Below are 576,716 nucleotides of genomic sequence, written 5' to 3' on the forward strand. Positions count from 1 at the left end.
ATGGAGGTCTAGGGACTGAAAGGATCTCTTGTGGCAAAGGGGAAGAAGACAAAAATACATCACCCAAGATGCGGTAAAGGGGACCAAGAACCACTGAAAAAGTAGTGCAATATGTCTAGGAATAGAAGAAACAGACTGTGTATATATATATATTTGTATTGTCAATAACATGCATCATTCAAACAATCTCTAATAAAATCTTAGTGAATTAATCTAATGAAAATATTCACACAGTATTATGTAGGCAAATATGTTTAAAAAAATATTTTAATAAGCATATTCAGAATGGCAGACAAGGAATGGGAGAAGGGAATTATTTTACAGTGCAAAATTACTATGCATAAATTTAACATCTAATTTGAAATTTTAAATGCCTATTTAAATATTACTTCAAATACATTTTAAAGCTCAACAAACTTGTGTTGAACTGAATTGCAGATCCTGAACTCTATTTGAAAATACATCATGAAACAGAAAATACCCATTCCAAATGAAAATGATAGTGCTTTGTTGGGGGTGGGAATGAGGCGGGGAGACTAAATCACTATTAACAGACTTCTTTTCCCAATGCAATTTGTCAAAAGTTCAAAAGTTCTGAAATGTACTAAATCTTAAGCAAATTAAATTCATGATATTACTAAAACTTTTTAAATAGTGCAATGACTTATCAAGTTATAGTGGCTGCATTAAGAACAAATTATTGTGTGAAATACCTGTATAAACACAAAATACAATTAAATATTTCTTTACAAAAAGCTGAGCATTATGCATAATAGTGGAATGTCTTTCATTAGGTGTATTTTTTAAAGATTAACAAAAGTAACATTTCCTAAAATGTATACATGTGCCATATTTTTGCAAACATGCCTGAGAATTTATTTAAAACACTTCTGTAGTAAGAGTTTGCAAGAACTTCACAAACCTGCAAATAAAATGCATCTTTTTAAAAAGGTGAAAATGGCATCTCCAACACTGCAACAATTCAAAAAGTACAGCATCCCTAATCTTTAAAAACATTTCTACAGATCATCTTTGACAAAGAGCTAGGATACTTTGGATTCATTTAATAAAAAATGATTTAGAAAACAGATTGTGACCATCTGCTTGCTAAAGCTACTGCCATTCTGGATAAATTAAAAGTTTTAAGTAAAACAAAAACAACAAAAAACTCATACTTCTCAACACTTCCACCCAAAACTTTGATTTACTTAGATATGTATGTAACAACAGTGAATGTACATTAAGATGAAGTCAAGTGTTGCAAAGTGGCTTTTAACACTGTTTGGGAAAATAAGTTGTTCACATTGGTGAAGGGAAGCAGTCTGAACATATGTTAACAGTAATACTTCATGGGGGTAAGGCCTGAATGCTAATTTCTCAGTGCAAACCTTCACTCAATTACATCAGACAGTTGAGCCATTAAAAACAAGACCACAGAAGCTTTATTTTAAAAAGGCATTGGCTCTTGAACTGATGGCTGAAAAATGAACTGGAAGAAGCATTTGGAGTATGCCTGTGTGAGAAAAACAAGAATAATTAATATTTTATAGAAGTTTGGATATAGGTTGGTCTATCAGCTATATAAAACTACATTATTTAACAAGAATTTAGCACTAAAAATAAAATGGCACTTTTACAAGGCTATGCAGATGGATAATCCTATCTGTAATCACACAGAGCAATGATTATTGTGTATCTTATTTTCACTTTGGAAAAGCATTATCAAATCTGAAAAATTGGATTGTAACTAGAAAAGTTTGAAAAGTTTTCAAACTTCACTTTCTCTTCATAAAATCGATACTGCCTGCCAACAGTTGTTCCTTGTGTGTGCCAATATCTAAGTATCACTTGACCCCCCTCCTCTGTTTATTTAATGCAGAAATGGGAAATTTTATGATGCATATAAAAATAACAGGATTCTGGTCAGCATGATATATTTAAGCACTTAAGCTGACATTAAACTTTTGTCTTGCTTCAAAAATAATTTTGAAAATTATAGCAAATGCAAAACAAACTGCAATCTAAGCATCATGCTTAATTTCAGAATTCTCAAATTACTTGCCCTTAAGTAGAAATCTGAAAAAAAAAAAAAAAAAAAAAAAAAAAGTTTATAATCCTTTATGAATGCTTTAACCACCTGGATAAGAAATATGACTTAATTACTACACAAACACTTAAAAATTCATTAGAAAAACCTTAGCAAAATAAAATGAAAGCTGACAGACTCAGAATAACAATTCCTCTCATAAAAGTTTACCAACTGTACAAGTTAAGAAAATTATACAAGCTTTTGTATTAAGAAAGGACAGCTCAGTCAAGACATATGTACTGTAAAAATCTTTCAAAGGCTACAAAGAATCTGGAAAAATACAGAATGTATTTCTTAAGCCCAGATAAGAATATGGAAAGACATCATTGATGTCAACAATTTTACATATACAAACCTGACCTGGTTTATTTTTAAACTTCTATATATAAAAAAATCATGCTAGCATAATTTTCAGGATTCGTAAGGGTTTCCTTAATAAAGATACTCAAACTGTTTGGTGAGAAAAATGTCTGTTTTAAAGACATTTCAAGAAACTCAGAGAAATTGGTATTAAGCAGAAATGTGGACTTGAGTTTCCCATTCATCCATCAAACTAAGCAAAAATTACCTTGTAGTGAAATTTTATGATTAATACATCAAATGAGAAGGTACAGATATATCTTTAGTTCATTCAAATTTACCAAAATTAGTAAATTTGAATGAACTAAAGATATTCAAATGAGAAGGTAGAGATATATCTTTAGTTCATTCAAATTTACTAATTTTTAAAATACCCTTAAAAGAGTCTGACAGCTTTAAAGTAAAAAAATCTGCAAAAGGCAGAATTATGAAACCTCATTTCCTAAAGTTAAGACTCAATTCAAATTTTCAAACTGCTTCAAGGAAATCAACTTTTTAAGGTAACCCATCAACCCTGAAAATTTTAGTCACACCAGAATTTACTCCAAAGAAAGTAAAATAGGTCTAAAATTTAGTCATCTGTGTTTTCAAGTTCTTCAAATTTCCCATGTGAGACTGCTTCTTGGAAAAATTCAGAAGAACCTGGACTTTCTTTTCCATTGCTGTTTACCCTTCGCCTTTTGGCAGGTCTCTCACTTTTTTCATCAAAATCATTTTCATTTCTTGCAGTCATATGGGCAAGTTTTGGGTCAGTGGTAAGGTTATCTGTTTCATAACCATTAGTATCCATATCTGCATGAAGTGGTTTCTTATTTCCACCTGTTGGTCCATTAATGTGTAACCCTTCAACTTTTACTTCCTCTTTGTTTAATATTTCACCTGGTCCATTAGATGACACTCCTAAGTTGAAAGAAATATAAATGAAACCACAATTAGAAAAAAGTTAAATTTGCAAACTATTATAAAACAGCTTGTAGTTATTGTTATCAAGGAAGCAAGGTATCAAATACATAGTCTAAATTCTTGCTCTATTACTTATAAGCTATGTCGCCTTAGGCAAATTATTTACTCTTTCTGTATCTCCATTTCATTACATATATACAATGAAGATCATAATAGATATTCCTCACAGGGTTGTTGTGAAAATTAAATAAGTTAATAAATGTAAAGAAATAAGAACAGAATTTGGCATATGTTAAAAGCATATTAGGTATATGTGACAGCAAATAAGCACTGGATCCAGCAGTCTAACTAAGCTGAATTAATGGAAAATGCAGTAAATTACTCAGATTTAACAAAAGGTTTTCAACATTCTAAAACCACGTAAAAGCAAGATGAATGCTCTTTCTTTAAAAAGCTTGAGTAAACTGCCATATAAAAGCAAGATGTCATGACTTTTTTATTCTTAATGTAAATCTATGGGAACTGTACTTTAAAAGATCACACAAGGCTGGGTGCAGTGGCTCACGCCTGTATTCCCAGCACTTTGGGAGGCCAAGGCGGGTGTATCATGAGGTCAGGAGTTCAAGACCAGCCTGGCCAATAGGGTGAAAACTTGTCTCTACTAAAAATACAAAAATTAGCCAGGAGTGGTGGCGTGCACCATCTCCCAGCTACTCGGAAGGCTGAGGCAGCAGAATCACTTGAACCCAGGAGGCGGAGGTTGCAGTGAGCCGAGATTGTGCCACTGCATTCCAGCCTGGGCGACAAAGCAAGACTCTGTCTCAAAAAGAAAAAAAAGATGATCACACACTATTTACCTAAGTAGTCTTAAATAATCTGTCATAACGTTAAAAAACTAATGCCGCACTATCCAAGCATATACTTGAAAGTGCTAAATTATTTACTTAAGTAAATACAAATTACTTAAAAAGTAAATACAAATTCTATAGTAGGTGAGAAAAGTAAAAGCAAAATTATTCTAATAAAAGAAAACAAAAGTTCATTTTAGAGTTGACTGTAAAATGGAATGCAAATTTTGGTGATAGAAAGTAAAATATAGGATGCATCACTGAATAATTACAATTTAATTGCTTGAAAAATATTCGGCATAAAGGATGAGCCTCAAATACTGTATTCTGATCAAAGAAAATATTCTATTTTGACCAACTCAATGCACTCAAATCATGAATGCACATGGGGATTATGCATCATAATATATTGAAGAGAACAATTCTGCAGGAACAAGTCCAAAAAGCTAGCTGACGACTGTGATTAGGTCAAAAATAACTGTAAGATTTCAAAGTACTAATTAAAGCCCCATATAAAAAAGTAATGTAACATTGGGATGAAAAGTTCCTTCCTTCCTTTGAAAAAGCTGGCAGTTTTGACTGTACGTAATGTTGAGTGGCTTTTGAGCTACAAGTAATTTATAAGTAACTTATGAACACTTTCCTAGCCTAACAGCATGTTCTCATCAAATAGTTTTTTAAAAAGGAAAAGAAAATGATTTGGTGTTACTATGTTAAGAACAAACAGGGAAAACAGTAGTAGTACCAACTGTCTGCCTCCCTTGAGCCTATACGGTTAGTCCCAAGGTCAGAGTCTCAGCATCTTATTCTACTTCAGAATGGACGTGACAAACATTAGACATCAAGTCAATAAACCTTCTTGGACCAGGACATAGTTACTGGGCCCTAAGTTTTGTTTGTTTGGTTTATTCCTAGAAGTAGTGAGGGAACAGAGAGGGGTCATGAAATGAACTAAGCATATACACTCCAGCAGGACCAATGTTGAGACCAAAGGTCAGAAGAGGATCAAGGCTTTCACAGTGTTTCTCTTCCAGTTTCTGTCAGGAAGAAGTCAGCTCTTCACTGGTACTCTCCTATCACCAGTTTCCTCAGAGGAGCTGGGGGTGGCGCTTATTACTTTCTTCTTGGAACTCTTTCACTTAAAAAGACCATTTAATCAAAGAAGAAATCAAAATAATTCTCTGGCTCTTACTACTGATCAGCACAGTGATCTCTGGTCCACTATATATTTTAAACGGAAACACTATCTGAACCTCAAACAATTGGTATGCCTTTTTCTTCTCTTTTTCTTGGAGAGAAAAACAAATATTTCTGTAGAATATTAATATACAGGTTGATACCGGCTTTATCTTTTCTCATTATTCAAGGTTATTATGCTATCAAAGAGAACTTAAATATTCAAAACAGTGCACTTGTTACCTTACATCAAGGTATTTTGCAATGATCTGTATATCTCATGTGAAACTGCAGGGTTTTGACCTAAGAGTTAACATAAATACTTCTATCTAGGCATCAACCCAACTAGACAGACAGGAAAAGAGATGCTACTGAAAAAGAACAAATTTCTTACAAGAAATAGTCACTGTTGACAGTAGGCTTTATTAAAATTACTTTTTAGTGATGTCCAATCACTTTGTATTCTGTTAGTATATATGTATGCTGATGTTATGTTTGTCTCATGTGTTATCATTTTTTACTTTCTGCTCTGGAAGTTTAATAGAAACCCAAACTGAATTTCCCAAGTCACTGAAAGAAAGTGTCCCTTACTATGAAGAAAGAGAAATGTTTCTCTGGTTGCTTACCATTTTGATTAGCAGTGCTTACAGTGCCATCTTCTTTCTCAGACTGGCTGTTACTACTATTTGATGCAGTTGGGGGAGGGGATGGTGCTCGACTAGATGCAGCACTTTCACTTTCGTCTAGAAGACGATCCATGTAATCCCTTAAAATTAATAAAACAATTTTTATATTAAAAAGAGCTGAAAATTAAAAATTAGTTGAGGTTAAATTTAGAAGGCTTTCTTAACAAATATATCCTAATGTTCACTTAACATTCATTCCAGTGCTTCATCTATCATACCAGGATCTGAATATTTAAATGAAAAGCTCCTTTTGGTTACATGTTTATAGGAAAAATGCATAAAGGCTTTAAAGTAACAAATTTTAGAGACCCATAGGAAATTTTAAAGCTTGTAAAGTTGTAGGCAGGTGCTCAGAGTGGCCCAACTAGAACTGGAAGATCTCTTAACTGAAGTGATAGGGGTGATGTCTAGTAAAAGTACAAAAGAATTTCTGTACAAACATAGATTGAATTTTAAAGCTCCTAAAGGCGATACCTAAAAGACAAATTTGAGCCTAACAAAAAGGACTGATTACCTCCTAAAACCTTCCTGGATATTTTTGGTATTATATTTCTGCCAGATCTGAGCTATAAGATGCTAACTAAATTCCTGGGATTATCTGCTGGTTTTATCCTGTCACTTTCTCACTGTATGTGAGCTCATTTCTTCTCTAAATCATTCCTGAACTACATAACTGTGGTTAAGTGACATTGGTGAGCAGATCTGGGATAGAGATTTGTCTCTCTCAGGTTTAGTGTATCACCTACAAAATGTAGATAAATCATATGTCTCCTATCTAACACACATGGTTATTGTATTATATATGTACATAAAAATGTTTCATAATCCAAAAAGTGCTACTAAACCACTAGAATAAAAGTCAGCCAACTATAGCCTGTGGGCTGGCCATCTGTTTTTTGTAAATAAAGTATTATTGGAACCCAGCCACACACATTTGTTTACATAGTGTCTATGACTGCTTTCCTGCAACAACTGCAGAACTGAGTAGTGTGATTAAGTCCTTTCTTACTACAGAGCATAAAATATTTATTCTCTACCTGTTACAGAAAAAGTTTGCTGATACTAGATACTGCACTAGAATTCCCCAAGGTCAGGAATTTTTAGTCTACTTTGTTTATACCTGCACCACTGGTACCTAAGTTGTGCAAGGCACAGAACAGAAAGAAACTCAATAAAATTCTAATTGTGTTATTTATCTTAAAATTCCTTCAGTATAAGTATGATAGAAATATTAAGACAAATCTCTTAGAATTTTGTGAGCAGGGTAAATAAGAAGGAAACAGTGGAAGCTCTGAGGAATTTTCTGAAAGTCTGTGTTAATAGTCTATAATATGCTATTAATTGTAGTTATCTCAACCTATATGGTCATCACTGTCTCCTAGGTTATAGGGATTTAACAAATATAGGGATGTGATACCTGACTTCAAGAAACTTCTAATAGTCTGAGGTATAAAACTAATACATGTCTCAGAAATGTATATGACCATGACCTACGCAATTTACATTCTATGCCTTATTTTCCTCATCTATAAATGAAGGGAATTCAATTAGATGGTCTTGAATACCTATAAATCTATATAGAATTAAATTAGATGGTCTTGAAGACTTCTTCAGCTTTATGCTACTCATCATAATTATAGAAAAATTACATAACAAATTTGAAGCACACAGAAATAAGTGTGGTGAGTCCCAAAGGGACTTCAGGTGCTAAGGCTAACAGAAGACACATGATGAGGAATTGTTGGAAATAAATATGTTATAGTGGGAATGGATAATATGAAGGAAGTTAAAAGCCAAAGCAAGGCCGGGTGTGGTGGCTCACGCCTGTCATCCCAGCACTTTGGGAGGCCGAGGCAGGTGGATCACCTGAGGTTGGGAGTTTGAGACCAGCCTGACCAACATGGAGAAACCCTGTCTCTACTAAAAATACAAAATTAGCCGGGTGTGGTGGCGCATGCCTGTAATCCCAGCTACTTGGGAGGCGGCGGCAGTAGAATCACTTCAACCCGGGAGGTGGAGGTTGCAGTGAGCCGAGATTGCGCCACTGTACTCCAGCAGCCTGGGCAACAGGTTGAGACTCCGTCTTAAAAAAAAAAAAAAAGCCAAGGCAAAGGAAACAAGAGTTGATATCAAAATTATTTTTAATTTCTGGATATAGTCATAATTCTGTGAAAGGATAGTAATTATTATTATCATTGTTTCCTAAAGATTAATAGCATCCAGAATGTTCAGGAAAGGGCAGAATCAGACAAACCATCCAGAAAGTTGGAGCAGCATTCAGGTAATCAAAGTTATGCTGAGTTAATGTTTAGTTTTTGGAAAAATTACTTGGAAAGCTGAGTATTCTACAATGAAATCTCCAATAAGGTTCCCAATTCTTCCAGGTAGTAAATAGGGACAATGTGTAGCAGAATCTTTCAAAGGCTGTTTGTAGGCAGAAAAGGGGAAAATGTGTTTCATCCTGGTGAACAAATGACTTTCAGGATAATGTGCTCTGAATTATGGATTTTGACCTAAAAAGAAGGATGAGAAAATTCACTCAAATTTCTCTCTAAACACATTAGCTTAATGTTTTATGAAGTCACTTAAAGTGCAGCTATTAACAGAAAGAGATGGTAACGGAAGCAAACCAGAAAAATTTATCCCCATCTGGAAAGAAATGTAGTTTGGTCACTGCTTCTTACAGAAGACATAACACAGCTAAAAGGGAAGCGTCTCAGTAAAAAAGTATGATTCTTTCAGTTAAATAAACTTTATTAAAAAAAACAACCCAGTGGGGCTACAACTGAAGCCTACAAAACCATGGTATTCCTGCCTAAGGGAAAAAACACATTAGTTCACGTCATACCATTATACCAGGTGACCACTATTAAGATATTGTTTATTTTTAACTGTGACCACTCTACCTAAAGAATATTTAACCTTAAGAGTCATTAAAGTTACAGATAAAAGTATCTTCAAAAAGTTTTCAGAAGCTATGGGGAGATCAATAGAGAAATTAGAACATTTGGTGGCACATCCCTACCTAACCTGTTGAGCTTGACATCACAGAGGACCAACTAAGCCAGCCCACACTTTGGTGATGCTTTCTGAAAGAGAAAACTGGATGAACCATGGGTCTGACCCAGCATGGCCATTCTTATGTTGTTACTGCTGATGATTACAGACTGAATGTAGCTCACGTGTGAACATTATTTCTGAAATGGTTGAAAAAAATAAAAGATGTTACTATTGCTTTTCCCTATATAATACCTTGAAAATCATGACTATTTTAAGATATATCTGCAGACTAGATGCTATATCTAATTCTATATTATTATGCTTGAATACTACCAATGGAAAAAAAATTAACTATAAATTTAACATTAAGCAATTAGATAAAATTTGCAATACTGCTATTTATGAAATTCCACTTTAGCAATCACCAGCTTTGAATAATGGGGGATGATGTACACACTCCATTGTCCCATGATTTCCAAGGGTGAATCATACCCATTTATTCTCTTTCGGATTGTTTTACTGTGGGCTTTAGAGCATTTGACCTTCTAAGGAAGTGACCAGCAGAGATACCTATAAATGAACTTGATCAAGAAACAGTGCAGTTTAGGAGTCTGAAGAGCAAGATCAAATAAACATACAAGCACATCTTTCTTTTTTTTTTTTTTTGGAGATGGAGTTTCGTTCTGTTGCCCAGGCTGGAGTACAGTGGTTTGATCTCGGCTCACTGCAACCTCCGCCTCCTGGGTTCAAGCAATTCTTCTGCCTCAGTCTCCCGAGTAGCTGAGACTATAGGCGTGCACCACCACATCGGCTAATTTTTGTATTTTTAGTAGATATGGGGTTTCACCATGTTTGTCAGGCTGGTCTCAAACTCCTGACCTTGTGATCCACCCGCCTCAGCCTCCCAAAGTGCTGGGATTACAGGAGTGAGCCACCGCACCTGGCCCAAGCACATCTTTCGAAGGTAATTATTTGGTCAGCTTTAAGAACATCTTTACTGGAGTACACTGACAAAGTCAATTATTTTTTTATTTTATTTTTTTATTTTGCATTTTTTTTTATTCTGTAAACATTAGGGAATAATTAAGGATAGCACTGTAAAGTTAATTCCACCATAACAATTAATCACCATTTTAAAGCAATTCATGAAAGACAAGGGGTTCAATACTCTTTTCTATTTAAGTAACAAATTGCCAGTGGTAGTGGAATGTTTCACTCCAAAGCTAGACTGAATGAGGTGAAGACAATAAATTCTCTTAACATGGGAATAAATTAGGCATATCAGACATTTTACATAAAGAATGGATACAACAACCCATATCTGTGTCACTGGGACTACGCTAGAGTTACATTACTAATTCTTAAATATTACTTGTTAGAGGAAAGATTCAGGAAAGCTAGGAAAAGGAAAGTCACCATATACATGTTTTTTTTCGTCTATAAAAAAACTGTATGCTGGGTACAGTGGCTCACTCCTGTAATCCCAGCACTTTAGGAGGCTGAGGCAGGTGGATCATTTGAGGTCAGGAGTTCAAGACCAGCCTGGTCAACACAGTGAAACCCCGTCTCTAATAAAAATTCAAAAATTAGCCAGGCGTCATGGCAGGCACCTGTAATCCCAGCTACTCGGGAGGCTGAGGCAGGAGAATCGCTTGAAGCCGGGAGACGGAGGCTGCAGGGAGCTGAGATTGCACCACTGCATTCCAGCCTGGGCAACAGATTTGAGACTACATCTCAAAAAAAAAAAAAAAGATTAAAACTGTATGTGCTTATACTGAATGGAACTGAATTTAAGAAAAACATGCTTTCACAGCTGTTCTGATCCATTTCTTCTCAACAGTGTATTAAAAATATACATTCTAAATCTTGCTTTAATGATATGCTTGTCTCATAATATGAACTGTAGTTTACAATATTTCATAAGACACTGAAAAGTCTAAATGCCTTATTTATGAAGATATAATAGATGGTAAAGTTTAATGTGTATTATAAAAGCAAGATTTTATCACTCTCAGCCTTCTGGTTAAGATCAAGTATATAAAAGCAAGATTATCAAAATAATAATTAACTCAAGAAAAATCTAGAAAAGCTTAGCAAAAATGTATATATAGCTCTTAAGGAAAAAATTAACTCACGTTACACCAGGATGAAGATTATATTTCTTCTTTCCAAATCGTGTTTGCTGAGCAAAGAAATCATAACGTTCAGATTTTTTCCACATGTAATAGAATGCTACACATTCACCAACTGACCTTGTTCGGACCTATAAGAAACAAATGCTTGCTTTTAAGAATCTCCTTTTTAACAAAGTTACTTCATGATAAACATCTGAAGTTTGAAAATAAATTTGGCTAGTCCTTAACTGAAATATAATCCTATATATAACATACAACAGTGTAGCAGCTATGTTGAAAGCTATTCTTTCTAAACGTCTATTAAGAGAAATAATATATTGGCAACAGGTCTTCAGATATACAGCACTGTGCTTTTTAAAATGCAACCATCATCCTAATTTACTAGAAAAATATATTCCTGTATTAAAAATGCTTGGAAGTTGGCCGGGCACGGTGGCTCACGCCTGCAATCCCAGCACTTTGGGAGGCCGAGGGGGTTGGATCACAAGGTCAGGAGTTCAAGACCAGCCTGGCCAAGATGGTGAAACCCCATCTCTACTAAAAATACAAAAATTAGCCGGGCATGGTGGCAGGCGCCTGTAATCTCAGCTACTCGGGAGGCTGAGGCAGGAGAATCACTTGAACCCCAGCAGGGGGGTGGGGGTGGGGGCAGAGGCTGCATTAAGCTGAGATCACACCACTGCACTCCCGCCTGGGTGACAGAATGAGACTCAGTCTCACACACACACACACACAAAAAGGCCTGGAAGTGGCATTCATGTTAAAATAAATGTTATAAACAGTTTGCTAATACTTTTACTCACAGAGTACGGGTACCTAGGGAGCGTATCTTTAAATTCCCTTTTGAAAGATTCTCTTACTAGTCCCAACAGCAACCCAGACTCAGTTAATTTACTCTCTAGAAAGTCTGGGAAGATGCCACAGTGAGTTAAAAGTATCATAATAATGCTAATGCTTTGTTTACTAAGTTACTCTTGTGGCTTACTGTGCTGTACCTATTTGTGCAACTGAATGGCTCCCCTCACATAATGTTAAATGCCTACGGAATTAAATGATGCTGACAGAATTCCTTTTTGTTACTTAGCCGGGAGAACTGGTGGTAGGGTTGATGTATATACATAAAATACTGAGGATTTAGGGCTGATGTATATAAATAAAATACTGATAACTTTTTTCCTTTCTTTTTTTTTCTTTTGAGATAGAGTCATGCTCTGTTGCCCAGGCTGGAGTACAGTGGCACCAAACTGCTAACTGCAGCCTTGCCCTCCCAGGCTCAAGCAATCCTCCTGCCTCAGCACCCTCAATAACTGGGACCACAATTGCATGCCACCAAACTTAGGTAATTTTTCTATTTTTTGTAGAGATGGGGTTTTGCCATGTTGCCTAGGCTGTTCTTGAACTCCCAGGCTCAAGCAATCTGCATGCCTCAACCTCCCAAAGTACTGAGATAACAGGCATGAGCCACTGCACTGGCAATACTGACCATTTAAAAGGAAATCCAGTGTCTGTATGTGTTCTGGATGCAATATACTTCTTTATCCCATACATTTCTGCTCTTGAAGTAAATATTCTGTAGCACTGATTGCACCTAAAGGACAAATGTTGATGATACCCTCCCTTACCCAACATATATTTTGCTTTCTTCCCGTTTGCACTTTACAGCTCTGATCCATATTGCTCTGAGACTGACAGCAATCAGGACTTTAAAAAAATCATCCTCTCAAGCTGTTGTCTCCTCTAGGATCTTATTTCTAGATAGATTCGAACTAAGTCAACTGTACTTTACTGAAAGCAAAAAGATAAAGTCATTTTGGGGCATGCAAAGTTAAGATTATGAAAAATCTTCAACAAAAGCCCTCAAAATAGAACTTATGATTAAATCTGAACTTTAATTCCAGATATAAAAACAAACTCAATATTCTCACTAGAGTACTCTTCTCCCTTTTAAAGAATTACTGTCCTCTTTTTGTGCACTAGAGTAATTTAGTGTATTATGTAGAGGTCAGCTGACTTCTACCTTGTAACATTTAAATGCCACTGTCCCAAATATTTATGAGAAATCAAGGTTATACTTTTAATACTTATGTTACTTGGCTCCAAGTTTCAAGTCACCTGTAATTTCTTAACTCCTTTAAAAAAATCATATTGGTCAGGGTTGTTGCTGCTGCTTGTTACATCAGCTATCATTATTCCAGGGGTCCCTTCCTTAGGTAATTCAGCATGGTTTGGTTAAGAGTGTTTTAATTCAAGCAGAAGTGTTAAAAAACAACAACAACAAAAACCTTATCCAAAAATGTTGTCCCTTTCAACCATGAAACAACGAACTTTTTTCTTTTTTAATCAAAAACATACACGGCCAGTCACATAATGCACTCCTTTTCTTGAATGTTAACTATATTTGAGGTTATCAGATGATATGAACACAACATTAGGGGTATACATTTTTGAAACTAATTACATTGTCTTCTAAGTTATCCTAAATGCTAAAACTAAACATTTCTCTATTAGTGTTATCTGCGGTAAACTGCCAACATTCAACAAAACAATTAAGAATGAACTAATTGGGAGTGGGGCTCTTCACTGCCCAGTTCCCACTTAAAAAAATAATAATAAAAATAAGAATAAACTAGTTCATGCATGACAAAATTTAAGAAATGAACCCACAGGATTTGTAAATATTTTATTAATAACAAAAAATATCAAATATGTGTCAAAAAAATCCAATCACATCCAAATGTATAAAAAGAGAGCTGTGGCAGAAGACTGTTCAGAGCCTCAGACATAAGCCCAGGTACTTTCAACAAGGTCCTGGACAAGCTACAACACAAAACTTAGAAGCTATCTTTAAGGAATTACATAAACCAATACCCTTGTCATTTCTACTAACTAAAAATAATGTGATAATCATAAGCCTAGGAATTAATTTCCTACATTTAATCTCCAAGACTTTAATTCTGCCTGTCCTAATCTGTTGTCCTAATGTGTTGCTCATGGAAACAACACATTTTTCTATTCTATATAATTATATGGTTACTATTAAAAATCATACCTAATTTCAGTTATAAGAATTAAGCCCCAAAACAAATCTGTAAGTAATTATAAAGCTATTTGGAGTATAAATTACATGACTGATATTATCAACATGAAATGATAAATGATTATGTTAAATAAAATCCTCAAATTATAACTATAAGAATATAAAGCTGATTTATCGACACAGAAGCTCCTAGAGAATTAAATGTTGACTAAAACTAAGTTAAATATTAAGTATTTGATTTTAGACCACTCAGGACTTAAGCAAATGTAATAAATATTTTAACTGCAAATAATGTCATATTGAAAGTGCTTTAAAGTTTCCAAATCATTTCAAAGGCCCTCCATAAAACAGTCACAGACTGTGGAAAACAGCTATAAAGAATTGCATTGCACATACACACCCCAACTAGAAGTTGATTAACATGCTTGTAAATGAGTACAATTCTTAAACACCTGCAATATGATGCACTGAAAACAGTCACCAACAGGTAATTATAGGTTAAGAAGTATAGGCAGCCTTACTATAATTACTCACTAAATACCAAAATATTGTCATTATTAATTATGAAACCTTTAACACTAGACAATATAACAAATTACGATACATGACCATTTGAGTTGTTCAACTAAATTTCTTTTTGCAAAAAAGAGATTATCATTACTTACTTTATTAGCCTGAATCAAATGAAAATCCTTTCCATAGGCCTTCAGCCCTTGTTCAAAATTTCTACACTCTTCCTCTGTCCAAACAGATAATTCCTCTGACAAGATGGGAGGAACAAACTGTTAAGCAATATTCCCCCAAATATTGCATATAACAAAATTACAAACGAAAACTTAACCTTCTTGTAAAAATGAGGGAAGCATTTTACTCCTGAGCTCTATTACTAATTGTTGCAAAAGATAAAGTGACAACAATTCCTTATTTAATAAGATTTTGAATGATTTGGTCCCTACCTCTCCAGCTTCAACTTGTGCCACTTTCTTCTTAATTCTTACTGATCAAACTATCTCAGCCACCTTTCAATTCCTTAAATTTGCCATGTTCTTTCTTACTTCAGACTTTGTGCATGGTGTCTCTTCTTTGCTTAGAATTATTTCCTGCCTCATCCCCTTTCACTGAGATAATTCTTTTGCATCCCAACAAAAATATTACTTCATTCTGAATGCTTTCCCTAAAAGCACTACCCTCTCCGCAAATAGGTTAAGTCCCATTACTACAGGTCTCAATAGCACCCTCTAATTTTCCTTGAAGAATTCATCAGCTATTTTCCAGTTTCCCTACCTAAGCTCTAAGCACCACGAGGGGAAGGGACTTTGTTTACATCCCCAGAATTCAGAAGGCACTCAAATTTTTGTTAAATAAGTATCTCTCATTTGTTACATATATATATATATATATATGTAGTACTCTTAGTGAAGGGGGGTAGGAGCCAGATATAGTATAAAAAAGAAAAATCCAAATTTTAGTCATGGCTTCATTACTGATGAATTATGTTTGCTTTCGCCAAGTTACTTTAGTTCAGAGATCTCAGGCTCATCAATTTTTACCTTTAAGTAAAGGTATTATCTGTCATACTACCTAGTTCATAGGGCAATTATCAAGATCAAATAAGAAAATATTTATAAATATGCCTTGAATGCATAAGGCAGTATAAATTTTTACATTTTTACTTACATGACTGTTATTTTCCCACAAAGGAGGAAGGGACAATCTTAATCCCACTCCCCGTAACGACTTGTTTAGTAATACTTGGTATTTTGTAAATATTTATCAAACTCAGAAAAATCAGTATTATTAAGTCTAGGCTATACCTAGGTAAACTGAAAAGCTTAATTTTAAAATTTCTGCCAAATCATGAAAATGAATAAAAACTATACTTACCTCTAGCTGCTTTTACATTAAATCTTAATCTTCTCAATGCTTCTTCTGTATCAAAATTGCATTTAACCAATTCATATAAAGCCTAGAAAAATAAAAGGCTTGAATATGTGACAAGGACTATAAACAGTTCAATGCTACAATTCTTAAAAGTTTTTCAAACATCCAGTGTTTTCATCCTTTTTGAGGGCAAATAACTTTAGTGAATGTTATATATAGAGAACTCCAAAGAAAAACAAATATGAATTCGATCCTGATAAATCAACTACCTTTAAATATGTACAAAGTAGGATATGTAAAAACTTGGTGGCCATAGTATCCTAGGAACTAAAAAGAATTCATTTTATATCAATGAAAACCCCTTCTTTGTGGCTTCTTGAGATTCCTATAATTTTAAACAAATCAGAAAAAAACAATGATTAAAAAGGTAAAAAAGATAGGTTCATGGTAGGCACTGGTCTTACCATGTACATAAGATAATCCGAGGTGAGAATTCCAACTTGATATACACAGATTCTTAGGGATAGCCAAAGGAATTTTAAAAAGCCTAATGAAAAGTATATACAGGCAAAATAAAACATCAGGTTTTTGTTTCGTTTTTGAGCTTCACACCAATGAAGTCACTGTGGTAACAACGGATATCTTACAGGGATTATAACCTCAGATTCCCTGTCAATAATGTTATAAAAAGTTTGGTGGACAGAATAACAACAATGCAAGTGACAGCATTTACATGTATAAATGTGTATGGCAAAGTTCTAACAGTTGTTTCTTTCACAGACCTGTTCATTGTCTTTTATGTGAGATCCTTCAGGAATTGCTTCTACACCCTTCTCATCACCTGTTCTTCTAGACGCATCTTTAAGAAATATAATCACTTTATCTTCTGGTAAGTACTCAGGATCCCACAGGAGCTGATCATCATTTTCATATACTAAATTAGTAAAAGACAATGTTAAACAAATTTCTAAAAACTGATAGAGTTTGTGTTAAAACATATTACTAAATAAACAACTCAGAGCCAAATGTTGAGAACTGAGGTACAGTGTGTGGTTCTACTACTTGCCTGACTTCGTTCTTGGGCAAAAACTATAGTTTAAGTAAATTAAACAATTTAAACACAGAGGAGGTACCACTTTATGCCCCCTGCAGACCCAGTCTGACTTTATCTTGAGTTTACCAAATTCCAAGCTCTCCTGGTTTGAATACCACCTCTACCACTTATTGCATGTATGATGACCTTGGGCAAATTATTTCCCTTCTGTCTCATCTGTGAAAGGAGGTAACAATAACTCTACCACATAGTTTTAAGGATTTAAAGCACTTTACAATCATTCTGGCACATATTAAAATCCTGTAATTGTAACTGTAACTATTATTTTTGAAAATATGTCTAGAAGAATGTTCACCAAATGTTAACACTGCTTAATTCCTGGTGGTGGGATTTGAAGTAAATTTTACTTTCTTTATGTTTTCTGTGATGCTTGAGTTGTATAATGTATATAAATCACTTTCACAAAAACAAGTCATTACTTTTTTAAAGGTATTTAAGTTTCATCATAATTTCCATTATAAGAAGATGAAAGCCTAAATCTAATTAAAACTCAAAAAGTAATGAAAGGAGGATGACCTAAGACAAAGCCTGTGGAATTCCAAATGATAAGAAGAAAACATGGATAAAATTCAAAAGTCACAAACAGAAGAAATACCAAGAATGTAACATCACAGATGCTAAGGGAAGAGAGTGTTTCAAAGAATAGCTTCAAAGACTGGTTAAATTCTGTTGAGTGATGAGGATGAAAATTGAAAAAGGTTATGCCAGCTTTACTAACGAGGAGGTGAATGTTGAGAACTTTCTGTAGAGAGATGGAAGCAGAAGCCACATTGGATAAGATTGAAGAATAAATGGAAAGCGAAGAAATAAGACTCTTGAAAAGTTTAGTTATGATGGTGGAGATAGGGGAGTAGCTAGAGAGTAGAGTTGAAGAAAGTTTTTATGTTGTTTTGGTTTGTTTGTTTTCAAAGATGAGGCAAATATGTAAATGACAACAGGAAGGAGCCAGCCTGAGAAAGATTTTAAGAGACAAAGAATAACTAACAGCGTCAAAGTTTCTTTTATTATGAAAAGAAATTAACAGCTAATTAAGCATATCCTATGTACCAGGCAATGAATTTTTTTTTTGGAGACGAAGTCTTGCTCTGTTGCCCAGGCTGGAGTGCAGTGGCGCGATCTTGGCTCACTGCAACCTCCGCCTCCCAGGTTCAAGCAATTCTCCTGCCTCAGCCTCCAGAGTAGCTGGGACTACAGGCATGTGCCACCATACCTGGCTAGGTTTTTGTACTTTTTAGTAGACAGAGTTTCACCGTGTTAGCCAGGATGGTTCTCGATCTCCTGACCTCATGATCCACCCGCCTCGGCCTCCCAAAGTGCTGGGATTACAGGTGTGAGCCACCGCGCCCGGCCGTATTATTTTCACACGAATTATCTTGTCCCCTCACCCACACACACTTCAAAACCTTCTTCTATCTTCCCTTGTTTCCCAAAATAGATACTTTTGTTTAAAGTACAGCCCAAAGGAAAATATTTAGAAAATCTTCCTTAATAAACATCATTCCTTTTCTAATCTGCTGGTACAATCCTAGTTATATCCTAAATTATAAATACAATAAAACTACCATGATAAAATGAATCTGGATATACTGCTATTGATTTCTATTCTCTGCTCAGCCTCTGTTCTCTGCAGACGAAAGTTCTTATATTTTTGGGATCTTTGGGGTAGACAAGGCCATACAAGGAAACCCTAATTCGGAAATAATTCACCCACCTATTCACTTAGGCACCAAATGTTTACTAAGTGCCTATGGGGCAAGGATCGACCTACTTACCAGTAATGCTACAAAGATGAGTAAACAAAAGGTTAAAATACACTGTGGTTAGTATAAATGATAACTTACATGAATTTAGGAAAAAGTTAAGGGTAGCTCAGGAGATTTTGTAACCAAAACAGATACAAGTCCAAAGGAGCATGCCTGGAATGTTATTATAACTAACAAATCATGTTTATTTAACTGTTTGAATTAGGAGTGCTAACCAATGAAGAATATATAATCTGCATGGTGCCTAATAAAAAAAGTCGGATGGCAGAGAGAAAAAATTTGTCAATGTCTCTCCAAGATACTAGGTAAGGAGGTTTCCATGTATCAATGAAAAGGAGAATTCTGATCCATCCATTAAGTAATCCCTACAATAAAGATATCAGGATATCTTAGTTTTGTGGTACTTAAAAAAAAAAAAGTCTGTGTTCACAAAACTGATGAAAAATATCCTGTGAAATGTTTTCCATAAGAATGCACTAATCAGCACTGTCCCTTTGACAAGTTTTATTTCTAACAGCATAGTTTACCTAATAGTTTCAAGAATTTGGTTTATGGTATAGGGTATCTTAAGAGGAGACAAATTCTGGGTATCCTGACAAAAGTCTGAATTTCTAGAACTACAAAGCTGAGGAATGCCCCTTTACCACAGCGATCCCTCCAAAGCAATCTCATTCTGCTTAGTCTGATCCTCCTTACACAAACTAATATACTTAAATTCTCAAAATGAGAAAGCTTCATAAATCACTCGTCCCTGAAAAAAATTACACATGCATAATTACTTTCTAAAATCATGTTAAAATGGAAAATATTAAGTTAGAATTTAAACCATGAAAAAATCAGAACAATTAGACAAGAGAAAGATATAAAGGCAATCCAAATTAGAAAGGAAGAAGTCAAATTATCCCTGTTTACTGATGATATGATCTTGTATTTGGAAAAACCTAAAGACGCCACAAAAAACTATTAGAACTGACAAATTCAGTAAAGTTGCAGGATACAAAATCAACATACAAAAATCAGTAGCATTTCTATATGCCACCAAGTCAACATCCTGAAAAGGAAATCAAAAGACTAATCCCATTTAAGATAGCCACAAATAAAATCAAATACCTAGAAATTAACCGAAGAAGTGAAAGATCTCCATAATGACAACTATAAAATATTGACAAAAGAAATTAAAGAGGACACCAAAAAAAAAAAAAAAATGGAATGATATTCCACATTCATGGATTCAAAGAATCAGTGTTGTTAATGTCCATGCTACCAAAAGCAATCTACAGATTCAATGAAATCCTTATCAAATTACCAATGACATTCTTCACAGAAATAGAAAAAAAGTTCCTAAAATTTATATGGAACCACAAAAGACTCAGAATAGCCAAAGCTATCCTAAGCAGAAAGAACAAAACTGGAGGAATCACATTACCTAACTTCAAATTATACTACAGAGCGACAGTAACTAAAACAGCATGTACTGGCATAAAAATAAGACATACAGAACAGAACACAGGACCCAGAAACAAGTCACATACCTACAGTGAACTCATTTTTGACAAAGATGCCAAGAATGTACACTGGGAAAAGATAGTCTCTTCAGTAAATGGTGCTGGGAAACTGGATATCCATATGCAGAAGAATGGAACTAGACCCCTATATCTTGTCACATACAAAAACCAAAATAGATTAAAGACTTACATCTAAGACCTCCAACTATGAAACTACTACAATAAAATATTGGGGGAATTCTGCAGGACACTGGACTGAGGGCAAAGACTTCCTGAATAATACCCCACAAGCACAGGCAACCAAAGCAAAAACAGATAAATAGGATCATACTAAGTTAACAAGCTTTTGCACAGCAAAGGAAACAATCAACAAAGAGACAACCTACAGAATGGGAGAAAATATTTGCAAACTACCCATCTTAGAAGGCACTAATAACTAGAATATATAAGGAGCTCAAACAACTCTATTGAAAAAAGTCTAATAATCTGATTTTAAAATGGGCAAAAGATCTGAAGAGACATTTCTCAAAAGAATACATACAGATGGCAAAAAAAGTGTCCATCAACAGATGAATGCATCAAAACCACAATGAGATACCATCTCACAACAGTTAGAATGGCAATCATTAAAAAGTCAGGAAACAACAGGTGCTGGAGAGGATGTGGAGAAATAGGAACACTTTTACACTGTTGGTGGGACTGTGAACTAGTTCAACCATTGTGGAAGACAGTGTGGCGATTCCTCAAGGACCTAGAACTAGAAATACCATTTGACCCAGCCATCCCATTATTGGGCAAATACCCAAAGGATTATAAATCACGCTGCTATAAAGACACATGCACATGTATGTTTATTGTGGCACTATTCACAATAGCAAAGACTTGGAACCAACCCAAATGTCCATCAGTGATAGACTGGATTAAGAAAATGTGGCACATATACACCATGGAATACTATGCAGCCATAAAAAAGGATGAGTTCATGTCCTTTGTGGGGACATGGATGAAGCTGGAAACCATCATTCTCAGCAAACTATAGCAAGGACAAAAAACCAAACACTGCATGTTCTCACTCATAGGTGGGAACTGAACAATGAGAACACTTGGACACAGGAAAGGGAACATCACACACCGGGGCCTGTTGTGGGGTGGGGAGAAGGGCAAGGGATAGGATTAGGAGATATACCTAATGTACATGACAAGTTAATGGGTGCAGCACACCAACATGGCACATGTACACATATGTAACAAACCTGCATGTTGTGCACATGTACCCTAGAACTTAAAGTATAAAAAAAAAATGTGGTACTTAATAGAGTGCTATTCAGCCATAAAAAAAGAATGAGATCCAGTCATTTGCAATAACATGGATGGAACTGAAGGTCATTATGTTAAGCAAAAAGTCAGGCACGGAAAAGACAAATATCCCATGTTCTCAATTATGTGTGGGATCTAAAATCAAAACAATTGAACCCATGGAGATACAGCAGAAGGATGGCTACTAGAGGCTGGGAAGGTCGGTCCGGGAAAGGAGTAAGAGAGAGGTAGGGATGGCTAATGGGTACAAAAAAATAGAATGAGTAACCCCTAATAGTTGACAGCACAACAGGGTGACCATAATCAATAACTTAATTGTACATTTTTAAAGAACTAAAAGAGTATAAATGGATTGTTTGTAACACAAAAGATAATATGCTTGAGAGGATGCATACACCATTTGCCATGATGTGGTTGTTACACACTGCATGCCTGTATCAAGACATCTCATGTACCCCGGAACTATATACACCTACTATGTACCCACAAAAATTAAAAATTAAAACTAAGCATAAATAAGAGAATGTGATCATTATTCACTGTTGATATATAATACAAACATATTAAAATAAAAAACAAAGTATACTGCAATAAAACTATTTTCAACTATAATATAAATTTATAATATAAATACTAAAATATAAATATAAAATAGGCTCTATTATCTTTCATTGTCAAAATTTAAAAGAAATTTAATAAAAACAAATGTCTTTCAGTTCATTTATTTGCAGAAAGAAAAACCTCAATGGTGAACATTGCTAACCACTATATGAGTAAAGCACAAAACTGACATTTCAATTACAAAAATAAATACAAAAGCCAACAGATCATTTATTTTGGCACACAATTATACGTTCACAGAACATACCATATGTACAGAATTTCTATATGTAATAAAGTCACTCCATACTGCTAGCTTCAATGTTCCTATATTTTGCAGGAATTACCTTGAGAAATAAGTGGTAGCTATTAAACATTTAAATGATGTATTAAAACATATTGCTATCACAAAAACCGTACTGGCCTGTGATGTTCCCTTGACTGCCTCTGACCTGCTGCTTGCCCTGAGAGTAGGTGCATACTTAGAATATAAAGTAAGTTTTTGGAGAGAATGCTAAAAAGAAATAAACAACAAAAAACTTCTATTAATACAACTCCAAAGGCCTTTGTGTATATTAAGTTGAAATGTGAAGAAAACTGAAATAAAAGAAATAAAGATTTCTAGTCCTGAGTGATGTCACACTGCACATGAACTCATTAAAAGCACACATACGGCCAGGCGCAGTGGCTCATGCCTATAATCCCAGCACTTTAGGAGGCCGAGGCAGGCGAATCACCTGAGGTCAGGAGTTCAAGACCAGCCTGACCAACATGGAGAAACCTCATCTCTACTAAAAATACAAAATTAGCTGGGCGTGGTGGCGCATGCCTGTAATCCTAGCTACTTGGGAGGCTGAGGCAGGAGAACTGCTTGAACCTGAGAGGCGAAAGTTGCAGTGAGCCGAGATTGAGCCATTGCACTCCAGCCTGGGCAACAAGAGCAAAACTCTGTCTCAAAAAAAAAAAAAAAAAAAAAAAAAGGAAACATACACAGCATTTTTTCTGGAACTCAAATGAGGTGAATAATCTGAAACAGACTCTTTGAAAAAAATCTTCAGCCAGGCATGGTGGCTCACACCTGTAATCCCAGCACTATGGGCGGCCGAGGCAGGCGGATCACGAGGTGAGGAGTTTAAGACCAGCCTGGCCAACATGGCGAAACCTCATCTCTACTAAAAAACACAAAAAAATTAGCTGGGCGTGGTGGTGGGCACCTGTAATCCCAGCTACTCAGGAGGCTGAGGCAGGAGAATCACTTGAACTCAGGAGGTGGAGGTTGCAGTGAGCCGAGATCATGCCATTGCACTCCAGTCTGGGCAACAAGAGCAAGACTCTGTCTCAAAAAAAAAAAAAAATCTTCAAGTATTGTATGCTATTGGAAGTATGACTTACTTCAGGACTTTCAAATGAAATGAAATGGAAAAAAAAAACATGTAAAATTTAAGTATACAACTTGTTTTCCCAAATTATTTTTAAAACACAAGCATCAAAGTAATCCATTTTCTTTTTTTTTTTTCCTCAGACGGAGTCTTGCTCTGTCACCCAGGCTGGAGTGCAGTGGTGCGATACTGGCTCACTGCAACCTCTGCCTCCTGGGTTCAAGTGATTCTCCTGCCTCAGCCTCCTGAGTAGCTGAGATTACAGGTGCGCGCCACGACGCCAGGCTAATTTTTGTATTTTTAGTAGAGACGGGGTTTCACCACGTTGGTCAGGCTGGTCTCGAACTCCTGACCTCATGATCTGCCTGCCTCAGCCTCCCAAAGTGCTGGGATTACAGGCGTGAGCCACGGCACCTGGTCCAAAGTACTCCATTTTAATAAGCCTTCCATTTTGCTTAGTGAAAGTTTCAGGAGCAAATAAGCTGTTTATATCAGTTATTTACTCTCGTTTGTTTTTATGCCTTTCATTGATATAAAATGGACTTCTAAAAACTAAATTATAAAGATTAGAGAAGGGTTAAAGTTTAGAGCACTGAAAATACGGGGAAAAAAGTAAAAAAAAAACTGTTGAGACATTGTAAGTCACTTTAAAATGAAAAAAAGCACTCACTTTTTCCTTTTTTGGCTAGGCTTCTATAGACCAAACTGAAAACATTGAGTACATACATTCTTCTCACAGAAATAATGAAGGGTCCTCTTTCACAAACCAATGGGGTTACAATGGGGTTACTTAGTAGGCTGTCATGTTCTTACCACATTTTACATATAAAGTAACAGTTCATTACACTGAAAGCATAAATTCAGCTACGTAACTTTACTAATAACCCACCTTTTTCATTTTCTTTGTATCTACAAATGCCAACTGGAATTTCTGCTTGAAACATGGAGCCCACCATAATCTCCTATTTTAAAAATAACATAAAACATTAGTAAGATCTAGTAACAGATTTTATATCCATTTTCTAGCCTTACCATCTTAGTAAACTGTTCCTGGTTTCTCTGTCATAAAATACAAAAACAACCAATTAACTACCTCAGAGGTACCTTTGTGAAGATGAATGACAAATAATGACTGGATGAAAATATTAGTAATAATATTGAGGTGAAATGCAACGTAAACAATAAATACAAACTTCATTTCAAAATACAGAGACAAAGAAGTGAATTCTGATAATTCCATTAGTAAGACAACTGCAAAACATGTAAAACACAAAGTCAAATTCAGATATTTTCAGAGTATCTACACTTAAGACAGTGGTCTTAAATATGATCCCTGTATGAGCAGCATCAGTGTCATCTATGAAATTTTTGTTTTTTTGAGACAGGGTCTTGCTCTGTCACCTAGGCTGGAGTGATCATGGCTCACTGCAGCCTCGACCTCCCAGGCTCAAGCAATTCTCTCACCTCAGTCTCTGAGTAGCTGGGACTACAGGCACATGCCACCACACACAGCTAATGGGAAACTGTTAGAAATGCAAATGCTCAGGTCCCACCCCAAACCTACTGAAACTCTGGGGACAGGACTCAGTCATTGGTATTTTAACAAGCTCTCTAGGTGATTCTGACATAGACTGAAGTCTGAAAAACAGAGCTTCAAAGTAGGAAAAATAACAAAAAGGGTTTGTATAAAGCTCAGTAGGGGCCAAATGAAAGAAACTCTAAACGAAATAGATAAGCAGGTTATGGCTTGACTTTCATTAAAACAATACAAAATGAAAAAGTAACCTCCTCCTACAAATATAATTAAATAGGAAATCCAGTAATCATATCTATATAGTCAAATCACAGATTAGGTGAAACTGGATGTTCTCAAAAGCAACTGGAAACTACCACTGGTGAAATTTCACAATGCAAGGAGACCAAGATTACATGAACCCTCTTTTGTGTGATGGCTAAATGTTAAGAACACATTTACTGACATTTTCAAAATTGGGCATGAAAGGTACAAAATCATGGTCTAGAAGTTTTGGTAACTCTTAGTATTTGGAAAGTCTCTCTCCTGCTATTGTTACCTCACTGATGTGAGGAGCTCATTTTATCCAGTACAACTTCAAAGACGTGCTTTATGTAATAAAGTTATTTCTATACCCATAAGAAAAACCAATCTTTCTCATGATCAGTTTTCTAAAAAGAATCAAACTTACAACAAATTTTCTCTACTCTTACAATGGAATTCTCTTTATGTCTTCTACTATAAAAAGAGTCCTTTATTGTCACATCTTGTGCCTCTTTTAACTTAACTCACCTAGGCCTACCAAAGAACATTGTCAAGTTACTAACCCTGGCTGGGGTGCTTCTAAACCATCAATGCCTGGATCCACTGCAGGACAATTAAATTAGAATCTATGAATGAAGGCCCTGGTAGTCAGTACGTCTAAGTTATCCAAATGATTCTAACATAAAAACAGGGTTGAGAACATCTGGATTAGTTTAAAGACAGGTACTTCCTTTTTCCTGTTCAGTTCTGAACATTTCTTTTCATCTGTTAATTTGTTCTGTAGTACAGGGAAGGGAAGGGAAATAGCTTTGAAGATCATTATGTGTTAACATATCATATATGCAATTTTCCTTTAATCTTTCAGCAAGCCCCATAAGGCTGACATTGTTATTCCCATACTATATGTAAGAAGATGAAGCTCAAAAATTTGATTTTCTCAGGAGCACACAATTACTAAGTTCTAGAGCTACAACTAAAATTCAGGTTTGACTTCAAAACTGTTTCCCCTACCTTAAGTTTCTATAAAAATTCAATTTCATCTTATAAGTCTTAAAAAAAAATGAATCTCTGAACCTTGACAATTATTTAAAACAACAAAATCATACTGAAAGAAAACAATCTGCATTTACTCTGGCCTGCTTTATTACATAATTTTTTTCTGAGAAAGGTGTGGTTAATTAATACCCTTTCTGAGTAAGGTGTGGGTAATTAATACCCTCCAGCAATGAAAGGTGTTCTACCTCAGAGCTTTTGTTCTTTCATTTAAAAAAAAAAACACTGAATGCTTAATCAAATACTCTACTGAACACTCCAGATTAAAAAACAACACATGTTGAAGATACATAAACTTGAATATGAAGTGGGACAGCAATTTATAAGGACTCCCAAGGTTTCTAGCTTTTTTCATCTTAATTTCTGCACACTGTAGGAATCAGATTAAAAACAGGATGAAAGAACCCTTGCCCAAATAGGCCACACAAATTAACTTTTGTGATTCTTGTTTTCTGTCGAGTCCCATCATTTGCTCAAATGAACACATACCGTACACACTGGGCTAACCTTGTCTCTCAACAAAAATAACATTATTTCTTTGTTTTAACCAGTTCTACATAAAAAATTTTTTTGAAGACATGGGGTCTCACTATGTTGCCCAGCCTGGTCTCAAACTCCTGGGCTGAAGTGATTCTCCCTACCTCAGCCTCCCAAGTAGCTGGGACAACAGGGGAAACATCACTGCAACCAGCTAATTCTACATAACGTTTTGATAGATTTTCCTAAGAGCTCAGTTCTGTTACAATAACTTACTGTATGATTAATTATATGCTATATAATTTTATAATTAAAAACTAATCTCAATATATTATCTTTAGATTCATTTCAGAAATTAATTGTATATAGTTACGAAGAAGCCAAATCTGTTTCTTCATATAATAAGCTTATCAGTTGTAAATGTCAACATTAAATTCAATCATTTGGAGAGTTTTTCTTTTATAAAGTAATACAGAATGAAAAACTTGCAATATGAACTACTAAACAAAATTTACTTAACAAATATCAAAGCCTCCACAAATGCTTTCCATAATATTGAAAAACATATACGTGATATTTTTTACAGGGCAACAAATGCCTAATTTGGCACTAGTTCAGGACTAAATCAGAAATGTGGATTTTTGTTTTATTTATTTTTTGTTTTGTTTTATAAAATGAGACAGGGTCCCGCAACGCTGCCCAGGCTGGTCTCGAACTCCTGGGCTCAAGCGATCCGCCTGCCTCAGCCTCCCAAGTGCTGGGATAACAGGTGTGAGCCACCACACCCCGCCAGAAATGTAGATTTCTAATCTAACCTAGATGTGTTAAGAAGGAATCTGAACATTTACCAAACATTTAAATGTCATAAAAGGGCTTACATCGATTTTATCAATATACATAGTTAGTAAAAAAAAAAAAAATTACACGAGGCTTTTTAAAAAAATATTAATTTATCTAAATTTTGGAAAAATATTGTTCTAACTACCTTTTTCCAGTCTTCTGATGGAATATAATCTTCATCTTCTTCAGATTCTTCTTCTACTTCACTATCTAGAATAAATAAGACACCAATACTATAAAATGACTGCTTATCCTGTCTACATCTACATATTATTTTTACATCTACCATCAAATATTTGGATATGCTCAAAGATATCTAATGAATTAAGCCAAGATATTTCTAACCAAATAATTAACACCCTATCACTTAAAAAAAAAAAACAAAAAAACCATAAACTTTCTACATAATTGTATTCTCATGAAATGATTTCCTATAAAAACTTAGGGGAAAAAACTGATTTAGAATAAAGATAATATTACCTTACTACATATTTCATGACAGTTTATTTTTCTTCAAGTGTTTTTCTTCCTTTTAAAGTAGAGAAATTTAGGTGTATTTATGAATATACCTAAAAAAGGCTAAGAGGCAAAGAAAGTAAAAAATGGAAACTAAGGGAAAGACTATGAGAAACAAAAAGATGACCATGAAACAAACATTTAAAAACAGGGCAAAGAAAAAACAAATACACCCAAAGTCAAGTAGTACATGACACAATTACCATAGTATATTCACTAACAACAGGGACCCTGCATTGCTAAACTAATAACTTACAACAAAATCCATTTACTGTTGAAAAGAATTTCAGACTAAATGAATTCAAAGACCAGTTTAAAAAAGAGGATTTTAGGTAATACCTAAAATAGTAAAAATTATATTCAAATATTATCAACCAGTAACACTTACTTGTATCAAAATATTTACATCGACGTGGGCGGATTATTTCCTGGGCATCTTGAGAAGCAACAGATTGTGATGGATCATCATTGGAAGACTGAGTTTCATCCTCCTGACCTGATGAATCCTTTATATTCTCCTCCTGTGGAATAATAAATTAAATTTCTCTAAGATGTAAGGAAAACAGCTGCAGATGAAAGACCACAGCATATAAATTTTGTTCTAATATATGCAGAAGACTAAAATGAATATACTAGATGTAATATCATCCTCTGGGTTGGTTCCTACAACAGGAAAAAGTACATTAGCAGAAAAACTGGTATCATTCAATCTGCAGTTTAGTTAATAGCACTGTACCAAGATGTTAACCTTAGCAGAAGCTGAGGTAAGAGTATACAGGAACGTTCTATACTAACTTTAAACCTTTTATAAATCTAAAATTATTTCAAAATAAAGTAAGAAAAATAAACACAAACTGCCAATTAGCCTTTATTATTTAAAAGCAATAGCATTTTTTAGAAAGTTGGTATAAATTAATTAGAATAAGCACTGGAAAAAAAGAAACCTGAAATGACAAGACCAAACTGTTACCTCAGGAGTAAATTACAGGGGATTTCCAATTTTTATATTATGTATTTCTGTAATATCTTAATTTTTAACACTTTTAAAATCAGGAAGAGAAAAGATTATAAAGACAAGTAATCAAAATATATTAAGCAATTTTAACTTCAATAAAGACTACAATCTTAAATATATGTATACAGACTTACTTTATTTTCCCCACTACAGCCACTGTTGTCATCATTATCAGCATCTTCATCATCTTCACCTTCTTCTTCCTCTTCTTCCTCTTCCTCATCTTCTTCAGGTAGTCGAACAGTACTACCATAACCATAAAGGCTGAGAAGTTCATGAATTGGCATGTCACCTTCCTAAATAAATCAAAATAAAAGTTAATCTCTGAATCAGTGATATTTCTGATTCCCAGGCTATAATCCACAAATCTGTGGAGTATTCATTCTATACTGAAGAATAAAAGCTGTATTACAAATTCTCGGATCATAAAAAGTAAAACTGAAAATATTTCTGAAACCCAGGAATATCCCAATCTTCTAAGTATTTCTATAAAATGAACCAATTATAATTGCTGACAACAAGATCTTTAAGTATAATTAAAAAGTGGCCTTGGTCTAACATGGACTATTCTTTTTGCAATCAATTCAGTATATGCACAATGACAGTTAACGCTATGCATGGATGCCCACTCTTAATAAGAGTACCATACTTAACTTGAGGGTGGAGAAATAGAACAATGAGAAATAGACTATAAGTTAACAAACCCAGAAAGGCAGATGAAATTCAGAGCTCAGCCCGAACACACGAAAAAAAAAAAAAAAAACACACAAACAAACCAGTAGTAATATACAGAAACGATAATGGACTACATTAACCATATATTCTTCTCTATGGTTATCTCCATTTACATATAAAATCATCTCATGAAATCCTTACCATCTATCATACAGACTTGTTATATTATTTCCATTTCATAGATGCGAAAACAGAAGCTGACAGGTTAAGCATTTTTTCACAAATCACACAAGTTACAAGTAGTAGAGCCAGATTTAAACAGTCTAACTCCAAAAGCCCATATTCATATCAATACACCATGGTGCCTTGGCCAGGGACTTCCCTCAATCCCCACAAAAATCAGACCCTCCGTGGATGAAAAAGAAATGTCCATACACAATGAAATGAAATCAGCTTTCTATACAAACTACTCACTCTAACCAGTAAACAAGAAATGCACAGCATCAGGGAAACATAACAGAATTCTGATTATAAAAAGAAAATTTAATCCAAATCATGTGAACATATTATACACTCATGCACACCCACATACAATGCACATGGTCTGAAGCAAAACAGTCAGAAAACAATCAGTTTAGAAGCTAGAAAAAAAGGGTAATCATGAAATAAGACATGGTTTATGTTTCTCCAGCAGTCATGGAAAGAAGTAAGTCTAGCTCGTGTGTTAAACACATTGCTACAATGGATATGGGTAAATCAGACTGGATTAGATGATACAATTAACCTGCATCACTCAAAATCCATGTGTGAGAAGAAATTAATGATTATCATTTGAAAAGATTTTCTTTTGAAGAACTAGGAAGAAACTGTCATCCAAAACTTCTATTTCCCATTACAAATGGATATTCTGGTTATGAATGAGTTTGTGAATCTATTTCTGAAAGATAAATCAATTCCAAGACCCCTAATGATTTGCAGAAGCTACAACCTGAAAACCGGTAACTTTATCAAGGCAAGGTATTGCCACTCTAGCTAAATAACCAGCTGGCAAACAAATGACAGCTCTTACACTGTGTTTCTCAAAGTACAACACCAACAGTGCTTTAAGTGTTCAAGTATCTGGTCCATGTACCAAGAATCTGGTACAGGACATTGGTATTTGGGAATCTGGGGAGTCAATACTCAGGAACTAAAACAAAACTTCAAAATAAGAGATAGAAGTGTAGTAAGAGAAATATAATGAAAAGGCTAGATTTATTTTTTGAGACAGGATCTTGCTCTGTCACCCAGGCTGGAGTGCAGTGGCATGATCACGGCTCACTGCAGCCTCAACCTTCAAATGATCCTCCCACCTCAGCCTCCCAAGTATCTGGGACTATACATGTGCACCACCATGCCTGGCTAATTTTTGTATTTTTCATAGAGAAGGGTTTCACCATGTTGCCCAGGCTGGTCTCAAACACCTGGATGCAAGCGATCTGCCCACCTTGGCTTCCCAAAATGTAGGACTGGAAACATGAGCCACCGTGCCCAGCCTAAAGCTAGTTTTATATACAAGAATAACAAATAGCTGTCATAAAGTATCTTCTATGTGTCAGGCATTTATGATAGATGTTTTGATTTCACTGTCTTTTTCTCTTGCAACAATGAAAGCAGTGTCAACACACACAATTTCATTAGATCTTTAGAAGTACCAAATGGAGTGCTTGCTACCTTTATTTGCAAATAAGGAAACCAGGCAGAGAAACGTCAGGCACTGATACTTTATTATAATACCCACACCTCCTAATCTCAGGTCATGTAACATTTCTTAAGCTCATATCCTGCACCCCAAAATCAGAAGCAAGTTTAGCAACTGATCACTATTGTGAATAAAAGCCACTGAAGTCACTAGTATGAATAAGGACCCCAAAAGGAAAAAAACATAAGCGTAACAGTTTGCAACTGAAATTTACATAGGCCTTAAGAGTTCATGAAAAGCTTGTTTCATTATTTATTTGATCCTCAAAACTATCCTGTTAACCACTACCTTTAATTTTTATAACTGTGTTATAACTAATCCTTTGAAACCACACAGCTAATTACACAGCCATGCTCTATTTTGAACTCATCTTCTGACAAGATCATGGTACTTCGTTCACTCCAAAAAAAGAGGTGTATTATCAACCAAATAAATGCCCTCAGGCTCTCTACCATTGGTCTGTCTTATTAAGGGTATCAGAATTACCTTGAGGGCTTACTAAAACGGGCTGCTGAGACTCACCCAAGTTTCTGACCTAGTAAGTCTCCAGTGAGGCCCGAGTACCTGCAATTAAAAAAAAAAAACAACAAAAAACTCAGGTGATGCTAATGCTGCTGGTATGAGACTACCTTGAAAACCACTGATCTCACAGGTCTGGGATAAGATACCTGCAAATCACCCTTTCCAATGGGAGGTAATAAAGCTTGAACATTAACTTTAATAAAGCTTATCGTATGACATATGATATCCAGCTCAAATATTTGTCAAAAGGATAGGTGACATACTAACTACATGGAAAAAGAATTTTTCTTTTTTAACCATTATCAAGAATGTAGAATGTCTGACAATCATAGATTAAGGTTTTTCCCTCCTGGATATACAGATGAGAAGTGTGACTCACTTTGTAAAAATTCATTTCTCAGGCCAAGCGCAGTGGCTCACGCCTGTAATCCCAGCACTTTGGGAGGCTGAGGCTGGCAGAACACTTGAGGTCAGGAGTTCGAGACCAGCCTGGCCAACAAGGCAAAACCCCATCTCCACTAAAATTACAAAACAATTAGCCAGGCATGGTGGTGCACACCTGTAGTCCCAGCTACTCAGGAGGCTGAGGCAGGAGAATTGCTTGAACGCAGGAAGCAGAGGTTGCAGTGAGCTGAGATCATGCCACTGCACTCCAGCCTGGGTGACAGAGTTGAGACTCTGTCTCAAGAAAAAAAAAAAAAAAGGAAAAAGAAAAAAATTCATTTCTCAAAGAAAAATTCTCCAACACCTCCAATATTGACTAAGCAGAGAACAGAGAGAGTCAAAAGTAGCCTGATCACACTGCATTTGGAGGGGAAATGCTTGAATTACAATTGTAATAGAACTGGCACAGATGGAGGAAAGTCATTCAAGTCAGAGCAAATGACAAATGTACGGTACAGAAACAAAAATGAATAAGCCAGTCACCCTGATTAGAGCAGACATACCATTTACAGTAACTAAAAAAAAAGTATCATTTCAGAAGGCCATATATTACTGAAAGATCAGTTATAGATTAATGAAAGTCAGGATTACTATTTTTACCTACTTTCTCTAGTTTTACGTAATTTTTAAAGGCTTCTGTTATACTCCTGACTCAATTTGAGCGTATTGAATAGTTACTGACACTCTGGAAGTATTTAGGGGAAATTACACACACAACAAAACACTCAACGTGAACTTAGGCAGGGGAAGATTTAGTTTGCTTGCCAAGTGGGAATCCACTGCTATCATTCACTACACATTCACCTGTATTATGATCAGAACCTAAATTAAATTAGTGGTTGTGGAAAAGAAAAAATTGAAGAGATGCAACAGGATTCAACCAGGGATTAGGAGAGATGGAGGTCCTGGTGATGCTGAATCCCTGGTTCCATATATTCCTTGTACCCAACTACACTTTCATATACCTTCTAATAGTTTATTTTTACACGTTATTTTTAGATGGGCTTTATCACATGGAAAAAAAATACCCTTACTTATTCAATCAAGAAAATGCTTACTTATGCTGGGTGCAGTGGCTCACACCTGTAATCCCAGTACTTTGGGAGACTGAGGGGGACAGATCACTTGAGGTCAGGAGTTCAAGACCGGCCTGGCCAACATGGTGGAACCCCAACTCTACTAAAAATACAAAAGTTAGCCAGGCATGGTGGTGCGGGCATGTAATCCCAGCTACTCAGGAGGCTGAGGCAGGAGAACTGCTTGAACCCAGGGGGCAGAGGCTGCAGTGAGCTGAGATTGTGTCACTGCACTCCAGCCTGGGCAACAGAGTGAGACCCTGTCTCAAGAATATTTAAAAAAAAAAAAAAAAGGAAAAGAAAATGCTTACTTACTAGTATTAAACTTGTAACTCAAGCTGTCACCCAATATCAAGTGAGTAATATCAGCTTAGTAAGCAACAAAGAAAAAATCACCACCACCAAAAATACAAGTTGAAGCACGACGGTATAAAAAGTCTCTTATTTAATCTAAGGTAAAAGTGAAAATCTTGCAGCAAACTCTGGGCTACAACTATAACAAAAATCAGAATCAATTTTGCTGAGGAATCCTGTTTCAAATTGCAATAGCATGTATTTGTGTTCCTGCTTTGTGCTAACTGAAGATTTAGCAAGCATAAACAAGCATCATGTAAGGATTATTTATTATTTCCCCTCCAAGCCTCTCCTACTCTCTACTTCTGTACTTGTCTTCTCACATGAAATGTTCTTTCTTCCATTCCAAGCACTTATTTTTCTTGAAAGTTCACCTCCTTGACCATAGTAGCTGACATAATTGGAATAACTGTATTCCCTGGCCGTAGATTTGGAGTGGACACATGACCCAAGCTTGTCCATACTTTGTTTCTGGAGTTTTATCAACAGCAACTTAAGAAGGAAGCATAGACTATCTCAAGTAGTAAATGTGGGAGACCTACAAACTGACAGCATCATATGAAGAAAGTTGGTCTGAAAAGACAAGTCAGGTGGGACACGGCTCACGCCTGTAATCTTAGCACTTTGGGAGGCCAAGGTAGGCAGATCACTTGAGCTCAGGAGTTCGAGACCAGCCTGGGCAACATGGCGAAACACCGTCCGTGTAAAAAATACAAAAAGAATTAGCTGGGTGTGGCAGCGCATGCCCGTAGTCCCAGCTACTAGGGGGGCTGAGGCAGAAGGATGGCTTCATCCAGGGAGGCTGAGGCTGCAGTGAGCCAAGATCGCACTGCTGCACTCCAGCCTGAGTGACAAAGTGAGACCCTGTCTCAAAAACAAAAAGAGGTAAACCATGTAGAAAAGCAGAAATAGAGAAAATAAATTCTGGTGGCACTTGAGTCCCTGGGAGCAGATATATCCCTTCTTTAATGAAATTCCATGAGACTTACATGAAATTCTTCATTTTGTCTAACCTAGTTTGAGGTTAGACTGTCTGTAATCTAGTTACAGACAGATTTCTGTCTCTGCACTCCCAAATTCTGATGTTATAAACAGTAATGATACCGTGTAACGCAAATATTCCGTTATTTCCCTCTGAAAAAAGATTTAAGGATGAATAAAACTTGGCCAAAAGTAGTATACTATTATACCAGGGCCTGTCAGTCACCTGTTCCAGAGAATTTCTAATTAGTTTATATTACCAAAGTCTGCATTCTACCAGTTACTCAAGGGCTTACTTCAACTTAAATTGAAACATCACAATAAAGTGGCACAGTGTCTTATTCCCATTCACGTAAGTGTTAAGAGTATAAAAAGGCGAGAACAGAGTGAAAGAAAAAATTATGTGGCAAGTTGTACATTTTCAGTTATAGGTCAGAGACTTTTTTGAGAATCTTATGAATGACATTAACTACTAAGATTTATTTTGTGTTTATTATGTGCCAAATATTATGTTAAGCGCTTTAGATATATTATTCTTGTAATAACATCTGAAGTTTAACAATGTTAAGTAACCTATCCTAAGTCCCACACTGAAATAAGTAGTAGAGCTGGATTACGAACCCAGGCAGTCTAACTCACTGCTTTACACTGCCCTTCTGTACATATGCATATATACTGCCTTCTTCAAAATCTAACGTCAGGTTAAGTATACAGCATCCTGTTACAATGTGAAATAAGAGGGCTGATAAACTGTGAGAAATAAGGAAAGTGGGCATAGTACATGAGGAATAAAAATACAGGAATGTAGCCAGGCACGGTGGCATGCACTTGCAGTCCTAGCTACTCAAGAGGCTGAGGCGAGAGAAAGGCATGAACGCAGGAAGTTAAGGATGCTTGAGCTATGACTGCACCACTGCACTCCAGCCAGAGTGACAGAACGAGACCTTGTCTCTAAAAAATTAACTTAAAAAAAAAAACAGGAATACACACTATATTTGCAGACTGTATTTTAAGAAATGAGTTGTCTTACACTGTAACAAAAGGAAGGGCAATCATGTCTGCATAAGCTAAAGGCAGGCTGGCTGAAGGTGGGAGAAATGGACTTTTTAAAAACATAAACCGACCAGACTCGGTGGCTCACGCCTATCATCCCAGCACTTTGGGAGGCCGAAGTGGGAGGATTGCTTGCACACAGGAGTTCAAGACCAGCCTGGGCAACAGAGCAAGACCCCATCTCTACAAAAAATAAAAAATTAGCCGGGCATAGTGGTGCACGCCTACAGTCCCAGCTACGTGGGAGGTGAGGCAGGTGGATCACATGAGCCTGGGAAGGTGACAGAGTAAGACCCTGTATCAAAAAGGATAAACACTATATACTATATCTCAAGTTAAGTCTGCCCTAATTTCAAGACAATAGGGTAAAGTTATCAAACACTAACATATTATAGGTTGGAGTGGCATTCAACTCCTAGCTGCAGAAGAGGTGCTAGTTCCTAGCTCCTTCTCCCTCACATCAGGAGGTTAGTCATTAAGAAATGGCAGATGCTGACCTTCAAGTCAGGGCCATTTGGTGGATGTAGATAGTACTCTTACACCTGTTGTACCAAAACTGACTTACCAATAAAATGCTAATGAAGATAGGAAGAAGGAAAGAGGCAGATTTCCGGCCAGAAAGGCCTAAGGGACCACATCCAGACTGAACTAGAGAGATGGTTCCTAAGGTAACCAATCTCTTGGGGCTGGGGCTTGACTAGAAGATAAAACTATATAGGAATGAAGGCACTGAACTCTTCTTTATAATCCTCACACTGAGATTTCTTTTCTGTCTATATAATTAATGTTGTGTGTATACGTCAAAATACTGCAATCTCTCACATTTTAATCACACATTTTAATTATTCTCTAGCTCTGGATGGAACACATCTAGCACTTTAAAAGTATGTATCAAATACTGATACTGTTATAGTGTGATTTTTATAAAATATATCTGAATACATAAATATATTGCAATCTTGATCTTTCTTTTCCCAAATGGACTGCCACAATTGTGCCCATTTAGAGTCTCTGAGTTTAAAGAGTTCATTTGGAAAACAGAGTTAAACTCGAGTGTTTCTATTTGTAGCAAACAAAAGTGTATCTATGGCCAGGTGCAATAGCTCACGCCTGTAACCCCAGCACTTTGGGAGGCTGAGATGGGCAGATCACTTGAGGCCAGGAGTTCGAGACCAGCCTGGGCAACATGGTGAAACCTCATCTCTATTAAAAATACAAAAATTAGCTGGGCTTGGTGGCACATGCCTATAATCCTAGCTACTCAAGAGGCTGAGGCAGGCGAATTGCTTGAACCCAGGAGGTGGAGGTTGCAGTGGGCCGAGATCGTGCCACTGCACTCCAGCCTGGGCAACAGAGTGAGACTCTGTCTCAAAAAAACAAAACAAAAGTCTATTTATTTACTATGAGAATGATTCTGACATTCCCTCTAAGATCACTAATCACTACAATAAATAACCTATACACCCAATTTTATTAAAACACTTATCTTTTATATTGTCATAATCCATGCATACAAATGTAACAATACACATCAAAACTTCTTTCGAGTTAGTTTTCACTGAAAAATTCTAGAATTCAAATTGAATGAACTTAAAACCACATGCTATACAGTTATTGATATTTCCTGAATGAATGTCAGAGTTCTGCCACAATACATCAAAAATTCATTTCATGCAACCAAGGTGTAAGGTGAAAAACACTTTATCAATCCCTGACATAACTAATGTTTTGCTTCTATAAAAGCAAATCAATAATCAACACAACAAAATCTTATTCACTTTTTCAATAAACACAACAAGGATTTTGTTTGGTTCAAACCTAAAGAGTTAATAACTCTAGGAAATCCAACAAATTGGCCCCGAAATATTGCTTAGCTTCAGGTTACAGATGAAAAGCATTCTATGCTACTTAAAGCTTTAATTGTTTCTGGGAGAAGTCAGAGAAGAATCTGAGAAGGTATAAGGCTGTCTAGTTGAAAGGATGATAAAGGATTGGTTCAACTGTCTTTTTTTTCCCTATCTCTATAAATAATTCTATTTTAACTTCTATTTCCTAAGGCAGGGTCACTTGAAAGCAAGTTTTAAGGCACTATATGGGGCTGGGGAAAGGAATAGGAGAGAAAAACAGGAAAAGGCAATGATATAACCAAAATTTTAGCACAGCCCATTAGTAATTTTCTACTAATTAAATGTAATAAATATCTCATTTTCTGAAATAGAAAAAAAATCACTCTAACTCATAACCCATTATGAAAACTGTACTTATTTCCTCTTGCTAATTAGTATTTTAGCTAATATAGAATATAAGACAGAAAATACAAGATTTTATTACTGTACCTTTTATCCCACAGATGGCTATTCAGAAGCAAAAAATATAAAGTGATAGATCTTCTCTGAATATAGGCAAACTGAAAATAATTGTCTTCTCACTTCACAAATACATGAAGTGACTATGATTGTTAAATCAACTGTTTCCCTTATAACTGTTTTTGAATCGCTTCCCAGCCTCCTACTTTTAAACAATAGTTCTGACTTCAAGTTCTTCAAGTGCCCTGTTTTCAGACACACAGTCTCTGAAAAATAAAACAGGGTAAATAGTAGTAACATTTTTATTCTGTCACCCAGGCTGGAGAGCAGCAGTGCTATCATAGCTCACTGCAGCCTCGGATTCCTGGGCCCCAGAAATCCTCCCACCTGAGCCTCATGAAGTGTTGGGCCTACAGGTGCATGCCACCATGCCTAATTAACCTTTTTTAAAATTTTTTTGCAGAGATGGGGGTCTCACTATGTTGCCCAGGCTGGTCTTGACCTCCAGGCCTCAAGTAATCCTCCTGCCTTGGCCTTCTGAAGTACTGAGATTACAGGTATAAACCACTATGCCCAGCCCTTCATATGCTTTTTAACCCATTCTTGAAAGACTTTTGTGACAGCCAATATACACCTTTGACACATTAAATTATTCAGACATTGTGGATTAAGTCAGCTGTAATCACTAAATGATCTAATCCCAAAGCCAGCTCTAATCCCACAATGGGAACACCTGACAAGATTTCAATAAACAGTAATAGAACTCCTTTTTGAGCTCTTTAAATGTATACTTTAAAAAGTTACAAACTAAAATTATGAGACATAGGTCTTTATTACCATAAAAGTATAAGCATTCATTTTTCATGACATTATGTATTCCAAATCCTTAAAGACTGGCACTATGTCTTATTTCTTATGTTCTTTTTATCATGGAGTACAGGAAATCATATGCATGATAAATTTTATTAGAACATACCAGACTGATATATCCATTCATTCATACAATACTTTTGAGTGAGCACTCTTGCAAGGTACCATGAAATACACTGGTGAATAACAGTCATTTTATTTCATCTTCTCAAAACCAGTGGAGGTACAGACAATAAATTAAACAAACAATTACAAATTGTGTCCTAACACTAAAGAAAGCATTGAATAGGGGACAGTGGTTAAAAAATAAATAAAAATAAAACAAAAAACTAATTAAAACCTAATTAGGGGACAGGAAAGGCTACTATTCTGAGGAGGCAACACCGAACCCAGAGGATAAGGAGCCGGCCTTGGGATGCATATACCAGAGAGTGAGAATGAGCTGAAAACCCTTGAAGCAGAAGAAACTAGCCTATTTAACAACAAAAGCAGCTAGCGTGGCTATAACAGAGGTAGTGTGATACACGGGTAAGAGGCCATTATCATGCAGGTGGCCTTGCTGGCCTGGTTGAGGAGTTTGGGTTTTCTTTGGATATAACAGGAAGCTGGGAGGTTGATATTAATTGATTTACATTTTGAAAAGAAGATCACAGCTGCTGGCTGGAAATGTATCAGGAGAAAGATGGTAAAAGAGGAAATGGGGAAACCAGTCAAGAAGCTACTGCAATAGCCTAGGCTAGAAAGAATGGTAATCTAGGCAGCAATGGATCAAGAGTCGGCTAAGGGATATTCTTGTGGATACAAATGATAGGTTTATTTAGAAATAAGATATTGAAAGAGAAGGAAAATGACTCACTGGTTTCTGACTTAGGCAACAGGGTAAATAGTAGTACCACTTTTTACTGATAGGACAGGGAAAGAACAAGCAGAGAAAAAAACAACAGTCAATAGTTCTGTTTTGGACATTTATAATTTGGAGATGTCCATTTAGTTAAGCAAGCAGAAATGTCAAGGTGGACAAACAAAACTGGAGACAGGAAATAGGTTAATGCTAGAAATATAAACTAAAGAATACTAAGGATATAGACACCAAGGGAATAAATTAAATCACACAGCTTAGTGATTTTCAAATTTGGTGTACATATAATGCCAACTTACTTAATGAAGATGTGGATCTGAACCCCACCTCCAGAGATTCTGATTCAGTGTGCCGGGGGAGAGGTCCAAAAATCTGCTTTTTAAAATAAGTACATGGTTGATTCTGATGCAACTGACCCTCATACTACATTTTGAGGAGCACTGATCCAGACAGAGACAGGAGAGAAAAAAAGAAGGTCCAAACTGAGAATTACAAACTGCCAACATGTAAACCTTGAGTAAGGGAAGAAGAGTCTGCAAAAGATACTGAATAGAAACAAAAAGATAAAGAAAACCAGACAGTGGTGTACTCCAGAATTCAAGTAAAAGAAGGGAGTGTTAAACTATATTGAATACTGCTGAGAAAAAGTAAGGTAGTGAGAGAAAAGTGAATATAACAATGGATGTAACAAGGAAAGTTCACTGGTCACCTTGATAGGAAGAGGTGGAGATAATCTAGAGCACTTTATGTAGTGAATGGAAAATGATACTTCAAGAATTTTTGGCTCTGAAGGAGAATAAGTAAAAGATATGGTAACTGGGGAAGGACAAAGGATATATAAGAGGCCGTGTAGAATCCTTTTATAGTCCATTTTTGACCAGACCTTTTATAGCAGAATCATTTAACAGTCTATGTTTTACCAAAGTAACTACGTGAATTCTGTTATTTCACATAATAAAGTTATTGTTTTTAAAAGCCTTTCATTTCAAACTTTAAATATCCCACCTATGATCACACAAAATTTTTCAGTCATTAATATATAACACAATTTCTCTCCTAATCAGAGAATCAAAATTTCAGATCTTCCCTTTCCACAAAAAAGTCATAACCAATTCATACCCTAGCTCTACATGTTATTTACCCTTGCAAGATCTTCTATTTCAGAGCTGAAGTTTGTTTCTCCTTCCATCATTTCTTCCTCTTCTAATGTTCGTTCATCATCAAAATCATGAACCAGCATGTCAGCTGATGGATCAAATTCATGGTCATCTGATGTTGCTGAACCTCCTGGTAAGGAATATTTCAAAAAGTTTGGTAAACCAAATTAAGTGGATCTTATTAATATTAATGTATATATTTTTATTTGATGCTGGATGTAAGTCAAAAGTACCAAGAAAAAGCTACGCACAGCAACTATTATGTATTGCTTTTTAATAGTTACAACAGCAAAATGGGAGGAAAATGTTTATAGCTTTAAAAGTGTTTATAATGTTATAAATATGAAAAAATTGTAAATAATAAATGGTCATATCAAATAAGAACAGGCTTTTCGTGTGGAAAAAAGTCTCAATTCTTTTTTTTCTTCTTCTTCTTTGAGACAGGGTCTCGCTCCGTCCCAGGCTGGGGTGCAGCTCACTGCAGCCTCGACCTCCTAGGGTCAAGCGATCCTTCTACCTCAGCCTCCAAAGTAGCTGGGACTATGACCACAACACACAGCTAATTTTTAAATATTTTTTTGGTAAAGGCAGGGTCTTGCTATGTTGCCCTGGCTGGTCTTGAACTCCCAGGCTCAAGCAATCATCCTGCCTTGGCGTCCCAAAGTCCTGGGATTACAGGTGTACCTGGCCCTAAAAATCACAATTCTTAACCATTTGATTAATGTTTGATAGAACCAATGAGTATGAACTCCTCTGGCCCATGAGGAGACTGTGAGTCAGCCCTCCATGTCCATGGCTTCTGTGTCTGTGGATTCAACCAACAGCAGATTGAAAACATTCAGAGAAAAAACAAAAACAAAAAAACCTCTGTCTTCAACACGTACAGGCGTTTTTCCTTGTCATTATTCCCCAAACAACACAGTATAACTATTTACATAGCATTTACCTATATTAGGTATTATATATATATATATATATATATATATATATATACACACACCAGATTATTTAAAGCATATAAGAGAAATGTGCATAGGTTACACGCAAATACTATGCCATTTTGTGTCAGGGATTTGAGCATCCACAATTTTGGTATCCGAGGGAGGTTTACAGATATCGAAGGATGACTGTATAGTCATGTGAAATATACAGTCATCTGAATACACAGTCTAGTGAAGACACAGCTGCACTCAAATATTATTATTCTATAAGTACTTCCTTGAAAATACATTCTAGTGGCTGGATGTAGTTGCTCATGCTTTAATACCAGCACTTCACGAGGCCAAGAAGGGAGGATCACCTGAGCCTAGGAGTTTGAGACCAGCCTGGGCAACATAATGAGACCCCGTCTCTAACAAAAAATTTAAAAATTAGCTGGGTGTGGTGCTGTGTGCCTGTCATCCCAGCTACTCAGGAGGCTAAGGCAGGAGAAGTGCCTGAGCCAGGGAGGTCAAGGCCACAGTGAGTCATGATCACACTACTGCATTCCAGCCTGGGAGACAGAGCGAGGCCCTGACTTTAAAAAATTAAAAAAAAAATTTAAAAAAAATCTAATATTTGAGTAGCTGTCCTTAACTTAGTGGATTTTGATCAGAAATAACGCAAAAGACCTGAGTAGAAGAGCAAAATTTATTAAAACTGCATAAAGAACTCCTATCAAAGGCATTAAAAATAATCTAGTCTAATAAACATGTCTAACTGACATGTGGTTGGGGAATATTGCTGGACCCTATAGGGTCAAGCTTTGTAATAGTAGAATGCAAAGGCTGGGCATACATAGTCTGTAAAATATTGTCTGTAAAATATTGTACTACATTGGCAGTAGTAAAACTTGGGGATATTTTACAGACTATGTAAAATATCCCCAAGTTTTACTACTGCCAATGTGGACCTAGATTTGCAAAAGCATTGTTTACTAATAAACAAATGAGTTACTGAACATTGAAAAAATTAACAATTTTTAAAGTTTTAACTGTTGATGGTTAGACATTAATAGATGTACCTATTCTTTCATTTCACTCCAGAAAGATAAACAGTAAGTAAAGCAAAGAGATAGAGCTGACTTCTTGAAAATCCGACTATTATGAATAAGGGAATGCCCAAAGCTTAGGGTTCTTCAGTTACTCACAATAATTTTCAAAAGAATCATTTTTTTGAGTGCTTACCATATGCCAGATACTATGTTCAAGCATGTCATATACATTATCTCAATTAATCTTCAAATAATCCTACGAAGTAGGTATTATCATCCCATTTAAAGAGGAAAAAAAAAAAAAAACTCAAGGCTTAGAGATTTTAAGTAGCAAGTCTAAACTTACAAAGCCAGTAGATGGCAAAGACGGAATTTGAATCCTGGGTATACTAATCCTAACACCTATGCTTTTATTGGACTCCAAGCCTCCTGTAAATTATTTTAGTATACTGCCTCAAAGAATACTTAAGGAGAGTCTATGTACTAAGACGAGTGAATGCAAGCCAGGTCACATGGCAAAGCACTTAACATCATTGTGCCCTTTCAGAAGCACCAGAAAATATTGGTATTAGGCCAGGCGCAGTGGCTCATGTCTGTAATCCCAGCACTTTAGGAGGCCAAGGCAGGAGAACTGCTTGAGCTCAGGGGTTCAAGACAAGCCTGGGCAACATAGTGAGACCTCATCTCAAAAAAGAAAGGAAGAAACAAGGAAAGGAGGAAAGGAAACGAAAGGAAACGAAACTAAACGAAAGGAAAGGAAAGGATAGTAAGGAAAGGAAAGGAACTGATATTAAATAGAAAATAACTAAAAACATAATTATATGCCAAATCAGATACCTTATACCAGATTATAGTAAAAATGAGTTATTAACACTTATCAAAGTTTTAGAATAATTTAAATAAAAACATTTAGAAAAGCATATTATCTTAATTTTCTTCCAGAAATTAAGAAAAGCTTAGTACAATTTTAGCAGTGCATCTTAGTACTGCTTGAGGCAATGGACACAAGGGTTCCATAGGAGCACAATTTGAGAAACATTAATATAGGTGTAGTTTTCTGTCCCAATCCTTTTCTCTTCTGAGTTTTCAAGAGAAAACTCTCCTCAAACTTTTTAGTTCACCCAGGAATCTTCTGGGATACTGAGTAGTCAGTCAGTAATCATGTATCCCTACAAATAATGCTATACTTTTCTCCCTTGTAGGCAGAAAGACCCTAAAAAATCCCCACACCATCCCTTTGTATACTATTATCCAATCAGAATATAATTGTAATTAGACACAGGTATTATCAAAAATAATTATGCTTAATTCTTTGTTATACTTGTTATACTCTATTGACTTTTAAAAAAATTCAAGTTCATAGGTATATAGCATCAAAGCATGTGTTATAACTCACCTTAAGTCCATTTTTTGTTATTATTTGCAAAGCCAATTATATATGAAGACTTGCCATTTCACTCCCTTATTACATCAAACAACAAAGTGTAGGTGAACTACTTCCTGTCTCACTCCAATTTCTTTCCCTACATGCACACTACGCTTTTTTCTATAAACTTTCAATTTTCAGTTTTTCTCTTTCCTTAATCTGACCTGTTCTATCTGGCTTCTTTTTGCCTTGTTCCTTAGAACAAACTAACCATCTTATTCTTGTCAATAGCTAGACTCACCATTAGGCTGTCTCCTAGGAAAAAAAAAAATCCCAATAATAAATCATTAGAGGTAATGGCTCTGGTGCTTTGTATAAATTAAGTATTTTGCATCAGAGTTAGGCAAATGTGACTGCTTTGTCATGAAATCCTATCCTACTGCAGAAAAGGTACCTTACATCTTTTCAAAGGTAAATTCAGTTTGTATCATGTCTACTCATTTAATCACTTTTTAAATTATCTTCACCTCCATTAATTCCCACCTCTAATGGCTACTAGTCTTACAGGTAAAAAGCCTTACATTGTGCCTCTACTTTGTCTTACACTGGTGGAGACTACAGACAAAGCAATTAATGTGGTCATGTGACTATTATTACTAGCATTGATTGCAAAGTACAGATGCTACAAAGGATATAGCCTTTTCATCAGGGGACTGAAAAATTTTTTACATGAGTATTTCTAATTTTCTTTACCAACTTTTATAACTGGCTGTCATTAACATTATTTATAAGAACAATAAACACTGCCCTGGGCAGAAGCCTCAAATGACAAATACTGTCTAACTCAAAACATCTATTTCAGTCTGAAAACAAGCTGAAGAAATATAAACATTCAATCTGTTAAGTATTCAACAAGTAGCAAAGCTATCAAAGACTGTTTTTTTTTTTTTTTTTTTTTTGAGAGAAGGAGTCTCGCTCTATAGCTCAGGCTGGAGTGCAGTGGCATGATCTCAGCTCACTGCAACCTTCACCTCCCAGGTTAAAGGATTCTCCCACCTCAGCCTTCCGAGTAGCTGGGATTACAAGCATGTGCCACCATCCTGGCTAATTTTCGTATTTTTAGAAGAGACGAGATTTCACCATGTTGGCCAGGCTAGTCTCAAACTCCTGACCTCAAGTGATCCATCCGTCTTGGCCTCCCAAAGTGTTGGGATTACAGGCATGAGCCACTGCACCTGGCCAACATTTGTATTCTTCAAACTCCATTATTCTTCCAGTTCAGCCTAGGCTGATTCAAATGTAATGGAAACTGAGAAAGCCACTTACTAATATCGCTTTCTGAGTAATTATTTTATGTATCTTTGTACTATCGGATGAATGCCTCAAAAATTCATCAGAAATATCTAAATCTCCTCAGTTTTATTTGCAATATCACAATACTATAAGAAACAAGTAGGATCTATTTTTTCTATGAAAACAATTTCTGCATTTGAAAAAAAAAATCGGAAATAATTCCATGTCCTAAAAATGAATATGGTGATCTAACACTTATCTAAGACCAGATTACTCCCAATCTTAACCATCCAGGATATACTTATAAAACAAAGTTCAAAAAAAAATGAGTTTCAGAAATGCACAAAGCCTAATGTACTTTACTCTCAAGCATATTAAAAAGAGTAAGATGCTTTCAGCTGAAATCAAAAGGACAAAATCAACGTCAGCTGAGCACACTAGTCATTTAAAAAGGATGTAGATGTGATCTAGTCCAACCCTCAGAGTCCAGTGATTCATGTTCATAGAAAGGACCTTGCACCATGAAAACAGGCTTATCTTATGTTAAGCATTTTTAAAAGCTTTCTTCCTAAAACTTTAAACACAGAAAGGTGATTGCTTCAATAATCTGGAAAATTCAGTAATACAGAATACAGCCTATCTAAGTATTCAATACATGTGGGATGTTTTCAAATAAAACATTACTATGCCTCAGAGGGTTCACTTTCTCACTCTTCTATATTGGACTACTCTTTAACCCACATATCCCATGCAGAAGGCAGTCCCATTTCTCTTGACAGTCACTGGACACTGAGGATAAAAGACTAGTACTTGACTCTTTCCTCACTGCTTCAACTCCAATGAATTACTGCCATGTAGAACTACTGTACCCAGTGGTGCCAGACCATGGGAACCCTAAATCCAGATTTCATATATAAAATATTCTTAAAGATCACTACAGTGGCCAAACAAAAATTTGTGGCACAGATCTGATTCAAAGATCACAGGTTTGCAATCTCTAAGTTAGGAAAAAATGAATATGTACTGTATTTGAGAAAGAATACAAAAATCCTAGATGTGTGGTCAGAACCTAAAACTTGATCCTATTCAAATCTAAGAATGATTTCCTTATTTAGAATATTCCTTATTTACATTAAATATTCACTTGTTGAATCGTTTGCTTACTTTATTTTTCCCCTCTCTGTAATGCACTAACAATTTTTTCTCAAATAAAAATACTTTGAAATCCCTACACAAGCAAATATTTCTAAGCTAATGATTCCTTTTTAAAAAGCACAATTTATATATATACTACAAGTCAAACAATAATACAAAACTGTGAGAAATACATATGGCAACTCACCAAAAAAAAAAAAAAAAGAAGAAAACCCAAAAATAGTCATTTTTAGGATGAAATCACAGTAGCCTCACCTGTACTTTCATGGGCAGTCAAACCTTTCATCCATTTCTTTTTCCCCAGAGAAAAGAAGCATTCAGAAGAAAAGCAAGTCAGATAATAGTCTAACTCCTCTAGTCTTTATGCAACTAGTAGGACAAATGTTACTCAAATCGAGATTATAAAAAATATGGAAAATACTTACCTGGACTTGAAGATTCAACAGATGGCTGAGAAGGGGAGAAAAGAGGAAAAATTAGTATTTCTGTATAATGTATCTTCACAAACATTACCGAAATTATTCAATGACTACTATGATGCCAAAAACTACAGTAAGTTTTAATGTCTGCATTTTAGTTTTAATGTCTGCATTTTCCAAGACAAACTAAAACTTCCCATATAATCCCTTCCCTTTCATTATATTTAAGCATAAAGAAAAATTCCAAACACTCCTGAATCCAGAAATAAAGACAATAGTATAGAATTGAGATTTTAAAGGTACATGTGGGCTTCATAACATATGTGGTTTAAGTAGTATGATTTTAGATCTTGGAATTTTCTGAAATAGATTTTCTCCTATCAACACAGAACTATGAACAAAGTTTGCTATCAAGCTGGTCTCCGACTTAAAAAAAGTGAGTGTAAGATGGGAGACAGAAACAATTTAGGACACTATCTCAAATAAAAATTAAGTTGTAACAAAGCAAAAGGAAAAATTAAAATTCTGTTTAAGCACCAAATACTATATTAGGTTAACTTTACAGATAAACAATATATTTTTAAGTTATAACAGAATTAGCAAGCATTCAAGCTAATGCCTAGAAAGTTTAGGTTATCTGATGCAAGACTGCACAGATTTCCAATTATAATGCTCCTTCCACTCTACCATTCTACCTGTCATAAATTTAACCACAAACAACTTGAAAATTTAAAGATAAAATTGGTAGCAATTTATTTTAGTAATGTTACTGCTTGACAATGCGCAGTTGTGTTTTATCTTAGTTCAGTTAATTCACAATTATAAACAACTCATCTACAAACATAAGACTCCCACAAAACAAATATTAAAAACTCAAAAGATGCTTCAAATAACATGAACTAAAACTTCACCAATTCATTCAGAAGTATCTATTTCATGCCCATTAGAAAATACAGATGGTGGGAGGCCAAAAGCACTAGCAAAGGAAAGATAGGGATCTTGCAGTATTTTCTTTCTGCTAAGTAATGGGGAAGAGAGGCAAGAAGAAAACAGAAAAGAGGGAAATTCTCTATTTTTCAAAAACAATGTGTCTAAGACAAATTCCTATAAAGTATTAAAATTTCTGTTTTTAAAACTGTACATATTATGTAATTGTAGTAAGTATGGGATTCTAGATTCCATATGGTGACTCATTCTTTTGTGGCACACTTTTTCAAAGGTCCTACTTTTTCTGTTAAATTCTTAGAATAATTCCTTCCTATAGCATCGTCTAGCAAAAATCTGACAATAACCAGTATTGCATATTTCCAATGGTACACCACTATCATTATTTTAAAGTTACTCTGCCAGAACACAGTCAATACAGTGCTACTTTTAAATCTCATTCCTCTAATGGGAAGCTTGGAGAGTAGGGTGACATGACAAGAGTAATGCAACCACAAAAAGGGTTTCTAGCTTGCTTAACATCTTTTGGGCAGAGCTACACATTTCTGGTTCAAAATGGAGTTAACCACCACACAAATTATTACATAGTAAATCAATATTTTAAAATATTAATCCACTTGTGTTTCACGCAGTTATACTTCCCAACTGTAGGCACAACCTTCTCTGTAAGGCTACAAGCAATGTTAATGATCATCTTCATCTAATCCTAGGCTCACTATCCACACAAAATAAGACTTATGAACACTGGAATAATTATTCCATTTAACAGTTCTCTGATTTAAAAAAAGGCTTTCTAATTACAAGTTACTTTACTGAAGAATAAAAGTTACATTTTTATTGATGTTAGATATTAACAATAGAGATTTTGAATTGTAAATGGTGTCCATATATTTCAGTTTGTAAAAGGCCTCAGGAGCACTGAATGCCAATAAATATCTTACTGATTGTTGCTTCACTGGTAAATAAAGTTCTGAAAAAGGCTGCAAACACTTCCCAATGATTAAGATACCAAATGCTTGAGGACTAGTAGCATTTGTAAGCATAGCTGATACAGAGTAGAACACCCAGTGTTCAAAGGTAACATTAGTGATTATGTCAGACATACTAGAATGTTTCAATGACTGATTTAAAGGCACATCTAGATTAGCACAAGTGGAGAACTAGGAGTGGTCTGCCTACAGATACATTTAGTATCCATACATATTTTAGTATTTTACTTCCAAAATAAAATTCTGTTCTATATGTTTGGGGGTAGGATTGAGATTAGATTCTTTAAAGTTAAATACATCCCATTAAATCAAAGATGAGTTTCTAAAAAATTGGTATTTGAAAACATTTCATACTGTAAAACATTACTTTGTATAGCTAATTATCAAAAATGATGCCCTTTCAAAATAACAAGTGAGTTTAGCATCTTAATATAGGAAGTTTGGGTGTGGAATAAGGGTAATTTTTATTTACATATGAAATAAAATAGTACATCCAGCTTACATTCATATAGTGCTACACATTTTCTTTTCTTTTCTTTTTTTTGAGATGGAGTCTTGCTGTGTCACCCAGGCAGAAGTGCAGTGGCATGATCTTGGCTCACTGCAGCCTCCATCTCTCAGATTCAATCGATTCTCTTGCCTCAGCCTACCAAGTAGCTGGGATTACAAGCGTGCGCCACCATGGCTCGCTAACTTTTGTATTTTTAATAGAGACAGGGTTTCACCATGCTGGCCAGGCTGGTCTCGAACTCCTGACCTCAAGTGATCTCCCTGCTTTGGCCTCCCAAAAGTGCCAGGATTACAGGCATGAGCCACCATGCCCAACCCAGTGCTACACATTTTCAAAAGCATCTAGTTAGCTGATCATAATCATAAATATAGGAATAATACCTGCCCTGCCCACCTCTTTTATAAATTAGTAAACCCAAGGAGACACACTGACTAGATCAAGGTTCCATGGTAGGTGGTGAAGGCGGGCCTGAAGTCTAGACCCTGACTCTTCCTTCTATACCTTCTATAGTGTCCTTTTGTACCTTCTAGAGAAATAACTGCTAAAATTTTCCACTCTTCACTTCTCTCGTCCTTCACCCTCACTTTTTTCTTTTTCTCTTTTTTTTTTTTTTTTTTTTTTTGAGATGGAGTCTCGCTCTGTCACCCAGGCTGGAGTGTAGTGGCACAATCTCAGCTCACTGCAATCTCGGCCTTCTGGGTTCAAGCGATTCCCCTGCCTCAGCCTCCCGAGTAGCTGGGACTACAGGTGCACACCACCACGTCTGGCTAATTTTTTGTATTTTAGTAGAGATGGGTTTCACACATGTTGGCCAGGATGGTCTCGATCTCCTGACCTCGTGATCCGTCCGCCTCAGCCTCCTAAAGTGCTGGGATTACAGATGTGAGCCACTGCGCCCGGCCTCTCTTTTTTGAAATGATTTTCATCAGTTCAAAGTATGTTTAAAATGTGACTGCAAGTAGTCATCTGTCATGTCAGGCTTATCAGTCTTCAGAAACTGTTATCTTAACAATACCTTCCTGGAGAACCCACAACATCTACCATTAATTACTACCATAAACTAGAAAGGAGAGAGAAAAACAAAACTAAGGGTGGGCACGGTGGCTCACGCCTGTAATCCTAGCACTTTGGGAGGCCGAGGCAGGCAGATCACCCTAGGTCAGGGGTTCGAGACCAGCCTGGCCAACATGGCAAAACGCTGTCTCTACTAAAATACAAAAACTTTTTTTTTTTTTAATAAAAAATTTGGTGGCGGGCGCCTGTAATCCCAGCTACTTGGGAGGCTGAAGCAGAAATGCTTGAACCCAGGAGGCGGAGGTTGCAGTGAGCCCAGAAAGCGCCACCGCACTCCAGCCTGGGCAACAGAGACTCCGTCTCAAAAAAACAAAAACAAAACTAAACTAAACTAAAGCTAAGTAAGTGCTTATTTATAACAATACCTATTTTTAGAAAAAATACCTTTTTTAGGAAAGATGATTTAAAATTGGGCATTAAAATATATTTAACATGTACTCATAACCTTATCAGTAGAAAAAAGTTATGTCAACCACACTGGAGATCATTTTGCTAACCTGAACTTATCCTACTGATATATTTTAAAAAAGACACCAAGACATATATATATATATAAAACATTCACTACCACAAAGTTGTTCATAACAAAAAGGTAGAAAAACATTTAAAGTCCATGCATTAGCTGATTAGAAATGATACATAGTTCTTCCATACATAGTTCTTCCAAACAATAGAACACTATGACTCCATTAAAAATAGAGATATCTGTTTGTGTTGATAGAGAAATAAATGCCAAAAAAAATTAGGAGTATAAAGAAAACTGTAGAACAGGGCGTAAACTGGGCTGGAATATGAAATAATATGGAATAAATTTTTTTTCCTCAAAAGGACATACAAGAACCTGTTAACAATAGTTACCTCTAGGGAATGGGGTCAGGGAGAAGAGGCTTTTTTCATTTAATACCTTTCTGTACTGTTGAAATTTTCTAACCACTTTCATGTACTATGCATTCTTTCTTAAAATGAAAGTCACTGGGAACTGATTATCTTGTGGAATTATGAGACATTTTCATTTTCTTCCTCTAAATTTTGATTTTTAAGAAAACCTAGTACTTGTTACTATTTTTTAAGCTGTAATTTTGAAAAATTCAGTGTTTTAGGGGGTACATATTTATCTTATCTGAGATGGAAAACAACACTAGAGAGACAGAAAGACTGTACACAGAGTATGAATGGGCTAAAACAAATTAAAAACAAACTCTAGCAACTTTTATAGCAAGTTGACCCTCACCCACATATTTGTATGATTCAGTTGATAAAATTGCTAATAGTTGTAACGAATATTCAATGCCTCAGATTTGCTGAAATAATTCTTTTATATTTTTCTAGAACATGGTGGGAAATGTCCCATACAACAGAAAACTATAATTTGAGAGAGTAAAGAAATAACTAACTACAACATTACCATTATTTTCACCAAAAAAACCCTAACAACAACATAGTAAAAACATGAAGTAATTACTAGATTTTTTTATTCCAGGCAATCAAAAGCTTATTTTCAATGAGTATTACTGTCTGAACAAATTTTTCCCCTCAAAACAATTCTACCACCATTTCTTTTAAGTATTGCCGTCATCTACTTAGTTATGTAGACTCTAAGTCAGAGATTCTCACAGCAATGGAGATGGGGATAGAAGCCTGGAAAGAGGGGTCCTACTTTAGGGTCAAAGATGGTTACCGTGCCAAGGGCTCACCATCCCTCTCCTCCAATAAAATTAAGTTACTTAACTTTGTTGTTACTCTCAGGAATTCTGGGGTATAAAAAGGTTAAGAATGTACTGAAATTAAAATTAGCAATTTACTACAGTAGTAATAATTCAGAAGTAAAATGATATCATAGAAAATAAGGACCGGGAACAGTGGCACACGCCTATAATCCCAGCACAAGACAGGAGGATCACTTAAGGCCAGAAGTTCGAGACCAGTCTGATCAACATATCGAGACCCCGTCTCCACCAAAAAAAAAAAAAAAAAAAAGCCGGGCATGATGGCACATGCCTATAGTCCCAGCTACTTGAGAGTCTCTGAGGAAAGGATTGATCACCTGAGCCCAGGAGTTTGAGGTTGTAGTGAGCTATGATTTGAGCCACTGCACTCCAGCCTGGGCAACAGAGAGAGACCCTGTCTCAAAAAAAAAAAAAAAAAAAGAAAGAAAGAAAGAAAAAGAAAATAAGCACTAGGAATCTAGGAATACAGAAGGCTGGGTTCCAGTCTAAACTGTGCCATAGATGAATTGCACGACCTAGGACAAACTACGTAAACTCTCTGCTCACTTTCATTTTCTCTATGATCAAAAGATTTAGATTTCTTCAAGACCTAACTTTACTTTTATTATAAATTGCTCTAGAAACCTAACACTACTAAGGAGTATGCAGCTAAATGCATGGAATATGTTTAAATTTATTTTTTTAAATCTAGGACTGTTAAAAAAATCTCAATTTGCAAAAACAATTTTTTGGGGTGCTACTTCATGAATTTCATACCTACATAATAAGTTATTGTTCTAAGCCACAGAATAAGACAAACAGAACAAGCCCCAAGCAATGACTGGTACTTGAACAATTTAATCACTGCAATGAATTTTGAATGAACATCAAGCCAGGCAGGCATTTCTAGATAGCTGATTACTTTTCATAAAGACATGCTTAAGCTTCAATGGCAGTGTTTTATTTCTGAATTACTTAGAAAACTGGTTAGTCTCACTTACCAGAATTATCTTAAAGTAATTCACTTATTTGTTTCTCCCACCAAACCTTTCCCACCTATTCAAGTACCCTGACTCTTAACTGCCAATGAATTAAGATTTTTAGGACTCTCACGCACTGGTGATCTTGACTACTTTTAAAATCTTAATAGCTCCGAAGTATAAACATGAAAAAAAATTCATTATTAGTGTCAAGAATTATTTGAAGCTTAAATTCACTGCAGTGAAACACATTTTGCTTAGAGTAGAAATTAACGTTTTCATGAGTAACATTTAACATAATCCTTCCTTAAAAAACAAAATCCAAATACACTCAAAAAATACTAAGCAAGGAGTCCATTTTAAAGAGAAATGGATAGGTGTGAAAGTGAATAAACAGATTATATACCCTCTGAAAGTACTAAAATACTTAAATAGAAAGAAGCAAATCCATTAATTTTCTCTTTATATCACAGAAATGTGGCCTAGGTGAAAAGACAGGTCTTGAATTGTGCCATGGATTTTTTTCCTTGAGAAGAAAGTCCCTTACGTGTTTACAAACGCTAAAATACAAGACAAATTGTTCGTTCCCAAAGGTCCCTAGTACATTCCTTATAAAACCCAAAGGATTAACTATTTCTTCCTCTTATTTTTTCTCTCATTTTCCTCTTATTTTTGCAGTTAGTAAAACTGCAACTATCCTGTAATTTCCTTCAAGTGTGACTAGGAGAGCGTCCTTTTAGAAGGTTGGTAAATAATTTTAAGGGATAATAAGCAATGAGAAATATTGCCAAAAAGTATTAAGCAAGGGAGCATATGCTATTTATTCTAAGTACATTAAATACGGCTTTAATGTTATCACAACTGAAGAACCAATATATACTTCCTATTATGGACTAAGATAATCAGATCAAATATAAAAAATTAGTATATCCTATTCTCATCTAAAGCACTTTGTATTCAAGAATTAAATATTTTTCTGGAAAAACATGGTCAGGGTCATGCTCTTGTAGGAAGCATCAATTTTTTTTTTTTTTTAAGCCCAGAAGCATAATACCTACATTTTTCTCTGGAGACATACTTCTTCAATAACCTGTTTTCCCCCTCAGATTTAACAAATAGATATATACTGTTGCTTTGCACTTACAGTTACTTCACAAGCTATCCTTAAATCCTCAGATTTATTTGATCAAAAGCACAATAATTCAGCATCTGGATTATTTCATCACATGCTTTTATATTGGCTTCATAAAGAATGAATCTACTGAGAGCTCAAAGTAAAAGCCAACCAAGCATTTCTCCTTTGTCTAATTGTTTAAAACCACTGGTCTCAAAAATCGTCATAATTATTCAAGTATTGAGGCCAGGAAAACTATAAATCAATTGTACTTTTCACTTCTCCACCTGTCTTAGATTTTTTTGTAGGACACAGATCACGAAAGTTCCTCTAACTCTTCCCCAATTCACTATACATGAAACTATCTACAAGTAACTGAAGAATATAGAAGATAAATTGTTTAAAGATAACAGGTCATTAAATAAACACTAAAAACAAAATAAAAACAAAATTCCGTTCTTTCCTTCTTGAAGTTGAACAATCCATGCGTTCCCACAAAACATTCCATTCTCCAACTGATAAAATATTTAAGAAAACTAAAACATACATTAGAAAATATTAGGAAATGACTAGTGAATCAAAATATTTTTTTCCTTTATCTTACAATAATGCAACCATCTTTAATTTTTAAAACAAAAAAGTTAACATAATTTCTTTTACATATTAGATTTTTTAGTTCCCTCGGCAATAAAATTTATTTTTTAAAAACACAGAAATTTTAAATTTAAGTTTTTTTAACTTAAATTTCTCTGTATAAGCTATTTTCCTTCAGTAATATCTTGCCTTAGTATATGACTACACACCTCAAAGCTCAAACCATCCTGAGCAACACCATGAGAGAAGAAACCACATTACCTATGTAGCACATTGCTGCTTACCCGATATTCACTGAGAGGGGTCCACTGAAGACACTAACTGACAAAATGTATACATCCAGCTACACACAACTCCTTAAACATGAAGGAAACAAACACTTAAGAATAAGAACCTCACCAGGACTAAAATCCAGGTACCGATTCTCAGTCTACTGGAACAAACGCAGTCACATTTTGGGGAAACAAAGTACTACGTTCTCCAATTCATGTGCCTGGAAATACAATTCTTTAACCACCAAGAGCAAAAGAAATGAAAATAAATCTAAGATCTAAATTTAGTTGTAAATTAGAGATATTGAATGTTTTAAAAAGAATACTGGCAGCAAACAGTCCTGTCTGCTACAGCAAAATCTCACCCTCCTTCCTAAATCTGTTTTGGGGTGCCTGTGAAACCATGAAAATGGCAATTCAAACAAGAGAAATGCCTTATCAATCAAAATTTACAGTGGCTTATTTCAAAGGAGTCATAAAAAAAAATCCAAATACATCATCTCGAACTCTCAGGAATAAAGAATACTGAAATTCTTCCACGGGTAAGGAAAAACGGAAACAAAACAAATCCCACAAAACTTCAGATATTTTAAACATTTTTTAAACTTCCAGTTATTTAAAGTTCCAGTAGCGTATACTTAGTTCCGATTAATAAATCAACGGCAGTTGTATGCCCGCCAACTGCGGCCCAAATATGTAAAATCAAAAAAAGGGGCTTTAGGAACTTGTTTACTATAAAACGAGCAAAAAGAAACAAGAAAAAGCTTCTCCAATGAAAGAAAAATTAGAAGAGAAAGAAGACAAGAATAGGCAGCCTTGATTTGGAAAGGGGGTGGGGGGAAGCCTGGAAAGTGAAGGTGGTGGGGGAGGTGGAAAAGCAGCTCAGAGGTTGTACCTTGGGGAGCGGGAGATGGAACTGTCTGGATAAATGGGCAGACTCCCCCCAACCTGGCGGGCTGGATTGCGGCTGGCCAGGTTAATTTATCCACTCTCATTTTACCACGATCATGAAAATTACAGAGTTAATCAAAGGCCGTCAGCCTTACGTTTTCCCCACTAACACAGACTGGATGTCAGTCGCAAATGGATGGGGGTGACGCGGAAGGGCGCAACAGCATCTCGGTCAGGAAGGGAAAAAACTTCGCAAGAGGAAGCAGCAGCTTCTCTCCTGGCCCCTAGCACCGGCCGGCGAAGTTGCGCCACAGGCACCCCTTCCCCGGCGGGCGCCCCCTCCCCCTCGCACCGCACTACTACGCTGCACTACCCTTCAAACTGCCCCCGAAGTCCAAGTACGCCTCCGCTTCCTCCTACCCCCGGACCCATCCCAACTAAGTTCCAGGCGAAGCTCCCGCCCAGAGCATGGCCTGTTCCGGACAACAGGTGGGCAGCGGCGCCAGCAGGGCCGGGCCTCTCCTGGCCAGGCCCACTCCACTCCTCCCCGGCCCAGGGCCGGGGGCGCCCGGCTCCGGGACAGGGAGGGGGAGCTCGCTCCCTTACCTCCGCCATATTTGCCGTACTGCCGGGTCACATCTCCGCGGCGGCCGCAGCTGGGTCACGGCCAGAACCCGGATGTGAGACTCAGCAACGGGACTCCGGCCGCTGCCGTCTCTGCCGCTCCCGCCGCCACTGCCTCGGCGGGAACGCGCAGGAGCCGCCCGAGCGCGCCCACCACACCCCACTCCGCCCCCTCGCGGCGCCCCGGCTGGGCTGGACTGGAGGGAAAAGGCCAGCGAGCACGCGCCGGAGCAGGGGCGCGCGCGCGGCCCCGCGGCCAGCCCTCCCCGGGAAGAGCGGAGGGGGCGGAGTCAAGGTGGGTGTGGGAGGAGGTGGGCAACCGCGCGGGGCGCTTCGCTGGCTCCAGCTGATCCGCCACTCCAGGCGGAGGGGGTTGTCTACAGATCAGAGAGGTCAAGGAACAGTGCCAAAGGAGCCACATCCAGCATTGACACAGCAGAGGAAAAATACGTAATATTTTACATGTAGGTCGTTTTTGAAATGCATTTGCTGAAAAACGGATGTTGCTGTGATGCAACGGCGGCAAGAACTGTGCTTTGAAAGCGGTTATGCCTTGACAAATATTTCTCCATCAGTAGCTTCCCGACAGGAAATGTAAAATTCTATATCCCCAAATCTCTAGAGAGGTCAGAGCAAAAATTAATGGAAGAGGTTATGATAGGCAGTCCGCCATCCTCATGTCATTTGCGTTTTCTCACACACTTCTGTCATGCCAGTAGCAACACAGTTATGTACTGAATTTTGCACAACTAGACAAAATTTAAAATACTGAAAATTGACTGTTTTATGGATATCATCTATTTAGTAGCATGGAGGGAGAACCTACTTATTTGCAATGCCTGAAATGCCTGTAACTTGAAAGTTTATTTTAATGTATTGGCCTACAGCTGCCAATTGGCCATGATGCCAATGCTGATGATGGCCAGAACCAATGATTTCAAAGTAACTAACATGTTTCACTTCCATTATACTAAGGCACATACTGAATAACACAAAGGTGACATTAAAACAGTCACTAACATATTTTACTAAACCAGTTTGAAAGTCTTTATTTCAAAAGACTGGGATTTTTTCCCTAATCTTCAAGGGTTCCTCTTAATGCCGTTTCAAAAGTGGCTACCAAAATCAACCATTTAAATACGAGAATTATTCATTCCTTCCAAATAATGTGAACCAATGCTACAATACATTGCATAAATGTGTACATATACAATTTTTCTTAAAGTTTATACTTAACTTATAATGCAATATAGGGGAGGCTATTAAATTATTTATATTCCCTTAAAATTCTAGACTCTATCAAGCATTTTCCTATTTCCAAAGATTCAATGTTAATTTGAAACTGTTACGTCCAATAATAATCTGTGCATGAATAAACTGCATTTACAGATATATGAAGTAGCTGCTAAGTGAAAGGACATTACCTGGTAATTTGACAGGAAAAGAGTCCACAGACAGTCTGTAAACCAATTAAACATAAACATCTGATGCACATTTTCTACTGAAAGAAAAGCAAGGGAAAGAAGAGAAAGGAAAACTTTAAGGTTCCCAAATCTACAAACAATTTTTACCATTAACTGTACTGTACAGTATTTTCATTTTATTTTTTAGAAAACTTATATAAAAGTGTTTTTCAGGATTCCTTGGGGGAATAAATATTTTAGCAGAGGTATATAGTTTCTAAGAGTTACCCTGTTGAATTATGTCAATCCTCTGGACTTGAAATAAAAATGACTTTTTAAAAGTGTCAGTTCATATCCAAATAGTTTTCAATCAATACACTTAATGAAAAGAGCTGAAGGCAAAGAACAATGGATATACATGGACCTGAGGTGGGTACAGACACAATTAGGGGCCTAGAGGTACAAACTCAGGCTTTATACCATGGAGATGAAGGAGGGTTTTCCATTAACATATGAAAGCTAATTTATGAAATTTGGCTACCAAAGGAAAATTAAAAGTGTTACAATACAAGGTACAGAAATAACTTGCTTAAGTACACTGAATCTTTGATTCTTCAGTTAAACTACCAACAGAAATCCCAACTGTGATAAAGAGCAGGGGATCATAGTCTATTAACCTACTGAATGAATCCTAAACTTGTCAGGAAAATGGAAGTCTGAAACATTTCTGAATGGGTATCTATCTTACTGTTAAATAACTCTTTAAGTTTATTAATATTGTGTATCAATATTACTAGTTTTAAATGGTATTATTATTATTGAGGGAAAAAAACTCTCTACATTTTTCCCCTTCCCCTTTTTATAAATGTGGATTCAGTGGGTTTTTTAGGTTCAGATATTATAAAAAAGAAACAGCTCTAATACTGCAATTCATAGGTAACACATTACCACTGAATTCAGTATCCTTCCACTATTATTTTATTTTAGTGATACACCTAACTGTAAAATTTTCAGGAGCCACCTTACGGAATGAAAAGTCTTTCTCAAAACGCTTACTTACCCTCTTCAGTATTAAATATATAAAAATTAACTATTCACTAGTTATAGAATTTTAGTGTTGGATGGGACCTTAGAGATCTTTTAGTCAATTCTCTACCCTGTCAAGATAGTAATCTCTCATCATGCTTCTACTACCAGGCTTTCTGCCTATGTTTAAACACCTCCAGTGACTCACTATATCTCATAAAAAGGCTGCTCTTTTCAAAAAAAGTTCAAATGTTTAAAACATTCTTTCTTTTATTATGCCAGAATCTACCTCCTTGTTGTTTCCATCCATTACCCTTAGTTCTTCAGCACTTTGGATTAATTCAACAGATATCTTCTTTGTATCCAAATGCAAACAGTTAATATTTATACTTGGGTTAACAAAAAAAAATTATTTTTCAAGGCTATTCATACTAGAAGAGTTGAAAATAGGACATGAGAGAGCTAAAGGCATGAGAAAATGCACCATTAATTGTGTCTGCTTAAAATTATTACACTTTGTTATTTATTAATGTGATATCCAAAACAGTAGTTCTGTTGGAATTGTGTATAAAATTTTTAAACTAAAAAAGTGTGCTGAATTCCAATTTTATGTGAGGTTTGTGATTAATGTCCCAAAACAAAAAACCACTATACAAAGCCTGAATAAATGCCTCTTCAGCTCCTATTCCCCACCTAAAAGCCTCCTTATTTTCAGGCAAAGTAACATTAATTTTTATGACATTAAGCTACTCAAAACTGCTATTATATTGATAAATCATTTGTAAGCAACTTACTGAATCTTCCATTCAAAAGTTATTGAACAATTCTATAGAGGCTGTAAGGCGCACGCACACACAAACCCCTCAGTTATTATTATGCTTTTAACAAAAGCATTTAGGAGCACAATCTTACTTCAACCAGTACCTTAAACGAACCAATGAACAAACTTCTTTGGCAATTTACATATACCTAAGAAATATAACCTTTTATTCAGTACCAACACCTGATTCAAATACAAGTAACATATATATATATATACTATATAAACCTATCTGTTATGCAATCCAAAAAGGTACCTCTCAAAATGCACCAAGAAAATACTGTACTTATAACAATTTAGACTCTGGGGTTAGCTGACTGAATAGATTAATACAACACATCCAAAACTAAAAAATTCTATATCTAACAATTTTCAGCGTCCATGAGTCTCTTTTGAGATTAGTTTATAAACTATTTCCTGAAATTTTTATTTAAAAGCAACAGCCTACACCATGTCTTTATGATGTGGTGGTAAAATTTTATGGATAATTACTAATTTGGTTGAAAATATCTACATCTAAAAAACTTAGCCTATTACATTTGGAAGCCCCACATCTATAGTGACAATCAGCATCATCTTTTGTTAGTTTCATTTTTTGTTATTAATGCCACTCTAAAACACTTATATAGGCTTTTGGTTCTTCAAATAACAGTTTTGGATTTTCTTTTCATAATTTTTACAGTTTTATCCAGTGGCCCCCTTTTATCAGAATATTACAAACTATGATTATGGTTTTTACATTGATGACATGTTATTTTTATCTCATCCAAATTCTGGAAATTTTTGGCCCATCAGTTCTCAAACACTGGAACATATAAGAAGAGTAATATAATCTTATATTACTTGAGGGAGTTTGGATTTTCCCTCCCTTAATCTCCAAGTGTACCCCTGCCTACCAGCATCACATCCGTCTTGTCTGCATTGAACCTCAACCAGTTGGTTCTTAACCACGTCCGAAACTCAGCCAGGCACTGGGAGAATCGAGCGACCACACCATCTGGATCAAAGGAAAGAGAGCCTCAGTAGCAAGGAGACAGAAACGATGATACAAGCTCACCATCCACCCTGTTTCGCATTTTTAAAAAGATGGTCGGGAATCAGGACAAGGATCCCATGACAATTTTAGAAAAACATTTAATGAGCCTTAAGTCATGCAATTTGTAACTAATGATAAAGGAATAAAAGCGACCCAATAAATAGGTCGCCTCATTCCACCCATAAGTGAAGAAGGTTCAGTCAACTCCGGGTCATCTTGGTGAAGCGGCCTCAATAGCCAAGTCAATCTTGTAATTACATAAGTTCTTCTGCAGAAATGCAGAATTCTAGCGTTGGAGGAAGCTTTAAATAGGGAAAACTGAAGCCCAGAGAGGGATAGTGACTCGCTCAAGGTTACACAGCATGCAGGGACCACAGATAGGCTCCAGGCCAGGGACCTAGCCACTACAAGCTGAAAGAACAAGAGTAAAGAGCGGCGGGCATCTGTCCCAAGGGATCCTCCCACGCGCTAGGAGGACCTCGTTTCCTTACAGTAATACCCTATTCGAGTCTCTCCTCCCTCCCTGACTCCATCCGAAAAGGGCAAGTTGGCCCAGGGCGCTGCTCACCATAAAGGCTGCAGTGCAAGCAAGAGCCTCCCGGGGATGGGACACAAGTGAGGGAAATACAGGAGAAAGAGGCGGAGCCACAGCAGGGTGGTCAGCTTAGCCCCACCCCGACTGGGATCAGGGACCGAAGCGAACGGGGCGAGGCGAACTCACTCCGCAGCGGATTCCCAGCGCGGCGCCGCCACCGCGAAGGCAAAAAGGCGGCGCTGGGAGGCAGTCGATGGCCAGGGGGAGGGAGCTGCGCATGCGCCTTTGGCAGCCGGCGGCGAGCAAGCCAGGCGCGTTCTGCGGCAGCCCCTCCCCGGAAGTTAAGGGTCTTCCGGGCGGTACACTGCCGTGGGGGAGGGGAAGGAGAGAAAGGGGACTGAGGACACCTCAGGAGCCCCTCATCCCAAACTGGAATAGAAGGGGAGAGATGGCTTGTGGAGGCTGCACTTACAGCCGCTGCCGCTGCTGCCGCCGCCACCTTCGCTGCTGCCGCCACCGCCTGAAGAAGCCCCATCCATCCGCCTGCAGCCGGGAGACTCAGAGCCTGGGAGGGGCCTGAGGCCCGGGCCGCCCGCCTCCTTCTTCCAGTCGTCGTCCGGAGCTTCCTCCAGCTCCACCAACCCTCTGCCCTCCCCTCCGCCTCCGCCCTCCTCCTCGGCCTCGTGCCGCCAGCCAACCGCGCGGCCGCTTGTTGAGCCAGGGCTCCACCGTCGCCATGACGCCCGGCAAACATTCCGGAGCCTCGGCCCGAGCCGCTAACGCAGGAGCTTGGGGGTACAGGGTCTTCAGAGGCGGCCAAAAAAGGGGTGGTGGACCACTCCCCAGCTGGTCGCCACCATGCCAGTCTCTCCGGCAGGCAGTCACAAGCAGCAGAACTTCGGGTTGTAAGTTCCGGCGCTAAAACCGTAGTCCATCCCCCTGGGACCCGGAGGGAGCCCTGCTATTAATAGATACTATTTCTGGATTTGGAAAGGGGCCCTACCCTAACTGGGTTCAGTCTGTAGACCTTGAAGCTCCTAGGCCACAATGTCTCCTTTATCGACCTACCGCAGTCTTTAAAAGAATCTACTGGACTGGGCGCGGTGGCTCACACCTGTAATCCCAGCACTTTGGGAGGCCGAGTGGGGTGGATCACCTGAGGTCAGAAGTTAGCGTCCAGGCTGGCCAACATGGTGAAACCCCGTCTGTACTAAAAATACAAAAAGTTAGCCGGACGTGGTGGCTCATGCCTGTAATCCCAGCTACTTGGGAGGCTGAGGCAGGAGAATCGCTTGAACCCGGAAGGCGGAGGTTGCAGTGAGCCGAGATCGTGCCGTTGCACTCCAGCCTGAGCAACAGAGCGAGACTGTCTAAAAAATAAGATAAAATAAATATCTATTGCTGTGCTTGCTCTGTGAGAAAAGACCTGGTTTAGAACCATCCTTCTAGCACTTCTAGTTTGTTAAGGCCTGCAATCTCTCAACCTTGATGCTTTCATGCTGTGCCCAGACGTTCAAGAGCCTCAGCTTCTGTGAGCCACCAGGCCGAACATTGCTGTGCTCTGTAGTAGAGGTATTTTATTGTCGTTTCGTCAATACCATCTTACCTTAAAACTAATTCCTGCTTCCAACATTCTATTGTTATGCAGCAGTTGAACAAGACTGTAGAAAAGCACACAGCTGTGTGGACTTGTCTTACTTTAAATGGTTCCTTAGCGCTACCCGTAATGCTGCCCACTAAGTTCCCCCAAAATTCCCTAATTAATTAGTTTTCTCTTCCCCTCTCCAATCTCCTCCACCTCAGCTAATCTTTCTTCAGCGGAACTTGTTGAGAGTTCTTGGGAGAGAACCTTGCATTCTCTCTTGAATATGGTACTCACGCTTTTGTCCATCCTACCGCTCCACCAAAACAGCTTCTATGAAAGCCAGCAATAGCCATGCAACCAAATACAATGGCTGATCCACAGTTTCATTCTTTTTGAATGAAGCAGTGTTGGTCGGGTTTATCGCTTCTCGATCTTTGAAAAGCTTTATTTGGGTTCTGAGAAACCACTCTTCCTAGTTCTTGTCTTGGTTCATGGTTTCACCTTTCCCAGATCCTTTGGTATCTGTTCCTCACTACCATAACTAAATACAGTCATGCATCGATGGTGATACCTTCTGAGAAATACCTTGTTAGGCAATTTCAGCATTTTGCAAATATCTTCTAGTGTACTTACACAAACGTAGTTGTATGGGCTACTATACACCTAGGCTACAATTGTATAGTAGACTGTACACCTAAGCTATAGTAGGCTATACATCTAGGTTTGTGTAAGTACACTAAATGGTGTTTGCATAATGATGAAAATGCATTTGTTGCTTCTAGGCTACCAACCTGCATAGCATGTTACTGTACTGAATACTGTAGGCAATTGTAACACAATGCTAAGTATTTGTGTATGTAAACATAGAAAAGGTAATGTCTTGTGCTTGAATGTTGTGACAGCTACAACGTTGTTAGACAATAGGAATTTTTCAGCTCTGCTACCAGATCACCATTGTATATGTGATTCATTGTTGATGATCCAGGACTGTATTGGTATTGCTGGGTCAGTCCATAAACCTCTTCATTCTGATGTCTTTAATATCACCTATAATGATGATTCACAAATGTTAATCTCTGGCTAAGACCTCTCCCAAGAAAACAGACTTTAAGAAAAAACACCTGCACTTATAAGTTAATAAACATCTCAAACCAAATATATAATATTTTCTGTCTTTCCTAATTAACTGCAATCTTTCTCATTTTAGTAAATGGCAAATTCCACTCTTTCACTTACTCAGGGGAAAAACCTTGGGATTACCCTTGACTTCTATCTTATACCTCACTCCATAAGCAAATTTTACCATTTCTACCTGCCAAATAAATCCAGACTACCACTCCCATGTAAATCACTGTGTTACATTGTGATACCCACCTCCAGGTGTTGGTATCAAACCAACACCCTCCAGGTAGTAATCAATGTGGTTCTGCTCAAAACATTTCTCAAGTTTTTTCCATTTCACTCAGTAAAACTCTTTACAGGGCCCCACAGGATCTCACTATGGACTCTTCCCCTTGCCTGATTACATCCCACGTTGTCCCACAACACATCAGGCACACTATATTCCCTCTTTGGAGCCTGTGCATATGCAGTTTTTTGGAATATTGTGCCCCCAGATAACCTCATGACTCACCTCCTTTAGGTGTCACTGTGTCAAAGAGTCCTTTAACCACCCCATATAAAGTAATAATACTTCACCTTTGGAGCTCTTCAGTCCCTCACCTTTGCTTGAATTTTTCCGTAAAATTTATTCCTGCCAGGCGCAGTGGCTCATGCCTGTAATTCCACCACTTTATGAGGCTGAAGTGGGCAAATTGCTTGAGCTTGGGAGTTCACAACCAGTGGGCAAATTGCTTGAGCTTGGGAGTCCACAACCAGCCTGGGCAACGTGGCAAACCCCCATTTCTACAAAAAATTGAGCCAGGCGTGGTGGCATGTGCCTGTAGTCCTAGCTACTTGGGAGACTGAGGTGGGAAGATTACCTGAGACCGGGAAGGTGATGTTGTAGTGATCCGTGATCACTGCCATTGTACTCCAGCCTGGTCGACAGAGTGAGATTCCACCTCAAAAAAAAAAAAAAAAATTTCTACAAGTTTATTGTGTACCTGCTTATTCATCCATCTTCACCTAAGGATAGTACTCCAAAAAGGCAGAGATTTTTGTTTTGTTCACTACTGTATCCATTGCCTAGAATGAAGAAGGTGCTGAATAAATATTTGCTGAATGAATGAGTGTTTACTTCAGTAACATTTGTTACTGCTTATCTTGTATGGTTTTTGTTTTCACCTTAAGGTATGGAAATTTTAATGTAAAATTAAATTGACTTTATTAAATTGAAAAATACAAAAACTGTCCAACTCTCATAGTATGATGTCTAAGAAAAATTCCTTTGGGAGTTTCTTAAATGTTGACAATTTCATAACATCTATTAAGGAAAGAATGGGGTGGGAGACGGGAAGTAGTATAACCTTCACTTTTTGCAGTAGCCATGTTACCTAATTAAAACGAAGTTTCACAGACAAGTTTACAACCTTTTGGTTTGGCCTAATTTGTTATTTCTCATCTTCCTTCTTTTAGGGCTTAATCCTGACCTTGGAAAGGATCTCATGAAGCAAATATGTGTCAGTTTTCCACTTTGTCTTTTCCTGTGTTAGATTCTTGCCTTTAGCTTTACAATACTGGACGAGTCTCCCATTGCAATAAAAATAACTGCTGATTGTTCACCTCTTCATCCTATTTCTCTGTCCAGTGCCTTTATATTCCTTACATGTTCTTGTTTCCTTTTGATTCTTATTTAATGTTTTTATCTCTGCTTACATTACTCACCTGTTCTTGAATGTTATCCATTTTTTCCATTAGAACCCTTAGCATATTAATCACAATTATTTTAAATTCATAGTCTTACAGTTATAAAATATCTGTCATATCCAAGTGTGGTTCTGATACTTGCTTTGTCTCTTCACACTGTTTTTGTACGTTTTGATATGCCTTACAATTTTTTGTTGAAAGCTGAACATATTGTATAGATAATATGAACTGAGATTAAATAGGCTGATAGTGTGTTTTATGTTTGTGTGGCTAGGAATCAGGCTATGTTTACTGTTTAGTTGTAAATGTGTAAGGCATCAGTTTCCTCTACTGTCCTTGTTTCTGTCTTTTACAATTTCCCTAGGGACTCCTTAAATAGATTCAGCCTTGCAGTTCTTTCCATTGTAATCTAATTATTATACAGGAGCCCTGTAGATATGGTGGTGAAGCAGGATAGTGACTCCTTCACAGGTGGGAACTGGAGTGCACAGGCGCTGGCAGGAGTGAACTCCACTCACTCGCTGTTCCACCCCTTGAGGGAGGTAGAGCACAGGTGAGTGGGTGCAGGAGCCAGGGTGAGTGCTTTTGGGCACCTTCAAGAGCGAACTGCATACTCACTCCCCAACAGTATCTAGGGGAGGGTACCCACGATGCCCAAAACCCCAGAGGAGGTGTTATAGTGCCCTTTTAGCTTTGCCATCTACAGACAGCGTAAGTGTTAACAGCTCAGTGGAGGGTCAGCATGACAGCCTTTTGCACCCACACTCATGGCACCTGAGTTCTTGTCCAGTGTCCAGGAGGAATGAGGTCGCATGAGAGTTGAAGCTGGTAAATGCAGGGTATTTTATTGCGTGAAAGTGCTTCTCAGTGGGAAGAGGAGCTGAAAAGGGGACGGAACGGGAAGGTAATCTTCCCCTGAAGTTCAGCCGTCCCCAGCCAGATTCCTCTTCAGAGCTACACCATCAAGCTGTCCCTCTGAAGTCAAGCCACTTCTCTCTGACTTCCAACGTCCAGCTGCTTCTCTTTCTGCTGGCTGAGGCTGGGGTTTTTATGCGTGCAGGATAGTGGGACAGGGCGGGCCATGGGTGGTTTTGAAAAGGCAGCATTCAAGCAGGAAAACACAGATGTATGTTCTCACTTTGGGCCATGATTCCAGGCTTGAGGGTGGGGCCCTCGCCAGGGACCTGCCTTCTTCTGCCCAGAATTTCCCTGCTTCCTATTCCTATCAGTGGGAAGATGTAGTGGGAGGGGAAGGGTTGGACAATCCTATGATTAGCTCTTAGTGTTTTCATGGGCCCTTGTTCCTGGGATGAGACTTGACAAGTGCTTTTCAGTACATTTTTTCTTTGGGGCGAAAAGATGGCTATTGGGGGCCAGAGTTGGGTATTTCTGTTCCCCCATGTCAGTTAGGCCCTGATAAAACTCTAGTTAGGCTCTGGTAAAGTAGTTGTCCTTGAGGGCAGGTGTTTGTTAAGGAGAACATAACATTCTAGGTGTATTTCAGAAAGATTACTTCCTATCCACCTGCTAGAACCATGAGGAAGTTTTTCTTTAATCTTTATCCTGAGAACTTTGTGGGCACATGGAGGTAAAGCTCATGAAAGTGTAGGGGCCCCCCATGGGATCCCCAGAATATTTTCTCTCTCAAGCTAGTCTACACTCAACTCTTCAGTAGTTAGCTAGTTGTCTTTTAAGTTGCTGGCTTCAGTGGCATTTTCTGCTCCCAGTAGGTTGCGATTCTCTGTTTTCAACTTGTCTCCAATTTCCAAGGTAGTTGTTTGTTCTCCTTAAATAGAGGAAGAACTGTTTTATGAGTTAATGTGAGATTATTTTATTGTCCATATATTCACTTTGAGATGGCTGTTAGACTAGAGCTATCTAGTAGTCAATTATTCACATGAGTATGTGAACCTGAGAATTTGAGACAGGTCTCAGTTAATTTAGAAAGTTTATTGTGCCAAGGTTCAGGATGTGTACCCATGATACAGCCCCAGGAAGTACTGGCAACATGTGCCTAAGGTGGTCAGGGCATGTCTTGGTTTTATACATTTTAGGGAGGCATGAGACATCAATCAATATATGTAAGAAGTACATTGGTTCCATCCAGAAAGGCAGGGACAACTTGAAGCAGGGAGGGGGCATCCAGGTCACAGGTAGGTGAGAGACAAATGGTTGCATTCTTTTGAGTTTCTGATAAGCCTTTCCAAAGGAAGCAATCAGAATATGCATCAGTGAGCAGAGGGATGACATTGAATAGAATGGGAGGCAGGTTTGTCTTGAGCAGTTCCCAGCTTGAATTCTCCCTTAGCTTAGTAATTTTGGGGCCCAAAATATTTTCCTTTTACATTTCCCCCATTTCTTTTTAAAAAAATCTTTTGGAGAAAACATTTTAGAAGAAAATGAGTCTCTGGTCTCAGGTTTTATCTGATCTCTCATGGCTAGGACAGTTTGTTCCTAGATGGGTTAGGTCCCAAAGCTCATTTTTAGCAGATTGTGAAGTCTCATGTCCTATGAAGAGGAAACAGGGGAGGAAGGGAGAAAAACAACAACAAAAGAACAATCCTGGAAAAATTGATATAGGCTATATTACTCTGAAGTCCATACATCAGTAAGTAGGTATGAAAGTGGCTTATGTATGTAAATAGGTTGCTGTTTATTTTCTTCTGAAGTTTAAGTTGTCTGGCTTCAGTTCACAGGGCTTTAAGAAAGCACAGCATAGTTTTCAGTGACTCCAACTTAGGAAAAATGGGGCAAAAAAGAAGGAAGAAAATTGATAACATTATTTTGAAGACTTGTGGCCAAGAAAAATTAGAATTTGGTCCAAACTGTAGAAAATAATAAACATTGAGAAAGCATTAGGAAAGACTAGAATCTAACAACAGGTCTACTATAGTTTTGAAACATAATTTTTCTCTCCAGTTTCCCATTTTTACTAAAGACAAATCATGGTACAACTGGTTTGCTTTATTATACTTGGCCTAATTATTTCTATACAGTGCAACAAGAAAATTTTTACATAGGCTTTTAAACTGGCTTTTTTGGACTTTCATAGGAGAAATCTCAGATAAGACTCTTTTAAAGCCAAGCCCAGCCATGGATTTATGCAATCAAATACCTATGAGTTGGGTGAATTTCCTCTCCTCTTGAGGTTCCAAGATAAACCTGAGGCTTCTGGGCCTGTCAGAAAGTGACATTCTTCACTTAACACAGGTCAGAAACCCTGTACAGGGACTATGTACACAAAATATGAGGCCAGTTTTTCCAAGGGCTTTATTGGTTCCATAAGTCACGCTTGATTCCTTAAAAGAAAGCACACCATTTCAGTCAAAGCCTTGGTAAAATAACCAATTTCTCCAATTGTGTCCTGTTACAAATTAAAACAGATTCTTATTGCACTTGTGCAGATGACTGTATTACCATAAGTTAAGAATACTCACAAATATTTCCAAATTCTGGAGAAATCAGGTAGTGAAAAATATGCTCAAAATTTTGTTCATAGGAGTATACTAAACTCTTAAAAGCTGTCAATAGCTCAAAAGAAAAGTTTGAAGACTAAAAAACAAAGGATAAGCAACATTTAAAGCAAGAGTTGAAAAGATTGCTTTAGTCTCCTGTCAGTTCAGTTTATGGAGTTAACTCCTGTTCTGCTTGATAGTCATGAACACTTCAGCTCTCCATGAGAATCCTGCAAGTTTTTTTCCCCCTCTATTCTAATGTCACAATCTGCAAAGTTATCAGAAACTTGCATTTAAGAACACCTGCTAGAGTTCCATAGTTGATTATAGAACCACCTAAAAAGGACCAAAACAAGACAACAATTGTCCATGGATGACAAAAATTTTAGGGCAGCCATAATCAAAGACACAATTGACAAATGTGTTACCTCTGTGGCACACAATAATTTAACAACAATTACAATTACTGATAATGTACACTAAGTTAAATCAGAATTATAGGAGTTTCCCATCATTTTGGAACACATGCCAATAACATTTATACAAATATAGCCCAAAGAAAACCAAACATCATTTCATATTTGACAATGCTTCCTGTCTAATTTTTATACCAAATAAGCCAAATTATGTCATTTTTGGACTTTAGGGGACCTAATATCTTAAAGGATTAATTAGGTCAGGAAAAGACAATTTATAAATTGATTTTGGAAAGTTTGTAAAATATCAAAGGTTTAAAAGACTTGATACCATGAAATAGGATCATAGGTCATTGTAAAATAAGTCATTCATTTAACGAAAGTGATAAAGAATTCAAAAAAAAAAAGGCAAAAATCTTCATTCTTTGAGAAAGGAGACATAATTTTCCGAACAAGCCCTAATTAAAACAGCATGAAGCCAATTAAATTTATTTTTCAAAATTTTATAAACTATAAAATTTTAATTTTGACCATAACATAAAGCAATACAGCTTCCAAATGCCTTTTATAACCTTTATTAAGGAGTTGGTTAATGCTTCAAGAAAACCCTGTTAATCTGACACAGGGGCCCATATACTGGTCTTGCATCACTGTGCCTTTGACAGTAATGATTATAGAGAAACTGAACTTATTTTATCTCTTAAAATCAGCCCTTAAAATCCCACATTCCAACCTCTTTCACAACAGTCACGGGACCTTGAAGAGTTGAATGGCTTTAATTATTGGCCGTGTGTCTCAGGGATGCCATTTATTTTGATTAGCATCTTCTATGGGGCCTGGAGATAAGGCTTTAATTGCTGTCAGTGTTAAGATTTAGCAGGACTTGTCCTTTTAGACCCAGGAGTCAAAACCCTGTAACTTAATGTCACAAGTACTTTAGGAGTACATACAGAAAGATACATGGATGTAATAACCTTAATTTAAAAAAAATTTAATCTCAATTTTTTTATTCGTAAGCAAACCAAAACAATATGACAACTTGACCATATAAAAGTTTTTTTTTTAAATAAATCCTCTTATTGTGATTTACACCGATTATTCATGATATGCTTGAACTCTCTGGTTTGTGCTGAACATCCCTCCTTCTTAAACAACCAGTCATTTTATTTTAGGACTAAATTTACCATATGGGATTCTTTTTTTTTTTTTTTTTTTTTTTTTAGACAGAGTCTTGCTCTGTTGCCCAGGCTCCACCTCCTGGGGTTTAAGCAATTCTCCTTCCTCAGTCTCCCAGGTAGATGGATTACAGGTGCACACCACCACACCTAGCTAATTTTTGTATTTTTAGTAGAGATGGGGCTTTGCCGTGTTGGCCAGACTGGTCTCAAACTCCTGGCCTCAGGTGACCCGCCCACCTCAGCCTCCCAAAGTGTTGGATTACAGACGTGAGCCACTGTGCTTGACCAAAGATTTTTTTTCTCATGTAAAATTATTCTCTTTAAGCTTTCTTACCACACAAAAACCTCTTTATTTTTATAACTTTCTTTACATTTCTGTTATTTCCTGTTTCCTTTTACCTTGTTTTATATATAACCTTTAAATAAACTTTGAATTAGACAAAACTTGTTCACCGTTTTTTTAAAATGATACACTCTTTTTTATTTTTACCAAGAATGTTTTTCTACAATATAAACTTTTTGGAAAGTAAATAATGAAATATCAATTATTGAATTTAATATAACCTTAGATTCTAAATTATAAGTTTGTCTACAAGTATTTATTCCATTACATTTACCTAATTATTTTAATTGTTTACCTATATGACCTATGAAAACTGCAATAGTCATGATTTAAAGTTATGAAACCGCCATTGCAAAATTATAACTGAGACAGTGAAAAATATATGACCTAACTGACTCCATCTTGCTTCTAACCTCCAAGCTGTCCTTGTTCATTCCTGGGCACAGGCGAAAGTAACTTTGGGAGGTACTTAGTTTATAGTTTAGCTTTGAAACAAAGATGTTAACAGTTCTTTCCCAAAACAAACCTCCTTATTGCCTGTGGACTAGAATGCCTAAAGCCACAGGTTTAGAAGTTATGGTAATCTTACTAAATAATTCAAGATGAGCTATTTTCATTAAGCCAATATTAATGTCTTATTTATTAAAGATTACAGAGCAAAGGTCATTCTGTCTTGGGCTGGGTTTATGGTTTTATAAACCCTTTGCCAAATTTTGACACCATATAGTATTTGTCAGGGATAAGTATGAAATTGCTTGATTAATAAATGCAAACAAAATGTATGCTGGCAATTCTTAGGACATTTCTAATGTTACTTTACCAGTAATTTTAAAGCTAGCTTATTTATTAAAGATTTTACTTAAGTTACATAAACTCGAAAAAGCATTTGACTAGTCTTTTCCTTTTTAGTACCTGATTTAAGTGCTTTTATTTTTAAGCCAATTAATTAGAGCTCTTTTATATATTTTTAGTAATGAAACATTGTGTACACAACACATAAATACATAGACATATTAGGCATGCAAATAGAAGTACATTTTATAGATTCATGAAAACCTTTTTTTTTTTTTTCGTTTTTTCCTATCTTAGATTTTCTGATTCTTGATAACCTGTTTCACAACCCTGGGCAGTTGTCAGCTAAATAGCCTTAAATGTGCATGTTAAAGGAAACAACTCAGGTGAAAGTCAGATGGCAAAATTTACATTAGAAGATGCGGAGAGAAAAAGTTTTATGTGCTAGAAGGAAATGAAAACGGATTTAATTGACATTAAACATAAAATTGTAGAAATTATAAAAGTCTTTTTAATGCACATACACACAGATTCTATAGCTTTTACTTCAGAACTTTTAGCCACGAGATAAATACAAATTCACTGGCTTGCTAAAAGAACTTGTTGGATCAAAACTGGTTTTTATCTTAACAGAAAAGTAACAGCAGATTTAGAGCAGGCAGAAAAGGAAAAAAAATAGAGAAAAAGAGGACTTAGGAACTCTATAGTTTGCAGGTTGACCTTGTAAATGTGCACAAAGACCATATTATTTCCATTTTACGTAAACTTTGGCAAGTAGAGGTGCCGTGAAACCTATGGAGTGCTAGGAAGATGCATTCTGCTTGTTTTCACCTCACTCTTAGATTATTTATTTCCCACTTTTTATTTTTTTATTTTTTTATTGTTTTTTTTTTTTTTCTAAAGGAGGAACAGAGCTGTGGCCTGGGGTTTTTGTGTGGTGGATTGATATGTGCTGTTTGTGGACAGGACTCCACTGTGTGTCACCACTGAGTCGTTTCCACCTTTTTTTTTTGTTTGTTTTTTTGAGACGGAGTTTTGCTCTGTTGCCCAGGCTGGAGTGCAGTGGCGCGAGCTCGGCTCACTGCAACCTCCGCGCCCCCCCCCCCCCCCCCCCGGGTTCACACCGTTCTCCTGCCTCAGCCTCCCGAGTAGCTGGGACTACAGGTGCCCGCCACCACGCCTGCCTAATTTTTTGTATTTTTAGTAGAGATGGGGTTTCACTATGTTAGCCAGGATGGTCTCGATCTCCTGACCTCGTGATTCGCCGGCCTCGGCCTCCCAAAGTGCTGGAATTACAGGCGTGAGCCACCGCGCCCGGCCTCCACCTTCTTACTGTGTCTCAGTTTCTCTCTCCAGAGGTCTGTGACCTCAGAGAGGGCTCAAAATGCTGGGTCATCAGCCCTTATATATATTTCCTGGACAAGCCATTTTTAAAATTAATTTTTGTTGGGGATTTCCCTGCAGGGCCACAATTGCCCAGATACTCCCACGAGGCCCCAGGGTACCCAGGGGCACCTTTCAGTTTGGAGGAGCAAATGCCCTTTTCCTTTGGAGCTGAGAAAACTCAGTCTCTCATTAACATATGAAAACAACAGTTCAGTTCCTCATCCAAATGCACACAGACAAACCGAATTAAGATTAAATTTGGGAGAAAAAGCAATGAAGACTTTGTAGAATGCATCTTTGAACTAGAATTAGGATCCTTAAACAACAACTTCAAACCAGAACAAACAACAACAAAAATCCCCAACAATATCATCACTGAGCGCTCTAATTGTGAGGAGAAATTAAGACCAGCTGGTTGTTAATCTTAACTTGAGCCAAGGAAAACCCCAAGTCAGTTACTTACCTAGGGATGGGTCTCAGGCTGAAGACTGCTTTCTACCATCTTAGAAGCAGGAAAGAAAAAACAAACAAACAAACAAACCCTCATTTTCCCTGTTGGAAGCAAGCTCAAACTCCATAAAGGAGTTACCTGCCTTCCATCGTCACGGAAGCAGGAAAAACTTGCCATTCTTGTGTTGGAAGGAAGTAAAACTCCAAAAAAAAGGGAGTTGTACAGCAAAATAAACTTTAGATCTCTAGCAAATTTTGGGAGATCAGGGATTCTCTGAAGGGGGTGCTCTCAGACCTCAGCAAATGGCCCTATTGGTTTGAGCCATAAAGTTAGCTCATGCTGTTAACAAGCACTGATAGGAAATTTGTCAAAGGTCAGGGGCATCCACGCTCAGAATCCCTTTGTGGTTACCAAAATGTGAACCCCAAAAATTTGAGACAGGTCTCAGTTAATTTAGAAAGTTTATCTGGCCAAGGTTGAGCATGCGCGCCCGTGACTCAGCCTCAGGAAGTCCTGGAAACATGTGCCGAAGATGGTTGGAGCACAGCTTGGTTTTATACATTTTCCGGAGGCATGAGACATCATTCAGTATATGTAAGAAGTACATTGGTTCCATCCAGAAAGGTGGAACAACTCGAAGCAGAGAGAAGGCTTCCAGGTCACAGGTAGGTGAGAGACAAATGGCTGCAGTCTTTTGAGTTTCTTTTTTTTTTTGAGACACAGTCGCACTCTGTCGCCCCAAGCTGGAGTGCAGTGGTGTGATCTTGGCTCACTATAGCCACTACCTCCCAGATTCAAGCGATTCTCCTGCCTCAGCCTCCCAAGTAGCTGGGATTACAGGTGTGTGCCACCACACTCAGCTAATTTTTTTTTTTTTGTAGACATGAGGTTTCCACATGTTGGCCACGCTGGTCTGAAACTCCTGACGTCAAGTAATCTGTTCCCAAAGTGCTGGGTTTACATGTGTGAGCCACCGTGCCCGGCTTCATTCTTTTGAGTTTCTGATAAGCCTTTCCAAAGGAGGCAATCAGAAAATGCATCTATCAGCTGGGCACGGTGGCTTATGCCTGTAATCCCAGCACTTTGGGAGACCAAGGCGGGCAGATCCTGAGGTCAGGAGTTTGAGACCAGCCTGACCAATGTGGCAAAAACCTGTCTCCACTGAAAATACAAAAATTAGCCAGGTGTGGTGATACACGCCTATAATCCCAGCTACTTGGGAGACTGAGGCAGGAGAATCACTTGAACCTTGGAGGCAGAGGTTGCAGTGAGCCAAGATTGAGCCACTGCACTCCAGCCTGGGCAACAGAGTGAGACTCTGTCTCAAAGAAAAGAAAAAAATATGCATCTATCTCAGTGAGCAGAGGGATGACTTTGAATAGAATGGAAGGCAGGTTTATCCTGAGCATTTCTCAGCTTGACTCCTTCCTTAGCTTAGTAATTTTGGAGGCCAAGATACTTCCCTTTCACAAGTATGAAGAGTAAGGCAATATTTTGAGTTGGATATAATGATTTGGAGATTATTCATTGTTTCAATAAATGTATTAAACAGCCACTGTATTATGTACTGTGATATTGTAAAACAAATATTTATTTGGTCTTTGATCAAATGGTCCTTAGAATCTCCAGAGTGTTGTCTTTTTGTATGCTAATGAGTTGACCATGGCTAGTACCTTCTAGGTAGCTTCAGGATGGGGGTTAGTCATCTGGAAGACAAAAGCATGATTATAGGGTTGGGACCTTCAGCCCCACCAACCAAACCTTCAGGGAGGGGAGAGAGGCTGAATGTTAAGTTGATCACCAATAGCCAACAGTTTCATCAATCATGCCTACTTAATAAAACCTCCATAAAAACCAAAAGGACTGGGTTCAGAGAGCTTCTGGATAGCTGGGCACATGGAGGTTTCTGAAAGGTGGTGTGCCCAGAGAGAGCATGTAAGCTACTGGCTCTTCCCTTGCCGTATGCATCTTTTAATCTGTATCCATTGTAATATACTTTATAATAAACCAGTAAAAGTAAGTGTTTCTCTGAGTTCTGTGATCCACTCTAGCAAATCAACTGAACCCAGGGAGAGGGTTGTGGGAACCCTGATTTTATAGCAGGTCATTCAGAAACAGGCCACAACCTATTTTTTCAACTGCCATTCGAAGTCAGAGGTAGTCTTATGGGACTGAGCTCTCTGCCTGTAGGATCTGAGACTATCTTCAGGTAGATAGTGCTGGAATTGAATTGGAGGACACCCAGATGGTATCCACTGCGGAACTGATTGTTTAGTTGGTGTGTGGGGAGAAACCCTACGCATTTGGCCACAGAAATCTGTATTGATTGTTGTGGTGTGAGAGCAGAGCAAAAACAGTTTATGTTTTTTCCACACTTGGGTACTGTTGTAAGCATTAGGGATACAACAGGGAATGAAAGAGCCTAAAGTTCCTACCCTCATGGAACTTAGATTCCAAGGGGAAGCAATAACTGATTCACAAGATAAATAAGTTAAAGATATACTATGTTAGATAGTAAAAAGTTCTAAGGAGAAAAATAAGGCAAGAAGATGTGAAGTACTTGAGAGAGAATTTTGACATTTTAGAAAGGGAAGCCACGGAAGGCCTGAGGCACAGGGGCTGCCCCTGTTGTTCTGGCATTTGGCCATGGAGTGATTAGGGCAGGTGGGGAGAGGGTAGTTTTTCATTAAAGACCTAAAGAAAGTGAGGATGCTAAGTATGTACCTGTATGAGAAAGAGCATTTCAGGCAAAGGAAACATAAATTCAAGTCTTTGATATGAAAATGTTCCCAGCATGAATATAAAGGATGCCACTATGGCTGAAGCAGAGTAAACAAGGAAGAGATCACGAAAGATGAAATCAGAGGCCTAGCTGTATGCATGTAAGACTTTTTAAGTCATAGTAAGGACTTAGGCTTTTATTCTGAATGGGATGGTAAATGAAGGATTTCGAGTAGTCATATTTTATTTTATTTATTTTTATTTTATTTTATCTTATTGTTCTATATTTGTTTGAGACAGGGTCTCGCTCTGTTGCCCAGGCTGGAGTACAGTGGCATAATCATAGCTCACTGTAACCTTGAACTCCAGACCTCAAGCAATCCTCCTGCCTCAATCTTCCAAAGTACTGGGATTACAGGCATAAGTCACTGTGCCCAACCCTTACATGTGTTTTAAAGAGGTCATTGTGGTTGTTATGTGGAGGATAAACTTCAGGGGATCAAGGTTAAGTAGGAAGATGAAGCGAAAGGCTATTGCAATAATCCAAGAGAGATAGGATAGTGTTTGGACCAGGATGGTAGCAACAAGAGTGGTGACAAATGAATGGATTCCAGATGTATTTTGAAAATTTTTTTTCACCCAAGCAACTGGAAGAGTAAAGTTGCCCTTAACAAAAATAGGGAAGAGTGCAAGAGGAGTGGATTTGCTGGATGGGGTGAGGGTGATGTGGCGGTGGTGGTGGTAGTGGTGGTGGTAGAGGTTAATGTCAGGAACTTAGTTTTGGACATGCTAAGTTTCAGTTAGTGATGTCAAGTAGGCAAGCAGATATACAGAGGAGAGGTCTAGTTAGAGATATACATATATTTGGGAATAATTTTCACATAGATTACTTTTAAGTCATGGCATTAGATGAGTTAACCAGACTGTGAATGTAAATAGAAAAGAGAAGTGCAAGGATGATTGCCACAGAAAAGGGAAGAGGAAAACCAAGCAAAGAGAGTGTCCTACGATCCAAGTTAAAAAAAAAAAAAGAGAGAAAAGAATAAACAGCTGGGTCGAATGCTGCAGATAGGAAAGATGAAAACATTGAAATGACCATTATTAGAGTTAGTATTGTGGAGGTGATTGGACCTTGGTAATAATCCTTTTGATGGAATGATAAGGGCAAAAACCTGATCAGACTCTATTCAAGAGAGACTCTGTGTGTGTGTGTGTGTGTGTGTGTGTGTGTGTGTGTGTGTGTGTGTAGAGAGAGGTGGAAACAATAAATAGGAGATTTTTCCCAAGGGTTTGCTATAATTAAAGGAAACATGAATGACTGATAGCTGGAAAGACAGGTGAAGTAAAGAGAAGTTTCTTATTTGTTTAAGATGGGAGAAATAACAGCTTGTTTACATGCTGAAGGTAATAATCCAATAGAGAGAGAAAAACTTAATGATGCAGAGAGAGAACTGCTAGGGCAATGTCCGTGAATAGGCAGAAAAGAAATGGAATCTGGTATGCATGTAGAGGGAGTGACCTAAACTGCAATAATAGAGAATTCATTCAGAGTAACAAGAAAAAAATAGAGAATATAGGCACAGATATAGGCAAGTGCATAGATGTGACAGTGGGAGTATGAAGAAGTTACCAGATTGCTTCAGTTTTCTCATTCAGATGGCTGAGAGTGAAAATGTGAGAGGAGGTTTTCATATTTGAAGAAAGAGAAGGTATAAGATAGCCTTAAAGAGTGTAGTAAAAAATGGACCAAGAAAATACAGATTGCTGGCACATTAAGGACCTTGATTAAGTTAATGACCCATAATTTAAAGTGAGACCTGTCATCATAGTTGGGTATTTTTCTTCCAGTTTCATTTAGCTGCACAGGTTGAGTTAAAATATAGTGTATTATTACAAAATTTAGGGTATAGTTAGTCTAATAGATAGGAAGTCATTGCCATTGTAAAAATAGTTTATTATTCACAGTTCCAAGGAAGAGGGGGCCCACCACACCACAGGGGACTACCCAGAAGTAATGAATGAAGCAGCATAGACAACTTTAAGATTAGCTACTTTGAATAATCTCAGTAGGTTCTGGGGCACAGGAGCTGCCCCTCTTGGTCTGAGATTTGGCCATGGGGTGATTAGGACAGGTATAGTGGCACAGAGTGTAAAAACCCCATAATGGTGTGGATTCTGGATTGCTTAGTTTGCATGCCTGGGAGGAGGACTCCTCTTAGTAAAGAGGATGGGAGGCAAGAAGAGAGGCCAGAGGCCAAGACAAGGTAACTTAGGCATAGCATCACGTTGTCCAGAATAGGGCATGTGTTTGACCCATGCATGTAGGTCAGATGTTACAGTATCAAATTTACAGACACTATAAACATGGTTAATATACAGGTATAGGCTCAAAGTAAGAGGATAATTGGAAATAACCATGATTTTGGTTTTGCCAGCAAGTATGCTGAAATGAAGGGAAAGGTATGGTAAGAATGTAAGTAAAGAATGATTATAATAATTCACTATCAATTAAAGTAACTAACCATAACCTCAAGAGGGAAGAGATGGCATGAGAAAGATGGTAGAGGAATAAAGCATGGTAGAATCAAGGGCCTGAAGGTCATAATAGGGTTGAAGGATTGTTGAAGGATTGGAGTTTGAGAGGGTATATAAGCTAGAAAAATAGGAAATGCTGATTGACCTTCTAAAAACAAAAGCCACATGTATGACCATGGGAGTAAGTGTCTGAAGTAGCAAGGCAGGTAAAATCATTTATGTGAGAAGATTTCAAGGAGCTAAGAGGTCAGGGTATTTGAAGGATTACCTTCATGGATATTGAAATGCTCAAGAATTATGCCAGAAGTAGCTATTAGAGATAGAGCCAGTGACTTAGGATATGAAATCTTCAGAGGATGGTAGAAGAGAAAGGTAAATGCCATAAGAAAGTAGAGTACTTGTGGTCATTGAAACCATGGAATTTACTCAGGGATAGTGTATATAGTGAGAAATCAGGTAACTAAGATTTGAGCCTAAATGTAATCTGTAAAAGGGGAGCTCAAAGGAAAAGGGAATGGGAGGACTGGATTTTGTAAGGATAGTAAGGCAAAATGTTAAGGAGGAAGAGAATGAGAGAGTTGAAGGTAATGGCAAAAGAGTGACTCAATTGATAAATTGTGGATTCAAGATTAATAGAGAAAAGAGAAATCTAAAATGTTCTGATTATTTGGTAGAAATGGAAAGGTCAGGTGATTAGAGGTCTCAAGGAGGTTGAAGAATAGTCTGTGGTATGAGAGAAACTAATCTGAGAAGTCAATTTTAAGAAGGAATGGTCAGCTGAAGAAGAAAGAGTAAAGCTAGATTGTAGTTACAGAGCAAAAAGAGAAGTCATGTAGTAGGCAGTATTACTGACTAACATTTTAAGAAGTTGGACTGAAAGGAAGGAGAGATATAGTAATAGGTAGAGGAAGACATAGTTAAAGGAAGGATTTTCAAGTTGAGGAGATGATTGGGGCATAATTTTGTGCTCACAGGGAAAAGAGAAAAAAATAAGGTAGGAGACCTGGAATTATGGATGAAGAAGAGTCCCTGAGGCACCAGTGACAGGTTTCAGAGTTCACATAAAAGGTTAGTCTTAGATAAGAATGGCAACTCTTTTACTGAGAAAGGAAAAAAGAGATAAGTGAGTTTGTAGGAGGTGGGAGAAGAATTTAAAGGAGGTAGTGAAATAATTTGAAGGAATTTTTACATGAATGATAGTTTATTATTTTTTTTAGAGATGTTGGGGGTTAAGTCCTTAGAGATAGAAGGAGAATAGGGTAGGATACTTAAATGTAAGTTTGAAATAGTGCACAAATGGAATTCATTTACTCATATATTTTAAAAATATTTATTAAGTGTCCATGGTATACTAGGCACTGTGCTGGGTGCTAGGGATACAGCAGTGAACAAGACAAAGTTCCTGCCCTAAACATGCTTACATTCTGTAGAGGGGTGGACAACAAAAAATGTCAAGTAACGATAAATGCTATGAAGAAAAATAAAATATGAAAACTGGATTGATCGTTATTTAAAAATATTTTATTCTTGTCAGATTTTTTATGATTTAAAAAATAAATGTATTATTCAAAATGTTTTCTTTGGAAGCATATTTTTATAATCTCAGGGAGGATCATACCCATTTTATAGAAATCCATATTACAGAGTACTAGAAGGAATAAAATGATAAGGTAAGTCCTTGTCTTAAGGAATTTACAGGGTAAATCCAAAAGTGAAAAAATATTTTTTCATGGATATAAATATTTTGATTGTAACTTCTCTTCTTATTAAAAAGGGCACGGTGGCTCATGCCTGTAATCCTAGCACTTTGGGAGGCTGAGGTGAGACGATCACGAGGCCAGGAGTTTGAGACCAGCCTGGCCAACATGGTGAAACCCCTCTCTACTAAAAATGCAAAAATTAGCCAGGCATGGTGGTGCACACCTGTAGTCCCAGCTACTTGGGAGGCTGAGGCAGAAGAATCGCTGTGGGGAAAAGCAAGAGAGATCAGATTGTTACTGTGTCTGTGTAGGAAGAAGTAGACATAGGAGACTCCATTTTGTTATGTACTAAGAAAAATTCTTCTGCCTTGAGATTCTGTTAATCTATAACCTTACCCCCAACCCCGTGCTCTCTGAAACATGTGCTGTGTCAACTCAGAGTTAAATGGATTAAGGGTGGTGCAAGATGTGCTTTGTTAAACAGATGCTTGAAGGCAGCATGCTCCTTAAGAGTCATCACCACTCCCTAATCTCAAGTACCCAGGGACACAAAAACTGCGGAAGGCCGCAGGGACCTCTGCCTAGGAAAGCCAGGTATTGTCCAAGGTTTCTCCCCATGTGATAGTCTGAAATATGGCCTCGTGGGAAGGGAAAGACCTGACCGTCCCCCAGCCCGACACCCGTAAAGGGTCTGTGCTGAGGAGGATTAGTAAAAGAGGAAGGAATGCCTCTTGCAGTTGAGACAAGAGGAAGGCATCTGTCTCCTGCCTGTCCCTGGGCAATGGAATGTCTCGGTATAAAACCCGATTGTATGCTCCATCTACTGAGATAGGGAAAAACCGCCTTAGGGCTGGAGGTGGGACCTGCGGGCAGCAATACTGCTATGTAAAGCATTGAGATGTTTATGTGTATGCATATCTAAAAGCACAGCACTTAATCCTTTACATTGTCTATGATGCAAAGACCTTTGTTCACGTGTTTGTCTGCTGACCCTCTCCCCACAATTGTCTTGTGACCCTGACACATCCCCCTCTTCGAGAAACACCCACGAATGATCAATAAATACTAAGGGAACTCAGAGGCTGGCGGGATCCTCCATATGGGATCCTCCATATGCTGAACGCTGGTTCCCTGGGTCCCCTTATTTCTTTCTCTATACTTTGTCTCTGTGTCTTTTTCTTTCCCAAGTCTCTCGTTCCACCTTACGAGAAACACCCACAGGTGTGTAGGGGCAACCCACCCCTACAAATCGCTTGAACCCAGGAGGCGGAGGTTGCGGTGAGCCGAGATCACGCCACTGCACTCCAGCCAGGGTGACAGAGTGAGACTCCGTCTCAAAAAAAAAAAAAAGTAGTATATAATTTAGGAAGGAACACGCTATTCTTTCTCAGCCTTTATTAATCATGTTTAAATCTGCCTATGTAACTGCACTACACACTCATGTGTGCTTACTATGTGCCAGGGACTTACTAACCATAATTCAAAAATTAATTGATTTAATCCTCATAATAACCTATGAGTTAAGTACTATTATTATCCTCATTTTGCAGACAAAGAAACTAAGACCCAGAGAAGTCAGCATGGACTTAGGATCTGACTGCCTGGGTTCAAATCTCAACCATTGTAGGAATGTTTCCCCTTAAAGCCTCGGTGGCTTTATATAAAATAATATTAATAGCAACCTCTTGGAATTATGAGGAGAAAGTGATGTAATATATGCCAACTCTTTAGAACTATGTTTATACATAATAAAATTTCAAATAGTTATCATTATTTTTTGTTATATGTTTAGATTGTTCACATGTTTTTACAGGAAATCTACTTTTTTATTGTTGGTTGATTTTTCTTTTCAATCTTGAATCCTTTGCATTATATTTTATTTTTCTTATATAGGAACAATGCCACACAACCAAAGAAGTCTATTAGCTTTTTTGCTACAATGAAAGCAACTTCAGTGAAAGGATATACTGGTGCAAATCAAAGCAGAATGGCTGTGTCCAAAACCGTGCTTATTCCACCTGAACTGAAAACTGTAGAAAAAACAAATCCCAGTATAAAGACAACACAGGTAATATTCTTAGAATTCTGAGTTTATTTGAAAATGGCACTATGAAAAACTCAATTGAAATGTTAAAGATAGAAAATATGCTGCTTTCAGATAATCACTCGTAATTTTGAAATACTGATTTTGTTAATTTTTACCACATATTATTCCATACAACATAATACTGACACTTGGCTCCTATAACTAGTTATTGATAAGAAGAATATTTGAGTGGAATGAGAAAAGTCTATTCATGACCTTAAGAACTATTTGCTTATGGTATTAATTATATACATTACAACTATATTTCACTGTTGTCAGCAATATAGTCTTGAAAATACAACAAAATTATTTGTCATAAAGTCAGTTATTTTGCCTTACTAGAAGATTCATAATTAAGAATTGACTCTTTTAAACTTTTAATCAAATGATTATATATATACAGAAAAGCATATAATATATAATTTTGAATGGGTTCAGCATTTGTTTAGATGGGACATTAAAAGCAGAGTCCATAAAAGATAAAATTCATAAATTGGACTTCATCAAAATTAAAACTTTTTCTCTTTGAAAGACATTGATAACAGAATGCAAAGAAATGTGACACAATGGGGAAAATTATTTACAAAGCATATTTTGATAAAATACTTATAACTAAAATGTATAAACAACCTTCAAAGCAATATTAAGACAACCCAATTTTTAAAAATTAGCAAAATACTTGAGCTAACACTTCACCAGAGTAGATAAACAGATAGCATGGGAGCACATGAAAAGATGATCAGTATTAATTAAAAACCATACAATACTGCTAAGTACCTATTAGAATGGCTAAAATTAAAAGACTGATCATATCAAGTATTGACAAGTATGTGGAGGAACTAAAACTCTCACATGGCTGGTAGACATGGAAAATAGAAAACAATTATTTGTCAACTTATTAAATGTTAACATATACCTACTATATCATCCAGCTATTCCATGTCTAGGTATTTACCAAGAGAAAAGAAAGTATAAGTTTATATAAACACTACTACATGAATGTTCATAGCACCTTTATATATAATGGCAGAAAACGAAAACAACTCTCATTTTATTAAACAACTACTATATATTTGCACATATGTATTTCACTTATTTATGTGTATATATACACATACACATATATATGAATACATGCATTTAAATATATATGCATATGTATATATACACACACAAAGTATGTTTCATTTATTTATATATATATAAAATTATTTTCTCCAATGGTGAAAATATTTATTATATATGTATATTTTCTCCAATGGTGAAAGACTGAAAGCATCTCTCCTAAGGTCCAAGAACAAAAGGAGGATGCCTGCTTTTACCACTTCTCTTCAACATAGTAGTGGCAGTCCTAGCCAGGGCAATTGAGCAAGGAAAAGAAATAAAAGGCATCCAGCTGGGCATGGTGGCTTATGCCTTTAATCCCAGCTCTTTGGGAGGCCAAGGCAGGCGGATCACTTGAGGTCAGGAGTTCAAGACCAGCCTGGCCAAATGGCGAAACCCCGTCTCTACTAAAAATACAAAAAAACTAGCCAGCCGTCGTGGCAGGTGCCTGTAATCCCAGCTACTTGGGAGTCTGAGGCAGGAGAATCACTTGAACCTGGCAGGCAGAGGGTTGCAGTGAGCAGAGAGAGCGCCATTGTACTCCAGCTTGAGGAACAGACTGAGACTCTGTCTCAAAATAAATAAAAGGCACCCAGATCGGAAAGGAAGAAGTAAAGTTCTCTCTGATGTGATCTATATGCAGGAAACTAAAAATTACACATACACACACACATAACTAAAAAATTCTGCAAAGTTGCAGGATAGAAAATCAACAACACAAATTAGTTGCATTTCTAACAATGAATTTCCAAAAAGGAAATTAAGAAAAAGATTGCATTTACAATAGCATCAAAAATAATAAAATACTTAGGGATAAACATAACAAAGGAGGCCAAAGATTTGTATGCTGAAAACTACAAAACACAAAAGAAAGGAAAGAATACACCAGTAAACAGAAAGACATTTCTTGTTCATAGATTGGAAGGCGTAATAGTGTTAGGATGTCAATACTACCTAAAGTGACTTACAGATTCAATACATTCCCTCCAAAATCCCAGTGATATTTTTTCAGAAGTAGAAAAACCTATCCTAAAATGTATATGAAATATCAAGAGATGCAAATAGCCCAAACAATCTTGAATAAGAACAAAGTTGGAAGTCTCATACTTCCTGATTTTAAAATTTATTACACATCTATAGTAATCCAAACAGGGTGGTAGTGGAATAAAGACAAACATACAGTATAGACCAATGGAATGGAATGGCCCAGAAATAAAATTTCACATATATGGTCAAATGGTTTTGACAAAGAAGCCAAGATTACGCAATGGAGAAAAGACAGTTTTGTCAACAAATCTTGTTGGGACAACTGGATATCCACATGGAAAAGAATGAAGTTGGATCCTTACCTTATACCATCTGCAAAAATAAATTCAGAATGGATCAAAGACCCCAAATAAGAGCTAACTCTGTAAAATTCCTAGAGGAAAATAGGGAAAAGAAATTATTTGCCAACAATTTCTTGCATATGACAACAAAAGCATATGCAGCTAAAGAAAAAAATATATATATTGGACTACATTAAAATTAGAAATTTCTGTCTATCAAAAGACATTAACAGAGTGAAAAAACAACCCACAGGATGGTACAAAATATTTGCAAATTATATATTTGATGAGATGCTAATAACCAGAATATATAAATAACTACAAATTAACAACAAAGAAACAGCCCAATTAAAAGAATGGGCAAATAACTTGATTAGATATTTTTACAAAGAAGATGTACAAATAACCAACAAACACAGAAAAAGATACTCAACATCACTAAACATTAGGGAAATGCAAATCAAAATCACAGTAAGACACCACTTCATACCCATTATGACAGCTACTATTAAAAAAAACAAAACAAAATAAGTGTTGTTGGTAAGACATGGAGGAATTGAAACCCTTGCATACTGTTAGTGGATTGTGAAATGGTGTGGCCACTATGAAAAATGGTATTGTAGGGCCAGGCATGGTGGCTCACACCTGTAATCTCAGCACTTTGAGAAGCTGAGGCAGGAAGATTGCTTGATGCCAGGCTCAGCACTTTGGGAGGCTGAGGCAGGAGGATTGCTTGAGGTCAGGAGTTTGAGACCAGCCTGAACAACATAGCAAGACCCCATCTCTATAAGAAAATGAAAAAATAAATTAGCCAGGTGTGGTGGCAAAAGCCTGTAGTCCTAGATGCCTAGATGCTCAGGAGAATCACTTGAGCCCAGAATTTCAAGGCTACAGTGAGCTATGATCGTGCCACTGCACTCTAGCCTAAATGACAGAGCTATATCCTTTCTCAAAAGAAAAAAGGAAAGAAAAACAGTATCGTGGTTCCTCCAAACCTTGAAAGTAGAATTACTGTATGATTCAGGAAGGAGTATATATCAAAAGACTTAAAAGCAGAGTTTCAAACAGATATTTGTACAACCATCTTCATATCAGCATTATGCACAATAGCTAAAAGGTGAAAGCAACTAAAGTCCTCATCCACAAATGACTGGATACACAAAAAGTGGTATATATACACAATGAAATATTCAACCTTAAAATATAATGAAAAATCATTGATGAAATTAAAATCTACATTAGAAAAATATTCACTAATAGAAATAATATACTATTGTGATGGTGACAGGTAAATAATCAGTAAGTTAAAGAAGAAATTAAAAGGAAAATCAGAAAATATTCTGAGATGATAGATAATCAAGACACAACATACCAAAGCTTATGGGATACAGCTAAAGCACTGCTTAGAGGGAAATTTGTAGATATACATTTGTATTAGAAAGAAGAAAGATCTCAAATAACTTACCCTTCCAACTGAAGAAACTGAAAAAAAAGAGTGAATAACACAAAATAACATGAAATAAGCAGAAGGAAGGAAATAAAAAGTATTTGGGTGGAAATTAATGAAATATTGAATAGAAAAACAATAGAGAAAATCAATGAAAACAAAAGCTGATTCTTTAAAAAGATCAACAAAATTGAAGGGAAAAGCATCTTAAAAAATCCAGCATCTTTTCATGATATAAACATGCAACAAACTAGGAATAGAAGGGAATTTCCTCAACTTGACAAAGGATTTACAAAAACCCCACAGCTAACATTATACTTAATCGCACTTAATCTCCTTATGATCAGGAACAAGACAAGTCCTTGCATTGCTATTCAACATTATCATGGAGGTTCTAGGCGTGTAAATTAGACAAGAAAAAGAAATAAAAGGCATCCAGGTTGGAAAGTAAGAGGTAAAAACATCTTTATTTGCAGATGACATGATGTTATATATACAGACTCCTAAGGAATTCACTAAAAAACTATTAGGACTTGCAAATGAGTTTTGTAAGGTTGCCGGATACATGATCAATATGCAAATGAATTGTATTTCTAGACACATGCATAGAACCATTTGAAAATTAAGAATGATTTATTTCACAATAGCATCAAAAACAGTAAAATACTTAGGAATAAATGTAATAAAAGAAGTGCAAAATGTATGCTCTGAAAACTATAAAACGTTATTGAAAGAAATTAAATAAGATCTAATTCAATGGGAAAGTATCCCATGGTCATGATCAAAAGACCTCCTATTGTTAAGATCGTTATACTCCCCAAACTGATCTGTAAACTTAACACAATTGTTATCAGAATTCCAGCTGACTTCTTTCTACAAACTGACAACTGATTCTAAAATTCATATGGGGCCCGGCACAGTGGCTCACACCTGTAATCCCAGCACTTTGGGAGGCCAAGGCAGGTGGATCACCTGAGACCAGGAGTTCGAGACCACCCTGAACAACATGGTAAAACCCCATCTCTACTAAAAATACAAAGTTAGCTGGGTGTGGTGGTGTATGCCTGTAATCCCAGCTACTCGGGAGGCAGAGGCAGAAGAATTGCTTGAACTTGGGAGGCAGAGGCAGTAGAATCGCTTAAACTTGGGAGGCAGAAGTTGCCGTAAGCCAAGATCGCACCATTGCACTCCAGCCTGGGCAACAAGAGCAAAACTCTGTCTCAAAAAAATAAAAAAATAATAAAATAAAATTCATATGGAATCACAGGGGACCCAGAAGAGCCAAAATCATCCTGAAAAAGAGCAAAGTAGGACGATTCACACTTCACTGTTTCAAAAGTTACAAAGCAATAGTAATCAAAATCATGTGTTATTGGCACAAAGATAGACATGTAGATCAATGGGATACAATTGAGAGTTCAGAAATAAACCCATTTACCTAAAGTCAACTGATTTTTTATGAGTGCCGAGATCACTCAATGGGGAAAGGATATTCTGTTGAACAAATTGTGCCAGGATAACTGGATTACCACCTGGAAAAGAATGAACTTAGACCCTTACCTCATATTTTCAAACTAATTCAAAATTTATTAAAGACAGATTTAAGAGCTAAAACTGTAACACTCTTAGAAGAAAACATAGGGGTAAGACCTTGGATTTGGCATAGGATTCTTATATGTGACACTAAAAGCATACGTAACAAAAGAAAAAGTAGCCAAATTTGACCTTATGAAAATTTTTAAATGTTTGCATCAGAAGCATATACAGAGTGAAAAGATAACCCACAGAAATAGAAAATATTTGTGAAACATATATCTGATAAGAGCTTGGATCATATATAAAGAACTCTTACAATTAATTAATAAAGACAAATAATTATTCATCATACAATCTGAATGCTCATTTCTCAAGAAAATATATACAAATGATCAAAAAGCATATGAAAATATGGTGGGCATTGTTAGTCATCAGAGAAATTGAAATCAAGCCCACAATGAAATATTCACTTTATACCCACTAAGATGGCTAGAATCAAAGAGTCACATAACAAGTGTTAGAAGTAAAGAAAGCAGAACCCTCATACACTGCTTGTGGAAATATAAATTAGCCACTTTGTAAAATAGTTTGGAAGTGCCTCAAGAGGTTAAGCAGTGTTACCATATGAACCAGCAATCCTACTCCTAGGTGTATATACCCAAGAGAAATAAAATATATTTCCACACACAAGGGTATACACAAATGTTTCTAGTAGCATTATTCATAATAGACAAAAGGTGGAAACAACTCAAATGTCCATCAATGGAAAAGTGGGTAAAGAAAATGTTGTATAGCCATACAATAGAATATTATTCAACCATAAAAAGGAATGAAGCACTGATGCATGAATCTTGAAAATATGCTAAGTGAGACAAGCCAGTCACAAAATACTGCACAGTATATGATTCCATTCACTATCAAACTCCTGAATAGGGAAGTCTATAGAGACATGAAGATACTAGTGGTGGCCTAGGGCTGGGAGCGGAGATGTTAGGGGACTATCTTAATATGTTTTCTGTTGTTATGCTCAAGACTGGGTAATTTATGAAGCAGTGTATTTCTGACATTTCTCGAGGCTGAGAAGTCCAGGGTCAAGTGGGCACATCTGGTGAGGATCTCCTCGCTAATGGGGGACTCTCTGCAGGGTCCTGGAGTAGAGCAGGTTATTACATGGTGAAGAGTGCTCACAAGAGATGGAGAAACTGATTTTATAACAGACCCCTCTCATGATAACTAATCCACTCCCTTGATAACCTACTTTTATTTATGAGGGCAGAGCCCTCTTGACCCAGTCACCTCCCAAAAGTCCCACCTCTCAACACTATTGCATTAGGGACCAAGTTTCTAACATAACTTTTAGAGACACATTTAAACTATAACTTTCTGCCCTTGGCCCCCAAATTCACATCCTTTTCACATGTAAAAGACATTAATTCCATCCCAGTAGCCCCAACGCCTTAACTCATTCCAACATCAACTCAAAAGCCCAGAGTCTTACCTGTGAGCCTGTGAAATCAAAACAAACTATTTACTTCCAAGATACAATGGTTGGACAGACATGGGATATACATTCGCATTCTAAAAGGGAGAATAGGCCAGAAATAATAGGTCTCAAAACAGTCTGAACTCAGCAGAGCAAACATTAAACCTTAAAGCTGGAGAATAATATCTTTTGACTCCATGTACTGCCTTCTGGACACACTGGTGTAGGGATTGGGTCCCCAAGGCCTTGGGCATCCCTGACCCTGTGACTTTGCTGGGGTCAGTCTACAGTATAGCTCTCCCAGGCTGGCTTTGCAAGCTGATAGCTCTGTAGTTCTGGGGTCCTGTGGCAATCCTGCTCACATGTCTCCACTAGGCATTACCCTTTAGGGGCCTTCTGCAGTGTTTTTGCCCCTGTGATAAATCTCTGCATAGACTCCCAGGCCATCTGATACATCCATTGGAATTAAGATGGATCTTAATTCCTCCACAGCTTTTGCTTTTTGTAAGCCTGCAGAATTAATGCCATGTGGATGCTGCCAAGGCTTATGACTCACGTCTTCTGGAGTAGTGGGTACAGCCCCAATGAGGGTCACTTGTGCCACAGCTGGGGTGGCTGACTCCTTGCCAAAATTTGGGGACCCAAGGTAGTTCTGGGTAGTGAGCTCTTGAAGGGCACCCAGGGCCTGTCCCCTGAAACCATTCTGCCCTCCTAGATCTCTGGGCCTGTGTTGGGATGAGCCACCTAGAAGATCTCTGAAATGCCTTTGGAGTCTTCTTCCACTGTCTTTATGATCCCTTCTATCTGTACTAAACTCCTTAGCAAATGGTTTCTGGGCCACACCCTTGGTTCATTCTTTACATGGCCAGGCTGAGACTTTTCCAAATCTTTCTGCTTTGCTTCCCTTTTGATTATAAATTGTTTTTTGTAAATCTCATCCCTTTGTTCTCAAATCTCACTGTAAGCAAGCAAAAGCAACCATGCAGCATCTTGAACACTTTGCTTAGATATTAATATTTATTTTGCCAGGTATCCTAGTTTGTCACTCTTAAATTTTGCCTTCCATAAATTCTGCCAAGTTGTTTACTACTTTATAACAAAGACAGCCTTTATTCCGGTTTCTAATAAGAATTTCTCATTTCTGTCTGAGACCTCATCAGAAGTCTTTACTATTCCAAATTCTACCAGTATTCTGTTCACAACCACTTAAGCAATTAAAAAGAATCAGACTTTCTCTAGTCTGCTCTTCTGAGCCCTCACCAGAATCACCCTTAGTGCTGTTTATGGCAATGCAGCCTTTTTCTAGACTGCTTCTCCAAGTTCTTCCAGCCTCTATCCACTACTCAGTTCCAAAGCCACTTCTACATTTTCAGGTGTTTGTTATTAGTCCCACTTCTTGGTATTAATTTTTTTAGTGTGTTTTCTGTTTCTGTAAATGAATACCTGATACTGGGTAATTTATAAACATAAGAATATTATTATAGTTCTGGAGGCTAGGATGTCCAGGGTCAAGGAACCACATCTGGTTAGGGCCTTGTTGCTAGTGGGGACTCTGCAGAGAGCTGAGGTGGTGCAGGGTGTCGCATGGTGAGGGAAGTTTATGAGAGGGAAACTGGCTTTTATAACAGACTTCTCTTGTGATAACTAAACCACTCCCTTGATAACCCATTTATCCATTAATTCATGAATGGATTAATCCATTTGTGAGGACAAGCTTTCATTACACAGTCACCTTCCAAAGTCAAAGCTTTCAACACTGCTGCACTGGGACCACATTTCCAACACATGAACTTTTGGTGCACACACTTAAACCATAGCAGGGATCATAATGGATACAGAGTCTCTTCTTGAAGTGTAAAAAGATTCCAAAATTAATTTTGGTGCACATATATGTGAACATATTAAAAGCTATTGAATTGTACATGTTAAAAGCAATTTAGAAAGCAAATTAATGCATATTATGTTATTGTATTTCAATTTTGAATTTTGAAAATTTAGGTAAAATGTAAAAAAGCTTTTAAAAAATTACACTTTACCAAAGCAGACAAACAAAAATTGAAAACTGGAAGCTATTAAAGAATTTTATATGAGTGATTTAAAAACCTTCCTTCAAAGATAATTCCAGATTCAGATGACTTCAATTGTGGTATGTGTCAAACATACATAGATGAAAACAGAACACTATAAGTGGGTATACTCCAAAACTCATTTTATGAGGCTAGCATTACCTTGATATTAAAACCTGAATACAGTATGAGAAACGAATATTATATGCCAATTTCACTTGCAAACATAGAGAAATCCTCAATAAAGTATTATCCAATAAAGTTCAGTAACAACAACAACAACAACAACAAATGCCTAATACATCATAAGGAAGCTTGGTCTGTGCCAAGATATCAAGATTGGTTTAACATTTAAAAACCCTTAGTGTAATTTACCACATTAACAGCTTAATGTGGTAAAAAAGCATATGATCATTTCAATATACACAGAAAGTATCTGATAACATTTAATATTCATGATTTTAAAAATTCTTATGAAACTGAGAATCACAAGGAACTTTAAACATCTTATTTAGGCCATCTATAAAATCCTACAGTAGTGATCATGTCAAATGGTGAAGCATTTCAAAAAAGAGCCCCCTTTTATTCAACATAAATCAGTTCAAATTGGTAAGAAAAAGAAATGGAATGTATAAGAATTGGAAAGGAAGAAAGAAAATGTTGAATATTTGTGGGTTGAATATTTGTTAGCAACAAATAGTTCAAAAATTAGATTTTTTTTATTTGAAAAAAAATTTTTTTAGAGATGAGTCTTGCTCTGATCATGCAGACTGAAAGTGCAGTGGCACAATCATAGCTCACTATATCCTCAAACTCCTGGGCTTAAGCAGTCCTCTTGCCTTAGCCTCCCATGTGGCGTGGGCTACAGGTGTGTGCTAATTTTCTCAAATTTTTGGTAAAGACAAGATTCTGCTGTGTTGTTCAGGCTGGTCTCAAACCCCTTGCCTCAAGCAGTCCTTCTGCCTTGACCTCCCAGAGCACTGGGATTACAGGCATTGAGCCACTGTGCCCATCCAAAAATTAGACATTTTAAAATGATACAATTTATAATAGCACTAACATTTATCAAGCACTTGTGGAAAAATATAACAAAAGATGCATATACCAATATTTTTAAAACTATAAAAGTTTATTGGAAGACATTAAAGAGGACCAAAACAAAAGGAGATATAGACATATTTGTGCAGAGAAAAAGTCAGTATTTTAAGATTATCCTAAATTTTGATTTATAGATTCTTTGCAATTTTAATCAAAATCTCAAGTTTTAAAGTTATTTTTTCCAGAAACTTTTCAAGATAATTCTAAAATTTATATGTAAATGCTAAAGGCTAAAAATAGCCAAGACACTTGCATAAAAACTCAGTGGAAGCACTTGCTTTCCTAGATACCAGGCTTAATAAAACATATAATATTAGCAAATTAGAGAGTCTTCAAATGACCTGAGCACATATAAACACTTATTTTATAATAAATGTGAACTGCAGAGTAATGGGGAAAGGACAGGATTTTCAAAAACTCTTGTTGAGACAATTGGATGTTCTTATAAAACAAAAATATATTGGCTTTCTTATCCTATATATAAAATTAATTCTGGGTATATTATAGACTTAAATATGAAAAGCAACATATAGGACTTCAGGGCTGGGAATGTTTTTTTTAAGGAGATGTCTAAAGCACAATCCATAATGGAAAACATGATTCAATTGACTACGTTAAAAATAACTCATATTCATCAAATATACCATAAAGAAAATAAAGCCACAGAGTGAAAGAAGACATTTGCAGCTCATACAACTGAAAGGACTCATACATTACCAATAATAAAAAAGTCTCAATAAAAATTGTGCAAAGGACTTGAATAGGAAATTCTCCCCCTCCAAACGGAAATCAAAATAGGAATAAATATATAAAAAGAGTTCAACTGTATCAATATCTCTGTTTTCTGCCTCCACATTTTGTCCCACTGGAAGGTTTTTTGGGGGCAGTAATATGCATGGAGCTATCATCTCTTATAACAATATCATCTTCTAGAGTACCCACTAAAGGACCTGCCCGAGGCTGTTTTACAGTTAACTATTTTTTTAAGAAATAAAAGGAGTACACTCTAAAATATTAAAAAGTGTAGTTTCGTAAGCACATAAACCAGAAGCATAATTTATTATTATTATCAAATATTATGTACTGTGCATAATAGTATTGCTATACTTTTATATGACTGGCAGTGCAGTAGGTTTGTTTATACGAGCATCACCACAAATTCATGAGTAATGTGTTGTGCTATGACATTATGATGACTGTGATGTCACTAGGTGATAGGAACTTTTCAGTTCTGTTATAATGTTATGGTACCACTGTCATATATGTGGTCCATTGTTGACTGAATCATTTTGTGGTGCAGAACTGTAAACCAAAAGCACATAATAACTTGGGAAATGCCTATTAATGAAATGTTAAGTGAAAAATAGTGAGTTTTCTTTAAAACGTGTACATACAATTTACATGCACCAAAATACTAACAATCTGGATGAATTATCTTTCCACTGTTCTGATTTTCCTAAAGTTAATATATATTAATTACATATAGATAAAGCAAAAATAATATTTTAAGAAAGTTTTTGCATAATTAAGAAACTTTCTAAGCATGACATTTTAAAGCATCCAATTTTTCATGTTTATCCTATTATAGGAGCATTATACTTATCTTTTTTCTACCATATTTGTTTCTATTTTCTAGCAGCCGTTATTTAGAAGCCCTGTCTTTTTTAGTTATTTCATTTTAAATAACCATTTTTAACAGGTATTTGACATAAATGGAACTGATGTTACTCCCCGACCTCTTTACCATCCAGATCCACTTACTGGTACAGCAAAACCAAGTAAACTCTTGACATCACAAGAAGGATCACTTGGATCAGAATTTATATCTTCCTATAGCCTTTATCAGAATACAATAAATCCTAGTACGTTAGGGCAGTTTACAAGGTAGAGTATACTATTATATAGTTCCTTTTTCTATCATATATATTGCCTTTCCATTTAAATTGCAAATGTGAATCTTAGATATCAGTTGTCTCCAGTCTCCCAGTTTCTTTCTTTCTTTCTTTCTTTTTTGAGACAAGTTTCACTCCTGTTGCCCAGGCTGGAGTGCAGTGGTGCCATCTTGGCTCACTGCAACCTCCACCTCCCAGGTTCAAGCAATTCTCCTGCCTCAGCCTCCCGAGTAGCTGGGATTACAGGCGCCCCCCCCACTACACCTGGCTAATTTTTTGTATTTTTAATAGAGACGGGGTGTCACCATGTTAGCCAGACTGATCTCGAACTCCTGACCTCAGGTGATCCACCTGCCTAGGCCTCCCAACATGCTGGGATTACAGGCATGAGCCACCCAGTTTTGATTATCATCCTAGTGTTCCATCTCTATGTTCCTCTCATGTTTTAAATTAAATGCAGAGCTCTTAATGTCTTCAGAGTTTCCATACACTCACAACAAAACATTTGTGAAAAATATATATATTTCACTCAAGACTTCCTGAGCAACCAAAAGATGGGACTAAAATCACATACAATTAATTTCAAATTCTCATTAGACATTTTTCTTCAGGTTTCTTCAGCTTCTTTTGAGCTGCATTTTACAGGAAGAGGTGGCTTTCCTTTTTTCCCCTCCTCTCCCATGCAAATCTCTGTTCTCCTAGAGTTTGATTTCTCTCTTATTTTATAACACACAGCAATTATGCTTCTCTGGAGCTTGCCTCTGAATTTGCCTGCAAAAATATAGGAGTACCTGGTAAAGGAAGATATTCCAATAAACTTTACATCCTCTTTTGATGGGCAGTTGAGACTATAAATAGGAACAAAAAAGATAGTATGTAATACCACGGAGTACTGCTAAGTTCATATGTTTAAGGAAATTATTTTTGGATTCTTCCATTGATTTCTGAGTATGTATATTTTAGTTAAAACTTGAGAAGGCCTTTATAAAATGAAATAAATCACATTTTTAAGATGACATTTGAACAGTGAACAGAAACCAAGTGAAAAACAAAAGGAAGAGTATTCCAGGCTGAGGCTCTGAAGTTAGAGAGCTCTGTAAGATTGAGGAACTAATAAAAGAAAAAAAGTAAAGGAAGACTAATAATGAAGATGAATATGCTGGGTAGGTTGACTGTATTTTGGATTTTTGTACTAAATGTATTGGTAATTCACCGAAGGACTTTAAGCATGTTTAACATGTCTTTCTTCTAAAATATATTTTGGCTGGGTGCGGTGGTTCACGCCTGTAATCACAGCACTTTGGGAGGCCGAGGTGGGCAGATCACCTGAGGTCAGGAGTTCAAGACCAGCCTGGCCAACATGGTGAAACCATGTCTCTACTAAAAATACAAAAAAATTAGCTGGACATGGTGGCGCAAGCCTGTAATCCCAGCCACTCAGGAGGCTGAGGCAGGAGAATCACTTGAACCTGGGAGGCAGAGGTTGCAGTGAGCAGAGATCATGCCACTGCACTACAGCCTGGGTGACAGAGCGAGACTCCATTTCAAAAAATAAATAAAGATACTAATAAATTTTAAGTAACTTTTTAAGAAATATTAAAAACCAACTCATTATTTAAAAATTAATGTATCTATTTTGCTTATATGATCATAGTATATTTGATTTCTCCATCTGATAATATGTTCTAATTTGTATATGTAGTTTCCTATAAGGACATCTAAATAAATGAGTAATTTTGTTATTCATTATTAAAGGTCAGTTTTAGGAAGCAGTACAGTTTCTAAGTCAAGTGTATCAGCAAGTGAATCAATAGCAGAAGACCTGGAAGAACCATCCTATAAACGGGAAAGATTGACTAGTTTCACAGGTAATGAAAATATACTTGTTTATTTCAGTAACAGTCTGTTATTTAGTCAATATGCTTATTATTGGTTGGATACTTGAGATAAAAGAAATATGGTAATGATTTCCAAATGCTGGCTTGTGAAGTCGCTTCAAGAGAATTACCAGGGGAATATCTATTTTTTTAAGTTCCCTGGGTGACTGTTTTGAATCATCAGCCTGAGGAACCAATGGCGCTTTGTGTTAGAGCTCAGCTGCTGCTGCTGCTGCTGCTGCTGCTGCTGCTGCTTCCTCTTCCTCTTCTTCTTCCTCTTCCTTTTCTTCCTCTTCCTCTTTTCCTCTTCTTCTTTCCTCTTCTTCCTCACTTCTTCTTCCTCTTCCTCTTCCTCCTCCTCCTCTTCCTCCTCCTCCTCTTCCTTCTCCCCCTCTTCCTCTCCCTCCTCCTCCTCCCCCTGCTCTTCTTCTTCTTCCTCTTCCTCCTCTGCTTCCTTCTCCTCTTCCTCTTCTTCTTTCTTCTTTCCTCTTTTTTTTTTTTTGAGACAGAGTCTTGCTCTGTCACACAGGCTGGCGTGCAGTGGCACAATCTCAGCTCACTGCAACCTCCGCCTCCTGGGTTCAAGCAATTCTCCTGTCTCAGCCTCCCAAGTAGCTGGGATTGCAGGTGTCCGCCACCATGCCTGGCTAATTTTTTTGTATTTTTAATAGAGACGAGGTTTCATCATGTTGGCCAGGCTGGTTTCAAACTTCTGACCTCAAATGATTTGCCCGCCTCAGCCTCCCAAAGTGCTGGGATTACAGGCCTGAGCCAGTGTGCCTGGCCTCTTCTTTCTTCTTCTTCTTCTCAGGGTCTCACTCTGTCACCCCGACTGGAGTGCAATCTTGGCTCACTGCAACCTCTGCTTCCTGGGCTCCAGCGATCCTCCCACCTCAGCCTCCGAAGTACCTGGGAATACAGGCATGTACCACCGTGCCTGGCTAATTTTTTGTAATTATTGTAGATACAGGTTTTCACTATGTTGACCAGGCTGGTCTCGAACTCCTGGGCTCAAGTGATCTGTGTGCCTCGGCCTCCCAAAGTACTGGGATTATCAGTGTGAGCCACCAAATTCAACTTCTAATTGGAGACAAATAATTCTGATACATTTGTGATCAGTTCCATAATAACATGTGGAACGTCATGGGAACACTTAGAAAGGAGTGATTAAATCCTTTGAGGTAAAATAAAAAAGGTTTCACAGAGAACATTATTGACTTTTGAATTAGGTTTTTAAAGATGATTAGTTACTTGTTTGGAGAAGAAGTAGGGGAAGCCCAATCCAGGCAGAGGGTAAAACATGAGGTAATAGAAGGGATTATGAAAATGAAGATACAAGAATGAGGAAATAATAATGGATGATCAGAAGTGCTGGGAGAAATGGTTACATACTTGAGGGGTACTTGATTTGGAGTGCAATAAGGATTTTTTTCCTTTAAAATGATAATGAGGGACTGGTGAAGATATAAGGTTGGAAAAATGGTGCTTTATGGACTTTTCTTTCTGATGTTGGGGGATGTAACAGGAATGACTCTGACAGCAAGTAACAGAATACCCAACTAACAAGAATTGAACAAATATTTACTTTTCTCACATTAAAAGAAGAGATAGCTTTTGGCTTTGATTTTTTTTTTGGCTTAATTTTGTCAGAATTTGGATTGGCCGTTCTGCTATTCTCTTTCCTAAAGCCTTTCTTCTTTTCTTATGGTCTCAAAATATCTTCTCCAGCTCACTCTGGGCATTTTATCCACATTAAAGACAGAAAGGAGAAGGGCAATAGCACCATCCTATCTCTCTCATTTTTCAGGAAGGTAAAAAATTTCCCAGAAGCCATTCCGCTTCCTTTATATTTCTGCTTTCATCTCATTGGCCAGAACTGTCACATGACCACCCTTAGCTTTAAAAGAGCCTGGAAAATCAAGTATTTAGCTTTCTATTAATTATATTATTTCTATTAAAAGAAAGAGGCAAGGAGAGAGAGAAAGGGTTTGGAATAAAAACCTAACCAATCAGCAATGTCTGCTGCAGGAGAGACCCTCATTCTCTCAGGTGGAGGCAGGGAAAACTGGATTATTGTCATTACCTCCCCCAGCTTTCTCTGTAGATATTCTTGCCACCTTCCAATCTATTTTTCCAAACTATATTCAGAATGATTTTTTTAGAAACACAACTAATTGCATCCTCTTTTGCTTAGAAACTAACTCTTCAAAGGATTTGCATTACTCTTAGCATAAAGACTAAATCTTTATGTAACAATTTGCCTTGAAGCCTTTCTTTGCTTATCTACATCAAAAACAAACAAAAACAAGTAGCACAAATTTACCTCCAGAAGACTTGAAAAACAATATAGATATTTATATCACCTTGGCCAGTTGCTGGTGAATTTTTTTGTTTTGTTTTGTTTCGTTTTTTAGACGGAGTCTTGCTCTGTCACCCAGGCTAGAGTTCAGTGGCGTGATCTCAGCTTACTGCAACCTCCGCCTCCCGGGTTCAAGTGACTCTTCTGCCTCAGCCTCCCGAATAGCTGGGAATACAGGCGCTTGCCACCATGCCTGGCTAATTTTTGTGTTTTTAGTAGAGATGGGGTTTCACCATGTTGCACAGGCTGGTCTTGAACTGCTGACCTCGTGATCTGCCTGCCTCGGCTTCCCAAAGTGCTGGGATTACAGGCGTGAGCCACCACGCCCAGCCGTTGCTGGTGAATTCCAACTACAAAGTCAGCCTCTAAAATGAATGACACCTAAACAATTCTACTTCTACCCACTGGCTTCTTTTTTAGACCAGAGCAGTGCTTCCTCACTCTAGAATGCATATTAAAGTCATCTGGTATGCCTTTTAAAAATTCCCATAGTTGTGTCTCAATTCAGGTCAATTGAATTGCAATATCTGGGACTAGGGTTTAGGCCTAAGCAGTAAGTATGCTGATAAATATTTTGCTACCTACACAGGTGGCAAGGAAACATTTATTTGCAGCATTTGCCAATTTCCATGTTATAAATCCTCTCATCACAGCAGATTTCAAGCTCCCAACATAAATTTTCTGAATGGGAAGTTACAAATAGATACTTAGTAGCACACCACCATACAGATACAATAGATATTTTAAATAACTGCAAGAATTAGGTAGTAGTAGATTTTTTTTTTTTTTGAGACAAAGTCTCGCTCTGTCACCCAGGCTGGAGTGCAGTGGTGCAATCTCGGCTCACTACAACCTCTGCTTCCTGGGTTCAGGCCATTCTCCTGCCTCATACTCCCAAGTAGCTGGGATTACAGGTGCCTGCCACCACACTCAGCTAATTTTTGTATTTTTAGAAGAGACAGGGTTTCACCTTTTTTGCCAGGCTGGTCTCGAGTGATCCGCCGCCTTGGCCTCCCAAAATGCTGGGATTGCAGGTGTGAGCCACCACTTCTGGACGGTAGTAGTAAAATTTAATAGCATAACTAGGAAGTGATGATCCTTGAGTAATTATTATCTTTGTTTTTAATATGATTTATTTAATAATAAGTTTATATAATTTAATTTTGAGTAATGTCTACGTTTAACAACTGACTCACAAAATTCCTGAAATTAGCCTGTTCTAATATACTTCTAGATAAAAATATATTTAAAATATGTTTGTAACTTCCCCCCTCCCAGACCTACTGAATAAAAAATTCTGGGGTGGACTTCCAGTTTCTGTTCTTATATGTAGAGAGTTTAAAAGTCATTACTCCTGTCTTATAACAAGAAAAAGTTGGACAAATGGAAAATTAACAACTTTTCTTGGGCTCATCAGAGAACTGTGGTGACAAGGGCAAACTGCCACCTTAAGATCTAGAGAGACAGACAATCCAGAGAAATACAGTTCCCAAGAGTTACTTACCATAAACTGGAGGAACACATGAATGATTATTTTCATGAATTGCTGGAGGCTGAGTATTTTACTAGTATAAGAGTAAAAAATTAATGGGGGAGCACAATCATGGGAAAGAGAGGGCCCACACTTACATGGGCTTCATTCTAGGAATCCAGTGGATTCTTTCAGTGAGGATCTGAGCTGAGGATCTGAGCTAAAGATCTGAGCTGAGGATAAGCTAGTGGCCTTGGTAGGGGAGGCAAAGAATATCCACCTTAAAACACTCCTTCCTCTTTTTTTCTAACAAAGACTTAGTCTGGGGATGGGGGGTGGGGGAAATTTGCCAGAGGGTAATTTTGAAACTATAGCCCCAATAGGGTAAGGGAATTCTACTCTAGCACCAGCCTTTATTTCTTAACTAAGGAGGAAAGATAACAGCGTTTAAGGAATTCCATTGGAAATGTTGCAGCCAGGGAAGGGAGTAGGGGCAGGGATAAGACAACTATGCCCTTGAAGTAGGAATAGATATACTTGTGAACACCATGTCTCCAAGACACAGGTTAACTAAAAGTCTGAGACTCAATCAGATTGTAGACTACTTCCCTTCTCCACACTTACTACCAGTGAACCTCCAGAGTAACAATACTGGATTGCAGATGAAAGAATTGCAAGACATAGGCTTTCTCTAAAGCAATACAAAGAGAAGCCTGAAAGCCAGGAAGGGAAACAAAAACAAGAAAGGTCTTGGTATCTGTAGCTAAAACAACATTAAACACAACCAAACTGCTACCCTGAGTGCTATCAATTCTTCTGCTGAAGGCCTTATTACCTCAGCACCTGTTACAGGATACAACAGGTCTGGCTTTTAACAAAAAGTCATTAGGAGTGCTAAAGGGCAAGAAAAAAATATTTTCAAGATATCAAGCAAGCATCAAACCCAGACTGTTATGATACAAATTTAAAAACTATTGGACAGGGCATTTTAAATAATTATGATTAATATGTTAAGAGATCTAATGGAAAAAGTATACAATGTGCAAGCTGTGTAATGTCAGCAGAGAGATGAAAATTATATGAAAGACTCAAAATGACATGCTAGATATCAAAAACACAGCAACATGAATGAAGAATATCTTTGATAGCCCCATTGACTTCACAGGGTTAAGGAAAGTATCAGTTAATTTGAAGGTCAATAAAAAATTCCCAAACTAAAATGCAAAGAGAAAAAATAATGAAAATAGAACAGCCATCCAAGAACTGTGGGATAATATCAAAAGGCGTAACATATGCACAATTGGAATACCAGAAGAGAGAATGGGATAGAAGAAATGCTTGTAGTAATACTTGTTGAGAACATTCCAAAATTGTCAGACACTAAACAACAGATACAAAAAGAATACCAAGCAAGATAAATATCAAAGCAAAACAAAAACACAAAACCTAGGAATATTATATTCAAATTACAGACAACAAAAGACAAAGAGAACATCTTGAAGGAAGCCAGAAGGAAAAAAAATCTTACCTATAGGAGAATAAGGATATATTTTTTATTGTTTTCTTTTTTTCTCTTTTATTTTTGTACAGACAGGTTTTTGCCATGTGCCCAGGCTGGTCTTGAACTCCTGGGTTCAAGCGATTCTCCTGCCTCAAGCCTCCCTAAGTGCTGGGATTATTATAGGCATGAGTCATCACACCTGGCTAGAAGAACAAGGATATAAATTACATTTGACTTCTCATCACAAACCAAATAAACAAGAAAAGAGTGAAACAAAAATCTTTAAAGTGTTGAAATTAAAAACTGGCATTCTATAATTCTATATCCAGAAAAATTATCCTTCAACAGTGAAGGAGAAATGAAGATTTTCCCAGATAAAGAAAATTCTGAGGTAATTTATTGCCAGCAGACCAGCTCTGAAAGAAATGTGGAAAGAACTTCATCAGGCAAAAGAAAAATGACATGGGTCAGAAACTTGCATCTACATAAAGAAAGGCTAGATGGCATTCTGTAGACCACATTCTGGGCCATAAAACATACTTCAACAAATCCAAAAAATAGAAATTATACAAAGTATGTGCTCAGATGACAATAGCAATAAGCTAGAAATCATAACAGAAAGATAGCTGGAAATGTTCCAAACATTTGCAAATTAAACCACAAAATTCTAAATAACCCATGGGCCAAAGAAGTCTCGAGAGAAATTTAAAAACAAATAATTTGAACTCAATGAAAATGAAAATACAACTTATCACAATTTGGGGATGAAGAAAAAGCAATTTTTAGAGGGAAATTTATAACGCCAAATGCATATGTTAGAAAAGAAGAGAGATATACAATTAATAACTTAGGTTTCCACTGTCCTTTGAGACAACTGGCTGTTCTCTGCTATCAGGCAGAGCTGCTGACAGGGTACTTTGATGGCTTCTGGTTAATTTGGCCACAGGATGTATTCCTTGGCTAAGCAATTACGCTATTTGGTATCTGCAGTTGGGCAGGGCTGCGGTTGGGGTCTGAAGGGGGAGCATTTCCAAACTAATTTTACAAGGCCAGCATCACCCTGATGCCAAAGCTAGACTAAGATATTACAAGAAAAAATCATGGGCCAATATCCTTGATGAACATGGATGCAAAAATCCTCAACAGAATATTAGCAAACTGAATTCCACAACACATTGAAAAAACTCATCCACCATGATCAAGTGGGATTTGTCCCTGAGATGCAAGCATGGTTCAACATATGCAAATTAATAAATATGATACATCACAATAGAATGAAGGACAAAAACTGTATGATCATTTCATCAGACGCAGAAAAAGAAGGGAACTCTTATACACTGTTGATGGGAATATAAATTAGTATAGCCATTATGGAAAACTGTAGGTAGGTTCCTCAAACTAAAAATAGAATTACCATAAGATCCAGCAATCCTACTTCTGGGTATTTACCCAAAAGATTTGAAATCAATTTCTCTGACTGCATCCCATGTTCATTGCAGCACTATTCACAGTAGCCAAGTTATGGAATCAACTTATGTTCATCAACAGATGAATGGATAAAGAAAATGTGGTATATACACACAGTGGAATACTATTCAGCCTTAAAAAGAAGGAAATTCTGTCATTTGTGACAACATGGATGTAATGAATTAGAGAACATTATGCTAAGTGAAATAAACCAGACACAGAAAGACAAATACTACATGTTCTCAGTTATATGTGGAATCTAAGACAATTGATCTCATAGAGGTGGAATGTAGAATGGTAGTTAACAAAGGCTAGGGATTTGGGAGATTGGGGAGAAGATGATCAAAGGGTGAAAAATCTTAGGAGAAGTATGTTTTTTAAAAAAGTCTATTGCATAATGTGGTAAATATAGTTAATAGAATATTCTATATTACAAAATTGCAAAGAGAAATTTCAAATATTTTCACTACAAAAATGTTGAGTATTTGAGGTGATGGATATGTTAACTAGCTTGATTTAATTATTCTACATTGTATTCATAAACCATCACTTTGTACCCCATAAATGTACACAATTATAAGTTGTCACTTTACAATTTAAAAATTGTATATTCCTATAAAATACAACATATTTAAAAGTATCTTCCTAAAAAAGATATTTTAAAAATTATGTCACAGGCAAAATGAAACTAGGCTTACTTTTTTAAAAAGGAATAAAGTTGATGCAGATTGGGCCAAGCGTGGTGGCTCACACCTGTAATCCCAGCACTTTGGGAGGCCGAGATGGGCAGATCACCTGAAGTCAGGAGTTCAAGACCAGCCTGGCCAACATGGCAAAACCCCGTATATACTAAAAAACCAAAAATTAGCTGGGTGTGGTGGTGCACACCTGTAATCCCAGCTACTCGGGAAGCTGAAGCAGGAGAGTCACTTGAACCCAGGAGGTGGAGGTTTCAGTGAGCCCAGATTGCACCATTGCACTCCAGTCTGCTGACAAGAGTGAAACTCCGTCTCAAAAAAAGTTTATACAGATTGGAAGGCAAGAAATAAAACTGTCTATACTTACAGATGACATCATTGTCTATACAGAAAATTCCTAAGAATCTACAAAAAAAAAAAAAAGAAAAGAAAAGAAAACTTCCTGGCACCAATAGGCATGTATCCTGCAACACTGCAGGATACAAGGTCAATATATAAAAGCAAACTGCCTTTCTGTTTGCCATCAACGAACTACTAGACTTTGAAATTAAACTACAACAACAAAAAACATTTACAGTAGCATCAGAAAAGTATAAATCTAACAAAATATTTACAGAATCTATACACAGAAAGCCTCAAAACAGGGAAGAAAGAAGTAAAAAAAATAAATAAATGAATTTCATATGCAGGCATTGGAACATTCAGTATTGTAAAGATATCAGTTATTTGTAATTCGATGTATAGATTCAATCCAATCTTAATCAAAATCCCAGCAATCTTTTCTGTAGATATCAGCTAATTTATTCTATAATTTATATTGAAGAACAGAGGATTTAAAACAGCCAGCCCAACTCTGGAAAAAAAAAAAACTGAAGGACTCACATTACCTGATTTCAAGCATAAGTATAGAGCTATCATAATCAAGTACACTGATAGATAAAATGGAATACAGAGCTCAGAAATAGACCCACACTAACATAATCAACTGATTTTTTACAAAAATACAAAGGCAATTCAATGAAGAAAGAATTCTCTTTTCAATAAATGTTGATGGAAAAATTGAACATCTGTATGCAAAAAAAAGAGAGAGAGAGAGCATAGACACAGACCTTACATCTTACTCAAAAATTAACTCAAAATGGATCATGGGCCTACAGTTAAAATGCAAAAGTAAGAAACTTTTTGAAAAACATCAGGAAAAAATCTGTGTGATCTTGGCTTTGGTAATGGAATTTTAGATACACCAAAAGCACAATCCATAAAAGTAGAAATTGGTAGAATTGGACTTTTTAAAAATTTTTGCTTTGTGAAAGAAAATGTTAAGTGAATGATAGGACAAACCACAGGCTGGGAGAAAATTGTTTGCAAATCAAATAGATCATAAAGGACTTTTATCCAAAGTACATAAACAATTCATAAATTTCACAGTAAAAAAAAACCCAACTGTATTGCTCTGTTTTCACCCTGCTGATAAAGACATACCCAAGACTGGGAAGAAAAAGAGGTTTAATGGATTTACATTTCACATGGCTGGGGAGGCCTCACAATCATGGTGGAAGGCAAGGATGAGCAAGTCATATCTCACATGGATGGCAGCACACAAACGAGAGAGGTTGTGCAGGGAAACTCCCATTTTTAGAACCATCAGATCTCTTGAGACTCATTCACTATTACAAGAACAGCACAGGAAAGAACTGCTCCCATAAGTCAATCACCTCCCACTGGGTTCCTCTCATGACATGGAATTGTGGGAGTTACAATTCAAGATGAGATTTGGGTGGAGACACAGCCAAACTATATCATTCCACCCCTGGTCTCTTCTAAATCTCATGTCCTCACATTTCAAAACCAATCATGCCTTCCCAACAATCCCCGCAAGTCTTAAGTCATTTCAGCATTAACTCAAAAGTCCACAGTCCAATGTCTCATCTGAGACAAGGCAAGTCCCTTCTGCCTATGAGCCTGTAAAATCAAAAGCAAGTTAGTTACTTCCTAGATACAATGGGGGTACAGGCATTGGGTAAATACAGCTGTTCCAAATGGGAGAAACTGGCCAAAACAAAGGGGCTACAGGCCCCATGCAAGTCCAAAATCCAGCAGGGCAGTCAAATTTTAAAACTCAAAAATGATCTCTTTTCACTCCATATCTTGCATCCAGGTCACACTGATGCAAGAGGTGGGTTCCCATGGTCTTGGACAGCTCCACCCCTGTGGCTTTTCAGGGTATAGCCTCCCTCCTGGCTGCTTTCATGGGTTGGCATTGAGTGTCTATGGCTTTTCCTGGCACATGGTGCAAGCTGTCAGTGGATCTACCATTCTGGGGTCTGGAGGATGGTGGTCCTCTTCTCAAGGCTCCACTAGGCAGTGCCCCAGTAGGGACTCTGTGTGGGGCTCCCACCTCACATTTCCCTTCTGCATTGCCCTAGCAGAGCTTCTCCATGATGGCCCTGCCCCTGCAGCAAACTTCTGACTGGGCATCCAGGCGTTACCATACATCCTCTAAAATCTAGGGGGAGGTTCTCATACCTCAATTCTTGACATCTGTGCACTCACAGGCTCAATACCACATGGAAGCTGCCAAGGCTTGGGGCTTCCACCCTCTGAAGCCATAGCTTGAGCTGTACCTTCATCCCTTTTAGTCACGGCTGGAGTGGCTGGGATGCAGGGCACAAAATACCTAGACTGCACACAACACCGGGACCCTGGGCCCAGCCCACGAAACCACATTCACCTCCTAGGCCTCCAGGCTTGTGATGCGAGGGGCTGCCATGAAGACCTCTGACATGCTCTGTAGACATTTTCCCCATCATCTTGGTGATTAATATTTGGCTCCTCATTACTTATGCACATTTCTGCAGCCAGCTTGAATTTCATTTCAGAAAATGGGATTTTCTTTTCTATTGCATTGTCAGGTGGTAAATTTTCCAATCTTTTATGCTCTGCTTCCCTTATAAAACTGAATGCCTTTAACAGCACCCAAGTCACCTCTTGAATGCTTTGTTGCTTAGAAATTTCTTCTGCCAGATACCCTAAATCTCTCTCAAGTTCAAGTTCCACGAATCTCTAAGGCAGAGGCAAAATGTCACCACTCTTTTTGCTAAAACAAGAGTCACCTTTGCTCCAGTTCCCAACGAGCCCTCCATTTCCATCTGAGACTACCTCAGCCTAGACTCTATTGTCCGTATCGCTCTCAGCATTTTGGTCAAAGCCATGCAAAAAGTCTCTAGGGAGTTCCAAACTTTCCCACATTTTCCTGTCTTCTTCTGAGCCCTCCAAACTCTTCCAACCTCTGTCTGTTATCCAGTTCCAAAGTTGCTTCCACATTTTTGGGTGTCTACAGCAGCACCCCATTCTACTGGTACCAATTTACTGTATTAGTCCATTTTCATGCTGCTGATAAAGACATACCTGAGACTGGGAAGAAAAAGAGGTTTAATGGACTTACAGTTCCACATGGCTGCGGAGGCCTCACCATCATGCCAGAAGGCAAGGATGAGCAAGTCATATCTCATGTGGATGGTGGCATGCAAAATAGAGAGCTTGTGCAGGGAAACTCCCGCTTTTAAAACCATCAGATCTTGTGAGACTCATTCACTATCAAGAAAACAGTGCAGGAAAGACTCACCCCTTTAATTCAATCACCTCCCATTGGGTTCCTCCCATGACACGTGGGAACTGTGGGAGTTACAATTCAAGATGAGATTTGGGTGGGGACACAGCCAAACCATATCACCAACCCAATGAAAAATGAACAAACCGTAGGAACAAACACTTCATCAAAAAAGATATACAGATGGCATATAATAAGCATATGAAATGATGCTCAGTTTCATATGTCATTAGGAAAATACAAATTAAAAATGAGATAGTACTACATATGCATTTAAATGGCTAAAAAAAACCTGATAATACCAATTGCTGGCAAAGATGTGGAGAAATAGGAACTCTCATTCCTTGCTGGTGGGGATGCACAATGGTACATCCAGTTTGGAATATAGTTTGGCAATTTCACATAAAACTAAACATACTCTTACCATATCATCAAGCAGTTGTGTTCCTTGGTATTTACCCAAATGAACTGAAAATTTATCTTCACACAAAAATCTGCACTCAAAAGTTTCTAGCAGCTGAATCATCAATGCAGAAGACTAGAAGCAACCAAGATGTCTTTTAAGTGGTGAATAGATAAACAAACAATAGTATGTCCATATAATGGAATATTATTCAGCAATAAAAAAGTGAGCTATGAATCCATGCAACAAGATTGATGAATCTTAAATACTTATTGCTAAGTCAAATAAACCAGTCTGAAAAGACTATATCCTGTCTGATTCTACTTATATGACAGTCTAGAGAAAGGCAAAACTATAGAAACAGAAAACAAATCAATGGTTGGCAGCAGGGCCTTGAAGAGAAGGGAGAGTTGAATAGGTGAAGCATAATGAATATTTTTAGGATGGTAAAACTATTCTGTATAGATACTGTAATGGTGGATACATAGCACCATGCCTTTACTAAAACCCAAAGAATATTACGACACAAAAAGTGAGACTTAAAATGTGGGAAGTTTTTTTTAAATCACAATTAAGAAATACGAGGATCCTACAATGGAATACAGACTGTAACAAAAGAATCAAACTGCCTTACAAATGTATAATATAACCCTCAGAAGGAGTGGGAGGAAAGGGTATATACCTAAATAATATTGAAAATGAGTAGAGGCTATAAGATTAAAGACAAAAGGAACTGCAAATAAACACTCTAGTTTATAGTCACTTCCCATGGGGGTATTGGTTAATAATTCTGAATCATTGTACATGCATACTGGGATTGAACATGTAAGTAATTGGAGGGCAGATGGTAGGAACTCACCATTGTTGGAGTGGGAGATTACAGAAAGCAAGAAGGGAAGCTAGAATTATTCATGTGGTATTGAACAAGTGTCAAAAACATTAATGTAAACTCATGTTTAGCTTAATAGAGACATAGATGAACATAGATGTATAGATATGTTTGTATATACAAGTTAGTATACATACAAATATTTCTTAGCTCTGTCCACTAAGAAAGCCTAGAAGCAATGACACCCCAGAAGCAGCAAGCACTCTCAGTGCTCAGACTTTGGTTTCTAATTCCATTCTCTAATAAAAGTAACTAGGGCTCTTTGAAGAAATGCCTGATTCTAGAGTTGGTGCATGGATACAAGATGAGCCAGAAAGTAAAGAAGTGCTCAAACAAAACAAAATAGAACAAAACTCTACAATAAACAAACAACAAAAAGGGGTATTTGAGAGGAACCTAGCAGCCAACAGAAAGAGCTCACAATGGCAAAAGGTAGAACAATTTCAACAACAAAATAAATATGGTAGAATTGGATTATAACCCAAATTATAAAATAAATACGCATGAGTTCATAGTAACACAAACTAATATTGAATAAATGAAGAGGAGAGAATAGAAAAATCTTTTTACACGAGAATTCCAAATAATTATATAGATATTCTTCCCTCAAGAAGGTGGATCTTAACTTCCCATTCTACAAGTATGGGCTTTGCATGTTGACTTTCTTCTAAACAGTACAATATGTAAAAGAGAGAGGGGGGAAAATAACTTTAAAGCAGAGGATATTGACAGGTGGTCAAGATTAACACCATCAATGATAAGTTATGATGTTAGCATGTATCTTTGATATGATATGATGAGAATGACACTTTACCTCTGTAATCTTCCTCCCAGAAACCCATAACACTTGTTTAACATCAGAAAATCACAAATTGAAGGACATTCTACAAAATACATGACTGCTACTTTTCAAAACTCTCAAAGTCATCAAAAACAAGGAAATTCTGAGAAACTGTCACAGTGTAGAGAGCCCTAAGGAGACATGATGTCTAAATGTAATGTGGTGTCTTGGATGAGATCCTGGAAGAGAAAAATGACATTAGTTAAATTTAAGGAAATTAGAATAAAATATGGACTTTATATGATAATAAAATAGCAATATTGTAGTTGTACTAAATGTACCAGAGTAATATTAACAATAGGGAAAACTGGATATAGGGTATACAGAAACTCTAATTATTCTTACAACTCTTCTGTATAGCTAAAACTATTCTAAAATACAAAGTTTACCAAATGTTGAAAAAAGTCTAGAGGTAAGTCCAAGCAATTATTGCTAAGCCCTTGGGTGATTCTGTTGCAGGGTAAAGTTTGAGAACCATTGCTTTACCATATAACCAGAAGGAGTTTTGTGCTTAGAAAAGTTTGTGGTTTTAATTGCAAGGTAGGGGCCAAACAGCATCTCATGCACAGGTTGTCTCTGGATGCTCTCAGTTAATAAATAAGTCACTAATAGATACCTTTGACAAGTGAGGAGAAGGTAGGAAGAATAAACTGCTTTTGTGACTCAATTATGCTGTAATTGTATTGGGCCCATTGAAGCTAAAGTAGAGGCCAAGGAAGGCTTCATAGGTTGTTCTCTACTGGGGTCTCTGAGAATAGCCAAACAATTGCATCCCTTTTCCTCACCCTGTTCTGAATTAATTGAAAAATATGATAAGGGTAAATATGATGAATTGGAGCCAAAATATCACATTATGGATAAAAGTCCCCTGTTAAACCCTCAAATTTGACAGACTTACCCACCCATTCACAAAAGGTTCTGGACCACTTCAGGACTCTCCTAACCCTCTCAAGGGGATTCATGAGTAAAGGTGTGGAGAGGAGCCATGATTGTCACACTAGGCTAGAGCTCCCTCCTCTGGGAAGAACCTTCAGGAGTGTAGATGCTCCCTCCATCATTGGCAGTCAAGAGGAGCAGGCAAAACAGACTGATAGAATTGTGATGCTTTTCTAGGTGGAGAGAGAGGTGTACTCAAAATCTGTGGTACAGCCAGTCTAAAGTTAGGGGATCTGACCCATGAAATAGGCAGATTCTATAGGTAAAGAGTGTGGTTTGGGGGTAGTTTCTGAACATATAGTAAATTCAAGCAACATTTAGGAAATGGGTGATACAGAACTCCAGGCAAAAATCCTATTTGCCATCCTAGGGCTTTGTCTATGAATGGTAGTTCCCCTGCCATCAAGAAGGTTGACTAGAGTATTACTTTTCCCAACCGTAATAACTGAGATGTTACCATATTAGGTTCTATATATGTAATTTATCTAATATAAGATCATTTATTTTTATAATTAGCATGTCTGTGCCACAATGTTACTTTGAAGTTTATATAACTAAATTGCAAAGGAAGATCTGGTGGTCTAACAGTAAGAAACCTCAGAGAATCAAGAGCCTAAATTGCTAGTCTTAAAATTGTTAGTATTCCTGTGTGGACTTTTCACTTAACCTCTGTTTTTTATTTTCTTCATTGACAAAAAGTTTGGACTACATATACCTCAAATTTTGTTCTTGTGGATAACTCATTTACTTCTTTACTCATTTTGTCTGTCTTAGTCAAATTTACTTATATAAATAAAATCTTTTACTTATTTTTAAAATTTATTACACAAATAGAAAAAAATTAAAGAATATTTTTAAAAAAGAAGAATCACCCAAAACTAAAGAAGATTTGCAACTTAAAATTTTCTGTTTCCTGACCTTGTTTATCTGCATAATATTTTACATTCTTATTACCATAGTGCAGATCATGTTCTGGGCTGCTCTGTCATTTAACATTTTAGAACATATTTTCAAAAATTTTTATTATTACATTACTTACTATTTAATAGTCATAGATGGTATATCATAATTTATTTAGCCATTAAAAATGTTGATGATTGGTTTTTGGAATTAATAACTTGTATATTTTTTAGATTATAAGGAAGGTGTTTTTCTCAGCTCTGAACCTTTTTAAGAGGAGACTGAGACGTTTTTAAGTTTTCCTAAAGCTGTCCAAGCTTTACCTATCCCAAAGGCTCATGAATGTCTGCTGTATACCCTGTTGTTGATAGAAAACATTGAACTCTCACTTATATACTTTCTCATGGCTGTTACCCACATAACCAATTCCAAACTCTCCCAGCTGTGAAACTCAATTCTCAGTGGAATTTTCCAAGGACCTTGGATCAAGTTCTGACTGTCCTAAAGGTTTATGGCCAATTATTTTCACTCTATTATTTGCATAGACATTGGTTCCAATTTTATTTCTATAGTCAACCAGGACTAATATAGTAGAGTCTTTACCCCTGGTGAAGATGATTAGAGGTGGAATGACATCTAAATTAAAAGACAGCTAATAAGGAGGGCAAATGAAGGATAAAAGTTTGCTAAAGCAACGAATTAGAAGTTAACTTCACGGCTCAAAGAAGTGTTGCTTATTATGCCCCCTAAATATACTTGCCTCCATATTCTTGAGTAGTACCAACAGTTGCTAACCCCAGTTCCCAATTAATATTGTGGGATAGTTATAATGGAATACCCTTAGAGTTATGACTATAGGTATTAGACTGGGGTAGGCTTGTTATGTCAGCAAGAAGGCTGTTTATGGCCTACAAGATCCAATTTGGCTTCAGAAAGGTTGACTATACTACATCTCACAACCTGGCCTGTTCCTTGACTATATAAACCACCTGCAATATATTACCCATTATGGTATTTTGGTGACTAGAAGGAAAAATACAAATTAAAAATAGCAATTAGTAAATGATTTTAATTAAGTCATGTATTTTAGATTTGCAAGTTATAAGGGCAGCACCTGAAAAAATTGTAACAAAAGAAGACCTGGAGAAGAATATAGAGATAATACTCACAGAGACAGAAACACTGAGATTTTTTGACTTGCCCACAGTCATGGTCTCTGTAGAATCTGAAGAAGCTGAGAAAGTAACGTATGTATGGTTCAGTTGTCTACATTGTTTCTGTAATTCAAATGCTAAGCCAAGGGTTCTTATCCTTGTTTCTGTGAAGGGTCCTTGGGGATTCTGGGGTATACACTATGGGGTGTATACCCCAGAATAGGGGGAGACTGTATATTCCCTACAAAATTATATACAAAGTTATATAAGTGCCATGTGAACTTTTATGTTCATGTTTATGTTGTGTGTAAATTTTTCTAGAGGAAGAGCCCATAGCTTTACCATATTTTTAAATAATTAGGCGAACTTCTAAGCCAAATAACAAAATAAGCTTCCAAGTCTCTATATAGGTTTTAATTATTTTTACTTTTATACATACATAAATCATTTTCAATTTAAAAAGAAAGAACTGACATTTTTATAGTAATAGCCAAACCGCAATTACTTTTGCACCAACCTAATATTTAAAACTTAGGAAGGCAAAATATGGGTAAATAAATGAATTTACTATATTAGAGAAGTTTTCCATTTCTCTTTATTAATGAATATAAATAGAGTTAGTTTTGGTCTCAAGTATTTTGACAGTCTGTTGTTAGGCAGATACACATTTAAGGATTGTTATGTTTTCATGAAGAATTGACCCCTTTATCATTTTGTACTATCCCTCTTTATCCCTAATAATTTTTCTTGTTCCGCTCTCCTCCATCTAAAATTAATATAGCTACTATAAGTAGATTATTAATAGTTATTCTGATTATTTTACCTAAAGTATTATTTGAATAGGATTTATAGTACTAAAAACTCCATCACTAAAATAATTTTAGGGTATTATTCCTTCTCAAAATATAAAATATTATAATATGGTTTGGACTATAAAACATAGTACATATTAGATCATGAATAGCGTACCTTTAAAAGCTCATAAGAAGGAAGGTAAAGTTCCTAGGACCAAAAAAAAAAAAAAAAAAGGGAAAGAGGGAAAAAAGAAAGGGACAGATAATTGCTTTGAAATCAGAAAGGGAGAAATGCTGGGAAGAAATGTTAATATTAACATATGGATCTGGAGACCAGTGATGAGTCTTGGGTTCTCCCAACCCTTACACTGAAAGACCTGAAAGAGAGATTCTTGTGTTAAGCCAAGACTCTCAAAAGGAGCTCAATTATCTCAACTGATCCTAGGCCAGTAGAGTCAACTCCCTACTGTCAGAAGCAAACACAAATCTCTGGAGCAAAGCATACCACCATTTTGGCTGTTAAGATTTCTTCAGATCAGCTGGGTGTGGTGGCTCATGCCTACAATCCCAGCACTCTGGGAGGCCAAGGCAGGAGGATGGCTTGAGCCCAGGAGTTTGAGACCAGCCTGCAACATGGCGAGAGCCCTATCTCCACAATTTTTTTTTCTTTTTTGATTAGCCGGGCATGGTGGTACATACCTGTAGTCCCAGCTACTCGGGAGGCTGAGGTAGGAGAATCACTTGATTGATCACGGGAAGTTGTGGCTGCAGTGAGCTGTGTTCATGCCATTGCATTCCAGCCTGGTCAACCGAGAGAGACCACGTGACCATGTCTAAAAAAAAAAGGCAAGAAGAAGAAGAGGAGGGAGAGGAGGGAGAAGGAGAGGGAGAAGGAGAAGGAGAGGGAGAAGGAGAGGGAGAAGGAGAAGGAGAAGAATTCCCTCAGGTTGAATTTGGTACAGATCCTGAAGACTATAGATAATTATATTATCAGATATAGAATATAAAATATGTGTGAAATGTTTAAACAAATAAGAGACAGAGTTGAAACATGATTAACATTAAGAAACTGTCAGGCCGGGTGCGGTAGCTCAAGCCTTTAATCCCAGCACTTTGGGAGGCTGAGGTGGGCGGATCACTTGAGGTCAGGAGTTTGAGACCAGCCTGGCCAACATGATGAAACCTTGTCTTTATTAAAAATACAAAAATTATCTGGGCATGGTGGTGGGCACCTGTAATCCCAGCTACTCAGGAGGCTGAGGCACGAGAATTGCTTCTCCAGGAGGGGAAGGTTGCAGTGAGTGGAGATCACCCTGGACAACACAGTGAGACCACATCTCTTATTATTATTATGTATAAATAAATAAATAGATAAATAAGAGCATTGGAATATAAAAGTAATTTCATTAAAAAATAAAAATAGAAAAAATATTTTTTAAAAACACGTCACCTACAGAGGAACAATTAAACTGACAGCATTATTAGGGATAAAGTGTACTTCATAATGATAGGAAGGTATAGTAATCCTGAACTTGAATATTCCTAATAAAATAACATGGGCCAGGCACGGTGGCTCACACCTGTAATCCCAGCACTTTGGGAGGATGAGGTGGGTGGATCACCTGAGGTCAGGAGTTCATGAGCAGCCTGGTCAACATGGTAAAACCTCGTGTCTACTAAAAATACAAAAATTAGCTGGGCGTGGTGGCTTATGCCAGTAGTACCAGCTTCTCGGGAGGCCGAGGCAGGAGAATCACTTGAACCTGAGAGGCGGAGGTTGCAGTGAGCTGAGGTCGCGCCAATGCACTCCAGCCTGGGTGACAGAGCAAGACTCCGTCTCAATAAATAAATAAATAAATAGATAGATAAAATAACCTGAAAATATGTGAAGCAAAAATTGGAAACTTGATACATATCCTGTTAAAGTAGGAGATTTAAACACACCTCTCTTAATTATTGGTAGGTCCACCAGAGAACACATTAGTATGGATATAGAAAATTTGAATAAAAACTTAATGGTCAGATACAGACTTCTGCACTCAACAATTAGAGAACACATTCTCTTTCAGCACACATGCAGCATTTATAAAAAATTATTCATAAGGCTATGAAGCAAGGTCTCAAAAATTTCAGAATAGAATTATACAAATGAAAATTTCTGGCCACAGTGCAATAAAGTTAAAAATTAATAACATAAATCTCAACTAAAACAGACACATTTACATACACATTTGGAAGTTCAAAAACACATTTCTAAATTCCTCATGGGTCATCAAAGAAGTAATGGAAAATTTAAAAATATTCAGAACTAAAACCTACATGGAGTTAGTACTAGCATGTTATTGATAAGGTACCGAAAGTAGTAGGGATGTTGGGAAATAGACACAGTATAAAAGAGTCCTCTGGAGGTCATTTAGTGCAGTCTTTTCCTAAGGCTTTTTTTGAAGTCTCACTTCACTTTTTGGTGCAAGCCACATTAATGAAAGTAATTTTAAGGAAAAGAATAATATAAAGAGATAATATGTGTGGTGATGATTCTTATTAATGAGTTGGATACACTTTATTTTTTACAGTCAGAGAAACAAGAATTATGAAGTCCTTTGTAGAAACAGATTAGGCAACGACCTATATGTTGAAAGGATGATGCAGACTTTCAATGGAGCACCAAAGAATAAAGATGTTCAATGTGATAAAATCATAATGGAAGATAAAGGTAATTTCTTTCATTCTGCTTGATAAACTATAATGTTCTAATATACATTTTTTGAGTCTGTCAATCGACAAGTGAATATTGAAATATATAAAGCAAAAATAAAAATAATTTGGCCAAACCACAACAGTAGTTGGACACTGTGTTCTATAGCTTTCAGAATTTGACATGTTAAGTAATAAATATATAGATTTGAATAACATAATTATTCATCTTGATTTTTATGCATACTATATCATAGAACTTTATACTCTTTAAACATTTATATAAACTGATTATTTACTATGTCACAAAGAATATCAGCCATAACTATTAACATTTTAAATGTGTCAGACACTATATCCTTCACATGTATTAACTGGTTTAATTTTTACAGCAACCCTATGAGGTAGATACTATTATGCTTCCCCATTTTATAGATGAGGAAACAGGCAAAGAGAAGTTTGCTAACTGTTCTGGTTCTAGAGCTTGTGCACTTAACTACTATACTTACCACCTCTCACTGTGTACAAATTAACAACCCTGAGCACATTGCATAGCCAAAATCTGTAGGGTGTAGCCAAAGAAGTAATTACAAGCAAAGTTATATTTTTCCTTTTTTTTTTGCGTCAGAGTCTCACCTTGTCACCCAGGCTGGAATGCAATAGCACAATCTTGGCTCACTGCAACCTCTGCCTCCTGGGTTCAAGCAATTCTCCCCCTCAGCCTCCCAAGCAGCTGGGATTACAGGCACCTGCCATCATGCCCAGCGAATTTTTGTATTTTTATAGAGATGGGTTTTCACCATGTTGGCCAGGATGGTCTTGAACTCCTGAACTCAGGCGATCCGCCCACCTCAGCCTCCCAAAGTGCTGGGATTACAGGCATGAGCCACTGTGCCCAGCCGGTTATATTCTTTTTTTTTTTTTTTTTTGAGACACAGTTTCGCTCTTGTCACCCAGGCTGGAGTGCAATGGCGCAATCTTGGCTCACTGCAACCTCCGCCTCCCGGGTTCAAGCAATTCTCCTGCCTCAGCCTCCCGAGTAGCTGGGATTACAGGTGCCCGCCACCATGGCCAGCTAATTTTTGTATTTTTAGTAGAGATGGGGTTTCACCATATTGAAGGCTGGTCTCAAACTCCTGACCTCAGGTGATCCTCCCATCTCGACCTCCCAGAGTGCTGGGATTCCAGGCATGAGCCACCGTGCCTGGCCATGGCCGGTTTTATTCTTAATTGCCTTTATTATGCAGCAAAACTATAAGCTAGTTTTTACAAAAGATTAACAGAACAAACCCCTAGCAAAAAAATTAACCATTGCTTTTAATCAAAGAGCATACATACATCTTATTGGTGAGAGCATTTATTCCTTACTCCTAATGTTTTCTTTTATGTGGAAGAACATGAGTGGATATCTTTATCTCCATCTCTTTCTATTCTCTCACTCATTCCTACTTAGGAGTGGAGGTATGACTTACTTGATTGGTAAATAACCATACATGGGGATGTACGGTTATTCCCCTGCTTTCCCTCTTCTAGTAGCCTGCTGGCAGAAAGGAATACAAATTCTGATTGGTTTCTCCATGCTATAAATTTTATAGGGGGAGGACTCAACATTGTTAGGCCTGTGGTTATCAAGCTCATTGTTGCTGCACATCTAAACTGTATCAGCCAATCTAAACATTATCAGTAATAAAGGTAATTTTGATCTCTGTTTTATTCCTTGTCAGTTTCTTAATTGGTGCAAACTTGGATGGACCCAGAAAAGTGAATTCCTAGATGATATTTAGTAACTTTTTCAAGTCCTTAACCTATTCATATTTTTTCCAAATATTAATATGTAGTAAAGGGTTTAAATATTTTTAAATGGATTACTGTATGTAACTTTAGGTTTCCAATTCATATTAGGAAACCTATTCATATTTTTTTCCAAAAGTAAAGGGTTTAAATATTTTAAATGGATTACTGTATGTAACTTTATGCTAAAATATTTGAAAATAAAAAAAGAATGATTCTTTATGGAACTCAAAATTATCAACACTTCCCAAGAAGTAATAGAATTATACATTAACTCGAAGAAATGGGAAAATTTTACCAAAAATACCACTTTAAAATGGCCTAGATCAAGGTCAAATTACTTTAGAGGTTTATTCTGTAAATGTGAGAATACTTTATAATATTCATGTGTATTAGGATTCTTCAGAAAAACAGAACCAATAGAATATGTATATATATATATATTCATATCTAGGATTTATTTATTTATTTATTTATTTTGAGACAGAGTCTCACTCTGTTGCCAGGCTGGAGTGCAGTGGTACAATCTCGGCTCACTGCAACCTCCGCCTCCTTGGTTCAAGTGATTTTCCTGCCTCAGCCTCCCAAGTATCTGGGACTACAGGCGCACCACCACACCCAGCTAATTTTTGTATTTTTAGTAGAGACGGGATTTCACTGTGTTGGCCAGGATGGTCTCGATCTCCTGACCTCATGATCTGCCCACCTCGGCCTCCCAAAGTGCTGGGATTACAGGCATGAGCCACTGTACCTGGCCGATTTATAGTTTATATCTAGTATTTATTTATAAAGCGATTTATTACAGGGCATTGGCTTATGTAATTATGGAGGCTGAGAAGTACCATAATCTGCCATGTGCAAACTGGGGACACAGGAAAGCTAATGTGGTAGTTTGAAGCCCTGAGAGTTGAAGAGCCAACAGTATCGATTCCAGTCTACCTCTGAACACCTGAGAACCAGGAGCACTGAGGGCAGGGGATTGATGCCCCTACTGAAGTAATCAGGCAGAGAGTGAATTCAACCTTCCTCCACCTTCTAATTCTATTCAGCCCTCAGTGTATTGGATGATGCCCACCACATTGGAGAGAGCCATCTGCTTTACTCAGTCCACCAATTCAAATGTTAATCTCTTGTGAATACACCCTCACAGATACACCCAGATACAACGTTTAACCAGCTAGCTAGGCATCCTGTGCCCAGTCAGGTTGACATATAAAGTTAACCATCACACCATGTTATTTAAATTGCTCCAAGTTATATAAAATATGAGGATATTTTCTAGTTTTTAAAACAAGGTTAACAAAACATTACAAAGAAAATATAGACTAATCTCATAGATATGTGGAAAAATTAAAAATATAGTAGTATAAAGTTGAACCCTCAAGGCATTAGGAATCCCTATAGCAACAATTTATTCTAGGAGTATAAAGATTATTAAATATCGGGAAAACTATGATTCATCATTACAAAATCATATTTATAGGTTTAATGTAAAACAAGAACGGTAAATGCCAAAAAGAGCAGTTGATGCAATTCAGACTTCATTCCTGATGAAATTATCTGTACAGGAATGGTATGGATCTTCTTGATAAAATATTTAAAATAAAAAGCAAAATTTTTGCTTGCAGGTGAACCACTAGAGATAATAATTGCTGTGATCCATTAAATATAAGAACCAGAACATAGTGTCACTTATCACAGTAACTCTTCAAGTTTGTTTTGGCAGTTCCAACTATTGCAGTAAGACAGCAACAGATATAAGATACTAATATTTATAAGGATTCAAAAACAAATAGTCATTATTTGTAGGTGACATTAGTGTCTACTTAGCTACCTCAGGAACATCAACTAAAAAAAATAGTTCCAGGATGATGCAACAAAAATGGCAGAGTAGGTAGTTCTGACAACGTGTCCCTCCACAGAAATGCTCCTAAAATTGAGCAAACGCTGTCAGAATCTGTTGCATTCATGGAACAAGAACAGAATGTTCTTTAAAAAAAAATCCAAAGAATAAGAAGATCTTGATAGCTTAATAGAATGTTTGGAAGATAACAAAAAAAAATTCCAAGAAGTAGAGAAGAAAAACAAAGAGATGGAAAATCTAAGAGAAACAATAAAATTAGAGGACCAATCCAGAAAGTTCAATAGTCAATAATGGTTCCTAAAATAGAAAATGGAGGGGAGGAGATAATTCAGTAAAACCTCTCAGACTTGAAAGTCAAAAGTTGGAAGATTGAAGGGGAACAACAAGTGCCAGCATATTACCAATAAATGAAATTTTAAAATGTGGGGGACAGAAAATGTCCACAAACTACCAGAGAGAAAAATAAATAGGTCAGTGTAGAGAACAAGACATCAGACTGGTTGGAAACAAGAATGTAATGGAACACTGCTGATATGCTTGGCGGTGTTCCCACCCAAATCTCATCTTGAATTTTAATCCCCATAATTCCTACATGTTGTGAGAGGGAAGAGGTGGAGATAATTGAATCACGGGGGTGGTTACCTTCATGTTGTTCTTGATAGTGAGTGAGTTCTCATGAGATCTGATGGTTTTATAAGGGGCTTCCCCCTTCGCTCGTCACTCGCTTTTCTCACCTGCTGCCATGCAAGACATACCTTCCACCATGACTGTGAAGCCTCCCTTGCCATGTGGAACTGTGAGTCAATTAAAATTCTTTATAAATTACCCTTGGTAATTTTTAATTTTAATTTATAATTACCCTTGGTTATGTCTTCATAGCTGCATGAAAATGGACTAATACAACTGCCTTCAAAATTTAGAAGGTAAATAATTTCCAGTCTAGATACTACATCCAACCAAATGTCAAGTATGATGGTAGAATAAACACATTTTCATATATGCAAAGTATCAAAATAATTTACCCCTCCTGTATATTTTTTCAAGAAGTCGAGGATGTGCTCAACCAAAACCAACTGTGAAACAAAAAAAGAAGAAGACAATAAAATACATTGAACAGGAGAACTGACATAGGAGTGAGGTGATAGTAGTTCCCAGAAGGATAATGACTAGATAGCCTAGGATTTCAGGGATTTCAGCTGTTCACCAAACATAGAAGGCAACCTATTTACATTAAAACTTGAGATTGACATATTGATCACTACCATAACCTAGATGCTTGCTAACATTATACAATCTCTTTAACCTGAGGACAGAATACTTAGGTACATTATCGGTCTGAATTCTTTTCTGCATCTAGCTTGCATTTACTATTCTTTTTTTTTCTTTTTTTTTTGAGACAGAGTCTCATTCTGTCGCCCAGGCTGGAGTGCCATGGTGCAATCTCAGCTCACTGCGACCATCGCCTCCTGGATTCGAGTGATTCTCCTGCCTCACCCTCCCAAGTAGCTGGGATTACAAGTGCCTGCCGTCACACCCGGCTTATTTTTGTATTTTTACTAGAGATGGGATTTCACCATTTTGGCCAGGCTGATCTCAAACTCCTGACCTCAAGTGATCCACTGTCCTCAGCCTCCCAAAGTGCTGGGATGAGGCATGAGCCACCACACCGCCTTTACCATTCTTAATCCAGTTCCTGCTTTCCTTTTCAATAGGCCTCCATAGTTAAGCTGAAGCTCAATTATTTGAAATGCCACCTTTCCATAAGTGACTATATGTATACTGTCAGGGAAAACTTACTCCTCCCTTTTTGTGAACCTTTACAGAAATAACTTCTGCTAAATTAACACTTTTGGCCTCTCTCTATACATTATTTACTCATTCTCAGGAAAAGAGAAGTGACTAATTCCATAAGAGAATTTAGGAGAGGGAATGAAGCTCGGTCATTTCTGGCTGAGGCACTTTTTGTTAAGTCTGTTCACTTGCAGAAAACATGCAATCTGGGTTGTTCTTACCCCTGTGGAGGAAGTCTGTGCTTGTCTAGCTGTGACAGTTACCGGTTAGTAATTCTTCCCTATATTCTGGAAGGAAGAATTAGCAAGTCCATTTAGTTGCAGATTTAAGGCTACATTTTTCAATTAGACTTATCAGTAATAAAGGTAATATTTTGACCTCCATTTCTCTGATTCTTGTATCTCTTCCAGTTTCATCCAAAATCAGGCAGGGAAAAGGTACACTTTTATTGATCCATAAAATCTTTTTGTTGTTGTTGTTTTGAGATGGAGTCTTGCTCTGACACCCAGGTTGAAGGGCAATGGCGCAATCTTGGCTCACTGCAACCTCTGCCTCCCAGGTTCAAGTGATTCTCGTGCCTCAGCCTCCCAAGTAGCTGCGATTACAGGCACATGCCACCACACTGGGCTAATTTTTGCATTTTTAGTAGAGATGGGGTTTTACCATGTTGGCCAGGCTGGTCTCAAACTCCTGACCTCAAGTGATCTGCCTGCCTCATCCTCCCAAAGTGCTGGGATTACAGGCGTGAGCCATCACGGCTGGCATCCATAAAATCTTAATATTTACTTAATTTGCATCTAAATTCTTTAGTGTAAACTGTCTTTCATTATTTAAAAACTTTATTATGAAATATATACTGCAAACAGAAGAGCATACAACACATACATGTGTAGTGTAAAGAAAAAATCAATACCATGTACTCACCAGCCAGGATAAGAAATAGAACATCTCCAGTTGATTAGAAGCCCCCTGTACACTGTCCTATCACAACCCTCTTTCTTCTAGCCACCTCTAACAGAAGTATCCTCTCTCCTAACTTTTGGGTTGATCATTACCTTGCTCTTTTTTGAGACAGAGTCTCGCTTTGTTGCCCAGGCTGGAGTGCAGCGGCACGATCTCGGCTCACTGCAACTGTCTCCTGCTGGGTTCAAGCGATTCTCCTGCCTCAGCCTCCGGAGTAGCTGGGTCTATAGGTGTCCGCCACCATGCACAGCTATTTTTAGTAGAGACAGGGTTTCACCATGTTGGCCAGGATGGTCTCGATCTCTTGACCTCGTGATCTGCCCGCCTCAGCCTCCCAAAGTGCTGGGATTACAGGCGTGAGCCACCGCGCCTGGCCTACCTTGCTCTTTTAAATGTTTTTTCTTTTATAGCAGATGCTGTAACTGAACTGCCCATATCACCTCTGCATTACCTCTTGCTAGCCAATCTCCATCTGTTGACACCTGCGTTTCTTTGCCTTTTAGCAACTATTTAAACATGTATTACACTGAGAAATGCTTAAAAAAAAAGGCATAGTTTGGAATGCTTCTTTTCTGATACCAGTTAAAATAAGCTTTCTTTAATAGCATATAATTATAAAATTGGGAAGTCACAATTATTCATTATTACCCATCTTTTACATAACATTAGGGCATGAATTTTGAGACTTTATTTTTTAACAGCTTTATTGAGTTAGAATTATATACAAAACTGCACTTATTAATGTATACAATTTAACAGGTTTGAAAGTTTGTTTCTTAGGTTAATTAAACTTGTTCAAATGAACAAATGTAACTATAGTACCCAAACTAAAATGAGCAGTGATTTGTTATCTACAAATAAGAGTCAACTTTTAATTATCCAAACATATTGTATTGCTTATTTATAATAGGCATATTTATTTATGTAACAATTATTAATGACCATGTAACAGTATGTTCCTACATGCTAAACTTACTAAACTTTCAGTTAAACGAAAGAAAAAGAAAGTTGAGTAATTCAGTGTTCAAAGATGTAATTTCTAAGTTCTCTTCATGAACATGGAAAATGTACTTTTTTCAACTGAGCAAAATATACTAGGTATTCTGTGCATGACTTTGTTAGATGGCCTTATGATAAGTTCATTAAGATATAAATATCATTAAGAAATTTGAGTTAACATTCTTACCCATTGAGGCCAGGCATGGTGGCTCACACCTGTAATCCCAGCACTTTGGGAGGCTAAGGCAGGTGGATCACTTAAGGTCAGGAGATCAAGACCAGCCTGGCCAACATGGTGAACCCCATCTCTACTAAAAATACAAAAATTAGCCAGGCGTGGTGTGGGTGCCTGTAATCCCAGCTACTTGGGGAGGCTGAGGCAAGAGAATCACTTGAACCCGGGACACATAGGTTGCAGTGAGCTGAGATTGCACCACTGCACTCCAGCCTGGGCAACAGAGCAAAACTCTTAAAAAAATGAAACCAAACAAACAAACAAACAAACAAACAAAAAACCCGATTATTACCAATTGAAAACATTGCTTTACTAGAGCTCCTCCATTTTGTATTAGGAAAATAATAGTTGTAGCAATTAAGAGTCTGCATTTATTAGATCCACATTCTGTTTTGATTTTTAAGGAAAAAACTTATTTATTAAATCACCATCCTTTAACTGAAAAATTGGTAAATTTAGCATGTACAAATATATTGTTACATGATCGCTGATAAAATAATTGCTGCATAAACATAAATCAGCAGTGAAAGAGACTTGGAGTTTTTAAGTTATTATTTAAAGATAAATAACATTGCCAATATTTGTTTGCAAACCATTGTTATATTTTTGATGATTTGAATAAATTTAACCTAAACTATAATTTTAAAAGAGACGATAATAACCATACTACTATACAAGCTTCTTGAGATCAGAGTCTATCAATTTTCCCAGCAGGGGCAATCTTTTCACATAATAAGTGTATAGGAAATTTTACTTGATAAAAATGGAATCAGATGCTTGCAAATACCTGTTGACAATATATTATATATTAATCATAAGTAAAGGAACATAAAAGTCTTTTTATAACATATTTGTCCAGATGCATATCACCAAGGCAGCCCTACAATGACAGACCAATGAGATTATGCTGTAGAGGTGTGGGGTAGCGGGAAGGGAGGTGTGATGGTCAGAAAATATTGTGAAGATAATTTGGAGTTATCCTTAAAGCATTAAAGTGTTTGTAGATACTAATAGTGTGATGACTAAGGATCTCTTGAGGTATCCTCATGATGTATTTCTTTGTCATTTCTATCCACTTCCAGTTATATTGTAAAACAATAGTGTTTTTAAAAATAAACAGTAGATTCTTTTTTAATTTTTAATTTCTTTAAAGAGAGGGTCTTACCATGTTGTCTAGGCTAGAGTGCAGTGGCTATTCTCAGGTGTCATCATAGCACACTACTGCCTCTAACTCCTGGCCTCAAGTGATCCTCCTGCCTCAGGTGGACCAAGTAGCTGGCACGGGCAACTGCATCAGGCAACAGTAGATATTCTTATCTTAGCTTTTTCTGTGACTAGTTATGTATAAAGCTAAAATGTTGGAATTTGGTTTAAAACAATTTTTACCTTTCTGTGTCTTTATCTAGGCATAATGTCCACTGCCTGGGATTTGTATGATTCTTACAATGCTATGGAACTTGTATCTTTATCAGTAAAACAATCTGTGGTTGAGTCAAGTAGTAAAGCAAATGTACTTCCTAAAGATCAGGACCAAAGATTGCCAGGGAGCACTACAGAAAAAAGTAAGATTTCATTTATTTTAGTTTTTTTGAATGACTTTAACATGGCATTTTTAATAAATTCTTTTTTGGCGGTTAACAATGTTTTCTTTCTAATGGACCATGAAAAGTACAACTTTTACTCAGAAATAGCACTATTACTCTATCACAGTAGAGTAACTGTGACTTAACTGAAAAATTTACATTTTTCTCGGATATCTGTCAAGAATTTTCAGTTTGTCTCTTTCTCTAGTGCACCTTTACTTGCTCTTAAGCTCTCTTTCCTACATGTGAGTTCCATTATTTTCTATCTCCCTTTCTTTCAATTAGATTACTTATGAGAAAAAGGGTGTATACTAGCTCTATGACAACTTAAAATGGATTTATACATTAACAACAGTGGCTCTTAATTTGGGGCTATTTTACTTCCCCTGGGGACATTTGGATGTCTGGAGACAGTCTTGTTTTTCATGACTATGAGGGCATCTACTGGGGATACTGCAAAAAATCTTTCAGTACACAGGACAGTCCCTGCAACAAAGAATTTTCAACCCAAAATGTCAGTACGTGTACTGCCATGGTTGAGAAACCCTACATTACAACTTTAGCTTCTAGTATTTTAATTTTTAAGATGAAATGTTATAATTAAAATCAATACAAAGTTGTAGCTTTCCAAATAAACTTTGCAATGTGGAAGAACCTTTACTAAGTCTAGTTATGAGAAGTTTGTTCAGTTCCACTTCTGAATAGTTTATGGTTATCCACTTTTACTTTTCCTATTCTGAAATGTTGTATCTTTTTCTTACAAAATTATATTACTGCATTTAGGTGATGGTCCTCATTTTAGAATAACTAAAACCTGATACATTTTTTTAAGTTTTGGCAAATTTTTAAAATTAAATGGAAATGTTCCTACTTTCACTAATTTTGACCCAAAGACAAATGGAATATTTTCAAGTTCAGTAAATCAGTAAGTATAAGTATTTCAAAATAACAAGTTTAAAGAGAATAATTTCCAGAAAACAATTCCCTTATTTATAATTGACTACATTTCCTTAGGAGACTATAGATCCCGAAGACCTTTCGACTTGTTCCTTTTTTAAAATCTCATTTTCTAGTCTCTTTGAATCTTAACTTTCAATAAGTGGCCTATATTCCATAGTTCTTTAGCTATGTTTATGGTCATGTAAACTAGAGCTATGTTTTACTGAAGGTTGTTTATAATGAGGAATAGTTAATTTTCTAAGAGAACAATGAAGGGGAAGAATAAATTATTTAATATTCGTTATCACTAAAGAAACTTTTTTTTGTTACGCATGAATGTCTATACAATAGGTTTGCTTGTAGAAGCTATCAAAAACTGCTCAGAAAAATCCAATCTTAGACTGGAAATTACACTGGGACTTTATATTAGATCGATCTCTTCCACACCATTAAGGCCATTGACCTACAAAAATGTGCGAGTGCAAAGTCCCCCACAAAAAATAAATCTCAATTTGTGAATCTTTCAGAGTATTTCATGTGTGTATGGGTGTGCTTTTAAAAACCAAAAGGGATAATAAAACCATATTCAATAACTACAATAGAAAATAAAGATATACTTTATTTTACTATTATAGCCAGTCAAGGGAGTAGGGGAAACTAGAACTAGGAAAAGAAAGTTAAAAAATAGAAAAAAATAGGTAACAAAGCTGAATAATCAGATTTATTGAAAATATAAAGGAAATTCAGATCAAAACTAGGACTAGTTACCTCTAAGGTCCTTTTGACTCTGAGGTTTTTATAGTAGAAACAGAAAGGAAAAAAAAGTTAAATATGGTCCATATTTGATTTAAGAAATATTTTTATTCCATTTAAACTTTGAATGTATTACACAAGTTGCATTTAACCTTCTATTTATCATACTCAAGGGGGGAAAACGTCCAATAATATTTGCCTTTGAATGAAGACCATATCTCAGTTGATAGAGAAAAATTATTTTTTCTTCTGAAATAGTGCTGTAGGTTTAGAAAATTGATTAATAGAATTTTCTAGTACAGTTTTAGATTTACAGAAAAATTGAGCATATAGTACCCAGAGATCCATAAAATCCCTTCATGTCTCTACTTTCTGGGCACAGTGGCCCCTATTATTAATATTCTGCATTAATGTGGTATATTTGTTACAATTGGTGAACCAATGTTGATACATTATTATTAATTAAAATCCATAGCTTACATTAAGTTCCATTCTTTGTGTTATATAGTTCTTTGTATTTTAACAAATGCATAACGGCATGTTTCTACCATTACAGTTTTATACAGCAAAAATTTAATAGTTTCACTGTCCTAAATATCCCCTGTGGACCACCTGTTCATCATTTCTCCTTTCTCTTGTACCCTTGATAGTCACTGATATTTTTATTTTTATTGTCTTTATAGTTTCGTCTTTTCCACATTGTCATATAGTTGGAGTCATATACAATATGTGTAGCCTTCTGAGACTGGCTCCTTTTACTAAACGATATGCACTTAAGCCTCCTCTATGTTTTTTCATGGCTTAACAGCTCATTTATTTTTGTCACTGAATAATATTCCATTAGATGAGTGTACCACAGTTTGCTTATATATTCACTTATTGAAGGACATCTTGGCTGCTTCAAATTTTTTGTAATTTCGAATAAAACGGTTATAAACATTCATGTGCAGGTTTTTGTGTGGACATAAGTTTTCAACTCATTTGAGTCAATATCTAGGAGCCCGATTTTTGGATCATACAGTAAGAGTATCCCTAACCTTTTACGAAACTACCAACTGTCTTCCAAAGTGGTTGTACTATTTTGCATTCCATTAGCAATGAGTGAGCATTCCTGTTTCTCATTCTTGCCAGCATTTGGTATTGTTAGTTTTTTTGGATTGTAGCCACTCAAATATGTATGTAGTGGTAGCTCATTACTATTTTAATTTACAACCCCCTAATGTGATATTGAGCATCTTTATATCTTTTTTGGTGAGATATCTATGTGGATGTTTTGCCCTTTTAAAAATTTGGCTGTTTGTTTTCTTATTGAGTTTTAAGGGTCCTATGTACAATTTAGTTCTTTATCAGATATATGTATGTACTTTCTCCTAGTCTATGGCTTGTCTCTTCATTTTTATTAGCAGGGTTTTTCATAGATGATAAATTTTTAACTTAAATAAAGTCTAATTTATCAATTTTTTTCTTTTTTACATTGCGTTTTTGATGCTATGTCTAAAAACTTATCACCATTTTCTCCTGTGTGAGAAGGGATATCCTAACCTTATTACTGATCTTAGGGGAAAGTTTTCAGTTTCTCACCATTATGTATGATGTTAATTGTAGGTTTTATATAGCTGTTCCTTATCAAGTTCAGGAAGTTCCCCTTCTCTTCCTAATTTGCTGGGAGTTTTTATCATGAATGTGCAATGAATTTCGTCAAGTACTTTTTCTGTGTCTATTGATGTATTTTTCTTTTTTAGCTTGTTGATGTGATGGATTACATTAATTGGATCCTGAATGTTGAACCAGCTTTGCATACCTTGAAAAACCGCCATTTGATTATGTTGTATAATTCTTTTTATACATTGGTGGATTCTATTTGCTAATATTTTGTTGAGGATTTTTTCTTTTTTTTTCTTTTCTTTTTTTTTTTTTTGAGACGGAGTCTCGCTCTGTTGCCCAGGCTGGAATGCTGTGGCCTGATCTCGGCTCACTGCAAGCCCGGCCTCCCGGGTTCACGCCATTCTCCTGCCTCAGCGTCCCGAGTAGCTGGGACTACAGGTGCCCGCCACCACGCCCGGCTAATTTTTTTTGTATTTTTTTTAGTAGAGACGGGGTTTCACTATGTTAGCTGGGACGGTCTCGGTCTCCTGACTTCAAGATCTGCCCGCCTCGGCCTCCCAAAGTGCTGGGATTACAGGCGTGAGCCACCGCGCCCGGCCAATTTTTGCATTACTTTCATGTGAGATATTGTTCTGTAATTTTCCTTTCTTACAATGTCTTCATCTGGTTTTGGAGTTAGGGTAATGCTAGCCTAATAAAATGAGTTGGAAAGTATTTTCTCTTCACCTATTTTCTGAAATAGATTGTATAAAAATGATATTTTTACCTTTAGTATTTGGTAGAATTCACCAGTGAAAGCGTGATGCTTTCTATTTTGGAAGGTTATTAATTATTGACTCAGCTTCTTTAATAGATATAGGCCAATTCAGATTATCCATTTTTCCTTGAGTGAGTTTTGGTAGTTTGTGCCTTTTAAGGAATTGTTCCATTTCAATCTAAGTTATACATTTTGTGGGCAGAAGGCCGGGTCCTGTGGCTCACGCCTGTAATCCCAGCACTTTGGGAAGCTGAGGTGGGCGGATCACCTGAGGTCGGGAGTTCAAGACCAGCCTGACCAACATGATCAAGACCAACATGACCAACATGAGTTCAAGACCAGCCTGACCAACAGACGGAGAAACTCCGTCTGTACTAAAAATTCAAAATCAGCCGGGCGTTGTGGTTCATGCCTGTAATCCCAGCTATTCGGGAGGCTGAGGCAGGAGAATCGCTTGAACCTGGGAGGCAGAGGTTATGGGGAGCCAAGATCATGCCATTGTACTCCAGCCTGGGCAACAAGAGTGAAACTCTATCTCAAAAAAAAAAAATTTGTGGGCAGAGTCTTTAACATTATTTCTTTTCTTTTTTTTTTTTTATTATACTTTAAGTTCTAGGGTACATGTGCACAACGTGCAGCTTTGTTACATATGTATACATGTGCCAAGTTTGTGTGCTGCACCCATTAACTCATCATTTACATTAGGTATATCTCCTAATACTATCCCTTCCCCCTCCCCCCACCCCACAACAGGCCCCAGTGTATGATGTTCCCCTTCCTGTGTCCAAGTGTTCTCATTGTTCAGTTCCCACCTATGAGTGAGAACATGTGGTGTTTGGTTTTTTTCTCCTTGCGATAGTTTGCTGAGAATGATGGTTTCCAGCTTCATCCATGTCCCTACAAAGGACGTGAATTCTCTTAGGTCCATGGAATCAGTAGTGATGACACTTCTTCCATTTCTCATACTGGCAATTTTAAATATTCTTTCTTTTTTTCTTGGGTAGCCTGGCTAAAAATTATGAATTTTATTGGTATTTTCAAAGAACTAACTTTTGATTTTATTAATTTTCTCTAATGATGTTTTGTTTTTGATGTCATTGATTTTGAACTTTTCTTTCTTTTCTGCTTGCTTTAGGTTTATGTTTATTTTCTTTCTCTAGTGTCCTAAGGTGGAAGCTTATATTACTGATTTTAGATCTTTCTTCTTTTCCAATATATGTATTCAATGTTAAAATTTTTCTCTAAGAACTGTTTTTGCTGTGCCACACAAATTTTGATAAGTTGTATTTTCCTTTTCATTTAGTTCAAAATATTTTAAAATTTCATTTGAGACTTCTTCTTTGACCTATTTATTATTTATAAATGTTTTGTTTAATCTCCAAATATTTGGGGATTGTCCAACTATCTTTCTTTTATTTAATTCTAATTTAATTCCTTTGTGTTCTGAGACTGTATGTGATTTCTATTCTTTTAAATTTTTCAAATGTGTTTTATGACCCAGAATGTAGTCTATCTTGGTGAATGTGCCATGTGAGCTTGAGAAAAATGTTTATTTGTTGATAATTGATTAACTATTTTATAAGAATTTATTTTTTATTTTTTATTTTATTTTTTTGAGACGAAGTCTCGCTCTGTCGCCCAGGCTGGAGTGCAGTGGCACGATCTCGGCTCACTACAAGCTCTGCCTCCTGGGTTCACGCCTTTCTCCTGCCTCAGCCTCCCGAGTAGCTGGGACTACAGGCGTCCGCCACCATGCCCGGCTATTTTTTTGTGTGTATTTTTAGTAGAGACGGGGTTTCACCATATTAGCCAGGATGGTTTGGATCTCCTGACCTCGTGATCTGCCCACCTCGGCCTCCCAAAGTGCTGGGATTACAGGCTTGAGCCACCGCACCCCACCTGTAAGTGTTATTTAGATTCAGTTGATTGCTGGTGATATTCAAGTGTATCTTTTGCCAGGTGTGGTGGTTTACCCTGTAATCCCAGCACTCTGGGAGGCCGAGACAGGCAATCACCTGAGGTCAGGAGTTCAAGACCAGTCTGGTCAACATAGCAAAACCCCATCTCTACTAAAAAATACAAAAATTAGCTGGGTGTGGTGGTGGGTGCCCTTAGTCCCAGCTACTTGGGAGGCTGAGGCAAGAGAATCGCTTGAACCTGGAAGGTGGAGACAGCAGTGAGCCCAGATTGCGCCATCGCACTCCAGCCTGGGCAACCAAGAGTGAAACTCTGTCTCAGAACAACAACAACAACTACAACAAACCTATATCTTTACTGATTTTCTGTCTGTTGATCTGTTAATTACTGATATAGAGGAGTGTTAAGTCTCCAACTGTAATAATGGACTTGTGCTTTCAACTCTATCAGTGGGCTTTACATATTTTGTAGTCTTGTTTTTTGCACCATAAGCATTTAAGATAATTATGTCTTCTTGGAGAATTGACCCATTTTTCATATGTAATGCCCCTCTTTATCTCGGATAATTTTCTTTGGTCTGAAGCCTGCTTCATCTATAATTAAATATAGCTACTCCAGCTTCTTTGATTAGTGTGTAGATAGTATATCTTTCTCCATTTCTTTAATTTTATTGTATTTGTATCTTTATATTGAAAGCAGACAACATTGTTTTAAAATGTAGGTTTTGTTCTTATTGAGGTATGGCAAAACCAACAGATCAGGAGATGATTGCCATTGCAAAGATAGCTTATTATTATACTCACAGATCTCAGAAGGAGGCATTTCATGCCATGAACTACATATATAAGTATCAGAGTTGGTCAGAAGGCAGAGAGAGTGATGGGGAAAACATGGGCAAGAGCCTTTATTGTGGTTACCAGGGAAAGGGATGGTGAGGCAAGGTAGGCAAGTTTAGGATTGGCTAGTCTGAGTAATTTCAGTGGGCTCTGGGGTTTAGCAGATATTCCTACTTGTCTGGTAGCTGGCCCTGGGTAACTAGGGCAAGGGAAACTAGTGACTGAGTGGGAAAGCTTTGTTAAGGAGGCAGTTGGGTTATGGTCTCTGGTTGATTGGTTTGCATATGGAAGGTATGCTATCAGGTGAATCCTTTACTATCTTTAGGAATTGGCTAATGCTAGTGGGGGCAGTTCCTCCAGGGTTAGCAAGGCCCCAGGATATCAAAGCATTAAGTACAAAAAGAATTGATATCGTTACTGTGTTAAGTCTTTCAATCTGTGAACATGGAATGTCTCTCCATTTATTTAGATCTCATTTATTTAGATCTTTGAACCTTTTTAATTTTTATTTTTATTTACATATTTATTTTGAGACAGAGTCTTGCTCTGCCACCCAGGCTGGAGTACAGTGGCATGATCTTGGCTCAATGCAATCTCTGCCTCCTCCCGGGTTCAAGCCATTCTCCTGCCTCAGCTCCCGAATAGCTGGGATTACAGGTGCACACCACCAAGCCTGGCTAATTTTTGTATTCTTAATAGTGATGGGATTTCACCGCGCTGGCCAGGCTGGTCTTGAACTCCTGATCTCAGGTGATCTGCCTGCCTCTGCCTCCCAGTGCTGGGGTTACAGGTGTGAGCCACTGCACCCGGCCAAGATCTTCTTCAACCTTTTAAAATCAGCATTTTGTAGTTTTCAGCATTCAAGCCCTGTACATGTTTTGATAGATTTACGCCTAAGTTTTTTTTTAAGCAATTGTATATAGTATTTTGTTTGTTTTGTGTGAGATAGGGTCTTGGTGTGTCACTCAGGCTGGAATGCAGCAGCACAATCATGGCTCACTGCAGCCTCAACCTCCCAGGCTCAAGCAATTCTCCCACCTCAGCCTCCCAAGTAGCTGGGACTACAGGTGTTTACCACCAGACTCAGCTAATTTAAAAATTTTTGTAGACATGAGGTCTCACTATGTTGCCCAGACTGTTCTTAAACTCCTGAGGTCAACTAATCCTCCTGCCTTGGCCTTACAAAGTGCTGGGGTTACAGGCATGAGCAACTGCACCCAGACAGTATTGTGTTTTTAATTTGGTGTCCACCTGTTTATTGGTAGTATTTAGAAATACAGTAGATTCTTCTATGTTTTTCTTGTATGTGGTGACCTTGCTGAATACACACATCAGTTCTAGGAGTATTTTTGTGTTCCTTGGGATTTTCAACATACACAATCATGTCAACTGCATTTAGGGATGGTATCATTTTTTTTCTATCTGATCTACATGCCTTTTATTTCCTTTTTTTGTCTTTATTGCTCTGCTAGAACTTCTATCACTATATTGAGTAAGAGTGGTGACAGAAGACATTCTTGCCTTTGTTCTTGATTGTAAGAAACAATTCAGTCTTTCGCCATGAAGTATAATGTTACCAGTAGTTTTTTTGTAGATGATTTTTATCAAGTTGAGGGACATCCTTTTCTTAGTCAGTTTGGGCTGCTGCAACAAAGTACCCTAGGCTTGGGGGTTTATAAATAACAGAAATTTATTTTTCATGGTTTAGAGGCTAGAAGTTCGAGATCAGAGTGCCAGAATGGTTGGGTTCTGGTGTGGGACACTTGTTGGAAATTTGTTTAACATAGTTGCTGCCTTGGCATTCACTGTTAGGTCTGACATAAGTTGTTTGAAACTGTGTTGTACCCCCATCACCTTTAGCCTAGTTAAAACTTCCCTTTGCTATGTGGTTGTGTGCCATAGAGCCCACTTGTTCCTCATCTCACAGGCCTAAAACTCAATATACCCTACAGCTGCTGACCATGATAAAACCTAATGGTCAACACTAGAATCATGTAAGTTCCCTGACTCAGGCATGTTTTCTTTAAGCTCGTCAATCCATAAACTTGTGGGAAAGCCCAAGGGGTAATGCCCATGAGGCATAGTTCTGCATGTCTTCTCTCTTTCTCACTCCCTTCCTGGTGATTGAATTCTTTGCCTCCTCTGTGCTTCTCATCAGCTTCTTGTTAGGAGAATAATAACCAATAATTTCTCTGAGACCTGTGAGTAATACATTTTTGCTGTTTTGTGCATTTTGGTTTCACTTCCTCATGGTGTCTCACCTAACCAACACACCTGAATTTACCATTCCTCCTGGTCAGGGCCCTTCTAGAGAGTAGCTATCTTGGCTTTAGCTACTTAACTGAGAGAGCTCAAGACCAAATTAGAAAGAAGTTATAACAATAAAAATCATAACAGCCCTCTTCCATGTTGCAGATTGCTAACTTCTTGTATCCTTACATGGCAGACACAGAGCAAAAGAGCTCTCTGGGGATATCTTTTTCAGGACACTAATCTCATTCATGAGGGCTCCACTCTCATGAGTTAATTATCTGCCAAAGGTCCTACCTCCTAATCACCATTACATTGGGGGTTAGAATTTCAACACATGAGTTTATAGGGACACAATCATTCTGTCCGTAACACCCTGCTTGTTTCTATTTTTCTGAGAGATTTTTTTTTTAATAAATGGTTGATTTTTCAAGTGATTTTTCTGCATTGATTGATATGATCATGTGATTTTTTTTCATTGGCCTAAACGTATGGATTACTTTGATTGATTTTTTAATATTGAAGAACTCTTTTATCCTAGAATAAACTTCAATTGGTCATTGTGTATAATAATTCTTTTTATATATTGCTGAATTCTGTGTTGTAATATTTTGCTAAGGATTTTTATGTTGATGTTGATGAGAGATATTGATTTGTAGTTTTCTTTTTTGTGCTTTGTTTCACTTTATTATAATAGTTTCATAAAATGAATGAGCAAGTATTCTTTCCTTTTCTATTTTTGGAAAAGGTTATGTAGAATTAGTGACAATTCTTCTTTAAGTTTCTGGTTGAATTCTTTAGTGAAACCATCCATGCTTGGTGATTTTTTGTGGGTGAGTTTTTTAAATTACACATTTAATTTTCTTAATATTCAAATTATATTATTAATAGCATAATATAATTTGTAATAGTTGTTTTTAAGTAATTGGTTTATTTTATCTAAGTTGTGAGATTTATGTTATGTAGAGTTGTTTGTTATTATCACTTTGACGTCTGTAGGATCTGTAGTAACTACTATTTTACTCCTGATTTTGGTAATTTATTTTTTCTCTCTTTTTGTCTTTGTCAGTCTGCTGGAAGATTGTCAATTTTGTTAATCTTGTCAAGGAAGAAATTCTTTATATCACTGACTTGTTTCTAATTTCATTTACTTCTCTTCTATTTTCTTCCTTCTCATTGCTTTAAGTTTATTTTCCTCTTTTTTCTCTTCTTTATTCTCAAATTGGGAACTTAGATTATTGACTTGACTTTCCTTCTTTTCTAATGTATACATTTAATGCTGTAAATTTTCCTCTCATTGCTGCTTTATGTGTATCCCACAAATTTTGATATGTTGTGTTTTATTTTCATTATTAAATACATTTTTTATTTCCCTTGAGACTTCCTCTTTGACACAGATTATTTACAGCATTTTGTTTTTTTAAGATTCTAAGTGTTTGGAGATCTTCCTGTTGTCTTTCCATTATTGATTTCTAGCTTGATTCCACTGTAATTGGAGAAGACACTATGATTTCTCTTCTTTTAACACACTATGATTTCTCTCCTTTTAAATTTGTCAAGGTTTGTTGTATGGCCTGGGATGTGTATTCTGCTGTTATTAGGTGGAATATTATATAAATATTAGTTACATCTTTTTAGTTGATGATGTTGTTGAGTTCATATATACCCTTGCTGATTTTCTATCTCTTTATTCCATCAAAATTTTATGTAACCATTGTATTTCTCTTTTCAGTTCTAATAATTTTTACTTTACATATTTTATAGCCTTGTTTTTTTGCATAAACATTAATTATTGCTATGTCTTCTTGGTACAATCATGACATAATGTTGCTATATATCCCTGGTAATTTTCTTTGTTCTGAAGTCAACTTTATATGATATTGATATAGCCCCTCCTGCTTTCTTTTGGTTAATGTTTGCCTGCTATATCTTTTTTTATTTGTTTACTTGCAACCTATCTACATTGTATATTTGAAATAAATTTATTGTAGACATCATATGTTTGAGTCATGTTTTTTAATCCAATTTTTTTGTCAGTCTTTATCTCTAAATTGGTATATGTAGACCATTTGTATTTAATTTTTTATTTGCATGTTAGCCCTTAAGTCTGCTGTTCTTTTCTGCTTATTCTATCTTATCTATCTTATATTTCACTCTTATCTTCTTCCTGCTTTCTTACTGCTTTTCCAAACATTTTTTTACCATTCTGCTTTAATTTACCTGTAGTGTTTTGAGTTTATTTATGTGCAGCTTTTTTATTATTTAATTTACATATTCCATTATGCATACACAATAGTCCATAGATGTTGACATTTTACCAGTTCAAGTAAAGCGTAGAAACCTTACCTCCCTTTAGATTCCACCCCCATTTATATTTGCCTTAAATATTTCTTCTAAGTATTTAGAAAGATATTTAGATATATAAACATTTAATATTTAGACATTTAAAACTATATCAGACAATGTAATAATTTTTGCTTCAACTGTCAATCGTAATTAAGAAAACTCAAAAGAATAAGAAGTATATTCTATTTATCTTTATTTTCTCTCTTCCCATTGTTCTTTTTTCCTTCAGATGTTCTAAAATTCCTTTCTCATTTTCTTCCTGTTTAGAGAACTGCCTTTAGCTATTCTTTAGGGAAGACTTTTTTTTTTTGAGACAAATTCTTAGTATTCCTTCATCTGACAATACTATATCTTAATTTCCTCTTTATTCCTATAGGATAATTCACTGGGTATAGAATTATTCCCATAGGAAAATTCACTGGGTATAGAATTCTGCATTGACCATTCTTTCCACTCAGAACCCAGAGAATGTGTGCCACTTTTTTCTGGCCTCTAGGGTTTCTAATGAAAAATCTGCTGCTATTCAAAGTATTTTCCCCCTAAAGATAAGGTGTCATTTCTCTCTTGCTGCTTTCTAGATTTTTTTTTTTTTTTTTGGTCTTCTGTTTTTAGAAATTTTAGTATGGTGTGTCTTGGTGTGCATTTCTTTGAGTTTATCATCATTGTGATTTATTCATTTCTTGAATATGTTTGCTATTGTCCTTTGCCAAATTTTGGAAGTTTTCAGCTATTATTTCTTTAAGTACTTTTTCAGGCTCACCCCGTTCCTCCAATCCTTGGATGATAATGATATGAATGGTACATATGTTGTTATGGTTGCAGAGGTTCTTGAGACTCTTCATTTTTTTCAGACTTTTCTGTCTGTTTTAAAGATTGGGTTATTTCCATTGTTCTCTCTTCCAGTTTACTGATTTATTTTTCTTCCATTCTGCTGTTGAGCCCATCCATTGAGTTTTAAATTTTAGTTACGTTTTTCACTCCTAAAATTTCCATTTGGTTTTTCTTTTCATTTGCTAAGACTTTCTATTCATTAACTAAGACTTTCTATTCCTTTGATGATACTTTCTATTTTTTCATTTGTTTCAAGTGTGTTCATAAATACTTGTTGAAGGATTTTTATGATGTTTGCTTTAAACTCTTTGTCAGATAATTCTAACATTGATGTTGGTGTATAGGGGCTTTTTTCCATTCAAGTTAACATTTTCGTGGTTCTTGGTATTATGAGTGACTTTCAATTGAAACCTGGACATTTGGGGTATTGTAAGAGTCTGTATCTTTTCTAAACTTCCATTTTAGCAGGCTTTGTTTGACACTGTTCTGGCAGGGGAAAGTGGGAGTCACTGCCTGATTATTTCCAGGTGGGAGTAGAAGTCTATATTTGCCACTTGACCTCCAATGACATCAGGGGAAGTTGTGTCTTCATTACCATGGGGCAGTGATAGGAGCTCCAGTTTCCATTGACAACACCATGGCTAGGAGGTATAAGAATGCTTCATTAGTGCTACACATGTGGCCTACACTGACACAACAGAGTGGAGGTTGTTCTCATTACTGCTGGGGAGTGATAAAAGTTTTGACTCTTCACCAGTCCAACTCTGACTACTCCAGTGGGAAGAGGGAGGTATACTTTGTTACTACTGGATAGGTTGGAATTCCGGGATCCCCAGCTGGTCTCCACTGACACTGTAGGAAGGGGACCACTATCATTATGTTTGGTAGGGATGAAAGTCCTGCCTGCCTGCTGGGGCTTCTCTGACACCATACACAGTGAAAGGTCAGGGATTTGGGATACCTTGTTACAGCCTAGTGAGGGTGGAAGACTAGGCTCCCTCTTGGCCTTTGTCACATGGGTGGGGCTACAATTTTTTCTGTGCTTGGCTGGAGTAGAATGGCTGCCATCTAAAAGCTTTCTTTCTTTCAAGGCTACGCTTTTCCTAGTCGTTTGGCTAAAGAGAGGAGGCTTCTTTTGGGGATTTTTTTCTTGCCTGTGCCCATCAGTGTTCCCAGGTTGCTGACTTCTTCAGCTCCATATCTGGAATATATATATACCCATTCCTTCTCTTCACCTTTCAAAGACTGCTTATGTTTGTTGTTTTCTAAAATTTCCAGTGTTTTTAGTTGAATTTAGCAGGAAGAATAGGGAAAAGTGTGCTCCCTCTATCTATAAAGATAAAGAAGCAAGAGTTTCCTTCATTCTGTTTTTAAAATAAGAGTTTACTAAGTAGTGCGGTAGGCAGAACAATAGTCCCAGAAATTTGTGCACACCCCAATCCCTGGAACCTGTGAATGTGTTACCTAACATGGCAAAAGAGATTTTCCAGATGTGATTACAATGGGGATTTTCAGATGGAGAGATTATCCTGGATAATCTTATTGGGCCCAGTCTAATCACATGGGGTACTAAAAAGTAAAAGATCTTTTCCAGCTGTGGTCTGGGAGAGAGATGTGATGACAGAAGAAGGTCAGCGGGAATGCAATCAATGTTGCTGTCTTTGAAGATGAAGGAAAGGTTGTGGTGGCCCCCAGAAACTGAAAAAATCAAGGAAACAAATTCTCCTTTAGAACCTTCAGAAAGGAACAAAGCCCTATCAACTTCTTGGTTTTAGCTCAGTGACATCTGTTAGGCCTCTAATCTACTGAACTGTAAGATAAATTTGCATTGTTTTAAGCTACTGTGATTTGTTACAGCAGCAAGAGAAAACTTAATACACTAGTATAGTATTTCTGTATAGCAATAATCAAATCAGACCTTTTTCTGAAGGCTGATCATCTTATTTCAACTTGAATTTTAAAAGAATAAAGACAAAAATTACCTCTGGAGGTTATCATTGCCTATCTTCTGAAAAATAGTACAGTTTTTGATGGTTAAGAATTCCAAAATGAGATATGTGCATCTTTCATGTGCTTGGTACATAAGATATTCAATAAATGTCTATTAAAGTTGTTGGAAACTGGAGGAAAATAAATACAAATGATGAAATGTCATTTTAAAAATCTTTAGAATGTATGAACCATCCATTTGAATATTTTATCATTGTATCATGTTTGTATTTTGTAGATAGTGAAACTAGTTCTCTAATGGACATAGAAAATGTAATTCTGGCAAAAATCCATGAAGATGAGGAAGACCACTCAGATGCAATATTAAAATCTGACAAATTTCATCAGGACTTATTTTTTATGGAACGAGTTCTAATGGAAAATATATTTCAGCCCAAACTTGCAGCTTATCGTCAGCTTCCTGTTTTAAAAGGTATTTAAAAAAAAAAACATGTTTAGGCTGGGTGCAGTTGCTTATGCTTATAATCCCAGTACTTTGGGAGGCTGAGGAAGAGGATTGCTTGGGCCCAGGAGTTCAAGGTTGTAGCAAGCTATGATCATGCCACTGCACTCCAGCCTGGGTGACAGAGCAAGACCTTGTCTCTTAAAAAAAGAAAAAGAAGATATCATGTTTAGACAAACTCAAATAATTTTTAAAATGTAAGGGTTTTAGTATATATTTCTAAATGTAATCTCCAGATTGAGTTATCATTATCAGAGGACATGTTTCTAAAGCTTTCAGCACTAAATGCGTGAGTAGCACTAGAGTCCAGACTAGGATGCCCACAGAAGCAGATTGTCTCAGATTCAAAACTTCCTAAGCATTTATAGCTCTTTCTTCTCCCTTATTCCTGCATTCAATTACTTAGTCATTTTTACAGTATCTCTCATATTCAACCTCTTCTTTTCCATTGTCATTGTTACTTTCTAAGTTCTTACTTTTATTACTACTCCCAAATCTATTGCAGAAGCATTCTTCCTGTTCTCATTGCTACAAATCGCATCTCATATGATCACAGAATATTTTAAAGGATTTTAGAGATTATCTTAATCAACCTTTAATCATGTATTAAAAAATACATGAATGAAGAAACTGAAGGCTATAGAAACTTTGTGAGGTTAATAGTAAGTGGAAAAGCTAGGCATTCAACCAAGGTCTTTTGATCTCAAGTTCCAGTACTCTTTCTACTTTATCAGCCCACTTTGCTGATGTATCCTAAATCACTCAAAAAACCTTCAATGCCTTCCCATTGCCTAGAATAAATTACAAAGCTCAAAGTGTATCATTCAAAAGATATCTGCAATATGGCCACAGATTACTTTGTATTATCATATTGCTTTGGAGACTCTAAAAGTTAGCTATATTTAGACTTATCTGGTAATCCTCAGATAGAACCTACATTTTCCTGCCTTAGTACTTTTAGTTGGAATTTGCTTGACAGTCTACCCTTATCCCCACCCCATGTTTGCCTATTGTATTTCCAGCTTTTAAAGATGGATTAAGGAAACTTCCTTTATGAAATTTATCTTGATTCTTCAAGTCAAAATTAATCTATATGGTTACATTTAAAAAGAAAAAGGTTACAGAATAGTATGTGTGACAAATGGTTGTAAATCTTTTTGCCTGCATGCATCTAGAAGAATATTGAAAAACTGTGTTCCTTCTCTCATATTAGGTTGATATTTAAAGATTTTTATCACTTATATATATAGATTTTTCATCCTATATTTAAAGAGTTGTAAGGTTGCAATTCACATAGTACTGTATATATTGACATTTACAAAACAAAATGTAAATGTAACAATGTAAATGTTACTGTTGGCACATCACTTCTTTCAACACATCTAAGAAATAAAAATACCATAGCAAATGTTTTATTGAGGTAAGATTTATATACGATGAAATATATATATTTTAAATTGTATATAAAAATACATTTTGAAAATGTATAAACCAGAGTTACCAATACCCTAATCAAGACAGAGGACATATCTATTAACCCTAAGAGTTACCTTGTGCTGTTTTCCAAGTAAACCTTAACCCCACCCCCCAACCCCCACCACACACACACACACACGCATTGCTCTGATTTCTGTCAATATAGATTAACTTTCCCTATTCTGGTATGTCATATAAGTGGGTTCATAAAGTAAGTATTCTTTTGAGTCTGGCTTCTTGCATTCAATATTAATGTTTTTGAGATTTCCTAGGTTGATTCATGTATAAGTAGTTCATTTTTTTCCTAGTAATGCTCTAGTAGATGAATATACCATAATGATTTGTTTATCCATTCACACACTGAGGGACACTTGCATATTTTCAGTCTGGGGATATTTAGAGTAAAGCTGGTACAAACATTTTTGTGTGAGCCTTTTGGTAAATGGATGTTTTAATTTTTCTTGTGAAAATACCTACAAATGGGATTATTGGATTATTGGGAATATGTTTAACTTTTTAAGAAACAGTGAAATACTTTTCCAAAGTGGTTATACCATCTTATACTGCCACAACAATGTATAAGAGTCTCAGTTGCTCCACATTCTTTATAACACCTGATGTTGGCAATCCTTTTAGTGTTGTTCTAAAAACTGAGTTCTTGTTTATGTGGTTTATTTTGGTCACTTGAATATCTTCTGTTTACTGTTTGGTCAAGTCTCTTACCAATTTTAAAATTGAGTTGCCTTTTTATTTTTTTATTTTTTTAATTTTTCTTTTTTTTTTTTTTTTTGAGATGGAGTTTCGCTCTGTCACCCAGGCTGGAGTGCAAAGGCACGATCTTGGCTCACTGCAACCTCCACCTCCTGGGTTCCAGTGATTCCTGCCTCAGCCTCCCAAGTAGCTGGGATTACAGGCACCCACCACCACACCTGGCTAATTTTTGTAGTTTAGTAGAGACCGGGTTTCACCGTGTTGGTCAGGCTGGTCTCGAACTCTTGACCTCAGGTGATCCGCCCTCCTCAGCCTCCCAGAGTGCTGGGATTACAGGGCATGAGCCACTGTGCCCAGCCTGAATTGTCTTTTAAAAAATCAAGTTGTAAGAGCTTATTTTTATATATTCTGGATACAAACCCTTTGTCAGTTACATATTTTGCAAATATTTAAATCTATGGCTTGCCAATTTATTTTCTTAAAATTTTTTTGATGAACAGAAGTTTTTTATTTTTGCGAAATCTAATCTGCCAATTTTTTTCTTTTGTAATTAATTCTTTCCATGAGCTCTCTAACAAATCTTTGCCTGCCCCAAGTTTGCAAATTTGTACTTCTCAGTTTTCTTATAGAAGCTGTATAGTTTTAGCTTTTATGTTTAGGTCTACTATCTATATTGGATTATTTATTTATTTATTTATTCATTTTTTGAGACAGAGTCTTACTCTCTGGCCCAGACTGGAGTGCAATGGCTCTATCTCAGCTCACCGCAACCTCCGCCTCCCGGGCTCAAGGGATTCTCCCACCTCAGCCTCCCTAGTAGCTGGGATTATAGGTGCACGCCACTACCACCTGGCTAATTTTTGTATTGTTAGTAGAGACGGGGTTTCACCATTGTTGGCCAGGCTAGTCTTGAACTCCTGACCTCAAATGATCCACCCGCCTCAGCCTCCCAAAGTGCTGGGAGTACAGGTGTGAGCCACTGCGCCCAGGCCTATTTTTATTTTTAATAAATTTATTGTGTATATTTAAGGTATACAACATGATGTTTTAAGATAAATATATATAGTAAAAAGATCATTATAGTGAAGCACGTTAACATATCTTTCATGTTATCTATTTTGAATTAATTTTTTTTATGAATGGACTAAGGTAAGGTTTAAAGTTTTTTTTTTTTTTTTTTTTGAATCTCCAGTTGTTTCAGCACCATTTTAAATAAGAGTTGTTCCCACTCTGGGATTATAAACATGAGCCACTGTTCCTGGCTCCTTTTCTAGTTTGTTAAAATGGAAAATTGGATCATTGATTTCACATTTTTTTCTTGTCTAATATAGGTATTTAATATTTCAAGACTTAGTATAAAGCTATCGTGGTCAAGACAGCATGCTATTGGCAAGAGAATAAACAAAAATATAGAATAGAACAGAATAGAGAGCCTAGTAATAGATCTGCCAAAATATAGTCAGCTGATCTTTGACAAAAGATGAAAGGCAATACAATAGAAAAAAGATAGTCTTTCAACGAATGGTACTAAATACGAACCTAGACATAGACTTCACACCTGTCACAAAAATTAACTCAAATGGATCATAGACCTGAATGTAAAATGCAAAACTATAAAACTCCTAGAAGATAACATAGGAGAAACACTAGATGACCTTGGGTCTTACAATGACTTTTAAAATACAACACCAAATGCATGATCCATTGAGAGACATAATTGATAAGCTGGGCCTCATTAAGATTAAAAACTTCTGCTCTGCAAAAGACACTGTCAAGAGAATAAGAAGACAAGTCACATACTGAAGATAATATTTTCAAAAGACATTTCTGATACATTACTATTATCCAAAATATACAAAGAGCTCTTAAAACCCAACAATAAGAAAATAAACAACATGATTAAAAATGGGCAAAAGACCTGAAGAAATACCTCACTGAAGAAAATATACACATGCCAAAGTAGCATACAAAAAGATACTCAACATCATATTATTATATTCTCTTCTTCTTGTTCTTCTTCATCCTCCTCTTCCTCCTCCTCCCCCCCACCCCCCCGCCTTTTTTTTTTTTTTTTTTGAGACAGAGTCTTGCTTTGTCACCCAGGCTGGAGTACAGTGGCACAATCACGGCTCATTGTAGCCTCAGCTTCCCTGGCTCAAGCGATCCTCCTGCCTCGGCCTCCCGGGTAGCTAAGACCACAGGCGTGCACCACCACACCCAGCTAATTTTTTTAAATGTTCTGTAGAGATGAGGTCTCGCTTCGTTGCCCAGGCTGGTCTTAAACTCCTGAACTCAAGCTACCCTCCCACCTTGGCCTCCCAAAGTGCTGGGATTACAGGTGTGAGCCACTACACCTGACCTTTCAATATCAGATTTCATTAGGGAATTGCAAATTAAAACAACAATGAGGTATCACTACACACTTAATTAGAATGGGCAAATCCAAAACACTGACAGCACTCAAAGCTGGTGGAGATGTGGAGCAACAAGAAGTCTTATTCATGCTGATGGGAATGCACAATGGTATATCCACTTTGGAAGATTGTTTGGCAGTTTCTTATAAAGCTAAACATACTCTTGTCTGGGTGTGGTAGCTCACACCTGTAATCCCAGCACTTTGGGAGGCTGAGGTGGGCAGGCCACTTGAGGAAAGGAGTTCAAGACAAGCCTGGCCAACATAGTGAAACCCTGGCTCTACTTACTAAAAATACAAAAAAATTAGCCGAGTATGGTGGCAGGCACCTGTAATCCCAGCTACTTATTAGGCTGAAGCATGAGAATTGCTTGAACCCAGGAGGTAGAGGTTGCAGTGAGTCGAGATGGTGCCGCTGCACTCCAACCAGGACAACAGAGTGAGACTCTGTCTTCAGAAACAAAACAAAACAAACAAACAAAAAAACCCAAACATACTCTTACCGTATGATTTAGTAATCACTCCTGTTGATTAACTAAATGAGCTGAAAACTGTGTCCACACCAAACCTGCACATGGGTATTTATAGCAGTTTTACTCATAATTGCCCCAACTTGGAAGCAACCAAGATGCCCTTCAGTAGGTGAATGGATAAATGAACTATGATACATCCAGACAATGGAATATTATTCATCACTAAGTTATCAAGCCAGAAGCAGACCTGGAGGAAATTTGAATGCATATTACTCTGCAAATGAAGCCAATTTGAAAGGCCACATACTGTGTGACTCCAACTATATAACGTTTTGGGAAAAGGCAAAATATGGAGACAGTAAAATGATCAGTAGTTTCCAGGGACGAGGGACCAGAGAGGGATGAACAGGAAGAACACAGAAGATTTTTAGGTCAGTGAAACTATTCCATATGGTACTACAATGGCAGATACGTGTCATTATACATGTTTGTCAAAGCTTATAGAATATACAATACTGTGAGTGAACCCTAAAATTTAAAATGTAAAACTATGGACTTTGAATGATAATGATAGTAAACCAGAAGCCGTAGCACATTCTTGGAGGGACTTCAGAGATTACTGCCACTGTCAAGGACTTGAAATATGCAGGGATGTTGATACCCACCACATTTCTCATTCAACTCACATATGTGGCATATGTAGAAAAGAGATGGATCTTGGCCAAGTGCAGTGGCTCATGTCTGTAATCACAGCACTTTGGGAGGCTGAGACATGAGGATTGCTTAGGCCAGGAGTTCAAGACCAGCCTGGGAAATATAGTAAGGCCCCCGCCCCCATCTCTAAAAAATAAAAATAAATAAATTTAAAAACAGATGGATCTTGGAGAATGACAGTGGATTATTATTATAAACTTAACCAGGTGGTGACTCCAATTGCAACTGTTGTTCCGTAAGACATTCATTAAGGAAATTAAGACATCTCCCTTGTACCTGGTGCATAGCTATTGACAAGGCAAATGCTTTTTTTTCCAGCAATGTCTATTGGTAAAAAACAACCAGAAGCCATTTGCTTTTGGCTGGTCAGGCCAGCAATATACCTTCACTGTCCTACTTCAGGGGTATATCAATTCTTTAGCCCTGTATCGTAATTTAGTCTGCAGAGCTCTTTCCCTTCAACAAGATAACACACTAGCACATTAAATGGATGATATGCTGGTTGAACTTAGTAAACAGGAAGTAGGCTTCAGTAAGACATTTTCCTGTCAGAGTGTAGGAAGTAAATCTGACAAAATTTCAGGGGACTTCTACCTCAGTGAAGTTTGTGGGTGTCCTGTGTGTGTGGTGTGGGATATGTTGAACTCTATCTTCTAAGGTGAAGGATAAGTTGTTGTACCTGGCACCTTTTACAACTGAAAAGAAGCACAATGCCTAGTGAGTCTCTTTACATTTTAGAGACAACATATTTGTCATTTGGATGTGCTACACTGGCCCATTTACTGAGTAAACAGAAAAGCTGCTGGCTTTGAGTTGGAACCCAGAACAGCAGAAGACTCTGCCACAGGTCCAGGCTGCCCTTCATGGTGCCCTGCCACTTGCACCATATGATCCAGCAGATCTGATGGTGCTTGAAGTGTCAGTGGTGGGTAGATATGCTGTTTGGAGCCTTTGGCAGGTCCCTATAGATGTAGAGGACAATGATCTTTTTATTTGATTAAACTTTAGAACCTGAACCTGAAGAGCCTGAAGATGTTTTAGAAAGTGCAAAACACGAAGAGGTAGAGGAAGAATCTAAGAAGGAGGAGGAAGAAGAAATACATGCAGAAGAATCAACAATACCCGCCAACTTGGAACGACTTTGGTCTTTTTCCTGTGACTTAACCAAAGGCCTCAATGTGAGCAGCCTTGCCTGGAATAAAACAAATCCAGTAAGTTATCAAACATTTGAACAATTCTGTTTCTAGCATTGAAGGGAAATTATCAAGTTCGAATAATGAAGAATTGTTTTCCTTAGATATGGCACAAGGGATTTAAATTGACCATAATTTTGAGTTTTAGAATGCCCCTAAAACAAGTTCCAGTTTAAAAAGGGGGAAATGCAAATAGTTACAAAATAATGTTTTTCTCCTTTAATATAGTAAACATTTAATATGTAAAACATTACCATTTTTATTTTAGGGGATATACTTGGGACATGACATTCTCTGAATTCATATTAGATATGAATAAGTAAACTATACGATTAGTATATTTATTCAATGTATACCAAAACTCATGTGCCCAAATTTATATTAGCCTCAAAGTAGTCATATTTGGAAGTGTATACTTAATCTAGTGACCCTGCAAGTGTGCAAAATAATTTTGAGATTCTTTAAAATACTGTTACCACCGATATTAGCAAGAGCTTAAACAGCACTTAGTATGTAGCAGGCACTATTGTGTTTTAACTGTACTAACACAACAACCCTATGAATTAGATACTATTATTTTTCTCATTATGTTGAAAGGAAACTGAAGCACAAAAAGCATAAATAATTTGCCCGAAGTCACGCAACTAGTAGGTGAAACAGCCAGAATTCAAATGCAAACATCTGGCTCCATAGTTCTTGCTCTTAACTACTGCACTGACAAAAGTCATCTTGAGGCAAATAAGATGAATTGTCAAGTTGGAGAATTATATGTTCGGTTGTAAAAAAGAGATAATTATAGAGTAATTAGACTAATTTTCTTCTGGGGTTTATAAACTGGTTCTGAAGATATTTCCCAGTTAACAATTCCAACAATTTTTCAGGTAATGGCAGTATCTTTGATATAAATATTTATATTGTTGAAGCAGTCAAAACCAATTTATTTAAATTATATTATATTTTGTATGTTTAAGAATTAGCCTTATTATTTTATTGCCACACCTTATCAGGTGCTATGTGCAAACAAGACAGTTGTCATAGTTATTAAAAAACAGAAAGTCTATAATCATTTCCATTGAAACCTAAATAACACATTATTTTAATTATGTGTATTATTTTGTAACAAAGTAAAGTACTTTTATTATGAATTTATCTTTATAAAACTATATTTGGGACTGTCTTGTGGATTAGTGGAATTAATTTTAATTAATTAATTTTTTGGAGATGGGGGTCTTGTTTTGTTGCCAAGGCTGGTCTTGGACTCCTGGTTTCTAGTGATCCTCCCGCCTTGGCCTCCCAAATTGCTGGGATTACAGGTGTGAGCTACCATTCCTGTCCTGTAAATAGGATTTAATAGATCTGTAATAAAGATATATGAAACATTTTTAGAAACTGAATATACTAGCATTTTAAAAATTAATGCATTGCTGTGGAGATTAAATTAAATAATTTTGAATGAGCCTAAATACAAACATATTACAGATGGAGTCTATGTTTATTAATTCATTGTATAAATATTTGTTGAACATTAACTCTGTGCCTGGCACACTGTTAAGGTGCTAGAGATACAGTAATAATGAAGTTATACATAGACCCTGCCTATATAATAATTTCGAATGTGCTATGATGAGGAAAATAAACAGTGCTGTGGGGACACATACAAGAAGCTCTTGAATGTTTCTTAGAGAAAGTAATGCCTCTGCAGAGTCTAGAAGAGATAAATAGGGATTTGTCAATGTCAGGGTGAAAGGGTATAGTAGTGAAGACTGTTTTAAAGACAGAGGGAATTATGGACAGATTACGTTGGCCTGAAAGTAAGGTGGTGATAAGAAAATATAATATTCTAAAATTAAAGGTATTCTGGTTACACAGCAGAGGCTGGATTTGTTCAGTTATTAAGCTTTTGCCTATTTGTATTTACATATGCATTTCTTGAAATGACCTCCTGTATTAGGTAGCTCATGCTGCTGTAACAAAATATTATAGACTGGGTGTCTTAAAGAACAGCAATTTATTTTCTCATAAATCTGGAGGCTGGAAAGTCTGAGATCCAAGGGCTGCTGATTCAGTTTCGGTGAGAGCTCTCTTCCTGGTTTGCAGTGGCTGCCTTTTCACTGTGTCCTCACATGGCAGAGAGAGACCTCTGGTGTGTTTTTCTCTTTTTATAAAGTCACCAGTCCTGTCACATTAGGACCCCATCCTTATAATCTTATTTAACCTGCGATTCCTTCTAAAACCCCTGTCTCCACATACAATCATATTGGAGGTTAGGCCTTCAACATATAAATTTTAAGGGGACACAATTCAGTCTATGGCAGCTACCTTTAACTTAAGTGTCCTTTATTTTACATTTGAAATAATTAAGTCATCCTCAAAAACTCAGAATATATTATAACCTATTAATACAATCTCAGAAGACTACCTCAATATGTAAAAGAACTTGTTAGCAATTGGTTATTTTTAGGTGCTTATCTTTCAGTCTGCAAATGAGAAGCATTATACTCATTAATTTTTTTGCTTAGGAATATGGAGGTATAGAGTAAAAACAGATGGTGTACTGGCATTTTTTCCTCTCAGTTGAAATGTCTTACTACTATTTTTAACACAGCTCATTAATATATATCTTTATACATTTACCAATATTTTAATGCTATCTTCTCTTATTTTTAAATGTATTTTTCTGGTTTTCAGGATCTTTTGGCTGTTGGCTATGGGCACTTTGGATTTAAAGAGCAAAAAAGAGGATTGGCTTGCTGCTGGTCAATAAAGAATCCCATGGTAACCCAAACAAGAATAAGAAGCATTTTTATCTGGCTGTTGACAAAATTCTCATAAAATATATAATTACATGTAATAATTAAATAAAGTCTAGAAAATTTGATCAATCAAGACTATTTTCTTTGGTTTAACTTCATAGCAATTAAAATTTGTTCTTGTTGACACAGGGTAAAGATAATTCATTTATTAATTCATTCAGTAAATATTTATTGAATGTGTACTATATGCTGTTATATATGATGATGAAGAGTTGAACCATTATTGATTTTCACAGCTAATTATAAAGAAAAAATGAATCTTAAATGAAAATCCTTTGAAAATTATGGTTTTTTTTTTTTTTTTTTGAGACAGAGTCTTACATTGTCGCCCAGGCTGGAATGCAGTGGCGCAATCTCGACTCACTGCAAACTCTGCCTCCCGGGTTTAAGCGATTCTCCTGCCTCAGCCTCCCGAGTAGCTGGGACTACAGGTGCACACCACCATACCCAGCTAATTTTTGTATTTTTAATAGAGACGGGGTTTCACAATGTTGGCCAGGATGGTCTCGATCTCTTGACCTCGTGATCCACCCGCCTCGGCCTCCCAAAGTGCTGGGATTACAGGCGTGAGCCACCGGCACCCAGCTGAAAATTATGTTTTTTAAATACCTGGTTGTTTCTTAATATATGAATACCTCCTTATCACCTGACTGTTATTCTTAACAGATATAAAATAGATTTATATGACCTTCTTACTGTCATACATTTTTCAAAGAGAATGAATATAAAGAATCATAGTAGTAATTTTGCTAAAGAGCCCTAGTCAATCTGTTACTTTAAAGTTTTACATTTAGTTTAAATTCACAACTGAAATGCAAAGTGGAAAACTTAAGAGAAGGGTCAGAAGAGCATATAAAAATGACTAAAATTTTTATAAATAGCTCTAGTCTGTAATATCTGTAACAGTGTTTGAATAAACTTAGCGATATGTCATATAGATCTGGGTTTATATAGCATAAAAGAAAAGAAGAAGCAATTTTAAATGTGGAGGGATTGACATTGGATTCATCATCAGTAGTCTGTCTTCTTTTTTATGTAGGTGGTTAAAAGCAGGAAAGGATTTAAATTAGACATTCAAACAAAACAAACTCTTCATGGGGTTGTAGAACACAGTAACTTGGGGAGTTTTGGAACTTTTTCTGTTCATTCTTTAGATAATCCAAGCATCTGAAACAAATACTAGAAGACAGGAATTATATGCTAGATGATTAGTTTTTTGTTCCCATAAGAAGGTAGACAGGTGATGGTAATACTAATCCTGCTGAAAGATTACCAAAATATAATTATTGTAGAAGGCTGTGCTGTACTTCCCTTCCTACTTTCCTCCCTTCCTTCCTTCCTTCCTTCTTTCTTTCTTTCCTTTCTTTCTTTCTTTCTTTTCTTTCTTTCTTTCTTTCTTTCTTTCTTTCTTTCTTTCTTTCTTTCTCTCTTTCTTTCTCTCTCTCTCTCTCTCTTTTCCTTCCTTTCTTTCTTTCTTTCTTTCTTTCTTTCTTTCTTTTTTTCTTTCTGAGACGAGGGTCTTGTTATGTTGCCCAGGCTGGTCCCAAACTGCTGGTCTCAAGGGATCCTCCCACCTCAGCCTCCCTAGTAGCTAGGATTCCAGGAGTGAGCCCCCATGCCCAACACTCTATTTCTTAAAGCCGTTGAGTGCTGAGGATTCATACTTGTATCAAAGGAAATGACCAAGTGAGGTTTTATTATTTTCTATACTGGAAATTAGGAAGACAGAAGTAACTGAATGTGGGCTAACTCTGCTCACATACCCACTGCCACCAAACTAAATCTCAGCCACCATTATATTCTGCCTTACTGTGATCTACAAAAACAAATTGAAAATGTAATTTTTTAAAATTTAGTGGCCAGAACGTATTTATCAGAGTCCATATGGAGTTACTGCTGTGGATTTTTCAATTGGAGCACCTAACCTTTTAGCCGTTGGCTACCACAATGGCACAATTGCAATTTACAATGTACGGAGCAACAGTAATGTTCCAGTTCTGGATAGTAGGTAAGAATCCGAGAATTAGATAAATGTATAATACATGCTTTTTCAGGAGGATTTACTCTAATGTTATTTAGTTTTGAGTAAATATTTTTGTTGTTACTGAGAGTGATACCATTATTTTTGAAACATTTTCATAATCCCTCATATTGTCTCTCCAGCTGGAATGGTCTGTCCTAATAGATCCTTCAACTTCTTCTCTGCCCGTCTCACTAACGAACTTCCTCTGGCTTGACAGTTTATGCTTATTCTTAAACTATTGCTTTGGTTTCACTTCTTCCAGGAAATGTTCCCATTCCTTTCTTTTGTGCAACCTATACATACCTTTATCATAGTGCTTATCACATTATATATAAAAATTATTTATGTGTATATATGTAAATCTATCTTATCTATCTATCTATCTATCTATCTATCTATCTATCTATCTAAGGAGGGTATAAGTTCCTTGAGAGCAAGGATTGAATCTTACATACCTTTCTGTCATCAGCATGTCATATAATATTGGACATGTAACAGGAGTCCAGTAAGTGTTTGATGAGTAATTGATGAATAAATGAGTTATTTGAGGAAAGCCAAAAAGTTAGAGGTGAAAGATATTAAAAAGGCTAGGTTTTTGTAATAGACAAGATACCAATGGGGCATGTTTGTAAAAGTGTTTGAATAAACTTAGCTAGAACTAGAAATAACCATTAAAGCAGAGGTTCCTAAACTTAACTTTCAAATTATTTGCAGTTTTGTAAGCATAGGCCTTTGTGCTTGTTTCTGGGAAGAGGGTCCATAATTTTCACCAAAAAATCAAAGATATGTATGATTTTAAAAATGTTCAGAATTGATTTCATTGGAGGGTTTGTATTAAAAATCAAGGTAGTCAGTACCACGAAAAGAACATCACATTAATCTGATAGGAAAAGAGTCAGTAATCTGAGAAGTGAGTTTAATTTTTCAGAAAAATTTTAACTCTAATCCATAGAGAGAGTCAAACCAATGGGCAATCTTGAAGCATAGGAGGAAGAGTGAAATATAGAAAGAAGAATTGTTTACCTGGATAAGATTTAAATGATTAACAACTTAATTCATAGAAACATTATAAAGATGAAAATACTTATATTCCATGTGTCTAAAATAAAGTAAAAGTCAGAAAGAATTAATGAATAGAGTAAGAAAAGTAGATTCTGAAAAGAAAGAACATTTTTGCTTTTGTATTCCTGTTACGATAGCTAATATAGTTAAAGACCAGTACAATTTTTCTTTTCTAAGAAGTAGAAAAAATAACAGTGACTATTAAGTAGAAAAGTGGTTGTCTTTTCTATTTTTAAAAATATTTAAAATAAAAGTCTATTTTTGAACAATAAAAGGATTATATAAATAGGTCATGATCTTCTAGAAAGCTGACCTTATCACTTATACTCCAAGGCCTTTAAGAAATTATTATAATGATTATATGTTTAGTATTTTTTTTTTACTGTTTTAGTGAATCACCTCAAAAACATTTGGGACCTGTATGGCAACTACAGTGGATAGAACAAGATCGAGGAACAACAGGAGATGACAAAAGAGAAATATTAGTTTCTATATCAGCAGATGGAAGAATCTCCAAATGGGTTATACGAAAAGGACTAGACTGTTATGGTAAAAGAAAAATCAAGTTATCTTTTTCTTGTTACATACTGAATTAAAATTTTCTAGTTAACCATGTGTGAAAGATGACAAATTTTGGTTTGGCCAATAAGAAAAAAATTGGGTTGGCCATGGTTTTTCTAAGCAGCTAGTTCTGGTGGGTGCTAATTTTAGCCTAATTACATGCAAAAGTTGGCAGAACTAATATTATTATTTGCAGGAGAAACACGCATGATATTTGCGGTACTCTTTCATGTGGTAAATAACAAGTTATATATGTTTTTCTTTAAATACAGATTTGATGCGATTAAAGAGAACTACAGCTGCCAGTAACAAAAAACGAGGGGAAAAGGAAAAGAAAGATGAAGCTTTGATATCTCGACAGGCTCCTGGAATGTGTTTTGCTTTTCATCCCAAGGTAAATTATTTCACTCTTATTTACCACTGGACATAACAATTTCCAAAAATTGAAGTGTATTAAGTCATAAAACAAGACCAAATATTAGCCTGTTAATGAATATTGTGCCTAATATATTAGAGACAGAAAGTAGATAAATGATTGCCTGGGCTAGGGGATGCAGGTGGAAGAATAGGTGAGGAGGGAGGGAAAAATAGGGAATGACTTACTAATGAAATAGAGTTTTTTGGGGGATGATGAAACTGTTCTAAAATTGATTGTGGTGATGATGACACAACTCTATGAACAAACTAGAAACTATTGGATTATATACTTGACATGTATGAATTATATGATATGTGAATTATATTCCAATAAAGCTTTTTTTAAAAACTGTGCTTTGTAAGTGAAAAAATAAGGACAGATTTAGCTGCTAACCTAAGGTGGAATGGTACATTCCAGTTGGCTATACTATGATCTTTATCTGCTTTTGCAGATAGATAGATGAGAGGTATACATTTCTGAGGAACTATGGAAAAATTCTCTTTACAACTTTGTGCTTAACTCAAGTGCCTCTCCCTGCCCCCCTTGGCCACTCTGCTGCTCTATCATACTTACAGAAACCTAATCCACTTGTATATAGTCTTCTACATTTCAATTCGCATGGTGACTCTCAGGATTTGGGGATTAGAAAGACTACTTAATTTCATGTTTACCAAGCATCAAATCAGAGCACAGTTAATGAAGTCCTCCTTTTTCTTTTATCTGGAGATACTTTGTTTTTTATTTTTAATTTTTATGAGTACATAGAAGGTATATATATTTATGGGGTACATGTGATGTTTTGATACAGGCGTGCAATGAGTAATAATCACATCATAGAATACGGGGTATCCATCCCTTCAAGCATTTATCCTTTGTGTTACAAACAATCCAATTATACTCTTTTAGTTCTTTTAAAGTGTACAATTAAATTATTATTGACTATAGTCACTCTGTTGTGCTATAAAATACTACATATTATTCATTCATTCTATTTCTTTGTACCCATTAACCATCCCCACCACCCCTCTACCCCCAACTACCTTTCCCAGCCTCTGGTAACCATCTTTGTACCCTCTATCAGTCTGGAGATACTTTGGAGTCAGAATATTCAGCCACTATGATAGGCTTTTTCAGAACATGTATTCCATGTTTTCTGTTACATGTAATATGATCATCTCTTTGGTGACACCATCATCTACCTCATTATGCAAACCAAAACTTGAGCTCCTCTATTCTACCCTATCATCCAAATGATACTTAAAATTTGATTGTCCCATCCCTTCTAGCCCAAGCCTGCTATTGCTAATGTAGTTCAGATCTTTCTTATTTTTTACTTTTACTACTACAGCCATCTTCTAACTTCCTTCATTCTCAAATTCCTTTAATTCACCTTAACTTTGACTCTAGTTCTCAATGTGGGCAGGGAGGGGAGAATTTTCCCTTTAGGGAACATTTGGCAATGATTGGAGATATTTGTGGCTGTTGGAGCTGTCAGGAATTGAGGTGAGAGTGGGGAAGTGCTACCAGTATCTCTGGGAAGATGCCAGAGATGTTGCTAAATATCCTTCAGTGTACAGGCAGCCACCACCCTCCCAGTGCACATCAGTCCCCAACAGAGAATTATCTGGCCCAAAATGTCAATAATGCTTGGTTGAGACAACCTAGTCTAGTGTCCTGAGGTGTCCTTGGCATAAGGAATTCAAGATGATCATATGGTCTGTAAATAAAAACAGTTTTACTTCTTTCTTTCTAACCTGGTTGCCTTTATTTCTCTTTCTTGTATGATCGCACTGGTTACAACCTCCAGTACAGTGATGAGTAAAGATGATGAAAGCATGCATTCCTGTATTGTTCCTGATCTTAGAGGAAAAGCATTTAGTCTTTTACTATTAGGTATGGTGTCAGATGAAGGCTTTTTGTAGACAGAATTAATCAGATTGAGGAAGTTCCATTACATTCCTAGTTTGTTGGATGGTTCTTATTCGGAATGGATGTTGGATTTTGTTAAACACTTTTCTGTATGTATAAAGATGATCACATAGTTTTTCTTTTCAAGTTTGTTAATCTGGTGAAGCAGATTGATTTTTTGAATGTTTATCCCTGGAATAAACTTTATTTGATTGTTGTTTACTACCCTTTTAATATACAAATACATTTGATATACTGAAATTTTGTTTAGAATTTTTGAATCTTTGGTTAGAAGAGAGATTGATCTATAGTTTTCTTGTGACATCTTTGACTTTGCTATCAGGGTAATCATGTCTGCGTAGAATTCCTTTTAGAAAGAATTTTCATAAAATCAGTATGATTTCTTCATTATATACTTAATAGAATTAGCCATCTGGGCCTGGAGTTTTCTTTGTGGGGAGATTTTTAATTTTTAGCTACAAAATCAAATTTTAATATATGTAGGGTTATTATGGTTATCTATTGCTTCTTGAGTGAGCTTTGGTAATTTCTTTCTTTTAAGGAATTTGTCTATTTTATTGAAGTTGTGGAATCTATTGACATAATACTCCCTTAGCATCCTTTAACAGCTGTGGAATATGTAGTAATCTCACCTCTAATTTTTTTTTTTTTTTTTTTTGTGACAGAGTCTTACTCTGTCATCTAGGCTGGAGTGCAGTGGTATGATTATAGCTCACTGTAACTCTGAACTCCTGGGCTCAAGCTATCCTCCCACATCAGCCTCCTAAACAACTGGGATTACAACCACACACCACCATGCCTAGCTAATTTATTATTTTATTTATTTTATTTTATTTATTTTTTTTTTTTTTGAGACAGGGTCTCACCCTATAGTCCAGGTTGGAGTGCAGTGGAGTGATCTTGGCTCACTGCAACCTCCGCCTTCTGGGTTCAAGCGATTCTCCCACCTCAGTCTCCTGAGTAGTTGGGATTACGGGTGTGCACCACCACACCCAGCTAATTTTTTGTATTTTTTTTAGTAGGGACAGGGTTTCACCATATTGGCCAGGCTGGTCTCAAACTCCTGACCTCAAGTGATCCTTCTGCCTTGGCCTCCCAAAATGCTGGGATTACAGGCTTCAGCCACCGTGCCTGACCTAATTTATTTTTATTTTTATTTTTATTTTTGTAGTGATGTAGTCTTGCTATGGTGTCCAGGCTGGTGTCAAACTCCTGGGCTCAAGTGATCCTCCTGCCCTGGCCTCCCAAAGTGCTGGGGTTATAGGCATAAACCATGACACCGCCCTGTGATTCCTAATATTAGTAATTTGTGTCTTCTCTCTTTTCCTGATTAGTCTGACTTATGTTTATCAATTCTATTGAACTCAAAGAAATGGCTTTTGACTTAATTGGTTTTCACTATTTTTTTTTGTTTTCTTTATCATCAATTTCCACTTTGATCCTTATTATTTCTTTTCTTTACTTTGGTTTTAATTTGTTCTTGTTTTTCTAATTTTTTAGAATGAAAGTGGGGGTCATTGATTTATGACTTTTTTCTTTTCTAATGTAGTTATTTGTGCTGTAATTTTTCCCTAAGTACTCCTTTAGCAGCATCCCAAAAATTCTGATGTTACATTTTCATTTTCGTTCTGTTCAAATTACCAATTTCACCCTTGATTTCTTCTTTGATGGGTGGGTTATTTAGAAGCATGTTATTTGGTTTCCAGATATTTGGGGATTTTCCAAAGGTCTTTCTGTTACCAATTTCTAATTCAATCCCACCATAATTAGAGAAAATACTTTTTATAAACTGAACTCTGTGAATTTATTAAGATTTGTTATAAAGCCCAGTATGTGGTCTATATTGGTAAATATTCCCTGTATACTTGAGAAAAATATGTATTATGCTTTGCTTGGTTAGAATATTCTATAAATGTCATTCAGGTTAAATTGGCTGATAATGTTGTTCAAGATTACTTCTCTTTGCTGATTTTCTTCCTACTTCTTTCAATTATTGAGAAAGAGGTATTAAAGTCTCCAACCATAACTGTAGATTTGTCTATTATTCCTTGTAATTCTATCAGTTTTGCTTTGTGTATCTTGATGCTTTCTTATTAGGTACATACATATATTTAGCATTATTATGTCCTATTGATCAATTAACTCCTTTATCACTATGAAATGGCCCTATTTATAACTTGTGATTTTTTTTACTCTGAAATCTACTTAGCATGATATTAGTATAGCCACTTCAGCTTACTTTTAACTGGTGTTAGCCTGGTTTGTCATTTTTTATGCTTTTTCTTTTAACCTATTTGTCTCTTTATACTTAAATTTTTTTGTAGGTAGCATATAATTGGGTCTCACCTTTTTATACAATCTTAAAATCACTGCCTTTTAATTACACTGCTAAGATCATTTACATTTAGTTTGATTATTAATATGGTTAGGTTTGAGTCTAACATCTTGCTTGACGGGGGCATATATAAAATATCTGGCTTCCTTATCTTGAGACAGGACTCTGAAGGGCCATCTTCTCTCCAGAGCTTCTTATACTTTGGACTAAGCCCTTGATTGCAACTGCGTCACGGCTCAACTGAAATATCTGCCCATTCCTGTTTCCCACGTAGAGGTTGTTCCTGAGAGCACTCCCTAACACTCTGGCATGAAATCTCAGAGTTTATTTGCTGGGAAACCCAACTTTCAACAGTGACCTTGAAGATCGCTAGCGAAAAATGACCACTTATAAATGGTGTTAGAATAATAAGTATCCATATTAAAAAAGGAATTAGATTTCTATCCTATCATACACAAAAAACTTTCAGAAGAAAATGTAGGAAAATATCTCTAGGACCTTAAGGTAGGGAAAGATTTCTTAAAGCACAAACAATGCTGAATATAACAGAAAATGAAAACTTATGTTCATCAAAGACAGTAAAAAGAAAATAAAAAGGTAAATCATACACTGAGAGAAGATATTTATAACATGTTATAGACAAAGCAATAGATTCTAGAATATATAAAGAACTTATACAAATGAAAAATAACAAGACGTATTATTACTAAAATTATCGGGACACAAAATAAGAGGAAACACAAGTGGCCAATGAACGTAAAGTGCTCAACCTTATTGATATTCACATAATTAGGAATTAAAAACAGGTGATATAATTTTACATCTAATAGAATGGCAACATTTAAGATTTCTGATGTAACCAACTGTTGAAGAGAATGTGAGTCAGATAACTTTTATATACGACTGTCTGGGAATATGTATTGGTAATACCAATTTGGGAGAAATTATACTTTATCATATAATTTATTTTTTTCTTTTTTCAATATCATGTAGTTTGAAAGTGTATATCTGTCTTTTCTTGGAATAGTTGTAATGAAAGAGCACTTACTATTTCCCTGGACTGCTAGTTCCATTGTCAGGTAGCTCTAAATGTTAGAAAGTTTCTTATTTATTTTAAGCCAGTGTTTTTCTATGTAATTTCCATACAGGATATTAAATGCTACCCCGATTCCAGCAAAGGACCAATTTATATTTTCTTTTGCACAGTAGTCTCTCAGGTAGTTTGATTATTACAAAACCATGACAAAAGAAAAAGACAAGATTGGTATATTCAAGATAGTGTTTTTATTTTGAGTTCTTGAATTGATTTTAATAGATCCAGAAATATCTAATCTTCTATTTATCACGCTTACTAATGTATCACAAGCCAATGCATTTCGATGTTTTGTGTTGTAGGACACAAATATCTATTTGGCTGGCACTGAAGAAGGTCATATTCACAAATGTTCTTGTTCATATAATGAACAATACCTAGATACCTACAGAGGACATAAGGTTAGTTTAATTATAGTAGGTTGGAACATTTATTTTGTATTTCTGAAAAAACAGTACCATTATATACAGAATATGTAATATGCAATAAATTTACAACTTCAGAGTTAAAAATACCATCTTGAATTAAGTGTTTTCTTCTATGGAAACCACCAATAATGTACAGGGCATTTTATGTGACTTCTAGATATCCTTGATTTCTTCTTGAAAGTTTGGAAGTTTTGTTTCTAAAAGACTTTGCTTATGATAACATGCTGATCCTAAAGTAAAATTGTCTTTCACCCATACCTAGTCTCTATAGCTTATTTTTTTTAAATTTTTTTTTTTAAGAGATGGGTCTCACTGTTACCCAGGCTGACCTTGAACTTCCACTTTATCTTCCACTTGATCTTCCCACTTTAGCCTCTAAAGCAGCTGGGACTACAGGCAAACACCACTGCACCTGGCTATATATCTTGTCATGATTGTTTCAGCCACATTTTCTTCATTTTCTCCCTCATTTCTTTTTTTTCTTAATACTCTTTATTTTTTCAAAGTATGCATAATATGTGTTAAATTTAGTGAATATTGTAGCAACTATATTTTTATGTCTCTAAATGTAATAATTTAGGGAAGATTCAAACTGTGATCTTATTCTCAACTAAAATAATGCCCACACGATAATGGATAGTGTGAAAATCTAGAAATCTTAGCATTTTTAATTTGCTGGTCAAGTTTAAAATAAAAGATGTTAAATATTATTTACCTATGTATTTTTTTTTTATTTCTAGGGTCCAGTGTATAAAGTGACATGGAATCCATTTTGTCATGATGTATTTTTAAGCTGTTCTGCAGATTGGGGTGTTATTATATGGCAACAGGAGAATGTCAAGCCATCTCTGAGTTTTTATCCAACTACTTCTGTTGTTTACGATGTTGCCTGGTCTCCAAAATCATCCTATATATTTGCAGCTGCAAATGAGAACAGGGTGGAGATTTGGGACCTTCATATCAGCACGTAAGTTACTATTTTTCTTGCATATATTTATAGTAGAAGCAGTTCAAAGTAAGTGATACCTGATAGTTTTGACACCAGTTAGAGGGTACTGTAGTTACTTTAAAAGAAGTAATAGTTTATGAGAGTCCTTTATGAATAAAGATAATGCCAGGATGCTATATTAATGTCAATTATTTATACCGTATGTGGTTTTAAAAGTATTTGAATGAAAGTAGTTTACCTTGGCTGGGCGCAGTGGCTCACACCTGTAATCCTAGTACTTTGGGAGGCTGAGGCGGGAGGATCACTTGAGGTCAAGAGTTCAAGACCAGCCTGGCCAACATGGTGAAACCCCATCTCTACCAAAATACAAAAACTAGCCAGGTGTGGTGGCATGCACCTGTAGTTCCAGCTACTCGGAAGCCTGAAACAGGAGAATCATTTGAACCCAAGAGGCAGAGGTTGCAGTGAGCCAAGATTGCGCCAGTGTACTCCAACCTGGGCAACACAGTGAGACTCTGTCTCAAAAAAAAAGACTAAAGAAAGTGGTTTACCTTACTCATCTCCTCAAACTTTTATAGGACGATTTAGGATATAATAGCTATCTTGAGTTCTTATTCATTGCCTGGTTTAGAGAAACATACACAGGCATTTTTACATTTTTAACTAAAAATTTTCTACAATAGAAAAAAGGGACAAAGTAATTATTTTTGCAACATTTACTTATGCTCTTACCTTGTTTCAAAAATATTCAGAGGGGTATGAACTTAATTAAAATTTTTGATTTAAGATATTACACCAAAGTTATTAGAGGATTGTCTAAATTAATTTATTCTTCCTAATATGAAAACTTAATACAATGTTGAAATAAAAACATTAATGGTTCTGCTTTTTCAGTTGGAAATCATAATATATCTTAATGCTAGTTTTTAGCAAAAGCAAGAAAATAAATTCTTGTTTGAAAGACATGATGTCAAATTCAATGGATTTATTCTTCATGAGAAAATTTTTTGCTAGGAATTGATAATTCAGTAACTTTAAAATTTTGTCCTGGTTTGTTTTATAAAACAGTATGAACCAAAAATCAAGGATTACAAGTATGAGGTGACTAACGTATAAAGTGGCTTCTTAAATAATCCCACCTCTGATTGTAATTTTTCTGGAAAAACTGTAATTCCCAGGACAACACATTTTTAAAAGAAGTATGCAAACTTGCTACTTGTCTTCTTTTGAGGACACTAGGTAGATTGCTTTAGATGACGAAGACTAGGAAAACTTCTTGTTCAAAATGTACTTGTACGTTCCAGAGGTTCATTTGGATAAAAACATTATTCTGTTAAAAGACAGTTATTATTTAAGAAGTTGTGTTAGGGGTCTCCAGAGAAACAGAACCAATAAGATGTATGTATCTACTTAGATCTATTGTTGTCTCTGTCTCTATATATTTCTATCTTTATATCTATCTCTTGAGAGAGAGAGACATTTATTTTAAGGAGTGGGTCCTATCAAGTATGAAATCTGCAGTGCAGGCTGGCGGGCTGGAATTTCCAGCAGGAGTCATGTTGCAATCTTGAGTAGAAAGGCATTCTGCAGGTAGAATTTTATTCCACTTTGGTGGATATCATTCTTTTCTTTTAAGGCCTTCAACTAATTGGATGAAGCCTACCCACATTATGGAGGGTAATCAGCTTTATTCAAATTCTAGTGAATTATCCTTAAGCTGATAAGCAACTTCAGCAAACTCTCAGGATACAAAATCAATGTACAAAAATCACAAGCATTCTTATACACCAACAACAGACAAACAGAGAGCCAAATCATGAGTGAACTCCCATTCACAATTGCTTCAAAGAGAATAAAATACCTAGGAATCCAACTTACAAGGGATGTGAAGGACCTCTTCAAGGAGAACTACAAACCACTGCTCAAGGAAATAAAAGAGGATACAAACAAATGGAAGAACATTCCATGCTCATGGGTAGGAAGAATCAATATCGAGAAAATGGCCATACTGCCCAAGGTAATTTACAGATTCAATGCCATCCCCATCAAGCTACCAATGACTTTCTTCACAGAATTGGAAAAAACTACTTTAAAGTTCATATGGAACCAAAAAAGAGCCCACATCGCCAAGTCAATCCTAAGCCAAAAGAACAAAGCTGGAGGCATCACACTACTTGACTTCAAACTATAGTACAAGCCTACAGTAACCAAAACAGCATGGTACTGCTACCAAAACAGAGATATAGATCAATGGAACAGAACAGAGCCCTCAGAAATAACGCCGCATATCTACAACTATCTGATCTTTGACAAACCTGAGAAAAACAAGCAATGGGGAAAGGATTCCCTATTTAATAAATGGTGCTGGGAAAACTGGCTAGCCATATGTAGAAAGCTGAAACTGGATCCCTTCCTTACACCTTATACAAAAATCAATTCAAGATGGATTAAAGACTTAAACGTTAGACCTAAAACCATAAAAACCCTAGAAGAAAACCTAGGCATTACCATTCAGGACATAGGCATGGGCAAGGACTTCATGTCTAAAACACCAAAAGCAATGGCAACCAAAGCCAAAATTGACAAATGGGATCTAATTAAACTAAAGAGCTTCTGCACAGCAAAAGAAACTACCATCAGAGTGAACAGGCAACCTACAAAATGGGAGAAAATTTTCGCAACCTACTCATCTAACAAAGGGCTAATATCCAGAATCTACAAAGAACTCAAACAAATTTACAAGAAAAAAACAAACAACCCCATCAAAAAGTGGGCGAAGGACATGAACAGACACTTCTCAAAAGAAGACATTTATGCAGCCAAAAGACACATGAAAAAATGCTCATCATCACTGGCCATCAGAGAAATGCAAATCAAAACCACAATGAGATACCATCTCACACCAGTTAGAATGGCAATCATTAAAAAGTCAGGAAACAACAGGTGCTGGAGAGGATGTGGAGAAATAGGAACACTTTTACACTGTTGGTGGGACGGTAAACTAGTTCAACCATTGTGGAAGTCAGTGTGGTGACTCCTCAGGGATCTAGAACTAGAAATACCATTTGACCCAGCCATCCCATTACTGGGTATATACCTAAAGGACTATAAATCATGCTGCTATAAAGACACATGCACACGCATGTTTATTGTGGCATTATTCACAATAGCAAAGACTTGGAACAAACCCAAATGTCCAACAACTATAGACTGGATTAAGAAAATGTGGCACATATACACCATGGAATACTATGCAGCCATAAAAAATGATGAGTTCATGTCCTTTGTAGGGACATGGATGAAATTGGAAATCATTCTCAGTAAACTATCGCAAGAACAAAAAACCAAACACCACATATTCTCACTCATAGGTGGGAATTGAACAATGAGAACACATGGACACAGGAAGGGGAACATCACACTCTGGGGACTGTTGTGGGGTGGGGGGAGGGGGGAGGGATAGCATTGGGAGATATACTTAATGCTAGATGATGAGTTAGTGGGTGCAGCGCACCAGCATGGCACAGGTATGCATATGGAACTAACCTGCACATTGTGCACATGTACCCTAAAACTTAAAGTATAATAATAATAAATAAATAAATAACAAAAAAACAAATTCTAGTGAATTAAATGTCATTGTATTTGAAAAAAATACCTTTACAATAGACTGATGTTTGACCAAACCGCTGGGTACCATAGCCTAGCTAAGTGGACACACAAAATTAACCATCACAGAAGTTTAAATTTATGAGTTCACATCTTAATTGTGAAGTACTTTAATTTACCTGGTTGAAATTAGTTCATTGAAGAAATGAAGGTTTTGATTGAGTAAGGAGTGAGGAGCAGTTATTTTGAGTTTGGAAACACTTAAATAGGCTTATGGTTTTTGTTACATTTAATTTAAAAAATGTCAAAATTTTCTTTGTCTATTTAAAAGACCATATTAATATAACAATTGAATTTACAAATAAAATATTTCATTACAGTTTGGACCCTCTGATTGTGAATACTGCTAACCCTGGAATCAAGTTCACAACCATTCTCTTTGCCAAACAAACAGATTGCCTTCTGGTAGGAGACAGTGATGGACAGGTTTCTGTGTATGAACTGAGAAATATGCCTACTGTTTTGGAAACTGGCCAGGTAAGACTCAAGAGTAAAAAAATTTGTGTCATTTTATTAGTCTATTCAGTTATACTTTTGTAGCATGCAAAGGATTTACATTTCTCAATATCTTAAGTGTAATATAATAAAAAACCATAAATTCCAAGAGGTGCTACTTCTATACATGGTACCTACTAGGGTTTTTTTTTTTTTTTCGGCCTCGTCTTATTTATCTGTAAAAGATAATGAGAATAATAATGTTGGTGAGCAAAATAATTGTAAATATTATATGGGAGAACCTAAAATTGTGCCTAGTATGTAATTGGGACTTAATAATTCTTAAAGATATTCAAAGAAGTTTACGTCATGTATTAAAAGAGTGTTACATAAAATAATTGTATTTTTAGATATTTTCCAATGTTCCTGAAATGGGCATTTATTTCTGTTGGTTTAGCATTATCATATTCTCTTATTCCACGTTCTTCAAATACCCAAGTTTTGTGTCGAACTTTGACAGACAACTCAGTGTCAATAGATGCCTATTATTTATAAAAAGTTTTCAATTTAAAATTTTCATTTTTTCTCTATTTCTTATGTTTAAATTGTTATTATAAACAATAATCTGGTAAATATTAGCACAAATATGATAAATATGTTAAAATATTAAAAATATGCACAAATCAATATGAAAAAACACCAAGACTTCAATTAAAAAATGGGCAATGGTCAGGAACAGGTCATTCACAAAAAATGACTAGTAAATATGTTTTAAAATCCAACCTCACTAATAATTTAAAAGATAAAATACTATTAAATTCTAATAGCATTCTCACATATCAGATTTACAAGGTTTATTTAAAAATAATTTTTTAATAAGACTACTCTGTACTGGCAAACATTTGATGAGTCCTCTCATACTGGTGGTTGGAATAGAAATCGGTATAACTTTTTGGAAGCAATTTGACAATCTGAATCAAGACTGTTAGAAATGTTTAGAGAAGGCTGGGCACGGTGGCTTCTGCCTGTAATCCCAGCACTTTTGGAGACCGAGGCAGGTGCATCACTTGAGGTCAGGAGTTCAAGACCAGCCTGGCCAATATGGTGAAACTCTGTCTCTACTAATAATACAAAAATTAGCTGGGTGTAGTGGCGGGTGCCTGTAGTCCCAGGTACTCAGGAGGCTGAGGCACGAGAATCGTTTGAACCTGGGAGAGGGAGGTTGCAGTGAGCTGAGATGGCGCCACTGCACTCCAGCCTGGGCAACAGAGCAAACTTCTGACTCAAAAAAAAAAAAGAAAAGAAAAAAAAGAAAGAAATGTTTAGAGAATATTGATTCCTTTTAACTAGTAATTCCACTTCTGAGACTAGCCTGTAGAAATGTTTATAAATGTAATAAAATAAATTAACTATAGCATTACTCATGAGATGATAAGAAAAGAAAAGGAAAAGGAAAACAGAACAACATAAATACCCAACAAGAAGGAAATGTGGCCAGGGAAATCAGATGATTGATTAGATCTGGGTCACATGTAGGAGGTAGAGTTCTGTCCCAACCATACAGACTACAAATGTTACATAAGTAAATAAATAAAATAAATAAAATGCTTGTCATTTCCCCAGCCTAAAATTCACAGGGCTTATTTCTTTACTTACTTCAAATCTTTGCTCAAGTGTCACTTTCTCAGTGAAGTCTTTCCTGATCACCTTATTTAAAATTGCAACCTCTACTATCTTTCACATTCCCTATTCAATACTCTTTCATGACTTATTTTTTAAATAACATTTACCACCTTTGAATATACATAAACTTACTTATGCATTTTATATTTATTTATATATAAATTTATGTATGTATTATAACATAATTTATTTATATATTTTGTTAATTGCCTGTGTCCCACACCTAGAATGTTAACTCTATGAAAACAGTGTTTTTTGTCTCTTTTTTCTGGGTTGTATTGCCATGGGCTAGTATAGTGTCTGGCTTATAGTAGTTATTCAATAAATGCTTGTTGAATAAATATGCATTGAAAAACTAGAGAAAAAATTAACATGCTTTGTATTACAACTATTAGTTATTAGTAGTGGAGTCATGGATAAATTGTAGTTTTTCTTTTACTTACCTGTTTTCCATATCATCTGTATTTTTTTTGCAAAATGCATTGGTTTTCTTACATAGTAATTTTAGTCTACTCTGAGGAATGTAATCCTAATGGCTTTTTCATGATATTAAACATGTTTTCATTTCTCACACATTTATTGAGTATCAGATATTTTAACAGGTACTGGGATATTTATCTCCACGTTGAAACTTGCCTAAGATACACAACTCAATGACCAAAAGAAATTAAAAGAAAATTCCATTCTTATTCAAATGTCTTAAAATGTTTAAGTGAATCCAAATACATAGTTTATAGTAATCTTTTTTTCTTCTTTTGTCCATAAGCCTCCAATTCTAAATGTAGCCTCAAAGCCTAAATTCATCTTTTTTTAAAAAAAAAAAAAGTCTCTATGATTATCTTAGTCCATCTCACATGAGCTCTAAGAACTTGCCCGCAAACTGAATTTGCGGTGGTTGGGAGTGGGAATTGAGTTGTTTGAGTTGTTTGAAAATTTTTGTTATTGTGTGTTGGAGATAGTGGTGGAAGAGAAATCTGTGAGTATTGACATGTTGATTCTTTTCTTTTCATCGAATGTATATACGTATTTGTGTGTGTATATTATATATATATAAAACCTGTCAAGTGTGACAATAATCTATCAATATAAGTTGCAGTATTTTGTATACTTATTTTTCTTACTAGTTTGAGCCCCTTGGAAACATATATGTAAGTGTCTAGCGCAGTACTAGCACATAATGGGCATTCAGTGAATACTGAATGACTATCTGAATGAACAAACACACAAGCAAAAGACATGGTTTCTGAGAAAGGGGCAATAGATATTCAAGAAACTATAATCAAGTCATAAATAACAGAAATAATGAACTACTATAGAATCACAGAGCAGGAGAATAATTGACTTTTGGAAGGTGAATGGGAAGAGGAAAAGGAAAATAAGAGAATGCTTTTGGGAAGGTTTTCACAAAGGAGATTAAATTTCAGCTATGCTTGGAGGTTTAGGATTTTTCCTTGCAGATAAGGAAAAATTGGAATTGTTATTCCTGACTGAGGGAAAAGCTCGAGCAAAAAGATAAGGAATTGGAAAGGCTCATGTCATCTTAAGGAACTGGTAAGTTGACTTTTTTGACTGGTAAGGAAGTTGCTTGAGAGAAAAGTGGCAAAGGGGCCAGTATAAGAGTAATTTAATAATTTATATACTGGTAATAGAAATTAAAATAGCCTCTTCAGAAAGCAATGAAATAAAATGGAAAATTCAAATATCATGCAAGCCATAGAGAATCACATCTTACACATGTACAATAGGAGACATGTGTAAGGAAGTATCAATGTGAGGTGTTTTTAACAATTTATTTCTTATTTCTTTTTTGGAGATGGAGTCTCACTCTTGTCGCCCAGGCTGGAATGCAGTGGCACGATCTTGGCTCACTGCAACCTCTGCCTCCCAGGTTCAAGCAATTCTACTGCCTCAGCCTCCTCAGTAGCTGTGATTACAGGCGCCCACCACCACACCTGGCTAGTTTTTGTACTTTTTTAGTAGAGACAGGGTTTCGCCATGGCTGGTCTCGAACTCCTGACCTCAGGTGATCCGCCCACCTCGGCCTCCCAAAGTGCTGGGATTACAGGTGTGAGCCACCACACCTGGCCAATTTATTTCTTATTTCTAATGTTCCCTACGGTAGCCTTTATATGTACAAAAGATTACTCAGTCTACTTTCATTTTAAAAATTCATATTCGAATGATATAAGATTTACAAAAAATGAACAGTTCATCTTAAGTTCTTACATTTAGATTATATATTTTGTTATTCTCTTTTTAAGTCTAGCAGATTTTAATACATGCTAAGTGAGTTTTTGCAATTTAATTAAATTTTCTTAAATATTTTAAATCTCATTTATAAATTTAATATATTGGACTTTTAAGTACTTCAATTTGCTTATGGACAAACAAGTCTCAGATACTTAAGGAATTCTTATTAATTTCATAAATTAAAAATTTTAAATGTGATGAATACTATATTTTCTTAAATATTCCAATGCTGTTTACAAATTAGTAAGATTTCAATCCATGATTGTAAGTCTAAATCAGTTACCAAAATTACACATTTATATAAGAAGCAAATGTTTCTGTTAGACATTCCAATATGGCAACTTCTCATATACATAATGAATATTTAAAATATTAAAAATATATACATTCCTTAATGCCGAAAATACTAAAGTTATCTGTTTGATTTGCTGCATCATTTTTGTACACAGTGTTTATTCTTCTCAGGGTAAAAAAGATTAACATTATAAGTAGTTTTGAAGATTATTTTCACAACTAGCCAAGATGCATCTTGACTTAAGATTTTAGCCAGGGAATGAGGCCTGACATTGTGAACATTTAAGGGGATTTACCTAATTACCTTAGCTGCCAGCCTGAGCCCTGTTTTACTGTTGATTTGTCAATGCTCCAATGCATTTGTCTCCCAGTCCATGTCTCCTAAATTCTAGTTACACATTACCTAAGTCCTCCATCATCTCACGGAAGTCTGCAACTCTGCCCATGTTGCTGGATCACTTGATTGACTTCAATTCATTGATTTACTGTGTCATTAAATTCTAAATTATTACAGTTTTCCTATGCGGTAGGATTACAACTTTTGTAGATGTTTAAATGTCATCTGATTAGATTAGATTCTATCCGGTTTTTTTTTCTTTTTTTTTTTAGAAAAGGTCTCACTCTTTTGCCTAGGCTGGAGTATAGTGGCCTGATCTTGGCTCACTGCAGCCTCAAACTCTTGGGATCAAGCAATTGTCCCACCTCAGCCTCCCAAGTAGCTGGGACTACAGGTGCATACCATAATGCCCAACTAATTTTTGTATATTTTGTAGAGATGGGGTTTTGCCGTGTTATCCAGACTCATCTCGAACTCCTGGACTCAAGTGATTTGCCCGCCTAAGCCTCCTCAAGTGCTGGGATTACAGGCATGAGCTACCAGGCCTAGCCCAGATTCTGTACATCTTTAGGGCTTTGTTCAACTCATGGGTAATGGTGTGAAAAACATGCTAATGAGAAAACAATGTTTATAGTAGCCTTGTTTGTATACTGACAAATTGAATACAACCCAAATGATGATCAGTGGAAGACTGGATAGATAAAATATGACATTTTCACATGTGTAATTACAGTACAGAGATTTAAATGACCTATATCTTAATGTGTTAATATGACAAATTTTGAATACATTTAAAAAACAGTGTTGAGTGATAAAAGCAAATTTCCACAAGGTAAGTACAATATGTTATAATATATGTAAGTATTATTTAAACACAAAAATAAAAACATATTTTTAGTAGACACATTTATAGTTGGTAAAAGTATAAAATATAGACTGGAATATAGAAGAAAAATACTGAATTTTTGTGTTTGGATTTGAATTGGTTACGCAATCTTTTAATTTGAACAGTATGCTCTACAAGGAGAAAGCTAAGCTTAGAGAATCTGAACATTTTTGGCAAACCTCTGTGTGTGTGTGTGTGTGTGTGTGTGTGTGTGTGTGTGTGTGTGTGATTTCAAGGCTGGTAAGAATAATTTTCTTAACAAATCAATTTCATATTGTTAGTAAATAAATATAATTTTTGGATACAAATATGTTTTTCATGTTTTTGGTCACTATATTTGAAAGGCTTAGGGTTATATTTTTTGGGAGATTAAACAACAACAAAAAACCATTAATTAGTTTTTTTGTTACTTACAGCCAAATGTTAATGATATACCTTTTCTTTCTTCGCTTATGGAGAATTATAGTCATAATAATAATTTGAAGTTCCAAAGTAATGTCAAAAACATTATTTCCTACCAAGATATCTTGTAAAGTAACATTATGACCTATAATTTTTTCATTAATTTTAACCAAGAGTGAATCAAAGTTTTGGAAGCCTTATGATTTCATTCTATATGAAAGATGTGCACCAAATTTATGATAAAGGCTGACCCTGGGACGTGAGGGAAAGGGAAGAACAGTATTAGGAGGTATACAAAGGAAACTATCTTTCATCAGTGCTTTTCAGGACTCTGGTTAGTATCACTTTTTCTAACTGCTACTTTTAATTTTTTTAACTTTTAATCTTTAAAATTTATTTTAATTTTTTGTACAGACAGGGACTTGTTAATGTTGCCCAGGCTGGTCATAAACCCCTGGCCTCAAGTAATCTTCATATCTTGGCCTTCCAAAGCACTGGTGTTACAGGTGTGAGCCACCATGCCTGGCCCTCTGGAGGTATTAAGTGACATGATTTCTGAAACTCTGGCCCCTTCCTGATGACAGCAAGGACCAGAATACTTTCGTGGTAGGATATGGCCAAAGGTTGGCTCCAGCCCTGTCCTACCAGCTTAGGGTTCCTGCTTAGGGGTAACACCAGCCTAACGTCTGGCATGAACAGGAGACTGGGATCCAAGGCTTCCAATTGTAACTTTATAATGTAGCTAACTGTTGGCAGGAGTTACCACTGCATTAACATTCATGACTGGGGAGGCACCAGCTCTTCTACTGGCATGATGAGGATTGCTGGTGGTCTATGTCTTGAGCTGTAGAGAATTATGGTTTAAGCCCTTGGGAGAAGTCAGTTTCAATGGAGAGTTACAGAAGCAACTCCTTTTCTGCAGGCAGCCTGTAGAGAATCACTCCTGGATACTATTTTTACTATTATGGTTCATTATACAAATGTTTACCATGTTTTTCTCTGTGTTCTTGCTGTTTACATTTTTCCAAATTGAAGGAAAAATAAAAAGATAACTGAAATATTCAAAAAAGAGTTTTAGAAACACGAATCTGTAGTATATGTAAGAAATTAATGCTGATAGACACTGAAGGCAGAAAAATAAACCATTGATTTATTATTCAACAAGTATTAATATTTACTGAGTATTTACTATGTGACAGGGTTTCAGGATACAACATTGAACAAATTTCAACAAGTATTAGTATTTACTGAATATTTACTATGTGACATGGTCTAAGGATACAACATTGAACAAATTTTTATAGTGACCTCTTACATTTGCCCAAGTGAGAAACTGAAGTAGAAAGGGATGAGTTTGAGAAACATATTAAGGTTAGAATTGATGGACCTGGCAACTGATTTGGTGTGCATGGCTTGAATGATGGGGAAGTGCCAAAGATAGCATAGTACAGGTAAAAAATAGGAACTGACTTATGTCACATTATCTAAAGATTTCAATGATTTTCTCAAGATTACATTTACTATGTGATAGAGAAACTCTTCTGCTTCCAGCTCCTATCTTTTCACTATACTGTCTTGCTTAAAAACTCACCTCCCATCTTTGATTTTCATCCTCTTATATATGATCATTTTACCCATTTTAGTGCAAATATCAGTACCACTAAATGAAAAATAACAAAACCCACATGGAAATTGAGAAGTTCTACTCTCTAAGTCAAACATTAATAGATCAGGAAAGAATTTAAGATATCAGTAAGTTTAACAGGTATTTTATAAATAAGAAAGTTTAGGCTTAAGCATTAAGGTTAAATAGGAGCTGCCAAAATTTTCTTCTTACTGAATCTTTATAAAATCATTTATCGGAATTCATTAAAAGAGTCTTTCGGCCAGGCACGGTGGCTCACGCATGTAATCCCAGCACTTTGGGAGGCCAAGGTGGGCGAATCATGAGGTCAGAAGATCGAGACCATCCTGGCTAACACGGTGAAACCCTATCTCTACTAAAAATACAAAAAATTAGCTGGACGTGGTGGCACGTGCCTGTAGTCCCAGCCACTCAGGAGGGTGAGGCAGGAGAATTGCTTGAACCCAGGAGGCGGAGGTTACAGTGAGCCGAGATTGCGCCACTGCACTCCAGCCTGGCGACAGAGCAAGACTCTGTCTCAAAAAAAAAAGAGCCTTTCATGGAAACAGTAGGTTTATACTAGGAAATAACCATTACTGTTTAAACTTACCTTTGCTTGTTTCCCTTTTACAATCTTATTGGATATGTGTATCACTAACTTATAAATTTTAAATGGCATTTTAAAGACTACTTTATCTTTTAATTTGCATTTTATTGCATTGTAATTGTGTGACTTTTTTTTTTTCAGGGAGATATAATGGATACTTTGCTTGGATCCAAGTCAAACCAATCAGCATAATTCATCATTCCTAATATTTTTCTTGTAGTTGTTTTAAAAAAGGAATTAACATCCAATATTCTGTATTATATACTGTACACCAGATTTTGATTTCAGAAAACAATATTTGATGTATAACTTCCACTTAATTTAAATTTAATAAACTTTTATTTCAGAGATATTTGATTAGTTTACAATCTAAGAGTTATTCTTAAGAGTTTCAGTGGAATTTTCTTAATTTTTCTAAAGATATTCCTACTCTCTTGATCATATTCTAAGTACATATGAGTACATGTACATTCTTATACAATGTCTAAATGGGTTAGAAAATTATTATACCTATAGAAGCGAAACTTGGAAATTATTAGAATCACTTAAACCAAAATCTTTATAAGACACAATTCTATTGATTTTAAAGCTTCTGCTTTCCAGGCTCTGTTTTCCAGAGTTTATAATTACGTAGTTTTTAGTAGATGAAAATAATGGATTCTTGTACCTAACATTTTATCCTCTTAGATCTAAGAGCCGAAGCTATAGAACTTTGTTAGACTATTTGGCAAGCAAAATATATGACAGTAAATATCAGAATTTTATGGTTTGACCAGCGCTTATCACATTCCCAATTCAGTGAGAAAAATTAATCTGGGACACAACAGGATACTCTTCTCTGTTTGCCCAGAATCAGCTCTGGATTTTAAGCCCAGACTTCAGTGGACCCAGATAGAAAATATAAAGTCTCTGATCTATAGGCCACATCAGGATGTTATTTTATGAAGAGTTCTAGAGCAAGGTTGCGGAAATCGGGGTGGAGATGGGGAGCAGTGACTCCTCCAAATATTCATTGCTAACAGGCCATTCTATGCAGTTTGTTTTAACAAATCCTGGGTTAAACTGAGGCCACAGGACATTATGGGCTGTTCTATAAAGCATTCTAAGTGGAGAGGAGACGATAGGGCATATGAAATTCACTAAACTCTCTGGAAAAAAATATGTATATATTAAAAACCAAGACTGGAATCAGTGCAACAGTGGGAACTACCTTTTACAAGTATCCATTGCTTCATAATCTCCATTTGTTTGGAGCCATCCCTTAAACAAAAGCAAGGCAAATTTTACATGGATTTAGAGCCTAGGTCAGGTTATAAGGATTATAAATTTTCCACTGGTATGTCATTGTGATTATCTTTGTTTTTGTCTTTCTGAAAGATTGGACTTTCTATAACACCTTGTGTAAGAAAATTAAAAACTTGATCTAACTGAAAAAATGTGTTCCTTTTTATTATGTACTTTTGATCTTTACAAATTATTCACATATTTTCCCCATTGTTCTTCAAGCCTGCGTATAAAATAAAGCTATTTTTTTTAGATCCTGGGAAACTGATCCTAAAGCACTGAACCTATTTTATTCTACCCTTCTCATCCCTGCTTCTGCAGCCTTAAGTGATTTTCCCATACTTAATAGGTTAGCATGAAATTTTTAGTCTAAGATCTTTCCTCCTGGGGACTTCAGAAGGAATTATTTTGCTTGCTTTATAGACTGGCTTTGAATCTTTACTAGTAAACTCTGTTTACCACACATTTTTAAGAATTGGGTAAGAATTCTGTCTTGCCATTAGCCATCTTATGTTATCCTTAAACACACACACACACACACAGACACACAGACACACGCACACCCTAGTGTGCTGGTTAGGGATCTAAGGAGAGAGTGGTGACTGTGCTAACTTTAGGCTAGGTATTCATTACTTCATTTGGTCATTTTCTACCAGGCGTCTTTCATACAGAACTTACATTATTGTTGTCTGATAGTAAATTGTTAGCTGCTCTTCCAGTTGAGGCAGAAAAGGAAGATTGTATTCACTACTATATAATTGTATATCATATTTAGTGTGTTCACTTGGTTCACCTCTATGTAGTTACATATAATTATAAGTGAGAAAATGGAACACTTAGTATTTGCCATTTTATCTCAGGAGGAGTCTCTTTAAAAGAAAATATTGAATTTTACTGTGAATAGATTTAGTTATTAACATACTAATTATGCACATGAAAGTTCTTTACCATTTGCCAAACACTTTCACATCCATTTTCCCAATATATCATCACAGCAATCCTATGAGACTAATGGGGCATGTAGTTGTAATATTATCATAATCTCTATTTTCCAGATGATATAATTAAGCCTTGAAGAGGTGATACAATATGCCATAGGCCATACAACTTATAACTGGTCAGGCTTGAACTCAAGTCCAAAGCTCTGACCAGTTCTTATACACTTTCCATTTTGGCATAATAAATAGTTGATGCCTTATATAGTTTGCTGAGGCCTCATACACCAAAATGCAAGTGTGTATAATCTATAATTAAGATTTTATCCATAAATGATAATGCTTGTAGATTTTTTTTCCATGTTCTCCTGCTGAGAGGCCTTGCCACGTGTATCCTTTCTGTTGAGAACACCCTCCTCCCCACTCCTCACTCTCCTTCAAAACATTAACTCTTTACATGGCTTTCAGATCCCAGTTCCTATCTCATCTCCTCAGAAGAACCCTCTCTAAGCTCCCTCTCATAGGACCTACCACCCAATCAAATTAAATTTGGTTCCTTTGTTAACTGTTCCCAAGTCACCATGGATTTCCCTTATAGCATTATTTCAGAAATTATTGAGGGATAATATTAAGAGATATATTTTTAATCCTTATTTTTCTTCATTACCTTTCCCTTCTCAAGTTAGTAGCTCTATGTTTATAAGTTGAAGGAGACATATAAAACGACAGTAAATCAAATACATCCATTTTTTTTTCTATAAAAGCATAGGACTTAGAAACGGTATTTGAGACATAGACCAAGTATTTTAAACATAAAGAGAAATGTGAAGTTTCCTCAGGGATGTAAAGGGTAGGGGGATGAGAAAAAGAGAGAGGCCTGTGGATCCTTAGAGCAGAGAAGATCCATGCCCTACTTCTAAAAACCATTGTCCAGGAAGTAGTAAGACCTGTGAGGGACCACAGGAACTCTGAAAGCTATTCCTTATGCCATGAGTGATGTGCAACAGCAGCAGCAAAGAACCACTAGAACCGAAGAAGCCAGACAACTGAGGAGGCACCAACTCTTTGATGACAGAAGGGCCTTGGCACACCAGAGTAAGATGCTCTAGTTATGTCCAGGGAAGAGGAAGGAAACCAAGCCCAAGTTGGACTGACATTAACTTGTTTGGATGTTGTTTATTTCTGCCAGCTGAGTGGTATGGAAACTTGGAGTCAAAAATTGAACAGAATTCTAGCAAATATATTTCTTGGATAACTGAGTTTCTAAATGAAGATTCGTACCAGCTGTGCTAAATGTTTATTTGTATAATAATTTGCTTAGTGCCTGTCTCTCTCCTAGACTGTAAGTTCCTTGAGGGTAGGAACTATGTGTTTCACTCACTGCACTATATTTACAACACCTAGAGCAGTGGTTCACAGAGTAGTAATGCAACAAGTATTTATTGAATAAATGAATTATCAAATTAATGGGGAAATGATAGGTTCATGCTTGCCCTTTATCACAAGATGGCATAATATTTTTAATTAAATTTTCTAAAAATCCTAACAAAATATCTTGACCATCACAGAAGGAAAAGAAAACATTTTAACTGTGGAAAACATACAAAACATAAAATCAGCCTGGAAAGTTGGTTAACACAGTCGTAGTTGTCTTTGGTTCTACAACAATATAAAATCAGTTTTTCCCTTCAAGACAAAAACTAACCTATGATCCCTTTCTTTTAAAGAGTGAGTATTGCTGCTACTTTGTAAGGCTGTGTTCCTGCCAGCCATTTGGGGAACAATTTATCTCTGATGTAAAAGCACTAGCAAAATGCCTGGTACATGGTAGGCACTCAAAAATGGCAGCTCTCATTCTGATTATTCCAGAACCACATCCCCATGTCCTGGTCTGAGAACCTCTTTGCCCTTTGTGGTTGACTGGGTCTTTGCCAAGGCTCCACTCCTCCTGCAGACTATGTTGATGACCTCATTTGTTCCTTCACACAATATTTAGGCTTTTTTTTCTTGTTTGTTTAGGATTTTGTACAATGTCAAATCCACCCTCAAATCCATAGAACATTTACTAGGCTATTAGTCTTCATTTCTTTAGGTTGACATATCCATTTAGTGATAAAACTAAAAGGCTGACAGTTTACATTAAACGAATTCCTGGGTTAAATAGAAAGCATAATGTATCCCTTAACTTGGAACATATAAAACATTGTTATGAATCTTACAAAAAAGGAACACTGCATTTTCTAAATGGGTGAGACATTTATGCAACATCCAGAACAACTAATGAAAAATGTACTTTCACCATGTCTGTATTTTCCTCAAATAAGTCAACTATTAAAAGACATGGTGCCATTATACTAGGAGAACAGAGGATTCCAGGATGTTCTGGCGGTTTTAAATCAGAACTCACTGATAATAATTTTATTGAATTTTCCAATTATTTATTGAGTCTTTATTTCTAAAAGCCTAAAATGACAACAAAAACGTAAGAAAGCTGCTGCTCTGTTCATACAAAATAAAGCTTTAAATATAAATTATTGTTTTTAAGATACATTTTTAAAAAACATTTTTAGTTGCTCATTTTATTTTATTTTAGGTGTATTTGTTTTGGATTTTCTCCCAGCTTTATTTAAAGTATAATTAATTTACAAATAAAAATTGTATATATTCCAATTGTACATTGTGAAATGATTACCACAATTAGATTAACATCCATCATCACACTTAGTTACCTTTTTGTGCATGTGTGTGTGTATGTGTGTGTGTGTGTGTGTGTGTGTGGTGAGAACACTTAAAATCTGATCTCTTTGTAAATTTCAAGTAAACAATACAGTATTAACTATAGTCATCATACTACATATTAGATCCCTAGAACCTATTCATCTCATAAGTGAAAGTTTTCACCCTTTGACCATCTCCCCATTTCCACCATCTTCCAGCCCCTTGCAACCACTGTTCTACCCTACACTTTTATAAATTTGACTTTTTAGAAAAGATTCCACATATGTGAGATCATACAGTATTTGTCTCTCTGTGTCTGACTTCTTTAACTTGGCACAATGTCCTCCAGATTTATCCATGCTGTCAGAAGTGGCAGAATATCCTCCTTTTCTTATGACTGAATAATATTTATCTGTGTCTGTGTGTATCACATTTTCTTTATCCATTCATCCACCAGTGGACATTTAGGTTGATTCCATATCTTGGCTATTGTGAATAATGTGTTAATGAACATGGGAGTGCAGATATCTCTTTGACATACTGATTTTATTTCTTTTGGGTATATACCCATAAGTAGAATTGCTGGGTTGCATAGTAGTTCTGTTTTTAAATTTTTGAGGACTCTCTATACTATTTTCCATATTAGCTGTACCAGTTTACATTTCTATCAACTGTGTGCAAGGGTTCCCTTTTATCTACATCCTTACCAACATTAGTCTCTTCTCTTTTTGATAATAGCCATCCTAATAAGTGTGAGGTAATATTTTGGTATTGATTTGCATTTTCCTGATGATTAGTGATGTTCAACATTTCATATACCTGTTGGCTATTTTATGCTTTCTTTGAAAAAAATGTCTATTCATGTCCTTTGCCTATTTTTTATTCAGGTTATTATTATTATTGCTATTAAGTTGTATGTCAGCTGGTCATTTTAATCCTTACTGATAGGGCATTAAAAAATCACTGTAATGAGTGGTAAAAAAGTTTAATCTATAAAATCATGCAAAAACTTTTCTAGATAATGTTATTTCAATATCCCTTCCACACATATTCTTCATAAGTTAACCAGATTTAAAAAGTCAAGGGAAAGGAGTTTCAGATGGGGAAAAAGAGAATATGGAACTTCAATATCTGTAAGGCATTTGATATAACTGGACCATTTAGAGTTCGAGGATATCTAAAACCTGAACAAGTAGAGAGAGGCCAAATCATGAAATGTCTTGCAGGCCATATTAGAGAAATTTGGAAATTTTCTTCAGGGAAACTGTTGGGGGGTTTTAGATGGATGATAATCATGAGTTTCAGAAAGATCATTCTAGCAGCAGTATGGAAAATGGATTGATGACAGGGCCAACTGAGAGGCCATTGCAGCAATGCCGATGAAACCTGAGGTCATGGTAGAGGGGATAGTGAGCAGTGGGTGGATCATAGAGAAATTTAGGAGGTAGAACCAAAGAGACTTGGTGATTTAGTGGATGTTTGTGTATGGAAAAGGTATAGTCAATGGAGTGTGAGAGAAAATGAGGAGTTGTGAATGACTTCCAGGAAAATCTGGACGAATCGTCGCATCTTAATGAAAACTCTGTCTAGAAGCATTAAAAATAAGTATTAGCCAACGATGAGCAGCTACTGTGTCAGAAAATAACACAAATAAATTAGTATTTGCTAATGAATTTATATATAGTGATATAATCATAATTATCATCAAATAATTATATGTGATATGCTTTATAATTTATCAGAGCTATAATTAACATTACTGCAATTGATCCTGTGATACTTTTCAATGTAACAAATCAGAAAACCAAATTACAGGTTAGATACATCCTCAAGGTCTCTTAGCTGGGAACTAGAGTAGCAATCATAAAAGTTTAACATTCTAATACCAAGGTTCTATTTGGTGGCATTCCCACCATTATAATTACCATCAGTGATCAGTCTATTGAAAGTTTCCTTGTGCTAGAGACTCTGATCAGCACTCTTTGCATCATTTAATCCTTACAATTAGCCTAATAAAGTTTGTATTATTATATCTATTTTACAAATGAAGAAACTGAGATTCAGAGATTTTAAGTATGTCTTAAAATCTAAAGTATTAAGGTCACATAGATATTAGATGGAAGAACTGATATCTGATTTCCAAAATCCAATGCCACAAACAGTATATACAACTCATGCCAACCTACTCCAAACACCATCTGTTAAGTATACTGTCGTCATAGTTCCTTTATAAATGGTATATAAGTGAGTGATATATTTACTGAATTCATTGTTTGGTTGTTAATTTGGGTTTTGGTACACATTAACGGTAGGCCTTCATATAATCAATCATATTGAAAATGTGGTAATTAATTCCAGTTGTTAAGGCCAAATAACTTATTTTGCTTTGATCTAGAAACTTGAATCATTATAAACGTTCTCTCCATCTGTAACATGTAAATAACTGTAAGATAATTATAATAGTCAGGATAAGCCAGGTTATGTTGTTATAGCGAGCAATCTCCAAATCTCAGTGACTTCAAATGATAAAGGTTTCTTTTTTTTTAATTATTATTATACTTTAAGTTTTAGAGTACATGTGCACATTGTGCAGGTTAGTTACATATGTATACATGTGCTATGCTGGTGCGCTGCACCCACCAACTCGTCATCTAGCATTAGTTATATCTCCCAATGCTATCCCTCCCCCCTCCCCCCACCCCACAACAGTCCCCAGAGTGTGAAGTTCCCCTTCCTGTGTCCATGTGTTCTCATTGTTCAATTCCCACCTACGAGTGACAATATGCGGTGTTTGGTTTTTTGTTCTTGCGATAGTTTACTGAGAATGATGATTTCCAATTTCATCCATGTCCCTAAAAAGGACATGAACTCATCATTTTTTATGGCTGCATAGTATTTCATGGTGTATATGTGCCACATTTTCTTAATCCAGTCTATCATTGTTGGACATTTCGGTTGGTTCCAAGTCTTTGCTATTGTGAATAATGCCACAATAAACATGCGTGTGCATGTGTCTTTATAGCAGCATGATTTATAGTCCTTTAGGTATATACCTAGTAATGGGATGGCTGGGTCAAATGGTATTTCCAGTTCTAGATCCCTGAGGAATCGCCACACTGACTTCCACAATGGTTGAACTAGTTTACAGTCCCACCAACAGTGTAAAAGTGTTCCTATTTCTCCACATCCTCTCCAGCACCTGTTGTTTCCTGACTTTTTAATGATTGCCATTCTAACTGGTATGAGATGGTATCTCATTGTGGTTTTGATTTGCATTTCTCTGATGGCCAGTGATGATGAGCATTTTTTCATGTGTCTTTTGGCTGCATAAATATCTTCTTTTGAGAAGTGTCTGTTCAAGTCCTTCACCCACTTTTGATGGGGTTGTTTGTTTTTTTTCTTGTAAATTTGTTTGAGTTCTTTGTAGATTCTGGATATTAGCCCTGTGTCAGATGAGTAGGTTGCGAAAAATTTCTCCAATTTTGTAGGTTTCCTGTTCACTCTGATGGTAGTTTCTTTTGCTGTGCAGAAGCTCTTTAGTTTAATTAGATCCCATTTGTCAATTTTGGCTTTGGTTGCCATTGCTTTTGGTGTTTTAGACATGAAGTCCTTGCCCATGCCTATGTCCTGAATGGTAATGCCTAGGTTTTCTTCTAGGGTTTTTATGGTTTTAGGTCTAACGTTTAAGTCTTTAATCCATCTTGAATTGATTTTTGTATAAGGTGTAAGGAAGGGATCCAGTTTCAGCTTTCTACATATGGCTAGCCAGTTTTCCCAGCACCATTTATTAAATAGGGAATCCTTTCCCCATTGCTTGTTTTTCTCAGGTTTGTCAAAGATGAGATAGTTGTAGATATGCGGCATTATTTCTGAGGGCTGGTTTCTTTTCCATTCATATTACATATTCATTACAGATCAGTGGGCAGTTATGCTCCATATTGTTCTGACTCAGTGATTAGGTTCCCACATCAGGAATGTTGTTGGTAACCACAGCCAGGGAGAGGGAGAACTGGAGGATCATGCACCAATCCTTAAATTTCAGGCAGAAGTGACATATGTCACATCCACTCACATTTTATTTGCCAAAATATGCCACATGGTCTTGCCCAATTTTAAAGAGCAGAGAAATACAACCCTACCATGTGTCAGGACAGAGGAGAACTAGAGATACGTCTACTCTAGAAATTCACAGCAATCCCAGATGTTAATCAATTTCACAATGGAGTTATTTCCAACATCAAATAAGTTGTGAAAACATTGAATTAAACAAAGTTAAAGAAATTTCATAACTATAAGTCTTCTCTGGGCTCTACTATATTAGTAGGCATTATTAATCTCAAAGAAAGAGACTACTATCATGGAATCCTTTTTAAAAAATATTCAAAGACCATCTGCAAAGACTCATGTTCTGAAGAAAACACTTCAAGAAACAGTACCATAAGACCTTTCTTTATTAGAACTTGTTTGTGGAAGGATGAAAGGAAAGAAGAAGGCAAGGAAAGGATGAAGGAAGGGAGGAAAGAAAAAGACGATAGCAGTGCAAATTTATGGATGGTTTTGAGATTAAGAGTTATACAGAAAAGTCATCCATAGTAGCTAGTCCCAACCAAAAATAATATTTTCTAATCCCTTGTTTATGACATTGTTAATTTATTATTTATTGAATTATATATTATGCTAGGTGCTGTACTTGTGTTAACTCATTCTGCTTCACAATAACATTATAAAACACAGATTATTATCTCCTCATAAATGGAGAAATTAAAACTCAGAGCGGAAAATTACATATTGTGTCTCCTATGTTGAAATCCTAACCCCCAAGGTGATGAAATTAGGAGATGGGGTCTTTGGGAGGTGAATAGGTCATGAAGGCAGGACCCTCATGAATGGGATTGATGACCTTAGAGACCCCAGAGAGCCAGCTTGCCCCATCTTCTGTGAAAAGACACAGAGAGAAGTCCTAGAATCCGGACCATGCTGTCACCTTCATCTTGGACTTCCCAGGCTCCAGAACCGTGAGAAATAAATTTCTGTTGTTATAAGCTACCCAGTCTCTGGTATTTTGTTAGAGCTACCTGAAGGAAACCTGAAATAAGACACATAATAATTGCCACATAGATAGTAAACTGAGTTACAGACCAGAATGAGGAAGAAAAATCACGTCCATCTCCAAATGAAAGGGATTAAGTGCTCCTGTGAGAGGTGCAAAAAAGAAACTGTGTTTGCTCAAAAGATGGAAAGATTCCTTTTCAGTTGGTTAGCCTTTCATGGACCTTGAGGTATGTGAAAAGAGTGATGTTTGGGTACCTGAGTGGAAAGCATTAAATGTGATATTGTTTGGATTGTCTTCTGGAGGTAATGGTGAGCCACTGAAGGTTTGTGAGGTGGGAGTAACCTAATCAGACAATTATAGCAAGACTGATAATTTCAAGTGCAGAGAAGACTTTTAACAATTAAATCCAACCCTCTCAATATACAAATGGGGAAAATAAGCCCCAAAATTTCAGGCTTCACATCTAGGGCTTTTATTATTGTCATGAGCTTTTTCATCTGGGTAGCAACTTGGCTGTCTAACTTGCCTCCATTAGGTCACAGAATGAGCTCAAGTATTGCCAGCCTTCCATCCCAAACTAAATGAGCCCTAATGAGGTACTAAGAGCTGGTAGAAGAGGGGACTACTTTGCACCTAGGGGCATCAAGTGTTGTGATAGCAGGATCATGCCAGAGTCCATCTGACATCCAAGGTAGGGATCGTCCCTTGGCTGAATATCCCTGGGGTTGTGCAGAAGCCCAATCCATAGCCACTGATGATAGATCTACTGCAGTGCTATGTTAAAACTGGCATTGTCAAGATACGCAGTATAAATCTCCAAAGAAGGGAAGAAGTTTGGTAATACATGGCTCAATAGCTGTTATGTTGTGGGTGTGCTAAGCGTGGTAATACAGACGTCCCTCTGGAGTTGATGAAAGATGCTGATTTTGACCCATCCAAAGATGGAGTAGCTTTGTCTGATGACAGAACCATTTCTGCTTCTTTGGTCCCTTTCTTAGCAAATGACTGCCCTACCTCCCAGTTGAACAAGCCAGAAATCGAGGTATCATATTTGACATCTTTCTCTCCATTGCCCCTGATACCCAGTCAGTACCAAGCCCTTCTATATTTTGAATACACATGTGTCCTATCTCTCTGCCATGGCCTTAGTTTAGGCCACCATCATATCTAAATTATTGAAACAGCCTTTTTCTGTTTTTCCTTTCTCAAGTCTTGCCTTTCTTAATCCATTCTTCACACTACAGCCAAAGAAATGGAGAAAGCAAGACTCTTGGAAATAATTTTTATTTTTTACAGCAAAGAATGCTTTCAATTAGAGAACAGATTATTTTGTTTTATTTTCCAGCTTCCCTACAGAAGAACAGTGATTTCACAAGAAGTACAAATGATATGATCATGGCCACAGACTTAGCAATTTTTTTCCAACCAGGAATCACAGACAAGGATTTCACAGAATCAACTGAACCATTATTTGTTCAACTTGCTAAAACCTGAGTCAACAGTTCTTTAAGATCTCAAACTCTGGGATTCTCAGTTTAGGTAAGACCTTTGCAAGAGCTAGTGCTTTCAGAGGTTTTAACAAAAGAGAAATTTCATTATTTAGCTATTTGGGATATGGACTCAGCTTTCTATTATCATAAATATGTGTGTTGAGAAAAGTGTACCTAGGTCATAGGTGAAGGATAACAAGATCCTAGTCAGATAAAATCTTCTGAATTCTGAAGTTATCTTTTCTAGTCTTCTATTCTGATGGTGAGAGGAGAAGCAGCTAATAATTAGTAGCTGTTTTTTTGTTTTTGTTTGTTTGTTTGTTTTTGTTTTGAGACGGAGTCTCGCTCTGTCGCCCAGGTTGGAGTGCAGTGGCGTGATCTCAGCTCACTGCAAGCTCCACCTCCCGGGTTCATGCCATTCTCCTGCCTCAGCCTCCTGAGTGTCTGGGACTACGGGTGCCCACCACCACGCCTGGCTAATGTTTTGTATTTTTAGTAGAGACAGGGTTTCACCGTGTTAGCCAGGATGGTCTCGATCTCCTGACCTCGTGATCCACCTGCCTCGGCCTCCCAAAGTGCTGGGATTACAGGCGTGAGCCACTGCGCTTTGCCTATTAGCTGTTTATTGTACCAAGTGGGACACATGTTATCACATTAGATCTATGAGGTGGTTACAATCATCAACACTATTTTACAAAGAAGGATGCCTTAAAAACTTGCTTAAGAGTCTAGATCAGGTAAGTAAGAGCCAGGCAACAGCAACAGCCAGGATTCAAACTCAGGACATAAGAAATTGCCTACTTAAGTGTGATATCCCATTGTTCTGACATTCATGTTGCTTTCAATATTCAAAAAAACCCCTGTGAGATGGGTCTTCCCATTCTAGAGATATGGTTATTGAGGTTCAAAAAGTTTTTTTGTTTATTTGTTTGTTTTTTAGAGACAGGGTTTCACTGTCACCCAGGCTGGAGTACAGTGGCACTGTCATGGCTCATTGTAACCTTGAACTCCTGGGCTCAAGTATGCCATTGTGCCTGAGTAATTTTTAAATTTTTTGTAGAGATGGAGGTCTCACTATGTTGCCCAGGCTGCTCTTGAACTCCTTGCCTCAAGTGATCCACCTGTGTTGGCCTCCCAAAGTGCTGGGGTTACAGGTGTTAGCCACCAGGCTTTGCCTCAACTCAAAAAGTTTAAAACTTGCCTTGTGTCACTCAGTAAGTAGCAAGGCTGAGATTGAAACTCATTCTTGGCAACTTTCAAAGTCCATGAGTTTTCCATAATGCCTTCCAAGAGGGCATCTGTTTTTATCATCTCACAGATGCGTTGATGGTATTAAGGAGAGACTGAATAGCTGGCAATACTCATAAAACCACATTTTCAAAACTTTACTGTGTAACCCTATGTGCTTAGCAAATATTGTAAAAATGAGGTTCTGACCAATGAAATGTCAGGAAAGTTAGTATAAATTGGTCAAGAGAGTGACAGTCACTCCAGAATTTGATTTGACCATATTTACCATATCAGATTCTCATTCAGTCCTCAGCAAAATGAAGGGCTCCATTTTCACTCTGTTTTTATTCTCTGTCCTATTGGCCATCTCAGAAGTGCGGAGCAAGGAGTCTGTGAGACTCTGTGGGCTAGAATACATACGGACAGTCATCTACATCTGTGCTAGCTCCAGGTGGAGAAGGCATCTGGAGGGGATCCCTCAAGCTCAGCAAGGTAACAGTAACTCATGTGTCTCCTCTATTTTCCTTTCACATGTCTCTTTTATTTTTTCAAGCTGTGTTTTAAACCATTATTTTATTAAGTGTTTCTCTAAGTACTGTTGAGGCATTTTTTATGTCAATTTAAGGGATTAATTATCAAAATATACTCAACTTGGCTTGGGAAAGTGATGAGCATGCTACCTTTCAAAAAATAACTACCTCATTTTTTAGTCCCCTGCTTGAAATCATTTAATTGCATGACTACTTCAGTGGGCTCAGCATCTGTGGAAGGTACTTTGGAGGCTACGGCGAAGCATGCGATTTCAAGGAGCATGTTGAAGTAGCAAGACTTTCACTCATGAATAGTTGTACAATATAATAAGTTAGAATTCAGGCAGTTGTTAAATATGGATGCAAGGAAAGAAGCTGACCTTAATTGAGCACTTTTAAGTGCTGGGAAGTTACATGTGCAACATTTCATTCAGCTTTCTGATAAGGATCCTGGGAAGCAAGCAAAATTACCACCATTTATCATTTTACCAAGAAGAAAATTCTTCTCCCAGCTGGTGAAAATGTGGTTAGGTAGCAAACTGGGTCTATCTGGCTTCAAGAGCCAAGGTCTTTACTAATTCCATACTGAGTCTCAGGTGGGAAAGGGAAGGTGGTGGACTTTTGTAATAGGTGACAGCATCATGGAGGTGGTGGTTACTGACAGAGGCCCTGAAGGATTTGGGGATTATGAAAGGTAGTGGGGAAGCAGGGTGGGAATTCTAGTAGTAGGAATTGTCTGATCAGGATTTTGAAGGAAGAAATGAACCAAATGTCTTTCAGAAACGGTGAAGCGACTGGCTTCACTATATTTATTTATTATTCAATTCAACTAACTTAAAAATTTGACTGAAATTCTTTCTGTTAATTCCATATTAAAGTATGAGGCAGAATTTATTTAAAATCCTATTTTTAGATTATTTATTTATTTATTTATTTATTTGATTAGAGACAGGGTCTTGCTCTCTCACCCAGGCTGGCACAATCATAGCTCACTGAAGCCTCAAACCCCTGCACTCAAGTGATCCTCCCACCTCAGCCTCCTGAGTAGGTAGGACTACAGGTGTGTGCCACCACATCTGGCTAATTTTTAAATATTTTGTAGAGGTGGGGTCTTGCAATGTTGCCCAGGCTGGTCTCAAACTCCTGGCTTCAAGCAATCTTCTGTCTTGGCCTCCCAAAGCACTGGGATTCCAGGCATAAGCCACTGGGCATGGCTGAAAATCCTATTTTAAAAATTATTTTTTTAATTGGTAAAAATTATATACATTTATTGTGTACAACATATTGTTTTGAAATAGGTATACATACAATATACATGTGGAATAGCTAAATCAAGCTAATTAACATATGCATTACCTCACATACTTATGTTTTTGTGATGAGGACACTTGAAATCTACTCTTAGCAATTTCAGGAATACAATGCATTTTTATTAACTATAGTCACCATGTTGTACAATAGACTTCTTGAAATTATTCCTTCTAATGGAAATTCTGTACTCTTGACCATCTCTTCCCCAACCATCCCCCTCACCCTCACCCTCTGATAACCATCGCTCTCTGCTATACATTTTTGAGTTTGACGTTTTTAGATTCCACATATAAGTGAGACCATGTGGTGTTTGTCTTTCTGTGCCTTGCTTAAGAGTGTATTTTAATAATTGGTTGTATTTGCTATGTTTTATACTAAAAAGTTAAAAAGGAAAAATGTGATTACATAATAAATGTTGCGACCATATGTATGATTGTTAAGGTTTCAATTTAATTTAAAATGATGTTGGTAATAAAAACCTTTTAGAAAATGACCTAAACTGTTCATCTTTGGGTGGGCTAATGTGTTGAAAAAGCATGTATTTTCCATTTTCAGTACCACTTTAATATTGAAGTTCATATGACTAGATGCTAACAAAAATTATACGGGTTTTTAATCTTAAGAGAGTAAGCGTAATTTACCAGGATTTACAACAATCTCTGTAATAGCAAACCAAAATGCACTATAAAAGTACATTTGGAATAACTCTGAAACACATAGAGGAGTGGAATGGATATCTATAAGGCTAGCTCTGTTGGACATCACTGAAATCATACTACTTATTATTCAATCTTTCTCAGATTTTCAGTGTTTTCCCACACATTATTTATCTGATCAATTACTGGTTTACCAACCAGCATCTGTTCGCCTAATTTTTCATGGTGCCTGCTAGTGTGCTAAGGCATTGGTAAGTCAATTTGAACTAAATTAAAGTGAGAGAAGCTTATATGTGAACTTTGGAAACAACACTTAGGCAAAAACTGTGAATTTCACTTTTTATTTTCAGATATAGAGGTTTAAATCTCCATTTCCTTCTTTACTGATCGAGATTGCAGGGCATACACAGGGTTGTTTTTTTGTTTATGTGTTTTTTGTTGATAGCACATAACTAATATTGGAAGCTGCTGGTCATCCAGCAGAGGTAGCGAGTAAAAGAAGTCAAGTCCCGACTAGCTGAGCAACACTGTCACTCCTCATCTTTGCACTCAAGTTTCTGCCTCTGTAAAATGAGAAGAGTGGAGATGACTGTGCTCTCCCCAAAATGTCTAATCTCTCTGAAACCAGGCCAACATTTTAAAAAATTATGTGTATGATTCTATTTCATTTTAGGGATCCAGTTCATTTCCCCAAGAGTGGAATGTGGTTGCTGCCTTCTTTAAAGGAGCTGTCTAAGGATGTATTATTTTTTTCTCTTCCATACAGCTGAGACAGGAAACTCCTTCCAGCTCCCACATAAACGTGAGTTTTCTGAGGAAAATCCAGCGCAAAACCTTCCGAAGGTGGATGCCTCAGGGGAAGACCGTCTTTGGGGTGGACAGATGCCCACTGAAGAGCTTTGGAAGTCAAAGAAGCATTCAGTGATGTCAAGACAAGATTTACAAACTTTGTGTTGCACTGATGGCTGTTCCATGACTGATTTGAGTGCTCTTTGCTAAGACAAGAGCAAATACCCAATGGGTGGCAGAGCTTTATCACATGTTTAATTACAGTGTTTTACTGCCTGGTAGAACACTAATATTGTGTTATTAAAATGATGGCTTTTGGGTAGGCAAAACTTCTTTTCTAAAAGGTATAGCTGAGTGGTTGAAACCACAGTGATCTCTATTTTCTCCCTTTGCCAAGGTTAATGAACTGTTCTTTTCAAATTCTACTAATGCTTTGAAATTTCAAATGCTGCGCAAAATTGCAATAAAAATGCTATAAACCAAGCTCACTGTGCTGTTTTCTTTTTAAAAAATTGTAAACAACTTTTAAACAGTAAACCGAAAATGCTGGTGATGGGAAAATCTAAAAATATACATAAAAAATAAACATCAGCTATTATCTCATCATCCAGAAATAACTATTCATTCTTAATGTTTGGGTTACTGTGTATTGTTACTGAAAACTTAAACATTGATTCATAGTGTAAGCCAAAAAATATCTGAGACAGTTCTCAATCAATTTAGAAGTTTATGTTCCTAAGGTTAGGGATGTGAACCCAGGAGACAGGTCTGTGTCTTTCTCCAAAGATGAGTTTGAGGGCTTCAATATTTAAAGGAGAAAGAGTGGATATTGGGGAAAGAGGAATAACTTTTTTTTTTGAGATGGAGTCTCGCTCTGTCGCCAGTCTGGAGTGCAGTGGTGCAATCTTGGCTCACTGCAACCTCCGCCTCCCAGGTTCAAGTGATTCTCCTGCCCCAGCCTCTCGAGTAGTTGGGACCACCACCACACCCAGCTAATTTTTTCATTTTTAGTAGAGACAGGGTTTCACCATGTTGGCCAGGATGGTCTAGATCTCTTGACTTTGTGATCCAACTGCCTCTGCCTCCAAAAGTGCTGGGATTACAGGTGTGAGTAACCGCAACCGGCCGAGGAATACTTTTTAAGAGGTGTGGGTAGGTGAGAAGCAAAGGGTTGCATTCTTTTGAGCCTTTGATCAACCATTCACATGTGATAGCGGAGTAGAGAAATAGTCCCTTGTGCATTAATCTAGCTCAGTGAATCTGCATTTTTACATAAGATAAACATAGGAGAGAGGAAGCAATCAGACATGCATTTGTCTCAGGTGAGCAGAGGGATGATTTTGAGTTCTGTTCTTTGTCCCACACCTGTGAAGATAAGCTATCAATTTACATTGTCAGAATGAAATTTGACAGAACTATTTCAGGGTAAAGATTTTGGGGCCCACAAAAATTTCCTAGTGGGCAAATTGTGAGGGATGTATGTAGCTTGTTAAATCTTTGTAGTTATCTTAGTTAGGAATAAAATGAGAGGCAGGTTTGCCTGATGCAGTTCCCAGCTTGACTTTTCCCTTTGGCTTAGTGATTTTTGAGTCCTGAGATTTATTTTCCTGTCACAATAGTCAAATATGAGAATTTAAACAAAGTGCTTTTCTCAAAGTACCAAAGTGCTCAATAAATGTTTCCTAATATCATATAGTCCTTCAACATTATATTTGAGAATAGCCGGGGGGCATATATGTATCTACCAGGTCCCATAAACAGCTGAAACCCAGAATATGTTTAAGTAATAAGCTTCTTCCTGTAGTATGGGCCACCTTGGTTTTACCTTTCTACTGCATTCTATTCTCATTCTGGAACTTGTGAAACAAAGACCCAGATAACCAAGTCATTGTTATGCAATTGGATGTCTTCCCAGATAAAATGACAAAAGACCGAGTAAGGATATCACAAAACTATGCTTGTATTTCTAACTCTGACAGCGAACTCCCCCAGTGGGTTGTAACAATAGTTAGAATCTAAAGACACATGCACACGTATGTTTATTGCGGCACTATTCACAATAGCAAAGACTTGGAACCAACCAAAATGTCCATCAATGATAGACTGGATTAAGAAAATGTGGCACATATACACCATGGAATACTATGCAGCCATAAAAAAGGATGAGTTCATGTCCTTTGTAGGGACATGGATGAAGCTGGAAACCATCATTCTCAGCAAACTATGGCAAGGACAAAAAACGAAACTCAGCAAACTATTGCAAGGACAAAAAACTGCATGTTCTCACTCATAGGTGGGAATTGAACGATGAGAACACTTGGACACAGGAAGGGGAACATCACACACCAGGACCTGTCATGAGGTGGGGGGAGGTGGGAGGGATAGCATTAGGAGATATACTTAATGTAAATGGCAAGTTAATGAGTGCAGCACACCAACATGGCACATGTATTCATATGTAACAAACCTGCACGTTGTGCACATGTACCCTAGAACTTAAAGTATAATAAAAAAAAAATCTCTGTTCATCTAAGTGCCACTCTTATTAATACAATAGTCCATATTGGAAATCCATTTACTAAAAACTGGGCACTTAAATTGTGTCAAGGCCTTATGCATGGAATTTAAACACTTTCCTTCACACATTTGTTGCAGGAAACGTATGAGAGTGTGAATGTACTTTGCCACCATTTTGCAGATGAGGAAACTGAGGCTCAGTAGAAGTAAGTAAATGTGCCCTAAGTCACACAGGTTAGTGGATGGTCTTACTGGATCCAAACTTAGGCTGCTTAGTGATTCAAGACAGTTATACCAACCTGTACTAGTAGTCAAAATATTCTTTACTAACAGGCACTCTGACTTTTGAAAGCAAGTCAGTTTCACCAACAGTGTAAAAGTGTTCCTGTTTCTCCACATCCTCTCCAGCACCTGTTGTTTCCTGACTTTTTAATGATCGCCATTCTAACTGGTGTGAGATAGTATCTCATTGTGGTTTTGATTTGCATTTCTCTGATGGCCAGTGATGATAAGCATTTTTTCATGTGTCTTTTGGTTGCATAAATGTCTTCTTTTGAGAAGTGTCTGTTCATATCCTTCACCCACTTTTTGATGGGATTGTTTGGTTTTTTCTTTTTTTTTTTTTTTTCTTTTTTATTGATCATTCTTGGGTGTTTCTCGCAGAGGGGGATTTGGCAGGGTCACAGGACAATAGTGGAGGGAAGGTCAGCAGATAAACAAGTGAACAAAGTTCTCTGGTTTTCCTAGGCAGAGGACCCTGCGGTCTTCCGCAGTGTTTGTGTCCCTGGGTACTTGAGATTAAGGAGTGGTGATGACTCTTAACGAACATGCTGCCTTCAAGCATCTGTTTAACAAAGCACATCTTGCACCGCCCTTAATCCATTCAACCCTGAGTGGATACAGCACATGTTTCAGAGAGCACAGGGTTGGGGGTAAGGTCACAGATCAACAGGATCCCAAGGCAGAAGAATTTTTCTTAGTACAGAACAAAATGAAAAGTCTCCCATGTCTACCTCTTTCTACACAGACACAGCAACCATCCGATTTCTCAATCTTTTCCCCACCTTTCCCCCCTTTCTATTCCACAAAACCGCCATTGTCTTCATGGCCCGTTCTCAATGAGCTGTTGAGTACACCTCCCAGATGGGGTGGTGGCCGGGCAGAGGAGCTCCTCACTTCCCAGTAGGGGCGGCCGGGCAGAAGCGCCCCTCACCTCCCGGACGGGGCGGCTGGCCGGGTGGGGGGCTGACCCCCCCCACCTCCCTCCCGGACGGGGCGGCTGGCCGGGCGGGGGGCTGACCCCCCACCTCCCTCCCGGACAGGGCGGCTGGCCGGGCACAGGGGCTCCTCACTTCCCAGTAGGGGCGGCCGGGCAGAGGCGCCCCTCACTTCCCCGACGGGGCGGCTGGCCCGGCGGGGGGCTGACCCCCCCACCTCCCTCCCGGAGGGGGCGGCTGGCCGGGCAGAGGGGCTCCTCACTTCCCGGTAGGGGCGGCCGGGCAGAGGCGCCCCTCACCTCCCGGACAGGGCGGCTGGCCGGGCGGGGGGCTGACCCCCCCACCTCCCTCCCGGACGGGGCGGCTGGCCGGGCGGGGGGCTGACCCCCCCACCTCCCTCCCGGACGGGGCGGCTGGCCGGGCGGGGGGCTGACCCCCCCACCTCCCTCCCGGACGGGGCGGCTGGCCGGGTGGGGGGCTGACCCCCCCACCTCCCTCCCGGACAGGGCGGCTGGCCGGGCGGGGGGCTGACCCCCCCACCTCCCTCCCGGACGGGGCGGCTGGCCGGGCAGAGGGGCTCCTCACTTCCCAGAAGGGGCGGCCGGGCAGAGGCGCCCCTCACCTCCCGGATGGGGCGGCTGGCCAGGCGGGGGGCTAACCCCCCCACCTCCCTCCCGGACGGGGTGGCTGGCCGGGCCGGGGGCTGACCCCCCCCACCTCCCTCCCAGACAGAGAGGCTGGCCGGGTAGAGGGGCTCCTCACTTCCCAGAAGGGGTGGCCGGGCAGAGGCGTCCCTCACCTCCCGGATGGGGCGGCTGGCCAGGCGGGGGGCTAACCCCCCCACCTCCCTCCCGGACGGGGTGGCTGGCCAGGCCGGGGGCTGACCCCCCCACCTCCCTCCCAGACAGAGCGGCTGGCCGGGCAGAGGGGCTCCTCACTTCCCAGTAGGGGCAGCCGGGCAGAGGCGCCCCCCCCACCTCCTGGACAGGGCGGCTGGCCGGGCAGGGGGCTGATCCCCCCACCTCCCTCCCGGACGGGGCGGCTGGCCAGGCGGGGGGCTGATCCCCCCACCTCCCTCCCGGACGGGGCGGCTGGCCGGGAGGGGGGCTGACCCCCCCACCTCCCTCCCGGACGGGGCGGCTGGCCGGGAGGGGGGCTGAGCCCCCCACCTCCCTCCCGGACGGGGCGGCTGGCCAGGCGGGAGGCTGACCCCCCCACCTCCCTCCCAGACGGGGCGGCTGGCCGGGCAGAGGGGCTCCTCACTTCCCAGTAGGGGCGGCCGGGCAGAGGCACCCCTCGCCTCCCGGACGGGGTGGCTGGCCAGGCGGGGGGCTGACCCCCCCACCTCCCTCCCGGACGGGGCGGCTGGCCGGGAGGGGGGCTGACCCCCCCACCTCCCTCCCGGACGGGGCGGCTGGCCGGGAGGGGGGCTGACCCCCCCACCTCCCTCCCGGATGGGGCGGCTGGCCGGGAGGGGGGCTGACCCCCCCACCTCCCTCCCGGACGGGGCGGCTGGCCGGGCAGAGGGGCTCCTCACTTCCCAGTAGGGGCGGCCGGGCAGAGGCACCCCTCGCCTCCCGGACGGGGCGGCTGGCCGGGCAGGGGGCTGACCCCCCCACCTCCCTCCCGGACGAGGCGGCTGGCCGGGCAGAGGGGCTCCTCACTTCCCGGTAAGGGCGGCCGGGCAGAGGTGCCCCTCACCTCCCGGACGGGGCGGCTGGCCGGGTGGGGGGCTGACCCCCCCACCTCCCTCCCAGATGAGGAGGGAGGACGCTCCTCACTTCTCAGACGGGGTGGCTGCCGGGCGGAGGGGCTCCTCACTTCTCAGACGGGGCGGTTGCCAGGCAGAGGGTCTCCTCACTTCTCAGACAGGGCGGCCGGGCAGAGACACTCCTCACATCCCGGACGGGGCGGCAGGGCAGAGGTGCTCCCCACATCTCAGACGATGGGCGGCCGGGCAGAGACGCTCCTCACTTCCCAGATGTGATGGCGGCCGGGCAGAGACGCTCCTCACTTTCCAGACTGGGCAGCCAGGCAGAGGGGCTCCTCACATCCCAGACGATGTGCGGTCAGGCGGAGACGCTCCTCACTTCCCAGACGGGGTGGCTGCCAGGCAGAGGCTGCAATCTCGGCACTTAGGGAGGCCAAGGCAGGCGGCTGGGAGGTGGTTGTAGCGAGCCGAGATCACGCCACTGCACTCCAGCCTGGGCGCCATTGAGCACTGAGTTAACGAGACTCCGTCTGCAATCCCGGCACCTCGGGAGGCCGAGGCTGGCGGATCACTCACGGTTAGGAGCTGGAGACCAGCCCAGCCGACACATCGAAACCCCGTCTCCACCAAAAAAATACGAAAACCAGTCAGGCGTGGCGGCGCGCGCCTGCAATCGCAGGCACTCGGCAGGCTGAGGCAGGAGAATCGGGCAGGGAGGTTGCAGTGAGCTGAGATGGCAGCAGTACCGTCCAGCTTCGGCTCGGCATCAGAGGGAGACCGTGGAAAGAGGGGAGAGGGGAGAGGGGAGAGGGGAGAGGGGGGAGGGGGGAGGGGAGAGGGGAGAGGGGAGAGGGGAGAGGGGAGAGGGAGCTCTATCTACCACACAGTCCTTCCGCTTCTTCTCCGTAGTTCTTTAATAGAAAGCTGCTTGTTTGGTTTTTTCTTGTAAATTTGTTGGAGTTCATTGTAGAACTAGTTCAACCATTGTGGAAGTCAGTGTGGTGATTCCTTAGGGATCTAGAACTAGAAATACCATTTGACCCAGCCATCCCATTACTGGGTATATACCCAAAGGATTATAAATCATGCTGCTATAAAGACACATGCACACGTATGTTTATTGCAGCACTATTCACAATAGCAAACACTTGGAACCAACCAAAATGTCCAACAATGATAGACTGCATTAAGAAAATGTGGCACATATACACCATGGAATACTATGCAGCCATAAAAAAGGATGAGTTCATGTCCTTTGTGGGGACATGGATGAAGCTGGAAACCATCATTCTCAGCAAACTATTGCAAGGACAAAAAACCAAACACTGCATGTTCTCACTCATAGGTGGGAATTGAACAATCAGAACACTTGGACACAGGAAGGGGAACATCACACACCGGGGCCTGTTGTGGGGTGGGGGGAGTGGGGAGGGATAGCATTTGGAGATATATCTAATGTTAAATGACGAGTTACTGGGTGCAGCACACCAACATGGCACATGTATACATATGCAACAAACCTGCACATTGTGCACATGTACCCTAAAACTTAAAGTATAATAATAATAATAAAAAAGCAAGTCAGTTTCACTGAAGAATATCCTTGATTAAGCAGTAAAAATTACATTAATCTCAACCCTTGAGTACATGTCTTTTCAATATTCTGGGTGATGTAATGGGAAGACTGGATGAAGCATTTCTGCAGCATACTGAAGTATGATGGCTGTCTCAAGGATAAGCATTTATATATTTAAATTGAAAACTTAAAATTTATGTAATTAAATTGTGAGCTGCTTTTTCCATGATGCACTGTTTTTTTCTTTTTTTTTTTTAAAGAAAGAGTGAAAATTTGGTTATTCAGATTTTGGGACTTGAATTGAAATAAGATTTGAAAAGTGAATGAAGTGAAACTTTCACTTCAAGGAAAACAACTGACAGTATTTGTTGCTGATGATAAAATTTAAGTTTTTGAGAAATTTTGGGAAACTCATCCCCTACCATCAGCATCAGTGATGATATTAATGAATTTGATTTTTTTGACATTGTGTGTCAACATTCGGAAGATATGCATAACTTAGCAAAACAATATTTTCCAAATGATCAATGCATGATATTATAAAATAATGAATGGGTAAAATATCCACTCAAAGCGCAAAATAAAAGTTTTAATCTAACAGTACAAATGATTCATTGATATGACTTCAGATTTACATGGCAATCTAACTATAATAAATAACTGCTTGTTAAGTTTGGGGATATATAAAAAAAGAATTTAAAAACTATCTGAAAACGTTATTAAAATAATCTTCCCTTTCCAAGTAAATATCTATATGAGGCTGGATTTCCTTCATGTGTGTCAACAAATACCACACGCAGCAACGGATCAAATGCAGAAACTGGAATGAGAATCAAGCTGTCTTTACTAAGCCAGCCATTAGAGATTTACAAAAATCTGAAACAATGCAAGTCTTCTTACCAAATTGTTTTTTTTTTTTTTTTTTGGTGAAATATAAGTAGTTTTTTGTTGTTGTTGTGATTGCTGCTGTTGTTGTTTTTTTTGGAGATGGCGTCTCACTCTGTTGCCCAGGCTGGAGTGCAGTGGCATGACCTCAGCTCACTGCAACGGGGTTCAAGTGATTCTCCTGCCTCAGCCTCCCTAGTAGCTGGGATTACAGGCATATGCCACAAGGCCTGGCTAATTTTTGTATTTTTAGCAGGGATGGCATTTAACCATATTGGCCAGGCTGGTCTTGAACTCCTGATCTCAAGTGATCCGCCCGCCTTGGCCTCCCAAAGTGCTGGTATTACAGGCATGAGCCATCATGCCTGGCCAAGTTTTTATAAAATATGTTATTTGTGTTAACATGGTGGATTTATTATTTTTAAATGGGTTAATAAATTTAAATTTCTTTTAAATTTCAATGCAATAAATATTCATAGATTCAACCCACATAAACAAAAGTTATTTGAAGTTCTTAATAATTTTTTAAGAGTGCAAAGGAGTTCTGAGACTAAAACATTTGAGGACTGCTATTCTATAATATGTATTGCCACATTTTTTTATTACATCACTAGATATTCAGATTGTTTTCAGTATTTGCCATTACAAATAAAGATGCAATAAACAACTTTCTTCATATATCCTGATGTACTGACACTTATTTCTGTGTCAGTCTATAGCTTACCAGGTTGCTGGGGAAAGCAGTAAATACATATTTGCATTATATTTTTATTATTTATTTACTATATTCTTATTTATATTTATTAGCTATTATAAATGTATTTATATAATTTAAGTACATGGAGAAACAAAGAAGAAAAATGGAACCTTGTCTCTCAATAAATCCTGTAACCACTTTTTTTGCAGGGGAAAAAAAGAGAATATATGCATAAGGTTAGGAAATGCAAACAGTCCACAAGAGTATAAAATAAATCAAAAGCCTAACTGTCCTTTATTTGGTTCTAAAGTAATAATATAACCCTTATTAAGAGTTTCTTATAACTTCTGCCAGAAGTAAAAATCATATTTATAATGAATTCATGTGGTGTAACTGCAAATACAGCTAGACAGGTCTATTTATTTATCATCTATCTATCTATCTATCTATCTATCTATCATCTATCTATCTATCATCTATCTATCTATCTATCATCTATATCTATCTATCTATGTCTATCTATCTATCTATGAAATCTATCTATCTACGTAATCTATCTATCTATGTAATCTATCTAGTGGATCTATCTCTATAGCATAGACTTTTAACTATCCACCGAAAATTTCTTCTTCTCTTCCTCTTGGGCACACAGCTAGACTACATTTCTCAGCCTCCTTTGTGGTTATGTTTGGTCATGTGACTGAGTTCCAGTCAACTAAATGTGAGTAGTAGTGATATGTGCCACTTCCAAGACTAGTCCATAAAATCCCCACCCTCTTGCTTAATTTAACAAGCAATAGCCTTTGAGTTGTTTTATGTTTGAGCCTATTTTTAAGGTAGTAAACCTACCTAATACAGTATCTACTGAATCTATCATCCTATTTTACACCAAAATGGATTACACACAGTGTCCTACATCTCACTGTGGTTGTTTTATTTAATATATCTTCATATATTTCAATAACGTCTCAATATATGTATTTTAAATTTAAACATATAACAAGAGATGACCATCTAAAAAGCGTGCATTAATTCACATTTCCACTAGAAATTTATAAGAGAGCCTATATTCTCACCTGTCTATGATGTCATTACACTTGCAAAAATTTGGTGAAATTAGGTGACATATTAAACATAATTTTTGGTTTGATTTGCATTCACTTGACTATGGAGTGATCACCTTTTGTATTTATCGGCCACTTGTATTTTCTCTTGTATAAATTAATCTGTCCATATGATTTTCCCATTTTTCTATGTATTTTTCTTATCAAATTTCAAAGCTTTTTATATTAAGAATACTAACTTTTTGACTGCTCTCCAGGTAAAATATTTTCTCCTAGTCTTTTATGTCTTTACTTCATTTAGGATGTCCTTTGACATACAATGTCTGTCTTTTTCTTTTACAGTTTCTGAATTTCCTGCTTTCCTTAGGAAGATCCCTCTTTCCGTGAGGTTGCACAAGACTTCTCCTAAGTTTCAGTGTAGTAATTTTACTGTTTATCCTTTGAATTTATATCTAATTCATCCTACATTTATTTTTGCATAGCATGAAGTGGTTAATTTTAATTTCCTCCAGATGGATAGCAAATATTGCCTGCATCATTTATTAAATGAATTATCTTTTTCCGGTAAAAATGTCACGTCACTTTAGTCATATGTTGTTTCCTTTATACTTTGAACTATTATAGTCTGTTTATTCTGTTCACTGATCTATTTACCCTGGGTTAACTCTATCCTATTTTGACTGTAGTAGCTTTGCGGTAAATTTTAATATCTAGTAAGAAAAGTTGCCCGTCTCTATAGCTTTTCTAGAAATAATTTTTATGACTATTATGAGACTTATATGCTTCCATATGAATTTGTTATTCTGTACTAAAAAAACTCATTGGAATTATGATTTGAATTGCATTACATACATACGAATGTAGGAAACATTTACATTCTATATGTTAAGAATTCCTATTTATATTACTATAATAACATAGTTTATTTTAAATATTTAAATAATTTTATTTATATAGGTATTATACCTTTTGATTTAAACTTACACCAGAATTTTTTGCCACTATGAATGAGAAATTTCTTCCATTTTCATTTCTAATTACTTGTTGCAGTGCAAAGAAAAATCTTGATTTTTAAAACATTATCTTATCTCCAAGCACCTTGTCAAGTAATTTTATTAAGTTTAATAGCTGCTTGACTAATTCATTTTGGATTTTTGAGGTATGCAATATTATCATCTACAATGAAAAGATACTTCTGTCTCTTCTTTTATAGGATTTAAGCTGATTGTTTCATATTCTTGACTTATTACCTTACTCATTATTCAATAATTATTTATTGAGAGAGTAATGTGCGAGGCATGGTTCTGGGTAGGAAGAATAAAGCTGTGAGTAGAACAGAAAAAGTGCATATTATAATGGATGGCACATGTAAACAGGAGTAATAGTAGATTATTATTGTTGCTGAGAAGAAAATAAACCATGGAAGGGGGATAGGAAAGCTTGGGTGGGGGGATAAAGAGAATTGAGTTTTAAGCAGGGTGGCCAAGGAAGGCCTCACAGGGAAGGTGACCACTAAAAAAATGTAAATCAAGCTTGTCCAATCTGTGGCCTGTGGGCTGTATGAGGTCCAGGATGGTTTTGAATACTGCCCAACACAAATTAGTAAACTTTCTTAAAACATTATGAGTTTTTTTTTTTTTGGTTGTTGTTTTGTGTGTGTGTGTGTGTGTGTGTGGTTTTTTTTTTTAGCTCGTCAGCTATCGTTAGTGTTAGTGTATTTTATGTGTGGCCCAAGACAATTCCTCTTCTTCCAGTGTGGCCCAGGGAAGCTGAAAGATTGGACACCCCTGATCTAAATGATAATAACGACAGCAGACATCTCTCCCATGTTCGTAATTGTAATGGAAATGGCTTTAGCATTCACTACTCAGTATGACATTTGTTGGTTGAAATATGAATAAATAAAACAATAAATAATGAATTAATCTATATTATACATGTAATATATAATATTTGTAATTATCTTAAAAGCATTATCCTATTACATATTGCCAAAGGACTTATTTTGTTGGAAATTCTTCTAAATTTCATAAAATACACATTTAATTTTATCATATGGTATTTTTCTCTTTAGTAAATGTGAAGAGTTCTGTTGATAATCTTTCTTATGTTGAAATGTCTCTATATTCTCAGAATAAATCCATTTGATCACAGTATAGCGTTCTCTAATACTCAGAGGCATTGCATTTAATATTTTATTTAGAATTTTTGTATCTGCGTTCATAAACAAAACTGATCTATATGTTTTGTCAATAAAGATTATTCTAGCTTTACAGAATGAAGGCATTATTTGTTCTTTAAAACTCTGGAAGAAAAAAGCTGTAATAGAATCTTTAGCCTCGTGACTTAAAAAAAATTCACTGGAGTATAATACACATACAATAAAGTACATGACTTTTAAGTGAAGTTTTACTTATTTGTACACAAATGAATTGTAAAAATATTTTCAGTTATTAATAATGTATTCTCTTTTTTATATACCACTACACTTTATTTGTTAGCATTTTGCTTAGCATATATTTTCATAAACAACATTTATGTTTTTTATAATATCATGTTAATAAATTTTTAAGTAACATTTATGTTTCTTCTGTAATATACTTCAGTGATTTTGCTATCAGGGTTAAGCTGGCTCCATAAAATGAGTTGGAAAGTGGTCCTTCTTTCTTTAATCTCCGAGTGTTTAAGATTGATACTATTTCTTCTTTAAATGATTGGGCCCTTAAATGGCTTTTACTTGTGCTTGTGAATTGGGATGCAAGCAAGCAATTTAACTATATATTTTTAAAAAATTATTACACCTTTCCTACCAAAGTTCTTGTTATATAACACATTTCCTTAAAGGAAAAAAATAAATATAATTATATAATTAACCAACAACATACAGTTTATTTTCCTTTAGTTTCAACATGAAATTATGAGTCTTTAAACTTGATGTTTTTCATAGGAATTAAAAAAACTATTTCACAGCAACCCCTAAACAAATCGGGCTGGATATTCTGTCCTTTTAATAGTTAGATGATTCACCCTCATCATCATCCGTGGGCAACTTTTCTGATCACAAATGTAAAGTGAAGCTTAGTGCTTCCCGTACTGGTTATACTGGTTCCTTGCCTTGCTAGGTGGGGAAATAGCCTGGTGGGTGGGTGGAAAACCACAAGTCTCAAGTTATATCCTGCACTAAAATTAAAAAACAAAAGTGTACTCAAATTGGCAAGGAAAGAAATTAAGAAGAGATTACAGGAGACTTTAAACAGATAATATATATGTCTAAATAAACCTTTAGTATGTTTATTCTGTGTGAACATACTAGAGGAATATATAAATTCAAATGAGAATTAACAGGATAAAATAGGTGGCAGTAAACAGAAATGTTCAAAGGAATCAAGAAAGTACTGAAGTGAGAGTTAAGACATCCGAATGAAACAAATTTAAAAACAGGTAGACATCAGCCACGAGAAGCTAAATTTGGAGATGTACAGGACTGTATAATAAATGTGGACTTGAGAAGAAACTGTCATTCAAAGAAGGCAGCAGCCGATGATTAAAGGTGATAAAAGAAAAAATGTAATCTAGGGTATTACATTAGGGTAGTGAGCAGAAATTGCAAAAATATCTGTTCAATTTTTTAGAAAAGAGTTTCTGCAGGAAAAAATTAGAGGTTGACAGTAAGCATCTACTGTGGGTCAGATATTCTATGCATACTTTCCCTTTTAGTCGTCATGACAAGAACATAAGTAGTAATCATAATCATCTTTACCTTTGAGGAAACTAAGGCTCAAGACACTAGCCGCCGCAAACCAAAGTCACACACAGCTAGTAAGGGTGGCAGCTAAAGGAGATTTTTGTCAAACTTATGCTAAAAAAAAAAAAGAAAGCAACCAAAACCTAACCATCTATATTACAACGTGATTCAAAAGAAATGAATTCAGAAGATAGCTGAGGTGGATGCAACTGGAGAAATGTTTTGCAGATTGTCCTGGGGGACCACTTTGACTGCTTGTGAAAGTAACACATTAGTGGGGATGAGAACTAGATTGCAGAAGGTGAAAGTAGCATAGAAAGAAGTGGCAGAGAAAATTAGAGGTAACGGGCGCAGGCCACTCCTTTAGAAGAATTTTGGGAGCAAAATGCATAGTAAATTATGAATAACTATTTAATATTGAGTTTTCTTAATATATTTTTGAGTAATATCTAGAAACACAGGTCAAATGATGGTCCCAACAAAGAGTGTGTGTTCATTCTCTAGGATGGCTACATTTACGAGCTCTAATTTCTCAACCGTTGTTGTTTTTAAAATCATTCCCATATACTGGATAATTCTTAAGAGTTTTTTTTAAATAAAGGAGTTGAACTAGCACTTAATTTCCCAAAATATAATCTGCTGGACTCTGTTGGAAGAACCTCCTATTATGTATTTTCTTTAAAGCCATTTTATTAACAATGACAGCAGATGACAGCACTGACACCTCCATTCAAGATGCTAACGTATTTTTGAGAGAACGCTTACATTTTTTATGATGTCTGACAACATAAATGGATCATCTGGGAATTTTTTTAATGAAGAAAAGAAGGCATCATTTAATTTTAGTTTTGGAAAAAAAATTTCCTATTAATTTTTGAGGGGTGGTTTCCGGTTATGTTCCCAGAGTTAACTGAATTTTTAGTAATTTGCTATTAGTACTCACTATACTTGCTGAAGATTCTGCTAATGAATATTTTATAAAGCAGGAGGATGTTAGGTCTCAATGTGGATGACTGCCAAGTCTAGATCTCTCACCTTGATGTCGTAGCTCAGCTCCAGCCCCACGTTCTCAGCTGCCGGAGGCTAACCCCATCTTAATATCCCATCATTAACTTAAATTCAACAAGTGCAAAATCAAACTTCATATTTTATTCCTCAAACTCTGCTGACTTCCTTATGTTTGTTAATAGGCCCATTGAACTAGTGACCCATACTGAAACTTTCAACTGCAATCTTAAGAGCTACTGTATTGAGAGCTTTCTATTAGGAATTATGATGTTAAGAGTTTAGCAAACATGTGTATTTAATTATCACCAAAATCCTATGAGGTAGGTACTAGTATTATCATTCCTTTACAATGAAGAAGCTGTGGCTTAGTGAGATTAGTAATTTATTTGAGGTCACTTAACTTGTGCCTGGGACAGCAGGACTCAGACCTACGTCTGCAAATGTCCAGAGCTCGAAACTTTCAACTGTCTTCATATTGTGTTGGGGTCACTTCTGACTCCTCTTTCCCCTTGCCTACTCATGTAGACCTTGCCCCCATACTGTCTCATACAACTGTCCTCTCCTTTCCATTTCCAATGCCACTGCCTCTTCCAGCCTCTATTACCTCTCACCTCCCCAAAGAGTCTTTCTGTTCTTTTCCAACATATTCATTTTCTTAGAGCATCCGTTCATTTATACTGTTAGCCTAATGAAAAACCTTTAATGATTACTCATTTTCTTACCCAGACAACAAAGTATTCTTCTAATCTTAGTTCTTTTTTAAAAAATTTTATTATTATTATTATACTTTAAGTTTTAGGGTACATGTGCACAATGTGCAGGTTTGTTACATAGGTATACATGTGTCATGCTGGTGTGCTGCACTCATTAACTCATCATTTAGCATTACGTATATCTCCTAATGCTATCCCTCCCCCACCCACCCCACAACTGTCCCCAGAGTGTGATGTTCCCCTTCCTGTGTCCATGTGTTCTCATTGTTCAATTCCCACCTATGAGTGAGAACATGCAGTGTTTGGTTTTTTGTCCTTGGTGATAGTTTGCTGAGAATGATGGTTTCCAGTTTCATCCATGTCCCTACAAAGGACATAAACTCATCATTTTTTATGGCTGCATAGTATTCCATGGTGTATATGTGCCATATTTTCTTTTTTTTTTTATTATACTTTAAGTTTTAGGGTACGTGTGCACATTGTGCAGGTTAGTTACATATGTATACATGTGCCATGCTGGTGCACTGCACCCACTAACTCGTCATCTAGCATTAGGTATATCTCCCAATGCTATCCCTCCCCCCTCCCCCCACCCCACCACAGTCCCCAGAGTGTGATATTCCCCTTCCTGTGTCCATGTGATCTCATTGTTCAATTCCCACCTATGAGTGATAATATGCGGTGTTTGGTTTTTTGTTCTTGCGATAGTTTACTGAGAATGATGATTTCCAATTTCATCCATGTCCCTACAAAGGACATGAACTCATCATTTTTTATGGCTGCATAGTATTCCATGGTGTATATGTGCCACATTTTCTTAATCCAGTCTATCATTGTTGGACATTTGGGTTGGTTCCAAGTCTTTGCTATTGTGAATAATGCCGCCATAAACATATGTGTGCATGTGTCTTTATAGTAGCATGATTTATAGTCCTTTAGGTATATACCCAGTAATGGGATGGCTGGGTCAAATGGTATCTCTAGTTCTAGATCCCTGAGCAATCGCCACACTGACTTCCACAATGGTTGAACTAATTTACAGTCCCACCAACAGTGTAAAAGTGTTCCTATTTCTCCACATCCTCTCCAGCACCTGTTGTTTCCTGACTTTTTAATGATTGCCATTCTAACTGGTGTGAGATGGTATCTCATTGTGGTTTTGATTTGCATTTCTCTGATGGCCAGTGATGATGAGCATTTTTTCATGTGTCTTTTGGCTGCATAAATGTCTTCTTTTGAGAAGTGTCTGCTCATATCCTTTGCCCACTTTTTGATGGGGTTGTTTGTTTTTTTTCTTGTAAATTTGTTTGAGTTCATTGTAGATTCTGGATATTAGCCCTTTGTCAGATGAGTAGGTTGCGAAAATTTTCTCCCATTCTGTAGGTTGCTTGTTCACTCTGATGGTAGTTTCTTTTGCTGCACAGAAGCTCTTTAGTTCAATTAGATCCCATTTGTCAATTTTGTCTTTTGTTGCCATTGCTTTTGGTGTTCTAGACATGAAGTCCTTGCCCATGCCTATGTCTTGAATGGTATTGCCTAGGTTTTCTTCTAGGGTTTTTATGGTTTTAGGTCTAACATTTAAGTCTTTAATCCATCTTGAATTAATTTTTGTATAAGGTGTAAGGAAAGGATCCAGTTTCAGCTTTCTCTATATGGCTAAGCCAGTTTTCCCAGCACAATTTATTAAATAGGGAATCCTTTCCCAATTGCTTGTTTTTGTCAGGTTTGTCAAAGATCAGATGGTTGTAGATATGTGTCATTGTTTCTGAGGGCTCTGTTCTGTTCCATTGATCTATATCTCTGTTTTGGTACCAGTACCATGCTGTTTTGGTTACCATAGCCTTGTAGTACAGTTTGAAGTTAGGTAGCGTGATGCCTCTGGCTTTGTTCTTTTGGCTTAGGATTGACTTGGCGATGCGGGCTCTTTTTTGGTTCCATATGAACTTTAAAGTAGTTTTTTCCAATTCTGTGAGGAAAGTCATTGGTAGCTTGATGGGGATGGCATTGAATCTATAAATTACCTTGGGCTGTATGGCCATTTTCACGATATTGATTCTTCCTACCCATGAGCATGGAATGTTCTTCCATTTCTTTGTATCCTCTTTTATTTCCTTGAGCAGTAGTTTGTAGTTCTCCTTGAAGAGGTCCTTCACATCCCTTGTAAGTTGGATTCCTAGTATTTTATTCTCTTTGAAGCAATTGTGAATGGTAGTTCACTCATGATTTGGCTCTCTGTCTGTTATTTGTGTATAAGAATGCTTGTGATTTTTGTACATTGATTTTGTATCCTGAGACTGCTGAAGTTGCTTATCAGCTTAAGGAGATTTTGGGCTGAGACAATGGGGTTTTCTAGATATACAGTCATGTCATCTGCAAACAGGGACAATTTGACTTCCTCTTTTCCTATTTGAATGCCCTTCATTTCCTTCTCCTGCCTAATTGCCCTGGTCAGAACTTCCAACACTATGTTGAATAGGAGTGGTGAGAGAGGGCATCCCTGTCTTGTGCCAGTTTTCAAAGGGAATACTTCCAGTTTGTCCCCATTCAGTATGATATTGGCTGTGGGTTTGTCATAGATAGCCCTTATTATTTTGAGATATGTCCCATCAATAGCTAATTTATTGAGAGTTTTTAGCATGAAGGGTGGTTGAATTTTGTCAAAGGCCTTTTCTGTGTCTATTGAGATAATCATGTGGTTTTTGTCTTTGGTTCTGTTTATATGCTGGATTACATTTATTGATTTGCATATGTTGAACCAGCCTTGCATCCCAGAGATGAAGCCCACTTGATCATGGTGGATAAGCTTTTTGATGTGCTGCTGGATTCGATTTGCCAGTATTTTATTGAGGATTTTTGCATCAATGTTCATCAAGGATATTGGTCTAAAATTCTCTTTTTTGGTTGTGTCTCTGCCAGGCTTTGGTATCAGGATGATCCTGGCCTCATAAAATGAGTTAGGGAGGATTTCCTCTTTTTCTATTGATTGGAATAGTTTCAGAAGGAGTGGTACCAGTTCCTCCTTGTACCTCTGGTAGAATTCGGCTGTGAATCCATCTGGTCCTGGACTTTTTTTGGTTGGTAAGCTATTGATTATTGCCACAATTTCAGATCCTGTTATTGGTCTATTCAGAGATTCAACTTCTTCCTGGTTTAGTCTTGGGAGGGTGTATGTGTCGAGGAATTTATCCATTTCTTCTAGATTTTCTAGTTTATTTGCATAGAGGTGTTTGTAGTATTCTCTGATGGTAGTTTGTACTTCTGTGGGATTGGTGGTGATATCCCCTTTATCATTTTTTATTGCATCTATTTGATTCTTCTCTCTTTTCTTCTTTATTAGTCTTGCTAGTGGTCTATCAGCTTTGTTGATCTTTTCAAAAAACCAGCTCCTGGATTCATTAATTTTTTTGAAGGGTTTTTTGTGTCTCTATTTCCTTCAGTTCTGCTTTGATTTTAGTTATTTCTTGCCTTCTGCTAGCTTTTGAATGTGTTTGCTCTTGCTTTTCTAGTTCTTTTAATTGTGATGTTAGGGTGTTAATTTTGGATCTTTCCTGCTTTCTCTTGTGGGCATTTAGTGCTATAAATTTCCCTCTACACACTGCTTTGAATGTGTCCCAGAGATTCTGGTATGTTGTGTCTTTGTTCTCCTTGGTTTCAAAGAACATCTTTATTTCTGCCTTCATTTCGTTATGTACCCAGTAGTCATTCAGGAGCAGTTTGTTCAGTTTCCATGTAGTTAAGCGATTTTCAGTGAGTTTCTTAGTTCTAGTTTGATTGCACTGTGATCTGAGAGACAGTTTGTTATAATTTCTGTTCTTTTACATTTGCTGAGGAGTGCTTTACTTCCAACTATGTGGTCAATTTTGGAATAGGTGTGGTGTGGTGCTGAAAAAATTGTATATTCTGTTGATTTAGGGTGGAGAGTTCTGTAGATGTCTATTAGGTCCGCTTGGTGCAGAGCTGAGTTCAATTCCTGGGTATCCTTGTTAACTTTCTGTCTCGTTGATCTGTCTAATGTTGACAGTGGGGTGTTAAAGTCTCCCATTATTATTGTGTGGGAGTCTAAGTCTCTTTGTAGGTCACTAAGGACTTGCTTTATAAATCTGGGTGCTCCTGTATTGGGTGCATATATATTTAGGATAGTTAGCTCTTCTTGTTGAATTGATCCCTTTACCACTATGTAATGGCCTTCCTTGTCTCTTTTGATCTTTGTTGGTTTAAAGTCTGTTTTATCAGAGACTAGGATTGCAACCCCTGTCTTTTTCTATTTTCCTTTTGCTTGGTAGATCTTCCTCCATCCCTTTATTTTGAGCCTATGTGTGTCTCTGCATGTGAGATGGGTTTCCTGAATACAGCACACTGATGGGTCTTGACTCTTTATCCAATTTGCCAGTCTGTGTCTTTTAATTGGAGCATTTAGCCCATTTACATTTAAAGTTAATATTGTTATGTGTGAATTTGGTCCTGTCATTATGATGTTAGCTGGTTATTTTGCTCGTTAATTGATGCAGTTTCTTCCCAGCCTTGATGGTGTTTACATTTTGGCATGTTTTTGCAGTGGCTGGTACTGGTTGTTCCTTTCCATGTTTAGCGCTTCCTTCAGGAAGCTTTTAGGGCAGGCCTGGTGGTGACAAAATCTCTCAGCATTTGCTTGTCTGTAAAGGATTTTATTTCTCCTTCACTTATGAAGCTTAATTTGGCTGGATATGAAATTCTGGGTTGAAAATTCTTTTCTTTAAGAATGTTGAATATTGGCCCCCACTCTCTTCTGGCTTGTAGAGTTTCTGCCGAGAGATCTGCTGTTAGTCTGATGGGCTTCCCTTTGTGGGTAACCTGACCTTTCTCTCTGACTGCCCTTAACATTTTTTCCTTCATTTCAACTTTGGTGAATCTGACAATTATGTGTCTTGGAGTTGCTCTTCTCGAGGAGTATCTTTGTGGCATTCTCTGTATTTCCTGAATCTGAATGTTGGCCTGCCTTTGTAGATTGGGGAAGCTCTCCTGGATAATATCCTGCAGAGTTTTTTCCAGCTTGGTTCCATTCTCCCTGTCACTTTCAGGTACACCAATCAGACGTAAATTTGGTCTTTTCACATAGTCTCATATTTCTTGGAGGCTTTGTTCATTTCTTTTTATCCTTTTTTCTCTAAACTTCCCTCTCGCTTCATTTCATTCATTTCATCTTCCATCACTGATACCCTTTCTTCCAGTTGATCACATCGGCTCCTGAGGCTTCTGCATTCTTCACGTAGTTCTCGAGCCTTGCCTTTCAGCTCCACCAGCTCCCTTAAGGACTTCTCTGCATTGGTTATTCTAGGTATCCATTCATCTAACTTTTTTTCAAAGTTTTTAACTTCTTTGCCATTGGTTTGAATTTCCTCCTGTAGCTCAGAGTAGTTTGATCGTCTGAAGCCTTCTCTCAACTCGTCAAAATTATTCTCCATCCAGCTTTGTTCCGTTGCTGGTGAGGAGCTGCGGTCCTTTGGAGGAGGAGAGGCACTCTGCTTTTTAGAGTTTCCAGTTTTTCTGCTCTGTTTTTTCCCCATCTTTGTGGTTTTATCTACTTTTGGTCTTTGATGATGGTGATGTACAGATGAGTTTTTGGTGTGGATGTCCTTTCTGTTTGTTAGTTTTCCTTCTAACAGACAGGACCCTCAGCTGCAGATCTGTTGGAGTTTGCTAGAGGTCCACTCCAGACCCTGTTTGCCTGGGTATCAGCAGCGGTGGCTGCAGAACAGCGGTGGCTGTAGAACAGTGGATATTGGTGATCTGTAAATGCTGCTGCCTGATTGTTCCTCTGGAAGTTTTGTTTCAGAGAAGTACCCGACCATGTGAGGTGTCACTCTGCCCCTACTGGGGGGTGCCTCCCAGTTAGGCTGCTCGGGGGTCAGGGACCCACTTGAGGAGGCAGTCTGCCCACTCTCAGATCTCCAGCTGCATGCTGGGAGAACCACTACTCTCTTCATAGCTGTCAGACAGGGACATTTAAGTCTGCAGAGGTTACTGCTATCTTTTTGTTTGTCTGTGCCCTGCCCCCAGAGGTGGAGCCTACAGAGGCAGGCAGGCCTCCTTGAGTTGTGGTGGGCTCCACCGAGTTTGAGCTTCCCGGCTGCTTTGTTTACCTAATCAAGCCTGGGCAATGGCAGGCGCCCCTCCCCCAGCCTGGCTGCTGCCTTGCAATTTGATCTCAGACTGCTGTGTTAGCAATCAGCGAGACTCCGTCGGCATAGGACCCTCCGAGCCATGTGCAGGATATAATCTCCTGGCGTGCCGTTTTTTTAAGCCCATTGGAAAAGCACAGTGTTAGGGTGGGAGTGACCTGATTTTCCAGGTACCATCTGTCACCCCTTTCTTTGACTAGGAAAGGGAACTCCCTGACCCCTTGCACTTCCTGAGTGAGGCAATGCCTCGCCCTGCTTCGGCTCACACCCAGTGCGCTGCACCCACTGTCCTGCACACACTGTCTGGCATTCCCTAGTGAGATGAACCCGGTACCTCAGATGGAAATGCAGAAATCACCCATCTTCTGCGTTGCTCACACTGGGAGCTGTAGACCGGAGCTGTTCCTATTCGGCCATCTTCCTTCTAATCTTAGTTCTAACCACTTATCTTCATGAACACTGTGTTTTATCCAGCCTAGGCTTCCTGTAATCTTCTGCCTGTTGAAATTCTAATCTCTCCTTCACAGTCTAGCTTAAATTTTCTTTCCTTTCATGAGGGCTTCCATGATTCCATTAATTGGATAAATATATTCTGGATTTTTCTTATGACAACATATTTGAGCCTATACTGTGGTCACTTGTGTACTTCTCTTTTCACCCCTATAGGATCCTAGTTCTTCAGGAGTTGAACTGTGTTTGCTATTATCTATGCAGCTGGGAGTTATGTAGCACAGTGCAATGCACATAATGATAACTTTAAAAGTAAAAATGATTTTTATTGCTAGGCACTGTCAAGTTATGTGGTCCATGTCCTCAATATGTCTTCAGTCTGTTAATAGTAAGGGAAGCAAAACTAGAATTCAAAAGTTAGCTACAGAACAATCAAGAGCTCGACCACGAGAATAATCAGAGGAGAGAGAGAGCAGGAGGCAAGCAGTGAATAGAGAAGGACCGAGAGAAAAGGTGAGACCTGAATGTGACCCTGAAAAGTGAAGAAAGTGGCTTAAGTGGGAGGGGGTGTTCCAAGGTAGGAAAGCATGAGTGAAGGCTCTGGAGCAGGGATGGGCATGGCTGGTCTGGGAAGAAGGATGGCACTTTAGGAGAGGAAAAAAATACCAGGGAAGTTCAGGGCATTTCAAAGTAAAACAATTCCTTCAAATTTATAGTGTCATTGTTTTAAAAATTTCTCAGATAAGGTTCTGTGTGATAATTTCATTAAAAATTTCTCATGATAAAGTTCTGTGTGATAACTAGTTTCTCCCAAGTTAGTTGCAAGGAGTGAGCTTTTACTATGTATTCTTATACTGCTATATAATTGCTAGAATTCATCATTGAGTATCTGAATTACAGTGTGTAGCAATATGCTGGCAAACTGCTTTCTTTTTTGTTTTTTAACTGCCGTCATGTTTTGCAGTTTCGATTCTCAACACAGCCTGGGGAAGATAGTAAGAAATTATCTCATGGATTAGAATTTAGAACTCTAAAACAAACAGTCATTGTTACAATAGACTTTGTGTATGTTAAAGAAGTTTCTTCATTTTCATTTATTCATACAAAATTAGTGATATGATTACCCCCGCTGTTGTTCCCCGAAGGGAGATGTTCACCAATGTGTAATGAAAATATGAAGCTCATTTACTTATTATACCTGTAATCTAATCCAGATTGAAAACTGTTCTATGGAGATTGACAAATATTGGTTGTGATAAATTATTACATAGACATATTCCCACTACTGCACTAGCAGGAAAAAAATAGTGAAAACTGACAAATTCATTTTGAATAATCACTTTAAAAGCCAGAAAATAGCAGAAGGGAAGGGATTTTAAAAGTATCCATTTTTTACTACATGTCATTTTTAGGGAAAAGTAAGACACCAAAACATTTTAAAATTAAAGCATTGACTGGTTTTCCATTTGCTAAACTCTTTTTGATATGAATGATAAGTCATTTTTTCCTTAAGACTACAGCATTGCTAATTTTCTCCATATGTGTACAATTTGTCTTTGACCTTTAACAAATGTCCTCTAGGCAGTCCACTTACCATCCAAGAACAACGCCACAACATCATTTTACTTGCACACAAAGACTTGAAAGCTTCATAAAAATAAATGATCCGTGGCGTAAGATACATTAACCAGCAGAATAATAAGCTATTTCAGCCCTGTAAATTTTAGCGCCCGTCTATTCAAAACCTCACTGGGTCACTTTAGTATTAAATTCATAGGAGTAAAATGGTAACTACACATGCTTTATTTGTTAAGGTGCCAGCTATATATTTTGTGAAAAAGTTTGTTAGCCTAGGATATTTAAAAGCAATCTCTCTTTCCAATAAATGATTTTATGTGTTACAGACACATTTAGTATTAAGCATCATGTATATTTAATATCACAATGTCTACTTCAGTGTCCCAAAAAGCCTTCATTCACTTTATAGTTTCCATTACTGAAGAGCCAACATTCGGTTCTCCCACAATTGTGTAAAGTGCAGGCAAGCCACAAGAGCTTCTAGTTTTAGCTTGCAGCCCGTGGGACCACGATAATTGTTATGAAGCCATTAATTCTACCTCAGCAGTTTCAACTGTCAGGTACATGTAACAATAATTGCACTTAATGAATGCTGCTCAATTTATTAAGTACAAAATGAAAACCAGTATTCTTTTATATGCAGCACTGAGGCACATTATTTATCATTTGTGTATACCATGTTGAATATTCTACTATCATTTATTGGTCAGGGTATATAGCCATAGTTTTTCTAAAGTTTCTTTTTATTAAAAAACAATGCAGGAAATTGTAACACTCTAATTAAAGAATAATTAAAATAATTAGTACCAAAACAAATATTTAATAAGAATCTATGTGTATGGAAAGCAATCCAGCAAAACCAAGACCAAGTTCCTGCTCTAGATAAACAAGATTCTTTCTGTGGCTACCCTCCCCTCCCCCAATCTTTACTAGAATATGAAAAAATTCAAAAGCTTCCAGTTGCTTGAAATATCAGTGTTGTTTCTTTCTCAAAGTTTTTGGCAGTAAAACTTTTGTGTACAGACATACGGCCTGCCTCAGAATTTTCAAAAGTAAGAGCTAGATTTCTTATTTTCAATCACTCAAGGTAAACTGCATAGACATTTGCAAGAGCGAAGAGAGAAGAATTTCTGAAAACATAAGATGAAAAGGTATCACTTTTAGGATCCCAGAGGCATCTGCTTCCAATAAGTATGCTCTGCCTGTTCAGTTGTCCAATGTGAACTATCACAATTAGTTTATACCGTGGAATCATCAAGTCCTTGACCTGGGCTTTAATAACCTAGAAATTTAAAAAAAGGGAGGGTCTTCATTCAGCTACATTGAAACTCAAAAGTATTAACCTTTGTTATAAATATAAGGGATTTAATTTAATAGCATGATGCATTGTAGATACTTTGAGTGATTGTTGTAGAACCGTAACTATGATTCCCTTCAAGCATGGTCCCCTTGAGATAAAACATTCAGGAAAAAATTTTAACACCAGCAATAAATCAACCTTTTCTAAGATACATGAAATAATTATAATCCAGAACACAGAATTTAATAAATTACATTCCTTGAAAATTTATGTTAAGATGGCTTCATGTCAAAGAATGTTGGCATTGGAGTTACACTGTCTTGTTCATGTCTAATTAAGAAACCATACATCTGGAGTCTCCTGTAATATAACTAATCATTAAAGTTTATTAAAGAGTTTGTTATCAAAAAGAAAGTAGAGGAAACCTTGATGAAGTGCAGCCCTGGGGTTTGTAAAAATAGAAATGTGCTTGAAGACCACAATGTCTGTATTTGATGGCACTCAAAGAAGCTGCCTTAGTGAAGAGAAAATAATCATTAAAATGTTGTATCTTTTACAATACATTTTTACAATACATTTTATAAATGGGGCAGTTTTATACACTTTTACATAATGCATGCAAATGATGCACGTGATTGTTTTAGACAAAGGCTTTACGTATACACACACACACACACACACTCATATATGTAGAATATGACCTAATTATAAATACGCATTTTAACTGTTACTGCAAATTAATTCCCCTCATCAAAAAAGTAGAGGGTTTGTTGTACTTTAGCAAATATTCTAGCTATTGTTAACACTTTGGGCAAATCACACACGTACCTCAGAAATGGTTTTAGTCATCTGTCTACAGAGCTCTGGTTCATATTCTTCTACTTGTAGATAGCTGGTTAATACATCTTTCAAAATATGATTGACGGTGACCACAGGAAAATGTTTGGGAGGACCTGAAAATACACATAAAATTTATTTCTAAAAAGTAATTTCAAATCACACCCACCCACCCCATAGGCTAATCAAAAGAGTATGGAAACATGGAGGGATTTAATCTTCTGGGTGGACTCTATTGAAAGAAACAAGTGGCTCTAATTAGGTTTCCTGTCAAGTGCTCTGAGAGAGAACAAGAAGACAATATTTTCATACATTTACGTGACTATCTCAAAAGTGTGTTCAATACTGCTGGGGTTTGACCTTGAAAGTCTCTTCCTTCCCAGGCCCCATTGTTGTGGACATACTTCAAAGTCTCAACAGCTTTATAACTGGCTCTCTACCTCTTATATCTCCCGCTCCAATCTATCTACCAGATCTTAAATGGCATTCCCCTTAGCGAGGTCTAAGGTGTGATTCCCTACAGCCCCTTCTCCCGCTACCACAGTGCCCCTCTTGTGGACTGCTCCAGCCTCACAGCCTCCATCTGTCTATAAAGGTGCTCCTGTGTCTTTACTCTTGCTCTTTAGTTTTCAAATGGAATATCTTTCCCCATCTTGTTCATCTGAGAAACAGCCACTCATGTTTCAAGACCATCTCAAATGTCTTCTTCTCCAGGTAGCACTCTACCTCCTCTCAGGTAAAAATGTCCCTCCTTTCCATGCACTGGGTCCCCACTGCCATCCTGGCTCCTAATCCACTTGATATTGGCTAAAGCATACCTGCGTTTCCAGTGAAATGGTAAGCAAGCTCGGATTTTATCCTCCTCAGAGTCTAATACAATGCTAAAGGCATAAGAAATTTTTAATGTATGATTTCTGAATTTAAATAGAATTAAATTTTGTAGATAATCATTATATATGATATATGACTGTATATTGTATACATATATAATAATGAATACTTTTTATTAAGCTTTTGCTACATGTTAGGCAGTGCGATAAGCACTTCATATTACCTTATATAGTCTTCCAATAGATCTCTGAGGTGAATCTCACTGTTATCTCCATTTGGCAGGTGGGGAAACAGAGATTTATATACATTGAGTAACCTGCCCAGAATCACACAGAGAGGCAGAGCTGGGGTGCACACCCAGGTTTATCTGATGCTAGAGCTTATATTCTCGACCACATTTCATCCACGTTCAGAGGAGAAGCTTCAAATGAATCTTCTTCCTCCTGCATCCCAGGAATATTAGCCATATCATCACTTTGGTCATATACTAATGTCATTGCATGACATGAACATGTGCCCAGGGCTTGGCATACAGAAGCCCAGTCATTATTTGTTGAATTGATAAAGATGAAGGAATGAGATCAAGAATTCTATTCAATTCTCTTTTAATAGATGTCAATATCTAGTAATAAGTGTTTGTTTGTGATGACTGTATCTGTCAGGGTCAAATGAAACATATGGCACCCTATAGTTAAAATAATTCCAGGAGGAAGTTCTGAGTGGGCTGTAGAAAATCACAAGGGATAGTGCAGCACCCCTCAGCCAGTGAAAGTAAGGTTGTCAGCCCACCCCTCCCACCCCAAGATTGGGGAATAGAGGAAGAGCTTTTAATAGATCCCAGAAGGGTCATGTGGAGAGGGCTCCCTTGGGAGCAGTTTCTGCCCTTTGGTTGAAGACTGTAACCAGGCTGTGATGAACTCACAGGCAGGAGCCAGGGAAATAAACAGCTCCACCTCACACTTCTCACTCCCTCTGACTCTCAGCTGGGGTTTCCCACTGGCTGAACTTAACCAGAAGGTTACAGCCTCTGACTGCCGTTCAGTTAGGTGAGCCTCTTGAGGTTCTATAAATCGTTATTTTTATTTTGATGATAATATAGAAATTGTTGAATTCCACTTAAATCATGGAAGGGTGGGGGTGGAGATTGAATCTAGATAGGTAAAGTGGTTCTTAAAGATCTCCCCATCATCTCCTGCGAACCCAAGCCTAGGGCATGGTTGATTAACCCAGGGTGACAATGCTCTAGGCCAGGACAATGAGAGTCTTTTTTCGGAATTTTTATTTTAAACTGCAAGTAGGAAAAAAGAGTCAGCCTCTTTCTGGTGGCAAAAGTTACCATGTGACTCTGAGCACCTGCTGGAGGACATGTTTTTCATGGTGGTAAGGAGGCCAGGCCACCAAAAGAGAAGAAAGTGCACATAGGTTAGTGCTGGAAAGAGGGTCCTGGTGGCACTTGAGTCTGTTTCCAGTAGTTCCCGTTGTACAGTGCTACCAATGTCCTTTCCATACTTTGCTTAGATTAAAAAAAAAGTCATTAACCAGATCCTGTTTTGAAAATACTTTGAAATATGGTAATGAAGTATTCTTTTCTTACTTCTTTGTTACCTTTCCCCTAAACATCCAGAATCATCCATCAATGTTCAGTTTCTGACTTCTGAAATAAGCTCCTAAAACTACTTTCAGAGTAAACTGATGTGAATGGCAAAGCTTTTCTTCTTTCTCGAGATTTTTTTTTTCCTTAGGAGAAAAAACGTGTTTTAGAAATCAAAAGGCAAAGACCTGAAGGATCAGGACAAAAAAAATTTTTAAAACAAACAAAATTTGTCCTTAAAAAGTAGATAAAGATAAGTTTACTTAATGTATGTGGGCCTCCACTACCCCACATTGGTGTAATAATAATAATTACTACATTTTTTTTGTTAGAATTAAATGAGACAATAAATTGAATATGTTTAGAACAGTGCTTGTCACACAATAAAACACTCCTTAGATATGTGATCTTATTAGTGTTATTGCTGTTATTGTAGTTATTGCATGCTGAAGGAAGAATTGGGGATTTACCTTGCTGAGAAGGCAGCAAGATGAAAGAGGACGTAAGTCTGGAGACAGTGAGGCCTGTGGGATTAGGAAGGACCCCATGTGGTGGTGTAAAATCAATGCTGAGAGATTGACAGGGTCTAAGAAAACCTGATATAGAGACAGGGCCTGAGCACTTCATGGAAGCTGAACTCAAATAATCTCTCTCTTTCTCTCTCAATATTTTGGATCTACTTTCTACTGTGCTGGCTTCATTCTCAAGGCAGGCTGCCTTGATGTGGTAGCAAAGATGGCCGCCAGTCTAGTTTGGCTCGGTGCTCGCAGTCCGTGTTTGCAAACAACCAGGTGCCACTATACTCAGTTCCAGAAAAAGTCCTGTGGAAAACTTATTCCATAATTAATATGAAGTTACAATGAATATCATGGAAGGCTTTTATTCTTAGTGATCTATAGTAAGGTCCTTGAGTCAGTCACTTTCAGGAGTAGTAACATGATGAATGGAGAGATTTAAACATATTACATCATTTGAGTCTCATAGCATCCATGTGATGTATAGACTATTATCCCTATTTACAAGTGAAGACACCGAGATTCAATGATGCTAAATACCTTGCTCAAGGAATTAGCAAAATTAGTATTCAAATTCAGATATGACAGATGCCACAGCCTGCATTTTCTTTTATATTTGTTTTAGTAATTAATGAGAAATATATAAATGGTATTTTATTAAAAGAAACACACTTTCCTTTTCTATTCCCTTTTCTCCTCTCATGAATGATACTCATGTTTCATCTCATTTTTGTAGCTGTAATTATTTACGTAAATGCTCTCATTTAAGATGTGCTTAGATGAGGCAAACATTATTGAATGGAATGAAAAATTAATTAAACATAATAGTGCTGGTGATTGGCTGATATTTCCCTCTACTTTTCTGGCCAGTATTACATTGTAAAGATATGATAAACTATTTACCAAAGTCCCACTGATATAGTCTGGATATTTGTCCCCTTCAAATCTCATATTGAAATGTGATCCCCAGTGTTGGAGGTGGGGCCTGGTGGGAGGTGTTGGGGCCAGGAAGGTGGGTCCCTCATGAATGGCTTCGTGCTGTCCCAGCAGTAATTACTGAGTTCTTGCTCTATAGTTCTCCCTCTATTAGTTCACATGAGAGCTGGATGTTTAAAACAGCCTGGCACCTCTCCTGTTCCCTCTCTTGCCATGTGACATGCCAACTCTCCTTCCCTTCTGCCATGCCTAAAAGCTTACTGAGGTCTTACCAGAAGCAGATGTTGGCACCACGCTTCCTGTATAGTCTCTAGAACCATGAGCCAAATAAACCTGTTTTCTTTATAAATTACAGTCTCAGGTATTTCTTTATAGCAATGCAAAAACAGACTAATACACCCACAAAATACCTTTCATATGTGAAATAAACCCAGAAACAAGTAGAAGTGGAAACACAGTTTTGATGAAGTATTAATAAAATGGCTGGTTGAATGCTATAAAAAGGGAATTGTCAAGCATAAAATATTTTAATTATTAAAAAATTCACATAGACTATTGTAGGAAAATACAGGTATATTTCATCTATACTAAGCTTTTTCTAAAATTACTTTTCTAATGTGGTTCATACTCAGTACTTCTAAAACTGATAAGATGCTTTATTTGAGAAAACAAGTTGCAAAAAATATCCTTATGTAGAAACACAGAGATTCACATTTCACTGGCCCTGTCTTGTTGAAATCTGATTCAAACCCTTCCAGCATGCACAGTTCAAAGTCATAGACACCCCATGGCTAAGAACTTTTAGTTGCAAGTGAGGGAAAACCTGACCCAAACTTAGCTTGCCTAACTGAAAAGTTAAAGGGTAGCCAATTGGATTTAGGACTCAAATGATGACACCAGGATTCTGTTGTTTTCTCTCAGTTTCAAGTCAGGGCAAGGTGGCAGATCCTGCCAGAGCCCCTACATTCCTTCAAGTTTCAGGGCTTTATGTTCTTCTGCAACAGGCCAAACAACATTTTCTGAATTTAATCTCAAAGGCTTTGATTGGATTCACCATGGTTATATGCCATCCGAGAATCAGTCACTGCTCTATCTATAAAGCCAGTGCCAGCTTCATTAGAATGCTAGGATCAAAAGTGGTGATGATGGTGGAATTTCAAAGGAAATTTAGTGAGGTTACCAGAGAAATATAAAAGTATATTGGATGGCAGGAATATTAGCTGTTCACCACAGGCACTGTGAAAATACCAGTAGATTGGCTAACTATGGAGCCGTGTAATCCATGCAGTCTTGGGGACTCCTTTAGAAAACTGGCTACAAGGCCAAAGGGGACATGCTGATGGTCTATAATTTTCTTGGGGTTAACTGGCCACAGATGGAATCACCTTGGCCCATAGAGTCTTTCTTTGTCCTTGGTAAGTCTCTGTGGAATTTCCATATAGCAGTAATTATGTATGAATTCAGGTAATAGTGGGCAGGTACGCGTTTAGAGAAAACAAGTGGGTCTATGAGGAAACATGGATGGGAAAAGATATTTGCCACGGACTCCACCTGGGAGTATAGCGGCAGGTGCAAAGATCTTTGTTTTCAAAGACTCAAAACCTCAATGGTAATGGATAAACGTCTCTGTCAACAGGGGACTATGAGTCATTTGCCTTTGCTTTGAGTTTTTTTTTTTTCCTTCACCTAACAACACTGATTGGTTTTGTTGGATAAAATATCAATACTTATCTCTTTCATTTAAGTCATATCTATGTACCCAGAAATACTCAGTGAATTTGTTAAGTCAGTAGTATACTGTATACATCAGTGCCACCCAGTGAATTGTTTGGCATTTGGGAAACATTAGTAAAGAAAAGTAAGACAGCAAGTGTTGTTACCTTTTTGCTGAGGAAGAAACTAAAGCAACATCAAATCACTCAATTCATTAAAGTCCCTTATATTGTGCTAGAATTGAAGACAATGCCAGGTTATCAAATATCATTTTTAAGAGAATCAGTCACCAATTTAGAAGTTTAAAATAGGAGTGAGAGATAAAAGAACACACCCAACTGATAGGTGTTTTCCATCTGAACTGTAAGGCGAGAGATATCATCACGCTGACTAGGTTCATCCATATAAGACGCAGTACTCATAGAACTAAAAACAAGGGAGAAAACAAATTTTAGTCATTATTATAACAATAATAACAAAATACAATATTGCTTTAAGCTAAAATGTTACAAAGATGAAGTTTTCTCAGAAAATTTCAAGTAAGTCTTACGTAAATATCCTAGTGGCATATTGAAAGTCCAAAACATTTTAGAGATGGAAATATTAAGATGCAGAGGAATTATTTGGAGCAGGTCTCAATGTGATGGCTGAAGCCCAGGGCAGTTACCCAGGTCATCAAATTATCCAGAAAGTGATCCTGGGTTGATGTATGTATATGGGGTAACAGTACATACTTCAAAATCCATTGCCAATCTCATCTCCACCAGTGATATAAAGCCTCTCCTCAAAGTAGACAAAGCTCACAAACAGGGCTGGGGGACATATGAGGAAGCTTAAAATGTTGGCAGACAACTCTATATACACGTGGCGTATTATAAAGAGTTCACTATTATATGTAGTTCACAAAATCCCTTTAGTATGAAAAAGAAAAATGAGAAACTCATCTACGTGGTAAAGGAAACCACAATTCACCAAAACTATAATACATTAATAAGCATCAATCGGCCTTTTCAACATCGAAAAAGGGTTTTGGTTTCATTATCAAGGCAATATGAGCTTATCCTGTTGCTAAACAGGAGACCCAAGCAAAGAGGAGGCCCCACTGTCTCTCCAGCACTACTTAATTCAACTTAGTTCAGAGGAAATTCAGCTGTAACTAATGACAGTCTCAGAACTCTGCACCCTCAATTTTCTCCACCTGTGAAAATGAACGTTAAGACAGATGTCATTTCAAAGGGGAGGATATAATAGCATGTGTGTGTGTGTGTGTGTGTGTGTGTGTGTGTGTGTGTGTGTGTGTTCAGAGTGACCACTTTTCTAAGCAGGCTATGTTTTTGCTTTAATTAAATAAAAAAGAGATATTTGCTCTTAATCTTTGGGGATCTTTTTTCTTGCAAGGAATTTAAAATACTTAGTTCTACGCTGTTTGGAATTAATGAACTTCTTGCAAATCGATATTTTAAGAAAATCACGGGTAATCTATTTTTAAAAATCCTTTAATGCAATACAACTTACATGATAAATTAGGGTTTACCCACTCAGCCCAAGAAAATGATGGAAGAAATTCTGGCTGCTTTTTTCATGGTGGATTTCTGGATGAGTGACTTAATCTTTATTCTTATAACACCTGCCTTCCTCAATTTACTGCTGCCCTTTGAAGTAGCAACCAGCCTGTTTGGCCACACTGGCTGCAGGTGTTGTGGGCAATACCAAAGATGATTACTGCTGCTTAAAAAACCCAATGTTACATAAACCCCTTGATTCTAAGATAAGTCAGTCTGCTCCATTACTATATATGCTACTTTTAACTTTGTAAAACATTTCCCATAAATTATCTCATTTTACTTTCACAACATCCTTTGAGGTAAGTAAAAGGTTCATTATTCTACCCATTTCAGAGATAAAGGGAATGAGGCAAAGGGCTTAATGTACATGTATAAAAGGCAGACAGATTTCAAATGTCCTCTTTACCTCTTAGTGACAAAGTCCCAAGTATGATTATAACAGACAGAATGAAAATAGGGACAATGAAATAATTAATCACTGCAATTAAAACTTACTTGCATAATACAGAAGGTATTCATAAAATCTCAATTTCTTTTCTACTGAACACCATATTAAAAATTCATGGAGAAGAAGAGGTGGTGCAAAACTCAAATTAGCTGGAGTGAAAATTCCAAGACAAAAAAGCAAATAAGGATTTTTATAAACTGTCTTCACTATCAGTTACTGAAGATTGGCAATCAGTGCACTTAATATTATTATCATTATGAAACTGGTAAATGTCATAAGGGCAGCTTAAAAATCCCACTGGTTGAAGATTGGTGTGTAAATAGAAAGTTTTTCAGATTGACTTTTTTTGAGTTATTGTAGATAAATTTGTTCAGTGCCCTTTTATTTCCATAGTAATCATATAAACAGTGTATGCTCATTTTACAAATTCAAAACATACAGAAAAACATAGAGAAGAAAGTAAAATTACAAAAAATTATTAACCTCAGTGGTTCTCTAACCTCTGTTAACATTAAGAAAATCATTTCAGACATTTGATTTTACACATGGGCTCATATTATAGATGCTTTAAAAAAATTTTAAATGTATCATGGATAACTTTCCATGTCAATAAATAGCAAACAATACTTTAAATATCAAGACAGTACTTAATACATACACATTCTGGATTTCATTTAACCATGTATCGTCCATGCCTTTTAGGCTATTTCCAATATTCTACTATTATAAAGAAAATTATAATGAACATCGTGTCAGGGACTCTTATTTACTTTCTAAAGTTGTTCTTTCCTTCTTCCTTGGTAACAGAATCCTACATTTGTAGGAATATTCCTGTGCAGACTAAAGACAAATTCTCAGTCTCTTTTTGTGCTATTGTGGCCTATGTGGCTTATGAGTGAATGAGATGTAAGTGGAACTGTTGTGTGGAAATTCTGAGAGGTTCCTCAAAAGAACTAATGCAGCCTATAAGAGCCTGTTTTGACCCTTCTTTGTGACTGGAATGTGGATATTCCAGAGCTCAGCACTACCTTGGGTCTTGAGGTGACCTTGCAGATTACAGATAAGAAAGAAGCCTCTGAACTTCCTCTCTTCAGACTTATTTTATGTAAGAGAAAAATAAATTTCTATTTTGTTTAAACTAATGTTTATTATTATATGCAGCAGTAGATCTGATAGAAAGTCTAACTAATACAGAGTTTGCTACCTGGAAGTGGGATGCTACAAGTAATCAATAAATCATAAAACTTGGGGCTGGCAGTGGTGGCTCACGCCTGTAATCCCAGCACTTTGGGAGGCCGAAGTGGGCAGACCACTTGAGGCCAGGAGTTCAAGACCAGCCTAGGTAACATGGCAAAATCCCATCTCTACTAAATATATATTTTAAAAAATTAGCTGGGCATGGTGGCACATACCTGAGATCCCAGCTACTTGGGAGGCTGAGGCACAAGCACAGCTTGAACGGAAGGTAGAGGTTGCAGTGAGCTGAGATCATGCCATTGCACTCTAGCCTGGTCAACAGAGCAAGACTCTGTCTCAAAAAACAAAACAAAACAAAAACCAGTAAAAACCCATAAAACTTGGAATTAGTTTTAGAGAGGAACTGGGGCTTTGACGAGTAAATTTTCTATATTTTGCTGGAAACCTGGTTTTTTTTTTTTAAACTATTATTTTAAGTTAGGGGGTACATGTGAAGGTTTGTTATATAGGTGAACTTGTGTCACAGGAGTTTGTTGTACAGATTATTTAATCACTCAGGTATTAAGCCTAGTACCCAATAGTTATCTTTTCTGCTCCTCTCCCTCCTCCCACCCTCAACCCTCACGTAGGCCCCAGTATCTGTCGTTCCCCTCTTTGTGTTCATGAATTCTCATCATTTAGCTCCCACTGATAAGTGAGGACATGTGAAGCCTGGAAATTCTTATCATGCAGAGGTAAAATAATTAGTCTATTGCTTTCTGTGCCTTGGAAGGCTGACTGTGCATCAATTAAGACTATAACATCATAAAAAAGTATAGGAAATGTTTACTTTTTAAAACCTGTATTATAAAAATCTGAGATCTGATAGTTCCCACATTAGAATGAAATGGGTTAGAAAAAGAGAGAGAACAAAAAAGAAGGAAAATGTTGAATAGAAAAAATAAGATATTTATTCCTTGAGAAAAGGAAAAAGGAAAAGAGAAAATATTTAAAATGCTTGCAGGGATGGGCAAATAGCATTAAACCAGAATATGGGCTTGGCAAATTTTTAGAAATAAAACAGTTTTATGTTTTAAAATTGGGGAATTGCCAATATCAGTTCAGAATGCTGGTTTAGAAAAACCTGGGCATATTTTCTATTGATAAACAGCTTCACTCAAATCCTTTGAAATCTTTAAAGATAAATATGTGAGATACCCAAAAAGTAAATTTATAATTTTAATTACCAGTGCCGTATACCTGGCACAATACATTTTTGGGGTATATATCACAATATTGCACATGGATGGGTTTCAGTTGTCTGTCATCAGACTTTCCCTAGTTTACAATGACAACCCTTCTAGACACGTGATCTCATTGTAAAGTGAATGCTACAGTTTTATTTTTTAAATATAAAAAATATTCTTGCTGTCTATGTGTTTTACCAGCTTGCTGGCATTTATGGAGAAAAAAATTCGATTGGCAAAACGTGTCCCAGAGAGTTATAAAGTTTTAGAAAGAAAGGTAGATGAAAAGTAATGTAATAAAAGAAAGTCTGGCGTAAACCACTGGTGAGAACACTTAACAAATTAACTAATATTATTGCAGATGGAAGAGTAACAACTTGTAATTCAATGAAAAATTCAGTGAATATCTGAAACCACATGTGCTATTGCTGAGGACAGACAGCCTGCATACAGAAGTAGCTGCATGAAATTGGTCCAGAATAACAAAAGTAATCCTCCTTATTTGTACCTGGCTGACACTGGAAATGCACCATGCTAATCCAATAGTATGCATTCTGATTATTTGCAGGAAAAAGACAAAAAAATTAGTTAAGAAGTTAGAGCCTGTAGTCCCAGCTGCTTGAAAGGCTGAGGCCGGAGAATTGCTTGAACCTGGGAGGCGGAGGTTGCAGTGAGCCGAGATCACGCCACTGCACTCCAGCCTGGGCAACAGAGCAAGACTCCATCAAAAAAAAAAAAAAGAAAAGAAAAAGAAAAGAAAAGAAGTTAGAACATATTTACTCTTTAATGAAATTCATTCTTTTTTAAAAACATCTTGCAAATTTGCTTGCTGACCAGTCTTTGAATTACATAGATAAACACAAGGCATGTCTTTTTATTATGACAGTTAGAGATGGTAATAATAATTTCAGTTAATTCTCATCAGCCACAATAGCATCTAATTATTATTGAGAACTCATTTCCATACGTTTTCAGAGTTATTATTATACCTAGATGTTTTGAAGCTGCAGGAAGAGATAATATTGAACGCATAACTGGCCTTAGAGGCATTAAAGTAGTATCTTTAAAGGTCAGAATATCATCTTTTCCTTCTATTTGTAACCATGAAATGCCTGGAACCACCATATTTATAAATATAGTATCACTTAAGTGTGTCTTCTTCGGAGGGGAGATAAGCTGTTATTGAATCATGTGCTGCCTCCCAGTGGTGATATTTCAGAGTGCACAGAGAAAAGCAAGGTCTTAGGGTATAAATTTGTACATTTGTACTTTCCATTTTTCTTCATTCTTTCAACAAATGTTTATTGCCCACAACATGTCAGGCACAGTGGGAAGTACTGGTAACACAGATAAAAATAAGAGCCCTTCTGCTCAAAAAACAGGATGTAGAATGAGATTAAATATGCATAGAAACTCCTTTACTTGGGAACTTTCCACCTAAGACTATCCATGGATATTTTTATGAGTGTTATGCTCAAGAGCAAAGCATACCAACTTGTCCCCAGCAGTAGATGATGTTATTTGTCTGGTAAGGTAAGTTAGTTTTGCAGTTATTTAGTTTATTCCAAATTTGCTGGATTTTTATGTACAGGCATATCTCATTTATTGTGACTCACTTTATTCTGCTTTGCACACAATGTGTGTTTACAAATTGAAGGTTTGTGGCAACCTTGCATTGAGCACATCTATCAGCATTATTTTTCCAACAGCATGTGCTTACTTCATGTCTCTATGTCACATTTTGTTAATGCTCACAATATTTTAGATTTTCATATTACATCTGTTATGGAGAGCGATGATCAGTGTTATTTTATGTTATTATTGTAATTGGTTTAGGGTGCCACAAACTGTATCCATATAAAGCAGCTGACTTAATTGATAAATGTTATGTGTGTTCTGACTTCTCCACTGACCAGCCATTTCCCATGTCTCTCTCTTTGGGTCTTCCTATTTCCTGTGACACAACAATATTGAAATTAGGCCAGTTAATAACCCTACAGTGGTCTCTAAGTGTTCAAGTGAAAGGAAGAGTCGCACATCTCTCACTTTTAAATCAAAAGCTAGAAATAACCAAGTGTGGTGAGGAAGGCATGTCAAAAGCCAAGATAGGCTGAAAGCTAGGCCTTTTGTGCCAACAATTAGTCAAGTTGTGACTACAACTAAGTAGATTTTTTGTTTGTTTGTTTTTGTTTTTTTTTTGAGACAGAATATCGCTTTGTCACCCAGGTTGGAGTGCAGTGGCATGATCTTGGCTCACTGCATCCTCAAACTTCCAGGCTCAGGTGATCCTCCCACCTCAGTCTCCCAAGTAGCAAGGACTACAGGTGCACACCACCACACCTGGCTAATTTTGTTTTAATTTTTTGTACAGACAGGGTTTTGCCATGTTGCCCAGGCTGGTCTCGAACTCTTGAACTCAAGTGATCCACCCACCTCAGCCTCCAAAGTGCTGGGATTACAGGTGTGAGCCACTGCACCTGCCTGAAAAGTTCTTGAAGGAAATTAAAAGTGTCACTTCCGTGAACACATGAATGATAAGAAAGCAAAACAACCTTATTGCTGATATGGAGAAAGTTTTAGTGGTCTGGATAGAAGATCAGACCAGTCACAAATTCTCTTAAGCCAAAGCCCAATCCAGAGCAAGGCCCTAACTCCCTTCACTTCCATGAAGGCTAAGAAAAGTGAGGAAGCTATGGAAGAAGTTTGAAACTAGCAGAGGTTGATTCACGAGGCTTGAGGAAAGAAGCCATCTCTGTAACATAAAAGTGCAAGGTGAAGCAGCAAGTGCTGATGTAGAAGCTGCAGCAAGTTACCTAGAAGATCTAAGATCATCGGATAAGCTAAGATCATTGATGAAGGGGCTACAATAAGCAACAGATTTTCCATGTAGATGAAACAGTCTTCTTTCAGAAGATGCCACCTAGGGCTTTTATAGCTAGAGAGAGGTCAATGCCTGGCTTCAAAGCTTCAAAGGACAGACTGACTTTCTTGGTAGTGGCTAATGCAGCTTGTGCCTTTAAGTTCAAGCCAATACTCATTTACCATCCTGAAAATCCCAGGGCCCTTGAGAATTATGCTAAATCTACTGTGTTCTATAAGTGAAACAAAAAAGACTAGATGACAGCACATCTGTTTTATGGCATAGTTTCTTGAATATTTTAAGCTCACTGTTGAGACCTACTGCAGAGATTCCTTTTAAAATATTACTGCTCATTGACAATGCACCTGGTCACCCAAGAGCTCTGATGGAGATGTACAAGAAGATTAATGTTGCTTTCATGCCTGCTAACACAACATTCATTCTGCAGCCCATGGATCAAGGAGTAATTTCGACCTTCATCTGATTTATTTACTTATTTTTGTATTTTTAATTGATGTATCATAGTGATACATTATTATGGGGAACATGTGATACTTTGATACATGCATACAAAATGTGTAATGATCAAATCAGGACAACTGGGATATCCATTGCCTCAAACATTTATCTTTTCTTTGTGTTGGGGACATTAAAATTCCTCTAGCTATTTTTTCCCCAACCCCCACTAACTAGCTATTTTGAAATATATAATAAATTATTGTTAACTATAATTTCCCTACTGTATTATTGAATACTAGAATTTATTTTATCTAATTGTATTTTTGTATGTATTCATCAACTTCTTTTCACCCCATAAATCTTACGATTTAAGAAATTCATTTTGTAAGGCTATTGCTGTCACAGATGTGGATTCCTCTGATGGATCTGGGCAAAGTAAGTTGAAAAGGATTCACCATTCTAGATGCCATTGAGAACATTTATGATTCATGGGAGGAGGTCAAAGTGTCAACATTAACAGGAGTTTTGAAGAAGTTGATTCTAGCCCTCAGGGATGACTTTGACGGGTTCAAGTCTTCAGTGGAGGAAGTAACTGCAGATGCAGTGGAAATAGAAAGAGAACTTGAGTTACTGTTAAAGGATACAAAATTATAGCTAGATAGGAGAAATAAGTTCTAGTGTTTTTACCACTGTAGGGTGACCATAGATGAAAATAATACATAGATTCAAAGAGCTAGAAAGAGGACATTGAATGTTCCCAACATGAAGAAATACTAAATGTTTGAGATAATGGATATGCTAATCACCCTGATCTGATTACTATACATTATATTTATGGAAAAATCACTATGTACCCCATGAATATGTATAATTGAAATTTTCAATTAAAACATAAAATTTAAAATGGTTAAAAAAGAAATGGAACCTGAATATGTGGCTGAATTGCTGCAATCTCATGGCAAACTTAAACAGATGAGGAGTTGCTTCTTACAAATGAGCAAAGAAAGTGGTTTCTTGAGATGGAATCTACTTCTGGTGAAGATGCTGTGAACACTGTTGAAATGACAACAAATAATTTAGAATACTACATACACTTAGTTGATAAAGGAGTGGCAGGGTTTGAGATGAATGGACTAATTTTGAAAGAAGTTCTACCATGGTAAAATGCTATCAAACAGCATCACATGCTACAGGGAAATCTTTCATGAAAGGAAGAGTCCATTGATGTGGCAAGCTTTAAAATTTATTTTATTATTTCATTTTATTTTATTTTTATTTTATTTGAGATAGTGTCTCTCTCTGTTGCCCAGGCTGGAGTATAGTGGTATGATCAAAGCTCACGGCAACCTCAGCCTCCCAGGCTTAGGGATCCTCCTGCCTCAGTCTCCCAAGTACCTAGGACTACAGGAAGGTATTACTATGCCTGGCTGATTTGTTTGTAGGGAAGGGGGTGTCTCACTATGTTGTCCAGGCTGGTCTTGAACTCCTGGCTGCCGTGATCCTCTTGCCTTGGCTCCCCAAAGTGTTGGAATTATAGGCGTGAGTCACTTTGCCCAGCCTGTTGTCTTATTTTATGATATTGCCACAGCTATCCCAACCTTCAGCAACCATATCCCTGATTAGTCAGCAGATGTCAACACTGAGGCAAGGCCCTCCACCAGCAAAAAGATGACAACTTGCTGAAGGTTCAGATGATCATTAGCATTTTTAGCAATAAAGGATTTTTATACTAAGGTACGTACATTTTTTCTTTAGATAAAATGCTATTGAATACTTAATAGACTACATACAGAACAGTGTAAACAATTTTTATGTGCATTGGAAAACTAAAACATTCATGTGACTTCCTTTATTGCAAAATACACTTTATTGCAATGGTCTGGAAATAAACCTGCAATATTGCCAAAGTATGCCTGTAGTTTTTAGGTATTTTACTCACATTATTTGCTCCATTTTACTAGTAAGAGAAAGGCTATAATAGAAAGAAAAGATAATTTTCAAAAATGAAAGAGGCAGGAACATGACAAATGACACTGTCTTGTGGAACATAATTTTTTCGAGTAGAAGTGATGCTGAAGGATAAAGAATGAACCATGCAACCTGTGAAAAGCGCAGCTCTGGAGTAATTGAAGGTAATCCAGAAATGGTGATTGACAAAGTACAACAATTTTAAGTATGTGGATAGAAGATCAGAGTTAGTGTCTGAAGCCTGTTGAGCTAATGCTCATCCAAGAGCAAGGGAGGTGATAGTTAAGCACAGCTGATGAACTTTTGTTGCAGCTCTTGGATGAAATGCATTGGTTCAAAGCTGTGTCACGCTGGGCAATCATCAGAGAGGTGATGCTGGTAGTGCAGTTGCCATGAATACCTCTTCAAAGCTGTGGAGATCATCAAGGAGGAGTGTGGCCTATTACAACAGATTTCCAACACAAATGAAACTGTTCTTTTGGGTTTTTTAAAAATAGACGCACAATGGAATGTGTCAGCATGGAGGTAAAGGTATACATTAAGAAAATCTGAACAAGCATTTTTCTATTTGCTGTAAATACATCTTATGTCTATAAGAGGAAAGCCCCTAGTCACCCTGGACTTAACACATGCATGGACCTGTGAACCTAACTTGTTCGTGAACAAAAGAAACTTGCTTGCTCAGGAATTGATAAAATGCAACAATTATTCATTCGATGATCACAAAATATGTATTGAGTGACTATTATATGCCAGGCACTATTTTAGGTCTTTGGGATGCAATACTGGAAAAAAAACAAAAACAAAAACAAACTATGGTCTCTGCTCTCATGGAACTGTTACTTTAGTAAGGCAAGACAGAGAATAGACAATAAAATACTAAACAAGCAAATTATATATTATGATAAAAGGTGATACATGCCTCAGGGAAAAGAAAAAATAGAGCAGGTTAAGGGAGTTTGGAAGTGGGTGGAGGAGAAGATGTGATGTGCAATTTCAAATGAAGTGGTCAAGGTAGGCCTTCATGAACAAAGAAAGGAGGTGAGGAAATGAACCACATGGATGGCTGAGGGAAAGGTATACTAGGAAGAGAGAACAGCACATGCAAAGGCTTTGAGACAGGAGGCTGCTAGTGTGTTTGAGAAAATGCATACAGACAAGTAGCACAGGAGGAAGAAGAAAAGGAGTGAAAGAAGATAAAGTTGCAAAGGTATCAGGTAGCTAGATCATGTAGGGCTTTGTGAGCCATTATTCTGTAAGCTCTTACTCTGATAAAGCAGACACACCCCTGTATTTTCTAAAAACCATTAACTTTCTTTGCCAAATGGCGATACCAGGTTTTACTCTCACATGCCTTGCCAACATTTGGTATTATTCTCTTTTCTTCTGTTTTGCCATTTGGATGGGTGCAAAATGGTATCTTGCTTTAATTTATATTTTTTCTGCTTGAAAGTGAGTTTTAGCACCTCTTCATATTCTGCTTAGCTATTTGGGCTTTGTTTCTGAAAATTGCTGTCTTCTTTGACTATTTTAAAAATTGTTTTCCTAGCATAAGTTGTTAATGTACAGGATTTAAAAAAACGTTTATGTATCTTCAGCCAGCCTATTAATTATGTCTATTGTATCCTTTGTTGAGCAGAAGCACTAGATTTTATTGTGGTTATATTTATCCAAAAATTATTTTGCTCTATGGTGTGAGTTTTCATTTTGGGATCTTCTTTCAGAAATCTTTCCTTACTCCTAGAACACAAAGATATGGGCCTGTGCTTTCTTCTCTTAGCTTTGTTAATAGATTTCCACATTTTGGTCTTCCATCTGGAGTTTACCTATGCAAAGCATATAAGGTAAGAGGCCAGCTTCATTTTCCTCCCTATAATGAGCCAGTTTTCTGCCAACACAATCTATCATTTCCCCATTTACAAACATAAATGGGGACAAAAATATCTTGTCTATTTAACTTACACAGATATTGTATGTGAAATGGCTTAATAACCTAAAAGGACAATACAATATTAGTTGTTATTGTGGTTTCATTTGGAAACATGGCCATTTCAGTCTTCCCAAACTATTTTCACTTTTTGGGGGAGGCCATATCTCAGGTAGGTCTTGTTGGGGGCTTTAGTTTAACATAGATGGTGATACAACTTATCTCCTAACTCTGATCTTCTAATCTCTAGCCTTCTCCTTCAGGTATCAAAATGAAGAAATTGTTCTGGCAACACCATTTTCAATTGCCCGTAAACAGCTCACAGTAGTATAGATTGAATGATAGAATAAATTCATTACTGTTGAAATGAAGTAATGAATGCAATCATTTCCATTTTGGTCACTTTTACTGGCAAGACCTAGACAATGTGAAAAAAGTTACCAGGCAGCTCTCAGTTTCCCTGAAAAATGAACTTATCTAAATTAGAAACCTGTAGTTATTCACCTTTATATGCCTAATATGTGGCACAGTAATTGGCACATAGAAGCTAATAAATCCTGAATAAATGAAGAAATACATATAGTGTGGCCTAACTGGTATGTTAGATGCCATCAGTGGGTTCACACGGGGAGCTGTGGGATCCATACAGAAAGTTCTGGTAACATGACATCACTGTAATTTTGGTTTGAGGCAAAGGAGAGAATGTTCAGCCCCCAACCTTGTCCCTAATCTACTAGTGGAACTCCTGGCCTCACAGATAACAAGCCTAGATATCATGTCACATGATCCTGTGAAAGTAACTTGACCTCATATCTTCTGTTTCCATTTTAAGGAAATGAGAGAAGCACATCTGTTCAAACACTGTTCAGTGTCTGCCAAAGCCTGAGCTTCCAACAAGAAAGATGTCATTGTAAAGACCTGCTCTTACTGTGGATGGGAAACAGAAGGTTCTGGTGAATGAACAGAATGGTTTTATTAATGCAAATCACACATGGGATTGCCAATTTTCAGGAAATGAAAATACTCAACTAATAAACAAGAGCCCATTTTGCTGCTTGTTAATTCTGTAGCTTTGGAGCCTCAATCTCTCTAAGCTTCTGCTTCTTCATTTATCGAATGGGGGAGATAATAACATCTATCTTTATAGAGCAGGAGTCGGCAAACATTTCGGTAAAAGGCCAAATAGCAGATATTTTTGGATTTGCAGGCCCTACGGTTTCTATTGTAACTACTCAACTCTGCTGTTACAGTGCGAAAGTGGCCAGAGACAACGCACAAGTGAATAGGAATGGCTGTGTCCTAATAAACTTTATGCATATAGAGATTTGAATTTCTTATTATTTTTACATGCTGCAAAAAAAACTGTTCCCCTTTTGATTTTTTTCACCTATGTAAAAATCGTATTTAGCAAAACAGATGCAGATTGGAATAGGCCCTTGGGTCATAGTTTGCCAACTCCTATTATGGAGCTTCTATGATACATAAATAAGGTTCATCGTAAGGGCCCTATAAATGTTAGCTATTATCATCCTTATTATTATAAATTGTTCAGGTAAAAAAATAATTTGAAATTACAGATGGAGTATGATGACCACTGTGTAGTGTACTGTCTGGACTCAGACAGTATGGGTCTGATATATGTATGTCCAGGTCTAACAGAAATATGCCAACACACTAACAGTTACAATGTTAGGATAATAAGATCCAGCTTAAGATGTTTCTGTTTTTTCTTTAATAAAACATAAAAATTACATTAAATTGAAAAGATAACTTAAAAACAGACTCAATCTTGAAAACAGTTCACAATAATATTTAATATAAATTTTGTAATTCAGAAGGCATTTCAGACATTTATGCTGTCTGGGGATCATTGTTAAGCATTAGTTACAACTGTGGAAGACTGCAGACATGGAGACCAAGACTGTAGGGCTAAATCTGTGCTGATCTTATACCACATATAAGAAGCAGCTTTTCAAGGAGGTCTACCTTTACTCTTCATGTCCTCCTTATAAGTGTGGTTACTGCTAAAAAGACAAATAAGTCCATCGTCTGTTGAAAGAGATAGACAAGCAAATCACCAAATATAGTGCATATCGAAGGCGAAAGCAGTAGGAGAAGAAAGGCAGATCATCCGGCCCAGTCTGGAGGTAGAGGTGGTCACAGATGAGTAATTAGAGAGCACTTCCCAAAGAGGTGGAGATGGAGCAAAATTCTGATGGAAGAAGTGAAGAAAGCCAGGGGAATAGTGTAAGAAGAGCATTGCAGGCAAGGAGTCGGGGTACCCCATGGGGAAGCAACATGGGGCAATGGCTGGGGGCCAGATAGGGCACTGAGGGATAATTGAGTATAGCTGGAGGGGAGGATGCCCGCAAGATGGTGGGGAAGATGGTGCTATGGAAGTAGATAGGGGTCTGTGGACTTTGTATCTCATAGTCAGGATTTGGGACTGTGTCCTAATCATTAAGTCAAGTTACTTGACCTGTAAACTTTAGTTATTTCTTAGTAAAGTGGTAGAAATGATGCCTACCTAGTAGTATTAATGCTGGGGAGATTCAGTGAGATAATGTATTCAGTCCTTAATAAACGTCAGAATGTTTTACATTATTGAAATTTATATTTTCAAAATTGTTTTAAAGTAATTTTCAAATGAAAGTTATATGTTTTTCCATAAAACACTGCAATTTCAAAACAATGCCTGTATTTGATAGTCACTAAGCTTTCAGAATTTTTCTACTAGTTGAAGCCTCATTCATGAAGGAGAATAACTTGTACTGTCTAATTCCAGATAGTGAGGAAGCCAATGGAAAGCAAGTATTAATACAAGTTAGCATGGGGTGGGGGGAGCCTCCTAAATAGTCTGCATTGCAAGGGGACTTGGAAGCTGATCATTTGCTATTTAAGAAAAAAAGTACAAATAGAGGTTCCATTCTAAATGTTTTGTTTAGGAGTCCAAAACCAAAATAGTTATCATTTAAATGTAGTTGTCAGTGAAAAATCTATCCTAATGTATTGATAAATATGATTTTTATATTCTTGTTATTTTTAATATGTATTTATACTTCATCAATAATAGGTTAAAAAGAGTGATCTCTAATTCTTCAAACGTAGCCATGTTCTGATTCTATATGACAAATTTGTTTTGAAGGGGAAAAGATAAATAAAAGTCATGCAAATAGGAATTACAATTTAATCTTTGGAGACAGTATTTAAAAAAATATCATGGGTACATAATTTATGTCAGACTATTACTTAAATAGTTTCTTGGAAAACGTAAGTTGAATTTAAGCCAACAATCAGTTTTAAATAATTTAAAAAATAACCCTTGCACTTAACTATTGGAAATAGCAGCCAGAAAAGTTTAGAAGCAAAAATTACAAAGATTAATCATTCTCCCATCTTTACTTCTGACATGTGCTGGGATTGCTACTCCTTTATAGTCAGTTTCCCACCTGTAAAAGACATTGTATGTGTAATCCACAGACTTCCAGGGCTGGAACGTGGAGTTGCAAGTAGGCATTAACACACTCTGAGAATAGAAAGATTTTGGTTTCGGAATTCTAATTATTCCAGTTCTTCTACTCTCTGTTCTGCAGGACACCCTATCTCCTGCTTCCCAATATATACTCAATATACTACATCCTCCAGTGCTATAGAAACTAAGAACGAAAGTCTATTATTAATTGACTGCTACATCGATAATTTGTTTTGTTTTCTTCCCAACAGCAGTCAAAAGGAAATGCCATGAAAATATTAAAAATTGATGTATATCTTTAGGAGAAAAGATGCAACATGTAGCAAGAACCAAAAAAATCTACTTATTGCCCTTTGACCTACTAATTATTCTTCTGGAAAATGACCAAGCACAGACATATAGTAAAAAAGAAAAAAATGGAAACAAACTTAAAATGTCCAATAATTAGAGAATGGTTAAGGAACCCAGAATCATAAATTGACAAAATATTATGCAGTCATTTAAGAGGATATGGAAAAAACTATGAAAATACATGACAAAATTATATACAATAATGTTAAGTACATTGTATATGTATGTATTGATTACAAAAATGCAAAACCTATGTTATAAAATATTGAGGAGAAGAACTCAAAAGACATATAAGCGTGTCTGGTTTACATTGCATGTGGTGTTTCTTTTGAGCAGAGGGTTTTTTGGGATGATTTTTGAAATAGCAAAAATGCTGCTAGGATTAACATATCACTTAAGCTTTCTCTCTTTCTCTTTCTTTTTAAATATGGCCCCTAAAGATGACCTGCACCTTGTACTTGCCCATTTTATCTCTTTTTATGTCCCCGAGGAAGTGTTTTTTTCTCCTAATAAACATTACGAACCTATTTATTCAATAAATGAATTTACTATTTTAGACAGTTACTCACTCTTTGATGCGCCCATGAATTTCCTTTCGCCAAAATTCATGATTACTTAGAGAAGAAATACTCCCTCTTTTCTTCCATGAACGAGCTGCTCTGTCTTTAGCATTGTCTGACATCATCATAACCTATGGAAGAAGACTTTTGTAAAATAGCAAAAGAAAGATCCGGAAACATTTTAGTTAGTATAACAGGGACTAATCTCAAAGTACACAGATACTTTTCCTACCATTTTTGAACGGGGAAGTGGGGTTTCCTCAAGAGCAATATATAATATTTGTTGTTATTCTGATCAGTGAAACTGGAACTATGATAACTCTGAAAATGCTTATTTATGCAACAGTATAATTATTTACATAAGCAGATATTAAGCTATAGCAAAAATGCTTAGCTGATGAAGATGGAGGTCATTGACAAAAGATATGCATGTATAGCAGAAAGATGCTATCCTACATCAGAAACCAATATTTGTATTGCCCCCCAAATTTAACCATAATACAACGTTGCTAATTAATATTTGCTGTCACTGTTACATTTTATTTTTGAGGCAGGGTCTTGTTCTGTCACCCAGGTTGGAGTGCAGTGGCATGATCATGGCTCACTATTGCCCCAAACACCTGGGCTCAAGCATTCCTCCCAACTCAGCCACCTGAGTAGCTAGGACTGCAGGTGTATGCCATCAAGCTGGGCTCATTTTTAATTTTTTGTAGAGATAGGGTCTATGTTGCCCAGGCTGGTCTTGAACTCCTGGGACCAAGCAATCCTGCTTCAGCCTCCTAAAGTGCTGGGATTACAGGCATGAGCCACTCTACCTGTCCTATTTTATTATTTTAGAGACAGGATCTAGCTCTTGTTACCCAGGCTGGAGTGCAGTGGCATGATCATAGCTCACTGTAACTTCAAACTTCTGGGCTCAAGCGGTCCACCCACCTCAGCCTCCCTAGTAGCTAGGACTACAGGCCTGCACCACCATGCCTAGCTAATTGTTAAAAATTTTTGTAGAGACAAGATCTTTCTATGTTGCCCAGGCTGGTCTTAATCTCCTGGCCTTAAGTGATCCTCCTGCCTTGGCCTCCCAAAGTGCTGGAATTACAGGCATCAACCACTGTTCCTTACCCGTCATGACTTTAAAAAATAAAATTAGGGGTAGGGAGCTAGAAAATAAATAAATAAATAAAAATAAAAATTAACCTTGCTTTCCCAAAGATTTTTTGTTGTTTGTTTTGTTTTCTCGAGCAACATTTACATAGTTTGTAAGGAGCAAATAGGACTTAAATTTTAAATAAATAATTTATTGGAAAACTCCCTCCTTCCTACTAATACTTGTTAAAAAGCTGGTAGTAGCAATGGACTTCCCAGAACTTAGACTATAACTCTAATAATGCCCTCATTGTCTACCTACAAATTTAAGTATTCATTTAAATTATTTCATAATCTATAAATGTGAGAGCCCCAATAAGGAAATACTATGCTAGACACCAAAGCATAAAAATAGAATAGAATCCATGCCTTCAAGGAGCTGGCAGTTGAGTAGGTAGGGCACACAAGAACATACCCTAAAACCCAGTGGCATCAATGTCAGAGCAGAGGTGCTGTGTGTGGGTGAGGCAGGCAGCATGGTGTGTGTGTGCACGTGAGTGTGAGCATCCTTGAGTGTGTACCTGTGAGTGTGCATCTCTGTGTGTGCAGGTGCCTGTGTGTATAAGTGTGTCTGTGTTCGTGTGTAGGAAGGTGAGTGTGTTTATGAGTGTGGAAAGACACACAGCCTGATGAGGTGGGTCATTCAGGTTTCGCTGCAAAGCCACATAGACCCATCTCGGCCTCAGCTGTTTCCAAAGATGCCCTGCAGGCCGCCCCCTCCCCAAGAAAGGCCAGAGTTGGGACCTGGAGGTCCTCATGGGTGCGGCCAGCCACAGGAAGACCGCCCAGGCTCAGGGGATGACCTTGCTGGCCGGCTCTGCGTTGGCCATCACTCTTGAAGCCCAGCCATGCAGTGGGGCAGGGGACGAACGGTTGGGACTGACTTTCAGTTCCCAAATTTGGGATCATTTTTTCTTATGTGTTGGGGAGAGGAGGAATAAGGTGGCGGAGAGATCGAGGCCAAGTAGGGCCATTTCTCAACAAAGGGTCGATCCCTTGCCCCCTGTCCTTCCTTTGGGGTCCAGACGCGCTGCAGAGAGAGCCGACCCTACCTGCAGCAGGGAGGCTTTGCCCGGAGCCTCCCAGACCTCCGGCACTGCAGACACTGCGCGCGGCGCGACTCCCGCGTCCCAGGCTTCATTCAGCCGGCGGCCGCCCGCGCACTCCCCCTGGACTCTGAGGCCGGTCTCCAGGGTGACCTCAAACAGAGCCCTCGGCCCGCCCCGGCCGGACTTGGCCGCTGAGTGGCCCTCTGAGCTGCCCTAAGGATGTAGAGCATCTCATCTTCACTGCCCACTGGGGGTCGCCCTGAGCCCGGCTGCGTCCTGGGTTGGCGGCGAGCTGGAGGGGAACTGGTTCATTCTGTAGCGAGGAAGACATTTGGGACTAAAGACATTTGCACCCCTAGGGCCCCTCATCAAGTTCCTTTTCCCGCAGACATCAGGGGCAGGAGTGGGAAATGCTGCGGTTTCCTAGCACAGGAAATCCGAAGCGCAAAGACAAAGTAAAGTAGCCCTGCCGTTTCCCCGGCCCCTAACGCTGCTTTGCACGTTCCCCCTCCAAGGCACAGGCGGTGGAATGTGGAGGTAAATGAGAACTTACATTGGCCAGATACCCCAGATACCGACAAACATTGGTATTTAGTCGTCACAATAACTCTGTCAAGAAAGGAATGTTTTCCCTTTAAAGGATTTGGAAAATTGAGATTCTAAAATGTTAAATAATATGCCCACCGCCCCTGAAACTCATGGTCTTAACTCCAGTGTATTACAAACCGGGCTGGGTTCCTTCGCTTTCCTTAACAAGACTCTTCTGAGCCTGTTAATGTCTAAGAAGTTTTGAAATGAGGCTGTTTGGGGTTGAGGACCTACCTGCTGGTATGAATGGGCCTTTCCTCTTCTTTAGCGACTATCCCCAGCCTAAGCCCACTGGGCCTCCCCAAACCAAAAGCAAACAAAATAAACACTATAGGGACCCTCCTGTAGTGGGCAATCATTGGAAGCAGAAACAAGATGCCTCCAAGCATCTAGCCAAGGGCATGACTCCTGATGCGTGTCCTGCTGCAATTAGCATTAGCTGACAGTAATACATTGGGATTCCGGTGGAGCACAGTGTTAGGATAGTGTTGGAAGAAGAGAAATAGATATTTTTGCCCATCCCAATCTCTACTCACACAAAGATAAGAACAGGAAAGGATTGTTGATTGAATATCTACTATGGACTAGATAGGAACTGCTAGGTGATGGATAAACATTATCTCATTGAATCTGTTCAGTGACTATGACATAGGGGACATTACTCTATTTTTTTTTTTAAGATAAGGAAATGTAGAATCGTTGAGTAACATGCTCAAGTCGATATTTAAATCACAGAGCTGAGATTTGTCTAACTCTTAACCCTTGACCTTTGACAGACCTTTGGCCCACCATCCCTACCCTAAACATGGAATGAAGTTTTCCAGAAATGTGGGTAAAATTTTAAGAGGCTGACAGCAAAAGATATTCACAATTCAATTCATTTTCATATTTTTCATTTATTTTCCAGAAAAAGAAATCACATTTCAGTAACAACTTACATATAGAATTAAACTTTGTTCTGGAATGGGAGCCCTAGTTGCAGTAATGTGTCATAATAAATAATTGCATATTCAGGATTTTGTGAAATAGGTGATTGGGAAAATTATGAACAAAAAACATTTCCAAAAATTATTATTTACAAAAAGTGATATCCATACTATTTCTAGCTTATAAGGCAAGTAATGTTAAGATGGTCTCATGATTATCTTCAACAAGTCAATGACACACTTTCCTGTCACCATTGCCCAGCAGAGAGCTTTGCTGCAATTCTGTGAAGGAGCAAGTCTTCGCTTCTGTTGTTGGTTTTCTCTTGAGCACAGCATAGAAGCAGTAAAGCTTTCATTACAGACTAAGCAGTAATGGCTGTCAGAAAAAAGTATACTCTTTTGAAATAGACGTGTAGGAAAAAGGCTGGGAATCAACATTTTGACTAAACTTTAAAAGTATCTTGAGTATTTTAATTCACAGTTTTGTAAATATTTTATGCCCAAGGTATTTTTGTGAAATTATGTACTTAGTACAAGATTAAAAAGAAACAGTGTATTTTTGCTACATAGATCAAAGAGAGCTCTAAATAAAGGCTACCACCAAATCAAATTACACACAGCATTTTCCTTAATTGACAGGATTTCATTACCTATAGAAACACAGCAAAATCTTTCTGAGATTCCTAGATTCTTATATTGTTCAAGTTTAAAAAAAATCAATGTCTTACATGGCCACTTAGTAGGAATGAAAATTAATATCCGAGTATTTAATTCATATGATCTTTTACTATACAAGTGAAAAACAAACAAAAACTCTTTTTAATAGAAAACAATAGTGTTCAAACAGCTTAAAAAGCCAGCTGTATACATTACTGCTTGGCCTGTGGTGAAGCTCTGTTCATAGATAAGATTAATATATCATCATATCAACACTTGGCTTTTTCAAGAAAAATTATTCAGCAGCAATTTTTCAATTCCCCTTAGACAGAGAGGAAAGAGACACACACACACACACACACAGAGAGAAAGAGAGAGAGAGAGAGAGATAAAGAGAGAGAATATGAATTAGATAGGAGCCAATCTCTTTCATGTATGTCCATTTAACAAAGCAAGAACTAAATTCTGACCTGAAAAATCAACACAGCTATATGAATTATCATTCTAGCAACTTGAAAAGGAAAAAAAATCTGACTTTGGATCTTGTGACAGTGGTTCTTGTGATAGTTACTTGTATGATTTAAAATACCTTAGAGTGATGGTGAATGAATAATATCAAGCATTTACTTTGCGAGAAAAAAAAGTCAAAAAAGTAATGTAAAACTGAATGAGCGAGATGGAATTAACATTTGTATGATATACTCATTCAATGGAATGTTTAAAAATTATAAATGGCTTATGATCTATCAGGCTGATTCACAAACTCTGGATGGATTAAAAACTGAACTATCTTTAGAGAAATGTAAAGTGATTCAGTTTGATTCTTTTCTATATGATAACAGACAATTTAACCAGGAAGTTTTTAAAGAAACTTCATTAATTTGGTATAAAAGTAACTGATTGGCAAAGTAAAGCAAAGCAAAAAAAGAAAAAAAAACAACAAAAAAAAACCTATGAAATGCTCATTAAAAGAGTATAGAATCTCACAAAATCTGTGCTAAACAGTGCACTGCTCTTAGCTTTCCCCAAAGTGTTTTTAATATAATTTCTGACAAGCTGATGTAAAAATACTGTCAACATTGATCTATCATGATTCAGTTTCCTAAAGCTGTTTAGTAAAACGTTACTGGAGATTATTCACTGGCATTAATTCCACATGGCAAAGAATTGGAAACATCTTCAACAGATAGGGGTCTGATATGCTGGTCATAGGTGCAAGCCTTAAAAATAATACAAAAACAATTAAAATAATTTTATTGTTTTGTTTTGAATATTTTAGATGATAAAGTTAAATTCACTAAGAGATACTAATGAAATTTAAAATAGATAACAATTCATTTGAAATGACAGGAATTCTCTTAAAATTAAAACAAAATTCCAGAAGCGTTTTTTTCAAAGCATTCCTGGTTATTTTATTTACAATTATTGAAGGATATATAAACTAGTGTTAAAAGAAAACTTTTCCAAAGGTTTCTCAAGGTGTGCTTAGAAAAATTTTTTTTTTACCTGATTCAATAACTTTCTTAAGCTTCATTAAAACACTAACATTTATTGTCAATGTCCAAAGAGAGAGAATTATAGTATAGGACTATTTGTTCTCAGACCACAATGAACATCTTCCAGAACACAATTTGTAAAATACTGGAATATTGGTGAGCATAGCCCAAATACACTTTACTTCTTTTCTTTAAAACATTACGGGACATTTAAAAATATATTTGCTTTTTGCCAAAACATTTTTTACAAGGATAAAGATGTATTTAAGGTAGGCAAGGTATTACTCTAGGGATAGAAGGAGGCAGTTAGAAATCAAAGGAAAAATAATTTTAGAAGTTAAACCTAGAGAATAAATTATTATACCCATGGTCAATGTCAACAAATAGGTGTCTTTTCCTCATAGACATACCCATTTAGGAGAGAAATCAGATATTAAATGTGAGGACCAATCAAGAGGTTCACCATGGTCAACTCAACAGACTTTACATTTGACATTCCTTCATGAAAGTTATTTAGATCTTAATTAGATGTCAGCAGTGCAACTCTAGCTTGCAGAAGATGACAGAACATTGAAGCAATGACACAAGAGAAAGGCAAGTGTTTTGTTGTTGTTTTTAATATTTAGAGACTTAAGCAATGTACTCCTATCTCATTTTCCTTCCGTACACTCCACTGACAAAAAGGAACATTAATGGTAGCCATATTTAATTCATAAGTGAGAGAATGGCATTTAGATACTGTTTTCCACATGAAAAAAAAGCCTAAAGGAGCAGGGAAAATACAACAAAACCTTAAGAGGAAAGTGCACACAGTAAAAGATGGTGAGGCTGGTCATCCAAATAGTCCCTTTAATCAATGTAACTTGGATTGATTTGTTCATTTATATCAACAATCTAATTTGACTCATTGCATGGACACATCATATTATATTAACTTTCAAAGCTATATTTAGAGATCACTCTTGTTTTGATATTATTAAATATAATGTAACACTTCCATTTTTAAAAAAAATTGCTGATCAGAAAACCATGTGGCAAAATGAGTACATTTAGACGGAATGGGATTTTGCTCAAATGTATAATCTTTTGGAAAAGGAAAAGCTTAAATACAGACACATACACACACACTCATCTGTTTAGTATGTATCTGCATATTTTACTGTATTGTTCAATTTAATTTACAGCCTGTGGTTATTTTGAGAAAAAATATTCGTGCAACTCTTTTAGAATGAGGCTACCACATGTTTGTAAAGTCAAAACTTACAAAATAAATAGGTTCAACTCACAAGTTAGAGATCTGAATGTCCCTTGCAAAGAAGGAAATATTGATTAGGATTTTGTATTTGAATAAATAACAGCTTGCAACTTCCCTTCTACTTCAAGTCTTTTAAAACATTGAAGAAAAGGACAGAAATATGAAAATGAGAAAGTGCATTTCAGGCTACTTTGAGACTGAGATAGTATAACAGAGTAACTTTAAGAAAAAGATAGGGATTTTCCTAGGGAAAAAAAATTTTTAAGATTGGAGGAAATTAAGTGGACTGAATGAAAAATAAACTGACTAGAAAAATGGTTTTCATCTTAGAATTTAATGCTTAAAATCTGATATAATGTCAGAACTAAGAAGGACCTTAGAGATCTACTAGAGCAATGATTCTCAAATTTGGGGCACTTATCAAAATGTATATTCCCAAATCTCATCCCTAGAAGTTTATGCCGTCAATACAAATTTATCGATGCCTACTGTGTATAGCTTGTATGAACTTGATTATACATGTTTCCTTATAATGCCACAAAAGGTGGTATATCTGAGTAAAGTAGAATCATGGAATTTCAGAGATGGAAGACATTGACATGTGGTAGATCATTTTGTGTTGTTACGGTGTTTAACAATGTTTATCAGTGCCTACTACCTTCCAGGCATAGTGGTGACCAAGCCAAAATCATTAATAAGTGATGATACAAAACATTAATAAGTGATGATACCAATCATATTTTGAGAAGCAGTGATTCTTTTTTGACAGTTTTGTTTTTGGAATTATCCTTATTTTGGTAATGGTTTTTCATGGTGCCTTCTACCTTGGCATTCAAATGGAGTATGTATAGTGACATAAAACAGATTGTTTTGTTCAGGATGGACAAAGCAATTAAGGCGTTTCCTTTGCAGTCAGAATAGCTGGGTTACTTTCAGCTGCCGTGTCATTTTGGGGAGATTATTCTATTTAAGCCTCAGTGTCATCACTTGTAAAACAGGAATTAAAAAGAGTACTTACAATTTTTTGATTGATAAGAGGATTAAATGAGCTAATATCTCTAGTGACTGGTACATGGTACACACTCTGTCAATTTTTATTGTATATCATTCAATTACTGTGATTTTACAAGTTTGCTTATAAAGCCTCAAAAGGTGGTTTATCTGAGTAAATTACAACTGTGGAACTTCAGAGTTGGAAGACACATGATAGATCATTGTGTACTGTAATGGTATTTAAACCATGCTCTGGGGAGCCCCGATTTAAACTGTTGGAGAAACTCCTGCATTGCTTTGAGCTGTTTTGCCTACCAGGATTCCATGTGCAATTTTATTAGAAAAAAAGCCCTGCTGTTAAGAAAAGCTTGAAAACCACTGGCAATCCCAACTCCCCATTCTAAAGATGAGAAACTGAAAAGGGCAGTGACTTGTCCAATATCATATGGCAGGAGTCAGTGGCAGAGCCAAGGTATTACAGTTATCTGCTTTTCTAAAAGAAGATTTAGAAATGGAAATATTTGTAATTATAGCTCAAACACTTTGCTGACTAAGAATATATAAAACAAACAAATTCTGTAGTTTGACTGAGGGATTCCTATCTATTAACTCAAAACCGTTTGAATTGTGGACATTCTTTCTTTTACAGGTGAAATATAGTCCCAAATACCATACAGTGAATTTCCATTTTGGCTGTGGGTGTGGAGAAGAACACAGCTTTAAAAATGATTAAAAATTTAATTCTTAGTAATTATAAATTTCAATTATGATAAAATTCAGACTAATTCTTGATAAAAATTTATTTTTAAAAATTTCACGAAAATATGGATTTTATTGGAAAAGAAAAACAAAATTTCCATGTTGCCAAAATAAAGTAGCATCATTTATACTTTTTATCTTGCTAAAGCAGAACCTTTTAAAGATCATAACGTTCAGGAAATGGTGTTCTGGTTAACTAGAACAATTTCTTTTTGTTTTAACCCCTAGTACTGAAAATAGTTTTAATACCTACTAGTTCATTTTATTCTGACTTGGGAATAAAATGAATAAATGAATCTGACTTAATGTCTTTGATAACTGAGACTCTTTCATTGCCTGGGACCATTTTCAGGACATGAATTCTTATTCTACAGTACTGTGGATATAGATGTAACAGGAGATTATAATCTACAAAATTAAAAAGAAACAACAAAATGTCAAAATGCAAATCCCTGATACCAGCTTATTGTGTTATTATTTGATCTCTTTTCTGAAAGGTGAAGGGATACATTTTCTATTGAGGTTCTGGTTATTCATAGTTCAATCATTTTGAAATTGTTGACTCCCATTCTGTTCCATAAAGACCAGTTAAGAGATTCTAGGATTTCTTCATAGTTTCTAATTTAGTCCCTAGAAAGATTTGAATAATGTTAGAGATTACTGTAATCTATGTTTTTAATTAAATTTTCAAAAATCAGTAAAATAATTTTTTGGGAAAAAACCCTTGTGTTTAATTACTAATTCATTCTAGATCTATACAAAATAAAACAAAATAAAATATAAATACAAAGACATGAGAACCAGTAATATTTACACGTTTTTAATATGCTTTGTATTAATATTCAATTTTTTAAATGAATTGATTACTTAAAAACACATTGTTATATTCATATGCTGGGTAATTCTCAGTTTGCTGCTGCTTACTCTCCATTGATTTTGGTGTCATAAATTTCATGTTTCATGGAATTTAGAGTTTTGCATTTTCTATTTTGGTTTCAAAATCAAATTGGATACCTTTACATGAAATGAGTATATTAATTAGTTCGTTCAAAGAAACTTCAACACCAGACTGCTGTAGGGGGCCAACTGAGAGTTTGTTGAATAGTAAGAATTTTCCCATGGTAAAACAAATCATTTTGGACATTCTCTTGGTAGCAAGCACTGATAGAGGAGTACAAAGATTAATTTAAAAAGTTTCACTATAAACAATTACCAGTCACAATCTCATTTTAGAAGTAAGACTTTAAAAATTTAATTTAATTCTAAAATTTAAAGGGGCTAAAGATTCTTTGTTAAATTTGAGTGGGTGTAAAATGAAATTTAACAACTAATTATAAAAATAATAACTTAATAATTACAGCTATTTAATAGCATAACCTGTAATAGAAATTGGTTTATGTTTAAATAAGTTCTATGACTTAAAGGAAGACTAACATTTTCAGATCTTAATGAGGGAAGGTTTTACAACTGAGACTCCCAAAGAAGTTTGTCTTTCTAAATGTTCATATGGCAGGGCCAGATTGAATAATTACAGTTTTTATTATACCTTGCAACGATGAAATGACATACATTTTTGATAACTCTCCTTTTGCTTCTCCAAGAATGGCAAAGATTTACAGTTTTATACAATGAATCCTAATCATCCGAAAGGAAATTTATTACCCAGTAATGTGAATAGAATTTCATTTATAAAGCTTATTTTTTCATTCTCAAATGATATAAACAATGATTAAAACTCTCCTTCTGGATCTAAACAGGGGACTTTTTTTTCCCTAAAATTCTCAGTCTCAGCGTTTTGATTCCTGTGGGTAAAGAGGCAGACGCAAGGTATCACTCCCCCATACTGGATGAGTAAGATCATCTATTCAGAGTAATTAAGCAAAAATTCTTAACCAGTTCAACTATGGAAAGTCTTGAAATCTTAAAATCACAATTTTGGTTTTAGTCTGACTGATTATTCAGCAATCCCCACATTTGCAAAACTGTAGAGAGGGGCAAGTAGTTAAGACTTCAACATCTTCTTTACTCTTGATTATAATTTAATATACTTAAATTTTAAATATGAATTGCTTTCCCTTTTTACACAAGTTATAAAAATAAGAGGCCCTGTTTACACAGTTTGCATTTTTATGAAATTTGCAGTTTGAAAAAAAAGCTTTTTAAAAAGTGGTAACTAATGCTTTTCTTTGAATATGCTGTAACCTTAGAATTTTTTTCTGAAATAGTTTCTCAATTTAACCCACTAAACATTTGAAGATAGAATTTTTATTTAGCACTAGAGTAAAACATACTAAGGATTGAAGAAAAGTAAGTTTGTTTCTTTTTCTTCTGGTTCCACTTAAGTTTCTTTAATATGTGGCACCCCCTTTATGACAGCTATCAATATTATATTTAAATTTTATATATTGACAAAATGCAATCTACCTCTGTAAGCATTGTGCCATTCAACAATACTACTATTAAATTTACATACCACAGTTTAAATTACATCCATTTCAGGAATGGTAAAATGCTAAAACTCAAGTGTCTAACTGCCTTACTGGAATGAGAGTACAATTTACAAATACAATAATTACATTTTAAAACCATTAACAATATTACACCTAGAAGTAAATACTGTAGGACTGGTCATCATGGTAGTGTGTGAGGGAAATCACAGATGAAAGTCATTGACTTTCCACCTGATATATCCCAAGTGCAGATATTGGTTTGTTTTCATCAAACCAAAATTAAAACCTGTTTCTCATACATCAGTTCTCCATTATATGAATCCTCCAAATCCTTGCATAAGATTTCATTAGTTATCTGCCAAGTATTTTCCTGCAAAACAAAACAACATGTCAGCAGGTTATCTGGTAGTTCAATAATGTAATTATTATATGGGTAACATTTCTATTCCTCCTTCCCTACCCCTAGGAGCCAGATACTGCATACTTCAGAGGTACAATACGAATAAAAGATACATAAAGTTTCCAAATCAATTTTCAGTTTTTCAGATCAGCTAGTTGCCTTTTCACATTTCCATAGATCAACAATTTGCAGAGGTTTGGGGTTTGCCTAGAATAGATTGGGAGATTTATTTCTGGATGTGAGAATCCAACTTATGTTAGAAAGGGTGCTCATATAACTTATATTCCAATTTGGATCATTTTTGAGAGCGAAAAGGTTATAATTAATAATTACATCAGTACAATAGACATAAAAAAACCAGGATTTATCCCAGCAAATCACTGAAAAGTATAATCACTCTAGTATTAGAGAGTTCCTCTCCCCCAATTGAAAAACAAAATAAAACCCCATTGTTTGTGCCAAATAAAACCTGTCTCATGGCTACCTTCAGCTTATGGGTGACCAGTTTTGATCTGTGGCCTAGATTCTTTGAGTTTGTTATTAAAGTGAAAAATAGATTCTCCCAGATCTCAGCTAAACCTGACAAGTCTAAACTCTGTGAAGTCCTGTCAGAGAACAAAAAGTTTTCAGGTGGGAGATAAATTAAAAGGCAAGGCTGGGTGCGGTGGCTCACCGCCTATAATCCTAGTACTTTAGGAGGCCGAGGTGGGCGGATCACGAGCTCAGGAGTTCAAGACCATCCTGGCTAACACGGTGAAACCCTGTCTCTACTAAAATACAAAAAATTAGCCATGCGTGGTGGTGGGCGCCTGTAGTCCCAGCTACTCGGGAGGCTGAGGCAGGAGAATGGCGTGAACCCGGGAGGCAGAGCTTGCAGTGAGCAGAGATCGCGCCACTGCAGTCCAGCCTGGGCAACAGAGAGAGACTCCGTCTCACCAAAAAAAATAAATAAATAAAAATAAAAGGCAAAAAGTATTTGTCTTGTTCGTCAATATAATAAAAGAAGGATTTACTCCATTAACCTCAGTATATACATCTATATAATGGGAACAACTAGCCCCACTTAAGAAACAGAGTTAGAAGTCAGAGCCTCCTGACTTCTGATTTCTAGTGCATTGTCCTATTTCTACTTCATTCAATAATTGGTTTGTTTTCTAATTGGGATGGGGGTTGGGAGTGGGAAAGAGGTGGAGGAAAAAGATGAGAAAATCACAACCTATTCCTCTTAAGAGTAGCCAAGGCAACATTATTTTCGCAAATGAAAAAATCAAGATATTCATTTACCTGCAGCAAACCTTTTCTTGATGAGTGAAAATCGATACCCTGCTCCAACAAGTTCAATGTCACAGCCAGAAAGGGTGCTTCCTTCACTTGTGAACTGCACAACCAATGGAGAAGGTTTGCTTGGGCCTTCAGATAACTGAAATCTTGCCAACAAAGAACCCACCCCTAAAAAAAAACACATTATTACAAGGTAACAGTCAACATAATATTTCGGATATAATTTTGGAGGTTGCATTCAAAAGTTAACGTACAAAATCAGACACCATTCTTTGACAAAATGGTGATTAAATGAGTTTATCATTGAATATTATGAGCAATTCTGTTTGCACACTGGTAAAAGTGTACTTCCATGAGATGGTACCTCAAAATTTGAAGACGTGCTACTTGGAAGCCCTTGTATTTTCCAACCTATGATTAATATCTGAGGAGAGTGAAAAATATCTAATCAGGGAGCGTGGAATCTGACACAGGATGGAAACATGCCTCCTTAAGAGGCCTAAATGATAGTTTGTTTGATATGGAGTCTGTAGAAAAGGGGAAAAAGAGAATTAATTGAAGAATTATTTGCTTTTATTAATTGAAATAAGTAAATGCAAAAATGGAGTGAAATATTCTGCTTGTTTTTATTGCTACATGTTTTGGGTAATAGTTGGCAAATACCTAAAGCCATTTTAGCTTTACATGTTAAATAAAATAAACTTGTGATTCCATTACCTCCATTTTCTGACTTCTGAGAGATATCAGGAATCTTCCACAATATTCTCTGTTGTTCAGCATTCCTAAAAATAAATTAGGTAAAAGGTTTTTGCATATCCAAGAGTTTTTGTTTAGTGGATGCCATGTTTTTTTTTCCTGGATAGTATTAATTTTTAAAAATAGAGCTTGAATAGTTTCACTACAATTTAAAAATTCCCTGTCTCTCTCTCTCCCCTCCCAGACATACATAAATCTCTTTTTTCTCTGTCCTTATTGTAACTAGCCAGAACACCATGAGATGAACATTGAGAGGACAAAGTAGAATTAAATTTTTTTTAAAATAAATCTGCTAAGACAGATACATGGGAAGATACATAGGAGTGTTAATCAATTAATTAAGGTAATTTAAATTGGGGTCATGATCTGGCTGACATTCATTTTTAAAACAAATTCCACTTTTTGCTTGTGACAGTCGTATGGAAAAAGTGAAATGCTCTTTCTAGAACAAGTCCTTTATAATAGATGATATAGGCACAATGTATCTATTCAGTTTCTAGTCCCATACCTTCTCTAGTGTGCCTTTTTATAGTTCAGAGGCTACAAAATGAAACACTGCATTTCTCAGAGGCCTTTGCAGTTAGGGTCCTAGGTACAAATTAGGTTTACCAATTGCATGCACGGTTTGAGATTTAGAAGACAGAAGGGAGGCAGAGGCCATTCTCCTGCAGCTTTCTTGACTGTTTTCCTCTGATCAGCAATCTAACTCAGATGTTGGGATCTTCTAACAACAGGAGTCCACTCTAGCCTCTAGTTTGTGGGTGCCAAGAAGCACTTAAGGAGGTACCAATAGGAGCTTGCTGGTCCTAGGATCAGAATTACAGCTGTGGCTTCCTGAATTCAGTGGTTCTACTGGTAGCCTTCTACTTTCTCTCCTTCCCGGGATTGTGGCAGGCCAGTTCTGCAGAGCTCTGGGAGGCATTTTTGGAGATCCAGCCTGTTCCTTTAGCACTTCCACCATTGTGTAAGCATTGAAGTCCCTGTTGAATTAGTTTTTGCTTAAAATAGCTACCAGTGGTTTCTGTTTCCTGCCCTGAACCCTAATACACAGGCCTGCTGTCATCTCCTCCTACAGGACACACAAGTGCTAAGGAGTCTGTGACCTCTTGACCCAGAGGAGCCCTTTGGTGGAGAGAACAGGAGGCTTCATACCAGACTGCTGGTGGGAGCACTGCCTGGAGCTTGGTGACTCCTCCATCGATGGGGACCAGGAACTGCACATTGTTGAGGGCCACAGCAGTCGTCATTGCATCTGTATTATATTTGTAATCTATGCGCAGGTCAGTGCTTGAAGGCTCACATCGCCAATTCACTGCCAGGTTCAGAGGTGTGGACTGAATGCCCTGGGCAGACACCTTGCCGAACGACAGGAAAGAGAATATTTAAGTCTGGACCATTAATCTGAAACAAAACCAGAAGCTATGATTTTCTCCTACAGGGATGTTCTTAGACATCAAACAAAATGTCATATGTTGTTTATGCTGCTCACAAGCAACCGTGAGTGAGAGGCACCGTGAAGCGTGCTGTGAGAGAGCTGGGTGCTTCAAGTAAACTGTTACAGACTAAAAACACGAAAGCAGCTATTAGAGTCTCGGTGGCACTTTGGAGTTTTCAGTACACTTCATGTCAGTTAAGGAGGTGGAATAGCATGCTGGCCAGGAGCTGAGGCCAGGAAGCTAGACAGTCCCAGGTGTGAGTTCTGATTCTGAAACTCTACTTACAAGCTGAGTGATCTTGGACAAGTCCCTAGCTCAGAACCTCTCTGAGCTTCTGTAGTTTCCTCATCCGCTAAATGGGAATTACAACAATAATATTTACCCATAGGGTTGTCAGGAAGATTGAAGGAGGTGTTCTTTTGTGAAACACTCAGCAGGATGCCTAGCACACACTAGGAATTACATTTTGATAAATGTCACCTATTAATATTCTTACCATATTTGCTCTTCAACAACAAACCAGTGAGTTAGACTAGGGTAGGTTATTATTACTCCTTTGGGATTTCACACCTGGTTTCAAGGCCTTGCTTTGGCAAATCCCAAAGGGAGTAACTGGAAGTTATTTCTAGTTTTTACTTCCTTTGGGATTCCTTTAGCTGGAAGTGCTACAGTGCTAGAATCTACTGTCGATACTAATTAGAATCAGCTGTGAGCTTGACCAAGAAAAAGCCAGGTTTGAAGAATCAACAAACATTTATCTAAAGACAATAATATTGATGTGAATTCTGGGTCCACAGTGAAAAATTCACAGTGTTGGAATTTCTCGATCGTTCATTATGGTGGTGAAAAGGTGTTTAAGAAAGTCACCTCTCACGAGTACATGCACATTGCAGGGATCAGATGAGTGGTGTCTATGCCCTTGGATTTTTATTCATGGAGTGTGATGAGCTTTGCTGATTTTGAAGGATATAAACAACTGTCTAGGAAATGCCTGCACAGATGATCACCATGGAGAAGGGTCCTGAAGGTAGACTGAACTCTCAAGGCAGGAGTGGTTGTGGCAGAAACAAGCCCCCAAATGGATTCTTTTATAAAATGACAGATATGGCTTTTGATGACAATTTAAGCTAGTTAATCATTATAGTTTTTAAACTTTAAATATTATTGGCAGCATAATGCTTTCTGCAGGCAAATATTTATTAAGAAATCTATTAACTAAAGCAGATCAAAAGCAGAGCAGAATCCCCCCTCCCCCACCCCTTTTTCTGGACTCTGTCCTCAGCAGTAGTTCTCAACCTGATTATAGTTCCTCTACCTGGGGAGGTGCTTTGTGGATATATGAAAATGTGTTTTTGATCGTCCCAATTTCTGGGGGGATGCTATCGGGCCAGAAACTAAACATGCTGCGATTTAAGTGCAATTTCCACAAAATGCTAGTTGTGCTTCTCCACCCAATTCCTTGCATTGTTGAAAAACAACAACAAGAACACAGCTAAACAACAGCAAAAGGGATTCCTCAGAGAACACGTTAAAATAAAGCAGCAAGTCTAGGACTGTTGACATTTCACAAAGTACTTTGGAATATATTAGGCTATTATTAGCTTCTTATAGCAACCTATAAAATAGGCAGATATCATTATCACCCTTATTTGTAGATGAGGAAACTGAAGTTCTGGGATATTAAGCACTTGAGGTCAGTGGCCAGTAGAAAGCTGACTTAATTCTAGAATTCAGTATCTTGCCTACACTTTATTTATTTATTTTAAAAAAGAAGAGATGGGGTCTCATTATGTTGCCCAGGCTAGTCTCGAACTCCTGGGCTCAAGTGATCCTCCTGCCTCAGCCTCCCAAAGTGTTAGGATTACAGACATGAGCCACCGTGCCCAGCCCTTGCCTACATTTTAATACTTTACACAAAGCTCATACTGCAATAGGTGAATTCTAATTTCTAGATTTACTTAATAACAAATACGGAAATGAAAAAAACTCTACAGGATTTAATAATTTAAAAAAATTTTTTATCTGAAGTGAAGATGTACATGCAGTGTATATAATTAGAGTCCACGAAGGGAAAGAAGTGCCAACTTATTTTCACACTTTGGGGATGCAAACCATACATGAAATTTAACTTCTGCCTCGAAATTTAACTTCTCATTCAGAGAAAAAATTACATTTAGAGTTTTCCTTTCTTATTTCCTTTCATTTCTCCCAAAGCATAAAGCAGTCACTAAGCATGTTTAAATATTTTGGGAAAAAGTTAAATAAAATGTGTTTTCGATTACATTTTAATTTGTAAGTGATGAATTTATGCCATATTATATATTTTTTCAGTATTATCCATAATGTTCGAAGAGTATATACTATTCTCACAAGAAAAAATTATATTCTTTTGCATTTCTGGAAAATACACCATTTTATAGATATTTCACTTTAAATGGTTTTCTTACAACAATTTAAATAAATGTTTTCCAAAGCAGAGGATGCATAGACTCCCTTGAGAAACTTATACAAAGTACAGATACCTGGGTGGCATTCTAAACCAATTAAATAAAATTCAAAAAGTATATTTAATATATATATCTGCTAGGTCCTAACACCCCCAAAAATACATATATGTATATTTAATAATGATATCTACCTATATTTACATATAAGATACAATATATTATATTCACATATAATATAATATATTCACATATATTATATATTATATTCACATATATCATATTATATTCACATATAATATATCATATTTATATATTTGCATATTTTATACAATATTTTAAACTATATAAATATTTATATTTAAAATATTTGTATAAATATTTATATTTAAAATATTTGTATAAATATTTATATTTATGAATATAATGTGTTATTTTATATATTATAGATTGTATAGGTTTTATATATATCTAGATTGTATATGTAAATATTATAAATAAATATTTATATTATTTAAATATGTATACACATATATTTCTTTTTAGCATCAATTCAGAACCAGCATTTGATTGAGAAATACAGTCAAGTTTGAGATGTCCTGATTTTTATTAAAGTACAACTTCCTTCATTTGAAGAAAAATAATCTGAACATATTTAATCAAAAATTATAATGCATTAAAAACGTGGTAAATGAAATGAGCCAGGCACAGAAAGACCAATACCACACAATCTCACTCTTATGTGGAATATTTAAAAGTTGATCTTGGCTGGGCACAGTGGCACTTTGGGAGGCCAAGGAACGGGGATCACCTGAGGCTGGGAGTTCGAGACCAGCCTGGCCAACATGGTGAAACCCTGTCTCTATCGAAAATACAAAAATTAGCCAGGATGATGGTGCATGCCTGTAATCCTAGCTACTTGGGAGGCTGAGGCAGGAGAATCACTTGAACCCAGGAGGTGGATGTTGCTATTAGCCGAGATCGTGCCACTGCACTCCAGCTTGGGCAACAGAGCGAGACTTCATCTCAAAAAACTAAACTAAACAAAATAAAATAAAATAAAATAAAATAAACATAAAAATAAAAGTTGATCTTATAGAATTAGAGTAGAATGGTGGTTACCAGAGGCTGAGGTAGTGGTGGTGGGGTGGGGTGGGGGTTTGTTTGGAGAGATGTTGGTCAAAAGACACAAAATTTCAGTTAGATGACAGGAATAAATTCAAGAGATTGATTGCATAAGGTGGTGACTATAGGTAATAACCATATACTGTATTCCTGAAAAACGCTAAAGTGAATGGAAAGTGTTCTCATCACAAAAATAACTATGTGAGGTAATACATATGTTAGTTTAGTCATTCCATAATGTACATATATTCAAAATATCATGTTGTACCTAATACAGACATACAATTGTACCTGTCAATTTAAAAAATAAAAATGTTTAAAAAAATCTAGGGAGTCAGCTGGTGTGGTGGCTCATGCCTGTAATCCCAGCACTTTGGGAGGCTGATGCGGGCGGATCACCTGAGGTCAGGAGTTCCAGACCAGCATAGCCAACAGGGTGAAACCCCGTCTCTATTAAAAATACAAAAAATTAGCAGGGCTTGGTGGTGCACGCCTGTATTCCTAGCTACTCAGGAGGCTGAGGCAGGAGAATCGCTTGAACACAGGAGGTGGACGTTGCAGTGAGCCAAGATTGTGCCACTGCACTCCAGCCTGGGTGATAGGGTGAGACTCTGTCTCAAAAAAAAAAAAAAAAACAAAAAAATCTAGGCAGTCAAGTGGCTGGGAACCAATGAGAGACTCAGGCACTATCAGGATCCTGGTATGAATCAGGCTTATTTACTATGTCAATAATAATCTGATGTAAGGGCAATTCTAGATACAAAAAGAAAGTTCTCATATATTGTAAGTATCAAACATTCCTTTATTATTGAACTATTTCTTAATGTTAGATTTTATTAGAATTCTTTCATAGGACTATCTTACTAGAAAAACAAAAGCAGATTGTGTACATTGAATCATTTAAAATAAGAGGTTTTAGTATAGTAATGTTCTTAACAAAATTATAATCATCTTGTTTATCAATATAAACTTATAATCTTAATTAGTATAATGTTCTGCAACTTCATTTTTTTGTGGCACATTTCTCTAATTTTGTGATAAAATGTTTTACTTGTAAGCTTAAACTAATAAGAATATGTATGAATATTTTTGTCAGTAGTCCCCAAGTTGTCTTTTAAAGTTTCCATTTAAAGAAATGAGTTATAGCTTTTAAACGCTAAAAGAAGTGTTACTTTAGTTACTTTTATTCAATAGTAGGTACTTTAGAAAACAAATATGTCATGTGGAAGAGATACTGATCATGTAAATAGGCTTACCTGATATTTGAGCATGTCAACGTTATAATATGTAGCCTGGGGTTTTTGTTCAGACACTTTCTTTAGGTGAGTCATCAAATTTGGCATGTTTACCCAGAATTCCTTGGTATTGGCATCATTTTGTGTATTATCACTGTTCATTTGGGAAGAAAAATGATTGAGTAGCATCTTAAAACAAATATAAACCCTACACGAAGCATCTTAGCAAATTGTCGTCTGATATGTACAGCCATCTTTTGACAATTTGTAGAGATTATTATGAATCTATTAACAGTAGTGTGGTTTTCATACAAATACAGTTCTGAATGCTATTGTGTTGGTAGATTAACATCCACGAGGAGGAGCTACTGTGTTGCTATCAATCTCAGTGAGTGCTCAGTAATATTAACTAATTGCGATGATAATTGGGAGCTTTAAAGAGTGAATTATTTATTAACTCAAACTTAATATCCCTTTCTACGGAACCAGCTTTGTCTAAATTAGTCAGTTAAGGCAATTAAGGAACTGAATACATTTATTTATTTTTGAATTACTTTGACCAGTAGTTTCTCAGAAATTATCCAGTGAAATATTTGGCCAAATGTAAACATGGTCTTTATCACCAACTAAGCAGAAAAGAGTGATACTAAAATTACCATGCTGCCTTTTCAGCATTCATAATATTTCATCCATGAGCATTTAAATCATCAAAGATTTCCCTTCACTTATAAGATGATCCTGGAGTTTAAATGATAATTTTGGTAGTTATAATACAGAAGAAGAGCAGAGTCTGTATAAGCTAAGAAGTTTTATATCCCTATGAGAGTCTTAGCTTTGCTCAGAGGCCTGTATACAGACCACTTACCCAATCTATCTTGCAAATGCTCATCTCAATGATAAAAAGAATCAGGCAAGAGTGTACAAACATATAACTCATTTCCCATATAATGAGGAAGCTGAGGCCATAAGTGATTCAGTTACTTGTCACACACATTTGCTGACACTTCACTTTCAGAATATCCTATATAGTGCAATAACAGTAGTTATAATTTCTTAATCACCTATTATATGCTAGGCATTATAAACTATTTCATTAAAATCTACCCTGCAAAGGAAGAATTATTGTCTTTGTTTTTAAAGATGAGCAAACTTGTTATAAAAAGAGAAAATTAGTGGTTGAGAAGAGAGAAGGCTGATTCAGTGAAAAAGTGAAAAGACAGGTCAAAAGTAAGTTGCTATGATTCAGCCTCCAGAAGTCTCATAAATCAAGAAAGCTGAGTAAAAAACACCAGGGCCTTAAAACTGTCACTGATCTGTTAGGAAAGAGTGGCCAAGTCAGAGTGTGACCAGTGTGGTTTTGCTGTCCCTGGATATAAGGTTATTGAGGATGAGGCAAAGCTCTTTGGCCCTGGAAATGGAGGAAGGGGGTGGAAAATACACCCGGTCCTTAAGACTTTGTCCCTTTTCAGTTGAGCTAGGGATGCTGATAAGGGCTATCTGAGTTTTTTTTAAATTGAAAAGCATCTAAGTTACCCAAGCTCCCAGAGCTGTTGCTATACAAGCAGGCAGGAGGTAAGAGTAACAGAGGGTCAGTGAAATTAAATAATTTGCTTAAGGTCATGCAGCTAATAAGAAACACAGCCAGATTCCAGCCCATATCAGTTCTACAAATAACACTTTCACACCATGCCAAAATAGAGATTCAGAATTAATATCTAGCAACATGTCATTAATTTGTACTAAGTAGATTTGAATAATTGGGAAACCCTCAATTATATAATGTTATTTTAAAGAAATACATTTGCTGAGATTAATAGCAAAATAAGCTGTCATAGGTCTGTGATAATTTCTTAGAGAACCTGCTTTAATAAATATTCAAGAAAGCTTTGCCAATCAAATGCTTACACAGAGATGGAATTCTTAAATGCTCAAGAAGCCTTGAGCATTCTTCAGTCTCATACTTGAGTTGACAATTGTTCCCGCATATTTTTTACAAGCAAATTTTTTTCACAGGAAAGAAGTAGATGTAAATTTCAATTTGGCCCCTGTCATAGGGATTGCAAACCGAAATGTCTCCAGGGGCCATGGTGACATATAAGTCTTCTTCAGTAAACATTAAGGAAACAATTGGCTGATGATAGACACTAAAGGCTGGTACTGCAATCTAGAATCATGCTTGGTCAACAACGCCTTTTTAAAAAACTGGGGATGGTTGTGGTGGTTGAGGTAGTGGAGTGGCACTGCATAACGAAACTAAAGAGTCTATAGATGACTAAAGGGTCACTCATCACAGCCCTGTTACAGTGATCAAGTATTTAGAGTTCATAAGATCCAAATTAATGGGATATATTTTATTTCTTTTTTTTTTACTTTTGCAAATAATAATTTAAGGGTCTATATAATATTTTGTTAAGCAAAACCGCTTTGAGTGATATTTGATTCTATGTATAAGACCAGTATGTTAATATATGTATACAACTTTTGCACATATGCCTAAGAACTTGGCAACATAACTGCCTAAAAATGCAACAAAAGCTGTAACTATGACACCAGTCATATTTACAAACAAACTGGCAAGATATTGGCACATAATTCCTAATTTCAGATGGAGGAACCTTGAAAAATAAACTGGCTCAACGTGCACAACCAAAACATGGAGGGAAACTGAAGCAAGAATTCGAATTAAGAGACTTTTTCCATTCCCTCACCGTTTGCACAGTCTTGTGGGGGAGATGGATGAATGACGAAACACAAATAGATATGTCATTATTAACTGTAGTAAGTGCTACAAAGGAAAAGAACAGGGTACCTTTAGAGAGAATAACAAGGGGACAGAATTTATTACGCTGGCACAAAAGGAATTGCGGTTTTTGTCATTTAAAAGTAATGGTAGAAACTGCAATTACTTTTACACCAAGCTACTAGTTTGGGGCTGGTTGGTGGGGGTATGGGGAGGAGAATGGGATAGTCCAGGAGGCAGAGTAGAGCTGAGACTAAAGGATGAGTTGGAGTCAGGTGAAGAAGGTTGAAACAGTATTCGAGGCAGGGGAAACAAGTACTACAAAGCCCTGTTGTGGGAAAGGATGCAGCCTGTTTCTGAGATTGGCAGGTCTGGCTGGAGCTAAAAGGATTCTGAGGCAGGATGGTGGGAGATGAGAATGGAGAGGCAGACAAGGGTAAACAACTCAAGGCCTCAAAGGCAATGGTAACAGGTTTAGATTCTGGGACAGGTGTAATGCGAAGCCACCAGGGAGTTGTGAACAAAGGAGACCTGATTTACTCATAAAAGACCACCTGGCTGTTATAATGTATTGGAGGGGGGCAAGATTGGCTTCAGGGAGAGAAGGCAATTGCAGTGGTATGGGGAAAAGACAGTGGTCACTTGGACAAGGCAGGTGGCAGTAAAGAAAAAAGTGGCCACTTCAGAGAGGGGTTTGCAGATGAACATCAGGAGTTGATGATGGAGAAGCTGTCAAGAAGACTTCTTTCAGCTCATTCACTGCAAATAATTAACTTGTATAATTGATCATTTTAATAGCATGCATGCATGTGGGTTTGTGTGACTGTGCATATGCATAATAAAGACATCAAATTCAGGTTTAATAGAAAATGTGAAAAATTACATTGATATAAACATATTTGCATAAGTTTCTTTTATGTCATACATGTAAAGTTCCATCAAAACAATGATCATTACAATGAAATTGTATTAACTATTAAACCTGAATTTGAGGTCTTTATTATGCATATGCACATGCACTGTCACACCTACACACACAATTGATTTAAAAAGAAGGCCAGGCGTGGTGGCTCATGGCTGTAATCCCAGCACTTTGGGAGGCCAAGGCAGGCAGATCACTTGAAGTCAGTAGTTTGAGACCAGCCTGGCCAACATGGCGAAACCCCATCTCTACTAAAAATACAAAAATTAGCCAGGTGTGGTGGTGGGCGCCTGTAATCTCAGCTACTTGGGAGGCTGAGGCAGGAGAACCACTTGAACCCAGGAGGCGGAGGTTGCAGAGAGCTGAGATGGTGCCACTGCACTCCAGCCTAGGCAACAGAGCAAGACTCCATCTCAAAAATAAAATAAAATGAAATAAAATAAAAATAAAAAGATGCTCATACAATGAAAGGATTTTATTCTTGTTATTTGGCTCATTTCCCACCATTGTCATCGACTGTCTGTTGATAATGAGTAAAACAGACAATGAACAAACTGTTGCTGATACAGATTTTCTTACTCTGTCTCTCTAACCACTTGAGATGGTTGGCCATTAAAACACGTATATGCATATGCAGTCACACATTCACACACAATCACCCACAACAAATTTTGATAGCTGGTAAAAGTTCTGTGCTTGAATCTACAAATATATCTGAGTGGTGGTAATTTCACTATAGTGCGACCCTCTTGCTAAGATATATCCCTCATCTAAGTACAAAGTACTAAGCCACATATATCTCTGAAAAATTTATGCAAAATCATATTTACCAGCAGAGAAGTTGGGGGTTTGGCAGGACATGTTCTAACCTGCTGAAATTTATCACCCGAAAAGTCAGAGCAGCTGGGGACGGGTTGTTGGCAAAGTGTCTGGTGATGCCAGCAGGAAATGACAACACCATTTCTCCGGTAATCTTAACGATACATCTGGCATATCAAAACACAGAGAGGAAACAGAGAGAAAATCCATGTCAATACACTGAATCAAAACTGCTGTGAAAAACAATTTATGAGGCAATGTTAAACAGCAGAAGAGATAAAAGGCAGGCTCTTACAATTCCATTAAAAAATACTTTAACTTCTATTTTAGGTTCAGGGTTACATGTGCAGGTTTGTTATATAGGTAAACATGTGACTTGGGGGTTTGGGGTACAGATTATTTTGCCACCTGGGTACTAAGCATAGTATTTGACAGTTTTTTTTTTTCTGAACTTTTCTCTTCTCCCATCCTCCTCCCTCAAGCAGGCCCCAGTTTCTTTTGTTCCTCTCTTTCTGTCCACGTGTTCTCATTATTCAGCTCCCACTTATAAGTGAGAACATGTGGTGTTTGTTTTTCTGTTCCTGTGTTGGTTTGGGAAGGATAATGGCCTCCAGTTCCACCCATGTTCCTGCAAAGGACATGATCTCATTCTTTTTTTATGGCTGCATAGTATTCCACGGTGTATATGTAACACATTTTCTTTATCTAGTCTATCATTGATGGCCATTTAGGTTGATTCTGTGTCTTAGCTATTGAGAAGAGCACTGCAATGAACATACCAATGCATGTGTCTTGATGATAGAATGATTTATATTTCTTTGGGAATATAACCGGTAATGGGATCTCTGGGTCAAAGGGTAGTTCTGTTTTTAGCTCTTTGAGGAATCACCACACTATTTTCTACAATGGTTGAATTAATTTACACTCTCACCAGCAGTGTATCATTTCTAACTTATCTGAGAACTCAATGGTGAGCACTTATTTTAAAAAGTGAATATTTTGTTTTATGTGTTTTGAAATGTAAGAAGAAAAGTACAGCTTTTCTCTTTCTGTAGAAGTCTATAGCTTCACCTCATGAATAGAATCCTCTACTCTGGTGGTTCTCCCTCACTTTGATTTCTGAATCTTTGGCAGCATATTTGAAGATAGTATATTGTACAATGTTATCACATTATTTCCTGAACTTGTCTTACTTAGCTCTTTGAGTAACATGAGTAATGCCTTTAGCATGTTCTTTTATGTACTCATGAGGTAAAGTTTTTGCCTTGCACTTAACTAGTTCTTCATTCCATTAATTTGTCTATTTGGTCAAAATTGTAAAATCAGTCATATAAGTTAACACAATGGGATGATAGCATGAAAGGAAAAACAATTCTTTTTTTTAAAAAAGGCTTTATGAAGATATAATTGATATATAATAAACTGAACTTATGTACAGTGTAAAACTTCATGAGATTATATGATGTAAAATCATCATACAATTAAGAAAATGAACATTTCCATCATCCCTGAAAGTTTTCTTATGCTTTTTTGCAATCCCTTTTTGTAATCTCTCCCACTGCCTCCTTTCCCTGTCCCTAGGCAAGAGTTAATATGCTTCACTATCACTTCATTTGCAATTTCTAGAATTTCATATAACAGAATTGTAAGGTGTGTGATTTTTTGTTTCTTTCACTCACATAATTATTTTGAGACTTGTTCATGTAGTTGTGTGCACTAATAGTTCATTTCTTTTTGTGGCTGTGTAGTGTATGGGTATACCACAGTTTTAAAAAATACATTCACCTACTGAAGAACATTTGGCTTCTTTCCAATTTTGGCCTATTACAAATAAAGGTGCAATGAATACGTGTGTATGGGTATTAGTATGAATATACCCTGTCATTTCTCTTGGTAAGTACACAGGAGGAGAGTCACTAGCTCACACAATAGGTGTAGACTCTCAAAGAAACTGCCTAACTGTTTTCTAAAGTGGAAAATACAGCTGTGCATGAGGGTTTTAGTTCTTCCACATTCTCACCAACACTTGGTAGAACTGATCATTTTAATCTTAGCCATTCTCATAGGTGAGTAGTGGTATCTTCTTGTTGTTTTAATTTGCATTTCCATAATGGCTAAGGATCATAAGCATCCTTTATGTGCTTGTCATCAGTTATCTTCTTTGGCAAAGTATCTGCTTAAACTGTCTGCCAAGTTTTTACATAGGGTTGTTTGTTCTCTTATTGAATGTTAAGGTTTCTTTATACATTCTGGGCATGTCATTTATCAGATATATAATTTGCAGCCCAGTCTGTGGCTTGTTTTGTTTTTTCTTTCTCTTAAAAGGACATTTGAAGAGCAGAAGTTTTTAATTCATCAATTTATTCTTTTATGGGTTATATCTAATCCAGTCATTCTTTCGGTGTCTTATTTAAGAAATCTTTGCCAAACCGAAGGTCACAAAAGTTTCATTTGTATTTTCTTTTTCCTTTTCGAGACAGGGTCTTTCTCTGTCACCCAGACTAGAGTGCAGTGGTGTGAGCATAGCTCACTGTAGTCTCAAACTCCTGGCCTCAAGCAGTCCTCCTGCCTTGGCCTCCCGAACTGCTGGAATTACAGGCATGAGCCACTGCAACTGGCTCACTTATATTTTCTTCTAGAAGTTTAAAAAAAATCTTTGAGTTTACATTTAGCTTCATTACCCATTTTCACCTATTTTAGTCTTACAATGTATATAGTGTCAAGTATGGATCTCAGTTCATTTTGTGTGTGTGTGGATATGAGTATCCAGTTGTTTCAGCATCACTTTTTTGAGAAGACTGTCCTTTCTCCACCGAATTACCTTGAAAATTTTGTTGAAATCTAATTGCCCTTATCTGTGTGAGTCTATTTCTGGATTCACGATTCATTCTGTTCCATAGATTTATTTGGTCTATTTTTTAAGCCAGTATTGCACTGTCTTGATTACAGTAGCTTTATGATAGTTCTGAAATCAAGTAATGTTAGTTCTCTAACTTTGTTCCTTTTAATAGTTGTTTTGGCTATGGTAGGCCCTTTGAATTTCCACATGAGGTTTATAATCACCGTGTCAATGTCTATATAAAATCAAATCATTGCCTCTCCGTTCCAATTCACCCTTTACTGACTGCTCTGAGAAAATTAACGGATCTTTATTGTATTTTTCTCTTTGCCTGCAGGAACCATGTTTAGTTTTGTCAGTAGAGGGCGCTAGAGAGACATTGCAGGAGAAGGGATTTCCTTCATCCTTCCAGCCTGCTTGCAAATGCAGGCTCTTGCAATGCACAAGGCTTATGTAGTGCTAGGTTGTTGCAGTTACAAGAGGCTTGTGTGTGGCTCCTGCAGTGCATGTAGTGTCCCCAGAGTGTAGGTTTTGCAAGCCATGCAGCTCTGCCAGTGCCTGGTAGCACAGACAGCTTTCCTGTCATCTGACTCATGTAGCACAACTGGCTGGGCTGCCACAATGCCCAGATCTTGCAATGCAGATGGATTCTTTTCCAGCCTCCTGCCATGTTCACATCTTCTCCACTGCCATCTTCTGCAGTGCATGGTGGCGGCAGCACCCATCAACCTTAGCTTCCCCTGGCAATTCCCTCGGCCAGTTTTGTAGTAGAGTACCTCAGTGAAACACCTTCCCGTGAGCAGCTGGAAGTCAGCTGGGCTCTCCTTATGCCAGGCCTGAAAACTGTCAAGCAGGTAAGCTGGAGCAATCATAGGGCATACCTCCCCTTTTAGGGATCACCGCCTTCACCTGAAGTCCAGTGTCTTGCAAGTCATTGTTTTATATATTTTGCTTATTTTTAAGCTGTTTGAGGTAGAAGGGTAAATTGGTCTGTTACTCTACCTTGGCTAAAGCAGAAATTTCACAAGGATTTTATTCTTCTTTGGGACACAGTAAATGCTTAAAGTGAGTGAGCTTCTTTATGATTTCCTCCAATGTCTCCACAGCTGACTCTTGTAGTACTTCACCTCTAAGTTCAGGTATGTACTTTCTGGGGAAATTGATGTTAATAAATGAAAACTTTGCTCACATTGGAGCATGGGGACTCCATGTTGTCCTACAGTCACCTTGTATATTGTGTAACTCTAATGGATGAAACATACATGGTTCAGGTGAGGTGCTGTCTGGCATACATTCAAAATAGCTTAAATGAGGAACTGCTATAACCTTGTAGGTATAAGGCTGGGTTTGGGGCAGAGATTGGGAGCAGATGAGCTTCTTAAAGATGCCATGTGAGCCTCCCTCACTCAGGTGTTAAATCCGTAACTTTGTAGTGCTCTGAATGGGATTTTTCGTTTCTGGAAGTTTGCATTTCCATCTCTCCTGGAGAACACTGCTGACCTCCCAGTTTGGGAGCAAACTGCTGTCTTCCTTCTCTACCTTTTAGATCCATTAACCCTGTTTGTATACTAGTGCCAAATTGGTTCTGAACCTTGATTTCCCCTCAAGCTGAGTCTACTCTTGATATTTGTCCATATGTGGACATGTAGAATATTGTTTGGCAGCTATTAGAAAACAATTAGAGCACTTATAAAATTAGATTTCAGCACCTACCATCACTCAGAATATTGTTATTAGCAGTGGTGGCTCAACTGTTCTCTAACTGGTAGGGAATTTTCTCAGTTTTCTTGCCAAGTTGCTCAAAATGAGATCTAAATGGTGTCTTGGTAGGAGATAAAGTTTCTGTTTTGAAAGCAAGTCAGACAGGGGAGGAGGTGGCATTTATTACCTCAACAGGCATCTGTCTATTCACTCCTAACTATGCAAGTTGTTCTTGTTATTTTTTCCAGTGGGGTGGTAATTTAAAAATGAGCAAAATAGCCTCTGCTTTCAAAGGGCTTACAGTGTTGGGTAGAAGGTGGGAGAAGTAGTCCACGTAGTCCTGTGTAAGAAGCACTGAGGCCTCAATTACATTTCAGCATCACAGTTGTCAGAGCCAGAACTTTTGCTGACTTATTAATCCATCCAGTGTCTAAATTGACCTGAAATTTTCTATATAAAAATTTAATATTTTCTATACTCACCAAAGAATTTTTTTTAACTTAAGGATTTTTCCTACCAGTATGCAAGGTGGCTAAATTTCATGTGAGTTTGAATGGTGGAAATAATGTGAGATGGAAATATGAATAGATGCTTACTTCATGAATAAAATAAGAAATCATGTGAATCCTCACAAATGAAACATTTGTCAAAAAATGGCAAAACTTCAAAGTCAACCAGCCAAGTGACTTATACACTGGATTTTCCCTAGCTGGTCACAGAAACACTGGCCAGTTTTGTTCAGGGAATGTGTGAGGTCATCAGAGATGCATCTCTCTCATAAAATACGATTTATATGTACTGCTAACGAAAACCCTAGGTCTGTTTCTCAGTGTACATCTGTGTAGATGTAGCTTCTCTTCTTTTCTTTACAATTCCCTTTCTTTGGCTTATGTACTGCTTTTCATATTACAAGACTAAGTTCAAAAGAAGGCCTTTCCGAAACATTTCTTAATATCCTCTCCATTTAGCCTTCCTTGGTTTCTCCTTTCTCTGGGTTTGCTTGGAGATAGGTACAGATCTTTTTCTAGAAAATTATGTTGCAGTTTCACGCACATCTTACCTACTATTGTGAAGACAAGTTCTGGGTCATAGGTTCTGGGAAGGCAACGGTGCATAATGTAGAACTCAGGAGTAAGAACTCATTGTTTAAAAAATAAATTCATACATTTATTTGTTTATTTATAGGGTGCCTACACAATATACCAGGCACAATGTAATGTGCTAGATTTGGCAGTGACAAATTGGACAAATGGTCCTTGTGCAAATTTCTAGTTTAAACAGGAAGACAGATACTGAATAAATAATTAAAATGTGATGATAAAAGAAGGATAAGAGAGAGCCGAGTAACCTAAGCTTTTCTAGGGAATTAGAGAGTTAATCTCTGACCCTTGTTTTTAAGCACCAATGTTCTTTAAATAGGACCTAATAGCGGGAGATGTGTTTCCCCAATCAGTAGCAAAGGTCAAGGAATTTGCTGCCTGTGAGCTACTGAGAAAGTCTTACATGTCAGAATACCTGTTATGGGTGCTCTGAATATTTACAGTATAACTATATTTAAATGGGTTACATATCATAGTATATAAAAATTAAGATAGTAGATTTCTGTTCCCAATGGATGGTCTGAGAACAAATGGCTTTGATGCAGGATGACAGGGAACTATAGACAAAATCAAATCCAAATGCCTTTGCTGCATCATTTCTCTGTTTGGTACCTTGGCTGGCATTATTTCCACCTGGTGATAGAACTTGAGTTGTTTCCTTGAAAGTGAGTGATAAAGGAAGAGCAATTAAAATGGTTGCTGAAGATGAAATTAAATATATGAGTGTCATTTCATGATTCATTTATAAGTTTCTGATTTCAAAATTTTAATGAAATAAATTGGATCTCCCACCTACCAGCATAGAGGATATCCTACAACTATTTATGGCAATAAAATTAAAAACAGATTCCATATACATCCACAAGTCAAAGACTCAGTTAATTTAGAAGGGTATAGGAAAAACACTAATATTAATTTGGCTCAAGCGCCATGTCATTGGAATGCCAAGGCCGCAGACATTGAGCTTACAGGTGCAGACTACCCTACACGCCTGTCATAGTGTATTGGGAAACTGAACCAGGATGAAAACCCTGGCTTATATTGTGACAGGCCGATGGGATAGGCTGCTGTACCACTTATTGGAATTAAAAAATATGTTAATAACGGCTTCTTGACTCCCACTGCACCATATTTACACCTGTTCTCTGGTGCACTTGGTATTATATTTATGCACAAGTCCTATTTTCCATATGAGCTGTCTTTATCACCAATATATCTCCTGTCTAGCACAATGGCAGGTACGTAGTAGCCATTTTGTAAATGTTAGGTGAGTAATTCAATTCAACTTGTTCAGCAAATATGCCTTGTCCTGTTTAGCTGAGGACACAACAGTGAACCAAACAGGCAAAATCCAGCTCTCATGGTATTTACATTCTAGTGGGGGAGAAGACAAATAATGGACAACAACAACATAAAAGATGTTAGAGAGAAGGGCTGTGGAGACAGAGAACGTGAGGTAAAGAGGAAGAAAATGTTGACGGGGTGGGGAGCGGTGTTGTTATTTTATATAGGATGGACAAGGAAGGTCTCTTTGATAAATTTACTGAAGAATCATGAAGGGAATGAGGGGACAAGTCACTCAGAACCTAGGAGAAGATTTCACGAAGGCAGAAAGTGAAGCAAATGTAAACCCATGAGGTGCGGGTGGGTTGGGGTGATGGAAGAGAGACGCCATGAGGCCATGTGGCTAGAGTGGAATGAATATGGAGGTGAGGGTTGGAGGCACGGTCAGGGATAAGGAAAGGAGTGATGGAGATGGGATCAAAGAAACGGCCACTGGGGTGAGGCTGGGGGAATCTCGAAGGGCAGATCATGGAGGCTCTTGTAAGAGTATTATGAAGCATTTTGTTTTTACTTTGAACAAGATGGGAGGATTTTGAACAGAAGAGTGACATGATATGTTGAGACTTTGTAGGGGTGCAAAAGCGGAAGAAGGGAGACCAATTAGATCTCTCTGAATAAATTAGTGGATGAATGAATGAAAGCCAATTAGGAAGCAGACAAAGATGAATTCATTCTTGTGTGATCCCCAGCGGTTTTCACTCAGGTATATACATTCACTCCTGACTCCTCTTATTTTTCAAAAGGGCATTTCTGGCCAGGCACAGTGGCTCACGCCTGTAATCCTAGCCCTTTGGGAGGCCAAGGTGGGCAGATCTTTTGAGCCCAGGAATTCAAGACCAGCCTGGGCAATATGACAAAACCCTGTCTCTAAAAAAAATACAAAAATTAGCCGGGTGTGGTGGCATGTGCCTGTAGTCCCAGCTACTCAGGAAGCTGAAGTGGGAGAATTGCCTGAGACTGGGAGGTTGCACAATCACAGCAGTGAGCTGTGATTGTGCCATTGTGCTTCAGCCTGGGCAAAAAAGTGAGACCCCATCTCAAAAAATAAAATAAAAACATAGAAGGATGTTTCTGTCTGCTTTTCTCAATTTAGGCCAACCTGATTTTCTAGGGTATAAGGTCAGTAGTCAGTGATAAATTTTCTTAGAACTGGAATAACAGAAAATTATGCAAATTCTTTGTCCAAAGAAGATTCTACAGAACAAATATGTATGAATAAAGCATATCTACAGCTAACGCTCATGATGTCTACTTGCCTTAACAGTTCAGACGTATGCTCTATAGGAGGTAGCTTGTGATTTCTATTGATATGGGGATGTGGCAAATGGCCTTTCTGTTTTGAAGATGAAAGAGAAAAGACGTGGAAAATCCAGAGTCTACAGTGCTTGTTTCTCTATAATATTCTGGGCATAGAATGAAACCTAGATGTTGTTTAAAGAGACATGAAGTTGAAAGATCCTAGTGGCTGGCTAGTACACTTAAAGGTGGAGTTACTAATTTTATTAGTTTTCCAGTATAATATTGTTAGATTTCGAGTTTTACATCTAAAACTAGTGTTTCTGAAGTGTCAAGAGGATTCATGATTAGTTATACCAATTTCCACTTAAAATATATATGGAGATCCAAGTTCTAATTATATTTAATGATCACCGTTTCAAAAAATTTTTATAGTATAGTCTAGTGTTCTATATACACATCGACTTTTTCTTCTCCAGTTTTTAAAATTGTATTTATTTTTCTGAAACAGGGTCTTGCTCTGTCACCCAGGCTGGAGTGCAGTGATGTGATCATGGCTCACTGCTGCTTCTGCTTCCCAGGTTCAAGCAACCCTCCCACCTCAACTTCCTAAGTAGCTGGGACTGCAGGTGTGCACCACCCGCTCAGCCAATTTTTGTATTTTTTGCAGAGGCAGGCTCTTCCTATGTTGCCAGGGGTGGTCTCGATCTCCTGGCCTCAGCAATCCTCCTGTCTTGGCCTCCCAAAGTGCTGGAATTACAGGTGTGAGCCACCATGCCTGGTCTCCAGTTCTTATTGTCATAAATATTAAGTTTTTCAAAGCCCTAGTCTTTGTAAGTAAAAAAATTAAGAGCAATTCTTTCCTCACTTAGGTTTCCCCTTTATTGATCAAATTCAGGCCTGGAATTATATTAATGACACTACTGAAAATAAGTCTGACTTAGTTGTTTAGTTTTTGGTGTAGATCACTAATCACTTTTAATCTTTTTTTGGATTACAAATCTCTTCGTTAAGTGATAAATGTTATTATAGACTCTTTTTATAGAATAATGCACACATGCACACACATAAAATACACAATATAATTTCAGGGAAACCACTGATTTTCTGAATCCTATCCATGGAATTCCTTAGCAAGAGGCCAAATATTTAATTACATCACATATGCATTCAGACCAAGTCCATTGTCAGTATGTACATGTATAAGTGAAATCAGGCTCATGTAAATGGAAAGTGGTGAATTTTGCCTAGAATTTTTACTTTGCTCTGATTATAATTTTTTCTTTCTCTTTCATTTTTGGTCAGTTTTTCCTTATTTAGTAGGGGTCACAGAAAATTTGTTCCCTTGCTACTTCGTGTGTTTTGAGAAGCTGTTTGTTCTTTCATGTTCTCATCCCAGTGAACCGTTGTTTTAATTTATATGTGGGTGATTCCTGTCCAGGAAAGATTAAGACAATAAAAGACATGATCTGCACATTTACTTTTGTGAGACAATAAATTTCCTCATTGTTGACAGACTGGGTTAGAGTTTTCTGTTACTTGCAACCAAAGCGGAATCAAAGATTTCTAGATTTCTAGAGTAAGTTCTCTAGAACCAAAATGGAATCAAAGATTTCTGGAGTAAATTCTCTTGATACGTTTTTTAAAAGCATGAAATCAATATTCCTAATGACATTTTCACCTCTACCCTAGCTGTGCCATCTACTATTGCTAACTGAATTATTTTTTGCTTTTTAAAAGAAAAAATGAAAAGGTTGTATTTAGGCTGTTCCACACTCAATAGGACAGAATTCAGAAAGTACAATGGACCAAGTATCAGGCTTACTTGCTTGGGTCTGCTCCTTTGAAATAGGCATTGACTGTTTCTGTAAATGCTGCTGCAACAGGGAGAGTGTCCTGAGCTCCCATGGTTAGGGGGCTGGGTCCCCTGGAAGAACCTGCATGAAATGAAAAATTTTCATTTATTATGAAAATAGGAGACACTTTAGTATATGTGAAATTAAAAGCCCATGAAAGGATTAAAGAATAAAATCTACCCCTTAATGTAAAAAAAATGTGCTAAGAACCATAACTCTGTATATTCAACATAGAGCTCAAGTATTTAAAAGGAAATATTTGGCTGGTTTACAGACAAACACACTTGAAATTAATTCAATTATGTATTTTGCTACAGAGAAGAAAATCCAAGCAGAACAAAGTCACAGGGATTTTCAAATGTTTTGCATAAAACATAAGGCAGTATTTGCATGACAGTTTGTACAGCAGGTGGTTAATAAAGACAATTATTAGTTTCCTATTTGAGCATTCATTCCAATCAATTGCCCATACTCAAAACATTTTTCATTTCTTCATTTTGAATAGCAGCCAAGTGGTATCACATTACCCATTTTTTTTTTCTGGATTATTTCCATTTCAAAAAGCCCAGTTACTCTCAGATCAAGTAAGCTCAAGTTTACATGTCCAAAAACATACACAACCAAACTATACACATTGACTTACCACAACACATAAATGCACTAATTCACACTATTAAAAATAACAGCAGCTCTCATGTCTGTTGAACACCTGCTATATACAGGTGTTCATGCAGACATGGGCAAGGCATGTCTGTATGAACATGGGTGCCTTACATGAATAATCTCATTCAAATTCCACATCAGCCCTGTGGGATAGGTATGATTATTCCCATTTTATAGAAGAGGAAACAGAAGCTCCATGTAAGTGACTTGCCCAAGATAATATAGTTAGTTAAATGGCAAAACCAAAATTCAAACCTAGGTTTATCTCCCTATAAAACTCATGTTTTTCCCAGTATACCATGCAGTGTACTAAATGAAACAGTTTCCTGTATCATTTTGCTGTAACCCGTAGCTTCTGAAAAGTATCAACATTTAAGATTTTTTTTTGTTATTGATCTCTAGGCATGGTATTGAACAGTGAAGTTTTGGTAATACTCACTGCTTCCCCTTCCTGCCAAACAAAATGCATTTACTCTACCCCACTCCCAGCATAGACTACTTACTTTAGTGTTAGGCTTATTTTCTTTTGCCTTCAATAACTTTTGTCCTCTTCTCCAAGTCTGAACATAATCTACCATTTGTACACCTCCCTCCTCAATAAAGCTTCCCTTGATCACTCTAGTTCATGCTAGTCTCTTTTTTATCTCCTCTTGGCTTTCAATATCTTGGACTTGGCAATTGACAATTAATTTAACAAACAGTTATCTAATATCTAATATCTACTATGTATCAGGTATTATGGTAGGTGCTGGGGATTCAAAAACACATGGTCGTTGTCCTCAATGAGTTACCATCAGTAGCAGCATTCCAATCATCAGCATCATCAACATTCACTAATCTTAATGACCTCCATTAACATTATTTGTTGCACACTTACTAAGTGTTTTACATATATTGCCTATGTAAATGTATGAAGTAAATATTGTCTTCATTTTATAGTTTGATGGAACCAGGGCTCAAAGACTTTATACAACTTGTTCAGTCCTGCACAGCTGGTATGCATAAAGTTTAAGATTGGCACTGGGGTATGTATGAGTTCAAAGTTTAGACTCTGAGGACGTTATTATTTTGCCTTCTTAGTAGGCAATTATAGTACCAAGTGGGCAATTACAGTGCCACTGGGTGAGTCTGAAGTTGGAGTGTGCATGGCTAAGTCTTCGCTACCCACGGAGCTCTAAATTTTAAAAGGAAGGAACAATGGCATTAGCTTCTTTAATGAGACCTTGACAGTCCCTAAAACCCAGCCTGGATGATATTGGCCTTTCACTAAATACATGTTGAATTATCCATGGTTGGATCTCAGAAAAGTAAGGTTTATGCACATTTATAAACCGTAAAGGCACAATAAACACAGGCCATTATTTTGTAATGGTGTTGTTCAGTTTATTTCATCACTCGTTAATTCAAATGTTTATTGAGCAACTACCAGCTTCTGGAGAAGAATGGCTTCTCTAACTGTTGAGGCCACAGTGGTAAGAGGGCTGGACTGTTGCCACTCTATCAGGGTCATTGCCACTATGTGATTGAAACTTGGTGTTTGGTGAGGAGGATAGATAAATCTACATTCAAATACAGTGATTTGATAAATTCTTTCAAAGAATGAGCAAAGCTCTATGAAAGCACTTAATGATGCTTGCATAGGTCAGGGAAAGTTTCATTAAGACGATATTGGAGCTGAGGTCTGAGGATGAAGATAATCTTACTAAGGGTAGAAGGAAGGAGGCCCATCTTCTATGTACGTGTGGAACTGAGCAGACACATTTTAAGAAACTACAGGAAGTGTGGTATTTGTGTGTGTATGTGAGTGTGGTGGGTATTGAAGGGTGACATGAGGAAGCAAATGAGGCTTGGGGAGTTAGCAATTAGGTCATGAAGAGTTTTATATAAATATTTAGGAAAATTTGTCTTTATAGTCATTAAAATCATAATTCCTTTTTGATAATCTAATACAAATCTAAGAATACTTTTCAGAGCAAAGCTCACATATACACATCATTTTTATTATTTAAAGTAGAATTATAAATTTCCTGAGGTTCTTGGGGTCCTGGAACTGGGGTTAGAACACCCTGAACGGAAGATGGGAGGCCTCTGAAGTATTTGAAACAATGGACTTGAGTTTAGAGCATGCTAGCTCTGTAAATGTATGAAGTAAGTATTGTCTTCATTTTACAGTTTGATAGAACCAAGGCTCAAAGTGTGGTGCATCATTTAATGAAGGAGACAATAATGTAGGTGAGGAGATTTCTTAGGAAAAAAGATAAAAATGATGAGAAAAGCAGATATTGGTATATAAAGGGAATGTCATCATCATAATATTTTTCAATTCTGCAAAGCATTTAATAGTCTTCTATGATAGTCTTGTGAATAAAATAGTGAAAGTTGTGTGGATCATAGTCTTGCCAAGTGAATTGACAATTAGATAAATCACAATATCCAATGAGCATGAATCAGTAGCTATACATCCATTGCGAAGGAACTCTCTAGTGGATTATCTCAGAGATTGGTCCCTAGTCTGGGCTCTTTGGTGGCTTGGATGAAACTGAATAAAGTGCTCAGAAATGGCACATGGTAGTTGCTAAGAGCATGGGATTTAGCATCAGACATACCTGGGATTGAGTCCTGTCTCTGACACTTGTTATCTAAATGATCTTTGGCAGGGATGATGTCATGATACCCATTTTGTAGGCCTGTTCTGAGGATAAAATGAGGCAAAGCATTTAGCACCGCGCTTGAACCATAGTAAGCACTCAGTAATGATTAGCTACTTTTATGATGATCATCATGGCAGATTCATTAAAAGTGCTAAAAATTTTCTTATATTTTTGAGGTACTGAACTGGAACTTATAAGAAAAATATCAGCAGAAACAAGTGTAAAGTTCTTATATATCAAGGTTTAAAATTAATGAAACAATTGTGATTTGGTGAAAACTTGCTTGGTAGAAGAATATGTGAAAAAAAGCACCTGGAGGTTTTAGTTGATTATCAATTTTCTATTGTTGAGTTCTAAACATCTTGCCTAGCTTGGGCTATATCAAAGGATGAGTAAGAGACACATCAATAGAAATGATGGTCGTAGTGCTTTTTGTTTGCTTATGTGCTTTGTTTTAAAGCTCGCAGATGGCAATTGGAACACACAACCACAAGTCAAAGACCACACTGTTCAGTGTAATGATACACAAGGCCATCTGTGGCATGATCAAGACCCATTTCTCCTTACCCACCTCCCCCATGCCCCCCAACAACAACATATCCTCTAGCTATGTTAACTTCTGGGCAATATAGTCCTTATTGTAGAACTGATCAATGATGCCAGGGAAGCAGAAACACAGAAAACAACAAACATTTAAAGAACCTTCTTATCTTTAAGGATCCAAAATTTACAACCCTAATTTCTTCACATCCCTATACATTGCAATTGATATGCCATTTTGTGTTTTACTTTTTCCCACTTACAATATTCCTTATTGCTATTTGGTCTACATATCATTTTCCACAACTATTTGTTATTCTACAAACATTATCCAAATGTTGAACCACTTCTAGATAGCAATCTAAATCCATCTTTGTTTAAACTGGTATTGTGTTCCTCTTTTAATTTCCTTAAGATGTAATTTATTCCTACAAAGTAGAATGACCAAATCAAAAGGCAGATCAATGTTTAATTGACAAGAATACCAGGTATTTTGCATAAAGATTATACTCAATAAAAATGATATGAGTAATAAATGAATGCTTTCATCCCCCCGTAGCACCTCAGAGAGTTTTTGTTTAGTAGCATTATTGGAAAACAGGGCTAAAACCAGAAAAGTGTCCAAGATAATGAGAAATTCAAGCCTTATGGCCTAAGAAGACTAAGAGGGGCCTGGAAATTTTTTTCTAATAACTGAAATAATATTAACAGACAGCGACTCTGGAGACCAGAGTTCAAGGCTATAGATCTGCAAGTTAAGAGCTCTGTGGCCTTGGGGAAATCTCTTAACCTTAGGTGTTAAGGTTCTCTCAATCATGAAATGAAGGCAATAGACTGCATAATGTCTGTGTTTTAAGATTCTATGATTTTAAGTTGTCTATAGGCATTTAGAATTTTTACAGTAAGAACAACTTTCTAACAGAAAAATAAACTGCCCTGAAAACAGCATAACCTCACTGGAGATTTGGGTGGCTCTGTCATATTTACTGAGACACTACCATGTACAAGATGGTGAGGACACGAATATGTAGTCTTTCAGGAAAAAAGACATATGGAAAACTAAATAACAATAATGTATGCCAACAAGAGATTAGGTAAGACAATAGTTCAAGTGACATCATTATGGGATTATTTCACTGAAAGATTAATTACCAAATGAGTGGTATAGCAGATGCTATTAGTTGATTTAATAAAGGAAACCTGGACTCTGGAGTCATATAGACTTGGGTGTGAATCCTGGCTCTTTGGCTTACCATCTGTATGTCGAGGGACAATGTATTTAAATCTCTCTGTAATCAGTTTCCTCATCTTAAAATGGTATAAAGATAGTATCAATGTTAAAGGCGCATGGTGAACATCAAATAGGATAGCATTTGTGAAGTACTTAACATGGTATGTACTTGAAAACATATGACTAATATTATTGTTTTTGTTGCTGTCATTTTTGTCAGGGTGAGCTTTATTGAAGTTGTTGAATTAGAGTTGGTTCTTTGAAGTTGAGTAGGTTTTTAGGCAGAAACAAAGGGAGATACAAAACAAATAGAATTCTTCACTGAGCATGGAGTTAGCGTAGAATTCTTTCAGCTTCCTTCCATCACTAAAATTCTATCATATAATCTGCTCATGTGTGCCTAATTTTTCACATATCACATAGGTGGCTATTATATTGATTTTGGTGGCTTGATAATACTTGTGTCAATAGGAGATAAAGTTGGTTGAATGCATGTTTATTTTATTCAAATAAACAAATTATTTGAATAATCATAATTAATTTATTAAAATATGAGTTCCTGTAATAATTAGACATTGTGCTAGGTGCCGAGGGATACAGAGAAATGTATGAGGCATATCCTTCCCCCTATGGAGTTTATTGTATAAAAGGGGATTATAATATTAACTACAAATGAAACACTATATGAAGTTAGAGAACAGTTTAATATTATATTTGTTATATTATTGCTGTTAATAATAATTTACAAAGAATTCAATGGAGGCAGTATTTATTGACATGGATTTTATGTCTGTCCTTCAATAACAACAAAAATCAAACACTAATATGGCTTTATGTTTTTTGTACACTGGAGTGTACACAGGTTAGGTATCATTATCTCTAGCCCAAAGTAACTCTGCTGGTAAGTGGTGAAGCTGAAATTCAATCCTAGATTTTCTGGCTCTCTTAATGGTAATTGTAACAGCAATGAAAATTTATATCTCTTACTGCATACCAACCACTATTCAAAGGACTTTACTTATATTAATTATTAATCCTGGTAATAAGGTAAGTTTATGAGTGCTATAAGGTAAGTAGCATTCTTGCCCTTGTTTTACAGATGAGAAAATGGAGGTTTCAAGAAATTCAATAGCCTTGCCATTGTCACCTGGCAAGTAAACAATCAAAACAGAACTGTGATGCAAACCAAGCACTGACTGACTCTGGATGCCACCCTCCTCCCTACTTTGCTCAAGGAGCATAGAAGTCAGGAGAGAGTTATTTTAGGAACCTGATAACGTGTTTGTGATACCCCCTAGAAGGATGAGTTGCTGCCATTAGTCTCCGACAAAAAAGCATCTCCAGAGTACTGGGAAGCAATTGACATGCACACTTTGAGGGGGTTCTGAGGAATGGAAGAGGGCACAGAGAGTCACCAGTGTGTGACTGTGTGTTTTCTGAAAGGCGGTTTTCTGTGACTCTCATTACCAAGCAAGGTCACACAGATGTACACATGTAGACAGCCTGAGACTAAAAATAATTTAAATTCTTAACAGCAGTATGACATCTGACATCTTTAAAAGATGAGGTCCTTAATTTATGAAAGCATTTCATGGGGAGACAAATGAAAAATGAACGTGGGGAAGGAGAACAGACTGTATATGTAAGTGTTTAAAGAAGAGAGACTTTTTAGAAGAGAAAGAAAAAATTAGAAAAAAAAGAGGAAAGAGAAAAAAAAGCAAAATGCACAGGTACAGAAATTGAATACAAGTATAAGAAGGTTTCCTTTATAAATAAAGGAGTGTTTACCTCCTGAGTTTAATCAGGTTGCCTCCCATGCACTTCCGCCAATCATGTGCAGTGAGCAAGCCTGCGTTCGGGCAGGCCAGTCTCCCCTTCCTGTGCACTTTCTCCATTTTCCGTATAATCTCTTCCACTTTGCAATGTTGAAGTTTAGCACTTTCTGTCATCAAAGCCAGCTCATGAAGACAACGTATTTTCAGTTGTTTTTACATTTAATATGAATTTATGTCAAACTAGTGGCTCCCTCAGGGGTGTTGTAGCATTTGTCACAAAATTAACAATAAATGGTAGTATCTTTTATGTAATGTGTTCAAATTCTGTGCAATGATTCACATGTGTTATCTCCCTTAATTTGCACCACCATCTCACCAAGTAAGTGCTATTTTAAACGTCTCTTTCTTACAGATGGGGAAAGCTAGAGTGCTTAAGTAACCTGCTTAAATTCAGATAACAAATGCCTGCAATAAGGAGTCTAGGATGGTGTCAGAGGGTGTAGGCTTCAGTCTTGACTGTGCTTCTTCAATATTTGACCTGAGCTGGTCAATGATTCTAGCTTCACCTCTGTTAAATTAGGACAATAATACCAGTGCTCTCAATCTTATCCAAGGAAGGATCTGCACCACTAATGCCAGATGCCATAAGAGCTGCATATTTTACCTTCTCTTCATCTGAGGTTGGAAACAGTCACCCCGAAAACACAATCTGAAGCATGGGCAGCAGGAGAGAGTGGTCTGATTTGTTTAAAGACTGTCCTCATTTTGCAGGCTATCAGGCCAAACAACTGCCCACCCTACCAGATCTGCTGCAGGCAGGAGGCAAATGACCCTTATGCCCAGGGATGACAATGCAGGGATATAACCAACAGATGGAGACATCAGAAAGTCTCAGAGTGCATAGAAGACAGACAACGCTCCAGAAGATGTATGAAGCAGCAAAGAGTGAAAATTAGACTAGCTTTTTCTTTAAAAGCTGATTATATTAGTTAGAATTAGGAAAAGATAAATGAGACCCAATTCTACAGTAATTTATAGAATATGTTATACATAATGCAGTGACAAAGGGAAAGAATGTTGGAAAGAGATTGAATTAATTTTGAATCTGGGTTTTACCCTTACCCTGTGACCCTGAAAAATTACCTGACCTCTCTGAGTTTCAGTTTCATCACATTGTATAATGAAGATAGTACCTTTTACAGACATTGGGAGGATTAAATATGATGATATAGGATGTTCTATGTTCTTGTTATTTGAGGATAGTCAATAACAGAGAAATCATTTAACAATTAAGGTACTTTAAATGGATACTAAAATTTCATAGTACATAATGATAGAAAGGTTTGATTAAGATTCTAAGCTGTCATAAACTAAAGTTGTGAAACGATCTTTTATTAACAAAGTTTAAGCTACATTAATAATTGAGTTCTTGGAATTAATAAAAATATTTGTGTTGATATTTTTGGGAAGGGTATATTTTTCTGATAAAATTATGTTAATAGCTTTACACACCACCCAAGATTTAGGTTTGGCTTTGATTCAGGATCATAAATGGAGCCATTATTGCAGAATTAACTGAGAGTTTTATACATTATTCTAAGGGTCTCTCAGTTTCTTGTCTTTCTTTTGAAGTGGCTCTGATGTAAGCTTATGTTTTTCCCTCTTCTTTAGTAATTAATAATTTTAATTTCTGTGAAATTCTAAACTGACAATGACTTTAGGTGTGATGAAAAGCTTTACATCATCAGTTTCACTGACTTCATGGAATCCTATATCCTTCCTAAGACTGGCAATTTCACTTGCAATAAATATGCACTGTATTTGCATGGTATATCCATTGTTTATATGATCAGATGTTTATGGGAAAATTTATTGGGTTCTGCATTCATGTAATGGGTGGAGATGGACACTAGTGTTAATTTGGGAAAAAGTGTATCAGAATGAAGACTAAGGTTATAAGTAAATACTTTCATGTTGCTGTGGTCTCTGCTTGTCTTCAGAATCCAGTAACTGCAAGGTGACCAATAGTGAACACTGGGACAAAGAGTTTCATTAGTTTATGTAAATTACAGTACCTGACACACAGTAAAACTCGATAACTTGGCAGCCATTATCATTAGCAGTGAAGAAGAATTTGCCTTACAGTCATGTCATGTAACATACTGTTTCAGGCTCTCCTCAGCACCAGATGCATTTAGTAAATGAGGAAATGATAAAAAGAAATGTAGAAATTCTTTCTATATAGTTCAGTAGAAAGAACTGTATCATGAGAGCTTAACTTGAAAATGTAAGTATGCTCCTGTGACATTGTGAATCTTAGCTGAAGTGATGATTAATAAAGTTACTTTTTTATGATAGCAAAAACTTTTCAAAAATGTTTAGGATAGGTTTGGGAGAAAAAAAGTCAAAATAAAGTTACTACATATAAATTTTTAATTTTTTCCCTTTTCTCTAAATCTTGGAATATTATGATTGTAGTTGGCTTAGATTATATAAAATGTTATATAAAATATATCATATATGTGTGCAAATTGTGTGTGTGCATGCTGCATATAAAAATCTATCTCTATGTAATGTTTTCTTGAGTGTTTTGATAGTCTTATACTATCACCTAATCTAATTAATAATAATGCTACGATGAGAACTGAAAGAACATATACTTTCTGAATTCTGGGGACTTTGCTAAATGTTCCACACGCATTCCCTTATTAAATCCTCACACTTTTAAGAAAGATGTATTGTTATCCCCATTTTACAGCTGACAAACTGAAGCTTAAAAAAGTCAAGAAGCTTCTGTAAGTGCTGCCTTGGCTTCTCCTGTCCTGAGGTAAGTAGCACCAATTGACCTGCTGAGTGAGAATACAGAGGAAAAAGGGCAAACCTCAAAAGGGGAGGAACAATATTATTGAGCACTTGCTATGAGCTAGGTACTGTCTTTTATGCTTTACACATAGTGCATCATTTAATTATGACTACAACCATGTGTCCAGATAGGCATTACTACATATTATAGATCAAGAAACTGAATCTGAGAGGAGAGAACTGTTTACCCATGTTTTTGCAGCCAGTAAATGGTGGAGTCAGAATTCAAATCTAGATTCACTTGACTCCACACTTTTCCATATAAGAGCCCCATAGGCCTTGTCCTTACCCATGGTAGCACTGGGTGAGTTATCCTTGCTACATGCTTTTCAGAGTGCTACATGTTCTCCTTCATGAAAATGAGGAAAGTGTACTTAAGAAAGTCAGTTCTCCAATGAGAACACATGGACACAGGCAGGGGAACATCACACACTGGGGCCTGTCGGGGGTGGGGGGCTGGGGGAGGGATAACATTAGGAGAAATACCTAATGTAGATGATGGGTTGATGGGTACAGCAAACCACCATGGCACATGTATACCTATGTAACAAACATGCACGTTCTGCGCATGTATCGCAGAACCCTGCGCATGCATCCCAGAACTTAAAGTATAACAGTAAAGAAAAAAAACAAACAAAAACAAACAGAAAAAAAATTCGAATGATTGATAAACATGCATGGATGCCCAAAATAAATAAATAAATAAATAAGAAAGTCAGTTCTCATAGCGTAGAACTGAGAGTACTGGATTTCTGAGTATGTAAATAGGATTAGAGTTATTTCCAGTCTTCCTCTTCATAAGTCTCTGCTCACTTGCCCTGGTTATATATGTATTTCATGTGCATATTTTTTTTTAGCTTTTTCAAATTCTGCTCAGTCCAGGAACATACAATCAATTGACATTTTTCTTCATGTTTTGTAGAGAATTTTTCTTCAACCTGGGTCTTTGCCTAGAGCACCTAAACTGTCATCCAAAATTAATGCCCAATTGAATTAACTTCCTAAAATGTTTGACTCAGAAGATGAGAATATTATACTTGCTTTTTATTATCCAAGTCAGAACACATGTATTCAACAAAAATCCTATTGTTAAATATGAACATAAGACAGAAGACAAAGCCATAATACAAATGAAAGAAAAGTGAATGTACACTTGCTCAAATTGATTTCCTCAGTCTAAAAACTTAGGATTTTCTTTGTCTTAGTATGAAGACTCATACAGCCAAATTTTAAACACTTTCACATAGACAGTGGTGAGAGTTTGATCAAGCATTGGAAACAGCCAGCTATGAAGAATATGAATAAATATATCAAAAGCTAATTTATGTAAAGCACTTGTATACGATGGCCGCTGTGCCGAACACATTACATGCCTCATGTCTTCTAATCTCAAAACATCTCTTTGAGGTACACTCTTTTAAATTAAATCTTAGTGAAATTAAATAACTTGCTCAAGGTAATTTGCTCTATAGTAAGTAGGGGAGCTGGGACTGAAAACCAGGTCTAACTTCCATTGTATTCTTAAACCCTGCCCTGTGTTAAAGATGTTTGCCCCTACATCCTAGGAAGTTGTGATCCGAGATCTAGCTGCAGGCATGGCATGCATTCTCAAAGCAGAAGTATCACCCCAAAGGGGGTAAAAATTGGTTCTTTGGGGAAGGTGAAAGAAATCTTACTTGTTAAATATATAAGGCACACAAATATACATATTGCACATTACCAGATGTACAGTACATCTATGATATTAGAATTCGACTTGGGGAGCAATTAGGGAAAAACAAGGTCTAACAGAGGCTCTCTGGGCAAGGAAAGAGGGATAATGAAAAAAAAGTTTGAGAAGCACTAATCTACAGGCTTAAAAGAGCCAAAGATGTGAATGCCCCTGGACAACTCATCAACTCTCTTGGAAAATTAACAGTCATCTACCAGACTATGCAACTGCTGGTGGGAGAAACTGTCACATTCTTTGGAATCTAAGATACAGAATTTTGAAAGATGAAACAAGTAGGTTACGACTGACATGCATCCTAAAGGAACACTCAGGTGCTATAACTGTATCTGTCAAAAATTTCTTGTTGACTTTCAAGGAAATTATTTACTTTGCAATAATTTATAAGTAAATTCTGGAAAGCTAATGCAGATAAAATTCTGGAATTTTTGATGTGTCACAAAATTAAACTATCAATGCAAAGAGTATAAAGAGGTCAAGGTTATAAATATGTGGTATAGAAAAATCATCATGCCACTATGATATTAATTGTAACTGCTGATGGCCAGAAGTGATTCAGATGTGTCTGCAGATTCTGAATATGAAATAGATTTAGGCTCAGTTTCTGATGGTTATACTGAAGATAGTGGCCAGCACTTTGTCTATTATTATTGGTTAGAAAAAAAATGCTTTTCTACACTTGACAAAGTTTATTTTGTGCCCAAAAAGTTGTGAAAACAATGGAGCATACCCCAGTGTATGGCTTCTTGGGATCAAGTAAATGCAGCACACATATTTGTGTGTGTATGTGTGTCCATGCGTGTGTGTGTAGATACATGCAGACAGGGTTTCATCAAGAATTTTCACCAAAACATCAAAAATGTTATTTCTACTACTCTCTGAATAGTGTGATTTTGGGGTGATATTTACTCTTTTATTTATACTTTCCCATATTTGAATTTTTAAAAGTAATAATATGCTTAAATTAATGTCATGATCACAATAAAGCCAACTGTGAGCTATTTGTAAATACTTTGAAGTGTCAAGGGGAATATTAGCGTATGTTAAAATAAAAGGATGCATAATTATACACTGTGTGATAATATAAACTATACATGCACACATGCAGACTCACATTCACATGCAAAATCTCAGAACTGAAAAACATCAAAATGATAATAGTGGTCATCTACAGCTATTTGATTATAGATCTTTTTAAAAATACCTTTCTGTTTTTCCAAGTTTTCTATAATGTGTATGTGTTACTTTCATATTGAGGAAAAAATATAAGTACATATTGATAATTACTTCGGAATTTTAAATATTGAGATTTCTACATTTTTCCTTTCTTTTTTCTTTTGTCATCTTTACATTTATTTATTAAAGAGAAAAGATAATATTTAGATTAAAATATCAACTGTCATAAATATTTATTATAATATTTATTAAAATATGTATATTTTATATTATATATAAATGTGTATCTCTATATAAATTATATGATATATATTTATTTTATATATAACTATTTTATATTATAAATATATAAATATATTTTATAGTATAAATATTTATTTATAATATTTTACATATTATATAATATATAGTTTGTTTTATGTATAGTATAAAATATATTCAAAATTAAAAATATTTGATGAAAATGTGAGATAAAGGTAATAAAGATGAGTGACCAAATTAAAATAAATGGTTTGATAGCAAGAAGCAAATTATAACAAAAAAATTTCAGATTTTACCAAAAACAGTAATTCATTAAAAAGAAGAAATAAATTGTGAACCAAAGTAATGAAGAAGTTTTTTTGTTTTGTTTTGTTTTTGTTTTAATATAACTGGAATTCAGAAACATTTTGTTATTTATTTATTTATTTTTAAATTTTACTTTAAGTTCTGGGATACATGTACAGAATGTGTAGGTTTGTTACATAGGTATACATGTGCCATGGTGGTTTGCTGCACCCATCAACCCGTCACCCAGTTTTTAAGCCCCACATGCATTAGGTATTTGTCCTAATGCTCTCCCTCTCCTTGCCTCCCAACTCCCGACAGGCCCCAGTGTGTGTTGTTCCCCTCCCTGTGTCCATGTGTTCTCATTGTTCAACTCCCACTTATGAGTGAGAACCCATAAGTGTTCTTTTCTTGAATGGTTTATTTCTTTTCTTGAAGTGTTTATTTCTTGAATGGTTCCTTGCAGTTACAAATTGGATGCTGGTAATTTTGAGCACTACTGAAAGTTATTCCCCCAATGGGACTGATAAATATGATTGGAGAAGCAGGAAGAATGCAGTCTGCCATTGTTTGACTGCCTGAAAGCCTGCTATTTGAGCTGCTAGTTTCATAGCAAATCGGCTGTGTGTGAAGTCCAAAAAAAGGCAAAAACCTAAGGAAAGGAGTAACTGACATTAAATAACTCATGCTTCCTCTCCCTAGATTCATTTGCCACAGTGATGATTGCAACTTTTCTGAAACATCCTTGAACAATTAATATTACCCTTGGGACACTTCTCCAGAAAAACCTCTTATGTTTTCTCAGGGCATATTTCAATTCTCTGAATCAGATCTTAGGGGAAGTCATGCTGTTATTACTCTGAATAGAAGACTAAGAAACACAGTTGTAAACACACACAGCACACGCTGCCTGTGTGAATATGCATCAGCAAGAAAAGAAGCCCCAAGGCCATATTTACTTGTGTCCTGGTGACTTGGTACAGCAGAGTCAGCAGAAGAGAACACAAAGTCCATGAAATTTTTTTGCCTGCTGACAGTCCACGCTGTAGCAGAAATGATTACACACACAGTGCAAAATAGTTGAAGACATAAAAAGGTTAAAATCTTAAGGACAGTGACTTATGTTAATGCCTTATGTTAATGTCTCTCAGCCAATCTTTGATTTAATAAATGAAGCAATTAATATAAAATTCTTAGCACATGTCTAGCACATATTAAATATTCATTAATACTAATTATTACCTTAGGAAATGATTACTTTTGAATAGTACTTTATAGTTTGCAAAAGCCTTTCACAAGTAATTGTCTAAAATTTGTTTGGAGTATATGTGGTGCTGATTAAATATATCCACAGCAGACACGTAAAAAGGCTTATAAGTGAGAGATTCTCCTGAGTCTTAATAAAATCTCTTTGAATCACTAGTATACTTTCTTCATTCATTTATGTCCGAGGTTAATAAGAAGAGTATTTTGAAATAGGGTAGGCAGCCAAAGTCTGTGGACAGCTCTTCTCAAAAGACATAATAGAAACATGCTATAGAGGTCATCAGCCAGCGATTGCATGTTGAAGGCTCAGAACCATCCAAAGATGAAGCAGTTCCCCCCTGGAATTCTCAGCTTCTCCATTCTTTTCTCAGGAAGTTTGAAATTATATGTCAAATCGGCAGAAATGCTATGATTTACAAATCCTTTAATAAAAGAGAGGATAAAAGATTTTCTGCCACATCTCCCATCAGTGTTAACACAGAACCCCCAGGAGTACACTGGCAGGCAGACCATTAGTCTCAACAAGTCAGCTTTAATAATGGGCTCTGGTAGAGGCAAAGGGTGTACAGCAACACAGTGGCATGATGCTTCCAAATCATTTTCTTGCTCCATACCAGCAGAGAAAACACTGCTTATCATCCCTGCTGACAAGGAAGGGAGACCATGTAGCAACTCTCAGCAGAATCAAATTGTCAGATTTTTATGTGGAAGAAGACAAGAATGCCACAACTGAAACTTTTCCAAAGCAGGCAAGAGCTAAGTAAAACACAGCCATGTTACAAGCAGAGGATGCATGAAGTTGGACAACAGTGGCTTATATTTGAGTGCTTTGCATGCACTGTACCCAGTGTTTGACTTTAATCTTGACCACAACCCTATGAAAGAGGTGCCATTATTATTCCAATTTTCAGAGGAGGAAACTAAGTCTTAGAGAGGTTAGGTAACCTGCCTAAAGTCACACATCGTGCTGAGGTTATAACTAAGATCTAGAAGGCTTATTCCAGAGCTCATGCATAAACGCATACACACACTCACACGTACACACACACAGAGTTCTTTTTCTCTTTATATAGTGATATGAAATATTTATGATATGCCATATATCATTCATATTCCATATTTCATATATATCATATACAAAAACATTATATATCATATATGAAAACCTATGATATATATCATATATGAAAACCTATGATATATATCATATTGTAGGTTATGATCATATATAATATATATGATATAGATCATATGTAAAAAGTGATATAGCTGATATACAATATATAGTATGTATGCTATATCAGTATGTCAATATATCATACATATGATATAGAATATATGTGTGATACATATCATATCATATATATGATATATATATTCCATATCTTTTTCTCTATTATCTCTATGTGTGTGTGTGTGTGTGTGTGCATATGTATGTATATGTGTACTGAGGGCAAATGGATATGCATTAATTGAGGAATCTTTCTAATACTCGGATAATACCAAGCATACCTTAGGTTAACATTTACATATCACCTAAGATTTTCTATTAGACTCTAACATAGCAACATGTTATATTGCTTCAAAGTAGAGTCTATGTAGGTATAAATATTGCTCCCGTTTCTTCCATCACCCTACTAGAACATTTTTGCAATTCTACCATTGCCTTTGCTACAGGATGCTTTGCATAGGAAGTGCCGAACTCTTCTCTTTCTTCTATTCTTCTATTTCTTGTGAATTACTGGAAGGCAGGAGTTTTATTATTTCACCTCCATAATTCCAGCACAAGGGCTTGTAGCTAAGAAGAGCTCATGGACTGGTTGTGAAGCATTGAATGCAAAAATAAATGAGTGAATATTCTTTAACTTTTCTATTCTGTTACTCATTTTCCTGCTCTAGGGAACTATTTAACTTATGCTTCAGGTTTTAAAATTGTCCACGCATAGCAACCCTTCATTTTGTGGGGCTCAAGACTTTCCGCTGTTCTTGTTAGTTCCCCATTTGGTTACTCCAGTCAGATGAGAAGTCCTGTTCTAGAATCTACTTTTGCACCCAGGGAAGTGCAGCTGACACTCAGGGTTCCATTCCTCTCTGGGGAGTGAAAGGCTTCAATCTTGAGCAAAGCAAATGTTGCCCAATGTTTATCTATTTTAAACCTATTGGATTGTGTTGATTTTCCTTTGCATGACAGACATATTCAGAAACAACTGTGTGTTTTGGACCATTATGGCCATAAGAGGAAGAAACTACATTATCAGTGAGTCTGATAGAGACACAAGAAGCTTCTAAGTATAGTCACCACCAGACACCCAAGAGGCCACTTTAGAGACCAGGAAGTTACCAGAAATGAGAAACAAATGCATCTTGGATGCAATACCTTCTTGGTCTCTTCCTTTCATTCTTTAATTTGAATGCAACTTCAAAGCATGGATAATTTAAAACCTTTCATATGTATAGTACTTTATTAAACAAAAACAATGCATCTTATCCAATTTTCCTAATTATCCTGCCAGGTGGGTATTATGCTTTCCATTTTAAAAATGATGGAACAGAGACCCAGAGACATTAAATGCTCAAGATCACGTGGTTATTGAGTGGCACAACCAAGACTTGAGTAGCATAGTGGTTAGGAACATCAGTTTTGTGACATAATAGTAACTCCCTTTCAACGTATTTAACCATTGACTAGCTGTGTTATCAATAACTCCCCTCTAACTGATTTAACCACCAACTAGCTGTGTAATCTCAGAAAAGTTACCTAAGTGCTCAGAGCCTTTGTTTACTCATCTGTAAAATGTGATTAACAATAGTACCCACTTCCTAGGACTGTTGTGTGAATGACATGAGCTTGTGCATGTGGAGTAGCTAGCTCAGAATGTAGCCCGTATTAAGGGCTCATCAGCGATACACTGCATCAGCATTACTGGTAAAAACAGCAGCACCCCAGATATGCTGAATCCAAGCAAAATGATATTTTCACCAACTAGGTACTCCTTGCATGGTGACGTGCTTGGAATAGAAGGTAACACACCTGTTCTCCAGCTTTCCCATCAGTAGAATTCTAACATGAATTCTGTACATTTATGTCCTCTCTAGAAGCCTATTCCTTCCATTTTGGCCTAGACCTCAGGCCAGAAACAGGGGACACTTTGCTGGCTTTCTGTTCTAACACCAGCATGACAGTCGTACACTAATCATGAATGAGACAGGACAACTGTCTCAAAGAGCAGGAAACCAAGTATGATCATCATGCTGGTCAATGTCAAAATTTTCAGAACCAGGGAACGAATTTATTATGAAGAGGTAAAGTGTACTACTGAAATCCTCGGCAGAACTGCCTGATAGAACATTTTGCAGGTTCAGCTCCACTTTAATCTTAACAGGTTGAGGCTATTAAAAAAAACTCTCTGTGACCTTCAGTTATTTTAATAGAATGAATTTTTCATTTTAGATAGACAATACAGTCCATATATAAAAACTCAGAATAGCTAAGGAGCGTGGTTTTAATATTTCTAATGAAGACAGTCTTGTAAAACTGCTTTTAATGTTTCTGTATTGTTTCCCCAACCTGGTCGTACTTAATGCTGTGATTTGCTGAGTGGGTACTTAATAATTTTCCTGTTATTGATTGAAAGGGGCCTTCAGTGGGGTAAGTGCTATTAGCAAACACCTCCCACTTGAGAATAATGTGAATTTAGCATAGCCATTGCTCCCCAGAAAATTGGTCATATCTTCCAATTTTCCTTCCTTTAGTGACTCTCAAATGAATGAATTAGTATCCTTGTGGCTGCATGTGAGAAATTTGACCAGTTCATTTCTTACTTTATTGCTATGTCAGGGTAAGGAAAGTCGAATGCTCTATGACTATAATTGTGACTTGCCAATGACTAAGTAGGGGTATTTAATAACCTGCTTAAGAAGGTCAGACATTTAAAATGCCCAAGCGTTTATTTTTTCCACAGAGATAATATAACTCCAAAGAGAAAAAATGTAGCTCCTATTATGTAAATGATTAAGGTCCTTTCAGAAATGTATTTTTCCTCTCTGGGGTCTCATCTGGATAATGAAAAGAACTTGAATATCTCCACCTGGGTTAGTGGACTGAGAACAGGAAGAACGTGAGGACAGAGGTCTCAGTGGGGTCAAAGGCTGGTTAATAGGTACAAAATTACAACTAGATAGGAGGACTAAATGTTAGTATTCTATAGCACTGTATGGTAAATAGGGAAAACAATAATTTCTTGTATATTTCCAAAAAGAGGATTTTGAATGTTCACAACCCAAAAAAATGATAAATATTTGAGATGATGGATATGCTAATTACTCTGATTTGATTATTATACATAGTACACATGTATTGAAATATTATTTGGTATCCTATGAATAGGACAATTATTAGCTGTCATCTAAAAATAAAAGGGAAAAATAAGGTGTAGTATCAGGAAATTAGAGAGCTGGAAGGCTAGAAGATTAGGGCAAAACCTTTGTTGCAAGGACTGAATGAGATTAGGTATGTACAGTAGGGTGAGGTAGTGACCTCTGGCTAGGTGGCCAGAGTTTGAATCATTACTCCCTTTTTGTTTTTTGTTTTTTTTTTTTGAGATGGAGTCTCACCCTGTCACCCAGGCTGGAGTGCAGTGGCGCAATCTTGGCTCACTGCAACCTCCACCTCCCAGGTTCAAACAGTTCTCCTGTCTCAGCCTCCCAAGTAGCTGGGATTACAGGCACGTGCCACTATGCCCTGCTAATTTTTGTATTGTTAGTAGAGGCGGGGTTTCGGCATGTTGGCTGTGCTGGTCTTGAACTCCTGACCGCAGGTGATCCACTCGCCTCGGCCTCCCAAAGTGCTGGAATTACAGGCGTGAGCCACTGCGCTCCACCACTCTGTCTCTTTTGACTGTGTGACCCTGTGAAAGTTACTTACGTTATCTGAATCTCAGTTTCTGCATCAGTGAGTTGTGCAGGTGAAATAAGATAATAGATGGAGGCTGCTTTACACATGGTAAATACTCAAATGTTAGTTACTCGTATTCATTATTATTTTTATTTTTCATTTTTCAACCTCAAATCCCCCAATTTAAAACTGCAACCCTCACTATGCTCCATTCTCCTTTCCTGTTTTATTTTTCCTATAGAACTCATTACAATATTCATACTATATATATATTACTTATTTATCTTTTTAACTTTCCACAGTAGAACATAACCTCTGTGGGGACAGGTATTTTTTTCTGTTTTGTTCACTAGTAGGGAGTGCCCAGGACAGTGCTAGTACACAGCAGGCAGTCACTTAATATTTGTTGAATGAAAGAATATTGCTTCATAAAGTCCCTGGTGTACAAAAAGGGTGACAAATTCTTAATGATGAAACAGCTGAAATGAGACTTGCCAGGGGAATGACTTCCAGGATGTGGCCAGAGGTGTGGAGTACCGAGTAAAGTGGAGAGAAAGCTTCTTGGAGCAAAAATCAAGAGGCCCTGGAGCCAGCATGTGACACAGGTCACATACGTACACTCTATGTCACAGGATGATGCTGGGAAGTGAGGTGGCACAGAGGATGACACGCAAGCTGCCAGCACCTCTAAGATAAATGCAGAGGACTGCTCTGCAGTCAACTGTTAACAGCAATAAGGAGTGGAAGAGGGTGGAATTATCAGACGGCTGCTCTCACAATCAGGAAGGCTTTGGAAGCAGCAATAGGGAGCTAAGAGAATCCAAACACTGCCTCCTAGTCCCATGATGAACGATCCACAGAAGACTGAAGAGAGGTCTCCATAGAGAGTGCTATGGAAGTGATGGCTCCTAAGAGTCAGGATTTCGTCAGGAAACACGTGGGCAAGTTCATCTGAGAGACTGAAATGTAGAAAAGGGCACTGCTAGGGATGTGGCATTCCTGGTGGGAATGATGGGAAAAGACGAGTAAACAGGAGCACAGAGAGTCTAGAGATAAGAGTGTGTGAGATATAAGAGGCTATATGAGTAGATGACAGAGCTTATATTCCTACACGAGGCCACTTAAGTACTTAAGGTAGCAGATTTTTTGTTTGTTTGTTTTTCACCACCACATACGAGATGATTTTGTAGTTAAAAAAGCTAACCAAGGAGAAGTGCAGTACATTTCTGGAAACATCTTGATGTTCAAATACTCTAGGGAATTGCTCAAATATCTAGCAGTCATATCTTCTATTTAATATTTGTCATGAAAATATCTTGCCCTCCCACCTCAGAATACTTGATAGCTTCAATAGGATACAGTCTTTGATGAATTTAAAAAGTCATCACCATTTGGGCCAGGCGCGGTGGCTCACGCCTGTAATCCCAGTACTTTGGGAGGCCGAGGCGGGTGGATCACAAGATCAGGAGATCGAGACCATCCTGGCTAACACGGTGAAACCCCATCCCTACTAAAAATACAAAAAATTAGCCAGGCGTGGTGGCGGGCGCCTGTGGTCCCAGCTACTCGGGAGGCTGAGGTAGGAAAATGGCGTGAACTCGGGAGGCGGAGCTTGCAGTGAGCCGAGATCGAGCCATTGCACTCCAGCCTGGGCGACAGAGCGAGACTCCGTCTCAAAAAAAAAAAAAAAAAAAAAAAAAGTCATCACCATTTGCAATCTTTACTGTTTTTTTTTCCCCAACTTAAAATAAATTGAATTTTTATTATAAATTAATATTTCAGTGAAGCTGTTTCTAAAAGTAAAACATTCAGAAAAGCACTGGGACTCGAGAATTAGAACCACTAACACTTTTCTATCTCTATTATTAACTTAAATTTGGAAGTGTGAAGCACCTCATGTTATCCTCAAATAAAGTCATACGCCACTTAGTTGATTGGTTGATCAGTAGCTCAAACATTGACTGACAATGATATCTAAAGCATTGTAAGAACAAAATGATGAACAAGACAGAATAGTGTTTTGAACACTGTAAAAATACTATTTAGAAGTCAATAAATAAAAATTGAAAAGCTATTTGGAACTGATGACTATTTTGAAGTGGGAATCTTTCTTCTTCTACATTCCCTGAATGAAGAATTAAAGATAATGTTAATTAATATTAATAATAACAAATGCGGGTAAAACCAGAGTGCCCTACAAGAATATGTTAGAAATCCTATTCAATAAAGCATGTTGAAGGAAAATGTTTTTGCAGTATAAAAATTTAGGTGGGGGCACTATTCTCGAGGTAAATTAAAATGTCACCATTTCTATGTCATTTTATCATCACAGCAGAAAAATTAAAAAAATTCTTCTAGGTTTTACTAGCTAAAAATACCCGAGTCTAATGTACATACATGATGAAAACAAATCTCCATTTAAAAAATATAGCCGTTTTTGCTCAGATAGCAAGGCATCATTTTTAGTTTCTTCTAAGGCTTCCCTTGAAGTGCATTTGAATATACTTGTATCTGCATAAACATTTTTTAGCGAGAGAAACAGTGACACCAACATTCATGATATGGCTATTCACACATCCTTTCAAGAAGCCTCTTTTATACTTAAACTTGAACAAAGTCCAAGATTAAGATAATACAATACTAGAGATTCCAATTAATTTCTATTAAAACTCTTCTTGCATGACTTCTCTTGGCCCAAATTGAGATGTTTAAGGAATTTGGGTCTCACTAATTAGAATGGCAATGTTACCAACTTTAAATACCCAGACATCCACTGACAAATATATTTTCATAAAATGTGATATGTTATTCCACACATTTATTAAATATTTATATTTGACTGATAATATGTATTTTCAAAACAGACAACCAAAGATGTCTTTAGATTGGTTTCTTCATAAAAGATCTCTCTCTGTCTCTCAAAACAGGTCCACAATAAAGCATAAACAAATAAGCTGACACATACACTAGCCAAAACAAACAACAAAAAACTCTCAGAGTTGTTTTTTTGTTGTTGAGCCCCAGACAATGATTTGAGGGTTGGCAAAGTGCCTTGTTTAATTTCCTAGTTAAAAGAAGGTAAACTGCATCATCTGGTGTGACCAGATGGAACCAAAGTGCCTTTAAGTATGCAGGTATTGCTTTACTTCAGGATTACCAACCTATGCAACTGTAGTTTCTTCTTTGGCAACATGCTGATTAGTAAAAAAAATACCTGGGTACTTACTAATTTCATCTAATTCAAAGAGAAAGTTTAGGAGGTCACAAGTTGTGGACTTTGCATCTTGGTTATCACAAAATTAATGACCCAAGGCAATGAAGGCTTTGACTTCATGTGCAGAAGATACATCCTCTCCTGAAGACTGCTTATTCACCTGCCTTCTGACCAGGCTAGTTCAAGAAATCAGGATGTTTGAGAAATTTGAAATCAGACCATCTTTCCTAATACTACCCAAACTATTTCTGGATAAGTTCTAGCTAAGAACTTCCATCTCTATGACTATCTTGCAAGCAAAATTTATTGTTCAGAGAAAAAAGCCACAACTATACAAACTATTTATGTATATCAGCCATTCTGATTTTTAAAGTTGCATTAAAACACACTCAAGTTATGAAAATTCTATTTTGTTGCCATGAAACACAAAAACAAGTTCAATATTTAGATTCAAATCTAGAGTGGAATGTGTTTTGGCCAACTTTTGATCCTGGGATAAATGTAGCTATTTAAAATCCTAGAAAGCAGGATTTTATGTGATAAATTTTTATGTGTAAGATGGTCCATAAATTAAGTTAAATTACTTAACTTCTTCCCCCATCATTAGTTCAAATGGACCATTTAATCAAATGACTGGCCTGTTAAGATGATTAAAACTTAAATATAAAACAGAAGAATGCTTACCCTTTATGCAGAATATAACAAATGATCAAAGAATGAGGTTAGATATTTGACATTATATTTATGTATATTTTCCTTAATCTTCTAAAATGGCAAGTCCAGCAATAGTTGTCCATTTTACTGCAGTCATCTCAATTGCAATTTCAGGAGACGCAGATCAAATTTACTAATAAACTCCTTTTTTTCTTTTCCCGATTTTTCTGATCTCTTATACAGCATTCCTTGTCATAAGAATGTATTTACATATTTAGATTTTACAATAATGCATGTTGCATCTAAAATATTAATTATCCAAAACAAGTTAAATACCAATACCAACCAAAAATGTCCTTATATTTGTTGCACTGCATTTGCAAAAGAGTTAGGAAAGAGCCCTGGTTGACAGAGTTAAGTTCCTTGGCCAAAAAAGGTGTGTTTTGTTTTGTTTTATTTTCAATTGACCATAGTTAATTAAATAACCAATATTAACTGCAAATTAGCTTGAACTTTTTTTAATGTGAAAAAATTGAAGATCATATACAAACCAAATTCATGTAATATTTCCTTTAGTGTTTAATATTTTCTAAGTAGCCATAGCATTTTCATATAGAAAGTGAGACCAGAACTTTTGAAGAGAACTGGGATTTGGAAATGCAAATGGGGAAATAAGGATGAGGAGGAGTATAAATTAGAATCTGGTATGCTATGCACTACTTACCTTCAAAAGTCAAATAAAACTTTCCTCTGTCAAACCAAACGAGGGAAGGCTGTTCATTCTCTGTATGGCCAGGAGTTGAAGCGGGATGGGAAGGGTTAAGGAAAGGGAGAGAGAAGGACACAATGTGAGTTACAGAGCAGGTCATTAATCTCACTATAGGGAAGGGTGGAGGCACTACATGCCATTAGCGTGCAGGAAAAAGGGAAGGCTGGCAATCTACACTTTTTTTTTTTTTTTAGTTCAGGAAACAGAAAGCAAAAGCAAAGCTATGGAGGCCTAAAGGAATGGGAACATGTTGGTGGTAGCTTGATACTTGGTGCTTGTGTGCATGGAGCAGAAGTCTTCCTGGCCATGCAGGGGCGTCAGCATATTTTAACTGCACTAATTTGGGCAAACTGTCATTCAGCAATTGCTGTATCCATTTCATCTTCAATGTCATCCCCTTCTATGTTTCCAAAAAGATAAACTCAGAGTTATGGATTGTAGAAAACATTAGCTTAGGTTTTAAATGACAAAGCATTGCATATCAATATAAATTTCAGGGAAGATGTCACATATCTTCCATCCCCTCCCCTGGAATCACCTTAGGCATCCAGACACAAAACACCCTTTACCTATGTATCAAAGAGAAAACAAGATTACTAGTGATGCTCTATTATTTTTTAAATTAAAAAGCAGTGACCGGACATGTAATTCTGAGCAGTTAAATTATTCTTTCCTTTGTAAATTCACAAAGCAATAGCATCTCACCTTTTTTGAACCTCTTCACTGAGAAACTGTCATGCAACCTGCTGTTTTTGAATATAGTCACTTAAAAATTTTCAGTGGCACGAGTTCCACGATGAACAGTAAATATACAGGGTGCATCTGAGAGGCACTGGACGCTCATGAGGTGAGGGCATGTCCATGAAGTTTATAGCATTCAGATGGATAATGGCTTGGATTTTTGGAATCTAGGTCTCTAGAGATCACTTTGCTAGCACCATACCTGCAGGCGTTTCACAGCGCCTTTCAAACGAGGGCAGTTTGTCATAAAAAACATCATCTTCTGACACTACGAACCAAAGAAACATAAACGAATGGAAAACAAAAACACAAATACAAATCCCAAATGAAATCAAGAAGCCCACTTTACTGATTGAAACACAGGAATGATTTTAGTGGAAAAAGGAAACAAAACTGAAAACACTGGAATTATGATTACGATATAAAAAAGTGTTTTCTTATTTTGTGATGATTCTATGAGAGGAAATTAAAATGTTAAAAAAAAGCCAGGGTTTAGCATTTGTGAATTTGTCTGAAGTCAGCTCCAGGGAAGAAGTCATGCCCCACCTTCTCTGGGAGTTGCTAAAGGAACTGTCATTAATAATTGACTTATGCAAGTGTGTTTCACTCCAACACAATTCTCAAGTGGTCAGACATATGTCCATCAACAAGAATCTCCTGACAGAGCAGTGACAGCTCAACAGGATCACTCAGCATGCACCTTCCTCCCATGGGGAAAGTAGATGCTTTTAACATGGCCATAAAAAAGCAACAGTATAAATCCAAGGTCCCTGTATGAACTATCCCATTTCAGCCTCATCAATATCCAAATTCAATTTGCCTTGCACCTGCCTTTGATAGTTATGGACTGTTAATTTTGAACAGCATTATCATAATTTCATCTTTGTCTATGGTATCCAGCTGTGTCTGAATGTCTTTGTAAATTGGTCACAACATCATGAATTGGTGCTCTGGACTTTAACCAATTCAGCTCTTTACAAGGTCTCTCTTCTCAGCAACTAACAAATGCAAGTAATTGGGATTTTTGACTCTATGTGATTTTAAAAAAGTACTCAATGCCACAGGTCTTATGCATACTATTACAACTTTAACAGAAAATTGAATAAAATCTGTACAAAGACCAGTAAGAAAGAAAAATGCAGAGAAGGAAATGGATGAGGGTAGAAAAAATATTCCACAAATAATAATGTTCCTCAGAAAATATTCTATTAGCTTGACTCCATATTTACAATTTAATGATAATATTCCTCATTATCTCTATTGTTATCTCTGTATCTTGAAATGTCAAGGTGCTTGTTTCTTAGAATAACTTTAAGCAATTTCTCTATCCTCATAATATTGATAGGATTTTCCCCCAAATCATATAGTAGAGGTCCTGTGAGCTTTTACTAGTGCAAAAGAAATTACTGTTTTTCATTTATTTATTTATTTATTTATTATTTTTAAAAACTGAGATGAGAATCTTGCTATGTTGCCCAGGCTTGTCCTGAATTCCTGGGGTCAAGTAATCCTCCCATCTCAGCTGGCATTACCACCAGATTACCACTGCACACCACCAAACCTGGCTCATTGATTCTAAACTGTGCACTTTTTCATATTATAACCTGTCTGAAATAATTAATGTAATAAAAAAGCATTTTATCTTAGCTCAACCAGTAGTTTTTCTCCCCTTTCTTAGTTGTATAAAAAATAATGGTACATTTTTCAATCGAGGGTGTCTTCAATTCAATAAAAGGCAGTTGTATAGGAGCTCTTCTTCATTCGAGTGTGACAATACACAAAAAGTCCTGTTTTCACCTGTGGCATCAGATTTGCTTTTGTGTAATCACAGCTGTCATGAGAGATTTCATATCCAAAGTCATTTAGGGGCATCTTCTTATATGAATTGCTGTGTAGAAGGTTTAGACTTGCTCTTAAAACTTTAGTTCTTGAATTACTTTAGATTTGCCCCAATTTTGGTTCAAGTACCATAGGAAATGTCAAAAAAAAGTATTGCAGTGGGAGGGAAATGTTGAGCTACCAACCTCAGAGAATTTGCTGCTGAAATTCTCTACCTCCCTCACACCATTTGACTACATTAAGTTGACATTCCAAGTCAGTTATGATTAGGCCCTTTGGTGTTGAACAGCCCATCCTCTCCGGAGAGGAAGAGCAGTGCACAGGAAGTCTGGGGACAGTCAGTCTTGACAATATATTTACTTCGGAGAAAAGTGGCTGTCAGCTGACCCACAGCAGGTGAAAAGACAAGGCAGGAGGGTGAGGAATTCAGCAGGAAGATGGACACCAAATAAACATAACAAAATCAAACAGATTAAATCAGTATGCTCCTTAGTAATGAAGCAATGTGACTATCCTCTTATGTGGCTATTTTTTTTTTAATCCCACTCTGGTTCATCTTGAAGGAACCCATTCTAGATGTGTTAAGAATCAAAGTTTCTGGCCAGGATTTGAGATTTCTGCAGCAGAGAGTATAAAAACACATTGTACAAACATACACAAAGTTCAAATTCTCTCTCTCTTTTTTTTTTTTTTTTTTGAGATGGAGTCTCACTCTGTCACCTAGGCTGGAGTATGCAGTGGTACGATCTTGGCTCACTGCAACCTCCGCCTCCCGAGTTCAAGGGATTCTCCTGCCTCAGCCTCCCAAGTGGCTGGGACTACAGGCGCCCGCCACCACACCCGGCTAATTTTTGTATTTTTAGTAGAGATGGGGTTTCACTATGTTGGCCAGGCTGGTCTTGAACTCCTGACCTTGTGATCTGCCCGCCTCAGCCTCCCAAAGTGCTGGGATTACAGGCATGAGCCACTGCACTTGGCCAGTTCAAATTCTTTGTGTGTGCTATTTTCTCTATGAATCACAGTGCATTGAAAGAACATGTTACAGGTTTATCTGAGGTCACTTGGGGTCAGCTTTCTGAGTGACAGTTTACTCTTACTTTCCTCTCTGACAGACAAGTCAAATCACATGAAGGAGGTGAAACAACTAATCTAGAAAAAGAGTGGCAGTGTGGGGAATGGCTTATAGCAATCAAGGAATATTAAGGAGATAGAATTAAAAAAAATTACAGAAACAAACAAAACAGAGGGAAATGAGTTACTAGGCATTGAAAGATAGGAAGCCCCAAATTGCCCCAGTTGATGTTGCAGACAGGAGCAAACTTGGCTACATAAATAATGTTAAATATCTGTCTGTTGGTAACTCACAAGAAACTAGGTAACTGGCTCTATTTTCACCAAACTTGAAAGGTTCTTTTGGGAGGATTTGATTAAAGATACAAAGGCACGTGATATAGTTGAAATTCCCTTTGGGGGCCTTAAAAGGCACACCTTAACTTATTTATCTGGGAAAATAGGCAGTTCTTTCTCCAGAAGAGCTTCAGGCTTTGATCAAGCTACTTCTCACATAGGCAACTGGGCAGACTGCTCTTCCGAGAGTAGCAGAAGGAACTTATTTAGCTTTAGTTAACGATTCTCCCAAGCAATGTGGGATGGGCCAGGTGGTTTACACTATGGAAGAGCCGGAGGAGAGTTCTGACAATAAAGGAAGACAATGGGGAACGGGGATCCCATGGGAAAAATGGAATGGGAAAGCCCTAGGTGGGAGACACCATGCAAAAATGAGAGAGGCAATAGGAACCTGTCTCCTGCTGGGAGGTGGAAAAAGAGAGAGACCAGCTTTGGAAAGGGGGATGATGCTCCAGGAAAAATGAAGCATTGAAACCTTGGAAAACCATCCAGCTGAACAGCCATTCTCAACTCTTTACTTTCATCACAGCATAAGGAAACAGGCATAAAGGCATTTCCTGAAAATGCCACCAACGGCTTATTTCTCTGGAAAAACTGACCACACATCACTGAAAAGCACTAGAAAAAAAAATGTTGAAAAGTTTGCTCAAGTCTCACAATGCCGATGTTTATATCATCTGTCAACATAAGGACAACCAAAAATGATGAAGAAATGAAAGCTTCAAGAAAATACAAGTTCTAAATTTTGTGATTTCTGATGTGGTTCATGGTTGGAATTTAAACAAACATTTCCCCTCAAAGGAGACTATTTTTATTTTAAGAAATAATATCTAAATTACAAGACCTTCCTTGGCGATTTCTTCCTTATTTTTTGAATAGCTCTGTATGGAACAGCATAAGAAAATTCCTGCAAAACACAGGTGTTAATGTTCTTTTATTTGTTCATTTGCTTAGGTAAAGCACTTTGCCTCCTTTGCTGAGAAGGTGGTTTTAAAAGAAGAGTCAGGTAATAGTAGCAAAACACACAGCAAAACAATTTCAACCAGAAACACAGGGCCTTGGGGATTTCAGATCATAAAAAATAGCCATTCAAAACCACAAACGGATTAAAAGAGAGGAGAGAATTTTTACCAACTGTGGGAGTGGTGGCTGCGCTCAAGGAATTGGTTGACGATATTGAAGAAGTGCTTTCAGCCCGCGCTAAGGGTGCTATTGGAGGAGGGCTGGAAGAATGAATGGGAGGGCTAAAAGGTCTGGACTGTAAGGAGAAGAAAAGAGATGAAAAGTTAGATACACAGGTTGCAGTATTTTTGCTCCATATTTTTAATGTCTCCCAGCCCCAGATATGACAACTTAGGTATTTGAAGAATAGATGTCACCATTTTTACACTGAAATTAATTCTATCTATATGAGAGTTTGTGGAATGGAGCTGGAGAAACGATAAACCGTAACATGCTAAAGCTGAGCTTAGCGAAGCTGGGATCTGTGACACGGTCAGTGGGTCTGTTTCAGGACTGAACTCACATGCCCTCAGGGACTCAGCAGGTAACACAGAGTGAGAGCTCATACTCGTCTAAAGCTAACGAAATTCAAAAATACTGTGTTAGCCCAGCCAAATGCTATGGACATCATTTGTTTCTGACTCCTGTGTGCAAATGCCAAAGAAATCTACCTCTGCCACAAGTCTCTCTTAATTGTTCACACAGAATGTTTTCCACTCCTCAGCCTTAAAATACAAGGCAAGAAACTTCTGCAACAAATTCCTCAAGCCACCACTCCTTCACTGTATATTCACATCGTGTGCCTACAATCAATATGTCATCTGTATTCTGGGATCAGAAGCCAGGATTTTCCCTCTCTTGGAGTTTTCTAATATCAGACAAATACTGTGAAACACCTCTCTTTCTATGAATGTTACTATCGTCATTTGCGTCTAACCCACTGTAGCAGAGGTAAGGGTCCAAGCGTACCATTCCTGTCATTTTAGACCTTGGCTTGAAAGATGGTAGAAATTTGAGGAGGGTTGAAATGTGCACTCATACCGCAGTGACTGTCTTTCAGATGCCACCTGTCAGGGTTGTTTGTACGAGTTCTCTAAACGCTTAGACCTGAAGGCATTTGGAGCTTCTGTTTGTCATTCTCACTGTTTCTGAGCAAGCCAGGGCAGAAGGGAACATACCACATCTCCAACTCCAGGTTTTCCTGGAGGAAGCTTTGGCCGGGATGGGGGCCGGGGAGGAGGTGGAGGTGGAGTGGTACTTCTGCAAGGAACCAAAGGAGTGGCTGGTCGAGCAGGGGATGATGCACCTGAAAAACAAACTAGCATTAAAAATGGCTGGAAACACAGGGGGCCAAAGCGCTGTTATCACAGTATAATGCCAGTCCCGGACATTTTTTTTTTTTTGCCTTGGCAGTTACTACACTAAACACTGTAGCACTTTCTTTTTTCTCTTTTTTTTTCTTAATAAAGAAAAAAAATCAATGATTTCAGCTATGGTTGATGGTAGAAGCTCATTGCCTTTTGTTGTCATGTGACACCCAGTGAAAGGTAAATCCTTTTATTGCTTTATGACAGAGGTAAGGTCTTAAGACTCTCTGCTGCATGGTAGGTACCTTTCATTATCATCACATACACATTAAACACATAATAAATTCCTTGCATTTTGCATGTATGTAGAATTTATGTCCAAGATGAAAATGGAGGTTAGAACTTGAAGGAAGATGAATGATTTTTCCATTTTAGGTTTTTCTTCTTTAAATGTGGTTAAGAGAATTATGCTTTTGACTGTGGTCAAGCTATGAGCACCAACTTTATCAATGTACCCAAACACTGGATGGTAAGCAAAAGACAAAATATAAGAAAATAGATTAGATGTTGCATGAATACTTTGTATTTAGAATCTTGACAACAGAAATGCACTGAATTTAGAGGATTTTATTTTGTGAAGGAGGCTGCTTGGGCATCTGTCAATGCAGAGTTTGCCCATGACGATTTTTGAAAGAGCTTCTTGGATTTACTTTTCTGGCTGTCAATGACAAACGTATGAAACACAGAAGACACACAGAGGCTGGCATGCACATCAGTCAGCACACCAGTGGGGTCTCTGGATTCAGGCATCTGCCTAACTTCAGTCATATGTCTGAGATATACAGGGAAACTTGACCAAAAACCTTTAAAAAGTCAAATCAACGTTTAAACCGTTCTTGTTCAGAAAAGTTATGACTGCTCCTGAGGTTTTTGTCACTTCCGTTAGAAGCACAGGTCTCAAATCATCCCAAGAAAATTCTAAGAAATCCTGCCCTGGGAGAATATCCACACTTCATCCCCCACACCTGCCACCCCCTTACCACCTCCCAAACAACACATCACAAAACTGGGATCTCTGGAGAGTTTTTATATCAGCATCTCAGTCTCCAAATTCTCAGACTCTCAAAAGCTTTGAAGTTGAGCAGCAAAACCTATCATTTCAGAAATCTGCTGTGTTTTAGGAGAGTCCCTGGGGGATTAAAACTTGCTCCTCTTGTTTAAATAATCTGAAATCCTGAGTGTGTTTCTCTGTGCTGTTTATTCTATGTGTAATCACATTCGTGTGAAACCTACTAATTATTACCCCTGCTCCCTCTCTGTCTCCACCTTCCTCTACCACTACCATCTGTATTCTTACTTTTTATTCTCCACTGGGCCAAGGTCTACGCTAAGCACTTTACATGTATGATCTTATTCCCCTGATAAGCTTTGGAGATAGGTATTGTTAGGTATCTATGTGGAATCTGAAGCTGAGAGATATTCAGTAACTTGTCTCAGGTCATATAGCTCAAACTGTGTGTGTACCTCCAAAGCTCACGCTCTTAAATGCAATCTCTTATAGCTTGAGATGGACTGTGGACTGTGGTGTATAGTCCCACATTTTGCATAAAGTCTGTTCTTATTTTTGCTTGGCTTGCACATCTCTCTCTCAATATAGATATTTTTAGTCTTTGGCTAATCTTCTCTTAAAAAAAAAAGGTATGTTTTGACAGGCCCCACTACAAAGTTTTCTTTTGATTATTGTGTTAGATTTTCACCCAGGATGTTTTCAGAAGACAGAAGTAACAGCATAGAGATCAATAAATCTTTAAACAGTGAAGTCTCAGGACATTTTTTTTTTTTTTTGGTGTTGATGGAGGAGGAGGTGTTCTATTTAGCTTCGTGAAAACCATGCATAGGAAAGGTCCAAAATGTCTATCTGTAGGTCTGTTTCCAAGAAGTAGTCTTTTGAATTGATCTAAAAATAAAAAAATCCAACTGTTTATCCTTTTCCTACATGCTCCAGAAAAAAAAATTTAAACTCCTTTTAGTGATGCCTGGGAAAGTACTAAGGAGCCTTCACCAAGGCAGTGTGGAATATTGAAAAACACTGGATGAAGAACCAGATGATTTGAGTTCTGGCCCTACTGGCCTGAAACCTCAGCTTCCTTGTTTTAAACAGTGAGGCCTTGTTTCTACCTTACAAGGTATTTGTAACTAATAAAATTGAAAATGCTTGTGAAAATGTTGACTATATAAAATGCTACACAAATAGAAAGTAGTAGATACCCGTGATGATGATTGAGATTGTGTTTTTTGATACAAATACAACTAGAAAGACAAAAAAAAGTTTGTTGTTCATTGAAAAGTTAATTGTTTTCCTTTACGGATGCCCCATTGAAATCACTTTTTCTGTACTGATTTGAAGTAATTGATTTCTTGTGCAGCTAGAACGACATTAAGAGAATGTCTAAGAAGCAAAAGGATATTTCAGTTAAAACCCTGCTTGACCAAACCCTGAGGCTTAGCAGGGGATGTTCAGGGCCTGAGGGGTATTTCACAACTGAACTAAGGCTTCACATACTTTCATGAAATTATTCAATTGTTACACATTTTAAGAGTGTAGATGGCTATCATTTGCACATCTCTATCCTCACTCTTCAATTTTCAATTGCATTTTCATTTCCCCCTTAGAAAAGTGTTTATTTCCAGAACAATGCTGGAAAATGATTTGGACAGCAACACTGTGTAAGATTTAACTTTAAAACCCAAAATACACTGAGTTTTGTGAGTTAAAAAAGGTTGGCAACGATTGACATGCTCTCAATCCATTTGTTGTTCTCAACCTGGTCTAATCAATGTGCTTGGCAACCCCCGAAGACCACGTGTCTACCGCTTCAACTTTCATCTCTTTTTTTATGTGTGTGTTGAGCTGGAGCAGTGGAAGCAGCTGGGAGAAGTGGTCAAGGCACAGGCCATGGAATCCAACAGATCTGGGACCATAACCTGGCTCTGCTACTTACTAGCTTTGTGACCACAGCTAAGTTACCTTTTTAAGCTACAGTTTCCTAATCCACAAAATGAGGCTAATAGTTCATGCTGTTGTTGGGAGAATCAAGTGAATTAAAACATATGCACTTTGAGATATGTGAAAAACTAAACAAACTTTCCCAAATTGTGTTTCTTAGACCATAATGATACCATTTCTTTGAACAAACCACTAAATATGTATGTAAATGATTGTATGCTATGTTTCTCTTTTTGATGACTAACACATTAAAAGCCCTGAAACATTACTAATAGAGCTGTCTGCAATGGTGAAAATATTCTAGAACTGTCTAATAAGATAGTTGCTAGCCACATATAGCCACTGAGCACTTGAATTGTGGCTGCTGTATCTAAAGAATGAACTTTTTATATTAATGTTAAGCAACTAAAATTATAATTAAAATAACCACATGCAGCTAGGCACTACTGTATTGGACATTGCTGCTCTAAAAGACTTGTAGTTAGGAAATATATTCAGTTAATTCAACCCCAGGTAGCTCAGACTAATTTGTTTATTGACTGTGTGTTTGCATATAACATCTTTAGTTTCCCAAGTTGGAAAATGTTGCACTGAACATTCTTTCTTTACTTACTCCTTTCTTTCCCTGGCCCTCAAATGTGGTGCAAGCCAACAAAACTCTTTGCCCAGCCTCTGGCACACAACCCACATGGGAGAAGAGAGCCTTTGCCAAGAACCAGCATTCCAGTAAAGTACTGTTCTGGCCAAAACAGGTATTTATAACTTTTGCCATAAGGAAATTGGAGTTATTGGAGCAAATTCTTAACTTCCAACTGCTTTTCAATAGCAGGTACCTCTTCTGATTCACAAGGTTATCAGTACTGTCTATACTTGGTCAGTGACAGTCACCTTGCTGTGAATAAAATTTTAAAAATGAGTGCATAGTGGTATACAATTAAATATGCTCTGAGAAATACAAGAAAGTTAGTTTCATCAGGCCTAATGTTATGAAAAGCAGGTAGTGAGAAGCATTGCTAATCTTTAAAACATGAGGCCATACCCTATTGTTTCAATCTTAAATTTATATTTCTTCCAGCTTGTATATGTTCCACCAATAAAAGATTAAGCAGCAAATAAACTGGGACTTACTTAAAGAGATAATGCTGCAGAGTTTTATTTATTCACAAACTTCAGTGGCCCAGTTCAATTTTCTACATAGAAATCCAATCTTTAAACACCAGTAAAGTCAAGCTTTTTCCAGCTTAATTATGAAGAATCAAGAGTCTTTACTGGTGACATTTTAAAATAATTTCAAATAAGGTATGGAAGCTAAACATTAAAATCACAACAAAACTCTCAAAAATTCCAGAAAGAAAACAAAGATTCCTTTCTTCCTAATTAGATCAGTGGTAAATTCAATTGAACAAATATCTTCGAGAACTTTATGAAAGGTGTTAGATGAAACACAGATGAATTACCAAAGCCACCTGTCCTCTCTACTCCTGATAAAGATGTTTCCTTTGAGGACAGCATTGTGGCCTACCCTTGGAGGGAAGTGGGTATTCTTTAAATGTCCTTTTAGGAGACTGAGAGTCTGGCTTAGGAGAGCTGCATAGAAAATAAAAGTACACACCCCTCTTTTATAACGGACGAGTAATGTCTTTGGGTTTGTGGTTTGGAGGATTTTCATAGTGGTTCTTTATTATCTTTACAGGTAGGTAAGGAGCTTTGCATCCCCTCAAAGACCTGAAAGAACAATAGAGGGATGGAGATGGATGCTGTAACCCTCTAGAATTAGAGGAGCACAGACGAGTACATTTTGAGAGAAGACTTTTGGTGATCTTGTCGATGACACTGTGCAGTGTAGATGGGTGTCAGTAGTCAAATAAGTTTGGAATATTTATGACCAAACCTTACAAAAGTGCCTGGAGAGCACACTGGTTAACAACATAGGCTCCAGCTCAGACAGACCTGAGTATGAATCCAGTTCATTGCCTCCAGCTTGTAAACTTGGGCAAATTACTTGATATCTCTGAGCCTCAGTTTTCCCATCTGTAAAAAGGGAAAGATAACAGTATCTACCACAGGGTGGTGTTGTTTGAAATAATGTACAAAAAGCATTTAGGGCCAAAAAGCATTTAGGGCTGGGCGCGGTAGCTCAAGCCTATAATCCCAGCACTTTGGGAGGCTGAGGCAGGTGGGTCACTTGAGGCCAGGAGTTCGAGACCAGCCTAGCCAATATGGTGAAACTCTGTCTCTACTGAAAACCCTGTCTCTACTGAAAAGAAGTAGCTGGGTCTGGTGGCACACACCTATATTCCCAGCTACTCAGGAGGCTAAGGCAGGAGAATTGCTTGAACCCGGAGGTGGAGGTTACAGTGAGCTGAGATGTACTGCACTCCAGCCTGGGCATCAGAGCAAGATCTTGTCAAAAAAAAAAAAAAAAAAGAAAGAAAAGAAAACAAACAAACAAACAGTGTGGTGCCCAGGATAAGAAACTGTGGTTTCTACTATTTGCAAAATAAAGGCTCCCAAAGGTCTTATGGTAAAAATACTTGCTGATTTTGAATAGTTTTCCTTTTGAGGGGAAGAGGACCTGGAAGCATACACATCTAAAGATATAAAGCACTGGTTTTGTGTGCAGTACGGGTGAACTCCTAGCACTCTTCTTGATCATCATGGATGCTCTCACTTTAAGCACAGAAGCATTTGCAAGCACAGAGCAAGTACTGCAAGACCTCATTGAAAGAGGCAGTGATGATGACTGAATATTAGAATTTCTGTCTCTTACTAGATTTAAGTACCTTACACTTTATTGCCTCTTTCACAGCAAAAGGAAAAACAAATACATGGCACCCACTGAAGGCCCCTAAACTGAACCCACATGAACAGGAAGGAAAGCACTGGGGGATGTTGTCAGACAAATTTGGGCAACAGTGGAATAAATGATATGGAATATCATTTGATATTTGATATGGAATATCATTTGATATGGAATATCATAGATGCATTTGAAAATATTGATATTGCTTTGGTATGCATGGTAGGTGTTACTATACTTTCATAATTAAAACACACAAAATGAAGCTTCAAATAAGCAAAAGAAAATTCAGTATCAGAATTGGCATAGAGTCCATCACCTGTCACCACACTTAGAGTTGACCTATAGCCTGATGAGTGTGTCAACTGGTGAGAACAGAGATCAAGTTTGTCTTCAGTGACAGCTTGATTGGATTACAGATGCAATATATGTATCCCATTTTTTTTCTTTTGCTTTTTCCTAAAATCTCCTTTTCAAACCTTATATCTTTTTAAAGAAATTAGAGGGGTTAACGTGGTTCTCCCACAACCAAAAAAGAAAAGAAAAAAATAGAAAAAAAAGAAGAAGCCCACCCACCCCCTCCTGCTTGCCTACATACACACATAACACATTGGCCCACAAAACCTAGTGTCCTTGTGGGGGCATCCGACAAGGAAATCAGACATTTAACATGAAACCCACTCTCTGTGAAATCTGTCTTCCTAGAACTTTCCTGAATTCCAAACAATGGCATGACAGCTTTGTTTTAGAAATCAAGACCTCTTAACTGCAGCGTGGATGGCAGGGCACACCTAAGGGCTGGGAGTGCAAGGCAGAACACATCCACAGACTTGGACCATGACTGTGAGCATCTGATGGACTAGGACATGCTGCGGGGCCACAGGACACCCAGACCAGAGGAGTGAGGGCTAAAGCTCTGAAGCCAGCTGCCAGGCAGGAGGAGGGTGTTGCTCACACTGCAGCAGCCATGGCCATTCCCCGTCACAAGAAGCACACTCAAGCATAAGACATACCACTGGTGGTCCCCGGACCAGGGCCCGAGCCAGGTCCGGGGGACGAAACCACAGTCCTGTAGGTGGGTGGTGGTGGGGGAGGTGGAGTTGCTCTTTGTCCCAACCCAAAATCTTTAGGAGATGAGATTGTTTCTAAGTAATCATCTTTAATGAAGGTCTGCTCAGCGATTTTCTTCTGGACTTCTTCTAAATTGAGCGGCGATGGTACATTGCGAGGAGGCCCAGGAGGCCCTGGGGGGCCTGTGGGACCTGGGGGGCCGAGAGGGCCTGGAGCTGGGGAGTCAGCTGGGTTGTCTGGTGTAGCTGGTGGGGACACCACTTTTTCCCTTGGAGTCAACTCCGGAGTAACATGTTCCGGGGATGTATCAGAAAAATGGACCCACTTTTCTTCAGCATTAACAGCAACAGACTTGGGGGACAATACTGGCCCAAAAATGCTGTCCAAGTCATTGATGGATGGTAGTTTTTCAATTTTGACCTCTGTGGCTGACTGGTCATTTCCTGTGGTTAAAGTAGTTGATTTTAAACTTTAATTGACTTATTATTTGTGTGGGGAGTGAGGGAGGGAGGCAAAGACTGGAAAATACATTGGTGTCTGAGGTGCCTCAGTGGGCATACTTCATGATGTAAAAATATCTTTATTGGATTAGGAGCCTAAGGTGAGGGGAGAGATCCCCCCTCCACAAAGTGAGCATCATATTTTTATGCTATTGTTTACTCTTTTTTGCAAGCTGAGCACAGCTAGCTACTTTGACCATCATGTAAAGTGCTGTGCATGATACTGCTCTCGAAGGCTGCTCACAGGTGCACCAAGTGTGATCATTTTGAGAAGGCAGTGTTAAATTCACAGAAAAGTACAGGCTCTGGGACTGCAAATTCCAAAAGCAAGGTCCCTTCTGAAAATCTGGCCTAATAAAATACACATCACACAATATAAAAAGAATTGAGAAGTCAAAGTTGGCCTCATATTTTATAAAGATTGTCTACTCTTGTATATTAAATCAAGACTTTGGTGAAACTGATTATAATATTTGTTAATTTTAAAAAGTGATCACATCGTATTTAGCTGTATATCCTCAACCTTAAAAAACACCAGAAACACAGTACAAAGATTAAGAAGGTATCACCACAAAGATACTTACAAATACAGATATATACACCCCACACACAACACACACATAGATTATTAAGGAGGTATTTGCTACTTATTAGAACTGTTACATATATACCTGCTTAATAGGGAAGAAAATAATTTAAAATTTTTTAAATAATTTCTTTTCTCATTAAGTCTAACCTGTCAACCTCACAAGCATAACCGTGATATTTATCTATAGGTTGTCATGATACCAAAATGTCTGTTTTGCTAAAATATTAGCATAAGCTATTCTTTTTAATTCATAGCAATAATAAGAGAAAAAATTAAGAATGATCTTCTACAGCTCTGTATGAAGAACTGCACTTTTTAAAAACTGAGATTATTCACATTACAAATTGCTACCTAAATAACTGGAAGGCATGAACAGAAGTCACTTTACCTTTATATAACTCTTGGGTTATATGAGCCATCTTAGTATTTCTATATTTCTAGTTTGAAAGGAATTAACTTTCAAGGTTCCAAGGCTACAGATAAATGGGGAAGCATTTTGCATGGTCCGCAATATTTATAATCTTGTGCTAGTAGGTATATTTATATCTAACACAATTTGTGGAAATAAAAGGGGCCAAAATGTCTTGAACCTGCAAACATCTTTACTTATGAAGCTCTGGATGACTCTCTATTGGGTTTGAGTCAATATAAATTTCATAAATAACTACATCGTGCTTTTGCTTTTGTTGATGAATGCCCCACTCTGCAGCTATCAAACTCACCAGGCTGCATAAATAGCAAAGGATGAAGCTGCAACAGAATTCCGAAGGTGATAAAGAACCACATTCTAAGGGCCCAGGCACATAACAGCTATTACTACTTTTGATTTGCTAGTCCAGTAAGACTTGGCAGACTATAAATTGTATGAATACATAGTATTGATTTTAATAGATGGTAAAGGTGTGCCTTAAGCATTATCTGTCTACAGGCATGTAGCAATTCCTTGCCATATTTCATAATCTTTACATATCTCTTTGCCATGGGATAATAAATACTTGAATGAAAAAGAATTTCCCCACCACCAGTATGCTGCACACCCTGGGAACCATTTTATGTCTTCATGACTAGATAGTTTTAGACTTAGCAAAAGTCTCTTGAAAAAATATCAATTGTGCTTTGAGACTGAATTTGTAAATCATTAAAATGAGATCCAATGAAGTGAGGGGTTAATTAAACAATGAATTTTCATATTGAGATTTTTTTCCTTTCATGTTACAAAATGTCCCTCATTCAACAAAATTATACCAAGGAAAAATTAACTGAGAAATTATTACTTTTTTGTGTGTGTGAAACCTGGAAGTGTGCTTTAAAATAAGTCTGCATAAGAAATTCTAATGAAAGCAAAACTGAATGCCAACATTGTGATGTTTTTGTGTAGCCTACAGTTTTCAACACATCAAGGGCATGTTCATCTGGGGCCACTGCTCTGTTTGACACATCATCCCAGAACTGAAAAAACAAAAGCGTACCTGGTCCAATTGTTAAGGGGGATCCTGTTCGGGGTGGGGTAGCTGGTACATTTTTTGGAGGCAGTGGTGGAGGTGCTGCAAAAAGATGAGAAATTAAGTATCATTGGTCATGATCTTCCTAAGTCATACAATACACTTTAAATAAGCAGGGTTTGGGCTTTCAGTTATATTCCTGCTATTGGAAATGGAATAGCAATTAATGGTCTACTTCTTTGAAGTTCAAAGCCAAAGAACTGAGACAGAACCCATTCAGATTGTTCCATTTTATGAGTACAAGAGAATGTCAAGAGAATGTTGGAGAGTAATAATAATATCACCATTTTATTCATTTAAATATGATTCAACACACAAACCTCAAGCGGCAACTACGTCCTACCTCCTGTACTAGGAACTAGGGTCATAGTGTTGAATAAAAATAGCCTTTGGCCTCAAGGGATTTATGACTGACTGAATGAAATCATGTCCGCTGACAGTTACAGTTGAGGGTTTGATAACGGAAATAACAGGTTGGGTGGGGGCTCCTGTGAGGGGTTTTTAATCCAGTCAGGATCTTAGTGTCCAGATTGAGTTGGGAAAGATTTCTCAAAATTATATTTCTTAAATTTTGGTACATTTTTTAAAGTTAGAAGCAAACTAACTGCTTGGGTCAAGGAGGAATGAACAGATTCCTTTGACAAAAATTACAGCCAAATCAAGTGTCATGGTCCCTACGAAGAGATTCACCCTTCTGAGCTGGACTTGTCACTTTGTGGGCAAAGTTTGGAATTACTGTTTCAACTGGTTCATTTCTTCTTCCTCTTTCTTTAAGTGTATGTTTTCTTGTCACTGGTCCTATCTGGTAGATTCAAAGAGTTCACACTAATTTCATAGGCCATCCCAAAGTTTAGCTGTGAATCTGAATGCCGTCCAATCTCTCATAACCTAAACGCAGAGGGAGGCAGGTGGGCACATGGCTGGAGAGCGCTTGCTGGTACCTTCCACTTGCCTAAATTAGGAAGAAGCTTTTTCTGTCATTCCTCCCTCCGCCTCCCCTTCCCGTACTTTATTTATTATTTTTAGGTAGCATCCTGTTCTTCCACACAATAAGTATGACTAACTACCCTCATCCTAAAGCCTAGGAATATGTGGTTCTTAATCTTAATTATGAGCTTCTGAAAGCTACACCTCTAGTGGACCATATTTTCCCACAGAAGTTAAGAGTCAATCAGGGGCTCTGCTCCTGATTAAGGATCTCTGCCAAAAATCAAGGTCATAATCAACAAAATACCATAAAAACAAATAAAATACTATAAAAGCCTAATAAGCTAAAATAGAAAACTTATGCTGCAACTACAACATGAGCAGAATGATATAATGCACATCAATTAAACAACAGCCTGTGCTGTGCTAAGTGTAACCACAGCACGTAAGACTCACAGCTCTGAAATACCACTAGTTAAAACCAATACATCACCTCCATAAACAATTCATTTACTTTCTTGGCATTTAGGAAAGGGTTTTCTAGGGATCACTTGCATAGCTCAGGTCTGTAAAGAAAGCTTTTCAAGGAAGTTACAGCTTTTTCACTAGTTTTGTTTTGCAGGGGAAAACATTCAAAATCATGCCACTGTGGTTCAAATATTTTAAAAATACATTTTTCAAAGTTCAGAAGTTTTTAAAAAATTGTTGATAATGATGTTTCTCCTATCCTGTTTAATGAGGGAAATATCTTTGGAAAGGCTAGATCACACGGCTTTATAGCAATAATATTTCCAACAAACAACCTCTTGGCCTTTGATTATGAATCCCCGCGGTTAATTCTCATGATCACGTTTAGGCACCAAGGCGTAAGCTCTGGAGATGCTGAACAGGAAAAAGTATTGGTTGGTCTGTATGTGAGCCCAAAGGAGTAAAAACATCCTCTGCATCTCTCTCCTCCCCAAACACCTTTTTTTGAAAAGAGTGCCTTCCACAGGCATGCTTCAGAGGCAGTCTACTGAAAAGGGAATTCAATAAATCTGTAAGAAGGGTGGCTTTACCTGATGAACAATCCATTCAGTCCAAATAGCCCAACCCACCGCCGGTGAAGGGCTATCTAGATCTTCAGGACCTCCTTTCCCAGCTGCCTGGGTCATGCTGGAAGAAGCCAGACTGATGGCAACTTTCACATACATTTACTCTGCTCTACTATCTCAGCTTCTCTCTGCCATATGGCCTCAGTTCTCTTGTTCCCCAATTGTCACTCTTTCCTATCAATGTGTCCTTTCTGTCCTGTGCAGCCTCAGTTGCTCTATAGGATGAGCAGAGACCGTATTAGACTTGTTGACCTCTGTGTTATATGATAGCCTAATGCCTGGAATGCAGTAGTTTCTTTAGCTCACTTGCTTCTTATTCTTACATATGTACAATGAATAAATGAATGAATAAACATGTGGGATTTCAGAGAAGGCTATGATTCAAGGTTAATAATTTGCTTTATTATTTTCTTCCTGTCTTCATAACCTGCCCTGAGTTCTTTAACTTGAAAGCCTGTTAGAATAACATCTCTTCTTAATATTATTCAGTTCTAATGTTGCTTACGTAGACTTTCTAAGAGTTGCCTAATTTCACTATGCAGACAGACACTAACATGAGTCACTTATTTTTCCAGACAGAGCAGACACATAACTTACTTCCAGTGGGAAAAGGCCTTGTTAACTTTGGCGACTCCATGCTTGGATTAATTGGTTGGCCTGAACCCCATATCTCAGGCTGATCTAAAAGAACTGGAAACAAAAAAGAAGATTTCCCAGGGTGAGTTAAAAAAAATCCCCATACTTTAGAACTTAAAATTTCGATTTCAAGTTGAGCTTTACAAAATTATTTTCCTCTTGTCTCAGTACTAAAAAATTAACCTAGGAATGTGCTGCTCCTTATTCTTTTCAAGCAGAGAATAGAAATAGGAGTGTGGTGTGAGTGTGGGTGGGAGGAGTGTCTGTGTGTGTACATATAGCTACATAAAAACTTTCAGAGCAGAATCTGCATTTGCTTCCTGGGTGGTCACGTAAGGACATTCTGAGTATCAGTACATGTACTGGCTCTGTTTCAGGTACCCATTTGAAAATCCAGACATTAACCCCATGAACATTTGTTTTGCTGTAAGTTGGTTGATTTAAAGCCTCCTATGAATATGCTTCAAAACTGAAAACGCCTGCATTCTATGCAGTGGTTCCTATCCTTGAAGGGTTCTACAGGGTCTTTACATAAACCTTTTACAGCATCATAAAAAGAAACTAAACTATTCTAAAAACACTTGGTGAATATGTTAAGAGAACCAGAAAAATGAGTGCTTAGGCACCCAACATAGGGCAATTAGGTTTTGGGCCTAAGGATACTGAATTTAACATTTTTTCTCTTTCTTTTTGCTTGCTGTTCTGATTTTTAAAAATACCTATGATAATGCAAATAGTTAGTGCTTCTCAGCACCTATCCTGTGGCAGGGACTATGCAAGTACTGCTGTAATTCATTATGTCGTCTAGGACAGGCTGGGAAGTCAGTTGGATGTGGTTTGAATCTATCCTCTGCACTGACTGTAGGACCTTGGCAGGTTGCTTAACCTCTCTGCGCTGCCTTCCTTTAGTGTAAAGTGGAGATAATAAAAGCAACCTTAGAGAGTTATGAAGAGGATTAATAGAGGAAAGATATATGAATAGAGTATATATAAAATGTCTATAAAACACGTATCACAAGGCCAGTAGCTGTTACTGTCTATTTGAATACTCATACCACCACTATGTGGTTGATACCAGTTCCACTTATGGGAGAGGAAAATAATGATAGGAGTGGTTTAATGAGGTGTCCACGGTAAAAGCAGAAGAGCTAAGATCTGATGCAGCAGACTTAACTCTAAAATACATATTTTTCCCCAGACCATTTCAACTAGTGATAGAAAGATCTTTCTAGGCCAGGCATGGTGGCTCACAGCTGTAATTCCAGCACTTTGGGAGGCTGAGGTGGGAGGATTACGTGAGTCCAGGAGTTCGAGACCAGCTGGGCAACATGGTGAAACCCAGTCTCTACAAAAAATACAAAAATTAGTCAGGTGGGGTGGCATGTGCCTGTGATCGCAGCTACTCTGGGGAGGATCGCTGTGGGAGGTCGAGGCTGCAGTGAGCTAAGAACTTGCCACTGTATTCCAGCCTGGGTGACAGAGTGAGAGTCTGTCAAAAAAAAAAAAAAAAAAAAGAAAGAAAGAAAAAGAAAAAGAAAAACAAAGAAAAAGAAAGACAGAAAGAAAAAGAAAAATCAATCTAAAGAAGAATGAGTAGATACAAAAGGGAAGTGTGGGTATTGAAAAAGCTAGTGTGATCGGTGCAAAGGCAGGAACTTTACAGAAGTTCAGGGGCTGAAATCATCTAAAGAACAACTGAGGCCACACTCATGGACAGGTCTGGGTATGTATCTCCTCTCCACCACAAGCCTCAAAGGTGGACTTCGCTCTGTTTTAACATGAAAGCAAACATTCTCCAAAGATATGAAGCAGCATTTTCTTCATGAATTCAATGTGGAACACAGCTATTATTTTTTAAGAATGATTTCTATGTTTTACATAAAGTTTTCATATAGTTATGGGATTCCTTAAACGGGCAGATTTAGGTGCAACAAATCAAATCCCGTCTCCAGTCACCATACAATATGTCATTAAAAGTGAGATTGATCACAGATGAGTTAATAAGGAAACTGATAGCCTCGCTGCAAGGCCACCTTTACATAGGGATTCTAAGTTATGGACATTAAAATCACTAAATGAGTATTTAGAAATGTTCTTTGTACAGTTTCCTAACAAAATCATTGAAAATATTCAGGTGTGGCTGACTGCTGGCTATCTCCCAGAATTCATTCTCCAGTTCTTCTATAGTAACAGAATTTTAGCTGGCTACACAGCACCAAATTCTCTCCAGTGGGGTTTGGCAGGAAGTGACTTGTATCTCTTCTAGTTTTGCTCGTAGAATAGTTAGCAGTGAGTTCCAGTGGTCCTCACCCCACTTCCTTTCTTCTGAATGGGAGGGGAGGAGAGCTGCAGCAGCCTCCTTGGAGCCAGAGATAAAAGCAACATTTTAAAGACAGCAGAACTACTTTACCAGTCCTATATTGTTTACTTCCAGACAGTTAACCTGAAAGAGTAATAAAATTCCATCTTGTTTAATTTATTGTACTTGGGGTCTCTTTGTTAATGTAGCTTAGTCTACCCACTATGCTTCCAATTCTTGCCATCTTTAACACTTAAGGCCCTTCACGAATAAGTCCTAGAAGGATAACACGTTATTATACATTTACCATGGTGCCCCTAAGTCAAATAATTTTTTATAAAAACATTCTATATTACCAAACATAGCTACTGGAAATACATGCATTAGACATAAACACATTTCAGGGATAGATAAGATGTATTTTATAGAGAGCTGATTTTATGTCAGTAAAGTACACAGTATTTACAGCCATCCAAAAACATGGTTAATTTAAAAATGTTAAATGTTTAACTCTAGGAATAAATATTTAATAAGTAAACTCAAAAATAATGGCAGAAATAAAGATATTTCTTCAGTAGCATTTTATTTTATTTTATTTTATTTTTTTGAGATGGGCTCTTGCTCTGCTGCTCAGGCTGGAGTGCAATGGTGTGATCACAGCTCACTGCAGCCTTGACTTCCTGGGCTTAAGTGAACCTCCCACCTCAGCCTCCCGAGCAGCTGGGCCTACAGGCATGCACCACCATGCCCGGCTAATTAAAAAAAATTTTTTGTAGAGATGGGGGTCTCCATATGTTGTCCAGGCTGGTCTCGAACTCCTGGGCTCAAGCAATCCTATCTCAGCATCCCAAAGTGCTGGGATTGAGGGAGTGAACCACCACACCTGGCCTTATTTCTAAGTTTCTAAATGATTCAAGGTCATTCCTGGGTCTTGAGCCAGCAAACAATGACTGTTGTGAGCAATCCAATTGATGCCTTCATTATGAGGTGGGAAAGAGCAAAGATGGTCAGGGAGGCCAGACCCCAACGACAGCGACAATGACGGATGTATGAAGGTCTGTCTCCATTTGTGATTCTGTTGACACCTCAAATGATGATGGTCTGGTTCCCAGAGTGTTTACTCCATGACCGGGATTTGTGTAGACTTGCAGTAATTTTTACTGACTTGTTTTGAAGAATGAGCTTCTTAGCTATTAGATATTTCTGGAAGTAAAGTTTCAAATCCTAAAATAATAGAGATTTTCAAACTAAACTTCTGTTCTTGACAGCACACCTAGATCAAAACTTTTCTTTCCCACGATAATAATATATTAAAAATATACCTCAAAATACATACATTTAATCTAGAAGAGTTGTACTTTAATAAAAGAAAAAACAAATCTATAATATATGGAGTTTCTTTTCCTACCTTCTGTCTTCTGTTCATCAAAAGCTGATTCTAGTGGTGGGCCAAAGAGAGGAGCAAGGGCTGTAGTGTCATCTGGAGGCTTTTTGCTAAATCACACACATTAAGGCAAAATACAGGGAAAGGGCTCAAAAATTAATACTCAAAAAGATATACAAGCTTTCACATATTTTTCTTAGTGAAACAAGTGTGTGTGTGCACCAGTGCATGCATGCATGTGTATACAAGCCCCTTTAGGGCTAGAAAGTATTTTATAAGGATGTCAGATGTATTATGGGACAAAAGAATTGGTAGAAGGTGAGATCCTTAGTTCTCAATGGAGAGCTGAGGTGCTCACCCAATAGAAATAAGTTGAAGGAGAATAACTCTTTCAAAGCATCATGATTTTCTATACCTAGAAGAGATAATACTAGAGCTGAGTTTATTGCAAAGCACCTTTCTCCCCTAAGATCTCAAGTAAAATTTATATTTGATTTCACCACATCTCTTTGTTATAGTTAATGCAATTTATAATTAGTGAAAGTCAAGCATAGCAATATTAAGTAAAAAGCCACCAAGAAGTTTCATCCTCTAATAGACTAGTTGTAACCTCCTAATACTCCAAGATAGTAAATCTCAGAAAGAGAAGTATTGAGAAATCAGGGGGAACAGGAGGATAATAAGTTAAACTCGCGTCCCTTCTCTTAATTATTACTCCAGACTGATTATTAAGAAAATGATGCATAATTATCTTCATTTCTTCTCCAAATCTGATTCCCCTCATTGATCCCACTGAGGTCTATGTGGTATGGTAACGGGCAAGGGGTGAAGAGGAGAGGGGAGAGTTTGGAGGAGGATAAAGATTGAAAATAATCCAGTTTCAAAATAGAAATAGCAGTCTTTTTATAAAACAATGCCTTTTGTACAATACTTACCTAACCCACAGAATACACTGTAAAATACAATGCTTTGCCAAAAACTAAAAACAGAATGGAAGATTCCTTTGGTGTGTGGCAGGTGGAATGTATCGTGAGATGGTATCCAACTAAATAGGCTTCTTTTCGTAGGGTAATATAATGATATTGAAGATCGGCATTCCAGACACCAAAAGACCTCTTTAGAGAGAAACTTTAGCTGTCCCATCAGGAAGGGGCCTGCACATTCTGATAGACAGTTACTTCAGATAAGGGCAGAATATTTCCCTAAAGGTCTCCCTTGGGCTGCACTTATGAAAAATAATAACATATTTGGACCATGCTATGGACATATGGACTGACATGTTTTGGTAGAGCCTTTGTTAATGGGAGCTGAGAGTTTAGCTCAAAGGAGATTTGCTTAATTGTTAAAAGTTCATGATGCCTTGCATAAAACACAACTAATGTCTTTCACACTCACCTTATAAGTTCTGGAGTTGGTGTGGAACGCCTGGGTCTTGCCACTTCTTCACCTGATGCACAGGACAAAGGAACTTTTTAGACAAATTTTTACCATTCTCTGATATGTCTTATAACCTATGTTTGGAAACACTTAGAGATTTAAGTCCCATCAATAAGCAACCCAGTATGAAAACTTTGCAAAACAAACCTTCTTCCCTGGCAATGCAACAGCCATATATTAGGCATATGTAGTGGTGTTTTCTCTGGCATTTGTAAAACCTCATTAACTAAGGAACTTCCGTGACAAGCCATCAAATAGGAGATTTGTATAGTGCAGCACTTAGTGAAAGAGCACACCATTCTTGGAATGTCTGCTGCCTTGACTGGTTCTGCTTTCCAATTAAGAGAATACTAAGCCAGGCCATATGTGTAAAACATGAATCCAGCATTCTCTGCCTGTTCTTTTCTTGAAATGCCAAGAAAATGTTGTATCTTTAACTATGAAACATGAATTTAGAATTTCCTAGGAAGTGTTGTATGCAGCAGAGGAAAATTGTGCCCTATGTGTATTATAACCTATATCATATCACTTTGGTTGACTAAAATTTTCATATCAAATAACATAAGAATGGGTAAGTTGCTTCTACTTTCAGTTCCTTCTGCCCGCCTGTTCTTCCCACCCCCAGCAACAAATACACACTTGATTAAATTCATTTCTAAAGTTAAATAATACAGCAAGAGTTGACAAATGTAGAAAGAAAATAGCAATGTCTTTCCAAAAACATATTTATTTTCAGAACTTAAACATTAATCACTCAGAACCCACAAGTGCCCTCTATCATTACAAGAATTCTTTGCTGTAAAAGTAAAAAATTTGTAAGTCTTAAAAATTAAGCCCAGGAATGTATAATTCATATGTACATATACTCCAAGATCCAAGGAACTGTTCTTTCTTTTAAATCATACGCTATTTCTGGTAGCTAAGATATACTTACTGGATAAGTTCCTTTTAATTGCACCCTAGAATTAGAAATAGACACTATAAGGTTTAAGACCACATATATGTTATGTACAATATGTATTATTTCTGTCATTGCAATTAAACTGAACTCAAATAAATGCAGATAGGGAAATGAAATTTTTCTCAGAACCGCATTTAAGTAGGAAATTGTAGATACACACACAGAAATCAGTTTTTTATTTCACTCAAAGATTATAGAGAGGAAGGAAGGGTAAATCGTAAGTCTTCTGAACAAGAAAAACCCCTTACCTGGGTAGATTTGGTAAATTAAATTCAAATATTGATTAGTCCATTAAAAAAAAACCTCTTGAACTCTAGTAGATAAGAAAGTAAATCGAAGTTTAGCATATATTTGATGCTTAAAAATTACAGAATGTGTTTAGGAGTAGTGCATGCTCCTTGTCAGGTGTGGTCCCCAGGTTGCTAATGGAAACAGTCATCAGTTTACAAATGTGATTTTAAAAGGTATAGATAGCAAGTGTAAAAGGCAGGGGAAACTTGAACCATCTGCCATTGAATGAACTGTTTTATTCAGAAAGCCAGGGAATTCCACCTATGCACTCATCCTCCCAATTTATTTCACTTGCCTGCCGCTAGGCCCATCAATTCATGAATTGGAAGTAATGTCTTTAGCTCAAGGCATTGTGATATTATTGGAATACAAATAGCCCTGGCAGGAATAATCTGAGCAGGTCATCTCCAGTTTTTATAATGCCTTAGCATAAACTTATTTAGATAGTAGAAGGATTGATTAGATTAAGAGTTTTGATTAAAAACCAGAAGTTGTGAAAAGTTCTTAGTGTGGGATGCCACCAGAAAACTAGACCACCAGGATGGTTGCATCGTGGGGTACAGCATGGCTTGGGATGCCTGCAGTAAGAGAATGACAGGGGCAGAGTTGAGGACAGGGAAAGCTGAAGTACATATAAGAAAGCATTCCAAAAGTTGAGACCATGAACACATTTGTTGGATGGCCACCAAACACATTTTTTCCTAGTTTTTAATTTTAGTGAAGGCTCAATCTGGTGGTCACAGATACATTTTCTTCTCTCAAAGTATAACATTAACAGCTTAGGACAAGGTTTAGCACCTCTGTAATTGACCTATAAGAAGCTTCTTTCCCTCGTTCCTAAGGCTATATAAGCATTTTCTGTCTCATTTTGAACCCATTTATGCTAGAGGAGCAGTTTCAATCTGAACAAGGATCCATTTGATGCTTTCTCAATCTCTCAAACTACATTTTCTGGCTTTTTGTCTAATGATGTGATCTGTTTTTCCCTACTAAGTGTGTCATATAGAGAATTACTACATTATTTATAAATACTTTCTAATAAATATGGCCACGTAAATCTGCTGAGGACATTATGGAAGTTTGGATACAGGTTCGCTTTTGGAAAAGAAGGCTCTGTAGACAGAAATGATTAGATAACAGAAATAATTAGATAACAGATGTTTTTCTGGGTTATGAACCCTCAGATAGAATTTCATTAATAAGATCTGAAGGAAGAGATAGAGGGGCTTTAGTTCCAAGCAGTCAATCACAAGATTAATAAATGGCATTGAGGGAACACAGCCCACCTAGTACTGTGAGGCCTAAAACCCAGGAGGTCCCAGAGGTTGTATTGAAGACCTTTTTGTCCCTCTGTCCTACTCCTTCAAATGTTAATATCCATGAAACCAAGAAAGGTACAGAGCTCCTTTTGTAGTCATCAATTCCCAGGTGTGTCAATTCATTCAATGGATATTCACAGTTGAAAGGCACTAAAGAAGAAACCCCTGTAACATTTTTATTAAATAGTCTTCATGAATGAGCAATCTCAAGTTAAGTGCAACCAAAACATGGCAGAAATATTCAAGAAAACTCTGCTGTTTAGAAATTAGGAAGAACAAAGCTAGTATCAATTTAGAAAGCAACAAATGTTTGAAAGATCAGCAGCAACTCAGCAGCAACAGAAAAGAAAGTCCTGCTATCTGCTGGATGGGCATACAGATCTCTGATGACCTTAATGTTGCAGCATGACATATCTAGAAAAAGACTGAGGTGATGTCGACCACACAAACCACATTCAGGAAAAAAGCCCATTGGATTCAAAAACCTCCCTTTGTCAAGCGACTGTATTTTCCCCCTTTCAATGCTTGTTTGTTGTTATATGTATGTTGTGAATAAATTTCCTCACTTTGAATGATTGAATTCACTCTTTTCATAATCTGTGATGTCACTTAACAGCTGGGTTGGAATCATCCGTAGATTAGCAGTCTCTGCAGATACCGTCTTTGAATGGCATTAGCTATGTAGTTTAGCAGAGAACCACCAACTGGTCACCTGGGGCAGGGTATTTGCATCAAATAATAATTGACTAATTGGATTGGCACAGGCCTAGGGATATTTCAGAGAGCGCTGTTTTCAGTTCCATTTCCTCTCTTAAGAGACTGACCAGGTAAATGGGGATCATTTCAAACCTAACAAAGACCCTTCTTTTTGTTGCTTTAAATTCATGATACTCTTCAGCTGGGCGCAGTGGCTCAGCCTGTAATCCCAGCACTTTGGGAGGTCGAGGCAGGTGGATCATGAGGTCAGGAGATTAAGACCATCCTGGCTAACATGGCAAAACCCTGTCTCTACTAAAAATACAAAAATTAGCTGGGCGTGGTGGCAGGCGCCTGTAATCCTAGCCACTCGGGAGGCTGAGGCAGGAGAATTGCTTGAACTCGAGAGGCGGAGGTTGCAGTGAGCAGAGATCACGCCACTGCACTCCAGCCTGGGCAACAGAGCGAGATCCGTCACAGGAAAAAAAAAAATTTATGATACTTTTCAACTTGAGGAAAACGACAGTTTTCACTTTGAACAATGCAAATTAATATTGATCTACCCTCCCAAAGTTTGTCTTCTGTGATGAAATTTATTTAGAATTATGTGATAGCCTAGGAATATTGACTTGAAAGTGTGTCTCCCTCTCCCAAGATGGAAATTATAATGATGTATCAGTATATTCTGATCATTGTAAGTTATGGTCCAGGAACATATTTTGAATTCAGGCTTACAAACAATGATGGCTTAAAAATGATGTCCTTACATTCTTATTCATTTTATTATTCTTTATTATCTCGTTGCTATCAACTTCTATGGTACTTTCTGGTGAATCTCTAGGCCTTTTATATACACATACACACACACACACATATATACACACACACTCCATATATTTTCCAAGTTTAGTACTAGGAGTTGGGATTCTCATCTATTAATTTAGTTACTTATGGGAAAGTGCTCTGACAATTCTAAAATATGTCCTTGATACTTAAGAGGGTCAGAGGCTTTCAATCAGTAAACCTATTTCATCTGCCTCATTCACACTGGGTTATCATAAATTTAATGGGAAACCAACCTGGCCACCTTGCCTTGGCAGCAATTTTCTCTATACATGTTTAAGGTAAAAATGTTGAGAGTTCTTACCGGGCTGCGCCTCTGTGATCAGCAAAAAGGAAGAGAGAACAGACACCTAGTCAGAGAATGATGGATCAGTCAACAGTCTTGGGTAACAGAAGACTTTATAAGCAGCTAACCAAACATACACTCCAGAGAATCAGGCCAAAGGAAGACAGGCAGTCCTAGTGTTTAGGGCTTATTTAAACCATAGGAGGCTTTGGAGAACCTTAAAGAGAGGCTATCCATTGTACGATACAGCTTTGCTAATGTGGGTATGTAAGTTTTAGTTATGTGTACATAAGAACAAGGCAGAAACATACAAGAAAACTTTACTGACAATGTTTAATGTCTTGCCGTAGAAGTTTTTCTCCAGATAGTTTGGGTGGGGGGTACTTAGAGAATAGAGAAGTAAACTGTTTCCCTACAGAGCAGGATGTTAGCAAATATAGACAATAATGCATTTCCCACATAGTTAGGGTACAAAAAGAGCTTACAAAAAATCAGAGGCAGGATTTAGAGACCCCTTTTCCTTGTCTGGATTTTTTCTTTGGTGTTCTATGGAAGGTGTGCTTATAAGGATTTTTTGAATGTTCTTGGCCTAGTGATCTGGGCAGCCTCTACCAATGTGATGCGAATGATGAGAATGTGATGGGGAAGATGAGGAGCCCCTGACAAACGTAGTCGGGAATGACGAAAACTGTCCAGCAGCAACAGAACCCTGGTGGACCAGATGACCTTAGAAAACACAAATCAATGTGCAAAAATCATGAGCATTCCTATACACAAATTACAGACAAACAGAGAGCCAAATCATGAGTGAACTCCCATTCACAATTGCTTCAAAGAGAATAAAATGCCTAAGAATTCAACTTACAAGGGATGTGAAGGACCTCTTCAAGAAGAACTACAAACCACTGCTCAATGAAATAAAAGAGGACACAAACAAATGGAAGAACATTCCATGCTCATGGATAGGAAGAATCAATATCGTGAAAATGGCCATACTACCTAAGGTAATTTATAGATTCAATGCCATTCCCATCAAGCTACCAATGACTTTCTTCACAAAACTGGAAAAAACTACTTTAAAGTTCATATGGAACCAAAAAAGAGCCCTCATTGCCAAGACAATCATAAGCAAAAAGAACAAAGCTGGAGGCATCACACTGCCTGACTTCAAACTATGCTACAAGGCTACAGTAACCAAAACAGCATGCTGCTGGTACCTAAACAGAGATACAGACCAATGGAACAGAACAGAGGTCTCAGAAATAACAATACACATCTACAACCATCTGATCTTTGACAAACCTGACAAAAACAAGCAATGGGGAAAGGAATCCCTATTTAATAAATAGTGCTGGGAAAACTGGCTAGCCATATGTAGAAAGCTGAAACTGGATCCCTTCCTTACACCTTATACAAAAATTAATTCAAGATGGATTAAAGACTTACATGTTAGACCTAAAACCATAAAAACCCTAGATGAAAACCTAGGTAATACCATTCGGGACAGAGGCATGGGCAAGGACTTCATGACTAAAACACCAAAAGCAATGACAACAAAAGCCAAAATAGACAAATGGGATCTAATTAAACTAAAGAGCTTCTGCACAGGAAAAGAAACTACCATCAGAGTGAACAGGCAACCTACAGAATGGGAGAAAATTTTTGTAGTCTACTCATCTGACAAAGGGCTAATATCCAGAATCTACAAAGAACTTACACAAATTTACAAGAAAAAATCAAACAACCCCATCAAAAAGTGGGCAAAGGATATGAACAGACACTTCTCAAAAGAAGACATTTATGCAGCCAATAGACACATGAAAAAATGTTCATCATCACTGGTCATCACAGAAATGCAAATCAAAACCACAATGATATATCATCTCACACCAGTTAGAATGGCAATCACTAAAAGTCAGGAAACAACAGGTGCTGGAGAGGATGTGGAGAAATAGGAATGTTTTTACACTGTTGGTGGGAGTGTAAATGAGTTCAACCATTGTGGAAGGCAGTGTGGCGATTCCTCAAGGATCTATAACTAGAAATATCATTTGACCCAGTGATCCCATTACTGGGTATATACCCAAAGGATTATAAATCATGCTGCTATAAAGACACATGCACACGTATGTTTATTGTGGCACTATTCACAATAGCAAAGACTTGGAACCAATCCAAATGTCCATCAATGATAGACTGGATTAAGAAAGTGTGGCACATATACACCATGGAATACTATGCAGCCATAAAAAGGATGGGTTCATGTCCTTTGCAGGGACATGGATGAAGCTGGAAACCATCATTCTGAGCAAACTATCGCAAGGACAGAAAACCAAACACCAGATGTTCTCACTCTTAGGTGGGAATTGAACTATGAGAATGCTTGGACACAGGGTGGGGAACATCACACATCAGGACCTGTCGTGGGGTGGTGGATGGGGGAGGGATAGAATTAGGAGAAATACTTAATGTAAATGATGAGTTAATGGGTGCAGCAACCAACATGGCACCATGTATACATATGTAACAAACCTGCACGTTGTGCACATGTATCCCAGAACTTAAAGTATGATAAACAGCAACAACAACAACAACAACAACAACAAAAGCACAACAAGCAGATGTATGACCTCTTTCTTTTGCTTTTCAAATCTTGATTATGGCTGCTATCAATTTATTCCAACAATCTCTAATAGCTCTGCCTCTTTAGGAGCTTTCTGATATAAACACGAGTGACTAGCATGTGAGTAGGGAAAGAGCTGTTGGTCAGTTTCCCTTTCAATATGTGGGCTAATGCATGGATTCACCAGAGGCTACCTCCCAAAACCAAAACTAGGAGCACAAACACAAAGAAAGCTAGGAGTTTGTTCAAATGTAGAAGATGTTCTTTCTAGAACATAGATAGGAAGCAAAAACTTGTAGTTTTTACATCTGGTAGGCCTCCAGGAATGTCTAGTTCAACTGGCTACATGCTATAGGGAGGAAGGTGAGGCTCTGAGATATACAGCTAGTAGGCAGGTAGAACCAGACATAGAATTCAGATCCCTGATTTCTCATTTTCTCATTCCTTCTATGATGCCGAGCTTGGCATTGTTGAATGACTCCAAAAGCAGAGAGTCATTGTGATTAACGTCCAGGAGTGGTTATTTTTCAGACCAGTTTATAAGTAGCTAGGATACTAGACATATTATTCTAGTCAATTTACTTGTAATATTATAGACTTTATTATTTGCCTTATTTTCCAGATACTGCTACCTATTGAATCCACCTTTCTTATAAACCTGCCTGGATGCACCTTAAATGAAATTAGAAAAAAAAGGCCACATAAATACCTATTTCTGTGCTTAAATTATCTTATTGACTAATCCATACTGTGCTTTGAGGAAAATTCAAATACTTTTTTATATGAAAATTTAGACTTTATTATTCTTTAGTGACCAGATTAAAAAGTTCTTTTGTGTAGAAAGAAGTATGGGAATTTCATGACAAACAATTCACTTTTAAAATATAGCAATTAGAGGACTAAAAGTGGCCCAAGATGAAATTATGAGAAATATGAAAAATAGAGTCTAGATTGCAAGCATTCAGAGGCAAAACCTTACATATAAGACACTTTATTATTAAAGTAGGTGCAAAAGTAATTGCGGTTTTTTGCTATTACTTTTAATTTAAGGTTATACAGAACACTTTTTCAAAATAATTTCAAATATATTAATCCACCCAAATTGAGTCGTATCTTAATTTCCAATGAGTTATAAACCTATATTTTAATCACAAGTTCAAGGTTTAATTTTTTTTCTAGTAAAAGACAACCTTGTAATATAGCATTTTGGAAACTCCATTTGCAAAATGCCTTCAGCAGGGAATAGCTGTTCAAATTCATGTAGTCACGGGCTGATTAAACAGAACCCAAAAGACACAGCTAGAAGCTGTGCAAAGTGCAGACCCAGAAAGCCTCAAGGTCTGTAATTAAGAGCTATCTGAAAGCTTCAAAAGGAAAATAATTCCAGGAGCAAATGGAAGGGCTTTATATATGTCAGTTACCACCACCGAAGAGCAAAAACTGGCTTAGGCTATGCCGGACAAGGACAGAAAAATTATTATCAGCCAGGAGGGAAGGGTCTTTTCCTGTTCACAATTTTACTTTACCCTTTCTCCCATCATTTCCCAAGAATGTCAAAGCCTTTAGTGTTCTATTTTTTGTTTACCAATATACAGAATTTTCTTCAAAGGCAGAAGAAAACTGATTTAGTATCTGGTCTTGATATATTCTATAAGCGGAGAGATCTATGTCCAGAGTTGCAAACCCTAATGCTTGCAGGAGTAAAAAGTGGGTGGGGGATGGGGAGGGGGTGCTGGGAGTCAGGCACATACACATTGTGAGATTCTGGAAAACTTGCCACTGTTCAGTGCACCCCATGTGCGCCATGTGAGAATGTGAGCTTAGTCCTGCCAGGTCTTCAGAGAGATGATGAGCATCCAGATTTTTTTTTTTTAATTTGAAATGTTCTAGTTTTGAAATGTGGGCTAAAATCGTTTTTAACTGCACAACCAAACAAAACACCTATTCATTTGTTCAGAATCTGCAGGAGATTAATTCATCTCTGATTGCAGCCATTTGTATCATACATAATAAGCTCTCAGTAAATTCTATCTGCTGTTATTATTGCTATATTTCTATGTCTGATTACTCAGAGACTTTGCAAATGGTCTCTACTTGTTTTCTGAACAAATTTCCTTCATTTCTAATTAAATACTGTGTTCAATACCTAGATTTCTGTTGGTCTTTCAATGCGGAAAACATTTTATTTTCCCTTCTACTTTTATTTTGGTGTTCAACTTAGAGATAACTCTTATTTTATATGTTGAAACTATTTTCAAAGTGGATAAACACTGCTAATCTATGATTTTTGTCACTGGAATGAAGATCTAGAATGTGGTATATTTCTAAAATTTATATAATTTTCAAAATGAATATGTCTACCTAAAAGAAAACACTGCAGCCTATGTCCTCAGCCTTCACACTGTTCTTCTATGACACGGCAGTTCTATTACCTTTTGCTTAACAGAATTAATTTAAATTCAGTTAACTATGATACCTTAGTCTTAGTCAATGTGAATAAAGTGTTTTAATATGTTTATCATTTCCAACTAACCAGTCTATCCCCCTTGTCACATTCATTAAATGACCCAGATTTTGAAGTTTTGTGACATCCTAATTTGCTAAATTTAGTGCTATGAGGAAACAAAGATGAAAATGGGCAATAAACTACAAAGCACTAAACAAATACGATTTTTCTGTAGTCTCGTTTTAGCAAATTGAGTGATTAATGTTAGAGAATTTTCTAGGAAAGGATTAGAATATATGATCACTACATTTATTACTAAGATTCCTACAAGGATTCCTATTTGTTTTTTAAATGCTTTAGGGTGAAGACAAACTATTTGGCAAGCATTAATTTGCCACACTATTGTAGGTGTTTATCTGTATTTAAACTTGGGTCGACTACATATTACAAGTTAGATTACGGAGACTGTCTACTATATTCAATCAGACATATTTGAGATGATCTTCTAAAACTTCATTTGGGAAGAGAAACAAAGAACCTGCTAGTAACCAAGGTATCATCAAAATGACCAGGCTGAGGAATCAAGATGGACATTTCCAAAGAAAAATGAGGTGAGGGAATGATGGGGGGATATTCTTGTAGTTAAAATTGCCGTGAAGGACAACAGGAGAAAAATTAATGAAAAAGAGAGAATTTTTAAAGCACCATAGGCAAACTTCAGGCCACACAGTCCTGTGGATATTTGAGGTGGCCAAATTTGGTTAATTCAGGAAAATATTCAGGGTCTACAAGAATAAATGAAATTGGCAAAGTGTAAGGAAAGGCTGTTAAAGAGCACCAGTAATATTTTGCTGCCACAGAACAGGCGATGCATAGTTGACTCTGAATTACTCAGAAGCAGGCCATTTAGCTTAGTTATAATCGTAATTGTAGCTGCTTATTTTATTTTTGGAAACCAAAAGAGTTGGGCTCACATTTTGAGACATTTTAATGTTTTGGTCTCATATTTTTGTCCTTCCTGTGTCTCTGTTCTGCCTCCCTCCTATCCTATAGCTTTTCTGTAAGCACCGTATCCTGTATGTGGTGCAGTGGCTGCCAGGATTTGGTCAGCGGGAAGAATAAGAGGTGAAAGCACTTATTGCACCATCCACCTAGGTGCGTTAACAACAAACCAGTCACTTGTTGGTGCTGTGAACATGGAACATAATATCTTCCTATTTTCCAGCAGAGAGGTCACCTCTGTCAGCCATGCATCAGCATCCTGAGAACATGTTCCCAACAAACCAGGCAACCAAGAAGAGAACAAATTCATTTTATTTTTTGAAATCTGTTCCTCGTGTTGCTCTAAAATAAAACGATGTAGGTACATCGTATCAGACTTGTGTTGCCACTAAAAATCACCCACTGCTACTAAAAATTAACATCCAGGAGGTAATTTACATTTTATAAAGATTCTCTTTTCCAGACTCTGACAATTCCAGGAGGGAATATTTTGATTTACTAAAACAAAAACAAAATAAAACCCCCCGGCTTCCCTACAACTCCCCATTCCCGGGCCAGCTTCATAGGCATTCCAGATGCTACTATGTTGTACACTAATCAAAAATTAACTTATAAAACATTTGCTTAGCTCATGATATGTATAAGTAGCTTGACTAATTCCAGTGGAAACTACAATAAATGAAACTTAGTACCAAAAATATTTGATCGTGTGGCTGTGATTGAACCAGAGGTGAATCTTTACAAAATTACCCCAGGGCCCTTAATAACGGGGTTGTAAAATCACTTAGCAACCAACTTCCTTTTTTCCCACGTGGCATAATGAGACCTGGTCATGGTTCGCAAAGATTTGTTTTTAAAGTTCAAAACCTTGTTTAGGTGTTAAACACAGTCAGTCATTAGATATGCAGATAATGAAAATAAACAGAATAAATAATGTTTGCCCCAAAAGCGGGAAGGACTTATTTCTTACCGGACTTTTCCTCTAAAAGCGTAGGCATGGGGAGGAAGAATAAAGAGAAAATGAGAGAGGTGAAATGTATTTTCAAGAAGAAACAGGTCAAGGCTCAGGATAACCTTACTTAAGGGAGCTCTCGAAGGCACTGCTTTTATAAATGCTTCCTGTGGGGGTCTGATATGGTCATTCCTAGGCTGCTGTCCTTAGTTCAAGCTACAGAGGGCATAGGTGTGGACTTCATCTGGGCATCTGAGCACATTCTAAACTTGCTCTTTCCTCCCTTCCTTCCTTCCTCCCTCCCTCCCTCCCTCCCTCTTTCTTTCTTTCTCTCTCTCTCTTTCTTTCTTTCTTTTTTCTTTCTTTCCTTCCTTCCTTCTTCCTTCCTTCCCTCCCTCCCTCCCTCCCTCCTTCCTTCCTTTCTTTCTTTCTTTCCTTCCTTCCTTCCTTCCTTCCTTTCTTTCTTTCTTTCTTTCTTTCTTTTTCCTTCCTTCCTTCCTCCTTCCTTCCTTCCTGTCTTTCTTTCTTCCTTCCTGTCTGTCTGTCTTTCTTTCTTTCTTTCCTTCCTTCCTTCCTGTCTGTCTGTCTTTCTTTCTTTCTTTCTTTCTTTCTTTCTTTCTTTCTTTCTTTCTTTTTCTTTCTCTCTTTCTGTTTCTGACAGAGTCTGTCTTGCTCTGTGCCCCGGGAGGAGTGCAGTGGCATAATCATAGCTCACTGAAACCCTCAACTCCTGGTTTCAAGAGATCCTCCCACCTCAGCCTCCCATGTAGCTAGGACTACAGGCATGTACAACAGTCTCTGGCTAATTATTTTTATTTTTGTAAAGATAGGGTCTTGCTATATTGCCCAGGCTAGTCTTGAACTTCTGGTCTCAAGTGATCCTCCCACCTCAGCCTCTTAAAGTTCTGGGATTACAGGTGTAAACCACCGTGCCTGGCCTAATCTTTCTTTTGAATGGTTTACTTTTATCAAACAGATCTGTGGCTTGACAATAAAAAAATTATGCCTTGTAATATTGAGAGGAGTTGGAAAATACTACTCATGCATTGTAGCTGGGCACGGTCATGAAATGAAAGCATGAGACTTTCCAGAAGCTCCAGTTTCTCCAGGGAACCCAGAACCTATCATCTTCTCCCAAGTCACCATGGCTAGAGCCGTCAGTTCTTCTTTGATCCCATCCTTAATTTTCCCCTGTTCTTCATAGACAATTATGAATTCTTCTCCCTGTGAGTGGTCAATGGCCCCTCAGAATGCCCTGTTACTTCCTCAGCACCTGTCTTAATGAGGCCTTCATTATCTTTCACTGACAGCACATGAGCTTCCTAGCTGATGGTCCTATTTCCAGCTTCATCTCCTAATCCATCCTTCACACTATCCTCGGAATCATTTTCCAAAAATAGTGAAGTGAATATATCATTCTGCCCTTAAAAAACCTCCTTATTATCCGGAAAATAGAATGCCAACTCCATTCTATGGAATTTAATGCTTTGGTGATGGGCTCCAACTTCCCTTCCCACCCTCATCTTCCTCCGTTGGCTTTCTATGAAGCCTGCACTTCGCTGCACTCTCCTGGCTCTCTTGGATGTGCCGTGCACTTACACGCTTCCCTGTCTCCTGCCCATGCTGCTTCTCCCTCTCCCCCAATCAAAATTACTCATTCTTCAAGGTCAGTAACATTTCTTCCATGAGACCTTTCCCAGATTCGCCTGCCAAAATAAATTGTTCCCTTCTCTGGTTTGATTGTGACCCATTCCTTTTGTTCAAAATAATAAACAAATATTGAAGTCCTTTCTATTGGCCTGACATTTATTAGCCTCAGGGAACAAAGGTACACATTGCTAGTACATTTCTGCAATTTTTATTTTGTTCTGTATTATTTAGATATCTCCACTTGATTATTAGCTCACAGTAATGGCTATGCATGGATTCTCTCTAGCCCCAAACATAGAGTGAGGCACTCAACACATGTTTATAAATTCCCTTTTTGGGGAGCCATTGAAACATTATACAAATGTTTGAAGCACAGTCTCTTTTGAAATATAAAAAATAAATTGTTGTGTGCAATAAGGTTGAATTATATATGGCACAAGCTATGTATCCTCAGTTGTAATGTTTCTTTCACCAGCTCCATAAATATTTCAGTTAGTTCCTACTTAACTGTTAATTTCTCTGCCTATTAGTGACCTCAGGTGCTTACACATGTTGCAAATGTTCTAAAGAAGTGGCACAGCTTTGTACAACATTAGTGTAGATTATGTGTTCAGATCTCCAGGGCAGAATTTTCTCCTAGAGCAAAAACTAATGCTTCAGAATAGTTAAGGGCCAAGAAAGGGACTACATCCTTGTAGTTTTCAGTCCTTGAACTAAAACTCTTATTTATAAGGTAAATTTCTCAGCCTTTTCTAAAATAAAATGCATCTTATTTAATTAAAATCAGAAGACTAAACATGAACACACAAATGATAAAGGTTACCCCTCCCCTCCTCTACATCTCTCCACCTCAGGCTACATCATATATTAAACCATCTTTATTTAATATGTTGTTTTGCTATGGCAGCAGCTATCAACACCTAGGCTATTATCCTGACCTCTTAGCTTAAAGGTTTCTTCAGAATGTTGAAAAAAACAATAAAAACAAAGATAGGAAAAAACAAAGATGTTTTCGATTTAAAATGGGCTAATAGCATCAGAGTTTATTTTTAATTATGGAAAAGATAAATAAGAGAAATGAGAGTGATATCCCTCTGGGCTTACTTGTAAATAGAAATAGAGTAAGTGAATTTTTGGAGTAAAATATAAATTTACCTAAAATATAACCATTGAATGGTTACGAAGTACAGGGATTTTTTTTGTCCAATAGTCTAAGAAAACACAATTTCTGACTGACAAAGCTTGTTGAAAAGTGGCTTATCCCATTATCAACAGTTTCAAGGAACTCATAGACCCTTATCCTCTGCAGCTGGAGAGTCTCTCTCTCTGTCTCTCTCTGGCTGTTATTACTCCAAATAACATGGTAAAATGCAAGTATGCACTCAGGTTTTGTTGAGGACTACATTTTTGCATGAGGGGTTAGAAACCAATTCAAAATTGAATTGTGTTTGAGAATCAAAGCTAATAGAGGTGAATGAAGAAAATATAAACCAGTTTTGATGGTCACTTACATGAAGGTTTCGTGCTCTGATTACATCCCTGCTTGCTTCCTAGCTTAACAAGGAATTGAGCTGCCATGGGAAATTTTGACATCAGGCATCATAGAGTGGGATCAAGACATAAAAGTCAGGTTGAATCTGTAAGCCTTTTAAGAGTCTGCAATCATTGAACCTTAAAAATAGGATGGCTGCATCCTGAATCTTCCTCTTTTTATTTTCATTTATATGATGTATTTTTAGAGATAGGGTCTAGTTTTATTCCCCAGGCTGAAGGGCAGTGGTGTAATCATAGCTCACTCTAACCTTGAACTCCTGGGCTCAAGCGATCCTCCCATCTCAGCCTCCTGAGTAGCTGGGATTATAGGTGTATGCCACTGCGCCTGGGTAATTTTATTTTTATTTTATTTTTTGTAAAGACGGGGTCTCGCTATGTTGCTCAGGCTGGTCTCAAACTCCTGGGCCCAAGCTATCCTCCCAACGTTGCTTCCCAAAGCACTGGGATTATAGGCATGAGCCACTATGCCCAATCTGAATCTTTATATTTTAATAAATGGGATTCTATTATAAAATAATCACTTTGTCTCAGTTATTTACGACTGGTTGGGAATTCACAAGGAGCAAAAGGATTATTCATTTATTAAGCCATTAACAGATATTTATTGAGCACCTAGTAAATACCAGACACTATTTTAGGGACATTAGTGAACAACAGAAAAGGCCATAAAAGCTCCAATGGGTTTACATCTGGGAGCAGGGGAAGGAGAAAGATAATCAGTAATAAATACTGTCATGCATTGTATATGGATGCTTTGGTCAATGATGGACTGCGTATACGATGGTGGTCCCATAAGATTATGACAGAGTTGAAAAATTTCTATGGCCTAGTGATGTCATAGTGCAATGCATTACCCATGTGCTTGTGGTGATGCTGGCGTAAACAAACCTCCTGTGCTGCGGTATTATTAAGTACAAATACTTGATTATATAAATGGCTGTTACTGGTTTATGTATTTACTATACTATTTATTGTTACTTTTTGAGTATACTCCTTCCACTTATAAAAAACAAGTTAACTAACTGTAAAACAGCCTTGCGCAGGTCCTTCAGGAGGTTTTTCAGAAGAAGGCATTGTCACCAGAGGAGGTGACAGCTCCATGTGTGTTATTGCCCCTGAAGGCCTTCCAGTGGGATAAAAGGTGGAGGGGAAAGACAGTGATGTTGCTGGTCCTGACCCTGTGTAGGTCTAGGTTAATGTTTGTGTTTGTGTCTCAGTTTTTAACTAAAAAGTTTAAAAAGTGAAAAGAAAAATTTTTAATAGAAAAAAGCTTGTAGAATAGAGTATAAAGAATTTACTTTAACTATTATAAAGTATTAAAATACCTTAAATACTACAAAGAAAGAGTATAAAGTATTTTCGTACAGCTGTATAATGTTTTTGCGTTAAATGTTATAACAAAAGAGTCAATATGTTTTAAAAAATTTAGAAGTTTACAAAGTAAAAGAGTTATAAGGCTAATTTTATAAATTTAGGGTAGCCTAATTGTACAGTGTTCACAAAGTCTGCAGTAGTGTCCAGTTATGTCCTAGGCCTTCACATCCACTCACTGGCTCACCGAGAGCAACTTTGAGCCCTGCAAACTCCAATCATGGTAAATGCCTTATACAGGCGTACCATTTAAACAAATCTTTCATACCATATTTTTACTGTACTTTTTCTATGTTTGGATACACAGATACCATTGTGTTACATTTGCCTATGGTATTCAACATAGTAACATGCTATACATATTTGTAGCCTAGGAGCAATAGGCTATACCATACAGCCTAGGTGTGTGGTAGGCTACACCATCTAGGTTTGTGTAAGTGCACTCTGTGTTGTGCACACAACGATAAAATTGCCTAACAACAATTAAGCAACACACGGCTGTGTAATAATTAAATAAGGAAAGTATTTAGTATTTTAGAAGACGACAAATGCAATTTTAAAAAGTAGAGCAAATAAAGGGGTTCAGGAATTCCAGGGCAAAGGGTTTTACGATTTTATATAAGGTGGGCAGGGTAGGCTTCCTTGAGAAAGTGACTGAGCAAACAGATGAAGTTGATGAGGGAGGTCACAATACAGCTATCTAGGGGAAGAGGGCTCCCAGGGAGCCAGGGAGTAGTGGAAGGAGAGGGAAGAATGGCAGGCGTTAGTCTAGGGATGGGGGAATCTTGACAATGAGGCTCGTGAAGACCACCGTGAAGATTTTGGCTTTACTCTGCTCCAATGCAGCTTATTGCTGTTACTTATCAGGAATTCTGAGGTGTGGACATTTAGTAACTGTTGGTGTTGAGAAGAGGCATGGATGAAAAAATATCAGAAAATACCTGGTTATGATATGTGCTGTCATTTGTCATTCCTCTTTGGAAACTCATTTTGATTCTCCCTGTGCTGTGTTTAAAAAATAATGAAATAAAGATGGGCTTCAAATAGGTTACAAAGTGGAAAGGAGTTTCAATTGAGCAAAACACACTGAGGCCAGTCCATCTGCCCTCTGTCTCTGTTGCCCACATTGGGACAGGCAGCTTGGCTGGCAGGCACAGCTCTGCACCTCTTCTGTGCTGGCTGCTATTTCAAGCTACAGCTCCAAGGTCCATGGGCAGTTAGAGGCTGTCCTTTAGACAGACAGAAGTCGGAAGGAAATATCACCTTCATTCTGTTTAGAAACGACATTCTCCCCAGTCTTTGAGGAAAAATTTTTTTGACATAATTAATATGAGTGATTCACACTGTAAGATTTTTTTTTCTAAAACAATAAAAAGTACATTTACTACTGTAGACTGCTGCCACTAAAACAAAATCTCCTTCAGAGGGCAAAGGGATAGATTTTTTTTTTCTTATACTGTTACGCTTATTTATACTATTATTCACATATTTGTAGAAACTCCTTAGTAAAAAAATAAGTATAATTGTACAAGAAAGATAATCATTGATAATGTGACCCTCAAGGTTGAAGACAACTAAATGACTGAAAACCTCAGGCTTTAGATGAGAAAACAATCTCACTGGATGTGCACTAGGACCCACAGAAAAGAACACATTAACAAACTTTTTAAAAGAACCTACACATTGTAGAGGAAGAAACAGGAAATTATTGATCTTATTGTTCACCCATCAAGTAGTGAAAAAAGAAACGTGGTTAAGTTGAAGAGGAAAAGATCAAAGCAACTGAGAACCATAAATTTGCTCTATTTGTAAAATAATGCAAGTAATGTAAGTTGCATTATAGCAGAGCTAGATACGGCATACAATTTATATAATGTCCCGTGGTGCATCCATCCACCCAGACAATCAACAATTATTTTCTAAGTACCTACTATGTGTCATTCACTGCTGTGGGCCCTAGAGAAAATGCCTCCTTAGAGAAAAAGTAGACAACCTACAAGCTCTGGGTGCAAGATTAGTTGTTAGAAACCCAACATTCAGTAAACTGTTCACAAAGTAGGCTTCTGTAAAAAACTTACTTTCAAAATTGGTTGCTTCTTTACAGAGCATATTCTACCCTGATTATGGCCCTTAGCTAATCAAAATAGTTTTAAATTCTAAATGCTACTAACATTTAACATCAAGGCAGACCTTAAAGGTATAAAAGTTAGCGTTTTTTGATTGCAATTAACATTATAATAAAAAACATGTAATTCAATAATTTGCTACTTCTACTGAGGCCATCCTAACATTTTATACAATGTGTCATATTGTGAGTACATAGCCTTATTCAATGAAATTTTGATTTTGTTACAGAAATTGAGTGTTTGTGATCTCCAACCATGGTGATCATGTTTCCAGAACCCTCAAATCAGGTCAGCTTGCCCAGACAGTATAAAACGATGTAGGAATTGTGTTTATGCAAGAAAAATCTAACCCTTACATTTCAGGAAGAGAGCAAAATACCATCTACTGAGAAGGTACAACCAACATTAATTGGAGAAATCATGACAAAGGCACTCCAGGTTGAATACTAAATATTCATACAGCTCAGGGATTTCTTTTTACCAGAGTAAGGTGGGCATGAAAGGTGTGGATTTTAAATGTCAGGAAATGGAAGCAACAGAAAATTTCCTAGGGAAAAAAAAATCAGTAATGAAGGAAAGAAAAAACATGTATCAGATACAAAACTAATTTTCTACACACAGTCCATGGTTTATTAAAATGTTGAGAAGAAAAAAATATATTTTGAAAAAGAAAATTTCCACCTATTTTCCGATCTATCCTCTATGAGTCCTGGGAAAAACAAAAGTTGCATCTCATGTGTTAACTCTAGCTGATTTTGGTCCAGCTGCCTGCAGGTCTGTCTAGAGGGGGCTGGCTTCTAAGCCCATGTCTGGGATTTAGTGGCAATGTCTGTGGAAGATTTGGGGATGGAGTGGCAGTTTATATGCCCCATGTTTGATATCCCTGGTATAGACCAATACAAATCACATTTGCCCTACAAAGCTTTCCTTGATGAGTAGAACTCAAGCTGAACCTCTGCCTTCTAATTTACTGAATAAGAGGTCTGGGCTGAGTGCCTTGCATCAGAATGCATGCAATCTTTAGCCTCTCCTTGCACTGTGCACTGCTTCTACCAGGAGAGAATGCTGGTGTGTAGGAGACTGGAGCTCACCTCCTCCACTGATGACTCTTTGTTTTCACTGAACTCAATGGGGTGCTGAACCTTCTGCTGAAGTGAGGACAGGAAAGGGGGTGGTGTTACCAAGCAGCAGCAAATTCATGAATTTTGCTCTCTGGCAGGCTAATTTGGGGGTGGAAGGGTGGGTGGGCCACATGGAACAGGCAAACAACACCAGACTGCCTCCAGTTCAAAGCTATTTCCCCCTCCTCATATTTTTTTGGTTAAAAAGTTATGCATTGCGAATCTCTAGGATGAAGATTAAACTAATTGTTCCTTCATGACTCAATGTCAGATTCTTTACTTCACTGTACCACTTACTTTCCAGAGGAAGGGAGAAGGCACTAGCCTACACGCCAGGGTAGGTCAGCTCCTGCTCTCACATCATTTCTCTCAGCCCTTGTGAGTTTGCTCAAGTCCTCCCTCGCTATTTTTATTTTCCTTCTGCCTCCTACAAGTCTCTGAACTTAAGGAAAAGGAAAGAAAAGCTGAGAAGGTGATTGATATTTAATGGCACCTCTTCTGGGAGACAGCACTGAACTGGGTATTTTACAATATTTTCTCATGTCATAAGAAGGTAGACACAATTTTTTTCCCATTTTACAGCCATGAGATCTGAAGCTCCGAGTTGAGGAACTCGCCTATGACCACACAGATAATAAGATATATACTCAAAAGCCTGTGTTCATTCTATTTATCCTTGTCTCTTGATCTTTCTGTGCTGGTTTCTCCATAAAATAGGGGCATCACTACCTCCCAGATTGCTTAATAGTGCTGCTACTCATTTCATCCTTTTGATCATGACTGGGCATTTATAAAACATATAGCATTATTATAATATGCCATTGACATAAAAAGTGCTTGCCAATTGATTAATTGATTAGGGGAACTGAAATAAATGAGTCATATAAAAATGGACATCATTCCTTAACATTTAAAACAAAAGTGCAAACAATCTGCATATATAATAAGATAATTTTAATAAATGAGAAATCACATATCACACAACAGCATTTAAGCCTGACCTGGCAAGGTGTCAGCTCAGCCTCGCTCTCCTGTCATGTGGTACAATATAGGAAGTGCTGTACCATAGAAGACTGGATGGTCTTCTATGGGTGGATGTGGATGAACTCAGTGGGGAGAAAGTCTGTGAGGTGGGCCCTTTGGGCTGGGATTATGGGCCCTTTGAGCATCCATCGATATCCTTCAAAGAGTTTATTTCATGTGAGCATTCAGAAATTGTATGTAAAATATTTTGAATGAGCTAGTGAACTTTTTTTCTAGAAAGAGAGTCAATGGCTTTCATCAAAAGTAGTGTAATATAGTGGTTAAGAGTTCTCAATTAGAAACTGAACTTTCTGAGTTTAAATCCCAGCAACTTCAGTTACTAGCTGTGATGCTTCGAGTGAGATAATAAATCCCTCAATGTCTCAATTTTCTCATCTGTAAAGTGGGGATATCAATAATACTGATCTCACAGGTTGTTGGGAGCATGAATGAATTAATGTATGTGACACACAGCACTCGTGTTCACAGTTGCCACTACCAAATTCATCACCATGATAAGTTCTCAAAGTCATCAATGAGCTTAAAGGATGACTTTGATATTTTATTGTTATCCTGATTAATAATAGCTATCATTTACTAAGCACCTCTTTTAGACCTTACATAAATTTACTTACAAAGTACTAAGCACCTTATATGCATTCCTTAATTCTTACAAATATCCTATGAAGTGGGCAGTATTATTAACCTTATTTTACACTTGATTAAGCCTTGACTGAGGCTTAAAGAGTTAAGCAATTTGCTCAGGGCTACATGGATAATAAACGCAAAGTCAGAATGCAAACTTAGTTCTGACTTACTCCAGAGCACAGTATCTTAATCAGTAAGGAACAAAATACTTGTAGTTAAAAGACACCTTCTCAAGGTAAGCCAGAAGGGATTATTGGCTCTCTGAAAAACAAAAATAAAGGAATCCATGGGAGCACATTTTAAAAGGAAAAGATCACATCAAAGATTAAACCATAGCATTTGTCTTCTCACTTCCACAAAAGCCATGGGAGCCACAGGTTTTAAGGTACCTGCTGAGCACAGCACATGGTGCAGATGTGTCAGACAGTGCTCCGTGTGGGATTTGGAAGGAATGGAGATGTCCGTATCTGAGACCCTAGGAAGGGTGAGCAAGCCAGGAGACCTAGAAATGGAGGCCAGAGGGAATGTGGACTGCAGAAAACCAATCAGGAAACTGAAGCGAAGACAGGCAAGCGTTTGAACCACAAGAAAAATTTCAGCTTCTGGTTGCTGCTAGATGTTGTTTTCTCAGACTGTTCAGTATTTCTGGTATTAGCTCTCAGTGCCTGCTACATGGAGGGTGCTCAACATATATTTTGTGAAATGATTTGAAGGGGGAGTTAGAAATAAAGTCAATTATCCATGATGCACAGTGAAGTGTGCCATTGTGAATGTTAGCCTTCAATAAGTCTCCCGAAGAAGTAACATATGTATTCAGGGGATGTTGATGGTACGCAGAACAATTTAGGGATGCTTCCTTCTGGAATTATCTTCAAAAAGCATCACAAAAAACACCTTTTCCCAGTTTGATGCTTAGGGTAATTAATGGGTAATTAATTACTGGTCTTGGCTGTAAATTACTTTTGGAAATTTGAGTTATTTATCACTATTAATGATATTCTTTAAAATGTGCCCTAGGCTCTATAGCAATGAGACAATCTTTACATGTAGCTTCTATTAGGAGTACTTTACATACATTAAATCATTCAACCCTCAAAATAGCCCAATGAAGAAGGTATGGGAGTCATCCCATTAATAGATGAAGAAACCAAGGCACTGGGTTTGCAACATACCAAAAGTCATCAACTAAAAGGAGGTAGAAACCTCTAGTTTGAGTAATTGGGACATCATTGGAATAAGTGTCATTTCTTTTTCCCTCAAATTATCTTAAAGGGAATTGTATTCAATTCAATTCAATTGTATGTTGAATTCTGACTTTGGTTATTTTTTTGTGTGTGTGCATGTGTGTGTGTGAAGTCATATTTCCTTATAATTCATTCCTGCACTGATTATTTTATTTAGCCTCCTTCAAAAATTATTTTACTCTTTAAGAACAAAGCCATTTCTTGTATGATATAATGGAGGTTTGCTTCTACCCTAAATGTAAGGAGTGTGGTGTAAAGGCAAGCAAACCACAGAACTGTTCGTGTTGCATCTGTCTCTATCTCCTCCTTTAGGGAGAGTGGTCTTTACACTGCACGAGCAGAAAGAGATGACCATGGCAACAACCACCCTGTAAGGTAGCTGTTTGTTTGTCCCATTTCAGACAGAAAGAAACTGAGACTCTCACTGAGGTTTAAGTACCTTACCTAAGCAGTACTGCTAGCAAGAGGCTGAGGTCAGGGCTGGCACTTTTCCCACTGTACCTCAGTTCCTTCAGGGGGTATGTACAAAGTTTCTGTTTGTGTTTAAAGAGAAATCAACCATAATTGTCCAAGATGGAGAAAACTAACTTAAAAGTAGTTCCTCTAAAAGGCGGACCAGATTTGGCTCAGAATTAAAGTCTGAGACAGGCAAGAGAATTCCAAGCTGCTTTAACAGAATTCTAGCCTCGAGATGTAGATACATTTTAACCCAGGACATGAAAACACAGTATGCTGTTAGGTCAGAAGGCTGAACATGGGGAAGCAGAGCATGACCCTCAAAAAAGGAGAAGTTGTTTTTTTTAAAAAGAATCTAGCTTAAGTAATGAAGAAATGAACAATTGCAGAGTACCAATTACACATCATGTACTGTTATTAGGATCTTCTGCACAAAAAGTCCTTAAGGATTCTTATCATCCTTCCTTTACAGTGGCAGAAATGGAGGATCGGAACAGTTATGGGGCTTGTCTAAGGTTACACAGGTAGAAAGTGGTCGACCTGGGCTGGGGCCCAGGACAATCTGAATCTATGTGATATGTGCCTTCTGTTACTACACACTGGCTTGTGATTAACCCAAAATTCTAGAACAAAATATTTAAACAGATAGCCAGAAAGCACTTGGAAAAGAAGGTGATAACCCTAGGTACCAGCGCAAAGAAACAGGGCAAACTGAACCTATCACTCTCTCTGATAGGGTTTCTGGCCTGGTAGATCCAGGCAATGCCATAGACACCCCAGGTCTCTCAAATGCAGTGTTGTTCTGGAAAAAAAGAATGAAAATATGTGCCCAGAATTAGGGCACAGTTAGGAGAATCATTGTGTGGTGAACAAAGGAGGCTGAAGGGTGTTATCAGTGGATGGTTGTAAAACTGGAGGGTGGTGGCATGCCATGGTTCTCTGTCCTTGGCCTGGTTCCATTCATGTATTTGTTCACTCATTCACTCACTCACTTGCAAGCATTAATTGAATGGCAATGACACACTAGGCCTTATGTCAAGAACAGAGAATTTGGGATGGACACCAAAATGCACCATGCAGAATCTTCTTCAGAAGGTTTACTTGCACCAGTTGCTGGGAGGGCTATTGGCAGCCTTCAACTGTCAGCACCTCAGGATCTGCCTCAACTGCAGAGAGCTACCTAACCCAAGAGCATGCCCCTTCCTAGTGTGGCCCACATCAGAGCACTGACTGGTTGAGCAGTATCAAGGTTATTCATCTTAGCCAAACTCACACTAACTCTGAAGGCTCCTACTAGTTCCTGAGTTTCCCTGGGATCAGCTCAGGCTGTTGTTCGTTGTGTAAAACAGCTCAACTTCTCCCTCTGCCCACCCCACATCACAGGTATTAAGTCCAAGATCACTCCTTAAAAAACATCTTGCACACTGAACTTGGAGTTGGAGTCATTCTGCTTCATGGAAAACTCACTGGTAAAAGAAGGGGCTTTACTCTTTGTTCATCCTTTAAAGAGTACAACTACAATCAAGGACAAAATTACATATTTGGTTTAATAAAAGGAAGACTTTTCTTTCAGCAATGGAACAGCCTGCCTCAAAAAACAGTGAACCTGCATAAACAGAGGGACACTGGAGTGTCTCTGTTCAACCTGTTGTTAGCTAACAAGCAGCACGGTATCACTAGTATTTATAAATTAGTGATTAGAAAATTATTTTAGAACATTCTGGATTTAATAGGTACTGGGAATATTTTTAAACATGTATGGGAAGAAATCCCATTTCCTAATGAACTCTCTGAAATAATCTGAGATTACTTAATTCTAACCTTAAGATGCAGATACAATATAATTCAGGACCCAGTGGCAGAAACTGTCAAAGTCTACCAATAACCATTTGTTCTTTTGTCTTTTAGTAATAAAACCCCGAATGTTAGCTGGCTACATGTTTATCTAGCAAAACACTACATCTTCCAGACTCCCTTGCAGTGAATGTGTCCATGTGATTAAATTGTGGTAGTGGGATCTGGGTGGTAGTGATGCGCGCAACTTCTGAGTTAAACTCTTAAAGAAAACCACTTGCTTTTTATTTCTTCTTTCCTCCATCCCAAGGCTGGTACATGGAAGTACTTGCAGTGGTAAGGCAGCAGTGCTACTCTAGGAAAGGGGAAGCAATAATGCAGAAAATTCCTGGGTTTCTGAATGACCACTGGAGTAAGACTCTTTTACCTCTGGACTGTCTATCAGCTTTGACTTTCACTTGGGAGAGAAAGAAACCACCTATATTGTTTAAGCCATTATTATTTTGGTCTCTGTTAAAAGAGCTTAACAAATATTCTAACTTACACAGATGCCAAATCAACCTGACCAGATGTCAAACCTTGGTGATGTTCATTCTTTGCCCTGTAAGCATGGTATCTTTTCAGCAGGCTGGAACATGATAAGAAAAAGAATTATTATCCTTTACCTGTGAGTTAACTCCTGCATTAGCCTTCTGCCTTTTTGGTGCTCTGCCTTGTCCTGGCCAACATTATATTTTATTTCTATATCAAAATCAAGGGCTAAGGCAAAATCTGGACTAAAATTTTGTTTATTTGTCTAACTGTACAGTAGGATTGTTGCCAGCAATTAAAATCTTGATTTGTCTTGCTGCTGACACTTTGTCTTGAGAAGTAAATTTCAGATAAGTTTACATTGTATATACACATAATTATATGATTCATTCATTCCTCCCATTTCATTTCATTCATTAATTTGACCGCCCAATATATATAGTGAAACTATTCAAGTATAATAAAACCAATTCATGATAAAAGAGATCAAATTGGTTATAGTTCATGGATACATATTAACAAATAAATGAAAAGAATAAGTGAGGCACGACTTTGTCTTAAAAACTTCAAAAGAAACATAAATCAGAAGTCCAACATAAACCATTGTTACGAATAATTTATTATTTGAAATTTCCTCATTTCTATTAATGTAATGATTGATGCTTTTGTAGTATAAAAACCATAGTTTAAATAAAATATTCTGATATATCATTAACTGGTGTAGACCCTATTTCCTTTTTAGTGCCTGAAGAAAGTATAGATGTATAATTATCTGCTCTTTTGGCTGGAAACATGAAAGTCCAAAATCATTGTCATTTTGATCATGGCACCAGCTGGATTTTAGGTTATTTCTGCTTATCTGGCTCTGGAGAGGAAGTGCTGCATATGTCATTTATAAAATATATGTACATGGCTGGGTGCGGTGGCTCACACCTGTAATCCCAGCACTTTGGGAAGCTAAGGCGGACGAATCACCTGAGGTCAGCAGTTCGAGACCAGCCTGGCCAATGTGGTGAAACACTGTCTCTACTGAAAACACCAAAAGTAGCCAGGCGTGGAGGCACGTGCCTGTAATCCCAGCTACTTGGGAGGCTGAGGAAAGAGAATCACTTGAACCCGTGAGGTGGAGGTTGCAGTCAGCCGACATCATACCATTGCACTCCAGCCTGAGCAACGGAGCAAGACTCTGTCTAAACAACAACAACAACAAAACTATCTATATCTATATCTATCTATATTTACACATGGGTTATCAAGGAGAGGGCAAGGATTCTAAAGCCAAGAATATGTTTTCAGTTACAACCTCTCTTTAAACTCATGTACATCCAGAAACCTGCTCACCTTTTCCTAAAGTAGTAACAGCTCACTCTTCCACACCAACTATGAAAAATTATAAATATTTAGGAATCACAAAAATAGGAGATCCAGGTTCTCACATTACAGGGAACAAACTGGAGGTGTGGGTGCAGAAATGGGAGCTGAGGGTCCCTTGGTCTGCGGCGTTGTTGGTTTGCAGAAACAGAGTAACTCCGAGGTCACTCTCTCTGGGTGTCTCCATCTAGTTTTCACTCTGCTTCCCTTAACATTTTTTCATCAGAATCTTAACCACATCATGTCAATATATTTCCTTAAAAATAGATGTTGAGAAGAACTTAGAGTAAACCACCACATTTTGCTGCATCCTTAGCAATGTATCTGGTTGGAGGAATAGCTACCAGAAAACTTAGGCATACATATTCCATTCAAAAGAGGGAATCTCTTCCTTCCTGGATTCAGCTACATTCCGGCAAACATCCACTATGTTTCTGGGACTGTGCCAGTACATTTGCTTTCACATAAATGTGTTCACTTAATCCTCTGAACTTGCCTTCTTTTACTTACCCCAGGTAGCTTCCAAAGGGTCAGTTTATTACACAGAGAACAAACTCAGAGAAGTGAATAAAATAAACTGCACAGACATGGCTGTAAACTGGTTTTAGACATTTAAGGAGATTTTCAGTAAAAAATATTATTCAGTAAGTGAAAAATAATTTGAAAGATGCCACTGAAAAGTGAAAGAGTGTGCTTTTAAAATACCACCATTACTAGAACTCACAGGCCAATATGTAACTTTAAAATCCGCACCTTCCATTATAGAAGGAAAAGAAAACTAATACATTTCATGCTTCCCTTTTCAAGAAGACATCTTAAAGTAGCAGGGGAGTATATGATTAAAAATTACCTTAAATATTATTTACTGTGGTTAGTTTCTCTTAGCAATCATTTTGGTTGTTACCAACAGTAGCGATCAAGTCCATTATAAGCATTAAACACTAAAGAAAGCGTCATTATAGACACTTTTCATCCCAGGGAGGCAAAAGTTTATTCTCAAAAGATGGATGATTACAATTCATTTAGAAAAGTTAGTTGAGATGTTTCCTGAAGTATCTCGAAAATGGTTCAGCATTTATTAACTGCTCTGTTCAGGGGGAATGCTGTACGGAGATCACATCTCTCTAAAGAAGATGCCAAGAACATATTAGCTGCCAGTTTGAGAGCCTTCATCTGTTCCTCACAACCATTTTTAGAAAACAATGGTGGCATTTATCAAACAGAGAAAAGGCTGTACATGTTGGAACCCAGAATTCAGCAATTAAAGAAACTTAGTAGCTGGGAATTGGGGAATGAAAGTGCAAATTGTGCAAAAATAATCTCTTTTTTTTTTTATCCCAAATCTTAGCTTGTCTGTAGGAAAATACCTACTTGAACAATATAAATAGGACAATACTTATATCTGAGGTACCTTAAAGATGAGATTATTTAAGTCAATTTGATAATACAATAGAATGAAGGATATGAGTTTTAAATTTGATTTAGACTATGATTTGGATTAGTTTTTGGTTTTAGAGCATAGCAATACAAAAAATAACCAGTTTCCTTCCACGTATTTTCATGTGGTGTATCATAGAAAAGGAAACTAAGATGTGTTTTTAAAAATCACTGTTAGCAAATCTGTGAACTTCATGTTGTTTCTAGTTGCTAAGTCTGCATGAGAGATAATTCTGGATAATCTTTTTATTTTATTTTTCTTTTTAAAATGCTTGCAGGAAAATAAGTCAAAAGAAAATGTGGTTCCATATATTTTTCACCTTTTTGAAAAGCACAAGGACTGCAATATAAAATAAGTACAATTTTCTCAAGCTAGAATGAGCTTCTTAGATTTATAGAATTCATGATATGGTGACCATATGCAGGCTTCAATTTAAGGAGTTTCTGATTGACTTAATGCATATAGGCAGAACATAGCCCTGTTCAATCTCACTAAAGCTTAACACACACACACACACAACACTCACCACTGGTGATGGGGAAAGTGCGATGTTGCCTATTGATGCCTTCAATTCATCTACAGTTGCAGCATTCTTAAGAATGTCTTTAGATTGCAATGGTTTAATCTTGATATTAAATTTCTTATGTGATTCTTCTTCTTCTTCCGATTCACTTGAAGAATAAAAGTGCTTTCCTTTGGTAGGTAGAACACAGTTAAAGATACATAACTCTTTCCTCTACTGGGAGGCAACGACTCCAAGACAAGAGCAATTGCATATAGAGACAGCAAAAGTATCCTTAGATGGCAGAAAATCAAAGCAAAACATACAAAAGTAAAGGAGGAAGGGGTTAGAATTTATTCACCTTTCCTCAGAACATGATCAAGGATGGTGAATTTCAAGAAGCAATGGTTCTAATATCCTACATTTTTGCTGCAGTTGACCATTTGTTGTGTCATACTCAGCACACACAGACAAGCACATGTGAGCTTACTCATCTACAGAGAGAGGAAGGCTGCTTTATGAATGATCCTCGATGAGTTTTAAATGCATCAGTGTGACATGCTTTGCCCAGAGTTGAATTGTAGGGAGAGGACAGTAAGAGCTATTTTCTAGTCACTGTAAATGACAGTCATATCAGGGATTAGCGGACAGCTCAGTACCCACCATTTCCACAGTTGTTTTTTTAGCACGTTTTTCTCTTTCTCCTCTCTCTTTTCTATGAATAGATTAAGGCAAAATGCCTGCTTGCTAGAGCTCAGGGTGTTCTCAGTGCTGTTTATTCATCTCTAATATTAGGGATAACAGGACTTGTGAAGATTCGGTTATTTTATTACTTTTGTAAAATCTGAATTTATCCTACTGTTTTCTGAGAGTGAATGAAAATTAAAATAAAAAAATAAAGAAAGGATATAGCCGGGTTCCTCGGGTCTGATGCTGTAGCCTTCTTCATCCAGCTCAGGTGAGTTCTATAAAACACAAGTGCACATGAAGTAATTATTATCCTAACAGTGATCAAGAAATTATTTTTTTTCTAGAGTCTTCTATTTAAGGATATAGAAAAGTCTTTTCTTTTCTTTTAGGAGATGAAGTTTTTACTTTTGGAAGTGAATTCTGAGCAATATGTTTAGATATTTACTCAAGGATACTTGGAGAGTCCTCCTACTGGGAAAATAAACGAGGAGGAATCAACTGTCAATGAAAGAAAGCATTCAAGCAGAAATTAACATGCATTTCCTGTAAGCCAAGGACTGTGCTAAGCAACATGGGTGATAAGAAATGCAGATTATTTGTCCTCAGGGAAATTGAAGTGTGTTTCGGTAGGTAAAAATTAAAAAGAAAATACAGAACACAAAACACTTGTGTTAGACAGGGTTCCAAGAAAAGGAAATTAGTGAGGTTTAAAAGAATCAGGGAGGTCTTTATGGGTCTTTCAGGACAGACAGGAGAGGGCAGAGTAGGAGCTCCTTCTAGGTGGTAAGGAAGAGCCTGTTCAGAGACACCAAGATGGGAGTGGACACTGGGTGACTCAGATGGGGAAACAGAGGGGCAACAGCAAGGATGACATGGCTAGAGAAGAAGCTGCACAGCGGGAGATGGGGAGATGAGACTACGGAGGCCAACAGGCCAGGGGAAGAGTTTGGACTTGAGGTAGCTACTGCAGCTTCTCAGCTAGGGTGGTGCATACTGAAAGCAGAATCTTAAGGAGTTCTGGAAGTATGTTCCAGGATAGCCTTGGGGCAGAAGAACTGGAGAAAGAAAAACTAATTTAAAACATGTGCATCGATTCAGGCAAGATGTGCTAAGGATATGGATCGAGTTATTGGTGGGATGGGATGAATCAAGGATGTTTGAAAGGATGGATTGCTGGTTCTTGGTAACAGATCAGTCAGTCATAGGAGAAAAAGCAGAGGGAAGGTTAAAGAGGAATCCAAGATTTCTACCCTCAAATTGTGGGAGAGTGCTGGTACTCCCAGTTGAACTAATTCTAACAGCAGACAACTAACATTTTTTGGAAAGAAGCAGAAAACATAAAAAGGCAGTTTGCATTGTTGGGATTAGAATGATCATATTTGGATTCTTATTATATGGTAAGCATTGTGACCCATATTTTACCTCACTGAGCCATATAACAAGCATATGTGAAAAGAATTATCCCATTTATCAAGGGGGAAAATAAGAGAAATCAGACGCCATTTCTCAAGGAAACACACCCAACAAATTTCAGATCTAGGTTTTGACCCCAGGTGTTTCAGACTATACCCTATGTCCTAGAGGGGAGGAAGATGAAGCATTTGTAGGTGGCCCTGTTGAAGTTGAGGTTATAGGTCTGTCAGTGAGAGAAGGCAGAGTTGGAGAGTTCGTTTTGGGAGTTAATAAAGCAGTAAAAATGTCATAACCATGGAGAGAGAAGAGGGTCTACATACCATGGAAAAAGCCCCCATTAAAAAAATCTTTTTTTTGTCTATATTTAAGGTGTACAATATGTTTTGATATGCATATACATAGTAAAATGACTACTATGGTTAAATTTACATTTCTGTTACCTTCCATAGTTGCCCTTTTTATGTGTGTGTGTATAAGAGCACTTAAACTCTTAGCAAATTTTTAGTACATTAGATGTCTAGACTTCATCTCACCTGACTGCAAATTTGTACTCTTTGACCTACTTCTTCCATTTCCTTTCTCTTTCTATCCCTGCTGACTACTTTTCTACTGTTTCTATGTATTTGACTTCTTTTTGTTTTTTGAGACAAAGTCTCTGTGTTGCTCAGGCTGGAGTGCAGTGGTGCGATCTCAGCTCACTGCAACCTCTGCCTCCCGGGTTCAAGCAATTCTCCTGCCTCAGCCTCCCATATTTGGCTTCTTTTTAGATTCTGCATATAAGCAAGATCATACAGTATTTTTCTTTCTATGTCTGAAACTCACCATTTTTTTGAGCATTTATTGTGGTCTTCCTCTTTTCCTCCTTCTTCAGTTCTCAGAGTTGCTTTTTTTTTTTTTTTTTTTAAATACAAGTGTACTGAGGTAACTTACCTGCTAAAAACCCGTCCCTGGCTTCTCGCTGCATTTAGAACAAAAGTCAAGTGCCTCTGTGTAGCCAATAAGGCCCAGCAGGGCTGGCTCCTGCCCCTCTCTCTAGCTTCGCATTTGTAATTATCTTCCATTGATCCCCTCTCAGCCACATGTTCTCTCCTTCCCAACGTTTGTGATTTGGGTGCTTCAAGCACTGTCTCATTTCAGGGACCTCATCAACTCTGTTCCCCCTGCCTGCAATTCTCTTCCCCCAAATGTTCAGCCTGTTAGCCTCTATGTATATGTTAGGCCTTTGCCCAGAGGGCACATCCTCCCTGAAGCCTTTCCTGCCAAAATCAGGTTGACTTGCCTCTATTCTCAAAGCTTCTAAGAAGTAGAACCAGGGCTGAAACACCCAGATTTAATATTAAAAAAGCATTTTTTGAACAAATACTACAGGCTAGGTAGGTTACTGAAATGTTTTGCAAATAATTAGCTCCTTGAATCCTTGCAACAATGACACGCGGTAACTACTGACTTCTTTTTTGCTACCCAGCAAATAACTACTCCAAGGCCACACAGCTGATATGTGTGGGGGCTAGATCGGGGTGTCCAATCTTTTGGCTTCCCTAGCCCACATTGGAAGAAGAAGAATCGTCTTGGGCCACACATAAAATACATTAACATTAACAATAGCTGATCAGCTAAAATAAATAAATAAATCACAAAAAATCTCATAAAGTTAGACAAGCTTGGACAAGATCTTAAACCCAGTTCTGACAGACTCTATTGTTCTTAGCCCCATCCTAAATATGCCAGACACTTCCTAATGACATGGAGAGCATTTCACTTATTTCTAAGTCCTATTATAAGAATGCCTCAACTCATTTTTAAACTGTAAAATACTTAATAAAGAGAAACACTCTTCTGATACTCACATATCTTTCCCAATCAATTTCCGCATAAAATCCATTTGGTGCCCCATTGCTTTTCTTCTGTAATAAATTTGAAAATGAATTTAGAAGGAAAACATTTGAATAAAAACAAAGGGACAAAGAACATTTAACTCTTATCTGCATTTAGCAAAAGCTATCAAAATCCAGCACTGGAAAGACATATTAGAGCAGTTTATTAAGGAGCCACATTTGTGTAATGGAATGGTAAATCTAGCTGCTGTGACACTGCATAAAAGGGCCTATGTACTTATTTCACAAAAGATTGTAGGATACTGAGGCACAGGGATATTAACGATGAACTGTTCAAATTTTATTCAGTTACTGAAGAATTAGCAGCACCTTTATTATAATGGAATCCTCTAAATCTGCAGGAGATATAGCCTTGTATATATGTATTTTAAATAGTAACACTTTTACCTCCATGCTGCTATTATATACAATTAGTTACAACATATTCAAAGAGTACTCATCCAAGTCATTAACTAGTCTTTTAGCATTTTAGCACTGACTCAATTTTTTTGTAACTACCCCTTTGATAAAACACAGAGTAAGTCAGCTCTAAATCAGTTCATTCAGTTCCTAGTTATTAAAAATAATGTTTTTTTCAAATGGCTTTTCTTATCAAATTTTAAAAATAGAATTTGAGGATTAATGGTGGATTTTTGTCATCCATGTGATCTGTCCCTCCATGAGCACGCATCATTGCAAGTTTACTGGATATCAGCACTACTCTCTTCTTAAAGTTTTCTTTGTCCCCTAGTACAACCATGACACATGGCCACAAGCACTTGAGCAAAGATGTGGCATCACCCAAATAGATATTGCCAAGATTTTCTATGTCTTGTGAGCAAACGACAAACACAAATCACGTTGGTAATGGAGGGTTCATTCAACATTCTTATATTTAGCACATGGAGCAAGGGTATGTCACTGCGCATAGCAGATCTCAGAACAACACACATCAAATGGTGACGCATGAGGCTTGGACACAGGACCTCTAATTTTGCAATAACAAATAAAGGCCACTTGAACTGCAATGTAAACAACTAATACCCAATTTGACAAATGGGTGGAGAAATTAGATTTTTATGTTTGCACATAGGATCACTAGATAACCCAGAATAATCATTATCATTGAATAACAGTGAATATTGACTGGGCATTCTATGGACTAGCAGGGCTTTGGCAAGGGTGAATAATGCACAAGAAATAGATAATGTGTTCATCCCCTCTTTCTTCCAATATACTACCACTGCAGTAGAATTTACAAATACAAGAACTGGGCCATGCCTCCACAGACCAGCATCCATGGACATAAGGTCTGTGACCATCTCCCTCTTTGTCCCACTTCTGACATAGATTATTTGTATGCAGACTACATCATTTTAATCTTCCCATATAATTGCCTTCATTAAATTAGTGCTTCAGTGGTATTTTTTCTACTTTGAACAAAGGTCTTTGTAAAACCTGTCATACGAACTCTGCCTATGTGTACGTTACGAAGCCACTGTTGAGAACTGGTCCATTATATAATGTACCACTTAATAAAAATTATTCTCTCACTTGGGAATAGACAGGGCTCCTATTTTCTCTTTATCATATTTACTTTCTCTTTTAATTTCTGCTTTACCAGTCTGTTTGTATATGACTTCTTTGCAAAGTGCTCCACTCCTTCTTAGAAAGTATATATAATAAACAAGTTCAATATAGACATTTAATTTATATTGATAGGAGATCAAAAGGACTAAGCAGATTCCAGAGAAGTAAACTCATGAATTTTGTGATCTAGGATTGTTACCCAAAACCACAGATTAGATAAATTAATGAGTTCAAAATTTTCAAAGTTCTACAGTTTGCTTCCATGATAATCTCATCTTCGTAACTAAGGCCCTTAAAAACCAAGATGGCTTATATGTTCAGCTAAACAGTATGTATATATATATATATATTTGTGTGTATGTATGTGTGTATGTATATGTACACACATATATACATACACACATACATACATACACATGCATATATATAAATATACATACACAGATACCTACACACACACACAGATATATGTATATATATGTATACTTGTTTTTCTTTCCTTCCTGACAACATGTATCTAATACTGTAGAAAGAAAGGTGAGTTCTAAATTTGACGATCTAAGCAGAGTGAAAATTTCCCAGTTTGCATGAAAACCAAAGGAATATTGAGATAAAGGGAAAACAAAACTTGTAGAAATTTTTTCTTCAAAAATAGGGACACTTTAAAAACGAATACTAAAAACAAACAACAAATCATAACAATACATTATTTTTGGCAGATATTCAACACACACACACACACACACACACACACACACACACACACACGGCTTTATTAGAGGAATTTGGTCTCAGTTATGCCAGTGGATTCTTACGAATATCTTTGGTTTCCCAAGTGAAAATTATCAAGTTAAAGCTAGGCCAGAGCCTGGATGGAATTATTCGGCTCAAACCCAAGAAAAAAACAATTCTTTGTTGGTTTAACCATTGAGAAAGGTGCAACTGTAGTACTAGTAATAGTGAAGATAATGAGTCTATTGATTTTCAAATGGAAAACTTTCAAGAAGAAGAAGCAAGGAAGAATATCAGTGAAGTGGGGAAACACCACTTAAAAACCAGGCTTAAGAGTGAAGGAAATATCAGTTAGGCACCAACATATAAAAATGATTTTTCTCTTGGAATTGTAATTATATAGATTTTTACCTTTTCCTTTTTTTTGTATTTCTTAAAATTCAAAAATCCTACCTTAACATAAGTAACTTTTATAACTTGAATATGATTATTATTTAAAGATAACTGAGGCTCACAGTGATGCTAATCATGTCTTCATAGGTATTTTACTTTGGTTAGGCATACATTATCTGTTCTTAGATAATATGATGGGCTAAATAGATAAATATAGTGACAGTTAAGTTCAATTATACATTCATCAAAATTCTCAGTTTCCATTGGGAATGCCTCTGGCTTTCAAAGTCAGCTCATGGCCAGGTAATAATCCTTGGGTGGGGCGTGTTAAAGGTACGTGACGTACTGCCTAAATATTATCTTTTCTCCACTGGGGTAGACTTGACTCACTTTGTAAATAATTCTATAGAACAGCATGGCCCAATAGAAATATCTGTGAAGATGGCAATGTTCTACCTGTGTGCTATCCAAGATGGTAGCCACTAGCCACAAGTGGCTATGAAGTACTTGAAATGTGTCAAGTGCAACTGAGGAACTGAATTTTAATTAAATAGTCACATGTGGCTACCATAATGTACAACACGGCTATAGGTACTACAGAGTTTGGGCTAGGGTCAGCATCCCCGACTCAATGTCCTTTGGTCAAATACACTGGCTCCTACAGATCAAGTTTCTGCCAAATTCCTGATGTTATTGAGACAGTGCTTATCCTAAGAAATGACTACTCAATTTATGTGGTAATATTTCTATTATAGCCAAAGGCTTCTTTATAGATAGTAGATTCTTTTTAAAATTTGAATTCCTGTCCTTTGTCGATGAAACAGGTAACACACATCTTTTATGTGTGATCACTCTTTAAAAGTATATTCAGATGTCAGTCCATGAAGTCTATATGGTTAATTTAAAAATTGGCCCCAGATATTCAAGAAGTCATTTGGAAATACCTAAGAGTTTTCTTAAACGGAGTAAATGAAAACTACTGTGTTTTCCAAATTTTAAATTGGGATTTTACTCACTGTTTTTTATAACCCTTTGGAAATTTTAAACTAAAATCTGTTTCCTTACCGAAACTTTTTTTCCTCCTTCACGCGCACACTCTGCTTTGCTATTGTAGGGTGGTTCGTGTGGGCTGGGCTGCTGGAATTGATTGTTTTCATGTAGAAAAAAGTGGTTAAAAGATCTGCTTGTTCTTCAAGACACATATAAAGAATTACATGGAGTCAGCAAACATACCATAGAAGAAACCATCTCTAGGTCAAATCATACGGCCTACCAATCTTGGCAGGGTTCCTTAAGCAAAGAGTGGACTTTGGGGCCCATAATGAGGCTCTATTCAGCAGGCCAGCTTGGTTAGGCCAAGAGAAGAAGGGAGGAGGAGGAAGATATGTCCCAGGCACTAGGGACCATGTGGATCTATTTCTCATACAGCCAGCATTTAATTTACACGTAGAGAACAGGCACAAGGACACACAAGAAGAGACTGAATAAAAATGTTTGTATTTCTAACGTAAGTAGGAAAAGTTCAGTTTAGCCTGGATCAAAGCCTTCCTGTGGGTCACAAATACATACAGCACACACAGCTGATAGCTCCAAATCTGTGCCCTTTCCTGCACACCTGTTCAGGGTGATAAAAAATGACCTTCTCACAGCAAAGGCTATGACCCTGATGTTCCAAGTCTATGTGTGGAGGGAAACTGGAACTGCTTGGAAAAAAGTTAGTTTGCCCTGCATAAATTAGAGTTTGTGTCTAGGTTAGGATGCATTGTCACACTCGGACACCATGACAGACAGCTCTGCCAGTGATGGGTACATTCAGCCAGTGGGGAGCAAGGCCCACCTTCATGCATGCAGCCCTGCTGCGAAGCCTCTATAGGTTAAACCTCAGAAGCATTGTCACCAGAGATGAGCTTCATTCGATTTTGAGAAACTGGCATTAAATAAACAACAGTACATTAAAGCTTGTGTTTACCAAGTAGTTTATAAGCATTAGGTAGGTGCACCACCACCTGTAGTTTGTGGAACTACATTAATGAAACCACACATTTCAACACTTGACATTCAAAAGGCAATAATTTGAAAGCTATATCAGCCAAGCAAAAGTGAACTGGGTCTATAGAAACAAGGGCTGAAGGAAATCAGTCTGAGTTTGAAGGAAAATCACGTTGGTATCTCTGAGAACTGAATGCAGACAGAAACTCAGTTAGCACTGGTTTCCAAAATTCAGTGACCATAGTAAACATGGAAAACTTGGAGAACATTTCTAAACGGTAAAACCAGCCCCTGGCTAATAATGTCCAATTACATATAAAGCCTGTTTCTGAGGAAGTGCATTTATTTTGAACGTAGCCTTTTCCAGAACAGGTCTGTGTTATTTCCTAAGAAATCAAAATTAACTAATTTATCTTTCCTAATAATCATGATCAGTGATATTTATGGCATTTCTAATTAAGTAACAAAGTGGGCACAACTGCTAATAAAGAACTTCATATGATTTGGAATGGTGAAGGACTCGGGGAACTCAGGCATGAAGCCCTGCCCTGGGGGGATGCGTCCCCAGAATGACTGCTGGGTTCATTAATGCAGCACATACTCATCATTGCCTGCCACGTGTCAGCTGCTGTACCAGGTACCAGGGTGCACATTCTACCAGAGATTTAAACTGGTGCTGCTCAGAACACAGAGAATAGTGAAGCAGCAAGGGGGCCTTAGAGACAATGAGCAGGGGTTTGGAGAAAGAAAATAAGGACAAGACTGAGAGTGGCAGAGGTAGAGAAGCAAGGAATAGCAATCCAGTCTGGGAGCAGCAAGGATAGAAAGCAGAGTAGCTAACAGAGCTTTGCAAAGGTCAGAGGCGACCAGAGAACCCAGGGAGGGGACCAAGCCGGAAGCAAAGAAGAGACACAGAAGCAGAGAGTACCTGAGACAGAGTTAACGAGAGGGCTCTGAGCCAGAAGCAAGAGGTGAGGAGAAGCTGAGTCTTCTGGGTCTTTTTTTTCCCCTGCTGAATAGAGCCTTGATTATAGTGTTACCCAATGTCTGATCAATTTCAGTCTATTTTCTTAACATTTCATGGTAAGAACCACATGAAAGCAAAAGGCACCCCAAAGCTAAGAACCTTGAGTCAAGTGTGGAAGGAAAATTCCTGCTATAGCTGCAATTAACACCCCAGTTTATGTATAATATTGTGAAGGGTGATTTAAAAAATTTTTTAACCATCAGGTTTATTTTAGTTCCCACTCCAGCCCAATGAGCCTAATGTAAGTCCATTTTTTTTTTTCAGTAACAGCTGTTCTTTTGAACCTTCTGAATAGGCATCTGATTTAGATTTGAAGGAAGTCATTTTAGGAGTCGGTGCAGACTCCCGTAAGCACAACTCGGATAAATCTAAGCCCATGCACCACGGACTTCTTTAAAAAGCAAGAATTCTGGCGGCCAGCAAGGAGTCAGAGTTAACTGTTAAATCTAAACCCAGTGGACACATTTTCCTCTTTCAGGCTGTAAATTCAGGCTTAAGTGGTTTTCAAGACCATCTCCTACTTTTGAATTTAATATAGAAAATGTATCTGCAGCACAACTACTAAAGGGGAAAAGCTTCTTTCAATTTTCTTGGATCTCAGCTTCATTACAACTTTGTGGCCTCTGTTGGAGAAAAACATTCTCCCATAATGAGCTTTTACATCATTAAATTGGAAATGAAATAACAGTTGATGGGAGCAGCCCCTGCGTGAACTGTCTGGCTTGTGACCCACCATCTGTTTTCCTGCCTGCTCTGGGGCAGGGTTTTAGGTAAATGCCATAAATAAGTCTAGCTTGACCAAGACTATGTTTATGTCCCATGCAATTAATATAGAAAATTCCAATAGTGAGAGGTCCAAAAAGTCATTCAAGCTATTTTTTTCCCTATAGGAAAAAAAAGGGCTTTGAGAAATTTAAACATAGCATATATTGAAGCACAAACTCAGTAAAAATGGTTATTTAAATACTTACAATTCCATCTCTATCTGGTGAACCTCTGTAACAAAAAGAAATTGATAGCTATTATGATAAGGAATCATTCTTGCCACATAGACTAAAGTACAACAGTAAGAACCATTAACCACCATCCTCCCCTTCCCCAGCATTCCCACCCCAGTAAACCTGGCTAATGAAAACTAAATCAAAACAAATTGGTTGAGTGGTATTTAAGTGTGGGGTATGTGTATGTGGGAAGGAAATTCTCATTAAAAAATTGCAGCCCAAAGCCACATGTGGGAAGGGTAGTGCCTTGGTTCATTTTTGAGAGGAGAGTTTATTAAAGAGACTCCACTCTAGCTGGCTCCATTTAAAACTATCCCACTCTAGCTGGCTAACTGTCCCACTCTAGCTGGCTCCATTTAAAACTATCATGAGGCAAGTAAACCAATTTGCTCTCTCATCTATGTATTTTTAAGAGATGGGGTCTTGTTATGTTGCCCAGGCTGGAGTGCAGTGGCTATTCACAGGCGCAATCAAAAGCGTACTACCCAGCCTTGAACTGCTGGGCTCCAGCGAACCTCTGCTCCAGCCTCCCGAGAAGCTGAGATTGCAGGAGAGCATCACTGAGCCCAGCCGTTTTATCTTTTCTTCTGCGAATGGTCCTGAATTGCCTCCTAGATGAAAAAGCTTCTGTGGTATTTTTCAACTTTATTTTGAGAATTGGTGCTTTCCTCCATATTTCTCTGTTTACCTCTCCTTCCATTATAGAAGAGCAGGAAATGGAGAACAACATTTTGCTAAATGTCTCCTTCTGAAGACTAAAGCCCGGGGCAACTATTCTATGGTGGCACTATGCTGCAGTGGTCAAGAGCAAGGGCTTTCGAGTAAGATGAAGCTGGGTGTCCAAATAGTTCTATGACCTTGAACACTTAACCTCTCTAAGCCAGTTTAAATAAGGTAATATATAGACAGAACTTACAATAGTTCCTGACACATGGTATTCAAAACTGTGAGTTGATTATAATTTCTTTTCTCTTCCAAGATGTCTCTTCACTAGGAACACAAAACTGCCCACTTACAGCCACACTGGACTTTAGGGCAGTGTAGGAGAGGTATTAGAGGTATTTTGGAAAACTGGATTAGGATTAGAAGAGCAGAGGGAGAAACTAAAAGGTAGCCACAGTAATTTTATAACTTCCCATTTTAATTCAGTTTTTAAGAGGCTAAAACATACAGCGATACGTATTATGCTTGGAAAGGGAGCCTCATTATTTGGAAGAAAACCTTAATAAGTGCCTGAGGTGAACTTTGATGTCTTGAGGAGTTTGGTGTGGGGTTGGAACCATTCTTCAGAAGGTGCAATCAGGTAAGAAAATTATTGCTTCATGACAGGGAGGCAGTGAGAAGAGAGAGAGAGAGAGAGAGAGAAAGAGAGAGAGAGAGAGCAATGCAGAGAGTTGGTAGGATGCCATGTGGACTCCAAGGTGTGATTCCCTTTCCCCACCAACATCCCTTCAAAATTAGCAGAATATTCTACTTGGATTATAATACACTTGACAGAGTGCATATTTTTCATAACTAGTGAGTTCTGTGTCCACACAGATGCAGAGGTGAATCAGTGATACAGGGACAAGAAACAGAGAAGATTCTGATATTGAAAGACCATGGGAATTGACAGAAATCTTGAGACTTTTGGACATTACCTGGATGTGGAAATTAACCAGTTTGAAAACATTTTATTTAAAATAGAATGATAGGAAGAATCTTGGCCAACAAAAGTGCTTGTAATGAGCCAGGTGATTGGTTAGGACCAAAGGATAAAAATAATGAAAACATATTAATCTAAGAGAGAATGAAACGGGTGAGTAAATCCAGTGGGTTATCATGGTCATAGTAAGCCCAGGCTAGCAGGAGAGCACTGAGGATAGGTACCAATCCATACTCATCAAAGCCAATTCTCTTTTTGTATCTATATACTGAGTCATTCTTTTTCTCTTTATTTCTTTCTTTCTTTCTTTCTTTCTTTCTTTCTTTCTTTCTTTCTTTCTTTCTCTTTCTTTCTTTCTCTTTCTCTCTTTCTTTCTTTCTTTCTCTTTCTTTCTCTTTCTTTCTTCTTTCTTTCTTTCTTTCTTTCTTTCTTTCTTTCTTTCTTTCTTTCTTTCTTTCTTTCTTTCTTTCTTTCTGGAGTTTTGCTCTTGTCACCCAGGCTGGTGTGCAATGGCACAATCTCAGCTCACTGCAATCTCTGCCTCCCAGGCTCAAGTGATTCTCCTGGCTCAGCCTCCCAAGTAGCTGAGATTATAGGCATGCATCACCACGCCCAGCTAATTTTGTATTTTTAGTAGAGAAGCAGTTTCACCATGTTGGCGAGGCTGGTCTCGAACTCTTGACCTCAGGTAATCCACCTACCTCAGCTTCCCAAAGTGCTGGAATTACAGGTGTGAGCCACGGTGCCTGGCCAATATACTGAGTATTTCTTACTAGGACTTCAACTTACTAGGACTTAGTATCTCCACATATGAGTAATTCTTACTAGGACTTCAACCTCCGCTAACGGAGCTGGGAGAGAAGTGATTGCATAAACTTTTGGGTAGGATGTGTTTAGAGGCATTGATCCATGTGGGGATGCCTTTGGGAACAGCAAGAAATAGATGCGGCAAAAGCTCGGAGATTGGCCTGGCTGTGGTGTTGCTCACTGTGAATCCAGGTACAAGGTCATATCAGTAGGGGATCTTAAATGGGAGGCACTTGACCTCATGCTTATTGCAGCTGTTGGGATGGTCTTTCACAATTTTTAATCAGAGAAACTGTGATTGTACATAGCAGCACTGGAGTCCTATTCTGATCCTTTGTCTTCTCGACTGATGGAAATGTGGCTCATGTGTCCTGTGGAGTCAGTCAGCATGGTGGCTAAGGGCACTGGCTCCAGTGCCAGACTGCATGGGATCAACCAATGTGGATTTCCTAGCTGCAGAAGCTTGGGCAAGTTACTTCACCTCTTTGTTTCTCAGTTTCTTCATCTATAAAATAGCCATCATAACAGCATATATCCCATAGGGCCATTAGAGGATTCAGTGGACTAACATAAGTGAAGAACCTGAGACAGTCTCTAGAACATAGTAAATGCTCATTAAATGTTTTCTAGAATAATAATTTTTATACAATATGACCCAGGTTAGGGAGTGAAGAGATTTTAGCAGCCTCAGACACTTGGGCATGTGTTCTAATTCCACTTTCTAACCCCCTCTAATGAGGTTTTATATTGTATTTTAAAATAATTTTTTTCTTTTTCATGGCAGACTTATTGTATTTGCTGACTTCTATTTTAAAAACAATCATCTACCATGGACTTTTGGCATCTATATTTTAAAGTTTCAGTTACCTTTTGTAACTACTGTCTTTTTTTTTTTTACCCTCCTATCTGTCTGGATTTTAATTCTACCCATTGATATCTTTTCTTTTGGGTGATGAAAGCACAGACACTGGATTTTAGACTAGAATGTGGCCTCCAAGTCTTAGTTTGTGGGTAGCCTTCAGAAAGTTACTTAACCCCCTTTGGCACTGATATTTCTCTTTAAAATTGATGTATTACTGCTAACCTTATTTAATTACTAGGAAGACTAAAAAGGATATCAGCGCAACATACGTCCTGCACAGGGCCTTCCACTTAGCACAAGCTCGCTCCCTTCCTCTATCAGCTGCTGTAATGATGACCACATCAGGAAACTCTGGTCCTAACCCCACTGTATATCTTAGGAGATTCAATCAGCTGAAGTTGGTGCTGGTGTATCTACCCTAGCAGGTTGCTGAGCAACCCGCAGTGAGTTGTAGCAGCCCTGAAAACAGTTTGCATGAACAAAGCTTCAATGATCACAGACAAACACAAGCATTTACTAAAGCTGAAGGGACAGCAAATTGCTAGAGTGCTTTCCCAACCCCTTGGCATTTATGATTTCTTTTCTGAGAATGATATGTGATCCAATTACAGAGTTCATGAAAGCATTAGGGAGTTCATGAAAAGCAAAGGCTTATACTGAACATACTAAACAGCTTGTCCTTTGACCATCACTGACGGTGGAACCAGCTTCAGCTATTTTGCTATCACATAAGTAATTTGGGACTCTCAAATGATAAGAAGTTAAGGAAGGATACTTGGGATTCTTTAAACAAATGTCTCGTTAGAGTACCTCAGAGAGATATTGGGCCTCTACCCGTAGCTGTGAGGAATAACTCAGTTATTTTAATAACTTTAGAAATGATGATGGAAGAGTAGTGCTTTGGCTACATGTAAATTAGTTCAGCCTGCCCTGTAGAGGTTGTTCAACCTTTTCTCTCTTGAGAAAGCTTTTTTCCATTCCAACTTTCCTCACATGCCAGAAATCTCTGGTGCAGTCAATTACAGACATTGTCTTCATTCAGAAATGGATTTGGTTTCCATGAACGATGTTCTCCTGAGATCCATCGAATAGTGTCCCACAAAACACCTGGCACTATATGAGTCCTATAATGCCTTCCCTTATATGACTCGTATAGTGTCTGGCCCTTTAGGGAAATTCGATTCCATCTAGTGTAAATTTCTTTGTTGTTGTTGTTTACAGGTGTGGAAACTAAGGCCCAGCAAAGTAAAGGGTAATTCCCAAAGCCATGGAGTTTTGGCAATGCTGGGACTACAGCCCAGGTCTTCTGATCTAGTGAAGGCATCATCACATATTCTGGGTGGTTAATGATTAGAAAATGGCAAGGGAATATAAATCATGCTGCTATAAAGACACATGCACACGTATGTTTATTGTGGTACTATTCACGATAGCAAAGACTTGGAATCAACCCAAATGTCTAACAATGATAGACTGGATTAAGAAAATGTGGCAAATATACACCATGGAACACTATGCAGCCATAAAAAATAATGAGTTCATGTCCTTTGTAGGGACATGGATGAAGCTGGAAACCATCATTCTCAGCAAACTATCGTGAGAACAAAAAATCAAACAACGCATGTTCTCACTCATAGGTGGGAATTGAACAATGAGAACACTTGAACACAGGAAGGGGAACATCACACACTGGGGCCTGTTGTGGGGTGGGGGGAGGGGGGAGGGATAGCATTAGGAGATATACCTAATATTAATGACGAGTTAATGGATGCAGCACACCAACATGGCACATGTATACATATGTAGCAAACCTGCACGTTGTGCACATGTACCCTAGAACTTAAAGTATAATAAAGAAAATGGCAAACTTCTTAAGAAACAATGTAAATTATATAATCCTCAGAAAAATATTGCTAACTTAATTACTTAGAAAAATTTGCAGGACAACAGTAAATGTAATATCTTTCTTGAAATAAATAGTTACAAAAGAAAATGCAAAAAGAAAATATAAGAACTTAATATTTGGCATCTAGACAAAAAATAACTTTGTTCGCCCAATCCTTTGCACTCTTTGGCTTAAAAACTTTCAAGGTTTCGGACGAGGAGCCAAGATGGCCGAATAGGAACAGCTCCGGTCTACAGCTCCCAGCGTGAGCGACGCAGAAGACGGTGATTTCTGCATTTCCATCTGAGGTACCGGGTTCATCTCACTAGGGAGTGCCAGACAGTGGGCGCAGGCCAGTGGGTGCGCGCACCGTGCGCGAGCCGAAGCAGGGCGAGGCATTGCCTCACCTGGGAAGCGCAAGGGGTCAGGGAGTTCCCTTTCCGAGTCAAAGAAAGGGGTGACGGACGCACCTGGAAAACTCGGGTCACTCCCACCCGAATATTGCGCGTTTCAGACCGGCTTAAAAAACGGCGCACCACGAGACTATATCCCACACCTGGCTCGGAGGGTCCTACGCCCTCGGAATCTCGCTGATTGCTAGCACAGCAGTCTGAGATCAAACTGCAAGGCGGCAGCGAGGCTGGGGGAGGGGCGCCCGCCATTGCCCAGGCTTGCTTAGGTAAACAAAGCAGCCGGGAAGCTCGAACTGGGTGGAGCCCACCACAGCTCAAGGAGGCCTGCCTGCCTCTGTAGGCTCCACCTCTGGGGGCAGGGCACAGACAAACAAAAAGACAGCAGTAACCTCTGCAGACTTAAATGTCCCTGTCTGACAGCTTTGAAGAGAGCAGTGGTTCTCCCAGCACGCAGCTGGAGATCTGAGAACGGGCAGACTGCCTCCTCAAGTGGGTCCCTGACCCCTGACCCCCGAGCAGCCTAACTGGGAGGCACCCCCCAGCAGGGGCACACTGACACCTCACACGGCAGGGTATTCCAACAGACCTGCAGCTGAGGGTCCTGTCTGTTAGAAGGAAAACTAACAAACAGAAAGGACATCCACACCGAAAACCCATCTGTACATCACCATCATCAAAGACCAAAAGTAGATAAAACCACAAAGATGGGGAAAAAACAGAACAGAAAAACAGGAAACTCTAAAATGCAGAGCGCCTCTCCTCCTCCAAAGGAACGCAGTTCCTCACCAGCAACGGAACAAAGCTGGATGGAGAATGATTTTGACGAGCTGAGAGAAGAAGGCTTCAGACGATCAAATTACTCTGAGCTACGGGAGGACATTCAAACCAAAGGAAAAGAAGTTGAAAACTTTGAAAAAAATTTAGAAGAATGTATAACTAGAATAACCAATACAGAGAAGTGCTTAAAGGAGCTGATGGAGCTGAAAACCAAGGCTCGAGAACTACGTGAAGAATGCAGAAGCCTCAGGAGCCGATGCGATCAACTGGAAGAAAGGGTATCAGCAATGGAAGATGAAATGAATGAAACTAAGCGAGAAGGGAAGTCTAGAGAAAAAAGAATAAAAAGAAATGAGCAAAGCCTCCAAGAAATATGGGACTATGTGAAAAGACCAAATCTACATCTGATTGGTGTACCTGAAAGTGATGCGGAGAATGAAACCAAGTTGGAAAACACTCTGCAGGATATTATCCAGGAGAACTTCCCCAATCTAGCAAGGCAGGCCAACGTTCAGATTCAGGAAATACAGAGAACGCCACAAAGATACTCCTCGAGAAGAGCAACTCCAAGACACATAATTGTCAGATTCACCAAAGTTGAAATGAAGGAAAAAATGTTAAGGGCAGCCAGACAGAAAGGTCGGGTTACCCTCAAAGGGAAGCCCATCAGACTAACAGCGGATCTCTCGGCAGAAACCCTACAAGCCAGAAGAGAGTGGGGGCCAATATTCAACATTCTTAAAGAAAAGAATTTTCAACCCAGAATTTCATATCCAGCCAAACTAAGCTTCATAAGTGAAGGAGAAATAAAATACTTTACAGACAAGCAAATGCTGACTGATTTTGTCACCACCAGGCCTGCCCTAAAAGAGCTCCTGAAGGAAGCACTAAACATGGAAAGGAACAACCGGTACCAGCCGCTGCAAAATCATGCCAAAATGTAAAGACCATCAAGACTAGGAAGAAACTGCATCAACTAACAAGCAAAATCACCAGCTAACATCATAATGACAGGATCAAATTCACACATAACAATATTAACTTTAAATGTAAATGGACTAAATTCTCCAATTAAAAGACACAGACTGGCAAGTTGGATAAAGAGTCAAGACCCATCAGTGTGCTGTATTCAGGAAACCCATCTCACGTGCAGAGACACACATAGGCTCAAAATAAAAGGATGGAGGAAGATCTACCAAGCAAATGGAAAACAAAAAAAGGCAGGGGTTGCAATCCTAGTCTCTGATAAAACAGACTTTAAACCAACAAAGATCAAAAGAGACAAAGAAGGCCATTACATAATGGTAAAGGGATCAATTCAACAAGAAGAGCTAACTATCCTAAATATTTATGCACCCAATACAGGAGCACCCAGATTCATAAAGCAAGTCCTGAGTGACCTACAAAGAGACTTAGACTCCCACACATTAATAATGGGAGACTTTAACACCCCACTGTCAACATTAGACAGATCAACGAGACAGAAAGTCAACAGGGATACCCAGGAATTGAACTCAGCTCTGCACCAAGCAGACCTAATAGACATCTACAGAACTCTCCACCCCAAATCAACAGAATATACATTTTTTTCAGCACCACACCACACCTATTCCAAAATTGACCACATACTTGGAAGTAAAGCTCTCCTCAGCAAATGTAAAAGAACAGAAATTATAACAAACTATCTCTCAGACCACAGTGCAATCAAACTAGAACTCAGGATTAAGAATCTCACTCAAAGCCGCTCAACTACATGGAAACTGAACAACCTGCTCCTGAATGACTGCTGGGTACATAACGAAATGAAGGCAGAAATAAAGATGTTCTTTGAAACCAACGAGAACAAAGACACAACATACCAGAATCTCTGGGACGCATTCAAAGCAGTGTGCAGAGGGAAATTTATAGCACTAAATGCCCACAAGAGAAAGCAGGAAAGATCCAAAATTGACACCCTAACATCACAATTAAAAGAACTAGAAAAGCAAGAGCAAACATATTCAAAAGCTAGCAGAAGGCAAGAAATAACTAAAATCAGAGCAGAACTGAAGGAAATAGAGACACAAAAAACCCTTCAAAAAATTAATGAATCCAGGAGCTGGTTTTTTGAAAGGATCAACAAAATTGATAGACCGCTAGCAAGACTAATAAAGAAAAAAAGAGAGAATAATCAAATAGACGCAATAAAAAATGATAAAGGGGATATCACCACCGATCCCACAGAAATACAAACTACCATCAGAGAATACTACAAACACCTCTACGCAAATAAACTAGAAAATCTAGAAGAAATGGATACATTCCTCGACACATACACTCTCCCAAGACTAAACCAGGAAGAAGTTGAATCTCTGAATAGACCAATAACAGGAGCTGAAATTGTGGCAATAATCAATAGTTTACCAACCAAAAAGAGTCCAGGACCAGATGGATTCACAGCCGAATTCTACCAGAGGTACAAGGAGGAACTGGTACCATTCCTTCTGAAACTATTCCAATCAATAGAAAAAGAGGGAATCCTCCCTAACTCATTTTATGAGGCCAGCATCATTCTGATACCAAAGCCTGGCAGAGACACAACCAAAAAAGAGAATTTTAGACCAATATCCTTGATGAACATTGATGCAAAAATCCTCAATAAAATACTGGCAAACCGAATCCAGCAGCACATCAAAAAGCTTATCCACCATGATCAAGTGGGCTTCATCCCTGGGATGCAAGGCTGGTTCAACATACGCAAATCAATAAATGTAATCCAGCATATAAACAGAGCCAAAGAAAAAAACCACATGATTATCTCAATAGATGCAGAAAAAGCCTTTGACAAAATTCAACAACCCTTCATGCTAAAAACTCTCAATAAATTAGGTATTGATGGGACATATTTCAAAATAATAAGAGCTATCTATGACAAACCCACAGCCAATATCATACTGAATGGGCAAAAACTGGAAGCATTCCCTTTGAAAACTGGCACAAGACAGGGATGCCCTCTCTCACCGCTCCTATTCAACATAGTGTTGGAAGTTCTGGCCAGGGCAATCAGGCAGGAGAAGGAAATAAAGGGTATTCAATTAGGAAAAGAGGAAGTCAAATTGTCCCTGTTTGCAGACGACATGATTGTTTATCTAGAAAACCCCATCGTCTCAGCCCAAAATCTCCTTAAGCTGATAAGCAACTTCAGCAAAGTCTCAGGATACAAAATCAATGTACAAAAATCACAAGCATTCTTATACACCAACAACAGACAAACAGAGAGCCAAATCATGAGTGAACGCCCATTCACAATCGCTTCAAAGAGAATAAAATACCTAGGAATCCAACTTACAAGGGATGTGAAGCACCTCTTCAAGGAGAACTACAAACCACTGCTCAAGGAAATAAAAGAGGATACAAACAAATGGAAGGACATTCCTTGCTCATGGGTAGGAAGAATCAATATCGTGAAAATGGCCATACTGCCCAAGGTAATTTACAGATTCAATGCCATCCCCATCAAGCTACCAATGACTTTCTTCACAGAATTGGAAAAAACTACTTCAAAGTTCATATGGAACCAAAAGAGAGCCCGCATCACCAAGTCAATCCTAAGCCAAAAGAACAAAGCTGGAGGCATCACACTACCTGACTTCAAACTATACTACAAGGCTACAGTAACCAAAACAGCATGGTACTGGTACCAAAACAGAAATATAGATCAATGGAACAGAACAGAGCCCTCAGAAATAACGCCGCTTACCTACAACTATCTGATCTTTGACAAACCTGAGAAAAACAAGCAATGGGGAAAGGATTCCCTATTTAATAAATGGTGCTGGGAAAACTGGCTAGCCATATGTAGAAAGCTGAAACTGGATCCCTTCCTTACACCTTATACAAAAATCAATTCAAGATGGATTAAAGATTTAAACGTTAGACCTAAAACCATAAAAACCCTAGAAGAAAACCTAGGCATTACCATTCAGGACATAGGCGTGGGCAAGGACTTCATGTCCAAAACACCAAAAGCAATGGTAACAAAAGCCAAAATTGACAAATGGGATCTAATTAAACTAAAGAGCTTCTGCACAGCAAAAGAAACTACCATCAGAGTGAATAGGCAACCTACAACATGGGAGAAAATTTTCGCAACCTACTCATCGGACAAAGGGCTAATATCCAGAATCTACAATGAACTCAAACAAATTTACAAGAAAAAAACAAACAACCCCATCAAAAAGTGGGCGAAGGACATGAACAGGCACTTCTCAAAAGAAGACATTTATGCAGCCAAAAAACACATGAAAAAATGCTCATCATCACTGGCCATCAGAGAAATGCAAATCAAAACCACTATGAGATATCATCTCACACCAGTTAGAATGGCAATCATTGAAAAGTCAGGAAACAACAGGTGCTGGAGAGGATGTGGAGAAATAGGAACACTTTTACACTGTTGGTGGGACTGTAAACTAGTTCAACCATTGTGGAAGTCAGTGTGGCGATTCCTCAGGGATCTAGAACTAGAAATACCATTTGACCCAGCCATCCCATTACTGGGTATATACCCAAATGACTATAAATCATGCTGCTATAAAGACACATGCACATGTATGTTTATTGCGGCATTATTCACAATAGCAAAGACTTGGAACCAACCCAAATGTCCAACAATGATAGACTGGATTAAGAAAATGTGGCACATATACACCATGGAATACTATGCAGCCATAAAAAATGATGAGTTCATATCCTTTGTAGGGACATGGATGAAATTGGAAACCATCATTCTCAGTAAACTATCGCAAGAACAAAAAACCAAACACCGCATATTCTCACTCATAGGTGGGAATTGAACAATGAGATCACATGGACACAGGAAGGGGAATATCATACTCTGGGGACTGTGGTGGGGAGGGGGGAGGGGGGAGGGATAGCATTGGGAGATATACCTAATGCTAGATGACGAGTTAGTGGGTGCAGCGCACCAGCATGGCACATGTATACATATGTAACTAACCTGCACAATGTGCACATGTACCCTAAAACTTAAAGTATAATAAAAAAAAAAAACTTTCAAGGTTTCAAGGTGGCCCACTGCCTATGGAAGTAGCCCACACACTTCAGCCTGGTACTTAAGGCCGTTCCTATCTGGTCCTGATCTCCTTTCCAGCCTTGCCTTCCATTATCACATTTACCTGTAACCCCAAGTGGACAAACTGCCCCATTTGTCTTCTCAGTAAATGCCTAGTGGACTTTTCTACCTTTCTGCTTTTGCTTTTGTTGTTCCCTTTGCATGAAATACACATCCTCATCTTCTTGAAGGCCAAACTCAAGTCTCCTCCCCTACCCTGAAGCATCACTGATCATCAACCCAAATATGAGATTTTTCACCCTTAAATTCCCATGAAATCCCATCTTAGTTGCTTGTAAGGAACTTACACATACTAATTTGTGTCAGTAATAATAAGAGTACCAGCAACTGCCATTTGCTGAGCATTTACTAAGTATTAGGTACCATATTAGTCATTTCAAATATGTTACCTCATTAGTTGTACAAACAATACTTTAATTTATGTAGTAGATGTTTTATCTCATGAATCATAAATTCTTAAAGGACAAGTGCCCAGGGAAATACTCAGGATCTTGTGATAAAATTTACACATGATAAAAATATACAGAACGAAAAGCTAAAGGTGAGAATAAATGTGGCTTTCTTCATTTTCACCTGTGCCCATACAACTTTTGCTTTTCCCATTTTCTAAATTTCTTTCAGAGATTCTAGCCAAATGAGGGGTATAATGGGCTCGATTCTGACGTACAGCAAACTACATCAGATCTGCATTTCTACCTGGTCACAACCACCTGAAGCTGAATAGTTGTGCTCTCCCTACACTGGTCTTGGGCTGGAGTCTCAAGTTCCCGGCCAGTGGACTTCGCATATATAAGTTTCCTGCTTGGTTGCAAAAGGCAACTGAGGTTTTGTGTCAGAGCCAAATACTTCTGCAGGAGAATTCAACATGGTCAAATAAGTGGAAGGAAGTTCATGGAATGAAACTGTTATATCATTGGACATTTTCAGGGTCTATCAGTGTCTGTGGGCAATTAATTCTCTTGGATATGACACTTAAATATGTAAAAGCATCCCCATAGTTGTTTCTGGCATTTGTTTCTTATTCACTGCTAAATATCCAATAATTCCTGAATTCTGTTGGTTGATTTACAATTTGGCTTGTACAAAATCTTGGCATCTCAAGTAAGAGCTTGGAGATGTTATCTAGTCTACATTTCTGTTTCTGGTTAGGTCTAATCTATCCAAACAGGTGTTTTGTTGTTTCTTTAGTTCAGATTGTAAGGTCAAACCTATATGTGGAAATGAATTATTTTTATCCTTCATAAAATTAACAGTCACATTTTCTGCCTCCTGAGACTGCTGGGAAGTGTAATGATCAAAAAAAGAAAGAAAGAAAGAAACACGTGATAAAAAACTGAACACATGATTAAAAATGTTTACCTTTTTAGCATAAATCTAAGAACTGTTTATATTGAATAATTACAATTTACTCAGAAATGAGGAAAGCAAATAGTACACAATATCCGAGAAAACTGTGGCCATCTTATATTGACTGTGACAAGAGCATCTCTTATGCAAGTAGCTTCTTCGAGGAGGCAAACTCCTAAAGTACATACGTAGAATCAGTGTCCTTTTCTTTCTTCCGTATTCCAAAGGCCTTCCTTGTACGTTTTTTCAGTCCTGTGGGAAAACAGCAAAGGGTCAAAAACTCTCTCAGCAACATTCAAGTGAACATATTTTGAAGGTTGTAACACACCAGTTAGACTTAAATGTTTAGAAAGCAATGAAGTTTCTGAAGTTGTATGTAAAGGTATGTGTGTCTGCATGTCCATATGATTCATTATTACATTTTTCAATAGTTATTTATCAAGGACTTCATACCATAAGTTCTTAGCACTATAAGCAACATAAGGATATATGGATACATGGGTATAGAAAAGATTGCAAGATTTTCTTAGACTACTGTTGTTCATCACCCATATTGGGGTTCTGCCAAGAAGCCAAATCACAGATTTAGAAGAATAGCCATTTTCAGGTTAGACATATTCTTTAGACTGGGATAATGCCAAGACATGGATCATGTGGCCCATGCCAAGAGAACTGCACAGATCTGACACATCTTTGTGTCTCGTATTCCCATCTTATCTTTTACTGCTTCCTCCAGTCTGTGGCTGCATTGAATTATTAACCATTCTCTGAACACACCCCAAAATTTGCACTCCTGTGTCTCTTTCTTTCTTGTTCAGTCCTTACTTACAGTTGAAATGCTTTTCCTATTTTGTGGACGTTTAGAATTTCAATTCATCCTTTAAGGCCCAGGCCAAATGTCTCTCCTTCTGCAGGGCTTCTTAATCCTAGAGGCGTAAGACACTGACTACTCTATGCTCCCCACAAAATGTTGCTCTTATATGTATTATGATATATCAAATGGTATCACCTATTAGTCCCTGTGTCAGTTTCCCTAGTAGGCTGTGATCCTTTCTTGAACAAAGGCCAAGGCTCCCTCATTTATAAGTCCAGATAATATTTGTGATTTAAAATATCTTCCAGGAAGCACCATTCAAGCAGCACTGGCTAAGAAAGCCCTTTTCTTCCATCCTGATAAGCCAAGCCCGGTCTTGGTTCTTCTGTACTTCTCTTGTCAAGGCTGTTTGTGTTTCCCATCCCTCACATGTTCCATAGTTACAGACATGCCTTGTGCTTCTGTTAGTGAATATTATTCAAATATACTAAATGTTTATATATTCAAACCTTAGACTTATTATTGGTGGTTTGGAAAGTCTTCTTGAGAAATTGGAGCTGAGAAAGTCACTGATATTTCAGATTTGTTTGGTACTACCAGGTGGAACAAAGGGAAAAACAATGACAGATTCAGTGAGTTGATGATACATTTTTCCAAAACATGTGAGTCAGCCCAAACCACTCAGACTATCTGAGTCATTCATTATCTGCCTCTTAGGATACTACTCAAATACAATCTTCAAAATGTCTCTGTTCTGTCTAATTTTGTATTTTAATAGTCATCCATTTAAGACATTTAGGTCTTTAAAATGTCAATTTTTTTAAAAGTCCTCCCACATAAAACTATTTTCCGTTACTCTCCACATGATGAGTTTATAGGAAAACATATTGACATTTAAAACTACCCACCCATAATATTAAGAAACACCTTCTCCCCTTTTATTTTTCATTTTGTTTATTAAAAACTTCTTTCTCACCTCTAATTGTCTTATTCCCTTATAAGGACAAAGTATCATAGTTACATAATCATCAGTCTATCCCTACTATTTTCCTTGGTTTTCAAGTCTCCTAATTGGCTTCTCTTTGCTTCTGTTTTAGCTTTGAGCTCACAATGAATGCCATATTCAGCAATCACCACTGGTTTTTACAGGACTGTAAAACCAATGCTATTATCATCTCAGGGTTTCAAGTGCTTTACTTCCTGTAACTTGACCTATGAGATAAAAAATAGCATGCCTTACCAAATATATCAGAAAATACACACACATTCCAGTACTCTTTGTATTAAATTGGTAACAGAACAGGAAATAGTAGTTTTCCATAGACCCTGTGCTGGTTTTGACCACCAAGTTTGGACAATAGCCAACATGAACTAGGTCATGAACATCATGTGTTGTCCACTTTCCAGTGAAAAAAATGCACTGAATCAGGATCCAGGAGGCAGAGAGTCCATTCCCAGCATCAGTTCTAATTGCATAGCTTAATACAAGTTACACTACCTTTATGTTTCAACCTCTCAGCCTACAACAAATCAGCCAACGATAAGAGACGAAAGAATCTGCACACCTTCACAAAATGCCATGCCTATATCTGTAGCTTTACTTTCACTGGAAATCATGTTTTTAACACATGAAATACACTTACACATAGAATGTCAATAGGCATACACCACAATATGTGAAATTCTAGAAAAAAAATGCCCTAATCAAATTGTTGAATAAGAAGAAAAGGTTGGGCCAGGTGCAGTGGCCTATGCCTGTAATCCTAGCCCTGTGGGAGGCTGAGGCGGGTGGATCACTTGAGGTCAGGAGTTCGAGACCAGCCTGGCCAATATGGTGAAACCCTGTCTCTACTGAAAATACAAAAAAATTAGCCTGGCGTGGTGGTGCACACCTGTAGTCCCAGCTACTTGGGAGGCTGAGATGGGAGAATTGCTTGAATCTGGGAGGCAGAGGTTGTAGTGAGTCAAGATCAGGCCATTGCACTCCAGCCTGGGTGACAGAGTGAGACTTCATCTCCAAAAAAAAAAAAAAAAAAAAAGGTTGAAAACTTTTTACTTCTTCAAAAGTGGAAAGGTTTAAGACGTTTACAAAAAATATGAAGAAAACTGAAAGACTAAAGCAAATGAAGTTATGAAAGTAAGTTATTCATATCTTAATGAATCTTTCAGAAGATCCAAGGAGAAAACAATCACACCAACTGTGTTAAAATTGAGTGAAGGGAAGTGTGCTCATGTCTTTTGAGAATTCATCAAAAAATATTGAAACTCTTCAACAAAGAGCAACAATAGTCAAGGATCTTATAGGAATAACAAATTTAAGACACTATGTTCAATAATCCGATAAGTTTTAAAAACATTATATCCAATGATTTTTGACTTCAGGTAGTTATGATTACAATATAATTGCATCTGGGGTGGAGCACAAATTTTTTTGTCAACTATTTTTTACCAAAAATGGGAGGGCAAAAACTAAGCGTCCTATAAGAAATGTGATGACTCTTCCCTTGCCAACATCAAAACAAAAACATCTAAAGGGAAATAATTTTACTGTCTTGATAATCTGGGGTTAGAACAGATCTCTCCCAAGCTATGGAATTGAGAACACTTTCTTATGTGGATGCAAAACTGCCACACTGTGTGTCTGGCTTGTGCCTCTAACTTCTCCACCAAATTCAGATTCCTTTAGCTTCTTTTGGTGTTGTGGGAAACAACCACACACACACACACAAAATTAAATATAGATGGATTTTTAAAAGGTTGAAAACTTATTTCAAACTAGGCAGCCCGGTTATAATGTTACCAGACAAATATCATCAATGTCTTACCAGATAAGATAAACAAAGTAACAGATGTGGAAATCAATGATAGTGATAGTGTCAAAAATACAGACTAGAAAGAAATTTTGTCATTGGAATACTACCAGCTACCAGTGCTGAGGTCCTACCTATTGCCCAGGCACTGGATGCGTATGTTGCCTCCTTTAAATCTCTTACAAACTTTGTGAAAAAGTAGGTGGTATTTTTCCCTAAAGTAGTGAGCCTGAGAGTTTGCCTAAGTTAGGTTTTATTATCTTCATCCCCAGCGAGGAAACTGGAGGCTACTCTTTCTTATTCTAGTACTCCCCAGCATGTTGGGGTTCTTCAGGGCTTTGTCCTAGGCAATTCTATATCCTTTTCTGAGGGTGGTTTCATCCACTCACGTGGTTTCATTCATCATATGTATGCAGATAAATCCTGAATTTATAGGTGAGGCTCAGCACAATCTCATGAGCTTCTGAATACAGAGTACTTCTCATACTCAGGCTCCTACAGAGACATCAGATTTCTTCAAAAACCTTCAGACTCTACTTTTAATACATATGTAATAAAAGCTGTAAAGATATGCCCAATCATTTAGTTTCTAATTATTTTGTGAATAAAATTCCTTTTACAATTAAATGGCTCTCCATCAACAGATAAATGGATAAGCAAAATGTGGCCTAGCCATGCAATGGAATACTATTCAGCTATAAAAAGGAAAAAAGTACTGATACAGGCTGCAATGTGAATGAACCTTGAAAATACTATGCTAAATGAAGGGAGCCAAACGCAAAGAGCCACGTATTACGTGATTTCATTTATATGAAATTTCCAGAGTAGGCAAATTCATTAATACAGAAAGCAGATTGGAGGTTGACAGAGGCCGAGTGGAGTGAGAAAGGGGAATGGCTGCTTAACGAATACAGATTTCCTTTTGGGGTGATATAAAGTTCTGGAACTTGATGGTGGTTATGTTGCATGACATTGAGAATGTATTGAATGCCACTGAGTTTTACACTCTAAAATGGCCAAAATGGAAAATTTTATTTTGTATGTATTTTACCATGATAAAAAAGAAATGGAATAGTTCAAGCCAGATTATTCTGTGACAAGGGAGGACAAGGATGGGAACAAGTGGGGAAGAAAGGAAAGAAACAAGGCAGATTGGCTTAAAAGTTGGTGGCACATGTTACTGCTTTTGGTTTTTGTCTTGTTTTGCCAAAGTTGTCAAATATTTAGTAAAGACATCAATACGGTCACAAATTCCTGTTCATAGTGACCTTCAGAATCAAGAAAGTAATATTTCCATGAGAATTTACAACAGACATCCAGCTTTTCTCACTCATGTATCAGAAGTTTGCAAAAAGCTTTTCATAAGCAAATGCATTTTTGTCATGATGCTTGCTCCTTTGATCTGTTCTCCTAAAATCACAATGTTATATTAATCCCACTAGATGGTGAACTCCACGAAGTCAGCAGCTCCATCCATGCGGGCATCTTGTTTATTTTCACCTCCCCATGTCCCATGAAAAGAACATTCTTTAAAATAATTGGCTCAATTGTGTTAAAAGAGAGGCAGTATTTCTCAATCCCCTTTTCAAACTGCAAATAAGGCCCCATTGGAAGCTTGTGAAGGCAGTTTGTTAGGGCAAAACCTCAATTTTAAAATGAAACAGAAAAACATGCATTGCCTATAGAAAGGATAAATACTGTTTCATGAAACTCTTGGCCAAATTGGATGGTGATATAAAATACATTTCTTATGTGATATGGTTTGGCTTTATGTCCCCACTCAAATCACATCTGGAATTGTAATCCCCACATGTCAAGGGAGGGACCTGATGGGAGGTGATTGGATCATGGGGGCAATTTCCCCCATGCTGGTGAGAGAGTTCTCACAAGAGCTTATGCTTTAAGTGTGGCACATCTCCTCCTCCCACTCTCTCTCTCTGTCTCTCTTCTCTGCTGCCATGTAAGACGTGCCTTGCTTTCCCTTCACCTTCTACCATGATTGTGAGTTTCCTGAGGCCTCCCCAGCCATGTGGAACTGTGAGTCAATTAAACCCCCTTTCTTTATAAATTACCCAGTCTTGGGTAGTATCTTTATAACAGTGTCAGAACGGCTAGTACATTATGATAGATTGCAGGTCAAGAATAGTTTGAAAGACATTTTTTAAAAAAACTTTTAAAAAATAACCTTTTTAACTTGAAACAAAAATTAGTGTGCTTACTGGTGTTTTTCTCTGAAGCTTCCCTAAACTAACTAAAAAAACTCCCACAAAGTACCTTTGAATTTCCTGGCTTTAAGAGTACACAGACCTGCAGGTGAAGAAGAAACAGTACAGCAGAAAAAATAAACTATCTTTATCCATTTTCTTTTCTCCTTAGTACAGCTGATAGGAATTGTAGGGATTCATTAAGTAAACATCAAATTTTGAATTTGAGCCACTTTTAAATGTTACACTGAAAGGAGAATTGTTTAGAGGAAACCTTTAGAAAGGAAACTTGGACTCTATACTAATTTTAGGTAAAACATCAAAGTCTCATACTCCAAAGAACCTACAGAGTTTTTGCTTGTTTAGTTTTATTTCTATTTTATTTTATTTTTAAAACACACCGGAAATATTTTTCTCCATACAAATGAAGACTGTTTCTGTAGATCGCCAAGTGGAGGTCACACTCCTGGATCTGAGTCCCAAACAGAAGACACTGAGGTGTTTGCATTCTGTAGGCAGAAGCTGAGGACCAGATACAAGATGCTGCTGGCCTTAACCCATGATGCTGTCTCCTAGAAGTGTAAGTGGAGAGTCCTGCCAATAACCCCTCCTTTCTCTCCTTGTCCTGTATTCCTGCCATTCCATTGCTAGCTGGTAACAGAACAACATGGAGAGGCCAAATGTAGAATGGTCACCTTCCTATCAGCATCTTAGCAGAAATGTAGAATGATCACCTTCCTATCAGCATCTTAGCTTATCACCCAAGCTAACTTAAAGGGACTGGGGTGGGAAGAGAGGTGGGGCAGGTACAAACCAGAGAAGAGCCAAAGACAAAGCCAGGTTCTAACACTGGGGCAGGTGGAGCCTGCGGGAGAGGGCGTTCCGTCTTTGAAAGCACTTCTTTTTTGCCCACCTTCCTTACTCACCTCATAGTCTTGCTACACATTGCTTTCTCTAATAGCTCTTTATTGTGGTGTTAGAACCTCTATATAAATGTACTGCCTTTAAAATTGTTGAAAAGGCACCACTTTTGGAGATCATGTTCCTGAGGTGCATTTGCTCCTCCTGCCTCTCATCCCTCACTGTGCTTTTAAACAGAGCTTGGACAAGACAAGGACTAGGAACAAAGCCAGCTCTAGGAGTGACCTAGAGCTCTGGAGAAGAAGAGGAGCTTGAAGAAGAGGAGGTAAGTTGGCAATGACCGCTCTTTAGGATCAATATGTAGAACCCAGTTAATAGTGGAATGCAATCTGTTCCTCACGTACCTCTCCCAGAAGCATGCAAATGCGTGCTTCCAAAAACTGAAGTAGGGTGACAGGGTGGAAGGGAACAAAATATGTGACCATACTCAGAATCCAAAGATCTGGGTTTAAAACCCAATTTGACTGCCTTCCAGCTATCATTTGCAGCAACATTGATAGAGAGTCTAAGAGGTACCGTGCTACTTTCCATATAAGATTCGTGTTCTCACAAGATATGCGATTTGGAGGGACAATCTTAATTCTCTCTCTGTAATCACTAGGGGTGAGGGAAAGGCAGCTCTTGTTTACGGAGAACCTTGCATGTGCCAGGCACTGTGTCAAGCACTTTAATGCAGACCAATTCTTTCAACAACCTCAGAAGGTATTACTAACTCCCTGTCTTTGGATTAAGAAACAGACTCAAAGTGAGTAAGTTTCTCTTTCAAAGTCACTAAACAAATGAGTAACAAGACCAAGATGTTGAGCTAGGTCTGTTTGGCTCCAGAGTCAAGCAACTTCTTTCAGAATGGTCATGATGATTATTGCAGTACCTAGTGCACAGAAGACATGTCATCAATGTTTGTTAAAAAATTTCTTAAAAAGCTGCTCAGTGTTTATATAATCTTTTTTTTAAACTAATGACTTTTGCTGATGTTTGCAATCTACATTCCATTGGTGGCCAGTTTTTTGATATTTATTTGTGTATATAGATGCATTAGGGAAGGAGGAGAAGGAGCCCCAAACTATACCAGATGGACCAATCTGAGTACACAGGCCTTCGGCCAGAGAGCAGGGACTCAGAGTGAGGAATGTGCTAAGGCCACATTACATTTTAGGTGGGAAATGTACACAATGATACACTAAAAACTCAATTTAGCTCAAAACATGTATCATAAAAAAATTAATAGACATAATGTACTGAGTAGTTGTGATGTTTCAGGAAATTTATCAGGAATTTTCCTATCTTAGTTCAACACAATTTAATAAGATGGGAGCTATTATCATATTGATTCTATATCATGGCGCATGAGAAGCACCTGATGCCAGGTCGCACAGGTGATAAATAGCAGATCACATTTTAAAACACCCTCTGCCTGACTCCAGAGTCCAGGCTCCTCGTGACTTCGGAATATCTTTTGTTAGTCATCATAATTTATTTTATCCTCTTATTAAAAACAAAAAACAAGAATGTGATTTTTTTGAAAAAATGGAGAGATATTTTTAGGCAAGTTAGGCTGCACATTTCTTATACACAAAGGCTGTATTTTGCATGTTTAAATCTTTATATACTGGCCAGTGAACATAAAGGGACCCCATAAATATTTGCTAAATGGATTATTTCTGTAATAAATATAAATTTTCAGCTTCAGTCTTCATTAACTTGGAGGGTTACTCAAAGGTGAATCACATGTAATGGAATTACTTATTTTCTGCAGGAACCCAGGCCAAATATTTGGTCTCAGTAATAAAAAACAGGCAAATTTAATTGCCCTGGGCACAATGCCGCATATTGACAGCAACTCTAGACTGGCTATATCTTTTCATTATGATGCTCACTGTATTTCTGTCAGAAAAGATTAAGGTGCTTTGTGTATCAGCTTTTCCTCTAGGTTTTAAATATAGTCACTGTAATCCAATTCAGATTCTTTGTCATCAGAAGTTCTTACAGAAAGACATAAGACCAGTTAAGATGGAGGCCAGTTGATCCAGTGATTTTTTTAATGATATTTATGATTTCCCGTGCATAGACTACTGCCCAGGGTATAAGAGATGCTTCATAAAGGCAAGTGCCAGGAAGTAGAAAATGTAGAGTTCAGTGTCTAGCCGTACCTGGTGCAAGGTAGTCATTCAGTAAATGTTTACAAGCCGTTCTACATATTTGCAATTCTAACCAAAATGAACTGTTCAAAGTTGGTCGGCATGTGGTTTTGGTCTGAATGCTTCACCTACATTTCTACTTGACTTAAAGGAAATCCAGGTGATCTCTGTACTAAGTATGCACAAAACCTCTTTAAAATATAATACCTCATCATTCTGAGCTGAGCACTGAAACTTTTGGGAGAAATCTTAAGGTCACACTCCATTAGCAATAGATTGCAAAAGGGTCTGATATAAATGACAACTTGAAATTCAGATTTGATATATAAAAATTCATGCTGAGACACTAAAATTGAGATTTCTAGAGGGTAATTATGAACTTCAAGGGGCTAAAAATGACTTTAAAAAAGAAATATTTATTCTTTTGGTGACATAGAAGAAAATGTTAAAGAAGATGGTCATGAAATAGGTTTGCTACAAAAGGAGTTGGTGTTTGCTGTGCCAATATTAATGTAATGATGCAGTTGAATATAATTGGGAAGAATTTTAAGCAGGTGGTCAACTTCTGTTAAGCTATAAGAACTGTACAAAGATCCATGGGGAGCAGACATAGTTGTAAAGTATGAGCTTTGAGATTGGAAACTTCTTCCTAAGACAAGTTCCTAGGACTACTTCCTAGGACAAGTTTCTTGACTTCTCTGAGTCTCAGTTTTCTCAGCTATCTATCATAAAAGGTTTTTGTAAGGTTTAAACAAGTATAAAAACCCAGTACGACACCTAAAATATATTGTGCATCACTTTATGCAGATTTTTCTTGCTTTTCTTGGAATTTTGATAGTTATAAAACAACTAGAAATCAGCTCTTTTAACAGATCAGATAAAAGACACTAAATGACACTTACGGGAGCCTCATAACTCTATTCCTTTAGAAATAAAATATGACATCAAAATTGAAAATCATCAAAATTTGAAAATAATCAAAATTTCAAAACCTCAAGCTTTTCTTTGTTAGAGCAATAATAACAAAACCAAACTCAGTCTCAAGAGATGTCATTGACTAACATCTATCATAAAAGATAAGTGGGGATTAAAACACTCACAACAAGAAGTATAACTCTTTCATGCAGCAGGAAAATACAGCATTGATGAAGCCTTCTCTTTGTGCAGGTCTGTTACAAACTTCAATTGATCGGTTGGTCTTTCCAGTGTGATCTGCAAGTAGGTCAGTGCTCCCTCTACTTGGGTTAGAGATATCACAGTATTTGGAGTTTCCTGCCTAGCCTATTTGGGAGACACACAAGTTTTGCATGAAGGAGAATACTTTAAACACTAGGTAAATTAATTTTACCTGTTCCCTTAGAACCTTGATCTATAAAAAGGTTACTTTCTTTTTCTCTCCTCCATTTTCTCACACTACAGTCATTTATTTTCTTCACATCCTTCCATCTCCAGTCCCTCCCTGGCCTGACAATGACTTGTAGAAAGCATTTAAATTAATGGTCCTTCTCAGATAGACTTTTTAGGCATAAACAGAAAAATTCAATTGAATTGTAATTCATCAAACCAAATGAGGTTTAAAAAACCCTCCATTTTCCACAAGAAAATGAATTCAAAAGAAAATGTACTGGATAATACCAGAAATGCTTTTCTATATGCCCTTTCCTTTTTATATTTCATTCAGGGAATAGGGGGCCAGTCCTTTGGTAAAATCTATAAATTCTTACTACATGTATCATTTAATGGTTCAAGTTAAATTATTCAAAGATCAATTTAAAAAGGAAGCTGGTGGACATGTGCAGTGGCTCACACCTGTAATTCCACCACTTTGGGAGGCTGAGGCGGGCGGGTCACCTGAGGTCAGGAGTTCGAGAACAGTTTGGCCAAAACGGTGAAATCCCATCTCTACTAAAAATAGAAAATTAGCCTGGAGTAGGGCGCATGCCTGTAATCCCAGCTTCTCAGGATGCTGAGGCAGGAGAATAGCTTGAAACTGGGAGACAGAGGTTGCAGTGAGCCAAGTTCATAGCATTGCACTCCAGCCTGGGCAACAAGAGCAAAATTCCGTTTCGGAAAAAAACAAAACAAAACAAAAAAGGCCAGGGGCAGAGGCTCATGCCTGTAATCCCAGTATTTTAGGAGACCGAGGTGGGTGGATCACCTGAGGTCAGAAGTTCAAGACCAGCCTGACCAACATGGAGAAACCCCGTCTCTACTAAAAAAATACAAAATTAGCCAGGCGTGGTGGCACATGCCTGTAATCCCAGCTACTTGGGAGGCTGAGGCAGGAGAATCACTTGAACCCGGGAGCTGGAGGTTGTGGTGAGCTGAGATCACGCCACTGCACTCCAGCCTGGGTGACAAGAGCTAAACTCCATCTCAAAAAAAAAAAAAAAAAAAAGACAGCTGGAACATATCCCCCATTAGAATTCTTCTGTTTAGTTCTAACCTACTATGTGGAGGCAGAGAGGTAGATAAAGTAGGAGATTACATGGTACTGCCCTTTCTATACACCACAGGCTATTAGCCAACTTTATTTAATAAGGATCTATGAAGTCTACTTCTAAAAAGGGGTATAAATGGTTAAAAAAGTTAAAAATTATGTATGTAAATATGAAGTTATTTTTGAAAAAATCAGCCATCAGATAAACACACATAGAAATAAAAGCTTTTAAAGGAAAATTAATATGCAGTATATGCTCTAAATTCTTTGGAGAGGCCTTAAAGGCTACCAGGATGCATGTAGAGTGATCCTGTTTGCAAGATTTATAATAATAATGACCATCAATATATTTATTCATCTGTCCTCCATCCATCCATCCTTTGGCTATAAATCACAATAGGTAACATAAATTCACTGTCATGAAATTCATCCTCTTGGATCACTTAAATCCATCAAGTTACAGTGAATACCTGCTCTCCCTTAGTCTTTCCTCAAGTCAACTCTCTTGGAAAATTAACCCTTGGCAGGCTTGCAGATTTATTAAGCCATCCCTTCAGAATTTTAGAGTAAACAGTCATGTCATTATTCTCTGTCTTTACTTACAGATCTTCTATTTCAAACATTTAAATACATATTTGTTGCTCTACTAATGATTCTCAGATCCTAGGTCCTCATATTCAACTGGCAAGATTAGAATGATAATTTTCCTCATCACTGGTATTTTCTTCACCAATTATCCAGTATTGGGCAGGGATATGACTCTAGCATTTCTTTCAATGCTTAGAGTCATCCAAGCTCTGGAGTATTTGGCATCACTATCAGAAGATATCTTCATCTTCTCAATCAGTGGTCAGTAGAAAAGGAACCTGTTGAGCATCTATCATGTGCCAGAGACTTTTCTAACTAGAGATACAACATCTAATATTACCCTCTAATTATGTGCAATCAGAGACCAGTTACTAAAAGCCTGAAGCACTCTTTCCATTAGGTCACTGTTACCCACTTTAGTCATCTACTTATCAAAGGTGCGTATATGCATTATTGCGTGGTGTTTGAGGTGAAGAGTGACATGAAGATGAGGTTGCCAGGAGCCAATCATGCAAGTTTTAGAAAGTCAGGTTAAAGACCTTAGATTTTAGGCTGGGTGAGGTGGCTCACGCCTGTAATCCCAGCACTTTGGGAGGCTGAGGTGGGCACATCGCTTGAGCTCATGAGTTGGAGACCAGCCTGGCCAACATGGCAAAACCCCATTTCTACTAAAAATACAAAAAATAGCTGGGCATAGTGGTATGTGCCTGTAACCCCAACTACTTGGGAGGCTGAGGTGGGAGTATTCCTTGAGCCCAAGAAGCAGAGGCTGCAGTGAGTTGAGATTGCACCACTGCACTCCATCGTGGACGACAGAGTGAGACTCTGACTCAGAAACAAAACAAAACACACAAAAAACTTAAATTCTAAGTGGAATGGGCAGTTGTTGAAAGTACTAGAGAGGTAGACAAAGTAGAAGGACAAGAAAGTGACATCCTCTGATTTTTTTCCCTATCAGCAATGTCTATTACCTAGTGCCAGAAAACTTCAGGGAAATAGAAATTAATTTCTATAATACTTACTATGATAAGCTAAACAAATAGAGTGTTTTCTACAACACCAAAAGACAAAATTACATTGAGTATTGTTTTAGTGTTAAAAGTACTATGCTGTATACTCGTTTAAAAGCTAGCATTTAAATTATGATCTATATTAGAGTTATGAAATGCAAACTCTCCCTAACTAGAATATTTAATTTACCAGAACAGCTGAATACCTGAACAGTTTTTAACTCTTAAAAATTTTCTAGTTTTGACAGTAATAAGCCAAGTCTGAGTTTTTAGCACTTCAGAGTTTTCCAGTTGCTACAATATGTAAATATACCAATGTTGACAATCTTAATTGGGATTTAAACTAATTTAGAGACTTCTTTTTAAACCTCCGTAATTCCTGAACTCAAATCCTCACAGAGTTTTGTTACATTGCCAGTCAGACATGACATCAGATTTTAGCTTTACCACTAACTGTGTAATATCAAAAAAAAATCATTTAATCTCTCAAGAATTCAGTTTCTATGCCTTCTTCACATGATTATTGTATTAAATGAGAAAATGGGTTTGGATATATACATCAAGTGCTACCCAAGCAAAAATTAATATCATTTATAGATATAATTATTATTACCATTTTAGTTGAGAGTTGAGAAATAGTAAACTGTCATAGTATACATCATATAAAAGTAAAGAGTCCAACCCATTTCAAATGGTAAGGTCTTTCTCTTCCTTTGTTAATACAGAAAGGGGAGGAAAATCCACATCTCTTCACAAACCATCCAACAGTATGCTTTCCGATTCCTTCTGTTATAGTTTGGATGTTTGTCTTCCACATCTCATGTTGACATTTGATCCCTGATGCTGGAAGTGGTGCCAGTGGAAAGTGTTTGGGTCATGGGGGAGGATCCCTCACGAATGTTTTGGTGTCATTCTCAAAGCGGTGGATGAGTTTTCACTCTGTTAATTTCTATGAGAGCTGGTTGTTAAAAAGAACCTGGCACCTCCTCCCCTCCTCTCTCTTGCTTTCTCTCACCATGTGACCTCTGCACACACTGGCTTCATTTCATCTTCTGCCAGGAGTGGAAGCAGCCTGAGGTCCTCACTGGAAGCAGATGCTGGTGCCGTGCTTCCTGTGCAGCTTGCAGAACCGAAAGCCAAATAAACCTTCTCTTTCTAAACTACCCAGTCTCAGGTATTTCCTTATAGCAACACAAGTGGACTAGGACAACTTCTGTTGAATAATACTGACTCTAAGACTCTGTAACATCTTATTTAATTTTCAGTAATCTATCAAGACAATCTAGTGTTCACATGAGGCATGTATAAACTAAAGCTGAATCTGTCATCTTCCTCCCCAGCCAGTTCTTTTGCCAGCGTTCCCTCTCCAAGTAAACTGGTGCCAACATCCTCCGAGATGCTCCATCCAGAAACCTAAGAAGTATCTTTGATTCTTTCTTTTCACAGCCAAACCATCAGAGAGTGCTGTTAGGTCTCTTTCTTGTGTCCATCCGATCTGTTCACATAGGCTTCTCCCATCGCATGAAGCTATCACCTTTGAGATATGGCCTCCAAGATTGCCATGGAAAAGGAAGAGAATGTGAAGAAGTCACCTCAGATACTTTACCACTTCAGCCAGGAAGAGACAGAATTGTGCTATATACTGTTTGGCCAGCAAGAGTTTGGCTTATGGACCATGTGGCCTCACCTACATGGGAGACACTGGAAACAAAGTCCCTGGCTGTGAAGCCATTCCCCAGCAACAGCTCTGCACTACACAGAAGAGAAGCTTGGCTCTTTGGAAGTCAACTAGCTGTTGTTTTTAAACCCCGTTATCCCTTCTCTGCAGCCCTGAGCTCTAGTCCCACATAATTAACTGGTTCTGCCATTTGCTACTTATGTTACTATGAATAAACTTATACTTCTCTCAGCCTCAGTATTCATATCCACAAAATGGATCTTATCTCACAGGTTAGCTATGAAGACTAAATAAATCATGCATTCAGAAACTTAGCAAAATCAATCACTTATCACATTAAATATTTTGGTTTTTTAATTTTTATTTTTTATTACCATAGGTTTTTGGGGAACAGGTGGTGTTTGATTACATGAATAAATTCTTTAGTGTTGATTTCTTAGATTTTTGTGCATCCATCACCTGAGTAGTATACACTGTACCCAATTTGTAGTCCTTTATCCCTCACCCCCCTCCCACCCTTTCCCACCGAGTTTCCAAAGTCCATTGCATCATTCTTACGACTTTGCATCCTTGTAGCTTAGCTCCCACTTATGAGTGAGAGCATACAATGTTTGATTTTCCATTCCTGAGTTACTTTACTTAGAATAATGGTCTCCAATTCCATCCAGGTAACTGCAAATGCCATTATTTAATTCTTTTTCATGCAATAAATATTTTTGAGAAATTGAATATGAATGTAAAATTTGACCCCAGGATAATCCTTAAAATTGATGGAATTAAAAAAAAATCTATACTATGACTTACTGAATTCCTTTTTTCCCCTAAAGCTGATGGTTGAAGAAGACTTTAAAGTGTTTTGTTTCCTTCTCTTTCCTGCTAAAATCCTAATTTAAGCAAAAAGTTCCTGTTCTTGTATGGTGACTTTTAATCAGTTTCCACTGAAGGATTAGAAAGGGGCAATGATAAGACACAACTAATGGGTAGCTAAATTACATAACATCAGGTAAGAGATCAATGCCTGGTTCGGTAAGATGAGCAAAACTGAACTCCAGGGAAATTCAAACAACAGGCCCACAGCCACACAGAAAATTTTAGAGGAGCCTGGTCTCAAACTTTCATCCCTTTACTTCAGTTTGGTATGCTTTACCAACTTGCTTCATTAAATATGAGTGGGTATATATGTGTAATAAGTAACTGTATATAATCACATAGAAAAACAAATGTTGATATCTTTACCTAGAGAGAACACAAACTCATACCTAGTTTCTGTAGTACTCCAGCATATAGAGTAGCTTTAGTTTTTTTGAGTATGGTTTTTGTATCTACTTCTACACTAAATATATCTAATTATTTTCTAAATGTCTAGAACAGTGTGGTGAACCCTATTTGGCTGAATAGCATTTACCTGAAAATCTGACTCACATTTCCAGTGACGCTAATAACTTTTTAGCTGAAATTTGGCTCAGCGTTTTGATTAAATTTTCTGTTAAGTGCTCTAAAAAGACTTTGAACTGACGAGATTGTAACTTCAAAGGCAGAAGGAAAGTAAAGGGTGACTTTAATAATGATGAAAAAAAAAAAGCCCAGAATAAGATATCATTAGAAACGAGATCTCTAGAAAAGCCAAGATCCAAATGCCAAATCTGAATGAAGTTAATTGTGTGGTGCTCTCCACAAATGTATTTTGTTTTTTCTAAAATAGTCACATTTACAAGATAAATTATATGCTGAATTCAAAAGTTTGCTAGCATCCTAGTCAGGTTGGCCCAGATATTTCTCCTCTGAAACTCACTTGAAACCAGAAGCTAGCTCTAGTCTCTTCTGTTGAGTTGCTAGTCATCTAAATACATCCACGCATCTTGTTCAGTTCTCCCATTTGGCTTAACTAGTGCAAACCTCTGTGATTTCGCAGAATTCAATTGGTTATGAAGTCACCAGAACACAGAACTCCTTACTTGGTGTGGCATTAGGACCTGGTCTGATATATTTTTCCAGTTTTATCTGTCATAGTAACTCTAAGCACTCCACTCTGAAACCAAACAAAAATTCTTTCTATTCCCTAAACAAGTCTGCACATTTGTGCTCTACGTATTTGCTTCTGTTTGGATGACTCTCTCTTTGGATGACTTTGTCTTCAAACTATGGCCACAGAAACCTTCCCCTTCCCAAGCTGGCTCAGAAATGCCCCACTACACCTGCTGGAAGTTGGATTTCAAAATGGATATTTTTCGCTTTCTTCCAAATTTCACTTAAGACCTCATTATAAAACTTCTCAAATTTTGCCTCATATTACAGTTCACATTGTCTTTGTTCTTTTAGATTTTAAGCCAATTGAAGGCATTCGTTTTATCTCATTCATCTTGTGCCCATTGGTGATCCTAGTTCAGGGTCCTGACTGCAGATGGAACATTCACCATACTGAGAAGAGGGCTCCAAGCCAAGCAAAGGCTCAAGTGTCAAAAGTGACCTTCATCCCTGTGGGATACAAGTGACCTTCATCCCTGTGGGATACAAGTGACCAAACCAGGAGCTTTTAAATTAAGACTTCCTCCATTACTGAGGAAAAAAACCTCGACTAAATACTTACTTGCTAATCTACACTTGTAAAAGAGCATGTATCATACACACAGCAAACACCCTAAAAATACAGCAAAGTAAATGAAGAAGCAGAAGGAAAGGTGAGATAAGGCATGGCGAGTCCATACAACACTGAAGAGACCCTCACACTCTCACTCAGTGCCTCCTCCTGTTTTAAGGTCAGCGAAAATCTTGTTAATCTCTTTTCCAGACTAGAAAAACAGCAGAAAATCAGAATGAGCCAAGGGGGCAAAGTTAAACGTAAGTATTAATGGGAGCTGCCAGAGGGGAAATGAAACATCATATACTTCAGAAAGCCAGAGAGCTTTTATCTTCAGGCCAGCAGCCCGAAGCAGAACAACAGTGTCTGGTAGCTCTGCTGAATTATAGCACAGTGTGTTAATTGATATTCTAAACAATGACCAATGTAAAAAGCGCTTTTAAAATGGTTTAAAATAATTACAAAAATGTAACTTTTCATCATCAAAATATAGGTCAAATTATGTGTAATTATTTTTGCTTAAGAAACATATTAGCAGGAATATATATACATATATTACAGATTGGAAATATTATCATCAGATATGAGGTTTTAAAAGGATACATCTTAATCTCCCAGAAAATAAGATTCTGTGAAATAAGAAGAGCTAGCTGTAAGCTAGCATTTATTAAATGCCTGCCATGTACTTTTCATGCATTATCACATGAAACTCACAGTACTACACTGTAAAGTGGGTGTAATCATCTCCACTTTGCAGATGAGGAAGACCGCTCTGAGAAGTCCTGCAATTTGCCAACATGGCATGGATAGATAGTGATGAGCCTGGGTCACATTTGGACTCTTGGAAACCCAAGGCCAGTATTCTTGCCCCATTTTCATGCTGTCTGGATGGGTGGATGAGGAGTGGGCATCTGGGGTACACAATGCCTTGACCATGTACACGCTGAACTCAGCTCACAAGATCTTTGGTGATCCCCTCATGCTTCCCCTATTCTCCTCTCCCAGCACTCCTGGGAACATCTGCTCTATCTGGTCTGTTCTGTCTGGTCTACTCAGTTTTCTTGCTAGTGTTGTTATAGAGAAAGAAATTTAAATGAAGAGAGAAAATAAAAAGCAATAGAAAGAACTGTCAGTGATGGCAAATGGGAACCAAATATCCCCTTTCCACCAAGTGCTAGCTTTTTAAGTAGGCTTCACCTCTAAAGTATATGAAGAGGCCAGTTGTCAGGCATCTTTGTGGAGGGTGTCCCCTGGTGGTGATGGTGTAGGGGGGTGGGGCATTACTCTAGACCTTTCGGGGAATCCCCTGTCACAGACTATATCCAGCCAGAGGGCAAGGGGAAAAGCAGTACGGTTTCTATCTCTGAATTGTCAGTTTTTATTTTAGTGACAGAGTGACAGAGATGACTTCTGGTTTTTCACTTCAAATACTTTCAGCCATCAATTTCCAGCCAAACCCACTCCACCGCTATGGTGCACCCTCTGTCATTCAGCTAGTGGCCAATGGTGCGCCACATCTGACATAGCTTGCTGTTCATGTCTGCCTGAGACCACACCCCAGTGTCTAGCAGGTTTTATTTATAAATAATGCATATGCAAGGATACTGGGCTACCTGAACACTGTGGGTGATAAAACTCCCAGTCCTGGTTCCTTGTCCTCGAGGCACTTTTCATTTGAGATAACTAAACAGTGTTTCATTTTTGAAATATGAGAGAGTGAGGAAAAGTTTATGGTTAGGAGAAGAGTACTATAAACTCAAGCATGTTTCATCAGCAATTAAGAAACAACTTGGAATGTCTGCTCGAATTCTGTTATTGAGAAGCAAATGTAGTAAAATTCCTTTTACAACGTAGTACAGTTCACAGAAGCAGTGCATGGCTCCAATCCCTTTTTCATCAGGGTATGTCTTTTAAGATTCTAGGAAAAACATATTCATGAACATGGTATGATAAGTCTTACACCATATAGCAGTGACTCTTAATCTCTTTTTGGTCACAAACTCCAGTGAGAATCTAATAAAAGCTATAAATCCTCTCATAAAATACAGTCAAGAACATATCTACCAATCCGTGTATAACATTCCTGGGAGTTTACAGGCCGCCTAAATGTATCCGCAAACCCCAATTTAAGTCCCTCACTCTGTAGGAACTCAATATATATAGTTTTTGCATTAATGTGTAAAAACAGTGAATGATAAATTATCTTGGCAGAGACAACCCAGCTATGCTGAGCATTATGATGACTCTTTGTCAGATACTAAATGAGCTGCTTAACACCTTGGAAGAAATCAGAGCCTGAGTCAGGCTTAGAATACACAGTATCTGTTCCTGGACTCATGATGATGGATGCTGTAAATTACAGTCAATCAGCAAAGCCCTCTGTCATGTCTCCCTCATGGAACCTTCTTATTTTTCCTCTGGCTGGTCTAGTCATCCATCTGTTCCTATTACACAGCCACCGTGCTTTTGCTGGACCTGCAGCTTTCAAAGCTGAATAGAAGGAGAAAAAAACCCAAACCAGTTATTTCAGAAGCAGAAATAGAAATAAAGAGCTTGGTCATTACCAATGATGATAAAGGAAAAAACAGACATAGTTCCTACTGTGTGCTAATGATTTAATACAATGCTAAACCCTTTCACATACCTTGTCTTGTTTAATCCTTAAATCAATCCTGATGGATAGGTATTATCCATGCACTTTTTACATGTGGGTAGCCAGAGGTTCTGAGAGATTAACTGACTCATGTAAGACCCGTGGTGAATAAATGGCACTAAGATTTAAACATATTTGAGCCTGACTACAGGCCTAGTATTTTTTCCTACTACATAATGCCTATTTTTAAAAAATCTGAGACTTAAGTTCATGCTTCCTATATTTTGAAATTATCTATGTCTGAGAGACCTCAGATCTTCCCCAGATGAAAAGATGTGCATGGAGGGAGAAAAAAGGTGACTTATACCTTCTAGAATACTCAGGTGAATTCCAACATCGAGGTTAGATGGTCTTGGCTGAACCGCAAAGCAATCGAAACTTTACCTGGAAAACTGGGCCTCAGTCCGGGAGCGTTCAGACTCACACTGCCTTTTCTCTCAAGACACGGCTAATTGAACCACAGACATAATCAGTGGTATTGAGCAATAATGCTAAAACGTTGTATCCTCTTTCCATTCACCCTCAGACACCAAATTAGCCTTCACCTACATGTCCTTCTGGATCAAAAATAAAAACCTTGATGAACTGTCATGACAAAAATACCAGCTTGTTTTGGGCTATAAAGGGGTTGTGAGTCATTGTTTGGGCTCTGTTTGTTAAGGGCTCTGAGACACACTAGATAGCACAGTAGTTTTGTGACATCCAGACTGCCTCCTCTCATACACCTTTAAAACACAGTTTGATATAATGACTGAGGCATCAATCTCCTTAATTCAAGTATCCAGGTTAAAAACAAAGCCACATCACAATTCTTTAGGAAGATGACTTTGGGGTGTCACATCTCTCTTTTCTGCCTTGACAACTCCCCCTTTATAAATTTTTTAATTTCTCTACCCCTTAAGGGAGGTACCTGGGGTAAGGTAAGGGGCTTTATCTGGGAATTACTGCCATAGAGCAATTGGCTGGTCAGATGAAAAGCCTTTAATGTCTACTCAGAGGATGTCTCCCGAAGTCATACACAGAAGGATGAAATGGATGCTGTGTATGAATAACTAAAAACATTTGCTATTTGTAAATAACACTAAATAAGAAGAAGACAGTGACAGGAGATGGGGCTAAAGGGTCAGGTCATGGGGGTCCCTTTGTTCCATGCAAGTGGCTTGGACTTCATTCTGAAAGTCCCTGGGAAGCAAATGTAATGTTAGTGGAACATTTATGGGGTTAGATTTGTACATAGCAGGGAAGATGAAGTGAAGAGCAAAGACTAGACATAAGGAGACCAGTTTAGAGAACATGGTGACTATTTAGTCAAAATATATCATGGGAGCCCTAAAAGAGGACAGTGCTATAGAAATGGAGAAGTAGAAAAATAGTGGATTAAAGAATTACTTAGGAGATAAAGTAGGAAAAACTAAGTGAATGATTGGATGTTGGCTTGAGGGAGCGGAAAGAACTCAAAATGATTCACAGTCAGAAGTAAGGGGCTACAGGTTGACCAGAGAAGACTGAGATGTCTCAGACTGTACAAACAACCAGTTAACCCACTGCTGATCCAATTCAGTAATTCACATTTTTACGAAGTGGTGATAGTTTGTGAATTGGATATTCATTACATCACATATTTCATCATCCCAACCATCCTATGAGATAAGCATTATTTTGTCTATTTACCATTGGATGAGAAAACGGGTTGAGAGAAAGTTAAATGGACTTGGTAAGGTCACATAACAAAGGAATGGTAGAGTGAGGGTTCAGATTGACGTTTACACAGCTTAATGTAGTCGTTAAATTTTTTAACGACTTTTAAAAAATTTAAACCATATAAATTGTCCATTTTGACTCTTTTGGTATTTTCATGTTATTTGACTTGGTAGTATGCTATGTTGTTTCTCTGTGGAGGAATCTTATTGTCTGAGACGACCATGATGGAAATGCTTTTTCATTCATTATTTCAGCATCTTCCTTTTGCTGGTGCATTCTAGTGGTTTCTTGCATGGAATATTTTGCTACATTATGAGATGAAACTCAGAACTCTGGTAATAAATCCAAGGGATGAGAAATTAAGTAACTTCTTTTATCGGTAGAAACATGTCCCTCCCTCCCCAGCACTTTTTCTTCTTAAACATCTCATCATATTTAGCATATCTTAGAGATATTTTTCCAGAGACAGATCCTACCTATTTCACCAGGTTACCATGAAAGTGAAATAAGCTAACACATATAATGGGGATTCATAAACTATAATGTGCTGCCAAACACATATTTCTGTGTTGTTATTCTCTGATCAATTATGGAATAAAAGGAAAGAAGACAAAACACTGCAGTCCATATCCTCTGGACTCCTTTCCGATTCTTAGTATATTCCCTCCACTAGCACATTCCAAAGTTCATCTGAAGTTGATAAAGCAGCCAGGTGTTGATTATATCTAGCTATTTAAAATGAAAAGAAAATACTCCATAGCAACTTTTGTTATTAAGATATTGGGGGAAAGTTGGAAAGTAATTGTTTAGACATAGATCTATCAAAGATAATAATCTTAACCACACTTAGATTGGTCTCTTTTTCTAACTAATTTATTCTTCCATTCTAGACCTTGCTTTAATCATTTTGCTTAAAAAAATTAGGCTTTCTACCCTGAGAATTTATATTAAGCTTTTAATCAAGCATCTCTCAATGTGTTTCATAGCTCTTAATGTGTTTTCAGTACAGTGTGTGGTCTGTGTGATCGGTTCTAGATTTATATTTCTGATGCTGTATCAGAAGCAATACAAGTGAATATTCTAATTCTAGTCCTTTAGTTTCAGTTAAAAAATTCTTTAATTCTTTATAATATATGAAACCATTGAGAAAGCATTGTTTGCTCATTTTTCAAATGAAAATTTAACTTTGTGGATCACTAACATAGATACTGTCCAAATTCTCTCACTCAGAAAGTATGGGATTTGATATATAATTCTTACATAGGATGTGATTTCTATATAACCCTAGTACACATCTAATGCTTATTAAATAAAAATCTCTACTTGATAAGCACCATGAAAGAACTGAAATAAGTTTTTTTCCATAAATAGCCTGAGAAACCGTTAATACCTTGTCCTCAAAAACTGAACATTCTATTTCTTTCTCTTTCTCCAAGACAAATGCTTGTCAAAAAGCGTTAGCTTAACATTTATCATCTATTTTAGGACTGATTCATTTAGGCTTCACCTACTTGCAGGATGTATAAGGTGAACTTTCTTATATCTTTCTTCTAATATATATTTGAAAGGCAGAGAAAACAAGAACAAAAACAAACCCCATTGTTTCCCACAGGTAATAACTAGAGCACAGAATGTTATTTTCTTTCAGAGAGGCCAAAGTTTTAATTGAGGGCTTAATTTCCTAACATTTCTAAAAATTTATGTAAAACATTCTTCCTAAGTTCTAGGAAACTTCTGATATTGCCATGAGCTAAATGTGCAAACTTACTACAAGAAAAGAATCTCTCTTTTTAGACATCCAGTTATTATTAGTAATTTTCAAGGTGAGCCAGGAGAGAGCATGAGATATATCTTTACATTGGTATCTGCACCTGCAGGGCTTTTGACTGTTTTGGGTCTTTTACATACAGTATTTCTTTTTATTTATTTATTTATTTATTATACTTTAAGTTCTAGGGTACATGTGCACAACGTGCAGGTTTGTTACATATGTATATATGTGCCATGTTGGTGTGCTGCACCCATTAACTCTTCATACATCCAGTATTTCATTTGTTCTCCATAACAATCATGGCAGGGAGGCAGATCTTACCACCATTCTCTAGAAGAAGTTCCCGGGGTTCAGAAAGCCCAAATCAGAAATTACCCGTCATGGTCACATGTGGATCATGCAGGGAGCTTTTAAAATGTTCATATTTCCATCATAATTCTTGGATTGAGGCCCAGGAATTTATACATTAAAAAGGTCCCCAGGCGATTCTAAGGCAACTGCTCCGTGGCTCAGTATTTGGGAAGCTCAGGTCACATGGATCGAGTTTCAGGTCTCACAAATCCTATGACAAGGTTCTTTCTATCACCCACCCAAACTTTGAATCTTTCAGATCTATTATTTGGACTTTAAATTTGGATCTATTTGGACTTTCCAGCTTTTCTAGTAGAAAATCCCTGGGGTCTGAGAGGCCAACGTTCTGCTTTCTCCAGATCACTGATTCTCAGCTTAATGAAGTCTCCTCTATGTACACCTGATATTAGCAGCTCCTTGGTCTGTATGTAAAGGAATTAGGCAGATATGTTTGGGACATTGCATCAGAAAGGCGAGATCTACAGAGAAAGGGATCTATGTACTAATTTAGAGATATTGCTTTACTAATCTGTAATTAGGAAAAGCTTTCTGAATCAGAATGAAAGTTGAACTAAATTAGTATTTTTCAAACTGCAGGCAACAACTCATTAATCAGTCAGGAAATCAATTTACAGGGTCTTGACAAGCATTCTAAAAATGAAATTGAATGCGGTAAAAAAGTAGGGCTCCTTATATACAGGAAGAATAGGTATTTTAGTTTGTTTCTGCTTTTTTTTTGTAAAATACTTCACTTTTGATTTTTATATGTATATCTGTATTCTGGGTCCAGTGGAACATGTTTTCATTACTGTGGGGGTTAAGTAAAGAAATTTTTGAAAACACTGGACTAGATCATTTAGCTTTCTTCTCATTATAGATTGTTAGGATTCTATTCTATTCTTTTCTCTCTCTCTCACACACACACACACACATGCACATACTCAAAAACAAACAACCCCTCCCCAACTCTGACAAAAATAATGGACAGAGAAAACTGTGTAAGTTTTCTGAAGCACTATAAAGGTTGCTTTTAGCAGAATCTTTTTACTTCTTTTGTTTTTGTTTGTTTGTTTGCTTGTTTGTGTTTGGGACGGAGTCTCGCTGTGTCGCCCAGGCTGGAGTGCAGTGGCGCGATCTCGGCTCACTGCAAGCTCCGCCTCCCAGGTTCACGCCATTCTCCTGACTCAGTCTCCCGAGTAGCTGGGACTACAGGCGCCCGCCACCACGCCCAGCTAATTTTTTTTGTATTTTTAGCAGAGACGGGGTTTCACCGTGTTCTCCAGTATGGTCTCGATCTTCTAACCTCCTGATCCGCCCGCCTCGGCCTGCCAAAGTGCTGGGATTACAGGCGTGAGCCACCGCGCCCGGCCTTTACTTCTTTTGAGTAGGACCGGCATGTGTGTACTGGAAAGCGAAGCACTACAATCTGTGTTCATGTGGAGAAGTCGTTTAGACTAGTAGGAAAAGGTTTGAGCACTAAAGCACCACAAATTTTCAAAAACGAGTCTAAATTAGTAAGGTTTCACCATGTAAACAGTGTTTACTAAACACCATCCCAAGAGATCCTTCCTGTTTTTGGTATCTTACCTGTTCCAAGCTACTCTACACACTATTGGTGGAATGAGTTTTCTAGTTTGCAAACCTAATCATGTCATGCCCCTGCCTAAAATCAGCACATTTTCTGGTAAAACCCACAGGCTTGCATGGCTTAGGGGACCACTTATTATCATGACCTAATCTACCCACTGGCTTTACTGGTTGCTCTCTCTCTGACACTTCATAGTCCAGTAACATTCAACCACTTGCATCCTTTCTAATCGCGCACTGTTTCAGCCTCTCGTTTCTGAGCACACTCTTCTCTCTGCTCTGAATTCCCTTTCTCACATGTTCACCCAGCAAAACTCCTACTTGTGCTTCGGGATAAAACATAATCATCGCCTTCTCTATGTACGTTGCCTTGGTAGCATCCTTTAGGTGGAACTCGTTATTCTTTCCTTGCTGCCACCATTAGAGCTTGTAAATGCCTTATTATGACAACTACCACGAGTGTGACTTTTCATTGACATGACTTCCATTTCTAGGAGGGGGTCTCTGTGCTAGTTCCCCTTTGAATCCCTAGTTTCTAGCAGAATGGTAGAACAAACGAAAGCTATTCAAATTGAAAAAAGATTCGACCTTGGATAAGAATTTTTGTTTAAATGTGAGTCATAATAACACAACTTTTGTAATGAATTTTCTTTAAAAAATTAAATTTCTATAAACCTATTGAAATGAGCCCAAAGGCACAAAGGCTGACTGTTTACCGTGCTGTTCATAAGGCTGCATGTTAAATGCCACTGAACAAAGGCAAAGCAAAAACTCACTGAGCCCGAGAAAGTTTAAATACCCATTACAATGGAGACCAATGTGTCAAACCTTGTAAAGGTTCTATCAGCATTCATTGGACCTTGGGTTTTAATACTGCCCGCCCCTCTGGGTTACAAAGATGGTATCAGGGATCATTTCTGTGAAGGCTGAAGGGAAAATCTAGACTCTCTTTAGTGTTCAATTGGAGTTCATCAGGTTGAAAACAGATCCCAAGTGTCCAATTCCCTGAAATGCAGGATCAGCCATCTAGCCACAGGAAACCCGAGGACAGGGTAATATTCTCTGTAAGACCTCAGAGCCTCCTCGGTTACAGGAGCCTAAAGTTGCTTTAATATTGTTTTAGCATTTATTCAGACTGAACAAAAATCCTCAGTCATAGTATTTTGTACATTTTCCTCATATACTCAAAATCAAGTGGGGCAGCTATTAAGGCAGCATAAATACACCCGTAGTTAAATAAGATGTGTAGCATGGAAGTCTATCTTTTCATACTGTACATTCAGACTCAGAAGAGAGAAGGCGTGGGAGGATTTGGAGAGAGAGTACAGCTTTGTAAAAGGGATTCTCCTGGGAGGAGAATCAGGACACCAGGATTTTGTTTGTTTTATTTCTGCCTCTGACTTGCTGTGAATTTTTAGGCATGTCACTTAGCCCCTGTAGCCCCAGTCACCTACCAGTGGTGTAGATTTGGGCAAGTCACTAAAACTCTGTAAATCTCAATTTCTTCAAGTATAAAATTAGGCTGATTATACCTATCTTATGGGATTTTATGAGGAGTAAATGAAATAACATGATGAAATATGCTCCCCTATGCCCTAAGACAGAGGTTCCCAAATTCACTTGATGTTTAAGTAATATTTTCATAAAACAGAAATACCTAACAGTTTCATTCATTAAGTAGTTAGGTTCGAATAACTTGAGCATTTATGTCCTTAATAACTTAGTAATTGTTTGAAAAAATACACATAAATTGAAAGAAAAATAACAACCGAATTGTATTTATAACTAACCATAATTATTTACTAATGAGGGGTATGTTGCTTGCTGAGCCCTGGGTAGAACACAGCCTTCTTCATTTCTCGTTCTACATTTTTCTGTACATTTTTTCTACATTTTGGACTGTGCTTGCATTTCATCCCAGTAAGCCTCTAAAACTCAGCTTTGCAAGGATATGACATCATCTAAAGGAATGTGGCATGGTAATATGGTTTGGATCTGTGTCCCTGCCCATATCTGATGTTCAGTTGTAATCCCCAGTGTTGGAGAGGGAGCCTGGTGGGAGGTGATTGGATCGTGGGGTCGGAGTTCTCGTGAATGGTTTAGCACCATCCCTTCGGTGATGTTCTGGTGATACTGAGTTATGATGGGATCTGGTTGTTCAAAAGTGTGTGGCACCTCCCCGCCACCTTTCTTCCTCCTGCTTGGCTGTGTCAAGTGCTGGCTCCCCTTTCACATTCAGCCACGATTGTAAGTTTCCTGAGGCTTCCCCAGAAGATGCTGCCATGATTCCTGTACAGTCTGCAGAACCGTGGGCCAATTAAATCTCTTTTCTTCATAAACTACTCAGTCTCAGGTATTTCTTTATAGCACATGAGAACAAACTAATACACGTGGCCAGAGGTTGAAAGTGTGAAGTACCTTAAGCTCATTCAGCATCTGACAGGTTTCACTTCGTTTTCCTCGGAAATTTAAAGCATTCCAAAGCTAAAATTTAAATTAGGCACACAGTTTGGAAAGTGTGGCTCTAACACAGTAGGTACTCAGGGGCTTTGAAGTAGATGAATTATCTCTTTCAGGTAAACCATTCTATGATGTGTTAGTTTTTATTGCTTTCCTTATACTAGTCTGGATAGAGTACATGTAAAGAAAATAAATTAAAATCACCCATTTCTCTTGCTTTTGGACGAAAAGACCCCTTTACTATCAAATCAAGTAACTAGTGTCAGCATCTAGATACTGATAATCTTTAACACTTAAGGTTGCTACTTTAATTGTTGGAAAAAGGGACAAATGCCTTTTTAAAAATATATACTTGCCCAGGAGAACTCATTTTTCTCCATGCTGGCCAGTTGTGTTCCCTTTCTGCTTGAACTATATAGGACTTTAAAATCTGTTCACAGTTTACCAGCTGTATATGGTACTACTTTTTCAGTAATGTTGTATTTTAATGCAAAATTACTCAATTTGTCGACTTTTTGTTTAGGCAAGCTAAAAACATTCAGCAAGCATGTGAATCTTGCTTAGAAGAGGTGAAACTGGGAAAGGAAACAAAACGTTAATGCGTAAAATCCTTTTTACTTGGCATGGACAGGGGATAGAGTACTCTAGAAAGTCCCATACTCTGAGAAGGAGAATTAGTACCTAAATGCTGACTCGGGGGTTCCATCTTGTGTCAATGGCAACTTACTGTTAATGGCTACCTTGAGTGTGTGTTGAGAAGGATTCTGAGGAAGTAAGATCTTCAGAAAATTCTGTGCAATGATCAGTCAATGATGTCTGTCATAGACTGGAGAATCAGGGCTAAGTGGAAACATACTTGCTGCATGTTTGCCATCTCTGGCTGAAAATATATAGTACTGCAGAATACTCCCCCTACCTCCCATTTTTAAGGGGACAAAAGCACCAGATCTCACTTTTGCTTAGTTATTTTACAGTTTCATATTAAAACAGAAAATCAAACAAATAGCATAAACATTCTGTCAAGTTTTAAATAAGGTGCTCAGGCTAATAGAATGTTGGACAAACAGTTTTCTGTTATAGAAGACCAAATACTGCACGTTCTCACTTATAAGTGGAAGCTAAATGAAGAGAACTCATGAACACAAAGAAGGGAACAATAGACATTGGGGCCTACTTCAGGGTGGAGGAGGGAGAGAAGCAGAAAAAGTAACTCTTGGGTACTAGGCTTAGTACCTGGTTGATGAAATAATCTGTACGAACCCCTGTGATATGAGTTTACCTATACAACAAACCTGCATATGTACTAAATAAACCTGCACAGGTACTAAAATAAATTTTTTAAACCAGTTTTCTGTTATAATATTGATAAGTCAGGCCAGATGAGGGAGTAAATACATCTTTGGGGACTGTCTTCAAAGTAAAAATATTACAAAATTTTAAGAATACAGCTACCTTGAGTTTGAAAATATTTGAGCAGCAGTCCTTCCTATTTTGAAGAAATAATTCCCTTTATTTGATACTCAATTGAAATAGATGCAATTGCAATTCTTGAAATGCTCATTGCAGATCTTTTTAAAAATATTTTGAGATAATTGTAGTTGTAAGAAATAATAGACCCCACATACCCTTCACCCAATTTCCTATTCCAGTGTTAACATCTTGCACAATATCACAATCAGGAAATTGACATTGATACTTAGAGTGGCCGAAGGCAGCCAAATGCCTAGGCTGATAGGGGCAGGTTCCCAGTGAAATCCCACCTCCAAGCAGAAGACAGTTTAAAGCCTGAAAGTTAAATCCTTGGACCAGATTGAGAACTTATCTTCCCCTTTGACGTGCTTTCCTCTGATCAGTTTCCACCTTTCACCTATTTTACATATACCGACCCTTTCCTAATTGGTTTTTCTACACTGTTGTGCCCACATCTGAGTGATGTCTTTGCTTTACCTTGTCTGCATACTCACAAACCAATCAGCGCACACTCCCCATTCTGAGCCCATAAAAGGTCCCAGACCCAGCCACACAGGGGACTTTCCTGCCTTCTGGTAGGGGAACCACCCCACCCACCCTGCATCCCCTCTCTGCTGAGAGCTGTTCCATCACTCAATAAAATTCTTTTCTGCCCTCTTTATACTTCAATGTCCAACATATCCTCATTCTTCTTGGGCATGGTATAAGAGCTCAGGAACTGCTGAATGTGGGTACAAGCTATAACATTGGTTAGCTGGGGCACGCCAGCTGCCTTGCAAAGTGACTGAGAAGAAAAATCCTGCATCAATACAATACACCCACCTATTCAGATTTCACCAGTTTTATGTGCACTTGTGCACTTGTGTAGGTTTGTATTTTAAATGTGATTTTATAACACATGTAGATTCTTTTGCTCACTACCATAGTCAAGCTACAGAACGGTTCTATTAAAAGGATTCCTTGTGCTGCCCTTTAATAGTCATGGCCACCTTCCTCCTCCCCCTCCTCAAACCACTGGAAGCCACTAATCTCTCTTCCATCTCTCTAATTTTGTCATTTCAAGAATATGAACACATGGACTCATACAGTATGTACCATTTTGAGATTCGTCTTTTCAACACAACATAATGCCCTTGAGATAGATCCAGTTTGTTTTATGCATCTGTATTTCATTCCTTTTATCACTAAGCAATATTCCATAATATGGATTCCATATTATGGCTTGTTTAATTAATCACTCTTAATGCACATTTTATGAAAAGGTCAGAAAAGCTAGTAAATGGAAATGTTAAAAGCACAAGCTCCCTTCCATGCACAAAACCTGAGAGTGGAACTCAGGAGTTCACCAATATAACTTTTATCTTTATCTGCTCATGTTTTGTGAGGTTGTGGAAGGTTTGAAAGTTATCACCCTTATTATAGTGAAAACTTGATTAATAGAAACAGCACACTGATGAGAAATAATGTGTTTTCAGCTATAAGCAGGGACTGATGACTTCTTTGTGGCCTATTCCCCGGATCACAAATACATTTTACTTCCAGTAAAAAGTATGAGCCATTGGTAGTGGCTGCCTGGAGGTCAGTGATGAGAAGAATTCGGAGGATGAGTTCAGGCTGAGCAGGAAGAGAACCCAGTTGATGCTTGATGTCTGCCACAGGCACTGGCAAAGATATTGCCACATCTGTACCAGCTGTTTGTTAACAGTGGTGTTAACAGGGCTAAAGAAAGGTCATGCCAGCTGAAAAGCCAATGATCAGCACGAAGTGTATGAAAACCATATTTAGCAAAACAAATCTGATAAGTGTGTCTTTAGCATGGTTCAGGTTAGGAGCTCCCAGTAAACAGCGTGCCCCTGGAAAATTTATCTCTGTAGTGTGAAAGGATGGCTCGAGCCAGGAACTCCTTCATTACAATCTCCTGATTCCATTTTAGTCTGACTCCACACACATCCAGGAAACATCTCATTATGAGAGAGAAAGCACCGACCAAAGGAGCTAAAAATATTTTCTTCTCCTAATATTTGAGTGTTTAGAAAGTGACAAGCAGAGTGGTAATGCATTTTCTATACATTACCTCATTAAGTCTCCCACAATCTTGTGAGGTTGGGTCCTATCATTATCCCCATGTATAGATGAGGACTGAGGACTTGAGAATATCAGCAACCCACCCAAGCTAGGAGAGGGATGCCCTCGGTGTGCGTCTCCACTGCCGCTCTTTCTCCTTGGCCTTTTCTTCCTTAGTACAAGTTAATAAACCGGAGTTTATTTTATATTCAAATCTTTATATGCAAATCTCTGGTGAGTCTGGGCCGCATGACTGCTCCCACATTCCCAGAGCCTGCTCATCACTGAGCACTGGCAAAACCAAGTACCTGGATCTCCAAGGCTAAGGGCCAGACCTGGGAAATAGAAACCCAAGTGAGTTTTCTGAAGCCACTTTGCTTAGTTGTGAACCAACCTTCCTAAACCACACTCTTCTTCATCACACTAACAAACCACCGAACAAATCTCATCACAGATGATAAAACTACTGAAAAAAAGTTATATTTACAGGGTAAGAAAGTAAGTTAATGTTAATAACAATATGTCTAATAGTTGAATTGGAACAAGTTTCCCAAGGAGACCTACAAGGAAATACAAAGAAATAATTCAGGGGACTAAATAAGTGTCAGGAATTTTAGATAGGTACACAGCTTTACATTAAAATGAAAAAAAGTTTATTTTTTTTCCTTTCACATAGCTGTTTATTCCCATTATAATACTCTATGAACAATTTTTGTTCTTACTTCTAGATTTTATGGCTACCAAAATATTTAAAAATTTCTAAACTTATACTCACTTTCCACTTTATAACTTTAAGTTGTGAAGAAAGAAAAACACACTCTTGTTATTGGGTAACCATGAATAATAGTCTTATTTCATTTCTTGTAATATTATTCATTAAGAAACATTCAATGCTAATCGGAATATGTGTTCTATTCTTTAAGAATATTATTAGATAAATATTCTTTAAAGTATGTTGGAATCTCTTAATCTTATTTAGAAAAACAAGAAATATAAGAGATTTGTTTAAAAAGAAAAACTTGGCAAGTTACAGAGCAAATGAGGACCCGAAATGGGCCGCAGCTGGGTTTGTTTTTATATCTTTTTTAGTGACAGGGTCCTGCTCTGTTGCCCAGACTGGAATACATGAAGATCATGGCTCACTGAAGCCTCCACTTCCTGGGCTCAAGCAATCCTTCCACCTCAGCCTCCTGAGTAGCTGGAATTACAGGCATGAGCCCCTGTGCCTGCTAAGCTGGGTCTCTTTTTGACCTATCAAGGGAAATTCATTGTGCCTTATAGCTCATACCAGTATTCCATGTTTTCTAAATGAGTAGAAGAGACCATTACAAGGGAGCTATGTGTCAAATCAGCCACATGTTGTAGTAAGTGCTATGAGACAATTGACCATCAATCCATGTGAAAGGTAAACAGAATTGTAGAGCAACAGGGACTCTTATTCATTGCTAGTAGAAACGCAAAGTGGTACAGCCACTTTGGAAGACAATCTAGCAGTTTCTTATAAAACTAAACATACTCTTACTGAATGATCCAGCAATTGTGCTCCTTGGTATTTAGTAAAATGAGTTGAAAACTCTGTCCACACAAAAACCTGCACTTGGACGTTTATAGCAGCTTTATTTATATTTGCCCAAACTTGGAAACAACCATGATGTCCTTCAGTAGGTGAATAAATGAATAAGCCATCGTACATCCAGACCATGGAATATTATTCAGTGCTAAAAAGAAATGAGCTATCAAGCCAGGAAAAGACATGGAATAAGCTTAAATGCATATTACTAAGTTAAGGAAGCCAATCTGAAAAGGCTACATAGGCCGGTCGCAGTGGCTAATGCCTGCAATCTTAGCACTTTGGGAGGCAAAGGTGGGAGGATCATTTGAATCCAGGAGTTCGAGATCAGCCTGGGCAATGTGGTGAAACCCTTTCTCAAAAAAAAAAAAAAAAAAAAAAAAAAAAGAAGAAGAAGAAGAAGAAAGAAAGAAGGAAAGAAAGGAAGGAAGGAAAGGCAAGGCTACATACATACTGTATGATTCCAACTATATGAAATTGTAGAAAAAGTAAAACTATGAAGAAAATAGGAAGATTAGTAGTTCCAGGGGTAGGGTCAGGGAGGGAAATCAGAGCACAGCTTTTTAGGACAGTGAAACTATTCTGTATGATTCTATAATGGTGAATACGTTGTTACACATTTGCCCAAACCTATAGAATGTACACCACTAAGAGTCAATCCTAATGTAAACTATGAACTTTGAGGGAGAATGATGTGTCTATGTAGGTTTATAAATGTAACAAAGGTATCACTCCGTGGGGAAAAGAAAGAGAGATCAGACTGTTACTGTGTCTATGTAGAAAGAAGTAGACATAAGAAACTCCATTTTGTTCTGTACTAAGAGAAATTCTTCTGCCTTGAGATGCTGTTAATTTGTAACCCTAGCCCCAACCCTGTGCCCTCAGAGACATGTGCTGTGTTGACTCAAGGTTTAATGGATTTAGGGCTGTGCAGGATGTGCTTTGTTAGAAATGTGTTTGAAGGCAGTGTGCTGGGTAAAAGTCATTGCCATTCTCTAATCTCTAGTACCCAGGGACACAATACACTGTGGAAGGCCACAAGGACCTCTGCCCAGGAAAGCCAGGTATTGTCCAAGGTTTCTCCCCATGTGATAGCCTGAGATATGGCCTTCATGGGAAGGGAAAGACCTGACCGTCCCCCAGCCCGACATCCGTAAAGGGTCTGTGCTGAGGAGGATTAGTGAAAGAGGAAGGCCTCTTTGCAGTTGAGATAAGAGGAAGGCATCTGTCTCCTGCTCATCCTTGGGAATGGAAAGTCTTGGTGTAAAACCCCATCGTGCGTTCTATTTACTGAGATGGAGAAAACCACCTTATGGCTGGAGGTGAGACATGCTGGCGGCAATACTGCTCTTTACTGCACTAAAATGTTTGTGAAAAGTCAGACATAAATCTGGCCTACGTGCCCATGGAGGCACAGCACTTTTCCTTAAACTTACTTATGACACAGAGATCTTTGCTCACATGTTTTCCTGCTGACTGTCTCCGCACCATTACCCTATAGTCCTGCCACATCACCCTCACCTAAATGGTAGAGATAGTGATCAATAAATACTGAGGGAACTCAGAGACCAGTGCCCGCGCTGGTCCTCCCTGTGCTGAGCGCCAGTCCCCTGGGCCCACTGTTCTTTCTCTACACTTTGTCTCTGTGTCTTATTTCTTTTCTCAGTCTCTCGTCCCACCTGACGAGAAACACCCACAGGTGTGGAGGGGCTGGCCCCCTTCACACTCTAATGGGGGATGTTGATAATGGGGGAGGCTGTGCATGTGTAGGGGCAGGGGATATATGGGAAATCTTTGTACTTTATGCTCAATTTTGCTGTGAACTTAAAAGTGCTCTAAAAAGTCTATTAAAAAGAAAAAATACAGTGAGCAGGACTGGAAAAAGAAGGAACTTTATAGAAATGAGGATGAGAAAGAATCTGTGTTCATCACCTACATCATTCTAACGGGCTTATGTTGAGGCTAAGAATCAGATTCTTGGCCTAAACAAGGTACAATTATCTGAGAAAATTTTATTGTTAACAATTGGATCAAGACACCTTGTTGGCAGGAATATGGCATTGTTGGTGAAATGGTTTGGTAAGATACTTCCAGACCAAATTCAGAATGTGTAGAAAGGCTGTAGATAGAGGGAAGGGTCAGAGACCTCTTCTCACTCCTGCAGTAAGATGGTCAGTGCTCAACTGTACAGAAAAGTCAATGAACACAGACGATGTCAAGTTTACTGTGGGTGCATGATATAAAAATACCTCCATTGCCTTAAAAAATTTACATTGGTCACTAATATGGAAATGTTGGTAAGAGTGGATATTTTGTTGGGGCAGTTTGAAAAGGAGGACAAGTGAGCCACTGACAGCTGGGCTACAGAAAGAAAATGTATTTCTCATTTTAAGAAATTCTGATATATGCCAGGTGCAGTGGATCAGGCCTGTAACTGTAGCACTTTGGAAGGTTGAGGGGGGCGGATCACTTGAGACCAGCCTGGGCAACTAAGGACACCCCATTTCTACAAAACATTGAAAAATCAGCCAAGCGTGGTGGTGCATACCTTTTCAGATTGGCTTCTTTCACTTAGTAATATGCACTTAAGCTTCCTCTATGTCTTTTCCTGGCTTGATAGCTCATTTCGTTTTAGCACTGAATAATATCCTATGATCTAGATGTATCGGGGTTTATTCATTTACCTACTAAGGACATCATGGTTGCTTCCAAGTTTTGGCAAGCTACTTGGAGGCTGAGGCAGAAGAATCACTTGAGCCCAGGAAGTCAAGGTGGCAGTGAGCTAGGATCACACCACTGCACTCCAGGCTGGGCCACATCTCTGTAAAAAGTAAAATAAAATAAATTCTGATATACAGAATCCACACTTATACAACCCATAATTAGATGAAAATTATTTTCTAACATGTCATCCAATTTCATACAGTTTACTAAAGGACTCCTTAATCAAACAGATGTGGGTAGATTCTAATTGTTCCTAGGAATGCACAAGAAAAATAACATTTGTTTTTATCTCCAAAGTGAGTAGGATTATCCAGTGGGTCATGTATGCATTTGCTTGTCCCACTAAAAATGGGAAAAAATGTTAAAAATGACATTTCTCAAGATGAGTATGAAAATTTTTGAAATTTGCTAGCCTCTCTTATCCTTATGTGACTGAATGACATCATTTTGATTTTTGAATTGGACGTGGTGGTTGTAGGGGATGCAAAAATCCCTTTAGTACCTAGAGTCACTTGAGGTCTTAGTCTAATCCTGCCCCAAGGAATTTAACACCTGAATGGGGCAACTCACACACAGGGAACAAAGAGAGAATCTGCAATATTCCATCATCATGTGACAAATTGTGTGTCACTGTCTATAAATGCAACATAAATTTTACAAGACAATGGATAATAATTTTATTGAAGAGATGAGACTTAAGCCAGGCCAAAAGGATGTAGTAGAACCTTGGTAGTCAGAAAAATATTTGAGATTTGTATAGGCCATGGAGGGTTTAAATAGCTAGACATTTCCATGACACCTGAATATGATTCCTTAAGTATAAAAACCTTTACTTAAAGAAAATATCTTAGGAATATGCTGTCAAACACTCATTTGTTGAGAATTCAGGGGTTGGAGGTAATTACATACAAACAAATATGGCATCAGGAGAGTGTTTTTCACAGGCATTTGGGTTTTTACCACAGGCATTGTTTGGAAGCTGGTTGGTGGGGAGGCACAAAGTCCCATCACAAGCTCAAGAGCCCCTGGGAAAATCCATTCTTCTGGAATTTATGGCCCAGAAAAGCCAACAGTTTGAATTTGCTTCAGGGACTCTTGCCCTTCTAGTCCAGTATTTAGGGAATTTGTTTTGTTTGTTTTTGAGAAAAGAAGAGAAATTGGGGTTAAGAACAGAATTTCTTTTTTTTTTTTTTTTGTGCCCAAATTATTTAAGAAAACAAAGTCTAAAATAGGCAGGTCTTAGCCTCTTCAGCAAACATTAAATTGATTCATTCTTTTTCCATTTAGTCATGAGAAATTTCTGAATCCTTCACTTTCTCTTTACCCCAACCCCTACATATATATATATATATATGTCACATATATATGTAACATATATATATATGTTACATATATATGTCACATATATATGTAACATATATATATATGTTACATATATATATGTAAACTTTTATCAGAAAAAGTTATCATGTAGGTATTAGGAATCTAAGTGGAAAAAAATTAATGATGACATATTCAGATGCTAAACAGAATGTAAGATATAATTTAATATTGATTAAAACAGGCCCATGTTTTACTGTTGGAGAAAATTTAAGAAAAAATAAGAGTTCTGTTTTTGTTTCTTGTGCTCAGTAGAGAATTTTTTTTCTTTTCTTATCACATTTCTACCAAATTTTACATTTAAAGTTCTCAAACCAAGGAGACAGTATGTTTGCCTTATTTAAAACCTTAAAATTCAAATGCTACTGCTACTAATGAAGTTTTGGTTCCTTCCAAGAAGATATTCAACTGAGAGTATATTGCTATTGATCTGCAAAGAATAAGACACAAACTAAATGTGAAACCAAAAGGGTAGTAAGAATGAAGAATGAAAATAGGACATCATGAAAGTTAACTGCACTTAGAGCTTTGTAGATCACAGGTCTGGAGTGAAATTTTTAAAAATGCAAAAAAAAAAAAAAGAACTAACTAGAAAGAGTGAAAAATTAACTTCTTCAAGTAATTATTATTTCTTTTATTTTGCTGTAAAAGTCAAATTACTATAGAGTAATTTTAGACTGACTATATTACACTGACTACATCTCTGCCTTGGAGCACATGGTCTCAAATAGTGACAAATGTTACATATGAACAAATCTGTCTTTCACAGAACATTGAAACACTGTTGCTCTACTTTTCTTCCACAGTCCAATGAAGTAGGGGTGGTTCTAACATTTTTTTGTTTTGCAGGTAGAGATGCTGAAGGAAAATGAGGGCAAGTACCATCCCAGAGATACTACAGTGAGTCAGGGGCAACTTGGGCTATAGGCAGCAGCAGTATTTGCCTTAATACTCTGATGTTTTCAAGGAGACAAATATATATGGAGCTATTCCATTTTCTTTAGTTAGTGATCCTAAAAGATGATCTGGCAATCTCCCGAATCAAAGAATAAAACATGGCCCCACTGGAAGTTTAATAAGTGAAATTATTACAAAGAGGGTCTAAATAACAAACAGAGCATACTTCCATAAATACTTCAGCAGATTTTGTTTTTGAGTTTAGAAGCTAATATTGTAATTCAGATGAAGTAATACCCCCATGATTTTGTTGTTGTTGCCGTTCTTGTTATTGTCTTGTTTAATGAAAAGAAGATCAAAAAGCAAAAAGTGCAAGTAATAGAGCTTCCAGGTAAAGGTTAAAGGAGGTGGATGCTTTTATTGAGAGAAGACTTAGTACTACCAAGTTTTACAAGGGTTTTTTTCCTTTCTTTCTCCTCCATTCCCTTTCTGGTCTTCATCTTCCTTACCTTTGTGAAGATGATTGACAGAGGATCAAATTAGAAAAAGTGGGCTTATTTAAGGTAGAGGCAATGTGGTTAATTAAATAGGATCTTTGTTCCACTATCAGAAAGATGACTCCCCAGAATTTGTTAAGGTAATGTCAACTAGAATTAGCAGTATCCTAGAATGTTCACATAAGCACTGGCAGTCTAGGAACCTAGTTAGGATTAAGCAATAATAAGCCTAATTCTAATCTGTTATGAACAGGGGTTTTCAACGTAACAAGAGGCCCCAAAAAAGTCATATAAACACTGCAGGGATTGGATTAGAAAGTTGATTTATTTCATCTGAATAATATAATCTGAAATAAAGAGCTCAGTGGATGGCTCTATAACAGAAAAGAATCAGTGAACCAGAAGATAAAACAATAGAAATTACCAAATCAGAAAATAGAGAAAATAGACTGAGAAAAAAAAAATGAACAGAGCCTTAAGGACATGTGAGACTATAACAAAATAGTTATCATTTGGAGTCTCAGAAGGAGAGAAGAAAGAAGGCATAGCTGAAAAAGTAGATGAAGAAATAAGGGCTTAAAATTTTCTACATTTGTCAAGATACACAAACTCACAGATTCAAGAAATGGAGCAAACTCTAAAAAGGATAAACCCAAAGAAATGATACATGCTGTGATTGAAATTCTGAAAATCAAATACAAATAATAAATTCTTAAAAGAAAACAGAAAAAAATGACATGATAATTGTAGGAAAGAAACAATTCTAATGACAGCGGATTTCTTATCAGACACTGTGGAGACTAGAGGAAAGCAGGACAATATCTTTTAAGTGCCAAGACAAACTAAACAACAACAAAAAACTACCATCAACTCAGAATTTACTACGCAGTGAGCACATCCTGAAGAAATGAATGAAAATCAAGACATTCTTTGATGAAAGAAAAGTAAGAATTTATCACCAGCAGACCTACTCTAAAAAAATAGCTAAAGGAGATGCTCCAAATAGAAGGAAAAAATAAAAGAAGAAAATGTAGAACATTAGGAAAGAAGAAAATAGCACAGTAAACAAAAATATGGGTAAATATAATAGGCTTTCCATCTTCTCTTGAGCTTTATAAATTATTTTTGTTTATGCAAAAATTATAATACTTTCTGATGTGGTGCTAAAAGCATATAGAGGAAATATTTAAAACAATTGTATTATAAATTGGGAAGGATTAAAGGGCATAAAGGAAAGTAAGGTTTTATACTTTACTCAAATTGGTAAAATGAAGACATTGGTATACAGTAATAAGTTATGTAAATATGATATAATATCTACAGCAGCCACTAGAAATTCTATACAATGAGATACACTTAAAAACATTATATAATTCTGAAAAAACATGTTCAAGTAACCTTCAGGAAGGCAGGAAAGAGAAAACAGAAATGAGGAAACAGAAAAGAAACAAAAATTGCCATAGTTAAACTCTAATCAGTTATATTAAGTGTAAGTAAGTGTCCTAAATATACCAACTAAAAGATAAAGATTGGCCAAGGGGATTTAAAAATATGACCCATCTATATAACGTGTACAAGAAACTCACTTCAAATATAATAACCTAGGCATGAAGGCAAAACATGGGAAAACATATTATGAAGACATTGATCATAGGAAAAAAGGACTAACTTAGTATCAGATAACGTAGACATCAGAATAAGAAAAATTGCTGAAGGCATAAAGCAAAATTATATAATGATAAAAGAGACATTAGCAATTCTTAATGTTTAGGCACTAAACAATAGAGCTGCAGAATATGTGCAACAAAAATTGACAGAACTGAAAGAAGAAAAAGACAAATCCACAATTGTAGTTGGAGGCTTTAAGACCTCCTTCTCAAGAATTGGTTAATCAATTAGACAGAAAATCACTTGGAGCACTTGGAGACAGTATTAAACTTGGAATTTCTCTAAAACATACTCTTTCATAAGCATGGAACTTGGTATTCACTGGATTCCTTAGAAAACTCCAAAGCTCTTGGCCTGGCACAGTGTCTCACGCTTGTAATCTCAGCACTTTGGGAGGCCAAGGTGGGTGGATCACCTGAGGGCAGGAGCTCAAGACCAGCCTCGCCAACATGACGAAACCCTGTTTCTACTGAAACAAAACAAAACAAAACAAAAAACCACAAAAATCAGCTGGGTGTAAAAACACAAACACAAAAACAAAACAAAACACACACACACACACAAACTCCAAAGCTCTTTTTAATTTTTCTCAAAATAGCACTGCCCATAGTGGGAGGGCTTAAAGAGTCACCCTGCTTTCTCACGGACTTTAAAATCTGCAGATCCAAAGTTAGCATAACTTGATATCCTAGACCTATTCCATGCAGAGGAAACGTTCTGACATGTCACAGCACAAAAGTAAAGTCTCAGACTCCATGAGGGAAGGCCTAATAGACATTAAACTTAAGGCAGATACAAAGACAGTGGATCAAAGTCTCAGGAATGTAGAGTTCAGGACAAAACAAATGTAAGATTATAGAGGACTGTCAAAAACAATAAAACAGAACAAAACAAACTACAACATGGCTAAGAATGCAAGAAGCATCATAGAGAAGGGCACATGTGAAATGATTAATAAGGAAAGGCCTCCAGGCAAGACAGAAAATCATCCTGTGACCAGAGGTAAAGGCACAGAGCAGGAGATAGACCCAGAGGGAAGAAATAATTATGATAATGCAAGAAAACAGACATGTGATTAGAACATAGTTCAAGGAAGACTTCCAGGTAGAGATGTTGCCTGAATTCAGTTCAAGGGAAAGAGAAAGAATTTACAATGCTTGTTCTTTCTTTTTTTTTTTTTGAGGGAGAAGGGTGGTATACTTAGCTGCCAGTCTACAGTTGTGTGAAACATTTGAGAAGGGCATGAAGAAAGGTCAACACAGCACTGGTGTCAGGAAAACACTAAGCACCAGGAAAGAAATCCCCACATGTTCATCTATCATATTTGCTGAATAATACCCAGGAGCACAGAAATTTGGCTACAGGGAAGAAGGTTTTGCTTGCTTCATATACCTACTACTATCTTAAAGCTGTTCTCTCTTAATTAAGCATAGTGCATTAACCTGTTAAAATTACTGTCAAGTTTCAGATATCCCTAGATGTATACCAATATGGGAATCCTTGAAAATTACAACCTGCTAAGGAAGCTAACATAGTACAGTATTGACCTGAGTGATTCTAGTTCATGAAAAAAGAAGAAAAAACCCAACTTGCGAATATTTAGATCAGTTTAAATGTCCTTGTTTGCATTTGGTGTTACTGAGCTTCCTGGAGCTAGAGAAATTTTAACAGGGGATAGAGGAATTTTAACAGGGGCTACAGAAGAGATATTTGCACTGTTAGGCAATGGAATGGATAACCTGTGAAGTCCTTTCCAACTTAAAGATTCAGAGATTTGCTTCTCTTTAAGGAACATAAATTTATTTATCTAGGTGTTGGAGAATCCAAACAGCATCTGATAAGCATTTATTATCTTCAAGGGCTATGGCTGATGCTTACTAACATTCAGCTTAATTTAAACTTTATTTCTTTTTAGCACCTATACTAGATATAGGTATTGAAAATATGGGGATTATTGAGATACAATTCGTAAATTCAAGAAGCTTATAGTCTAATTGGAAGTAGACACCAAACCAACAATTTCACTTTAATCAGACAAGCCTCTGGTACCATTTCAAAGATAAATAAAAGCAACAACACCAACAAAACAGGCCTCTAAGGATTCTACTTACTAATTTACCTCAAATGCATTTCTTGGGAATCACTGGCTTCCTGTTGGAACTAGACTCTTCAGCAAAAATGTCCCAAGTTTAGCCAAGTACAACTTTTAGTTCACCATAGAGATGAAACATTAACCTTTATGAACCAAAGCTAAAGCCATGCAACAAAAATTTATTGAGCAGCTATTATGTGTTGGCTACTGTACTAGGAGAGATGGCATCAAAGATGAATAACATTCCTCCCTTCATGGGGCTGATAATCAGTGATGCAGACAGGAGCAAGCTATGTGAACAAATGCAATACGAAGTGACTAAGGAGTACGCAGAAGAAAGACACTACTAATTCGGATGTAGGAGGGAAATAAATGGGGAATAGGAAGGCTTATCCAAGGATGTAAAATGAAGCACAACTGAGGCTGCCAAAGAGTTTCCTCTTTAGTTTACCTAATGAAAGGGTATTTGGGCTTAAAGGATTGTGCTTGAATGTTTATGAACTAAGGAACTTGTATTTTTTTATGAAAATAAAAATGAGGATCATGAATTTCTGCAAAGGTGAAACCAGCCTTTAAGCAAATAGTTAATCCCAGTAGTTGACAAGAACGAAAGTGCGTAAGAGCAAACTAAGGAAGTTAGTGCAATGCAGTTATTGGGGCCTACTCCCCAAGACTCAGTAGGATGGGGTGAATCTGAATTTATAATAAGCACTTTAAAATTTTCCAGTGCAAACATTACATAGACTACACTTTGAGAATATTTTAGATGTATCCCAACTTTCCTACTACTAGGAAAAGAGCTGATGGCTCATCTCTTGCACAATTCCATCTTTCAGTCTCATCAAAACCACTTAAACTTTTCTGACTTACTATTACAGCTGAATTTTTTATTTATATAGCATAGACATATCTCACTTTCTCCTTGAGAAATACTTTGTAGGTGGTATCTAAAAAGCCATGTGTAATTCAGATATTTATCAATTGATGTCAAACACATCAGAGATTTGATATATTTAAAAATGTTATAAATATGTGTGAAATAAAATCATCTAATTTTTGTACAAATCCAAATTTAAGTTGAGTTTGCTTTAAAAGCAATATATGCCTGTAGATTATGTTGCTTTTTTTTTCTAGCATACAGCATCTTGTTGCCACTCTGTTAAACAAAGATCTAAGGATTTAAGAATGAGAATCTGGGGCTAATTTATCTTAACAAAATCCTAAATTATTCAAGGTGGATCATCTTTCTGAAGAACCATATACTTTGATATACTTATAGGCATATTTGTCTCACATTCTCATTGATAAATAGTTTTTAGGCAGCATTTAAAAAAAACCCATGTGTAATTCAGATATTTATGAATCAATTATCAATTATTTCTAATATAATTATGATGTTTATTTCATGCACTGATGACTCAATTACTTCCTACATCTTTGACTGGAAACTGTTAACTCCTTTTCCACTGACATAAATTGGCAAAGCCCTTTACAAAAAAAAAAATCATCTTCAGCCACTGAAGTGTATTTTCCTCTCACTTAATCAAAAACTTAATCAAAATGGCTTTCCTCAGATCATCCAGAGAGCAATGACTCTCCATTCATATTTGTGGTGCTAAGACCTGACCTGTTTTCATACAAAGTATCCCTGGAAGGGATGCTGACAGTAAGGTTCTTCTACCTTCATTCACCCGTTCATCTGGCCACTTCCTCTGAGAACAAATACTTCTGAGCAAAGGTTTTCATTTTCAGAGGTAACGTTATACAAATAATGTTTTACATTATCTATCTCATTACTATTCTAGTCCACTTAGTCTCATTCAGAATTTATGAGCCCTTTTAAAATCAATATGACCTTTTCCCAAATTTCCAGATAACCCACAACCAACCTCTTTCCCAGCTCTAAAAGCATGGCAGAATGGAAAGTGCATTGAGTAGACTGTGGAAGACATGGATTCTGACTGATCCTGTTATCACCACTAACTAGGCAGTCCCTTCTTTTTGTCAGGTAAGATACTTAGAATCCATCATCTTTGTCTCAGAGATATAGTTCAATGCCTCTCCTTTTCTTTTTGTATAATTTTCCTGATGCCAAAGTACCACCTTAGCTTCTTAAAAGAAAACAAACAGTAACAATTTGTGAAGCAAATCCTAATTAGTGTCCTTTGTCTTCATTTGTTGAAGTAAAATTTGGTAAAAGTATCCAGTCTTCTTTTTTAGTGGTGAATTGTTAAATAAATCAAGACCTAACGCACATTTGATGCCATGTATTACGAAGGTAATCACTCTTCAGTCTTCAGCAGGGAGTACAAAATAAAACTTAATTTGGAGTTTTCTCATGAATCATGTACAATAACTCATCTTGAGCTGAGCTGAGGATGCGACAGGCAAAGCATTTTAAACTTAAGAGAAGGTATGAACCTCAACACATGAATTATTTTTATAGAAATGGATTTAATCATAAATAATTCTTATTTATTCTTTGAGTCAAGATTGGCAGAGCGTATTAGGAAATACCTTGTTAAGAGTTATATACAATTAAATGTAATAAAAACTATATTTTATAATAACAGTAACAATAGCTAAGATTGAGCACCTACTATTTATAAGGCATTATTCTATGGGTTTTATGGTTACATCATAAATACTTTCATTAACACCATGAGCTAGGGATATTATTACCCCTATTTACATACAAGAAAAGAAAGGTTGAGAACTTGCCTGAGTTTGCATAACTAGTAATTTTTCAAGCTAGAATTTAAAAATATACAGTCTGAATGCAGAGTTTGGACTCTTAAACCACTGTACTATGCTGCCTTAAATGAACCAATTGGCAATTTAAACAGACTGGGTTTATTGGTCTAAAACAGTGAGGTTTAATTATATACTCTCATGTCTTAGAGTGTTTCAATAGAGTGAGATTTTGAGTTTTTGACCACTAAGAAGATAAGTAATTGTGACGAGAAAATGTTACAAAATTTCCCCAAATTTTCCATACATTTGCTTAAGCTTTTGGTATATATGATGGCTTTTCTATAGGTTAGAGTGCACAGATCCAAACAAATGAAGAAATAAATACGCTTTAGCATAACACTTAGAAACAGCTGATTGTTAGTTACAACAGCTCATTTTTTAGTGATGTATGTTTGCTTTTGTGATTTTATACTGTATGAATAAAGTTATATATTCTGCTAGTAAAACTAGCAATTAAGTATTTCAGCATTGCATGGTGCTTCATAAAAAGCACTATGTAGTCACGCATGAATCAAAACATTTATTGAGTACCTACTATGTACCAGATATTGAAGATAAAAATAATTAAGAATTCTTGTATAATTAAGATAAAACAAATATATAAAGAAATATCTACAATAAATTGCTATATTGGATGTTTTTATTAATTTATTGATCACATAGACATCACACTGAGTGTTAAAGACATAGTAACAAACAAAATTCCTGCTGTATATGGAAAGACAGATGATGTACAAATAAACATCTTGTGTCAGATGGAGAGAAGTATTACGAATAGGAAAAAGCAGATTCAGGTAGATAGGGAGTTTTGAGGTAGTGATCGCTATTTTAGGTGGTATGCTCAAGAAAGACTTTTTAGGTGATATCCGAGTAGAGACCTACTATGTAGTTATCAGGGGAAGAGGGTTTCAGGCAAGGGTAAGAGTAAGCGCAAAGACCCTAAGACGAGAAAATACTTAAAGGTACAGGAAACAGCAAAACCCTCATGTGGTTGGAGAGAAGCAGAAGTGGAAATTGGAGTTGTAGTGGGGCCTTAGGTTATATAGGGCCTTGCAGACATAATGGTTAGGAGTCTGGGTCTTTTTCTGAGTGTGATGGAAGCCATTCAAGTATATTGAAAATATGTGACATGATCTGCCTTAAATTTTGAAAGGATCACCCTGCTTGTCATGTAGGTAACTCATAGAAGTGGGGCTAAAATGGGAACAGAGAAGATAATTAGGAGGCTATTAAAATAAACATCTCTGTGTATATTGTGCCTTAGATCAGAGTGAAAGATTTGGAGAAGGTGAGGAGTGATTATATCTGAGACATATTCTGACAGTAGAGATCATAGAATAGTTGGTGATTGAAAGTGGAATATGAAAAATGGAGAGAAATCAGGAATGAATAAAAAAAGTTCGGTTAGAGCAACTGAAAGGACAAAGTTGGCATTTACTAAGATGGGGAAGAGGAGAGAATGACCAGTTGTATTTGGGTGGGATGTTGCCCAGAAAGGTTTTGTAACAATAAATGATGCTTGAGGAAAGTCTTCATTAGGTATTATAAAGTTAGGAAAGGTGATCCAAGAAGCATGAACAAAGATTATTTCCATTAGTATAGGTACCAGGAGCCAAGGCAAGTGTGGACAAAAAAGTAAGAATATTGTGAGAATTACAAGCAGTCTGTTAGAACTGAAACAGAACATGTTAAGATTGAATCCGAATAATGTGATCTAATGAACTAGGACAATATTCTACGGGTGTCTTGCTACATGCACAGAATTTAAGAAACATGGTCCAGATGCACAGCTTTAAAAATTTTTCATTTCAAGTCTGCCCTCTGCCATAGTCTCATGTGGATCTCTTTTTCTATCCTATGAAATGTCTATGTCTATCATCTTATGAAACCTTATAAAAACTTCTGATAATAGGCATTCCTATGTCTACCATCTTATGCCTATCATCTCAACCTTAATGATGTCTCTACAGACACTAACATGAAGGTCTGGGACAGTGAGAGATTGGTGAGGCTGAGTACATGTAGCTTCGGGAAACAGCATGTTGGGTACTGACATGGTAGGATAGGTAGTCACTTCTCTCCACCTTAGCTTCTTAAAAGAAAATTAAAATAAACAGTAACAATAGCAAGACTTGGCTACCCCTATCAGTAAATGTGTATGTAATTTTGCAGACCCCAAAATAAATAGAAGTGAAACCACAATTCCTGGATACTTAAAGAGGAAAACACAAGGTTACAGATGTGTCTCTGAATCATCAGTCTCATCTGACTTGTAGATATACCCCCTAATTCTCTCTACTTGCTGTTGTAGATATTTGCTTCAATACAAACAAATACCATGTACTTTGGGGAGCAGAGGCGGGTGGATCTCCTGAGGTTGGGAGTCTGAAACCAGCCTGACCAACATGGACATACCCCACCTCTACTAAAAATACAAAATTAGTCGGATGTGCTGGCGCATGCCTATAATCCCAGCTACTTGGGAGGCTGAGGCAGGAGAATCCCTTGAACCTGGGTGGCGGAGGTTGTGATGAGCTGAGATTGCACCATTGCACTCCAGTCTAGGCAACAAGAGTGAAACTCCATCTCAAAAGAAAAAAAAATACCTTGAACCAGTGAGTCCATTTGTACAATTAAGGGCGTAGGGTATGTACTGTTTGAAGCTGGGCTCAGTCAGGACTTTGAGTTTCTAAGTAAGTCAGTTAATGTCTTTGCCTCAATACCCCCTTAAGAAAAAAGTGAATAAAAACAATTGCTTTACCTACCTTGTAGGAGGGATGGGCTATGTGAAATTTCCCTTTATGAAATGCTTCACACATGGCTAAGCAGGTTAAATATGTAAGGCATTTCATAACATAATTCAAGCTTGTGAGTTAGCATTTCTCATGATTTGATCTTCCCGAGCAGCTTATAAACTCCTAATGAATAGGACCTGATCTTTTCACCCCAGTTCCTACATCCATTGCTCATTAGCCCCACTTTGGAAGCTTTTTAAAGTTACAAATTTCCAGTTCCTGCAGATATCCTGACTCAGAATCTCCAGGGATGGGCTCAGGAATAGGAGCTCCCATGTGACTCTGGTGATAGACAAGACTGGGGAACTATTATTACATGACATTGGATATTTTCTACCCCCAATAATGCCCAGTACCAGTAGTAATAGGAATGTATTTCTAAAAATGGAAAAAAATTAAAATATAAATATCTCTGCAAGAGGTAAATTTTTTAAAAAGTCACACCAACTTCTAAATAACATTGAGATATTTTGGTTAGAATAGGTTTTAATAGAGCAATGATTCATAGAAACCAACCTTGGTGCTAAAATTAAACATCTGGTCTTGAATCCTGACTTCCTATAGAAAGGGAAAGTGAAAAAGAAGGGAAAAAAGAAAAATTTCAAAATGTAACCTATGGTTGAGCCTGCTGTCATTGTCCTATTCCTCCTCCTCTTCTTTTTGGGTATGCAACACACGCGCACACACACACACACACACACACAGGACTGCATTAGTATCACTCTTCTAAACTGATAATTAGTGTATCTATTCCAATTATTAACCATTTGAGCACCTCCTATGTTCAAAGCCCCATTTTACATAGAAAAACAAATCCCTGGAATCATGCTTACAAGAAAGAAATAGGATAAATACACTTGTCACTATAATACAAATAAATGAAGGTAACACACATCAGTTAAAATAGTCCCATGAACCTCTTTCCTCTTTGTCCTTCATTTACATGAGACCAGGCCCTGTTGTGGTCAGAATCAGAAGCCAGGAAGGATGAAATTAATTAGTTAAGCATCAGGGTTAGATTAGATTAAAAGCAGAGAATGCTTATCAAACCGAGACACACGTAAATTAAAAGAAATTGTTCAGGGTCAGTCTATAAACAACAAACATTCTTTTAAGGAGTTTATATGATGTAGACCTGGATACTTGACCAGATTAATCAAGGAGACCTAGGGATCCAGGCTGTAAGCACATGCCATGAACTGAGTGGGAAAGGAGGTCCAGAACAGAGACCAAGAAAGGCCTTCGTGGAGGAATAGAAATATGAAACAAATCTCGAAGAATGGGCAAGACATTTAACAGGCAGAGGTAAGAGAAGGATGGTCTCAGTAGCAACCTGCACTTCATCTGGGGCAAAATATGTTACCAGCATTTAACAGGCAGGTAGTTATTCAAGACACTGGGTTCCAATGCACTAAAAGTTGCCCTTCTCAAAAACAAAACAGAACAACATCAAAAACACCCTGAAGCATCCTCAGCTCTCACTGCTGCAGCTGCATGCCAAGCACCAGGCATGACCCAGCTGAAGCTGCCACCCTGAGCAGGCAGCAGCTCTGCTTGGGGAGGAGGTGGGAGGGAAAATAATACAATAATACCCCTTGTCTGATTTGTAATCACTGAAGACTAATCCCCAGATCCACAACTTCAGATGACACATGGCTAATCTGAAAGCATATTCTTTCAAGAGGAGTCTGGCTTGTGGCCAGTACCGTTCTTATCTACTCTGAGAGGAGGGATCAGGAAAAAGAGAAGAGGAAAAGGAGAAGGAGAAGAAAAGAAACACTGTAAATCTTTCTAGAAAATTTAAACAGATAGATTTCTGGAGTAAAAATATAGAAGGGGTTGATTTGGGAGATCTTGAGATATGTATTAATATTAAAGGTTGAGGTAATAAGAAAAATGGCTATCAATTCCTTGAGTGTTCACATGTGCATTGGTTTTATTACCTCTATAAATCCTTACCATGAGCCAGTACTATCATCTTTATTTTGTAGATGAGGACACTGAAGCTTACAAAGGTAAATGACTTGAAATGTTTCATAAAGCTTTTATGCGGCTCAGCCAGACTTTGAACCCAGGCTGCTGACTCCAGAAGCCCATGCTCCTAACCCCACATTACACTGTTCAACTACTTGGGCTCAGCAATGGGAAGCTACATGGTTACAATTATTTCACTTCACAGGAAAGACAGATTTTCCAATTTTTTCCTCCTCTTCAGTGATTTTTAACTTGATACTACATTAACACCTTCTTTTCAAGAAGAAAAATGCGAGTGCTAACACAGTACCTCCTTCTTTGTTAACAACTTTAACACAATATTTATCTTTAGGACTCCAGAAGGACCCATCCCAAGTCCCTTCTGCATCTTATTACTGTGAATTCTTATTTTCTGACCTCTTGCTGCAATATATAAATAAACATTGGCTCACTTTGGATCTCTCCACCTTCACTCTCAGTGCAGTGCACACGTGTTCCTAGGAAAAAGGGTCCTGCAGACTAGACATGTTGCACATGGCTCCTAGCGTACTGACGAAACTGCTACTGAAGCCTGGATCTGTTGGAGCATGAGTCACTGATAACAAAGGCAAATGCTGCCTCTACTTGTCTTTCCAAGACATTTAAATGACAGGTGGTTTCTATTTAAGCTTTAAACATACACACATCACACATTTTATTTACTTTGAAGTGTGTCAGATTCTAGCTGTGAATGGAAAATAAAGTCCTTAATATGATATTACCACAAACTATGCATGCACCAGGCATGAATAATTTAGGGTATACAGTGTTAGAAGTAAAGAGGCTTTGGAAGTCAGACTGGACCACTCTCATTTTTCTGTTGGTGAAAACTGAACCCCAGTGGGCCAGCATGACTTTCCTGAAGACCCACAATGAGCCACATACAGAATGTCAATACACATAGGTTTGATAGGTTATTTATTTATTAAATTTAAATTTGTGCCCAGAATACTTAGGTCCAATTTGGAGGTTTTTAAAATGGCTCCTTTCCAAAACCACAGCAGGTAGAGAGGATTTGGGGATGCATCTACAAGTAAATGTAAGATCCAAGTTGGATCTAAATGTAAGGCCAAGTAAATTTAAGAGTGAAAAAGTTGGCCAAATGAAATGGGGTCTTGTAGATGCACATTATTGATGGTAATTAGGACCTTAATTTGTTCTATCATGGGCAGTCTTATTGGAAATTCACACAGGACCTAATATAAACCCTCCCATCCTCTTTGCAATGCTTTCTAAATTCCTGGAAGACCGTTTACTGTTATCTCCATGAACACATATATACCCAAGCCTTCTAAGCAGAAGGACAAAATTATACACCATGTGATCAGGACTATGGAGATGATGTGCCTTCCACGTGCTCTGTGAGTGGCAACTTCATAAACTCTGCTCAAAAGACATCTTATCTTAAAAAGTTCTATTGCTCTCAAGTCATATGCTTGCCCACATTTTGACAAAGTATAAGGTTAAATCTATTTTGGAATGGAAGAACATTTAAAAATAATCAGCTAGCACCATGGTTTCATAAAAGAAAATAATAGTTTAACACTCCAAAATATCAGAGGGACATAATCTCTAAATAAATTTCTTGAGCAAGCGCAGCTGGCAGTCTGACATCAACTATATACACGCATATACGTGTGCGTGTGTGCACACACATGCAACAGACTACAATGTCTTAATTTTGACCATTTTACTCTACATTCAAGCAATCCACAGACAGACATGTGAAAACAACAGGTATAAGAAAGGGGGAGCCAGTGAATGTCCCGGGAAGGGGAAGTAACAAGGATAGATTTGCTTAAGAAAGACATGTCTGGTGACAAAGGCAGTGATTTAAGGAGAGTAAAGGAACAGGTTGATAACTCCTATGTTCTGCATATAAAGCATATTCTCCTTTCCCTTAATGGATCAAAAACAATCTAATTGTTCTCATAGATGTAAAACACATGTGCCTAATTAAACAATGAGACTGTATATAATCCAGAATTATACTAGGTGATGAATAAAACATGGTAAAGAGTTGGAGATAAGCACCAATAAGGGAGGATCAAGAGGGTGGGGACACCACGGCAGAGAATGGCTAGCCATTTGCCAAACCAGCTTACTCTCCTTCCTGGATACACAATTAAGTTACTTTTCCAAGAGGCCTTTGCAATTAGGTGTGCCATGCAACACAGTGGAACTTGAGTGGAAGTGATATGGGGTACTCCCAAGCTGAGAGGGTAGAGAAATAGATATGCCTCTTTCTGCTCCCTGTCCCCATCTGCCAGATGATTGCAGAGGACTCTGAGATCTTAGAGATACAGGGATGGAAAGAACCTGGGTTTCTGAATGACTGTGTGGGAGGCTCCTCACCTACCAGGAATACCTGCATTGGATTGTTATGTGAATGAGGAAACAAATGTGCTAGTGTGAAGCCACTATAAGGTTTGGGGTTGTTTGATAGACCAGCAAGCATTACCCTAAAAATACTGTATCCAATTATCATGCCTAAGCTTAAAAATAAACCAGCTTTATTTTTGTTTTTAAATTTAACTTTTATTTTAAATTTAGGGGTACACGTGCAGCTTTGTTACACAGGTAAACTTGTGTCATGGGGGTTTGTTGTACAGATTATTTTTCATCACCTGGGTATTAAGCCTACTACTCATTAGTTATTTTTCCTGGTCCTCTGTCTCCTCCAACCCTCTGCTCAGTGATAGGCCCCAGTGCATGTTGTTCCCCTCTGCGTGTCTATGTGTTCTCATTTAGCTTCCACTTATAAGTGAGAGCATACGGTATTTGGTTTTCTGTTCCTGCATTAGTTTGCAAAGGATAATGGCCTTCAGCTCCATTCAGGTTCCTGCAAAGGACATGATCTCTTTCTTTTTTATGGCTGCATAGTATTCCATGGTGTATATGTACCACCTTTTCTTTATCCAGTCTACCACTGATGGGCATTTAGGTTGATTCCATGTCTTTGCCATTGTGAATAGTGCTGCAATAAACATATGAGTGCATGTGTCGTTATGATAGAATAATTTATATTCCTTTGGGTATATACCCAGTAATAGGATTGCTGGGTTAAGTGGTATTTCTGTTTTTAAGTCTTTGAGGAAAGACTGTCTTCCACAATGGTTGAACTAATTTACACTCCCACAAACAGTTTATAAGCATTTCTTTTTCTCTGCAACCTCACTAACATCTGTTATTTTTAGACTTTTTAATAATAGCCATTCTGACTGATAAACCAGCTTTATTAAGATATAATTCATATCCTGTAAGTGCATAATTCAATGATTTTTAGTATATTCACAGACTTGTGCAACCATCACTACTATCTAATTCTGGAACATTTTAATCACTCCACGAAGAAACCCTACACCAATTAGAAGTCTGTCCCCATTTCCCCCCAACCCTCCCACCTCCAGGCAAACATTAATCTACTTTCTCTCTTGATAGATTTGCCTATTCTGGACATTTACTATAAATGGAATAATGCAATATATCTTTTCTGACTAGGTCCTTTCACTTGACACAATATTTTCAAGGCTTACCCTGTTATAATATGTATATGTATCAGTACTTCATTCCTTTTAATTGCTGAATAATATTTCATCTTATGGATATATCTCATTGTAGTTGTCTTTCATTAGTTGATGACTCATGTCAAATTTTTATTCTCTCTGTTGTAGGCTCTTTAAAATATCCTAGCACCACACTGAAGAGGAGACCCTTTTATGTAGGGGCTGCATATTCAGTCCTGTGGGTTATATTTTACCTGAAAATTATGAACTTAAAATCACTCAGAGAGCTTGAAACTACTATCATAAGTTGATGATACACAAAGTCCCTAAGAGTGAAAAAAACAAAAGGAAAGTGCATGTTTTCAAGCGTTTGAATTCAAGACTTAAGGACAACATAATGCATTGCAGCAAAACAGCCTGGGAGCAACCTCCATAAGGACATATTTCGGGGAGGAACCCAAGGAACTAAACTGAATGTCAACACAAAGCAATTAGGTAGAAATTAGGTATTGCTGGGTCGGGAAAAAAAGTTCATTAAAGGAATCAAGTCTCAGTGTTTCTCTAAAGATAAATCCCAGCTATGCTAAAAATCATTAAATCTTAATGACAGAGTCCATTTGTTGGTGGTGTTTACAAGTGAAATATTAGCATATTTCTGTCACCTGGGAGTTTAGAACTGTGATTATCTTTCCATTTTAGGGAAGTCAAATCTCTGAGATTTACAGGATAGGAGAAAAACACTGCAAGGTAGAAAAATGGTCTTTCTGTATTTCTCTCTCTTTAGGTCATGAGGAGGACATGCACAGAGAAAGGATCCACTCTGCAGGCATTCATTTGACAGGCAATTATCATGCACCTCTTGTTTGTTGGACACTATGGTGGTGCTGGGAGTATAGAGACAGAGAGACATTGGCTTGATAATTACAACAGAATGTAGTGAATCCTGTAAGCGAGCCACAGAAAAAGAAGCAGCTTGAAGAAAATGACTAATTCTGGCCAAGATGTTTGTCCCAGTGGAAAATATTTTGTGCTATGACTTTAGGGATGAGTACATTTTTCACCTGAGAAGAAGGGCAAGGAAATTCTGGACAGTGGGAATGGGATTCACAAAGACTTGGAGTCATGAAAAGGCATATGGTGGGTTTAGGAAAAGGAACGTTATGCAAGGAAGAATCATGGGGAATGCAGAAATAGGTCAAAAACTAGTTTGGGGCCATTTTATAAAGGGACTTGAATGGCAAACTTATGAGCTTAGATTGTGTTCTGTAGCCAGCAGAGAACTTGCAGATTATTTTTAAGAGTTACATGACTGAACAATTTTAAAAATTTTACTCTATAAACAAACATGAAGGAGAGTAATATAAAAATTACCCTCTGTACATCAAACACTCAATTATCAAGATGAATGATTTTAAAGCAAATCTCTCACCTCATGTCATTTCTAGATATGTACATCTGAATTTGTTCTTATCCAACCACAATCAGTTTTCTAAGCTAACTAAATTAAAAATATTTTATTGGCATCATTTAATCAGGTCTACATTCATATGTCTCATATCTTTTTAATAGTATGTTTGCTCAAATTGGGACCCCAATCACTGTCTCATATTGTACTAGGTTGTAATGATTCTTAGAGATCTTAATTGAGAGCACTTTCTCTTCTCTCCACCCTGTTAATGTTGAGTTACTGGAGAAACCTGATGTAATGTCCTAGGACCATTTCATATACTCCATTTGTCTGTTTGCTTCCTTGTTGGTTTCATTTAACATTTTCTTCTACCTTTTCTGTTTCCTATAACTGGTAGTTTACTCTAAAAGGCCTAATCCAATTCAACTTTAGTTTGTTAAAGGCAGGAATACTTCCCAGGTGGTGCTGCGTACTTTATATTGCATCCCATTGGGAGGCACTTATCTGGTTGACCCACTCACAGTTACACTAAGATTTATCATCAGATTTATTTCCAAGAGGATGATTTTACAAATGCTGTATGAGATGTGGACTATGGTCAAGCTACTTTGGTAGCAGGGAGATCAGGAATTACGGTCTTATAGGGGAGATGAAGTGGATATGACCTGAGACAGGAATAGCAAAGAAACAGAATGACAGACCCAAGCAATAATTCTCAAATTGAATTATTGGGAGACTGGAAATTTACTACAAGTTTAAATGGAGGATGGAATCATGGTGGGTGAGCAAGTGATGAGGACAAAAAGACTAAGCTCCGTGACAGTAGGGAACTACATATGTTTTGCTCAATACTAAATCCTTAGTGCTTAGTACAGTGCTTGGTATACAGTAGGCACTCAGTAAATATTTGCTAAATACATATATAATGAATGATTTGATGGATAGATGGCAATGAAATTTCTAAAATAGGAAACTATTGGATATCACACTATTAACAAAGATCAAATAGTTGGGAAGAGGATATGAACATTCCTTCAAATTTAACTTACCTGCAAGACATTTGTCTATTGACTATTAGTGCCTCAGGAAAATGCTTAACATTGTAAAGTATTTTACACAGTTCACAGCCCAGGAATGTGCAGAAAGACCCAAATGAATCTGAGTGTACTCTTTGGAATGCATACCTGGATTATAGCAATGGAGGAATCAACTTTGTTTTCCCTCTACACCCCACTTCCAAACAAAACAGGGGAAGTTTCAAAAAGTTCCTAGGATGATAATGGCAGAATTTATGCATGCTCACTGATGGCATTTCACATAGTGAAATTAAGACCATTAAAAATAATAATAGAACAAAACCAAAAAATGTTTTATTGAAAAGATCAATAAAACCTATAAGCCTCTAGCCAGGCTAGCTAAGAAAAAAAGAGAGACATCGTAAATTACTAATATCAAAAGTGAAAGAGAGGACATTACTACAGATTCTATGGACATTAAAAGGATAATTAAGGAATATGATAAACTTCTCTATGCCCACAAGTTGACAACCGAGATCAAATGAACCAATTCCTTGAAAGGCAAAATCTGCCAAACCTCACATAAGAAGAAACAGACAATTTGAATAAGTCTGTATCTATTATAGAAATTGAATCAATAGTTGATAACTTTTAAAACAGAAAGCACCAGGCCTGGATGGATTCATTGATTAGTCTTACCAAATATTTAGAAAAGAAATTTTTCTAATTTTCTATATTTTCCAAAAAAATAGAAGAAAGGATATTTACTAACTCATTTATGAGAACAAAACCAAAAACATTGTAGGAAAAGAAAACTACAGACCAATATATCTCATGAACACAGATGTAAAAATTCTCAATAAAGTATTAGCAAATCAAATCCAACAATGTATAAAAAAATTATATACCACAACCAAGTGGGAATTACACCAGGTTGGCAATGCTGGTTCAACATTTGAAATATGTTAAATAAATGTTAAACTAAAATAATCCATTACATCAACAGGCTAAAGAAGAAAAATCACATTCTTAAATCAATAGATGCAGAAAAAGCACCTGACAAAATCCAACACCCATTTCTGATTTAAAAAAATCTCAGTAAACTAGGAATAGAGGAGAACCACCTCAATTTGATAAAGACTATCTACAAAAAACCTACAGCTAACAAAGCATTATGCTTAATGGGGAGAAACTCACAGCTTTTCTACTAGGATCAGAAAGAAAGCAAGGATGTTCTCTCTCACTACTCCCTTTCAACATTGCACCAAAGCCCTTGCTATTGCAATAAGACAAAAAAAGGAAATAAAAGAGATACACATTGAAAAGGAAGAAATAAAACTCTTTCTCTCTGGGTACCTCATTCTCAAGTTTCACCATTTGGAGACTGTAGCCTCAGGCTTGTATCCTTCCAGGTATAAGCTCAGGAGAAGAGATCAAGTACTTCATCCCATACAATTCTCATAATTCATTCTTATTTAACCAGTTTGAATAATACCTGCATTCCTGAGCATATTGCTGAGGTCTTTTTATTTTTTTCATAAGCATCATCATTTATTATTCTGATTGGCCAGGTCTGTGCCACATGCTCTGTGCTATATGGGGTGGCAGCTAGTTCCCAAGAGAAATTTTGGATACTATTACTAAAAAATAATAAACGCTCCCTCAATACCTAGTTTATTGAGAGTTATTAACATGAAGGGATGTTGAATTTTATCGAAGGCCTTTTCTGCATCTATTGAGATAATCATGTGGTTTTGTCATTGGTTCTATTTATGTGATGGATTACATTTATTGATTTGTGTATGTTGAACCAGCCTTGCATCCCAGGGATGAAGCCTGCTTGATCATGGTGGATATCTCAAAATAATAAGAGCTATTTTTGACAAACCAATAGCTGATATCATACTAAGTAGGCAAAAGCTGGAAGCATTCCCTTTGAAAGCTGGCACAGGACAAGGACGTCCTCTCTCACCACTCCTATTCAACATAGTATTGGAAGTTCAAGCCAGGGCAATCAGGCAAGAGAAAGAAATAAAGGGTATTCACATAGGAAGAAAATAAGTCAAATTGTTTCTGTTTGCAGATGACATGATTCTATGTTTAGAATACCCCATCATCTCAGCCCAAAAACTCCTTAAGCTGGTAAGCAACTTCAGCAAAGTCTCAGGACACAAAATCAATGTGCAAAAATCACAAGCATTACTATACACCAACAACAGAAAAGCTGAGAGCCAAATCATAAATGAACTCCCATTCACAATGGCCAAAAAGAGAATAAAAACCTAGGAATACAGGTAACAAGGGACATGAAAGACCTCTTCAGGGAGAACTACAAAACACTGCTCAAGGAAATAAGAGAGGACACAAACAAATGGAAAAACATTCCATGCTCATGGATAGGAAGAATCAATATTGTGAAAATGGCCATACTACCCAAAGTAATTAATACATTCAATGCAATTCCCACCAAACTACCATTGATATTCTTCACAGAATTAGAAAAAACTACTTTAAATTCCATGTGGAACCAAAAAAGAGCCCATATAGCCAAGACAATCCTAAGCAAAAAGAACAAAGCTGGAGGCATCATGCTACCTGACTTCAAACTATACTACAAGGCTACAGTAACCAAAACAGCATGGTACTGGTACCAAAGCAGACATGCAGACCAAGTGAACAGAACAGAGATCTCAGAAATAACACCACACATCTACAACCATCTGATCTTCGACAAATGTGACAAAAACAAGCAATGGGGAAAGGATTCCCTATTTAATAAATGGCGTTGGGAAAACTGGCTAGCCATAGGCAGAAAACTGAAACCAGACCCCTTCCTTACACCTTATACAAAAATTAACTCAAGATGGATTAAAAACTTAAATGTAAAACCTAAAACCATAAAAACCCTAGAAGAAAACCTAGGCAATACCATTCAGAACATAGGCATAGGCAAAGATTTCATGATGAAAATGCCAAAAGCCATTGCAACAAAAATGAAAACTGACAAATAGGATCTAATTAAACTAAAGATCTTCTGCACAGCAAAAGAAACTATCATCAGAGTGATTAGGCAACCTACAGAATGGGAAAACATTTTTGCAATCTACCCATCTGACAATGTTCTAATATTCAGAATCTATAAGGAACTTAAACAAATTTACAAGAAAAAAACAAACAACCCCATCAAAAAGTGGGCAAAGGATATGAACAGACACTTCTCAAAAGAAGACATTTATGCAGCCAACAAACATATGAAAAAGAGCTCATCATCACTGGTCATTAGAGAAATGAAATCAAAACCATAATGAGATACCATCTCACACCAGTCAGAATGGTGATTATTAAAATGTCAAGAAACAATAGATGCTGGCGAGGCTGTGGAGAAATAGGAACATGGAACCAACCCAAATGCTCATCAATGATAGACTGGATAAAGAAAATGTGGTACATATACACCATGTTATACTATGCAACCATGAAAAAGCATGAGCTCATGTCCTTTGCAGGGACATGGATGAAGCTGGGAGCCATCATCCTCAGCAAACTAACACAGGAACAGAAAACAAAACACCGCATGTTCACACTCATAAGTGAAAGTTGAATGATGAGAACACATGGACACAGGGAGGGGAACATCACACACTGGGCCCTGTTAGGGGGTTGGGGGCAAGGGGAGGGAGAGCATTAGGACAAATATCTAATGCATGTGGGGCTTAAAACCTAGATGACGGGTTGATGGGTACAGCAAATCACCATGGCACATGTATACCTATGTAACAAAACTGCACTTTCTGCACGTGTATGCCAGAACTTAAGGTAGAATAAATAAATAAAAAAGAGTACATGCATCTGAGGAAGGCAAAAACAATAAAACATTCTATGTTTTATACTATATTTTCATAGCTATTGTGTTTTCATCATTATCCCCACATGACAGATGAAAAACTAGACCCATCGAGTGGTATGGTTAGGACTGCAATTCAGGTCAACACACTCTTAAATGGTGTTATTCCACTGGACTAGATTCTGCTGCATACGAGGATTAATATTCATTACTCAAAAAGTGATAGAAAGAACTCATCCCACAGAAAAAGTGCATTCTTTTCTTGATGGATAAAATAAAAGGTTTTGGAGGCAAATATATAAAAGTTACCCTTTCCAAATTATTAGTTGTTATTAGTCTCTGAAACAAAAATGATGGATGGAATAAGAATCAGTGCCTAAGAAAGTTGATGGCCCCTAGGGATCACTCTTGCTCATTATTCACATCCATCTTTAAAAGATCTTATAATGCAAATAGCAAATCAACTGACAGACTGTGTCGAGGTGGGTTGCTTACCGCTAGGGAAACCACCCTGGTGTTCCTCTAAAAACAGGATTTACAGTTTCTGGTTGTTCCAACATATTCTAGCGGAATGGTTAATTTCTCCCAATAAAAGTAAGACATTAAGTGAATATATCTTTCAGCATAATGGCTAGTTTGGGTTGAATCTAACTGAAGCCGTAAGGACCTAAAATATTTTACTTGAAATAAAATTTACTATTACATGGGCTGACAAATGAGAATGAGATGACTGCTTATAATTTACACTACACTTGATTTCAGTATTTCCTGCTCTCTACTTTCTTCTAGAAATATAACATGGTAGCATTAATAACGTTTTTCTTGAAAACCTACACTTTATATTCTACAAGAGTGAAGGCAATTCTTAGTGTACTCGCCACCCAGTGCCAACACAGAGTCTAGCACAGGGAGGTGAACAAAAGTGTGTTGAATAAATGTGTAAGCAAATGATTTATTTAACTTAGAGGAGTGAGAGTCTTCTAGCTTTTGGATTCCACCGTGACCAGCTTTTTCTGGAAATCTAAGCCCAAATTTCAGAAAGTCTTTTCCAATACAACCTCCAGTTTTAGAAATCTCTCTCTCTTCAGAGGTACTTTCTGCCCATACCTCTCTCACTTGGAATTTTTTTACTGCTTCATCGTTTTCATGTATAGCTCTATTGTCCCCAATTAATCTGTAAGTTTCTTGATGCCAGAAACCTTGGTTTATCCTTTTTATGCCCCTTACCCCTTAATACAACTCTAACATAATTAAGTTTGAATTTCTACTCATTTCTGATAATGACGACAGTTTTTTTTTTTGAGAGGATTAACTGCAATTTTATTTTATTTTATTTTTTATTTTTAATTTTTTTTTTTAATTATACTTTAAGTTTTAGGGTAAATGTGCACATTGTGCAGGTTAGTTACATATGTATACATGTGCCACGCTGGTGCGCTGCACCACTAACTCGTGACGACAGTTTTTGTAAAGACATCCCAAGAGTAACATGGTAAGATGTTTCAAACATAAAATAAATGAAAATCAGGCCATCAAAAATAAAAGCCCATGTAAATGAAAGAAAAGGGATAAATTATTTCAGAATTAGTTAGAGTATTATACTTGGGCAATAAATTTGGTTACAAGTTTTCTAGCACTAAACTGAAAAGGGAGTCACCCAAATTACATGTCAGATGACAATGCATTGGCAGAAACGTTTTTCCCTGGACATGGAACTCAAGTGGAAATTTACTGGGGGAATCACTGTAGCACAAAGCAAACTGGCAGTGGAGTCAGGTGGTCCTGGTTTTACATCTACTGTCTGCCCCCTTCCAGATTGTATGACTTCGGGCCAGGCACTTAAGCTCTCCAGACCTCAGTTTTTCTTCATTTGGAAAATGAGGACTGATCATTATAAGCCCCACAGGGTTATTGTAAGAAGTGTTACTGTTACTCTAGTTACATAACAAAAATACTCACTAGTACTATTGCAAACTTACTGTACCCCAGACATGAAGTTGAGGACTCTAGGTGTAAAATCTCATTTCCCTGTAATTTCCTCCTTGGGAAGGAGGGGACTGAAGTAACTACCCTAAAAGCCCACAGATAGCAGATTGTGTGATTCTTGGTGACCACTAGATCAAAGTTAGTTTCTTTACCTTTGTGTGGACTGGTGAACACCTCCTACCATTACATTTTTACAAAAAGAATAACTGATGCAGCATGATTTCCTGCTTGTATTGTCTGCTCATGACGGCAGGGCATCTTTGGGCTGTATGTGGACCAGTGTAAAGAGGAAATGGCAGATGACACAGACATCCTAACTATCTCAAGAATCACATGAAATATATATTTTTTCCACGCCTGCTTTGCTTGTGTACATTTGTTTATATTGGTCAGGTCAAACCACAGCTTCCTCTGACTCGATGTCACTGAATTTTCCCTGGTTACTGGATACAGTAACATATTGCCTAACTTCATCCGGTCACTCTCTGCTTCCAAGGAGATCTTAGTTCCAGATGAGGCATAAGTCATGAGAGCATTTTACCATGTTAGTGAATTATAGAAGGGTCAATGGACTGAGCCTGAGGAGACCTGAGTTCAAGTCCAGGTATGCCACTCCTTAGCCATGGGACATAGGGAAGGTCATTCTGAAATCACCATTGATAGAGTGAGTCAGCTGAACTAGTTTAGTCGTTTCCAAATTGCTTCTTTAGAGATCTGTCGCAGAGACTATTACAGCAGGGTAAGGGGAAGATTAAGATGTTTTCAACTCCTAACTTCAACCTAAGCCGCTCCAATTTTATCAGTTTTTGTTTATTGAATGTTGACTTTAATTTGGTTTAAGAAAGGGCTTCTGACCTGTTGAACTATATGATTACTTACAGTCTGGGTTTAATAATCTCTGGACACACATCTATTCATGGCAGGACTGGCTGCCCTAGATAGGACTTCTGCATTACAATTTGCCCCTAACAGTAAGGGATAGTAGCTTTCTAAGAGTTAAGGAAGAGACATTCATCTTTCTCTTTGCTAGCTTCTGAAAATAAGTCAAGTATTTCAAATGATATTCTTTCTCTTCAACTACCACAGGAAGACATTGGTTAGAAGGGAGATCAGATGAACTGGGAAATTATTTACTGCTTCCAGCAAATTACTTGGGTGGAGGGGGGTGGGGGAACAAACTCTTTCTCCCCTTTAGCGCTGCTGGGCGGAAGTAAACAAAACATTCCATCCGATGTGATTCAGAATTTCCCAGCTGCTAAGCCAATCAGCCTGCTGGAGAACTCTAAATCACTAACACTTTCCCAAAACATCATCAAAGCACAGTCTTCCCTTGTGAAGAGACAGGAGCCGAGTGGACGGAGAGCCAGGGTCACAGTCAGGAGATCTGGTAGTTGTCTTTCTTCCCCTTCACCTTGGTGGAATCGGGCAAGTCACTCTCTTCTCTGGTCTTGGTGACCAGATCTGTTAAAGGAAGGCTCTGGACTAGATTTGTGTCTCGAAAGTTTCTTCTTGCTGCAACATGGCATGTTCCTCCAAATAACCCAGGAGTCAGCCAGATGGACAGCTCCAAATCCTCTGGCCTTATGTAACACTTTGCAGTATTAAAGTAGAGGTACCTCCCGTGCCGGCCCTGAGACACACTGACCCTCCCCTATTATCCCAAGGTTTACTGGGTGGGTTATATTCATCTTAGGCATCTCTTGTTCAGATTGTCTATTTATACCAAATTCTTGATGTTGTGGTTTTCCTCTTGTAGCTGATTTTTTTTTCTCTTTCTACTTCATACTAATGTTTCCAATAATTCAGGGCAATGCTCTTGCCTCCCTGTTTTTTTCTTCAATTTCTTATAAATACCACATGTAAGAGAGTGTGAGTAATAGATTTTAACAACAGCAACAATAAATACGGAATAACAAAGGATTACATTACAGCAAGGCAGATAACATTTTAAACATTTCTATTCTTAAAAATCACAGGCCATTATTATCACAGAGAACCTTTCACCTGCCAAATTGCCTGGCCCCTCTGTGCATCACCTTGTTCCAGAACCTTGCTCATGCTCCTCCTTCTCGTGTCCCCTCTTGGGCAATTCCTAAATACTTCAAATTTTCCAACTTCCTTTTGTAGAGCAATTCAACTTTTTCTTTCCCCTTGATTTTCCTTGGCTCTGCCCAGGGGCAAGTTTTCCACATCTAAGAAGGCCCAAAGTATTTTTGCTAAAGAAAAAAACCAAAACAAATAAACAAATTGAGCAAGAAGTTTCGGTCCTAAGCATATTCTGCCGCTGGTGGTAAAATACTTTGCCACCCCTCCTTGGTGAATGGAGGGAACCTACCCACTAGTCCTCTTTGTCTTTTCTCAGCTTGGTGCTTCCACTGCAGTCTCTATCCCAGTCTTTATTGTTCATATACTCCCTCTTTTGCATCCCCCAGAATTCTTCCCTGCTATTGTTTCAATCCCTTCTAAAGTTCTATCAGATAGAGAATTTCCCCCCTTTGCAGAGAAGAATTTTATCTCCCTGAAACCCTCATCTAGCAAATATTCTTCTTTTAAAATTTCCTCTAATATCTATTGCATTTGGAAAAATGAAATGAAAAATTAAAACTAGCTGTTGTGCAGAGTCTAGATTAGAAGTTGCCACTCTCCAAAATTGCAAAGGAAGGGACCATGTCTACCCTGTCTGTCATATACTCTGGCACTCTACTGGGTGCTTAGCACATAGGAGGTGCTCACTAATATACGTCAGTGAATGAAAGCCAGATTTTTTTTTTGGCTAAAAGAAACTCCCACACCTATTTAAACTGATACAGAAGAAATCTTTGATTTGGGAAGTCAGGAGCTGTTAGATGTGTGACTACTGCTATCTGTGACTCAAGATTTTATCAGGAATGGGCAACCAAAAGCAAAATGATGAAAACGGGAAGCAAAATTTAATCCTGGTGTATTTTAACTGGTCTTGTTTGTGGACTTTATTGTAACTTTTCTATAACGCTGAATGTAGAAATGAGTACTAATAAAACATGTATCTGTTTCAGACATTGGCCTCCCCTTTTAATATTCCATGTGAATAAAAGGCCTCTGCTATCTAAAGCAGTAACAATGTCAGTTGAAGACTATGACATCGTAGTACTTGAGGGGCAAGAGAGTCCGACAGGTGGGACCGAGTGTCTTCCTCATTTGTGCCATGAACATAGTATTTTACTTTGCACCCTACCACAAGCACCATGATTTAGCAAGCTTCTATAAAGCAGGTACTTCTCATGAGACAATTAATGCCTTAATTCTGTTCAGTTCAATGTGAGAGTGCTCTGTAGACTCTAATTTCGATTGGATACTTATTAGTATCCTTTTAAACATATCTCTTCATTTTTTCAAGTTTTGCTATGTTCTATGGATCACAATCTCTGACTTCCCACACATTTTCTGACATAGAGTAGATTTTTTACCATGCTTATTGACCAAACTGAGGGAAGGGAACAAGGGGTAGTGGAAAGACTGTGAACAAGTCATTTAACACCATAGTCTATGTACACCCATATCAAAAGTAGCATAAAGTTAAGCATGTGAGAGTCTACTTGACTGAGTTCCAGTCTCAATAATGCCACTACCAAACAAAGTGAATGTCACTGAGCAATTTAATTGATCTTTCTGTCCTTCAGTTTTGTCATCTGTAAAAGGAGAAAAATTATATTTCCGTGACTTGTTTTGAGGCTTCAATGAGACAATGCCTGTTTGGTAGCCAGAACAGTGTCTGGCACATAGTAGGTGCTCAATTAATGCTAGTTATTATGAGTTAATAATAGCTGCAATATTATCTGATCTTTCAGGGTTGTTTGGGGGATTAGAGAAAATATGTGTAAATACAGGTGCTACTTCATGGAAGAAGGCATATAAAAGTATAAATGTGTTAACACTTACAATGGGCTTACTCTATGCTAAGTGCACTTTGCTTTATATGCACGCTTAACATTCACAAAGGCCAAGAGAGGTAGATGCTATTCTTATCCTCATTTCACAGAAAAGGAAACCAAAGCATAAAGCTTAAGAACTTGCCTAAGGTCACACAGTTAGAGGCATAACTGAGATTTAACCCAGGTAGTTGGGCTTCAGAGTCTGTGTTTTTGTCCACCATGTTGTCCTGCTTTCTTTTTTTTAAAAGTAACATTTATTAGTAAATATTTATTAGTAAATGAGGAAAAAGTTTCACTCAATGCATCTCTTGTTATAGGAATTTATGTCAAGAAATAAATTCTCTTAACACACTTTTAAAAGTAGTTTTTGACAGTTCACTGGGTCTGCCAGGAATGTTATTAAGAAACCTGGTTGTTTTTTAATTGCTTATGGTAAAATTTATCCATAATTGCTTACTGTAAAATTTATGTAGTGTCTAAACAGGGGAAACACATTGTACAATGCTGGCAAAAATCAATCATGAGATTTCAAGGACTGGATCAAGAAAGCGTTGGGCATCAGAGTTCCCTCTATTTGTTTAGGGATGAACTACAAGGATAGAGTGCGGAACTAATGAGGGTGGGCCTGAAAAACATACAGTATTTCAATTAAGTCAAGCCAACAACAAAATCAGCTGGGTACTTATTTCTGCCCTACATTGTAATTATGCATCAATGATTAGCTTCCCAGTAGAAAGCTGCGGTAAAGGTTATTTTTGCACAGTCGAACTAAACATTTAGAGGTCAGTTTCAGGGAAGAAAAATTCAATGACAGCAAAGAGAAGGGTTTGAGCCTCCAGACCTCTCTGCTGCAGATCTGTGATGAGATGGTGTATTGCTCTTCTTGAAATAAAGCCTATTTGCTGGGGAGTATATGTGAGTAGACACATACACTATGTTGGTAATTTGCCAACTTAGTACCTATTCTCTCTCCCCTCAGTTATGAGAAATTTCCTCTTTCCAGCCTAATTTGGACTTATTTCAGATATTCATTCCTCTGCATATTTACATGTTTAAAGGGACATTGACCCCCTCCTCCCTGGCTCCAGCAAGTGGACTCTGATTATCTTCATTAAGCTAAGCCAATCCCGGTCATCCACCCCCCCGGCTAAATAACTGGGTTGGAAACAGACCAGCGACATGAAGTGTGAGATGTTTGCTTGGGGCTTCTGGGAAATGTGTCTGGGTTCTAAACAGAGACACCAGAGACAGCTCCTTTCTGCCTCTGGACATTGTTTTATCTGAAAGTGATGTCCGTCACAGTCACAGCCATGTACTGAAGGCAGAGGATGGCAGAGTAGAGAAACGAAAGCCCAGGTCTTTGAAGACATTGCGGAGCCATGTACTCTACTGCTCCTCAAGCTTGCTTTTGACTCCCTCTGCTCTTTCTGTTGTATAAAATAATAAATGTCCTCCTTGCCTAAGGCAGTTTGAGTTAGAGTTTTCTCTTCCTCGAAGCACTAAACATTCTAAGTCATAGCATTCATGCATGTGCTTATGTAGGTGTGTGTAGGTATTTGTATTTATAAGATAGGTTAAGCCAGGCTACTTATAGGAAAAGTAGTAGCTCCATAAGTCAGGATAAAACAGGAATTCAGGATCTGCCCTAATATCTGAAAAATGGCAAGCCTGTCAGCTTGCTACCCAAAGTATGAACCAATAGCATCAGCCTCCCCTATAAGCCTGTTAGAAATTCAGAATCACAAACCCCACCCCTGACCTTCTGCATCAGAATACATATTAAACAAGATTGGTACATGTTTTCTGCACACACAAAATTTGAAGAAGCATTGTCCAAGGATGCTTGAGCCCTGGAAGGGAAGCAGGACAAAGGGGCCCAGCAGTACAGGGTTCCAAAGGATCTCCTGAGGAGCTTTCAAGTTTGCTTAGCATCCTTCTCCTTTCCCTCATCCCCAGATGAAAGAAAGGGCCTGAAAGTTATTTACACCTGCTAGCCCCTCTCTGGGTTCCCTCCTCTTAAAATTTTTCTCTTTGATTCTTCGAAACCAAATCACAACTCCTGCATGGTAGGATTCTAGAATTATTAATCTGGAACCCAAGTGACAAAGAATGTCTCCCTCTAATAAAATGGATGCTGTAGAAGGTTTTTTTTTTTTCTCTAAAAAAAGAGAACTACACACCCACAAAACCAGACATTATTTGTGAATTCAACTTGAAGTGAGAAAAGACAAACTGAAGGCTAAGCTAACCCACAACTGCCCATCTAGCACAGTGAATATATTAGACTATATAATATAGTCTAATTCTGTGACTTGTTTTGAGGCTTCAATGAGATAATGCCTGTTTGGTAGCCAGAACAGTATCTGGCACATAGTAGGTGCTCAATTAATGTTAGCTATTATTAATTAATGATATTTGCAATATGACATAATCTTTCAGGGTTGTTTAGTATTATATACTTTCAGTATTATATACTATATAATATAATATATAGTCTAATATACTCACTGTGCTAGATGGGCAGCTGTGGGTTAGCTTAGTCTTCAGATTATGTAGCCAGGCAGGACTGGCTACAAAATCTGTGGGGCTTGGTGCAAAATGAAAATGAAGGGCTCTTGGTCAAAAATTATTACAAATTTTAAGAAAGTGACGGCAGAGTATTAAACCAAGTGTAGGGCCCCTCTAAGCATGGGCCCTTATGTGCAGATTGCAGACCCATGAAGCCAGCCCAACTCTCAGGGTAAAATGAGCAAGAGAGAGATGAATGCCATTGTCTCCAATTTTGGAAAACCTGGAATCAAGATAAATTGTCATTGGAACGGGTCTATAACTGCTTCACGGTGAATAAGACTCTGTGATTAAAACCAGTCATACTAAATATCAGTTATTCATTCACATTTACCACATCGAAGGCATACTGATAGTTTCCTGGAAGCAAGTTTTTTAAAAAAGTGTTTCCCATTCCCCATCCTCACAGAGCTCATGCTCCAGCAGGCAAACTGACATGCAAACAGGCCTACCATATAAGGCATCTGATTGTTACAATGGAAGAATTCAAAATGTATTAAGTATTTAAAACTGAGTCACAAATCCACAAAGTGTAAGTGTCTTCTATAGATTAGTGCATTTCCACTTCTAACAAAAGTTAATTTCAGGTGTGGCACAATTCATAAATTAGGCCAAGAAGTAGACTGTTTTTGGTAACAATAGGTGAGTTTCTGGTTGGGACATTATTTTGCCTAATGGAAATTTTGTCTAGCCTGTGCTTACCTATTTCTCTCCACATGAAATCTGATCATTATTCCTCCTTTCCGTTACCTACTCCTCCCTAAACATTTATCCCAATCCCATTGCCAGAGGTGTGCAGACCAAATGAAGTGACCCAGTTCCCTGATGTGTTTGGAGAATGCTTTGTATGTTCTGTCTGAGAGACCCAAACATGTGTAGGAGAGGATAGAGAAATCCGAGTTTAATGTCAGGCTCAAGTTAAAGGGAAAAAAATAGGCAGTTTACTTTAGACCTTCCAAAGCCCAGTAATACTGAGCAATTTTCACATTTTCAAGCATCAAATCCAATTAACCTTTTGCAGAAAATTCTGATTCAGGCTGCATTTGGTTAGAGCACTTGATTTATTAGCAATGTCTGCTCTGAGTGTGGAATGGGAAAATTCCAAAAGCCTTATGTCACAATCATTTGTACAAAAATCTAAAGCTATTTCACTGATTCAGAAATAGAGTTCACCCTTGACATTGGACAAGAATCCCTAAATTATAATTACTACTCTAGAGAATAACAGACCTGTTGAGATGTGGATGCTGGGCACTGAGCTAGGTATATTCTCTGACTGACCCTCACCTAAACCTCTGCATCCCTAAGTGGATGATTCATAGTCACATCTCAGGGCACCTACAAATTACTCCTTGTTGTGATCCTAAAGCGCATTGTACAAATACAAAAAATCTGAATGTTAAACTTGTAAATATCAAGGTACTATTATAATTGTTGTTTGTCAAGCAAGAATTCAAAAAACATAATTTAACCAGGCTGACATTCTCTTAAATAACTGGCATTCACTGACTAAGAGCTAGGCTTTTCTAAGGGAAAAGCTTTCAAGTAGAGCAAAAATATTAAGGTTAAATAACCAACGGGGGGACAGTTTGAGATATTTTGTATTACAGATCATTTTAGCCATGATGGGTTCACTCACCCTTTAAAGAATACTTTCTGATCTCCACGCTCATTCGAACAGGGTCCAGTTGGCATCAGAAGTAGGGCACCTTGCACAAATCATCCCATGACTTGTCGGTGGGGGTGGGGGATTCTGGAGACTTGGTTTTTGAGGGTACCAGTGACACATATCCAAGGCCATGCTTTGCAAGAAAGCCGGGCACACAGCCTGCCCTCCTCCAGCTCCATTGCAAGCCTGGAAGCAAGCCTGCACACGCTTTTGTGAATTTGAACCTACGTCAAGTTGAGCCAACTCAATCAGTGGGGAAATACAAATGCCCACTTCATTTTCATTCAGCTGATCAGAGGCTTGCAGTGAAGAGCTGCCTAGGACAGCTTGCCAGAGAAGCTCCAGGAAGTAGGGCTTCCTTAAAGAAGGCACATCCTGCCGTTAGCCTTGTGGCATTTCAGAGGGCCCGAGAATTCAAAGGAAAAAAGGAGAGCTCCAGCTAGGGTGAAGTTGTTATCACTGAGGGCCAAAACACAAGAGCAGACCTATTTATAAGCAGCCAGGAGAGCATCTCACCGGGGATTATGAATAAGCAAGAGCTGAATCTAAAGAGCTGTCCATTCCTAATAAGATGATTATATTATGCTCCATTGACCAGAGAGGCTGACTTAGGAGCCATTTTTGTTTGTTTGTTTGTTTTAGTCTTGGCATTACTCTGGTGAGATACTCAATATTTTCCTGTGTTTTGCAGTGATGTGAGAGGTAGCATAGTATAATGTTAATGATTGCACATCTGTAGCCAGAATCGCTGGGTTCAAATCCTGGCTTTACCATGTTCTAGCTTTCTTAACTTAAGCAAGTTACTTAACCTCTCTGAATCTCAGTTTTCACATCAATAAATTGGGGATAATTTAGCACTTACCTCACACTGTTGTAAGTTTAATGGGAACAGTATGGATAATGCACTTGGAACTGGGCCTGATACATAGGTAGTGCTTTTTTCTCCTCTACCCTGTAAGAGATATGGCCAGAGCTAGGATTCATCCAGGTCAACACCTTCTTATAGTTTCACTGATTTTGGTCTTCCTTAAGTGGATGAAAACAAAGCAATTCCCTGAAACTACAAGACCATATAGCTGCTAAATCGATGCCATTGGGGTTTAGAAAATTCTGACATGAATTGGGCTGCATTAGTCAGGGAAACCTTTGTGGAAGGGAGTCATTTGTTAATTCAACCAATATTTACTAAGCTCTTATTATGAGCCTGGGATTGTACTAGTGCTTGGGATACATCCCTCTTGATGAACAAGAGGGACAGGGCTCTTTTCTCTACTTGGGCTGGGCCATGAAAGATTTGGAAGAATTAGATGAACAGAGTTGCAGAAAACAGCCCTGGTAAAGGTTCAGATATAAGATAAAGATGGTGGACGTGGGAGAACAGAAAATATATTTTGGATAGGTTCTGTTTATTGAAACCCAGAGAACTTGATAACACAAGTGATGGAGAAGGAAAAATGGAGGTTTCAGATGTGAGCAAGAAGTGAGCACTATGTATATGAGGAGGGCACACATGAAGGACTAGGAGGGAAGTTGGGTAGAGCCTGGGAATATGTGCAACTTGCAATCTATTTCAGGATTCCGGGAGTAGCATAATGTTCAGATTTACAGTGGTGGTGACAGAAACAGGGGAAGAAAAATACAGAGAGGCATTCTGAATAGAGCACTGATAGTACTTGGTGACTGAACTTATGAGATAAAGGAGAAAGAAGAATGAGAGATGATTTAATGTTCTCCTAACCAGTTGAGATGATTTAAGCATTAACCTGGCTCCAGATAGAGAATCTCTAAGGTTACTCACTTTAAAGATAATCACTTTTATAGATGCATTGTATAGATGAGTGCCTTAATCAAAACAATATGTTAAAAATCGGCAGCAAAGTTGGAACGATATTTCCAATTCGTGACTCTTTCTATTACAGGTTGAGTATTCCTTATCTGAAATGCTTGGGACCCAGAAGTGTTTTAGATTCTGAATTTTTTCAGATTTTTGAATATTTGCATATGCCTTAGGAGGTATCTTGGGGATGAGACCCAAGTCTAAACACAAAATCCATTTATGTTTTATATACGTACCTTATAAACATAGCCTGAAGGTAATTCTATACACTATTTTAAATAATTTTGTCCATGAAACAAAGTTTTGATTGCATTTTGACTGTGGCCTATCATATGAGGTTAGGTGTGGACTTTTCCACTTATGGCATCATGTTACTGCTCAAAAGTTTTCACATTTTAAGGCATGTTGGATTTCAGATTTTCTAGGATTAGGGATGCTCAACATGTTATACCAAGGGAAAGGTTACAGTAGCATGGATAACATATAGGCAGACTCAAAACTGCATTATTTGCATTGGCTAAGGACCTTATTCTGTCTGAACCTTGGAGAAAGCATCTAATCTCAAAAGATTGTAAAAAGCAAAGAAAAAGATTCTTAACTCAGTAGAGCTCAATGGTTGTTGTGTTCCTTCCTGTCTATACTTGACCCCAACCTCATTTAGACTTTGTGGAGCATCTTGTTCTGAAATTGTATTGACTCATGGGTGAAGGAAACACACGTTTAGCAACTACCAGAAGAGAATTCTTGGAGCTGTGTTAGATTCCTTACAGGATTTGCTCAGTGGTAATGGAACAAAGTATGTTTGGTTGGTACAGGAGACAGGATAATGTAAGCTGTAATGTGATTCAGTGAGAGAGTCACAGATGACTGCCGCATAAACCAAGCAGCAACGAGTAAATGAGGCCTGTCCAGACACATCCTGCTGGACACTCAGAAAGTGACCACTGGCAACAGTGTTTCTAAACTTGGATGCCAACTCAAGAGTGCCAGAATGTCAGAGCTGGAAGGAAACTCCAACATCATTGTGACAAACCTATCATTTTACAGATGAAGTCACTGAGGCCAGGAGAGGTTAGTGTAGGAAGAAGGATGCGTAGCAAAGTGAAGGGAGCAGCACTAGGAGGTGATGAAGAGCATAGGTATTGAAATCCTGTAGCTCTTAATCAAATTATTTCACTTTCCTTGGCCTCATTTTTTTTTTTTTTTTTGATTGGAGTCTTGCTCTGTCACCCAGGCTGGAGTGCAGTGGTATGATCTTGGCTCACTGCAACCTCCACCTCCCAAGTTCAAGCAATTCTCCTACCTCAGCCTCCCGAGTAGCTGGAACTACAGGTGCCCACCACCACACCCGGCTAATTTTTGTATTTTTAGTAGAGGTGAGGTTTCACCACGTTGGCCAGGTTGGTCGCAAACTTCTGACCTCAAATGATCCACCCACCTTGGCCTCCCAAAGTGCTGGGATTATAGGTGTGAACTACCACGTCCAGCCGTTGGCCTCATTTTTGATGAGTTTATTTTTAAAATGAAAAGAAATGCCATCTATAACAAGAGGCAGTGAGCATAAATTAAATGCTTCATGAAAAGTTTCGTATGCAGCTGGCTTTGAGGGTCATTTTGAATTCTTCTTTACTGTCTCTGTTCCCCGCATGCATATAAAGTTATCATCTATTCCCCAGTGCCTGACTGTTGTGGTGCAAATGAATGAAGCCACCATTCCCCCAGCTTTCTGCCTACCCGCTGAAGACTGCAAGACCCAGGTCAACCGTGACCCAAACATGGAGCTGTCGTCCCAGCATTGTGAATAAGGGCAGCTGGGAGTTGGGGAGATGGGAAGTGCAAGAGTTAAGAGAAAAACAAAACTTGGCTGATGTGTTGGTCTCTGAGGTCCCAGTGGCAGTCAGCCAACTCACTGCTGTGGCCAAGGGGAGCTTGAAAATTAGGGAATGAGAAGCACCTTAAAGAGAAAACTTATCTGCTTTTTCTTCCTGAAGGAAGGGTTTTCCTTATAGTGGTTGAAGTCGTTTTCTCTCTCACCCAAATAATGGGATTTCCTGATGTAAATTACCTCTTATCATGGAAATGTAAACAAAAAAAAGAAGATTAATTAGGCGAGCAATTATTATGTGGCAACCACTAAGCTATGTACTTTATATATGTTAACTTATTTATTCCTCAAAATAACTTCATGAGACAGGTATTGATTTCAAAGCTGAGAAAACAGAAAGTAGAGGCACAGAGAAGAGAAGTAAATTAGCCAAAATAGTGGAGTAGTAAGTGAAATTGGGTTAAGGTGTAAAGTCAAGCAGCCTAGCTCAAAAGGCTGCTGTCTTATCAATGCTTTGCTGCTATATAAACTTGCCTGTGTGAGGGAAGAACAAAGGCAGAGACCACAGAACAGGAGTAACACAGGAAGCAGCAGCAGCACTATGCCAACCAGGTAAGAGAGCAGAAGAAAAGGGGGAGCAGTGTGATGGCGCAAATGAGCACACAGTGCAGAAAAGAAAGGTGAGGTGGAAGCATTAAGGGTAGCATAGCCCCAGAAATTGTGTTGTTAAATGAATTTTCTGAAGTCTGTAAAGACTCTTTCAGATACATAGCCAATAGCCAACAAAGTGGGCATGTCCAAGAACTCAGAGGAGTTGATGAGAAGTGATCAAGCAGCTCCGCATAAAGTCTCCGCTCATGACAAGGGACAAGAACCTCTCCAACTCAGCTTTCTTAACAAGCCCATCATGATGCCTGGTGGTAAACACAGTGGTTCAGAGATCACACCAGCTAGGACCCGGTGGTCCCATCCTGCTCTGCTACTCCCTAGCCGTGCATGGGATCTTGAGCCTCAGTTTCTTCATCTATCAAATGGGATTAAGACTACTCCTCATAGAGGTATGGTGAGAGATAGGTGATCCACCATTTATACAACCCCTCACTCAGAGCCTGGTACACTGATAAGTTGTGCAGAATAATTAATAATGAATATCATTACTACCAACCTTGGGTCATCTTCTATGAGTTAATTTTATCTCAGAATCTACAATCTTGGACTTCTGGACACGTTGGAGGCAGGTGCCTTATATATGGCGTTCATCTATGCAATTGTTTTTCATGCTCTGACTAAAGAATTTATGATGATAACAAGAAACACAACCTGCAAGTAAAAAGGCAACACCTAAGGGCAGTATTTGTATTTGCTGCAGAGCAAACAGCATAAATACTCAATTTCAGGTCTATAAATAAACTTGGAGAGGATTGGCATGTTTTTACATATTTCTTAAATGTATATCTTATTATAGTTATTGAGAGTTGAGCATCTGTTAAGAATATTAAAATCAAAAGAAGTGTTAAGCCTTAACTACAATGAAAGTATTAATATAAAGTTGGGAACTATAACCTTTTCCAAACCACAAAGTCAGAATGACTATATTTTTCATATTAAACAGAAGTCAACTGATGATTGAATTGCCTTTGAAATGCTAAAAAATTTAAATTTTATTACAACTGAAAGTAGGATATGTGCCCAATAGATTGTTAAGCAAAAGGTGGAAATAGATATCACATTCTAACATAGGAGAATTGCTTTAAGTGCTGAAAATGGCATTGCAAATTTCTCTGAAACATCCAACATCATTCATTAAAGTTTGCTTTATCATACAATGCCACAGAAAACTACAAAGTAAAATATGAGAAACTACAAACCAATCTGATTTAAAATAACCAGAACAAAGGCATCCTTAATAATAGTTTCATTACCTCTTCATCATTTGCTGATGTACCATTGATATGGTGAGTTATAAACTCTCTGAGCCTCAGTTTTCTCATCTATGTAATAGGAACAGTAGGTAAGCATGCTATAATAATCTTAGTTATTATCACTGTCAATTGCTGTGGTGCAGAGAATGCCATTGTTCTGCCCCTATATGGGAATATAGTAAGTTTAAATCCTCAAAGGTAAAAATTAAGAGACACCATTTCTTAGTGTTTCACAATATAGTTTGAGAATCAGATAGATCAGTGTTCAAGTCTATGGTCATACCACCTTGAATGTGCCTGATCTTGTCAGATGAGTTCAAGTCCTAAATATTTGAGCCAGTCATAAACTCTCTGAACCTCAGTTTTCTCATCTGTGTAATAGAAATAATTATCGTAGTATCAATCTTATGAAATTGTTGTGAATATTAAATGAGATAAATGTTTATAGATACTTTAGGAACAATTTCCGGCATGTCGCAGGAGCTCAAGAAATGATAGTTATTTTTATGTTAATAAATCTGAACATGATTTGAATATTCCCTCCTCTTGGGGGAGGGGCAGTGGTAATAGCTGTATCTACTTGTTAAGAGAAACTATGGAACACTTCTTGGATAATGTTATTCTCAGTCTTCTTTTTATTATGCAATATCCAGAGATCCAGGGCTGTTCTGGGGCAGTTATGTTTTGACAAGTTACAGGGCAACTATCTTTTGGTGAGGTCTAATTAGAGAATGGGAAGAAAAGGAAAGGAAAACTAAAGCCAGTTATGAGAAACTTTAGTAGAAGAGGTGATTCAGGGCTATTGCCTATTAAGAGCTCTTCCTCTCACCAATCTGCTAGGAAAATCAAGGGTTCGCCATACATAGGTGTATGTAACACATATGCACTGACAATATAAAAAATAAAAAATAAACCATAATTTCACAGCCTTTGGTGTGGAGAAACGATGAAGTCTGAAGATTAGATTTGTGGCCTAGGACCTAGGCCAGTGGTGAACAAGAAAGACTTTCTCAAGAATAATGAGAAGGAATATCCCTCAGTCTCATAATTCAGCCAGAGCAGGTGCTTATAGAGCAGAGTGGGTATAGCAATGAGCTCTTCAAAAGAACTCAAAGATACTGGGAGGGACTCTTCTTTTCTTTTGGAAAATTCCCTAAAAGATTCCTGCTTCCTTCTGGAACAACAGAGCAACAGGGCAGTTGTGATGTTGGGTTTAGATGACACTTATTTAGGAGATGGAGCAATAAGATCAGAGGTCTTCTAAGGATTCTGGGGAGTCAGTGTATGGATGGAAACCAAAATATGAGTGTGTAGCCCCAGAAACTGCTCAGATAACCTGGTCAGAAACTAGGCAAGCTGACAGGGGTTGGGAAGCACAGATGTAGAGCACATCAAGGCAAGTGACCAAGAGTATTGTAAAAAGACATTTCGGTATCATCTTGTAGCAAGTTCTGGGGAAGTTCACTGACTCAAGGATATGCACAAGCATGGGGGTGCTGATAATATTAACAATGCCAATGGCAGTGGTAATAATAAGGATAACATGAGCAATTGAATGTAAAAGTAACAGGAAATATGTTTGACTCTACACACACATAGTGTCATTTAATGCTTGCCACTTTGACTTACTCTCACCTTACCAGGTTAGGTCCTTATTTAAAAAGCTCTTCGAGAATCCCATTCAATGCTTCCTTCACATAACTTTGCTCACTTATAATAATTTAGTTATCTGTGTTATTTTAATGTCATTGTCACTAAACTGTAAGCTTCACAATGTCTGTTTCATGAGGTTTGCTCACTATGTACATCTAGTACCTAGCACAATATTTGAAACCTCAATAAATAGTTGCTGACAAGCTTGTAATTTGTGATAGCTTAAAAAGGAAAAAAGAAGAAAAAAGAAAGAGAGGAAGCAAGGAAGACAGGAGGAAGGGAAGGGAAGGAAGGAAGGAAGGAAGGAAGGAAGGAAGGAAGGAAGGAAGGAAGGAAGGAAGGTAGGCAGGCAGGCAGGCAGAAGGAGCTTAAGCTCAGGCTTGCCCAGGGGGGCACAGCCAGCAAGTCTCAGAGTTAGGATCTGAACCCAAGTGTTTTTTAACTTCCAAGCCTGTGCATTTAGCTGCTATATTACATAAGAAATTATAAAAGAAAACTAGAGGCCTGTTCCTGTCCCAAAGGAAACTAGACCAGGAACAATTCCCACCCACAGGAAGCCTTGCATATATTTTCATCTTGGGTAAAAATGCAATTTAGGGCATAGTAAGTTTTGGCACCTGCTGGTAGGAAGAGAGGGCTATGAATTGGAGAAGTGCGCAGGTGAATCTAGTTAAGGTGAACAGTAGGTATCTCAGTAGATGACATTCAGAGAGGACACAAAATCTTTTAATGGAAACATTTGGAGAGAAAAATGAAACATGGAGAGGTCAATCTCTGTCAACAGTAAGATCTCTTAAGTATTTCTATCTTTCTGATCTGGCCTAGAGAGAAAAAGCCTCAGTGATGAAATGATGAAAGCCCCCCTAATAAACAAACTGATTCAGTATCAGAACGGCTATCAAATAATTGAAGTGCTTCAAAGCCATTTAAAAATAAGTACATAAAAAAAGTGCATGATACCCTTGGATCTCTAATATCTTCATTTTTTTCAGCTGTCAGCATGTCTCTGAAAAAGCCTAATGCCAGAACCGTTTGGGTTAGAAAGGGTTTATTCAATAGCTAAATTAAACCTTCACTTTGAGCCTACCGACCTCAATAGTGATGGTGCCAATGAGTGGCTTGGGGGAGGGCACCACCATCCCTTCCAATCTCCATCAGCTTTCCCACAAATAAACATAAAATTTAAATAAAATCAGAATATTTATTACTCAAACACAGATTCAAGACAATCCCTCCTCCTCCTCCTCAAAAAAATAAAATAAAAAATAAAAAAAGCTAGAATGCCATCTGTAGCTACTACAGTCCATCCGACAACCCAAGTAATTGTCTAAAGATGCAAGCAAAAGCATGACCTTCTCCTTCACCCTCTCCGGTGGCTTTCCATTGCTTCAGAATCCATTCCAGATCCACCTCCATTGCTCATAAAGCCCTGCCTGATGTGAATCTCCTGTTCTTCTCTCCTGCCTCTGTTCCCTTCCTCACTGGTCTCTGGCCATGCTGGCTTCCCTCTTGTCCTTGAGTTCACCAAGGCCCAGGCACTTCACCCTACTGTTTTCACTCCTGAAATGCTGTTCCAGAGCTTCATGGGTCACAAGGTATAGGGGTCTCAGTTCAAGTGCCCCTTCTCAGAAAAACCTTCCATTACCACGTAAAGTAGCCTTCACCACCACCCCTCCCATTCTCCACCACGATTCCATTTTGCCTCTTTCACTGATTTTACCATAATCTGAGATGATCTTGTTCATTCATTTGGTTTGTTAATCTTGTGTCCTCATACTTGAACTCAGGCTCCATGACAGCAAGGTCTCTATGTGTCTTGCTTGCCTGTGTCTCACACCTTGACCCCTGGCTAGCTCATCGCCTTGCACTGTCACTACAACACTTCCTATGTGTCTTAGTCAAAATTTGATCAAGAGTGCGACGAGCTCTGTTCTTCATTGTGCCAACTTGAACTGGGTTGCCATGAAGACAGAAGATAGCAGGAAACTCAAGAGAAGAAATCCAGATGAAATCGTTTGATCTGGCATTTGGATAAAGAGGATTAGACTTTGCTGAAATTGTATACAGAACTATATTTGGGTTTGTAACTAGGCCAAGATAGATTTCAGTTGAACACACTTTAAACTGCATTTTAAATTGTCCCACTATGTATCCATTGTTGCTAACAATATTTTTATTCAGTTTAACAAAATTCCATATATCCATCCCCATTGAAATAAATCATTAAATTTGGAAAGGTGCTTATCTTCTGGTATCCAAAAATGAAAAAAAAATCATTTGTAGACATGGAAATTTGAGGATATGTGGAAAGGGGTTGCCTGTAGCAGGGATTCATCATAGAGTTTTAAAATGAGTTGGTGCCTTCAAAATATCTAACCCAACTCTTCAATTGAAACCAGAATTTCCAAGATACTGAAACTAATAATGCTGTAATACTACATTATACTTACATAAAAATTTTGCAGCTTTCAAAATATTTTCATATATATTTTAATACTTCAATATTCAACCCAGTAAGAAAGTCAGGAACACTCATATAATTTACCAGTCTACAGATGGGAAAATAGAGAGGTGATGACTTAACCCAACAGACACAGTCGAGACTTGCAGAAAGGACACTCCAAATCTGTTCTTACCCACCTAGCAAATTCTTGGTCTTATCCTCATAACTAATAAAGAAAGGTGCCAGGAGATATTAGAATTTTTCTAATTAAAATCAATTTCTCTTCACTACCTTCCTTTCTTTCCCCAATGTTAAAGCCTTATTTAAAGTCACTCAACTGCCTGGGGCAATGCCAGGACTAGAATCCAACACAGAATTCTCACCACCTCATCAGGGTAACTTACTAAATAGGAGCCAAGAAGTCATACCGTACCACAAGACTCCTTAATCTAAGCAATTCTTGCTCAATATATAAATGAAGCCTAAATATTTGATGACAGAGGAATAGTAAAATAAATTATGATGCTGATGAGATCACCAAGGGTTAAGGAACTTCAGGTTGTCTGTCTCCAAAGCTCATGTTCTGCACTCAACAAACTGTAGTAGTGGTTGGTTCTTTCTTAACAATGAGATTATTTGGGAATTTAATTTTCTTCTATGTATCTTCTTATTTTGCAAGTTTTCTGTAATGAAACCTGTCCTCTTAAAATCAGAGGAAATGATTAAAGGAGTCAGGCAGACATATGTGAGATACTATATTAACTGCACACTCCTGGAACCAGAATGTGGCTCTCAGCCAGTGTGATCCTACATGGCAGATGGGTGCTTTGGGAAGAGCAGAGGAAGCATGATCCAGGGTATTGCCTGGCATCCAGGAACTTTACTGGGACCTCTGATGTGCACATGACATTTAATAAGCTTCTACTATGGACCAAATACTCTTCTAAATGTTTTGCATATTTTAACTCATTTAATTCTCATAATAACCATATGCTGGGTGGCTTGACTCTTTCACCAAAAGTTTGTGATCCTTACACAGGATTCATTTATTAAAACTGGGTATTTATTGAGCATTTACACACATGCATACATTGGGAATCCTAAAGTGAGTAAAATATGGTCTCTACTGTGGCATAGTCCTTGGTTTTTGAGCAAGGAACAAAGCAGGTATAAGAATGTGCTATGCCTAAAAGAGAATAGTAATTAAGATTTATTTGGAGCTTAACATTTTATCTTAAGACTTCACCATCAACGCCTGCCTGAGTTACTGGCCTGCCAGCCTGTGCTACAAATTTTGGAACTGCCATGCCAGTCCCCACAATCATGTGAGCCAATTCCTTACTTAAAAATTCCTCTCTCTCTTTCTCTCTGTATGTATACACACACACACACACACACACACACACACACACAATTTGTTCAGTTCTGTCTCTCTGGAGAACTCCAAGTGCTACAAGTGCACTTTCTGATTTAATTTTTTCAAACTTACATGTTTAAATTACCCATGAGAAAGACTGTTATCGTCACATCCACTTTCCTGAGGAGGAAACATGTTCACTAGCTCCCTAGAGTCACACACACAGGTTTAAGCTGGATCAGCCTGACTCCAAAGCTAGTGCTCTCATTCTCAAGCTGCTGCATATGTGAAGGCTTCACTGAAGGCAGACAGTCTTTCGTTAGTCCACTTGAAAAGTCAGAACAGACTGTTTCCATATAGAGAAGGAATGGAATGGCAAGTCCAAGGGCAAGAGAATGGCAAGGAGCTCTGTCTGGCTGGGCCAGTGAGAGATGAGGCTGAAGGCAGCCTGTGTGTGAAAGCTTTGCACAGCACACTAAGGCGTTTGGACTTCATCTTAGAAGCATGGTAAACAATCAAAGGCAGATGAGGAAATTGATGTCTTTTGTGGCTGTGAGGAGGATTCATTGGAAGGTGGAAGCAGCAAGGTCTGATCAGATGTGTTAGCAGGGGATGAAAGAGAGAGAACAGAGTCAAGAGCTATTTAGGAAAGACAATCTACAGCTCTTAAGGACCTACTGATGTAGGACAGGAAGGAAGGAGGAATTAGGAATGAATCCAAGCAGTGACTCTAGCTTGGCTACCTGGTAGACATAGTTCTTCAAATTAGTGCACAAGAAGGCTAAGAGAAATTTAATGGTTACAGTCAATAGCACAGGAGTAAGGTTCTACCTACAATCGGGCTTAGAGACCATTCCATTTCTGGCCATTGTTACCAGAACTGCTGCTGTGAGAAATTTTTGACATGTCATTTTTGGTGATTCACTAAGGGCATTTGTAAAGGTGGGTGCACAGGTAGATCACCTATATTCTAGTGGTTTTTTATATGTATGTTTGTTTTTGAGACAGAGTCTCCCTCTGTGGCCCAGGCTGGAGTGCAGTGATGTGATCACAGCTCACTGCAGCCTCCGCTTCCAAGGTTCAAGTGATTCTCCCGCCTCAGCCACCTGATTAGCTGGGAGTACAGGTGCGCACCACCATGCCCAGCTAATTTTTTTGTAATTTTAGTAGAGGCAGGGTCTCGCCATGTTGGCCAGCCTGGTCTATTAACTCCTGGCTTCAAGTGATCCACCTGCCTCAGCCTCCCTAAGGGCTGGAATTACAGGTATGAGCCACCTCTCCCGGCCTGTATTCTGGTTTTATTCCCTGTATTTCAACTTTGGGAAACTGCTTGTGGTAAGGAATGCAAGGTAATATCATCTCATGTGCCAATTCCAATCAATTCACAGGAATTTCCTGGAATATGATGTTGAGATAGATACTAAAGCTAGGGAGAAAGATGGCTGTGATTGATTAGTGATGCCGTACATGTTCAAGAAAGGGGTGGCCTAGCACATGGACATTGAGAATAAAGGATGATAGAGTATGCTTGTAACTTAATAGTATGGTGAAGAGGAGAAAGAAATCTGTAAGGCCTGTCTTCAGGAGAGGTACAGCAATAATCTACAGAAAAAGCAAAAGAGCAAGCAGTAATGTCTAGCCTCCAAAGGCTAAGAAATCCACAAGTAACACCCAATAGAACAATGGAAACTGTTCTATTTTATTATTAGTTATTATTGCCAATCTCTTACTGTGCCTAATTTATAAATTAAACTTTATCATGGGTATATAGGTTGAGAGAAAACTGTCTGAGAAAAAAACTGGCATCTGCACCACACTCTCTCAGATGTATATTTATTATTTCATTTGCTCTTCATAATGACTCTACGAGGTAGGTAGCCAGCATTATTCTCCCCTTACAAATGGGGAAGCTGAGGCCAACCGTTCCAGAACTCACTCAAGGTCACCCAGTCACAGAGGCGGTATAGTCCCTCTTCAAGTCCTGGCCCTTCCCCCCACACTGTACTGACTCACTGAGAAAATCAGGGGAGAGAGCTATAAATGGTCACATTGTATGTGTACTCAGTAGAACGATGACCCTGGGGACACATTCATTTGTGTCTCTTGGCAGTCACCCAGCCAGCCTCAGCACCTTTGAACGTGAAAAACACCATGGGCTCCAAGTCTTTGTCTATTCACAGTTTTGGAATCATTACTAAAATAAACTTTGACTTGTCCTCTTACAGAGAGAATAAAAATCCTTAGGTAAGTCTTTTCATTTGGCCTTGGTTTCTGCAACTCTAAAATGAGGTTGAACCCATTTGGTTAATCTTCAAATGATGGCACACATTATCATGTTTTCATGATAACAGCCACAGCTTTCATAAAATATCAGTGAACACCGAGCTGTCCTCCTCAGGGAAAAAAAAAAAGGGCTTTTGTTCGTGGTGGGAACCAGGCTTTTTGATAAAATGTGTGGTAGAAGGTAAGCTGTGAAAGTTTAGAGTCCACTGGACTAGTGACATCACATCATGACGCTCTTCCTCAGAAAACTGTGGAAATTTTCTACTGAGCTACTGAAAAGAGCCCACTGGGATAAAATCCTTCTGTGTGAGGTGGCCTTCTTCAAGTTGATGACTGTTCTGAAAGATCATGACCTGATAATAAAATTAACTTGCTTAGTTCTGAAGAAGGCTTTTGAAACATCCAGTCAGATTTAAACAATCTGCTGTTTACTTGCCAGTCAGAGACCTAGGCCAAACACTTTGGATATGAGCAAGATTTTCCAGTTACGCCATTATACAAATAAACAGCACTTAACTAGGAGTCAAGCCTGGCTGATAAGTGCTGGTTCTGCCACTAGTAAGGTGGTCACCTTGAGTGTCACTTAACCTTGGTGGGCCCTAGTTTCCTTCTGTTTAAAATAAGGATAGTAATACAAAAGTCCCTCCTTATCCAAGGTTTCATTTTCTGTGGGTTCAGTTACCCACAGTCAACTGTAATCTGAAAATATTAAATGAAAAATTATAGAAATAACCAATTCATAAGTTTTAAATTGCACACCATTGTGAGTAGTGTAATGAAATCTCGTGCCGTCCTACTCCATCCTGTCTGGGACATGAATCAGTCCATTGTCCAGTGTATCCACGCCGTCTACACTACCTGCTGTTAGTCACTTAGTAGTCGTCTCAGTCATCATATTGTTGCATATCGCAGTGCCTGTGTTCAAGGTCAATGGCAGCCTAACGCTGTGTCACAATGCATACGTCATTCACTCCACTTCATCTCATCATGTAGGCACTGTAACATCTCACATCATCAGAAGAGAGGTGCATACTGTATAACAAAATATTTTGAGACAGACACCGCATTCGCATAACTTTTATTACAGCAGATTGTTATAACTGTTCTAAATTTTATTATTCATTATTGTTGCCAATCTCCTACTGTGCCTTATTTACAAATTAACTTTATCATAGGTAAATTTAATTTTACCTATGATAAAGGTAAAATGATCATAGGTAAAACTGATACCTACTGATTGATACCTATGAAGGTATATATAATTATATATATAAATCATCTTTATCTCATATATATGTATAGGAAAAAGCATAGTGCATATAGGGTTTGGTAATATCTGTAGTTTCAGGCATCTGCTGGGGATCTTGGAACATATCCTCTGCAGATAAGGGAGGATTACTGTACTTATTCTTTCTACCACACAGAGACATTGCACGAATAAAATATGTACATGCTAATGTGGTATCATATACTAGACTCCATGCTTCTGAAGAATGGGGACATTGTTGCCTTGTGGTTTGCTGCCATTTCATTGTGACTAGTACAGCAACTGAGATATCAGAAACACTCTAGGTGTATCTGTTAGATGAATAAAGCATTTTTAAAACTTTTAAGCATGTGCAAATGTCACATAATCTTTGACAACGCCCTAAGTGAGCTCAATATTTTCCTCCTTAAATTGTTTGTTAAAGAGAAGAAACATAGGTAACTCCACACAGGCTTTCAAAAATCCTAAAACACTAGTCCTGACACATAACAGAAGTGGATATGAACCAAAAATAAAAATGAAAGTTTTTGGTATACACCAAAAAACATGTGAGTAGATGTGTAATTTTGATCCTGGAATGACACTTTCATGGCATTTACATCTTTTGTGTGAAAATGTTCAAGCCTAGAGTTGTTGCTGAGCTCTCAGCTGTAATTTTGGGCTTGGAATGGTGAGCTAAGACAAGGACATGACACTCATTCATTTATTAAATGCGTGAGAAGAATGAGCCCAAGGGGCACTGTCACAAGACATTCACAGAATGGGTATCTGAATGCTAGACTTCTCAATGCTCACCTGTCACTTGATCCATGGATCACATAAGCTCATGCTGACTGACTTCTGCAAAAGGATGCCCACATGGGCAGACATTTTAATCTGTTTTGTTCACTACTGAGCTTATAGCACTTAGAATAATGCCTAGTGTGCATTCGATACAGAATATTTGATGAATAAATAAACAGTTCCAGACTAGGAGTTGCAGAAGAGGGTTGCCATAAATGCACTTTTTGTGTTCCAGTGCAGCAAAGAGGCAAAAGTAAATTGTGGATGCAGAATAAACATAGAGAAAAATTAAACTAATAAAAGGCAGATAGTAATGCATTTGAATTATTTGTGTGTCAGGGATGAATATATTCTGAGGTGAGAGGAAAAGAAGTCAGACATTAGAATTCAAACCTTGGAGGGAGTAGATGTGAGGAATCCTAATCATTCAGCAAATGCCAGAGACTGTTAGAGCTGGAAGTTCTAGAGGTATGGCACATCAATTATCTCATTTTGTTTGCAAGGAAACACAGCCCAGGAATGTAAAGTAACTTTCTCATGGCATACAGCCAGGCAGTCACAACACTTAGACTCAAACTCAAGTCTGACTTCTGGGTTCATGTTCTTTCTACCAAAAAGCCCAACTGCATAAAATCAGCTAACACATTGAGCTCCTAATATTAACAAATTCTTCAATCAGGAGTAATTTGCATCTGAAAAATCTCATATTCCATGACATTGCCACTGTACACACAAATACACCGAACAACATTACACTCATTTACATTCACTCATTTATTTAAAAATACTTTCCCACATTCCAAGTCGAACCTGCTGGCTTTATAAGCCACCATTTTCAGGCTTGGTCATAAACCAGAGAAAAGGAATGAGAACCCAGGAAGGGAAAGGTGGGATGGAAGAATGAGAAAAGTAGAGAAAGGAAAGGCAGAAATGCAAGGAAGGCAAAGGAAGAGAGAAAAGAAAAAAAGCATCCAGGATACTGACAAAACTGACTCTGGGAATTCTTTGAATGGTGGTGCTACAATGTGCCTCTTTTCATTATGAAATCATTTCCTAGGAGCTCATCACCAAAACAATTCAAGCTCAAGTACATATTTTCAAATGAACTATTTCTTTTTTTTTGCATCTCAGTATATATTATCTATTTCTCACAATTTATCACTGCAGAATATTGTCTTATTTCCTAATTGTTTCATGTTTATTGATTTTATTTCTCCAGTGAGAATACACATTTGAGCATTTTTTTCTTATGTCCATCATAATGCCCAAAATAATACCTAATAATGAATAGTATACAGTTATCTGAGTCATTTATATCTAGTTTTGTTCACTTATTCAATTAATAAACTTGTTAAGTATTTATAGTGTGCCAAGAGCTAAGGATACAGAGATGAAAATGGCAGACCAGATTTCTGCCCTCGTGGAGCTTACATTTGAGTGAGAGATTCAGCCCATGCACTGAAAGCAACCACAAGCCATAAACACAGCTCTGAGGAGAGAGAGCGGGCTGAGATGGACTCAGTAGCCCAGGATATATGTTTGAGATGACAAGGATGATAGCAAAGGCTGCCTGAGGAGGTGACAGTTTTGCTGGGACCACAAGAGAATTGGTAACTCCATGACCTGCAAAAGGAGTGTTTTAGGCAAAGAAAAAGCCCTGAGGCATGAAAGTGTTTATTCTAAACACGAGGAGGCAGGCAGTGTGGCTTTCAGTGTGAGTGAAGTATTTGATGAGCTTGAAAAGGCACAGCAGGCCAGAGCATGCAGGGTCTTGTAGCCTATGGATTTTAAGAGAAATGGGAAGATATAGAAGTTTTCTTAAACAAGGAAGTCATGCCATGTGAAGTATTTAATTCTAGATGCCTAATATCTTTCTAATATCAGATCTTTCTAATATCCTGCAGATGTAGTTAACCAACATACAAGTTCCAAGAATAGAGGCCCATCGCTTCCCAAGTCTAAATGCACTTCCCCAGTCTCTCTCCCATGGAAAGCTTGCCATTATGTGCCCACACCTGCATTTGGTAGTTAGCACACAAACCTGTGAGACCCAATACCTCTGCCTCACACCCTACTTTTTCCTGCTTTTACTATGCTCCTCAATTCTGTTCTACCTATGACCTCTTTCTTATTCAGTTAATTTCTCCAGATGGGACTTACTCAGACACATGAGCCCAAATTCATAATAATCCCTTATCATTTTTCTCTCTTCCAACTCCTTTAGAATTATCTCAGTAAATTCTCTCTCCCACTTTTAATTCAGTCTGTGAGTTTACATCATGACTTTACTCATAATTTAAAAGCAGTTCATATGATAAAATTGAATTGAGAAAAGATAAGCCACAAGTATGAGGGTAAAATTGAACATAATTGAAAAATCCAGTGTCATGAGTATCTAAAACTTCTGAAAATACCTAAAGTATTTGATGGTATTCTAAAAATACCTTCCAATTTTTTCTCCAGCTCTTCATTGTCCTCCAATTAAAGCTTCTTTCCTTCAAACAGCAACATCCAAAATTAAAAACACATTTAATGCCATAATTTTGTTCTATTTGATTACTATGGGAACCATACTGTTCTTTACACATTTTATGGCAAATATTTGCATGTTAGCTAGATATTGGGTTAATAGCCTTTGATGGACTTGTGTGAGACTCTATTATTTGTATCATTATTCCTATGGGAAAACATGTTCCAAGTAACCAGCTCACAAACAAACTTTCAGGAACATAAAAATTGTGAGTTGGTAACTTCCTGTACCTTGTTTATTTGAAACATGGATGGTGTATGTGCTACATCCAACAGAAAGAATGATCCAGAGTCTTCTAGTATGGTTTATCTAATTTAATTTTTTAAAGACTCCATATTCTTTTTAGAAGTATAAAGATGACCCCTGGCATTTGGATGGGAACATATATATCTAAAGAGGTTCTTTATGATACAGAACACTGGAGAAGATGAGAAATTACACAGGTGATGGAATATATATTGGAATCTTCTATCTGCATGTTTAGATTTTCTAAAGTAATTTCATCATTTAAAGAAGAGAATCAGTAGGAAAATTAGAAGCATTCCCTTTAAAACTTCTTAACTAAATACAAAATGAACAGCTCCAGCTTCAAGATGTCTTGCTCTTTTCTGACCAAACCAAAGAATTTTCCAAATGTTATTTTAGTAAAACTCTGTTTCTAGATAGGAAAAGAAGAAGTTCTTAGTGTTTATAAGGTTTATTGCAACAACAGAAGTTTAGTTACTCTTCAATTATGCAAAATTTTTAAAATAATGATTTTGGACATAAAAGGCATTAATAAGAAATTAAAGAGTATAGTTCTGTCAATATTCATATTTAAAACAGAGAGACATAGAATATGCAACCAAAGGCACTACAGCCTATTTTTCAATTAGGTTAACATGCCCAACCTGATGCAAAGCAAAACTAAGAGGTTTCTAGAGGGTCAAAAACATGAGCTTTGTGGTTAAACGGATGTAGGTTCAAATTTCACTCCACCATTTTTTTGCCTCAATGCATTATTTTTACTTTTGAAAGGTAGAAAAGGACTGAAAAAAGCACCGTATATACAATATACTTAATTTCAAGTTATTATGAGTAGTAAATACAATAAAATATATTAAATTATCCTGAATATTGTAATTAAACCCAGTAAGCCCTTAAAAATATTTGCTTGTTAATTTTTTAAATTGTCGTATAAAATGAAACCATTGGCACCCAGAAACTTATCTTTCTAGTATAGCACCTAAGAGCCTGAATATGGAACTAAAAACGCAAAACGCCTTCAGTTGGGCCTACGTGAACAAGGAAAGTACTTTCTAGACACCCTCACAAATAGACAGATAGCCCAAGAAACTCTGACTTAGTTCCAGTTATCTTAGAAAGGATAGCTAAAGAATGCCATTTTCAAACTTTAATAATAATATATCAAAAAATAGTCCTTGAATAGTTGCCCTAACCACATAGACTTCATTGTAAGCTTAGCCAATATGTACACTCCTTAGTTAATAATTCCCTTTGCTCATCATCTTTCCTTTCATATTTATACTACAGAAGGCTCCAGATCATGTGGCTTTCTTTAGAAAAGAAACAACTCAATGCCAACCACTGCCAAAAGATAAGGTATGCAGGAAGCAGCAAATCAAGTCCCTTAAAATATGTTTTTTAATTAAAATATGTTAAAAGAACCATGGAGCCACAAACCACTAATCACTTGCTTGTGGTCCCTGGGGAATTATTTCGTTGACTTCCACAAAATTTGTATCACTGAGGAGGTAGTAACATTTATCATCTATGATTGGATGGATTTCCAATAGGCATTGAATGAATGGAGCCTATATCCTGTTCCACACAAACAAAACGTAGTTTACTATGACCCATTCTGCTGAATATTTGTTTACTCTTGCTTTACACAAAGTAGAGAAGTGCCTTTGAAAAGTTGCCATGGCCATGCTTTTTCTGAGCAGCAGACTAAAACACTTTAGCAATATAGAAATGTACATCCACACGAGTGCAAATATATGTTTTCTTCCTTTCCAGAAATGTGTTTGGGTGGATGACTCTACGTGTGTGTGTGAGACACACTAGTTCAGAAGAAATATGATTTTAACTAGATGTTTGGTGGCACATTCTCAGAGTCCACTAATGTTTCAACGAAGAGCTGCCATGACAAATTTGGGGTGCCTTTTATGAGGTTCCTTAACTTTCCAAGGTTATTGTGGTAGATGTACAGAGGCTGGCAATCTCTATAGATGAGTTAAGTCGAAATAATAATTATATACCACACCTTCAGAATAAGAGCAATTCAGAGGTGAAATTCTGCCATGCAATACCAGAAACATGAATGTATATTGCCAAAAAGACTGTCAACTAAGTTGGAAGGCAACTGATAGCAAATTGATTTTTGGTTAAGCTCCTATTTGCCTTTCTAAGGTCACCGAACTATTAAGATAATAAGGCTTAAAAACATTTAAGTAGGAGCTATGGGTAGGAATAAATGTTAATTTCATTTAGCTATTTAAGCCAGTGGGAACACCTGTCCAATTTCTCTTGCAAAAGATCTGGTGAAAGACAACTGTATCCATAGTATAACCTCTAATTCATACCAGTGCTAAGATAACATCATTCATTAGATAAATTTGGCAAACCCAGAGCAATAGTGCTAATTCAGCTCCAGCCCAAGTCTTTGTTGCAGTTCTCATTTTGGTTTAGGCAGCCTGGATAAGCTTATCGCAGAGCTTTGAACTGACATTCTTGGATGGCACAATAGACCATATTACCAGGAGAATCATTCATGAGCATCAAAAAACGTTACAACCTTCAAAGAAGATACTTTAGTGCCATGGTTTGCAAGGCAAGAAGTGAAAAGAAAGAGCATCCAATTCTCTATGCAACACTGAAATCTAATCAGAATGTGTGCAGATGCATTTTTAAGAAATGCTATATGAAGTTGAGCTGGAGAAATACAGTACCTCTACAGGCAAGATATTTTTTCTGAAGAAGATAATCCACATGAGCTTTTAATTGAAAAGTGCATAAATAACACTCTGTTTGTCTTGCCTTGTTATTCAAAGATTAAATCAATTTTGAATTAATGAAAATGATTTAATCTGAGAGTGTTAGCAATCTCAATTTATTTAGGCCTGGATTTAAAGGGCTAGCTTGAGAGCCTTTTGCAAACAAGACTCAGCTCCATAACAAAATCATACCCAACCTCTCTTTTAAGGCTATCTTCTAAAATCTGTGGGTTTTGACTCTAGAATTCTTCACTCCCCCAAATCACATTAACAATGTTTGACATGATGACAGGGAGAGCAAAAAGAATTCATTTCTGCCAAATAAGTACAGGCTACACTGCTTTTTTTTATGAAAGCTTCCTCCTCTTATTCCATTTTGGTAAATTTCTAAGGAATAGTTAAAATCCGTAGGACAAACCTTGGCTTAAGAGGTGGCCTCTCTGCCATTTTCATGGCTGTTTTGAGACCCATTATGCACTCAATTCTGCATTGTGAAATCCAGGCTGGGGACAAATTTCTGCCTGTCATCTTAGGAAAGGCCAGGAGTTTTGCACCATCCTATAGTGTGAAAACAGAAAATCAAAGCCTGCATAGAGCTGCTTGCTTCTTTCCTGATCAGCTTGCTGCTTTTTTGAGACAATCTTGGCTGTCACAGTGTCAGACTGGGAAGGGTAATTTAGCAGAATAAAATATAGTTTAAATAGCATCTCTCCAGGGAAAGTTCCTCCTTACACTCAATATTGAATATGCGAAAAGATCATCAGCAAATAATCATTTGATACTTGGCTAAAATCCATTGGACAGGGAAAGCATTTAGGGAGCACAAAATTCTTTTTTAACCTGATAAGACCCGGAATCAGGAGGCAAGAGGCCCGGATATTTTCCTTATATTTTTCATTCTGTTGCAATGACATTCTCATACAACTACAGTTTATGGACCAAATTTGCTGCCCTCCCCATCCCAATAATATGATGTAAACTGCAGACATAAAAATACCTTATGAGAATTTTTACAATTTTAAACAGTTCACTGAAAATGTCTGTATGGATAACTCTGTTAATGACCTCTCCTGTCTAATGTCAATTTCAGAAAACAAGTTTCCATTGTAAATGTTTAATCAGTGTAGTCCCAGGAACCCAGAACAGAAAACCTTATCTTCTCGCCCAACTTATTTGCTCTGCAAGCTCTTTCCTAGCTCCATCTCAGCTCCCTGCAAACACTTTAGGCTTTTCTCTCTCAAAGGAGCTGGGAGCTCTGTAGGTTCTGAGCTAGGCAGCAGCCCTGTGGTTTGATTCCATTAGTCTGAGCCCAGATCCACTGCAAGCAAACTGCAGCATTTCTGCTTGCAAAACCTTGACAACCAGGTTCTAGAACCGCCACATAACACTGGCTGCACATATTCTTTAATGCTGTTCTGCCCAAACCTTGCCTGAAGCCAGTCAACCATAGCAGAAAGCATCCTACCTTCCATCATGGTGGCAGAATTGCATTCCTTAATTTCCAAGGAGTCTGAAAAAACACAGGAGGATACGATTCCAGGTCCCAGCTAAGTCCTCACCACGCCGCTGCTGAGGTCTATTCCGTCCGCTGTCAAAGCCAAAGGAGATAAGTGTTAAGCCAAAAGACAGGCCATGGATGCTGCTGGTGCTTCTTCACCTACAGGCAGGCTACCAAGAAGATGCTGAGAGAAAGGGAGAGGAACGGCAAGCTGGCCGAGCTGCACCGCCTGCGCTGCCTCGGCCAATCCCTTCAGCTTTGGACCGCGTCACATGGTAGCCAGCCTGCATCTCCTGACACAATACCCCCGGAGAGCACACAGAACCTATTTCCCGTCCCCATTCCCCTCCACCCCCATCGCCTCCCGCTTGTCACCAAATACACAGCCCCTTCCCCACCTGGTGACGCACTTCCCCCGCCCCTCCTCGTCGTCTCCTTAAGCTTACAGAAGCGGCTGGGTGCCCGAGATTAGTTATCAAGGGCTGCCACCTTAACAGGGGACTCTGGCGTGAAAGCAGCACCTAAGTGGCTCGCTGCGGAGGGGGTTCTTTTCTTTTTCTTTCTTTCTTTCTTTTTTTTTTTTTTTAAGAAAAACTTAATAATTCCGTGCAGCCGGAAATCTTAGCAACACACTTCTAAGCTCCCATTCCGGTGTCCTTTTACCCTGAAGGAATTCCAAATGTCAGTGTCTGTGGCCTCCGTGCACATCTGTGCGTCTCTCTCTCTCTCTCCGTCTCTCTTTCTCCCCTCCCACCCTTCATTCAAGAGAGAAAAATCAATCCGACTGACGTCACATCATAAACAATTATCCCCAAAAGGATGATGCAGAAGAAATTTCACCCCAGCTGCCTTCGTGAGAGCCAGGGAATTAATTGCGCATGACATGCTGAAGGGCTGGGAACTGTCATTAAAACAAAGAAACAAAAGAACCCACCCGAGTGGGGCTCTGGAATCAAACTGGCAACGCTCGAGATCGTTTCTGGGGCGGGAGGCTGGAAAGGGGAGCAGGCAGGGAGCGGAAGCCTGAGCCCGACCAAAGACAGCTGTGCACGCCGGCTCCCTCCCACTCCAACCTGGGCTCGCCGTCCGGGCTACAGACGGGACCCTGCGGGGCGCCCTTCGACGACCGAGTTCGAGTCCCGCCGCCACCGCGTCCTCCCCGCCGAGCGCACACGGGAGCGGCCTCGCTTCCCCAGGTGGGGAGCTTTTCTCGCAACCGACTGGGGCTGCAGCTGCCAACTGCAGTCTCTGTAGGAAACAAACTTTCTCCTAAATGACACGTTTCTCCGCGACGCGCCTCCTGCATCTGGAGTCGCCTTCAAGCCTATTCATTCACCCGAGTGGAAACCTGGAGGGAGGCAGTTGTGCCTGGTTGTGGCGGAGCCCAGGGTTTTGAAGCTTCCAGGGATGGGATCTGGGGGCTGTGTAGTTGCCTAAGTGGGAAGTTGTGTCACTGGGCCCGGTTGGGTTCAGTCTGTCACCTGACTGCTCTCCAGAGACCATGGAGCCTTTCAGAAGGGCCCAGCCCTGGGGGATCTACGACCCTTGGTTCCCTTCAAGAAAGCTCAGACAGCGAAGGAAGAAAAGGGCAGGGCAGCCTATGAGAGAGAGAAGGCAGAGAAAAAGGAAAGGAGATGGGAGGAAAGGGAACGCCTTCTTTAGAACTCAGGAAAGACAACACCAGAAGTGGGCATTTCTCCCTGTATAAGCTCACAGTATGACCAGGAGAAAAGCTGTTACAATAGAGAGCAATTGTGAGCATCCAATGAAAATGTACTCAAAATAACTGGAAGAAGATGCATGGTATGATCAGGGTTGAGCCTGTAATGTATTATTAATCATTTCTATTAGCAATATACTCATGAACTTTTTCTATTGCTCAGCCCTGGACATGGCCTAGCTCTTTCTACCAAAGCAAATATGACGTACTGGTGACTGACTGAAGTAGCATATTAATAGTTGAAAAGCAAAACACAGCTCCTTAGCAACTTAAAAGTTTTGAAAAACCCATTGTTCTCCCTAAGGACACATACTTCAGTGGCCTCTAAATTTTAAAATGAAATTCTCCAGGGAGATACAAATACTTGTGACTTTTTTCTTATGTCTCTAAGACAGTTAAATTTTAAAAGGGGAATGAATTCCTAAGTAAAACCTGCCTTGAGTACAACTTACACTGCTCTGAAAACTGGAGGGGTATTATTGCAAAAAGGATTGATTTGTGTGTGTGTGTGCATGTGTGTGTATGTTTAGCAAATGTTTTGTAATGATTAAGAACATTGATGGGTATTCGTGTCAAATAGATGGGCACCAAGTTTTGTTTGTGCCACATAATGAGCTCTGTGACTCTGAGCAATTTATGTAATTCTCTGTGCCTCATAGTTTTCTTATCCTGAAATGGAGAGAATAATAATGCCAAGTTAATTGAGCTATAAATGGTAATAATAACAAACCTGTATTAATGGCTTACTATGTGCCAGACAGTATTCAAATACTCTGCTAGTAAATTACTTAGCATTTTGTCTGGAGCATAATAAGACCTGCATGTTAGCTTTTTAGTATTAGTATTATTACTACCAAAGGGCTGGCAGATGCATCAAAGAAGTTTGCAGCCAACTGGGAGTTGTACCAAATGCACAGAGAACAAGTTAGTGAAAGACCAGGTGATGCATCCAAAGATGTAACATGTTGGAGATTTCTGAAAGGCTGCTAAGTAGGAAATCAGAATCTAATGAGGTTAATTAGGAAAGACTTTTTTTTTTTTTTTACAGAGGTGAAATTTCAGAGTTCAGAACTTAATTGGAATGGGCTTGAAGTGGTAGTTCTAAAGAATATAGGGAGTTGTAAGTAAGAAAAAAGTATCATGTAAAATCTGGAGGTGAGTGCAAGCACTGAGGTGCAGGAGTGGGGGCCATTGTTAGGATGTAAGGGAAAGGTGGAGAAACCCAGGCTGCCTGCCTTCTTCCTCCCAATGTAAGTTTTACAGTATGTTAGAGCAATCCTCTCAGATAGGTTTGGTATGGGTACACTTCAAGTATTTTTTAGACTTGTAGCAACTATCTAGGGACAGCAAGTCAATGGAAAGATTCTTTTGGTCAATGACTATTTATAGGAAAAGCAGAAGTTTGTAGATATTGTCAGAAAGGGATGTGTATTTCAAGGTGGTAAAGCTAATCCCAAAGGCTAAACTTCACTGCAACTTCATCAGTTGTGTGTATTTTATCCTTTAAAAAGAAGATGCTATTACCAATAGCATATCCAATAGAACATCCAATGAATGAAGTTCTGTTTCAATAAAATTTGCTCAAATATGTAATCAAAAGAGATTATCCTAATTGTGGTGTTTTCTCATAGGTTTTTTTCTTTTTCTTTTCTTCTTCTTTTTTTTTTTTTTTTTTTGAGACAGTCTCACTCTGTTGCCCAGGCTGTAGTGCAGTGGTGAGATCTTGGCTCATTACAGCCTCCACCTCCTGAGTTCAAGCTATTCTCCTGCCTCAGCCAACTGAGTAGCTGGGATTACAGTCATGCCCCACCATGTCCACCTGATTTTTTTTTTTTTTTTTTTTTTTTTAGTAGAAAGGGGTTTCACCATGTTGGCCAGGCTGGTCTTGGTCTCCTGACCTCAAGTGATCCACTAGCCTCGGCCTCCCAAAGTGCTGGGATTACAGGTGTGGGTCACCGTGCCTGGCCTCTCATAGGTTTTTGGAAAAAAAATTGTTTTGATCAAGAACAAAGACAATACTTTAGGTTGTGGTTCAAATTTTATCACTTCATAGTATAATTTTTCCTTGCCAGCAAGGGCAAAGGAGAATATCTAGCCTCCAAAACCATGTAATACTTTTTGCAATTCTGAAATGAAAGTCAAATGGTATATGGAAAAGATTGGGTAAATAACTGACTTGCATCAAAGTGCAAGAATTGCTCAGGAGTTCAGCTCAGGATGTGAATGTCAACCCAGATCATACCAGGCTCTGATATGGTACTTATGACTGGTCCAAGACCAAAAACTAAATTGCTGAAGTCACTGGACATTCAACATTTTTTCTAAGATAACATTTGTATGGTAGTAATGGCTGATTACATAGTGTTTCAGAATGAAATCTTATTATATTCCTACTATAAAAGCCGAGCTTCTTCACTATCTCCCAATTTTAGGTTTAAGGGGAAATTTGTTTATATTTTAGAAAGAGAAAGAAGACAATGAGAATTGAGTCACAAAGAAAGGAGGAAAGAAAATTAGCATTAAAATATGGATCCAGATTTGTGTATGTGTTTGTGTATCTCCAAGGTAGTGCTCTTAACATGACAATTGACTCTGCCCCTTTTGCTATCCCCACTGAGGTAATTCAGTGAATGTAGATGGAAAAATATATTGCCCAAGTCCTGGAAATTGGCAAGACTGAAAAATTGGAATTCCATGAGATGATATAGATGAAAAAGAGATACATATATTTGTGTGTGTGTGGGTTCCCATAGTTACTCTATTCCTGGCTAAAATAAAAGAACTCCAACTTCAACTAACATGGGCAAAAATGGAATTTATTGAGGTAGCTCATAGAATTATAGCAAGAACTGAACAGCTGAGGGAAAGCAAGAACCAGGACAATCCAGGAAATTTTGTTACCTGAACCAAGTACTCAGAACTCTCTCTGTCTCTCCCAGCATGTCATCTCCTTTTCTCTTACTAATTTTTCTCCACATGATCAGACCTGACCATTAGCATCCTCTAAGCTCACCTCTTCACAGATTTACTAGGCTAGATCTCCTTCAAAAAACTTCCAGGGAAGGACTGTGGTTGACCTGGCTTGGATCATTGTTCACTTTTCAAACCAGTCACTGGGGGCCATGTTGATGAGTTCTCATGATAGATTTTTTTTAAACCAAAACTTACATTGGACTTAGTCATATGCTCACTACTGTGCCTATGTATGTGTGTGTGTATATATATATGTGTGTATATGTATGTGTATATATATGTGTGTGTGTGTGTGTGTATATATATATATATACACAAGTTTCTATGGCAAACAGAACCCATAATATGATTGGATCCAGAGAGAAACCAGCAGAACCTGTAGTCATGCTCCTGTTTCCCTGGGGGGAAGACTCTATGTGCTGGCCCACTTATGCCAAAGACAAGACATGCCCTTGTATGCTTTTCACCCATTGGACTATGAGCATCCCAAGAGCCATGTGTTCATAGCTACATGAGTGCTGAAGGAATTTATATCAGCTGGGAGTACTGCTTAATCTAGACCTACATTGATAAAGATAAGCAGTAACACTGAATCTATGAGAAAATTCAACAGTTTCAAAAGAGAAGGAAAATACCTACAGCTCACTGAAGCATAGGAAATGTCCCCACCGAGGCAGAGGAAATGTGGAGAACTTGAGAGGCATTTTTCAAAAAATCTGTTTTTTAGTTTTGATATAATTTCAGAGATACAGCAGCAATAAATAAGAGCAGATTGCTGTGATAAAAGAGCATACTGAGAGCCAGAAAGAGTGCATGGAAGTAATAAAAACATTCTCATTAAACATTTAAAAATGTTATAGCTATAAGCAGTGATATAATGGGTACTGCCAAGATTGAACATTGATAGCCCAGTGGCTATGTGCTTGAAGCATAAACCTACAACAACAGCAACTGTCCCAAGCATAGTGGAATTCTTTCTCTCTTTGGAGAATCAAATCACTCCGATGCAATTTTGACAGCTCAAGAAACTGGAAAAAGAGAAAAAGCTCCATAAAGCTTCAACTTATGAATTATAAAACATGACAAAAATAATTAAAAATAGAATATAGCTCAATCTTACTTATGAATATTGATACAAAAATTGAAATAAATGACAGCCAACATAATAGAGCTTTTCAAGAACATTGTATATTATATTAGACTTTACTCTAAAAGTAAGAAAAAATAATTCAACATTAACAGTCTACTAATATAATTTACAATATTAAGCTTTTAAAAAGAAGCATATAATTGTCTTCATAGTTGCCAAAAAGAGATTTGATAAATTTCAACTTAAATCACTCGTGAAATAAATAAATCTTAACAAAGAAAGAGATATAAAACTTCCCCAGGATGGTGAAAATACATATCTTGACCCCAAATAGGCCATTTTTTAAATGGAAACGTAATGAAAACATTTTCATTATTAAGAATAAAAATAAAAAATAAGACAATTGTTCTTTATCATCACCGTTATTTAATATTTAATACTATTTTATGGATGCTAGCCAAAATATTAGGAAGAAAAATAAATAAAATTGTGTCAGAGACAGTGGTACATGCTTATCACACCACTTTCTCCATCTGGATACACAGGAAGACTGTATTTGTCAGCCTTCCTTGCAGCTGGATGGAGTCACATGACGAAATTAAGGCCAATGGAATTTTTCAGGCCTGGCCTTTACAAACATCCTGCATATTCTCCATACCTTTCTTCCCCTTCCAAATTTCAGAGAGCTGCCTGGTCCTCATCAGACTTTGCATGTGTGAGAACTAAACCTTCATTATGTTAATCTCTATATTATGTATATAAACATTTACATATGTATGTATATTATACATGTCTTAGTCTGCTTGGTTACTATAACAAAATGCTATAAACTGGGTAGATTATAAACAACAGAAATTTATTTCTCACAGTTCTGGTGGCTGGGAAGTCCAAGATCAAGGCTCTGGCAGGTTGCGTGTCTGATGAGGGCCTAGTCTCTGCTTCCAAGATGGTGCCTTGTTGTTGCATCCTCCAGAGGCAATGCTGTATCTCAGATGGCAAAAGCGGTGCAAGGGAAAAAGGGCTGAATGTTGTGTGGAGCTTCTTTTATAAAGGCCTTAATCTCATTCACGAGGGAGGAGCCCTCATGGCCTAATCACTTCCTAAAGGCCCAATCTCTTAGTACTACTACATTGGAGATTAAGTTTCAGCATGAATTTTTGACAGGACACAGACATTGTGTCCATAGTAGTAACCAATAACTTCTCCATTTTGCTCAAGCAAATTCGACTTGGCTATCTGTCACTTGAAAAGGAGTCCTAAATGATTCAGTCCATTCCAGGAAGTACTAAACGTCAAAAATCATTAATATTGAGACCTGTAAGCATATGCAAGAAACAAATGAAATGCTAGAAATAGGAGATAAAGCCAAGGAGGTGCAAGTCAGACAGTGCCAAAAGTGGATTAGAGAGTGAGAGACAACGGAAGTGAAGTCATTTAAGATCATTTACTTTGAAAGAGCTCTGTGAGACCTGAAGTTCTTTTCTTTTTCAAGGTCACTAGCCAAAATAAGAGGTCAGTGGTTCAGCTTAGTTCAAAGACATGGATGAAGTTAGAGAATAATCAGAATATCATAAAATAACATAATTTCTTTTAAGAATCAAGCCCAAAGAAGGCCATTGTCATCCTAAAATAGTGTTTTTCACTGGTATCCACTACCTTCTTTTTAATGACCATTACAAACTAAATAAATCATATGCTAGAACTGAGGGAAAAAAATCAAAAGGAAATAAAAGACATTTGAATACATAACATGTCATATTAGCTGAGGAACTTAGGTTATATAGAATTAACTCCTAGAAGTAAAAGAGTCTTGACTCTTGGTATACTTAATTTCAAAAGGATAATGTGTTGATGTTTAGATTAGGAGATAATCAATCTTTGACAATGAACTGCAGAGGCAGTACCATCTTCAATTATATGGCTACTTTTATTATTTTTTTTTTTTAAAAAAAGCTTTCTCGCTCTGTGTTTTCATTTTGAAAATATAATTGCATGAACTTAATTTTCTAACCGCATTTAACTGGGGATAAGTGTCAAGTAGCAAACCCTAAGATGTCAATAATTCATTGGTTCGCCTTGTAATTGCCATAGCTACCAAGAACTTCAGTGCCTTGACCTCTGGAAGGGAGGGGTGAAGTTTGGATTGAAGCTTTATTTAGCAAATCCTTTCTATTCAAAACCCATAAGCTCCTTGTGCCTGTCAGCAACTGTCCAGAAGGGGCCTTGTCAACAGATCCTATTCAAGGTGGGGGCACTACAGAAGCAGAGAAAGGTAGGAGGAGCCTTGGAGGCTTCTGCTGTAATCAGGCCTATCACACGTGCATGTGCAGTGCTTTAATGCTCAATCTCAGCTGATAAGCACACTTGTATATGCACAGTCCAGTAGAAATAAACTCCAATTGCTTCTTTTAGGTTTTGTGATTATTGTCCAGAACAAGAACAGTATCCAGTCCAACTCATTTCAAAATCTACTAACAATATGAATAGTATGACAAAATTTGTTGAAGCCTGAGGATTTAAATGGATCAATATGTGTCTAAGCTATAATATTAATCAGGCAACCTATTCACCTAAGGCTTTAAAGATTTGGAATGGCTTAGGGTTTATACCCAAAATATCAGAGATGCTTATACAATTGCTTTTTTTCCTTCTTTAAGAAATTGTTGTGCCCTTAGTTACTCATCTCCTTGGATCTAGGCCATGGTGAAATATTTCTAACATAAAAAGGACAAATTACTAAGTTCTCTAATCTTATCTCTTTTATAGTTGACAATTAAACCAAGTTATTAGACCCATAAAATGGAATAAGAGAAAGGTCTTGCTGAATAAATCATTTCAATTTCAGGGTTGCTTGATAAATAGTGACAGGAATATAAATTCTATTATGTGAGAAACTCTACACTCTAAATTGGATGCCTAGAGTGGACTTGAGAAATGGATTTGAGATGAGAAATATATTCTGTTTGTGCAGCAAAGCAATGTAGTGATTGCTAATTTCATTAAGGCATTAGCTGATTATAATTCAGTATGTTAATTTAATATTATGGGTGATAAGCTTTGCGCTATAGTTCTGATCTATAATAACCCTGGGTATATTTGTAGCCCCATTGTCAGGCCATGCCTTTTTCAGTTTCTTTGAACCCACATCATTGATATCTTTCATCTGTAGCTCCAACTGCTCTGGTTGTGAACCTACCCTGACAAACCTGGAAAGAATGTTAGGGATTGCATTCATTCCAAACAGCAGGTGAAGCCTAGAATGATTTGTGTTTGCAGTGTGGTATCAGTGTGCAGAGGATGAACTCTGAATTATGGAACACCCTCCACTGCTATATTCTGGTCTACCTGCCTAATCTGCCCTTGGTTTTCCTGCTGGCTTCTTCACAGGACCTGCTTGAAAGGGGCTCTGTCTCATTTTCTGGTTTTACCAAACAATTTCCAGGGTATCCATTTTCCACTTGCAGTTTTACATTACTGGGCACAACTACCACAGGGGCAAAGGGTACTGAATATAAACCAACACTAGATGGTCACTAACTGAATCAGTCTGGGTTTGTTCAAGAAAATAGAGCAAATGCAAGTATTAACAGGTATAATTGGGCTTAATAAAGAAAACAGAGCTTACACAAATATGGAAAGAACTTGGGGAATATTAATCTGGATGGCTGAGGCTGAGGTCACATGGTAAGTTGGTGGGCAAGCCGAAAGCTGTTTCTCAAAAGAAAATATTTAACACAGAAGACAACATAGCTTTACTACAAAATTCAAAAGGTTGGCAGTGTTATTTATCTGTAGGAGGCTGCCAAGACTTCATACAACATTCGGATCTGTCACAGGAACTTCACCATCATTGGATCTGTAGAGTTATATGGCTCAAGTGGTGGAGTGATTTGAACTGTACCTGTTGCAGAGCCTTCTCTTGCTCTGTATCCCACTCAAAACTAGCAGTGTGAAAAGGTTACTCAGTAAATGAATCAAAGCAGCATGGCTAAGTAAATTATAGATAGCCTCAAGATCCAAATGGGCATCCTAAGTGTTACGGCTTTTTCTAGTGGTTAAAACCACTTGTCCCTTACTTTGTAGGGAGTATCTCAATATATCCCAGACTACAGAACTCCTAGAAATGTTACTGAGTCTACAAGTCCTGAATTTTGTGGTCTCACCGCCTGTCATGGATTTTATTAAGGTACACTAAGATATTTGCTACTTCCTGCTCACCAGTCCTAAACAGTCTGATATCTGCTCACTAATCCTAAACAGCCTGATATCATCAATGCAATGGGCTAGAATAATATCTTGTGGAATTGCTAGGCAATCAAGGTTCCTGAGGACTGGATTGTATCAGAGGTTGAAGTAAGGCAACATAGTTAAAGTGTACTGCTGCTCTTGCTATATAAGGGAAACTTTTTTTCTACTTGTATTTATTAACACGTATAGAGAAGAAACATCCATTAGATCAACACTGCAGATAAAATATCAGGGACTGTGTTGATTTACTCCAGTAAAATGCCACATCTGGTCAATAGCTTCTACTAAAGTCACCACCTGATTAAGTTTATGGTAATTCAAGATTCATCTTATTGCTGCACAGGCCAGATAGGGTGAATGGGCAAAGTGATAGGGACCAATAACCCTCCATATTCCAAGTCTTTGATGTAGCATTACTTTTAGTTTACTATTTTAATAAGGAGAGGTCTATCTGGCAAGAGTATCTGCCACTCCCAGATCAAAGAACTAACATAGGAATTCTGAGTATGCCTTTTCTAACTATGCATTCCAGAACTAGGAAAATATACATAGGCTTGGAGATCAAATGGGCCTACAGTCAGACAGAAGTCCCTACTTTGACTACTGGACCACAGTGGTATTTGGATCTCCAGGAATGAGCATCAGTTTAGACTCAGTTTCTATGAAACCCTGGAAAGTTTGGCTGGTTTCATTTTCCCAGCACACAGTTATTGTGGTAAATGGACACAGTCCCCTTGGAAAATGTTGGGAGGAAGACTTGCAGTATAAAATTTTTGTAAGTGTAGCCGAGCCTTTACTCACAGTGACCTAGTGTATTAGTTTTCTATGGCTGCCATAATAAATTACCACAAATGTAGTGGCTTAAAATGACACAAAGTTTTAGAGGTCAGGAGTCCGAAATGGGTCTCACTGGACTAAACATGATGACATCTCTTTGGTTCTGACTCTTTTGTCTCACTCTTCCTTCTTTAAGGACCCTTGTGATTACATTGGACCCCCCACCCCAGATAATTCAGGGTAATATTATTTTGAGTTCAGCTAATTAGAATACCTTATTTCCATCTGTAACCTTAGTTTCCCCTTTGCCATGACATATTCACTTGTTCTGGAAATGAAGATGTAGATACCTTTGGAGGCCATTATTCTGTCTACTATATCTTTTAAAAAGGGATCTAGATCTATAATACGACTCAAGTCTGAGAATTTGTTGAGGAAGCATGACTATCAATTGTAGTGATTCATGTTGGACCTCTGTCTCCAGACCAATTTTTGGGTTTTATGTGTTTATTTTGCTTATACAACACAAATAAGACTTTAGTAGGTAGTTCATTATGGTCCTAGGAACCCCACGATAAATTAGTTCTCACCAAAGATTTCTATAGGCCAAATCATTCTGATCACTTCTTGGACCTTGTTGCTCTGGGATCTCATCACCTATTTAATTCAAGGGGCTCATTTCCATGGCAGCATCACTTATTTCTTTGCAGAGAACTGCCACTACGGAGCCTTTTTATGGACGTTGATGCTGCCTTGGCAATTTATTTCTCAAAGCCTTGATGAAGTGTGTGTACTCTGGACCCTCCCAGGTGACATAACTAGCAGGTGGGTAAGAAGCTCATTCATAATAAATCTACTCCAGCATTCACATCTCCATAAACCTTTGGATGTTCTTTTCTACAATAGTAGTTCTCAAATGGGGTACATTTTGCTCTCCAAGAGGACATTTGACAATGTCTAGGGACATTTTTTATTATCATAACTTGGGAGAGGTGCAACTGGCCTCCGATAGCTAGGAATATGGCTAAACATCTACAATCCACAGTCCCAATGACCAATTTTAATCCCAACAAAGAATTATCTAACTCTAAATGCCAATAGTGCCAAAACTGAAAGCCTTGCTCTATAGTATAGCAAAAGAGTTTTGATATCTTAGCTTCATTAACTATAAGACACTATTGAGCCCAGATTTCAGTCAACCAATCAAGAACTGTTAGAATCATTCCTAGCTACTTGAGATAGTACACTGAATTCATAATCTCTAGTTAATGCATCCATATTAAATTCAGTCTGACCCAATATTATATTCCTCCCACACTGGTCTAACACCCTTAAGGACCCTTCTCATCCGTATTTTACAAGTTTCTGTTGATATAAGCTGTCAAACTTTTGCGCTTAATACCTGCCCATCTGGTGTACACTGGGATTTGAGTCATATTAAAGGTCTAGAATCAATGGAGTTGGTGGGGGTTAGTCTTAAAGATCAGCACTTACTTATAAGAAAGCTATCCCTGGAGTAGTCATTAGCCTATGAGCAAGAGGAGTCACCCTCTTACACAAGAAAGGGAAGATTGCTTCTTCTGGCAGGGAAAGTGCAGGGAAATATGGAGGTTTCAGGTTTTTAGCTTAATCACAATCTGGTCAGATATCCTCTTCCCAATTTTATGGGTCCAGTTCTTTCCCAATCAATGTCCTCAATTTAACATGAGAGACCCTGAGTGGGTGTGAATTCAAATTGTATCGTAGTTCAGCCACCCACAGGATTTCAACTCTGAGGCTACAGAAGACAGAGTTTCTTTTGGGACAGTTTTAGTTTTCTGATTTTTTACGTAGCCTTGAGCTGGATTTTTTAGAGTCCTAAGTGCTTATTCTTTCCCACCCCCAAGTTCTTTATTACATTTAGAAGCAATCATTTCATCCCACAGCCATTATATACATGTTCTATTGCAGCAACTTACGTCTTTGACTTCTATTGGTACTTGACTCCAGATGACTACAGTGATAATTTAAGTAACTATTTTGCCACTGCCTGCTGTAATGATGCTCATTGATGCTGAAAATGAAGGTTATTCATATCTTTTTATCTAATCAGGTGAGAGAACCAATAAAAGATCCCTATCCATAAATTTATATGTGCCTGAGACTACTTTTAATTCCCAAAGTTGCATTAGTTTGGGGTTGGTTGGGAAAATGGAGCCATGACAAGTGTTATAAGTATTTTAATATGGGAATTAGAGTTTACAGAAATTGTTAGGATCTACAGGGTTTGAAATATCTGGAGTGTTGAAGCTGGGCAATTGGAGAAATTTTTTATTATGATATTAGGGAAAGCACTGGAACAGAAAGCTGCCTCTTGTGGGAAAATCTGTAAACTACTGCAACTTAAAAGTAGCTTGTGAAGTCTGGAAGCCTGTCATGTAGGATGGCCATTATCTTCCAAGATAATAGTTTCTGCTTCACGTCTGCTTTTCAAATCTCATGCAAGTTTCTTTCACTGGCAAATTTCTAACCCTGAAATTTACAGGGATAGGAATTTTGAGCATTACAGTTTTCAGCCTTAAGAGGGACTGATGGTGATTGTTCCAAGTTGCCAACAAAAAATGTCGCACACTCATCAATTTTATAGTTACTTGCAAATCTCCATTTTCAAACCACCACATGTAACAACCCTAGTGTTTTAGTGCACACGTATTTGACTTCGGTGTGCTTTTGAATATTCCTCCTAGCATCGGTGGATTACTTCTTAAAATGAACTGCTGAGCATTTGATCTTGGGACATGTTTTAATTTTGATTGTCAGTTCATTACACTGGTTCGGGGGACCACATTTCTGAGTCATTGGTTTATACGTTTGAACTTAATTTTGACTTTGATATGCTTTGGGTTTTTGGAAACCAAGTCTCCATAGGTAGGTAGGAGGCACTCTGCTTTTCCTTTCCTCTATGGGCCACCACTCACACTGATTTTAGTTCAAACATCATTTCTTTGGTGAAACTTAGCCTGACTTCCCATAGATCTAATCTACTCTGTCAGAGCAGATTAGCTATACATTCTCATAGCAGCACTGTGTAGTTTTTATAGTGCTTTTATGGTGTGCAGTTATATATTTGTGTGATTATTTGATAAATGTCTCTAACTCCTACTAAACTGTAAGTCTCAAGAGTACAAAGACTCTATTTTGTTTGCTTACCATTACACTCTTTTGCTTACTATTACATCACAGTGCCTGACACACAATCGGCATTCAGTAAATATTTGATGAATTTGTCATTTGATAGCACCATAGCATCCCTTGCAAAGGTGACGGCATGATATAAAGAAAGGAGTGCTAATAGACCATCAGGAGAGCTCTGTTCTAGTTTCACCTCGGTTGCTATCTTGTTGGATGACCTTGGGTGGATGACTTAAACTTCTCAAGTTTCAGTTTACTCATCTGTAAAATGAAGCAGTTGAACCAGAAGGAAGGTTTATGATGTTTCCAAGTCTATACCTTCTTTGTATGACAAATATTGTAAATTTAATTTTCTTAAAATGGGATGTACTGTCATATATTTACATTGAATATGGGGGATACAGCAAATGGAGGATATTGAGTCCAAATTTTTAGCTTGGGTGACTGCTGTTTTTTATATAAACAATAGCAATCAAAGTCTATGGTATGTATGAAGCAGGAATCTTTCTTTGGATTCAAGATTAATAATGTATTCCTTATTTTTACTCATTTTTATTCATTTGGTCAGTTTTATGAATTCCATTTATAATACAATTCTTCCTGGAAGGTAGCAGCTCGTTTTAGTGGCAAAGGCCTGGGCTTAGAAATCATATAGATCTGGTTTTTCATTCTGATTCTTCCTACTAGTCACCTGATCTCGGTGAAATAACCACCTCTATGAGTCCCTGATTCCTCTTCTATAAAATGAGAATGACTACCTATAGAAATCTTTTTTTTTTTTTTGAGATAGAGTCTCACTCTGTCGCCCAGGCTGGAGTGCAGTGGCACGATCTCGGCTTACTGCAAGCTCCACCTCCTGGGTTCATGCCATTCTCCTGCTTCAGCCTCCGGAGTAGCTGGGACCGCAGGTGCCTGCCACCACGCCTGGCTAATTTTTTGTATTTTTAGTAGAGACAGGGTTTCACCATGTTAGCCAGGATGGTCTCGATCTTCTGACCTTGTGATCCGCCCACTTCAGCCTCCCAAAGTGCTGGGATTACAGGTGTGAGCCACTGCACCCGGCCAATTACCTACAGAATTCTTAATGAGGATGAAATCAGATCATCTTTGTGAATACCCAAGCACAATTCTGAAATATGAGAGGCACTCAAAATGTTGAATTGAATTTACAAATGAGGAAGTTGAGGCAACAGGGAAATTGTGTGTGAGTGTGTGTGTGTGTGCGTGTGTTTTGCCCAAGCTCATACAACTAGAGTACTTGTTTCTCAAGTCTGCATGGATCCTCGGTCTATCTGGCAATCAAGTGAAAAAGGAAGGTGATGAAGTATGAAACAGGATCATCCAGAAAAGAAGCCATGTGAATACAAATAGTAATCTCATAGGTGGCATAAATAGTTCTCAGTACCTAAAAGGACACTGAACACTAAGAACCTGAGCACTTTGTTTTTTATTCCTTTAATCTTCTTTAATGTCTATTTTGGAACTGCATGGAGCACAGTGAACTGCATGTTTTATACAATCAGACTGTCAACAAGTTAATTCAAAATGCAACACAATTTTCTTTTTTTATGAGAGAGGTTAACTGTATTGACCCCCAAATAACAGATATTACTGGGGCACACCTTTCAATAAAAGCTATTTATAATATTTGACTATTAAAAAGCTTCTTAATTTAACCCAATATCAACATATTCAATTCTGAATATACTGTTAACGTTCATTCTAAATTTGATCAAAATTGTTAGTGAATTGCATCTTCAAATAAATGGAATTTACTCTCTAATTACACAGCCCACAAAAATGAGCTAAAACCAGTCCTTTAAAGAACTTTTATTTTAAGTTCAGGCATACACGTGCAGGTTTGCTATATAGGTAAACTTATGTCGGAGGGTTTGTTGTACAGATTATTTCATCACCCAAGTATTAAGCCTAGTACCTATTAGTTATTCATCCTCATCCTCTCCCTCCTCCCATCCTCCACCCTCTGCTAGGCCTCAGTGTGTATTGTTCCCTTCTATGCGTCCATGTCATCTCATTATTTAGCTCCAACTTTTAAGTGAGAACAAGCGGTATTTGGTTTTCCATTCCTGTGTTAGTTTGCGAAGGATAACGGCCCCCAACTCCATCCGTGTTCTTGCAAAGGACATGATCTCATTCTTTTTGGTGGTTGCATAGTATTCCATGGTGCATATGTACCCCATTTTCTTTATCCAGTCTACCATTGATGGGCATTTAGGTTGATTCCATGTCTTTGCTATTGTGAATAGTGCTACAATGAACATATACTCACGTGTCTTTATGATAGAACAATTTATATTCCTTTGAGTACATACCCAATAATGGTATTGCTGGGTCAAACAAATGGCAGTTTTATTTTTAGATAATTGAGGAATTGTCACACTGTCTTCCACAATGGTTGAACTAATTTACACTCCCCAAAACAGTGTATAAGTCTTTCTTTTTCTCTGCAACCTTGCCAGCATCTGTTATATTTTGATATTTTTGTAATAGCCATTCTGACTGGTGCAACACGGTATTTCATTGTGGTTTTGATTAGCATTTCTCTGATGATTAGTGATACTGAGTTTTTTTTCATATACTTGTTAGCTGCATATATGTCTTCTTTTCAATACTGCCTGTTCATGTTCTTTGCCCGCTTATTAATGCGGTTGTTTGTTTCTCTTGTAAATTTGTTTAAGTTCCTTATAGACACTGGATATTAAACCTTTGTCAGATGCATAGTTTGCAAAAATTTTCTCCTATTCTGTAGGTTGTCTGTTTATTTGTTGATAGTTTCTTTTGCTGTGCGAAGCTCTTTAGTTTAATTAGATACCATTTGTCAATTTTAGCTTTTATTGCCATTGCTTTTGGTATCTTTGTCATGAAATCCTTGCCTGTTCCTGTATCCAGAATGGTATTACCTAGGTTGTCTTCCAAGGTTTTTATAGTTTGGGGTTTTACATTTAATCCATCTTGAAGTAATTTTTGCACACGATGTAAGGAAGGGGTCCAGTTTCAATCTTCTGCATATGGCTAGCCAGTTATTCCAGCACCATTTATTGAATAGGGAGTCATTTCCCCCATTGCTTATTTTTCTCAGTTTTGTTGAAGATTGTATAGTTATAGGTGTACGGCCTTATTTCTGGGCTCTCTATTCTGTTCCTTTGGTTTATGTGTCTGTTTTTGTACCAGTACCATGCTGTTTTGGTTACTTTAGCCCTGTAGCATAGCGTGAATTGGGTAGTATGATGCCTGCAGCTTTGTTATTTTTACTTAGAACTGCCTTGGCTATTTGGGCTCTCTTTTGGTTCCATATGAATTTTAAAATAGCTTTTTCTAGTTCTGTGAAGAATATCATTGGTAGTTTAATAGGAATAGCATTGAATCTATAAATTGCTTTGAGGAGTATGGCCATTTTAAGGTTCTTCCTGTCCGTGAGCATGAAATGTTTTTCCATTTGTTTGTGTCATCTCTAATTTCTGTGAACAGTGTTTTTGTAATTCTCCTTGTAGAGATCTTTCACCTCCCTGGTTAGCTGTGTTCCTAGGTATATTATTCTTCTGGGGGCTATTATGAATATGACTGCCTTTCTGATTTGGCTCTCAGCTTGACTGCTGGTGGTATATAGGAGTACTAGTGATTTTTGCATGTTGATTTTGTATGCTAAGACATTGCTGAAATTGTTTATCAGCTTTAGGAGCATTTGAGCTGAGACTGGGTTTTCTAGATATAGGATCATGTTGTCTGCAAACAGGGATAGTTTGACTTCCCCCTTGCTATTTGGATGCCCTTCATTTCTTTCTTTTTACTCTTCTGACCAGGACTTCCAATATTTGTTGAATAGGAATGATGAGAGAAGGCATCCTTGTCTCGTGCTGGTTTTCAAGAGGAATGCTTCTACTTTTGTTCATTCAGTATGATGTTGGCTGTGGGTTTGTCATAGATGGCTCTTATTATTTTGAGGTATGTTCCTTCTAGATCTAGCTTGCTGAGTTTTTAACATGAAAAGTTGTTAAAATTTATCCAAAGCCTTTTCTGTATCTATTGAGATAATCATGTGATTTTTGTCTTCAGTTCTGCTTATGTGATGAATAACATTTATTGATTTGCATATGTCGAACCAACCTTGCATCCCGGAGATAAAGCCTACTTGATCATGGTGGATAAGCTTTTTGATGTGCTGCTGGATTCAGTTTGCAAGTATTTTGCTGAGGGATTTTGTATCAATATTCATCAAGGATGTGGGCCTGAAGTTTTCTCTTTTGTGTGTGTCTTTGCCAAGTTTTGGTATCAAGATGATGTTAGCCTCATAGAATCAGTTTGGGAGAAGTCCCTCCTCCTCGATATTTTGGAATAGTTTCAGTAGGAATAGTACCAGCTCTTATCTGTATATCTGGTATAATTCAGCTGTGAATCGGTCTGTCCTGGGATTTTTCAGTTAGTAGGCTATTTATTATTAACTCAATTTAGGAGCTTGTTATTGATCTTTTCAGGGATTCAATTTCTTCCTAGCTCAGTCTTGGGAGTGTGTGTGTGTCCAAGAATTTATTCATTTCTTCTAGATTTTCTATTTTATGTGCATAATATTCTCTAATTTTTTTTGTAGTTCTGTGGGGTCAGTGGTAATATCCCCTTAGTCATTTCTGATCGTGTTTACTTGGATCGTCTCTCTTCTCTTCTTTATTAGTCTACCAAGTGGTCTATCTATTTTATTAATTTTTTTTTCAAAAAACCAACTCCTGGATTCATTGATCTTTTGAATGGTTTTTTTATGTCTCAATCTCCTTCAATTAAGCTCTGATTTTGGTTATTTATTGTCTTCTGCTAGCTTTGGGTTGGATTACTCTTCATTTTCCAGTTCCTTTAGTTGTGAGGTTAGGTTGTTAAATTGAGATCTTTCTAACTTTTTGGTATGGGAGTTTAGTGCTAGAAATTTTTCTCTTAACACTGCCTTAGATGTGTCCCAGAGATTCTGGTATATTGTACGTTTGTTTTCATTATTTCCAAAGAATTTTGGTGTTTTTTTTTGGTTTTTTGTTTTTGTTTTTGTTTTAAATGGAGTCTTGCTCTGTCACCCAGGCTGGAGTGCGCTGGCGCGATCTTGGCTCACTGCAAACTCTGCCTCCTGGGTTCAAGCAGTTCTCTGCCTCAGCCTCCCAAGTAGCTGGGATTACAGGCGCCTGCCACCATGCCAGGCTAATTTTTGTGTTTTTAGTAGAGACAGGGTTTCACCATCTTGGCCAGGCTGGTCTTGAACTCCTGACCTCATGATCCACCCGCCTCGGTCTCCCAAAGTGCTGGGATTATAGGTGTGAACCACCGCACCCGGCCATCCTTTTTTATTTTTGCATTTTCGTTTATTTCCACAGGTTTTGGGGAAACAGGTGGTATTTGGTTACAGAGTAAATTCTTTGGTGGCAATTTGTGAAATTTTGGTGCACCCATCACCCGAGCAGTAACACTAAACCCAATTTGTTGTCTTTTATCCCTCACCCTCCTCCCACCCTTTCCCCTGAGTCCCCAAAGTACATCATATCATTCTTATGCCTTTGCATCCTCATAGCTTAGCTCCCTTTTATAAGTGAGAATATACGGTGTTTGGTTTTCCATTCCTGAGTTACTTCACCTAGAATAATAGTCTCCAGTTCCATCCAGGTTGCTGTGAATGCCATTAATGTGTTCCTTTTTATGGCTGAGTAGGATTCAATCATTCCTATATACACGCACACACCACAATTTCTTTATCCACTCATTGATTGATGAGGATTTGGGTTGGTTCCATATTTTTGTAATTGCAAATTGTGCTGTTATAAACATGTGTGTGCAAGTATCTTTTTAGTATAACGACTTCTTTTTTCTCTGGGTAGATACCCAGTAGTGGGATTGCTGGATCAAATGGTAGTTCTACTTTAAGGAATTTCCACATTGTTTTTTACAGTGGTTGTACTAGCTTACATTCCCACCAGCAGTGTAGAAGTGTTCTCTTTTCACCACATCCACGCCAACATCTATTATGTTTTCATTTTTTGATTATGGCCATTCTTGCAGGAGTAAGGTGATATCACACTGCAGTTCATTAATGATGTTGAGCATTTTTTCATATGTTTGTTGGCCTTTTGTATATCTTCTTTTGAGAATTGTTTATTCATGTCCTTAGCCCACTTTTCGATAGGATTGTTTGTTTGTTTCTTGCTAATTTGTTTGAGTTCCTGATAGATTCTGGATATTAGTCCTTTGTCAGATGTATACATTGTGAAAATTTTCTCCCACTCTGGGTTGACTGTTTACTCTGATGACTATTCCTTTTGCTGTGCAGAAGCTCTTTAGTTTAATTAAGTCCCATCTATTTGTCTTTGTTTCTGTTGCATTTGCTTTTGGGTTCTTGGTCGTTAAGTCTTTGCCTAAGCCAATGTCTAGAAGGGTTTTTCCAATGTTATCTTCTAGAATGTTCATGGTTTCAGGCCTTAGATTTAAGATCTTGATCCATCTTGAGTTGATTTTTGTATAAGGTGAGAGATGAGGATCCAATTTCATTCTTCTACATGTGGCTTGCCAATTATCCCAGTGCCGTTTGTTGAATAGGGTGTCCTTTCCCCACTTTATGTTTTTGTTTGTTTTGTTGAAGATCGGTTGGCTGTAATTATTTGCATTAATTTATGGTTTCTCTATTTTCTTCCATTAGTCTATGTGCCTTTTTTATACCAGTACCATGCTGTTTTGGTTACTATGGCCTTATAGTATAGTTTGAAGTTAGGTAATGTGATGTCTCCAGATTTGTTCTTTTTTATTAGTCTTCTTTGGCTATGTGGGCTCGTTTTTTGGTTTCATATACATTTTAGGATTTTTTTTGTAGTTCTGTGAAGAATAATGATTGCATTTTATGGGAATTACATTGAATTTGTAGATTGCTTTTGGCAGTATGGTCATTTTCACAATATTGATTCTACCTATCCATGAGCATGGGATGTGTTTCCATTTGTTTGTTTCATCTGTGATTTCTTTCATCAGTGTTTTGTAGTTTTTCTTGTACAGGTCTTTCACTTCCTTGGTTCCTAAGTATTTTACTTTTTTTGCAGCTATTGTAAAAGAGGTTGAGTTCTTTATTTGATTCTCGGCTTGGTTGCTGTTGGTGTATAGCAGAGCTGCAGATTTGTGTATGTTAATTTTGTATCCTGAAACATTGCTGAATTAATTTATCAGATCTAGGAGCTTTCTGGAGGAGTCTTTAGGATTTTCTAGTTATACAATCATATCATCAGCAAACAGTGACAATTTGACTTCCTCTTTACCCACTTGGATGCCCTTTATTTCTTTCTCTTTTTTTATTGCTCTGGCTAGGACTTCCAGTATTACGTTGAATAGAGGTGGTGGGAGTGGGCATACTTGTCTTGTTCCAGTTCTTTAAAGGAATGCTTTCAACTTTTCCCCATTCAGTATTACGCTGATGTGGGTTTTTCATAGGTGGCTTTTATTACATTGAGGTTTGTCCCTTCTATGCTGATTTTGCTGAGGATTTTAATCATAAAGGGATGCTGGATTTAGTCAAATGCTTTTTCTGCATCTATTGAGATGATCATGTGATTTTTGCTTTTAATTCTATTTATGTGGTGTATCACATTTACTGACTTGCAGATGTTAAACCATTCCTGCATCCCTGGTATGAAACCCACTTGATCATGAGGATTATCTTTTTGATATGCTGTTGGATTCAGTTAGCTGGTATGTTATTAAGAATTTTTGTATCCATGTTCATCAAGGATAATAGTCTGTAGTTTTCTTTTTTTTGCTATGTCCCTTCCTGGTTTTGGTATTAGGGTGATACTGGCTTTATAGAATGATTTAGGGAGGATTCCCTCTTTCTCTATCTTGTGGAATAGTGTCAATAGGATTGGTATCAATTCTTTTTGAATGTCTGATAGAATTCAGCTGAGAATCTGTCTGGTCCTGGACTTCTTTTTCATGGTAATTGTATTAGTCAGTGTTCTCTAGAGAGACAGAACTAATAGGATGAAAAAATATATATATATATATGTATATATAAATAAAATATATGTAAAATAAATATATAATATATGGCAGTTTATTACTACTTAATAAAGTATATATGATATATATATGGCAGTTTATTACTACTTTATATATATATATATATATATATATGGCAGTTTATTAAGTAGTATTAACTCACATGATCACAAGTTCCCACAGTAGGTTGTCTGTAAGCTGAGGAACAGGGAATGCCAGTCCGAGTCCCAAAACTGAAGAACTAGGAGTCCGATGCTTGAGGGCAGGAAGTATCCAGCATGGGAGAAAGATGTAGGCTAGGAGGCTAAGTCAGTCTCTTTTCTAAAGCATAACAAGAATCACCTTTGCTCCAGTTCCCAACAAGTTCCTCATCTACATCTGAGACCACCTCAGCCTTGATTTCATTGTCCATATCATTATCAGCATTTTGGGCAAAGCCATTCAACAAGTCTCTAGGGAGTTTCAAAATTTCCCACATTTTCCTGTCTTCTTCTGAGCCCTCCAAACTGTTTCAACCTCTGCCTGTTACCCAGTTTCAAAGTCGCTTCCACATTTTTGGGTATCTTTTCAGCAGCGCCCCACTCTACTGGTACCAATTTATTGTATTAGTCCATTTTCATGCTGCTGATAAAGGCATACCTGAGACTGGGCAATTTACAAAAGAAATAGATTTACTGGACTCACAGTTACACATGGCTGGGGAGACCTCACAATCATAGTGGAAGGTGAAATGCACATCTCACATGGCAGCAGATAAAAGAAGAGAGCTTGTGAAGGGAAACTCCCATTTTTAAAACCATCAGATCTTGTGAGACCCATTCACTATCAGGAGAAAAGCATGGGAAATATCTGTCCCCCATGATTCAGTCATCTCCCATTAGGTCCCACCCACAACACATGGGAATTATGGGAGCTACAAGATGAGATTTGGATGGGGACACAGAATCAAGCCATATCACTGCCTATTTTGTCTGTCAGCTCCTGCATTGTTTTATTGTGAGTCTTAGCTTCTTTGCATTGGGTTTCAATGAACTCCTGCATCTCAATGATCTTCCTTCCTGTGCATATTCTGAATTCTATTTATGTCATTTCAGCCATCTCAGACTGGTTCAGAATGCTTGCTAGAAATGTGATGGGGTCCTTTGCAGGAAAGAAGGCACTCTGGGTTTCTGGGTTTTTGAGTTTTCAGGGTGCTTGCACCGGTTCTTTCTCACTTTTGTGGGCTGATGTTCCTCTAATCTTTGAAATTGCTGACCGTTGGATGGCTTTTCTTTTCTTCTGTTATCCTATTTGATGACCCTGAGGTTTGACTGTGGTATAAGGTGATTCAGCCAAGTGGCTTCATTTCTGGAAGATTTTAGGGGGCCAACACTCAGCTCTGAACTCCTGGACTGTGTGTTCTGACTGTGGGGGACTTTTATTGGGCCCTGACTTTGTTCCCTGACTCCTTGAGATTAGGAACCCACGGCGCTGGGGGTCCAGGGGTGAGGTACTCCCAGACTGCTGGTCATTACCCTCCAATGGGTGGTGTCAGGCAAAGTGTTTCATAATGCAGTGACAGCAGGATCCATCCTCATTTGCACGTGCCAGCAGCAGCCTCAGTGGCAGTGGGGAGGCGAATGCTCATTGGCTGCAGCAGGGTGCTAGAGTGCCTGCCTCTGTGCCTGGGTTCACCACAATCCTGGAGGCAATCCTGGAGGCCAGGGGCCCTGCTGGCAGTTGTGTGCAAGGTCATGCTGGTGGTGGTGGTGGCACAGGGGTGGGGCACTGGTGGGTGCAGCTCTGTGTGCCCTCTCTGTGCACTGTAGGCAAGGTTGATTTCTTAGGGCGTGGGAGGATCCACTCTTTTCTGTGCCTCGTTTCACTCCCCTAGTGGTATTGGCGTAAGGGGTGGGTGCTGTCAGGGGCAGGGCTGACTGGCTCTGCACGTCAAAGCTCCCACTGCAATGGCAGTTGATGGTGGGGATGGACTGCTCCACTGCTGCAGCAGTGGCAGGGCAGGGTGCACACACACACATACACACACACACACAGACACACACGCAGGAGGGGCAAGGAAGGCAAAACCCGCCCACCCGTGTGTGTCTGCAAAACAATGTGGACGGTTGCTTTGGACCTGGGGGAAGCTGCAGTGTTGGGAGGGAGAGGGTGGGCTGGGCTGGTGTGCAGTGGTGGGGACCACCCCACTGGAGCTCTCTGCTGGTCAGGCACGGCCCACCAGTGCAGGAGCTATGATGTGGGCCCTCAGGGCACCAAAGGCTGCCCTGCAAGCAGGCCCAGCAATGCTGGGGCCTTGGGAGAGGTCAGCAGACCAAGAGGTGCTCAGGTCAGACCACCCAGCCTGATGGGCAAGACTGCTCTGCAGAGTTCATGTCCCATAGTTCCCCTAAGGATAAAGTCTCCTTTGGGAGCAAGTCAAGCCTAGGGGGACGGCCATCTCTGGCAGCCGCTCCGTTACAGATGCTCCTGCACCAAACCCTTTGGGCTTCAGGACAGCTGGTCCGCTGCCCCTCCCACTTCTCTAAGCAGCTCTCCCTGTTAATTTGAGTGTCCAAGGTGGTTGAGGGGGTCTCCTCCTGCCAGGATTCCAGAGGCCCATGGTGAGAGTGGGTTGTTCCTCCCCAGTTCAACTCACCTGTTCCCCAAGAACTGTTGGGGGCCAGGAATGAGTCCCAGCCCACGGTAGCCCTATGGAGGGTTCCCGGCTTCCTCCCCCTTCACCCCAGCTTCTGTGTCTTCCCTCTGTCTACTCTCCGTGCTTCCCCTCTGAAGATCTGTTAGGAGTGTTCCAGTAGTTTCAGTCCCTTGGTGGTAGCTGTTCTACTTGTCTGTGTCTAGTCAGCCATCTTGCCCTCTCCTACCAATTAGCGAAAATGCTCAGAGAAAATAAGAATTTTAATTAACTGGGAAGGAGTTCTAACACCCATTTTTTTTCCCTTCTCTTAAACTTAAAAATCTTTCAAAAAAGGTATTTTAAAAGTTTCTAGTTATAGTCTAAAAATACGTACATTCCTGGGATTTTTTTTTTGGCTGATATCTAAGGATACCTGTCTTATGATTTATTTTCAGTGATTTATTTAATCTACATATATTTTCTGAGCGTTTGCTTTAATAGAATTTTCTAGGACTAGGAATAAAAGAACAGAAGATATAGTTTTTTCCCTCAAGATTTCAGTCCATTGTTATAAATGACTAAATATAACCCCAAAGTGATTGTTTTAATTGTCATTGTTGTTATTTAATTATAGAAGTTTTCCTTTTTAAAATATAAAGCAGATCAGTTTCTAAAAAGTTACTCCTGCGTCCATTTGCTTATAACTCTAAAGTGTTGGAAAGGGGTCTCACATGTATTACTTTGATGCAGTTCCAACCAAATTATAGTTTGATTTGGCCCTTCGCAGTCTCTTCGCAGTTTTAAAACGGGGATCAAATTTCTACCTAATTGATGGTTATTCTCTCAGATAACGTTTCCTAAAATAGAACAGTTAGATCAGTTTCATCTGCATTAAAAATTAGCAAAAGCCGATAATCTTCTCCTCTCCTCACCCACACAACTGATGCTCTCCAGGGCAGCCCCAGAATGCCCCAGTGTCTGTTGGCCTCATCATTACTCCTTTGGTGATGTGCAGGGATCAATAGGCCTTGAACCATTGCACATTCAAGAGCTGCACTAAAACGCTCAGCAATAGCATTTTCACCTTGCTTTGTCTTTAGGGCTTTAACAAACATTGATCCTTCTCCTCAGTGAATATTAAGCTAGCGGGCTTCCAGCATGGATGCTGATTCTCAAGCCACACTTAGGAGGTTATCCATTCTGCCCTTAACACTTCTTTATGTCTTGCTGAAGCACTGTGCTTACTGTTGATGGCATGATTTAGTTTTTGTCCTTCAAAAATCTTTCCTTTTTACCATACTGCAAATTCATTCATTTGCAATATTCATAATCTTCTCACCACTCTCTGATGATAATATTCTCTCTCTTTTTTCTATTGTACATATGTACCTCTTACTACTAGCATTTACCTCATAGTAAACTAGAGAAATATAGGGCAATTATCTGAAAAAATTAAGGGTCCCCTTTGTGGTTCCAGTCAGGAATTTAAGGTGACTGCCATTGGCATAGCTGAATGTTTTCCCCTAGACACTCCCAGCTGAAATGCAGATGTGGAATACTGGAGATTTGGATTTAGCCAGGATTCTGGTTTTGCCTTCAGGTAAAATAAAGAGAGAGATGGGTACGGAATTGAATATGTGCAAGTAAGTGACTATAAATATTGACGTTGGAATTTGTAACTGGATAAGAAGCAAGAGAGGATATTGGGGCATTAAGGTGTTAACCTAAAAGAAAGAGGCTAAAGCACAAAATGTGATTTAAAGAGTTCACTTGAGCCAAAGTGAGGATAGCTGCCCAGAAGACTCAGACCCGGGTAACCTTGGATATAAGCTCTGTTTGTTACAAGCAGATTTTTAAAGGCAAATAAAAGGGGGTACAGGAGTGGGCTAATGCAAAGTGGTTTGTCAGGAATTCTCATTGTTTTATAGAAATAACATTGATTAGTGATTGGCTACACATTGTTAACCTATAGGATATGGGTTGTAGTGTCCGGTGCAGCCTTATTAGGTTAATTAATAGCTACTTGGTGCGATAGCACGCAGTTTCCAGAGATTAATGCATAGCTCTAAGGGATGAAGTAGGACATGATTGCTGTCTCGTTTTAATGCCTCTCCAAGTCTGATCATTTGAAAGGGCTCAATTGCTCATATGAAAGTTCTTTTCTTTCCTCAAAGGGATAGTAAAAAGGTAGAATGATCAATTGAAGGTAGGTGACTTGAAGAGTCAAAAGACATTGGAACCAGCAGTCAGGGTAGAGGGAATAAACTGGAAAGATGAAAGATGGTAATCAGAGAGTGGGGTGGGGTTATGGCCGGATTGAAGTTAGCAGTCTTGACATCTACCATGTGATCTGGGGAGTAAGGTTGCTGCAGTAGGGTGAACAGCAAGATCTTTGGGGGGCAGACATGAAGGATCTGAGCAGCCAGGCTGTGAAAGTATCACATATGCATATGTTGAAATCACCAAGAGTGCAGATATAATAATAAGTAGTACAGACAGCATGAGAATGAACTAGGAGCTGAAGTCACCAGAAAAATGTGTGTATGGGGTAATAACCTGGGGCTCAGTAACTAATAGCTTCAATTCCTGTAGACATGATAATAATGTTACTGAAAACCTCAAAACAGAACATAACCAACAAACACACTTAAGCCCAAAAGTCAGTAAAACATTAATAGTATGAATTAAATTGAGCCCTTTGATGTTTTTATCTGATAGACAACTCACTTCTAAGAAAAGATCTGCATGATTTACCAACAAATAAAAACTACGAAAAATATCCAAAAGTCCAGGTTTCTGTATCTTCTGGTTTCTGGGTCTTCTTTTGGAAAATGGTAAGCTTTTGTTAATGTCAGCCTCAAACTGACACATGGGAATAATAAACTAAAGCTAAATGCTGACTATCCAATTAGGACATACTCTTTCTAGTTTGTCACAGTCTTCACCACCCCCTCCTAATCACATCTAGCTTATCACCTAGTGACTTATCTCTCTTGACACGGAAAAGTGTATCAGGAAAGTGTATCAGGAAAGTATATGAACCCCACCTTACTAGAAATCCTAGTTTTGTGCATATTTTTCCAAGTTCCTAATATTTGGAAATAGAGGTTTCAAATTTTCTTTCTTTTTTTTTTAACATGGTCTTGTAATCATATGACAGATTCTTCTTGCCTGTGGCATAGATAAGCCCAATTCACTGAGATAGCATTATTGCAGTAGAGTTTAATTAATGCAAAGCCAGCCAAGTGGTAGAATAGGAGTTTATTATTACTCAAATCAGCCTCTTCGAGAACTCAGAGGCTAGGGCTTTTATGGGCAATTTGGAGCTAGAGGATGGGTGCTGCTGATTGGTTGGTGATGAAATCATAGGAATGTGGAAAACGGATGGTCCTCATGCGCTGAGTCCACCTCTGGGTGGGAAACACAGGACCAGCTGAGTCATGAGTCACTGGTCTCAGTCGGGTGAGTTGCCAGAATGCAAAAGTCTGAAAAATATCTCAAAAGACCAATCTTAAGTTTTACAATAGTGATGTTATCTATAGGAGAAATTGGCAAAGTCACAAATGTTGTGACTTCTGGCCATATGATTCCTGAGCATTAAGAAATTATAGAAAAACAAGCTAGGGACAATGGCTGGTTATTGTTTAGCTACACCTACATTTTAGCAGAATTCAGGCCCCTCCTGTAATTCTAATCATTGTTCTTTCATGCCAAAAATTCAAACAAAGGTGGTTTCCATTCCTGAACAGGAGGGGATCAGTTTTAGTAAGGGACTATTATCAATCATCCTTACATTAAAGTTAAACTACAAACTAAATTCCTCCCATGGTTAGCTTGGCCTACACCCAGGAATGAGTGAGGACAGCCAGCCTGTGGGGCTAGAAGCAGGATGGAGTCAGCTGTGCTAGACTTCTTTCACTGTCATAATCTTTGCAAAGGTTGTTTTAAGTTTGCTCTGCTGCCCTGGCTGAAGTGCAGCATCATGGTCATAGCTCACTGCAGCCTCAAACTCCTAGGCTCAAGCAATCTTTCTGTTGCAGCTTCCCAAGTAGCTGGGAATACAGGCACATGCCACCACACGCAGCTGAAAGTTTCAAATTTTCTAACTTAAAAATGAGATCACATGGACACAGGAAGGGGAATATCACACTCTGGGGACTGTGGTGGGGAGGGGGGAGGGGGGAGGGATAGCATTGGGAGATATACCTAATGCTAGATGACGAGTTAGTGGGTGCAGCGCACCAGCATGGCACATGTATACATATGTAACTAACCTGCACAATGTGCACATGTACCCTAAAACTTAAAGTATAATTTAAAAAAAAAAAAATCAAAAAAAAAAATCAAAAAAAAAAAAAAATTGAAATAGGCTGGGAGAGGTGGCTCACGCCTGTAATCCCAGCACTTCCGGAGGCTGAGGCGGGCAGATCACTTGAAGTCAGGAGTTTCAAGACCAGCCTGGTCAACATGGTGAAACCCCATCTCTACTAAAAATACAAAAATTAGCCAGGCGTGGTGATGGGTGCCTATAATCCCAGCTACTTGGGAGGCTGAGGCAGGAGATTCACTTGAACCGCGGAGGTTGCTGTGAGCCAAGATTGCATCATTGCACTCCAGCCTGAGCAACAGAGCAAGACTCCGTCTCTAAAACACACAAACAAAAAACCACAAACAACAACAACAATAACAACAAAAAAATGGAAACTTCTGAATATTTGACATGAGGCTTTAATGTGTTTTTGTTTGTTTGTTTTTGTTTTCATGGTTAGCCTGTTTCTCTTAAAAGCAAAGTTGAGAGAAGGAAAAATACCCACACCCTGTATTCTCTTTTCAGTTGGACTTTAGGTTTACCAAGTTTTACCCCACTGCCCCACCCCTTCACAATTAATTATGCACATTGAGAAACTGTAACTTATATCAAATTATGTTCTAAATATGTTGTTTGTTTCATGGAAGTAAAGATTAATAGCCTAAAAGGGGCTTTAAAGATTATATGTTCAACCCTCTCAATTTATAAGAGAATGGAAGCTCAAGGAGTTAAAGGAACGTGGCCAAGTTCATGCAGCCACACTGCATGGCAGAACTTAAATTCAGATTCTTTTCTTAACTCCCCCAAATTATATTTAAAGACCATAATTTCTTTAGTTTAGGATTTTTGGAAATACTTTTATCATAAAAAATTGCAAAGGCAGAAGCTTACAGAGTTGAATATATTATATGTATGCCTACCACCCAGCTTTATTGAATTTTAATATGTATTTAGATTTGGAAATAAAATATTATAGGTAGAGTCGAAGCTCTTCTCCCATGTTCTCCTCCAAAATTCTCATCACTTCTGCCTTTCCTCAGAGGTAACGATCTGAAAAATTTGATGTGTTTCAGGAATTCCTTTAGGAACGCTTTTAAAAGGAAATAAATTCTAAAAGTAATTACATTTACAGAGAGTTTTTATTCTTACTAAACTCAGTAAACCTTTAATGTTAATAAGAGAATGCAAATAAAGTTTGTTTACAGAAAGAAAAAAAAAAAACACCCAGTGGAAGGAAACTGACTGTCCGGATACGTCTTCCAGCAAAACACCAAACTGAAACTAAGTTTTACTGACTAAAGATCATACATAAGAGATCTTTTGGTTTAATAATAAGAACCAAATCCTGTTTCTCTATGAGTGAAAATGGAGAGAGATGCTTTATGGGCATGCAACCATGGAGTAACAAAACACCCTATAGCTCAAGGGGTCCTTTGCTTGGCTTAATGCTCTGTTATTGCTGTCTCAAAATTCTAGATACTTTTTAAACAAAGGGCACCATATTTTTATTCTGCCCTGGGCCTTGACAATTATGTTGCTGGTTCTGGTTCCCAAGGCAAGTGGCAGCTAGCTACCGTCTAAGGACTCTTGAGGTGACAATGGCTGTCAAATCCACTTTGTCCTCAGGAGGGTGCTGTTCCACCTTTAATACTCAGTCCTGGTCTTAGATGCAGACTTTTTGCCTTCATTCCCCAATGTGCAGCTAAATATAAAATCAGGAATGTGTAAGTAGGATTTTAAAGTCTGAGCTACTCCAAAAGAGAAATAGACATGGAAATACAAATAGATAAGAATTTGTTATCTATTTGTTGAGCTTTGACCTTGCGCCGGGTGCATGGTAAATTCTGTGTTTCTTTAATTTGTACAACACCTTATGATACAGATGTGATCATTCCCATTTTACAGATAAACTGAGAAACAGGCAGTTTAAGTATCTTCCAAAGAGTAAATAGCTAGTAAAAGGAAGAATTAGAATTTTAGCCCAGTTCTGTCTGCCTTCAGAGATCATAAGTGGAAGTTTTGTTTGTTTTTGTTTTTAATCTAGAAAGGATAATTCTAGAAACAGCCAAGTAACAATTTTTTTCAAGTGTCATTCTTATAAAATGAGAAAGATTTTCCATGGTGCATCATGCAATTTTTGAATCCACCTTACTAATTAGATGCAAGGTCCTGTATTATTGTCCTGTTCCAATAATCATGTATCTCAAGGTTTATTTGTCCAGTGGAAAAGTTAACTATTTATTGTTATGTTAAAATGCAACCCAGTATACCTAGTACCCAGACAGAAAACACATTTCCTTGCAGGAGTTTATATTATTAGAGTATAAGTTGGTCTTTACTATAAAATGAAGCAATGGTAAGTACCACATTGAATATGATATTTCCTCATAGGGTTTAAAGAGCGAATCAATATCAGATTAAGAAAATTCCCATTGTTTATCAGTTTATCATCATAAATGGGGGTTACATTCTATTGAATGCGTTTCCCACATCTACTGAGATTTTCATACTTTTTTCTCCTTTCTTAAGAACATAAGGTGTCCAATTACATTACTTGGCTTTTTAACATTTAAAATCTTGAATAGCTGATATAAATTCCACACAGATATTACATATTCATTTTGTTATACATTACTGAATTTGGTTTGCCAAACTTCTCTATTGTATCTTTGTTGTCTATTCAACCCATTTTTGATTTTATTTTTATAATAAATACCCTTTCTTCTACTTTCCTTGGGTTTATTCTCTTGTTTTCATTCTAACTTCTTAAGGTGAATGCATGGCTCATGTATTTTAAGCCTTCCTTCTTTTTATTTCCCAGTATTACCATTTACAGTACACGATTCCTTTAAATACAGCTTTGGCTGGACCCCACCAGTGTTTTAGTTTTTACATTCAGTATTTTGTTTTCCATTATGAGTTCTTACTTGATCCATGAGTTGTTTACAAGTGTATGCTGAAATAAGAAAAAGATTAAAAATAAAATAATCTGTAATGCAATCTGTGAAATTTTCATAGCCTTTAATTCTCTATCTTTAGCTTTGTCTAATATTCTATTCTGCCTGTCCACCGAGTTCTAATTTTAGTTATTATATTTCTCATTTCTAAAAGTTTTGTTTCCTTTTCACATCTTCTTGGTCATTATTTAATACTCCCTTGGTTCTTTAAGCATATTAAACAGCCTTTAAAAATATCTACTAATTTTAATCTATAAATCTTATCAGATCTAACTGCAGTTTATTGTTTCTGCTCACTCTTGCTTCATATGACTTCTGAGCTCATATGACTGGAAATCTTATCTGTATCACTTTTTCTGTGGGTGATTTAATGTGATTAAATATAATTTTCCCTAAAAAGGATCTATTTATGTTCTGTCAGTAAGTTACCTGCCAAACACTACCACCATGGGACTACTTTCAACTAAATTTTTTAAATTGTTTAAATTTCAAGTTCACTGGCCACACTGAAGTGTGAAATCTTGCCCAAAGTCATGTGACAGATGGCTTGTGTTTGAGAACTCTCAGACATTTATTTTCTTTTTCTCTTTCTTCTCACGGTCAATGTGGAGAAGACAAATATCTTCACTACAGAGCATCTTTCCTCTAATTACTCCTTGAGGATATCATTTTTCATGTCCCAGATGGAAAAAGTGGTTTCTGGACCATCCTCCCACTTGGTCTCTGGTCTCCCATTTGAAGCATTAAGGACCAAAGCCACTTTCAAGGCAAAGAACTCCTTTATCTCTCTTGTTTCCCACTTTCTTGTCTGTTCTGGCATTCACTTTTTCTGACCTTACTTTTCTCCAGCTCAACTGTGTCTTTAAAACACTTATCAAGCACTGTTTGGTGATATATACCAGAAATTTTTTCTCCAGATCGCTCAACAATTTATCAGAAACGGAAATCTAGGAATTAGCCCTTATAAAGGGAAAACTATGACAGGGACACAAAATATATTGTTTATTCAGGTACTTTTGTGTGCTAAGAAGAAAGCCCAGGTTAGCAATCAGTGACGGAAGCAAAGGGCATTGGTTAGTGAAATGATCAACTAAGAGTAAGTTTGTCTCGGACAGTGCCTCTTTCCACTTCATTTGCCCCATTTATTATTTCTCCATTTAATTTAATTTAACTTAATATTTCTCTATTTCTTTCTCAAAAGTGTTCCCATTTAGATGATTAATTATGGTCATTCTTATTAAGGAAAAATTTCTTTGGTCTGTCATGTGAAAGATTTATCTGTTGCATTTTGTTGCCATTCAATGTAAAGAAATAAAGACCCTCTTTCAATCAAGTTTTTCTACAACATAGTCTGCCTCTACCCATTTGAAATGTAAACAACTATATTTTTAGGAAGATTATGCTTCTGAAAAATGATAAAAGTAATTATGGGAAATGATAAATGATGGCTAGGAAGAAGATAATGACTGCTAATAAAGTTTTACTTGTTTGTAATAATTTGGATGTAACAGACCTTTTAATGTGTTATACAGTATTTAAAATATATGAAAGGTACAAATCTATCATAATAAACTTAAGAAATGAAATGTTACCAAAATCGATGGTATTTCTGTGTATCACCTTCCCCACATTATGCCGCCACCCACACAGAAATACTGTCCCAAATTTGGGCTTGAAATTCCAATTCCTTAAAAATACTTTTTTAAAATTTCATTTGTATGTTCCCATTAACAATGGTTTTATTTTAGCTTGATATTAATGGCATCTCATTTTATATATAGGTATTTGTGTTCATACACACATTTATATACATTCTTTTGCAACTTAATCTTTTATCTAATTATTATGATTGTGAGAATCATCCATATTTATTTGTGATGCTCTTATTCATTTATTTTCACTGTGGTTAAATTATGTACTTCTTTTCCTATAGATGAATATTTAGGCTTTCTTTAATTATTATTACAGAAGTATTTGTATGAAAATTCTTGTACATGTCTCTGTATGCCCATTAAAATGTGTTTAAGTGTATATATATATATATATATATATATATATATATATGAGTTGGATTACTGAATTATAGGGTATGCTTAGTTTTGATTTTACTAAATATTGCTGAATTGTCCTCAAAAGTGTTTCTACCACTGTATTTGCCCACAAGAGATGTATACCCTTTTCTCCTTGCCCACATCCTCTTCAGCATTTGGTGGTAGCAGATGTTGTAACATTTGCCTATGTGAGGAACGGTTTTAGTTTTTATTTCCCTGGAATGCAAGTTAGAGATGAGATTGAACCTCTTTTCATAAGTTTCCTCCTCTGAGATTTGCCTGTTCATCTCTTTTGGACTGTTGGGTTATTTTTTTCTTACAGATTTATAATTGTCATTTATATATTTTGAGGATAATTCTTTTATTGATTATGTGTTATAAATATTTGTGCTGTTATACAACGCCTTTTCACATGTGTTGTGTCTTTTGTGAACAGATGTGTTCAATTTTAATGTAGTAGAGTTATTGTTTACTTTCCCTTTGTGTTTATGACTGTGTCTTATTTAATAACTCTATTTGAGTACATAAAGATATTTTCCAATATATTCTAGGTGTTTAAAGGTTTTCTTTCCATATTTCAGACTCTATTCCATTTGGGAGTGATTTTTACATATCATGTGAGGTAAGAATTCAATTTTATTTCTTTTTAGAGAACTTCAATTGTTATAGCATCTTTTACTGAATCTTACTCCAACATCTGTCATGCATCAGCTTTTGGTAAACACAGGCTCTATTTCTGCACTCTCTATTCTGTTCTACTAGTCTATTTGTCTCTATACCAAAACTACTCTGTCTTTTAGTTAATATAGTTTTGTAATAAACTATTAATACCCTTTAGAGCTCTTGTGTTTCTTCAAATTTGTCTTGCCTGTTCATGGGCTTCCTCAATATAAAATTTTAGAAAAGGCTTATCAAGTGTATGAGTTTGCTAGGGCTGCCATAACAAGTACCACAGGTTGGGTGACTTAGATAATAGAAATTTATTTTCTCACAGTTCTGGCAGTTCCAAGTCCAAGATCAAGGTGAGGCAGGATTACTTCCTTTTGAAGGCCATGGGGAAAGAATCTGTGCCAAGCCTTTCTCCTTGACTTAAAGATGCCATCCTCTTCCTCAGTGTCTTCACGTCATCTTCCCTCTGTACTTGCCTGTGTTCAAATTTCCCCTTCTCACAAGGACACTGGTTCTACTGGATTAGTGAATTCTCAAATAGCCTCATTTAACGTAATCACTCCTTTAAAGACCCTATCTATAAAATACAGTTACATTTGGAGGTACTTCAATATATGAATTTGGCGAGTCCATAATTCAGCCTTTAATATTAAGTTACGTGAAAACCACTGTTGGGATTTTATTTTTCATCTTTTTAAATTCATAAACTGATTTGGGAGAGAATTGACATCCTATGAGTCTTCCAATTTATGAACATGTATTTAGGGCTTCTTTAAAGTCTTTCAGTAAAATATTATAATTCTTTTCCATAAAAATATTACACAGATTTTGTTAGATTTATTTCTAGGTTTCTCATATTTTAGGTAGATACTGTGAAGTATATATTTAACAATATATTTTTTGTTTATTTCTCTCTCTGTGTGTGTGTGTGTGTGTGTGTGTGTGTGCGCTTCTTTCCCCATCTAGAGCTAAGCTCCTTGTTCTGTGAAAACTGTAAAAATCTCACTGTAATTTCTAGTGTTTAAAATAGTGGCTCAATTGATTATCTTCCCTCTGCTATCATTTAGATTCAAAGTGCCTAGCTATCGTCAACTTTTCCATGTGTCAAAGTATAAGTAATTACCAGCCAAAATAAGATCTTGATCAGCAAGAGAAAAATGTTCTTTCAACAATTCTAAAGGCCACCACTTGAAACTTCCTTGCTAGCTTGAGAATTGACTTCTTCCTAAGATGATTGACAATGGGTAGACATTCCATGTGTACAAAACTACTCTCACACAGAAGTGTGGTCCTGTTTAAAATTTTATCTTGATAATTACTTTCTTTTATGAAAGTATTTTATTGATCTTCCCTCATATTTCCCTTAAAAATGTAACAGCTAAGAATTTTTCTGGAACCATAATATATCTTTATTAAATTTTCGTCTTGATTGAGTTTATCATTACAATCATTAGCATAGAATTATTTCTCAAGCCCTTATCCAAAAACTTAAAATACAAAAATAAATTTGAAAACATTTTAAATGAAGACATTTTTCTAAATTAACAATGAATATATTTGGCTAGTAAACCTGTTCAAACTTGATATAGAGCATGGATAGTCTGTCAAAAAGAATAATTGAATTATAAATTTCGATAAATATTAAACAAACAAAATTTCTATTGGCATTGAATCTCTTAATAAAAGAGATAGTGCCCTCTGAAAGTTAGTTTTAAAACCCATGGATGAATGTCAATTTTTTGCTAGAATGAGGCAAGGATCAGCATCAATTCTTTTGCATTTTTTTTCATTTTTAAAGATGGAGGTCTGAGAAACTTTTCATATAAATACATAGATGGAAATGGAAAAAGTTTTGTTACAGCAATGTCCCTCAGTTCTTAGAATTCTTTATGAGTTACGTGACTAAAAATTACATAATGATCCATTATCAAACTATACTTAGCTAACAATTTGGGTTTTCCTTCAATTTCTTTCTCAGTCTTTACAAACAATGAGTATGAAACTCACCAAACTTGCAATGCAGTTTATTACCCATTTGTGAGGGATATTCACTTTCTCCACGACACTGATATTTCGAATTGTTGTACACTAATATTTCAAATTGTTGCCTTTTTGTGGTTCCCGGAAGGTGTTTACAACCTAGAGAATTTCCCATAACAATTTAGAAAAAGTGTGATATTTGCCTGTTTTTTGGGAAAGTTGAAAAGGAACAATTGACGATTTTGTGACCACAGGTGCTTTCTCAGGCACATCAACTTTAGGAAAGAGAATAAATAGAAGTTGGATATCTGAAAATCAATTCTTTTAAAACTATCCTTGTTTGAGCACTCCTTGGGATGTTGTTTATTATCCACAGGAATATGCATACCCTGCAGACGGTTGCTGCAAGTAATGAGGAGGAAACATTGACAGCATTAATCAAGGTAGTAGTATGTCCAGATCTGAGTTTTAGAAAGACTCTTGTGTTGCAGGGGAGAGAGATCAGTAGGCAGATGGTAAAGGTGGGGGGATTGGCACCAGAGGCTAAAGGAATAAAACAGAGGCCACTGACAATAAGAGCCACAGAAGGAAATTGGGGATAGGAAAGTTCTAAAATTTTGTTAGTGTGGTTCAGAACTATTAATTCACAATCTCCTTGGTGTTTTATGTCTACCCAGATTCTAAGCACTATGTAAGAAGAACCACAGGGAGCAATGGGAAATACATATGTATGAAACTACCTTGAGAACTTGTTATTTTTAAAGTAGAGTTTTCAGGAATCTCAATTCAAAAAGAAAATACAAAAAAAGGTGAATCATTTTCTGGAGCTGTGTATGTTTTGGAAGCAAGCAAAACAAATCAACATCTACTCCTATAAAAAAATTATATTGGGTAAACTGGCCTGGGCAACATGTAGTAAATCCATGCAACCTAAATCCTGTGCGTCTTTTAAAAATTATCTCTTATCTGGTCTGATTTCTGAAAACTTCTCAAATGAAGCTAAGCTATAGCAATCTCCACTTTGCGGTAATTGCCTACCATTTATTCTTACTACCCTATACTTGGCTATTCCTTTTATATTGTCTTGAAACTTCTCTTTGGGAGTTGTAATAAATTGTTATTAATTATGGACACTTGATATTTAGTTTTACTAATATTTATACCTTGTGCCACCCATGAGATTTTAAGTTAGAAGTGTTCTGAACATCTGGAGATGGAACCTAAGCCTAAGTCATCCACAGTGTCCAATACAGTGTCACACACAGCAGACTACATCACTGTCAACTAATTGAATTCTGTTTGTATCTTCCTTGTCTTCATCACTATTTAGAGGACCTGTCTTCCTTCTCCAGTTCTGTTTTAAATGTTAGCTTCTATGTTTCAACAAAACAGTCTAATGATCTAGTAAATGTGAAGAGCAGTGAAGGTGGAAGTCAGGGCTCCTTGATTATTACAAGGTTCTTTTTTAGATTCCTCTCTTCAACATCATTAAAAACAGAGTTTCTGTATTCCCCCCCCAAACTTTACCTTTTGGTTGCAAAACTGAATAGGGACTTAAAAGCTCAAGGATGAAAAGAGAAACAGGAAGAAAGCATCTATTTAACTGCTACTATGTAAAGGATAATTTATACACATTATCCTATCCTACCCTACCAGCAGTCTCTTGGGAGAAGCTAGGGTGACAAAACACATGAGAATTAAAAGTCCCTACTCTCAACAGTCTGTCTTGAAGGCCCTTCCTAATCCTCAGGACCTTTTAAATCCCTGATGTCTCCAAGGCACCCAGGCAATGGAGACTCACCTATGCTTTTATACAGATATGGATCACCAGAATCAGCTCAGTGAAGTCAGCAACTTGTCTTCCTTTCTCGTAGATCACTCAAACCACAGAATTCTTTTCAACAGCTTGGAGAAGAAAATTCACTAAGATCAGGAGCTCTAAAGACCTCTGGCTAAAGTCTTGCATATAGTTGAGACTTCATCCTGCTGTGAGACAAGACTACACTAGCTTCAAAGTGTCTGGAACCAGAGAAAATGGCTTTCTATGTAAACATGGACCCCAATCATAAATTGCAAGGTGATTGTGGGCCTGTGTCTAGAGGAAAGTTGTGTAAGGCACTCTACTAGGTGTTAGGGGTACACTGATGAGCGCAGATGTGTTTTGGGGCCTTAGGAAGCTTTTGTCTAATACAGGGTTTCTCCACCTCAGCACTATTGCTATTTTGTTTTGGATCATGCTTTGTTGTGGGAGGCTATCCTGTGCATATCCTGTGTAGCAACCCTACCCACCAGATGCCAGGAACACCACTGCTCCCAGTCACAACAACCAAAAATGTCTCCAGACATCACCAAATTTCCTTTGTGGAGGCATAATTGTTCCCAGTTGTGAACCACTAGCCTAATGAGAAACAGGTGGCTTTTGAAGAAGAGGAAAGCAGGTTTTTTTTTTCTCTCTCTCCTGCTGGGTATAAAGTGGGGAGCATTTCTGGTAGCAGCCATCTTAGGACCAAAAGAGGAATCAGCTGATGCTATGGGTGACACAATGGAAAGATGGAAATAATATGGGGCCCTGGTAACATGGTAAAGACTTAATTCCTGGAGTGTGCCCCACCTCTGGACCTCTAGACTCACCGTTAAGTGAGATAGTGCATTTCTATGTTGTTTAAGCAAAAGAGTTTCTGTTGCTTGCAGCTAAAAGAATCCTGATATGACCTTCTGAGTCCCCTCTTTCTTCGTCTATAAAATGATATTAATAATGCATTTTTAGTAAAGATAAAATGTCTTTTTACCTTCCCCATTTTTGAGCATATTGAGTCTATTTAACCCTGTTATTACAATAAGTATATTTTATTATTGCTCTTTCAAAACACTCAGCATGAATTGCATATGTCTCTGTTTAATGCTGATACTTAATATGTACTTCAAATACTAATTTGCATCAGTTGATCTCTTCAGAGAGTGTTTCTCCAAACATACTTTGAAACTTGCTAGTCTCTAATATTTAACTTAATAATGATATGTCTTTATTTAAACCTGCAACATTCTTGGTAACCTGACTGTTCTTATCTCTTTATATGTGTATTCTCTGTTTAGATTATATATTTCCACTATAATTAAAGAATGTATTATTTCATTTCTCTCTTTTTTTTGGTGTGAAGAGTCACTTCCCAAGAGAGACCTGAGCTGAAAACTGGATCTTACAACCCTTCTAGTGGTGCAACATTAAATGTTCTTCTTATCAGTGTTGCAGCTGCTGTGCAGAAGATTTGTGATAGAAATAACTAGTGCTTATCACATTCAGCTTTCCTTTCCTTCCTGGGCACACAGGAAGACATCCCAGGCCCTTATGTCAGATGGAGCCATGTGACTAAGTTCCAGACAGTGGTCTGTGAGCAAAAGTGACATGAGTTATTTTCGCTCTGCAGCATTTAAGAGCAGGTGTGAGCTCTGCAGATTCTGTCTTTTGTGACTTTGGAAGCTCTTTGTTTGGTGTATAGACTCAGAATGGAAGGAGGCTGGATCCCTGCTTGGAAGGTGCCTTGGTCAGTTGGGCTGGTATAATACATTACAAATAGAGTGGGTGCTTATAAAAACAGACATTTATTTCTCACAATTCTGGAGGCTGAAACTCCAAGGTCAGGGTGCCAGCATGGTTGGGTTCTGGTGAAGGCTCTCTTCTGGGTTACAGACTGCTAACTTCTTGTATCCTCACATGATGGAGAGCAGAGTAAAAGCAAATGCTCTGATGTCTTTCTATAAGGCACTAATTTCATTCATGAGGGCTCCACTCTCATGATCTAATCACCTCCCAAAGGGCCCACCCCCTAATGTCACCAGTGGAGGTTAGGGTTTCAACTTATGAATTGTGGGGGGGACACAAACATTCAGTTTATAGCAGAAAGGAACAGCCTTGGAGAGTTGTGTGATCCAAAGAAGACTTTGTGAATGAGAAGTAAACTTTCATGCATAAGAACACTATGGTTTCTGGGGTTATTTGTTACCATAGCCAATCCCATTCTAATGCAGGAATGTACCTATTTGTTCATTTCATGTCATAAATATCCTGTGGCTACACTAAATTCCTTTTATCCATAATCATCTGGGAAAGAGATGTTCCACATTAGTGAATTTTCCAAATACCCAAATGGAATCAGTATTTTGGACAAGAACGACTTGTGATCATCTTCCCCTATCCATGGAGGCAAATTGGGGAGGTTCCATAAATATTCTGCTTAGTCTTGAAGGTTACTTCATGTAGTAAGAACAGTCTCAATTCAGTATTTGGACTGCCACATCGGATTTTAATTGTAACTCTGAACTCACCCATTGTTGCCTCCCCTCTCTGGGTCTGCTTAAGACTGGAGGCCACAGTGGGGATGAGGCATTGTGAGTTTCTTCTTCTCCTCCTGTTCCTGCTCATCTGGTCTCCACGCAGTACCTGTAGTTTGCATATGGTGCCATATGGGAGATGAGGTAAGGGGATAGAACAGTGTTTACTTGGCTGTGTAGCTTTATGCCTTGTGTCCCAAGTGGATGGTTAAATTGGCATCCACTTTAACCATCCTAACAGGATGGGCCTAACAGATCATCAAGGCTGACTTTCTCTTGGGGTGCTTTTGTGGGCTCTATGAATGTGCTGTGCTGATTCCTTGCTCTTCCATTTCTTTTGACCTGGGCAGATGCATCCCTTTTCTAGATTATAAGACTTGTGATGACTTTCTCAGCTTCCAGGTATCTTCTTGCTTTTCTAGGTCCCTCTATTGGGTAGGCCCCAAGAAGCTCCACACTGATTGATACTCTCCTGTGAGGCCTACACATGGCCCACAGGAAACATTCTTTCATTGTTTGCTCTGACAAACTTTGGAGTAAAGGCTGATCCCAATGTGGGGGTGCCCTTCTGGCTCTGAGCCTTTAACCAGTCAGTCTCTTTATCACCCTTTAGTGAGACCTCAGTTCTTGCTTTCTTAGATATCAATATTCTTGGCATCTCTCACTTGCAGAGAACACATACATTTTCTCCAAGTGGTCCCTTTGAAGATCGCCTCACTAGACTAGATGTGAAAATATTGCCACTTTACTTCTGCTCCAAAGTTGGGTCAGGTAGAGACTCACAGTGAGACAAATGCACTCCTCAAAGACATCTCCTTTTCTATTTTTTCTTTCTGACCCCATTTTTAATCTTTCATCTGGCTGAAGGATCTAAGAGACTTGGACTAGTTTCTCAGGATCATTTTCTTTATAAATCTGCATATGAGGAGCATATAGATTTGGGCACTCTGTCTTTGGCTCATCTTGGTGTCCTGATATCTATATGGGTGCTTTAGTTGATACTAAGATAGGGCAAACAATTTCCATTCTACCATCTCATTGCATGTCATTTTAAAAATGTGTTACATACTTTGCCTGTGATCTTAAATAGTTTCTAGATGACTGAAGAGTTTTATTATGCATATTGGTTATGTTTTGCCTAAAAAATCACGCCTTAAAGGAGTATGAAAGCACATAAATTTGCTTATTTCTATGACAACTCCAAATGACTCTAATAGCAATGTCACATTAAAAAAAAATAGAAGAAAACCTGGAGTATTTACATTGAACAAAATAAGACATATGAGAGATACAAAATTATTTTTTTGAGCATTTAAAGGGTTATCTTGTGGAAGTGGGATGAGAATTATGTTGTCCTGGAGGAAAAAATCAGAAGCAATTTATGCAGAATTTTGGCTCATTTTGAGGATGAACTTTTTAATGAATAGAACTATGGCAGAGATTGGCCCTATTTTCCAAACCTATTTCTCCTCATCTGGGGCCGACATTTTGATAACATTTTCCAGACTCCCTTGTGTTAGGTGTGTGCTTGTGATTAAGTTCTGACCAAGGGTGTGTGACATGGGCTGTTTTCAGGCCTGGCCCATGAACACCTTCTTTGCACAGTCCGCTATGCTCTTTCTTCTTCCACTGGCTTGATGCTGATGAACTTGGAAGCCTTTGAAGCTATGTGCCAAAGACGGAAGGAGCCTAGGCCCAGAATCAATATGTGGAGGGGAGCCTGTCATTAATTAGGCAACATATTTTGGATGCTATTTAACTAGATTTGAACACTTTATCTTTTATAAACACTAGCATTGCTCTAGCTAATGTAAGAACTGTCTGAAAATGGAAAGCGCTCCATTGGGAAATACAGACACCTCTCAAGACAGAGTTACATCCTAATAAACTCATTCTAAATTGAAAATGTCATAAGCTGAAAGTGCATTTAATATGCCTAATCTACTGATCATCATAGCTTAGCCTAGCATACCTTAAACATGCTCAAAACATTGTAGGCCAAACCATCATTAAGTCGGGGACTGTCTGTACTGCTAAAGGAATACTTTTAGCAAGGCTGCTTTAGACGGAATTAAACATTTGCACCAGAGTTGAATTATACATTCTCTGAGTTTCCCCTCTAATCCTGATGTTTTTCTTATTTTATTCACCAAGGCTTTTTCTAACTTACTTCACTCATGGACATTCATTTTACAGTTGAGAGCTTATTCTCCTGTAACCATCCTTGAATCTCTCTTCTAGTTTGCTGTTCACAAAATGCTGTGAATATTTTAGACAATCAAACTTGTTAGCTCTGTGCTTAAAATAACAATCAGTATGAAAAAGGCAGAATATAAATTTTAAAGTGAGAATCATTTTTAATAGATTTATATATATGCATCCAACAAAAAAAATTAGAATGAAATACATAAAATAGCCAACAGTGGTTATTTCTGTGTGCTGGGATTACTATTGGTTAATTCTTTCATTTAAACTTTTCTGTATTCTATCTTATTTAAGATCCAAAAAGGAATTTGTCTTTAATAATCTTTAAAAAGCCACCAAATAGCTGTTAAGATTCTTTCTTAAAATAAAAAATTACACTTTAGGAGTCCATATATGAAATAAGAGTATGAGCTTTGATTTTCAGGTTTTGCAAATCTGTTATCTCCAGACAGTCAGACTCTATTGACTGTAATTCAGATGACTGACCCCAGGCCTCCGGTTAAGCAATTCTACTGTACTGCCCATATACTTGTTTTATTTATATCCATCAACCAGCTGTCATTTCTCATTGCTCTGTAAGAAGAGAAAGCAAGGGAGAAGCTGAATTTATAGTTAATATTAGAACTACTCATCCTGCTTATGGCTCATTTCATTAACTGATTGTTTATATACCACCTATTGTAACCTCACTTAAATCTTTGGAAAAATTATTCACAATTGAAGGCCTTAAATGAATGCTTTTTTGTGATACAGAGCTTGATGGAGAATCATTTCTTATTCCCCACAATTATAATTGGATAACTCTCATTACAGCTCTGCTTGCCTTTATTATTCCCTGGTTCCCACTTTACCTTTCAATTACCTTTCAGTTTACTTGTTTTCCCCTGAAAATCAGCAGCTATCATTTTATATAGTTTTAAGAGAAGCAGGTTTCTCTGATCTATTTTATTTCTCTTCTTAAAATAGTTCACAAAGCTGTCCATGGAAGAAAAGCCAATTTTTACAGTGTAATTAGATGACTAAAAATCTGATCAGTGGCTGAGGGGCTACATGTTAACATGACTAGTTTGGAAATGCCAGTGTACTTACCAGGAGAGCCAGCCTGGAGCTTTGCCTGATCTGTACTCTGACAGTGCAAATCCTTGCTGCTAGTGAAGGGACACTGTCCTTTCCATGTTCATATGTTTCCATAGACTGGGTTTTAATGATTTGGGCCATGAGTGCTCAAGCGCCCTGTGGTGTTCATGGTGAGTGGAGAGTTTTCAGGAATGAAATAATTTGCACAGTTGCCAGAGTATCCGGAACACAGAGGACAAGTGTCATAGGAGGATCGTAGCCAGTGTGCCTATGCTGCTCCTACAAATGGTTGACAGAACCTCCAGGAGAATCAAAAGGGCCTTCCCAGATAGTGTGGACCCAGATAGAACAGCTAAATTTTGCCCACATTTAACAGAAATATTTTTCACACCAAAAATCAGGAACAAGGTCTGACAATGTAAGGAAGATAAAATTACTTAATGTAGGTGATGATGATAGTTAATATTTTGGATCACTTCATGTACTTAATCTTCATAGTAATCTTGGATGGTAATTATGTAAACAATCGGTTAAAGAAATGAGTCCTGAAAAATATAATCAATTTTTTTGGCATCAAAAATAAACACAGCATATCCCTTGCATTATCTTTTTATAGATCAATGAAAACTGGAGGTAAGTGAGGAAAAGCATTGTTCACACTGCAGGTACAAAAAAAAAAAAAAAAAAAAACTGAAGCCCGGAGAAATTTAATCACTTGTTCGAAGTTAAATGTTTACTTGAATATTTAATATTGGGGGACATATTTGATATTAGATACATGATATAGGCATATAATCATAATTATTTACATATAATGTTTCTAATACTATAATAACCCTGCTAGGTAAACATATTGTCCTATTTTACAGTGAAGGAGCTGAGACTCAGTTTTAATGACATATTCATGGTCACATAGAAAGAAAGTATGGGAGCTAGAACTGCCTGACAAAAAAACCCCAGGCTGTTTTACCAGATCACCCAGCCAGGCACATACTTCCTAGGGTTTATTCCAGAGCGTCTTCTTTGTCACTTCCTTTTCTTCTCTTCATGACTAGCCCAAATGTTAGTCAGAGATATGATTCAAGAAGCTGAGAAAATTAGCTTTCAAGTAGTCTGGAGAACAGGAAAATCAGCCCTGTTTCTTCTTTTCTGGGTTTAGGTACAGGGATGGGTGTGAAATCCTCTCTCTGTTTAAAGATGAACGTATAACAATACTGTTAGTCGAATGGCATTTTAAGCACTGGGCAGTTAAGGAAAGATGAAGGGAATGGGACAAATGAAATATAGGTTAATATGAATAAATATTGACAGAAGAGGTAGGCTCTGAGAGACTGAAAGTTTGGGAAAATTTTATAAATAAATTAATTCAAAGTTTGATTCTGAGAGCATTGTGCAACATACAAGCAATTATATAATACACAGTTCAATCCAAAGATCAGGGCTATTCCTTCATAAACACACATATGTGCAAATACATGCACATACACACACACAGCCTTATCTAATGAACTACAACTCTCGAATCATGATTCTTCCTGTGCATGTGTAGTCTCTTCCAGCAGAGAGAAATGGATGACAAGAAAATAAATTGATAGCCCACTATTATTTTAAAATGTCAACTGTCAAGTTCACTTTAGGCTCTTGTTCATTTAGACTCATGTTCAGACTCATTTACAAGTCCATTAAACTAGAGAATGATGCACCTTTTGAACAAAAGTCCATTGTAATGATCCTCAATTTCTTTCTACCTCAATAGAATTTTGCAGTAAGAAGCAGTGTCTTTTTCCTACTGATGATCCTTACTGCTTCAAAAATTATTGTTTTATCCAAACTCATTAAAGATTCAGTTACATTTGTGAGTCAATGTTACAAATGCAAGAGAGTATTTCAGCATGCTTTACATGCATTTTCAATAAACAGAATAGAAAAACATTAGAAAATCATTTTGGTTTGTTTTCTGATTGCATACTTATTACGGAGGTTTTTTGTAAATAGGAAAAAAACATAAAAACAAAGATAAAAATCTTCAGTAATCCTTTCCAGAAATAAGTATTGCTAAAGATATAAATATATACACATAGTTATTGATCAGGTATAAGAAATGCTATTTTTAAATAAAAATAATTTTTAAAAACTCACAGCCGCTGCTCCTGCCTTCTTGATTAATGGCAGATTATGATAGATGGTTCTTCTGATTTATTTGAGGGGAAGCAGGATGGAAAGCACTTGACAAGCCTTTTTGGTGTCAATAGGTAGGATTGTTACCACATACTCCCAATACACTTTCACAGAACATGACTTGGATGGACAAGGACAAGACAAAGGGGGAGATGTATTTCCTTGAAGAAAAAGTAACAGGAAATGTAGTAGCTCAAGATTTGCAAGGAGGCCTATCATCATGGTGGGGACCTGGGAATGCACAGAGCTACATAGCCAGTGAGAAACTAAAAAGAAATGGAAGATTGGTATGTGCTAGATTTTTAGAAATAATAATATCTGCCACTGAACTGCAAATTGTTTTCTTTTCTCTGTTTTATTTATCGGAACCTCACCAACCCAATTTTCCACCAAAATTTAACTAAAATTCTATTGTACACTTAAGCTTTGTGTTTGCAATACTTTGGGTGAAATGTATGTAGAACACATTTAAAATCAAGATCATACTGTATATATGGAATATTGAATCCAATTTTTTCACTTTTTATCACAAACTTTATTGCATGTTGCTTATTAAAAATGGTTTTTAGTTGTGGCATAGAAATTTTTCCTATGGAAGTACTAACTTTTAAATAATAAGTGCCATAGTTTGGGGGCATATATGTATATGTGTGTATATATATGTGTATATAAAATCAGAAATGGGAGTTATTATGCATATAACTTTGTAAATAGTTTTGACTATTTTCTTAATGACAAGTACCCCAAAGCAAAATAATTGGGTCAAAATGATGAATATTGTTAACTTTTGGCATTAGTTACCAAATTTTAATCAGGAAAAGTTGCAACACAGTTCTATCTTGCAAGATACCCATTTCACCATGCCTTCATTAACATTAACAATCTTGACAAATTGATAATCAAAGAATAGAGTTTCCTTGTTTCTTTATTTTTGTGATATTAATTATGAAGTTTCAATTTTTGTATATTGAATGGGTATGCTTTTAACCTTTTTTTTCCTTTTAATGCCCTTTTCTTATTGACTTATATGATATCTTCCTATATTAAGGATGTTAACACTTTGTTATATATATGTTGCCTATATTTTTCCTAATTTGTTTTTCTAAACTAATTTTGATTATGGAAATAGTTGTCATGTTTAGGAGTTTAAATTTTTATATGGTCGAGTCTACCAAACCTTGTATCTGATGTCATCTAAATTTTCTTCAAAATATTATATATAATCTTTTATGTTTTAGGGTATCATCTATATTTTAGAGATTCTTTTAGAAGTGTGGTAGTTGTTTTTTTAATTAATTTATTTGTTTATTTATTTATTGTTATTATACTTTAAGTTTTAGGGTACATGTGCACAATGTGCAGGTTAGTTACATATGTATACATGTGCCATGCTGGTGCGCTGCACCCACTAACTCGTCATCTAGCATTAGGTATATCTCCCAATGCTATCCCTCCCCCCTCCCCCAATCCCACAACAGTCCCCAGAGTGTGATGTTCCCCTTCCCGTGTCCATGTGTTCTCATTGTTCAATTCCCACCTATGAGTGAGAATATGCGGTGTTTGGTTTTTTGTTCTTGCGATAGTTTACTGAGAATGATGATTTCCAATTTCATCCATGTCCCTACAAAGGACATGAACTCATCATTTTTTATGGCTGCATAGTATTCCATGGTGTATATGTGCCACATTTTCTTAATCCAGTCTATCATTGATGGCCATTTGGGTTGGTTCCAAGTCTTTGCTATTGTGAATAATTCCGCAATAAACATACGTGTGCGTGTGTCTTTATAGCAGCATGATTTATAGTCCTTCGGGTATATACCCAGTAATGGAATGGCTGGGTCAAATGGTATTTCTAGTTCTAGATCCCTGAGGAATCGCCACACTGACTTCCACAATGGTTGAACTAGTTTACAGTCCCACCAACAGTGTAAAAGTGTTCCTATTTCTCCACATCCTCTCCAGCACCTGTTGTTTCCTGACTTTTTAATGATTGCCATTCTAACTGGTGTGAGATGGTATCTCATTGTGGTTTCAATTTGCATTTCTCTGATGGCCAGTGATGGTAAGTATTTTTTCATGTGTTTTTTGGCTGCATAAATGTCTTCTTTTGAGAAGTGTCTGCTCATGTCCTTCGCCCACTTTTTGATGGGGTTGTTTGTTTTTTTCTTGTAAATTTGTTTGAGTTCATTGTAGATTCTGGATATTAGCCCTTTGTCAGATGAGTAGGTTGTGAAAATTTTCTCCCATTTTGTAGGTTGCCTATTCACTCTGATGGTAGTTTCTTTTGCTGTGCAGAAGCTCTTTAGTTTAATTAGATCCCATTTGTCAATTTTGGCTTTTGTTGCCATTGCTTTTGGTGTTTTAGACATGAAGTCCTTGCCCATGCCTATGTCCTGAATGGTAATGCCTAGGTTTTCTTCTAGGGTTTTTATGGTTTTAGGTCTAACGTTTAAGTCTTTAATCCATCTTGAATTGATTTTTGTATAAGGTGTAAGGAAGGGATCCAGTTTCCGCTTTCTACATATGGCTAGCCAGTTTTCCCAGCACCATTTATTAAATAGGGAATCCTTTCCCCATTGCTTGTTTTTCTCAGGTTTGTCAAAGATCAGATAGTTGTAGATATGCGGCGTTATTTCTGAGAGCTCTGTTCTGTTCCATTGATCTATATCTCTGTTTTGGTACCAGTACCATGCTGTTTTGGTTACTGTAGCCTTGTAGTATAGTTTGAAGTCAGGTAGTGTGATGCCTCCAGCTTTGTTCTTTTGGCTTAAGATTGACTTGGCGATGCGGGCTCTTTTTCGGTTCCATATGAACTTTAAAGTAGTTTTTTCCAATTCTGTGAAGAAAGTCATTGGTAGCTTGATGGGGATGGCACTGAATCTGTAAATTACCTTGGGCAGTATGGCCATTTTCACGATATTGATTCTTCCTACCCATGAGCATGGAATGTTCTTCCATTTGTTTGTAACCTCTTTTATTTCCTTGAGCAGCGGTTTGTAGTTCTCCTTGAAGAGGTCCTTCACATCCCTTGTAAGTTGGATTCCTAGGTATTTTATTCTCTTTGAAGCAATTGTGAATGGGAGTTCACTCATGATTTGGCTCTCTGTTTGTCTGTTATTTGTGTATAAGAATGCTTGTGATTTTTGTACATTGATTTTGTATCCTGAGACTTTGCTGAAGTTGCTTATCAGCTTAAGGAGATTTTGGGCTGAGACAATGGGGTTTTCTAGATATACAATCATGTCATCTGCAAACAGGGACAATTTGACTTCCTCTTTTCCTAATTGAATACCCTTTCTTTCCTTCTCCTGCCTAATTGCCCTGGCCAGAACTTCCAACACTATGTTGAATAGGAGTGGTGAGAGAGGGCATCCCTGTCTTGTGCCAGTTTTCAAAGGGAATGCTTCCAGTTTGTGCCCATTCAGTATGATATTGGCTGTGGGTTTGTCATAGATAGCTCATATTATTTTGAAATACGTCCCATCAATATCTAATTTATTGAGAGTTTTTAGCATGAAGCATTGTTGAATTTTGTCAAAGGCCTTTTCTGCATCTATTGAGATAATCATGTGGTTTTTGTCTTTGGTTCTGTTTATATGCTGGATTACATTTATTGATTTGCATATATTGAACCAGCCTTGCATCCCAGGGATGAAACCCGCTTGATCGTGGTGGATAAGCTTTTTGATGTGCTGCTGGATTTGGTTTGCCAGTATTTTATTGAGGATTTTTGCATCAATGTTCATCAAAGATATTGGTCTAAAATTCTCTTTTTTCATTGTGTCTCTGCTCGGCTTTGGTATCAGGATGATGCTGGCCTCATAAAATGAGTTAGGGAGGATTCCCTCTTTTACTATTGATTGGAATAGTTTCAGAAGGAATGGTACCAGCTCCTCCTTGTACCTCTGGTAGAATTCGGCTGTGAATCCATCTGGTCCTGGACTCTTTTTGGTTGGTAAGCTATTGATTATTGCCACAATTTCAGATCCTGTTATTGGTCTATTCAGAGATTCAACTTCTTCCCGGTTTAGTCTTGGGAGAGTGTATGTGTCGAGGAATTTATCCATTTCTTCTAGATTTTCTAGTTCATTCGCGTAGAGGTGTTTGTAGTATTCTCTGATGGTAGTTTGTATTTCTGTGGGATCGGTGGTGATATCCCCTTTATCATTTTTTATTGCATCTATTTGATTCTTCTCTCTTTTTTTCTTTATTAGTCTTGCTAGCGGTCTATCAATTTTGTTGATCCTTTCAAAAAACCAGCTCCTGGATTCATTAATTTTTTGAAGAGTTTTCTGTGTCTCTATTTCCTTCAGTTCTCCTCTGATTTTAGTTATTTCTTGCCTTCTGCTAGCTTTTGAATGTGTTTGCTCTTGCTTTTCTAGTTCTTTTAATTGTGATGTTAGGGTGTCAATTTTGGATCTTTCCTGCTTTCTCTTGTGGGCATTTAGTGCTATAAATTTCCCTCTACACACGGCTTTGAATGTGTCCCAGAGATTCTGGTATGTTGTGTCTTTGTTCTTGTTGGTTTCAAAGAACATCTTTATTTCTGCCTTCATTTCATTATGTACCCAGTAGTCATTCAGGAGCAGGTTGTTCAGTTTCCATGTAGTTGAGTGGTTTTGAGTGAGATTCTTCATCCTGAGTTCTAGTTTGACTGCACTGTGGTCTGAGAGATAGTTTGTTATAATTTCTGTTCTTTTACATTTGCTGAGGAGAGCTTTACTTCCAAATATGTGGTCAATTTTGGAATAGGTGTGGTGTGGTGCTGAAAAAAATGTATATTCTGTTGATTTGGGGTGGAGAGTTCTGTAGATGTCTATTAGGTCCGCTTGGTGCAGAGCTGAGTTCAATTCCTGGGTATCCTTGTTGACTTTCTGTCTCGTTGATCTGTCTAATGTTGACAGTGGGGTGTTAAAGTCTCCCATTATTAATGTGTGGGAGTCTAAGTCTCTTTGTAGGTCACTCAGGACTTGCTTTATGAATCTGGGTGCTCCTGTATTGGGTGCATATATATTTAGGATAGTTAGCTCTTCTTGTTGAATTCATCCCTTTACCATTATGTAATGGCCTTTTTTGTCTCTTTTGATCTTTGTTGGTTTAAAGTCTGTTTTATCAGAGACTAGGATTGCAACCCCTGCCTTTCTGTGTTTTCCATTTGCTTGGTAGATCTTCCTCCATCCTTTTATTTTGAGCCTATGTGTGTCTCTGCACATGAGATGGGTTTCCTGAATACAGCACACTGATGGGTCTTGACTCTTTATCCAATTTTCCAGTCTGTGTCTTTTAATTGGAGCATTTAGTCCATTTACATTTAAAGTTAATATTGTTATGTGTGAATTTGATCCTGTCATTATGATGTTAGTTGGTTATTTTGTTCGTTAGTTGATGTAGTTTCTTCCTAGTCTCGATGGTCTTTACATTTTGGCATGATTTTGCAGCGGCTGGTACCGGTTGTTCCTTTCCACATTTAGCGCTTCCTTCAGGAGCTCTTTTAGGGCAGACCTGGTGGTGACAAAATCTCTCAGCATTTGCTTGTCTGTAAAGGATTTTATTTCTCCTTCACTTATGAAGCTTAGTTTGGCTGGATATGAAATTCTGGGTTGAAAATTCTTTTCTTTAAGAATGTTGAATATTGGCCCCCACTCTCTTCTGGCTTGTAGAGTTTCTGCCGAAAGATCCACTGTTAGTCTGATGGGCTTCTCTTTGAGGGTAACCCGACCTTTGTCTCTGGCTGCCCTTAACATTTTTTCCTTCATTCCAACTTTGGTGAATCTGACAATTATGTGTCTTGGAGTTGCTCTTCTCGAGGAGTATCTTTGTGGCGTTCTCTGTATTTCCTGAATCTGAATGTTGGCCTGCCTTGCTAGATTGGGGAAGTTCTCCTGGATAATATCCTGCAGAGTGTTTTCCAACTTGGTTCCATTCTCCCTGTCACTTTCAGGTACACCAATCAGACGCAGATTTGGTCTTTTCACATAGTCCCATATTTCTTGGAGGCTTTGCTCGTCTCTTTTTATTCTTTTTTCTCTAAACTTCCCTTCTCACTTCATTTCATTCATTTCATCTTCCATTGCTGAAACCCTTTCTTCCAGTTGATTGCATCGGCTCCTGAGGCTTCTGCATTCTTCACGTAGTTCTCGAGCCTTGGTTTTCAGCTCCATCAGCTCTTTTAAGCACTTCTCTGTATTGGTTATTCTAGTTATACATTCTTCTAAATTTTTTTCAAAGTTTTCAAATTCTTTGCCTTTGGTTTGAATGTCCTCCCGTAGCTCGGAGTAATTTGATCGTCTGAAGCCTTCTTCTCTCAGCTCGTCAAAGTCATTCTTCATCCAGCTTTGTTCCCTTGCTGGTGAGGAACTGTGTTCCTTTGGAGGAGGAGAGGCACTCTGCTTTTTAGAGTTTCCAGTTTTTCTATTCTGTTTTTTCCCCATCTTTGTGGTTTTATCTACTTTTGATCTTTGATGATGGTGATGTACAGATGGGTTTTTGGTGTGGATGTCCTTTCTGTTTGTTAGTTTTCGTTCTAACAGACAGGACCCTCAGCTGCAGGTCTGTTGGAGTACCGGGCCGTGTGAGGTGTCAGTCTGCCCCTGCTGGGGGGGTGCCTCCCAGTTAGGCTGCTCAGGGGTCACGGGTCAGGGACCCACTTGAGGAGGCAGTCTGCCCGTTCTCAGATCTCCAGCTGTGTGCTGGGAGAACCACTGCTCTCTTCAAAGCTGTCAGACAGGGACATTTAAGTCTGCAGGTTACTGCTGTCTTTTTGTTTTTCTGTGCCCTTCCCCCAGAGGTGGAGCCTACAGAGGCAGGCAGGCCTCCTTGAGCTGTGGTGGGCTCCACCCAGTTCGAGCTTCCCGGCTGCTTTGTTTACTTAAGCAAGCCTGGGCAATGGCGGGCGCCCCTCCCCCAGCCTCGCTGCCGCCTTGGAGTTTGATCTTAGACTGCTGTGCTAGCAATCAGCGAGACTCCGTGGGCGTAGGACTCTCCGAGCCAGGTGCGAGATATAATCTCGCCGTGCGCCGTTTTTTAAGCCCGTCGGAAAAGCGCAGTATTCGGGTGGGAGTGACCCGATTTTCCAGGTGCCGTCACCCCTTTCTTTGACTCGGAAAGGGAACTCCCTGACCCCTTGTGCTTCCCGAGTGAGGCAATGCCTCGCCCTGCTTCGGCTCGCGCACGGTGCGCGCACCCACTGGCCTGCGCCCACTGTCTGGCACTCCCTAGTGAGATGAACCGGGTACCTCAGAGGGAAATGCAGAAATCACCCGTCTTCTGCGTCGCTCACGCTGGGAGCTGTAGACCGGAGCTGTTCCTATTCGGCCATCTTGGCTCCTCTCTCCAGGTAGTTCTTATATTATTGAATGTTTGCATTTATTTCTGTATTTCATTAGAATTTCACAGGCAAACTTGGGGGATGGCAGTATTAGTATTCTCTCAGGATAATCTGGAAGATATTTTTAAAAATTTTTGGTTAGCCAGACAATTCAATTCACCAAAAGTTTACTACATGTCTTAGGATGTTTTCAGCTGGAAAAGCAAAATGAAACAAAATTTGAAAGTGGCTTAAACAATAAAGGATTTGTTACTTTACATAATATCACATCTGAAAGTGGACGTTTTCATAGTGTGCTAATCCAGTGCTCTTCTAAATGATCCAGGAGTCTCGAACCTTTCTACTCTGGAGGCATTGCCTCTCCTCGTCTTTGCTGAAGCCAGAGGTCATGTGCTCACACAATCATATGGAGAAGCATAAATGAGCTATTTCTCATCACCTAGCTCTTTTTATCAGGATTAAAAATCTTTCCTCAAAAAGTCCAGAAGCATACTTCCCTCTAGCCTAGTTGGCCAAGATTACATAACGTGCCTCCGATGGAACCAATCACTGGTGAAGGGAATGCAATTATCGTGATTCTAGATTAACTGCAATAATTGACATTCATCCCCTGGAGCTGGGATAGAAAGCCGATTTACAGCATCGCTGAGCAGGAAAAAAGAGAAGGCTGTTGAACAGGAGGCAACAGGCAATGACATAATTAAGTAAGTACTGCATAAGTTTATATTTTAAAGTACAATTGAAGTTCTCATTTATGAATTAACCTTGTTTTCTTGTAACTGGAATTGCGTCTCGATTCAATCTAAGTTGAGATTATAAGTGATCTGATTGTATGCTCTAATCTTCCAAGTTGTTTTGAGAAAGATCTTCAAAGTTGTTTTAAAAGATCATTCTCATAGGAGAGGAAAGGCAGAAATTTAAAGTCAGAACTGAGAGGAGTTGGCAAGAAGGAGAAAGACAGTAAAAGTGAGAGGTGGTTCCAAAGAATTGATGTGACAATAAAGTGATGGTGATGCCCAGCAGAAGAAAAAAATCTTAAAATTGTCTGCTGTATTTCAAATATAAACTTGTGTTTTATTTATTGCCTTCTAATAGCAAGCAATTAGTTTATTGTCATTTTGATTTAATTATCAATGTTAAAACAGTAATAGCAATTTTCCCACTCTTTGATGAGAAAGCTGCTGATTCATCTCTGAAAATCTTCAGAATTTTATTTCGGACATTAGTATTAGCCACTTTTATTTACCTCTTACCAGAAACCACCTATGAAATGCCCTCATTCTATTTCCCCCCTTTAATTTTTTAGCTGTTTTTTGGTTCTGGTTGAATTTGAATTCTTACCCTATCCCCTGAGTAAATCAGTTTTTAAAAATTGTAGTTGTTCTCATGTTTAAATATTTAACTTTTGTATAGCATTTCTCCATTTATATTTTTAAAAACTGCAAATATTTTCTTATTTGAACCTTGCATTTTCTGTGAAATGTAATTATTATTATTACTATTTTCATTATAAAAATGAAAGAACTGAGGTTGAAAGAAGTAACTTGATTATGGGGACATAGCTAATAGGTGGGACACCAGAACTAGAATAAGTTCTGTGAAGCCCTAGAACCTACCATCCACTATACCATGCTATTCTCATTGAAAGGGAAATCACATAGAAGAGTGTGTTCAGGGGTAAATATTCATTTTAGAGATTTTTTTATTCATTCTTTCAAAGTTTTTTTTTTCTGGGAACCCCACTTTTTTGTTGTTTCATTGTTTTGTTTTTAATTATTATATTTGGTTCACAGGTACATGTGCAGGTTTGGCATATGGGTAAATTGCATGTCACAGTTGTTTGGTGTACACATTATTTCATCACCCAGGTAATAAGTGAAGTACACAAATAGTTTTAGATCCTCTCCCTCCTCCCACCTTCCAACCTCAAGTAAGCCCCAGTGTCTGTCATTTCCTTCTTCGTGTCCATGTGTACTCAATGATTAGCTTCCACCTATGAAAACATGCATATTTGGTTTTCTGTTTCTGTGTTAGTTCACTTAGGATTATGGCCTCCAGCTTCATCTATCTTGCTGCAGAGGACATGATCTCATTCTTTTTATCACAGCATAGTATTCCATCATGTATGTGTGCCACATTTTTAAAATCCAATCTACCATTGATAGACGTTTAGGTTGATTCCATGACTGCTATTGTGAACAGTGCTGTGATGAACATACACGTGCATGTGTCTTTATGATAAAACAATTTATATTTCTTTGAGTATATACCCAATAATAGCATTGCTGGATCAAATGGTAATTCTCCTTTAAGGTCTCTGAGAAATTGCCACACTACTCTCCACTATAGTTGAGTTAATTTACATTTCTACCAGCAGCGTATAGGCATTCCCTTTTCTCCAAAATCCTGCCAGCATCTGCTATTTTTTGCCTTTTTAGTAATAGCCATTCTAACTGGTATTTCACAAAATGTTACAAATACCAAACATGGGATAGAAAGAGACAAGGGGGTGGAGTGTATGATGAATCAGCCCTAGCTTCTTATTAGAGGAATTACTCATAGTCTAGTTGGGAGACAAGTGATTTTTATTGCTATGTATCGTGTTGGGTGTGCTATGAGAAGTAGGTAAGAACACGCAGCTTCCGGGAGGAAACGATATTCAATCTCTGCCTTAAAAGGCAAGTAGCAGAAGCAATAATAGGCAGTTTGGGAAAGAGAACAACCTACGTCAAAGGCAAAGAGTCATGAGAATGCTGGACACAATTGAGGAAGAGCTGTCTTACAGAGAGAAGGTAATGGAAGCTATAGCTGTGAAGGGCTCTGGATGTAGGACTAAGGAGTTTAGGTTTTACCCTGGATCAAATACGAAGTCTTTGGAAGTTTTAAAACTGCTGCCTTTGAGTAACTGATTGAGCCACTAGGTATCAACAAAAGACACAGCTCAATTGAAATGGACTCACTTTGTTAAAAATAAGTGATTGTGATTCTTCTGCCTTTACTCACACGTTCTTTGGGCTGCTGTCTTCTTGTTGAACAGCTTGTGCACAGAGTTTTCAATCCTGGCTGTTCCACTCAAGTGAATGCATCCGTAGGAGAGTTGAACTAGATTCCAGAGTAGCCATGCCCCTTCTGAGTTCTGGGTTCTTCTTAGCCTTAGGCCACTTTGAGATTTGAACTTCCTTGTCCCTGACCTTGAGCCTCCCTGACTCTGATGACCTCTAATCCTGGCAGTGGAATAGGCAAGCTGCAAGGTCAGCAAAGGCCACCTGCATCACATATGCAAGCCTGGGGGGCCTGTCCTGAGCTCCATTCATGCTGGTCCTTAGAGTGTTTATGTTTAGAAGACAGAGGGAGCCTAAGAAGTGATTTTTTTTTTTTTTTTTTGGGACAGGTTCTTACTGTCTTGCCCAGGCTGGAGTGCAGTGGTGCAATCTTGGCTCACTGCAACCTCCGCCTCTCAGGCTCAAGCGATTATCCTGCTGCAGCTTCCCAAGTAGCTGGGACTACAGGCATCCACAACCATGCCCAGCTAATTTTTGTATTTTTTGGTAGAGACGGGGTTTCACCATGCCAGGCTGGTCTTGAACTCCTGATCTCAAGTGATCTGCCCGCCTCGGCCTCCCATAGTGCTGGGACTACAGACATGAACTACGGCGCCTGGCTGAGAAGTGATTTTTTTTAACTGCAAATGTTATCTTATTTGGTTCTCATATTATCTGCAAAAATGTAATTGTTATTATTCTCACTATAAAAATAAAAATTTTAAAAACCCAAGCTCAGAAAAGAGTCATGGTCAAGAGTGAATACATAGCAGGCCAGGGCTCTGTAGGCTTGTTTTCCTGCTGTGCCTATTGCCAAATGCTTGAAAATCCTGAAGTACAAACATAACAGTCTGAATTAAATTTCATTGATTTTATCTTTCTCTTCCTTTTCTCACTGTGGTGCAGTTGTTAATGGAATTCTAGCCAAAAGGATGTGGGAGGAAAGGAAGGAGCCACAAAGGGAGAATCATGCCTAAGAGTTAACTATGGTACTCTGAAGCAGAACAGAGGTATGTGTTAAATTTTTATACTGTAAGTATAATTCCTTTGAAAATTTTGATGTCTCCTGAGATATTATACAATGACTCATTATTGAAATAATATGAAATAGAATAAAAAATGCACTTTGTGACTTCTAACTGACATGCACTCATCTCTATTTCCCCTAAGTCAACAATTTTATTTAATCTACCTTGAAGAGAAAAAACAAATCTGAAATTCAAAAGGCTACAAATTTGGGTCCAGGTCATACTAGAGCAAGTAAAGGCAGGTATAATTTAATTAATTTTTAATTTATCTCTGGTGGTCACGGTTGTTGGGAGTCAGATGTGGGGGATTTGGGTAGCCATGTGCTGCCATTGCCATGGAGAACAGAACTGCCTAAGCTGATGAGCAGTGAGAAGCAGAATTTAGAGAAGAAACAGGAAGTCCTAGCTACATGCAGGTCCTGGTTCATATGGTTTCTGAGTTGAGCCTTCCTTGGATTCCATGAACCAGTTTGCCAGTTATTTACCTATTATCTCTCAGCTTCAGTCAACCCTTCTGTATTCTGCAAACTGCATTTCCCAGGCCCCTCTGCTAGCTGGCTTCCCATGAGCTTATAAGAGGCACTAAAGGACATAAGAATGCCCAAGGGAAAGAGCCTGTCCTTTCTGTTTTCTGTTTTTGGCAGCATCTTTGCACTAGTGGCAGTTGGCTGCAGCTTCCAGTGTCTTTGCCCCTGAGTAGCAGGCTTAGCACAGGCCCCCAGAGGCGCCAACAGCAGCTGGAAGGGAGCTGCCTCTTCCTCAGCAATCTTAGTCCACAGAGCACCTCCCCTGAAATCCATGGCCCTGGAAACATACTCCTTCTATTCTGTTTCCCCAGCGTTCCCCCTCCTAGAGGAGGTAGTTTCTTCCTGCAGTTACCATTTCTGAGTTAGTTCAGGGTCCCTTTTTTGCCCTTTCATGCTTCCAACATCTGTGAAACTATTTCCTGTACTATATATGATTCCCTCAGATAACTAAGTGTGATATTTATTTTTCTGAGTGATACATAAATAACTCCCCCTTGTCTAGGTAGTTTAAACTAAACTGATTTCTTGCAATCAAATTGCTCTTGACCAACACAAGTAAACTTTATGGTTACTGAGTAGAACAGCAAAACAAACACAGAGTGTTTTTTACTTGCTTATTGTCTGTCTCCCTACAGTAGAATGAATATAAAGTGTTGAACTGCTTTATATACATGATTTTATTTAATACTCTCCTTGCTGTGAGGTCGGTGTATTGATCAAAGAGGTCTGCTTCAGCGTTCATTTCTACCCCTTCACAACTCCTGCACACACATGCATGCTCAAACACTGTGTTCCCACAGTCACTTAAGCTCTTTCCCTGCCTCTAAGAGTGACCAGGTGGGCAGACTTCATACTTGTTTTTAAGGAACTGGTTTATTGCTAATACCAAAGAAGAAAGGACCTCTGCATGCCAGACTGAAATGACATCTGATTTGTGAGTGATACTTCCAAAGAAGCAGAACCAAAACTGTGAATACTGTCTGCAGCCTGGTAGCTCCGAAAGACAGACCTGGGACAAAGGGCACTGGGATTTGAATAGACAGACTGAGGTCCTCGCTTTCCAGAAACTTATTTTAGTAACTAAGCCTTGCAAAGAAACTTTTGAGGCTCCAAGGCCAGGGATGGGGCTTTTATCTCATTTAACATATTAGAGGCATGAATCTTTGACTAGATTACCTCCTAGTTACTAGGAGGTAACGAGGGTATAGGAATGATTACAGACGGACCCACTGTAAGATCATCCACTGGGTGCCAGAGCACTCTGCCCTGATTCCCGACTCATACAGATTCCTCACTGTGCTGTATCCTTACTGTTCAATCCAGTAAAGCTTTTGTTAAAGAAAAAATGTGATACTCACCTAGCAGGGACCAGTAATTTGGTGAAGGACCAAGTTAATGGGTTTTATTTCACATTTGTGGAAGCTGAGGTATAGTTAGATTAATTAACTTACCTGGGACCACACAGATAAGAGGTGAAAGATCTCGGCTTTGAAGCTATATAGCTCCAAATCTCATATATTTAACCATTATAATGAATTGTTTTATCTCCTTCCGAATGAGATAAGAAGTGATTTCTTTTTATCCCTTCCCTATCTTTCACTGTTGCTCTCAGTTTATAGGGCATTGCCTTGCATTGAGCAGAAATTCAAAGAATGAATATTGAATATCATTCAGTATTTTGAATGAGTGTTTTTAAAAAGACGCTCTTGATGAACTTAATCTTCTTTCCATTGTCCAAAGAGACCTTGCTCCAGGGCGTTTGAGGAATTTTCAAGCAGTTTCTGGGAAGTCAGATCTCTGCTTTATCCAGAACAGTTCTGCTGGTTTCTCTGTTGTATAATACATAATCTGTTTTACATAAGATTCATCTGAGAAGAGACTTCTGCTACGAAAACAATTTTGAAGATTCTTGTTATAGAGAAGACTGTTCAAGCTACCCAAACTACTTCCTTTATATATATATATTTAATTTTCTTTTATCAAGATTCCTAAAGAAACAGATATTTTCATACTTTTTTTGACATTTAAAAAGTTGGGCCATGAAATCTTTAGAGGCAGGCCACTGGTATTAAAATATTGATGGTAGAAAATGTTATGCCCAGACCGTTAGTTCCCCAAAGAAGACCACCAGAGTCCAGAGTCAAAGCCAAGTGGCAAGGATCTTTACTACAAGTTCGAACTTGGTCCCTCCATTCCACAGCATACAAGAGGGCCCTGAACAATGCGAGTGTTTGCTTTTTATAGCCTGAAAGTTACAGGGGAACAAAGGAATTCTTTTGGTTCCCACTCTTTCAGTAAAACTTTGAATGGCTGTCCCCTTATCGGAGACTTTCCTGGTGGTGTTTGTACTGGGCTCAGGAAGTTTGAGAGATATATGGCGATATGTGGTGGGATGGGAGGATGGGATGTGTTTGTACTGGGCTTGTTTGTTTTGAGCCCGGGGCTGAGGAACATGCCTGGCTCCTTTCATTCCCCCCTTTCTTTTCAGGTATTTTTTAGAGCCAATCTTGGGTCTTATAAGTCTGATTCTGTTTCAGCGTTTACAGGTTGGTATTGGGCTCTGAGGACCATGAGTTGTACAGTGTTAAACCTTTCTTTAACGAACCGCAAAATTCTGTTAACAACACAAGGTCCTACAGTAAGCAGAAATAGTAGACTCAGCAGGGGTCCAAGGAAGGGGGCTAACAGAGAAAACATAGATGAGTTCCACCATTGGTCTGCAGCTGAAGCAAACTGCCATGTTCTTACTTCTGTGCTTAACTTGCGTAACTGTTGGACCCGGTCTTCCATGAGCCCTGATTCATTTATGTAGAAACAACAGTCTTCCTTTAGAAACATACACGTTCCCCCTTTTTCAGCAGTGAGTAGGTCTAAGGCCCTCCGGTTCTGCAAGGTTACCTGTGCTAGGGACGTGAGCTGCCGCTGGAGGGAGGCAAGGGACTCAGCTGACTCCTCCATAGCAACGGCAAATTGTTGGTACAGCTTGTTACTTTCTATGAGGGTGTGACCTAGGGCTCCCCTAGCCAGTCCGGCCGCCATGAAGGATGCGGTGAGGGAGATTCCTGCAATGAGGGGGAGAAATATGGCTCGTGCAGGTCTCGGTCTAGGGTCTGGGTGAATAACAGCACTAGTCCAGTTACCGGTATACCCTAGGAACTCGCCGGAAGTAAGTAGAGTTAACCGGGGAACTAATGTGACAGGAAGACACAGTAGGTTGGTAACAGAGGGGCTTGATAGGTTTTTAGATAATGTTCCATTACACCAGAAGAATATGCCTGACGGAGCCCTTAAGGTGATGTTAGGGGGCGTTGCAGTGATGTTGCAGAGGCTGGAATTAGTTCCTGAGAAACAGTAGGGAAACTTTTCTTGACTGGGGTTTAGGTATAGTGGCACGTTAGGGATAGGGGCATATGAGAGGTTTCGGTGGTTGTTAGCTTGGGCAGAGGTGGAGGATCTCCATGGCAGGGGGACAGCGGTTAGCGGTGGACACCCTAGAGTGGCACACAGAAAGCAGCCAGACAGGCTGTGAAGTCCTGTAAGGTTGGCAAGTTCTAATCCTTCTTGCAATAATTTTAACCAGGAAAAAGGACGTAAATCTTGTGTCAGGCGGTTTTCTTGTCGCTGGATATTTCCATGGACAAGGGGCTGTACCTGCACTAGACCCCGCCACAGATAGAGGTGACTGCTTGGCCATGTGGAGGTGGAGGAGTAGTATACAGCCCCGTGTTGAGGCGTGGTCCAGCGGGAGTTCCAGGGGTCTCTAACTATCCATGTATATGAAAGGTCTCTATCTCGTCTGCGATGGAAGGGCCATCTGGGATCTATCTGTTCTTTTCCACCCCACTATTGGTATTTATGGATGTTACAATAGTTATAAGGGCAGCCGGCACTTTGGTGCCACCAATAGTGCTTACAATTGTATTCAGTCTGATCATACTCGAAGCATATTATTGGTGCCACTGGTTTGGCTACTGGGAAATCGGTAAAATTTAGTAAACTTGGGCTATTGCACCCTGAGGAGGGGCAATCTGCACTGGCCACTAGTTTCCCGGGCTTATGAGGTTGCCCAGGGTGGGTATGGTTTTCATAAAGCCAGAATCTCCAGACAAAGGGATTAGGAGCTGGCTTTATGTTTTCCCCAGCGGCCACTAGGGCGACCAATGTTAGAGTTAGACTACCTAACTGCATGTTTGCAGTGAGCTATGCTGCCGGCGCAGGGTGAGTTTTAAGGGGTTGTTCTTAGCTCTGTCCACAGTCCACGTGTCCAGTGCTTCAGCCGCCGCCGTGATTGGCCCCAGAAGGTCGGAGGTTGGGTCCACTGGCTTGATGTGGGTGTAGTGGATCCACGACGCAATGCCTTCTACCTTCAGGGCGGTGGGTGTGGTCAGGAGTACTTGGAGTGGTCCTTTCCACCTGGGCTCTAGGGTCTCTTGTCGGTGTCGCTTAACCAGGACCCAGTCTCCCGGCTGGTACGGATGGGGTGTCGGTGGTGGACTGGTCTCATATAGCTCTTTCAGCTTGGGCCAGATTTCTTGGTGAATTTTCTGTAAGGCTTGTAAGGAAAATAAGAATTCAGAGACATTTTCTGTTTCAGACTTAAGCAGGTCATCTTTTAAGCTAGGAACCAGGGGTGGAGGTCTGCCATACATGATTTCGTAAGGGGTAAGGCCCAGTTTGTAAGGGGTATTACGGGCCCGGAACAGAGCATAGGGGAGAAGGACTACCCAATTAGCGCCAGTCTCTATAGTCAATTTAGTTAAGGTCTCTTTTAAGGTCCGATTCATCCTTTCTACCTGTCCTGAACTCTGGGGCCTGTAAGCGCAATGTAGTTTCCAATTTGCCCCAAGGATGGAAGCCAAGTCCTGACTTACCTTAGCGACGAAAGCGGGCCCATTATCTGACCCTATCTGGATGGGGAAGCCATACCTGGGAAGGATATCTTCCAGAATTTTCTTTGCTATGACCTGAGCAGTTTCTCTTTCGGTTGGGAATGCTTCAGTCCACCCTGAAAAAGTATCTACAAAGACAAGTAAGTACCGGTACCCGTACTTTCCTGGCTTTATTTCAGTAAAATCTACTTCCCAGTAGATACTGGGCCTGGTTCCCCTGAGCCTTGTTCCTGCTGCAGCTTGAGATTGGGGGTATGCGTTGTTAAGCTGGCAGACTTTGCAACTTGCCACGATACTGCTGGCCGTCTCAGCTATATGTCTGATTTTGAGCTTGGAGCGTCTGATCAGGTCTATCATCCGCCGGGCCCCCAGGTGGGTGGTTCGGTGGATGTGTTCTAACACCTGTTGTCCTAATTTTTCTGGTAGGATGGTTTGGTCATTAGTATCAGTCCACCACCCATTCTGGATTTGTTTCAGGGGAAGTTTGTCAATCCACTGGAGATCTTGTTCTGAATATTCAGGGAAATATGGCAAGTCCCGGGGGCCCGGGTCAGGGAGCTGGAGTGCAAGGAGTCGGCTGGGAGCCTTCGCCACATTCCTTGCAGTTTGGTCTGCCAGAAAGTTGCCTTGAGCAGTTGGAGTAGTTAGTTTCTGATGCCCTGGGCAATGTACAATGGCTAATTTTTCTGGCCTCCATAGGGCTGTTAGCAGGGCTAGGATCTCTTGCTTGTTTTTTATCTCTTTTCCTTCAGCCGTCAGTAACCCTCGCTCCCTGTAAATGGCCCCATGTATATGCGCCGTTGCAAAAGCATATCGGCTGTCTGTATATACTGTCAGCTTTTTCCCCGCCCCTAAGGTAAGGGCTTGGGTGAGCGCTATCAGTTCGGCCTTCTGGGCCAAAGTCCCCGGGGGCAGGGGTTCCGCCCAGATTACCTCAGTCTCTGAAGTTACTGCCGCTCCAGCGTACCTCTGGCCTTGATGCATGAAGCTGCTCCCATCAGTGAACCAGACGAGGTCGGCGTCAGGAAGTGGGCGGTCCTGCAAGTCTTCTCGAACTCCGTGCACCTGAGCTAGTATCTTGGTGCAGTCATGGAGTGGGGCGTCTAGGTCCGGGTTGGGCAGCAGCGAGGCAGGGTTTAAGGTCATTGGGGGCAGGAAAATTATCCTGAGAGGATTTAGTAGTAGTCCTTGGTAGTGGGTGAGCCGGGCGTTACTCATCCATTGATTAGATGGCTGTTTGAGTACACCTTCGATGGCATGTGGAGTAACGACCCGCAATTCTTGCCCCATGACAAGTTTATCAGCATCTTGCACCATCAGAGCCGTGGCCGCAATCATTCGGAGACAAGGGGGCCACCCGGCAGCTACTGGGTCTAACTTCTTCGACAGGTAGGCAACTGGCCTCCGCCAGGGGCCTAAGTTCTGAGTTATTACCGCCTTGGCGACACCCTTATTCTCATCCACGTATAAGTGGAAGGGCTTGGTAACACCAGGTAGTCCTAGTGCAGGCGCGGAGAGTAGGGCGGTTTTAATCTGTTGGAAGGCCAACTCGGCTTCGTCTGTCCAATTAAATGGCTGTTGCCCCCGTGTTGCCTGATACAAGGGTTTAGCCAGTTCTGCGAACCCAGGTATCCATAGTCTGCAAAATCTTGCCGACCCCAGGAATTCTCTCACTTGTCGGGTGGATTGTGGCCTGGGGATCTGAGAAGAGACTTCTGCTACGAAAACAATTTTGAAGATTCTTGTTATAGAGAAGACTGTTCAAGCTACCCAAACTACTTCCTTTATATATATATTTTTAATTTTCTTTTATCAAGATTCCTAAAGAAACAGATATTTTCATACTTTTTTTGACATTTAAAAAGTTGGGCCATGAAATCTTTAGAGGCAGGCCACTGGTATTAAAATATTGATGGTAGAAAAAAGAGATAGAAATTGGTGGTGACAAAGGAGGCACTACATGAGGAGTAGAAGTTATGCTCTTACTGCACATCCTTGGAGAAAACACGAGCCATGTTCCTGAACCTCTAAATGTCATTGCTGTCAAGGAAGAAGCTGCTGCAATGGTTGGGGCAGAGATTGATGAAATCTTAGAGCAGGAGTCCGCAACCCCCAGGCCGTGGACTGGTACCAGTCCATGGCCTGTTAGGAAATGGGCCACACAGCAGGAGGTCAGCATGGGCGAGAGAACATTACCACCTGAGTTCTACCTCCTGTCAGATCAGTGGCAGCATTAGATTCTCACAGGAGCACGAACCCTATTGTGAACTGTGCATGCGAAGGATCTAGGTTACGTGCTCCTTATGAAAATCTATCAAATGCCTGATGATGACCTGAGATGAAACACTTTCATCCTGAAACCACCTCCCTCACCAACCAGTTCATGGAATAATTGTCTTCCCTGAAACTGGAACCTGGTGGCAGAAAGGTTGGGGACCACTGCGTTAGAGGTCCCTGCCAGGCCTGGATTCTGCTAGATTCACTTTCTCATTGCATTTTGGCTCTGCTCACCTGTCACCTTCACAGAGAGTCATCCCTGACATTGCTGTCTATAAGAAATGTATGCATCTCACATCAGTCTCCTTGCACTTATTCTGCAATTTGTAAAAAAATTCCATTTATCTCTACTTGAATTATATTATGTTTGTGTTTTTTATTTATTGTCTGTCTCCCTACACTAGAATGTAAGATCCTTGAGGAGAGACACTTTGTCTCTAGTATTCACTTCTGTTTTCTCAGTGCTGTAGACAATCAATTTTGTTTTCTGTTGAATGGATGAGTAAATAATTTCCATATTTTGAGCTTTTCTTGGGCAGAGCTAAAACTCTACAACTCTGTGCATTGCAGAAAGGGTTTGGAACAGACGCTGGTCTATGTTTTCTTTTTTAGTTCTTTTCTAAGTGAAGCTAAAAATTACTTTTCCTGTCCAGAATATTAAGTTTACACTGTGCCTCCATATTCACAACTAATGGGGAGATAGAAATCCTTAGAAATTATAAAGTTAATTTTTACTTATATTTGTAAGTTTCTTAAGGAAATCGCCTGATATTCTCAGGCATTGTAAAGCCTCATTTATTTAGCTCTCATTAATTACACCTCTCTACACATAAGAATGGGGCTTTAGCCAAATTCTACCAGATGTACAAAGAAGAGCTGGTACCATTCCTAAAGAAACTACTTCAAAAAATTGAGGAGGAGGAACTCCTCACCAACTGATTATATGAGGCCAATGTCATTCTGATATCAAAACCTGGCAGAGATACAACAGGAAAAGAAAACTTCAGGCCAATATCTTGATGGACAGTGATTCAAAAACCCTCAACAAAATAGTTGCAAACCAAATCCAGCAGCACATCAAAAAGCTAAGCTAATCCACCATGATCAAGTAGGCTTCATCCCTGAGATGCAAGGTTGTTTCAACATATGCAAATCAATAAATGTTATTCATCACACAAATAGAACTAAAGACATAAATTACATGATTTTCTCAATAGATGCAGAAAAAGCTTTCAATAAAATTTAACACTCTTTCTGTAGTCCTAGCTACTCGGGAGGCTGAGGCAGGAGAATGGCGTGAACCCGGGAGGCGGAGCTTGCAGTGAGCCGAGATCGCGCTACTGCCTCCAGCCTGGGCGACAGAGCGAGACTCCGTCTCAAAAAAAAAAAACAAAAAACAAACAAACAAAAAGTCTTTCATTTAAAAACTCTCAACAAGCTAGGTATTGAAGGAACATACCTCAAAATAATAAGAGTCATCTGCGACAAACCCACAGCCAACATTATACTGAATCGGCAAAAGCTAGAAGTATTCCCCTTAAAAACCAGCACAAGACAAGGATGCCCTTTCTCACCACTTCTACTCAAAAACATCATGGTACTGGTACAAAAATAGGAACATACACCAATGGAACAGAATAGAGAGCCCAGATATAAGGGTACACACCTATGCCCACCTGATGTTTGGCAAAGCTGACAAAAACAAGCAATGGGGAAAAGACTCCCTATTCAATAAATGATGCTGGAATAACTGGCAAACCATATGCCAAAGACTGAAGCTGGACCCCTTCCTTACACCATATGCAAAAATCAACTCAAGATGAATTAAAGACTTAAATGTAAAACTCAAAACTATAAAAACCCTGGAAGACAACCTAGGCAATACCATCCTGGACATAGGAACGGGCAAAGCTTTCATGACAGGACACCAAAAGCAATCGCAACAAGTGCAAAAATTGACAAATGGGATCTAATTATACTTAAGAGCTTCTGCACAGCAAAAGACACTATCAACAGACTAAACAGACAACCTACGGAATGGGAGAAAATTTTTGTAAACTATGCATCTGACAATGGCCTAATATCCAGCATCTATAATAAACTTAAACAAATTTACAAGAGAAAAACAAACAACCTTATTAAAAAGTGGGCAAAGGACATGAACAGACACTTTTAAAAGAAGAAATATATGTGGCCAACAAACATATGTAAAAAAGCTCAATATCACTAATCATTAGAGAAATGCATATAAAAACTATAATGAGATACCATGTGACACCAGTCAGAATGGCTATTATTAAAAAGTCAAAAAACAACAGATGCTGGTGAGATTGTGGAGAAAATGGAACATGTATACATTGTTGATGGGAGTGTGAATTAATTCAACCACTGTGGAAAGCAGTATAGTGATTCCTCAAAGAGCTAAAAGCAGAACTATCATTCGACCCAGCAATCCCATTACTGGGTATATAACTAGAGGAATATAAATCATTCTACCATAATGACACAGGCACGCAAATGTTCATTGTGGCACTATTCACAATAACAAAGGCATGGAATCAACCTAAATGCCCTTCAGTAACAGACTGGATAAAGAAAAATGTGGTATATATATACCATAAAACACTATGCAGCCATAAGAAAAGAACAAGATCATGTATTTTGTGGGAACATGGATAGAGCTGAAGGTTATTATCCTAAGCAAACTAATGCAGGAAGAGAAAATAAAATACCACATCTCACTTATAAGTGGCAGCTAATTGATGAGAATGTGTGAAGATAAAGAAGGAAAGAACAGACACTGGGTTCTACTTAAGGGTGGAGGGTGAGAGGAGGGAGAGGAGCAGAAAAGATAACTACTTGGTATTGGGCTTAATTCCTGGGTAATGAAATAATCAATACAACAAACCCCCATGATGTGAGTTTACCTATGTAACAAACCTGCACATAGTAACCCTAAACCTAAAATAAAAGTTAAAAAATAAGATAAAATAAAATGAAAATATTACCTACCAGGCAGATATACAGTGAATATTTAACAAGATAATAATGTATACTACTTAGTACCTTGTAGGCCAGTTTATATTTGAAATATAGTTACTTTTCTCCACCATCAGCTGGCAGGCCTAAATTGTGTTATTTCAAATGCTGGTTTTCCTGGGTATTAATAGTGCTGTATATAAAATGATTCCATGGTCAAATACAAAAAAAAAATGAGGCCTCATTCCTTTATCCTTTCTAACATCTTTGGCTAGGCACAAAAGGATTTCCTTGGTCCAGGATTTGCTATCTCACAAATGGAAAGATATGATTTCTCATTTTGTGAGTGAGGAGGAAGACTGAGATACTGATGATTCTCTGCTTTTAAATTACTTTATTAAAAACAAGATCTGTGACTGATGACACATCATAAGTTATCTAAGAGCAAACACTCCTCACCTAATAAATATTATTTTTTTCTAAGATAATTTACATTTCTTATGAGTTATGAAGATGACATATTTGTCTTATTTATATTACTTTTGACCTTATTTGATACAAAAAATAATCCAGGCAGGATATTGTTAAGAAGTAGTTGGTTTACTTCCAAACCTGCTTATGTTATAGGACCTGTTATATTAACTTAGAAAGTCTATCTGGACCAGATCAACCAGCTCTAAAAGATTATTTTTTCCTCCTATCTTTATTGAGGTATAATTGACAAATAAATATTGTATATATTTAAAGCATGTAATGTGATTTTTTGTGATACATTGTGAAACAACTAACACAATCAAACTAACACATCCATCACCTCATATCACACCTTTGTGTGTGTGTGTGTGTGTGTATGTATGTGTGTGGTAGGAACATTTATGAGCTACTCTTTTAGAAAATTTCAAGTATACAATACAGTATTACTAACTAGAGTCACCATCCTGTACATTAGGTCCTCAGAACTTATTTATCTTTTGATTGAAAATTTGTTCCCTTTGATCAATACCTCTCCTAAAATACTCTTCTTGACCATATTCTCTCTCCTAAGATAACTGAATAGAATTGTATGTGCGGAAGAGCTCAGTTCACTCAATTTATCCACCTGAATTATGAAGGAACATAAGACTGAGGAATTTGACTTTGTCTAAGAGCATTGCTTATAGAGATTGCTAATTGTCAATGGCAGCAAAAATCTCTGAAACCATCTAATTGAAAGAGAATCTAGAGCCCCCACCAGGAAACACTTAACCTCATGATTCACACCAGTGTCAACCATTTATAGATTAGATTCTATTGGTTCATTTAGTTGTTCATCCAAATGGATACAGCATTATATGTCACATATGGAATAGGATTGTAAAGACAGAAATGTTCTCATGCTGCTTACAATCTAGCTGATCCTTTTTATCTATCACAAATTTATAAATATTTTTCTTCCTTTATACTCTTTTGTATTAACAGTATGCAGATCTGTGTTATTCAGTGTTGGTAGAAAGGTCCACTACTGCCCCTTATCTTTCTTGTTTGATAAGGACATAGAGATACATGATTCTCTAGGCTGCTGCCGATTCTCCCTTGTGTGGGAGAGAAAGGTCTAACTGGTGCTTTCTCTTTTAATTTCATTAAAATAAAAGAACATTTTTAAAAAGTACAGTGAGTGAAATAAAACAATTTATTAGTGTCTGACCCAGCCTTGAATTTGTGGTCTTACTGCTTTTGTGTTCCACTAACTGGGATGTTTCTAGAAGTGGCATTAGATGGAGGCCAATGCATATCTCTGCACAGAAGCTGGCAAAAATCCCACAAAGCTTGATTTGGTCCTGTAACTAATTCAGCAAAGTAACACAGAGCTAAGTAGCTTGTGATTTCCTATAAAAGTCTTGAATGTTGGGAGTTAAGATCCAGTTCAGTTGCGTTTAACTGCATGTTAATGGTGTTTCCTTTTAATTGGATGAATCAAGTGTTGGCTAAATTTCTGAGAGTCTCTTGAGTGTTGTTAAGCCTTGTAGAGTTGTACTCAGAAAATATGTCTTTAGTGTGTTGGGATCCTGATGAAAAAGCTAATAAACTTAGGCTGCATTCATTGAAATGTAATATCAAGTTGAAAACAGACTACAGGAGGAGTAGTCATGTCCTGTTCTGAGAGCTATACTTACACAGTTACACTGGAATATAAAGTACAAGAAATGCCATCCAGGAATGAGCCTAGGAAGAAAAGTTTACCGATAATAGTTGAGTGAACACTGGATGTTTTCCCTGAAGAAATGAAGACTCACGGTTACCTAATTTCAATTAGTTAGTTACAGAACAAAATCAAGCTCAAGGAACAATGGAAGAAGTTTAGAAGTGTCCTCACAAAGAATTAGCTTGGTTAGGTTTGCTCCAAAAGGCTGCATAAAGACTCAGTGGAAGTTTCTGGTAGGCAAATTTGGGAATCTAAAATTAGGAAGAAAACCCAGAATTTTCAACTATAGAAAGAGAGCTGCTTCTCAAAACAAAATCCACCCCAGACTGAGATTTTCCAGCTGAAGCTGGGAACTTCACTTCATGTAATCTGTAAAGAATCCTGTGATTAGAGGGAGTAAATCCGATTAGGAGCAAAGGAGAAGGTGTTGAAGTTGGACACACCTGAGTTTGTACACCAGCTCCATAATTACTTGGCTAGAAATTTGAGGAAGGCATATATCTTATCTGAATCCAAGTCTTGGCAATTTTTTTTTCTTTTTGAAATGGAGTCTCAGTATATTGTCCAGGCTTGAGTGCAATGGCACAATCTAGGCTCACTCCAACCTCTGCCTTCTGGATTCAAGCGATTGTCCCTGCCTCAGCCCCCCTAGTAGCTGGGATTACAGGCATCCGCCACCATGCCCAGCTAATTTTTGTATTTTTAGTAGAGACAGGGTTTCGCCATGTTGGTCAGGCTGGTCTCAAACTCCTGACCTCAGGAGATCCGCCCACCTCAGCCTCCCAAAGTGCTGGGATAACAGGCATGAGCCACCAAGCCCAGCCTCAAGTCCTAGCATTTTAAAAATAGAGGTAACACTTTCCTCAATGAGTTTGTTTTGTGATGAGTAAATAAGGTCTGGTATGTCAATAGTCTGCTAAAATGCTTGACATATAGAAGTCACTTCTCTGAGTAACCTATAAAGTCCTTCTCAGTTTTAAGAATGCCAAAATCTGAGAAAGGTACAGGGAGTGTATGATATTTTTTACTAGGTGTATTTTTACATGCTGATTCTCTTTTATTATACATGCTATGGTCCTGCCATGTGTTCCATTGGCTTGAAATACCCTACATTCAAAGCCATGGCCAGAGGTTCTGAAATGATTGTGAAGATCACTCAGGGCACATTTGGTATTTTCAATATGGAATTATGAATGAGCTCAGTTAAGATGCTTCATTTTGCTTTGTCTTAGACAAAACAGCAATACTTTACTGTCTATTGCAATATCAGAGTTTGTGTTTTGGTTTTACTATAAAGTAATTCCACAAACATAGAGAAGTCATTTCACTTCTGATGACCTCAAATTCCTTATCATTGAAACAAGGATGTTGATTAGATAATCTTTAAGACCCTTCCTATTTATAAAAATAACAGGCTTTTTTCTTTTTTTAATTTAATTTAATTTAATTTTATTATTATTATACTTTAAGTTTTAGGGTACATGTGCACAATGTGCAGGTTTGTTACATATGTATACATGTGCCATGTTGGTGTGCTGCACCCAGTAACTCGTCATTTAGCATCGGGTATATCTCCAAATGCTATCTGTTCCCCCTCCCCCCACCCCACAACAGTCCCCAGAGTGTGATGTTCCCCTTCCTGTGTCCATGTGTTCTCATTGTTCAATTCCCACCTATAAGTGAGAACATGCGGTGTTTGGTTTTTTGTCCTTGCGATAGTTTGCTGAGAATGATGGTGGTTTTTTCTGTATGGGCAGTTCTGTCAACATTTTTCCAGAATGAAAAAAGTAGATAACACCCTGGAGAATGCAACTTGAATTCCAAAGAACTTTGTCACGACAGAGAATTAGGAAGAGAGTAATGGAAAAATGTTCTCTGGAAACTAATACAGAAAATAGTAAATTGTGCTAATTCAAGGTAAGAAAAGTAGCAAATTTGGATTATATGAGACTTCAGCTAAACATGAGTCAGGGAGTAAATAACAAATAATGAAAAGAGATGCACTGGGTGTCCTGGAAATCTTATATGGGAAGGTTAGGGAATACTTCAAGATCTCATTTCGATAGAGGAGGAGGGATTTTCCAGACATACCAGGGGCTCAGCATTTAGGGCTCAGGCCCTGGTGTGCGTGTGAGAGGACATGTTGTACTGCTGGTGCAGCAAGCGGGTTTGATACATCAGGAGTTCCAGGTGTGCATAAAGGAGTAGAAAGGCATGAGGAGGGAGGAGAAAGAATGTGTTTAGAAGCTACAGTGTGGTGAAGAGGAGTAGTAGGAGCCTAGGCATAGTGCATTTATTATCTTCATCTTTCTAAAAGAATCACACAGGGACCATGCAAAGTACTATAGAGAAAGAACTAACCAGCTAACTTATTTCCTTCCTAGCTTCCTTTTGTAAATATTTACTGTGCATCTGCAATAGAACATACCTAGTGTTAGGTACAGCAGACATTCAAATCCTCTCTCTAGGCTATAGGACATCTCTCCTCTGCACAATACTATGGTTTGGGAAATCTGGCTTGTATTCAATTTAACCATCCCCTAGGTCCCCAAAAAGTTGCTCCCTCCTGCTTGGGCTCCCTGATTCAGCAGATGCCTCAGGTTAAGCCCAAATACCTTTCTTGGTGCCATCCACAGGAATCTCAAGTATACCCAAGACTCTACCTCTTTTTTTCAGTACTGCTATTTTATAGTTCTCTCTCCCTCCTGTTTGGCATGGTAAAGGGGCAGATTAATAAGCCACTAGCCAAGAATATTTCTGAGCAGGGAACCAATTCAAGTTTCCCCTTGTTGCAGGCATGCCCAATCTTTGTAAGAGTTTCTACTGGAGCCCCACTTGTTAGGAGGAAGGGAAGCAATCAGCCACCCCTCCTGCACAGGTGATAGTGAAGAAGAAAATAGCCTCTTTGTGAACTCTGTACTTTCCAAAAGATTCCCCTCTACCTTTCTCCCATCTTGATTCTTCTTATATTGACTAGAGATTAGATCATTTTGGCACTTCTCACTAAGCTTTTCATGTAAACTTCTAGAGGTCCATTGTTCATAAAATGGGATATGCTTTATAATGCCTTTTCTCCCAAGCTTTGGGCCTGAACTGGTCACTTGGGTTCTTACACTTTTAAAAACTTCACGGTGCCTAGAACTATGCTTTGCATTTTAGACTTGGAAGTTTAGAATACCAGAAGGACAATTTAGAGGTTTTCAATCAAATCCCTTCATTGTTCAATATGAGAGCTGAGATATGAAGACATGAAGCGATTTGTCCAAGATCCATGTTTGTTATTGGGTACTTGAACCATATCAGTAAAGATGTTCTCGGTTATAAGAAACAGGAAACCTTGAGTCTAAACTATGTTAAACAATAACAGAATTCATTTTATCACATATCAGGAAGTCCAGTGGTGGAGCAGTCTACAAGCAAGGCACAATCAAGAGCTCTGATTCCATTCCTCTGCCATTTTCTCTGCTCTGTCCTGCCACCAGGTGCCAGCTTTGGCCTCAGGCTGGCATCCTTCATGCTTTCAACATGGCTGGTTACTGTAACTGTGGCAAGATTATTCCTTGTTCTTGTTGACCTGGTGAAAGAGATTCTTTCCTCTAACCATGGAATGGAAGTTCTTTGCAATCTGATTGAGCCAAACTGGTCATGTGCTAAACTCTGGACCAGTACAGTCACCAGGGAAATGCCTGTGCACTGACTAGCTTAAAACTGGGTGTCTGAACAAATCACTCATAAGCGGATGAGGTTTCCGTGATTGGCTTTGTTATGATCTGTTTCCAGAGTGCATATGCCTTCAGTTTTTCTGAGTCACAAATATGACTGCAAGAGGGCTGAATCTCTAAACAGAATTAGAAAGAAGGAAGTATAGAGAGAATGGATACTGTGTAAGCAACAAATATATCAACTACAGGAACCCAGGGACCCCTGTTCCTCCCAACTGGCTATATTCCAGTCCTGTGTTGATTGGCATGAAGGGAGAGAGATGTGCTCTGGAGAAATTTAGGGCCTGAAATGGTACCACATTTGAAATAGACATTGTGTGATATTCTTCCATGAATGAAGTTTCTGAGACAGTCCAAATAGCAAGTTCAGAGAGAGGCTATTTTATTCTGCTGCCAAGATAATGCCATCTGCTATGACATCACAGGTGGATAAAGCAGCACATTTTATCTGGTGATGTTACCAAGGCAACATAGTCTGACCATGACAATAGGGTAAGGTGGCAGCATAGAAAGTGACTTTTTCCCAGCTTTTTTTTTTCACCATAAAAAACAATTTAGAAAGAACTTATTGTTAGAGAATATTTTATATTCCAAGAGGTAGGGTAACCAGAAAATAAAAAAATGAAACAGTAATTAAGGCTTGTAGATGAATGTTGCTTGGACATTCTTAGGTCAACCAAAATGATCAATAAATCCTTGTGGGTTGGACCCTCTTATCATGGGTCTCAGCTACTTTAACTTCTTCTTTGTCTAAATCTTTAAAAAATGTTTTCAATGAGGCACGGGTAATGTGCAGATCTAGCGTTTATTTTTCTTTTGATTTTTTCTCTATCAACTTCTGCCTAACTCTCTTGTAGCTATTTGCTGAGACTCATTCCAGTACTTTTGTGTGCCTGCTCCCCATAGTGCGTATCATAGAGCTAGACAAATGGAAGGCATTCAGATATACCTGTTGGGTGATTGATCTCTCCTTATGCTTCTTATGTTTTACTCCAAAACCAATTTTCTAAATTTAATTGTCCTTATTTGCTTCTTTTTAGAAGAGATATATCCAAAATGAATAATGGATTCAACATGCAGTTTGCAAAACAACATGAATCTCACTTAAGAAATGTAATTTATACTACCTGTTTATCAGCCTGAGATGAAATTTGTTATACCTAGAAAAATAGAGGGACTTTCTTATACATTCATTTATTCATAGGATAAATATTTATTGGGTGACCCTTATGTGTCAGGCACTGTTCCAGGTGCTGGAGATAAAACAGTGACTAGAGTAAACAGAGTTGAAAAGAAACTATGAACAGAGTAAACAGACTATCTATAGAATGGGAGAAAAATTTTGCAAACTCTGCATCCTACAAAGCTCTGATATCCAGCATCTATAAGGAACTTAAACAAATTTACAAGAAAAAAACAAACCACCCCGTTAAAAAGTGGGCAAAGCACATGAACAGACACTTTTCTGGTGTTACCATCTAACACCAATCAGAACGGCTATTGATATGGTTTGGATTTGTGTCCCTGCCCAAATCTTATGTCAGATTGGAGGAGGGGCCTGTTGGGAGGTGATTAGATCATGGAGGCAGGTTATCTTTGCTGTTCTCACAATGGTAATTGAGTTCTCATGAGATCTGATGGTTTAAAAGAGTGTGGCACTTCTTCCTTTGCTCTCTCTCTCCTGCCACCATGTGAAGAAGGTGCTTACTCTCCCTTCACCTTCCACCATGATTGTAAGTTTCCTGAGGCCTCCCAGTCATGCTTTCTATTAAGCCTATGGAACTGTGAGTCAATTAAACCTCTTTTCTTCATAAATTACCCAGTCTCAGGAAGTTCTTCAGAGCAGTGTGAGAACAAACTAATATAGCTATTATTAAAAAGTCAAAAAATAACAGATGCTGGCGAGGTTGTAAAGAAAAAGGAATGCTTATACACTATTGGTGGGAGTGTACATTAGTTCAGCCATTGTGGAAGACAGTGTGGCAACTCCTCAAAAACCAAAAGACAGAAATACCATTCAACCCAGCAATCTCATTCCTGGGTGTATACCTTAAAGAATATAAATCATTCTATTGTAAAGACACATGCACACTTATGTTCATTGCAACACTATTCAGGATAGTAAAGATATGGAATCAACCTAAATACCCATCAACAATAGACTGGATAAAGAAAATATGCACATATACACAGTCATTTCCATAGATCCTCTGAAATCTAGGAGGAGGTTCCCAAATCTCAGCTCTTGTCTTCTGCACACCCATAGGTCTAATACCTCAAGCCACTGAGGCTTGGGGCTTGCATCCTTTGAAGCCATGGCCTGAGCTGTACCTTGACCCCTTTTAAAGCCATTACTGGAGATGGAGTGGCTCGGTTGCAGGGTGCTATGTCCCAAGGCTGAACAGACCAGTGGGGCCCTGGGCCCTGCCTAGGAAACCATTTTTTCATCCTAGGCTTGCAGGCCTGTGATGGGAGGGGCTGCCATGAAGATCTCTGAAATGCCCTGGAGACATGTCAGGGCAAGACACCACCATTGTCTTGGCTATTAGCATTCTGTTTCTCTTTATTTATGCACGCAAATTTCTGCAGTCAATGGGGTTTCAATTTCTCCCAGAAAAAGGGGTTTTCTTTTCTACCACATGGTCAGGCTGCAAATTTTCCAAACTTTTATGTTCTGCTGTCCTTTTAAACATAGATTCCAATTTCAGACCATTTCTTTGTGAACACAGATGACTACATTTTCAGAAAAAGCCAGGCCACATCTTGAATGCTTGGCTGCTTAGAAATTTCTTCCACCAGCTACCCTAAATCATCTCTGTCAAGTTCAAAGTTCTACAGATCTCTAAGGCACAGGCAAAATACCACCAGTCTCTTTGCTAAAGCATAGCAAGAGTGACCTTTACTCCAGTTTCCAATAAGTTCCTCATCTCCATCTAAGAAAAGCTCAGCCTGGACTTCATTGTCCATATCACTATCATCATTTTGATTAAGTCCATTCAACAAGTCTCTAGGAAGTTCCAAACTTTCCCACATCTTCCTGTCTTCTTCTGAGCCCTCCAGACTGTTCCAACCTCTGTCCGTTACCGAGCTGCAAAGTTGTTTCCACATTTTCAGGTATCTTTATAGCAGTGCCCCACTTTCTCAATACCAATTTTCTGTATTTGTCTTTTTTCACGTTGCTATAAAGAACTACCTGAGACTGGGTAATTTACGAAGGAAAGAGGTTTAATTGACTCACAGTTATGCATGGCTAGGGAGGCCTCAGGAAACTTACAATCATGGTGGAAAGTGAAGGGGAAGCAAGGCACATCTTACAAGGTGGCAGCAGAGGAGAGAGTGAGGGTGGGAGTGCCATACTTTTAAACCATCAGATCTTGTGAGAACTATCATGAGAACAGCATGGTTCTCATGGGGAAAATCCACCCCCATGATCCAATCACCTCCCACCAGGTCCCTCCCCTGACACATGGAGAATACAATTTGAGATGAGATTTGGGTGGGCTCACAGAGCCAAACCATATCATACACCATGGAATACTATACAGCCATAAAAAAGAATGAGAGCATATCTTTTGTGGGAACATGGATGGAGCTGGAGGCCATTATCCTTAGCAAACTAACACAGGAACAGAAAATCAAATACCGCACATTCTAACTTATAAGTGGGAGCTAAATGATGAGAACACATGGACACATAGAGGGGAACAACACACACTGGGGCCATTTAGAGGGTAGAGGGGGGAGGAGGGAGAGGATCAGAAAAAATAACTAATGGGTACTAGGCTTTATACTTGCATGATTAAATAATATTTAAAACAAACTCCTATGACACACATTTACCTATGTACTATAACAAACCTGCACTTGTACCTCTGAACTTAAAATAAAAGTTAAAAAAAGAATGTTGACTCTGTTCCACAACAGAAGATTCCAGAAACATGACAAATCTTAACTAATATGAGCCTGGACAAGGGGAACTGCCTCTGCTATGGGAAAAGCACAAAATCCTGCCAAGTCCCTTCTCCCCTAAGGAACAAAAGCCTTAAGTTGTTGGTGGAAGGGCAGCAGAACTTCCCACAGGGTCTGCTTAGGAATTTGGTTGAAGTGCAGCAACAGAAAACATCTCTCACTCCCCATTACCATACTAGCAAGCACCAAGTAACAAGTGATAGCAGCCTACTGTTGGGTAAAAGGCCAGAAAATTGAAGAGACAACTTATTTGATATGCAGATACTCAGAGAAGGCCTAAAACTGAGGGTAGACCAGGCACATTGAGTAAAATTATCAGGTAAACCAGTCTCCATCTTAAGCATAAGGTAATGCCAGAGGAATGAAACTGGCAGGGCACTGAAGCAACAATACAACTGAAACCCAGCTGAATTTCTGACCATATTGACTCAAACTCCAACACTGATGACCAATAGAAGAATAAGTATTCCTATTTCTAGGCATAAATACTATTTATCTTAATGTCTGCTGTCCTGTATACTTTATCCAGCATGCAATAAAAAGATGTAACAACCACTGTCAAGAGATGAAGCAATCAACAATCTAACTCAGACCCTACCCAGATATTGGAACTATTAGGCAGGAATTTAAATTAACTATGATTAATTTATTAAACACTCTAGGAGAGAATAGGGATAACATGTATGAATAGATGGGAAATGTCTGTCTAGAGAATCGAAAATAAAGAGAAAGACAAATAGAAAAGCTTAAAGTAAAAATCATTGCAACAGAAATGAAAAATTACTTTAATGAAATTATCAGAAGAATCAATACAGCTGAGGAAAGAATCACTGAACTTGAAGAAATCACCCAAAGTAAAACACGAAGAGAAAAAAAGAGTGAAAAAGGAAAAGAGACAGAGAATACAGGAACTCTGGAATACTATCAAGTGGTCTAATATACATGTAATTAGAACCCTGGAAGAAGATAGAAAATTAAACAGAAAAAGTACTTTAAGAGATAACAGCCAATATTTTTCCCAAAATAATGAAATATGGCAAACAAGAGATCCAAAAATTTGAGAGAACCCCAAGCACAAAAATATTAAACACTACACACACACACACACACCGCAAGATACAGCACACTGCTGAAATAAAGTTATAGAGAAAATGACACATACACTGAGAAACAAAGAAAAGAAAAAAGTTGCAACAGACTTCTTGTCATAATCTATGCAAGTGTACAGACAATAAAGTGATATCATTGGAGCACTTAAACAAACAAAAAGTCTGTAAACCTAGAATTCTATACCCAGTGAAAATACAGTTTAAACTGAAGGAGAAATAAATACTCTTTTAGACAGCAAAAGCCAAGATCTTTGATTATCAGCAGACCTGCACTACAAGATGTGTAAAGACAGCTCTTCAGGCAGAAGGAATTTTACGAGAGAGAAATTTTGATGTATACAAAGAATGAAGATTTCTGGAAGTGATGAAAATAAAGATAAGTATAAAAGTTTTTTCTTTTTAGTTACTCTAAAAGATTATTGGTTTTCTAAAGCAAAAATAAGAGTGATGTATTTTGGCATATGCAAAATTAAAATGTGTGACAGCAATAGCATCACTAGTTATGGGAGGGAGAAATTGGAAGCATGTGCTATAAGGTTTTTAAAGCCTTTGAAGTAGTGTGATATTGTTTTAGTAAGACTGTGCTTTATTTTTATTTTTATTATTGAGATAGGGTCTCATTCTGTTGTCTAGGCTGGAGTGCAGTGGTGCAATCTCAGCTCACTGCAACCTCCACTTCCCAGGTTCAAGCAATTCTTGTGCCTCAGCCTCCTGAGTAGCTGGGACTATAGGCACTCGCCATCATGCCTAGCTAATTTTTGTATTTTTAATAGAGACGGGGTTCCACCACATTGGCCAGGCTGGTCTCAAACTCCTGACCTCAGATGATCCACTTGCCTCAGCCTCCCAAAGTGCTGGGATTACAGGCATGAGCCACTGTGCCCAGCCTAAGACCGTGCTTTATTAATGATGCACATTATAAAGCTTGAAACAGCTACTAAAAATATTTCTAAAAGATATATGAATAATAGGCCAAAAGTGTAGATAAGATTGAATGTAAAAAGATAACCAATCCAAAGCAAGCAGAAAAAGAGGAGCAAAGGATGGACAGAAAAATTTAAAACAACTAACAAAATGGTAGGTTTTAATAAGAATATATCAATAATAAACAAATTGTCTAAACATAACAAAAGACACAGATTATCAGGTTTAATAAACAAGCAACTCATCAACTCTATATAGTCTTTAAGAAACTCATTTTAAATACAGGTTAAAATTAAAAGAATAGAAAAAGATGGATTATAAAAACACTGATCAAAAGAAAGCTGAAGGGACTAAATATCAAAGTAGACTTCAGAACAAATGTTATCAGGAATCATGAGGAATATGACATAATGATAAAGAAGACATGGCAATCATAAATGCGTATGAACCTAACAATGGAGCTGCAAAATACATTAAGCAAAAACTAATGGAATTAAAAGGGAAATTGACAAATCCATAATTATAGTTGGAAATGTTAATATTCTCTCAGTAATTAATAGAACAGATAAGTTTTAAATATCAATAACTTTAGAGAACATGTGAGTAACATTGTCAACAAACTTAACCTACTTGGCATTAGTAGAACATTCTATCCCACAATAGAACAATAGCACAATACACATTATTTTCAAGTGCAAATGGAAGTACACCAAGATTGCCATTTTCTTACTCATAAAACAAACTTTAGCAAATTTAAAAGAATTGAAATCATACAAACCATATTCTCTGATCGTACTGAAATTGATCTAGAAATCAACAGAAAAATACCTGGAAAATTATGGGGAAAATGGAAATTAAACAATGCAGTTCTATGTAATCTATGACTCAATGAGTAAGGCATAATGGGAATGAGAAAATGTTTAAAAATGAATGATAATAAAAACACAATAAATTAAAATTTGTGTAATGCATCTAAAGCAGTAATGAAGGGAAAGTTATAGCATTAAATGCTTATATAAGACAAGAAGAAAGACCTCTTATCAGTAATATGGGTTTTCATCTTAAGGAACTAGAAAGAGAAGAACATATTAAACCCAAAGCAGAAAGCAAGAAATCATAAAGATCTGTGCAAAAATCAGTGGAATAGAAAACAGAGTAACAACAGAGAAAATCGATGAAATCAAAAGCTTGCTCTTTGAGATCAATAACACTGATGAATCTCTAGTTATGCTGATCAGAGAGGGAAGCCAAAAATAATCAATACTGGGAATGAGAGCAGTGAAATCACTACATAGTCCACAGTAATTAAAAGATAACAAGGGGATATATGAGCAACGTCATGCCAATAAAGTTGTTGCCACGGCTGAGTGTTTTAGGGGAGTGTTTGGCTGGATGTTTTAGGGCACTGATTGACTATAGATAAAAGATTTTTTGTGGGTGATGGAACTATTCTGTGTCTTGATTATAACATACAGCTGCACAGATGTATGTGTTTGTCAAAATTTATAGGACTGTACATTAAAATTGTTGAATTTTATCTTATTTAAATAAATTTGTTAGCGCAGTTTAAGGCACTGTATTGTGTCTCAGTCATCCTTAACATATGTCGTAGCCATATATAACTTTTGGACTTTTTCTTCTCTTGTTTTCAATTTACATAGATTAAAAGAATTGTTAGATATCAAAACATTTGTTTATTAAAACTTCTTGTCATAGACTGGAGGAGAATATACAGCCATGAAAACTACGTACAATATGGCGTCTTGAATTGGATCCTGGAGCAGACAATGGGATTACTGGGAAAACTGGTGAAGACTGGAAAATAGAAAAAATAGAGTCTCCAGGGAACTAAAAATAGAATTAATGTACAATTCAGCAATCTTGCTGGGTATCTACTCAAAGGAGAAGAAATCATTATATTAAAAAATAGCTGTACTTCTATGTCTATTGCAGCATCATTCACAATAGCAATGATATGAAATCAATCTAAAATGTCCATCAGTGGATGACTGGATAAAGAAAATGTATTTACGCATACACACACATACACACATATACACACACACAATAGAATACTGTTGAGCCATAAAAAAGAATGAAATCATGTTCTTTTGCAGCAACATGGATGGTACTTGAGGCCATTATTTTAAGTATAACCGCTCAGAAACAGAAAGTCAAATACTGCACATTCTTACTTATAAGCGGGAGCTAAATAATGTGTACACATTGACATAGAGTGTGGAATAATAGACATTAGACAATCAGAAGGGTGAAACGGTGGTAAGAGGGTAAGGGATTAGAAATTAATGGGTAAAATGTACGTTACTCAGGTGATGCATACACTAAAAGCCCAGACTTCGCCACTGCACAATATATCAATGTAACAAAACTGCACTTATATGCCTTAAATTTATACAAATAAAAAAATTAAAAAATAGAGTCTGAAATGTATGATTTTTAATTTAAGTATATTTTTAAAACTAACAAATGTAAGAAATTCATATGAAAGCAAGATTTTTAAAGGCACAACAAACAAAAGCATGTCTTGGTGCTGATGTAGTCGAAGGGGGTGCCAGGAGCACCCACCATTGGCCACCGCTCCAGTTGGCTTATTCACTGAAGCAAAGCACCTAAGTTGGGAAAGATACGCGCATGAGCATGTACAGCTTGTGTCTCCTGGTTAATTCTGGAACATATGATACTCACCATTCAATAATAGGGAAGGCTCAGAATCCCCCCAGTGATTGAAGGTGAGGGCGCCAAATATGTCACAGACATCTGTGGGCTAATGGCAAAGAATCCTAAATTAAGAACTCAACCATTTTTGGCCGGGCGCGGTGGCTCACGCCTGTAATCCCAGCACTTTGGGAGGCCGAGGTGGGCGGATCACAAGGTCAAAACATCGAGACCATTCTGGCTAATACGGTGAAACCCCTTCTCTACTAAATATACAAAAAATTAGCCGGGCGTGGTGGCGGGTGCCTGTAGTCCCAGCTACTCAGGAGGCTGAGGCAGGAGAATGGCGTGAATCGGGAGGCAGAGCTTGCAGTGAGCTGAGACCGCGCCACTGCACTCCTGGGCGACAGAGCGAGACTGCGTCTCAAAAAAACAAAACAAAACAAAACAAAACAAAAACTCTACCATTCTTAATGTTCTACTTTAAAATTTTGTTTATGACAACATTTTATTATTGAATGAAATATTTCCAGTTGATATAACCATCCATTACTTCTTGAATAAGTTCAGAGTTGTTCATTAATTCCAGGGTTTAACTCTCACACTCCTTTTGCACTCCTTTTCCAATCCTCGTGCTTTCACTCCACAGTTTGGCATTCGCCTCTTCTTTCGCATCTAGCATCTGAGACGTTTCTTTTAGGAAATTATTCCACTGTTGTTTCTCAAAATTCACATTTCTATTACTTAGGTGTCCTTGGTGTCCTTCAATCTTTTTGCTGGAATTTCTACATAGTTAAGTTTATATATTTTTTCTTTAGGGAAACAAGCTTTCTGGGTATTACTTTAGCATGTTAATTCATCTATGAAAAGAATGGCCAGCATCCCTCAAATCCCCAATGCACACAATAAAAAGCATCCAGAGTTCTTCCTTTGGAATCAAAGAGAACATTCACAAGAAATTAATATTGTTTTCTTTTCATGATTCGGATAACCCTTTGGTCTATATTCCTTTAAGAAACTGACTACAAGAGCAAGGGAACTTCTTGCTAATTGAAGAGATTTTCTTTCTCGTTATAGGTTTAGACTACACTGCTTCCACCCATAATTCCTCCAGATTAATGAGTTTTCTTAGGATGTATGCATACAGCAGGTAAGAATATTCAAGCCACATACTTAGACATATAGGAAATTTTTTTTTCCTCTTGAACTAAACATGGCTTTTTCCTTAAGTTCCTACTCCATCAGTAATGGGATGCAACATTGCCAATTAAGAGTAAAGTTTGTCATACCCAGTATTCTTAGGTGATTCAGGAAAAATGCTGTCCCTTTATACTTTTTCCCAATTTTTTTTCCCTCTGCTATGGCATTTAGGTTTCTGGGGGCTCTCAGAGTCTCCTGACAATAGCATAATGGGGGAATTGCCCTGGCCTCCAGGCACCGTCAGCTCCTTTACTTTCCAGCGTCACATCCACGATTCTCTAGGCTGCACCAGAAACATGGTGCTCCTCTCAATGCTCTGACAGCCAGTGAAGGAGCTCAGAGTCTGCCTCTGGCCCTTGGGCCTGGAAGTCTCAGACAGTGTCTCCTCTCTACTCCCAAAACCATGATGACATAGGGAATGGGTGCTTGCTGCCTCCCAGTACACAAGAGAAGCAGAGCACAGGACTCCATCCATGACTCCAAAATCCCCAATTTTCTCTAAATGCATTCACCACCTTGGAGTTAAACCCACGGAGGACAGGGATCAGCATCTGCTTTTCAAAAGCCCTCACCAGTTTCTCTGTTGAATTCCTTGGAACTCTCTCTCCTCAACTCAGAATTATTTTAATATCCCCTCAATGCCTGTGCTTATTTATGTGTGTGTGTGCGTGTGTGTGTGTGTGTGTGTGTGAGAGAGAGAGATGGGTGAAGAATGAGAGGATAAGGTGGAGAGAAAGACGACTAGAAGAATATTCTTACAGAGCTATAATTTATACCAGGACTTCAGTATATAAATTTGCATATATCTGTATAGCTTAATGTGCCAGACTTTGAGAGCATGCAATGCACAAAGCGGGGTAAAGGGGGACCTCTGCCGCCCCATTCTATCCCAGGCTACAGCAGAGACACCCCATCCTGGAAAGCAAATTATGACTTGGAGTGCTGGGTGAAGAGAGGAAAGGCCTACAATTTTAGGGTAGCTTCTGACAAGGACAGTCCTTAGAGAGGCAATGGAAGTTTCTTACACTTGCTCTCTGAAATAGGAGGGGGCTTAGCAGGAATCTAGTCGTTCATTCATTTAATCAATAAATAATTATTGAGCACCTCCTCTGTGCCAGCTCTTATTCCTTTCTCCGTGAATTGTAGTAAGAGCCTAATGAAGAGGATTTGCTTAGAAAGTGAGAGATGTACACTGAGCAGTAAAACTTAGAGGTGAGCACCATTGTCCCCAAAAGAACCAAGAAATACTGGTAATGGTTTACCAAAAGCTTGCTACTGCCAGGCACTATTGTAAAAGATTCACGAACCTTTCATGGACTCTAAGATGCATCCTTTGTAAGATGTATTATTATTTTATGAGCCACTAAGAAAGAAAAAAACTGTGGCCAATTAAATATGAACCATGCTTTCTTGTCACTTTGAATTTTTATTTGTTCTTATTGAAAAATGATCCTTATTTGGATGTAATTTTAAAAATTAGAGATCATACTTGTTCACACATAAAAAGGAAAATATAAGTAAAATAAATTATTTAATCAATTTCTAAGCCTTCTTTACATTTGGAGTCTGCCCATTCTCAATCAGTTTTGACAGAATTGCCAAAGTCCGGGTTTTTCTACATAATGATGTCGGAGCCATGAAGAGACTCATACTGTCATATTTTTTACCAATACTTCACTCTGGGATTCCAGTTCCAGGATTTTCTTCCAAGCTGCTGACACCCATTTCCCAGTTTTGATACTTGAGCATCTTAGATCTGACTACAGGGTGTCACACAAAATGTTTTCCAACAATCAGGCTTCATGTTTCTTCCTCAAATGGTCCTTAATGGTTTGTGGCACAGAGAAGATGCAAATGTTGTGTCATGCCACTTGGGACAGCAACTGTCTTAGCTCCTAAGCAATCATTAACCACTTTATCAGGACTGCTGCATGCCCATCAGTGAGTGTAAGCCCTATTCATTCTAAGAAGTTCTTGATCTTGAGATGTCAAAATGTAGGGAAAAAATACGGCCTTATGATTGACGATATACTGCTAAACCATTTAATCCTCACAACACCGTGAAGCAATTACTCTCATCTCCATTTTACAGATAGGAAAGTCAAGACATAGAAAGTTCTGGAAACTTCACACAGAACCAGGATTTTGACCTCAAGCAGTCTGGCTTTGGAGCCCCTCATCACATGGTTCTATCACCAGTTCATGTCTGTGCTTAAGGGTCACTTCTCGGGGGATGCTTTCCCTGGCCACCTAAACCAGGGTAGCCCCCTTTCCTCTCTAGATTGTAAACTCCATGAGGTCAGAGGCCCTCACTGTTGTATCCAACTACTTATAATAATGTCTGAGACTTAGTAGGCTCTATTTGACATTTCTAGACATCCTGGGGGAAGGAGGAGGCTAATAACAGGGCCCAGGGCATATATAGACTGAAAATACACAGGGACTTACCATTGTTTCTTGTGATCATTATGATAATAGAATAATTTGAAAAAAAATACATTGCAAGGAATCAGCCCATTCAAAATGCATTCACATCTGGCTCTCTCCATAAGCCCATCAGCTCCTTATACCTAAGGACCCATCATCCCTTTTTCAATGGCCCATCACATCCAACCTGTTGATGAGAGAAAGCCTAATGTCAGAATATGCTTCCCCTTGTGGTCAGACCCAGCTGGTCTGGTCCAGTCAAGATATTTATTTAAGATGCACAACACTGATTTTCAGGGAGGCCTCTGTTTGCTAACAGATTGAAGGAAAAGGGCTTCTTGGATTAAACAATGTGATATTTACTAAACAAACACTTCCCCCAAAGGTTAAACTTGTTCCTGTCTACATTGTTTGCCTTCCTGATTAGAAACAACAGCAATAAGACAGAATGTGCCTTTTTAAAAATCTTCTTTACTTTGGTACTAGTAAAAACTGTTGGGCTGGGCACCATGGCTCACACCTGTAATTCCAGCGCTTTGGGAGGCTGAAGTGGGAGGATCGCTTAAGGCCAGGAGTTCAAGACCAGCCTGGGCAACATAGTGAGACTCAGTCTCTACCAAACAACATAATTAATGAATAAATAAAAATAAAGAACTGTGTTAGCATCCACCCACAGAGACATACTAGGTTTTTCAGGCTGTCAGTCTTTATAGCAGGCACTGCCTTTTTTTTTTTTTTTCACTGCTAAAATACTATTGCTTCCATTACTAAACATCAGTCTGTTCTTTAAAAAATATTTTTGCTTTCCTTAATTTGATGTAGATTCAGCTGGAAACGGGCTAGCTTCATCCTGTTCATCAACTCAAAAGGGAATCCTCAGGTGATTATAACCTACTGTTCCAAAGCAAAACTCATAATGAGATTATGAGGAACAAATAGAGGCACAACATCTTCATGTCTTTGGCAGGAAGAAAAAAGCGAATTACTAAGGACGTTTTAAAAACCTATATTGTGTAAAGCAATATTCTACGTGTTTTACAATAGTAACAAAGTTAATCTTTAAAATAACCCTAGGGGCTCTGATGTAACTGGCCCAATGAACTTCTGTTACTTGCCCAGATCACAGGCTGGGATATGGGGAGCTTAACTGTGGGCTCTGGCAGGGTGGCTCCAGCACCCAACTTCTTTTTGTTTTGTGTGTATGTTTCATAACCTGCTTATATTTGCTTACACATTCTTTAAATATATGTGTACACAAAGCCACATGGGTATTTTCAGAGGAGCACATGGAACATTATACACATGTAAGTAACACAGTCATTGCCTCAGGGGCTTTTTTCTCAGGTGGCAAATCTGTTGCCTCTCAGAGGCTCTCAGTTACCCTCTCACTACCTTTTCCCAGATAAAAAGTGTACCCTGAAGTGAACCAGGCTCTGGAATGTTCCTGAACCTCCTTCCTCACCTCAGAAAGAACTGCCCTCTTAAGGGTCTAATTTATTGGAAAAATAATACATCCTAAAATGTTAATAATTTCTTATAAGTTAGTATCATAACCTTCCCAGATAACATATCTTTAAATCCATAATATGCAACCTTAATGAAGAGAAATTTAATTAGGTTGATAAGGAAGCTATTTTCTGTCAAGTAGATCATACGGCTCCCTTCTCTTAACCAAAAGGCCTTGGATATACTTGACATCAAGTTAAAATGAACTGGAAAGTCAAGCTTGTGCAGAGTAGGAAAAAAAAAATGAAAAATGTAGCAATAGATACTTTTAGATTAGGCAGGTACTCTTAGCTAAAATTGTGTATCTTTTCTGAGCCTCTTAGCCTGAGACTGAAATAGATGCAAATGTTATCTCCTGCATCAGAAACAATCAGTTAACTAGAACCTAGTATATCCTGAGCTAAATTAGGTTTTTTACTAGGTACTAAATATAATGTGAGAGAGAAACGAATGTTAGGTTGACATGGTGCTTCCCAAAGCTTGCTTTGTTTAAATGGCCTGTTTTGGTCCACTGACAAGTTGATTCTTTTTTCTCTGTCTTTAAATTTGTTAAAAAAAATTTTTTCTGACAGTGAAAGCAAAAATAATAGCTCTCTCCTGCTAAGTATTTACTCTGCAATAGGCACAAGCACAGCCCTTCACAGTAATCCTCACAAAAGGTCTATGGAGTGAGTATTCTTGTCCTCACTTTACAGATAAGAAAACAGGGTGCTCAAAATAGCCACTAGCTTGTTCAAGTCTACGTAGCTAATTGGTAGCAGAGCCAAGATTTAAACCAAACACCCATGTACTGTGTTGGATAGTGTCCCCTAAAAGTCATGTGCTTCCCAGAACCTCCGAATATGACTGTATTTGGAAATAAGGTAGTTGCAAATGTAATTAAGTTAACATATAATTAAGATGAGGTCATGCTGGTGTAGGGTGGGTCCCTAATGCAATAAGGCTGGTATCCTTGTTAGAGGAGAGGAGACACAGAGACCCAGACACACAGGGAGATGCTGTGTAATGACGCAGGAGGCAGAGGTTAGAGTGATGAAGATTACTGGTAACTCCAGAAACTAGGAGACAGACATGGAACAGATTTTCCCCCAGAGGCTTCACAGAGACTGTGGCCCTGCCAATAACTTGATTTTAGATTTCTAGTCTTCAGAACTGTGAGACATTAAATATGCCCGTGGTTCTAAGCCACCCAGTTTGTGGTATTTTGTTACAGTAGCTCTAAAAAACTGTTGGAGCTCAGGACAAATCACCCCTAAATATTCCTCTTGGGCATGCTGTTTATTAGCAGATTATTTTGAGAAACTAGATGCAAGAGCGCTCTGAATAGCTACCCTTTTGTAAAATAAATGTGCATCTCTAAGGAAAATTTTTATTAATAAAGATATCTGTATTAAGGAAAGAGCTGCTCCTGAGACAACTCTTACAACCTGAGAGATCCTTATCTGTATAATGAGACCACATTTATTCACTGTACATTTCCCCCCCCTCATCCTTCCATAACTTGTCCCCACTACTCCTTAGGAGCCCCAAGCCCCTCTTTCTGTCTGTAGCTCAGGATTCTATAATATATAAGCATCAATCATTCAGCTCTTCTTTGAGTCTCATATTTTTGTGGGACTCCTGTGCATACATACACAATTCAAATTATTTTTCACCTGTTAATATGCCTTATGTCAATTTAATTCATGGCTCAGCCAAAGAACCTGAAGGGTAGAGAGAAATCATTTTTTTCTTCCCATGCAAACCTAATACAGCTTGCAATCCTAAGCAATAGACCCTGTCTACCTATTTATTGTAGAAATTTTAGAAAACAAAGAAATTGTACAAAGCATTCTTGATCCTATGTTCCCAAGTCCATCACTATGGATTGTATATTTTTAAGTTTGTTTTTGCTTCCTCCCAAAGACCATTTCATTCAGTTTCATCATTTAAAAATAGCAGCAACTCTCTTGTGTATTTTCTTTCATTTTGTCATTTGATCAGCTCTACTCCTTGTGGGATGTGCTTTAAAAATAGTGAAAATGGCTCTTAACCTCAGAATCCTCAGTTTTTTTATCATCGTCATAACCACCATGATCATTTCAGCTCACTATCTCGCCCTACCTTCCTAATTGCTGCTTTGCAAGCCCTCCTCCTGCTTGTGCACCAACTTTTACTCCTGTAACTCCAAATTAGTTGCATTAGAATTTGCTTCCATCATCTCATCTATGTCTCTTGATCATCTGTTTGGATATACTATCCTTTTATGTCTCTGGGTTGTGTTATAGGTTATTTATTCAAGTTATATTTTCCAATTCTCTAATAGTCTTTTCATCTTTGTTTAATTTGCTGTTTCATTCAGCCATTGCGATCCGGGTGTGTATTTGAAATCTACGAGTTTTATTTAGTTCTTTCTAAAATCTGCCATATTGGTTTTTAAAAATTTGTATTTATTTTTTGAATGTGTTTTTTTGTAGAGATGGGGGTCTCACCATGTTGCCTAGGTTGGTCTCAAACTTCTGGGCTCAAGGCCTCCCACCTTGGCCTCCCAGAGTGCTGGAATTACAGACATTAGCCACACTGCGCCCAGCCCAGTTTTCACATTCTGTTTTTCTTGCTTTTTTAAAATTTCCTTTTCCATTTCTTTTGACCTTTTACACATGGTTGTTTCTGTTGACAAAAAGCCAAACTCTGTGAAATATTTGAAGAGATTTCTTCTAAGTCAAATGCAAAGACCATGACCCATGACACAGCCTCAGGAGGTCCTGAGAACATGTGCCCAATGTGGTTGGGTTACACGTTGGTTTTATACATTTTAGGGAGACACAGGACATCAATCAATACATATGAGGTATACATTGCTTTGGTCTGGAAAGGTGAGACAACTTGAAGTGGGGGCTTACAGGTCATAGATGAATTCAAAGATTTTCTGATTGACGATTTGTTGAAAGAGTTAGTTATTATCTAAAGACCTGGAATCAACAGAAAGGAGTGTCTGGGTTAACGTAAGGTGATGTGGAGACCACAGTTCTTATTATGTAGGTGAAGTCTCATAGGCAGCAGCCCTTAGAAGTAATAAATGGCTAATATTCTAATATTTCCTATTCATACCTTTAAAAATGCTAAACTCTCATCTAATCCCTTCAGGGTCAGAAAAATACCTGGAAAGGGAAGGGGATTCTCTGCAGAATGTAAATTTTCCCCACAGGAGACAGCTTTGCAGGGCCATTTCAAAATATGGCAAAGAATTATAATTTGGGGTAAAATACTTTTGTTTCTTTCAGGCCCTGCTATCTGTCATGTGATGCTATGCTTGAGTCAGGTTGGAAGTTGGTATCTTAATGTTACCAGAGTCTGTTTTGTCAGTCTTGAGATCTCTGTTTTAATTTTAATGCTGGACAGTTGTGCCTGAATTCCAAAGAGAGGAGGGTGTAATGAGGCATGTCCAATTCCCCTGCCCTTCGCATCATGGCTGGAACTAGTATTTTATGTTTCTTTGGAATCCCCTTGGCTGACAGGAGGGGTCCATTGAGTTGGTTGGGGGGACTTAGAATTTTATTTTTGGTTTGCATTTCACATTCTTTTTTGGATCACTCCAATATCTGAAGTCTTTGAAAGTCTAATCTTTCATGTATTATTTCTGCTGTCTCTCATGTGCTCCTTGTGTGTTCTTTGGTTTTGGTTTTTCTGTTTTTGTTATGAGCTATATTTTATGGAATACAATCTGTAAGAATCCAATAACCTATATTGGAGGTGCTGATTGCAGCAATGTAAGTATTTATTTCCAGACAATCCCACCATATAACTCCCTCCTCTGCTCACTTGCTTACTGCTACGGCTGCCTGCTCAGGTTGTAGTTCATTGTTTCTGTTATTATTTATTTAACTCTTAGAGCCTCAGAAGTTTTCCCTCACTTTTTAATAAGTGTAACAATGCATTAAAATTATGTTTATTGTGTGTGTGTAATTCATCATTGGATTATATTTTATCGGAAGGTCTTCTAGAGTAATGAGTGTGCCATCTTGCCAGAAATTGTCATCCACATTTTTCTTTGATGAGTTAATATTTTCAGGTCAGGCTAAGAGTTTGAGTTGTCTGAAGCTCTAAGGAATTTTGCATACATTTTCCAGAAGGATAACACACCTTCTGGTTATCTGTGTCAAATTATTCTGAATTCTATTTTTTCCAGTTACAGAAATAAAAGTCAGAGAGATGAAGTGATTTATCCAAGTTACTTCCAGCAACTGAAAAAATAATAGGATTGGAATTTATCACCACAAACTGAGAAACTTCTCAGGTTTATCCCATAGTCTGTAAATTGAACTCAGAAAAATTCGAAGGCAATGGCAAAGAAAGAGCTCTCTTAGCATCAGATTGCTTGGCCTCTACAAGTAATCCAGGACATCAAGCAAAGATGCCTTCTTCACTCTGTAATTTTCTCCATCTGGATTTTGATCAGACCCTACAAGGTAGAGTCACGATAAATTGGAAGGAAAGGAAATTTACCAATTAGTCAGATACTTTTTGAGCCCTGAACATCATAGGCTGTCCTCTTTAAGACATCATATAATGTCCTATTCCATCATAAGAATCTTTCTCCAAAATTCCATGAGAATGACCTGAATCTTGATGTCTCATTCTCCAAGACTCAAGAAAGCACATATATTTGCATTCTCAGACTGATAGCAACTGAATGGTTATCATTCAAGGAGAACTTGTGAAAGCCTCCCCTTCCCCAGAAATGTCCACATCAGGAGCTTGGCGTTTAAGAGGTCTCTATGTTCTGGTATCTGAGCTGTCTGAGGGTCACTTTGGATTACAGATTCAGGAGTGAGAGGGACCTGGTAGTGAAGACCGCAGACTAGAGATGCTTGTAAGAATAACAGGGGGAGACAGATTTCTGAAATTGGTATATGGATTTTTGTAAATTAACATTTGCTATACCCCCAGTGTCTAGTGTAAGCTCTGACAAATCAGAGACTTTAGAATAAATCCTTGTTGGTTGAATTAAAAAATCATGAACGCTTTTTGAGCTTTAGCGACAGTATTGCTTTCTACCACTAGATGGTGGTGTAAAACCACTTTCTCTCTCTCTCAGGCACACAAAATGGCCTTCGTTGTTTTCTGGCCTTCCAAGTAGAAGATTCATCTCCCCAGTCTCAGCTGTTCAAATCATCTCAATCTGGATATCACGCGGCCTTTTGTTTCTGAGAAAAGCTTGAAATCTTTCAGATTCATTCTTGAAAGCTGTGATTTTTCCAGCAACACGTCTACTAATATTTGATTCACACTGGGAAGATTTCTATGGCTGTGAAATCCAGAATGCAGATACATCTATGGGGCATGGTTGTTGTTGTTTTGGTCAGAGGTGGCAGTGTAGATTAATTAATGGAAAGAAAAGAAACCAGAAATTGTGAGATTTGGATCCCAGACTCAACATCTCTGTGCCTTTCCTCAAATTAAAAATATCCAACTTGGCCGGTGATTTTCAAATTGTGCTCTTGTTCCACAATGACCTAAGGAAACTTCAGAGACACGTCCAGCTGACAAGGTGTGTGCATGTGTGTGCGTGCATTTGCACATGTGTGTGCACATGTGTGGTGATTGGAGCAAGTATGAAAGGTTCAGTTATGTTGATGCCCCTTCTAGCCCTCACATTTGTGGTTCTAAGTTCTTTCATTTTCATGATTGAATTTTTCACCCTGGTCTACTTGAGTGCATACTAAGAGATGTGGGGCTCTGGACCAGCCTGAAAGGAGACCCCTGCAGTCTCTTTTCATCTCCAGCACCCTCCTCTTCTCTCTCCTGGTGCTGTCTTTCTACTGTCTTGCTGAGGTCTCGCTGCCTGGCTCAAATAACTCAACATAGCAACAAGAGGTATTTGGAGAAGGGTTGGAGAGACAGAGTTTTCATGGCAGTGCAATTAATTGAAAAAGAAAAGAGCCAGTTCTTATAATGAGCCTGAGTAAGTACATAAACAGAAACTGAATGTCAATACTCTCAAACAGGAAAGCGTCACCCCAGCAGGCTGTGCACAGAGGCAGGAACAAAGCCCACAGAGGCAGGAACAAAGCCCACAGAGGAAGAAACAAAGCACATAGAGAAGAGGGTCGCAAAGATGGGCAGGTGGGACCATGAAGTCAAACAGCTCCACGAGCATGCTTTGAGTGTCTACTATGTGCTGGGCTCTAAGGATATGGAAATAAATGTAAGGAAATCTTAGGAATTGGGAGAGAGGTTCCAAACTAGAGAGCTACCAGGCCCTATTTAAGTGCTTTGACAGTAGGAGGGACAGAGTGCCAGGAAAATTCAGAGAAAAGGTACCAAATTTAGTGTTGGTGGGTTTGGGAGACTCCCTGAAGGAACTAATGCACAGAAAGAAAAAGGAAAGGAAAGGAAAGGGAGGGGAGGGAAGGGGAGGGGAGGGGAGGGGAGGGAAGGGAGAAGGGTGGGAGGGAGGGAGAAATAAAGAGAGAAAGAAGAAAAGTTTGTTTGAGCTTAAAATCGTCTCTCCAATCCTTCCCCAAATACCTCTTTCCTGATGCTGACGTGTTGACTTATTTGGGCCAGGCAGCCAGAGCTCAGGGTGACAGTAGAAAGACAGCACCACGGGAGGGAATAGGAAGGTGGTGGGGGTGAGCAGAGACCTGCATTCATTCTTAGCTAAAGGGTTATCTCTTTTCAGGAGAAATTTTTATCAGACTTCTTTAATATATATTTGGTAGTTGGTTTTATACAATTATGTAGTATTAATAGCTACTCTTCATTACGTTCTAAGCATAGTTCTAGGCAATTTACATACAATTCCACATTTAATCCTCACAACAATCCGTTGAGCTAGGCAGTAGTATCAAGATCTTTATGTTGAAAACTGTTTTATGGAAAATTTTAAGCTCACACCAACTTTCTTTCCTTCCTTCCTTCCTTCCTTCCTTCCTTCCTTCCTTCCTTCCTTCTTTCCTTCCTTCCTTCCTTCTTTCCTTCCTTCCTTCTTTCCTTCCTTTCCTTTCTTTCTCTCTCTCTTTCTTTCATCCCCATTTTACCCATCACCCAGTATGAACAGTTATCAACTTGGAGCCAATTGTGTTTCATCTAGGCCCCCCACACTTTCAGATGTCAGTAGTATGTTAAAGCAAATTCCAGATGTCTTGTCATTTTATCTGTACATCACTCAATATGTTAATCTAAAATATAAGGATACTTCAAAAAATGTGAACATGAGTCTACTTCCAGGGAAGGTGGAGTAGCAGGGATTGAATTTATCCTCCTGCCTGAAACAACAACAATAACAACAAAAGAAAAAAAATACGTGAAAGAGTGTTTTTGAAGTTTCTAGACATCAGGCAATGAGGGAAAGTGACACCTGAAGCAAGCAAGTTGAAGCCATTGCCAGAGCTTATTGCCTTGAGGAAGTCCAGGTGTGACCAGGGAGGAGGAACCCAAGAGGAGCCTGATGGACTTCCAGAGCAGGGCTTTGTGAAAATTAATAATTTGATTCTAGAATTCAAATGGAAGTGCAAATGACTTGGAATAGCCAAAACAACTTTGAAAAAGAAGAGCAAACTTGAGCCTGGGAGGTCAAGGCTGCAGTGAGCCATGATCATGTTACTTCACTCCAGTCTGGGCAATAGAGGGAGGCCCTGTCTCAAAAATAAACAAAATTAGAAGAGCAAAGTTGGAGGAGTAGCCTTACATGATTTCAAGACTTATTATACAGCAAAGACATGGAACCAATGCAAAAGCCCATGAATAGTAGACTAGATAAAGAAAATGTGGTACGTACACACCATGGAATACTATGCAGACATAAGAAGAATGAGATCATGTCCTTTGCAGGAACATGGATGGAGCTGGAAGTCATCAACCTTAGCAAACTAACTCAGGAACAGAAAACCAAATACCTCATGTTCTCACATAAGTGGGAGCTAAATGAGGAGAGTGCATGGACACATAGAGGGGAACAATACACACTGGAGCCTACCTAAGGGTAGAAAGTGGGGCAAGGGAGAGGAGCAGGAAAAACAACTAATGGGTATTAGACTTAACACCTGGGTGGTGAAATAATCTATACAACAAACCCCTCTGACATGAGTGTACCTATGTAACAAACTTCCACATGTATCCCTGAACTTAAAAGTTAAAAAAATGACTTATAAAGTTACAGTCATCAAAACAGTATATGGTATTGGTGTTAAGATAGGCAAGTAAATCAGTGGATCAGAATAGAGGGTCCAGAAATAAACTACACACACACACACACACACACACACACACACACACACACACATAGAGAGAGAGAGAGAGAGAGACAACTGATTTCTAGTGAAGGTACAAAGGAAATTCTATGGAGAAAGGATGATCTTTTCAGCAAATAGTGCTGGAAAAAATAAATAGTTGTATGCAAAAAATGAAGCTTGATTCATAATTTGTACAATAAACAAAAATGAATTTAAATTTAAAACCTAAAGCTGTGAAATCTCTAGAACATAGGAAACTTTTGTGACTTTGGGTTAGGCAAAACCTTCTTAGATATGACATCAAAAACACAATTCACCAAAGAAAAAAAATTAAAAATTTGGACTTCATCAAAATTTAAAATTTGTACTCCTTAAAAAACACTCCAAAGAGAATAAAAAGACAATCTACAGGCTAACAGAATATGTTTTGCAATGATAGAATACTTGATTATATATAGAGATTGAGTATTCCTTATCCAAAATGCTTGGGACCAGAAGTGTTTCTGTGAGATTTTTCAGCTCTTGGAATATTTGGACATATATAATGAGATATCTTGAGGGTGGGCCCCAAGTCTAAACATGAAATTCATTTATGTCTTATATGTGTCTCATACATACAGCTTAATGGCAATTTTATACAATATTTTTAATAATTTTATGCATGAAACAAAGTTTGTGTACATTGAGCCATCAGAAAGCAAAAGTGTCACTATCTCAGCCACCCAGTTGGACAATCTGTGGTTGTTTGGCGTTACCATCATTCCTGACTCTGCACTTATATGCTGCTTATAAGCAATCAATTTCTTACACTTACTTGCACATAGGTACTTAATAACAAAAATTATGACTTATCATTAACCCAATAATGGAACACTAAGCATGTGGGAGTTATTTATATCCTACTGCTCAAGGTCATTGCCAAGGTCTGAGTGAAAAAATTCAAAAAAATGCAACCTCAGGCATAAATGGGTTAATACAGTGAAAGAAATAATGTGTTCAGGGTAACGGAGCGACACAGTAGCTCCTCCAGAATACCTGTATTAGCTGTTAAACAACAGCAACAACAAAGCCAGGCTTTCAGTCTCTAACTGTAAAGCTGTGTTTTGATTAAAAGGTTACTGTACACTGTATTCTACTTTTTTAGGTGAGAAGAAACTTTAGAGCAGTTGAAGGAGCAGGAACTGGAACCTCCAGGGATGAGGAGGCATTCTGCTGGATGGCTTTTAAAAGTGTTTTCTCCAGTCATCTGCTCCACTAACAACAGTTTTGTCTTAGAACTTTTTCTTTGATTTTATTAACTGACATGATGCCTTGCTCTAGAATGCACAGTGTTCTAATTTCTTCATAAGCCCGTCATACATTTTCACCATGTTGTCTATAGGCACTTTCTCTGTAATGTTTAACCAAGTCTTTATGCCCTCTATCTCTCTCTCTCTATATAAATATGTATGTATATATATACACACCCATATACATACATGTACGTATGTGTATATACACATATGTATGTATATATTTCTGGACCCCCATTCTGATCCACTGATTTATTTGCCTTTCTTAATGCCAATGCCATATACTGTTCTTGATGACTGTAACTTCATAAGTTTTTTTTTACTTTTATTTTAAGTTCAGGGGGACATGTGTACATGTACATATATGCACACATATACATATATACGTATATATACATACACATATACATATATACACATATATACGTATATATGTATATATACACACATATGTACCCCCTCTATATGTACACACACATATATATACACACATGTATATATTAGCATTCTCTATATACACACATATACACATATGTGTATGTGTATAAATTCTTATATATGTACCATACATATGTGCATATATATACATACACAATGCACATATGTATGTATATGTGTATGCATGTATATATACACAATTATACATATATGAACACATATACGTATAAGTATACATATATGAACACATACATGTATAAGTATGCATATATGTACATATATGTATATGAGAGAGATATATAGTGTGTGGTGTGTGGAGTATATATACATATATGTATATTATGCACATATGCACATATGTGTGTATATGTGTATATACATGTATATGTATGTGCATATATACATATGTATGTATATGCATGTATATGTGTGTATATATGTATGTATATATGTTTGTATACAAATGTATGCATGTTTATACCACCACTCACTCTCTCCCTATATACACATGTATACCTATGTGTACATATGTATATATGTATAAGTATGTACATATATGTATACAAACTGATACATGCATACATGTATACATATACATATGTATATACATAAGTGTACATTCCTATATGCACATATATGTATACATACTTATATGTGTGTGTGTGTATATATATATAGAGAGAGAGATGATATATATAAACAGTCATTCATGTGCTACCTAATAATGGTTCGGTCAATGACCACACATATGACATTGGTCTTATGAATTATAATGTTGTGTTTTTGCTGTATCTTTTCTATGTTTAGATACATAAATACCTACCATTGTGTTACAATGGCCTACAGGATTCAGTACAGTAACATGTTGTACAGGTTTGTAGCCTAGCAGCAATAGGCTACACCATACAGCCAAGGTGTAAAGTAGGCTATACTACTTAGGTTTGTGTAAGTTCACTTTACAATGTTTGCATAATGATGAAATCACCTAATGATGCATTTCTCAAAATGTACCCCCATTGTTAAGAAATCTAGGACCATATATATATATATATATATATATATATATATACATACACACACACACACACACACACATATTCAGTGCACTTCATCAAAGCAGTTGTATGTATGGATAATAAGACCTAGAAAAGATGATTAAAATCATCAATGATTAGATAAGACCTAGAAAAGATTATCAAAATCACCAATCAGCAATGAAATGCAAATTAAAACCACCATGAGATACCACCACTCACCTATTATGGCTAAAAATAGAAAAAACTGAAAATATCAAATATTGCAAACATACAGAGTTTAGTGCTAGTACAGAACCTGGAGCCAGTTCTCCAAACACATTTCTAATTTTCTGTCTTTTGTCTAAACACCCACATGCCTAATTAGTGAATTCAAGTCTCAGGTAAATGCAATTAAAGGAGACCTGAGGATGTGGTCCTCTGCCTTTCAAGTAGGGAATGCTGAACAATTGAGGAACTTCAGAGACTGAGAAGTTTTGAGAGTTTAATGCACATTGAAGTTTCAAAGGGCTCCCAACATGGATCAGGATTTAGGGGGTTCCTAACTGAATTATATGTGAGGCTGCCCCAGGAGGAAGACAGAAAGGAAGATACATTGAGATACATATCAACAGGACATATTTTCTTCCCTGGACTCTCAGTCTCCATGGTAGTTCAAATATTAATCATGAATGGAAGTTTGATATTATAACTCCAGTGTCTGTTAGGAAGAAGAAGGAAATTAAAGGGGAGCAGCTACTGTGTCATGGAGAAACACCAGATGTGTGTACCTGGTGAGAATGATTCAAAAGTGCCAGGAAAAATTTCAGGTAGCATTTTCAAACAATCAGGATAATAAATCAAGTATTTCAAAACACAATGACTTAAGCTGTTGTTTCTGGTTAATAACAACACTACAATTCAGCAAGACTGTAAATAATGATGATTTTACTTAAGCAATTGTATTTTTAGCTAGAGAAGTACACATTCAGCATTGAAATCATGGAAGTGAGAATTTGGAATTATGAATTGTTCTGGACATAGTTCCTCTCTTGCTCTAGCACCCTTCAGCTTTCTTCCTTGGTCAAAATTGCGAGGCTCTCTTGAACAGTCCTTTTAACCGTCTGGTGCTTCAGCTTTCTCCTCTGCAAAATAGAAAAAAATCTTTGTACTATTTGTCTACAAAGAGCATACTAGTGTGCTAATATGTATTTCTTAAACAAATTGATGGCTTGTTTTTGCCAGCATTAAAGTGCTATCCAGGTCACGCTGATGACCATAATCTTACAGGGCCTCTAAACCCTGCAAAGGATGTAAACTACTTCCTGATTCCAACTGTAAAACCCAACTTCCTCATTTCAGTATAAATGATACATTAACAATGAGTCAATACCATGAAAGTGTGCATTTCCTAATACTGACATGCTTTTCAAAATTTCTCAGTGCTTTTTCTTTCATTTTAAGTTGGGGAAAAATCAGCAGCCCTCTAGTCACTACTACTCTTTTATATGAGCAAAATGAGGCTCTAATGACTGAATAACTTGCTTAATTTTATATAACAAAGACCCTAGATCTATTGACCTTTCTTCTATCCAAGTACATTTATTAATAGAATTGCCAATCCTCAGTTAAGTCCTAGGACAAATAAAAGTGTATGATGCTCCATTAAACCTGCTCTTGGTACCAGATGGTAGATGTGAACCTGTTGTAAAAATTGACTGAAGGAGTGGTAGGAGTCATATTGATAAAGGAGTATGGCTGTCCAGACTGGTTTAATCCCTAGTCACTTGAATCATCCTGACGTGTTAAAAAACAAAACAAAACAACCAAGAGGATGAGTGCATCAGAGAGGAAGGATATGGAAGATTTGTTTAGTCTTAGAAGTAGCACATTAATGCCAAACAATAGGATGACTTCGACTCCGAAATAAATTTGAAGGAATTTGAATTCCCCTTTCGAATTCGAACGGGAAGGAGAATGGAATGATTTGAAAAGATTTTCAGTGCAAATCTCTGCCTTTTGGGCCACCCATCCCAGCCAAGCTAGTCATGGTGAGATCCAGAGTTGGGGCTAGAGGAAGGGGCATTGTTGAAAAATAACATGAGTCACAATCCAATGGAACAAAAATGTCATTTCTAGAATATGATATTAAAAAAAAATAAAATGGGAGAAGATGCTCACCTGGGTGTACTAACTTCGTAGCCATAAAAGTTACACAACTGCTGCTTTGAAATGCATACCATCTCAAGGAGGCCCGTAGGAAGTCCTGCCCCACATTTTGCTTGCCTACAGGGTCTGCTATTATAGATGCAGTTAGGAGATTAGAGCTGGCCATTTCTGGCCACATCCGTTATTGCCAACCACTATGAGAACATTTATAATTCTGAATCAGGATATAAGAATGAGACAGGCTCTAGAACACAGTTTCTATCTTTGGCATTATTGACATTTTGGGTCTGATCATTCTTTTCATGGAGAATTTTCCTGTGCATTGTAGGGTATTTAGCAGCATTCCTGGCCTCTGCCTGTTAGACGCCATAAGTAGCTCCCCAATGGTGACAACCAGAAAATGTCTTCAAACATTGTCAAATGCCCTTTGGGAAGCAAAATCATCCCCAGTTGAGAACCACTGCTCTAAAACACTGTAGGCAATCTTTGTCACATCTTCCACACATAGAAAAACTTTTTGTTCTGTACAAATGTTTTCTCTACAAAACCTGGAGGGTGATCTGGGAATAGCTCAACAAAGTTCAGTGAAAAAATTTGTCACTCTTTATATTTATATCCTTATAGGAAAAATAAAATACAAGATGTTTTGAAAAATATCAAATATTAAATTTATATAAAGGTTCCAAATAAAATAATTTTTAAAAATTAGAAATTTGAACTTATTACCATTGACATATCTTTTTACCAACGATACCATATTCAAAATAGCTATGCAAAACTCTGAGTAAGACTTCTTAATGATGATTGTTTCAAATTCCTAGTGGTGTGTATCAACAAGAACCTTCATTCCCACAATAAGATAATTAAAAAAATTAAAACCATTGTTTACAACTATTTGAAGATTTGCAACATTTGAAATTAAAGAACCTAATAGCTTATCCTTTTCTTATACTGACAAGTTAATGTTTAATTTTTTATGATAGAGCAAAAGTACTTTAAATTCAGACTTTTATGCTATCTAGCATTCCAAAATAATAACGAAGGTCTAATTTGTATATTGCATATGCATTGTAAGAGCAGTTGCCCTACAGCTAGCATGGAAACCACTAAATGGACTTTTTTGTCCATCTGCTGAAGATGAACAGGAGTATCTGATATATGTGAAAACAGATTCTGGGCTATCACGTGTTGCTGGGCAGACCAGAAATCCCCACCATGTTTCTGCACTCACTCATCCCCACTGGCCGCATCTTGGGCTAAGCTCTAAGCTTCTGGGCAGCTGGACACAAACTACCTACTGATCCTCAGGCCTTACCTAGAATGGTTAGTGGTGCTAACTGCTAGGATGGATGGCTGCTGAGATGCCCATGCAGTAGAACACCTACCTTCTTGGCTGTGTGCATTCAGGGCATTATAGTGGAGAAATGCATGGTAAATGTGACTCATGGTGCCCACTGCCTCCTCTAGGGACTATGAGGGTGGTCCTTGGACTCCTACACTGCTCAGACCAGTCCCCAGGAAGACTCTGATGAGGCTTCTCTTGGCTAGAGGCACATTCTGAGAGCTGAGGAACGCAGTAATTCATAGCACACCTATAATCCGTTTGTGGCACACCAGTGTGATACTACATATAAGCTAGGAAGCTCTGCCTTAAATAATTCTGCCTAGCCCTAAGGTAGCACCCTGTGGCCCAAAGAGAGGCATGACTCACCTCAGATCACACCCTCAGTTAATACCAGAGCTGGAACCAGCAGCTAACTCTCTGGCTCCAGGCACCACAATCATGTCGATTCTTCATTTCATGCCTTTCTTCCTCCCACTGATGCATTCACCACAAACTCCTCATGTGCCTCACCTACTAATCAAAAACATTGGCTGGTCCAGCACCTACCACAAGGGGAGCAGTGTTTCTTAAGCTCTGTGGTGCATAAGAATAGAACTTTAAAAATAGGTATATTTTACTACTGTGTGTTTGTGGAGAAAGTTGAAGCAGGAAGAGGGAAGAGTGAAGCTTTATTATGGGAAGCACAAGTAGAATTTCCATTCTACTCCATCTAATTTCGCTGGCTGAGTACTAGGCTGAATACTAGATCTTGGTGAGCTTAAAAGAGATCTAGAAACCCAAGGCTACAAATATGGAAGAGTTTGAAAAGCAGGCTATTTTATCTATAAAAATAGAAGTGATTTCAGATGCTAGAAGGGAGTGTGCAGTGGTTTCTAAATTCTAGTGGACATGAGAATTTCACCAAGAACTTATTTAACTTACCTATACAAGTAATTATAAATCAGTTGATCTGGATCAAAGCCCACAGATCTGTGTTTTAACAAGCATTCTGAGATTATCTGATTGAGAATTGCTGAAATAGGAATAAGACCTTATAGCTTTAATGCACTGTATAATGTGGACATTGCAAGAAGCTAAGAGGAAAATAAATTTTTTAATTAAAAAATTCTAATTTCTCTAGGGCAATTCCTAGAATATAAATATTGTAAATTATTTCCTAAAACCAAATGAAAAAAAAAACAAAATTTCTCTCTGCTCTTCTCCTCCACTTTCAGTCTATTCTGAAGCTAGGAGAAGGGCTGTCTTATGTTTGACCTTAAATGAATGCAGGCCATTTATATAAAAACCACATCATAAGTGGAATAACCAAGTCACAAGCTTTCCTGGTCCTGTAAGTCTTTGACCTTTTGCTGTGCACCCCAGGCCCAAATACCAGTGCAATTCCCCTTGTTTTGATCAGCCTGATTAGACACATTTGTGCTAGGCTCTGCACCTCATAAAAGGCAAGGTAGATAGTATTATTTAAAAAAAAACAGGATAGAGATAGTGTGCTAGTAACAGCTTTTATGAATTGATGCTTGGAGCACCTCTCTCCAGTTGTGAGAGAGCCATGACCCCAAGATACAATATGGTAGAGCCCAGAATGTGGTCCCAGAAATGGGCTTATAAACACATCTGACCCAGAGTTAATAATTTTCTTCTCAAGGTCGTTTTAAATAAATCTTATATGTATGTGTGTTACGCACTATGCTGTATATGTGGGGTGTCTGTGTGTGTGTGCATGTGTGTGTGTGTGACTGATTACTAATGCTTTACTACTGGGAAAAGGGAACATTAAGGGTTCCTAGCATCCACGTCAAGTACTGTGGTGAATATTCATATTTATTTTCTTATTTGAGCCTCATAAAAGCTTTGTAAGGAAGATAGAGGTGATATTATTCAATGGAGATTTATATATTTAACATATCATATAACTTTGAACAGGTTATTAAACTCTTCTGAGCTTCTGGGGTTTTTTTAACCCATAAAATAAGGAGATTGGCATAACCAATCTCATGGTAACAAGATATCATAATCAACTTGTTCCAAATCACAAAGCTAGAAAAGGACTTGAACCCAGATCTTCTTTCTCCAGCATATAATCTTCTAAATGGCACTGCTTATCAAGAAGGACAACACAGCTGGGCATGGCGGCTCACGCCTGTAATCCCAGCACTTTGGGAGGCCAAGGCGGGTGGATCACCTGAGGTCAGGAGTTCAAGACCAGCCTGGCCAATGTGGTAAAACCCTGTCTCTACTAAAAATACAAAAATTAGCTGAGTGTGGTGGCAGGCGCCTGTAATCCCAGCTACTTGGGAGGCTGAGTCAGGAGAATCGCTTGAACTTGGGAGGCAGAGGTTGCAGTAAGCCAAGAGTATACCATTACACCATTGCCCTCCAGCCTGGGCAACAGGAGCGAAACTCCATCTCAAACAAAAACAAAAACAAAAACAAAAACAAAAAAAACGGACAACACTAAGAAGAGCTAACTCTAACTGGAAACTCACAAATTTTGTTCAATCCAGGGAAATAAAGTCCAGAAATGCTCCCTGCACTGCTGTCCCTCTGAAGAGCCATGATAGACTATGTGGCCCAAACACCTTTCTGGGCCATGTGCCAGGGCTGTCCTGAGGAAGTCCTATGGCCTTGGATATTCCCATAAAGCTACATACTCAGAGTCTGAGTGTCAGGATGTGGTGGGAGTACCAGGTCGGCAGTAGCAGCCTTCCTACAGGATGGTCCTGCTCAGCCACTGAAGGTAAACATGAGTCTGCTGGAATTTTAAGGCAACCACATCTGCATCCAATAAGCCTTAGAGACAGTCTTTTTGTCTCATTTCTTTGAGGATGATGAAATATTGCCCTTCTTGCAACACCCAATCATCAGTTATAAATCTTGCACATGGTAGAACAAGTCAAACTGCAAATTAGAAGACCCCATCCTAGTCCTAAATAATTGTGTGACCTTGGGAAAGTCATTTGACCTCTTAACTGCACAAAGAGAATTTGCCGGCTTGATTTCTCCTGAGTGTTGTGTGTCTTCACTACCATGCCCTTTGCTCAAATTCTGTTTTTCCTGATACACTCCCCATACCCTTCTCTACCCATTGTCTAAATTCCATTCTTTTTTTAAGCCCAGCTTTTCAAGTTCACTTCCTTTGTGACAGTCTTTTCTGATCATTCCTCTTGACCATGATCTCTTCTTTATACCTGTCACTGTAGTCTGGCATACAGAATGACAGTTTCAACTTTTCTGCCTTTGTGGAGTGCTCATCTTGGAATCAACATTCACTCCCAGTGACATCACATGGTGTCTCTTAGTGGTTTTACATTTCTATATCCCCCACAAGGCTTTGTACAGAGTAAGTATTTAATGTAGATTAACTGCATAATCTTTTCTCACAGAAAGCCTTTACTGGTTAAATAACAAAACTGGTATGCACTTGGATGAGCTAATTAGCTTCTGACATTTTCTCTGTTTGCAAAATAGAAGAATCAAAACAGGATACTCCTCATCCCAGGATGTTTCAAGAAACAGTCTTTTAAAATGAATAATTGTTGACTAAGAAACAAAATGCACAGGTGCATCTGCCTGCTTAGATTAAGAATGCTTCCTTTAAGTAATAATATTATTTTCCCTCTGTGAGGGATTTCCTGACATCCTCAGACAAACTTGTTTTTAGCAATAATATTTATTGAATATTACAAAAAATTGGGCACTCTATTAAGTACTTAGTGTACACTATTTTATTTCATGTTCACAACCACCCTATGCATAACTCATTATTAACCTTATTTTATAGATGGGGAAATTGAAGCTTAAGGGATTAAATAATTTAGTAAAAATCACCAGCTAGCCTCAGAGCCTGAATCTGTGTGTAGGTGAGTCTGACTCCAAAGCCTATGCATTTAGTTATTGCATTATTTTACTTTGCTGTAGATGACTTAACATCATACAGCCTTTTAGTTGTTGCTTGCTTGCTGGTCATTTGAGAATTCTGTCAGTTCTTTGGAAGGGAGTATAATATATTTTCTTTATGTCTAATTTGACATAAAGAATTTATGTCAAATTAGACATAAAGAATTTATGTCATAATTAGAAAAGAATTATGTATAATTCTTTTCTAATATGTCTATAGTGTCTGGCACAGAGTAGGTGGTCAATGAAAGCTAAAGGAATGCAGACAGAAAGGGAAAATAAGAATGAAAGAAACTACAATAAGCCTTGAGCTAGGTAACTGTAACAAGGGCTAATAAGCACCACAAAAAATATAAAAGGCAGAGGATGAAGGGAGCCTCTCCTGCTGTTAAGAAAGACCAATGGCAGGGTTGGAAAAAAAGGCAGATAGGAGGCAGGACTAACTTGCAGCTCCCACTTGGATGGACAGAGCAGCATATGGAGACTCACATCATGAAATTTTGCTCCAAGAACTACTGCAGGAACATACCAGGAAAGCCAAGTGAATCCAAGGACCCTTTGAAGGAAGTGGGTTGCCACTGCATGCTCCAAGAGACACCTGAAGAACTGTGAGTGCCCAAAGTTTGCAATGGAGTTCTTCTGCCCCCAAACATGCACCCTCACTGGGGAACCTGAAGGTCCAAATCATGGAAGAGGAATTTGACCTTACCTGGTACTGAGACAAATTTAGAGAGCCAAGTGAAATATAGGGGTAGAAGAAACTGTGGGTGCTCTCAGTCCCCAGGGAAGCCATTTCTAACTTTATCTCACAGGAGTCCTTGGGGAGGGCTGCCAGAGGAACTGGGAAAAGACTACAGGGAGAAGGAAACTTCTAGCTGAAGTGCGTAACAATTTTGACTGAATGTGAAGTTTTCCTTAACAGAACCCTGGGGGAGGCGGAAATTGGAGTGCAGACTCAGCACAGAAACTGCCACAGGCAGGGAGGCACAAAACCTGAAAGCCCTACTTGCTTTCTCAGCAAGGAGGCTGGCAGCCTGGGGTAAGTTCCCAGCCCTGCTTACCAGCTGCCTGGAAATAAACTTGGTGTTACTAGGGGGCATGGTGAGAGTGAGACCAGCCTTTTGGGCTGCATGGGAGCTGGGTGAGGACTGCAACTAACTGCTGGCTTTCCCCCACTTGCCTGGTGACTTGCATGATGCAGCAGAGGCAGCCATAATCTCCCTGGAAACATAAATCCATTGGCCTGAGAATAACAACCCCATCCCTCACAGCAGCCGCAGCAAGCCCTGAACAAAGAGAGTCTGAGCTCAGACATGCTTAACCCTGCCCACACCTGATGGTCTTTCTCTACCTGCCCTGGTAGCCAAAGACAAAGGACATAATCTCTTGGGAGCTCTATGATCCCACCCACCACCTGATCCTTTCTATACTACTGCAGCTGATGCTTTCTTGAAAACACCATCTCCTGGCTGGAGCCCAACCAACACAAAACTAATTCAATAAACAAAACTACAACCAAGGACCCTCACAGAGTCCACTTTACTCCCCTGCCACCTCCATCAGAACAGATGCTCATATCAGTGGCTGAGAGACCTGAAGATGATTCACAGGGCCCTGTGCAGACAGCCCCTCATAAGAGCCAGAAGGCTGGTAGCTCCACTGGGTGGCTAGATCCAGGGGAGAAATAACAATCACTATAGTTCAGCTCTCAGGGAGCTATATCTCTACAGGAAGGGGGAGAGCACCACATCAAGGAAGAACCCTGTGGGATGAAAAGAGTCTGACAGCAACTCTTGAGCCCCAGCTCTTCCCTCTGACATAGTCTACCCAAATGAGAAAAACAAAACAAAAAAAAACAGAAAAACAATCCTGGACATATGACAAAAATGTTTTATTAACACCCCCAAAAGACCACACTAGCTCACCAGCAACAGATTCAAACCAAGAAGAAATCTCTGAATTGCCAGAAAAAGAATTCAAAAGGTCAATTATTAAGCTAATCAAGGAGGCACCAGAGAAATTTGAAGTCCCAGTTAAGGAACTAAAAAATAATAATAATACAATACATGAAGGGAAAAATCTTCAGTGAAATAGCATAATTAAAAAACAATCACAACTTCTGGAAATGAAGGACACACTTAGAGAAATGCAAAATACACTAGAAAGTCTCAGCAATAGAATCAAATAAGTAGAAGAAAGAACTTCAGAGCTCAAAGACAAGGCTTTCAAATTAACTCAATCCAACAAAGATAAAGAAAAAAGAATAAAAGAAAATGAACAAAGCCTCCAAGAAGTTTGGGATTATGTTAAATGACGAAACCTAAGAATAATTGATGTTTCCAAGGAAGAAGAGAAATCTAAAAGTTTGGAAAATATATTTGAGATAATAATTGAGGGAAACCTCTCCAGCCTTGCTAGAGATCTAGACATCCAAATACAAGAAGCTCAAAGGACACCTGGGAAATTTATCACAAAAGATCATTACCTAGGCACATAGTCATCAAGTTATGTAAAGTCAAGACAAAGTAAAGAATCTTAAGAACTGTGAGGCAAAAGCATCAGGTAATCTATAAAGGAAAACCTATGAGATTAACAGAAGATTTCTCAGCAATAACTCTACAAGCTAGGAGGGATTGGGGTCCTATCTTTAGCCTCCTTAAACAAAATAATTATCAGCCAAAAATTTTGTATCCAGCAAAACTATGCTTCATAAATGAAGGAAAGATAAAGTCTTCTTCAGACAAACAAATGCTGAGAGAATTTGCCTCTACCAAGCCAGCACTACCACAACTGCTAAAAGGAGCTCTAAATCTTGAAACTAATCTTCAAAACACACCAGAATAGAAACTCCTTAAAGCATAAATCTCACAGGACCGATAAAACAAAAATATAATAAATTTTTAAAAACCCAAGGTATTCAGGCAAAAATGGCATGATGAATAGAATAGTACCTCACATCTCAATACGAACATTGAATATAAATGGCCTAAATGCTGCACTTAAAAGGTACAGAATGGCAGAATGGATAAGAATTCACTAACCAAGTATCTGCTGTCTTTACAAGACTCACCTAACACATAAGGACTCACATAAACTTAAGGAAAACGGATGGAAAAAGATATTCCATGCAAATGGACACCAAAAGTGAGGAGGAATAGCTATTCTTATATCAGATAAAAACAAACTTTAAAGCAACAGCAGTTAGAAAAAACAAAGAAGGGCATTATATATAATGATAAATGAACTTGCCCAACAGGAAAATATTGCAATCCTAAATATACATGCACCTAATACTGGAGCTGCCACATTTATAAAACAATTACCACTAGACCTAAGAAATAAGATAGACAGCAACACAATAATAGTGGGGGACTTTAATACTCTGACAACACTAGATAGGTAATCAAGACAGAAGTCAACACAAAGAAACAATGAATTTAAATATACCCTAGAACAAATGGACTTAACAGATATTTACAGAACATTCTACCCAACAACTGCAGAATACACATTCTATTCATCAGCACATGGAACATTCTCCAAGATAGACCATATGGTAGGCCACAAAACAAGTCTCAATACATTTAAGAAAATTGAAATTATATCAAGTCCTCACTCAGATCACAGTGGAATACAATTGGAAATGAACTCCAAAAAGAAACCTCAAAACCATGCAAATACATGGAAATTAAATAACCTGCTCTTGAATGATCATTGGGTCAACAATGAAATCAAGATGGAAATTAACAAATTCTTTTAATTGAATGATAATAGCAGCACAACCTATCAAAACCTCTGGGATACCACAAAGGTGGTGCTGAGAGGAAAGTCTGAAAGAGCACAAATAGGCAATCTAAGGTCATACCTTAAGGAACAAGAGAAGCAAGAATAAACCAAACCCAAACCCAGCAGAAGAAAATAAATAATAAAGATCAGAGCAGAACTAAATAAAATTGAAACAAAAAAAATACCAAAGGCAAATGAAACAAAAATCTGGTTCTTGGAAAAGATAAATAAAATTGATAGACCATTAGCAAGATTAACCAAGAAAAGAAGAGAGAAGATCCAAATAAATTTAATTAGAAATGAAATGGGAGCTATTATAACTGATGCCACAGAAATACAAAAGATGATTCAAGACTACTATGAACACCTTTATGCACATAAACTAGAAAACCTAGAGGAGATGGATAAATTCCTGGAAATATACAACTCTCCTGTATTAAACCAGGAAGAAATAGAAACTCTGAACAGACCTATAACAAGCAGCAATATTGAAATGGTAATTTTAAAAATTGCCAACAAAAAAAAAGTTCAGGACCAGGCAGATTCACAGCTGAATTCTAACAGGCATCCAAAGAACCATTGATACCAATCTTATTGACACTATTCCACAAGACAGAGAAAGAATCCTTCCTAAATAATTCTATGAAGCCAGGATCACCTTAATACCAAAACCAGGAAAAAACATGACAAAAAAGAAAATAACAGACGAATATCACTGATGAACATAGATGCAAAAATCCTTAACAAAATACTAGCTAACTGAATCCAACAGCATATCAGAAAGATAATCCACCATGATCAAGTGGGTTTCATACCAGGGATACAGGGATGGTTTAACATATGCAAGTCAATAAATGTGATACACCACATAAACAGAATTAAAAACAAAAATTTCATGATCATCTCAATAGATGCAGAAAAAGCATTTGACATTATCTAGCATCCCTTTATGGTTAAAACCCTCAGCAAAACCTACATCAAAGGTACATACCTTAAGGTAATAAAAGCCATCTATGACAAACCCACAGCCAAAATTACACTGAATGGGGAAAAGTTGAAACCATTTCCCCTGAGAACTGGAACCAAAGATGCCCACTCTCACCATTTCTATTCAACATCGTACTGGAAGTCCTAGCCAGAGTAATAAGACAAGAGAAAGAAATAAGGGCATCTGAGTTGATAAAGAGGAAGTTAAACTGTCGCTGTTTACTGATGATATGATCATATTCCTAGAAAACTCTAAAGACTACTCCCAACAGCTCCTAGAGCTGATTAATGAATTCAGCAAAGTTTCAGAATACAAAATTAATGTATACAAATCAGTAGCTGTGCTATACACCAACAGCAACCAAGCTGAGAATCAAATAAACTCAAACCCTTTTATAATAGTTTAAAAAAATAAAATACCTAGGAATCTATCTAACCAAGGAGGTGAAAGACATATGTTGGTGAAAGACCACTATGTTGGTTACTGATGAGGGGCTTGTATAGGTCAAGGATACTGACCTAAACCATTTCATAGCTCAGATGATCCATATGTCACCTGTGTTCTTAGTTGAAAACACAGAATCCACCCTAACTAGGTTAAACAGAAAAGAAATTTAATAAGGATCTTAGGAAGTGCATGGAATTCCAAGGAGGGCCAAAGATTCAGGCTCAAAATCCCCTTGTGGAGGAGATGTCCACACCACTGCCACTGCTGGAAACAAATACCTCAGCTCATACCAATGATGCTAGACCAGGGAAGCCTGAATCTCAGCCAATACTATACCCCAAAACTGGAAATCCCCTTTGTTAAAATTGGAGTCCCTAGGGTGCCTGCATCATCACACTGCTCTCTTCCTGATCAAAGAACAAGAGATTGCTTGGTGAAGCACAGCTTTATCCATTGACATCCACACTTTGAGACCTGAAACTATAAAACTACTAGAAGAAAACATATGGGAAAAGCTCTGCAACATTGTCTGGGTAATGATTTTTGGATATGTATCCAAAAGCACAGGCAATGAAAGCAAAGATAGACAAGAGATTACATCAAACTTGTGCACAGCAAAAGAAACCATTAATAAAACTGAAGAGACAGCCCACAGACTGGGAAAAATATTTACAAATCATACATCTGATAAGGGGTTAATATCCAAAATATGTGAAGAACTCAAACAACTCAATAGGAAGAAAACAAATAGCCTGATTTAACAATGGGCAAAGGACTTGAACAGACACTTTTCAAAAGAAGACATACAAATGGCTGGCAGGTTTGTGAAAAAATGCTCAGCATCACTAATCATTTGGGGAAATTCAAATTAAAACCAGAATGAGATATTGCCTCACACCAATGAGAATGACTTTTATCAAGAAGATGAAAGACAAGTGTTACCAAGGATGTGGAGAAAAGAGACAATCTTGGTGGGAATGTAAATTAGTACAGCTGTATCTGGAGTTGGTTCCTTCTGGTGGGTTCATCGTCTTGTTAACTTCAAGAATGGAGCCACAGACCTTTGTGGTGAGTGTTACAGCTCTTAAAGATGGCACGGACCCAAAGAGTGAGCAGCAGCAAGATTTATTGTGAAGAGTGAAAGAACAAAGTTTCCACAGTGTGGAAGGGAACCTGAGCAGGTTGCCAGATGTCTGTCACTCCCCAGGGCAGCATTGTCATCTTGGGGTCTTGTCCACGATATCGCCACACAGTGATATCCTTTCACTTGCTATTCTGTCCTATTTTTCTTTAGAATTCAAGGGCTAAACACTAGGCACCTGTCAGCTGCCAGACTAAAGACACGGGTGTCAGGCTTTCTGGGAAAGGGCTCTCTAAGAACCTTTAACTCTTTGGAGTCAGAAGCGTTGGTTTGTGTGGAACCAGCTTCCACTTTTCCTGCACTTCTGGGCTGAGCCAAGGGTCAACAGAGAGGAAAGCCATTCAGCTCCAGGGTCCCAACAAAAAGTTAGTTGACCCTGCAGCTATGAGCAGAACTCTCAAAGTTACGTTGCCCAAGTGAGACTCACCCATCTTTCCTATCTACCCTGACTCTTGCCCCCTGGGTCCTAATGCCTGTCAGACAAAATTCCTCCCACCTCTCTTCTCGGAGGCTAGTCCCACTTCTAAAAAACCACTCCCTGTCCCTGGTGCTCTTCTATTTTCTCCTATAAGAATGATTTCTAGTATAAATTTTGGGACTCTGTTCCCTTCTTTAGGCACCTGGGCTCACCAATCTAAAGGACATAATTTTTGCCCAAAACCCCGTTGGTGGGGGACTATCTGGAATTTCAAGATCTCTCCTTAGACTAGAAGGCCTAACAAAGGCTATTCCTGAAGCTAGGATATTGAGAGCCTCAGAAATTATAAGCTTCCCATTGATATGATGAGAAGTGAGGACAAAAGGCCTCACTCTTCCAACCTTAGTTATCCCTTCCCTCCCTCAGGATATGGCCCTCCACTCCATTTTGAGGCATATCATCTTCATAGGACAAGGGTAAGGTCCCATTACTAACAGGAGAATTGTTAGGACTCTAACAGGTTTTTGAGAATGCAATGGTAATGGCCACTAAATCCGATTTTTCTTGGTCCTCTTTGTGGCCTAAGAGG

General features: G+C 37.7%; 5 protein-coding genes, 2 long non-coding RNA genes and 1 other non-coding gene across 71 annotated transcripts; 3 read left to right on the forward strand and 5 right to left on the reverse strand.

Annotated features, from left to right (window-relative positions):
• Positions 1–249: 249 nt before the first annotated feature.
• MIER1 (MIER1 transcriptional regulator) lies at positions 250–62,925 on the reverse strand. 30 transcript variants are annotated; one of them, XR_010153593.1, is made up of 18 exons: positions 62,707–62,900; positions 61,560–61,660; positions 58,839–58,912; positions 47,721–47,745; positions 47,551–47,587; positions 41,494–41,639; positions 29,606–29,767; positions 28,845–28,977; positions 28,086–28,150; positions 24,683–24,755; positions 16,898–17,049; positions 16,119–16,200; positions 14,900–14,994; positions 11,198–11,325; positions 8,391–8,575; positions 6,003–6,142; positions 3,329–3,349; positions 1,425–1,513 (listed from the first exon to the last, which is right to left on the reverse strand). XR_010153593.1 is itself a non-coding variant. In XM_016920358.4 (17 exons), exons 1-17 carry the CDS (start codon positions 62,771–62,773, stop codon positions 1,443–1,445), a joined length of 1,572 nt encoding a protein of 523 aa, XP_016775847.1. In that variant the 5' UTR covers positions 62,774–62,913; the 3' UTR covers positions 250–1,442. The 30 variants fall into 30 exon arrangements, 28 of the variants coding, with proteins under 28 accessions (XP_016775847.1, XP_063656866.1, XP_016775789.1 ...); XM_016920358.4 differs by lacking the exon at positions 8,391–8,575 and having other exon boundaries at positions 250–1,513; positions 62,707–62,913; XR_010153592.1 differs by lacking the exon at positions 1,425–1,513 and having other exon boundaries at positions 3,069–3,349.
• On the forward strand, positions 62,857–174,278 carry DNAI4 (dynein axonemal intermediate chain 4). Its single transcript, XM_003308178.7, is given in 18 exon segments — positions 62,857–63,049; positions 63,052–63,139; positions 83,498–83,672; positions 95,452–95,636; positions 97,400–97,512; positions 113,687–113,843; positions 117,118–117,257; positions 126,288–126,443; positions 140,926–141,120; positions 147,946–148,148; positions 150,819–150,905; positions 152,800–152,951; positions 154,420–154,577; positions 154,862–154,983; positions 160,667–160,765; positions 161,533–161,759; positions 165,731–165,887; positions 174,070–174,278. Coding segments are annotated over 18 exon segments (2,544 nt in total). The 5' UTR covers positions 62,857–62,970; the 3' UTR covers positions 174,121–174,278.
• A 12,677-nt stretch (positions 174,279–186,955) lies between these two features.
• INSL5 (insulin like 5) lies at positions 186,956–190,407 on the forward strand. Its single transcript, XM_001163108.5, has 2 exons — positions 186,956–187,130; positions 189,902–190,407. Exons 1-2 carry the CDS (start codon positions 186,956–186,958, stop codon positions 190,132–190,134), a joined length of 408 nt encoding a protein of 135 aa, XP_001163108.1. The 3' UTR covers positions 190,135–190,407.
• A 22,324-nt stretch (positions 190,408–212,731) lies between these two features.
• On the reverse strand, positions 212,732–239,742 carry DYNLT5 (dynein light chain Tctex-type family member 5). The gene is made up of 5 exons (XM_524731.8): positions 239,195–239,742; positions 237,009–237,130; positions 221,301–221,392; positions 215,372–215,496; positions 212,732–214,525 (listed from the first exon to the last, which is right to left on the reverse strand). Exons 2-5 carry the CDS (start codon positions 237,125–237,127, stop codon positions 214,322–214,324), a joined length of 540 nt encoding a protein of 179 aa, XP_524731.3. The 5' UTR covers positions 237,128–237,130; positions 239,195–239,742; the 3' UTR covers positions 212,732–214,321.
• A 913-nt stretch (positions 239,743–240,655) lies between these two features.
• Positions 240,656–463,569, reverse strand: SGIP1 (SH3GL interacting endocytic adaptor 1). 35 transcript variants are annotated; one of them, XM_063800818.1, is made up of 27 exons: positions 463,482–463,569; positions 462,786–462,908; positions 371,077–371,140; positions 357,989–358,013; positions 356,919–357,002; positions 351,260–351,316; positions 348,220–348,274; positions 347,334–347,509; positions 330,499–330,510; positions 323,476–323,487; positions 319,996–320,020; positions 319,020–319,071; positions 317,649–317,734; positions 313,903–313,995; positions 311,252–311,326; positions 308,636–309,136; positions 301,687–301,814; positions 300,638–300,764; positions 296,463–296,528; positions 295,475–295,534; positions 271,519–271,630; positions 261,485–261,640; positions 257,014–257,146; positions 251,905–252,107; positions 250,714–250,778; positions 250,000–250,164; positions 246,569–248,685 (listed from the first exon to the last, which is right to left on the reverse strand). In XM_063800818.1, exons 2-27 carry the CDS (start codon positions 462,793–462,795, stop codon positions 248,663–248,665), a joined length of 2,565 nt encoding a protein of 854 aa, XP_063656888.1. In that variant the 5' UTR covers positions 462,796–462,908; positions 463,482–463,569; the 3' UTR covers positions 246,569–248,662. The 35 variants fall into 35 exon arrangements, with proteins under 35 accessions (XP_063656905.1, XP_063656921.1, XP_063656915.1 ...); XM_063800835.1 differs by lacking the exons at positions 296,463–296,528; positions 356,919–357,002 and adding an exon at positions 355,067–355,138 and having other exon boundaries at positions 240,656–248,685; XM_063800828.1 differs by lacking the exon at positions 295,475–295,534.
• Positions 362,420–362,530, reverse strand: MIR3117 (microRNA mir-3117). The gene has a single exon (NR_106637.1). It is a non-coding gene; the product is annotated as a microRNA mir-3117 (primary transcript).
• Positions 463,570–516,863: 53,294 nt separating the features above from the next.
• LOC134807761 (uncharacterized) lies at positions 516,864–545,540 on the forward strand. Its single transcript, XR_010149019.1, has 3 exons — positions 516,864–517,225; positions 520,469–520,572; positions 542,477–545,540. It is a non-coding gene; the product is annotated as an uncharacterized LOC134807761 (long non-coding RNA).
• A 17,322-nt stretch (positions 545,541–562,862) lies between these two features.
• On the reverse strand, positions 562,863–565,956 carry LOC112208582 (uncharacterized). The gene is made up of 2 exons (XR_010153642.1): positions 565,817–565,956; positions 562,863–563,081 (listed from the first exon to the last, which is right to left on the reverse strand). It is a non-coding gene; the product is annotated as an uncharacterized LOC112208582 (long non-coding RNA).
• Between the last annotated feature and the right edge of the window lie 10,760 nt (positions 565,957–576,716).

The sequence above is a fragment of the Pan troglodytes genome, chromosome 1 (genome assembly GCF_028858775.2).
Source record: "Pan troglodytes isolate AG18354 chromosome 1, NHGRI_mPanTro3-v2.0_pri, whole genome shotgun sequence".
In the NCBI taxonomy this organism is placed as follows: domain Eukaryota; kingdom Metazoa; phylum Chordata; class Mammalia; order Primates; family Hominidae; genus Pan; species Pan troglodytes.

What these genes read in the sequence shown, in the direction of transcription:
- INSL5 (XM_001163108.5), top strand. Translation starts at nt 186,956, where the DNA reads ATGAAGGGCTCCATTTTCACTCTGTTTTTATTCTCTGTCCTATTGGCC. An exon ending in GATCCCTCAAGCTCAGCAAG is followed by an intron (nt 187,131 to 189,901) that starts GTAACAGTAACT and finishes TCTTCCATACAG; the next exon opens with CTGAGACAGGAAACTCCTTC.
- SGIP1 (XM_063800818.1), bottom strand. An exon ending in CAGACCCGAGGAACCCGGCT is followed by an intron (nt 347,510 to 348,219) that starts ATATCCTTTCTT and finishes ACTGTGTTCTAC; the next exon opens with CTACCAAAGGAAAGCACTTT. An exon ending in CAAGAAAAGGTTTGCTGCAG is followed by an intron (nt 248,686 to 249,999) that starts GTAAATGAATAT and finishes TTTGTTTTGCAG; the next exon opens with GAAAATACTTGGCAGATAAC.
- DYNLT5 (XM_524731.8), bottom strand. Translation starts at nt 237,127, where the DNA reads ATGATGATGTCAGACAATGCTAAAGACAGAGCAGCTCGTTCATGGAAG. An exon ending in GGAAAACACCTATCAGTTGG is followed by an intron (nt 215,497 to 221,300) that starts GTGTGTTCTTTT and finishes GTGTATTTTCAG; the next exon opens with GTCCTCCCAAACATTTTCCT. An exon ending in TGACTAAAACCATTTCTGAG is followed by an intron (nt 214,526 to 215,371) that starts GTACGTGTGTGA and finishes TTAAATTTCTAG; the next exon opens with GTTATTAAAGCCCAGGTCAA.
- MIER1 (XM_016920297.4), bottom strand. Translation starts at nt 62,773, where the DNA reads ATGGATGGGGCTTCTTCAGGCGGTGGCGGCAGCAGCGAAGGTGGCGGC. An exon ending in GACTGCCCATGAAAGTACAG is followed by an intron (nt 41,640 to 47,550) that starts GTGAGGCTACTG and finishes ATTCCTTACCAG; the next exon opens with GAGGTTCAGCAACATCAGAT. An exon ending in GCTGTAGTGGGGAAAATAAA is followed by an intron (nt 28,978 to 29,605) that starts GTAAGTCTGTAT and finishes ATTATTCCACAG; the next exon opens with GAGGAGAATATAAAGGATTC.